We start from the raw sequence: 576,716 nt of genomic DNA on the forward strand, positions 1-576,716 counted from the left end.
TACAATCCAGGCTGAAACTATCTGTGTGCAGTGACCATTCCTGTGGTACTGCTATATGATTAAGGAACTGGTGGTAGTAGGCTGACACTTTTCACCTTCAGGTCCCCATTAAGCACTCTCCATATTGTGTGGGGAGCAACTGCTAATTCCCTCCATCCACAGTCACTGAACAGCTTCTTTGAAGCAGACAGAGTGATCATGATGAGCAATCTCTGCACTTCTCTGGAGGCAGGAGAACATCAGTGGAATATTAACAGTTCTTAAGAAATGAATATGCAATCAAGAATGCAAGTGGAATAGTAACTACTCATTTCAGATGATAAGAAAGAGGTGGAGTTGTATGTGTCCTCTCTTCCTAAATATACTTTTTGCTTCGTAGTTGAAGTCTCACATCAGTAGCTGACAAAATGAAGAGAAATTTCCAGGAAAGCATGGGATAGGAGTTTTGTAACCCTTATGGGACTGTTTCTGGGAAGGTCTATAGAAGGTTAGAGAGACACAGAAGGCTTCCTGATCTCCATAAAAGACACAGGAGATGTGGAGCTTGTTCAGAGGATCAACCATCAAGATATTCCCAGCTGGACTCCAGTACCTGTTTCCAGAGAAGTCTGAGAAGTCTATCATAGCTTCATAATTTGAATGTACACAGGAAGCTGTTTGAAAAGGTAATTTGATTTGATTGAACACAAGGAGCTGCCGACTAATAAGCCTGTGGTTAGAGGAACATGTGTGGGAGAAAGCAAGACTGCAGAGGGGAAGAAAAGGGTCAGGGATGGCTGGTAGAGAACAAGCCGTGCTGGATGGCTGCATAATTTGCTAATAATGGTATAATGGTGCAAGGGAAGGACCCTGCTGCTGAGGGCTGGGAGAGACTCTGTCACCCCAGGGGAAGGTTATGGACCTTCTCCGTGTTTTGTGTCACAGAAAAGGACAGGTACACCCTATGGCAATATCTACTGGGAAAGGGAAGAAGTTGTATCATCAAAATTTACTGCAGGAAAAAAAGAAATCACCTTCTGATTCTGATTAATTCTATCAGATGTGATTATTTGCCTATAACAATCCCTTTCTCTAATGCCTAACTCTACATCAGACTGTACAGAACAGCCTTTTTTTTTTTTTTTTTTTTTTTTTTTTTTTTTTTAATGTTTCACTCTCAGGTGCCCCTGCCTGCACTTCTGCAGCTTGGTAGCTCCTGCTCTTGTGTGTGGTCATACTACATCCAGTTACAGAAAGCACAGGTGAGTGGCAGCCAAACTGCTAGAGGAAGAGACCCATGCTACTTATGCTTTTATGTGACAAAAGTATTTACATTGATGGCAAGTGGGTTGTAAATAGGTGGTACTTTATTATTATTATTATTTTTATTTTTGCCAGCCATTAATGGACTTTTAATAACATGGTAGTTAGTAACATTAACAGCATGAGCGGCCACGTGAACCAAAAGGAAAGCCAAAAGAACATGCTTGGCAAATGGTCTGGGCTGCTGACAGTGTCCTGTCCTCCCAGCCTGCTCCATGGGTGTGTGCAGGGAATTTCTGATGCATGTTCCTATGAACAGCTAATGTGCAGTCAAACACTTTCCGGTAAATGGCTCTTAAGACTTTAGAGCCGCTGCCATACAAAAGTCTATTGTTCATATGTGGGATCTGCCTCCCTACCCTTTCATTATAAAAGCACAGATCACAACAGTGGCATGTTTATCTTAGCAGGGTGTTAAGTCCTACCAACTGAGTCACGGCCACTGGTTTAGGATTAGGAACAGGTTTACCCTGGCTATTCTAAAACATTCAAAATGCAGGACAAGGCACACATATGTAGTCAGTGCTCGGGCAACACTTCTAAGAAGGTAAAATGTGGCAGTCTGAATCAGATGAGAGCACCTTTATATATATGAGAATGAGCACTAAATGGCTGCAGTGGAGAAACACTGGCAAATGCTAGCCTGGAGAGGCTGATTTCCCTCCCTGGCTGTCCTCTGCAGAGATATTGGCTGCTGCACAGGGAAGGAGCTCAACTTCAGAATGCTTGAATCTCTCCCTGGGCTAGGACTGGTGTTTGTGAACACCCTCATAGACTTGTTCATGCAGTCAAAGCTCCAGCCAAGGGGGATGAAAATCTCAGGAGGCTGGTAACATCTGTAAGTTTGAAAACTTAAAGAAACTGTTTCTCCAGCTTATAAAAATGGATCGGTGAGCCTGGGCTGTCATCACATCATCCTATCCCAAACTGACTCCTGCCTATACTACAGAGACAATACTGGTGATTTTGGCAGCTGGATTCAACAGTGCAGACAAGTGTCCCATGAGGAAGGGCTCCTGCAGAGTCCTACTGACAGAAATGTTTAACAGCATTGAAGCCTATGGCCTGCACCCTCTCTGCTCTTTTTCTGTTTCTCCTCCCTATTTTATCATGAGTTAGCTCCCAGTGCTGAAGACAAGACTTATCTCCTCCTCTTCCTTGATGAAGCGATATTCAAATTGCAAAGGGTCCTAGTGAGTTATTGAGAACAGTTTTGAGGGAGGAGGGAGAGTGACCTTAAAGTCTAAAATGAGTGTAACAACCAGTAATTTTCAGGTGACTCCCTTAAGAAGCAGAAAGTCTGATGGCACTCAGGAGGTGAGGTAAGGAGGGAAAAGCAGGGACATTAAGGTGGGGAGATGGCCAGGGAACACCAAAGCACTAAAGGAGGACAGGATACATCAAGGACAGAAGGGAAGACTGAGACAGACAGTTTGCTGTCTCCAGAGAAAGACAGAGGACATCACCAGGTAGGATTCAGACAGAACAGGTACGCTGATGCCTATGCAGCCATGCACACAGCAGGGGCTTGGGAGAACAGGTAAAAGGACACTATCTGTGGATACATTGTATGGAGGAAAAGGATCTGAAGGGAAAGAAGGAAAATGCAGGAAATTTGGACATGAGAGCTGAAATCGTGGAGGAGGAGGGGGGGATGTTTGGGCCTTTGGGGGAGCACAGGAGCAACTCATACTGCTGGCACTTGTGCAACAAAAATCATATTCCTCTGACATGGTGGGCAAAATGAGTTCACTGACTGGCAGCCCCCTTCAGTCCTACCTCTGGGAGAAAACAGCTTTTATGCCTTGATTTGCTCAGCTCAGTATTACGAATCTCACGTCTGAGCTGTGAGTCTCTCCCAGCATTTAACAGCCTGTGTTTTCAAAGGCCTCCAACCACCTCAGCCCTTCTAGCTCCCAGCCAGCGCTCACCCTCATGGTAGAGCCACACAAACATAGAGAGTGAGCTTAACCCTCGGGGACGTAAACACCTAAAACCAAGACCCCCGGGCCAGAAATGGCTGGTCCTGTCTCAGCTCCAAAATCAGCAGGACACCAAAGGAGGTGAAGGAGGAGGGGAGAACAGAGCAACATGGCTAGCCTTTCACAGCAAGAAAGGAAACACTGTGCAGGCAGCCTGGGCCAAGCAGCCCTGAATTTTAATCAGCCCCTTTTCATCTGAATGGAGAACTTGGGACATTGGTCTGGTGGGTGGGAAGACCGCAGGCATTTCAGGACAGGCTCATTTCCTGGGAGAGCAGGGTTTTGGAAAAAAGGACTGGTTGCTGCAATTAGACTTGCATGGGCATCTCCTAGGAATCAGCAATGTTCTCCTACACCATCTGCAAACTGTGAAAGATTTCTCCTACCTGGATCACTTTATGTTGCCCCATGCGTCGACCTTATGATTCACAGGTACCCCACTCTCTGGAGGAGTAATTTCTTTCATCAAGACACTCACACTGCTACAGTCCACGAAGACTGTCCTCTGCCTGACAGCCTCAGGTGAGTGTTTGGGATGGCAGTAGCTTAGTCAAAGGAAGGACCTGACTGCCCCACAGAAGTTTCTAGGTAGAGAAGCTCTTGTGTCTACCAGACTGTATTAAACAGCTGAAGCATGGGTTCAGCCTGCTGGGAATGTTATCCAGGTAGCTCTCTGCAACCTGCCAAGTAAGACCATGCATTCTGCTGGCTGCGCCACCCAGCACAAGCCAATATACTAAGGGCTTTGCAGTAATGCTACAGCTCGGGACAACAGGCTCTGTCCTAGTGTTCCCCTCCAGCACATCTGCAATGCCTTCACCATGGAAAAAGGGCAGGAATCAGCTTCCTTTCTCCAGGAGGGAATATGCAGGCTGTCTCCCCTCACCCCTCTCCCCACCCTTGTGTTTGGAGACAGCCACGGGCAAGTACTTGTCCTCGGCACCAGCTCCTTGGAGACCAGTGCCAATTACGGCCAGCTGAGAGCAGCTCTTGCAACATTTGCCCAATTACAGGGGTGGCCAAACCATTGTCCAGGCAGCATAAAAAAATATTCATCCTTTCCGCAGGTAGACTCAAGGGACTAGGAGCTAATCAATTAACAGCCTCCCAAGACAGAGATTCCTACGGTGAGTATTCTGGGTTTGGGGTTGTTGTTGTCATTAAATTAATTGCTTCAACGATATATCTAACCAGGAAAGATGAAATAGGGAAATGAAAAAATAATTATGAAGGTAAAATTGAAAATATTTATAAATTACAAAAAAGACAAAACCAACATAAAGATTACCTTCTGCTGATATGATCTTTTAAGCAAAGCCTGCCCTCATTTACACTGAGAAAATAAACACAGGAAAATAAACACTATGGGCTGTGGGACAGAGCCATGAATTTAACTAGCCTCTTCTATCTCTGTGTTTGTGATCGTGCTCTGTGGGACGTTTCAGTTTGGTGACTGCAGTCTGCCATGTGAAAGCTAAGCCCAAAGTGCAGCACACAGCTCCCGAGGCTCACTTAATCTTGGTTAGACTGACAGAAAGAATGAAAGAGGTGTCAAGGGTGATGCACAGCAGGCCTGCTGGAGACACTGCTGCCTGGTACCTAAGAAGAGCTCCTCAGCCTTATCAGATTTCTGTGGTAGAGACTGTGCATTCCTAGGGAGAGGCTGAGGAGCAGGCAGCTGGCTAACCCAAAGCTCTGGGCAAGGGAGATGGAACAGGAATAAACATCTTTGATCAGTTGAAAGGGGAAAAAAGAAAACCCATACCCACCATCCCCCATAAGCTCAGGAGTTCAGAATTCCTCCAGAACAGAAGAGCTGATCGAATAATCTATCCACAATGCATTTTAAAAATAGTGTCAAGTTATTATTTTATTTTTTTTTTAAAGCTATTATTGCTAGTGCCAAGAAAGAGCAGTGAAAATAAAGGTTTTTAGAACTGAGTGTACTTTGCACTATCCTTGGTTCTTGTATCTGCAGGAGCAGGTGATAACTATGCTTTAGCTTAGGACAACTGTTGTTTGTGCATTTGCTCATTCACTTTTTCAGGGAATGTGACCTCAGCTCCCTAGAATTTTGCAGAGTATTTCTAAGGTATCCAAAAAAGAAACAAAAAAAACATGTTATCATCGGGTGTAAATTTATTATACAGGGATCTGGACTGGGAGATAGCTAGGGTCCATAAAACTAAAAGGATGGAAACCAGGAGGCCAAAGTAGCACCGGTTTGGTTTATAAGCTTTATAGAGGATTAAAACCACTGCAAAACTCACATTGGACTCACATTGTGATCTAATTGAAACTGTTTGCATGCTGAGCATGGCCGTCTGTAAAATAAAAAGCCAGTATTTCACTTTCTAGACTTGCAATGTAGAAGTACCATTAACAAAAGGGAATTAAAAGATTATGTTTTCTGCATTATTTCATTCCAGAAGATTATAAGACAAAAGAAGAAAATGAAAAGGCAAATACTGGAATTTTCTCCAAAGGAGAAACTAGCTGTGACCTCTTTAATGTATTAAATGAATTAATGCATTACAACTTCCTCCCCTCACCCTCGAGTGTCCCTCTCGGAAGCAAAATTGTGCCATCTAGTGGGATTTAGACCAAGCCAGTTAAACTGTGTATTCTCACTAGACACTGTGGACCCAGGTCCTACAACCTCCACTTAACATGTTCATGGTATGGCATGGGTCTTGGATACCATTTTGCTTCTTGGTTCAAATCCCTCCCCTGCTAAGGCTGCAGGAAGCATTTGGAGGGGGTCTGCTCACCCTGCCTGGCTTAGGGGCAGGGGAACCTGTTGTGTTCAGAAAGGGAGTATCCAAAAAATGGCCAGAATATCCAGTGTGTCACTAACAAACAGAAAATAGGGAGAATAGGGAAAAACAGGGGCAAACACAGCAGGACACAGCAGAGGATGGGGGGACTTCTCGCCCCTTGAGCCAGGCAGCACTGGGAAGGTAAAATGCGTTTCCAAACTGATACTTTTTCCAGGTGCCAGAGATGGGCAAAGTAAATGGCTTTTTAATTTATTTGCTAGGTCCATGTTTCTTCTTATTGATGGGAAAGATGAGAAAAAAAAAAAACGATTTTCATTACTACAACTTGGTAAACTTAAAACGTCAAAGCCATTTGATGTGGTTCCCCTGTAGATGAAGGAGCTGCCATTTGCCAGGCAGCTAGCACAGTGTTTTGATACACTGCACAGCTATGGAGCTGCTGTATGCAGATGAGACTTTAACACAAACAATCTCATTTCCTAGTACTCTTTTGTAACCTTAGATAAGCAATAGGCCTAATATAGATTTCTGTATGATCTTTTAATCTTTGCCCTTTATGGATTGGTGTATCATTATGCCAGACAGGCATTTAACTGCTTGCAATTTTTTTCTCCCATGCTAGTGATAAGGGAGAGATATATATATCATGTATGGCTGCAATATTAAAATCAGTCTGAGTATTACAAATGACTTATATACCTGAGTATCAAACAGGAATCTAATAAAACCTGATAGATGTCCCTTGGGAACACTCCTTATTGCCTCACAAGCACAACAGGTGAATGAGTAACAGCTCCATGAAGAGTTTTCAGTATCGGAAAAAGTAAAGTTCATTGGCCGATCCTCAAATAATTAACAACTCTTTCCTTCACAAATGCAGTAAGAAGTGATCTTTTCCAACAAAACATAATCTGTTTTCTTCCATCTCAAAGCATCCCCTGGAATAATTGGATCAATTCTGTGATCTGGGAGACCCTTGTCTTGTTTGAATCAACATGGAAAGGAATCTTAAGAACGTTTTGGTCATTTCTTTTGGATTTTTACTTCTTTTCACTGCTTATGGAGGGCTCCAGAGTCTGCAGGTAAGTGGAGCATCTCCCATGAGCTGGCAGGACAGCTGGCCTGGAAGTGCATCAGCTCAGCTGGTGGTGTGAAATCCCTCAGTCCATGGCTTCCATGGCTTCTACAAGGAAGGTATGCACTTATTTTTTTTCCTACATTATATAAGGTAGGACATCAGCTTGGCACAGGTTAGTATCCCTCACCCAGTTCCATAACATCTACTAAATAGATTATTTTAATACTTCTCAAATAGATTGAATAGTTGCAGCAGAGTACTTTGTTTGATCCATATAAGTTGTTTGAATGAAAACTAAATTTCTCTGAGATATTTCACAGAAGATATTGAAAAATTGAAAACAAATTCCTTTTCTGGAAAGGGTTTCTTCTGAATACTTCTAAATTGCTATAATTTCAATATTATTATAATACAGCAATGTTAATAATAAAAATATATGCCCACCTTATTAAATAATGTGAACATAAAATAATATAGTTTCATGATGTAACACTGTAATAAAAAAAAATTATATCAAAGGCAGCCACAGCTTGTACTGACATTAACATCCTAAAACATAGTACAGGGGTTTGTAAATGTCTTGAACACTCAGCATAGCATACCTCAGAGCTGGATTGTTTAGCATAGTAAAGAAAAATAAAAAGGTGGAGGGGATACCGTTGCTTTCTATGAATACTTCAGGTTAGATAAATGCAAGAAGTTTTCCAGACTGCTGGTCTAATGATAAACAAACATATATAAGCCATCCATGACCAAGGTTAGGCAGGATATTAAAAGATATCCCTGAGCAATTGGGTTCTTGAAGGATTTTCCAACCAGTGTATGAATCTCTATGCTTTAAAGGTGGAGTTTGATATGTTTATTCAGGCTTCTTTTTTGTGTAATATAATACAGTTTTCAGTAACAAGGAGCACAGCTCATTTCAGGGGAGGTCCCCCCTAGCTCTGCACACCTGCCTCTTCTCTCCGAGATCAGTTTATATTTGCTAAGACTCAAATTCCGAGCTCAGGGAAGATCTGCAAAAACAGTCCCAAAATGGATGGAGATGTTACCAGGCAGACTAATGAGAGGGGCAATGATAAACCCAAGACATCACAAGTCAGCCCCACCATCTGAAGCCATGCGTGTTCAGGTGAAGTGCTGCAACATGGATGTTCCCTCTCCTGCAGCACGGAGTGGTGCTGACTTACAAAGTAGCTCTCTTCCCCCTACTTTTTATCTTGGAAGTTAAAGACAACTTGTTGAGACACAATCAAAAGAAGGTTACTATTTTATTGTAGCCTGTGGGAGAGGTACTGAAATCAAGCACCATTTATTTCAATATTTCTCCCTCCCCAAAAGAAAAACAAACCCTCTTAACAACTAAGCTAACCATATGGTTTTGAAAGACTGGCTCCTAATTTTGGGAAGTCGTAGCTGACAAAAGCAGATACTTGATGTGTTCAAAATGAAACCTCTGTGATCAGGGAGTCACTTTGCCTGTTGACAAAGCAACTATTCCAGTCCCCAAACACACTAACACTGCTCAACAGAGGAAATCCCCTCCTCACCTCCCTGTCCTGATGGCTGAAGAATTTAGACAGTATCAGACCTGCTGTTTGAAGTAAAGAATCTTTCACTGTTGCCAAGTCAGCCTTTGCAATACAGAGCTAAGGATATTCTTGCTTGGGGCAAAGAGAGGACGAAAACAAAAAGAGATTATCCTTCATTTAGCTTGCTTTCAACAAGAAACTCAAACAATTTGCATTAAATAACCCAAGATTGTACTGACCAACGCTTTGAATCTGAGCAATCCTCACGTGTATATAATATAGTACTGTATATTCATAAAAGGGCCATCACTGTGAGAAAATAAGCATCAATGCACAAGCAAAATGCTCTGGAGAAAGGAGTTGGAGACTGGGGAAGCTAGGGCTGGATATTACTATTTCTGCCTGAAGCCACCCTCTGTACACCATAGCAGCATACACCTGCTGTAAAATCTGTCATACCCGCTGTTTTTGTCCTCACAGAGCAGTCTCAACTCAGAGGAAGGCCTGGGCGTTGCTTCCCTAAGTGTTCTCTATGCTGCTCTTATCATCTCGTCCATGTTTCTGCCTCCAATCCTCATCAAGAAACTGGGCTGCAAGTGGACCATCGCAGGCTCTATGTGCTGCTACATTGCCTTCTCCTTGGGGAACTTCTATGCTAGCTGGTATGAGTGCTTAATTTAAGTACTTGAACCCTCTCTATTGTCTCTAGACTAGATAAAAATTAGGGCAAAACTCTCTTTCTTCTCAACCCCTACCCTAGCTCCAAGTTGTGGATTTAAAAGTTAAATGCCAAAGGTACTGTCTGCAAGGAGTAGGGATAAATAAATCCAGTAGCAGCTGGAGCAGAAGTGAAAAGCTGCAAAAAGCCAGAATGAATGCATCCATGTATCCACCTGATGCTGCTTCTCTAGCTCATATATGTAGCAGAGATTTCCCTTCCAAAGGAAAAAAAAAAAAAAAAGTTAATTGAAAATCCAAATGACTGTTTGAACTATTTTTGGAAGTATCGAAGGGAAAGCTGTTTTCTAGTCAGTGTCTCTGTGAGCAGAGGACCACATGAGGAGGCACGTTCCTGCCTCACCCTCTCAGAGGTGGATGAGCAATTTGTTTCTGCTTTCTGGTGACAGGGGATAGAAATCTGCAAAGAAAAGGTGTTGCGATCCATCCTCCGAGGGGCAAGTGCAATATAATTCCCAAAACGGGATAGGGCACACACATACCTATCCAGCCTAGCCTAGACCTAGCCCCTGGACACAGCTGGGAGTGTCCAGATCCTAAGATTCAGAAAGCTGACCCTTTCTTGGTTTCACATCATTGATTTGTTGAATCACACACAGGATAAATCTATTTCTTTGGTGTCTATTTTTGCCTCTGGAACTTTGTGCAAATGATTATTACGCTAATGGATGATAACCACGCTAAATAAAGTGTTCTTTGGCAGGTACACACTAATCCCTACCTCTGTGATCCTGGGCTTAGGAGGAGCACCACTCTGGTCTGCCAAATGCACTTACCTCACCATTGCTGGCAATTCATACGCTGAGAAAGCAGGAAAAAATGGGAAAGACATTATCAACCAATACTTTGGGGTCTTCTTTCTGATATTTCAGTCTTCTGGAATCTGGGGAAATCTTATCTCATCCCTGATACTTAGCCAGGCTTCCAACAAAGGTAAAATAATTTAAAATGTTGGCACTTCTTTCTACTATATCCATCAGCCACTTTTAGATAGCTAAAAGGTAGAGTTCTGTAGTTGAGCTACTGACCCTCAATTCTCATCCTAGGCAGTGAAAACAAACACTTCAGATACGAATTATCTCATCTGAAGGCAGATGTCTGAAGTAGATTGGCTAAATTGCTCTCTGAAATCGCCTATTTTCTATCAGCTCTTCATCAGCTATAAACAGAGTTCAGACAACTAGATCAAAAATAGATGTCTACTGAGTTCCTTTTGAATTCCACCCCTGTCTTGTAAGGCACAGATCGGCTGCTGGCAGTGACAGTCTTTCGGATCTAACTTCTATTTAAAGTGGATTAAAACAAAAGGCACTGGAGCTGCCTTTTCGCAAAGCTTGTAGTATTGAATTAATTTGCTGCTAAACATTCACGGTTAGTCAAGCTGATGTTGGTGCTTACTGAAAATTAGTGCTTTTCAGAAATGTCAAGAAGAAACAGAAGTAGCTATTGGCAGGAGTTTGCATGCCAGGGCTCCTCCAGCATGTTTCAGGTTCAGGCAGCAGATGTTCATGTAGCTTGAAGAAATCACTCAACAGCGCTGCCCTCATTTCCCAAGCTTGTAATTGGTATAAGCTTTAAATGGGCAGTTGTGAAGATAAATTAATACTTGGACACCACCTTAGAGATTCAAAGTGCTATGGTGTATTATAATTATTGCAGTCTCCCAGGCTTTCCCTATTCTGTCAAAGTCAGAACAGGATGGACATGGAAGAAGCTTTCCATATCCACTGCTACTACGAAAAGCAAGAAGTTACCTCTCTTCCCTGGCTCAGTTAAACTGTACGTCCTCTGGGGGGTATTCACATAGGGATTAGGTTAAACCTAAATGTCAGGGAGTTGGCATCAGGATTTAATCTTTGAATCCTTGGCTATATGGCAAGGTAGTTGTGACACTTGTGGAGAATCAGGCTTCCTTTAAACCCAAACACCATCAAAGCAGAATGCTGAAGGACTTTATCACTTTGAACAGAGCCTTGCTGACCTGATTACTGAGCCACACGATATCTCAGGAGGGACCATATGCTCTGATTTCATTTGCAGGCCAGAGGATTTGGTGCAGCTGTGGGGTCTGCAAAACATTTTACTCTTTGTTGCCTCACAGTACACGTCACGTTAAATGATGTTAATAAGAGGATTAAAACGCTGTCTGTCTTGTAAATCCCCTCCTAGTTTTACATGCGGGGATGTTCCTTAAAGTCCAAAGGAACTCTTAACTTTTACTTACTTTTTGTCAGCTACATGGGATTTCAGGGAAGGCTGTGCTCCTGAGAGGTGTGCAATGACCAGCACATCTCAGTGACAAGCAGCCATGCTACAAGTTATACTTCCCAACCATGCCTTGTCAACAGGACTAGGCTTTAACCTAGAGGGAACTGCTGGCTGGGGTAAGGGTCTCCAGGCACTCAGTTCTTTGCCTCTCCTCTAACACTGTAGCAAAGGCACATACCTATACTGCCCACTTCACATGTGCTTAAAATTTCATGGAGCGGTAAGAAAGATACAGTAGGCACCTGCAGAATCAGAATGCATTGACATATCGCCTGCATCACTGCATCTAGACTCAGCAAGGCAAGCTGCTTTGTGATGCAATGCTACATCAATGTAAGTTGCAAGAGTCATTGTCTCTCATTCATCGATATTGTAGCCTTATTTCCAAAAGAACAGAGCATACCCTGCCTGGCACCTTCTATACCCCTAATTACATGTGCATTTTCAGATGATAGATGAACAGATAAAAAACTTGGTTTATGCTCTCCTATGATTTACTACTGCGAGTCACTTTTTCCATATCATAACTTGTCTGAGGATCTGTTTGTCCAAAACCACGCAGAAGTAGCCATTGGCAATAATAAAGTAATTATTTTCTTTATGTTATTAAGCTTAATCTGGTATTGAATCTAAAGCTGTTTATGAAACTGGTGAACAGCTGCTTCACATTGCAGCAGCACTGATTGGAAGCAATGGGGAAAAGCACACTAAAGGTAGTTACTCAGTAACTCAACTGAAAAATTACAGATCAGGCCCTGTTTAAGGAACCAGCCAAGGTACACCATATTGCCCTTTATTATGCTTGGGCCAGTGACAAATTCTGCAACAAAAGTACTGAAATTATGGGGTTTTGATCATCAATTCCCACTGCACAGCTTATTTGGGACGATGCTTGGTGTCAGTATTTTGCCTTTACAGACAGGGTCCTGGAGGAAGTGGGCACAGTGTGACAGGGACACACAGGGTGTGTGAGTATGCACACGTGTGCCACTTTGGCACGTGCCCAGCACAAGGCTGAAGTGATTAAACAAAGCAAAGGTCTTACTCCAAACTCTGCCAAGCTGGTCTGGTTTCAAGTATGTTCTCAAATAGTAATAAAGCCTGTAACAAAGCCAGGAAAATCCGCATTCTTGGAAGATTGCATGAACGGGTGATCATAATTTGAATTAATAAAGTAGAAAGAAGTCTCAAGGTGGTTTCCATTGCTATAATGTATGCAGAAATTACCTGGAGAGGGACAGTGTGTTCTGGCTGTAAGAGCTGAGGTCCAGCTGTTCGATGCTATTGTGAACTGAGGGACCTTTCCGGTGGTGCATTATGATTAAGAGGTACTGATACATACTGGAACTTTAAATGCTGCAATCTGAGATGGGATTCAGATCCCACACTGAGATGTGGCTTTAGTCCACATCTCCATGTAACTGCCAATTCAATGCTCTGTCTTGAGCAACTGTTTCCGTTAAACCAAATTTTTGTGTGTTAAGCTTGGGTTCTGAAGTTAAACACCTCTAATTGGGAAGGATTTGAAACCATGACTAATCACCGAGTGCTGGATTCCCTTCTCATTATGTCCTTATATCCAGTGTGCACTCATCTCATGTCTTCTCTGTCCTGCCTTTCTTTTGGTTCTTACTGAAATAGTGGAAATCTCAGAAGAAAGCCTAGCGTGCTGCGGAGCATATGATTGCATGAGCGAGGCTACTAACACCACTGCATCAGCAGGACCCTCTGAGTCCTTAAAATACACCCTGCTAGGGATCTACACTGGTAAGTAATCTGCACAATCTTTAATGAGTATCACTGATGAGGAACCCACTATTTGTGAATCCAAGCATCATTTTGCAGATTAAGTTTCCAAATTCTTCCTTCAATCCAATTTGCTAAAAAGAAGTACGATATGTTAGAGCTGTAAACAACTCCTTCCTGAAGAGTTTCACATGCTGTGTGCCAGTGCCACATCATTTTTGCCTAAAGGAGCAAGGCACTTTTCACCTGGAGTAAAGCTGAAGCCCAGTACGCTGTCCCCCACAGGACTGTACTGTAATTAGAGGTGGATCTGTACCACGGCTCCCAGAACATGCAGTCATTTAGAGGGGAGGTTTTTGGATCCCTGCTGAGATTTTACAGCTTCAGTCAATTCTCAGCTGTGATGCTTGAATTTATAATACATTTGTGCGAAAGGCGAAGATAAAAAGCAGCGCTAGGCGAATTGGCATGTCTCTCGTTTAGTAATGACAGCTCCAATAGACCTTCCTTGCATAAGGCTAGAAAGAAATCAAAGACGGGGAAGGTTGATGCCATCAAAAACTGGAATGACAAAAATAGATATATAAGGATTCATTCAGTGACATCTTGTAGCAATGAAGAAAGTTCAAAATGCATCTGGCTCAGTACAGGTTCATCTCTAGATAACGGGGAATTATCTAGCAAGGCAATATGTCAGCGTACCTCTGTTAAAATATCTTCGCAGTCTCTGCACACATATATGCTCACTATTCTGGGACAGATGGATAGAATTTGTCATATGCTCATACAGAGCGTATGCAACCCAGAGCCAGCACTCACCAGACGAGTCCATCACAGCAAGCCCTCTCTCTTCCCAAACCTCCATTCCTTATCGGTGAGAAAATGCAAAGAATATTCCCTGATTTCCCTTACAGAGTGTGCTGGAGCTGATGCCTTTCTGTTAAAGGCAGGTTTGGCTTGCAAGTTCAAATTTAAATTTGACGACTAACATATACAGCACTCCCTTAGGCTTTGCTCATGCAAAATGAATGCAACCCTGCTGTCTACTGACCCTGCGTCAGTGGGGTTTCATTTTTCTTTTAAGCTTTTAATAAAAGATATGTCTTTTCCTACCTCAGGGGAAGCCATATAGCTAGATATTTCATTTACAGACATTTTTAAAACATCTCCCCTATTTGGTTGCTGAATACATGTTTTGCCAGGTTAGGTGGAGCTAATAATGGATAAGTCTCCTGTTGTTTATTTTGTGCATGTTTCTATTTATGTTCATACCAATCACTATTAAGCCATGCAGTTACTTATCTCCTGTAGTCACTCTTGGTTCATTTGACATATTTGTTAGAATATTTGTTCTGTAAATGTGCACATCCTGCTCTCATCCATTTAAGTCTTGCAATCAGCCTATAGACACTAATGAACACCCTGGCAGAATATACACCTCTTAATGGTTTGCAGTCCAGCCACAGTGAAGAAACACTACGCTGGAGAATATATTTTCATTCTAGAAGACATTAGTGAGAAATAATAAACAATTAGAAATTGAGGCAATTTAAAATAAATCTGCTAATGTATTTGGACAGTAAAAGTCGTCAGAAAGTAGCACAAATATAGTAATATAGGAGGACATTAAACAAGCCACATGGATGAGAAGAGGGGCTTGGTTCTCCTCTTATTCTCTAACTCCACTTGTTTGCATGGATGGATTTCTAGGCTACATCAGTAAGAGAGGAAACACAGTCATGCCTTGTATCTGTCATAAAGCAATCAGTTGTCAGTCTGTGGCTTCGTGTATATTATTAGCTACAATTATCTTCCTGATAACATGAACAAAATCATATTGATTCACTCCACAATCAACAAATGTAGACTGATACACACACAATCATTTTTTTAATTAACTATGCTATGAATTCTTTTATATGCTGCTTCTGCTAGGAAATGATAGGTTCAAAGCTGTAACTTGTGTCTTTTTCAAGTCACCCACAGTTGTTCACTGTCAACTTTAAAACAGCACATATTCCCTACTCAAAGCCCTGCTCAGCGCTGACCAAATAGCTGACCAAATAAAAGGGCTACATGTACTGGGATCCAAAGCAGCGGTTCTGCTCCTAGTGCTTTATTTTTCTTTCCATGTAGTTGAAGGAAGATCTGCCCCCAACCATGAGTTCCTTGGCACTGAAAGTGAATATTCCTCACTTGTGTTGATTTAAAGCTTTTTGATAGATCCAAAGGGAGCTCTTTCTGGCCAGCTCCCCAGCGCCGTGACCCCTGGCCTGCCCTGGAAGGGTGAGCCATCACCCTCGGTGGCCGTGCAGCTGGCCTGGCGGCTGTCACAACAGGCGAGTCACAGCTAAGCAGAGGGGATTTGCGAAGTGCACAGCTGTATGCTGAAGATGCAAATGTAGATCAGGCCTCCTTGTTTACACAGAAATGGCCTTTACACTGAAGCGGAATCAGATTAATCTGCCAAAACATCCCATAGAGAGCTAAGCACTAAGTCAGAACAATAACAGCAACAAGCGATTTCCCATCCTTCCAGCGTTCCTCATTTTTTTCATGAACTTTTTGTTTTGTTTTTGCAGCTAGTGGTGTGCTAGCTGTGTTGCTGATTGTTATATTTCTGGACCAGATCAAATCTGACCAAGCAGAGACTGAGAAAGAAATACAAAAGACACCATCCTTTTGGTCTACGTTCCTAGCAACTTTCCAGCACCTTAAAGATAAAAGACAATGCCTTCTAATCCCTCTGACAATGTACAGTGGGTTTGAACAGGGATTTCTTGCTGGTGACTACACAAAGGTGTGGATGACAATACAAATCTATTTCTGTCTGATTGTTTTTTTTGTGCCTTTGTGACTTACTGTTACATCTGATCTATATTTACTTGTTAAATGAAGATGTTCTCAATGGTGATTTGTGGCTAGCTAAATTACTGCTTACTTCTACTTGAATGAACTCTGAATGACATCTTCAAACACAATAGGCCAGCGGTAAGCATGTCCCTTGGAACAGCCTTAAAAAGAGCACAGGGGAGAGCTTAACTCATCAGCGGAGGACACAGCAGAGAGCTACAGGTTCAAACTCTTCAGCTTGTTGTAAATAACAAACTGGGAGAAAAGCCAGAAGTCTACAAAGCTTTTGTATCTTCCTTCCTTCTGGTTTCCGTAGAGTTTCTGTAAATGCAAGTCAGCACACATACCACATATTTTATTTTAAGAACCTTTACAGTAAGAGGGCAAGCCCTCGACATTGCTGGCTGAAAGCCCTCACCAGTCGCTAGCGCAGCAGGTCCAAACCCTGACATCGAAGTGATCAAAACCTCCTCTGCTCCTCCAATTCCTCTCCAAACCTGGACATGTAGCAGGTGTGCTCTCCACATATTTGTTGAGAAAGCCTCCAAAGAAAGGGGGCAAACTTCTTGAGCTGCTTATTTGAAATCTAAGCTTTCAAACCTTGCATATAAGTAGATGGAAGAGTGCACCTGCTGCTGTGTTTGAAAGAATTGAGAGGGGCACTCCATGACCACGTCCAGTGGCTGCATGCTCTTGCAGGTGAGGTCCTCTTCATTTCCTGGGAGGTGCTCAGCGATAACCATAGTACCAATTGTTGATCTTCAGATCTTGAGCTACAAAGGGAAGGGCAGAAAACTAGTGCCACGGCCAGGAGTTTTATTTGCACAGTTAGCAGTGCCCCAGCTTGTTACTGCTCTGTTTGCATAGCATAGGTCTGACTGGGAACGGGGTTAGGAATATCACTGCTGAAGGCCAGCTATGTCAGTACTCCAGAGACCTGTCAGCAAACTCCGTAGCTGTGCTCCTTTGACCTTGTCTGTGCTGGCTATTTACTAAATACACAGGCTAAGACCCTTGAACCTTAGCTGCGTATTTTCCCTGAAGCCAATGTGTCACCACCATCTCTTCTCTTGCAGACATATGTGACCTGTGCCCTGGGGATACACTATGTTGGTTACGTGATGATCTGCTTTTCAGCTGTGAATTCCCTCTGCTCTCTGCTCTTTGGAAAGATCTCTCAGTTCACGGGTAGAAAACTCCTTTTTGCATTAGGTATGTAAAGGTCACTTGAAGGACTGATCACCTCATGTAATATATCAAATCCAGTGCTCCCCCTTTTGTGTGCACTACAAAAGGAGAGCTCCCTGTCAGCTCTCAATTAAAACCAAAGTCAATTGGGGGGCAAACTTAACTCATGAGAAGAGAGGCAGCACAGCCAACCACTGTGTACAAGTCACTGCCTTACACCACTTTGCTGGTGTAGTTAACCCTGCTTTTGTCTACTCAGAAAGCATCCTACAGCTTTGATGCTTTATAGCTCTAATGCAAACAGTGATAAATAATCTTACAATGCAGATACTGAGGTCTACACTGTACCTGAGAAGGACTTCTCCATTGGGGTGAAACTTCCTCACCCTTACGGAGTGAAAGGCAGTGAGAATCTAGTAGGATACACTGCTGGTTTGAGTCTCAGGGGGTGGTGAGCCAAGAAGTGTCAATAACCAATCTAGGAATTTTAGGAAAAATTTAAAAGGTTGGCCTAGTGTCCTTTTCACTGCTTGTTCTAAAGGGTGAAAAATAAAGTAAAGGGTCATATGCTAATGTTTCAGGCTAAAATAACTTGACCGCCTGTATATGGAACAGCAATGTTCAGATTGCCATGGGAAGAGATTTGTATATTTAATAACCTCTCCCTCTCCAGAGAATGCTCTTACAGGAAGTAATGGAGGCAGAAGAACACCAGGAAATGTTTAATTTCTCTCCTAGTATCCACTGAAGTATCTATGCTGAGGTGTAGTGATACTTCCATTACACAGACCTCTATTATTAGAGACCTCCAGCGGAATTTTTAAACCTGGGCAAGGAAGAAGATATTTAGTGTCCTTTATATTACTGTCGCTATTCAGTGATTGTTCTACATGCATTGCATTCTGTAAAACTAATTTTAGATGTAAAAAAAGCCAGCAAATTAAAATAATAATAAAAAAAAATAGCATTAGTAATGCAAGACCTCTAACCTCTCAGTTCTGTTTAATAGTCTTTGTACTCAGACTCTAAAGGTGTGCCCGTGACAGAGAAGAGTCAGTTACTCATTTACGTGCTGCTTTTAAACAGAAAGACAGAAAGACAGCAGTCACTCTAGACATCCTTAATTGCCTCCTTTAGCCCTGAAACAAAATCTGTGTTTAAGGGCTACCTAAGGAGAGGTGACCAGTGCTGCCTCTCCCTTGCCACATGCCTCGCATTCGGATTTCAGGGCTTTCAGCAGCCCCTTCTGCTGCCGAGTGGCAGTTCTCCTCCTCTGGGATATAAGCCACACCAGCTTCCAGAATCTCTCAGTTTAGGACACTGCTCAGAATTATTAACTGAAGACTGCAAAGGGATTGCATTGTCTTGTATTTCATGTGATATCAAGCCAGTCAGCGCAAATCTCAATGAACCAGAAAGATTTTAAGATTACTTTGTGCTTTAGTTTGGGGAAGAATTTTAAAGCGCATCTACCACTATATGTCCTGTTTATACTAACATTTTTATTTCTCTTCTTTCTTTCTAAATTGACAGCCACAGTTGCAAACACTGCCTGCATAATAGCACTACTGCTGTGGAAACCTCATCCTAACCAGCTTGCTGTATTCTTCATATTCCCTGCTCTTTGGGGCTTATCTGATGCCATTTGGCAGACACAAACTAATGGTAAGTCCTGGTGACAATGAAATGAATTCTCCTGAGATATAAAAATTCACATTTGTATTTATAAACAATCTGGTTTAGAACGTGCATAATAACTATGATGAGTTTAAGACAGCATCTGAAAGAAATATGTTAGCTCTTTGGAGACCTGAAGAAATAAGAACAAGTTAGGAATAAGAAAGTAGAATACTCAATAAACTTTTTTTTTTTTTTTTTCCAAAATGAAGAGAGCAGAACATTGCAGAAGATAATAGCAGATATTTAGAATAAATATTCTGGAGGAATATTTGTGCAAGTATTTCACAGAAAATTAGAAAATTCGGAAAAATGATATATTTTGTCTGTTGTAATAAAGGAGAGCACTGAAAAAAAAGGATCAACTCAAAGATCAGCAACAAAAGAAGCAGCAAATTGGCTGTTAGGAGTTATTAGGCAAAAACCAATGGAGAAAACCACAGAAAGAAATATTATGCAACCATGTAAACTCATCATTCATGCAGTTCTGATTTGTTCCATTTAAAAATCATAATCAAATGTGATAAGGTACGAGAAGGCAACAAAAAGGAGCAGAGCCTTGAGACACTTCCATGTGAAGGAAGACTAACAAACTAGAATGCTTCATCCCAGACAAGTGATAAGTATGGAAAACAGCTGGTGAGATTATGAATAGTATCAAAAAGGTGGTTAGAAAAATGGTTTATTCAGTATTTCACTCAATAAGAGTAAGTGTTAACAAATAAAGTTATCCCATAGCAGCCCTCATAAAAAATTAAGGAAACGCTTTTATTCACACATCACATACTTGAACTGTGGTATTCATTGACAAAGGATTTACAAAAGTCCCAAAATGTAAACGGTTTTAGGCTGGAATTACATCATTTCAAGGGAAAATGCTCTTGGGGGTTACTAAGCCTGGTGATCCAGAGGAAACCTCCAACAAAGAAAGTCCCTTTGCCTTTGATTGCCAGAGTCAGGAGACCATCAGAGGGGAAAGATCACTCTGTACTTTCCTAAATTCTTACCCTAGGAGTCTGTTACTGGAAGGCTATGGTTGGACTTCCTGTCTGATGCATAGCAGTTGTCCTTATAATCTTTGTGTTCTTCCGCTTTGTGTCCTTGACATAAATTGAGTGAAATTATTATACACCAACAGTTTAGATACTGAACTGATACAAACTGATTTCCATAAGGATCCTTGAAATTCATCCCTCACCAAAACTAGAGGAAGTGCTCTTCTAGAGACTGAAGAAAGACTACAAAATGCTGGAGGGGGCAAGAAAGAGCCATAGTCTCTGATGCCTTGAAGTACAGCCTGCTAATGTCTGTCAGTCGCAGTCATTTTAAGCCAATGCCATAGCCTGTGTCCGCAAGATACAGTTAAATCCTCTCCCACCTGCTCCCATATTTTGATTCTTTATTCATATTATTTTCCTCAGATTCATACTTGGCAGATACTGTAGGAATATACAGGTGACAGAACTAGCTCGCTTGGCCCACATCAGCACGTGTGTCTGGGCCTCCCTCCCTCTGGTTGCTTCAGTAGATGATGATTTGATTTTGCTCACTGGACAAACCAGTATGTTCCTCCTACAGATCCAGAAGGAAATCACCACAGCCCTTTGCCTGGCACTTACAGCAATCGCCTTCCCAGTGTGCGTAGCAAACAAAGAACTGACCAGTCTGACTTCTTCCTTGTCCTTCCAGTTGCTCCAGGTCATATTGCATGGAGCAGAGCTGGTACATGAATCAAATGACACCCTCTCAGCTTCTCTCATCTCAACCCACAGCCTTGTGCCTTTGACTTTGGCACAGTTTTAAATCAGTGCTCTCATTATTCAGGATCACGAAAGGAGAGCATCAGTGATAATACACCCTCTCTGAAGAAAAGCTGTTCATTCATTTCCTGCTGCTTCTGCCCACAGTCTCCCTGGCTGTTCATCTATCTCCTTCCCAACACTCTTGAGAAACAGGATTTTAAATCTTCCACTGTGATACGGGACCTTCCCAGTAAGCCTTGCCCTCAGACATTTGACTCCCTTGAGGACACCTCAGTAAGGTCTCTATGCCTGAGGAAGGGGTACCTGGTGACCTGGTGCCCTCACTAGGAAAAGGGATAGTGCAGAGGACCTCAGTGTCGGAGACCAAGGCTGGGAGGTGGCTGCAGTTCCCAACCCCCAGACAAGGCACAAATGGTGGATGACTCTTCATTGCTAGTGAGCCCTGCAGTGCTGACACAAGTCTGACCCCTATTACAGCACTGTGATAGGTCATCTACATTCCCAGATTCCTGCTGGATACTTACAATAATTTCACATTTGTTGCTAACTGGGAAATAATAACACACAAATGTTCTTATGTTTGTACAGTATCTGTTTCTTTTGCTTATTGGCAGCTTCTAGTAATAAAAGTGCACAAGGTTTGCATTGTCACAGTGATGACAGCAGACTGTGCAGTGACATTACTGCATTATGCTGCAACCCGGAACAGGATCTGCAGTTTGACATGCCCATTTAGGACAAAATCTCTTCATCCCTTCATTAGTTTTATACAGGGCAAACAGCATTAACATCATATGAGAAATTTGTGACTCCAAAGGCTATGAGGTGAGACTAAGACCTCTAAAATAGCATTAGGAACTAAGATCTGTGGTGCTTCCTCAGGCAAGATCCTATGAATGCCCCTTCCGTCTCAGTAGATTAACCACTGAATACATACAAAGGCGTTGTGCTGCATACCTCGGGCATTTTATGGTAATGAGAGATGGTTTACTTTGGCCTGCTGTGGATAGTTAATGCTGGAGTTCCCCCTAGAGGATATATAGGCAAACAATAGATGAGTCACTTCATCTTGTAAAGGTTTCCTAATATGTTTGTGTACGTGTGTGCACTCATTTATTTGCAGTGAAAGCTGCTTCGTTTCAGAGAGTGTAGTGCCCTCTCTTATCTAAACTGAACACAGCTGCTGTTATCACCTTCCTGGCAATAACTGCACTGCGGGCACAAACAACTGTGCAGCACAGAGCTATCAGGTAGACCACAGAAAAATAAAGCTCCAGCCTGATGTGTGCCTTTAGAAAGGATGTGAATCAGTCTGGAAAGTTTATAAACCTGGATTCAAATGATTTCCAGCAGTCCTCTTACATATCCATGCCTAACAGTACCAGAGAAAGGGGAAGATGTTGTAGGAGTGGGAAAGCAGGCAGTGGCAAGCAGAATGGATATTTCCATGAAAATGGGGGCTTGTGGCTGCCAGCAAGAATTCAGACCTAGTGGCCTCTGCACTCAGCCAGCCCAGCTTCAGCCAGGCAACTCATGCCATGCTGCCCTCAGCAGTGTTTGTCATACAGATAAATGTTTAGGTTCAAGAAAAAACTTGTGCTCCTTGATAACTGATAGCTGATAGCTTATATGCATCCAGGAAACTAGAACCTCCCTGACAAGTTGACACTTCCCACAGTTGAACTTCAGACTATAGCTTCCCACTCAATTCTCCCATTGCTTTGATCCAAAATGAAGGCTTCATAAGAAGGGAAAAGAGGTGCCAGCTGAAACCCAGAATCTTTACACGTAGAAATGTCATGGCACTAGAAACTGTCCTATATTAAACCCTTCCCACTAATCTGCTGTTTGCCATGCTGTTTGCTGTATGCCATATATATCTGCTGTTTGCCATGTATACATAAATCCCATTTCAGAAGAAAACACAGGACATATTCGCAAAGTCTCTGTTACATGAACAACTTGTACTTGCTCATTTATTAGGCAAAACTATGAAGGATTATCAAATAATTCAGACAGTTTAATGAACTAAGTACCTCTTACAGTGCACTTATCCAACTTTTCCATCACATGTAAATTGAAACAATCAGTTAATGTCATCTTGTAGCCATCAGGAAGCAGTGAGTTTTTTACATGCAGATGATGTCTCCCCCAGGGTAACAAAGCTGAAAGGTTAGTTGAGCCTATCCAGAATTCTAGAGAACTTTGTACTCTTTGTCTTTTGGCTGAATGTGCATATTCCAAACATATGTGTTCTTAGATACAGAAGTGGATGAGAAGAGTCAAGGTTCATCATATTCCTTCCTGCTCACCACAGCTGACTCAATGGAAATGCTTGCTTCTTTATCACCACTGATGCTAGCTCAGCACCCAGAGGAAATCAAGTCCTCTCCTCTTCCCTGGGTGCCTGACCAGTCAGAGCTGGAGGCAGAAATCCCTGCCTGAATCCCAGCTGTGGGTGTGCAGCTGACCAAGCTCAGTGGGAGCTTTCCAGGGAATATGAAAGCATTTAAGGACTTGGTCTACAAACCGTCACTCTTCTGGCTATCATTTGAAAAACAAACTTCCTGCTACCTCACTTCAATAACACACATCCTTTCTTCCTTCCTCTCATTTTCTTTCCCCCTTTTCTCTGATTTTTGCTACTTTGTCATTTTAGCTCTTTCACTTCTTGTTACATTTCATATGAGTAAAAAAATGGTCTAAGACAAAGCCTCAATTTTCCTTCTTCTGTCATTTGTTTATTTTCCCTCTCATGGCCTATATATCCCTGTTGCAGAAAATATTTGTTTCAAATTTAACCTTCACAAGCTTCATCTCCTTGATTTCAGGACTCTATGGTGTTTTATTTGAGAAACACAAGGAGGCTGCCTTTGCAAATTACCGTCTGTGGGAATCGTGTGGATTTGTTATTGCCTTTGGTTACAGCACCACATTGCAAGTCTACATCAAGCTATACATTTTACTGGCTGTGCTTGTGTTGTCTATGGTCACGTATGGAGTGGTGGAATACCTGGAAACTAAGAGCTCCCCTGGGACACCTGCTGCTACAAAAAAGGAAAATGTAGGACCTTGCACCCAGGAAACAAAGATGTAACCCAACAGCATCACAGTAATTGAGGTCATCTCCTAAAGGCATGTCTCCATGGGTGTTCCAACAGGTACTGTTGGAAAGAGGATAAAGGAACAGATGTCAAAGCCACTATACTACAAATGTCTTGGATTTTTTTTTTTTTTTTTGACATTTCAGCCTTATAAAGGAAGATTATCTGACTTCACCCTTTCAGGTGACCAACTAATTTTCTATTTTTTTTTTTTTTTTTTTTAATTAATAAAGTCTTAATAAATGTAAACAAGACTCTTGAAGTTTTCATGTATTTGTATTTGTGGATTAGACCTGATACTACAGGTTTATAAACAAACCTGCAAATCCTACATGCAGTGTCAGAAGATGACAGCACCTGGAGTTGCTCAGCTGATTGCAAAGAACATATATAATATAATAATATCTATGATCTATGATCATGGAACCACTATTTATAAAGATGTGTATTGTTCTCACCCTGTGTTTTGTAAACACTTGCTGTAAATAGCATTATGGTATAAGCTGGATATATATATATATAGTTTTTATCTGAACACCACAAAATGCACCAAGTCCATCAACTTGTCTTTGCTCAGCAGACAGCTGTGTCTGCAGTAAAAGTTTAGCAATGATATCACAGAATAAACGTGCCACAGGGATTTTGCTGCATAGTGTTCCAAACCAACCTCAGGCACAAGTTCATCTAGGAACACCTCAACACTGAAACGCCAGAAACAAAATGATGGTTGAGGCCTCTGCCTTCTTGGCTCAGGGGGACTGCCTGAGTCCCCAGCAGGGCACAGGTGGATTCACCCTTCTTTACCCCATGTTGCACTACCACACATGCTCTGATCTCTCCCACAGCCACAACCATGTTTGGCCTGTAATGAAGCAATAGCTTTTAACTGTCTGCCTTTGACTATGTGAGGCTCGTGGCAGCAGGTGTAGCCAACTCAGTGGACACGGGCATTGGGGTTTGAACTTGCTCCAGGATGGGTCCCTCCCCAGCCACGTGTCTGAAACCTTCAGGAGCATTACAGGCAAGGGGTGACGAAGGCTGGTGATGGCCATCTCCTGAAAGTGCTCCCTGGTGCTCTCAGTCTGAACTGTGGTTCCCTAGAGGTGTAGGAGGAGGGTCAATGGGACAATGAGGACATGGAGTGAGCCCAGCCATTCTCCCCAGAGAGCTCACAGCCTGAGGCTGCCACACCCAGACCTCTGCTGAGGAGACAGGTGTTGGGCAGCCCATGCCTTACGGCACCACCCGACACCTAAGACAGTCAGATTCAAGTAATTAATATTGATACAGTAATTGCAATCCGCTCGCGCCGGGACAAAAGCCAGGGGCGGGAGGACACGGCTACGCCAGGACCCCGACATGGCGGCGGGGCGGCTGCCCGCCCTTCCCCATTGCCAAGCAACGGCGGCGGCCGCCCGCCGGCCCTGCCTGCCCCGGCCCCGGCCCCACCGCCATGGAGCGGCCGGGAGGCAGGGAGCGGCCCCGGGGTGAGGTGGGTGAGCAGCTCCGGGCGGGGAGCCCCGCGGGGAGAGGCGAGGCTGGCAGGGAGCGCTGCCGCACCCCGGGCGGTCGGCAGAGCCCACGGGTTGAAATGCTGTAGCGATGTAGCCAGGCGTGGTGCGTGCCCCTCTGTCGTGTCCCTGTGCACCGATGGTGGGATCACCGCTGGCAGATTTTGTGCCATCAGGGTGCCTGGGTGTAGGGAACGTGACCTTGTCAGTCCGACGCTTGCGGTCTGTAAAGGGATGAGATGTGTAGCCAGGGGCGGACGGGATGAAGCTGGAAGGGCTGGTATCCTTTCTGGCCTTGAAACATGTCTATTTACCAAAAATTGTGACCAGTAAGAATAATTATAATGGTTATTTCCAAATTGAAAGCCCAAGGCAGGCAGCTCTGAGGCCCGTGTTATGGTCTGTGACCCTGAGCATTCAAAGACTTCAATACAGCCTTTAATACTGTGCAGTCTGCTGAGCTTAATTACGCAGAGACATTCCACATTAACTCCGCAAACAAACAGTTTTAATGCCTACCCATTAAGGATCATGTTTCCAAAAAATCTGCCTCCCATAGGTATAAAGATGAGCAACGGTGACATAAATTGTTGTAAGCAGCCAGGGCGGACACGAAGCCTTGGTTTACACAGGTATGTGTACTTGGGCTGCCCTGCAGCACCAGGGCCACCACACACCTCTGCTGGAACAGTGAGGTCACAGCGGCGAACCCTGGTTCCGAGGGGAGCATCACCATTCCTGGGTGCCCCTCTGCAGTGACACTGGGTAGGTGTTAGACTTCGGTGTGGCCACAGGCAGCTGCAGCAATGTCTGCTTTGTGGAAGAATGTCTGTAAATACACGGGTGGATTTCCAAGTTATTAAAGATTGGGCCAAAAACAGAGCCCTCTGGGAAAAGAGGCAGAGCTCCACCGAATGAAGAGATGTGTGTTCATCCAGGCACACGTCTGTATAGAGCACAGGAGTGAAATTTGCATTTGTTCATTTAGATTGATGCGTAAACTCAGAGGTAATTTTATAATATCACTTCAAGAGCTTCTGTTTATAAGTGGTACAACTTTTTTAAAGGCAGATAAATGTTCTTTGTGGGTTAAAATATCTTGTTTTCTTTGTACTTAATTATCTGGAAATCTGAGGCTTACTTTTGTTATATCCAGGCTTGGTGAGACAATTTCCAGTAAACTATTCCCTGAACACCAGAGGTATGTAAGATGTGCCATTAATACAAACTGACATGAAAAATCAACAAAGAAGGTTTTATCGTTCAGACACTGCTAACAGCCTAATTTATAATTACCTAGCAGAGACCATGATAGCACAGTTTACCTTGCACTGGATTCATGTACAACAGTACCTTTCAGTGAAACACTGCTAATAGCAACACTTAGCTTTGTCTTCTCTGCATTGCTAACTGCAGTCCTAAGCTGACTCATTCAGATGCTTAGCACGGCTACTTTCAGTTACTTCTTTTTTCTTTCTTAATTTAATAACCTTTTCCAAATGATTCGAACCAACTAGTAGAAAACTTACTTAGTTTTACATTTATATACACACACACATTTAGCATGTAACATACTGCTGTTTAATAAGCAGGAAGCAAAGAAATCTCCCAGGAAAGAAAGTGGAAGCAAAAATAGCAAAGTTTTCCTGGGACCACCATGCCACCTCATAAGGTTTGTGTACAACCTTAGCAGCAAACCCCCAACTTTGTGGGATCTGAAACAAAGCACTGACTGTAAGAGATGCAGCAAGACTACTTTTTCTTTTGTGATCTTTTATGTAAGTTCTATTGCATTGTGACTGCACTGCAGTACTTACCACGTTTTCTTTCCTGTTCTCTACAAACACCTCACCCAAGGAAAGCTCTCACTAAAAAATTGACTATGGTCTGCCCAGAACTCTCAAATCTGGATCTTTTAAAAAATGGAAATGAGATATTCTGACAACTTGAAAGAAAATTCAGATTTTATATATATATATATATATATACACATACTTATACATATATATATATATATACTTATATATATATACACACATACACATATATATATGGCAAAGATTACTTTTCTTCTGAGGGAAAAAGCTCTCAGTTTTGACAATTGAAAATTTTCCACAGGAAAGCATCGGTGGCCAACTCAGCTGTATATTGCATTGAATACTTCCAGGTGTGACATGTGCCCTTAGTTTCTGTAGTGGTTTGGAAGTAAGAGGATATTTTCTTTCTGGAGTCTAGATCTCCAGGGTGAAGATTCTCAACCTGAAAAGAAAGAATAAGGATGTCACCCCTGATAATATGATGTGAAGGAGCTTTATTTAGGATATGTCCCACTGATTTGGTATTTCTGTTGCTTGCACTTTCTGAGTGAAGGGAAAGGTCAGTATGTTAATGCTGTGTCAGAATGGTTCTCAACACAAACACTCTGCTGTCATCCAAGACGTCCTCCCCTTCAAACATAGAGGCTAATCTTTAGGGAGCAACTTAGTAGGGTTTCAGGAAATTAAACCAGCAACACTCAAATCTACAGGTTCATAGGACCAGGTCTTCAGGAACTGGGGAGTACCTCTCTGTAGGAATAGCAGCAGATTATCAGCAAGCTAGATTCTGCATATTCCAAAAGAGGAAAAAAAAATAAATTGAAGTTTGAAGCATCTGAAGGAAGTTTGAAGCATTTGAAGGGAGTTTTCCCTACTGCTTCCTGATAGCATGCATTTGGCTTTGTAATTCTTACAAAGGGAAGCTTGTTCAGGGCAATGTGATGTGTTAGCTGGAAGGTTCAGCAATGCAGCAGTGCAAAACAAGTCTTGTTAGGCAAAGTTGTGGCCATTAGACTGAAGGCAACTGAAAAAAAAAAAGAAAACATCCATGAATTACAAAGGTTTTAGGACAGTTACTACTGTAGTAGGTTACCTCTAAGAAGGAGTAAATACTAGAATGGAGACATCCAACTTTTCAGCAGTCAGTGCTTTGTGCTCCCTTACCAGCTATCTGGAATTGATGCCCTTCTAACATATGTTTCAGCTTAAACACAGCTGACTTCTCATTAGTGGACCATGGAAACACAGGGTTGACATGCTTTAAGAACACACAGAGTGACATGCATTAAGAATACAGTGAGGCTGATGACTGCTAGCACAATCTGTGGCATTGTTTCCTTCCTGATAATTCTGTTTTCTTTCAGCTAGTAAGATGGAAGTGATGGCAGATGACTATGAGACTGAGACACAAGATATCTTGAAGCCTCTTGTGTTCCGTCTCCATGAGAATGCCCCTGCAATAGTCCGTGAGGTTTTACTGGAACGTGGTTGGACTGAATTTGATCAAAAGGAGCAAGATGACACAGACTGGAACTTATACTGGCGGAACTCACCTTTTCGTATGACAGACCACCACAGCATCAAACCGTGGCAGAGACTCAACCACTACCCAGAAGCTGTCAGAATCACCAGAAAAGATTATTTGGCAAGGAATCTGAAACGTATGAAAGGGGCATATGGATCAGCTCTGTATGAATTTAGTCCAGTGGCATTCATTATGCCCAATGACTATGTCAAATTTATAGCTGAATACAGCAAGGAGAGACAGTCAGTAGGCAGAAGACCCAGCTACTGGATTTGCAAGCCTGTGGATCTCTCCCGTGGAAGGGGCATACTCATTTTCCAAGACATTAAAGACTTGGTATATGACTGTACAGTCATTGTGCAGAAGTACATTAGCAACCCCTTACTCATTTCAGGGTATAAACTGGATCTTCGCCTCTATGTGTGTGTCACCAGTTTTTGTCCCCTTACCATTTACACTTACGAAGAAGGACTGGTGAGGTTTGCGACCGAGAAGTTTGACCTTGGTTCTCTGGACAATGTCTATGCCCACCTAACGAACACCAGCATCAACAAATACGGGGCTTCGTATAAAAAATATAAAGAAGGGATTGGCTGTGGCTGCAAGTGGACATTCAGCAAATTTCGTTCTTACCTTCGAATTTTTGGGGTTGATGACCTGCTTCTGTGGCAGAAGATCAATAACATAGTGATTCTCACCTTGCTTGCTGTAACCCCCTTACCAGTGGCTTCCAATTGCTTTGAGCTCTTTGGCTTTGACATCCTGATTGATGACAAATTCAAGCCGTGGCTTTTAGAAGTCAACTACAATCCAGCCTTGTGCTTAGACTGTTCCATTGATGACACTGTGAAAAGAAGACTTCTTCATGATATTGTTGAACTGCTGAACTACAAGGAGATTGACACTCTCAGGCAGAATGAAATGGCTGGGTCAAAAGCTGTCAGAAGGCGGGTGCCCTGGAGAACAGCTGGTCCAAGCACCCCAGAGGAGGCTCCTGGCTTACTCACTTGCCGGAAAGTGGCTACATCTAATTCTGCTTCTCCAGTACAACCTGCCCCGAAGGCTGCAAGAGGATCAATTCATAAGGTGGCTTCCCTGACCAAGAAAACTGTCAGAGCACATCCAAGGAAAACACTGACTTCCCAGCTGCGGGAAAAGATGAACAGGCCAAAAACATCCTCACAAGCAAAAAATGAAGATAAAAACAAACTCCCAGCTGTACATTCCCCATGCAGTTCTGCCCAGCTCAACCACTGGTTACCTACACCTGATTTCCGCAACTGCAAGATAAGCACACATCCCTATTTCCTCTCAGATAAAGACCAGAGGCCTATCCGCCGGGTAGGAGACTTTGTCCTTATTTTTCCTTTCAATGAAGCTGCACTTCAAGCTTCCAGGGATGGGACAGATGTAAAGAGCATCATAAAGGAAATAAACAAATTAGTGAGCAAACAGTTGCTATCAAAACAGCAGAATACAAAGAAGAGGGTAGGCTATTTAACTTCTGTTTAATTTCATGACTTTAGGTTATATAGACATACCATAAATGACATCTTTAACTTGAAGGAGGTAGATATATACTGAAATTGTTTTAGAAAGAGAGAGACCTCAAAACCATACACAATTTAAAAGTTGTAATTTAGCAATTACCATCAGAAATTATTTTTGAAAATGAAAGCACTGAATAATCCTTTAAAGTAATCAACAAATAAAAACAGAGAATTACATTTCTCAAAACATCCTCAGAGATGCCAGTCTTTGTTTATTATTATATCACAGATCTTTGCTTATTTCCTTTTCTTGACTAAGAGTGCCTTATGATTTGAAAAAGCTGATCAGTTTACACCGGGGGGTCATTCAGCATGCCTTCAGTTTACAAAGGGGAACATGATATGAATGACACAAAACAATCTCATTTTTGAACAACCCAGTGAGCTTCCTGACATTCATTTTTACAGGTTAATTTTGCATTGTATGAAACAACAGCATGAAACAACTTTCATTTTATGACCTGTAGGACTCTGTAGAAATGCTTATGGAAAGTAAGTTTAAATATATATATACTGCTCCAGTATTTTTTTCAGATAAACTCTTAATAAACAAGGCCTTGTAGACTGCATGAGTAAGAAAAAAATAGGCTTCCCAAGGTAAGAGAGAAATTTGATAATGGAGGGCAGTTTATAAAGTGCAAGTATCCTGGTTAGAAGACCGAATCAAATCTCTGTCTCACAGACTCTGAATTAGCCACTTGAGGGGTACAGCAGTTAGTCTGCTTTGTTTTGCTTCCAATAAAACTGATCAACTGAGCATGGAAAAATACTAACACTGAACTGAAGCATTTGAGATCGTCAAATTACTGTGCTTCCATTGTACACCTTTGCTGCCCCCAGCTGTCTGACAGGGAAGTAACTCTGTTCAGAAGTTATCTACAGTACATTATAAATTTGTCTCAAAATTGAGGCTAAATAGCATGCTTCATCTAATGACAGAAAACCTATGGAGAAAAATGTGGTTTCCCAACCATATTCTGTCTTCCTGAAGGTTCACAGAAGTATGCTCACTATACACCTTCCAGAACAAAAATCATAGTAAGCTGGCTTTTGCGAAGTACACAAGTGTAAAACAAACAACAGTAGGCAAATAACAAGGCAAGTTTGTGTACTACTGTAGAAACAAAGAGGATGTCAGCAATATTAACTGAAGAACAGGGACCTTTTGTCAAAAGGAATTCCTGGGAATAAAAGCACTTGTCCTTCAGAAACATCTATTTTCCCAACCAATCTGAAAACCTGAAAACATTAATCACGTTGACTGTTTTTATGATGATTGAGAAAAAAAAAAAAAAAGCAAAACACAAAAACATAGATTTGTTTTAGTTAGAATAAAGCAGCACTTAACTAAAATTCTTAGTGAAACACAGAGAAGAATGTTCTCTTGGATTTTTTTTTTTTTTAATTTTTCCTTTTACAAAACACAAAATGAACGTTGCAGTAGTAAAAAGCACAAGTTTATAAATTGTTCCTTTGTTATAAAGGAACAAAGGAAAAACTGAAATTTTATTATAACACCAACTGACATCAAACTACATGGATGTTTAGAACATAATAACTCCTAAACTACATCATGTTTATAATCAATATTAGCAACACTGCCTTCTCTATTCAATCTATTTCTTCCAAAGTTGATCTGTAGTTTGAATGGTGATTTGTTGGTAGTCTGGTCCACTGGAAACCGAAGAAAAGAAAGAGCAATTCCATAATCTTGCAATTATTTTGCACTATAGGTATGAGAAGAAGCTAAACCAGCATGCTTTGAAAGTGTGTTTGTTGTTGCAGGAATCTGAAGGGCATGAGGAGATAATTGGTCTTCTCAGTCACTGGGCAGGTAATGAGCTGAGCTCTACAGGGGAAATGCTTCAGTGCTTTGGAAGAATTCAAGACAGATGATGGACAGGCAGTCTACTGGGAAGGCAGTTGAAAGTAGCATCTGATAAATGATTAATCCCCCTAGGAATTAAATGCAATCCAAAGAGCCTTGAAGCTGTAGAGATTTACTGACCAGAAATATTTTTACTCTACTGGAAGAATAGAGGCAGTAGTGGGAGAGGTTAATTAAAAAACAAAGCAACACAAAGGAGGTCCGAGGAAAGACTTCTGGAGAAAGAAGCAGCATCTGTTTCATCTGGAATAATGACCAGGATGGAATAAACATTACAGTTTGTTTTCAAGTGTACTAGGCAGAATTCTTAGATTAGGATCGTATCATTACTTGATAATTTGGGTTAGGAGGGAGATCTAGAGGGGTTACTGTTCAGTCAACTGCTCAGGTTTTGGCCTAACACACAGCTCCTGCTAAGGTTTGATGCATGCTGGAATGTTTTACTCCAAAGAAGCTTTGTAGCAGAGGTTCTTATGCTGTGATCCCTATTTGAAGTCACTTCTGTAACTAACAGGAAATCAAGGGAAAATGTGATCAGTATCATGAAATAAACACTTTGATGAGAGGTACTATGGGCATTTATTTTAATGTTGCAGAAAGACAGCATAACTGCATTTCTTTCAAGTCTTGCTCAGGAGACATTTCATCCAAGTAAGGTTATTTCCAAAATAAGCACCAGTCACTGAACCGAAGTAAATTTCAGCTGTACAGATTCCACACATTTTCACAAGCCTTATATCTAGGCACAATAACCTGATATTCAGCCTTTTAATCACAGAATTGCTGAGGATCTCCATCTTTATTCCCTCTCATCAGGTATGTATACATATTGATAAGACCCACTGAGCCTTCTCTAGGTCTGAGAGCCCCAGCTCTCTTGCCTCTCCTGATATTGCAGGTACTTTAGTCCCTGATCGTTGTCATGGCCCTTTTAATCCTTCCTCTTCCTCCATAGCCCCAGGACACAGAGATAAGTTAGTCTCCATCTGTTAAACTATTTATATATTTTTATTGGTGGCATATGATAATAATTTGTATAGAACACAATTAGGAGTACTATCCTTAGTTTATTTCAATAGAAATAGTGGTTTTCACTATTGCACATGTTCTAATCTTAATTAACAGGAACAGAAAAGCGTCAGAGGTGTAAGGAAAGAGTCTTATAAACTGACATACATGTTTAGAGGAGAAAGATTAAATACCCCAGAGAAAATGGGTTGAACCACTTACGTACAGTGCAGCCCTTAGAGGGGAGGAATCACATCTTATCTAGGATAATATTACCCTCCTCATCTTTAACTCGAACCCGTCCAGAGGAGTACTTGGTTTACTGTCTGCCACTGCAGTACACGGTCTTTACAGTTCCACCTGGGTACTCCCTCCTCTTGAACTGCAGTGTGAATCTCCTTCTGGCCATTACTGAATACAACTGTTTTATCTCCATTCCTGAAAGCAATAGTCACAAGTAAATTGATCAGAAGGCATTGTCTGTTATTAACCTATGTTACTAAGCTGCTGTCTAATATGACACAATAAAAGTGGAAACTTCCACAGGTTATAATTCACTTCAGAGTTTACATGGGGTATCATTACAGATCAAGTATCACAATATTATTTCAATACAAAGGTGCTTTTGTACATAGGATAATACCTAATGGCATTATCCACCCTATGGATGATGGGATCTGCATTTTATATGAATTCTTCATGCAGGGATCTCAAGCCATTTTGCAAACAGGAAACCCCTTTTACAACAGTATGTTCACTAAACATGGAAGAGGCATGTGTTAGCCTGTCCTACTGTTACTTGTCTTTATTTTACAACAAGGAATAGAGAGACAACATTTGAAATATCTTGCCAGTGAAGAGAAGGTGAGCCAAAAATCTCAGAACAGAGCCCAGGAGTCGTCATCCCGAGTCCTTCAGTACCTACACTGTTCGCACAGACAACTGGCTCTTGTTTTTCTTGCAAGTTACTCTGCAGCCCTGGCCAGATGTACAGACTAAATGTAAAGTTACATGGAACTAAATGAGGAATATTTCAGTCATTTTGCCAACGATAAAGGTCACCTGTTATTCAAGGTGGAAGTGAACAATTTTCAGTTCCTCATTGTAACAAAACCCTTGTTATCTTCCAAATCCCTTCTCCTTTCACCTGTGAATTTACCAGTCATGCAGAATTAACCAGTTTTACATCGGTATCGTTGAACCCATGCCCAGTGCATGGTTCTTGTCTTTAACAGGAGACTTTTCTGCTTTTAGTACTGTACTATGTGGGAAATAAGTTTCCTCAGATCCATCACTATAGAGTCATTTCATTGTGTGATCTGGGAAAACGATTTCTTGTGTGCCATCGGGATAATGTTTTTCTGTTGAATACAAGATGTAAAAAATCTGTTTAGAATTCTTTCAAAATGCTTTACACAGAACTAGATCCAATTTTCTTTAGACATTGGAATGTATTTAGATATTTAGAAATGATACTGCTAAAGAAATTAAAAAATCAAATAATCAGATAGTAAAAAATAGAAGAGATGCATTTACACTTTATTATTATCTTTCTTTGTCAGAGGAAAAAGAGAGTAAAGTGATGGACCATACTGAAAGCCAAATGCAAAGGCAAAGCAAATTAAGAAAAACAAACAAACAAACAAACAACAATCTTCTGGAGTTGGACTCATACACCACTTTCATAATAAAAATCTTCCTGTACATATAGTTCACTTTTATGAGCTTTTGCATACCTATCTGATTATTAGGGAACAGCAGCACCTCCAGGCCACCTGGATAAGCAGTATGAGTTGCCTGTGCATCTGCATAATAATAAATCTGGAAGAACTGCAAACTGTTTGCAGCACGCTCACAATATTTGCATAAGCAGATTCAACCATAACAATGTGCTTATAAATAAGCCAACTTGAAAAAGTCATTTCAAGGTTATTTTCCATATCTACCATCTATATAAATATCTCTCTTTGCTTTTCAATTCTTTCCTCTTATCCCCCCCCTTTTGTCTCTGTCTAGATATTGCTACTTTCTTCTGTAGCACAGAGCAAGACAGGGCATACATGAGAGTGATCCTCCCACCTCCCCATGGATGGGAGCTCTAGATCCTTTCCACACACTGTTAATTTAAAATATTCACATTCCTGCCAAGGCCTTACTCATATCCACTCTATCTCACACTTATTAACTATTTATATTTACATAATGCCAAGAGTGAAGAACCCCCCGTGCTCCCTACCCTAAAATGTATGAAAAACAGTCTTTTCTTCAGAAGGCTGCCCCTGCACTTTGCTTTCTTTCAGTTTCCTTTGATCTGCTTGGCCAACTCCCCTATTGTCCCTTTATGACTGTTACCTCCACCTCTTTCCATTCTTTACCTCTTTCCATTCTTGGCCTTGTAGGTGGAGCAGCCTTTTTGCTCAGGGCTGTGAACCCAACTCCCTTCCTCACCAATTTCTCCCAGAAATGATATATCAAGATAAATGATACAAACTTGTTTGAAAAAAGGCGCTTAATCACTTATTTTTCCTTAAAGAAAAACAAATGCTACTTGCCACTCTCTGATCTGGCACGATCTTATTTACATCGCAGTTGAAAAAAGTAATAATGGTCATCCTTTTATCAGCACTGATCTCTTTTTTAGTACCATTGCGGAAAGTGAGCCTCTCTTCTACCTTCAAAAACAGAGAGCATCTAATGTAAATGAAGTCAAAGGGGACGGGTAACACCGCCCTGCCTTCCAATGAAATTGGAGCTTGAAGTAACTCAGTGAACCCATTCTATGCCTTTGTATTTCAGAAGCTCTCTCTGCAGCACAGGTACATTTTTTGCCTCATTTATGCATAAAAGAAATCAAAAGTCAGACATTATATTTTTACAAAAGGATCTAATTTCAATCACTTGGATCAAATCCCCAACTCATCACCTTCATTTCTGTTAAGCAAGACAAGGCATACAGCCATGTGGCAATAGTGGAGCCAGGTAAGTTACTCCTCACCTCACCTCAGTTACTTACTGTCTCTACCAATTTCACATACGCTAGTACACATCCCACATCAGTCACCCAGGAGACACAGGTTCTGAATTGTGTGAACCAACACGATTGAACTTGGTGTATGAATACAGACAGCTGACATACATTAACAACCATTTTATTCCAAGTAACACAGGCCCATACAGACAACCAGTACTGACAACCAGTACTAGAGTTAAATGTGACTGCATGCAGAGATCCCCTACAAAATTGATCAACACTTGTCAATGGGTGGCAACAATGTCATCAGTATGGTGTTCTACAAACAAATATGTTGGTCAAAGAGGCTTACCTAGCATGGCCTCTAGTTAATCAGGTTTCTCGGAATGACTACAGTGGCTATTTCTATTCGGCATATGTCAAATTTCACAGTTTAGTTCATTTGCTGAATTTCAAAAAGAAGACAACCAGAAGGTGCATTATAGCTTTGCTGTATGGTTCCAACGTTATCATTGACTTTTCACATAAAGAAAATACCTCCCCGTAAAACAAAAAGGAATATATATCCTTGGGTCAAGAGAAATACAGTATTGCCCCAAGCAGGCATTGTAATGACTACTGAGGGCAAGATTTTAGGTTTATAGAAATAATTTTATTTAAACTGTATTTAAATTATTTATTATTAGTAAGCAGTAGAAAGATGTTCTTATAGATACTTGCAACAAAAGGCAATGCTACAAGAAATTCCACTTAGTTTAAATGAGAGTGAATGCTTCAGTTCCCATTTTGACTTCTCTCTAGTTGCACAAGTCTAGTCCACCCATCAATTTTAAGAATAAGATTCAGTGGTAAAAAAGTCAGAATGAACTTTTCATAATTATTTTTCTTTCAAGGATCTAAACAACTGATACTGTGGTTTTTTTCTTCTCTGAGAAGGAACTGTGATTGGTAGAAGCTTTCACAGAGCCCATCTCAGCATTAGAGCTACTCCAGGTGTGGCCAGCTGTGTGTAACAAAAGACTTCTCCTACAAGTGGTGTCCAGCTGGCACAGCTCACTGACATAAGATTCACTTTCAAGGAAAGAAAGGAATGGCCTTAAATCTTGAATTACTAAACACCATCACTACCCCACTAGCACATTTTCAAGGAGGCAGCTGAAACAAAAAGGCCTCAGTGAAAGTCACAGAACAAATCAAGGTGGTAGGTAAGAAGAGAATTTGGTTACCCGTTTCCAGCCTGTCAGCTTTATGTATTTTCTGCCATTTGCAATGTGAACTTTACACTTGAGCTCTACTTTCAAGAAAGGACTCCTCATTTGAGACTTAATTCTCTGCAGCTACTTGAAGCTGTGATTCCTATTGATTGCAGCTCTCCAAGCACTGTAATTTATCTCACCTTTCCCTCACAATACTCTATTTTTTCCTTCACCTCTTCCTCACTTTTTCTTCTTTCTTGATGTAACATTGACCTTCTAGATAATATTGATTTTGGAGGCAATATCTGTGATGTTTTCATAGTCATAAGAGCTTTTAATCATAACTAGAAGTGCTGCACATTAGCTCTAATTAACTTCAGTTAGAAAAGCAAAAGATAGCATACAGAAAGACGAAAAATCAGGAAATAAGAGTGTATTCCAGGGAAACTGCACTATAGGAAGTGTAGAGAATGAACAATTGAGCAAAGAACAGAATTCTCTTTTAATACTGGGTTAGTGTTTTGCAAAGAAAAGTCTGTGTATTAGTTAGATCCACTCTTACTAAACAAATTACATGGTTCTTAGCTGTATGCAATGCTAACGGAAAGATGACAGTTGCTGATCATATAAGAGCTAGAAATGTTAGTTGCTCAAACCTTTGCTTCATCATCCAGAAAAGCAGAATTGCTTGTAGGTACCTTGTTTTCTTAAGCAGTTATACCACTTTCTGTCCGTGTGGTCACAAAAGCCAATTTATTCTGAGGTTTTAACATTTTTTCTGTCTTTTTAAGATTGTCTCTTCTTCCTGAGCCAAATTAAAATGTTAACTAGCAACATAAATCTATTAGTGTCAAGTGTTCTTGCAGGAATATCTTGATAAAGAATTCTACTATGTTATTTGTAAGTCATTGCAATATTATTTTAAAGACTTTGCTCATCATGGGTAGAGGCAAGAAAATAAAGCCAGGAGAGTACTGTAGCCAGCTAAATCAGAGTTAGCATGCAGAATATGAAAACTGAGGTCACAGACAATAAATTGTATACAGTTTCTTAGGGTTATACCTTTGTTTCTTCACTGTTACTGCAGACTGCAAAGCTGCAAGTATTATTGCTGTGCTTAGTTGAGAGGGGCATGTCTTCTGAGCTACCTGAAATGGACAAAGGTTTTCCTATAGAAAAAGCAAAGTAAAAGGGATTATTGAAAGGATAAGAAAATTGCCAATCATGTTTCCACACCTACCACAGAAGGCTTTTTGTTTGTTTGTTTTTGAAATATGCTAGCTCTCAGATTCTTGCAACATATTGCTTGTTATACTGATGATGTTTGCTTGCCCCATCCTCTCTGAAGGTGCTTTGTCGTGGACCAAAGAGAAGGGCAGACCACCTCCATTCTCCACGTTCTGGGCTTCCAGGACAAGAAATTCAGCATGTAATCCCCGACAGTGCAATCTATTCTCTCTCTCTTGTCAAGTACACTTTTTTTTTTTTTTTTTTTTTTTTTTTTTTTACTTCTATGTGTCACAGGACAATTTTAGTGACAACATATTGCCTACTAGTCAAGGGTTGGGGATCAAGTCATTTGCAGATGACTGTAAGCAGACAGGAAGTTCCCACAGATCTTACCTTTGACATAAGAAGATGAGCTAGGTCCCTTAAAGATACTCAGACACGAACCAGCTCCAGGTGATTGCCTATTATCCATTCTCCTCCCTGTAGGAGAGGGAGGATATACAACCTGAAGTAGCACGGTTGTGTTTGGGAGCTATCAGTGACACAGACAGAGAGCGCTCCTCCTTTTTAGCAGTTTAGCTGTTTGTGCATAAACCAGATCACCGATACAATGCCCATGTTTGGTCTTGGTTCAGGCTTCTGTGAACCTATGGCCTAGGTGAAAGAGCTGGAAGAGGCCCCATACAGGGCTCCCTCCCTCCTCCTCTTAGGAGCTGCATTTTAGCTGTGTCTCTTGTTCTTAGTGCTGGTTGAGTTGCCATGTCACAACACGGCACACCATATCACAGGCATGCCTGTGTCTGGCCATGCACATCATCATTGCAAACCCCTACCCTGACCAGCAGGCTGACTTCCTAGCATGACCTGCCTCATCACTATGGACTTCTACACTTGGGATTCTGGCCTGACCCTGACTCCTATCCCCAGCCAGCCCTGCTCCCTGGCTCAGGTGGTGGAATGGGCCCAGGCAGCTGGGGCCCTGCCCTGCCAGGCTCCATGGGGAGCCCCTGCTGCTCCCAGCCCCTAGGCCCCAGGAGCCACCCTGTCCTACAGTGCCCTGAGGCCTGGTGCTGTGAACATTTTCTGAGGGCAAGGGGGATAGGTTTCAAATTGTTCACCCACACTCTGTCCCGAAGGTGTGCAAATAATTCAGTGTATGAGCAATCCATAAGATTATTTCTGGCAAAACCGGTGCAATACCAGGGCAAGAAGACTAGGCAGCAGCTTTGCAAGAAATATGATCCCAATCCACCTTCTGAACAATACTGTGAACAGAAAATAGAGGCTGCCTAAATAGACCTTGCCACTGACTTTTTTTTTTTTTTCTGATGCAAAAGGTGTCATTCTTCCCTGGTGAGGTGTTTTCCTACCAGTTGGTGTTGTGCTTATGCCAAAGGAGCAGTTAGATGGTTTCCTTTCTTGATGTTCCTTTGTTACAAATCTCAAAGGATCAGCCTTTTGCACAGAGCTTTTTTATTGCCTAAAAGATTTAAATACATTTGCATTAAGTTGATACAAACATAGCATTAAAATTCTTCTACAGCAGGTGGCTCATTAAATTTTTAAACTTTTAGGAAAATGTATATTTGTGTATATGGGTATACACATGCATGTTTTATACCTAATTCTTTATTTGGGCTCTGAGCGTGCTTCCCACAGTTCTTTCTACTTGGACAGTGATGCAAGTTAATGATAGTCCTTTTGGCACATCGCAAAACCAACAGCTGCTTTCAGGCTCCTGTCCCTCAGTCAAACACCTTGCCAATCACAAACAATGGTATCCTTCCCTGGTATACTACGACTGAGCTGATCCATTAAATTGCGTGAGAGTTCATTTTTACTTGCCATATGGCCACCCTTTTTAATCTTGCTCTCATATTTCCCCATCAATCAAGGCTGATGTAAGCCCCGTAGGACCTTAAGACAGATGTAAGCCACTGAAGGGAAAAGAGAAGTCAAGAGTTTCAAACACGTGATAGCAGATAGTTGGCCAGGAGGATCACAAATACACAACATCACTTCCCCAGTTTTTCTCAGAGCCATTAGATCAGATCACAGAGGAAACAAAATATTCGTGGCATGACCAGGATAAGAGATATTGGATTGACAGAACAACTGCCAGGGGCCAAGACCTGCAAAGTAAGCATTATGTTGGCATAACAGGAAAACTGAGGTTGCACTCTCAAGTCAGACCTTTGAAAGTCCTGCACCTAACACAGAGATTCCTGCCAGTAGAGACAGTATGATCACAATGTTCACATTGTGAAAGCAGTCCCAGGAATGGCAAGGGAAGTTGTGTATGCCTATCAGAACAGATAGCAGAGGAATCTCTGAAATACTGAGCCATTGAATAACTAAAGCAGTGGGCAAGTGATGGTCAGAAACACAAAAAACATTCAGAGAAATGTGGAGCAGCCTGAAGTTTGGAACGTATATGAGGGAAGAAGCAAACATTGATCAAATACATGTAGTTATCTAAATCAATGACTTAGCCTACGTGGCCTCTCACTTTGAAATGTCTCACACACTGGACAGTGTCTGCTTGGGAACGTCAGTATTAAGTAGTCCATGGAAAAAATACATTTGCCATCAGCTTAATTTGTCCAACTCCACGAATGACTGTTCAAGGGATGTGGCACTAGCAAAGCTGCAGAGAGTCAATTCCCTCTCCAGAAACAGTCACTATGTCCATTTTTCCATGAAGGCTGCAAAATTTTCTCTATTAGATCAATAAAATCCAGGAAATTTGTTGTTGTGGATGGTGATCTCACCATATTTATATTAATAAATGACATTACAATTTAATGGATATACTTACAAGGAAAGAACAAATAAAGAGGACCTGTCTGTACAACAGAAAGCTGGAGAATTGTAAATGGCCAAATCTTTTCCTCCAAGCACAAAATGGCCCTGAGCACGAGATAGGCCACTGATCAGCTCTTTCAGACAACAATGCTAAAAGATACAGGAATGAATAGAACTCTTTGCTAAAGGAATATGATTTCCATTCTGAATTTGGAGATGTTTTTGCAGACAGATTCTGTGAATATGCGTGAATTCTCCAGATATAATCACAATTTTAATTACAAGTGAATAGGCAGTGTCAAAATATGATTGGTTCTTCAGTTCAAGACAAACGACTTCAGTACTAAAAACCTTCAAAGCTATTTTTGATGAAGAGATATAATTCAGAAATTGCAGACTGCAAGAAGGAAAGATCTTGTAAGCCATCATTTTATTGCTAAAAATATTAAGACTGAAACTTGTACAGATTGAACAGAACTTGAAAACACAAGGGTGCAGTTTCACAGCAGCTCAAGCCAGCCTCAGCACAATTGCTCGAGTCCCACTCCTCTCCCTCTATCCCCAGCTGCACATTTCCAGCCCCTCCCTTGTACTGCACCACGAACCAAAGAGTAGGACTGAGCTGGTTCAGTAAGTAGAGTCAGGCAAAAAAAATGAGCTGCTTTCTTCTGCCTGGTCAGTTTTGAGCCATCTCACCATCATCAGAAAGTGTCAACAGGGTCATAGCAGTTTAAATTTTCATCAGCTTCAGCCAGACAGTTTTTCCCTCTGCTTTGCTGTGGTGTATTATAGAAAGACTATAATAATTAGAGCTTTGAAAAAAACCACAATCTTCATAAGAGCAATAAATAGAAAATACTTTATGGCAAGATTTTAACATAGAGTTGCCTAGGAAGTTTATTTTAGAATACAAAGCCTCATGAGCTACTTAAAGGTGTTCTTTGTTCAGAACTCAACATTTACTGGTGCAATGCAATGGATGATGTCCCTTAACCAAGGGACAAAGACTCTGGCTTAAAAATATGATACAAACAGCATTTGCTCATTGTTTTTAAGCTTACAGAACTAATGAGCTCATGAAGTAGGATGAACTATTGGACTGCAGAAGTGAAGCAGTGAGATGAAGACAGAGAGAAGGAATAGGTATTTCCATGAACATGGTGAGTTTTGTTCACTAGGTGTCTAAACAACAACCAGTTCTGTAGAGGGAGTTTCCATTCAGAACAGTGTTAGTAAGAGTACTCCACATTGCTATGGATACCATTGTAAAAACTGTTGATTTCATTTTTTTTATGCAAAGCATAGACTGCAGATTTTTAAGTTGTATACTAGCATACCTGTTTTTAAAGCAATAACATCAGAGGAATCAGGACAGGCTTAGTGAGTTACCTGTGGTCTTTTTTATAAAGCTGGATATCAATCTCAGAGAACATTTCATAAATCATAACAATCACCACAACTCAAGCAACCACTGCAATTCAGCTTTACACTTTAAGAGACACAAGTACTTGTGATCAGTTTCTTGGTAAAGAATATCTCAACTCCACCACTTTTTATAAGCAAAATCATCAAATTATCTAAATAAGTAATGCCATTTTTCTCCTTTTTAAACACATGAATCACCAGTAAATGATACAGATTGCAGAGACTGAGGAAGGAAACAGCCCTCCAGCATGCACAAAATACATCAGTTGTTTCTTATTCCTATTGAAAACAGAATAAAAATTAATCAGCTGTGACAACAATGGAAATGGGAGTTTAGTTATGAATTTTATAACTTGAAGAACAGCTAAACAGCAGAAGATGCCAGCTCATTTTGGATTATTCTCATGGGAGCTGGTGAAACACAGATTAAATAACTGTCAGTGACACTGATCCTTCTGTCAGCAAAAGGAAGGACCAGGTGACCTCCTGAGGTTTGTTCTAGTCCTATACATCTATGCTGTCAGGAAGGCAGCAGAGAGCAGGAGATGCTGTTACTCGTGGTCAATGTACACAAGACAAACTTTAAAAGTATGTTTTCTTGGATCCCCATGCACAACAGTAATCCTTTAAATTTTCTAATGAGTTTTTCCCTCAAGACGTTGTTAATACATTGAATTCTTAATCACTGTGATACAAACCAAATTGTCCCAGAACTCTCTCACTGTCAAATCTCATAAAGAATGATCTTGTATAACCTCCAAATATCGTGATTTGTGTCGTGTGGAATTTTCACTCCCAGACCTTGACTAACAGATCAAAAAACTGTGAGAAATCAACAAATCCTCATGAATAAAGCAATGAAAACTCAAAAGCTACAAAAGACTGTCTACATGTTCTCAGAAGTCATACTTCCCTGCTTCATAATTAAGTCAGTTCTCAGGAAGAATATTCATAGAGAAGGAAATAACATGTTCAAAGGTAATCAAAATCCATGGCAAAATTAGACAGCAAGTTCATCTAGTAGGATTGGAAGTAAGCACATTAGGCCTTAATTGAAACTTTTCTGACAGGACCTCTAAAAAGTGATATCGGTATGCCTTTCAGTACAGCTCTCCCCTGTACAAATGAATAACTGCTTTCTCCTAGAAGTCACTAGGATTCACCTATAGCTGCATGTCTGGCAGGAAACTGGCAACTTGTTTCTGCCAAGTTTTTAATGTGATGCATTCAGAAATTCAGAGAGAGTTCCAAGTGTTAACCACTTTAGCCAACATGTACATCATTCAAGCCTCATTCTGAAAGAATCATTAATGACATACAGGTAAAATGGATATTTTTCTTGTCTCACTGAAGTTTGGCTTGAAGTGGCCATTTCTTCACCAATTAGATCACATAACAGTACAAATGGGATTCACTATTAGTAAAAGAATTATAGGCAAACAGAATATACCTTTTTCAGAGATGTAGAGGAAGTGGCATACTTATCTCTCAGATATGGTTTTTTTTTTTTTTTTTTCCATAGTATCATGCCAAAATCTGGTTCTTTAACATGTACCAGTCATTATTCAGACTTGCTCCCCAAACGCTTTTTTTTTTTACATATTCTTAAATTCTATTAGCTTTGACAGAAATACATCAGATGTTAAGTGTTGTTTAGCTTTTTTTGTTACAGCTGAGGAAACTCACCATCCCTAGCTAGCCTCTCCTTAAATGTCTTACAAAGCTTGCCACACATCTGTGGCATATATCTCTACTTCGGTTAGTCAGGGTGATCCCATCTATTTTGATTTTCTCCTATGCACAGTATCTCAATTCTACACAGGAAAAACAGCGTGTTTGTTTCAACTATATCCAAAATTTAGAGCTGTCCAAATTCAGAGGATCTCTCATTGAAAACATCCTTCTGCTAAAAAGACAACAGTCACCATGTTCAGATTTATCACTATGCCACAGATTTGTGGCTTCTGTTTAATACTCCATCCATTTTCCTGAGCCTTCAATTCTTCATTCACATAGTTCACTGCAAGGTCTTCTGCCATAAGATCAGAAAAAGAACATGTGTCTGTCACACATTTCAGAGCTCACTCAGGAAGTCTGGGCAGTATGCCCACCAGTCTAGCCCATGCTCGTGCTGGATTCCAGTTGGATCGGATCCAATGTTAGCTGGATGGTGAAAGCTCAGATAATGACAAGCCTAGGAGTCTGCTGTCGTCAGCTTCCCTATTCTCCCCATTTGAAGCCCCATTTTCTTTTTGCACATGGCTGAGTGTGCAAAAAGGAAAGAAACAAACAGGAGAGAAACAAACTCAATAGACCACAGTGAATCCCCATATAAAATAAACATTTCAGGATTTAACTCATTTTGCAAGAGCACTTGAGATGTTCAGTTAAAATATGCTTTCATAACTTGAAAGCTTCTAGGGAAAGCTACCAAAGCTTTTTGACTTTACTGCCCACCGTAACTGCAGATAGTCTATCCTACAGCACTTGGCTGGTTTATAACTGCCTGCTGCAGAACTAGGCAATGGAGAGATCCTGGCTGTAGAAGAGACTGGGGAGATCCAACATCAGTACAGAAAAAAAAATAAAACATTTTCCTACAGTTAAACTCTCCAACTTGTGACTTATAAGTAGCATATATTATTTAGAAATAGGGCCAGCCTTAAATGCAGACACAATGTCTGTGTCATATTTGAAGTTACTATGTCACACAACTGATTCTGCCCTCTTAAGCATACTCAGTTCAGAAGTCTTCTCATGATTCATGAATCTTTTCATGTCTGACACCACACAGGATTCACTAAAGCCACTACCTGGTGACTTTCAAGCCACACACTGTCATTATCACTAGAGTGGAATATTTGCCTCCTTTCTCACCTGACATTTTAAATTTAATTTATGTCCACAAATAGGTAGAGAGAGCAGTGCATCAGCTAATCTGAGTTAATTTTTGCTCTATCCAATGGAAGCAGAAGATTAGTTTCCAATAAATATGAGGGAAGTCAGAGAAAATGTTCACTTGAACAAAGCACAGATTTCAGCTGAATTTTAACAAAAGAAAGACTTGTAATAATCAAGAAGCCCATAATGAATCACAGAATCACAGAATTTCTAGGTTGGAAGAGACCTCAAGATCATTGAGTCCAACCTCTGACCTAACACTAACCAGTGCTCCACTAAACCATATCACTGAGCTCTACATCTAAATGTCTTTTAAAGACACCCAGGGATGGTGACTCCACCACTTCCCTGAGCAGCCTGTTCCAATGTCTAACAACCCTTTCGGTAAAGAAGTTCTTCCTAAGATCCAACCTAAAACTCCCCTGGGGCAACTTTAGCCCATTCCCCCTCGTCCTGTCACCAGGCACGTGGGAGAACAGGCCAACCCCCACCTCACTACAGCCTCCTTTAAGGTACCTGTAGAGAGCAATAAGGTCGCCCCGAGCCTCCTCTTCTCCAGGAGTAACAAGCGGCTCCCTCAGCCGCTCCTCATAGGACTTGTTCTCCAGGCCCCTCACCAGCTTCGTCGCCCTTCTTTGGACCCGCTCAAGCACCTCGATGTCCTTCTTGTAGAGAGGGGCCCAAAACTGAACACAGTACTCGAGGTGCGGCCTCACCAGAGACAAGTACAGGGGGACGATCACCTCCCTAGCCCTGCTGGCCACACTGCTTCTTATACAAGCCAGGATGCCGTTGGCTTTCTCGGCCACCTGAGCACACTGCTGGCTCATATTCAGCCCACTATCAACCAATACTCCCAGGTCCTTCTCTGCCAGGCAGCTTTCCAACCATTCCTCTCCCAGTCTGTAGCTCTGCTTGGGGTTATTGCACCCCAGGTGCAGGACCCGGCACTTGGCCTTGTTGAACTTCATGCAGTTGACCTCAGCCCATCGGTACAGCCTATCCAGATCCTCCTGCAGAGCCTTCCTACCCTCAAGCAGATCGACACACACACCTAACTTGGTGTCATCTGTGAACTTACTGAGGGTGCACTCAATGCCCTCGTCCAGATCATCGATGAAGATATTAAAGAGGACCAGCCCCAGCACCAAGCCCTGGGGAACACCACTAGTGATTGGCCTCCAGCTGGATTTGACTCTATTCACCACGACTCTTTGGGCCCGGCTATCCAGCCAGTTTTTAACCCAACGAAGCGTGCGCCAGTCCAAGCCAAGAGCAGCCAGTTTCTTGAGGAGAATGCTGTGGGAAACGGTGTCAAAAGCCTTGCTGAAGTCAAGGCAGACCACATCCACAGCCTTTCCCTCGTCCACCCAGCACGTCACTTTGTCATAGAAGGAGATCAGGTTCGTCAAGCAGGACCTGCCTTTCATAAACCCATGCTGACTGGGCCTCATCGCCTGCTTGCCCTGCAAGTGCCACATGATGACTCTCAAGATGATCTGCTCCATGAGCTTCCCTGGCACTGAGGTCAAACTGACAGGCCTATAGTTCCCCAGGTCTGCCCTTTCGCCCTTCTTGTAGATGGGCATCATGTTTGCAAGCCGCCAGTCAACTGGGACCTCCCCCGATAGCCAGAACTGATGATAAATGATGGAAAGCAGCTTGGCTGGCTCCTCTGCCAGTTCTCTCAGTACCCTCAGATGGATCCCATCTGGCCTCATCGACTTGTGCACATCTACATGCCGTAGCAGGTCGCCAACTGTTTCTTTGTGGATAGTGAGGGCCACATCCTGCTCCCCATCCCCTTCTGCCAGCTCAGGGTACTGGGTATCCAGAGAACAACCGGTATTGCCGCTAAAGACCGAGGCAAAGAAGGCATTAAGCACCTCCGTCTTTTCCTCATCTTTTGTAACAAGGTTTCCCCCTGCATCCAGTAAAGGATGGAGATTCTCCTTAGTCCTCCATTTTGCGTTGATGTATTTGTAAAAAGATTTTTTGTTATCTTTAATGGCAGTAGCCAGATTGAGCTCCAGATGAGCTTAGGCCTTTCTAATTTTGTCCCTGCACAGCCTCGTAATATCCTTATAGTCCTCCTCAGTGGCCCGCCCTTTTTTCCAAAGATTGTAAACCCTTTTTTTTCTCCTAAGCTCAAGCTGCAACTCTCTGTTGAGCCAGGCCGGTCTTCCACGCCGGCTCGTCTTTGGGCACATGGGGACAGACCGCTCCTGTGCCATTAAGATTTCCCTCTTGAAGAGCGCCCAGCCTTCCTGGACTCCTCTGCCCTTCAGAACCGCCTCCCAAGGGACTCTACCAACCAGCGTCCTGAGCAGCTCTAAGTCAGCCCTCCAGAAATCCAGTATAGCGGTTTTACTGGTCCCCTTCCTGGCCTCGCCAAGAATAGAGAACTCCACCATTTCATGGTCGCTCTGCCCAAGACAGCTTCCGACCACCACATCTCCCACCAGTCCTTCTCTGTGAAGAGAAGGTCTAGCGGGGCGCCACCCCTGGTAGGCTCACTAACCAGCTGCATCAGGAAACTACCTTCCACAGAAACCTCCTAGACTGCTTTCTCTGGGCTGTGTTGTGCTTCCAGGATATGTCAGGGAAGTTGAAGTCCCCCATGAGAACAAGTGCCGATGATTTTGCAACTTCTGTCAGCTGCCTGTAGAACTCCTCATCCGTCTCCTCATCCTGGTTCGGCGGTCTATAGCAGACCCCGACCAGGACACTAGCCTTGTTGGCCTTCCCGCTGATCATAACCCAAAGGGACTCAACCTTGCCATTCCCAGCCTCGAGTTCCACAACATAGAAAGATTCTCTAATATAGAGAGCCAAACCACCACCCCTTCTGTGCTGCCTATCCCTTCTGAAGAGCTTATAGCCAGTCATTGCAGCACTCCAGTCATGAGACTGGTCCTACCACGTCTCCGTGACGGCAACCAAGTCGTAGCCTGCCTGCTGCACGATGGCTTCCAGCTCCTCCTGTTTGTTACCCATGCTGCGTGCATTGGTGTAGATGGCCCACTTCAGCTGGGCCATTGCCTTATCCCCTGGCCTTGCCATTGTTCCCCCTGGCACAGCTCCAACAAGCCTTGAGCGAATGAACGGCTGTGCGAACGGCTGTGTGGTGCTTAGCTGCCGGCTAGGGGAAACCATGACAACAGCAATGTAGTCATGTAACCAAATTGAAGCCAAAACTTTCAGCCCGGTCCTTGACCTGAACAGGGAGTGAGGATCCGTATCCTAGCATTTATACGTGATAGTTTATGTGCAGCCAAAGTAAATACTGCAGTCAGAGGTCATGGCGCTAGATTTTTAAAAGTCCGGCATAAAGAAGAGATCTCAGAAAAGCAACTTTAAGCAACATTAATGTCAAGCAAAGTCGTTCTGATTACTATATTCCTTATCTGTCGTGACTAGACAGATGAAAATCTATGACTGCAATTTTGCCTTTTAGGTCATTTTCTTTTTTATTTTATTTAAGTTTATTGATCTTATTTTAACAGGCTCTGTACTAATTTTCCTCACAGAATGACTAGCAGAAATATGAGCCTTATGTGCCTTTTGTATTTAATTCATTAGGTCAACTCTAACCACTAAGCCAGGTTATTTCTATTAGCGATAAGGAGCAATTGAACCTTAAACATTGAAACCTAGGTTGATGAGCCTATTCCACGAGGTCTCATGACTCCACACATGTGAAGTGAAATCTGCCAGGTGGGGATCATTTGACCTTTACTATAAAGGAAGCATGAGGAGTATGGGAAGACTTGCCACTCTAGGGGAGTATGAGGTTCAGGTTACTTAGGGTGCTTTTCTACTGTCCTCGTGAAATGGAATCAGCGTTCCTAAGTAGGCCGCTTTTTCATTGTGTTTTCTACAATCTCTGTGAAATAGTTTGGGACACTCTATGAGCTAGTAACATCGGTGGTGACTACTCAGAATGGGAAAACCCTGGTGGAGCAACTTCCCCATGAAGTTGTTTGGTAGTGAGTAAAATTCAGAAGCTGGCAGGTAAGTGCTCCTGGGTTAAAAATTTGATATGGGTTGGGGAGCGTCCTGGTCCCCAGTCCTGGTCCCCAGTCCTGGTCCCCAGTCCTGGTCCCCAGTCCTGGTCCCCAGTCCTGGTCCCCAGTCCTGGTCCCCAGTCCTGGTCCCCAGTCCTGGTCCCCAGTCCTGGTCCCCAGTCCTGGTCCCCAGTCCTGGTCCCCAGTCCTGGTCCCCAGTCCTGGTCCCCAGTCCTGGTCCCCAGTCCTGGTCCCCAGTCCTGGTCCCCAGTCCTGGTCCCCAGTCCTGGTCCCCAGTCCTGGTCCCCAGTCCTGGTCCCCAGTCCTGGTCCCCAGTCCTGGTCCCCAGTCCTGGTCCCCAGTCCTGGTCCCCAGTCCTGGTCCCCAGTCCTGGTCCCCAGTCCTGGTCCCCAGTCCTGGTCCCCAGTCCTGGTCCCCAGTCCTGGTCCCCAGTCCTGGTCCCCAGTCCTGGTCCCCAGTCCTGGTCCCCAGTCCTGGTCCCCAGTCCTGGTCCCCAGTCCTGGTCCCCAGTCCTGGTCCCCAGTCCTGGTCCCCAGTCCTGGTCCCCAGTCCTGGTCCCCAGTCCTGGTCCCCAGTCCTGGTCCCCAGTCCTGGTCCCCAGTCCTGGTCCCCAGTCCTGGTCCCCAGTCCTGGTCCCCAGTCCTGGTCCCCAGTCCTGGTCCCCAGTCCTGGTCCCCAGTCCTGGTCCCCAGTCCTGGTCCCCAGTCCTGGTCCCCAGTCCTGGTCCCCAGTCCTGGTCCCCAGTCCTGGTCCCCAGTCCTGGTCCCCAGTCCTGGTCCCCAGTCCTGGTCCCCAGTCCTGGTCCCCAGTCCTGGTCCCCAGTCCTGGTCCCCAGTCCTGGTCCCCAGTCCTGGTCCCCAGTCCTGGTCCCCAGTCCTGGTCCCCAGTCCTGGTCCCCAGTCCTGGTCCCCAGTCCTGGTCCCCAGTCCTGGTCCCCAGTCCTGGTCCCCAGTCCTGGTCCCCAGTCCTGGTCCCCAGTCCTGGTCCCCAGTCCTGGTCCCCAGTCCTGGTCCCCAGTCCTGGTCCCCAGTCCTGGTCCCCAGTCCTGGTCCCCAGTCCTGGTCCCCAGTCCTGGTCCCCAGTCCTGGTCCCCAGTCCTGGTCCCCAGTCCTGGTCCCCAGTCCTGGTCCCCAGTCCTGGTCCCCAGTCCTGGTCCCCAGTCCTGGTCCCCAGTCCTGGTCCCCAGTCCTGGTCCCCAGTCCTGGTCCCCAGTCCTGGTCCCCAGTCCTGGTCCCCAGTCCTGGTCCCCAGTCCTGGTCCCCAGTCCTGGTCCCCAGTCCTGGTCCCCAGTCCTGGTCCCCAGTCCTGGTCCCCAGTCCTGGTCCCCAGTCCTGGTCCCCAGTCCTGGTCCCCAGTCCTGGTCCCCAGTCCTGGTCCCCAGTCCTGGTCCCCAGTCCTGGTCCCCAGTCCTGGTCCCCAGTCCTGGTCCCCAGTCCTGGTCCCCAGTCCTGGTCCCCAGTCCTGGTCCCCAGTCCTGGTCCCCAGTCCTGGTCCCCAGTCCTGGTCCCCAGTCCTGGTCCCCAGTCCTGGTCCCCAGTCCTGGTCCCCAGTCCTGGTCCCCAGTCCTGGTCCCCAGTCCTGGTCCCCAGTCCTGGTCCCCAGTCCTGGTCCCCAGTCCTGGTCCCCAGTCCTGGTCCCCAGTCCTGGTCCCCAGTCCTGGTCCCCAGTCCTGGTCCCCAGTCCTGGTCCCCAGTCCTGGTCCCCAGTCCTGGTCCCCAGTCCTGGTCCCCAGTCCTGGTCCCCAGTCCTGGTCCCCAGTCCTGGTCCCCAGTCCTGGTCCCCAGTCCTGGTCCCCAGTCCTGGTCCCCAGTCCTGGTCCCCAGTCCTGGTCCCCAGTCCTGGTCCCCAGTCCTGGTCCCCAGTCCTGGTCCCCAGTCCTGGTCCCCAGTCCTGGTCCCCAGTCCTGGTCCCCAGTCCTGGTCCCCAGTCCTGGTCCCCAGTCCTGGTCCCCAGTCCTGGTCCCCAGTCCTGGTCCCCAGTCCTGGTCCCCAGTCCTGGTCCCCAGTCCTGGTCCCCAGTCCTGGTCCCCAGTCCTGGTCCCCAGTCCTGGTCCCCAGTCCTGGTCCCCAGTCCTGGTCCCCAGTCCTGGTCCCCAGTCCTGGTCCCCAGTCCTGGTCCCCAGTCCTGGTCCCCAGTCCTGGTCCCCAGTCCTGGTCCCCAGTCCTGGTCCCCAGTCCTGGTCCCCAGTCCTGGTCCCCAGTCCTGGTCCCCAGTCCTGGTCCCCAGTCCTGGTCCCCAGTCCTGGTCCCCAGTCCTGGTCCCCAGTCCTGGTCCCCAGTCCTGGTCCCCAGTCCTGGTCCCCAGTCCTGGTCCCCAGTCCTGGTCCCCAGTCCTGGTCCCCAGTCCTGGTCCCCAGTCCTGGTCCCCAGTCCTGGTCCCCAGTCCTGGTCCCCAGTCCTGGTCCCCAGTCCTGGTCCCCAGTCCTGGTCCCCAGTCCTGGTCCCCAGTCCTGGTCCCCAGTCCTGGTCCCCAGTCCTGGTCCCCAGTCCTGGTCCCCAGTCCTGGTCCCCAGTCCTGGTCCCCAGTCCTGGTCCCCAGTCCTGGTCCCCAGTCCTGGTCCCCAGTCCTGGTCCCCAGTCCTGGTCCCCAGTCCTGGTCCCCAGTCCTGGTCCCCAGTCCTGGTCCCCAGTCCTGGTCCCCAGTCCTGGTCCCCAGTCCTGGTCCCCAGTCCTGGTCCCCAGTCCTGGTCCCCAGTCCTGGTCCCCAGTCCTGGTCCCCAGTCCTGGTCCCCAGTCCTGGTCCCCAGTCCTGGTCCCCAGTCCTGGTCCCCAGTCCTGGTCCCCAGTCCTGGTCCCCAGTCCTGGTCCCCAGTCCTGGTCCCCAGTCCTGGTCCCCAGTCCTGGTCCCCAGTCCTGGTCCCCAGTCCTGGTCCCCAGTCCTGGTCCCCAGTCCTGGTCCCCAGTCCTGGTCCCCAGTCCTGGTCCCCAGTCCTGGTCCCCAGTCCTGGTCCCCAGTCCTGGTCCCCAGTCCTGGTCCCCAGTCCTGGTCCCCAGTCCTGGTCCCCAGTCCTGGTCCCCAGTCCTGGTCCCCAGTCCTGGTCCCCAGTCCTGGTCCCCAGTCCTGGTCCCCAGTCCTGGTCCCCAGTCCTGGTCCCCAGTCCTGGTCCCCAGTCCTGGTCCCCAGTCCTGGTCCCCAGTCCTGGTCCCCAGTCCTGGTCCCCAGTCCTGGTCCCCAGTCCTGGTCCCCAGTCCTGGTCCCCAGTCCTGGTCCCCAGTCCTGGTCCCCAGTCCTGGTCCCCAGTCCTGGTCCCCAGTCCTGGTCCCCAGTCCTGGTCCCCAGTCCTGGTCCCCAGTCCTGGTCCCCAGTCCTGGTCCCCAGTCCTGGTCCCCAGTCCTGGTCCCCAGTCCTGGTCCCCAGTCCTGGTCCCCAGTCCTGGTCCCCAGTCCTGGTCCCCAGTCCTGGTCCCCAGTCCTGGTCCCCAGTCCTGGTCCCCAGTCCTGGTCCCCAGTCCTGGTCCCCAGTCCTGGTCCCCAGTCCTGGTCCCCAGTCCTGGTCCCCAGTCCTGGTCCCCAGTCCTGGTCCCCAGTCCTGGTCCCCAGTCCTGGTCCCCAGTCCTGGTCCCCAGTCCTGGTCCCCAGTCCTGGTCCCCAGTCCTGGTCCCCAGTCCTGGTCCCCAGTCCTGGTCCCCAGTCCTGGTCCCCAGTCCTGGTCCCCAGTCCTGGTCCCCAGTCCTGGTCCCCAGTCCTGGTCCCCAGTCCTGGTCCCCAGTCCTGGTCCCCAGTCCTGGTCCCCAGTCCTGGTCCCCAGTCCTGGTCCCCAGTCCTGGTCCCCAGTCCTGGTCCCCAGTCCTGGTCCCCAGTCCTGGTCCCCAGTCCTGGTCCCCAGTCCTGGTCCCCAGTCCTGGTCCCCAGTCCTGGTCCCCAGTCCTGGTCCCCAGTCCTGGTCCCCAGTCCTGGTCCCCAGTCCTGGTCCCCAGTCCTGGTCCCCAGTCCTGGTCCCCAGTCCTGGTCCCCAGTCCTGGTCCCCAGTCCTGGTCCCCAGTCCTGGTCCCCAGTCCTGGTCCCCAGTCCTGGTCCCCAGTCCTGGTCCCCAGTCCTGGTCCCCAGTCCTGGTCCCCAGTCCTGGTCCCCAGTCCTGGTCCCCAGTCCTGGTCCCCAGTCCTGGTCCCCAGTCCTGGTCCCCAGTCCTGGTCCCCAGTCCTGGTCCCCAGTCCTGGTCCCCAGTCCTGGTCCCCAGTCCTGGTCCCCAGTCCTGGTCCCCAGTCCTGGTCCCCAGTCCTGGTCCCCAGTCCTGGTCCCCAGTCCTGGTCCCCAGTCCTGGTCCCCAGTCCTGGTCCCCAGTCCTGGTCCCCAGTCCTGGTCCCCAGTCCTGGTCCCCAGTCCTGGTCCCCAGTCCTGGTCCCCAGTCCTGGTCCCCAGTCCTGGTCCCCAGTCCTGGTCCCCAGTCCTGGTCCCCAGTCCTGGTCCCCAGTCCTGGTCCCCAGTCCTGGTCCCCAGTCCTGGTCCCCAGTCCTGGTCCCCAGTCCTGGTCCCCAGTCCTGGTCCCCAGTCCTGGTCCCCAGTCCTGGTCCCCAGTCCTGGTCCCCAGTCCTGGTCCCCAGTCCTGGTCCCCAGTCCTGGTCCCCAGTCCTGGTCCCCAGTCCTGGTCCCCAGTCCTGGTCCCCAGTCCTGGTCCCCAGTCCTGGTCCCCAGTCCTGGTCCCCAGTCCTGGTCCCCAGTCCTGGTCCCCAGTCCTGGTCCCCAGTCCTGGTCCCCAGTCCTGGTCCCCAGTCCTGGTCCCCAGTCCTGGTCCCCAGTCCTGGTCCCCAGTCCTGGTCCCCAGTCCTGGTCCCCAGTCCTGGTCCCCAGTCCTGGTCCCCAGTCCTGGTCCCCAGTCCTGGTCCCCAGTCCTGGTCCCCAGTCCTGGTCCCCAGTCCTGGTCCCCAGTCCTGGTCCCCAGTCCTGGTCCCCAGTCCTGGTCCCCAGTCCTGGTCCCCAGTCCTGGTCCCCAGTCCTGGTCCCCAGTCCTGGTCCCCAGTCCTGGTCCCCAGTCCTGGTCCCCAGTCCTGGTCCCCAGTCCTGGTCCCCAGTCCTGGTCCCCAGTCCTGGTCCCCAGTCCTGGTCCCCAGTCCTGGTCCCCAGTCCTGGTCCCCAGTCCTGGTCCCCAGTCCTGGTCCCCAGTCCTGGTCCCCAGTCCTGGTCCCCAGTCCTGGTCCCCAGTCCTGGTCCCCAGTCCTGGTCCCCAGTCCTGGTCCCCAGTCCTGGTCCCCAGTCCTGGTCCCCAGTCCTGGTCCCCAGTCCTGGTCCCCAGTCCTGGTCCCCAGTCCTGGTCCCCAGTCCTGGTCCCCAGTCCTGGTCCCCAGTCCTGGTCCCCAGTCCTGGTCCCCAGTCCTGGTCCCCAGTCCTGGTCCCCAGTCCTGGTCCCCAGTCCTGGTCCCCAGTCCTGGTCCCCAGTCCTGGTCCCCAGTCCTGGTCCCCAGTCCTGGTCCCCAGTCCTGGTCCCCAGTCCTGGTCCCCAGTCCTGGTCCCCAGTCCTGGTCCCCAGTCCTGGTCCCCAGTCCTGGTCCCCAGTCCTGGTCCCCAGTCCTGGTCCCCAGTCCTGGTCCCCAGTCCTGGTCCCCAGTCCTGGTCCCCAGTCCTGGTCCCCAGTCCTGGTCCCCAGTCCTGGTCCCCAGTCCTGGTCCCCAGTCCTGGTCCCCAGTCCTGGTCCCCAGTCCTGGTCCCCAGTCCTGGTCCCCAGTCCTGGTCCCCAGTCCTGGTCCCCAGTCCTGGTCCCCAGTCCTGGTCCCCAGTCCTGGTCCCCAGTCCTGGTCCCCAGTCCTGGTCCCCAGTCCTGGTCCCCAGTCCTGGTCCCCAGTCCTGGTCCCCAGTCCTGGTCCCCAGTCCTGGTCCCCAGTCCTGGTCCCCAGTCCTGGTCCCCAGTCCTGGTCCCCAGTCCTGGTCCCCAGTCCTGGTCCCCAGTCCTGGTCCCCAGTCCTGGTCCCCAGTCCTGGTCCCCAGTCCTGGTCCCCAGTCCTGGTCCCCAGTCCTGGTCCCCAGTCCTGGTCCCCAGTCCTGGTCCCCAGTCCTGGTCCCCAGTCCTGGTCCCCAGTCCTGGTCCCCAGTCCTGGTCCCCAGTCCTGGTCCCCAGTCCTGGTCCCCAGTCCTGGTCCCCAGTCCTGGTCCCCAGTCCTGGTCCCCAGTCCTGGTCCCCAGTCCTGGTCCCCAGTCCTGGTCCCCAGTCCTGGTCCCCAGTCCTGGTCCCCAGTCCTGGTCCCCAGTCCTGGTCCCCAGTCCTGGTCCCCAGTCCTGGTCCCCAGTCCTGGTCCCCAGTCCTGGTCCCCAGTCCTGGTCCCCAGTCCTGGTCCCCAGTCCTGGTCCCCAGTCCTGGTCCCCAGTCCTGGTCCCCAGTCCTGGTCCCCAGTCCTGGTCCCCAGTCCTGGTCCCCAGTCCTGGTCCCCAGTCCTGGTCCCCAGTCCTGGTCCCCAGTCCTGGTCCCCAGTCCTGGTCCCCAGTCCTGGTCCCCAGTCCTGGTCCCCAGTCCTGGTCCCCAGTCCTGGTCCCCAGTCCTGGTCCCCAGTCCTGGTCCCCAGTCCTGGTCCCCAGTCCTGGTCCCCAGTCCTGGTCCCCAGTCCTGGTCCCCAGTCCTGGTCCCCAGTCCTGGTCCCCAGTCCTGGTCCCCAGTCCTGGTCCCCAGTCCTGGTCCCCAGTCCTGGTCCCCAGTCCTGGTCCCCAGTCCTGGTCCCCAGTCCTGGTCCCCAGTCCTGGTCCCCAGTCCTGGTCCCCAGTCCTGGTCCCCAGTCCTGGTCCCCAGTCCTGGTCCCCAGTCCTGGTCCCCAGTCCTGGTCCCCAGTCCTGGTCCCCAGTCCTGGTCCCCAGTCCTGGTCCCCAGTCCTGGTCCCCAGTCCTGGTCCCCAGTCCTGGTCCCCAGTCCTGGTCCCCAGTCCTGGTCCCCAGTCCTGGTCCCCAGTCCTGGTCCCCAGTCCTGGTCCCCAGTCCTGGTCCCCAGTCCTGGTCCCCAGTCCTGGTCCCCAGTCCTGGTCCCCAGTCCTGGTCCCCAGTCCTGGTCCCCAGTCCTGGTCCCCAGTCCTGGTCCCCAGTCCTGGTCCCCAGTCCTGGTCCCCAGTCCTGGTCCCCAGTCCTGGTCCCCAGTCCTGGTCCCCAGTCCTGGTCCCCAGTCCTGGTCCCCAGTCCTGGTCCCCAGTCCTGGTCCCCAGTCCTGGTCCCCAGTCCTGGTCCCCAGTCCTGGTCCCCAGTCCTGGTCCCCAGTCCTGGTCCCCAGTCCTGGTCCCCAGTCCTGGTCCCCAGTCCTGGTCCCCAGTCCTGGTCCCCAGTCCTGGTCCCCAGTCCTGGTCCCCAGTCCTGGTCCCCAGTCCTGGTCCCCAGTCCTGGTCCCCAGTCCTGGTCCCCAGTCCTGGTCCCCAGTCCTGGTCCCCAGTCCTGGTCCCCAGTCCTGGTCCCCAGTCCTGGTCCCCAGTCCTGGTCCCCAGTCCTGGTCCCCAGTCCTGGTCCCCAGTCCTGGTCCCCAGTCCTGGTCCCCAGTCCTGGTCCCCAGTCCTGGTCCCCAGTCCTGGTCCCCAGTCCTGGTCCCCAGTCCTGGTCCCCAGTCCTGGTCCCCAGTCCTGGTCCCCAGTCCTGGTCCCCAGTCCTGGTCCCCAGTCCTGGTCCCCAGTCCTGGTCCCCAGTCCTGGTCCCCAGTCCTGGTCCCCAGTCCTGGTCCCCAGTCCTGGTCCCCAGTCCTGGTCCCCAGTCCTGGTCCCCAGTCCTGGTCCCCAGTCCTGGTCCCCAGTCCTGGTCCCCAGTCCTGGTCCCCAGTCCTGGTCCCCAGTCCTGGTCCCCAGTCCTGGTCCCCAGTCCTGGTCCCCAGTCCTGGTCCCCAGTCCTGGTCCCCAGTCCTGGTCCCCAGTCCTGGTCCCCAGTCCTGGTCCCCAGTCCTGGTCCCCAGTCCTGGTCCCCAGTCCTGGTCCCCAGTCCTGGTCCCCAGTCCTGGTCCCCAGTCCTGGTCCCCAGTCCTGGTCCCCAGTCCTGGTCCCCAGTCCTGGTCCCCAGTCCTGGTCCCCAGTCCTGGTCCCCAGTCCTGGTCCCCAGTCCTGGTCCCCAGTCCTGGTCCCCAGTCCTGGTCCCCAGTCCTGGTCCCCAGTCCTGGTCCCCAGTCCTGGTCCCCAGTCCTGGTCCCCAGTCCTGGTCCCCAGTCCTGGTCCCCAGTCCTGGTCCCCAGTCCTGGTCCCCAGTCCTGGTCCCCAGTCCTGGTCCCCAGTCCTGGTCCCCAGTCCTGGTCCCCAGTCCTGGTCCCCAGTCCTGGTCCCCAGTCCTGGTCCCCAGTCCTGGTCCCCAGTCCTGGTCCCCAGTCCTGGTCCCCAGTCCTGGTCCCCAGTCCTGGTCCCCAGTCCTGGTCCCCAGTCCTGGTCCCCAGTCCTGGTCCCCAGTCCTGGTCCCCAGTCCTGGTCCCCAGTCCTGGTCCCCAGTCCTGGTCCCCAGTCCTGGTCCCCAGTCCTGGTCCCCAGTCCTGGTCCCCAGTCCTGGTCCCCAGTCCTGGTCCCCAGTCCTGGTCCCCAGTCCTGGTCCCCAGTCCTGGTCCCCAGTCCTGGTCCCCAGTCCTGGTCCCCAGTCCTGGTCCCCAGTCCTGGTCCCCAGTCCTGGTCCCCAGTCCTGGTCCCCAGTCCTGGTCCCCAGTCCTGGTCCCCAGTCCTGGTCCCCAGTCCTGGTCCCCAGTCCTGGTCCCCAGTCCTGGTCCCCAGTCCTGGTCCCCAGTCCTGGTCCCCAGTCCTGGTCCCCAGTCCTGGTCCCCAGTCCTGGTCCCCAGTCCTGGTCCCCAGTCCTGGTCCCCAGTCCTGGTCCCCAGTCCTGGTCCCCAGTCCTGGTCCCCAGTCCTGGTCCCCAGTCCTGGTCCCCAGTCCTGGTCCCCAGTCCTGGTCCCCAGTCCTGGTCCCCAGTCCTGGTCCCCAGTCCTGGTCCCCAGTCCTGGTCCCCAGTCCTGGTCCCCAGTCCTGGTCCCCAGTCCTGGTCCCCAGTCCTGGTCCCCAGTCCTGGTCCCCAGTCCTGGTCCCCAGTCCTGGTCCCCAGTCCTGGTCCCCAGTCCTGGTCCCCAGTCCTGGTCCCCAGTCCTGGTCCCCAGTCCTGGTCCCCAGTCCTGGTCCCCAGTCCTGGTCCCCAGTCCTGGTCCCCAGTCCTGGTCCCCAGTCCTGGTCCCCAGTCCTGGTCCCCAGTCCTGGTCCCCAGTCCTGGTCCCCAGTCCTGGTCCCCAGTCCTGGTCCCCAGTCCTGGTCCCCAGTCCTGGTCCCCAGTCCTGGTCCCCAGTCCTGGTCCCCAGTCCTGGTCCCCAGTCCTGGTCCCCAGTCCTGGTCCCCAGTCCTGGTCCCCAGTCCTGGTCCCCAGTCCTGGTCCCCAGTCCTGGTCCCCAGTCCTGGTCCCCAGTCCTGGTCCCCAGTCCTGGTCCCCAGTCCTGGTCCCCAGTCCTGGTCCCCAGTCCTGGTCCCCAGTCCTGGTCCCCAGTCCTGGTCCCCAGTCCTGGTCCCCAGTCCTGGTCCCCAGTCCTGGTCCCCAGTCCTGGTCCCCAGTCCTGGTCCCCAGTCCTGGTCCCCAGTCCTGGTCCCCAGTCCTGGTCCCCAGTCCTGGTCCCCAGTCCTGGTCCCCAGTCCTGGTCCCCAGTCCTGGTCCCCAGTCCTGGTCCCCAGTCCTGGTCCCCAGTCCTGGTCCCCAGTCCTGGTCCCCAGTCCTGGTCCCCAGTCCTGGTCCCCAGTCCTGGTCCCCAGTCCTGGTCCCCAGTCCTGGTCCCCAGTCCTGGTCCCCAGTCCTGGTCCCCAGTCCTGGTCCCCAGTCCTGGTCCCCAGTCCTGGTCCCCAGTCCTGGTCCCCAGTCCTGGTCCCCAGTCCTGGTCCCCAGTCCTGGTCCCCAGTCCTGGTCCCCAGTCCTGGTCCCCAGTCCTGGTCCCCAGTCCTGGTCCCCAGTCCTGGTCCCCAGTCCTGGTCCCCAGTCCTGGTCCCCAGTCCTGGTCCCCAGTCCTGGTCCCCAGTCCTGGTCCCCAGTCCTGGTCCCCAGTCCTGGTCCCCAGTCCTGGTCCCCAGTCCTGGTCCCCAGTCCTGGTCCCCAGTCCTGGTCCCCAGTCCTGGTCCCCAGTCCTGGTCCCCAGTCCTGGTCCCCAGTCCTGGTCCCCAGTCCTGGTCCCCAGTCCTGGTCCCCAGTCCTGGTCCCCAGTCCTGGTCCCCAGTCCTGGTCCCCAGTCCTGGTCCCCAGTCCTGGTCCCCAGTCCTGGTCCCCAGTCCTGGTCCCCAGTCCTGGTCCCCAGTCCTGGTCCCCAGTCCTGGTCCCCAGTCCTGGTCCCCAGTCCTGGTCCCCAGTCCTGGTCCCCAGTCCTGGTCCCCAGTCCTGGTCCCCAGTCCTGGTCCCCAGTCCTGGTCCCCAGTCCTGGTCCCCAGTCCTGGTCCCCAGTCCTGGTCCCCAGTCCTGGTCCCCAGTCCTGGTCCCCAGTCCTGGTCCCCAGTCCTGGTCCCCAGTCCTGGTCCCCAGTCCTGGTCCCCAGTCCTGGTCCCCAGTCCTGGTCCCCAGTCCTGGTCCCCAGTCCTGGTCCCCAGTCCTGGTCCCCAGTCCTGGTCCCCAGTCCTGGTCCCCAGTCCTGGTCCCCAGTCCTGGTCCCCAGTCCTGGTCCCCAGTCCTGGTCCCCAGTCCTGGTCCCCAGTCCTGGTCCCCAGTCCTGGTCCCCAGTCCTGGTCCCCAGTCCTGGTCCCCAGTCCTGGTCCCCAGTCCTGGTCCCCAGTCCTGGTCCCCAGTCCTGGTCCCCAGTCCTGGTCCCCAGTCCTGGTCCCCAGTCCTGGTCCCCAGTCCTGGTCCCCAGTCCTGGTCCCCAGTCCTGGTCCCCAGTCCTGGTCCCCAGTCCTGGTCCCCAGTCCTGGTCCCCAGTCCTGGTCCCCAGTCCTGGTCCCCAGTCCTGGTCCCCAGTCCTGGTCCCCAGTCCTGGTCCCCAGTCCTGGTCCCCAGTCCTGGTCCCCAGTCCTGGTCCCCAGTCCTGGTCCCCAGTCCTGGTCCCCAGTCCTGGTCCCCAGTCCTGGTCCCCAGTCCTGGTCCCCAGTCCTGGTCCCCAGTCCTGGTCCCCAGTCCTGGTCCCCAGTCCTGGTCCCCAGTCCTGGTCCCCAGTCCTGGTCCCCAGTCCTGGTCCCCAGTCCTGGTCCCCAGTCCTGGTCCCCAGTCCTGGTCCCCAGTCCTGGTCCCCAGTCCTGGTCCCCAGTCCTGGTCCCCAGTCCTGGTCCCCAGTCCTGGTCCCCAGTCCTGGTCCCCAGTCCTGGTCCCCAGTCCTGGTCCCCAGTCCTGGTCCCCAGTCCTGGTCCCCAGTCCTGGTCCCCAGTCCTGGTCCCCAGTCCTGGTCCCCAGTCCTGGTCCCCAGTCCTGGTCCCCAGTCCTGGTCCCCAGTCCTGGTCCCCAGTCCTGGTCCCCAGTCCTGGTCCCCAGTCCTGGTCCCCAGTCCTGGTCCCCAGTCCTGGTCCCCAGTCCTGGTCCCCAGTCCTGGTCCCCAGTCCTGGTCCCCAGTCCTGGTCCCCAGTCCTGGTCCCCAGTCCTGGTCCCCAGTCCTGGTCCCCAGTCCTGGTCCCCAGTCCTGGTCCCCAGTCCTGGTCCCCAGTCCTGGTCCCCAGTCCTGGTCCCCAGTCCTGGTCCCCAGTCCTGGTCCCCAGTCCTGGTCCCCAGTCCTGGTCCCCAGTCCTGGTCCCCAGTCCTGGTCCCCAGTCCTGGTCCCCAGTCCTGGTCCCCAGTCCTGGTCCCCAGTCCTGGTCCCCAGTCCTGGTCCCCAGTCCTGGTCCCCAGTCCTGGTCCCCAGTCCTGGTCCCCAGTCCTGGTCCCCAGTCCTGGTCCCCAGTCCTGGTCCCCAGTCCTGGTCCCCAGTCCTGGTCCCCAGTCCTGGTCCCCAGTCCTGGTCCCCAGTCCTGGTCCCCAGTCCTGGTCCCCAGTCCTGGTCCCCAGTCCTGGTCCCCAGTCCTGGTCCCCAGTCCTGGTCCCCAGTCCTGGTCCCCAGTCCTGGTCCCCAGTCCTGGTCCCCAGTCCTGGTCCCCAGTCCTGGTCCCCAGTCCTGGTCCCCAGTCCTGGTCCCCAGTCCTGGTCCCCAGTCCTGGTCCCCAGTCCTGGTCCCCAGTCCTGGTCCCCAGTCCTGGTCCCCAGTCCTGGTCCCCAGTCCTGGTCCCCAGTCCTGGTCCCCAGTCCTGGTCCCCAGTCCTGGTCCCCAGTCCTGGTCCCCAGTCCTGGTCCCCAGTCCTGGTCCCCAGTCCTGGTCCCCAGTCCTGGTCCCCAGTCCTGGTCCCCAGTCCTGGTCCCCAGTCCTGGTCCCCAGTCCTGGTCCCCAGTCCTGGTCCCCAGTCCTGGTCCCCAGTCCTGGTCCCCAGTCCTGGTCCCCAGTCCTGGTCCCCAGTCCTGGTCCCCAGTCCTGGTCCCCAGTCCTGGTCCCCAGTCCTGGTCCCCAGTCCTGGTCCCCAGTCCTGGTCCCCAGTCCTGGTCCCCAGTCCTGGTCCCCAGTCCTGGTCCCCAGTCCTGGTCCCCAGTCCTGGTCCCCAGTCCTGGTCCCCAGTCCTGGTCCCCAGTCCTGGTCCCCAGTCCTGGTCCCCAGTCCTGGTCCCCAGTCCTGGTCCCCAGTCCTGGTCCCCAGTCCTGGTCCCCAGTCCTGGTCCCCAGTCCTGGTCCCCAGTCCTGGTCCCCAGTCCTGGTCCCCAGTCCTGGTCCCCAGTCCTGGTCCCCAGTCCTGGTCCCCAGTCCTGGTCCCCAGTCCTGGTCCCCAGTCCTGGTCCCCAGTCCTGGTCCCCAGTCCTGGTCCCCAGTCCTGGTCCCCAGTCCTGGTCCCCAGTCCTGGTCCCCAGTCCTGGTCCCCAGTCCTGGTCCCCAGTCCTGGTCCCCAGTCCTGGTCCCCAGTCCTGGTCCCCAGTCCTGGTCCCCAGTCCTGGTCCCCAGTCCTGGTCCCCAGTCCTGGTCCCCAGTCCTGGTCCCCAGTCCTGGTCCCCAGTCCTGGTCCCCAGTCCTGGTCCCCAGTCCTGGTCCCCAGTCCTGGTCCCCAGTCCTGGTCCCCAGTCCTGGTCCCCAGTCCTGGTCCCCAGTCCTGGTCCCCAGTCCTGGTCCCCAGTCCTGGTCCCCAGTCCTGGTCCCCAGTCCTGGTCCCCAGTCCTGGTCCCCAGTCCTGGTCCCCAGTCCTGGTCCCCAGTCCTGGTCCCCAGTCCTGGTCCCCAGTCCTGGTCCCCAGTCCTGGTCCCCAGTCCTGGTCCCCAGTCCTGGTCCCCAGTCCTGGTCCCCAGTCCTGGTCCCCAGTCCTGGTCCCCAGTCCTGGTCCCCAGTCCTGGTCCCCAGTCCTGGTCCCCAGTCCTGGTCCCCAGTCCTGGTCCCCAGTCCTGGTCCCCAGTCCTGGTCCCCAGTCCTGGTCCCCAGTCCTGGTCCCCAGTCCTGGTCCCCAGTCCTGGTCCCCAGTCCTGGTCCCCAGTCCTGGTCCCCAGTCCTGGTCCCCAGTCCTGGTCCCCAGTCCTGGTCCCCAGTCCTGGTCCCCAGTCCTGGTCCCCAGTCCTGGTCCCCAGTCCTGGTCCCCAGTCCTGGTCCCCAGTCCTGGTCCCCAGTCCTGGTCCCCAGTCCTGGTCCCCAGTCCTGGTCCCCAGTCCTGGTCCCCAGTCCTGGTCCCCAGTCCTGGTCCCCAGTCCTGGTCCCCAGTCCTGGTCCCCAGTCCTGGTCCCCAGTCCTGGTCCCCAGTCCTGGTCCCCAGTCCTGGTCCCCAGTCCTGGTCCCCAGTCCTGGTCCCCAGTCCTGGTCCCCAGTCCTGGTCCCCAGTCCTGGTCCCCAGTCCTGGTCCCCAGTCCTGGTCCCCAGTCCTGGTCCCCAGTCCTGGTCCCCAGTCCTGGTCCCCAGTCCTGGTCCCCAGTCCTGGTCCCCAGTCCTGGTCCCCAGTCCTGGTCCCCAGTCCTGGTCCCCAGTCCTGGTCCCCAGTCCTGGTCCCCAGTCCTGGTCCCCAGTCCTGGTCCCCAGTCCTGGTCCCCAGTCCTGGTCCCCAGTCCTGGTCCCCAGTCCTGGTCCCCAGTCCTGGTCCCCAGTCCTGGTCCCCAGTCCTGGTCCCCAGTCCTGGTCCCCAGTCCTGGTCCCCAGTCCTGGTCCCCAGTCCTGGTCCCCAGTCCTGGTCCCCAGTCCTGGTCCCCAGTCCTGGTCCCCAGTCCTGGTCCCCAGTCCTGGTCCCCAGTCCTGGTCCCCAGTCCTGGTCCCCAGTCCTGGTCCCCAGTCCTGGTCCCCAGTCCTGGTCCCCAGTCCTGGTCCCCAGTCCTGGTCCCCAGTCCTGGTCCCCAGTCCTGGTCCCCAGTCCTGGTCCCCAGTCCTGGTCCCCAGTCCTGGTCCCCAGTCCTGGTCCCCAGTCCTGGTCCCCAGTCCTGGTCCCCAGTCCTGGTCCCCAGTCCTGGTCCCCAGTCCTGGTCCCCAGTCCTGGTCCCCAGTCCTGGTCCCCAGTCCTGGTCCCCAGTCCTGGTCCCCAGTCCTGGTCCCCAGTCCTGGTCCCCAGTCCTGGTCCCCAGTCCTGGTCCCCAGTCCTGGTCCCCAGTCCTGGTCCCCAGTCCTGGTCCCCAGTCCTGGTCCCCAGTCCTGGTCCCCAGTCCTGGTCCCCAGTCCTGGTCCCCAGTCCTGGTCCCCAGTCCTGGTCCCCAGTCCTGGTCCCCAGTCCTGGTCCCCAGTCCTGGTCCCCAGTCCTGGTCCCCAGTCCTGGTCCCCAGTCCTGGTCCCCAGTCCTGGTCCCCAGTCCTGGTCCCCAGTCCTGGTCCCCAGTCCTGGTCCCCAGTCCTGGTCCCCAGTCCTGGTCCCCAGTCCTGGTCCCCAGTCCTGGTCCCCAGTCCTGGTCCCCAGTCCTGGTCCCCAGTCCTGGTCCCCAGTCCTGGTCCCCAGTCCTGGTCCCCAGTCCTGGTCCCCAGTCCTGGTCCCCAGTCCTGGTCCCCAGTCCTGGTCCCCAGTCCTGGTCCCCAGTCCTGGTCCCCAGTCCTGGTCCCCAGTCCTGGTCCCCAGTCCTGGTCCCCAGTCCTGGTCCCCAGTCCTGGTCCCCAGTCCTGGTCCCCAGTCCTGGTCCCCAGTCCTGGTCCCCAGTCCTGGTCCCCAGTCCTGGTCCCCAGTCCTGGTCCCCAGTCCTGGTCCCCAGTCCTGGTCCCCAGTCCTGGTCCCCAGTCCTGGTCCCCAGTCCTGGTCCCCAGTCCTGGTCCCCAGTCCTGGTCCCCAGTCCTGGTCCCCAGTCCTGGTCCCCAGTCCTGGTCCCCAGTCCTGGTCCCCAGTCCTGGTCCCCAGTCCTGGTCCCCAGTCCTGGTCCCCAGTCCTGGTCCCCAGTCCTGGTCCCCAGTCCTGGTCCCCAGTCCTGGTCCCCAGTCCTGGTCCCCAGTCCTGGTCCCCAGTCCTGGTCCCCAGTCCTGGTCCCCAGTCCTGGTCCCCAGTCCTGGTCCCCAGTCCTGGTCCCCAGTCCTGGTCCCCAGTCCTGGTCCCCAGTCCTGGTCCCCAGTCCTGGTCCCCAGTCCTGGTCCCCAGTCCTGGTCCCCAGTCCTGGTCCCCAGTCCTGGTCCCCAGTCCTGGTCCCCAGTCCTGGTCCCCAGTCCTGGTCCCCAGTCCTGGTCCCCAGTCCTGGTCCCCAGTCCTGGTCCCCAGTCCTGGTCCCCAGTCCTGGTCCCCAGTCCTGGTCCCCAGTCCTGGTCCCCAGTCCTGGTCCCCAGTCCTGGTCCCCAGTCCTGGTCCCCAGTCCTGGTCCCCAGTCCTGGTCCCCAGTCCTGGTCCCCAGTCCTGGTCCCCAGTCCTGGTCCCCAGTCCTGGTCCCCAGTCCTGGTCCCCAGTCCTGGTCCCCAGTCCTGGTCCCCAGTCCTGGTCCCCAGTCCTGGTCCCCAGTCCTGGTCCCCAGTCCTGGTCCCCAGTCCTGGTCCCCAGTCCTGGTCCCCAGTCCTGGTCCCCAGTCCTGGTCCCCAGTCCTGGTCCCCAGTCCTGGTCCCCAGTCCTGGTCCCCAGTCCTGGTCCCCAGTCCTGGTCCCCAGTCCTGGTCCCCAGTCCTGGTCCCCAGTCCTGGTCCCCAGTCCTGGTCCCCAGTCCTGGTCCCCAGTCCTGGTCCCCAGTCCTGGTCCCCAGTCCTGGTCCCCAGTCCTGGTCCCCAGTCCTGGTCCCCAGTCCTGGTCCCCAGTCCTGGTCCCCAGTCCTGGTCCCCAGTCCTGGTCCCCAGTCCTGGTCCCCAGTCCTGGTCCCCAGTCCTGGTCCCCAGTCCTGGTCCCCAGTCCTGGTCCCCAGTCCTGGTCCCCAGTCCTGGTCCCCAGTCCTGGTCCCCAGTCCTGGTCCCCAGTCCTGGTCCCCAGTCCTGGTCCCCAGTCCTGGTCCCCAGTCCTGGTCCCCAGTCCTGGTCCCCAGTCCTGGTCATGCAAGCTCTCCACTTGTCCATCAGTCTCCCCCAGCTGCAGCTGGGTACACTCTGATTGCTCCCTTGCCTAAGGGCAACCCCACCCCCTCACTTCCCCAGCCTGTCTCTCCTAAGAAGGATTTAGCCTTCCATGATTGTGTTCCAGTCATGTGAGCTGTCCCACCACATGTCAGTGATCGGAACGAGTTTGTGGCCCCGTGTCCGAATGCAGACCTTGAGCTCATCCTGTTAATTTCCCACGCTCCGTGCACAGGCACTTTAGGGAAGCAACAGGTACAGTTACCCTGGGGGGATGCAAGAAGAGGATACTGGACGGGGGATTGGGAACGCTACCTTCTCTGAGGAGCCCTCAGACAATCCTATGGGAGAGCTCAGAAGTTTTTCCCTGTCTTCAACAGTGACAGTGGTGTGAAATGTGTTCATCTGATCCGTGGCAGTATGGAACAATGCTAGGGCTGCATGGTATTATGAATGTGACCTTCTGTCCTACAGACCCTTCTATAAGCAAAAGTCTAAGAAAAACAGAGTGGTTAATGTACATGTGTGTAGTTCTTGTACCTTGCAAAGGAATGTTTTAGCAATTCGTGTCAATAGAGAGCTTGAAGGGAAATGTATTTGTAGGCTTTTACTTGAAGTCTCTGATATCTGGGGGGGTTCAGAATAGCTGCTAACTATTATGACTGTTGCATGGGACACTATGCAAGTCTCTGGTATCTGGCCAGGAGACTAAGGAGACGGGGAAAGCTGAAGAACGACTAAAAGACAAAGCTTGCAGGGGATGCTGCACAAGTCTCTTACAGCCAAGTTGGACAAAGGAGAAGGACCAGAGGGAGGAAGACTATGAGCCTTCAGCATGAGAGACCCCCAGAGGGACCACTGGAGACTGTTATGCATGCTCCAGTAGGAGGGTTTGGATTCCGGAAACTAATTATAATAACCCTGTTTTTTTTAGAAGCAGTAATGAGTATGTGTTAGCCTAGGAGCATAAAAATCAGCTGCTTGATGTAACTGGTGTGCGTCTTGGTGGATCAGAGATTCCCGGCGCACCCAGCACTGTTTGCTTACCTCTATTCCTTTAATAAATTGTAAACTTTGATTATAGTCCTCTTTTGAAGACTGAGCCATTTATAACAGTAGTGAGGACTTCCCCCAGCCCTTCTCTGTCACCTTTAGCTCCCCTCCCTTCCCCCATCAAACCTAGTTTAAAGCCCTGGTAATCAGCCCAGAGAGCTTGCTCCCCAGCACACTTGTGCCCCACTTGCCCAGTCCTGGTCCTGAGGCTCCAAGAGCTGAGGCTCTTGTCTGTTACGTGAACAGCCAGGGAGACTCGGCCTCCCTTCTCTGTTGAGTCCAGTGCTGCCTAGCCTTAACATTTTCAGTACTCAGTAGCGTCCCCCAGGCTCTTGTATTTTGAGAGGGATTGCACTCCCCTGACATCATACGGGAATCCCAGTTTTCTGTCTCAAGGGTGAATGGTGTAAGGCACTTCCGAATCATTGCAGGTTGTCGTTGTTGTCCATTGCCGTGTAAATTAAGGTCATGCAAGTACTTTCTACTGTTTCTTCTTCCCTTTCATTTTTTGTCTGGTTTCTACTAAATATTAACATATTTGGTGAAATGCCTTAAAACAACATTACTTTTTAATTAACAACTTCTTTTGTTTTTTTTTTCCTCTCTAGGTCTGCCAGTAGCTGACAGAGTAGAAAGGTGTGCTTCTCTCTCTTTTTTGTATAGAGTTAGAGGCAAGCCTGATATCCAGCCAAGATGGACAAAGGACAAGGACAAAACCTGGGAGGAAGACTATGAGCCTTCAGCACGAGAGACCCCCAGAGGGACCACCGGGGACTGATATGCATGTGCCAGTGGGAGGGTTTGGAATCCGGGAACTAATTATAATAACACTGCCTTTTCTAGAAGTAGTAATGAACATGCATTAGCCTAGGAGCAGAAAAAGCTGCCGCCTGATGTAACGTGTGTGCGTGTTGGAGGAGCCCAGACTCCCCGCGCACCCAACGCTCTTTACTTGCCTTTTATTAACCCCATAAATAAATCTCATAAAGCTAAGTTGACTCAGTTTATAACAGTATGATGAAAAGTGTTGCACTCCAAGTTGGGAAGGGGAGAGGAAAATGCTCATGTATACGTGAGAATTGTACTCAGAAAGCTGATTACACCTTTGCATACACCTTTTAAGGGAAAACTTTAAACCCGAGAAGCAACAGGCAGTTTTCTAAATTTCTTGATATGATAACATGATATATGATATAGGTATGATATAAAGGATGATATCATACCTGTAGTCTGCTGCAGGCTGAAAAGTAGCCTGTGCCTCAGTGTTATAAATGGCTCAGGATTCAAATTAGGATTAAATAAAAAAAAATAGGATTTATTAAAAGAATATAAAGGAATAGAGGTAAGCAAACAGCGCTGGGTGCACCGGGAGTCTCTGCTCCACCAGGACGCACACCAGTTACATCAAGCAGCTGATTTTTATGCTCCTAGACTAATACATATTCATTACTACTTCTAAAAAAATAGATTATTATAATTAGCTTCCGGGGTCCAGTTCCTCCTACTGGAGCATGCGCATCAGTCTCCTCTGGGGGTCTCTAGGGGTCTTTCATGCTGAAGGCTCATAGTCTTCCTCTCACCTTTGTACTCAGCTCCATTCCAAGTTTATAGAACACTTTCTGCAGTTCAACCGTCCTTCAGCTTCTTTTTCCTTCCTCTTAATCTCTTGGCCCCCTGGCCAGATACCAAAGATCCACATAGTATCCCATAACAGTCACTAGTTGTTACCAGTTGTTCTGAAACTCCCAGACATCAAACACAAACAGCTTTCTTATTGAACATGAAAGAACATGAAAGAGTAGAAGGTACTTGCATGGCCTTGATTTACATAGCAATTGACAACCACAATCTGCAATGATTTATAAATGCCTTACACCATTCCCCCTTGAGTCAGAAAAACGAGATTCCCATGTAGTGTAAAGGGAGTGCAATCCCTCTCAAAATACGAGAGTCTAGGGTACGCGACTGAGTGCTGAAATTCTTAAGACTAGGCAGCACCAAGGTCAACTGAGAAGGGAGGCCGAGTCTCTCTGGAGGTTCATGTAACAGAAAGGAAACTCAGATCTTAGCCCTAAGCAACTGATTCTAGAGACAGGTTGGGAAGAGGTCCTTCACAAGCCAGGGACCATTTCAGCAGCCTCCAATCTAAAGAAAGCGCTGACTGCTCTGTCAAAAGGTGTTCCTGGCAAAAAAATGTCTGGGGACCAGCCCATGCTGAGGACTGCCCTTTGCAATTTGGAGTAGCAAGTTTCTCACAGATTCCCTTTTCCCCCTATTGTTTTTTATTTATAACTCATGTACTCATGCCTCTAGCATCGATGTCGATTTTCCCTGTTTCTGATGTCCTCTGAGTTGTCCCCTTAGTAAAACCACAGGGTGGTACAGGCGTCTGCCTTGCACAAGAGGATGCTTTCCCCTGAAACCTCAGACACTGGTTTGTACAGGTGGGAAGGAAGATAATGTGATGAGGGGAGACCTCATCACAGTCTACAACTTCCTCGTAAGGGGGTGTCGAGAGGCAGGAGACCTCTTCTCCATTAACACCAGTGACAGAACCCACGGGAACGGGGTTAAGCTGAGGCAGGGGAAGTTTAGGCTTGACATCAGGAGGGGGTTCTTCACAGAGAGGGTGGTTGCACACTGGAACAGGCTCCCCAGGGAAGTGGTCACTGCACCGAGCCTGTCTGAATTTAAGAAGAGATTGGACTGTGCACTTAGTCACATGGTCTGAACTTTTGGGTAGACCTGTGCGGTGTCAAGAGTTGGACTTGATGATCCTTAAGGGTCCCTTCCAACTCAGGATATTCTATGATTTTATGATTCTATAAATTCTCTCAGTTGGTGAACCTCTTCCAAAAATTTCTCTACTGACGAGATGCAAGACCGTAGGGAAGATGAGACTTTCTTTGTACTGCTTTTGACTTACATGTTGTGAATACAGAATTTCTTTTGCAAACAGCAGTCTCACAATATCCACTCAGTGAGAGTAACAATCTTGCCACCAGTATCTATCCAAATCTGTTTCTATTTAGCACAAGGCATAATCTGAGTTCACATTAAGTCACCTTTTGAATAACAGACTCTTGTTCAATCTTAACAAATACTTTATGTCATTTTTCGAAGTCAGGCTTACCTGTAAGCACTTGAACTTCTGAGTTGTTGCTGGTGGTTTTTTCTTTTTATTATTATTATTTTCTTTTTAAGGGCTGGAAAGGGAGCTTAGAATCCACGTAAGTAATTTCACTGAAAACAGACAAGGTGAGGGAAGTACTCAGACTCCTCAGCGTTAAGCAACCGTAGAACCCAGGAACACTTATCTGCCAGCTTCCAAACTGCTGCGCAGTGATGTTGTACCACCAGGCTTTTACTGTACTGAGAAGGCACCACCAACATAATTAGCTCATAGTGTCCCTAAAACAATAGTCACAGGGATGGTAGAAAACATGAAGAAAAAGTAGCCTACTGCAGAACACTAACTCCATTTCACCACAGTAGAAAAGCACCCTTGATAACCTGAGCCTCAAACTCCCCTGGGGAGGCAATTCCTCCCACAAGTCCTCAGGCTTCCTATATAGCAAAGGTCAAACGATCCCCCACCTGGCAGATTTCACTTCACAAGGCTGGAGCCAAGAGCCCTTGTGGAATAGGCTCATCTACCTAGCTTCAGTATTTTAAGGTCAATTGCTCCTTATCACTCATAGAAATGACCTGACGAGGGGCTTAGTGGTGAGAGTTGACCTAATGAATTAACTACAAAAGGTGCCCAAGGGTCATATGTCTGTTAGTCATTCTGTGAGGAAAATGAGTACAGAGCCTATTAAAATAAATAAATAAATAGATAAATAAATAAAAGAAATAAAAGAAAAAAGAAAATGGCCTTAAAGGCAAAATTGCTATCATAGATTTTCATCTGTCAAGTCATGACAGATAAAAAATATAGCAATCAGAATTCCTTTTCTTGACATTAATTTTATTTAAATCTGCTTTTCTGAGATCTCTTCTTTACATAGGACTTTTCAAGATCTAGCCCCATGACCTCTGGCTGCACTATTTACTTTGGCTGTGTATAAGCTATCATATGTAAATGCCAGGACCTCACTCACTATTTGGGTCAAGGACTGGGCTGAAGGTTTGGGCTTTGATTTGGTTACATGCCTACATTGATGTTTCCTGGCAGGATATGGGAAGAAGATTGGCTGGCTTGGAGGAACTTATGTACATGTGGCTTTTAGGCTGCAGCCAGTGTTCCTCTAGATCTGGAAATTTGAAGATGGTTGGAAAAGCTATCTGAGTGGTCTGAGTTGTTAGAAAGCTGCCTGGCAGAGAAGGACCTGAGAGTATTGGTTGATAGTCGGCTGAATATGAGCCAGCAGTATGCTCAGGTGGCCAAGAAGGCCAACGGCATCCTGGCTTGCATAAGGAACAGTGTGGCCAGCAGGTCTAGGGAAGTGATTGTCTCCCTGTACTCGTCTCTGGTGAGGCTGCACCTTGAGTACTGTGTTCAGTTTTGGGCCCCTCTCTACAAGAAGGACATCGAGGTTCTAGAGCCCAGAGAAGGGCAGTGAAGCTGGTGAGGTGTCTGGAGAGCAAGTCTTACGAGGAGCGGCTGAGGGAGCTGGGATTGTTCAGCCTGGAAAAGAGAACGCTTAGGGGCGACCTTATCGCACTCTACCTTAAAGGAGGCTGTAGCAAGATGGAGGTTGGTCTGTTCTCCCACGTGCCTGGTGACAGGACAAGGGGGAATGGGCTAAAGTTGTGCCAGGGGACGTTTAGGTTGGATATTAGGAAGAACTTTACTGAAAGGGCTGTTAGGCATTGGAATAGGCTGCCCAGGGAAGTGGTGGAGTCACCATCCCTGGGTGTCTTTAAAAGACGTTTAGATGTAGAGCTTAGGGATATGGTTTAGTGGGGACTGTTAGTGTTAGGTCAGAGGTTGGACTCTATGATCTTGGAGGTCTCTTCCAACCTCGATGATTCTGTGATTCTCTGATATGGATGGATATATATCCTATGTTGCACTACGACAACTCAAGCCCACAACATTGAAAAAGAAACATGGATTTTGGAAAAAAAAATTAAACTGTACAACTGTAGTGTGCTCTGTAGTATTTCTCTGTTCATTTAGTCTGCTAAGAAACTTTGAGTAAATCTACAAATTAATAATATCTATTTAAGAACTGACATTCCTGTGCATCTTTCACAATATAAAGTCATTAAATAAGAATAATAATTAAAAAACAAACAAACAAACAAAAAAACACAACTAGATACTGCATTGTTTTCACACAATTTATATGACTTTTAACCACTAGAAGGAAACCTTGCACTATTCTGAATGAGCAAATAGACCAAATCTAAGTATACCGATTTTTTTGAAAAATAACCAAGAAAATACTTTTATGCCTAAAATAAATGCATGCTCTTTAAAGTAATTTTAAGGCATTCTCGGCACAGTGTTAGTTTGTCAGAACATGTCATGATATTAAAATTTCACATTTAATAAGTCTTAATCTATGAACAGTTGTGTTTTGGTATACCTTACCAGCTACTGAACTATGATGAAAAGCTGTAACAGTTTTCAGATACACTCAAGAATCCAAACATGAGTCAGTAAGACAGTATCAATGATTTGCAGTTTTTAAAATGGAGCACTACTCTGTTGCTGAACTGTGTGATCCTACACAATTGGCTCAGTCTGCTTATAACAAGACATCTACTTCGCCAGCTGCTGTCATCAGCCAACCTTGAACCAAATCCACAACAGGTACACTTTGCTAATTAGAGGTACAAAGTCTATAATAAATATGAAAGCAATAAAGTGGATACAGCTTACAGCAACAAAACTGACTTTCTGTCACTTAACAATAAACCCTGCTTCCTTTCCAAGACAGACTTCTGTGGGCAGTATAATTTTGACAGCTGGGCCTTCAGCTGTTCATTAATTTAGTATTTTTTAAATCACACTGTAAGTTCCTTTAGTGCACAACGTTTCTGTGTATGCTTCACCACCCAGACAAGATGCATATGACAGTGGCACTCACTGCCTGGGGAATGGGCAGCATAAACCTCTCTGTAAAGAGAATTCTGTAAATACAAGTCTATCGCAGTTGATATCATATCATATAACAGATGTTATTTTCTTTATTTTTTTCCCCATAAGGATATGCCACTGCCTAGTTCTATGGGATAGTAATGTCTGTGGGAAGAGTCATATATAAACATATACTAAAAACATTAACCTGTATGCTTGTAGTTGTCAGATCCCATATCCTGCACTGTCGTGGGTAGCTTCTTTTTATCTTTTCAGTACACTAGGACACTTTGGTTCCTATCCTGAGGCAAGAAATATATGAACAAGTCCATGTCTAACAGGATTCCTATATGTTCCAATTGTTTGCTGGAGATGTTCAGGACTTTATTGGGCACTCTGGAATATCCAACAGTTTCCCATATCTTAGGCATGTTACCTGTAGGAAGCTACAGGAGGAAGTAGATTTCAAGGATTATTCATTTCTTATAACTGCATTCCCAAAAATTCTTTTGTGGGGTATGTCGCGTTAAAGGGGTGTAGCTGATTAACCGTTATGGGCCTGGTTGGATTCAGAGTACTGAACCAGTCGGACATTCACCAAAAACACATTAACCGCCTGGGGGTCCAGTCAGACATTCACCAAAAATGCATTAACGGTCTGGGGGTCCGTTTGGACATTCACCAAAAACTTATTAACCGTCTGGGGGTCCGTTCAGACATTCACCAAAAACTTATTAACCGTCTGGGGGTCCGTTCAGACATTCACCAAAAATGCATTAACCGTCTGGGGGTCTGGTTAGATTCAGAACACTGAACTATCATGGATAACCACCCTCACCCTAGTTGCATTAATGAGAGCTATCACAATGCAATCAAGTATGGTTTATTACAGCAACAGATAATCAGGTTCTTTTGGATTGCCGGCGATAGTGACTGTCTGCAAAAGCAAGCTAGTATGCATGAAATACACAGGTGTTATAGGTGTTACAGGTGTTACAGGTGTTATAGATGTTACAGATGTTATAGGTGTTGTAGGTGCGCAGCCTAGAAATAAACGCGTTAAAAGATTATAAGCAAGTATTCAGATCTCACCCAAAGGCGTCCCAATGGGGGGGAAGAGAGGCTCAGCCCGTCGACTGATCCCAGGAGTCAGGAGGTCCTAAGGATGTTGTATGTCCTCGGGATGGTATCTCTCCTGACGATGGTATCTTCCCTAACATCCCCTCTCTCTTGGGCCAATTTATATTATTTTCTATCTTTTAGGTGGAGCTTGAGTGGCTCTAGTCAAGCATATCTTAGTTATGATTGGTGTAAAGTTTTCCCATCTCCATTTAAAGTAATAGGCTCCGAGAAATTCAGGGCTCATGCTCAGTGAGGGGTGGTTGCACCTTGGAGGCGGGTAGCTTTTGGGATGGAGGTGTGTTTTGGTATTATAATGATATTATAATGAGCAAAAAGTACACTAGGGTACAGCATTTGTCAAAACATGACAGGTCTTTGGCTTAGGGTGGCAAAAAGTGCAGCTTTGTGCACAAGAACAATCGAGTCCCCATCTGATTACAGAGCCTAGCCGTGGTGTCTCCACTCCACTCTCTGCTCCGTGCTGTTCCTTAGGGCTAGCACACCAAGTTTCCCCAGCGCGATAGCATCTAAGGTTGGGAGCCTAGGGAACGCTCAGGTAATGCAGTTATGCCCTACCCTGAAAGCCTCTTCAAAGCTGTACCTTTTCCTTAAAAACGTGAATGTTAGTTTTATTTTCCTAGTTACTTCAGGCATTTACACCACAGGGTAGAAGTCAGCAGATAAACTAGAGAGAAGAAAGTTTCCTATGTTCAGTTTATATAGTCTTAACAATAAATTACCATTTTTCTGAGGTGATTAAAGTTAGAGACAGAAACCTTGTAGATTGTTTACATACACAGCATCAAGGCAGAATCCTTCAAAGAACTGTTGCATTTGGGGTCTGCTACAAGGGTCTTTACAAATGTCTGTCTGTTTGGGATTTTGTGCTTCAGTACAGATATAGTCCTTTATTTGCTCTTATTTTCCCCTTTTCTCCCCCCCTCCTTTTTTTTTTTTTTTAATAAAACCAGTTATTTTAGCTTTTGTTATGAATGCATAAAAAATACATAAAACTGCTGTGAACATTTCTTTAATGAAGCAATATTTGGCAGAAATTTCTATACAAAACTGTAATTTTTTACTTAAAAACCAAATACAGACAAAAACAACCAAAAAAAAAAAAAAAAAACAACACAGAACTTTTACTATTTTCTGCCAATAATTTCATTCTATCTATTCTATGTCAAAACTCAGTCTTCACTTACATCTCTTGAGTACTTTCACTCTTAGTGAATAGTACAAATTGCACTGACTTCCAGACTCTGTAGTGCTGAAAATGAAATCACCCTTCAATATTCTCCTATAATGCAATCAAGTGGGAAGCCAGAGGTTTCAGACAGGAAATATGTAGTACATGTAGCATGATACATGCTTATTTTCCCTCCTTCTGGGACTGTGCTTATTATTAAATCAAATTTGTGAATTGAAAATATATAGATTTAGACTAGGAATTAACTTTCACAATCTGAGAAGGGAAAAATTTGGTAGACAAATTCCCTTTAATTTCAGTAACCTTCTCTTCTAAGCAACATAATTACAGAATCTGAAGCAATACATGTGACAATCTGGTGATAAAGAATTTCAGAATTGCAACGGTATAAAACTAGAATAATGCAGAGAAGAATTGACTAAATGCGTAGGGAAACATTGTGAAACCAACAGAAAGATGCAAAAACTACATAAGCCATCAAAAATAAACACTATATTAAAAAGGACCTGACTCACTAAGAAAATCCCAATGCCCAGTTAATGTAAAATCATTGGTGTTCTTCATGTTATGCGTTTTTCCAAACGTAAGACAGCTAAACAAATTGCTCATTTTGTTCTCCACAGTAAAGTCAGGTTGCGTTTGTTGAGCTGCCTAGTACAGCTCTCCCTTCAAAGCAGGGTAAATGTGTGCCATAACGTTTGCTGCATTATCCACTGAATTGTGTAAGTTATTCAGAGTTCTCATTTGTAAATATATCATATAGATCCCTTTATAACAAATAATTTTTGAAGATCTTTTTTTTAGGTGCAGCTAGGGATTTCTTATTTGAAATAATTTTAGATAGTTCATGCTAAACCTGTGCTTCGAAAGCCACTGGCAAAATTTTCAGGCTTTGTCATTTGTAAAATGCATCCTTCTTAATCTCCATTAATTCTATCCTTCAATTCACTCTTTAAACAGTTTGGTTTGTTGTTTTTCTGTTGTGCAGATAAAATATACCAGTGGTTTTACTGGAAGCATTATTTCTAATTTTATTGGAGAAATGTGTGCAACATTTCACACTAACCTTGAAATCTGTAGATTATTTGGAATAAAAAACTTTAACACTGCTACATGTTACATGGCAGTTAACTCCAAAGGAAAACGTTTTGGCTAAGGATAAATGTTGACAGCTCTAATAAAATAGCATTTAAATAACACCTTATAGTGTCTGAGTGCCTTTCTTACTGAGATCATAATGGAGGAACACTTCTTGGTGTTCAGCACCAAGATCAATCAAGCACTACTATCACCTAGCTTTGAAAATCTGACAAAAATTATTCATGGAGCTTTCTACAAACAAAAACAAAAACAAAAGGCTGCAGAATGCAGAACTGATGAGAAGCTTCAGGATTTATTCCAGTTGTTTACATGACTCTCTTCCTAAAGCCTGTACTATTTTCTGGGATTATCTGGGGGCATAGCAAGGGTTTTAAAAGTGGCCCCCTCCCTTTGGTCACTTGTGCCCCTCAGCCATGTCACAATTAACCGAAAACCCAGGTAAAACACTGCTAAAATGTGTTAGGAGAATTCAGAGTGAGTTATTGAGTCTCACCTAGGACTCTGAAACTTGTAAAAAGACATTCAGGGCAAGCAGTTTCTTCCACAGTTGTTTTGCCAGGAAGTATTTGTCCATAAACACCCTTACAGAATGAAACAAAGATTCATTTGATGTCTTTATAATGGGAAAAACAAAACAAAACAGAGATGATAAAAGAAAATCTCATCAGCAGCTACTCTGTAGGGAGGGGTGTACTGGTTGAAAGAATATTTAAAAATATCACACAATTACAGTTCAATGACAAAACATAGGTTTGAGGAAAGCCATAAGGTAAAGAATATATGTGCATATATTCTTCATTATATAATTATAGTATACACATCTTTCATTTATGCTTTCTAACAAACTCTAATTTTTCTATATCTTAGTGCTCCTTTTTTCTCTACCATTCTGTAATTTTTAATGGAAGACAGAACCTAGAAATGTTTTAATAATAATATTTTGCTAAGAGCTTGATCCTAGTAAAAAATATTAACAAATTACCTGGAATAGAAGCACAACTTGATCTGATAACTACAAGATGTCCATAGATTAAAAACAGAGTACTAACAAAAGATGAACAAATAAAATCAAGGACAGCAAGTTGAGTTACAGTTATAACTACTTTAACGGCTCCGTATGTCTGTAAATTTTTTTCAGAAATGGGACCAGATATCACAACCAAGCCATAGCTGGATAATCCAATCCAGGCTAAGAAACAAACAACATCAAACAAATAAACAAATAATCAACAAAACCGACAACAAATTTCTGGTAATTAGGTAGGTTTTTTTCTTTATAATTCCTACTTACCAAATAAAATTAAGCACAAACACATCATAACTAAATCTACCATGTTCTGTGCTAAAACAACAGGGCTATCTATTGTTCATATAAATCAAGAGCACAAATATTTTCTATTTTGAAAAAAAGCTCTTTCTCCAATCTTCATCTCTTACTCCCTTGTTTCTTATGAAAGGAGCTGAATATTCTCTATTTCCCCTAATTCTCAGTGAAATAGGTTTATAAATAAATTCCAGTTACTACAGATTGAATATATATTAATTAAATTATTTTGTATGAACTATAATAATTGTTTAGGAATGGCAAAACTATAACAACTGAATAAGAGCTTTAAAACATTTTGATAGAAGAATGTTGATTTAATTGTTTTAACTTGTCTTTATATATAGATCAAATTGATAACAGTAATTCATCACATATTTCTCATTAAAAAACAATGAAAAATAAATGGAAGAGGATGATTTCTTTAAAAATATGAGTCATGCATTAGGATATACAATTGAGTTACGTAATACAATAAATCAAAAAATAAAATAAAACAAAAAAAACTACAGATTTCAGTTATGAAATTGCACAAGCAATAAGTTTTTCAGTTTGATAGGGAAAGGATCCTGATTGGTCAATAAAAACTTTCACTATTAAAATAGCTTTTAAATGAATTGGTCTTTTTTTTTTTTTTTTTTTTTTTTTTTTTTTTTGACTATGTAAAACCTAGACAATTTTCAACTCAGGTTAGATAATATAGTTCATTCAACAAAAAATGGAGAATTTTTTTTAAGGAATTTGTAATAAAAGGAACTTAGTTCTGTTCAAAGCTGTCAGAGACCAACTACTTGCTTAGTGGTCACATCTTTACCATCAGGTTATGTCATTTGTCCACAAGAGGAGATGTTATTTAATTCCTTCTTCAGCCTGAAGGACCTGCAACTACACTACCCAGAAGAGAATTAGAGATATACGCGTAGCACACTTTAAGGGTGAAGCATCCTCTTTTTATTTTTTTTTGGGGGGGTGTAGGAGAAGGAAGGGGATCTGTACTTTGCATGGGCTCCTTTCAAGAGGGTATGAGCTCCAAACCCACAGGTGGGTGGTGGTGGGAATATCCTGGTTGCTCAGCAACAGCCGAAAAAACAGATTATGAGATTCTTTCAGTGGTTTTGTGAAATCATTTCCTTGGTTTTAATTACAGTATCTGAAAACTAACCGGAAACATCAACACATTTTAGATGTTTCATGAGATATACTGTTTTGACATTTTGAAAACTTGATGATTTTCACTGAATCAAAATCTATTTTTTAAATTCATTCCAAGTTCTCAAAACCTCAAATACCATTTTCATAGTACTTTTATCAGTAAAACTGGCAATTCCCCAATTTTTCCCAATTCTACACAGTAAGATTGCCCTACAAAGATTAAAAGTAGAGTTATCAGTTACACCTGTTATGTACTTAATCATCAGTTACCAATAACCTTCTATAAAAAAAAAAAAGAAAGTTCCTCTCCAGACTGTTTTGTCCTGTTTCTCTTCAGTTTCTACCCATAATCTCTAACCATTAGCTCTCTTTGCACAAAATTTTCACCTTCTTTCCTCTGCCTGTCCTTCCAAGTAGCAAGGCCCAAATGACTTTCGTCTCCTCTGTTCAGTATGACTCTTTTGCAGGTTCACTAGCTTATAGTGATCACTCTTTTAAGAAAATGAATATATCAACAGAAAAATTAGCAAACAGAATTTAAATATCATGGGAAGAAAACTGACACTCTTTATGGGAAGCTGGTCAGTAAGTCAGGTCAGTTTTCAAGATATGTGTCAGAAAACAGATTTAGTTAGGCTGTCTACACTGAGATGTTAAAGATTTATTTTACGCACAGATGACTACCTCCTTCTGAACCACTTGAATGAGAACTGTCAGGCAAAGCCCCCATGTAGCAACCAAAAGCAGAATGAAATCCACTCACAAGTAAAGAATTTGTACATGCAACCAATACCACAGCCCAACCCCGGCCTCCAGCTGAAGTAGGATATGAATTGTCTTGTCAAAACTTATCAGCTGCATTTTCTATGTCTATGCCTTGACACAACACAGTATGTATTCTTCTGTCTTTAAACATAATAGAAAATGAAGATCCATCTAAAAACTATTATTTTTTTCTTCAAAAATAACTGCTGAAATACATGCAACACAAAATAATTTTTCACCATGTATTGACTGTGCAGTGTACTGCACAGCTACCACAACGTTATTTTAGTAAAAAACAGCATCCATAGCAAGCTCTGAAAAGTTATTCTGCAGTGAGAATACCACCCACTTTCCTATAAATCTATGCCCTTTTCATTCCTTAAACTCCCAGCACCAACCTGAGCTTACCTGCCAGTTCTGCTGATGTGCTCATTGAACAAAAGACTCTGAATGTCTGGAGGTGGAGGATCACCAGTGACATCTGCTGACCATCAGCTACCCAATGCCTAGCAGTTGGGTTCTGCCCTTCCCATGCTTTCACTCTGAACTGGTCTCAATCTTTTATCTGAGAGTAGATTTCTTTCTCACACACACAAATTAAGGAGATATTATGTGTAAATTAAATGTTTAACAACCCACACTTCTGTAGTTGCCTACCAAATCCAAGTAAAAACTGTAAGGACACCAAGCCTGTTCCCCACTGGTTGGAGCCCCATTTCTACCTGCTCAGCAGCCTCTTGTGAGCTCCTCCCACCCTCTCACCCCATTTGTCCCAGAGATGGGGACATCATTCACGGTTTCAGCTGTACCTCAAGTGATTTTTTTACCAAGGTTGTCAGGGGCTGATGACAAGCCCTGCAGACGTGGCTGCAGGGACTACAGGAGGCTGCAGGCTTTGCTCAGGCCTCACAGGGGTCCGCCTGAGAGCTGTTGTGGTGCCGGGTGGGTTTAAGTCAGTGCAGCAGGGCATAGGTCCCTGATCCAGATCCTGAGGGTGACATGCTGTCCTCAGGCATGAGAGATTTTGCACTGATTAAGAGAATTTTCAAGGTAATAAGTGTAGCAAGAAACTTAGAGATGAGGCTGTTCTTTCCTTTTCGGTAACATTTTTTATTTGTTGAATTCTCATGCAGAAAATCGTACAGCAAATGCACACATACGCATTTACATTATTTTGCATTATATTCTTGCCTAAGTTACTATTCAGTGATGATAAATGCATACAATCTTTATCGCATCTGACACTGATATTAAGAACCTCACAGTGTACTGTAAACAAGGACGGATTACACCAGCACAAGCAGTACCAATTTCAAGTCGTACCATATCAACACCCTTCCTCAAATCTTCTTCAGCTCCAGCACTGCCTCTCTTGGCCCTTTGGATTGCCACTGAAAGATGTGGTTACTTCTTTCTCTGTCTCCTCAGCCATGAGTATAAAAGAAGACATCCAAGGCAAACTGTGATCTGCCCATTGCATTAATTTGTGGTAGGAACTTCAGCAGATTGCAAGCAGGTAGCACATGTGTTCTTGTCCTCTCCTACGTCCCGCTCTGCCCCTCTGCCCTCCAGCTCTATAAAATGCATCAGATCCTGTTCCTCTCTACCTTTCCACATCCCGCACAGTTACAAGGTGGTGAACACAAGTTCCACTGAGGGTTTACTGCGTAAAACTAATTGAATTTATTAGAAATATCCTTATATGCAGAGTGAGATAAATGTTGACGCAGTAAAAATTTTGGCTGAATTAAGTCAGATTCTGGTTTTATTTCTAGGCATAGACCTTAATAATTTTGGAGCTAACAGAATAAATTTCATACATACATACTTAGGAATAGTAAATCTCTTCCTAAGGAAACTTTGTGAACAATAGCGAAATACAAAGAAATGCATGTTTTTTGACAAATCTAGTCAAAAAAAAAAAAAAAAAAAAGAGAGAGAGAGAGTTGGAATTTGAATAATTACATTTCTGTTCATTTTTCTAGCTTCTAGAAAGTGGAGTGTGAATTTCAGCTAAAAAGAAAAAAATAACAACATAAAGAAACAACAACACAGAAAAATGTTTACAAGCTGAACAGCTTCAACTGAAGGCAGAACTGGAATTTAGTGCCAAATGAAGGGAAGAATCTCTCAGATAAAGCTGCTTTCTCTGTTCAGAAAATAGTCTAAGCAGATTTCAGAAAACCTTTCTGTGCATGTTGCAAAGCTCTCTTTATTTTGTGTTATTTATTTATTGTAACGTTGTAGGCACGTCTCTGTTGGCTTTAACCAGTCTCAGCTTTGGTGTAACCTTCTGCAATTCCCAATGAGCAGGTGGATCACAGAACTGTGCAAAGATTTATGAGACCTGACACCTAAGCCCACCTATTCCAGAATCCTTGAGCCTGTTTCTTCATTTCTATGTTAGCTCTGCTTGCCATACTTAGCTCAAAATGCCATATTTTAGGTTGGTGTTATAAAATGAGCTGTCTGCAGCAAAAGCACCATGGAGACCTACACTTAAATAAGATTTCCAGGTAAAAACAGTTAATAGCAACAACGTAAATGTAAGTAGAATGAGCCAGACATAGACTGATTCATTTACTTAGTACTTCTGAGATATTTCAGTGATGTACAACAGAGAAGACACTTGTTTTTTATTAATTATTATTATTAAAAACAATAAATATTCCTCTGTAAAATTCACAAGAGTGCACTTTAGAAGAACGTGAACGTTAAGAGAGGTGAACAAGACTTCAGTTTTCCACAGGACAGGTTGTTATTTTATCTTAATTGTTTTCCTGAAAGGAGTTGTAGGTCATGAGAGCTCCATTTGAGGTGCAGAGAAGCCCAAAAGACTGGCTACCACAGGCATAGTGAGGCTGGTTTGGGTTGCTTGGTGAGCAGAGTCCTTCAGTAATAATATTTTTCAAATTGTATTATATTGTAAAAGAAGATGCATTGTCAGTCAGAATTTCACTAGTCTGTCTTGAATGATAAATATCAGAATTTGTCCTTGAACCACGTTTATTGTATTTCTTGTGTCTCATGCACCATAAGTCCTTCATTATCTTCACAAAGTAACTTCTAAACTTCACTCCAATAAATGCATAGAGCACAGGGTTCAGGCAACAGTGTAAAAATGCTATGGCTTCAGTGGTGTATTTTGCATAGGCCATTGCCTTTTCAGAGTCACAAGATTTGTCCATCTTACCCATATTTACAGCTGCCACAAGAAGAACAATGTTATAGGGTACCTGGCAAACTAGGAAAACAGCTACAATTAATACAATCACACGAATTGCTTTGTTTCTCTTCGAATTCTGTGCTTGTTGCAAGGATTTGATTATGAATGTATAGCAAAAAAACATAAATATGAAAGGTAAAAAAAATCCAAATCCAACTTGTAGACACAACAGCAGTGATTTCAGCATAGTGCTTTCGGCCATTTTGTCAAATCTGTGATCACAAATATTTTTGGTTTCGTTGACAGAGAAGTTGTAACTTTCACTGTATAGAAAAGAGGAACTGGAAATTAAAATTGATGATACCCACACAGCCAAACAAATCAGTTTACTGTATGCAAGTGTTCTTGCCCTTAGTTTAAATGACTTTGTTGCCTGTACGATTGCAATGTACCGGTCCACACTGATAAAGGCCAAAAGCAGCATGCCACAGCTGAAGTTGATCGCATAGATACCTCTGGCCATTTTGCAAATGAAATTACCGAAAATCCATTTGTCAGCAGCATAGTTCACTGCCCACAGTGGGAGGGTGAGAACAAACAGTATGTCTGCGATGGCCATGTTGAAGAGGTAAACATCTGTCATGGACTTGGTTCTTTCATATAAAGCAAAGGTCATCACTACAAAGATGTTACCAACTAGGCCGATGATACAAATCAACGAGTATGCAACTGGTAGAAATGCTTTTGTGAAGGTCCTCACTTCCCCCTTAGAGCAGGGTTGTGCAATTTGAGAAGGATAGTCTGAATCATACATATACTCTGTGACACTAGACTCTGTCTGTAAAAAAAGAAGATCACAAGTTAAATCACACTTTAAATCTCCTCAATTTCTATATAATTGAAAGATGATAGGTAACAACACTATACAAATACGATATAGTAATGGCTTTGCTGATTTGAAATGGAAGTGACATTTCCTTTATAGTAACTGTAACATTTCTGTCCTGCACTTCCTACCCCTCAGCTTCAAGCCCATATCAAGTTTCTCTTAAGACAGTCCATAGTAGCGTTGTTTCCTCCAGTACTACCTGTTTTACAGTTTCCACCCGCCCAAATTACAAATGTGTTTAACACTGCAGAGCACACATAAAAGAACTAACTAGTGAAGTTCACAAAATCTTAATTAAACTATAAACATGGAGATAATCTTTTGGGATGGCCCAAAGGATTCCATCCCTAAACACATTATGCAGAAAGGAATAATTTGCCATCACAGAAGAATCTAAATTCTGGGATAGCTAGCCTGAGATGCAGTTCCTTGCAATGCAGACACCAGACTGGTTGTTAAATGAGGAGGTAACAAATCTAAGAAACGGCATGCATTTTCACTGTCACTCCTGAAATTATGTCACTCCTGAAATTATGGCAGTTGGACCAGCAGCCTCAAAGAGCTGGGACTGTCAGGTTCATTGCTTTATTATCTACTGATGTAGTATGTTAATTGAGTACTTACGATATTCATTTTGCCAGTACACTTCTGAAAAGGTTATATATATATATGTGTGGAGAAGAAGAACAAAATGCTTTCCAAGGACTTCTGAAAATGAAAAAAAAAAAAGAAAAAAAGAAAAAAAAAAGAAAGAGTTTGATGGGGAAGGCAGCACAGGAAATGTGGACAAGTAGGAAAACAACTGGAAATACAAGTTATTCAAAGAATCATCTCACTTTAGATATATCAACAAGATAGCATCTCAACAAATCACACATCACTGCAGCACTTTGTGCAGCTGGGAGGGTGGATGGTTTGTATGGGTATGATTATGAGTACAGTCTTACATACGGATTGTTTATTCAGAGAGAATTAATAAGCGATACATGAGAATATGTGATTCTCAGTTCACATTGACCTTGCACCACAAGAAATATGAACAAATGACATTCTACTTTCAAAAACTTTGTATGACAATGTAAATTAGTGTATTGAGATGTATATAGAACAGTAAAACAGCAGCACCTTACTATATTCTGTAATAATAATGCACCATTTATTTTATTTTTTTTTTTTTTGCATGATCTTTGTTTTACAGAGAAGGAACTAGAGCACTGAGTCATTACTGTAATTACTGTAAGTATTCACTTGGGATGTTCAGTTCGAGGCACTTGTCCCCCACCCCAACATCACTTTTAGTAGTGCCTAGCATTATGCAGTACAGTACTTCAGTTACGTAAATTACTAAATCCATTGACTCTGGTTGTAGGGAGGCTCAGACTTCTGCATATCAGACCACAGGGTCTGAAGACACAGGTGGATAAAATGGGGAACATACCATTGGTGGCCACATGCACAAAGCTGGATTTAAATGACTCGCTTAACCTCACACAGGAGCCCAGGGGCAGGAGATTTAGCTCCTCAGCATTCCCCTGCGTGAAATCAGTCTTCCCGTCCTTTCCCTTACCTGCTCCATGAGAACTGCCCATACCAGCAGGGACTGGCCCTTTATTTGCCAAGAGTGTGAATGTCAGTTTAATTCAGAGTTTCTCTGCTTTTTACTAGTTGTGTTGCTAATTAGGAAGTATACGTGGGTCAATCTTAAGTCTATATTTACCCTTCCTGTTTGGGAATTACCTGAGTTTTGAAAAAGGGAGAGACTGATAATCTGTAAAAGTGGGGCAGATGCAGTACAGACATTAGAAGGAAGCTGGGGGAGGGAAGGAACTAAAGACTCCTCACTGTCCAAAGGCGTAAGGAGGATCAGACTCTGTGTGACTCATGTGAGGGGGCTGGCTCACATTGCAGGTCTTCAGATGGGTAGAAACCCATACAATATGATGTTATCTAAGCATCACAGCTTCTCTGGCTTTCCTTTCCTTTAAAGAAACCTTCACCCACCACTCCAGCTTCCTCTGCCACCGTTTCAAAGCTGATTTTTAAAAGCTGCTGGTGTACGACAGCCTGAAAGTCTTGAATGCTTTCTGAAGCAAACTTTAACAATTTAAAGTGTCTCTCTGAAGTGCAAAGGTGTATAAAGCAAGCAGTGATGCTGTACAGTTCACCTAGGGCTGTGGTTCCTGGCCTGTGTTCTCTGAGCACCCCTAGTCTCCATCTGCTGCTTTACCCTCCTCTGCCCCCCACCAGGCAGACACCCCCCCCCCTTCTCGGTGTCCCTGTTACCCTTTGCACCAGGCTGTCAGCACAGTAACTCCTCAGTCAGCACTAAATGGATACCTGTCTAGGTTATTCTAGGTTATTATTTTAGGAACTGCTATTTTATTGTTGGAAAAAAAAAAAAAAAAAAAAAGGAATGACAAATATCTTTCTAGGATGTACGTGGTTGTAGCATACAAAGAGCCTGATGGTATATATTCTCTCTAAAAAAAAATGTGCTCCATATTCCATGTTGCCAAAGTAACTCTTAAACATTAGTATAAAGTGTACAGAGAAGAAGGCAGGGTGAACACAATTGAAGAAGGGAAGTACAAGTGTTTCTTAGAGTCTGTAAGGACACCTCTTCAGAATAGCACTGAAGAAAGGCTCACTGCTCCTCAGAAGTGCTCAGCAGAAAGCTACTGAGCACAGGAGAGCTTCATGCTTTCTCTAGTGATACAGAAATTCACAAGGACACCAGCAGTCACACATTTCTTCACAAAAGTACTTCCACTGCCCAGCAAAAGCTTCCCGAGGCTGGTTGCTACAAGAGCAGTAGATAAAGATTCAAACTGAAACCAGAATAGCAAAGATCAGATTTAGGACCTGATTTAAATCTCTTGAGCTGATTTCCTTTTATGATTTTGAAACAGCATTCACTGGAGTTATTAGGAAGGTGCACTGGCTGCAAAGGAGGGTGAATCAGAACCTCTTTAAGCACTTTACCCCACCATAAATTAAATCTCTCCAACAGTCTTACAATAGGCAGTTTTATAATTTATAATCTGCATATTTATGGCTTTATTTAGCACTAATGTATTAGGCAATTATCAAAAATAAATTTCCACATGTGTAAGGGTTGAGTATGTTCTAATATTCTTTGTATATTGCATATTGGCACGTCTATGCACATGTACACAAACACACTCAGGTTCTGCATATTAAATGTCATATAAGCCTTGTATTTTTTACCCTAATATTTTCCATTCTATCTACATTAACATTTCTTTTCACTATGAAAGCAGTATGTAAAAACTCAAAAAGAGGACTAAAATGCATTCTTCAGTGCAAAGTGTTTGGAATTCTACAAGCAAAAGACGAACCAAAGAAAAACCTCAGGAAAAAGACAGATTTCTATAAGGAAAAAAATTCTCAGCACTTGGAGGAAAACAATAATTATTTTTTAAGCATTACCTACCATTGTAAGCACACTCCTAGACATGCATGTGATTTAGTACATTCACCACACATTACAGATAAACTATCTTATGTTAGTACTTACCAGATTTGAAAATGGTCAGAAGAACAGATCGAAGAGGGTGTGTGATTCCGTTACATTCTTTTGTGGCTGTCTCAAGCACATTTACAATCAGCCTCAATAGACAGCATTAGTCAAAGGTACAGAGTTCAATTGAAATTATTACCACTTCCTCCTGTCAAGAAATAACAATAACCTGCTTTCTTACGTAAAGGAAAATACTTAACCTTATCTGTGCTGGAGACATGCAAGCTGGAGGCAAGTCATTTACTAATTCAATTACCTATATAATGTGATATTGTTTTTAAATAGACAAGCTGCTAGCAGTAGAATCATAAGAGATAAGGTGTCAATTGTCACTGTCCTCAGAACACTTCCTGAATGATGGCCTATTTCCGCAAAGGTTGCACTGAAAGTCATGAAGAACTGCAAAATTAGAGCAAGCATTAACTACAAAACTGACTAAGAACTGTTTTCTGAAGAAAAAATAAGAAACTGTCATACATTAAGGTGCACATTATTCAAATCTTTTGCCTGAGCCACTAATAAAATAAGCAAATACCCAGATAAAGATGGAAAATATAATTGTATTTGTCTGCTTGGTACAAACATGTCCAACTCCTGAAAGTGTTCAGGGTCAGGCTGGATGGGGTCTTGAGCAACCTGATCTGGAGGAAGGTATGGGGGAATTCATACCAGATTATCTTTAAAGGTTTTTTTCCAACCCAAATCATTCTATGGTTCTGTGATTTGTTCAGGTCTGTTGTTAAAGTTAGCTGTAACTAGACGTGAAAATACCTCATTTTATGATTCCTCAATTTAAAAACCTGTAAATATTCTTTCCCCCACCTCAGTCCTTAGTATTTGAATGCAATTTAGATTTTCATGTTAGCAGAGGAAAAATAAAGTTAAAATTACATTCTAATTTCTTATTTCATAAATTGTCTGTGAGCATTTAGTTGAGTCTTGTTTTGTCATTAGAGACACCGGATAGCCTTGTAAGCTATGCCTAGCTTAACAGAAAGATGAACATAAAGAAATACAGGATGAGAGATGCTATGCTCATATTTTTTTTCAAAACAGTGTATTTCACAATGCCAGTGATTCCCTAGCCACTGAAGTATGGTACTGCTTTCCACAAATCATACACAGAGAATGAAACAGAAATGTTGCACCATGTCAAAATGTGATTTGACATAGATCCTTAAAAACCCTGAAATGAGGATTTTGTTTTTTCCCTCTCTAGGTGTGTGTATGTTGACACACCCATGAATGCTTTGACTGTTACTGCTGAGAAAAAAAATCTTCATTGCTTTCTTATTGTTGTTCAGACTAAATCATTGCCTGTCATCATGGACCTCGTTAAATTTCAGAGATGTGTTAATATAGAAGGCAAAGAGAAACAACTGTAGCAGATGATGAAGATTGTCTCCATTTTAAATTTCTGTTTTCAGTTTTCTGATTCTGATAAATCAAGCCAGCAGTTGCAGTTAGAGAACTGAGTTGCAGCAACAGTCAAAAATTTGCTGATCTGTGGCAATGGGATGGGCATGAGGTTTTGGAGTCTGACTACCACAAGTGACTCCATTTCTCTCTAGGTACCTAGGACATCTTTTAGAGATCTGTCCTTCTCTAGTTGCCTACGACCTTCCATTTCTTTTCAAATGCATCGGTATTATATTATAATGTCCTAAATGGTCTGGAGGCTGTTCTACTTTATCTCAATCTCCACAAAACTCAGCATAAAAGGGTGATATTTTTGTTAAGAATAATTAGAAAAGCAGGAAATAAGAAAATGGAAATCAACTTAATACTTCTGTAGAAATCTGCCAGGCCCCCACAGCACAACTACAATGTCGTTCTGCTCATTTGCTCTCGGGAGGCATATGGCAAGGCAAGATTAATACTATATAGTAATCAGGAGTGTGTTTCAACTAGCTGAAGAAAGATGAAAAAGTCAGCCTGGAAAAGAGACTACTTAGACATGATACATGAGTCTGGGGAGGGTATGAATGCAAAATAATTATTTACTGAGTCACACAATGAAAGCACACAGATCGCTGCCTGTGAAGCTATCACGTAAAGTAAGATATCATCACACTGCACTGATAAAATTGGGGGATTTTTTTGCTTCTGGATATCACAGAGGAAAAACATACATGAGTTCAAAGAGGGATTAGGCAGGCACAGATCTGATAGGTCCATGGAGGCTGTTATTCCTAACAGGCTGCGGGAAGCCCCCAGCCCAGGAAATTTGGCTAAAGGTGGATTCCTGAGAACTGCACACGGATCCCTGGACAAGCACCACAAGGCAGGTGTTTCTTCACCCTAGGTGTCTGCCTCTGGCTGCTTTCACAAGCAAGACACGGCACTGAGTGGGCCTTTGGCCCGCTGTGGGACAGTTTGTGTATCCTTGGCAGCTGCCCCATTGTTCTGAAGGCACCCAGGCTCAGTGACTCACAGCACACGCAGGACACCCATCTTTTCAGCAGCCTGGGAAGACCAGCAGCAGGTAGAGCCGAGACACTGGTTAGCATCAGAGAGCAGCGCAATGTGAGTGGAGAGGATGCATGAGCAATGTCGGGGAAGGTGTAAAACTATCGCATGGCGTTTTGGTTTTGTTCATTGAGATGACTGGCAGTATGCCCAGATCCTGTGACTCTTTCGAGACATCCTCAGTCACAATAATGAAGTATTTCTCATTGTACTATTTATTTCATAATTCATAATAATTTTCACCATCAAAGCCTCATGAGTTTTCAGGACTTCAGGACACTCTGTTAATCTTTGCTAAGAAGAGATTTTACTTTAAAATATATATATATATAAAATAATTTTGTATTGTTTCGCTAAGTTATTTACATTTCAAAATGCAGTAACAGAGATTGCCTATGTTACCTCTGATTTGGGCTACAGATGAGGCTCATAAGGCATCTTCTATACTTTCTTGAAAAGGAAATATAAGTTTCATTTCTAATTTTCCTGTCCTTGAAGTGCTGTGAGGAATCTACTTTTGATAAGATAAGGTGCATATACTTTTTGTAATAACAGATATATATGTCAGCCTAGATCCTGGTTACAGATAACTTTCTGTCTAAACGCTATCTGAAGCAAAGCACTGATTCCTGCTCACCATATCTGACATTTTGAAACACGGGCCCCAATCCTGTTAAAAAAAGCACATTGAGAGTAGGAACACTTTCTGTGTTGGTACAGGGATATAAGTAGAAATTCCCTCTGTATTATAAAAATGGATGTGACTTCAAATCACCAAACAAATTCATGAGGATTGTAATCCGTATTCAAACACGCACGTCTTCTACTAGTAATAGTAAACAGCATCTCTTCCAGACACCAGCCCACATTTTGAAAACTAACAGCGTAGGCTCAGAAGCAACTAAATATTATCAACTCTGTTTCATGGAATGTGACTCAATGTAATGGGATGGCTTGTTTCATTAAAAGATAAATCCGAATTTTAGATTACCCACTACAAAAACTTTGCTCATTTTTTTCCATACTCATGTTCTTTCCAATTTCAATGTATCTTATGTTTAATCTGCAATATAGTCAAAATTCAGCAGGAATAACAGTCTTTCAGAAAGAGAAAAATTAAATCCACTTAGGTTAATGCCCAAATTAATAAAAGATAGCTGGTGCAACTTACCTCCTTAGTGCATTTTCTTTTGACCTAGTTACAAAGCCCAGACAGCCTTCCTTGCAGACACTTTGTGCTTCACCTTCACACTGTGGCGAATGGAAAGGGTTTTTTTCTTTTTAAGACACCTATTTGAAAATCTGCATGCTATGCAAATGAAGCCCCCACATGTAGTTTGCTTTTGTACATGTAGAGCTCTGAAAGGAAATTTACTCTCGTTTAGCTAGTATGGTTACTGTGGTTTTTCAAATCTCACCACATGTTAGTTTTCTGCCACCACTAATTAAAGAAAGAAAATATTGAAAGATAAGGAAAACAAAACCACTCTATGATTTATTCCAGGATCCACGTGTTTCTTCTGGAATGACTCAGGATGTTTCTATGATTCTAAAAGAGATGCAGCACATATATTGTATTCTGTTCCTCCTTGCTTTCACGTTCATTCAGTTAAATTTATATCAGTGTAATCTGATTAAAAACACTAGCCACCAGCTGAGGTTCTGGTCTCCCCATCATTCTTTCAGACCACAAAATGTAAACTATATTTTTACATTCAGGTATTTTATATTACCCGATTAACTATTATATTAGGAGTTGGACTCAATGATCCTTGTGGGTCCCTTCCAACTCGGATAATCTATGACCTGTTTATTTTTTTTTTAACATTACCATCCCATGTTGTCACTATATTGTCACTATAACTTTTTTTTTTTTTTTCTCATTATTTTCTTCAAACTTTCCTTCTTCTGTTTGCCCCTGGCTTTTTGCTCCCTCTGACATTTCTCTATATTTGGTATTTCTATGTGTGGTTTGTGTGTGTGTGTGCCCCTATTTCTTCCTCTTCTGCATTTTGGCTTTTCTAGTTTTCTCTTATTTCCATTTCTTGTTTCCATCCTCTTCATTTCTCTCCAGCATTACTTTTTGTAGCACAACTCAACTCAATTTCCCTTTAATCTTTTTTGTTAATATTTTCAGCCTCACTACCACCTGATTCCATTCACCCCCTCATGTCTGAAGCAGCCCTCCTCACATACAATGGCGTGTCAGGCACTGAACTAACATGATCCCAGCACAGGCATCCATCAAGAGTTTTGTTACTTGGACATCTGTCAAACCAGTCAGCGAAGACAGAGCCCTGCCAAGGTCTTCTGCAGGGTTTAGTCAAATGAGCAAATATGGCTCAGGAGATAAAATGGGTTACAAGGGTAAACAGAGCACTTGGGAAGTAGAGGGACTAATATAAATGATGGGAACCAGTTTGTGGTTCATGTGAAGATGGTAAAGAATCACAGGTGATTTCTTCTTATAATGAAATGGGAATTTTCTGAAGGAGGAGCACAGTCATACTCAGAGTGCTCCTCTGCTTCACTGCAGCATTGCTTGTTGCAGCCCGCCCATCTCCTAGCTGAGCTGCTGTGGCTGCTAGGAAGAAGCATAAGGAGTGTGTCCTCTCATGGATAATCACTGGATTCAGAAAAGCTGGTTAAAATATATTTTATTTTCTGATGGAAATGAAAGTTTTAATCAAAAAATTGTGTTTCTTTTGATGGAAGCTTGGATGACAAAAATACCAGTTTAGAAAAAGCACCAAGAGGCACAGGTGAGTTAATATATGGTTGCTCATTCTTTTATTCTCTTTTGTAGGGTGAGGTTATTTATCTGATTACATGTCCTAGTTTAGGGTAGAGAAAGTAGGCAATGAGTAATGTCATTCCATGGTCTAAAGTCTCATGAAAAGGACCAGAATTCACAGAGAACAACAACTTACATCAGGCATAAGAGCAGCATCAATACATTTCATTTTATTAACAAAACATTTCTGAGATAATTAAAGGCATACTAAATGAAATATATATATATATATGGTTTATTCAAATAATGCTTCTTTCCATTAAGAATCATCTTGAGCAGAGCATTTTGTATCAGTTTTACTCATTTAAGTTTTTACTCATTCAGTTTTACCTGAATTATGTTGTGTTGGCCTGTTTCCTAGTATAGCCTTTCAGCTGTTTATCTTTTTAGAACCTTTTATCTTTTTAGAGATTTTAGAACCATTTCTGGTGAAAGCATCCCCCATGCTTCCATAAAGGTAAGGAAGCTACACAGTGATGAACAGACAAGGGACAATTGACTGAAGAAGCCAGGAACTCCTAATCTGAATTATCTACTTTGTCTGCCCATGATAAACTATTATGTTGATTGGAAATTACATGTTTGTTCCTGAAATCCCAAGGAAGAGAGTAGCAGCAGTCCCAGTCCCTTATTCTCCACCACCTCTGCAATGCTTTGCATATACCTGTACATCACCCAGAGGTTTTCTCAGTTGCTTTCATTGTAAATGCCCTTTTCTCTGGTCATGTCTCCCCATTGGAGATGTGCATATCAGAAGTACCTATTACACTACTCTTTGACCCTAACTGAGTCAATGAAACTGTGAAACCTAGCACATGTTACAGCAACACTTACAAAATATGCCATTACACCACCACACTTCACACAGCAACAACTCTTTAGCGTGGTTAAAAGCTGGTTTAAGAAACTGGCTCTTAAAGCTGGTTTCTTGCAAAAATGGATCTGAATTTTTTAATGAAGTATTTTGCTACAAAACACAAAATATCACAAAACATTTCCAAATAATTGCTGCCATTTGAGGTAAATGGTCCCCTGAAAAACATTCTGCTGAATTGTCTGCCAACGTATGACTAATTTACATTAGGCTGTGGAGAATGAGTGGGTTTCCATATCAGAAATGCTGCAAAAAACAGGCAAAGAGAAAAGAAGAGCTACATATGCAGTCACTGACATAATTTCTATGTTTTTGATGCTGTAGCTAGATGATACCTTTGCGGTATGTTTTTTTTTTTTTTCTTGCTCGCTTACTCGCGCACTCTCTGTTTCATGTCTCATTGAAAAAACTACCAAAGTAATTTCTCAAAGCATGTCATCAGTCTATACTCCCAAGCACTGACATTTCAACCTGAGTGTGTTGAATTCATTGACCTGATTTCTTTTAGAGCTGTACTTTCTTTATATGACTGTTTTTACAAGAGCCCCACACCATGGAATGCCCCAGTCACCTCTGTTTCCACAGCTGTAGCCTTCATAGCTTGACTAAGAGCTAAAAGCTAGCATTTAAAAGGTGCTTATATATCTAATGATGTAACTGGTTGCTTACTATGGAAATTTTAAGGCATCTGTGATCCTGACTCCCACCCAAAGCTACAAATGCTAAAATGGAAGAATGACATATGAAATCGTGCCTGCACAATATGCAGACCCTGGGTGGGGTGGGTACAGCTCAAACAAGGTTTCTTTCAGTCCTTCAGTGGACCAAGATGCAGTGCATGTTTTTGAGCCCGTGGAATGTGATTTTCCCAATCATAAAGACAAATTGGAGGGGTTGGTTGGCCACTTCAGGAAGGTAAGCCCTCTGTCAGCCAGCTGACAAGTCAGAAAGTGACTTGTTTCTTGGGAAAAGCACATGCTTGTGTTAGTCAAAAACTCACCATCCCATGTGGCAGATGGACTGCTTTAGATGCCCACCCAGCCACCTTACTTATTTCTTCACAATATTTTGTGCAGTAGAGACATGTTTTTCTTTACTGAAGGGATAAAGGAAGAGTGTCTGTGAGAACACACTTGAGACAGCTGGCAACTGCTGGCTGTGCATGCTCCTTCCTCCCCAGGATGTTTTGGTTGTGTCCACCATTGAGAATTGGGAAAGTGTGCTAATATTAACCACTTCCTGTTTCACTGCAGCTTCCTCACTGTTAGTTGACCAGGGCTGGCAGACACCAACATTTTCACTGGTCTATCATTCATCTCCAGTGGGCTCTCAGTGCCCTGAAGCTTTCGTGCCCATCCTAGGAATCACCACCAAGGTACTAGCCAGGATGCCCTCACCACTATCTGCAGCTGCTTCCTGTGGCTGGTCTCTGTGGCTGGTCTCTGTGTCCTCATGCAAAGCAGTTGTGGCTCTGTCTGCTTCCTCCTGCAAAGAGGGACAGGGAGGAACTGATCTTACCATGCCCCAGCATATTCCCCCTGCCTTGGATTTCAATTCAGGATCAGGTCTCAGCTGGGAATATTTGGGCCAGCAATCTTGTTCTTTCATTATTTTACAGGCACAATATACACACATCATAGCACTGCATTCCTCTCCCCCTTTCAATGCTCACTTTCTCCTCAGATACCTCTGATCATTGTGTGCTGAAATGAGACCTGGTCCAACTGTTTGTTTCCTTCTACCTGCTCACAGGCATCAAGGCAGAGCTGCTGCTGCTTTGCACTTTTTGTCCTCTTGTATGGCACATGGCAGCTCCTTGTTCAATCTCTGGTGCCAAGTCTAAGTGCCCTAACCAGTAAGGCAAACAAGTCACAAAAACTATCTTGCAGACTAACTTATCATACCAAAAAACTAAAAATAAAATAATTTAAAAAATATTAATGATTAAAAACAAAACAAAACAAAACAACAACAACAACAAAACAGAATGCAAACTTGTAAATGGTTCCTTGATTTCTGTCTCTCTTTTAAGTGAGAATTTTCCCCTTGTTTAGTAAATGGACCCAACTCCTTTAGGGGTCAGGCAAAAGCCAACAGAAAGACCCAGACCTTCACCTTAAACAGAAATGGGTCTGCCTTGCCTCCTCTTCCTCTGCTTGTGAATAAGAGGTCCTCCTTGCTGGGAATTGTCCTTCCCACTGCCACTCCTTCTGCAGCCAAGAGCAGAGGTCTCACCCAGGTAGCTGAGGGCCATCCACACTAACCCAGAGATGCATGAAGTCTGGAGATGGTCCCTTGGCCTCACCCTGGTCTGGTTCTTCTTCGCAGAGCACAACATGTGGTGTGTGCTGGTCACACCTGGGCCCCCTTCTCCCCATCCAACAGTGAGAGGTTTCTGACATGTTGACAGCAAGATTGGTACCACTGTCAAGCCAGATCTCTGACATTTCCATCACCTGGCTCCATCACGGGATGCACTCTTCATGTTTGAATTCATGCAGCTCAGCCAGGATTTGTCCAGGGGGTTGTTTTCCATCTTCCGATTTGATATACACAGGTGTTACGTGTCTCGAGGTTTATCTATTGTTTTTTTGTGAGTGGGGGGAAAACCTACTTCCTTGTCATCAATGGTCCAACACAAGCAGTACGGAGACTTCTAGGTCTTATTCTACCTGGTTGAAAAAGAGAAAAGTGTCATACCACCTCCCAGCCCTCCAGTCCTAGGCAGCAGGACTAGAGAGGTTTGTTTCCCTTCAGATGCTGCCAGAGCTGTCCGACCAACTTAACCCACGCCACTTCTAGCACACCCTGGCTTGCACCTTTAGTCAAGAACCTTTGCTGTTAATGCTTTAGTATGTTTAAAACAGGCAAAGAGCTCCCACTAATCAAAGATTTTTGCTGCAATTTTCCCAGTAGTTTTATGTGATAAACACCATACCTCAGCAGTACAAGAGAGGGGTGGCTTGCTGCCAGCTCAGCCAGAAGTTACCTGGAAGTCCTGAAGAGATAATGGGGGAATGCTTAAAAAAATAATCCAAACAAATATGATGAGAAAGAACAAACTGCATTGCCCTAGTTAATGGTATTACTGAAGAGTAACTATGAAAGGAGCTATACCGTAATTACCAGATTCATGTCTTGTGTCACTCAGATGCAATTGTCTGATAACAATTGTGAACTACACCTCAGAAATCAGAAGTTCCCCTGACCTTATGGAAGTGGAACCAGTGGCAGGGTTAATTACTCAAAAACAAATTCTCGTTATGGTACAGTATTGCAATAGTAATTTATCTCCTTGCTGGTAGCTCATCAGCAGTAATGTTTCATTATTCAGGTAGACGCTTCTCAGGGCAAGACATTACCAGGTAAGGGAAAGGTTGAATTTCAGGGCTGCCCCCTCCCCTCAGCTGTGTAACCGCGTGTGCTGAGGCTGAGCAGGAGGCCATGCCAAAAAACAGCTGGAGAGAAACTGTCAGACATGTAAAGTAGATTTTGCCTCATTAAGCACTTTGGGAGCCAAGGGCCAGATCTTCAGCTGAGGTGAGTTGGTACAAAGGATCAAAGGATTTCAGAACAATCCTAGATGGGGGATCTGACATCTGGTAAGCTGTGCATGAAATATCATGAGAGCTGATGTCTTCCTGGCCTCCTGATACTTCCTATTCCAATTTTGGTTGGATTATAGAGCATTTTGATTAGGCACAGATGAAGTATTGTGGGGAGAATGGAGAGTAAGTGGGAGGCCTTTCCAGCTTGCAGCAAAAGGTGTGTAGGAAAGCCAGTATTTCTGCAGTTCTCCCCCTAGGTTTTCTTATGACTTTGAAGTAACTTCTGTATTCACTAATTTTCATTTTCCATCATAGCTGAGTGCAACAAAGACTGTAAAAGGCAAGACGGAATGTTAGACTGAAAGATTTGAAGAAGCAACAGGAGGTGTGTGGTTAGAAGTTATTTTGAGCTCCTAATGCAGAAGATGCCACCTCACTGAGGGCAGCACAGGGTTTTAGTCTTAAAAGCTCCCCTCTTCGCATGTTAAAGAAGAAATTGCTATTTGAAAAAAGAAGAAAGAATATTTGTAAGAGTACAGTTTGTTAGAAGCCATGTACTCAGGCTGCTTTGTTTTGGAGAGGGCTTCAGATGATTTTTGTTAAAGTTCAAATCTCGTTTTTCTAATAATCAGGAAAGACTAGAATCAGACTTGTTTCTTTTAATAGTCATAAGTGCAGAGATTGCTCACTGCCTCCCTGGTTATCTTGTTATATCTGAGGCGGTAACATCCTACACTAAATATCTTTCATCTTCTCTCTGTCTGCTCTCCTTGCTACAAGGCCCAGAATGGTTTTCAGTCTGTGTAAGAGTACCTAGCATCCAAGACCCTCACTTTGTCTTGCTCTGATCCCCCTCACAGTACTCTTGACAAGGCTTTGAAGCTCTTGGAGGCAGCAGCTCCTTCCTGGGCCATTTACCAGCCTCCTCGCTCAGGGCAGATCTCTTCTGCTCCCATCCCACCCAAATGCTTTGAACTTCAGACTAGTCTGAAGCACTGCCCCTGCACTAGGATCTCTAAGCATGTCTTTGGGGTGACTATTCCTGCCTAGCTGATGCTCCTGAAAGCTTAACCTCTCAGACTGACTGATTCCTGACTCTTCTCCCTCCCCAAAGCTTTAATGTACCACCAGAAATGCAGGACTCCTTGCTCACTTCATGAACTACACTCTGAGTATGAGCTAGCATATACCTACAGGTTTTGCTCAGAGTCAAGACTCCAAAAGCAGTACTTTAAAAGCAGACTCTATAAAATACCTCTTCTTTTAGGTTGTCTTTGTCTCAAGGGATTTTAGAGGGGAAGAAAATAGGGGAAAACCAAGCATTCTCTACTCCAGAGTGAACAAGTGGGCCAGCTTCAACCTGTCTCACTTCCAGAGAGTTGTTGAGTGTTATTGACAGGTCATAGACCCAGGCTGGATACGAAGATGGTGATTCTGCCCACCTGGAAGGAAGCATGAGTGCTGCTCGGGGATGTATCATACTTTACAAGTTATATGGTCTGACAAGCTGCCAGCTTGCACCATCCATCCATGTTCAACAGTCAAGGACTTGACACACAGAAACATGACACAGCTTAGCCAGAGTCACCCATGAAGGCTGTGGAAGAGCTGTGAATGTACCTTGCAACGCTGGAGATGCAGGTTGATGCCTAAGGGCCTTCCTCATACCATCTTTGGACAGAAGTGGTTTTTCCTAGTGCTAGGAGCAGAGGAGCTGGTGGGGGTGTGCTGCTCTGCAGAAACCAACTGGAAGCTGAGGAGGAGGTGAGATGAGCAGGGACAATGCAGGGACAACAACGGAGAGAGAGGGATCCAGTAGGAAACAGAGGAGAATGAAGGCAACAAAGTTGGCAAAAAAAAAAATAAGAAAGGAAAGAGACAGTATGCAATGGGAAGGAGCTTGAAACAGTCAAGGGACTTTTTAAGCCACCATCTTGTGGCTACCTATGGTGAGCTTATCATGGTTGAGTTCCCAGTATGTCTGAGGCCTCAGGACTGATGAATACAGATGGCATTTCTGAGAACAGTGTGGTTCACCTTCTTGTGACCCATCAAACTAAGGGGAAGAAAGAACATCCCAACCTCTTGCTAACACCACTGTACAAACCTGAGAGCAAGGAAGGCTCTGAACCATGCAGCCCAAATGTGTCTCATCATTGTTCCACAGAGACTTCAGCACTGCCTCAACACTGACCCTCCAGGCTCCAAATATATAGCAGAAAATCCTCCACTGTCCATTATCCCTCTGTTATGGTTCCAACTGAGACTGGATACAAATTTGTCCTTGTTTAATTTCATCTAGTTTACAGTTTTCCACAGGTAGAGGTTAGCATAAGATTCTCAGAGATGTCAGTGTTCCTGCACTCAGTCACTTAGGCAAGTTTAACACCATGCCATTAAATTCCCCTCACCCGGTGCAACCTCATGTCCAAAGTGCATGGTGGGGACATTCTGCCCAAACCCCCCCAGCACTTCACATTGATGGGCAATACTCCGAGTGACAAAACTGATTTCCCAAAAGCCCCAACTAATTCTCCATTGTGTGATTTCTCTGCACTTCCACAGCTTTGAGTGGGAGAATCATACTCCGTGAAATACCATATTTGTTAAAATAATGGCTGTAGTTTGCTAAGGAGCATTCCAGATAACTGCATGCCCCATCTGGTAGCAAAAAATAGACTTCTGTGGTTTTAGATTGTACCTTCTGTTTACAAACAAAATCAGGGGGAGGAAGGGGACAACAGTTACTCAAGAAAGCACTTTGTCTTTTGTTGTGTGGTCAGCTTACCACAGCTCAGCTTCTCAACTCCTATACTTTTGGAATCAAGAAGAGAGAAAGAAAGCTCCAACTGATTAGGCATGCTTGATCTGGATGATCTCTTTCATGTTCCTACCTGTTGATGCTGTTTGTTTTATTTCACTTCCCCAACCCCTTAAGACAACACAAATTGAGAATCAATTAACAGTATTAACTCCTTAGCAGACTTCAGTTCTATTGTGCAGAAAAAAAATAGCTAACCTGATTAAAAGCACAGCAGTGGTCACAAAATATATAGATACTATTTCTTGCAAACAACCACGCAACAGGACAGTCTTCAGTTTGCTTCCCAGAACCAACAGATCCTCAGTGATCAGTAACAGTATGGTTATACAAAAGCATGAGTCAGGATGCATCCTTTTTTTAATTTTTTTTTTTTTTAATTCAAAGACCACAAGAGCACACCACACTGGGAGATGAGCAAACGAAAAAGAAAAAGGCAGTTCTGCAAGATTTCCTGTTCCGTGATGTATGGGTAATTGGCCTATATTTGTGACCCCATTTTTCTTTCAGGTCTGTAGCTGTACTGCAGAGATGCAAGCCTTTGGTACAAAGCTGGCGCTGTGAAGGAGTGGCAATGGTCACCACTGGGTACAGAGAGGATGTTGAATGAGGCGCATGGTGTTCTGTCATGCTTTCTAACTTTCACTTAGATCTAAATCTGAAATGAAGCTTCAACGCTAGTCTTAAACAAAGGGAGAAAAGCAGACACAGAAAGAGAAAACAGCCCCTGTCTCAGGCTCTACTCTCTGAAGTGCTCCCAAGCTTCAGCTGCTCGGCAAAGCCAAAGCTCAAGGCAGGGTGGAACTGTTTGCTGCTGAAGGTGTTGGTGAAGGTGCTGCGGCACAGGAAGAGGCCCTCTGCAGCTCTACTCCCTCCATTGACAAGGAGAGGGGAGTCAGTGATGTTTGTGTTGCTGCCCCCAAAGATCATGCTTTTCAAGAGCAGAGCAGCTGTCTGCACAGTTGGCACAGCAAATAAGCTGTGCCTGCTTTGTGCACCTTCAGCCCGTAAAGCTATTGGGTCACAAGGCATTTCTGTTATTAAAACAAACAAACAAACAAACAAACCAAAAACAAACAAACAAACAAACACCAATTGGCATGAGCTATGGTCTACATGGGCTTCTACAGGCACGTAATTCTTCATCTTTTCCCAACAAACGTATTTTCCATCACATCCCCTACAATAACAGGCTAGAGTCAAAACCTAAGTCCACCTCCTAAATTTTTGTTTACGGAAGGGACTCTGACTTTCTACTTCAAAAACAGAATGCTCTTTGCAGTCAGTCTCTAACCCACTGTTGTTATTTCTTCACACTTTAAAATTTTTAACTCGGGTTAATCTCTACACCTGCAGCTCACCACTCTAAATCACCCAAGTCGATATCTGCTTAACTATCATAAACATGGTCATGTCCTGCACGGAAGGGAACACAGCTTCAGCAGCGTAAAGAGAGTTTCCTGCACCAAGCCATGTCTCTCATGTGCTGGCTGTCGGCACTCATTTGGTTCAAACCATTTTACTTGCTCTCTGCTACCACCAATTGCCCTCTCACCTTCATTGTTCCTTGTACTGGTCTCTCAGTTCTTGGGTATGTGTTTGATTTCTTTTTCTTTGTGTAAACCAGATTAGCTTGAGTTCTTTCAAAATGATACTTGGTATTCATTTCTGCACATATTCTTAATACTTCTCTGGTCTCCTTTGTATCTTTCCACAGTTTAGCTTAAAGCATTCTGATATTTAATGAAAATGAGCATGCACACATTGTACTCAGAGCGGAACAGCTACTGTGAGCTAACATAACATTAATTTATTCTACACTAATTTCTCAACTTAGATGAGGCCTATGGCCCCAGTGCATATATTTTTTTGACTGGTACTTTAACATCCATCAAAATATGTACCATCAAATTAGCACACATTTATTAAAACCAGAAACTAGGGGAAGAGAATGTATTTGAGAATTTGAAATTATTTCATGGAAGAGACCCATGAAAGTTGGTTTTACTTCTCTCCAGGAACCCTGGATTTCTGATGCCAGCACTATCCTACAGCTGTAAACACTCCTTAAAGGGACCTGCAGTGCTAAAACCGGCTCAAAATCCAGATTTTCCCAGATTTGTCTACCAGGTATTCAGGTGCCTAACTTAAAATTTCCTTAAAGACTTAATTAATTCAGCATACTGACTGGGTGTAACTGAGGAATACTACTTTGACAGTGCTACGCTTGCAATAACTGAGTGGGGGCATGTCTTGCTTTTATTCGCAAGACGTTTCTTAAATCCACAATTTATTCCTTAATGATTTTTTTCTAAATTTCCTATTTCTTCCACTAATATGTGTTAAACTATGAAGTATGAGTGTACGTAATTCAAAACTCTAGGATTTTTATTTTTATTTTTTTCTGAAAACCAGAATACTGTAATTTTTTTCTTAGTTTGCTCAGAATTTTTCAAAACTTTTTCCTTTGATTTTCAAGGTTATCAGTTTCCTTTTAACAAACAGAGCACAGCTCTCCCACTTTGCAGTTGGAAGGAGATGAAAACATGAATCGCTACACATCAGTCACTCATTCGAGCCACTTGGCACCATACAGGTGCCTTTTCCTTCCAAGTCTGCTCAGCTCGGTCTCTCAGCAGACCCAGCCCTGCTGTCCATCTGCTCTGGCTCAAGGCCTGCAGCAGCTGAGCACGGAGTTGGGCCCAACACAGCCATGTGTGGGCCTCTCCAGCTGCAAGCTGCAGGGGTTCCTTGCTCCCCCAAACCATCATGATCTCTCCCCGTTGACCCTTTAGGTCCTTGTGCACTCCTTCTCCTGCCTGAGCCCACAGCCCTGTAGGTCCCCCAGCCTCTGAGGTGGCCCAAGGGAGAGCCTCTCCCATCGGCTCAGCTGGGGGACCGTGGGATGGTGACTCTCCAGCATCAGCCCTGAGGATAAGAGATGTGGCAGGAGGCTTGGGGGGCTCCAGTTCAATATTGTTGCTCACAGAGCTGAGCCTTAATCCCATAACCTAACAGTCACCAACATAAAAGGAAAACCTGAAGGGACTTCACCACCCTCTCTCCTCCCTCAGCATTTCCCAGCCATGTTTCACCTCCTGGGAGGGCTGCACACCCCAAGCAGGAGAATTTATGTGGCTGCAAGGCCTCTTCTAAGGGGTCTGCGGGAGATTGTGGCTGCAGGGTGTTGAGCCCTACAGGCCCACTCCTGAGGAAGGAGCTGCAGGATGAGAGTGGCCCAGGTGGAGGATTGCCGTAACCTCCGGCTGCGGAGATGAACCCTTCATCACATAGCCTAGCACCAAGCACCAGAATTGTATGCCCAAAACATAACAAGAACATCAAAGTGATTCTGCCACAACCACCTAGCCACAAATCCAACTGGAAACACAGCTCTGCCACACACGGTGACTTTCCTAGTGGTGCACTTGCAGCATGCCCTCCCTGAAGGACATTTGGTAGCTGAAATAGCAATCTTGCAAGCATGAGGTGGAAATTTTTCCACTTCGGAGCAAAAAGAGCTGAAGCACCTCTTCTTGCTATGAAGGCATGTGATACTTCTACAAGGGAACTGTGCAAATGACCTGATTTTAGTACCTTGTATCTGTTGTGGTTTCCCCATAGCATTTCAGCAATTGAGAAAAGAAAAAAAGAAAAAAGAAAAAAAAAAAAGCACACTAACACAGAATTAAAGCTGCTAAGAAACTGAAAAACAACCGTATGGCTTGTTTTTAAACTTAGATAGATCCAGTATAAGGGTCAGCTGCAGTTACCTACGCAGTGCACAATCCAGTTAGGTTATAAATTCATATTTTCCATAAGATTCTTTCAAGCACCTAGGGTTAAAAACCTTAAGCTAGGGTCGTCATTAAGCTACCGTATTGGCCTTTTTCTGCTGGATAGTTAGCATGTACATGAACATCTGCATAGATAAATGGTGTAACAAAACTGTTTCTACATGCAAACAAGGCAGTTTGCATACACAGTGGCAGCCAGATTGAGTCTATCTATCCCCATAGTAACTAATCTTCCATGTAAAGGCCCATTTGAGTAGAATCACGAAATTATTTAGGTTGAAAGAGCCCTCTAGAGGTCCAGCCTCCCGTTCAAAACAGACCTAACTTCAAAGCTAGATCAAGCTGCTCAGGGCCTGTCAGATTGAATTTTGAAAATCTCCAAGGACGGAGAACGTGCAAGCTCCCTGGGCACCTGCTCCACTCCTGGAACATTCTCCTGGTGATTTTTTTATTGTATCCATGCAGCTGGAACTTCTCCTAATGTAATTTGACTGTTGCCTGTTGTCCTTTCACCGAGTGCCTCAAAAAGAGTCCAGGATTGTTTTCCGGATGATCCCAATAACTGCAGAAGACCACAGTTTAACCCCACACTTCTGCCTTCACTTCTACAGGCTGAACAGCCTCAGCCCTCCACAGGTCAGACCCATCATCATCCTACTGGTCCCTCTGAACAGCAGGCCTGCAAATCACCTGCTACCAACTATTTGACACCATCTGTGAATGTGATGTGGATGCAGTCCTGCCTAACATCCTATTTGCCGTTGAAGACATAAAACAGTATCTGCTTTGCTGGTATTCAGCACTGAGGAATGTCACTTCTAACTGGTCACCACCTGGATTTCAACCCACCACCAACTTTCACAACCCTTTGAACCATATGAAAGTAATTTTCTCGCACCTCTGTATTGCACCTCTCCACAATTTGGCTACATATTTGCTATGGGAGTCTTTGGCTAAAGTCAAGGAAAATAACATCCCCTGTTATTCAAACCAATCACCTAATGACAGAAAGTGATCACATTGGTCAGGCATAATTTGTCCTTCATAAACCCATCTCGGTTGTTCTGAAATCAGTCACCTTTTGTGTACTTAGAAATGTCTACCATTAGGACTTCTATCAAATTTCCCAGGGACTGAGGTGAGGCCAACTGGTCTGTAATTTCTTTTTCACCTTTTTAAAAACTAGATGTAATGTTTTCCTTTTTCAAGTCATCAGGAATAACCTTTAATCACCATGACCTTTCAAAGAAGCCTGAGCAAGACTTTGTCAGTAAAGTCAGAAGTGAAAAATAAACAGTACCTCATTTTTTTTTAACCTTCATCACTAAGTCACCTACTCCATTCAGTAGCAGGTCCTCATTTTCTTTGATCGTCCTTTTGCTGATGTCCCACTTGCAAAAAACCCGAACTGCTCACTACCTTCACATCCCTTGCTATTTTCAGTGTCAACCAAAATTTGATGTTCCTTATGCTGTTCCTATATGTCTGTGCACCTTCCTTAAGAAATCCCCTGCAGCCCATCCTCACTCCCATCTTCCATGCACTTTTTCACATTTGAGTTCAGCCAGGCATTCCCGACAGTCAATCTATCCTCCTGCCATGCCTACTCATTTTCTTGCACAATGGGAAAAATGCTTTTGAAAAGCAGACAGCTCTCCTGGCCTCTCTATGGCACAGGACAGCCTCCCATAGGATCTTGCCAAACAGATCTCTGAACAAGTTGCAGTTCACTTTCCCAAAGTGCAAGGTTATTACTCAGCTACTTATCTCTGCCCTCAGATCTTTAACTTGCTCATCTCATAGTCACTGTAGCCAAGGTTAGTGTTGGGTATTACATCTGAGCAGTTCCTATTCCTGGGCAGCAGATTTAGTGTGCCCCCCCTAGCATGCACACATCCCCCAAAAATCCTGTCCAGCACTCAAGTAAAAATTGTCCTTGACACCACCCAGGAGTCTCCTGGCTTGCTTGTTTCTTATTTTGTTGCTCTTCTCGCAATTTTGAGGTTGTTAAAAAATCCCCATGAAAACCACAGCATGCAGTCAGGGCACTTCTTCAAATTATTTAAGGAAGGCTTCATTCTCTTCCTTTTCTTGATCAAGTGGTCTGTAGCAGGTGCCTACCACAATATCCCCTTTGTTGACCTCCCCTTTATCCCTGACAATAAGCTCTCAATAGGTCTGTCACGTCTCCTATTCCATTTAGGCTCTGTATGTTCAAACTACCCATTTATGAAATCCTCTGTTTCTCTTTCCCACCTGCTGGCCAAACTTGTGTTCATCCCTTGTATCATTCCAGTAGTGCAACCCCACCACGTTCCTGCCATGCAGTGATCTCATAGCTTTGTGACTGCAGACTTCCCTTTCCTTTTGTTTATTGTTGCACATTTGGTCATGAAAAAGAACTTGAGATGAGGCCCAGTGACTCCCACATCCTTCTGCTGACACCCAAGTCCTGCAGTCACTCTAGATCCCCTCCAATGTCTCTAGGTCTGCACAGGTGAGAAACAACAAGTAGTAGCCTGACAGCCTCAGCCTCTCAACACTGTTCTAGAGATAGGATGAGGCAGGGAGAAATTCCCAAAACAACAGATCCGACTGGCAGGGGGTGCCATCAAGCCCTTTGCAGAAGCAAGTTGCTGACTACTGCTACCTGTCACTTTCTCTAGCATCAGTGGCTCCAGTGGCACGGGTAGATGTATCCCTCAATAACTCACTCCAACTTTTTGCAAAGGCACTACGGTTCTCCAAGTAAATATCTGCAGCTAGAGAAAAAGATTTGTTTAATTTCACACAAATCAGTACTCCCCCTGCTTAAGCATTACCTCTGATCCTCCCCTCCTTACATGCATTGGGGGATTGGGTGTCCTTGCTTCTATGATGGCCACAAAGTACCTTTGGTTCCTGTTGGCCTTTCCAGATGCCACCCAGCAGCTCAGGGGCCTGCCCAGAGCACAGCTCCTGCAGGTGAGGCTGCAGCCTCGACAACAGCCACAGCCTCAAGGAAGAGCTCCAGCCACTTTGTGCAGCCTCCCCCAGGACAGCTACCCCCTCCACAGGGCTGTGTCTGCGCTGAGGCCTCCAGTACGCTGGGGAAGTTGCTCTGGATAGCACTAGGCACCGTGGTGTGTGGCTTGTCACCATCATCACTGTGTCAGCTGTAGTTGGCTTGAGCACTGCCTGTGGCCTCACTGTTCACCCTTTCGCCATCTCTTTTACTGCTGTTTGCACACGCTGGTCACAGCGGTCCCTAGGTGTGAAGCTAGGTATGAAGCTAGGTGTGAAGCAGGAACCTGAAGACGAGCCTGCTCTACTACCCACTGCTCAGCTTCTCAGCCTCAGGTCATGGCCTCAGCTTCTCAGCCTCAGGTCGTGGCTGTGTATCTCCCACCTGGGACCAGCAGGCAGGCTGCTTCCCAGGCACCATGCACTGATGCACACCTGCTTCGTCCCCATTAGATTTCCTGCTCTTTGCTCAACTCCTCATACTGCCTTTTGGTTCTCAGCTGTGGTTCACTAGTTCACGAGCATCAGGTCTGTCTGCGTCTTTTCTCTTGCAGTGTGCTTACAAGGCTTTGAAAAGCTTTTCCGAGGAGCTTACAAAGCACTCTGTTCCCCTCGGTTGAGTGACACACTTTATCAAAAAAACCGCAACACTAAAAGCAAACGTACAGCTCAATGCACAAAACAAATGTTTTCCAAAGTAACCTTTTAATTATATGCTCAGCCTTGTTATGATCTCTCTACTGTTCCTCAGCTACTGTATGAAGACAGCGCTTGAAGATGGTTGTGTGCAAGTGAACGAAGTTCCACCCTCTTTCAACTTACTTATTTATGGAGCATTTTTCCCCTGAAAGGTACACATTCAACTGCCACAACAGACCTAGCTCACTGATGATTTATTTCAAGGCCCCGGAGATAGACTGTGGCCCTTTTTTGAACAAAAATATATAAATTTTGCCCTCTAAAATGCTAAAAAAAAAAAAAAAAAAGAGTAAATGATTTGGAAAAGTTGCATATAAAGTTTGGAACTAAGTCTTTATGGACTTATTGGAAAGTGACACGTTGTACACTCAAGAACAGCTATGTATTTTTCCTATTATTCTGTATTTTAAAATCACAGCTGCAACAGCTTTTAGCACCTCAGTAGTTCCTAAAACAGAATATGTATGGATGATGTCTTTTTCTTTTCTTCATTTTTATGAGAATTTAGTATTGTTCATGATGTATGAACAAAGGAACTGACACTTTCAGTGTTCACCGCAGTTCTCTTGGAAGTTCAACCTATGGTGACTCAATGGTCTTGAATAGCCAAGTTCCTTTTTTTCTTTTTTCTTGGGTAGAAATAAATACAGTCATGTTGCAAGTTATGTTTTGCAATATGCCATTACAATTAGTCTGTAGAAGATTTTGCTTTAGGATGAGTGAAATCTCAAGTCTACCAAAACTGCATCTCTTGAGATAAAATTCCTATTTGTCCTTAGCTTAAAAAAACACCAAAACAAAAACACCTATCAAAAAAAATAAAAAATGCATTTGGCATTTCTGAAACGAGCAGTAAGCTTTGTCATCATCAAGCAAGCTCTGTAGTTGAGATTCAACTCCTGCAGCCCAGTAAGTGCTAAAAACAAGTTGAAGTTGGGTCTTATCTATAACCAAACCAAATTATCCAAGAATGCATTATTTCCTGGAGAAAAGGCTGGGCTTTGCTAAAATGCAAACAAAGAAGAAAAACCTCATTTATCATCAGCACCCAATTCACCTGTCAGTAACAGAAGTATGATCCCAATAATGTTTTCTGAACAGCTAGATATATAGCCTAAATAAGGACTATATTGCCCAAACAGCCCACAGCTAAGGGGAAACAGTCATTTATGAGGAAATATTTGGTCAGATGCACTGCAGTTTTTCATTTGCTTAAAAATAATAATAAAGAAAAATGAAGTAGAACACATTACTGCACTGCAAAAAACTGAGACAGGCACAGCAGACATAGGTTCTCTCTCTCTCTTTTTTTTTTTTTTTTTAAATATTCTGTCAGCAACAGCACAGTCATATAAATGATATGGGACTGTTAACTATAGCTTAGGCCTGAGTTTTTTTTACTCCTGGAAATCCTAGGATTAGTTACAGAAATTACAAGGTATGAGTGTTTCACAGCGCGTGCTTCTGAACCGATGTCGTTTGTCAGTTACTATTAAGAAACTTAGTTGAACTAATAAGGGTAAAGAATATGAAATGTTGTTGATCAAGACTGTATTTTTTGCCCCCCCCATGAGGAATTTGCAGGATAGTTTGGGTGTGAAACCCAAGCACACATATACATTCTCAACTGCAGTCTACACTAACTCTGAGAAGAAAAAATCTTCCAGAAAACATCCAAAATTACAGGGCTTCCCAAATTTCCTAAACATTAACATTTTTGATTCAAGAAGTCTCAAAAATACAACTTAGCCAGCACAACAGCTTTATTTTGCAACTTGAAGTATTATACACAATTCAGTAAAATCCCACAGGAGGAACAGCACAGAGACGTACCACCTTTTGGCATTTCCTAATTGAGAGCCAAAGTGCAAGGTCTCCAATTAGCTCCCAAGGTAAGAGAACACCACACTGCTGTTAACAAAATTCATGTTAACATTTAAAATATTAATCAGTTATTTAAAAGCCACATCTTCAAATGCAATTAGAAATCATTTAATAAAATTTTAGCTTCTTTTGGTATGACAAACTGCTAGATATCCTACAGCTAACAGGCAACAGTATCATGGTTTCCCAAGACATGTTAAAACACAAATAGCACTGTCTCTACATTTTTTCATATACCTTAAAACTGAATGCCAGAAATCAATTGTTCCCAAGTGTTCAAGTGGAATTTTACATCCTTCAGACATGCTGTTACTTCCCTTAAAAAAAGATCAAACAGAAACGACCTTTTTACATGTAGTATCTTGAGGCACAGGTTCCCCCAAAGTTTAAGTAAATTTTACACAGGGTGTATCATTTTTTACAACATCGCTTTAATTTGAAGTCTATGAGTCTATGGCACATTGATTTTTTGGGGTTAAAAAAAATTCTCCTCAGCTGCTACAACATGGCACAAAGTTAGAAGTTAACATGGTGACTAAGTATTCTGATGCTTTTTGCTGGCTTATTTTGGGGTGCACATAAATAAAAGGCACACTTTTCCCCCCTCCTCTCATTATTTATGTACTGTACAAGCCTAACTTTCCAGCACTGCTCCATGCCTGCTGGCCCAGTGCAAGAAAGATCCAAGTCAGCATCCAAAGCTAGTAGCAGCTCTATATGCTTAACCAATGGCTTTAGTTTAGCATGCTACTTCTGAGGCGGCCATTGATGAGAGGCCAATGGTTTTCCTGAAAAATAAAAAATTAAAAAAAAATTATAAAGTCTAAAAAAATGATTAAGTTATTTATATTCATGTACATGTATATTTTCCAAACGTGTTCACAATGTTCAGAAAGTGCACATTTCGAAGTCTAGTTTCAGTATTTTAAATGTCCATGACCTATATATTATAGCAGCGCCGTGCACAATAGTATCGTTAAGGAACTGTCAATGTTTCCATTACTGACCCTGTTTTGCAAAACTACAATGAAAATACAGAAATTTGCTCTTAGCTAGAACTTAGTGTCAATAATATCTTCGGTATCGTATTTTTAATTTTTTGGATTTACTTCCGTACAGCAGTTAGAATCTGAAAAACAGACAGTTAGTGGTTTCACTTTTTGGCGCTCGCTCGTTTTCGTACAAGGATTTTCAAGAATGAAAGTGTGCTTACAGCAAAGGAAGAGCCCTCAATAACAAAAGCTCCACAAATCATTACCACACTACTAAAAACACAACAAAAAAAATCAGGAAGATTTAGTTAATGATTTGTGGATCCTTCCAGAATTACTTTTCATGATTTAACAACTAGCAACATCAATGAAATTATCATACATAACAGCTTAGGTCTTGCCATCAATGGTCTGACAAAACGTATCTAAACAAGAATATTTGGAGTTAAGACTAGTACTAAATTTAGCTCCTAAATTTAGCTAAATTTAGATTTGAGAGTTCAGATATGCTTAACTTGATACGCCTTTAAAAAGAAGTCCGACTTTCAGAAAAGTCTGAAAAACTGTAGTTTCAAGTAAGTCTGGAGCAACTAGGTATTGTGGCTAGATTTACCATAAGTATATGACATGCTGACTCGAAAAAACTGTGTTAAAAACTACCAGAAGTTTGAAGCACTACCTCTGAAGGTTCTTGCTTTGGTTATCTCTTTAAAAAAAAAAAAAAGAAAAAAAAAGTTCATTATAAAGCCATATGCCTCTGTGTAGATGTTCTCTGATGCATTGCTTTTTATTATGCCCATTGCCAGCAATGGACATTCTGCTTGGAAAATCCAACTCCTGTTGTAATAGGTTTGGCTGAACCAAATGAAGAAAATAATTCTAATATCAGACTCAGATAGGAACACAGTTTCATTTAGTTCTGGTTAAGAATATTTAAAAGCCCTCTCCAACTACAGTCTTTTTGAAACAAGGCACAAATAGGGAGTGGACGTTCCAGCAAGTGATTGTCTGAAATTAACAGTCCACAGCAGTCTTCTAGTCCAGCACAATGAAACGTTTTTGCTGTTCAGTTCTATGCCACATCTTCTAGATAATCTGCAACATCGCTTAATTGAGAAATGGTGTGGTCTTGTGTGATGTCTTCAAGCTAGAAAAATCAATGAAATCACAAACTTAGAAAGCACAGAAAAAAAACAAGCATTATTTCATATAGTCCTTCATATTATCACCCCATCCTCTTGGCCTCAAGCTCTTTCACTGGGACTTTAACACCTTCAGGAGGTGCTTAGATAGATCCTGAGATAAAGGGATAAAGCATTCCTTTGCTGGATACTAACTCAGTCTTAAATCCATTTTATTTGCCTTGAAATAGAGTGGGTTGTGCTACTGAACAATTTTGTTGTTGCATTTTTTTTTGGTTTGTTTGTTTTTAAATCAGTATAGTATCTAACATGATACTAGGTATAAAAATACGAAGTATAATAGATAATACAACTTCAACACATAACTTTGGAATATATAACAGTACATTCTTTCACAAGGGATTAAAAACTAAAAACACAAGATGAGAAGAGTATGAAGAAAAAATTTAAAAGAATCATACTTTATCACTGGCATTCAAGTCTTCTGTTTCAACAGAAATTTCATCTATTTCTTCGCCAATACTGATATCACTTTTCTCTGAGCGATGGCTAGTACTAGAAAGAAAACCATAATTAAAACTTTCTTTTCAAACATCCAAGCATTACATTCATCTTCATATAATTTATACTTGACATTTGATTTTGATTTCACTCCTTAGCAAGTTAAATATGAAGTTATTAAAAAAAAAGCAATAATCAGAGTCCTTCTACCTAGATGAAGCCATGATAAATACTGGCTTAAGCCTGTAATCCTGCAGTTTACAACACTAATATCTTTGCATTAGAAGGATGAAACTCTTAAATATTTATTACTGACTATTCATAAAGCTTTATTTTATACTGGAATAATTCAGCATTCACCCTATTAATTCGCTAATATCATTAGTTAAAATGTTAAAACATTGCCAAGTACATGGTTCAAGAAAAGAACTTCCATTAAAAAAGCAACTTAAAGTTAGAGAGCATCTTAAAGTTAGCACCTGGCTTTTAAGTTTATTTTTAATTGAAATTTAAAGGAGTTCAGAGATACTAGCAGAGTCCAGCAATCGTGACTGGCTGAAATATTATGGAAATAATGTAAATATATCAATGGATATATATATGTTTATAGTGTTTGAAATATTAAGTTACTGCAATAACATCTCTTACCTGTTGAAGTCATCAGCATACTCATCGTCATCTCCGTTTCCTATAGAATTTTTAAAGGGTATTAATCAAACAAGTTTTCTTTTTCATAAAATGCGAAAGAAGAATCTATTCCTGCACTGAGACACATATTTTTATGGCCAGCAATAGTGGGAACAGATCAAACTACTTATGCAGATTAGGAAGAGAAGCCGAGTTTATGTTTGTGATTAATCTCCATCTCTTTCGCACTGAAATAATTCTTTGAAAGCAGACACGAACTTCCAGAATATTGGCAGTGTTGCTGAAGACAAAATTTAAACACTTAGCAGCTGTATTTGGAGCCAATTGATATTTCTCCCATCACATCTAATTGCTGCTGCTAAAGCCTTCAGGACAATTTTCAAAAGGTGTGGAGGGCAAGTAAATATACCACTGAAAAACAGCAAGACTTGTCTTGTTATTTATTTTTTTTTTAAACAGATGTAAAATCCTTATTTTATTAGAAACAGAGACGCTTGATATTAGAAAATGTATGCATGGAATGGATCAAACTTTTGCTGCATGGGTGAAACACTGATTTGCACACAAAACTCAGGTTCTCACTTCTCTGTATTCCTTCATATGGGACCTTGCTCCTAATTCCAGCAAGTCTCACAATTGTGTTCAATAGAATAACAGAAGCTGAAAATCGTAGTTCAATATGTATTTTTCAGTTTCTCAGATTCCTCTATAAAGCTGTGCCAGAACTTAGGGTTTGAAATATCAGAGCTTGTGTTGCTTCTACTTGCCTAATTCTAAAGATCCCAGTTTTGCATTCACCAACCGCAGGTCTTTCAAAACGGGATTTCTATTCAAATCTGTAAGAAAACCAAACCATTTATAACAGAAATTTGGCTTGTGACTCTAATAAATTCCCACTTAAACATACCCATCAACCATTTATAGAAAGCGGTCTTTTATAATAACCTTATATAATTTATATATATATAGCATGACAATATTGCATTCAATTTTCAGGTTTGAACTGTGCTAACATTTAAAGACATGAGCAACAAACACAGACAATATCCCAATATTCAGGAGCAGGTTTCACAAATATCCTTAAGTGTCTCCAAGGAACTTGTGCAAATAACAGTAGTAGAAAGGACCTAAGTAATTTCAGTTAAAAACGAACCATAGGATTTTATACTCCTGAAAACTGTTTTACACAAAAAAAAAGGACTTTAGGAAAAATTTTGCTCTATTATGCTACCACCCGGGTATTACATAAACAGTATGCCATCACTCAGTGAAATAAGCATGACTGTAAAGCATGTTACAGCCAGCAGGGGGCCACATAAAGTCAACTTACATTATACTTGTATCTGAATGTACAGACCTTCATTGTGTTATGGGAAGTATCTCCTACATTCAACAAAACACAAAACCACACAAAAGCTTACCATCAGGCTCCTTTAGCAAAGGTGCACCAGTCAGGGAACTTAACCCACTTTTCAGAGGCGGTGCATCAGAAAGGGATGCTAGACCTCCTGCTTTATTGGTTTCAGTTTTCCTAAAACAAACCAAATAAACAAGTATTCCGGAGTGCTACAAAATGCCTACAGAGACTTTCTCCATGCAAAGACTTCTACCTGATTTCTTTCATCGCAGACAGACCTCCTGCACCTATATCAGCATCATCATTTATATATTTTTTATCAAGGAGTCTTTTATTATCCCCATGGATAAACACAGACAAAAGAAGAAAGATTCAAATGTAAATCAGTATTTAAATCAGCTTGTTTTACAATTAAAAGATTACGTCTAATAAAACTATTAATCCCAACAGCAATCAGTCCACAGAATGAAAACCCTCTGTTACGGCATGATGGATCTCATCACCGTCAGTTAAAGTTTACTTGGTTATTACACATTCCATTCATATATTCAAAGTGCCAAGTTCAAATAGTTCTTACAAATAAAGAAAGACTATTATTAAAAATGAGATTGATATTTTCACATTTAATATTACTGGAACTCTTATTCTGACTGCATTCCTATTAAGAATGAACAACATAATTTAAATTGTTCATTATACCTAGACGACCAAAATGCCATGTATTTTACCACTTAAATTTTCAACAACAGGTCAGAGACTGAGGGCGAGTGAAAATCTATTAGTCAGACTGTGACTCTACTACAGATGTAATTTGAAAATCGTTTTTTCTGTAGGAAGTTTCTCCACTAAGAAAATCCTCATTTTAATCAATAATAGTCTTTTTTTCTTGTATGGTTCTTTTTAGTAGGCACTAAAGAAAGATACCCACAGAGTTAATTTGCCCTGTGATATGAAAATGCTTGAACAATGAGAAACGGGTATTACCCAGATGTTCAGTCTTTTGTGCTTCTACCACCTGGCCACTGCATCAACAAATAACCTAAGAAACACTTCTACCATGACCTGCAAATATAATAATTTGCAGTAATTCCTATTTTATTTTAGTTCAATAACAATCTCTGGTTCAATATCTGAAGGACTGAATTCCTTTAATAGTTCATTTTAAAGATTAAGTTCAATTATTCGATTTTTAATATTACAAATTATCATTTAAACATGCTTAATGGCAATGTAACCACATGCTACAAAGGTTAGGTTTTGGTTAACAGCTACTTAACCATGTTATTGAATATGGAACAGTAAATGCACTCAAGATGCAGTTTTAATCCTGCTATTTCCAATAAGAAAAAGAAAAGAACTACCATCATAGGGTTATTTGTAACACACAGTATTATCCACAGAAAAAAATCACTGCTTTTTGAGAAAAAGCAATTCTGCTCTTTGTAGACATCTAATTACCCATGGCCAAAGGGAATGGCAGAAAGATGCAACAGGGGAGGGTCAGTCTGGGTGTTAGGAAAAGGGTCTGCCCCGAGAGTGTGGTCAGGCACTGGGACAAGCTCCCCATGGCAGTGGGCATGGCACGGAGCCTGCTAGAGTTCAGGAAGTGTTTTGGCAATGCTCAGACATCTGGTCTTATTTTTGGGTGGTCCTGTGTGGAGACGGGAGTTGGACTTTACAATCCTTGCGGGGCCCTTTCTGCTCAGGATATTCTATGATTCTAACTAAAAATGAATCAGTAATCTTTCTCAAACAGTCCATTCATCTTTTGAAAAGAAACCTAGCATGATTACTTTGTGATGTACCCAAACAATCCTGTTTCAAGGGTAAGTATTCACTGTGTCACAAATACGAAAAGGTTTATACTGTTCTGCCCACTATCATTGTAGCCTGGGAAAAAGTGAACTTGAGGAGGGCTACTGTGAAACAGACTTGCAAATGTTACTACAGCCTCTTCTGGTAGCCCCTACCATGCTAGGACAATCCTCCAATTGTTAGAAAAATTGTCCAATTACTAAAGCACATCAAAAGAACACCATAAAACAATCTTCTAGCACTTCTCAATATAGTTAAACTAAGCTCCAAAAGAATCACAACTCTGCAGTGATAATGAAAAGATAAACTATAGAGTTTTATAAAAAAAAAAAAAACAACAGTTGCACAGTTCAATCACTAGCTATTCTTTCAAATGGTATTTTTCAGTAATCAGACAGCCACAGTAGACCAATTAAAAATGCCCTTCATAAACATCTGCAAAATTGACATATGCAGGAAGAGTAACAATTTGCTGAAAACAGATCTGCACACAAAAGGTGCTGCAGTGTGAAGAGGAAATCCTCAGCTGTGAAAAAGCTTTCCTTATGCTTACTGTTTACACATTCACCAGATGTTTTGTACTCCTTGCGAACTTGTACAGATATCCAAAACACCATCCCTCTCATTGTTGATGTCTTTTAGTGCTGGTCACAACTGCAGCTCTGCTGCAGGAAGAAACACTGGTGTCTGTACCTCATGTGTTCATTCCACCGAAGTAATAGCCTGGGGACATTACACAGCTTAACTGATGCACATTAAATTGATAGAGGTTTTTCTCTCAGGTACATTCAAGAGATCACACTTGACACAGTGCATTTCAGAAAAAAAATACTTCAGAACAGATCTGAACACTTGCACTTACAAAGTATGAATAATCAAACATCAACTAGCTCTTGAAGGTCTGCAAGAATATTAAGCACAAGAAACCTAAATCAAGTAGAGAGTCCAAGTCACTTACCAGCCGTAAGTTCTTTCTGGTTTGGGCATAGGATCGTCAAAAAAAGAATCTCCCTCTACATCATCTTCATCCATACCTGGGTCACTTTTTTCTTTGGTATTTAAGTCTTTGTTTTGCAACTGAGGATCTAGTTTTGTTTCGTTAGGTAGGAAATGAATGCTTCTTTTGCTTGCTTCCCCTGATGAGACGCTTGTATCACTTTGAGTGCTTTCGGCAACCTTGAAAGATAAAGAAAACAGACTTCACTGAAAGGAAAAGTAATTTCTCTTGAAGAAAACCCATACAAACTTATTTCTTAAAATATTGTAAGCAGTTGCATAATATATACCAACCGACATTGGTTATTTCAATTTTATTAGTACTCCTCTGCAATCAGATATCATACAACAGAAAAAAGCTTTTCTTTTTTTTTTTTTTACCATTGCTGCCTTTAAAAAAAATTTGTTCCACCCTCTGCATAGCTTTTCTATCTAGATGAGCTCTATTATAAGAGCAACTTATTTTGAAAGATGTCACTCATCAGAAAAGGCAATCTACGCACATGCTGCTTCTAAAGTTCCAGCTTTGAATACTTTTTGTTTTTTTTTTTTTTTAAAGTGTGAAAGTTAAGTGAAACTTTCTTAATGTTATTTTGCAACTTCTTTATAAAAAATGCTATTGAATTAAAGCTATCATCTTCAAAATAAATTAAACTTATGCAAATTATACCATCTTAAAAATAAATAAATAAATGTAGAAGGCTGAAGTAGTCAATTCAAAACGTAGGCCATGGAAGTTGAAAAAGGCCTACCAAGATCGTATTACCTCAGTCACAGAACCACGTTTGATTGCTAGCAGCAGCTCAGTTCTTCCAGGAAAAGAAGTAGTACTTACACCTGCAAGTGGTAGTTACAATTTTCTAATTCCCTGTCCCTGAGACATGGAATTGCTGAAAATTAAGAGTTTAGCAATACCCTGATCAGACTAAGAGGGAAGTTACAGCCACTTTTCTCTTTTGGGCCCTGAGGGAGTGAGCTGCTTCTATCTTACCTGAAAAACTGGGAGCACAACAGTTGATTTTTGCTTGAATTCATATATCCTAAAGCTTTATTAAAGGGAAATAACTACTTTCAAATTGTAGCGGTAAGCTAAGCATGACTAATGGTTCAATGAGCAACATGCCTACTTTGGGTTTCAGTCTAATGTTGTTAATAAGATAAATCAGAATGTGGTTTCACACTTGCACTTAAACAAATGTCATTCTTTCTTCTGCCAGGAGCTGTGGTCTTGGTTTCTTACACGATCCCTTCTATGACACCTATTGGCTGCTGAGTCACAACCAGAGCCAATTCAGCTCAGATTTGCTGAAAATCCACCAGAAAATTTCAGTTTTCCAACAGGAAACCTACATTGTTCAGCTAACTTTCACCTTGTTACAGCCGGGACTTGCTAACATTTCTTCCTCCTGCATTACTTTTACCCCAAGTATGGTGCACAGGCATAATATTCTTCCATTATGCTGCCAAAGAGTGAGAGAACCAGGAAAACTGAAGAACTGTAGTCCCATTAAGATATCTACTACTTATTCTTAGAGATTAACTTGTCCAAACAAGAGCTGTTGCTGTTTTTTTTGTTTGTTTTTAAACCAGATATTGATACAGAAACTAACTGTTGCCTCTTTCTGAGAGAAGATATTTTCACCGAGGATTTTGGAATATATCATGAAAAGCATTTTGAGCACATTTGTCTGTCTCCCACTTCAATGGAATTATGATGCACTTGCAAAAGAAGATTGGTATAAAAAGCACAATCATAAATACCAACTTGTTGGAACTAATATTCTACTTGGAAACTCATCACATTAGAAAGAGCATGTAATTGAAAATGTTCTGATCACCACCACAGCTGCCGCTGCATGCCAAAATATAGGGCCTACTCTGTAAGAAGCCTTGATCCATTCTTTTTGCTGCTCAGAAACAACTTGTATATTATTTCTTCCTCTAAAGAAATGTCTAAAACATTGGCTAACATATCCTCTTTTCAGGCATTTTACCGGCTCAGCCACCTAATCCAAACACTTCTTCCATTTACAAAATCTTAAGCATCTGAGCACAGAATGAAAATACTAATAGTAGAGAGAAATGGAGAAAAATCCACTGATCATTTAAGTGAATGAAATTGTACCTGGAGTTCCATAAGTCCTAACTTCCACTTCTCCTGTATGCTATATAGCTTTGTCATTCTATTTAAATAATCTTACCTTACTTGGTATGGGGTGTGTATTTGATCTTCCATCTGATGATTTTGATGTGGAGCACAGGCTATCACTTAGAACTGGAGCAATCTAAAACATTTCACACAAATACTTACTCAAATATATTGGTTCATGCCATAATACCATCATACTGTAAGCATGTTGTTACACTATGCTGATATGCTAGGAAGTCTATGACAACTGCTTCTAAATTTAAGCTTTGGTTAACTGCATCTCAGGTACACAGGATTTTCTTTCAAACCACAATCACTACAGACACTAATAAAATGCTATTTGTTGGATTTAATTCATTTAATTAACAACTTATTATTATACTATATTAAAATATTACTCTCACTGCTATCAGCTAATTCAGTACTTCCATATATTTATTTTTTAAATTATATATTTGTCTTAAAAAGAGCTATAAAGCTTTGGCAAAACCAATTTTTATCTTAATAAGACCTGAAAAGTCTAGAAGTACACCAAGGATAAAAAAAAAAACATAACAGCTAAAGATGTTATCTAACCACACAAGAAATAGGAAAAAAAGTGGCAAAAAAGTTTGCATAATTTTTCCAGATTCACTCTGTGCTAGTATGATGCTGCAGAATATTAGGTAAGGGGTGGTTTAGAAGTAACAGAATAGTGGTAGTCACATTTCTGCAATAAGCTATGTTGAAAGCTTTTCATTCCATACTAACCGTATAGTAAAGACTTGAAACAATTCAGGTTAGCCAAGTGCTCTTAATTTCATTTTTTTTCCTTTTTTTTTTTTTCTTTTTTTAACTGAAATGAAAATAAAGGATTACGAAAAAAGAAATTACATATAACTACTTACTTCTCCGCTGCCTGAAATCTTTTTCTGCTGACATTTTTTAACAACCTCCAGCAACAGGGGACCACCCACAGTACCTTCTGCTTCTGTAATTCCCAGGTCTCGAGCTAAGTTTTCTCGACCATCCAGGCCATTTAACTAGGGAAAAAAAATAAAAGTAACTCACAACACAGAAATAACTGTCTGAAAACACTACATATATTTTCTATTAACTCCTAAAGCTTGTTGGTCTTACTTAAAAAATAACAATAATCTGAATAATCAGTCATTATTAAGACTTCCTGTGGCACGTAGAATAAAGTGATAGCCTATTTAAATCATTTACTTCTGATCTGTATGTGAATTTATCACTGACCATCTGAAGTTGTTTTAAATACAGAAACACTGGCCAAGCACACTGAAACACAGAGTATAAGACAATGCAATACACTGCTCAGAGACAGGGACTAGTACAGGAAGGCAAAGTAAAACCTTTCAGCATTATACACAGCAGTCTTGGCCAATTTGCTTAACTTTGGCCAAGTTTCAGAAAAACATTGCAACAGCTGAAGACGATGCTTTTGTTAGAAAAAGAAAGCATTTCAAAGAGCATAAGATGCCATCATGCTGCAAAGAAAGCACTCCTCCCAACAGCAAGTAGCAACATGAGAGAAAGCATGACTGTTTCTGTTTGGTAGCATGAATCTGAATCTTGGCACAGATGTGTCCTAATGTAATAAATACAGCTAAAGATTATTTGGCAAAGAACAAGAGTGTATAGGATTTTATATGGTTAAGCACCTAAAAAGACACATCGACTTCTGAGAAACAGCAAAATTATTTTTTTAATTACAACACCAGTTGATTTAAACTGTACTCAGTGCATTTCCGCAGTATTTTTTTTTCCTAAAACAATTAAATTAGTATCCAATTCAAATGACAAAAAAAGAAAATCGCTGTTCAAATAAGAAGTCAATGAATAGATTTTATTTTTTAAAAATAAACTATTTAAAGTGAAAATAACAATAAAAACAAGCATTTGAAACGTAAAGAGAAATTCTTCAGTTAAGTCAAACTGTTTCAAACCCAAAATTTACTACAAAAATGTTTGTATCACGAAGAGACAACAAAATACACATAACAGAAAAACTACCTCAGTATCAAAAACCTAAAAACAATCACTTCATAAAAGTTCATTGTTTCAGTGAAATTTCTCTCAGAGTAGATTACTGACTTTATTTAAACCTTCATGTAACAATATTAAGTCAATAATATGACACTGTGAGATTACCAACAAAAAATGTTGCAGTATTCTGTCATATATACTCTTCTAGGGTTTCACAAAAGTTTTTTTTTGTTTGTTTGTTTTTTAACTTAAACTTAACATGTTGCCAAGCATTGACTTTTGAAAGGCAAGGATCATTCTTATTGGCATGTTTTCCTGGGAAATCTATGGCAATGCATACCTTTTGTAGACTAAATATAAAAAATTTCTTAGACTAAACACAAGCGATTGGCTTAAACAAATCTACCATAGCTTCTGCATTCAGTGCCGTGCACTCCAAACAATCAGCATATCGTACAAGTAAAACAGTATATCTTACTGTGCTTGATTCAGGCTGAAAAACAGCCAGCGTAAAATCAAGATTGAAAAAACGTAGAAATTCTGCAACAAGACCTGCAACCAAGCGACCTAAAAAGTAAATGAGAAAGGTAAAAATACACCAGACAGCAACAATTCTTATTTCAAAAATATAGCACGTATATGGCTTCAGGATGAACATCTATGTTGAATCAACACTTCTACAGGTATCATTTAGACATTCAGAAAGCTACCATCCCACAGTTGACTACACAAACTCACATCACATCCACTTCATAATGCATGTGCTAATTCCCTAATCTCTATCTCAGCCGTTGTATCTGAATTATTTGAAGTCAGCAATACTGCAGGAGCATAAATAGAGATAGCTTACAAAACTCAGCCTTAAAGATTATTTTTTGTTTTTTAAACGTTCAGTGGCTTTAAAAACATTGTTTTGGCTCCTCTCCTATGTTGCAGGAAGAACAGACGAAAACACGACAGACACCGGTATGGTCAGATCACACTCTCCCTTTATTACCCGAATAGCCTGACTTTTGTAGCAAACTTAACAGGGGCGGACAATATCTCACACAAGATTATTGGTAAAAAGCACTCAGACAAACAACTGCAAGAAAACAACCCCACCTGCAAGAAAACAACCCCCTCGTGATTAACAGTCACGTAGATCTTGTCCTTGAAGCCAGCTGCTGGCAACAATATTTTTTAAATTCCTCAATCAGGCGATGTGGGAACATTGTCATGGGAGCTTCTCATAGTCGTCCTGGTAGCTTGTTTTGCTCAGCTGCAGCAAGTCATGGCCTCCTTGCTGTTTCAAAAATCCCTCAACACTCCTATATATGTTCACTACTGTACCTCTACAGTCTGTGTTCATTGCTTACTGTCTAGAAGGGCTTTATTGAGATAGCAAAATCACAACTCAACATGAAATAGTAACGTAAATGCATTAGTCACCTCAGTTAAAAATACAGCTTCAGCAACATTAAAAATTCTAGACTGTATTCTATTCTGGAGTAGTAATACATTTATCTCACAGGAATAAACACATACTTAAGCATCAAGATAGTACTGCTAATAAAAGATTTAATCCTTTGTTTACTATTTTATTATTTTGAGAGGCATAGTAATCAAAGAACTTACCATCTTTTGTACTCAAAAAATTTTTCAAGCTTTCATTTACCAAAGGTGTTTTGTTCTGTCAAAAAGCAAAAACCAAATGGTAATTAACAATATCCTTGTACTTCTAAAAAGTTGTTAAAAATCACAGCAAGTGGTTGTTTTGGTGTATACTACTCCATATAATGCCTGTCACATGTAATGCACTGTATCAAAATCTACCTTTCTGTTGATTCTACTGTCTCTTGATTTTACTATCTATAAGTTATTCTGATCAACTAGACAGAAGCAATATAAAAGCAGCAGACTATTACTTAAAGCTATAGTTTTACAGTAAAGTCTATATGACAATTCCTATTTCTAAATATTGGGAAACACCCTGATGGTCCCTGCTTTGTTTCCTTTATGCTCTTATGAATATATAATTTTCTCTTGATACATTTGACAAACATAATGTATTAAAGCTATTACTTTTAATTCAGAACTACATTAAGAACTGTCAGGAAGGCTGAACTGAAAACACTTCTTTGAATTCTCTTACCTCCACTTTCTCTTGTTCTTCTAGTGCCAAAAAAACAGCTGCTCGCAACTCTGCCTGCCAAATAAAAGAAAAAGAGGAATGGCATTTCCACAAGCACTGTTTTCCCTATGCAAATAGAATGCAAAGAGCTGGCAAGTATCTTAACATCTATTTGTTTCTCCTCAAGCAACTTGGCATTGATTGTAATCTACATCAGTGCAATTAAGACACTTAAGATTGCAGGCAATGTGACTCGAGGGTGAGAAAGTTTGAGAAAGTTTCCAGAGAAGCAATGGGGTGTGTATATGTGAGGGGAGGATTCGATACAAGACTTCCTGAATTATTTCTTTGTGCTCAAAAAGATTCCAGATTACCTGTATTACCTCCTGTTACCTTTGTCTGAGAGTTAGAAATCCAGCTTTTTCATGCAGCTTTGAAACACCTACCCTTAATTTACAATTCTTTCAGGAAAGACAAACAAATAGCTTATGATAATACATTTTAAAAAGTTAATGTTAAAATATACAAATTCCTATTATTTCTCATCAGATCACACACAAATAACCAGCATTTCTCAAGGAAAAGAACATGATTCCAGCCATTCAAATACTTCTGTACTGAGGTTTTGCCTGACTTTGAGGCAATGTCAAGGATCACAATTCTTCTAAAGAAGGCTTTGAATGTTTAAGCTTAAGTCTATTTTTTAAACACTGAGTTTCTCTGCTTCTTTCACTAAACATACTAAACAAACACAAACATTATTACATTTGATGAAGTAGTTTACCAGTTTAATCAACCCTTAATTGGACATTTTTAAGCAGATTACACTGCATCAAATATAAAGGACTGAGTTACTCTATATGTCATTTTGATCAAGAGCAAAGAAGAAAGATTTGCAAAGAAAGACCAATTTCCATAACTAAAATTAAGAACATTTTGAAGAGTGCCTAGTTTTTCTCATGTATATTAGGAAAGGAAAGTCAACTTAGAAGTAACTCCCTTTGGACACCTTTCTAAAGGAAAGAGTCATGCAAAAAAATGTGAAAGATTTCTCATCAGAAGAAGAGTAAAATGCTCATCAGTTGTATGCAATGGTCATATACAGCAATTCATTTTTTTTTCCATGAGCTGAGGTACAGCATCCAATCAGCAAATAATCTTAGAAGCTATTAAATTCAATACTATTCTTACAAAATCAGTTTACATTTTACATTCTTACCAACTGCTAAAAAAGATGTTTAATTAATGTTATGCTTTAATTAAAAAAATAAATAAATAAATTCACCTCAGAGGTCTGCAAATAGCCTGCTGGAGGTGCAAAACTCTCCTTCTACAAGGTTGCATTCAACATTGTTAACAATAATGCACTCATGAGAACATGGTGCAGTTCAGTACATGCTTAGGGCAGTGAATAACTATAGCGTAAGATTTCACATGGTAAAAGAATGCATTACTACTGAGATAACTGTTCATGGATCTTCCAGACAAAGTGCAGTGCTGTGTTGCTGCCATCTGCTCCAGTGCTGTGAAACCACTCCACAGATGCACAGGCTCAGACAACCTTTTGCACACATGAAATTTAGCTGCTGTGAGCAGCCTCGTGCCTCACTTTCACTGTCGCCACTTCCTAACTCCAAAATAGCTGTCACATACCTTGGGAGAAACAGTGTTATCTGCCTCTGTAGAGCAGGCAAAACATCAAGCTGTCTGAAGTGATCACCCCAGGCTAAAAGCTTGTACCAGCCAGTATCCAAAGCTAGGACCAGACTGGAAAAAGCAACTTTATTACCTCTGTCCTGTCACTTCCCAGCTGCAAAGTCTGTGAGGTCCTCACCCCTAAGCAGGACCAGTAATTTCCATGACTGTCCTTTGCTTACATGGCAAACCCTTCAACACAGCAGCCCTCCCTGGCTAAGCCAGATAAACTTGCTGGCACTGTAACTGAAAAGATGAAGAATGGTAGAAAAGAAAGATGGAGAATCCATACCACAGAAGAAGCAGTAAAAGCTTATGAGCCATAAACCCTAAATACGTGAACCTGTATTTATCATGTGCTTACTCTGGATGTCACATGCAGTCCTCATTCTCATATTCCTGAAGGCAGGATACATCCCCAAGGTTACGAGGACCATACTGATATTTAAAAGTTGAATTTCATTTCATGTGAAATCATTATAAATAGTCATATTTTATTTAACCTCTAAAAATAAGAAATAGATGTTACATAAAAAACAAACCCATTGAGTCGAAGAAATGAAGTGATTTTTGGATATGAATTGCTTTAAGAAAAACAGGCACAAAACAGGTGTATGGTAGTGTGCAGCATACTGACCACAACAGTTAATAATTCAAAGACATTTAAAAGCATTATGCTTTTAAAATACATGGAATGTATTTTTAAAATACTAGAAGAAAGATGAGAAAACAAATATGACAATTTAACTGACCTACACATGAGCAGCTAACAGCTCGTTTAAAAAAAAAAAAAAAAAAGTATTTTTATTCTATCTTACAACACAATATCTGCCAGCACCTCAACTGTCTAGTGTTTGAACCAAATTAGCAAGAAGAGTATCAGTTGGCAAAAAAAGCATTACCAAACATATGACATTTATATTGCTTTTTCCCCTCATATTTCTAGCAATAGCAAGTTCCCGAGATGCTATAAAACTCAGGTGACATAAACTTAATTTTCCAGAAGGAAATAGATTGAAAGGTATACACCAAAACAAAATAACAAAGCAATACAATAAGCAGCATAAAGGTTTTTCTTCCTTAGATTATGACCTAGTGAGAGGTCTCCCTACCCATGGCAAGGGGAGTGGAAATGGAGGATCTTTCAGACCCCTTCCAACCCAAACCATCTATGACTGTGATTTCATGACAACTCTGTAAGAACAATCACACGCTCCTCAAGACAGATAATCATTTGTATTGTACAGCATGCATCACGTTTACAGTATCAGTGATTATTTTCACAGAAATAAAATATAATTCTGGATATTTGTATATGTTTACAGAATTCATTAGGAAGCAGTCTTATTCATCAGATTCAGTCCATTAAGTGCTATATACATGTATATAGGCAGCATATATATGTACGCAGTTCGTGTGTAGATACGCACACACACTGCAGCTTAGAGAAAAGGCTGGAAATTCTCAACTGCAAGTGGCAAACATATTTACACATATCCTAGTTTTCACAATATGACTTCATTAAATACTCCAATGCTTAAAGCCTAACGTAAATAGACAAGCCCTGAACAGTTTCACAAGTGGTCGTACAATTGTTTTTTTTTTTTCTTTTCCAGCTAAATATTTTACATCTTTACCAATGTGTCCCCCAAATTAATTCAAAATAGGAAACTGATCGATAGTAATTCATTACAAAATCATGTTTTATGAGAGAACAAACGCACCATCAGTTCTTTGCTAAAAATTACAGTCATTATGTGTTCCCAAATGTATAATACACTGACAGCCTGATACATTTTACCCACTGAAATCACTCCATTTTTATTCTAATCCTTCCAAAGCTGCCTATACCTGTAGTACCTCACACCTCACACCTATACTTCAGTCATGTAACTTTCTGTTTAATATATCTATTTCAATGGAGCTCAAATTTATTAGTTAGCTTTCTAGCCTCATCCATTTTGAAAAAATGGCCAGTGCTCACCCTGAAGTATTAAAATAAACAATTGTTTCAATAATATTTAGATGTCTCTCAGTTCTACAACCTAATAAAGCATACTGACATATATACAGTAGATAAAGAAATACCACAGAGAACAACTATGTTTAGTTTAGTTTAAAAGGCTTTTTTTTTTTAATGCATGGTATAACCTAAACTAAAAACTAACCATTTCAGGAGACTCGTTCACCATAAGTTCTTCTGGAAGACAAAGGGCTCTTTGTCACGTACCAGCAGAACAACTTCTCTAAATCATTAATGCTATCAATCAACAGACAGCCAACAAACTAGTATGTCAATTAAGGTTTACAATTAAGAAAAGAAGAGAAATCCCCGAATGAGTAGCATTAACCATAAGCCTACCAATTATTAAACAGTAACTCTCAGTAGTAAAGAGAGAGATAATCTGGCAAATAGGAGGCAGATTGTATTTTTGTAAATCATTTGCTAGTTTGCCTGGAGGATAACATACACCATATTGGATACTACACACTTTTAATATTAGAGAATAGTGAAGACTACAATAAAAAAATATTGACATGAAACTCAAGCTGTCACCAGCAGTTCAAAAACATGCATACTGCACAAAGGCAGGAATTAGGTCATACTGAGCATGTGAGCTGTAGTTTCTTAATGGGCTTATGCTTTTTTTTTTTTTTAAAAAAAAAGTTGTTACTGGCATTTTATTATCACTATATTTGATTAACACCATGCAAAAGATTTAACAGGTGGCCCAACAGGCCTGTTTTGGCACCTATCTAGACAAAAAAAGCCTCCCTACTCAAAACAGAGTTACGTGAGCTAGCAAGTTGAGGGAGGTTATTGTCCCCCTCTACTTTGCTCTTCTGAGACCCCACCTGGAGCCCCACATTCAGCTCTGGAGACCCCAGCACAAGAAGGACATGGATGCATTAGAATGATTCCAGAGAAGGGCCATGAGGATGATCAGAAGGCTGGCTACAACAACAGGTTGAGGGAATTGGGGTTGTTCAGCCCGCAGAAGAGAAAGCTCCAGGGAGGCCTTTCAGTACCTAAAGGGAGACTATGGTAAAATTGGAGGGACCTCATCACAGGAGTATAGTGATAGGCCAAGGGGTGACTTTAAACTAAAAGGGGGTAGGTTTAGTTTAGAAATTAGGAAGAAATTCTTCACTAAGAGGGTGGTGAGGCACGGGAACAGGTTGCCCAGAGAGAAGCTGTGGATGCCCCATCCCTGGAAATGTTCAAGGCTAGGTTGGAGGGGGGCTTTGGGCAGCCTTGCCTGGTGGGAGGTGTCCCTGTATGTGGCAGGGGGTTGGAACTAGACAATCTGTAAGGTCCCTTCCAACCCAAATCATTCCATGGTTCTGTGATTATGCATTGGAAATGCAGGAGCAAAAAAATGTAATAATCACGTATTGAAAAGTATGACAACTAGCCAAATACTCAGTGGACCACATACACACACCTAACAATACTCTCATTGCCATCAACTATTTCAGTTGTTCAAATGTTTCTGATATACCTGTAACGATCTTTCACCTTTTGAAATGCTTGAAGTAGAGTTCTGAGGGTAAATGCTATGACCTTTGATTTGATATCCGAACATTTTCCCACCTTGAGCTTGCAGGAGATTCAATAGTTCTTATGCTTCAGTACCCGCATACACCAGTTATTAATGGAAGCTTCTAACTTGAAGAAGAATCCAAAGAACCAGTTTTCATATTGTTACTGACGCAAGCCCAGGCTACAGGCTTGGAAACCCACTACACCCCACTACAATGTTCTTCAACAAAGTTTCTTAACGTAGTGTTATTGATGCCCTATATGCAGGCAGCACTCCCAGGCACTTCCCAGTTTTAGAAAACCTCCAAGACACAGCTACCATGGTTCCTTTTGAGCATGGGTTGGGGGAGCTATCTTTAAACAGGACACTCATCGAGGACCCTCGCTTAAAGCTATCCATGGGGGCTTTTTGCTACAAGTACCTGAAAGAAAATTGTGGGGAGCTGGGGGTTGGCCCCTTCTCACAGATAACTAGCTATAGGACCAGAGGGAACGGCCTCAAGTTGTGCTAGGAGAGGTTTAGGTTGGAAACGAAGAGACACTGCTGCTCAGAAAGAGTGGTTAGGCATTGGAATGAGTTGCCCAGGGCAACTCATGGTGGAGTCACCATCCCTGGGGGTGTTCAAGGAAAAGTTGGACGTGGTGCTTAGGGACATGATTTAGTGGGTGGCATTGGTAGTAGGGGGATGCTTGGACCAGACGATCTTGGACGTATTTTCCAACCCTAACGATTCTATGATCTATGAAGCTGAGAGAAACCCTCTGGACCCCATCCCACACAACTCGGCGGCAGATTATTCCCAGCGGGTTTGGCAGCAGCAGGAGATCAGCCAGAAAGCTCCTGCGGCCACGCCGTAACCACGAGCGCGACAGGGCACAGGCTCCGGGCTCCCCGCGGCGGCGGCGGCCGCGGCCGTGAGCTCCCCTCCCGAGCTGGGCTCCTGCTGCGGCCGGGCAGGCTCCGGCGGCCCCGGGCCTCTCCTCCCGGCCGGCCCCGGCTGCGGGCCGAGCGGCCGGGGAGCTCCGCGGCGGGAGCCTGCGGCACCGCGGGGCCGTAGGGCCGAGAGCCGGCCGCAGCCCCCCCACCCCCCCAACCCCATCAGCAGGGCGGCGGGGGCGCCCCCCGCTCCCACCTTGATTTTGTTGAGCACCCCGCTGCTCTCCAGCGTCTGCACCAGCAGGTCCCGCAGCTCCGTGTCCTCCTCCGCCGCCGCCGCCATCTTGCTTCTCCCTGACAACCGCCCAAACCGCGCTAGCGGCGGCCCGCGACCCGCAGATTCGCCTCCGCCGCCGCGGGGGTGGTGCCGGAGCCGGCGGCGGGCCCGGGGGGGAAGGAGGCGCGGCGGGATGGGGCCGCCCTCAGCGGCAGCCCCAGGGGGGATGCAGCGGGGCCGCGGCCGCCCCGAGCCCCTCCGGCTGCAGCGCCTCGGAAACTGCGGCGGCGAACGGGCAGCGCGGCCGGCGAGGGGCGGGCGGGAAGTTCAAAGCGGGCGGCGGTAACGGCTGGGGCGGTAACGGCTGCCCCCGTAACGGCTGCTCCCTCAGGAGGTGCCGGCACCCAGGCGGGGCTGAGTGAGGCGCTTCCCACACGCTGCGGCTGCCCCTCACCCCCGCCCTCAGCTCCCTCACGGAGCCGGCACGGAAGTGTTACAAGCCAGCCCAGGGCGCTAATTTTATCAGCGGTGTGCTGCAGGTGTAGGGTAGCGTCAGAGGCGGTGGGGGTTTCAAGGCGATTTCATGTGTACAAATAAAGTCTGTGAGTCGTAATGCTTAATTCGTAGCTCTGCGTGTTGTCTTTTTATTATATTTTTTTCCAGGCTGAGCTTCCTCTGAATCTTCTTCAAAAGAACTCAAATACATAATAAAGAGTTTCATAAGCTTCTTATACCCAAAGTGTAAATAAATTTGCCTCGTGGATGGAGTAAAATACCATTGGAAGCTGATACAATTTCAGAAAACGTGCAGCAGGTGGCACTGCATGCACTTCATGGTCCAATTCCTCAATGGTGCCCTAAAAATAGCAGACAGCCCCGGGGACAGGTGCCCCTACAACTGTCCTGTTCACACTGACACTGCTGAAGTCAGTCAGTCTCGGCAGTAACTTGAACTGCAGTGCAAAAATGTGTTAAAGTAAACCCAAACCACTGCTTTTTTAAAGCAGAATAGCAGTAGTTTAGATCTAATTTCGCAAACCCTGTCAGAAGCAAGACAAGTGTGGAAACATAATGCTAACACTTACCATTTTCACTCCTCCATTAAACCTTCAAATTTAATAGAAAAGTTTAGAAGGACTCAGAATTTTTCTGTTTGTAAGTTACATACAAAAATAAAATGACTATCTTACCGTATCATGTGCTGCAATAGCACAAAATAAATGTAAATGGAGAAATTACTTTTTTTTTTTTTTAATAGACTGGGCTTTTTTAGTTGTCCTTTTATGTCTATAGGTGTGACTTTAGAAACATGGAATCAAAAAAAAAAAAACACAACAAAAACCACACACATGAAAAGGTTCTTTGAATGGCTCTACTTCAGTAATGAATATGTACTGTTATTGATTTAAATGGCAAGAGTCTATAAGCTTTAATGTCAGGCTTGAAACAAGACCATGAGTAACTAAGCTTCATTCTTAATTCCCAGTTGCAATTCAAAAGATGTGTTTATAAAATACAGTTAACTTATTTTCAGTTATCACATGAACTTTCTCATGATGTTATGATCAAAAGAACCATGCTATCTCAGGCTATAAATCTCTGCTGTATGTGGTATCACAGGTCTGCCAAAAGGCATAATGAAAGTTTATTTGGTTCAATGAAACCATGAAAGCATCTAGTGTGATACACACAGTACTGCCCAATCAAAGGGATCAGCATGCTAAGAGTCTAAGCTGGCAAATGAGTTTCTGTCTAGGGATCAGAAGGGAAGAGTACAGACCAAAAAAAAAAAAAAAAAAAAAAGCAAAAAAGCCACCAAAATAACGGTGACATTCTTCTATCAGTCATACAAGTCTTAAGAAACAGCCAGCACATGGAATCACTGCTACAGGAATGGATTTGGGTCCTGTTGCAGTAATCAGAAACGGTCAATTTTCGTTAGTTGTCCAGGGGAAATCTATTTTGTGCCAGTTCTACAGCTGACAGATGCTACTTACCCGTCCAAGCTGACCAGCACAACCTGGAGTCAAAAGTCTGCTCCATCATTTGCACTTTCTCCAGCGGTTTTAGAGAGGTATTACTGGAACCTCGGACACCCTCCCACACTGTACACCCACCGCTGGCCGGAGCTGGGCCAGTGAGTGATGGACCTGTGTTGGAGCAGTTTTTGAAGAACTGCAGCCTGTGGGAAGCCCACGTAGGGTCACCTCAGGAAGGATGGCATCCCATGGGAGGGACCCCATACTGGAGCAGGGGATGAGAGTGACCATGAGGGAGCGGCAGATGATAAAATGTTACAGACTGACATCCACTATTCCTTGTTCCCCTGCACTTCCCAGGGGTAGAAGTGGGTAGATGGGAGGAAGGTGGTTTTAGTTGGCTTTTAGTTGGCTTTTAGTTGGCTTTTAGAGTCTCACTGCTCTGGTCTATTAGTAACAGACAATAAATTATATTAATCTCCCATTGAACCTGTCTTGCCCATGACAGTAATTGGTGAGTGATCTCCCTGTCCTTATCTCTCATTTTCTTAGCCTCTTTTCATTGTATTTTCTCCCTCTTTTCCTCTAAAAAGGGGAAGTGAGAGAGTGGTTTAGTGGATTTTAGCTGGTGATCAGTGTGAAACCACTATAGTTCAGCAACAAATAACACTTAAAATGTCTCTCTTTGCTGACCTTTCCTTTTGAGACAAGCATTTGGCCTCCCTCTGTACTGCACATTGATCTGTTTCCCACAGAGCTCTCAATACTTGTTTTTTTTTTTTTTTTTTTTTTTTTCTGAGACTGCTTTCTCCTCCTGTCCTTTTCCTTCCTCCACTATAATTGACCTCTCTGGTTTGTGTTCCTTCACTATGTATCTTTTTCCTTTTCTTCCATTCTTCCAAGATCTTCCATGGCTCAGCTCTGCTACCTGCTACAACCACTACAGCTTTACCCAGTACTGCTAACTGAAATCCTATGACTGGCCTTTTTCCACTACAAGTTCATCAACTCTTTCAGTTCTGATATCTTCACAGAAATATCACTCTATATCTTAATGAAATCCACTCTTATAGAACCACAGCAAGGGTGGCATGAGGGGTTTGTAACATTCACTTCAGTATTTCAGCAGCACTGGCTTCCAGCTCAAAAGCATTTAGAATATTTCAAATCCTGCCTACAGATAATCCTTTTGAGCTCTGCAAAATACCAGAACATTACTTTGCTAAATATTCATCGTGTAGAGGGCAGCAAAACATTCTATTTGTCCAACTTCCTATCCAGCACACAACGTACTGTCTCAGACAGTCTCACATGCCATTATGAAGAAAATTATGCTGTCTTAAATCTATATAATTCCCAAGTCTACCTTTATGGAAATCATAGAACTGCATTGCAAGAGACACAAAAATTATTCCTACTGTTTGTGCAGCAGTGTAAATGTGACTAACACATTACCACAGAAGGAAGAGAAAGCATTTTTTTCATGGGAAATCCAATATAGACTGAAAAAGATTCTATAAAATGAACACTGCATTATTAAAAAAAAAAAAAAAAAAAAGCAGTGGTGGCATTACTACAGTTTTTAACACAATTTAAATCAAACTTTGGACATTGTAATATACATACATTCCAAAATGTGTTTATCTGATCAGAGCATTGCAAATGATTGTACAATTAAGATCGCACAATTAGGAGTAAAGTCTAGCAAGATTCATTTGTTCTATTTGTGCAATGGGAATAATCAAGGTGTGTTAAGGAAACAAAATACAAAAGCCCCTAGCACAGAATCACAGAACGGTTTTGGTTGGAAGAGACCTCTGGAGGTCATCTGGTCCAATCCCTCTGCTCAAGAAGGGACACATAGAGCAGGTTGCCCTGGACCTGTTTCAGGTCTCAGTCACCTGCAATAAATAGAGTAAGAATAAAGTGCTTCCTGATGATGTTCAGATGATACCCCTTGTGTTTCAGTTCTTGCCCATTGCCTTTTGTCCTGGCACTGGGCACCACTGAAAATAGCCTGGCTCTATTCTCTCTGGACCCTCCCTACAGGTATCTATGTACAGGTATAAGATCCCTCCTGATCCTCCCTTTTCCCTAGGGAAAACCCTAGAGGAGGGACTCTTTTTCAGTGTGTAGTGACAGGACAATGGGTAACAGTTTTAAACTTAAATAAGGTAGTTTTAGATTAGATATTACGAAGAAATTCTTCATCATGTGGATGGTGAGGCACTAGAACAGGTGCCCAGAGAGAAGCTGTGGCTGCCCCATCCCTGGAGGTGTTCAAGGCCAGGCTGGATGGGGCTTTGAGCAGCTTGGTCTAGTGGGAGGTGTCCCTGCCCATGGCAGGGGGTTGGAACTAGATGGTCTTTCAGTTTCTTTCCAACCCATGCCATTCTATGATTCTGTGATTCTATGTTAAACAGGAGTGAAACTGGTATTCACCTCTGGGGTACACTGCTAGTTTGTGGTCTCCATGTGTGCATTCCTCCCAGGTTGCCCCTGCTTGCTTCCACCAACTGTATGCTTCCTTTTTGTGTCAGGAGCTCATGTTCATCCATACAAGCCTGCTGACATTTTTACCTGGCTTCCTATTTATTGGGATGCACAGTTTTTCTGCTTGTATGAGGTAATTGTTGAATATTAACTAGCTTTCTTGGACCCCTCCTACCTCCAAGAGCTTATCCTACAGGATTCTTCCAAGCAGATCTTTGTAGAGTCCAGGGTTATGAGCAAGGTTTTCAAACTCCTCTCTGCCCTTAGGATCCTGAACTCCACCGTCTCATAATAGTCTATCTTGACTCTTAAATCCCAATCTGAATGAAAATTGCTGGAAGGTAGAAAAATGTATTGTTTTGAAGAGTTTTATATAAGATCTTTAAAGAAGATGAATCATGCCAAACTCTTGTTGTTGTTGTTATTGTTTTCCAACCAAAACATTTCAGTATTCATTACAAACATAAGATACAATTAAGTTTGTTTGGAATTTTTTGAGGAAAATGATCTTTTCGTGAAAAATTTAGATGAGATTTTTCATGAATGAAAAGAGGAGATGAGATTTTTCAAATGTTTTGACGTACCCTCAGTACGTAATTTGTAGTCATATATTCATGATATAAAAAGGTTGAAAACACTGAAAATAGAACCTGTCTTTCTTTCTCATTAGAGGTGTCAGCATCTGCATCTGATACAATGATTGATTTAAGATTTTTGATTTATTAACAATTTTCTTGTTTCCAGTACATAGATGAATATTAAATGGAAATTCTTAGGGTGATATCTATCCAAAGTCACTCGCTCTCCCTTGTCTACCTTTCTCATATTTGCCAAAAACACTTATTTTAATAATAGCCTCCATTAACATACACTATTTTGTAATGATACCATGACATAAAAGCATGGCTTCATTGCATACCTACATAATTTCAGATCAGCTTTGAACCTCCCTTTAAAACCACCTTAAAGGGGAAACTTGTTTTTGGGCTTAGTTTCCTCAAAACGCAAAGTGTTCGTCTGCAGCCTCAGAATGTAAATCCCTCTTATGCCTCAAAACAGGATCAGCATTGGTGCGCAAAACCTCGACAGCTCACTCTTTTCATCCCTACTCTGCAAAGATGAGGTCTGAGGATGAGAGAATAACCCAGTGTCTGTGTCTGCTGCCGACTCCTCATGGGCAGTGATGAAGATTTCTGTGCCAGATGGAGCCGTGGATGCCCTCAGCAATAGGGGGAGGAGAAGCAATGATGAATACAAGGCTTTGGCAAACTTCATTGATTTTAACTCTCAACAAAATTTCTGTAACTTCTGATACCTCAGACACCACCAGGGACAACAGCAGATGGCTCACTGGCTCCTTTCAGCATGACATTTTCATGTTTCCATAGACAGGTGGGCAAAGATTAGTTTTGCCTCATCCTCCTTGTTACTGTGTAAACGTAACGAGAATATGTTACCAGGGAGTAATAAGGCAACTTTAAACAAAGACTTCACCACAAAGGCTGTCATTATTTTGTTCAAAACAACTGCTGCTTTGCTTGTGGAAGTAGATCTGCCCACATATTTCTCAAGCGTATTCACGGAGGCCGGTTGCGACATAGCTCCAAAGCAGACAATGGGGATGAACAATCCCGCATGGCATTTACGATTCACTCATCAGCCGCCCCTTGGCTCCCCTCACCCGCGGGCTGAGCACGCTTGGGGCACGCAGCGGCCTCGCCGGGCCCGAGCCCCTCTCCCCGGGGCACAGCCCTGCCTTGGCCGCCTGCAGGCCGGGGGGCTCCGGGGCCGCCATAGCGGCGGGGAGGCGGGCACGGCCCGGCATGGCCGCGGCCTCGGCCTCCTCGGGGCGGGCGGCCCCGGGTGCGCTCCGCCCTCAGCCTCCGGGACCAGGAGGAGGAGGAGGAGGAGGAGGACACGGACAGTTTTGGTGTCCTCTTGTCACTTGCAGTCATCTCTCTGAGGTCTTGGCCGTGCTGCGCTCTGTACAGAAATGTCTCTGTGTTAAAATGTGATTTTTATTTTTTATTTTTTCCCCTCAAAAACAACAACAACAACAACAAAGCTGTAACGCCGCGCCCAGAGCGGAGCGGTGTGCGGGTTAATGTGCGAGGAGGGCACGCGTGCAGCCTTGCTCGAGACTTCCCCAGGAAGTCAGCGCGGCTGCTGAGCGCAGCACCGGGCGGTCCCAGGCTCCTTCCAGCCCTCCTGCCCCAGCTGTGCTGCCTGAGAAACTCCTGCTACAGGGCTGCAGTGACGCTGGACGTGAGTACTGCGTGTGGAAATCTTTAAAGCGCTTTCTCTAGTTACTCAGCAGTCAGGCTGGGAAAGAGTGGGTAGCCGGGAGAGCGCTATGGAGGTGAAAACTGCTAGAGCTGAGAACATTGCTAGAAAGAAATAACATGGCTGTCTGCCTTGGTGTGTGTTCCCCTGCTTGAGATGGCACCAAGCCTGGGTGCACCTTTTCGCACTGCTAGCTGCCGTGTAGCTGAGGTGCCCTGTGCTCTCTAGCCACTGCTGCCGACATCAAGCAGGCTGTGAGCTGTGCTGTTAGCGATGCAAGTCCTCTCACAGATGTGTTAAGTGCTCCTCTGCAGCCTCTTCTCTATTCTCTGAGTCTATACGCCTGAACTAAATGTAAACCAGGAAACCTTACATGACCTTTATTGGTCAAGCTAGTTGTTAAAAGCCAAAACGAAACTAAGGGAGTAGAATAAAGTTAATTGCTGACGTCCAAAAGAAGTATGTGCTATGTCAACAGTCTATTCAATATGCTGTGTCAGAATTCAAACAGCAGTAAACATGTTAAAGATCCTGTCACTATTTATTACAAGAGCAAGTTCTGTCCAGTCCTTGATAAGTCTGGGCAGGTAATTTTGACAGCACAGAGCAGTGTTTGTATAGCTGAAAGTGGGCTTGTCCTGATACAGTTACAGACACACGTAGTAATGCTCTGCATTAGTATCCAGACACAGTAAACCAAGAATCATCCTGAAGCTCTTCTTATTACTTGGGCTTTTATCTATAGGGAAAATGAGTCAATAGACTAAATTTTCAAGCAGTGACTTTGTGCTTCTGTGCATTTTTCATTTTATGTTGTAGGTTCTCCAAATTACAATCTTTAGGAATATTATGACTTTTTATAACTAACTTTCATAATACAAAATTTCTGTTTCCTCTTATTAACATATTATATGCTAATTACACACCAGTCTTTTTTTTTTTTTCCTCGTATGTGTGGAATTAGAAATCCAGTGTAATTTACTAAACAAAGCAAATTTCCATTAAAACATGAACATACTTCGTACATCTTAGTTGTTAATACAGTTTTAATTTGGATATGTATTTCCTCAGGCCTTTGGGTGCTTTTCAGGTGAGACTGACAATTTTCCTCTCCCAACATCAATGTCACAGACTGATAAAAGACAAACTCTAGTAATCAGTCAGTCATGATGATGTCATCATAGCTGCACTGTTTTCTTGCTGGTTTCCACTAGGGTCTTCTGAACTAAAACCTCAGCATGTGTTGCTTATCAGTGGAAAGTGTCCTTCTTATATAAAAGTTTAGGGGCTATTAGAGCTATTTGCTGTCCCTGTTGTCCTTATGCTTCAGTTTCAGGGGCCAAAGCAATATGCAGAATAAACATTATTCCATTGATCAGATAACAGCATTTTCTGAAGCCCCAAATCAAGCTGTTATTTGACCAAATGTAGGACTCAAATGAAAAAGGAGATTATTGTCTTTATGCTTTTTTGCAACTTTGTCTCTGGAAAAAGCCATTTCTTTGTGCCTGCCTGTCCTGTTAAGTCATACCAGTTTGCAAAAGAAGTGTCATAATGTTTGCTACTTTATCTTTCTTTCACAGTCTACTTCCTGAAGATGTTTGTTTTTTCTCCCAGACTCTTCTACAGTGTAGCCTTTCTGATTACTCTGTGTAACATTATTGTCTTTACTTGGTACTTTCATCTGTCTGAAGAAATGTGATTTTGGAGGCAGGGCAGAATCTTATGTGAAGGCTCCTTTTGTCTCTCAGTGTTTTAACTTGGCTATGTGGTTTATCATGCAAAAAGCTGTCTTGCTTGCTTGGTTGTCGAATTAAAATAGCAGTAGGTAAAATCATAAATAGGTCTATAAAGCTCAGTATCACTTTATTAATTCCTGCTGTTCAAGTGAAAAGACTCAAATTCACTTTAAATGCAGAACTCCTAAGGAAATTGAATATCCTGCAGTTAATTGTTTACTTTTTTTTTTTTTTTTTGGTTTGTGTGTGTACAGTACATGAATATAACACATCTTATATGACAGAAATTGTTTTGTTTTGGCTATCTTTATCAAAAGTTTAGTTCTACATTATTAGTCACTTTTGTATATGACATAGCACACAGTAAGTTTCATGATTTTTTTTTGTGTGCTCATTTTCACCTTGTTAGTGAAAATCCTGCATCTCTCTCTCTGTCTCTTTCTGAAACTAGGTCAGAAAAAGTTGCCAGGTAAGGTTTGTTTAGTGACATTGTATCTTAAAGTAGGCTATGCTGTTTACCTTGATAATATGTATATCCATCACAAATTATAGAAGCATTAACATTTGAAATAAATAAGTAGCTTAATGTCTGCAATTCCTTTACAATTTGGCAAAAACTTGTAATAAATCTATCTGGGTAGTAACTGGTAGACAGTTACTGCCCCAACCCCACACCTGTACTGAAGTTTTGACACATTTTGCAAGCTGGGAGTCCATCTCCTGTGTAGAGGAGCTCTGCCACAGATGTTTTGCAGAAGTGCAGGTGTCAGGCTTGTAACTTGGTCCAGTCGCATGATAACAGTGGAGAAATGGACTCTTGCGTATAAACAGCTGTGGATTAGAATTGCAATGAATTTCCTAAAGTTAGCTGTTATGGCTGAATCAGCAGTCTTTACTGCCGTCAAAATGGGCTTTTTTTTTTTGGCCGTTATAAGAGAGGATTAATTTTAAAGCCTTCATGAAAAAAAAGGGATATCAGTTGTGTAGTGAGTGTTCTTGGAAGGGGGACATAGACTATACACAGCGTATCTGCATGTGCTGCAGTCTGTGGGGCTGTCAAAATGAGGAAGTTGGAAAGTAGGTTTGGTAAGGCGTTAAAAATTGCATGTAAATATGTACTTGTGCTCCTATTTCTGGCATCTAAGAGGCAGCATTTGAAATGCTGTGCTGTATTTGTACAGTAAGCATTTGTGGTTTTTAGACTTGTGCTGAGTGAAAGTTGCCTGTTGGTGAAAGTTAAGGTGGTTTTCTGTTTGTTTGTCTTTTTCCCCTGATTTCCAGGGTTCACAAGGTGATAGGTAGACCAGTCAAATGCCTGTTTTTGTAGAGGCTCTTACAGGTTTATAACAAGAACTGGCACTAATTTGTTTTTAGCAGCATTTTTTTTAAACATCATTTTAGTAGCTGACTTGCATTTGGAGGGAATTTCATCCTTAGACATCATACTTTACTTACAGTGGGTTTCTAATATCAGCCTTGGTCAATCCAACATGAATGTCCAATGTTAACTTCAAGGTTTCTTTAATGAGTCACTCCTAGCACATGAGCTGACCACAAGTATAGTCTTACATTTCCTAAAGTACAGTTGCATGGGAAGTGTATGCATCTTTGTTTATTGGAGAGGGGTTCTTCTGAGTCCAAAAAACAAACCAACCAAAGAAAAACCCTCAAAGCTGATCTCACCCATTAGTTTATGAAAGTTAGAATATAAAAACTGGAAAATCAGGCATATCCTTGAAAAAGATCCTCATTTTAGTCATTGTAAATGTAGAGTTGATATTGCCTGCTTTTTCTGAAGTACTTCTGTTTTTCTGTGTTTCTACACTTGTAATTGGATAAGTAAAAGATTTCCTTTAACAACTTTTTTTTTTTTTTTTTTTTTTTTTTTTTTTTTTACAGCTATCTGATTAACAAAATGAAGCCTGCTAAGTTGCACTATTGGATTTTGGGTTGTTTTTCTATGGCGTTATGTTGTTGGTGTACTTCAGATAAATTCCATCAGAGGTAAGATATGATTAAAAATGAAAATCATAATAGTTATTTCTTAAAGGCAGAACATTATAGTTTAACTTCTAATGAGTGTAACTTTTCTTGCTTTACTATGTGCTATTTTTGATGTGTTTTAATGTATTTTTTCATAGACTGGTAAAGTGATTCACATACGTTAGCTGGGGGAGTGGAGGGCATGCCTAGAAGGAGAGCTTTATTAAAAATAAAAACCAATAAAAACTGCAATTACTCCTATGGGATGAATTGCACCAACTGTATACTTCTGCTTGCTTGTTTGGCCTTTTTTTTTTTCTTTTTTCTTTTTGCATGCTATTTTCTCAGTTCCATTAATTTTAATTTTTTTTTTTTCATACAGCATCCCAGCTGGGGCTAGGTGTGCAGCCTTTTGGTTATTGCTGCACTTGGCAAAATCTGGGCTCAGATGTTGACTTGTTGGTGACTTAGACACTGTCCTGAAGTTTCTCAAATTCATGGGACTTGAGCTATGGCTTGGCCATGGTGGCAACAGTGATAGCACCTCTGAATAGAGGCACAGTGCTGAACTGCATGGAGCAGGGTAACTTCTGTTGAAAACAAAGGGAGACATTCCTGATGTATTGAAAATGTCTTTCCTTGGATTCTAGTACTGAGTTTAAGTTTCTAAAACTTACATTTTTAAATAACCTAGATTAACTTTCTGACCTATCATTAGCCAAAACATGTATTTTAGGAGAACTTGTTGGTTGTCATTGTGGAAATTCACCTACTATTTCAAATACAGGTGAAAGATTATATTTTTCTAAGCAAGGAAATTAAGTGCTGTATAATATTAGGGAACTCTTGTATTCAGGTTTCTACAGTAAAAAATAGTTAGAAGCATTAATAGCTTTCATTGTGACTATGCCTGATTTGTTCTAGACCTATTTGGTTAAATTATTTAGAAAACACATATGCATGTGAATACTTAAGAATAAATATGACCATTACAGACTAGCAAAACCAGAAGGGAAAAAAAAAAGGAACTGATGTAACATGAGAATATCCCTACAAGTTGAGAAATAGCTTTCTCACATAATTTTTTTTTTTTTTTTTTTTTAAATACAAACTCCAGCAGGCAAAAATATGGAGACATGGCTACTGGCTTCCAGAAAATAATTATTTTGACACTTCTGCACATCGTGCTGTCAGTTTGAACAAGTCAAATTTTTGCTGTTCTTTTTTTTTTTTCACCTGTTGTTTAATATAGTTACTTAATATGGTTGCTTTATAGCTTAATGCATCTGTTGCAGTGTCTGAAGCAACCAGTTTTTATCCACTTCCAGTTTATCCAGAATGGCTTCTTGGAATTGTTGGAAAATGAAGATGCTTCTGTAGAAGTGTTGAAGATACTATTTAAAATGTCATTTTAAACAAATCATGCATCATTTTTTAAACAATTTTTAAACTTTTTATTATTTTTTCTTGTGTAGGAATAAGATAGTACTTTTGACTCTGTGAATTATAGATCTCTTTGTCCTAAAAGGCTTTGAAGCACAAGTGCTTTTGTAAAATATGGGATATTCCTTCTTTAGTTCTTAGGTACGGTCTTACAGGCTGTTTGTCACAGTTTGATAATTTTTTGATAACTTTTTTCAAGTTTGATACTTGAAAATTAGTTAATTTATGTTAAGCATTTAAAAATGCAATGTTTGTCTAGAAAATGATTAATTAAGCATTTGAGGTTTATGGTTGTTACTTTTTTATTCTGATTTTTTATTCAAAATTTTTTTTTTGTCTGAAAGGTTGGTGACACTTGCCAGATCAAATTACATCTCCTGTAGTGTCAACTGTGTTGTTTGTGGTTGTCTGTAGTCTTTTATTTCAGAAGAGTACTTACAGTTCCAGGAATGCTGTATACTTTCTTTTTAGCTAATGCACCCATCAAGTAGAATTAGAAGATTCTTAATATCCTAAGCAAGTATCTGTTGTTGTTGTTAAAGCTTGCCAGTAGGCACCTTCCTAAATATAAAACAGAATACCACATTTTTTCCATATCTTAAGAAATAGGAAGCATATGGAGCCAGACATGGAATTTGTTTAACAATGATGGGGTATTAGCAGGTTTCTAAATATGCTGTTTCTAAGTGATCTCTCATAGTTTGGTCCTGCAGTGTTTGGAGTTCTGTTGCAATAGAAGCTGTAAACAGAACCAGCCAGCTATAAAGGCAATATGTTATCTTATATATATATAGTAGACATTGTGCTGCTAACTGGAGGTGTTGTTCTTTTTAAAATACTTGAGAAAAAAATATATATTTTCTTTCTCCAGTGACAGCCACCCTCATACCTGGAAGAAGCTTTATCTTGCTCATCATTGGCCAGTGACTGTATGTAAGGTGAGATTTTTGTGTTTCTTTCTCCTTTATTCTGTCAAAGGGAGCCTTGGACAATAAATGTTTGAAAAGAGAGTAAATAAAGCCCCTTAAGCATTTAATCTTGTTTATACACCTATATCTTTATAAAAGGTTTGACTGATCTTGGTGCAGCTTTTGTAACTTCTTGGTTTTTCTCTAGTGTAGCTGTAAACGAGAGAATCATGGCATACTACAACTATAATAGTCAATGTGGGACATACTGTACTCTGTCTTAATTGTTACATGTTTTTTCATCTCTCATTAGTCCTAGACTTTTACCAGACTCTGTAAGCAGACTTGCATGCCTCGTTTGACTGAAGACAGCAGATTAGTATTAAACTGTTTGCTGCACAACAAGGTTTAGTTTTATAATGTTGGCTTCAAAGTTTTAATGATAACGGACCAAATATGGATTTGGTCTGGAAAAAGACAGTGCTGCAAAGCTGTGGGTGTCTTGCAGCATTTCTATGTTTGGGGGTAGGAATGAAAAATGAACCTAACCTCCCAATATATGTGTTTCAAGAACATAAATAAGAATTGTAATTTTATGCACCTTTTGCTATTAAATACCTATTACCATCTGGTAAGTAGAACAATGTAGGAAATCTTTGAAGGCCTCTTCTTATATAGTTGAATTAAAATATGCTGTACTTCAAAGTGGAAGATGTGATCAGATTTACTGACACAAGGATTAAGTACTCAGAGGGTAATACAAAAGGTTTAGTCTCAGTCAAATGGTTTTGAAGCTAAAAAGGTCCCACTTCAGGGACATTTAGGTTTATTTATTACAATAGTATAGTCTTTTTTTTTTTTTTTTTTAATGCTCTAGGTACTTTTTAATTTCTCATTCCTATTTTTGGAACTACATATAAAAACAGTAACAGCAAAACTTATATAATGACAGAAACTTCTGTGGAGAAAACGATGCGCTTTACATTAGTTAAATGTATAGGGAAGATACCAGTATGAAAGCTCTGTATTTAACTGAGACCAAGGAGTAGCCATTGTTCTGGTTTATGTTTGTTTGCACTTTTTTTTGAGGTGGGTCAGAGGGAGACCTGATGCACTTTGTGTCTGATTTTTTTTTTTTCTTTTGCTTAACAAACATCACTGTAACTAACTTCAGGCAGAGGTGTTGGTCTTCTGGAATACGTAGCACCTGGCTTGAGTGGGCATTCAGACTCAGTAGAAGTTCAAAGCCTCTGCATAAGTGAATGAGATGCAGAGTCATGAAGAGTGAGAAAAACAATCACTTTGGGCACTATGTGTGGGCTGCTACTCTTAATTCTAGGATACTGCTGTTGGTAAATTGGCAAATAACCTGTATGTACTTACAGTGAAATTGCAGTGAATAATTGAGGATACGAAGCTTCAGAAAATCTAGGCTTTCATACACATTATGTTAATTCCTTTCTGACAGAAACATCCCAAAGGAGGGAAGAAAAAATGAAATTAAAATCGTGTGAAATGACTTTTTGCCCAGTTTCACTTCCCTGAGTCATATGAAGAAATGGAGTTCCAATTCCACTCTTCTAACAGCTTTCTTTTTGTTAAGCTACGTATTAACTTAGAGGAGTTCCCAAATCCTGATGTTTCTTTCTTTTTTTTTTCTTCTTTTAAAAAAAGTATATAGTTTATTCAGCATCTGCAGTGTATTTATGTATGACTGCTATTTTATTTCAGTGAGGACATATTTTTAAATCATTCTTGAGTTTTAAAATGTTGACATAATATCAAAAGAAAAAACAGTATCTGGGTGAAGGAAACTGCATAATGCTTTATATCACTTATGTTTACAAAAAGTTCTGTTACACTACTTTGTGCAAGTACTTAGTAGTTTATGCTTCCTGTGTAAAGGAACATGGTTACAGGCAGGGGACTTCACTTCATACTGTATTCTTTATAGGTGTGTGGATGATCTGCATCTTAGCTCCTTTTTTGTTTGTATGTCTGAGTGCATCAAAAAGCGTTTAAGATTTTCAGAGTCCTGAAAGGCCTTTTCTTAAAATGTAGTGGACACATTTCATCATCCTAGAAATTTGAGACTGTACATCTCTCGGCTCTTTCTGTGCTTTAAGCTGTATGCAATTGTGTTCGACTGGTGTTTTTTTTAATACTAAGTATGATCTGTACAATTAAACTGGAAAGTACATGTTTTAGAAAAAAAAAAATATGGTAAGTTCAAACTTGTACTTTTCAGTCTCAAATGAGTGTGAATCCTGTTAGGTGGAAGTAGGAGAAACTCAAGGGCAGCCAGAGGGACTTTTTCCTCGCCTGTTATGGGGTTATGAAGGTCTTTAATTCTTGAAGTTAGAGAAATGTTATGATTACAGCTTTTGTTTCTTGGAGATTGTAAAAAGGGAAGATCTTTTCTGGGTGTCCCCTTGTGAAATGGGGCAAATCTGATGCAAGTGTGTATGCTATTCAGTTTCTGCTGTGGTAAGGATGGGAAGGATTATGAAGAAATGGTTACCAAACCCTGTTGTGAACTTTTTACTACGTGTATGTGCTGATTCACTACGTATAGGTGCCGCACAGGCCCACTGCTGCTTTTCTTGGTGTTACCGGCCACATAGCTTGGGTGGGTCTGGTTGTCAGATTATTTTAAAACAGGAAAAGGAAATGTTCCTTTTTCCAATTAACCTGATCTGGAAGAGTTTCTGAGGTCCAGTGCCTACTTGTAAATACACGTTTGTAACTCCATTTCAAGTTGGCAGCTGCCTGAGTTTGAATCAATCCCTCAGCAGTCAGTATAGGGTAAACAGGAAGGCTAACACAAAGTGTTTTGCAGAAGTAGCAGGGATACCCAGCTTCTCATGCTTGCGTATTTTACAATATTGGTTTAAGGGAAACGTTGGAAAAATACCGTGGGTAGTAGAAAGGAAAGGTGAATGAAGCTGGCCAAAATACCGTATGACCTTCTGTGTCACAGGTGGCACTGACTGTATGGTGCTGCCAGCCTGCAGCATAACACCAACATCATGAAATGTGTAGAAAAAATAGCTAACCAGGTTAGTGCTGCAATAGGGTAGAGCTGATTCTTGGCGTCCTACAAACCTAAAAGTAAAAGGACACTAGATTTTCATTCACTTCTATCCAAAGTGTTTAGGTGCTAACTGGCTTGAGGGGGCTTTTATCCACAGAAAACAAGCTGGTAACTTTTAGTGCCATGCCATTGAGCTTTTCAGAGTCAGTGTGGGGTCTTATCTGGTCTTTAGGGAGACTTTAAGATGTTGGCAGTCTAATCACATTTTGACCATTTAGCTTTCCTTCTGACTACAGAATATATTGTTTCAGATTGGAAACAAAATGGGTCCTGGGTCTCAGTCTAAACCCTGATTGAGTAAGCTGCCTTGAATTTTAAATGCTGTGGGGTTTCCTTTAGCTTGAATGGGAACTGCGGTAAAAGATTGGGTAAGAAGCACAACTGCACTGTTCTTGTTCCCACCCAGGTTGCACAAGCTGATTATCTGGCAGGCTGTTTTTCAGGGGGTGATTACCCACTGGCTATTGATTTACTGTATTTTGGGCTGGATAGCTGCAGTCTTTCAGCTCCACAAAGCTTGTGTCATTACAAGAGCAGTGTCGTTTAGATGCTTCCAAAATGTGTTTGCTGAAAACCTGTCAGGAATAAACGCTGTTGCTGGGTTTAATTGCTTCTGTTTGTTGGTCGCAGGAGAGAAGCGGAAGGAAATTGGCACATAACAAGAAAGTCTTGCAGATCCTGCAGTTTTGCAGCCACTGGTTTGTGGCATGCAGAAGGCAATTAGTGAGATTACAGGTCTCCCTGCACTTGTCTACACTGTTCTTGTTCCAGTATCACATAAAAGGCATTGTAGCATAATTAAGGCAGGGTATGGGATGCAAGCTAAAAAGGAAAGCAATTATTTTGGGGAAGGAAAGTCTCAAGAGGCTGTTATTTAATGGAGAAAAGTGTTTACTCAAAAGATCTCTAATTATTAAGTGGGGTAATCAAGGAAAACGCAGTAATGTTATTCTGTGATGTTTGAGTGTAGAAATTTTTGTCTGTTGAGGAATATATATTCTGCTCTAAACAAGAGTTAACATTTAGGCTATTTCTCCTGTATTATCAGAAGTTTTGGCTGGGGGTGTTGTTGGTAGGAATATATATGTTCTTTCCTCCTCTTTATCCCTTTCCTTGTCCCTCAAGTCAAAACACTTAGAAACACATTCTAATAATTTTACTTGGAATAAGTGCTTTTTTTTTTTTTTATAATCTACTCTTTTTTTTTTTTTCTTCTATTTTTAATATAAGACCAAAAGTACTCTTGGACACTTAAAGTATGCTTGTCCAATATTATAGTTTATTTTGATATATTTTTTTAAATTTTATTTTAGTGGTTCTGCACTCCTTGAAAAGATCCAATCATGAGAAAAACACCTAGAATTGCCACCCAGAATATAAGATAAATGTAGAATTAGCTCTATTCATGACCTGTGTCTTCTTTTCATACTGCCCATTCAGGATCCCCCCCCGATGTTCACTTAATTTGCTTCAAAACTTTAATGCCTGCTGTTGTCAGCTAAGCTCACAATTCATAACAGGTTCAAGTAACTGGAGGTCACTTGAACTGGTCTGGGCAAGTAAAAACTATCATGTCTTAATAGTGCTTTGGGCAACCAGTGAATGAGCTTTTATTTTCCCTCTAAACCATTATCCCTGGGTACACATAACAAATATTCTACTTTTTTTTTTTTTTTTTTCCACAGCAGACTGCTAATGATTGTCAAGACCCTCCGGAGTACTGGACAATTCATGGACTGTGGTATGACTGTAGATTGTTTTTATTTCAACCTGGAAAGGGTGAAATTTAAGTTTCATATTAGGATGTTTAGTGATGTTTTTGAAGTGCTTGATCTATCTGTTTAATCTTACAATTGCTTCATACAAAAGCCTTTGTTTTGTTGGAAATCTAAAATCTATGTTTTGATATAAAACTACTGTGCACTCTTGTATATCCCATGATTCACTGAGCTACTAAAATCTTCTTGTCACATGAGCATTTTATTTATACAACTCTTTATAACATCACTGATGTTCTCAAACAGAAAGGGAAGTATGGTTTCCTCTTGTTCTTTTTCTTCCTGAGTACACAGGATTTGTTAATGTCTCATGACCGCCTGTGCCTTTAAGTACCTTAACTCAGCACAAATAATATAAAAGTACATGAAAAACTAATTTGTTTCAAAGGAATCAACTACCTGTAATCATTGTCCATGGCAGCAATTTGAAGGTTTTCATGACAAACATAGGGGAGAATTCAGGACAGGAGGTTGGTATGCTGTATGTCCTGGAGAGGTGAACAGCATTATGTATAGATTTCCAGTGACTTTCTAGTGGTACTTGCAAAATTGTCACTTGGTGCAATGGTTGGGAAGGTCAGTGTCATCAGTGACATGATATGCAAGACTCCTCCATATCATTACTCCCCCTATGCACTGTTTACAGAGGGTGATCCATTCAAAGGCCTCAGAGCCTCTACATGGGAAAAGTTTTAGCCATAACTTATATAATGATTAATATATTTTTACTTATAAAACACTGTAGATGGATTACTTGCATATTTAAGTCAAATTTATAGCTATAATCTTGCATATTTAAGACTCAGGGTAGTAATAGGTTGCTCTGACTGTTAGTGACTTGGAAGACTATCTTTTTTGACTTCTGTTTTGCTTTTCTAGGCCTGACAAAAGTGAAGAATGTAATAGGACATGGCATTTCAATGTCACAGAGATTAAGGTATTTATTTTAAAACATGAAATTAAAAAAATGTCATACCAAGCAGAGCTGAGTGCCATTACTTTTGCGCTTCCTATGTGCAAAATCTGTAGCTCATAGCATATCACTGTTAGTGTAGTTTGCTGAGAGGGATGTTCTTTTAGGAGTCAAAAAATTCAGTAGGTGCTTCTGGTATGAATTGAAATTGCAGTGCTTGTGTTCATTAGTGGCTATTCATCTATTCAAACTCAGCTTTGCAGACATGTGATTTGTCTTTTTCAGGTACTTCTTCCTTACCAAAAAAATCTAGAGAACATAGGCACAGATCTCCACTGGTAATAAGTACCTGTGAAAAAATGCAGAGCCATTTTGTGTTCCCTGTTCCGTTTTCCACTGAAAAGCCAGAACACAGAAAATAAGACAGAGTTTCTATGTGTCTCGTCTTCTCCAGTGAGAATAGTCCTCTCACAAAGAAAAAAAAAAAAAAAAAGTTTATTTATATATTTATTAAAAATACCCATGTTTAATGTGCAGAATTGCACAGAATGGTTGAGGCTGGAGGGGGACTCTGGAGGCCGTGAGGTCCAACCCCCCCACATAAGTGGGGATGGGAGACTTGAGTCTACATTTGTGAAAAGCTCCACGGTCGAACAATTTCTGCAGGGACAGTAGAAGGAAAATCTTACTTCAAGGCAGTGTGTCAGTGTTAATATACTCAGATAGTCACATCTACCTGTCACCACCACCAACAGCATTTTCAAAATAATGGGAAAAAGGACTTCTCTTATTTTTCTGCAAGTAAATGTTTATTTTGGGCCTATTGAAAGAAAAGGCTTCAGTTTTAGAAAATTTATCGATATATATAAATTGTGTATGAAATACTTTTTCAGCTGCAGGTAAGTTTTTACTGATAAATTACTTGTGTTATTTTTAGGATCTCATGCCAGACATGAGACGCTATTGGCCAGATGTAATTCATTCATCTTTGAATCGCACCCATTTCTGGTGAGTACAAACAAAATTAAAAAGTATTTTGGATATTATTTTACAAAAAAGTCAATCTGAATTAGTAATTCTTCAGGTAAGATGTTATGCATGAGAAGCAGCATCCAGGAATCCACTGAAAGTGATACATCTTCACCTGTTGTTTTTTTTTGTTTGTTTGTTTGTTTGTTTTTCTCTTAAAGTTTTCTTGCTAGAGCACCTGCAAAATGCATACTGTTGAAGAAGGGACTATGGCAGCAATTTTGGAGAAGTGGAACTTAGTGAAAGAGAGAGAGAGAATGAGTTTGTTTTCTTTGCCCCCAGGGAGGAGAAGCAGCTGCTGCTGACATATTTAAATCTACATAGCAGTTGTGCTCTAGGGATGTGAAAACCTGCTGCAAGAACAGCTCTCAGGCCTCTTCCAAGCTGGCTTCACTGTGTTGCTGGCTTTGAGAGACCTTTCCTTTTGGACTTTCACACAGTGGAGGGAATGGACAAATAGGATTCCTTGTATGGTCCTAGCCATTTCCCTACAGACTTTCCTATTTACTTTCTTAGCAGCCTAAATCAGACCAAATGGGAATTTGTTTAGTGATCAACCTGCTTGGCTTATAGGAAAGGAAAAGACTTAGACCTCTCCTGACAACAGTTTTCCTTCTTTTCTATATTTCTTTTTACTTCTAAATCATCAGACGCTTGGACTGAAGAGCAGTATGAGTATTATCTGAGTTTGCAGGGGCTTCAGTTTGAGTTGCCCGTGACTTCAGTTTAAAATAATGCAGTCGATGTAATCTGTTCTTCCAGATCTACTGTGAAAGCAGTAACATCAATTAAGATGTAGAGTGTGTAGCTTTAAATGCTGCTGCCTCTAGCTATCTCAGCTCTAAGTGCCTCTGGGGATTTCCTTTGGATTGGAGGACTATTTCCTCCCTGTTTCACTAGGGGAGAACTTTGAAGGGAATGGGTGTTAATTTTAGTCTTGTCCTTGTTCTACAGAAGATCTGTGTCCTCCAAGTCCTACACTGGTCTTACAAGTGTCTCATGGCAGTCTGAACTTGTAAATGTAAAAAGTGGTAATCTCTCTTTCTCCTTGCACTATTCCAAGGAGAGCATGACTGCCTCTTTCAGTGGTATCAGAAGTTTATGCCAATTTAAACCATTCCTGGAATAAGAACAAGAAAATGTGTCCTAAATCTAGCACCTCCCATGCCCTGAACACCTACCTGTTCATGGAAACAAGTGCATACCAGTCCTTGTTTTACTAACAGAGATACTTTGGTAGACAGTAGATATAAACAGATACAAGGTCTTTTTAGTTTCAGTTCAAGGCTAGCAAACAGAATTTATTTTAATACCTGGAAACGTCACTAGTATACAAGTGATAGAAAAATTAGATTAGAACACCATAATCAATATTTTGATTGAAAGAGTAATTCACTCCTTTTCAGTATGGTGACAAGTGCACTATAACTGGCGGTTCTAATTGCAGATTTTGTAAATGCAAGTTTTTAAGTTTTTAAGCTAGTTGAAAGCCAATAAAATCCTGTTGTACATCTTAATTCAGTTAAAATATTTACTTCGATTTTTTTTAAAACCATGTTTATCTCTAGTGTTAAATAACCCCCCCCCCAAAAAAAAAAAAAAAAGAAAAAGGAAGGACCAATATGGCAGAAAAGAGAATCTGAAAGTAAATCTGGTTTTCATTGTTTTACACTGAAGGCACCTCAGTTAAGTAAACAACATAAGCAGTGACAAGCAAAATGGTTTTTGGATATCTCAGTGTATCACATCAGGGTTTTTCCATGACTGCTGTAATTTCATAGTATGTTTCTTCGTTTCTTCATGTGTCTATCTCTAACTGTAGTTCTGGCTTAAAGAATTTGAACTGGACAGGGTCGAATTGCTTATAACAGGATAGAGGGGTATGGGTGCTTTGGATCTCAAAATTTACAAACTGAAATTGGTTGTAACCTGTTATACATTCATCTTAAATATTTTGTGGGCAGCACTTGCAGACCTTAGTTCCTATCCCAAGGAACCAGTTTTCAGGCTGGGTTGTTTCTACAGCCCTTGGATCCATCTGATGTGCTTCCAACTTTGTCTGCAATATCTCCATGACTTTGAACTTGGGGGAACTCTGTCCTTGTACATAAGAAGAAGCAAAGTCTCTTCTGATGTTCAACATTTTTTCCATACAAATGAGTTCTACTATTTGATTCCTTTGTATTTCTGCAGCCCCTTAAGATGTCATTTGTAGGATTTAGCTTCCAGATATGCAAGTGTAGCATTGATTCTTAAGAGCATTATCAAGAAAATTATGGAGAAGGACAAATTATATAGTGGCACCCAATTTAACGCTGCAACCTTCACTCCTGTATGCTTGCCAAAGTACTTGTGTCCTATGAGGAGGAAAAAATGTCACGAAGTTCTTGTAACATATACACTCTGTGTTACTGCCTAGCTTATAATTATGAAGAGTTACAGAAGGGAGGCTGGTCTTCGTGAATACAAGAGGCTATGTTCTGCATATGAGTTAAGGCTCAAGTAAAATGACCTTGTCAGTTGCAGCCTACGTGAAGGATAATGTCTCAGTGAATAGCACTGAGATGTTAATTCTTTCAATTTCTAAACAAACTGTTTTATTATTCCCTGTTACCCACAACTGCTTCATTTCCTACCTGCTTCGGTTTGTATTTAAGTGGAAGAGGTGAAGGTGAAATTTCGTATGCCTGTGCTCGAGCGGTCAGAATTAGCTATATTTGCGTCACTTTGTTTTTCCACATTGCTGTACTGCAAAAAATCAAGTAACAATGTGAAAAGAAATGTTATCTTAAAGTTGCTGTAATTGTTTTATAGTGACTCTAAACTGTCTCTCCAGTCTGGAACACTCACAAGACTGATTCAAAAACTTGGGCCCAGTGTGTCCTTGGCTTGCTGCAGCTGATGAAGTATGGGCACTGTCTGTGGGTAGCTCTGTGCCTTTCCATTCAGCATCCCCACAGCCCTCTGGCCTGGCCACTGTTACCAGTGCAAACTGGACCTAACCATTCCAACAGCAGCTTCATGTTAGCAGTGATATGCTTCTTGAGCACCATCAGATCTTTGGCCCTCTATTTCTGCCTTCTTTCTGGAAACAGCAGGACGTTTAAATTCACATACCACTGACAGACTGTAAAAGGCAGTCACAACACTTTACCATAAGGTTTTCACACATGCATAAATACACATTTTTCTGAAGAAAAATAGGCATCCTACATGCAAATCCTTGCCTCCAGCTTATTGCTGCTCCAGTAGCTATTTGCATTTGATTGTTGTCTGCCTCTGGTCCAAACCAACTGCTCAGTGAGTATCTCTTGCCAAATTTACCTGAAATAGTTTCAATTTCCTTTAAAAAAAATAGTCTCTTCTGTCATCAGTAATTTCAAGTCCCTTGTTGGGAAACCTGCTCTTTGACCCATGTGAAGTGGACTTCTGCAGGTGGTAAGAAATTTGCTTAATGTGCAGTCAAGTGTTACAACCACGATGAGAACACTTAACTAGGCTGAATTTGGGAACTTAGAGTTAAAATCTTCTCTCCTGCCTCAAACCTGTTGACACTACAAATTTATTTATTCATTCTCTGTTTAGAAGTAGCATACAAATTTCTCTAGATCCAAGCGTAATTTAGTCAAAGTGTTTTAATTCCTTAAAAAAAATCTAATTATTATAAATGGACAATTCAAAGGCAGATTTTCTTGTGAAAACAAAATTGTCCTTGTGCTTCTCTGCCATTCCATTACTAAGACATCATAAAGTCAGGGAATGCTCTGGTAGTGATAGGGATTTGTGATTAGATGGTAATTATTTGTGCATATTTATTTCACAGAATCACAGAATTTCTAGGTTGGAAGAGACCTCAAGATCATCGAGTCCAACCTCTGACCTAATGCTAACAGTCCCCACTAAACCATATCCCTAAGCTCTACATCTAAACATCTTTTAAAGACTTCCAGGGATGGTGACTCCACCACTTCCCTGGGCAGCCTGTTCCAATGTACAAGTGGCTTATGAAAACTTGAAAAACAAAATAAAAACTGTGGTGGTCTTACTAAAAAATATACTGGTTCAATAAACTTAAGAATTGATACAAATGTATTTTGAATTTTACATTTTTTGTTCTGTTTGAGTTTGTCTTCCTTCAAATTACAGGAATTGTTTTCTTTTGCATTCTATTCCATGCTGTAATTCAAATGGTAGGAGTGATGGTTTTTTTTTTGTTTGTTCGTTTGTTTTTTTGTATGAGCAGTATTTTTTGTGTGCAATATCACACTTCTTACTTAGACCCTTTAAGATTCTTGACTTTAAGATTTATCAAGGTTCTTCATATTTGCAAATAATGTTTTCTGAAACTTGAATTTTGCTTACGTCCTGTAGGAAACATGAATGGGAGAAACATGGGACTTGTGCAGCCACACTTGAGGTCCTCAATTCTCAGAAGAAATACTTTGGTAAAACCCTGGAGCTCTACCAGCATGTTAATCTTAATGGGTATGTTAGTGAACTCTATGGTCTGCTCTTATTTCAAATAGTTTCTAAACGTTTAAAATCTAACTTTAAGAAATTAGTATAAACATCTGATGGCAGAGGGAAAATCAGTATTAGTGTAAATTATTTCTGGTACTGGAATTCAGAGGAGTTGTCTACTTTGAGAAGAATGTCTCTGGTCACTTCAGAGTCTGTTAAGGCAGCTGCATGCTTCACAGAAACCTTTTAGACAATGTAAGCCAGAACATTTTGAGCAGCTGTATCAGCTATATCTCACTACCAAAAGGTATGGTACCTGTAGACTTATAAACCATGCATTGAACCTCTCAGACCTCTGAGTCATGCCTAAACACTCAACCGTGTTTAGAAAAGCAATGTTCTGCTCAGAGGGAAGGACAAGCTGCAGGCAAAATTGTGCAGAACATCTTGGGAAGGGGTTGAGAGCTAGCAGCAAGAGAGGGTGTCCCAAAGGGCAATGTGTACAAACACTTTATATGCACAACATGGGTGCCAATGAATGTCAAACGTGCAGAGTCCTTTCCTGACAAATGCTTGGTGTGAGTGGTAAAGGGTTTGACTCAGATTTGTTGACCAGGAATTTTTTTATTTTTTTTCTGGTGCGTGTGTGTAAAAACACAGTATCAGAGAGGAGAAAAGTTGTCCTTTTGTATCTAGAAATGTGTATTTAAAAAAAATAAAATTAAAAAAACAGTTCATGTTCTGTCAGTGTCTTGTCCAGGCAGTCTCTTTAACAGTGTCTCATTCGTATGCACAAAGAAAATGTCTTTATTCCATTCCTCTCCTGTTTTTGCAGGTGTCTTGTAAAACTTAATCATATTTTTCTAGACACAGTGCTTAAGAGCATGTCATATGTAGTGTTAAAATTAATAATGTCTGATAAGTCAATTGCCTAAGTAGTGGTGATGGTGTGATTAAAACATTTTACAGATGGCACAGTGACCGATTATGTGACTCTGTATCAGCATGTGTAATGAAAAATAATAGAGACTGAAACATCTTGAAGCTAATTGCTCATAGCATATTCTGCATTGTAAAAATGAACATAATTAATTTAATCTTCACTGAAAAGAGTAAAGACTGCTAATGTTCTCATTGTGCTTCATTTATACTTTTATGAGAAAAAGTAGTGTTAGAGTGATTAAAACTTTCCAAATGAGAAGTTATTAAAAAGAGGATGTCATACAGGCTCCTGTAAGAATGACAGAACATCACCTCTTTTATTGGTCTGCTCATATGCAGTGTCAAATGACTTTCATAAACAGGGAGACCTTTAGACAATTGGGTTAAATTTCCTCAGTGCAGAACTTGATCTTGGAAGGGCTGAGCATTATTAGCACTTACGGTTTAAATCATGAGATATGCTGAACATTCCCACTTATTACTGAAGAAGCCAGGACTTGAATACTCGGAACCTGTTGGGTCCTGAGTTTTGTTAGAAGTCCACACTTTAAATTGTTCTCAGGACTGAATCTAAAGGAAGGGGTGTATATAAGCTACAGCATATTGAGAGTTGCCTTGTTTCTATTATGTGAACAACCGTTGTATTAAAAAAACATTCTTACAAAGTGATTTTGGAAATGTTTCTGCTCTGACCTTGATGTTGATCCTTGTGCCTCATCCCTCTCTGTGTGTGCTGTGTACCAGTTGTCCCACGCAAGTCCTCCCTGCATTAGAACACAAGGGTGTGTCAAGCAGCCTCACAAATCTGCCTCAGTTCCTTCACAGGGGTCAGGGTACAGGGGTATGGCTTGGGGCAGGGGAAAGGAAACAGTTAAACTATATGTCCTGCCTGGCACTCAACAGAGCATATGGAGATCCAGCAAACGACAGTAGCATAGTTCTTTCCTCTAGCTGCCTCTGAAGACTGGACTCTCCCAGCTCCTCCAAACTAGGAGAGAGGGTTTGTGCTGACCCTGCTAAGCTGGGTGGGCAGTGGCCTCTCAGAAAAGGAAACCTTCCCTTGGCCTGGCAGAGTATGGAGGACAACTTTCTTTTGCTCCCTCTCATTGTAATGCTTGCCAGGTTCTCATTAAGATTATTCATTTGCCTTATGGTTATGAAGTTATATTTGCATACAGGAACCATGAAAATGTGTTCTATCTTTGTTTCAGTTATCTCCAGAAGGCTGGGATAAAGCCAAGCAGTACATATTACCAGGTAAGAAGCAATCTTTTATATGAAACAAAATCATGTGTACTTCTTTCAGCATAAGTTAATTAATTTATAGAGAGTAAATGATCTTATTTTTTTAATTGCTTTTTTTTTTTTTTAAGTTGTGCTTTTCTAAAACTTTTTGCAAAATTAGAAATGTGAGACCTGTTGGAAGATGTGCTAGTGACTTAATAAATTATACAAGCTTTTTAATTTTTCAGATGACTGCCATAAAAGAAGGTCTTACAAAATTTTATGGTGTAACACCAAAGATCCAGTGTCTTCCTCCAGAAGAGGTAAAAACAAACACACACACACAACCACTTTGCCACTTTCAAACAAATAAACACTTTCTATCAAAAAACAAAAATAGTGAAAAATCTGAAGCGTGGTCTGGGTGTTCTTTTTGGGTGCAGCTCCTTAGAGATCAGATATTGCTCAGTTCTTAGAATTGAGTTCACAAAAGCATTGCCTGCATGCTGGCACCACAAATTTAAGCTTATGTTAATCTGTAGCCATTTCTTAACATAGAAATATTGTTAATGGAGGAACTATCCATTCTGTATGTAGCAGCTTTGCTGTTAGGTACCTATAAAGTAGGAGCTTTGGGTTTTAGAGCCCTATTTGCCTTAAAAGATTTGAACCCTCATCTCTTGCACGAATGCTGTAACCATCATGCTAGAAGTGAACTGTAGTTGAGTACTTTCTGCTCCTGCTAAAGCTTAATTGCCATATAGCAAATTGCTAGAACCAACAAGAATGAGCTGCAAGGAGCCCATACACAGACGGCAATTTTACAAAAACTTGCCAAGATACAGTTGCTGTTGGAGTTTAATAGCTCTTGTGTTGTCAGCTCATTTGCTTTAGTAGTGCTCTGAGGTTTTTGTACTCAGATGTCACTTCACATGAAAAAGAATTCAAGGATAAAATTATTTTTAAATGTATTTTTAAGTTGCTCTAAGCAGCAAAAATAATGAGTTGAATGTGGTTTGAACCCTCACCCACATCGTGATGTTGAAGAAATACAGAGCTAACACAACCCCCAGTTTCTATCTCTGTTCACTGTAGTTCTGCCATTGTTTTTAGTACAATAGGGATACTGCTCATGTTATGTGACAGTAATTTACAGCTTGAATCTCCTGTGGTTAACAGCTAAAGCTAATGGGTAGTAGAAAAGACAGAGGACACCCCAGGTATTTAAAGGTAGCCCCTTTCAGGGACCTAATATTATCAATGTCTGAAGGGCCATATTTGGAGACTGATGCTTAAAACATGTTACCCCCTCCATTGCAGTGTTCTGAGGCTTCTTAAAACAAAAAGCCAAAATTAAAATAATTTTTTTAACAGAGTAAATTTTTTATTTTTTCTTATATTCTTAGTGGATTCAAAATGAGTTATTTTTTTCCATATGCATTTTATTATGTGTGTGCATTCTCCGGGATTTTTCCTGTAATCTCCTTTCCTATATGAAAGATTTTCATGCCTTCCTTCCTTCTTTCCAGTCAATATTTTTTCACTAGTCTATTCTGAAATCCAGAAACTACATTTCTGCTAATTTTGGCAGCCTACTTCTGTGTTCTTTTCAGTAAAAAAACTATTACAAAAACAATTTTTTTGGTGAACTTTCTTTGCTTCAATTCCCATTCTTTTGAAAAAAATGATGAAAGATGAGTTTTGGGTCAAATATATCCTTTAATATTCACAGAGTTCAAACAGAGCTCCTCTCTAAGATGAACAGCTTCTGTGTACTGGACAACTTTGGCAAATGCTAAAATAATGCCCTATCCCTGGAGGTGTTCAAGGCCAGGTTGGATGAAGTCCTGGGCAACCTGATCTAGTGGGCCCATGGCAAGGGTGTTGGAACTAGATGATATTTAATGTCCCTTCCAACCTGAGCCATTCTATGATAATCTGTCACAGCATTTCATAATGAGGCTTACTAGTTAAGCAGATTCCCCAAACTGTTACTGAATTATGGCGATGGAATGTGTTTTCTTACCTGCTTGCTCCTTAAAGGCAAGTATGTGCTATGAACTGTTTGAAGTGTATACCTCTAATATCTGCCCTCTTCATATTTTTCATGAGGCAACTGTACAGAAAGCACTACTGTATTCAATAGACAGGTAGTATATCTGAAGAATTGGTTTATTATCTTCTCCACGATAAACTGAGCTCATTCCTCATGTTTCTAGGGTGAAAAAGCACAAACAATTGGTCAGATTGAATTCTGCTTCACCAAGGAATTGCAGCTGAGAAACTGCACAGAGCCGAAGGGTGAATCCAGCAGATTGCAGACTGACTTGCAGCTTGGAAGTCGGGAGCTGTCTGTCTGCAGTGACACTCTTCCAGTCTATTATCCTTCACAGGTCCAACATCGCAAATGAAGCCACAAGAATTTGAAAAACTGTTTAAACAAAACAAATCAACAACAACAAATCCCTTAAACAGTATACCTTGGAAAACAGTCTTGACTTAGCAATATTACAAAACCCTGTTTATTTCAGGTTGCTGTGTGGATTTTTGCTGGCGAAAAAAAAGTCTTTTGCCATTAAAGAAGGAAGGTCCATATTCTAGAATTGGTTCCTTAGGCTGAAGTCTTGAATTGTTGCTCTGATATTGATGGGATCTTTATCTGATTTATAGCTCTGCCTGGACTTCTTGGCTCATTTTTAATTTGAATAAGTGTTCAAACTAGAGATGTGACTTCTTAGTTTCCTATGCAGTTCAGTCTGCCACTTTAGCCACTTCTGTTTTGTGCCGGTGATTCAGAAAAATTAAATAATTCTTTGTTTTGAAAGGATGTTTATCAGCTTCAGATGAGATGACAATTTCTTGAGAAGAAAATATTGTAAATCAGAAGAACTTGAGACCTATCTAGAGATCCTTTCCCAGATAATACCAGCTGCCTTGTGTAAATTTGCTTTCCAGAAGTTCTGAGCAAAGACCACGTCCTTTGAAGCATTAAACCTTTCCTCACCCAGAGATCAGAAAGAACCAAAGATGACAACCTTTACATAACTCCTTAGTGAATGAAATAGCATGCACTGGGTCTTGGCTTCTCTGCCAATAGGACCCCCAGAAGCCTGTAGTTGCAGCCTTGCCTGTTCTTAGATTGACTTTGTTACAGTGACTTCATACAGTCATGAAGAATGACAGATCTTAAGTTACCTGCTGGCATAGTAAAATAGTGTTAGACCTTAGAAACACATTATTCTTAATATTTCATAGTATTTGAATATTTAACGTTTCCACAGAAGTGTGGGCCCAAACTTTATTTAAAAATGAGATTGTCGCAAAATCACTTGGCTCTAAGAAACCGCTTTTTATAGGTAAGCAGTAAACACTGCAGGAATTTCAGTGAAAAGTACAAATGTTAGCAGTAGTGTTTTTCTGTCCATTAACAGTTGATAACAATCCACAAAGTTGGATGTTTCCAAATAAAACCAGATTTGGGTAATATCCTCTACACAGTGCTGTGTTGATGCAAGTGTCTCAAGTTGTCTTTCAAAAGACAATTGTGGCTCAAAGAAACACCTGTTAGAAAAAATAGAACTGTAAAAACATCAAATGCAGTGTTAAGAACATATTTATCATGTATTTTGGGTTTAGAAACCATTCACGTTTACTCCCATTTTGACTGCCCCTGCCCCTTTTATTTAAGGCTCAGTTTGCCTTTCCAGAATGCTGTCATTTTTTTTCAAATTCTCACTTTAGAAACTTGGATTTTTTTTTATTATTATTTTTAATACCCAAGTAATAAGTATGATTTGCACTCTTTTATGTCTACATTTCAGTAAAGTGAGGGTGTCTCTTTCAGAATGTCTTCCTTCCTGAGAGCAGGAGCATAACTACTGTAACCTATTTGAAGCATGCTATACAGCCTTTAAAGTTACTCTTTCCCCTTCCACCCCTAGGGTTTTACTGGAAGTACTAGAAATAGACCTTTGTCATCAAAACTGTGGAATTCTGAAGGGAAAAGACTTAGGATGCAACATGATATTTGCTATATAAAGCAATAAATTTACTGTTGTTTTAAATATGTTAGTATTCTTGGGTGAACTGGTTTCAAATGCTGTTTGATTGTATTAAATCTGAGATAGAAGTGTTTTTTCCAGTGATTTTTGGATGGTAAGGCTAAGATTGATACTTTCATCCTTTTTCAGACATCATTTTTCAGCAGTGTATAACAGGATGAGTCTTGCTGCTGACTGTGTCTGCACAGTTCATACTGAATTCAGTGAGAACTTTGCATGTATTCAGAGTGCAAAAGGTTACTCAAAGACCAGAAATAATCTACTGCTTATCAGTAATTTTTGGACATTTCACTGACATTCCCTGAAACAGTCAGAAAAGGTATGTTATCGTCTGGAAATACTGTGGTGATTCAATAGTTTCTCAGGGATTGACTTAAATAATTATGTGTAATATTCTGATACTAAGAACAGCAGACAGCACTTTCTAAAATTCCCATATGTATGTATATTTTTGTGTGTATTGTGTATGGTAACATGTTTGTAACTGTACTGGCTCTGGCTGGGATGTTAGCTTTCCCTGTGGCAGCCCATACAGTGCTGTGCTCTGCACTTGCAGCTAGAACAGCAGTGGTATCACACTAGTGCTGTGTCTGCTGCTGAGCAATATTGGCACCGCATCAGGACTTTGTGTAATCCCCTGGGAGTCAGCAGGCTGGGGGCGAGCATTAGGTGAGGAAGGAACATCACCAGGGCAGCTGACCTAAACAAACCAAAGGCATATTCCATACCATATGGTGTCACACTCAGCATTTTTTTGTCACACTCCTTCCCTTTTTCCACCTTTTATTGCTTTTTATAGCAGTACAGACCCAGTACAGCAACTAAGGACACTGCTAGAGGGTTGCTTTATTCATGAGTTGTGTTTAAGAAATTGTTAATGTTCAAAAGCTAATAAAAGATGAATACAAAATCACAATGAGTTCAGTTAAATTAAATTCTTTCATTTCTGTTTCAGCATTACCAAGTTTCCCATTGCTGCATTTGTGATTCTATGCAGGACTTTAATTTTATGTTTTTGATACTGCCATGTGTTATGGTACTGATCTAACATAACACACTAAAGCCCGGGACAGTATTAGGGCACTACCTAGGGTGTTAGCTCTCGAAGGCTGGGATTGCTCTGCTTAGTTCCTGTCTCTGAAACTGGTAGTCAGCTGTCTGTGTCTACAACTGATTGCAGTCAGTACTGAATAACATGAGTATGGGTGGTATCGATGCTACAATTTTAAATACCCACAATAACAAATGGTACTAGAATTGCTGAATGTGAGTACTGTAGTGACTCTTGTGATGACAGCCTTGTTCCCCTACCTGTGCAATTCATCTCCATTGTGTTGTTCCCTTATGCCAGTCTCCTTCAAGGAGCAGTGGTATCCTTGCAAAACCTTTCCACACAGCAGTAGGACAGGGGAAATGGGAGACAAGCCATGCTGTTCTGCCCCTTAAGTGGGAATACCTGAAGCAGCTTTGCCCAGGATCGTATCTAGTGCAAGGGCTGGGGGGCACTTCAGGACGCCATCTTCTACTCCTTTTCACAGTAGAAGCTGTGTGCAGAATGCTCACGTATGTACATTTTAGATTATTTAGATTATTGGCACTTCTTTGCGTAAAAGTCAGTTGTTTTTAAAAAGCTTTTGTATCTTCCCAGAAGTTAGGCAGGTGGAAGCTGTCAAAATCAAGCAATGTTAATGGGATGTAGTGTTTTTATGCTAGCCATGTGAATGTGAACAGAGGCGTGAACAGAAGAATCACCATTCCTCATTCCTGCATTTCTGCCATCTTCTTTATGAGAAAAGGCAAGGAAACAAAGTGCTTGGAAAGACGAGAGTGTGCTTGGTTTCTATGGAATCTTTTTAAGATGACTAACATTATTTCCTTTCACTTACAAAAATTATCTTTGCCTAAAGAAAGCAGAGGCTTGTGAAAATGCATTACTCTGAAAAGGAACCAGCCCAAGGCTTGTACACTTTTAAAATCTTGAATTCTTTTAAATAGAACTTAAATGGTACATAGGTTTTGGGTGGACTATAGCATGAAAACCAGTTAGAATGAATGATAAGTTATAATTACCATCATAAGCTTTTAAAAGAAGCAAGGTTTTTGTTTGCTTGTTTGTTTTTGTTAATGGTCTTTATTTATTTATTTATTTCCTTTGGTGAAGTCCTGTGCTCTCTTTTTCCATTCAAAGTTCACAGAGTACAGTGCCACATCCTTGGTTATTAATCTGATCTGTAAGGGAAGCAGAAACTATCATCAGACCATTGCAAGAACATCTTGTTCAACAGTTTTCAGTCACTAGTTAGGTTGTGAACACAATTCTCAATTAGAACAATAGACTTCTCAAAATCTTACTAAAATATTGTCATCCTGGGAGCAGGTGTGGCATGAAAAAGTTTGCCAGTTGTTTCAATTCCTTCTTCCTCTCCACAGTTGCAAGGAAAGCCTGAACTTAGAAGCAACGGTAGCATTATTGGTTCCTGTACAGGCATTTGCTTAATGGAAGCTTGAATCGATAAGCCTGATTTTTTTTTTTTCTTTTTAATTGCAGTATAAATTATGTTTTCTTCTATATTGCCAAATAATGCTTAGGGAGACAAAATTTACAGTATAAGAGTTCTCTGCAGTTCAATCATAATGCGTTAGTTTAAGCAAAGCCAACAGCTGCAAATACCTGCTTCAGAAGGAACTAACATGGACACTAACAGCCTTCATGGTGTGATGCTCAAGGGTAAAGCTTAATCTTATCAAACAGAGTCAGCAGATACAAACAAGAGTCAGAAACTACCAGCCTCTGCAGCAGAGTAGACAGTGTAGCTTCCATGCACTTTTCAGCCTCATTTTCAAGTGCAAGAAATGTAAGGGAGTTACCAGGTTTTAAAATGTTGAGGAGAAATTTGTTATCTGAAACAGGAGAGGGAGAGGGAGACTGTAAAGTCAGCAGCATGCTAAGCAACATCCTGCTACAGAATAAAAAAAAATGATTGATTGATGAAGGCTAATTCAAGGTGGGCTAAAAGTAACCTCACAGACAGACTGAAATGGTTGAGGTTGGCAGGAAGCTCTGGAGGTCCCCTGGTCCAAACCCTGCTCCAGCAGGGTCACCCAGAGCAGGCTGCCCAGGGCCGTGTCTAGGTGGGTTGTGAAGTTCTCCAAGGAGGAGACTCCACAACTCTCTGGGCAACCTGTGCCAACAGCTTCCTGATGGTTAGCCAGAACCTCCCGTGCTCCAGTTTGTACCCACTGCCTCTTGTCATGCCACTGGGCACCACTGAAAAGAGCCTGGCTCCATACTAAGTACGCTCAAGTACTGCTTAAGGGACAAATCCGAGGTATTGTATTTGCCTGAAGAAAAAAAACCAAACACTCAAATTCCTTTTATTTTGGCAATGCTATTACACATTTAGTATTTCAATTTGCTGTGATTAATATATTCGCAGTGCTACACACAACTGCCCTTGTTTGTTGTTTGACAATCCCACCTGCGTAGCTTCTAGGAAGCTTCTTAAAAGCTTTTTATGAAAGCTTTTTAAAAACAACTGACTGATTTTTATGCAGAGAAGTGCAAGACATTATAAAACATTAGTGATGTGTACAAGAGATGCTTTAAGGGCTGTGTCTGGATGTGGACAACCAAAAGAGCAGATGAATGAATGGTAGCACCAGTTCAGATCAAAGATCATGTCCAGCCTTTGTGCTATCTCTATCAATGGCCCACAGCCAGATACCAACCTTGGCAATTGCTTTTCATTAGAGAGTATATAATTTTAAGAGTTTGATTAACACAATTTAAATACAAGAGGTAAACAAAAGTATATTGGAAGCCTTAAAAATCACTTCAGTTCTGAAAAGTGTCACTCACTTCCTTAAGCAAAATAAAATCTATCAGCCTTGAAGAACCAACACTGCCTGGGGAAGATGAGAGTTTTATTCTTTTCTGCATCATTAAATAAATTAACTAAATCCCACCAGGGGAGTTGTTTGTGCAGTTTCAGTGCTTTAAAACTCTAGTCAACTCCACAAAGGGATTAAGCTTGTTTATATCCTTTGTCTATCTGCTCTTTCATGCAAAATGCCTAAGTATCCGTTGGTGTGTAGGTTAGAGCACAGGCTGTTCCATTTCCATGGACAGCCCCTCTTCCTAGACCACACACCGATTATTCTTTTCTTCTCTCTTGTTCCCTCACCCTCTACCTGGCCTGTGTGCAGGTGACCAAGAAGGCCAACAGCATCCTGGCTGGTAGCATGAATAGTGTAGCCAGCAGGAGCAGCGAGGTAATTGTCCCCCTGTACTCTGCTCTGGTGAGGCTGCACCTTGAGTGCTGTGTTCAGCTTTGGGCCCCTCACTACAAGAATGATGTTGAGGCCCCAGAGCGTTCCCATAGCAGGTTTGGGGAGGCCTTATTGCTCTCTACTGGTACCTGAAAGGAAGGTGTGGGGAGCTGGGGATCAGTCTCTTCTCACAGGTAACTAGTAATAGGACTAGAGGGAACGGCCTCAAGTTACGCCAGGGGAGGTTCAGGTTGGAAATTAGGAGACATTTCTTCTCAGAAAGAGCAGTCAGGCACTGGGACAGGTTGCTCAGGGAGGTGGTGGAGTCACCGTCCCTGGGGGTGCTCAAGGAGAGGCTGGACCTGGTGCTTAGGGACATGGTTTAGTGGCTGACATTGGTGGTAGGGGGATTCCTGGGCCAGATGATCTTGGAGGTCTTTTCCAACCTTAATGATTCTGTTATTCTATGTACTAGGCTTCTTTTGGCTGCATAGTAGTCCAATTTCAGACAAATTTGGCATGAGTATGAGATTGTGAAAAGCAGCCTCTATTCATTTCCTTTGTTAAGCATGTTAGCGTGGTCCTGAGTCCCAGTAGCTCAGAATGGGGTGCCCTGCTCTGTGACCTCTGGGTCCATTCCTCTGGTTGGCACCCTGAGGTAACTGCGTATGGCTGTAGGCTGTGAATCCTAAAACACAACCATGAAATGGGTGTTGAGGCATTCAACTCATCCAAAGTGTAACACGCGCAGGCACACAGAGTCGTGCTCTTCAGTTAGCTCTCCATGTGCACATCTATTTGTGCTTAAGGCCACATCCAAGCCCTGGTCTGCAAACACCTTCATAACTCAGTTAAGCCAGAAGGCCTGGGGGCTGAGTTATGACGTGGGACTGCATACAAAGTAAGTGGGAGCAGGCTCCCCTGCCAGCAGACAGCTGGTTGGCAGCACTGAACAGGAGCAGAAGACGTGAGGAGCAGAGCAGAACAGAGCTCTCCCCAGTGCTCCTGGCCTTAGCAGGAGCAGCGACCAGTCACCACTGCCCAGCTGATGCACCAAGCGCCTCTGCAGGTGAGCCAAGTCACATAAGTGCAGACAGTCTAAATACCTACAGCAGCAAAGCAGTAGCTGCTGGCTCTGATGGTGTGGACAGGGGATTTTCAGAGGGATGTCTCTCTATATTTGTCCACTGCAGCTCTGGTGCAGTTGCGCTTCAGGCAGCTGTGCTCTGTTAGATCTAGCTGTGAGCACCACATAGCCAAGGCCATAGCAGGTTAGTGGCGCCACTAACCATGTTATTGCTGCCTGATGATGGTACTGAGAACACAAAGGGAAAATGTCAGGCATTTGCAAGTCACTTTCCTAATAATGGAGCAATCCATGATGAGGAATGGTATATTTATCCTAAATTCAGACTGTCTTGCTGCTCAGGCAGCTTCTTTCACAAGGCTCATGTCACATCTTCCCTTCCTGCAGGTAAGGATTCCCTGCTATACAAAATTGCCTTAGGTCACCCAAACCTGGTATAAATCATGCATTTTTGAAGGGATTTCAAATTCTTGTGCTTTGGAGATAAAGAGTTTTGGTATACAGGCTAATTGAGACCTTATGTGGGAGATGAGCAGTTTATTATATGCTTGTGTACTATGATCTTTGTTACTCCTTTACCCAAAAAAACCCTGACTGGATGGACATAGATTGGGCAGGGATTTGTTAGACCCCAAGAGCAGCTATGCCCAGGAGTGCCTCCAGATGGGTGGTATGAATCCCCTGTGTATCTTCAGCATGAAAATCACAGCACTGACATTCAGATACAGTGTGCAATTTGAAGGACTGACGTTTTAGTTGTCTTTTATTAACAACAAAAAAAAAAAGCGCTAAAATTATCATATTTAGTAATAAAATTATTGAAGAATCCCATGGTGCTGTTAGTAAGAAATACTTTTCTGAGAACAACCTCAGTTACCAGAAAGGAGGCTGTTCACCTAAGACTTTTCTGTAAGTCACACAATCGTTTTCATTAGGAACCTGTGCTGAGCATGTACATCAGAGAAGAGAAGTCAAAACAAAATTAGCAAGAACCAAAAGAACAGCAGTTACCCTGTAATAATTACCATCTCCATAAACAAGCCTGATGCATCCCAGTAGGCACCTGCCACCAGATTACTAACTTCTGCTTATTACAGCTGAGTAAAGCTTGCTGTTGCCAGCCTTGGGGACAGGCTGCCCTCTTGACAGGTCCTCAGCTGCAGGCGGAGGAGCCATGCGCAATCCCAGGGGAGGCACGATGCTTGCTGGGGCAGGAAGAGCTGTCACATCACACAAGTGCTCTCATTTTAGCCCATCAGCCTTCCACAGACCTTATTGCTTAGGTTCAGCTGTGATCATGAAAATCACAATGCAGATGTCTTGTGCTATCAGTTCCCAGTGCCAGCTACTGCACATTCCTTTTGAAAATAATGTTGTGAAGGGACTCCTAGACCCTGTTTCTCAAGTATTTGCCAAATGCCTGAGGCATGCATTTCAGAAAGACTTACTTGCCAGGAGGCTGGCTGACTGATGGGTGAAGTGGGAAAGACTTTTGTCTCCTGGGCCCTTGGGTGTCAGGGGCTGACATGCAGGTACCCTGCTTTGGGGGCACTCATCTTACTAGCCACAGCTGCTCCTGCATCATTTATCCTCCATCCCCTCTGTATTTTAGGAGATTTCATCCTCACCACTTCTGGGGATCCAGAGAACAGCTTGTTACTTGTAAAATCTACTGGGGAATCACCATAACAAAATAGCTCTGGGACACAAGTGGCTCTCTCATCTCCAGTGCCTCATTTTGTTTTCTCTTAGATTCCCTTTTTTATCATCAGGGAAGGACAGACCACGCTCTTTGATCTCACAGAGTAACCAAATCTTTCATGAAGGCACAGATATAGTAGAAAAGAAAATTTTCTTAACTCTCACAGACAAAATAATTGGAAAAGAGATACCTACATTCTTCTGCTCTTCTTTTCTTCCTGGAAACCTTTCTATCAGCCTTTTGTTTTGAGAGATGCTGGCTGTGAAGATCACTGGGGGTCCAGAGGAGAGGAGGCATGTTGATGGATAGCTTTTTATCCCTTATTCATTATCCCTTTGGCACCTGCTTTCTGGCATGTCTGAACGATGATCAGGCTTGCACACACCTGATGAATACACCTGACTGAGAACAATGCCTGAAAAGATAACTTAAAAAGATGGCAAAAATGAATATTCACTATACCAGTTAGCAGTCTGGGACCTCCCTTCCTAAGCCTTTTGGGAGAAACCAGGTAAACCTGAGTTTCCCAGAATCAGAGCTGATGATTTGCATGTCTAAGTCCCCTGAATGTCACAAGAAGCACATGTGGGTTTTCAGTCTGTCTCCGAGAATTTGGTAAGTGGCATTTCTGACTATTTCACATCTCCAGATGAATTCTGCTGGAAGCCACCAGCGGTCAGTGGTGGAAATTTTCATGGCAGGCAGGTCGTTTTGTAAGCCACGGGGAGCCAGATGGAGCCAATTCCATAATCCTGAACTATAAATAATGCATTATTTAATACAGAATTTGAAGTCCCTGAAGGCTTGCAAATCAGTCACATAATAGCTTTTCGTGTTAGACACACTGAATGTTGTAATAACCTGATGTCGTTTTGAACACAGTGATTAAGTATTCAGTTTACAAGACAAATGGAGACTCATTAGAGTCAATCAGAGAAGAATTACACGAACTTAAATTGCAGGTATTTATCACAGTTCTCAAAAGAATATTTTAGTAGATATTTTGTAAGAAAAAGTTGCTGCTTTGTTATTCTGTAAAAGTACTGCCTTCTTCATAAAGAACTAATGAGATCTTTTTCCAGTCCTGATGTTTTATGGTAATCTGACTGTACTATGTCATTTTACGTCATTGTGCAGTGAAATAGTGAGTGTGACAATGGATGTCCTATCGGCAATTTTTTACCAATCTATTTTAAGCTTTTGCCTTTGTGATGACTAGAATGAAAGCTTTACTTTAGCTAATGCAATAGGAACTGAATCAGCCATCAGTGACTTCCAGTACACTATCCATGGGGGAAAAAAAAAAAGGCAGAAAGAAAACGTAATATTTGACATGCTTAGTTTGTTATGTTTGCTTAGTGTGAAAAATGTTGGGAATTTGCAGTAATTTAGAGTTTAATGACATAAAGAATACAAAGTTTTACAGAAATACAGAATTCAGTTCAAAATACATTCATTCTTTTTATGATTCAGAATTTGTATGATTTCAATTCTACCTATCTCTGTAAGTTTTTTTTTTACTATATTTATCTCTTTTAAATAAGATTGCCTAAGCTGTGATAAGGCTGCCAAAAGCCAATTAACAATATTAGAGTAATACTTTGTAGCTGAGGAACTGGAATAAAATTATTTCAATTTAGCTAGGGATTGCAAAGTAAAATATTAAGTATTATCAGAACTAAATTTAGAGAAAGAAAGCCATAGACTGAGGCTGCTTTTCAGAAACTTGCTTAACATTTTTTTTCCCTGAAATTCTCTGCAGCACAGCAGACCTATCCTGTTGACTCCAGATAACAGCATTTGGAGCTCCTATTGATTCAAGACAAAGATTTATTATTGGTAGAACAAATCACAGTCAGGCACTGCTAATTAATAAATAACCTTTGCATCAGAAATGGCTTACAGTAAAGCTCCTGTTTTAACTGCCTATTTGCAGTAACAGTGTGCTTCTCTTCTAGGTTATTTGGCATTGTTTGTATCTACACCGAGAGGCTGTGTTTTGTACTCACTCTTTGTGAAGATATAATTTACATGGTCATCCTCTGGATTCTCACAGCCACCTTCAGCCTCATTAAGAGAAGCTGCTATTCCAAGACAACTGCAATTTGCATTTAAGTAAGAGAGCAGAAAGGTTTTCAGATAAAAGCATATCAATTAGATTGTTTTGCCTGAGAAAAGGAGTTACATTTTCATAAGAAGAAGGGGGCAGTTTTGCCTTAATTTTCTTAGACTCCGAGATAGGGAGCAATCCTTGATGCAGCCTGACTGCACCAGAAGGTTTATTACCAAATTTTCTTCTGTGCTTTATGTATTATTGGAATTAACAACCAAGTACACTGCTCTCAGAAGCATTCCAGGGTAGCTTAAAATAGATTAAATTTGTATGGTTGGTGTAATTTATATGACAATAAGCAGTTCATTTTCTTGTCATTTTAAATTCTGCTAGTTATCATTTTTTTTTGGAAACAATTCAGTTCTGGGAAACATTTTCCAGTTTTCTGGGTAAAAAGTGGGATTTTGTCATAATTATGGACAGTCAAACCAGCTGACACACCAACCACGTCCATATGAGACAAAGAGCCAATTTGTTCCTGAACTTAGCCAGAACATTTCTGACTCCCAGTTGCTGATGTTGTGGTTATTGGCCACATTTTCATAGCTGGGAAGAACAGCTTCCCAAGACAACCTTTTTTTGCTAGTCATAATTTTATTTCCCAGTGAGCCTTTCCTAAAAATAGGACTTCAACATCCATTAGAAAATACCAATGCAGCAAAGACACTTGCAATTCCAAGAGCATTGCGATGTGGGGCTGTGCTTTGTAGTTGACTCAAAGTATCAGCAATATGTCAGACAATTCACTTCTGAAATTCTGGTACTAATACTTCTGAACTTCTGCAGAGCTTACATTAGCCTTCTTATTCTGGTTTGTACGGAAGAGGGGAAGAAACTGAAGGACCAAGTGACTTGCTGCAGCTCACACAGAGAAATAACAAAAGCCATGGCCAGACCCTTGTTTGGTCCTGCATATATTAGGCAAAACTGGATTTGCACCATTAGTTGCTCTGTTCTGTAATGGATTTGGCAGAAGGTTGGTTTGTGTGACATAGATCTGAGTTATAAATAATGTTATTTTGTGCCTACAGGTGCTGCTTTACAAATAAAATGACTGCAGGAGCAAAACAGTCTGAAAGCTAAATGCCATATATCTGAGTTCAAAATGTACTTATTTAGAGCATTAAGGCAAGTGAACATCCATTTTAAAGCACTTTTAAGACAACTTTCATTTCACCTAGGCAATATGCATTGCCCACATGGAGATGCATTTTTACTGCCCTTGAAAACTTGGAAAACCGGAGTGGGTGGAAAGCTGTGCTGTGCCTGAAGAGTGTGTTTCAATGATGTACCCACCCGCTGAGAACACAGGGGCCTGAGAGAGCTTTCCTGAACTTCACGAAGGGTGCTGCCCCATACAAACATGCTGGATTTGGGATATCCAGGTGTGAAAACCTTTCCTATTTCACAAGCAGAATAAAGTCTTGTATCAGGATTTCCCCAAACCTAAGATCGTGCCTAGATGCTGCGAAGCCAGACGTGGGCTGTTGTCCTCCACCATGTGCCAGGAGGGGTGGCACCACCGTTATCAAGGTGGTTTCAACATCGCTGTTTGCTCTAGGTCTTTGCCAGTGGTTTGGGGGTTTCTTTGAGATAAATTCTGCACCTTGAAAGTTGCTGTGAGGCAGGAGATTGTTTTGCAACTGGGAGCAAAGGGACAGCATGCAGCAAGGGTCAATCTTCCTCTTGGGTATTTCACTTTTAAGTCTCTGAGTGTCAGAGGTTTGACAATGGGTAGCGGATTAACAGGGATTAATCTAATCAGTTACACTCAGAAATAAAGAAGTAAACGAATAGAAGAACTTTGAAATAGCAGTATGATTATTTTGTGGAATAAACACCAGCCCCATGAATAGGCTCAACCAACCTAAAGTAGCCTCTCCACTCCATTGGCAATCCATGGTGGAGCTCATATGTTCTGATCCCAGCAGATTCCTCCAGCTGGCACCAAGCAGAGCAGGGGCTAACAGAGGAAAGTTGTCCCTGTTAAAATCATTTGGAGGGTGCTGTCTGAGAGATCTTTTAATTAGATATACATCTAAATCAGGGCAGCTGTTTGCCTGTTGTACTTTTTGTTGTTGTTGTTGTTATTTTGTTTTATTTTCCTGCTGCATGATTTTTAGCTACTCAGTCATGTTTTTGCACGATAATACAGTCATGGAAATGGTTTAAATCACCTTATGTAAGAAACCTCTAGTCAATCATGTCACAGTAATGTCATAAGGAAAATCACAGCAAAATTTATTAAAATGTCATACAAGTTATTTAGGATGTCATAAACAATATTTGTCTGTTTTTAGTAACACTGAGATATACTCATTCGTGTAAGCCTTCTCGTCTCAAGTGATAACAGACAAGTGGTTAAAACATGGAGAAGAATACTGTCTCACATGCCTCCTTATTACATGCTGCCCAACAATTTTATATATATATATATATATATATATTAAACATGCTACTGTGAGGGTTTATTATTGGTTAAAATGAAGCTGGTTTTACTGCAGTGAAAACTTTATCAGTTATTACTGAAGTCAGAATATCCTGACATGAGAAATGAATATTTTCCAAACTCCAATTAACTAGGTTGAACAGAGATTTAAAGACATGACTTAGTACTGGTGACCTATAGAAATGATAGGTGTGTAATTATTTCTAGAACATTTACGCCAGCCATTACTTTAAGCATTTAAGCACTGGAAGCATTTTCAGTAGAAGCATTTGAAAAACAGCAAATTATAAAGTAAAGCTAGGTTTTAAGAACAGTTTACAAGCTGAAATTTATATTCACAACTGAAGTAGCTAAAACAAATGGAACTTTATTCACAGTAGACAACACATAGGTCAGCCATCATTACGGTGTTAAAATTAGAAATACTTAGGTACTTAGATAACCACAGGCATACCGACTTCATTAATCAAGATACCAAAGAACACATATCTGAATATTAAGCATTGCAAAGTTTCATAGAAGTACACGAGCTGCTGAAACACTCAAAAGTTATTAACCAGTTTTGTTCAGATGCAAAGCTACAATTCTTTGCTCACTGCACAAGTCTAGCTTGCTAGAGAGCTTTGATTTCTCTTCCTCTGCTCTTAAAAGTGAGAGGTAAAACTCAGATGGTCTGGGCTGCAGAGGTGGCCCCTGAGGTCATTTGTATTCATCATGAGACCTTCATATTTAGGAGATTATCCATGAGGTCTGGTCATTATTTCAGCAAAAATATCCTGAAGCACCTGAGCAAATACACACAGCTTTCTACCTTTTCAATGGTTGGTGCAGAATATTCTTCCAACAGGAAAGAAATAAAGCATGAGCTTCTCGTTGCACTAATAGAACTTTGTTCTTTTCAAGACAAAACTTAATTATCAGAAAAGGTCTTCAAGACAATATGAATCTGTAGCTAAATGCTACATTTTCTCTTGGGTGGACCAATAATTCTATTACACGTTCATATCTGTGGCTGAGTGGTTCCCCAATATCTCTTATTTTAATAACAAATTATCACAGTATTTCAGTTCAATATGGATGACATATAGTTGTAAATCAGGCAGGGGGTTCAAACTGTCGTATAAAAATTCTACTTAAATAATAAAAAAATACCGCGTATAACGCTGCCCATAAATATGTACAAATATATGTAAATATGAAATCAAGCAAGTTGTTAAAACTTACTGCATTTTCCTCGCTGTATATGTGGCTGACACTGAAAATGCTAAATTACCTGACAGAGGAATTTTTTTCCTTCAGTTTCAAGTCCTGTTTGTATAGTCTTCCGACAAATTGTTAAATTTAAAATCTTTTGAGGAATTCTAAGCATAGTTTTCCTTTATTGTGCCTTAGAGCTACTAGGAAAATTCAAAGAAAGTTTGTGCTTATATAAAACTGGTCCAAGACCTAAGAACATTGACACTGATCTCATAGCAAATTCACTTGTTTGTGGTTGAACTGTGGATTTAAGGGTCCTTCTGTACTTGGCAGGAATTCTTGCTCATTGTCCATGCAGCTATCCTAAACGTTGTACAACCATTTAGGTGCAAGACGCTCTGATCCCAAGATGTTACCTGGATTTAAAATTCATTTTAAAGGCTAAAATAGACTAATCATACTTTTACCACAGAGACACATTACTGTCTAAAGACTACTTAGGAAAGTTAATCAAAGACTGAAATTAGGACAGCTTCGGTCTGTCACAGTCTGAGGATCTGTGAGATAGAGCAATACCTGTGATGCATAAAGGTGGAAAAATATTTCAATTAATGCTAAATAAAGCATGAGATCCTGATGATTTGGGAAGATAAAAATAGCTTTGTAAAGATGAATGCAAAGAAATGATATGTAAAAGGGCAGCACAAATAAGAATTTCCCTACAGGACAACATTTTGGTTTAGCTCAGGGGGTGAAATACTCAGGGTGTAGGGATCCTTCTTTTAGCTCCCTTTTTTGCTCCAGAGGATCTGCATTTCCTTATACTCCTGGGAATCCTGGCCTGGCAGACCCATCTGGTTTGGGTCGTTTCAACTATTAGTATCACTGTTTCCCTTTGCACAACATTGATTTTTTCTGATAGGACTGGGTCTTGGGACTCCCATCCATCTGCTGAATGTTCAGGACATGGAATATTAATTGCCTCTTTCCTACATCTCAGAGAATTCTTAGTTGTTTTATGAAAGGTTCAGCAGCTTTTTCAAGAAGACCAAGGTGTTCCTCCACTCAAAGAATAACAATTAAGGACACTGTTGGGTGTGGAGAGTAGGAAGTGTGGGTTAAAGTATCTCCAGGGCAAAAAGTTGACAGCAGATCTGCAGTTGTGAAAAGGAAAGGTAATTTCTGCAATGCACCTCTTTTTCTAGAAGACACGTTCATAGAATGAGGTATGAGTAAAAAAAAAAAAAAAAGGTAGGAGTAAGCTCCTACCTACTGTAGATACAGTAATAGGTATGTGTCAGCCAATCTGGAGACTCATTATTCTATAATTATTTTATTATACATTATCTTTTCTGTCCTCCTGTGTTTTTTTATTACTGTTATTACTTTTTTAATTTTATGAGAAATATCGTTCTTCTGCATTGCAAATAAGTTAGAACCCAGTTCCCCTTCATTGAGCTCAACACCTCCAGGAAATTTGAAAGTGCATTTTTCTTTTTCTTTTTTTTTTTTTTTTTAAGGATGAAAGAGACTGAGCATCTTACTTATATATGAACACATCTCTTATTGAAACATTTCATAGGTTCTGTTGGCTTATGAATGTGAACTTGTTACAGGAGGTACCAGACAGTCCACCTGGGAATCAGAAGGTAAAAGCAGGTTCATCTGGTGTCCCTTGAAAATGCCACATCAATGTTCAGAGCTTGAAGAGGTGGAAGTAGGAGCTCACTCAGGTCAAAAGCTGGATGCAAATGGGTGAGTGCAGCCTGCTGCTGGAGAAGGTCAAGGGGACAGGCACTGTGGGGAACTTGGACTTCCTGGAGTGAGGAGCACAAGGCTCCTGACAGCATTATGAAGGCCCTGAAGTTCTTACCAGTGACGTTCTTATAGATGGTCCAGGTTAGCTGAAAAGAATCATAAAAACTATAGAATTATTAAGGTTGGAAATGACCTCCAAGATCACCTGGCCCAACCATCCCCATACCACCAATGTCACCCACCCTGTCCCTAAGCACCAGGGACAGTGACTCTACCACCTCCCCAGGCAACCCACTCTAGCACCTGACTGCTCTTTCTGAGAAGAAATGCCTCCTGGTTTCTAACCTGAATGGCTGGACCTGTAGGGTTAATTCCCAGCCTTAGCCTCAAAAATCAGCTGAAGGCAACCATTTTGTTAATTAGATGTTAATTTGATTAGGGAGTTAAACCCTGAAGACACACCTGAGTGTAATGAAACTCACGTGGGGACACACTACACCTCTGAGAGAATGAACATGGGTGTGGATACGTTAAATTATGTTGGGGAAGGAGAGAGGAATTATTCCTTGCACTGTTTTACTGTTTATGGAAGATAGTTGGAAACACTGCGAGGGACTTCTACCAGCTGTTCAAGGACTGAATGAAACTGCAATCCAGTTAAACTTAAACCTTTTGTTCTTATTCTTTCTTCAGTTACCTTGGTTTTACGTGAGCTTGCCAAGCCTTGAAAAGCAAATTGCAGGTCTAGTGGGTAAGAGCATCTCAGAGCCTGCAATATACTCCATGTGTCTGTTTGAGTGGCTCTAATAAGGATAAGGGAGCTTTGTTTTGAAATCCAGAAGCATAACTGCTCTTGCAGAATTCTGTTCTTTGCAAAGAAAATCGTCCTTCATTTTCACAGTCAAAGCTAAGATATTTGGTTTAGCTTTGATTGCTGTCACACTCCATTCCCTGGTTGAGTGCTGCTATAGAAATGCTACAAACAGTCTTAAATCTTCACCAGTCTAATTCTTGTCTGTCCTGATTTCAGTTAGGACAGAGTTAATTTTCTTCCTAGTAGCTGGTAGAGTGTTATGTTTTGGCTTAGGATGAGAAGAGTGCTGATAACAGGCTGATGTTTTAATTGTTGCAGAGCAGTGCCTACACCAAGCCAAGGACATTTCAGCTTCTCACTCTGTCCTGCCAACAGGCAGGCTGGGGGTGCAGCAAGAGCTGGGAAGGTACAGACCCAAAGCAGCTGACCCAAACTAGCCAAAGGGGTATTCCATACCATCTGACATCATGCTGAACAATATACGTGTATAGGGGTGGCTAGCTGGGGTGGAGGGCTATCTGCTCGGGGATAGGCTGGGCATAGGTCAGTGGGTGGTGAGCAATTGCACTGTGCATCACTTGTTTTGTACACATTATTATTAGTAGTACTATTATCATCATTATTATTATTGTTATTATTATTGTCCTGTCTTAATAAACTGTCTTTATCTCAACCCACAGGCTTCACTTTCCCATGTCTCTCCCCCATCTCAGAGAGGGAGGGTGGAGGGTGAGTAAATGGCTGCCAGCTGGGTTAAACCACAACATTGTCTCGTTTTGTTAAGCCTTTGGTCAGATGATAGTCATGTCCACTTGCTCTCCTGTGCATAAGACATTGACGTTTTCTTGAAGGCTGCCTTAATAATTACATAAGATAAGTTATTCTATTCTTGTAGAACAACTGGGTTTCTTTTCCAATACGAGTAAGTTTTTATTGATTGCTATTCATACAGCAATTTGTCAGGCTTTTGCTTTTCATGCAGTAGTTCACAAATTACTTTTTTTTTTTTTTTTGAGAAATACAAAAACAAGCTAGTGACATAATGTTTCTTGAAGCAGAGCAAAGAAAACATAATTTAGAAGGGGACAACAAACATAAGTCAAATATAAAATTCTACTGTAGACTTAATTTTATTTAGAATCAAGAAAACAGACAAAATTGGAACAAGAAATGTACAAGACCAACACAAATCTTTGGTGTTTTCATTCAGTTCAGTGGCCTCAGTAAATCAAGTGTTCAAATCTTTTCCAAGTTCTTGCTAGTGTGTTTTCTGTAGGTGAAGAACTTGGAACTGAAGTTTATGAATTCTACCAGAGCTTCCTGACGTCATCAGATAGCAAAATACAAAGGAAAACATATACAAAGTAAATCATATTCAAAATACAAAGGAAAACATAAATCAATAACTCAGATTGTTTTGCTAGATGTGATTTTTTTTTCTATTACATCCTCTTTCTTTCAATAACCACTGTTAGCAATAGGACCAACATCACTATAAGTCACTATTACTAAAATTTTATGCTCCAGGACCTGTAGCTAACCAACAGCAACTAGCTCCATAAGAAGTGAAGTGCTGCTGATGCAGCAAAGAAGCAACTACTTCAGCCATCCCAGGAAACTTTTATTCTGGAAAACTCCAGCCCAGAAACCCCTAGAAAGCATTCTTAGTACTAAAGATTTAATACTTGCCTTCCCCAATAGAACCCAGAATCATGTGGAGGCCTGATGATGGGTGGTCCTCACCCAGGTGGCCCTCACTATGTTAACAAGGAGCTGTAAATTAGTGCAGGTTGAGCACTCCACTGATTGGGTCTTCTTTTGTAGTTTGTACTGCTGTTGTATGGGGCTGCAACCTTTTCTGTGAGGTACATGTGGATGTGTACCACCATTGGCTTCTGGAGACTTTGTACTGCTGAGCTGTGACCTGTGAAGGTGAGAAAATGGCTTTGAACAACCTTATTTCCTTACTGTTTTTGAGGCAGGGGAAGAAGCCTGGCTTTTCCATTTGCTTTCACAGCATGACAGGATACAGCTCTGGGCTGTAGCTTGCTGTCCCTAGCAATCTCCTCCAACTGCCGCCTTTGTGAACAGCAACTGCAGTGATGAGGGGGGAAATCTTCCTGGAATTGTGCGGTTAATAGATGCAGGTTGGACTACAGTCTAAAAAAACTTCACTTATCCTTTGTAAAGTACTTCATTTATTGAGTTCAGGTATTGAAGACTGTACCTCAGTGATCTTACACTCATGTCTGGAAAAATAACTGGTGGTGTTCACTAGGAATAGTAATCAAAAAATATAGCATGACACACTTTAAAGAAGAAGAAAAAAAAAACAACAACAACCCGTTACCATGTTTTGCATGTTTAAACTTCAAAACACTGAAGAAATTCACTCAAAAATAGGTTTTCTGAGTAATTTTTTTCCTCTGCCAGAATAAGATGCTTAGCACCTGTGATGTTTATGAAAACTGGCAGAAGCTACATTCAGTACTGCAAGGGATGGGATAATTCTATTAGATACATTCTCATTTTCAGGCTAAGGTCATCTTCAAAAAGATGAAGCTGGTTGGAGGCATTGAAATCATACTTTTTTTTGGGGCAAGAAATCCTTGATTTCATATGTATTTTATTTCTATGCTTTCTTCATTCTTTGTTGCTTCTGTTTGAGAGGTAGCAGTCCCCCTTCAGAGCTAAGGACGCTTGATGCAGCAAAGCTTCTGTAATACTGGCAGGCTGGTTCTGTTTATTTTGAACAGACTATTAGTTTCCTGCCTGTAGATTAGATCCCTCATAGGGGAATTTGTACAGCCCCAGCCAGCCACAATGATTCCCATCACTGCTGCATTTACTCTTCTTCTGTGTGGGTGAGCTCACGACTTACTGCCTGAGAGCTGAGCAGTGTGAGCAGGTATTGAAGTAACTTGAGGGAGCAGTGTCCTGAGCCCTGCTGAAGCCAGGAGGCCTCCACACAAATATTCACAATGGCTGTTTTTTGTTACTTTGTTGCTCCTGCAAATATCTCTGCAGCTGCTGAGAAGCTCATGCTTCGGTTAAATGCAGAGGGAATTTGTTGTATCTGCCTGGATAGGCACACTGAAGGAGAAGTGGGCAACTGGTGAATATAGCATGTTCTATTTAAGTGTCACTTAGCATCATGTATAATGATAGATGTATAATAATTCTTTGCCTGATGCTTTGCTGCTTTCCTTGGTGTTGAAATTGACTTTTCCTTTTGTAAAGGCTTTAATCTATGATTATTTTATCTTGATGCTGTTTAAGTGGAGTGCATCTCTTCTGCAATCTTTTAAAACACTCTAAATGCAAGTGTGCCCAGAGCTGGGATTCCTGTCTTCCTTTACCTAAAATATCTGTGTCAGAGTTATTGGGGAAATTATTTTGAATTTCTATGACTTGTATGTAATCTTCTGTGTTACAGAAACATTACTCTTGTTGGCTTTTATTTTTGAGAAGTACTGCTTGCAAGTCTCCAGATATTTCTCTACATATGTGCCCAGGCATTTTTTTTTTCTTTTTTAATTTTTTAACTTTCTCTGCTATCCCAGTGTCTTCTGGGCTACTTACCAAATTTTTTTTCTGTAATGCCAGGTTTTAGATGTCAACTCCAGGTGGCTTTTTGGGGAGGGGGTTGACACTGAATATTTTTTGGGAATGGGGAACTGTGAAAGTTTGCATGGAAAATCCTAGTTCCTGAGCATTCTGTCATGAGAACAATGCTGGAGCTGTCCTATGGTCCCCTTCCGAAAGGGGCCACATGTTGCTGGCTGGCTGGAGCTCCCTCGATCAGCCAAGGTGTTGCTGCTGCAATAGTGACTGGGTATGCCCCTCAAGTCTTTGCCCTACTGCACTTTGAGCTGCTCCTTGAGGATTTATGCAACTTATCTGGGGGAAAATGGTCTATTCTGTACTTGTGACCTTAAAAGATTAAGTCACAATACTTACTATAAGCTCTTAAAGAAGGAGAATTTTCTCTACTGCCAATACAGCCACCTGTTTAACTGGTGTTTTTTCACTGTAACAAGAAGTACTGCTTCAATGGGGAATATCCCAGGAGCTTGCATGGGGGCTTTCTGTGTAAGGGATCACTTGACTGAAAGCTTCCAGAAGTCAGCATCTCTGCCGCAGGAGTCCCTTAATCTCATATTAGGCACAGGAGGCAGCTGATAAGACTGTCCTGTGCTTGGCAGCTCAGCTTTGGCAGTGATTTGCTTCTCTTTCAGCAAGGAGGCCAACAAGCTCTTGCTGTTGGGTAAACTGGCAGTAAATCAGCCCTGGCTTTCCTACCCTGTGGGCCCATCAGAGCTAGCACGACGCAGATCTCCTAATTGACCTTGGAGAAAACAGTTACCACCTGGCTTAGTGTAAGTGGCACTCAAGTAGAGTGGGCAGCAGAGACTGGCCTTGGCAGGTCCCATGTGATGCTGCTTTGTGCTGTTCTGGTTTCTGTGTTGGCTGTCGAGGCCAGTCCTTGCACTGCACCTAATCTAAGCCAGTGGTGCTGCACCGGAGCTTGTTTGTTGGTAATACCAATCTGTCAGCCTTTAAACTGAAGAAGCTTGATTACCACTGTTGCTCTCTAAGCATTGATTTTGCTGTTCAGTCTAGACCTCTTCATTAAGTACATGTGGTCAAGCCATAGTGCTGCAAAGGGCACGAATTAAGTAGGCCTTCTCACATGTTCAGCACTTCATATTTCGGGAGAGACAGTGAATACCATATTAGTTTGCATATGTTTAGCTCTGAGCTTTGCAGGGAAGAGATGCCTGCTACTTTGTTGAATGCTTTATCTGCCACCAGTTTGCTGTGGGTTTCTCAGCAATGATCAGGTCTGTAATTCACAATTAAATAGCATGAGGGACACCCCTTATATTGGAGTAAGCAATGTTTTCCCCTGTACCTTGCTCACCTAGCTATGTGTAAGTGTTGTGTGGAGCATGCAGAGGAGCACACAAGTGATGGTGAACATTCAAATGCTGAACCTGAAGCAGTTAATGTTGTAGCACTGAATCAAGACAGCTTCTGCTGAGAAACTGTAGTCATCGTGTTTTAGTAATGAGCTCAAAGCATTTCAACATCTGCTCTCAGGGAAAAAAAAGTAGTGTGGGGGATCTTGTTTGTTTGCCTGCTTTCAATCAGGAAGAATCATTTTGTTTTTATATCAGTCTCATAAAAAGGGCATAGGCAACAGACACTCATCCATCATAGTGATGCATGGTTCCTGTGTAGTTTTTAAACTGCCCTACTTTTACCAGCTTACTTCTGGCATTTGACATCTATCCATCCACTGGTGGATTTCATCCCCCGAATACAGGCCTAACTGGATATGAGCAGAGGTGAATTGCATAGACTATAGGAAACTGGTCACACACAGCAAGTTTCATCCATATGCTTCCCAGAGTGTACAGATAGATAATATAGGACTATGGTCTTCCTTACTATACCCTTGCCCGCAAGTTATGGGCACTAGGCTGTGCTGGTCTACTGTGATGTGCTCGGACATCTCCACTTGCTGTTGTGGTTCTGCTCGTGTGTGGTCTCTGTATGCATTGCTTTAGGCAACTGTGCAGTAACTGCAGCATGACTGATCCTTTACTGATGGGTCTCCACCAGAGCTTGAGAGATTACAGTAATTGTCTATGTCTGAGCATCTCAAAGTTGAGCATTCAAGGCTCTCTTGGAGCCTTTAGGCAGCCAAAATGGCACGAGGTGCACTTAAATGGCTGGATGTTCTCTAGTGAAATAGCTGAAGTGGACAAGGGAAGGGAGTGTTTTTTTTTGTTTTGTTTTTGTTTTTTTCTTTGTCCCTAGCAGTCTGGCATGGGTTTTTGTTGCTGTTGTTATTGCTTCTCAGCCCCCACCAAAAAAAACCATAAATGACTAGTGTCCAGTGATATTGACACTTGGGAGAACTGACCTCTTCTCGGTGCTAGCACTCACAGTAATCCTTCCTCTAAACAAATGTTCCCTGTGCCTGTTGTACACCTGGGAGGTGTTGAACCTGGAGCTGAAGCTTTGCTGGCATGGCAGGGAACAGACTGGGTGTCTCAACTTTGCTGTAGAAAGCTGTGTGCAGCAAAGGAGGCTTGGCTTGGCCGGAGGGCTGACAGAAAACATTTTTGAAAAGTTGGGCAGATGCTGCTGGTATCAGTGTGGCCTGCCTAATAATAGGCGATATTCATGCTGTGGCAAGCAGGAATAGGTATTTGATTGTGGAGCAGGACTTGGGAATCCTTTGAAGCAGGGAGGATTTCCACTGGCTTTACTAGTACGTTCCAGCCATACTGTATGTTCGGATAACACTTTTAGACAGGCTGTGTAGTTCAAGCTTTGAGTGAAGAGGAGTTGTGCATGTGTGTGGTTTTAAGAGCCTAGAAAAGATGTTAAGCTACCAACAAAAAGTAATGCTTTGCCTGCATGTCTTCCCTTCTGTGTTTCAAATGGGAAATAGTACTTGTCATCTTCTGAAAGCAGTGAAGGTATAAATTGTAAGTGTCAAGTGTCTTGATGCAATTTGTAGATAACACTGCAGAAATTTTCTTCTGTATTTGTGCATCTCCTGCCCATGTAGTTACCATAACACCGCAGGATATTGATGTATCTAATCCCCCACTCTGCATCTGGCAGCAGCCATTAGCTAGTACTCAGGAGACAGGTAAAAATAGATTAAAAACCACCATGTAAGTAGTCCAGTGCTCTGTTACACAGAAGATAAAAATGCTTTTATACTCTTGAAACAAGTTAAGTAATCTTTGTGCAATTCTTGACCTAGTTAGTATATCTGCAATTATTACTTCTGCTACTAAACTGACTGCGGTTAACTAACTTCTCTGGGGTGTGTGTGTGTAGGTTAAAATAAAATAGTAATAAAAAATAACTATTTCTAGCCATGACTTCTTTCTCTGACCAGATTTATTGTGTGTCCTTGGAGACAAATTGCTTTGGACTTTCATCTCCTCCCTCTCACATATTCTGCCTCTGTGATATTCCACCTCTGCCATCCCCTCCTTCTATTTGTTTATCCCAACCCATAGGTGATATTTTTGGAAGAGGACTGTTCCTGATTTTGTAAAATTTCATCCCTTTTTTGACCCAGTATCTTCGTAAGTAGACCTCAGAGATCTGGGGAGGGGAGCATGATTTTTTTCTGCTACTCTATTCATCCAAAAGAACATCAGTCCTGGCTGTCTATTAGGTGTTACTGTAAATGTTACTGATTGTTTTGCAGTGACACGATTATTTCTAGTGCTACATGATTAACCTTTGTTTCAGATTCTTAAGTAGATCAAATATACCCATTCCTATTACGAACTTAATTTGCCAAATATTTAGGAATTTGAGGCTGTGAATGTGCAAAGATGCTTTTTCCTTATGAATGAAGATCCTAGAGCAATACTTATATCATCAAGAAGAAAAATGGTATCCTTGTTAGTGAAGGAGGCTCAGTTCTTGCAGAATTTCTAGTAAAGATATGTCATAGACTTCAGTGGGGTTACTGTGGTTCATAAAGGCAGTGAAAGAGAAAGAAATGAGTGAAAATTGCGTTATCTGAGTTTCTTAACTGAAGACTTTTTTTTTTTTTCTTTTCAGGTGTGGTAAGGGGTGGAATATGAAATACGTATTTCAGTTAGTTTCATAAACTTGAATACTTGATTTAAGTCCAATTCAACTTCCAGTGCTGAAAGAGTGCAGTGAGACTACCCCAGGATACGTGCATACACTTGAAACAAAAACATAAATGCTAAAGGAATTGAAAGACTTCATTTGGCCTTCCCTTTGTTTTCACCTCATGCATGTTCAGACTGTCCAAACAAACATGAAAATATTTTTTTAATTAATTTTTTAACATTACTCCAATATTTAGTAATAGATATTTAAGGAAACATTGCTGTCTTGAGATATGCAATTTAATCTGCTAGAAAAGACTTTTAAAATATTATCATAGAATATCCTGAGTTGGAAGGGACCCGTAAGGATTATCAGGTCCAACTCCTGGCACCACACAGGTCTGCCCAAAAGTTTAGACCATGTGACTAAGTGCACAATCCAAACACTTAAACTCCGACAGGCTTGGTGCAGTGACTGCTTCCCTGGGGAGCCTGTTCCAGTGTGCAAGCACCCTCTCAGTGAAAAACCTCTTCCTGATGTCTTGCCTGAACTTCACCTGCCTCATCTTGACACCATTCCCACAGATCCTATCACTGGTGTTTACAGAGAATAGGTCACCTGCCTCTGCACTCCTTGTGAAGAAGTTGTGTATTAGATGTGCTTGCTCCTGTTGTGTAAGTTGAATGCAGGTGTCAGTGGTCCCCAGATTGTTTCCTTGATTGTCCTCCCCTAGGATTATCCGGGCATGTCCAATTTCAGCTGTTCCACATTGACTGCGGACACTTTACTGCTGCTGTCAGCCTCTGGCACCTGAGCTTTGTGTCACAAAGTCTAAAATGTAATCTTGTAAGTCAGACCTAAATACAAAACTTTTTAAAACAAAGCTTTGGTCCGGAGGAGGGCGATGAGGATGATCAGAGGGCTGGACCACCTCTCGTATGAAGACAGGCTGAGGGAATTGGGGTAGTTTGGCCTGGAGAAGAGTGGTCTTCCAGTGCCTATAGGAATCCCACAAGAAAGCTGGAGAGAGTCTGTTTATCATGTCCTGTAGTGATAGGGCAAGTGGTAATAAAGTTAAGCTGAAAGAAGGTAAATTTAGGTTAGGTATAAAGGAAGCAATTATTGAATATGGGGGTGGTGAGGCACAGAAGTTGCCCAGAGCTGTGTATGCCCAAACTCTGGAAGGTATCCATGTTCAAGGCCAGGCTGGATGGGGCTTTGTGCAATGGGGTCTGGGGGCAGGGGGTTGGAACTAGGTGGTCTCTAAGGTCCCTTCCCACCCAAACTATTCTGCGATTCTATAAATATCAAGATGGCACGGTATCATGTACAACCTCTGTATGTCTGTGGGAATGTGTCCATTTGATCTGTGAAGGCCTCTGAGCTTTAGAAAGCAAGCACAGCTCTCTTCACGGTCCTGTTTGATGCGCCTCCTACTATTGCGGTCAGTGAGGTGTTGATTCTCCCGTAACCCTGTGTGGTATCTTGGGTTCAGCAGCTTACTGTTGGACACAGAGGGAGTTGAAACAGAATCCGGGAAAGAACACTGCTTGACCATTCCTCTGTGCAAATCTGAGTGAAGAGCACTGCTGCTATGGAAATAAACTGTGGCTTTTGGAGTGTGGAACAGAAGATAAATGTACTTCACACACTATTTGCTCTGAAACAGCTCTTTTGAACAGTGCCTTATTTAGCAGCAGTGCCTTTCAGAAATGATAACTAAGTTGCCAGAAGGAGGTAACCTGCCCGTTTCACCCTGGGTTTGGCCGAGCACCTGCAGGGGCCTTGGTGCCTGCGGCTGGCGCTGTGTGTCATGGCAGTTGTAGTAAGCTTGCAATAAGCTGCGAGAGCTGGAGGAGGAAGAGGCTTACTACAGGCGGCGTAGTAAGGGAAAACAAGCACTTAGCTCCTGGCTTACGTGTTTTAAGACCAGAACGCGGAGCTGGGGAAACTTCACGTGTCCTTCTGCCAGCAGCGCTCCCTGGCACTGAGCCGAGCGCTGGGCAGAGCCCCCCCGGGTTGGCCCCAAATTTCCCCCCGCCCCTCGGAGGGGCCGCCCGGTGCTGGGGGGGCCCGGCCCGGGGGCGGGGGCGCTCGGTCTCCATAGCAGCGCCGCAGCATCCTCGGCATCCCCGGCACCGGCGAGGAGAGGAGCGGAGCGCAGCGCAGCGGGGCTCCCCCGTGCTCCCCAGGGCTGGCTGGGCTCCGAGACCTCCTTCCGAGCAGCCGGAGGGTCCCGGCGCCGCCTCGCACCGTCCCCATCCTCTCCTCCTGCTGCGCTCTCCTCCGGCTTTTTCTGTTATATTTTATCTTTTTTTTTTTTCCCCCTTCCCGGCTCGCGGCAGGCATCGCCCAGCATGCCGATCGCCCACTTGCTGGAGCTATGGAAAGGCATCGAGGTGGAGCCCATGGAGACGGAGGTGAGCAGGGGGGCTGCGGGGACCCCCACCCTCCCTTCCGAGCCCCCCGAGCATTGTGCACCCCCCTCCGCTCCCGGCTCGGAAACCTCTTTGGTGCCCCAAACCCGGAGGGGACCGGGGGACGTCGGGGCAGCCCCGAGGCGCGGTGATGGGCACGGTGTGAGGGTAGCAGCCTGCCTGTGCCGGGGTCGGAAACCGAGGGGGCTTGGGTTCGTGGTGAAAAGGCAGCCTGCGTGGCCTCTGACTTGAGATCGGGGGGAGTCCGGGGTCCTTGTGTCTGTTTTGGGTTCCGAGCATCCCTGAGTCTGGGTAGGCATCGGCACAACTTCGGGGGAAGTCAGACCCTCGGCCGTCCCCTCGAAGCACCAGGCTGTGCTTAAAGGGTCGTACTGGAGGCAGGTAACGCTGTGATAACTGCCTGGCTGCTGTGGTACACGTGCTCATGATTTATCCTGTAGTGTGTTTGCTACCTGTGCTTTAGGACTCTTGTGTCTAGGAAGGGATCGTCATTTGTGCAGTGACAGGCACACTGGGTTCTCCAGCACTTCTGTCGCTCTTTAGTAGAGCAATAAAAGTGATGTGTTCTTAGCCAACTGTTTCCTGCGCAGGGTTGTAGGGCTGTACTAGGTGATGTAAACAGACCAGTAAAACTTGGGAGGTGTGTGGACGGGTTTGTCTTGTACTACTGAGTTTCGTTTACTCTTGCAGGTTTCCCAAGCTCTTTGGCCAGAGCTCTGAAATGGATTTTGGTTGGGGGGTGGGAGGGAGAGGTAAATTAAATTTCCAGGCTACAGGGAAGGTACAGTACTTGTCTTAAAAGCTGAGTTGCTGAACTCTGGAGAAGGTTTTTGTATGAAGTGTTAGCTTAAATACCTGAGCAGTACAGTAGAAGCGATACTATAGTGTGTAATACTGGTACAGCTTGTTGTGGAATCCTTAGGTTCAGAAATAGTTTGGGAGCTCAGATAGATTTGCACTCTGTAATTCACTCCCTTGAATAAGTGTTGCCTCTTGCTCCAATCTGTGCTGTGCAAGAAGTCTGAGTGCTAACAGACAAGATCTGGGTAATGCATATTTTTCTCAATTTAAAGTAGTCAGCTGGCACCTTGTTGAGCCACTTTCTCAGTGAGGAGACTTGTATGGCTGTATGTGTTATGAACAGTTCTCTACTGGACATCAGAGAAATTGCGCACTTCTTTTTCAAAACCAGGTCTGCCTCCCCATTAACCACAGCATTCAAAGTCCATGTGCAAGGTTGTTCTCTTCCTCCATCCTAAAACTAATTGTTGTGTGGGTTCCTCCAGCATTTTTCTTTATGCCCTAGACAGAAAACACTTCAACTGTTGCCCAGATTGCTTTATCTGTATCAGCCCCTGGGAAGAACATCCCTGAATAGTAGGATGAGCTCTCAGCTCTGCACTAAGTCCCGGTGACTGTTGCTTGAGACAACTTTCCACTTTCATCTCCCTTGCTTGGGGAGCATTTTTGTCCTTTTTCCAGTAAAAGGGATGAAACTATAAGGGTCTCCTTATCAAGTGTAACTAACCCTTTACAAAGTTAGTTAATCAGATGCTTTTTGTTTAGTGTTTCCTGCTTTCAGGAATACTATAGTTATGAGCTATATTGAGATGATCAGTCCTTGTAAGATTTCAGCTATAAAAAGTTTACAGATGATTAAGGAATTACAGGTGTAAACTTTTTGTGGCTTAGATAAGAACAACAGATAAAGCACCACTTAGTCTCTTTAATTTATTGGTATCTTTTAAGCACATTAAATACACGCTAGAACTTATAACCCTCTAAAGTCATATTGTGGAAGTCATATTCTCCTAAAGAATCATTTGCTCAAATCTAGTTAAGGAGCGTAAAAATTAATTTTGTCTCTCATGGGCTATTGTCCTTGAAGACCAGTCATCTTTTCCATCGGTGATGGCAATGACTCTTTAATGAGTTGGCTGCAGCTTAAACATTTGTGATTGAACCCCTTCTAGGGAGCTGTCATGGGCTCTGAGTCTGTGTGGGATAAAATGTTTTCATGACTGTCTGCAAGTTGTTCTTTTTCACGGAAGCTTTTCACAGTTGGTAGACAAGGAGGGAGACAGTTCCGCTGTCTTATACATATGGACCTGCTTCTCGTCCCTCTCTTGATGCCAGAAAACCTTTTAAAATAGATGCATTTAAGAGTGCCTGTGCATGACTTGGGTGAATGACTTGCAGATATTAAAGACAACATTTATTGTAAATCAATTGTTTCATAAGGAGGAATGCGTTGACGGCATATTCTGTATTATGTTTTGCAAGGGGAGATTGGAACAAAGTCCTATTTCTTTTACCTGTTGACTCAGGAGGTCATTAATTGTCTGACAAGTAAGCAAGAACACTGATATTTGCTGGCTCCGGAATTTCTTTGTGCTTATTCAAAGTTATTGATCCCTCTCAAGCTGGATGATTGGGGTAGCAAGTTACAGCCTTGGAAGTGTTTTCCCAAGGAATGGATGCATTCTCAAGCTCTAATCTTTCAACTTGTTTCCTAAAGGGTTTGTCACGTAGACTTGAGCTGAGCATGAAAAGTTAAATGTTAATATTCACATGGAATTTGAGTGCTTGGAAAATCTTTTCCAAGCATACATATATTCTCTCTTCTCCTCAGCAAGAAATACTCTTCTTGTTCTCCAGTTTAGCTTATTAATGAATAATCTGGTTTAATTCTTCATTCATTCTTGTGTATTTCTATGACAAACCCAGCTTTGATAATTCATCAGCAATTTTAGTATCAGTGTTCTATGTGCTTTCTCTCAGAGAGATAAATATAGTAAATATAGAGTAAGTATATACCTCTAAAGGTGCTGACACCTGAATAAGTAATGTGCAGACTCAGCAAATAGTATGTAGTTTTATCTTAGTTTATGTATCTCTCTGAGAGAAAGCAGATCCTCTTGGATTCAAAGGTTAATTTGTCAGTGTTAAGTGGGAATAACATGCCTGGTGTGGTAGTACAAATTTGGAGTGATTTAACAGACTAAATGTAAACTGACTACATTTTGCACTAAATCTTGGCTTAGGGCCATACCTATGCAATAATGCAATATTATATATGCAATAATGTATATTTACGATATGTTTTTCCTTTTTTTTTTTTTTTTATCTTTTCATTAGCCTGTGGTGGAAGATGTTACCCTGGATGAAGAACCTGTAAAAGAGGTAAGTCTCTTTGTCTCCCATATATTAGTAAACTGTTATATCATCTCTTTGCCTTCATGGAAATAAAAGCTCTCTCTCTCTCATATCTGCATGCTTCAAGCCCTGAAGATGCAAGAAACAACCTGGTTTTAGTCATAGTCATCTAACTGGAGGCTAGAGAGTTTTATTTTACAGATATTGTTTTTCTACTAGCTTTCTAATGAAGGGCACACAACTTCCCTAGATCTATATCTTTCTTGCAGACAAAATTGTGTAATGGCTTCAGGAAGAGTAGCTGTCATCATAACACTGCTTCTGTATTGTGAATTGTACCTGCTTAATCAGCTCTATATGCTATTAAGCTTTGAATTCATTCCTGTTCATCTATTAGGCTGGCACTTCCTCCAGCACAAGATCAAGTTAACCTTTTAATGAGTTTATTATTTGCATTATTGTAGCATTGTACTATTGTGCTATTTTTCTACAAAGAATTGAAGGAAAACGATTATTGTCTCAAAGATCTTAAATGCCAAATAGAACGTGATAAGAAGATACAAAGCAAGTGAGAACAAATCAACATTCATTATTATGATGAGCCAAGTGCAAAACTTGACTATAAAACTTGACTATAAATTGGGCTGCTGCTGAACACAGGTGTCAGTAAAAGGTACTTCTGCAGGTCTGAGTAGAGTAAACAAAGGGTGCTTGAAAGATAATTAGAAACTTCCTTATTTCAAAAAGTAAAGGAGACTTAAAATCTCTCCAGGGCTGAAGGGAGATTACAAATATGTTTCCCTAAATTGCCACTTCTAAAAACACTAAGCTCCTGTTTCCTAACTTCCAGCAAGCTTCTCTTACTCTTTGGAATTTCACATTTTACCTTTGTGATGCTTGGGTTTTGGTAGAGGATAAGTTTTTCTTGCTTTCTGCTATGCCAAAGGAAAAGTTTCAACCTGATAATGTTAGAAAGTGAAATAAAGTCTCAGTTTTGAGCTCTGTGAAAGAGATATAACTTCAAAGTGTAAATTTCTCCACTTTTTCCATTTTAAAAAGGACAAAAATTATTTTCAAAAAGCTGGGGGCTGAAATTAATTGCAGGTAACTGGCCTCGTCACATTATCTTTTCAGAATATTGCTGAGGATTAAAATTCTGGGTAGTGGACTCCTGAGCTTTAGGAGGATTATTTTTGCTTCATTTCCTAAATGAATTTAAACCTAGTTAATTTTCATTAGGGATGCATCTTATGATTCTTAAGTTTTAACTTTGGTGGAAAAAAAAAGTGTTTAATGATTACTTAGAGAAAACAGGACTGAGGTTTCTCTCTCTCTCTCTCTTTTTTTTTTTTTTTTTTTTTTTTTAAATGCGTTTACTGCTTTAAGTATTACAATTTGCTATTTGGTATCTGTAATTGTGTTTATCTCCTGTATGTCTGCTCCCACTTCAGTAATTGCTGTGTCTGTGTTTCAAATGGGAATGAGGTCCTTATGCCTGGCTGAAAAACCTGCTGTAATTATGCATTAGAAAACATGCACACGGTGACTACTAACAAATCCTTGGCAGCGAAATATGACAGTGAAATGTAGAAGTGCCCTCACTATTCACTGAACTTCACTCTGTGTGGTTTTGTTATATAGTTCTACAGAGAATATAATAAGAAACTTTTTGTTTTCTTCTCCCCTTCCTCTGCTGCTGTCATGTTATTTCAGACTTTGGCTGGCTTAGTCTGTAAGCCCATTTTATTTCTATGAAGCTTGCATCTTACTGTAGTGCTCTTGAAGAGAGCTGACTGCAGCTGAGGTGACTCTTACTGATATCCTGACTGTGCCCAATCTCAAAGAGTTTTTCCATAAACCATTGAAGTATGACTTAAGGGGTGAATTGAAATCATGTAATGCAATAGGTGACATTTGCTCAGAGGACATTTGTCATGAGCTTGCTTTAGGCTACGTAGGCTTCCTGCTGTTTCTCTTATCAAATGTATGGTACAGACAGATGAGATGATGACAAATGAATTATAGAAACAGTACTTCATATTCTTCTGAGGGTTGATCTTGCTGTTGGAGAAGTTCTTTAATGTCTTGGAGGGCATAGTTGATTAATGGGATTTTTGGAAACAGCAAGTGTTTGAGGCACGTTTCATTTCCAGAGCAGCATGTGACAGGGCTGCTCTAGAACTGTGTACCTGGGCTACTTAGGGTTGCTCTCATCAAGGTATTCCTCGAGCAGGCCCTCCTAAAACCATGGACTGCTTGTCCTGTCACAAAGGCAAGCAAGTTGGCTGATGGGAATTTCCTTGAGAGGGAACTTCTAGCTTGTGGAGAAGTCTTCGTTTAGACTTGTGGGATCCAGTTTTTCCATAAGGTGATTCTTTTTGACAAACTGGTCAAAGAGAAATATACTTATATAATATTTAAATATATATAAACATATTTTATTTATATATATATATATATATAAATACAAAATAGGAAATAATAAGCTTGACCACATATTAGAGGCACAAACACATACTTAAAGGCACTGTGCTTTGTGGTCTGGTCTAGGTCCAAGTTAAGCATTTATATTCTATCTAAATTCTTCCTTGAAGTTGCAGTTGGCAGCAATGTTCTTTGTCACATCCTTAGACAGTGAGCATATGTGCAAGATGGCTCATAGCACTCTGAAATTGCTGCATTTGAAGTTAGTGTTACTTTGCTTCAACTTATTTCACCCTTACAAGCGGGGTGGGGTGGGGGTTTGCATGCTCTAGCTGAAGGCTTGTAGGGGAGTTTCAGGAAAGTAGAGGGGAGAGATGCAGTAGAAGTGCTGATAGCCAACCAGAAACAGAACTGTGTAAAACCTCTGGATTTTGCCCTGTGAAATCTGCAAGGCAAAACTGGAAATGTCAGGACCTGGATTTACTGTCAACTCCTGGGCTGAGTTTCCAAAAACACACACAACTTTCTGCTGACACTGCATGCTGTCATGGAAGTGTGAACAATAAAATCAGAGGGAGCAAAGATGGGTGTCCAGAGTTGTCTCATGGAGAGCATGCACGGCAGGCTCTCTGCCTCTGTCCACAGGGGAGATTAATTTATTGAATCTTAATGAAAGACCAAACTCTAATGACACTAACGATTTTATTAAAGTTACACATAGAAGTGATGGTATTATTTCTTAGCTGAAGAAATATGTGTTGTGATCATACTGAGGACAGCATAAAACCTCCCATAACAGTGAAGACTTGATGTTCATTGCTCTAGTGCTGCTACCATGATGATGATGTCCATAGTGAAACAACCCCGTTTTCTCAGCCCCCCCATTTTTTTCAGATGCTCTCATTCCTTATCGCTTTTGTGGTGATCCACTTTGGGCTTGCTTCAGTATCTCATGGACTGGAGAGCCCAGAACTGGACACAGCACTGAAGATGTCTCACTAGCCCTGGGTAGAAGGGAAGGATCATCCCCCACAACCTGTTGGCAATGCCTTTTTCCAATGCAGTCCCGGTCTGCTGTTGACTTATGTTGCTGAAAGGGTGCATTTATGGCTTATTTTCAACTTGTTCACCAGGACTGCTAGTCAGTGAATGACTTTAACTGTGAGTCCAGATTTTATGCTGCATGCTGATCTGAAACAGAGACCCGTACAAGTCTTCCAGGGATCACGTGATTCTTTATCTAAATGTAGATACTGAGTGAGCTCAAATGCAGGTCCTCATCTGATTACTGAAAAATGATGACCTTGCATACATCGTTACAAAATTACACTAGTGACAGATTTAAGAAGCAAATTATGGGCACTGTTCTCCTTCTCGTTTTTGTTTCCTGAAGAGTATACTATAAAGGCAATATAAGTTGTTTAACTCTTGTGTTCTTGTGTTGAAGGGGTTTTTGGATCTCCAAGACTTATTTTTTATGGAGGGTTTGATATGTAATAACTTTGATCTTAAATCACTTTTTTTTTTTTTTTTTTTTTTTTTTAAATTTTGGGGGATTCATCCACAGTGTCTAATTTTTTTAAGCTAAACTGCAGTTTGTTCTGGGATGAATATTGAACTCAGTTTATGCTCCATTTTGTATCTAGTTATGTAGAAAACATCCTGGTGGAGGTGAAGGGTTATTCCACAACTGACTTTGTACTTTCTGCAGCTATTGTGAAGATGCTGATGACCTACGGTGAGTGACTACCTGTGTTAAAACACCTAGAGAATTCTTGACGGCTGACACATCCAGTTTCTCAGAAGCCTTGATCTTGGTGAACCAAAAATGAATTCAGGGTGAATATGCACTGAGACACTAATGAGGAAGTGTGATGGGTTCCTAGCTATGAAACAACATAGCTGGTAATTACAATAGGTGTCAGAATTTTCCTTGCCTCAGATTACAGCTGATGGTCACTCCTGCTGAAGTGTGACTCGTATGTGTGCTGGCCATGGTCATCTCAAGTGTTTAATGAATCAGGACTTTGTTGTGGGAGTGATCTCACCTCTCTTCTTGATGATACAAAAAGTATTGCTGTAGTGGGATGGTGCAACTCACATAGTTCAGGGAAATTTTGTGTGTGAGGTTCTCCCCCACATTTTTTTTTTTTTTTTTAACTCCAAAGTGAACATCAAAGCAATCTCAACTCTGATTCAGTTAATCAGACAGGCACTCAGTATGTAGCAATATTTGCATTCTAAAGCTCTTAAAATAATCTTCACAGACTGGACCATAGTAGTCATCACTGAGCAAATGTCATGCTGAATGGGGAAAAGAAATCCTACAACTGTATGTGAGTTGTCAAAGAGTTAGGATGCTTGATTTTGAACAAGGATTAAAAAACAAACAAACAAACAAAAAAAAACAAAAAAAAAACTGTGGGAAAACTATTCCCTCATGAAAATGAACCTGTCCCACAACGGCAGCTACCTGCCCAAGAGTGTGTGTTAGCTGTGAGCTCCTTGTGTCATCAAGAATGATGAGTCACTTGGAAGTCCCTGGAGTCAAGGATAAACTGTTTCTGTGATGTGTATGGTACCTCCTAGAGAGCTGTGGTGCTTCTTTTTTTTTTTTTTTTTTTTCTTTAAAGTGGAAACAAACTACAGTTTTACACATAGATGGCTGTAGCTGTAGGGTGAAGTCCATTATTCCTCATTACAGTGAACTGAAAAAGTCAATTGTTTTTATTTTCCTCTAAAGTTCCTGCTGACTCCTGTTTGCTCTCATTAAAAACATGTTGAAATACAAATTTCATGTTGAAATACCCCTTCTTCCTCTGAATCCTCTTCTCTTCTTTACCTCCACTCACTACCTGTATATTCTTTTAGCTATTTCCAAGGTTTATGAATAACTTTCCCCAAAGAAAAAGTGATATGGCAAAGAATGAATGAAGGAAGACAAACATTGCTGATCTGGAAGAAAAGTTTTTCTCTAGTTGCTTTATTTCAGATATAAGATGGGGAAACTCAGATGGTAGCTCCACCAACTTCGACTAAAGTATATTCTCAAATTCATGTGCTAGACACAGAGTTATCCTGTTGTCATTGTAGGTATCAAGCTTCTGTTTTGAAATACTCACATGCTTTAGGGTACAGTTTATTTCATTCAAGGACCTGCCTAGTTTTCCTTGTTGACTAGAAGGGGAGTCATGGGTAATTAACTTGTCTGGCTACATTTGATCAAATGAGTCAAACCCAGAACTTGTACAAGTTTAAAGGGCTTGTAGTCAGTACTTGCACATATATGTTACTCCTAGAATTTCACATGAGTTATATCATGTTGGGTGTTAGTGGCAAGTGAAATCTGTACTGTGTGGTTGCTCTGAACATACTTGGAAATTAAGGGAAAAAGGTGTTCTTTGAGCACCTGGATACTTAAGCAGATGTTTTTATATCATTTGGCCAGTTATTTGTAACAGGTGTCAGGAAATTCACCTTGTATAAACACCTCTACAGAGGATGGAGGGTTACATCCACCCCAGAGAAGTGTGGAGCTGGAATATAAAGATGTCTAGGGTTGCAGGTGGGTGTTTTTACAGCACTGCCTGTGTGAAGTTAACTGCAAATTCCCAGGTATTCAAAACTGATTCAGTATCTGTACATAGGTTTTCATACCTAAGTTGCTTAAAGTAGGTAAAATGATCAAATGACCTCTTAGTAGTTATGTGAAGTTAAACCCTAAAGTTTTATAATTACCTTCCTTCTTGTCCTGGTTTCAGTTAGAACAGAATTAATTTTCTTCCTAGTAGCTGGTGGAATGTGTGGAAGGAGCTTAGTAAATTGCAAATTCTAACTGTTCAGATCTGTGTCATTTGGAGTGGGCTTGGATTTCTTCATGGTTATTTCACTATTATTGTTTCTGTTTTGTAGCTGCTTTCTTCCCTTTTTAATTGCTGTTTGTGTGAAGTCAGTAATTAGCAGACTGATTACTGGGTTCTTTTAGTCTGGTGTAGGATTCTTTCTGTCACCGATCTGAAAAGAAAGAGGTGGGGGGTGGAAGCAGAGCATTCTGTGTACTAATGAACAGTTGCATGTTTGATGGATGATTAAAATATTCTACCTTTTTATTGACGTCTTTTGTCATTTGTGGTGCCTTGAGGTTTAAACATGATATTAAAGTATGCTTATTCATGTTTAAAAACCTGAATAGATAGCCTGTTCCTTTCATACGCTGCAGCAATCACACTCCTCACTTCCAGTGATCTGGAAGTCGAGGGAATCCTCAACATTTACCAAGGTAAAACCTTCTTTTTATTGTTTTTAGTTTGTTTCTCAGTTCTCATCTGCAGTGAGGAGATAAACCTGAAATACTTAATAGTACCTCTTACAGAAGAAAATATAAAAACAGAATGAGTAATACATTACTGTTTTAAAAAAAAAAAAAAAGAAAACCTTATTTCCAGGAATGTGCCTTATTTAATGTGTCTGGAATGCTTCCTGTAAAGAACTAATATGCTTGTTTAATGTATATTGTCTCACGTATTTCTTCTACAAAAAAAAATAAAATATATATATATATATTTGAGAGACCTCTTGTGCAGGTATCTATTACAGCAGCTTTTTAACATGATTTTCTGTTTTTCCTTTTTAAAGAGACTGAAGGATGTGAATCATCCTTCCTACAACAGGTGCTGATAGACAGAAACTAAAAAGCAAAAGTGCCTTGGTTAGGTCACTGAGCCCTCTCTGGCTGTCACCTGAAAATTGTTTCTGCCTTATATTGGAAGAGTGTACCTGTTAATTTCCCCACCCTACAGGGTGTCTGAGGGCTGTTACAGCACAGGTCGTTAAAGGTGCAGAGTGCCCTGCTTGATGTGCTGCAGCTGTGGTCTTGAAGCTTACCTCGAGCATTGTGACTAGCTGAATAGGGAGGTAATGTTAAGAGTGGTTTTATATGCTTTTAACTAAAAACAATCTATTTGAAATGCTTGGTCTCTTCACCTCCTTTCAAATCATCCTGGAAAGCTCCTTAGAAGGAGAGCAATGGGAGAAGGAAGGCTATTTTCTGTTCCTAAAAAAAAGCTTAACACTCCTCATCCTCCTAGTGGTGGTGTTGCTGGCTGGGCTGGACACAGTGGACCTCTGTGGCCTGATTTTTGCCCAGAGCCTGTCCTGCCACAGCCCTGCAGAGGGAGTTGATGGCAGAGGTGGGCTGAAGGAGTCTGAAGAGAAGCTTCCCTAGGGCAGCTTCCTTGGTCTGGCCTGCTTGTCAACATGCAGCTTGGTCTAAAAGTGGTCTTTGTTCCTTGGTGCTGGGAATGTCACCCCAGCAGGTAGGTGCTGGGTAAGGTGAGCCACCCTGAGATGTGTTTGGTGGTACAAGAAGGAACTCCCTGTCTAGGTTCTCCGTAGGTGCACAAGTGACATTGTCTGCTCTAATTATTCTGTCCCTCACAGTGCAAGAGATCAAAGCCAAATAATTAGGCATAGTATGTGTAATGCTATGTAAAACTTCTAGTTGAAAACTGAAAGAGTACCCATTTTCTTTAAATTTGGTAGGGTTACTGTAGACCTACACTAGAGGCACAGAACACATCTTTCATAGGGAATGGAGTATTTCAAGAGAGGAGGAGATAAGCCTTTGCTCTGGAGATATTATCAAATAGATCAGAAATGTCTGGTCTCTGGAATAAACTAAGCTCTTTTGAGTGGGCTGTGATGTCAACATCAGGGCAGCTGTGTAAGATGGAGCTTTGATCCAGATGAGTGATGGAAACAGTGAAAATATGCTATAGCAATCGCTGGACACCTTGCAAGCCGTGCAGGAGGTAGTGAGCAGCAGCAGGTCTTGAACACGGTGAATTTTTAAGCTGTTTTTGTGGAAGGCCATGAAAGAAGACAGTAATCTCCTAAATTGGGCGGCTCTGGTCAGTGCTAGCAGCAATGCACACCATTGTTCCCAGAAGCAAGTAAAAGGGATGATTTTTGCTGATGTAAGGCCTGTTTGCTAAGGCAAAGTTATGTAAAGCTGCTCACCTCTTTCCCAATCACTGATTGTTTTGTTATTGTTACAGTGGGAGGAAGGACACAGCATTGCTGTAGCCTTCCTGTTGCTTCCATCACTGTTTTTGATATTTTGTGTAGCAGTCCTATTACCAGTGTGATGGAAAAGAAATAGGAACAAAGCATCAAATATGCAGTGCTGTCTTCTTCAGGACTTGCAGGATGTTAACACTGCCTTTGCTGTGCCAACCTCATAACTTGAGTGGGAGCAAGAAGCAAGTGGAGGTGTTTCAGTTTGCCTCTTTGACACTTAGTCCAAGTGCCCTTGATCTTGTGGGCCCTGTATTGGTTGGGGAAACTGTTGTGCAGGTCAGCACAATGACGATAGAGAGGGAGATATAAGTAGTACTAATATCATATGGTAACTTATTACTTCATTGCAATCTACTTATAAAACTTCAAATGGTGGAAGGGAGCAAAGGACAATGACTTCACATCTCGCTTCCACTTCTCTGCAATGATCTAGTGGTATATTATATATCTTTTAAAGTTGCTGTTAGTCTCAAATTTTATGTCTTGATGGGAAGTGATTTATAGCTCTGTTATGGGCATGTTGTGGATCCTTCTAAACTAGACACCTGTTGCACGGTTTTACAGTCTCCTGGGTCTCCAGATACTAAAAGTTTCTTCTCAGTCATTTTCTCAGTGAATTGTCGCAAGTCTTGTGGATGGGTAACCTATGAACAACAGGAAAATATATGGGTATCTGTATAATGTATTTCATGTTAGCACCAGGATTACATTACATAAACTTGATCTTTTTCTGCTAGCAGCAGCAGGTCTCTTTTTCAGATCAATATTGCATCATAGGACATATACTTAATTCAAGAAGCTCAGGATACTGCAGTGTCTTGCATCACTCAAAAGAGTGTCACATAATAAATGTGTTAACTATTGAGTAAATTAAATGACATGCCCAACTATGAACAACTTCATGCTAATGGCATTACCACTGTCTCTTCCTATTAGTATTTGGGCTAGATGTGCCATCCATTTTTGGACACAGTTTTTGTAGAAGACATTAAAATGAGAATAGAGGATGAGTGCTCCAGCTTCAGTTGATGACATGCTGAGGATTGTAAAAGGGGTTGATGTTAATGCCCATACTACTATTGGTTGGTCAGCATCTGTGCTTAGTTATTTCCCCCCCCCCCTTTCTTCCTATCCACAGTGTGTTGCCTATGTAGCAGAATGTTTCCTCTTGGATTCCTGCTGTAGTAATTATTCAGCTCCCAGAGTAAGCATTTAAGTTCATGTGTTGCTCTGAGCTGCTCCTGTGATCTAGCTTCCATGATTCATACTCATGCTTGCCAACTGGAGTTAGTGTAAGGCTTAATTAAATGTGTAAAACATTTTGAACTTACTGAGTCATTTTTCCTGAAATATGGTTTGTCATGCTGTGTGTAAGCTGGCAGACTTGCACACCTCTTTGGTCCTCAGAGCCAGCTTTTGAATAAATAACTGGTGCTGGGAGGGTTGCTGTATGTACTGTTTATAGTCAACCTTGAAGTAACCACATTAAAAAGAATATTTAATAACAAAAAAATGCCCAAGACTAATGGGTATATTCTCAGTTTGCAAGTGAAAAATGTGTGCTTTTTTGTTTCCTTCATGCTCATCACAGAATTTGAAAACCCTGGAGGCTGCGTTGTCTAGCTAAAGCTGATGTAATCCTGTTGAAGAAGAAACCAGGCAGAATCCAGCTGCCCTTCCTGGAGCTATGCAGTCTCTCTAGGTTTGAAGCAGAAATTTGAGAACTATCTGCCTTTTAGGCAGACAAGCAGGTGTCCTCATGGAGATCAGCTGGGAGTCACTCAAACACTGTGTGGCTCCTGGATCCTCACTTCGACTTCCCCGATACTTCAGTTCTGCAGTGAATACTTTTGCAAATGCAGCATTTAAAACAAAATCGAATATTTTAAGCTGTAACTGTGGTGAAAACCAGCTAGAATATCTGAATTGGAAAAGAAGAAATTTAAGTTCAGCTTCCATATAGACTAACTGTTTAACTGGCTGATGAATCACTGTTGTGACTGCATAAGGCAATAGGAAATTATTCTTGTTCTTGCATGCTTTTACCAGTTTCTTCTATTCTTTCTTCTAATGGATGTCTTTAAAGCACTATAATTTGTCATATCAACTTCGGGAGAAAATGAGACAATTTGACCAAGGCTCTTCAACAAACCTGACACTTGCATTCAATTCCAATTTTTGCGGGCTGGAAGTATGCTGTAGGGACCTGAGATTTTTAGTCGTTACATTTTCTGGTACTTTAGTTATATTTAGTTATATCTGCCAGTTAAGTTTTGTACACTGTGCTATGGCTATAAGTACAGAATAGATAGGCATGGCATTTCAATTGCTTCTCTTGCCTGTGGAATGTTTCATCTTTGCAGTATTCACTTTTCAGAAAACTTGGAGCCATGGGCAGTGCTTGCTATGTGTGTAAAATGACTTGGATTTGACTTGGACTGTAAAATGGATTAGTTTGCCAGGTCTGATGCTGGTACTACGGTGAGTCTTTCATGGTAGTGTTAAGAGGACAGCCACAGGATGTTTTCTTGGGAAATCCATCCATCCATCCACCCATCCATCCATCCCCTCTGGCTGGAGCTGAAAATCCTTCTGGCTATTGCAGAATGAATTGAAGTAGGCTTAAACAGAAATGTTTTCTGTATTTCTTCTGTGGTGTTGTTTGCTTGTGAAGGCCTATATCTAATATCTGTTCTATAAATATTTCTACTTTTTTTGTTTGTTTGTTTGCCTTCAAGATATTACAACTATGTCATGGTATTTAGATTGCTGTCTTGGTGGCCTTTAAAAGTGCATTGCAAGCATACTTCTGACAGCAAAAGGAAGATAAGAATGTTACTACTTGGTGATCTAAACAGCTGTAAATATCAGTGAACACTTGTGAACCTCCTTTCTAACAGGTTTTGCTTATGACACAGTTATGAATGTGAAGTCAAGGTACTTCTGGAGTACCAAGTCAATTTTTTTTTAGCTGATGTTATTAAGGGGGGGAGAGGTTGTTCAGCTATGACAATCTACTGAACCTCCTTAAACGTGATAATTTATTCCTGGCACAATAATCCTCATTCTTGCTGAAGGTTTTAGCCCTCAGCTTTGCTGATATATGTAAAGGCATAGCTGGCTTCTCTAAATCAGACTGGCCAGCAGGAAACATGCAGAGCAAATGTTTACAGGATACTTATGCAGGCTAACTTAAGCAGAACTTCTGATCCTTTCTGCTGAGCAGAGGCACAGTATCCCAGTGGTACAGCTGGAGCGAGATCAGGGCCTGGTTCTGTGGGAGGAATGGGCCATTAAAGTACTGCTTTCCCTAGCTTACCCTCCTGCCCCTTTCATTCTCCTTTAATGTAGACATGCTCCACACGTGAACAGTTGGAGGAACTTCTCTGCAAGCAACGCAGCGCGGTCTTGTGTCTCCAGCTGACAGCTCAGGGGAGCGTTTAATGACACCATAAATGCTGCACAAGGCAGATGCTGACTGCAGGAACAGCAGTGTAGGCTGTTTTCCTAGCTGTCTGGGTATAATGATTTGTGCCATTTTGAAGAGTAAATCTAACCCAGATTAGGGTGTTCTTTTGTGTTAATTAAAGGCTTTCTGGAGTATGGTGAGCACCTGCAAATCCTGTTCACTTTGCAGTGGAGAATACAGGCACTGGGTGGCTCCTGTGGCATTGCAGGGTGAATCTCCTTGCTTATAGTCTGGCAGGAGAGAGAAGGAAAACAAAAACACTTTAGCTCTTTAGTAGCTGGACAGGGGAGTTTCTCTGGGCCTGAATAGCTGACTTCCTTACAATGCACGTGGCTGAACACTGTTCTGCAGCTTAAGGGGAGAGATACTGCTGTCCTCTGTGTGAAGACAACAGGCCTGCCTGAGAGGCTAGGGTTTTACCAGGTAGATTTGAGGAATGAGTTTTTTCTTCCCATCATGTCAAAAATATTTGTCCTTACGAGGTTAGAAGCCAAGGGAGGAGTACTACAGAGTCAGGTGACTGATCTGGGCATCCAAGTCTCTCTGTGCATTGCATATGCAAAGTTATTGTCATAAACAGATCTTCAAGACTGAAACAACTTAAATTGTTTCTCCTTGTTTCTGAGATACTTTGATCTCATATAGTGCAAAATAAATAGTGGACTGAATTTGTTAAAGTGGAAGCAGGAGAGCTTCCTGTGTGACTTCTCTAATAGTTAGTTATTTTTTAAAAAAAAAAAAAGGATGTGGGAGGTCAGGATCAGCTTTCTACTCTGCATGAAGAAAGGGAATAACTCCCCAGATGAATGTATTTCAGGGGCTGAGTGCTCTCTACTGCAAGAGACACTGTTTAGCCTGTTCAGGTTAATATAAGTATTCAATGACAGAAAATGGTACCAACTGCATACAATAGTATTAAAGCATCTGTTTTGGTTATTTTTTTTTCTCATTTTTTGGCTAATTTGAAGAATAAGTCTGAGGCAGCTCAAAGGCGGCAGTACTCTGGGACTCAGGTTTCTGTGCTCATGGGAGATACTGGCTTTAAAACCACTTTCATCATGTATTGCTGTGATGTAATAGTCTCACTGGACTGCACTTTCTTGTTTTGATCGGTAGATGGGACTTTTAAATCTGTGTTGTTTTAAGCAAATGTATTTATTTTAATATAAGGTTGATTAGAGGGATTCAGACATGTTCTTACTAAAACCAACGAGGATTTTATCATGTCAAACCTGGAAGCGTCCATAGACAAAGTGCCAATTGAACCAGTAAGCCTGTTGGGTACCTCCATCTGTGGTGTGGAAAGTGTTGCTTATCCAGTCCTATGTCTATTAATTCAGGTGATGCTCTTTGGGTGGCAGGGACAGGATATGATCTATGACCTGTATCTCTTAAAGTTGATTTAATGTATCACACTTTTGAAAAATGAGTGCCAAAATTATTTCAGAGAACACAATGTGCATCTCTTTATCAGGTGCTGCTCAGTAGCGTGCTGTGGTGTCTCTGCATTTGTGGGACGGTAGGTTCAGTACCAGCTAGGGGATGGCAGCATGAGCTTTAGCTACTAAGTGTATTGTCAGTGTCTGAAGAGCCTGACCCATGCTGTTTTGGCTGCATTGTTATATTGTGCTGGACTAGCTAGGCTGAATCAAGCAAATAAATGGCAGACGCATCTTCTGACTGCAGTGTGACCATATGCGGTCTGTTGCCATGGGGACAAAAATAATTCTGATTTGCAGACTTGTACTGGAAGCTCCTGTACGCTGAGATGGAATGGCCTGTGAGCAAGCAATTATGCAGCAGTTTGCTGTTGAAGGCTACAGCTGATAGATTCTGAATTTAATCTGTGCTAAGCACTAAGTTTTCACTGGATAAATCTTCAGCATATTCCTGGAGAGACAATGCTTAGGATTGCACTGATAATACAGCCCCAACAGTAATTGGGGCCAGCTTCAGTCAGACATGAAAAAGGGGGGTCACACCTTAGACGGATATGTGTTCTCAGAAGTTTTGGCTAAGTCAGCAAATGAGTAGAGATGAGACTGAGAATGGTGCCCTTCCAAGGGAAGAAACAGCAGAGGGCAATGTGATGAGTTAGCAAGCAGGCTTCCTGGCCTGCCTCTGTCCTTGTCCAAACAGGGGAAGGGGCATACAGGAGCCTGAGGGACAGCAGCCATCAATCTGTGCAAAAACAGGCTCTGCCAGCTCTGCTTCTTAGTGAACACCTCTGATTTTCTGTTCTTTCTGGGAATGTTGTTCCCCCCAAAATAGGTATCGAAAGTGTGCCAGCTTCTTTGTTTCCCTACAGAAACTGGACTGCACTGTTTTGTGGCCACACACTGACTTGGTTTTAAACCTTGCTTTCATCTAGTTATGAGACTAGAGCAGCTTTGAGGGAGAATGCACTTTATGGACAAAGCACGCTATTTCTCAGCACGTGTCTGTGAGAGCAAAGAGCAGATTTTATTCTTGTTAGTGCTATGCAAACATGAACCCCATTTGTCTGGGAGTGAAGCACTGTGCAGCACTTCCTAAATACCCATCTTTAGCATGTGCTTGGCTGGCTTCAGCCGTGCTATCCTGCAGGCAATGCTGACATCTAGTGCGGCTCAACTCAAGCTGCACTGTAGCTGCACAGCCCTTACAGTCGGCTTCCGAAGCTGCTCCTATCGAGTTCAGTTCCTTTAATTTTAATATGTCACAGTGCCTCTGGTGCTTGGGAATTTTTCAGTTCAGACACTGGGCAGCTCACGTGTGCCTCACTCCTCTTTCTGGCCTCTGGCAGAACTGTTGCTGTAGTGAGTGGTGTGTCCTCAGGAGCCTGATGTTTTGGGAAGTGTGGTCCCTTGCTGCTTGTGGTGACTTCCTTCTCTGGGTGGTGGGGTCACGGTGGTCAAGGACATATTTCCACGTCATGCTAGACGGGCAGCCATCCCTCTAGTGTCTTCTCGTGTTGGCACAGCCTTGGTAACATTATTGTCACGCTTTGGATATTGATATGATGCTTGTGCTGCTGAGAGTAATGCGGTTCTGTGCCTTTTGGTTAGTGCTTGCTGGGATGTCTTATGTCCTTGACATAGGGAAGCAGGTTCTGGGGAGCTGAAACAAACTACTGAAGCAGGGTGAAACTTCAGTATGACAAGTAAGTATTTCTGACCTTGAAGTTAAGCTATAGCATGGATTATAGCAGAGCAACCAAGTACATTTTGTATGAACAAGTTTTAAACTGCTTTGTGTGATATGCATCATGTATCCTTATACCCTGAGGAACTCCATGTGGTATAAGCGTGGGAGATAACACTGAGTGCTTCTTAGACAGTAAATAACATAGCTACAACACGCCATCATAATTCTCTGCACAGCCATATCCAAGCTAAGTGTAAAACACAAAATAAAAACAAACTCTCCCATCGAAAATCTACCAAATCCTGCTCCCTGGACCATAATCATCCCACTTCTGGATACAGTCTGAGCCCAGTCTAACTTGGGAGTGGTTTCTGCTCGTCTCAGGATGTTGGTCTAGGTGTCCTCTAGAGGTCTCTTCCAGCCTAAATTACTCTAAGGATCAGGATTTTAGCTTTATTATATTATTTCCCCTCCTGTTATGGCATTATAGATAAGGAAAGATCCATTCTGTGTTTCTTTCTCAATCCCAGTCTGCCATTTTAATGGAAGGTGCAGGAGAAGTGCTTGTTGTTTGCTAACAAAATAAACAGCACACCAACTCTAGGACTGTGCTGGAAGCAGTTGCAGGGATACAGCAGTGCTGCAGGCCATGGCAACTGGTGCAGTGGGAGGCTGGCACTGGGTAGCTTGGATACAGTGATCAGTTTAAATCTGTCAGGGTTTCAATGCTGTTTGGGTTACTGTACCTTTCTAGGTGGCATGCATTAATAACGGTGTCACAGAGCTCAGTTTGGGCCAATCTAAAGCAGGGCTGTAATGACACGTTTTGGTATTTGTGGTACGTGTGTTTATCTTGCTCTTTAATTGCAAGTGCCTTGAATTGCAGTGTGTAGCTGTGACCTTTAGCTAGAGCAATGAAATCATTCAGGGGTAAATGAGTATTTGTTGAGCTTGCAGTAACTTTATCCAACAGTAGAGGTCTGCCTTGTTTAGAAAACATGCAATTTTATCAGTTAGGAGTAGATCAGCATTGGGAAAATCAAAGTAGCTCTTCAGTCTTTTCTCATTTCATTTCTTTGAACGCTGATTTAAAAACTTCTATGATGATACAGGTTGACCTGAAAGTGCTGTCTGTTGTTTAATGAATCATATCAGTCAGTAGTTTGGGAAACACTGCCAGATGGTGCAAGGAGCCAGGACAGGCAGCTCAAGCCAGGGCTTTAGGTAGGGGCAAGTGGATGAAGGTGAATGGCTCTCCTTAGACATGAATTTATAAAGCAGATCACATCTATTTCTTCTAACATAAAAAAAATAAAAATGATGGCAGATATTTTTAATTCAACCCACATCAGCTCTAAGTATTCTTTGTATTTGGTTGATATGTTAGGTCTGTAAATGGAGGAACTCTGGGCAGTTTAGAATATTTTCCAGAAGCTGCTAAAAAGCACAGGACTCCAATGTGTTTTTCTTCCTCCCCCCCTCCTCCTTTCCTCCTTTCCTGTTACTTATGGCTCATACCTCCTCTAGTTCTGGCATTGTTATCTATTAAAATACATTTTTTCATTTTTTTAGCCCTTTATTTGTACTATTGTAGTATGACTATTTCCCTGTAAGGTGTGATGCTGTGTTGCACTGAGCCATCAAAGGTTTATTTTTGGTTTTGTTGAATCTGAGTGACCTCAGCCCAAACACACAATCTGTCGTTTGACTCAAAGTTATGATAGCTCCTGCTAATAGTCTTGCAAGTAAAGCATCCTACAGCTTGGCTAGCAATACAATGTACAGATGGTTCTCCTGTTGTCTCTATCCAAACTTAACATGTGTTTTGCTCCTGATCAATATTGATCTCAAAATCCTGTTTTCAAATCCATTCTTAATTTTGCAAAAATGTTTGTGGAGGGGCAGGATTTCTTATGTAAGGCCATAGGCTGCAGATGGATGGGTCTCTCCCGTTTGCTCTGCAATGGCAGTTCTTTGGGTACTTGTTAGCTCAAAAATTTTGAAAGGCAAAGACAGAGCAAAAATATATTTAAAAAAAATTGGGTATCTGAAAATTATCACTTTCAGCTGAACGTGACTGGTTCTTGCTGTGTAGTGTGAATACAATCCTGTATTAGTTGATCTGTAGTCAAGCAGATCTTGAAGTTGCCTAAATCAAACTGCATCTTATTGTATTGTTCTATTCCAAATGTTTGTATTAACTGTATGTTTTAAATATAACTTCAGAAACATCCAGTATGGATGGCATTTCTGATGCCTTGTCCTTGTTGCCTTTATAATTTTAGAGATTTGTTCCTCTTTAGGGGGAGAGGAGGAATGATACAAAATAGGAGAAGATGTGAAACAGATTAATATATAGAAAACTCCCATTTTCTTCAGGTAACTTTGTTTACATAATAAGGTTTGTTTTGCTGTAGGATGTGATCCACTGCTGAAATCACCTATAACAGAGTATAATTGTGCTACCCTACATGAGACAATGAGAAGATAACAAAGGCTATAGGGTCTTTTTATCTGGCCAAAAAACTTGCACAGCGTCATTGCAACACGATGTGCTGCATTCCTATTTCCGGTACTTTGAGGTTATGTCACAACAAAAGAATAAGGATTTTTTAAATCAGAAGAGGAAAGAGTGCTGAGGGTGGATAGAAGAAGCTTGTAAAATATCAGCTGCTTAATTAGTTCTAGGAATTTCTTCTAAAACGTTTAACAGTATGCAGGTACAGCCTTGTCGTGCCAGGTTTTGTGCCAGTGTGTGTGCCTTTGGGAGGTGCAAAACGCAGACTGGAGCACAATGGTATTCCCCTTGCAACCCTCCTCCTGCTTGCACAGTGTTTGGGAGGCACTGGGGACAGAGGTAAGCGAATAGGCTACAACAGCGGAGCTGTGTCATTGTGCTGGTTTCTCCTCATTTGAAATCCTGTGCTCAGTTCCACTAATTTCACTTTTGAAAAACCTAGTGGAACGTGATTTTTGAGACCAAACAGGTGGTGAATATGATTAGAGGAATGGACAGGAATTTGTATGAGAAAGTGGGAAGAATATTATATCCCTTTTGTTAAAGGTGAGAAAAAAATAAGAGGCAGTTCGGTTTTGCTTTGTTCTGTTGAGTATGTACTGATCAATGAAAATCAAATTAGAGGCAGTTTAAAATTTTCTTGTTTTCTATACAGGCATCTGAAGTGTGCAAAAATTGCTTGTAACATTGAATATAAGATTCAGATGAAATCTAATAAATGAAGAGAATAGAATTAAGTGTGTGTTTTTTTTCTTTTTTTTTTTTTTTTTTTTTTCCCCTGAAGGGAAGATGTGACACATTTCCAGTTGTGGGCTCTCTTACTCTTCTCTGAAGTCTATGGCCAAGACTATGCATTAATTATCTGTTTTGATGTGCTCTATAGCTATGAGCAAGGCATAAAGGTCATGGATAGAATAAATTGTTACTATAGCTCTGATGAAGTCTGCATTCTTAGATCATCTGTATTCTTAGAGTAACTACGCTGTCTAAAAAGATGTACAAGAAGTAAATGCTTGTTAGAGCACACTAAATACGTGCTGAGATGCAAGTCAGAGTATGTAAGGCGTTTATTTTTGGTAATAGGCTTTCCTATTTCACAATAAGGAATTAATTTACAGTGTGAATTCATCCCTACAGTGATTATTGTAGTAAGAACAGTATATGGTATAAAAGCTAACCTAGTCTCATACCAGTTTAAGCACTTGGATTATTCACTTGGATCTATTCTACCTACTGTCAAAGTCAGGAGAAGCTGAAAAATGTGGTCAAAATCTGTCTTCCTACAGCTGCTGGAAGTGTTAGAGTTTGTAGCCCAACAACTTACTGACACGACATATTCCAGATTTGTCTCTCTATATTATGTCTACCACAAAGACATGAAAAAAACCAGCTCAGAGCACAAACCCTGTGCAGTTCCAGTTTGCAGCCAGAACTGAATGAATGATCGGTTACACCTGCAGAAGAGTCTTTTTTTTTTTTTTTTTTTTTTTTGCTCATTGATTTGCACTCAGAAGGACTTAATGAAAAACATTTTTGAAGGCTTCCCTTTTCCCCTATTCCCTCCACCCCCCACCCCTCCCGGCAATCCCTTCAGGATGACATGGTATAATTTATACCTAAAACTTGAATTTGAAAGGAGAAACCTTTGTGCCAAGCTTTGTGTCTGAGGTCAGAACCAGCATGCCTATGGTAAGGTTGTGGTTTGACCTTGCATTTGAATGTTTTTGTGGTGTCCCCTTGCACCAGGTGCTTTCAACACAACTCATTTGGGGCTAAATTACTGTCATTCTTTTCTCTTTTTTTTTTTTTTTTTTTTTTGAAGGCAGAATAAAACCCTTAAAACCTTGGCCATGATTCCATAAGCTTTTGAGTATAAGAAATTTCAAGAAATATATGCTTCTCCTTTTAAGTAATTGTTTTAATTTTCCTGCACAAAACTTCACCTTAGAAGTTCTACAGGCTATGCTGCTTTTCCTTTTTCTTTTAACTCTCAAAGTGTTAACTCTTCTGGGTGTGAAGATCATGCAGCTATTTCTTGATTGAGAACATGCCAAAGCATTACTCCTGGATCCTTAGGGCAGTAGAGAAACAGGAGCTCTTTCATGGGACGCACTCTTACCTCATTTCTTTTACTGTGTACAAAACTGCAGTCCATATTGGACACTCAGGAAACTGGGAAGGTACGAGGGGAAGGTGGCTTGCTTGAGAGCTGTTTCAGAGACTTGAGCAGGATCTGTCAGGCAGTGATGCTTGCTGGTTAGAACAAGGTGGGGGAAATCACATCTCAATGCTTTTGCCTTTAATGGGCACTGCCAAGCCACTGTGGATCTAGCATCAATTATTTTTTGTGGAGGAGAGGAGTTTTGTTTTTCAAGGTTAACACTTGGTTTGCTACCAGGTGTGTAATGCTACCCAGAACACAGGTGGTGTCTACTGCTTCTGCTTTCTCATTGCTCCCTCAGGGTGGCTCTAGAGGAGCTGGAATTGATGCCTCAGAGCAGAGGAAGGAAAAAGGAAGGATGTCTTATACTTCCAGATTTTTTTGAGAAGTGGGATGTGAAAAAATTTCCTGCAATAAAATCTTCCAGATCAAATGTAGTCAGTCTGTTTTTAAATGCCTATTTCAAAAAGCCTGAAAACAGTCATGCTGGCATTTTACTTGCTCTAATCTAGCAATCACTGATAAGAACATCAGTTCCTTTGCTGTGCAACTTCCATTATCTTCAACAGATTTATACTAGCCAGTTGTCCTGAGGGTAAGATATTTTTTTTCACCATAGAGGAAAGAATTCACCTCTTTCTGTGTATTGACCTCTAAAAATTAATGGGGGAAAATGGGACAAAAGCTCTAGTTCTGTTGTTTTGAACGTGTGGATATATAGCACCATGAGTGAAGACCTTTTGATACCAGGGCAGGGTGTATGGCCATAGCTGTCATGCTACCCATTTCTAAACACAAATATTTTGGAACTCAATCCAATGTTAATTAATTGATTTTTGTAAAGGGATGAGTAAGCCAGGGAAGAAATGGCCTTGTATTAACCAATTCTCCTGACATTTTGTGAATTTGAATCAAAAACAGGTCAAGGTTAAAAACTGATGACTTTCCACTACAGGGGTAGACATTCAGTTAGAAATATTGATAAAATAATTTGCATGCTTCTTTTTTCCCAATTTGTGCTTTCCTCACTGTGAGCTAAAGCAGTAAGATGTTTTGTCTTTTCAGGTTTGAGTTACAAAGGTATGTAGAAGGGTAACTTTAAAAATAGGGACAGAAAATATCTTTACCACCATCTACTTCTCTACCTTTGGTTCCAGTCCAGAGTAATACTACACTTTCAGTAAAATCTGAGCTATACTTGTTGCTTATATTAAAAACTGTACTGGATGTTATATATTCCAAACTAAACAGAACTGCGGAATACATTTTTTTTTTTTTCTTCCTCAGTCTTGCGAAATTTACTTATAGCTAGCTGGCTTCTGTTGGGGTGCTAAATGCTGTCTTTCTAATCAGAGCTAGGATCAGATGGGAGCAGGGCTGCTAAGAGCTGCATAGTTTGTCAACAAAGATGAAAAAGCACTTTACTGAAAGGTGTTTCTTACAATAGTTATTTCAGAAAGATGAGGTAAGCTTTCATCAGTGAATGAAGCATCTTTCATTTAACCTGCCTGCATAAAGCCTCCGTAGCATAAAAGAGCACACAGACTCAAAAGGGCACATGGCAGTGCCTGCATGTAAAGATGTTATGCACATGGGGTTTGGAGATCTTGTTTGTTTATTAAGTGATACATCTAGCTGAAATGGTTGTGGATAAGCTGAGACTGTGTATGTTGGGTCTGACCACCACATTTAATAAAAAGAAATTATCTACCATAGTAACTACAGAAGAATTCAGAACGTATTTAGATATAACTTAGCATTGCTGTTTAGTTTAATTTGTATGTATCTGTGCACCTCACTGTGGCATTTTTCTTCAAGAAGCGAGAAATTCAGAATTACAGATGAGATTCTACCTTTACTGTCTCTCTAATGCATTTACTTTCTGAAATCTGGTTATGCATTAGGTACAAAATACTGTTGTTACAGTACTTCCAGCTTAAACCTAATTATTTAGTTTGAGATGCACTCTTTAAAGAACTGGCTAATTCTAGGGGCTGAGGTGATGACACCTTATCTCAAAGGAAGGCAGTAGCTTGCTTTTTTTTTTTTTTAATTATTTCTATGAAGTCTAAAGTACTTCAGTGCATGTGTATATATATTGAGGAAAACCTCAAAACTTTTATGGACATGAATGCAAAAATAAAAATACAGTTAAATAGTTGCACTATGAAGAACTGGAATTTTAAGCCAATGATATTTGACTGTAGTAAGCTTTTAGGTAAAACCCAAGATATTAAGAATTGATGTAAACTCTGGAGAACTGTATATGTTTGAAACTAAAGTAACATTCTTGGTTATACATACCCAGAGGTTGCAAACTTAAGAAAATATATATATATATATATGTATATAATGTTGAAGGGCTCCGAATTTCAAAACAAAAGTAGCATTTTATAGGAGAAATTATGGAGAAAGGTACTAGACTTCCAATTTAATTTGGAATTCAATTCTATTTTAGATTGGAAGTTTAGTACCAATTTATATTCCTGCTCTTTGTGTGTGGACAGTTTATATGGAGTTTTCACTGCATTGTTTCTACAGGCATCTTGGACTTTTCTCTGCTTTATGCAATGCATAATGAGGTTGTCCTAAGAAATGTTCCCTTTATCTTTTTATCAAAATTAAACCCAAAGCATATAACACAGTAGAAAAACAGCCACTTTTACTGCTCAGCTCTATTTCTTAAAGAGAAATCCGGATTCTTCCCCATGGCTTTCTCTTTATGGGTGTGGTCCTGGTGCAGGGTGCTACTCAAAACTTATTTGCATGGCTCTCCAACAGCAGGCGAAGCATTGATAGCCATGCTGTTTCCTGAGTACTGCATTTATCAGATTGTGCTCACTCACCTTCAGCTGTTGGCTTTATCTTGGTGATTATTCTGGGTCCGCAAGTTTTCTCATGACCAGTTGTTTAAGGTCAGATTGGATGGGGTTTTGAGCTACCTGCTGTAGTGGAAGCTGTCCCTACCCGTGGCAGGGGGTTGGAATTAGATGGTCTTTAAGGTGCCTTCCAACCCAAATCATTCTGTGTTTCTATATTTGTGTCACAGCATGCACTTCTGCTCTTCTTGGTTATATGGGCTCACAGCTTTACATGATGGTGATGATCAGGGATATAGGCCCTTGCTAGAGGGTATTATATTTTAATGCCATTGTGCAGTTTCAAAAGACTTGACTCCCCCACAGAGTACCTCAGAGGAGATAGTATGGGTCAGGGAGGCAGCTTGATCAGGCTAGATGGGAATAGTTATTTTAAACTGACTCATCTAGTTTCAGTGTATTCTCAATTATTAAATATGGGGATTGTCCCATCAGCATAACTGGAAGTGGACGCAGTTTCAGATCAGGCTGTCCCACAGCACCCTGCTGGTTTAGGGTACCACTGACACAGGTCGTGCAGCATCATTGGTGTGCTGCTGAGCCCACACCCTCCAAATCTGGAACTGAACTTCACTGGCAGGTTCTCAAAGGGGAAGCAGCAATGCCTATGGTCTCGGGTTCCTATGGCATTGAATCAGACTTGGCATTTGTACACTCTATAAATACCTCTGCATGTATCTGTATATAACACCTTTGTCCGTAGTTGTCGTCTTTGTACCGGTTGTCTAGAAATTGTTACAAAAAAATAAATCTCCAAGTGCTGTAATGCAAACAAACGACAGGCTCTTCCTGAGCTGGGCTGAGTCACAGGCAGTGCACAACTTGCAGGTGTGCAGTGGCAAAGCGCCGGCAGCGCTGGGTAGGGTTTGCGGTCCTGCATGTCGAGCTCCTTTCTTCTCCAGCTCGGGGTCTGAAAGGATCAGCCAGGTACCAAGCTCCTCAATGTCTCTTCGGTTTTTCTGCAAATCTTTGCCACTGGATGAGCATCTTTTTTAACTTCTGCCTCTTTTCCCAGAAAATCTGCAGACTTGGTACCTGTTTCCTTCCTCCTTGTGCTGCCAGCACAGCCAGGTTTCTGCTGGAGCTAGGGTGTCTGTGTACAGCTCCTGATTTGAGTCAAAGATTAGATCCAGCCTAGCTCTTTTTTAATCTGCTGCTGGGCTGGGCTGGCGTCTGGTGACGCGCTGAGCTAAGCTGGCTGCAGCGAGTTAATAGAGAAGAGGAAAGGTGTCAAACCCCTGCAGAATGGCTCAAGGGCTTGCACTGTCTGACCTGCACTGTGATCCTGAATGCTGAAAAGAAGATGATAAAGCTGCCTCATAAGAAGCTACACAAATTTTTCCTTAAAAAGGTAAAATATGGTTTTTTTGCTTGCTGCTTTGATTAGGTTGATGACAAAGTTTGACAGTTGCATTGTTCTTGTGCAGTCAGCCTCGTATTTTCTTTATCTTGAGTTGTCTCAGACTGTCCTCTCAATGTAATGTTTTTCTTGGCTTGTGGTTTCGGATGTGATGGAAGTCATCAGAACCAGGCTTGGACCTCATGCTATATGGGTTCACTTGATTACAGTTGTAGCTTACAGCTTCTGTCTCCCTGTTGCGTTGTGCTGCCTTTTAGCCCTGTTGCTGGCACCATATGTTCTGAATCTGTCACGTTGAATTGTAGTGCTCTCTACAAGTTTTGTTTGCAGTGTAAAAAGAATGTTGCTTATTGACTGGTGCTTATTTGGGGGTTGGGGAGGGGAGAAATAGTTCAAATTATAAGCAGATGTCTATTTTTCAAATCTGTTGTACACTTATTCTGTTTTCAAATATACCCATGTAGCTCAGGGATATGGAGAGACCTTATGGAAAGCACATTACGCTTTCAAACAGAGCTGTGTTCAGAACTACCTGGGCTTTAGTTTAAAGCTACTTCTAGATTATGCCTTGCTATTCAGCACTATACCTCGTGAGGCATTAAGTGCTATGGTGACTGACAATCTAAGTAGCATTTTTTTAATGTCTCCATTATCTATGGATCCTGTTAAGACTATGCATAAACACTATCTAAGCACTATCCCCTAGTTATGAAAAGACATATGTACTGTGTCATAACCTCCCCCCCTTCTCCTCTTGGCTACTTATGTGCACAGTTTGCATTCCTGATAAACCTCTAACAGTCTGTTTATTCAGTAGGGTTATCCTGATTATAGTATGGGACTCTCAATTATAGTGAACTGGAGTCCTACACTTTCACCACATAGTATAATTTCATGTGTATGCTATTTCATACTGATATCTGTAATAGAATATACCCTGTTAAAATGGTTTTAGTTAAAAATATTCAATTTGTCTATAAGGGAAGACAGTGGTCACATTCTAGTGTAAGTTAGGATCTGGCATTTAGCTCGCTGATTTTGGCACTTTCAAAGACACAGATGGTTGGTTGTACTGCTTATTTTGAGGTTGATTTCCAGCATTTAAACACTGACATCACAGTCACACAATTGAACTGTCCTCCTGAGATTCCTTATGCCAAGCGAAAATCATTTTCCCTTTTGCAAGAGTATATATTTCTTGCTGCTGGCCATTCCTGATCAAATGGCCATAATTTTACTGTGATATAACTACAGCTTGATATTCTGTTACATTCTCGCACATAGGACTAGAAGTCCCCAGTTGATTAATGTACGTAACAATGAAAGAGGGTGATGAATTATGCTAAATTTGAATTTAGAGTAGTTGCTGAAAATTCGATTTCATTGCTGAGCCAGTGGTCTGAAGTGATAAAGTGAAGGTGGGTTTAACCAAGAAGGAAATGAGTGTAATTTAACATTCAAATAGCAGTAGGGCAGCCAGAGTCTTGGGAGTCCTATAGCAACTTGTTCTATTGTGAAAAGACGTTTGTGTTACCACACAACAGAGATGTTGAATAGGATTCACATACTTGCCTGTGTTGATGGTTCATGTTATTTCCCTGGAGGTGGATGGGGAATTTTCAACAAACTACATTTTGATTTGTGGTAACGTCTGGAACAAAACTGTTGAAAACATCTGTGATCCTTCAAGAAGTTGTAAGCTGATTCAGTTTGTAGGGGTCTTTTTATAAGTGTTTGGAAAGGGGGAGGGTACCACAAAACTAGTGGCTAGATCCTTTCCTCTACTATATGTGCATACCTTTGACTGAAGTGGGTGCATTAGCATATTAAGACAAACGTGATTCAGAATGAGTTCTGGTATTGGGCTTTGGTTTAAGTCATGGGATCAACAGGTGATGTGATCCCAGGTTAAATGATTAGACCATAGCCAGTTAGTGTTGAGAGCTTTGTTCCCCTCTGAGTTGTATACACATTTAGGGCATGCGGAGTAATCTCAAATGATTGGAAGATCAATTAGATGGACCGTTCTCATCTTTGAGTGATGGTTGGAAAGAATTAATGGATGCTTCTTTTTTCACCTATGATTACTTTCTCAACGGATGTTTTCAAACTTGGGTCCCTTGGTTAGTTGTATTGTTCAGCTGATGATTGTTTTCTTCATTTATGTGGCCACTGCCACAGAGATCCCTCTTTGAAGAAAGTTTTGGAAAGGACCTGTAGCTCCCATTTTTTTATGAGTATAACCATACAACAGTTACCTGAATGCTTGCCTACCTGATAATCGTTCAGATGTCTGTGCAGTTAAGTGACTAAAAGAACATACTTGTAACATTGCAAACAAAAGAATGCCCCAAATAGGCAAGTTCCTTAAAATAAATAAATAGGTCTTAGGATGGTCCTGTGTTTTCCTGGAAAAAATATCTAATGAACAATAATAAAATTTGATTACAGCAATGAAAGCTTCCTTCAGAGCTTACTCTTCAACCTTATGTGTGGAAGTAGAAGTTGAGACTTAGCTTACTAATCATATAGGCACCACTAGCCCTTACATAAGTCAGTGATTCTCTTTGTGAGGGTTTTCAGAAGTAGGCCCCTCAACAGCTGTGTGTGAGAGCTTTTACAGTGTAAGAGTTTGCTTTGGAAAGTATGCCTTGACTGAAGATTGTATGGTGTGTTTTAAGCTCACAATATTATCATCGGTTATGTATCAGATATGTTCAGTTTACAAGGTATTAGGGCTTTTGTTTAATACATCTGAAAGTTCACATTTATTTCTGAAATGTGAATCTGTTTTTCGTACTTACCATATAAAAGTCTCAACCTAGAGTCTTTATGCTTGTGCAAATCCAGCATAGTCCACAACATCTGAGAGCATAAACAGGATTTTAGAAGGCAATTTTGTTGAGTATGTTGTCTTTTTTTATAAACAACAATAATAACCTTGTTTACCTGCAAAAATTGGCTGGTACCAGTACATTTAACATCCTTGTTGTCTACTCAAATCTGAAAGGGTTGTCCTCCTTTTCAAAGAAAGGACAGCTATTTAATGTGTTTTTTTTTTTTTTTTTTTCGTTCTTCCTTCAAGGGCAAATGTTCTTCCACATAAATTTATTTGTACTGTTCAGAGTTTGTTCCGAGAGCTTTGTCCAAAACAAACATGCACTGGCAGAGAGGTGTTCCTGCTATACTGTCAACCAAACCATTGAACAGGACACGTCATGAAACTGGCATGCATAGAAAATACAACATTACATAAACTGCTTGATTTATAGAAAGGATATGAAAGTCATTACTAGTAGTAACAAACTATAGTTCAGTAAATAAGTCAATAGGAAAATAAAAAGCTAGCGGAAAACATTTTGATTTGAATTGCTTTCTAGCAGAAAAATAGGTTTTATTAAAAATAGGTAATTTTGGGTTTCGCCGTTTAAGAGCAAAATGTAATCTCTGCTAATAGGCGAGAAGCACTTTAGCAAAACAAATTAAGACTTAGCTGATGCACTCTTACAGCAATCTGGTGCTGTAAATGCTGATTGTATGATTTACGTAAATGCACGTTTGTAGCATCAAAAATGAGAATCTCCCCCCCGTGTTGTGAAAAATGAATTGGTAATAACTGCAGTATTGGCAGATTATTATCTCTTGTAGCTTGTGGCAAATGTCTCTGCCTTTCCCCATCACTATCAACAGAAGTTTCTGTCCTTAGGGAACATATGACTGAGTCACTGATACAAAGGAGAGAAGCATGAAAGGATGCATAGATCCAAAAAAATCAGATAGGACAGATCTTTTAGGTATCTTTCTGTACATTCACACATGTGAAAGTCATATACATGGGCAAGGTATTTTTGTAATTTTTTTTATACAAAGCAATATGTTTCTACATGTCTATAATAGTTTTCTTTGTCATAGGTGTGCTTGCTGTCTCTTGTAAAGCAGGCTGTGTTCTGGGGGATCTGGGCAGCCTGTTGAGCCTAGGGACTGTTATTTTTTTTAATGCTGTCTGTGCAGTTTGGGTTGGAACCCTTCAGAATGGGGGAAACTGAGCTGACACCAGCATTTTCAAGTCGTCTACCCACATGCACCCCTTGTAATATTATCACAGTTCCTGTCCTCAGTGGTGGCACTAGTCACTACTCAGGAATGTGGGTGACTTAAATATTAAGACTGCTGGTCAGGTGGGGGGATGGTAGGTGAGTCCAAGTATGAAGATCTGCCTCAAGGCAATCCTGGCTTATTCTCTGCGCGGCAGGAGATGGAGAACAGGTTAGAGCTGGGACACCAGGTCAGAGCCAGAGTTCTGGAAAGATGGCCTTGCATTACTACTGCAGCTGCCGGGGGACTCCAGGGATGCGCCCTGCTGGGGAGGGCTCTGTTCATTTCTTCTGCATATACGGGACCAGCTGCTCCCCTGCACTCCGTACCCTGTGCTTTGCAACAGCATCCAGCTGGCTCTTTGCAGGGCTCCGGTATAGGCAAAATAAGAAAACCTGACTGATCTGCTACATACAGCTGTCTGCTTCTATAGGCAACCACCTGCTTTGTCTATGTCAAGACTTGACCCCAGTGCTGTATTGTCTTCCAGTTGTAAATTGGTGTTAGGGAATGATTGTGATCCCTGGAACGTGTAGTATTTGACTGCAAGTCCATAGATGCCTTTGCAAGGAACCTTGCTGAAAATTGTATTCCAAGAAATATGTACTTATTAGAATTTAGATCCTCCAAAGTCCACAACTAGTAATGTCTGTGCATGCCTATTTGAGCAAGTGATTGCATACAGAGAAATCATTCTCGGACTAACTCTTGAAGCAGCTGTTTTCTAAGGAAAGAAAAGCAGAAGCCATTGTACATGTTTTTGGCTAGGCTTGAAAGGAAAAGTTGCAAACAGGAGAAGCCCAGTCCTCTCACTCTTGTATTCCTTCCTGCACATTTAAAAAAGACACATTCTGTGATTGCGTGTGTGACACTGGGAATATCTCGTAGACAGGCAACAGTTGGGACTCTGAGGTTTTGGCTCTCATGTTATGACTGACAGAGGATGCAGCTGTGTGTTTGTTGGTAGTCTGTTTTTTAAAGATTGTAGGGGAAGCTTTCTAATGCATGCAAGTCTAAATTTCATGAGACATTAAGAAGACAAATATGCTTTTGAAGATTTTTCTTTTTGTAACCTAAGTAATGTGTTCTCTGTAAGCAACTATGTGGAATGAAGGAGCCTGACAAAAGTTGGAATCTTCTTTCAGGTCAAGGTACAAACTCTTAAAAGCAGAGAAACCATACAGAGTTTAATAATAGCTATCATTGGGCTATGTATGTTAATACTGACGTGTAATTATGTAAACACTACACAGTGTATGCATGTTATAACCAAAAATGTTATCCGCTTACAGTACTCAACCTTATTTTTATAAAGTATTTTTGCACTTAAAATCCTTGATTATTTCCAAAAAGGAATACCGGGAGACAATTTTTCAGATTGTATTCAATTCTATCTCCATGCAAGAAGACTTGTACAAATTCCTGCCCTCTGTATTGGTGTCAGGGTTGCAAACGAGTATGTTACTTGAGGGAAGTGGGAAAGAGTTTTTCTGAACTAAGCAATGTATTTTTTTTTCTTCGCCCCTTCCTCAGAAACAGTTGAACCAGTCAAGCTTGAAAGTTTGAAAAAGAATTAAGCCCAGGGCAGACATAGAAGATTTCAGTCTAAGTAGACTTGATTTGGCAGAAATTGGAACAACTAAAGCATAATTCTGTGGGGGGGATGTCAGCAAATTCCACAGAAACTGATGTTCATGAAGGTGGTGTGGGAGCCACCATGCTGAAGGAGAATACAACTCAGCTGTTGAGGCGCTATGTCCTTTTTGTGTTTTCTTTTTCCAACTTGAGTGTCTTGAGTAATGCTGTAGCCAGTTATACATGTATGAGGACAGTTCAAAAACAGCTCCATACATGCACACCTCTACTATATCAGCGCTCCTACTGCAGTCAGTGGGACGCCTATGGTTATCCATGGGTTGTGTAACTGGAATGCAGGTGTCAAGCAAGTGAAGATGAGGCCCAATCAAGAATTTATTGAATGTGGTGAATGTGAGTCAGTGCCATCTGGGTGGAGTTCCTGGTATTTTATTTTCCATGCATGATATGGCAATCACTTCAAGGTTTAAGAACAAGGGGGATGCATATGAACAAGGTACTCATACTTGTACCTTAGGGGAATAAAAATAGATTGCTTCTAATGTGTTCTGATGCTCATAATAGAAGGTTTGGATAGAACTGTAATAGTTCTGTGAAACAGATTTACGTGCAATGTGAAAACTCCCCTGAATTTCTAATAAGAGTTAAGAACACAAAGTAACAGCTATGCTTTCCTGAGCCCAAGGGGTCAGTGGGGCTGATTCATGGTTCTTTACTGCAGCCTTCTTTCTTCTGATGTCTTCTAAACAAACAAGAAAAAAAAACTGACAATGATGCAGGAGGATCTGTGGACATGACAGAAAGATCCCACCTATTAGATATACCTGTTGACCTTTTGATAAAATTGTTGTGTGGAGCCTAATGCTGTCTTCTGAGACAGACCTTGGCAATGCTCTGCATTTAGTGTTTCGGCAGAGAAAACACCCTGGAGGTTGTAACTGCTAGCAGGAAGTCTTTACTTTCAACCTGCCATGACTGCACTGCACCCCTCGCTAGCTCAGTGAGGCAGGGCAAAGGCATCTTCCTTGGCCATATGAACCACCATCTCCTCAAGAGTTCTGGGGAGAGATGGACCCTGTTGTGCTGGGTGTGGATGTTGTTTCAGTGGACAGTCCTTTTTCCTCTCTGAGGATCAACCTCTTGAACCATTTCCTGAGGCTTGTATGTGTGCTGTGGCAGGTGATTGCTCTGGCAGACTCTCACACCAGTAAGATTGGGAAGGTGGTAGGGCAGGGCCTGGCTGAGGGGTGCTGCTTGTGGCCCCATGGTGGGAAGCACTGTTGGCAGAGAGTAAAGAAAGACATGGGGATTTTGACACTCACCTCTAAAACTGATGCCAGTTCACTCAGTCATTAGCCTAGATAATCTATTAATTGTCTTGTGATTTATTACCTCATTGGTAGGTAAAGAAGAAGATGATATGAGACACCACTATAAGATAAGACAAAAGAAAACTAACAAAGTGTATATGTATATATATATATATATATATATATACACACTTATATATAAATGTGTAACCATACGCAGGCTAGCCTTTGTCTTGTGTAGGTGTGTGTTAAAGCGACAGGAACTGTTCTCCCCAGACTTTCTCTCTGTGTGTGGGTCCCTCCCCAGCACATAGCAGGGCATGAGGTGGCTGGTGGCAGGTTGGTGCCATGGCAGGGCTGGGCAGGGCGTGGTGCAGGAAACGCACAGCCTTGCTGCTATGGAAGGGCCTCCACAGCCCCCTGGGTCTTTGTGCTGTGCAGCTGGTGCTGCCAACATGTGGGCAAGGATTAAAATGTGGGGGTGGGCTTTGGTAGATCACAGCTTTCTCCCCTCAGCTTCTTTATTAACACATGGCTTGGCACTGCAGGGTGTCTGAAGAGATTGCACAACTTGTTCCCTGTCACCTTATGAAAGAACTCGACTTAAACATCTCTGCTTTTGCCAGAGGCAAGTCGTAATGCTTGCCATTGGCACTTGAAAAATACATCCCTGTACTATGAAATACATCCCTGAACTCTGCGTGCTGGTGTGAATGTTAAAGCTTTTCAAGTAACAAATACCTTCTTTTAGAAAGGAGGGCCTGGGTCAGCTGATTTAAGGCTGTGCTCTGTGTCCCCCATGCTGAACCTAAGGCACCATCTTAAACTACCTTTTTCTTCACGTTTCCCTCTAAGGATTCACTGTTAAATAAGCATGGTGATTTCTGTCAGGTCTTCTTACTTTACATCCAAAGGATGTAACTTAGAAAATGGAACTCAATTTTCTTCACCTAAATGACTTTATTTTCTTTCTGTTCTAAATTCTCAGGTTGTCTCCTGTTCTCTAGCATGATCCCTGCATTACTAGCTTGTTTTCAAGTGATTTCACATTTCTTTTGTCCGTATCCAGGATTCAGCACCGTAGCTGACAGCGAAGTGTGCATGCTGTGCACCTTCTGCTGCAGGCACAAGTCATCCTTCCTGTAGGTAGCTGTTCCAGTACCCTTCAGTGTTGTTCAGGCCAAGTCAATATTATCTCCCAGTTTTTCCAGTGTGATATGTCTTTCCCTTTTCATTTGAATTCATGCGGTCTTCCACTTCTTTAGCTGCATTCCTTTGAATATAGGCACCAAGCGTCTGTGCAGTAGGTATGCCCTATATGATCTTTGTGGTCTTGCAGTTCACATGCAGCCATATTTACTTGCTTGCTTTACTCAGTCTTGTAAGTATTATATGCCATCTTTTCTAGTTTTCCAGGGGGATACAGGATCTTATTCCAGCAGCCACTGCTGGCCTTCAGCAATTACTTTCAAAAGGTAGAAATACACACATTTTCTGTTTTGAATCTCAAGATGTGAAAACTGTGATCTTGGCACAAATGTATTCTCAATTACTTCTGGTGCTACTATATAAAGGCAGGTATGAGTCATGCAAAGAAGGTGCATGTCTGCTTGTAACTTAGCATATAAGTGAGGATTTAGTACTTGATAAGAATGTACTGTGTAGTTCTAACGGCTTCATTTCTAAAATTGGACTGGTTTCTGAAAGATACCTTCTGAGGTGAAGGAAGACAAGATGTGGCTATGAGGTCTGCATTATATCTCAAGTGATAGTCCATTGGAGTCACAGGCTTGTTTTTTGTCTCGCATGCAATCAGCAGAGTCCTGAGGAAGACCTGTGTCAGACAAACAGCCTGAAAAGAGCAAGGCTGAGGTGCATGTAAAAAGAGAATGTGCTCTGCAGAAACATAAGACTGACTTTATTAGCTCTAATCCAGGATGTGCTGTCTTTCATCTGAATTACTGGTGATAGTTAAATGAGGGTTTGCAATACAGACCATTCCCAGATGAAGCAGTTAAGCCCCTTTCACGTAGATATCTGTTCACTGAGATCTATGAGAAGTCTGGATTGGGGTGCAGATTAGGGTTAGGGGACAGAAGGTTACAAGTATTTATTTTTATTCCTTGAATTGAAAACAAGGATGCTATGCTGCCACTTGCCTTTAAGTTTTAAAGTTTGCCTTGAAGGAAAGACAAATCATAATACATCTTTGATAGTTAGAAAATGAGTCTCAATACTAGAATCAAATTTTGGATTTTTTAATAGAAATACTGTACTTTTTTTTTTTCCTTGAACTGTGGTTTGGTTTCTTTTAAAATTCCCATTCAAGTCTTTTTTGTTCTTCTAGGAGCTTTTTGATTCAGATATTCCTCAGCTCTGATCTTGAAGAATTACAATGTAGTAGGAGCTGTGTAATTAGTTTTTTTTTTTTTTTTTTTTTTTTCCTGACTGCTGTAGTTAATAACTACAATAGAAGTAATGAACGGACTTTAATGTGGCTTTTCGCTTCTCTCTTTCTCTGGAATTTGGAGTTACTTTGGTGTGCATTTTTTTTTCCCCCATTATGTTACAATACGTTTCTCCCTTATAGAAAATTGTCACATTAAAAAAAAAAAAAAATAATAATAATCCCACAGCATGTATTTCTTGTTCAAAGTGAACATTTTCTGCCTTTTCTTAATCCATCATTTGACATCACTTGAAATAAGCCTCACTTGGCTTGTAGAGGATTTTTTTTTTTTTTAAGTGTCTTCTGAAGGAAAATTACTATTCCCCAAAATTGTTTGGAATTTAACTGGCTGCCTTCTTCATGAAAATTGTATAAATGTTTTTTTTTGTGAGCCATTCAAGCCACAGAAATGGGAAGTGAATCTAGGCTTCCAAAAGAAAGATCTTATGAGCCTACTCATTTGGTTTAGTTCTTGGATATTAGCTGCAAGGTGTTTGTACTTTATTTCCGTGGAAGGCTGAGGCATTATTTCTGTGATCTTTTTTTTTTTTTTTTTTTGACAGGATGTTGATATGATCTCATTCTCTTCTATTCTTGCTTGATAATCAAAGTTATCTCTTCTCTTGAAGGATTAAAAAAAGCCTTCTCAACTTCTTGCTCAAATATAAGAAACCTGTAAATCTAGAAAATAAGAGTGCATTTATGTAGATTGAAATGGATAAGACAACTGATACAGACACTCTAGCTTTTGCTTAATCTTTGTAATAAAAAGGAAAATGAATGCACACTTGAACTTCATCTCAAGGGGAAACTCTCTGGAGGCCTTAGAAGGATGCGTTGTTCAGCTCTGAAAACCAAGGAGATATTGCAGCCTCCCTAAAGAACAGCTATTTAACATGGGACGGCATGCGGATGTGTCTCACTTCTGAGTCTGGTGGGGAAGAGACTAATCTTAATACAAATGTAGCAGCTATTGTAATTGGAGAGAAAAACTGACAAGAAATGTCTAAAAGTACCTTTTTTGATACTGCTTCAGAGAATAGCACTTCATTTTCTAGAACAGAAAATGATGGAAGGTGCATGGTTGTGCAGAGAAAAATAAGCCATTCATGAGAGCATTAAAAAAGTAAAAGTGCATTGATTTTTTTTTTTGAAGAACTGTGAACTGCCATGTCCTTGCACCTATTTATGCTTTCCAAAGAAATATTGTGAATAGGGGGAATTGCACACTGGAAATTGAATGTCTAGTATTGATTTGTCCAAAGCACCTTACGGCATAGAATTGAGAATATGCTGATGTTTGGGAGAGAACTAGGTGCTCAGGGGAGCTGGGGGACAATATCCAGTTATGAAAACAACTTCCCTTCCATAGTTGAAGGAAAGGTGCAACAGCAGTTACAGGAGGAAGAAAAAAGAAAAAAAATCTGCCATTAAAACTTTATTTTTCTCTGGAAGTTCAAAGCTTTTCTGCTGTCTCTGATTTTTGACAAAAGATACTATTATTACCCTAAAAACTAAAATAATAAAATAGGCTGCATTATTTATCAAATCACATAAAAAGTTGTGTAAAATAGCTGAAGATGCTAGCAAGAGACTTGCTAATAAAGAAAAAAATACAGAAGAAAATGGGGGTAAACCTAAGAAGAAAGTGCTATTCTTCATTTTGGTCTTTGCCTTTCTGTTTAATATTGGAATAATGCATCCTTAGTGGCCTCCTGACTTAACATACATGCTACCAATTTTACATCAGAAGAAGGTTTTAAATAACCTTGTTCTCTTACAAGTTGCAGCTAAACTCTTCAACTTAGCATCTGACTGTAATGAAAAAGAGAAATTCAAGTGCAGAAAGCAATCCACTTGATTCAAAGACGGGCCCTGCTCCCGGAGATGGTTATATGCAGCTGTGCTTGTATTCCACTTCAGTAAATCCAGGCTAACAAACCTATGATTTTCCCTAGCTTCTGAGCAGAGTGCTTGCTGCTATTGTCCTCCCTAATGCTAAACGTCTTTTGATAAGGGCAAATGGTCAACTGTTGCAGATGATAATGTTGTTTACTCTAGACAGGTGTGTGTGTCTGTTCTCATCTAAGTGCTCCACTTAAAAAATTGGTATTTGCTAGTGGATTTTGTTATTTCAGTGCACAATAAGGTACAGCTGATGCTTGTCCAAGTTTGTTGGAAAGCTTAGAATCTGATTTTTGTATTGCTCTGAAAGAGGTGACAATATAGGATGGAGAGGTTAAGCAGAAGGGAACAAACCTATGTGAGGGTTATGCACTTAGGAGGTAAGACACTTCCAAGAAATTATTTTCCTTTAAACCACTTCAGGAAAGAGCTTGCCTAGAGAGGGTTTACTGAATCAAGTAATGCCTGTCTGTCTCAGTGGACCCTGAACAAGGAACATGGTTAAATTAGTAAAGCTTTTTCAGATTTTATTCTTCTGTCTACCATGTACAGTTTTGTTAGGAAGAAATGGAAAGTAAAGTATTTCCAATATCTCATGCACAGCATTCAAAGCTTAGTTTTTACAACATTGATGATGACTCAATATTTTGTATTGAAATGTCCTAAACAGTGCCCTTCCATCAGCAGATAGGGAAATGAAATTAAGAAGACACCTCAAAGTTGTTGAAAGTTAGTGTTTTCAAAATGTGTTGTAAGCATTCTGTTTTTGTTGTCAACATCTTCTTTTGACTGGAAAGCATGGATTCAGTTTTGTAAATTGAGACTTCTAATACCATGAAGAAAATGGAGAAGTCCACAATGGAAACTTTACACGAGCTATTTAGGTGGCTCAGGGGCAGCCTGTCATTAATGTTTTATAAGCTCTCACATTAGATTTCAGAGTACTTGTTTCTGCTTCTGAAGAGTGTATATGCAGTCCTTGTGTTTGAAACTGCATGCCATTACTGATATGTCAGGGAAAAAAGTCTGTTGTTTACCTGTTAATATCTGATTCAACCACTTATTCAATATTAGCAGTCATGAGTAGCAGTTGTTCAGTATGCTGTACGTGTTCATCTACAAAAGCCACTCTGTAGTTCAATGCCAGACTTTAGGGGAGAGCTTGAAACAGAATAGCAGATGTTCCCCTCAAACAAGGTTGCATTAGTAACCAGCTTCATGGCAGCTAGCTAAGGGTGCAAAACGCAAACAGCCTGTTGAATAAAATATGCTGGAGTCCTGTTATTGGCCATAGTTTCCAAGGCAGCATGGGGCACAGTGGCTTGATGCAGCTGAGCAAACTGGCCTCAGATCAGGCTAATGCCTTTCTTGCACATGTGCCAAGGGAGCATGAGGGAGAAGCCTCTACACTCTGGCTGTCTGGACAGCAATGTCTCTTACAGAAACAGCTAGAGCTCATGGAAATTAATTTAAAGGCTGATAGAGAGGAAAAACTAGGAGAATAGTGAGAACAAGACAGGCCCCAAGTGTCCACTTAAGAAGATGTGGAAGTGGAAGCAGGTGAAATTAAAAATCTTGGCAATGGCCTTCGGAGGACTGGGAAAATAAAGGGTGACCTGACAGGGGGTGAATGTCTGTTTGGGGTAAGGGGAGAGGAAGGTAGGAGGGAGCATCTCTAAGGAGATGACTCAGGTGATGGCCATTCCTGCAGCCTTCTGCTGGTGATCTCTCTTTTCTTAGAGGCAGATACCCAGGCAGAATGCAAACAGAGCGGGGAAGCTAATGCTTCTACTTGCTATTGTTTTCCAAGTCCTCCCAATCTGCGTCACTCTGGAAGGATCTGTATACTTGCATTTCAATTAAGAAGTTTAGTCTGGAATCCTACAAGCCGATTTGAGAACCGGTATTTACAGATGAGTGACTTCTTAATTTTCCTCTTAGATTCTTTGGGACAGGATTGTGGCTAAAGGGGAGGGGGAAAAACAATAAATATGTAAAAACAAACAAACAAAAAACTTGGTGACTTGTAATTAAAGATTAATGTCACAGTTTTGGAAAAGGTGCTTGTAACAAATTTTGCAGTATTCAAGGTGCTGTTTGATTGAGAACAGCATAGTTTGATGCATCACATAAGTTACTATAATTTGTATGTTTACATAAAGCAAACTTCATATCACCAAAATTAGCGTATGATAAAGTAACAGATTCTGCCTACTTGCTTCATTTGGAGAGTCTTCTGAGTTTTGCACTTTTTATCATGAGCAAAAGACTCTCTAAATGTTATACACCTTTGCAAATGACTAAAATGCAAATTGAAAGTGACCTGTAGCTGTAGACAGTTAGCAGAGGTCAGCAATGGGATAATGTTTCACATTAAGCGAATTGAACAGAATGATGAGTACAAAAACATATAAAATCCCTTAATTCCTTTTAAAACCCCACTAATCTATGTGATTGTAGATAATCCTTTGAAACGGTACCAAAACCAGTATGCTGAGTGTAGCCATAACCATGATGTCTAGCCTTGTAGCATTACTTAAACTCCCCTGCTACCTTTCGGAAACTGTATTGCATGTAATTTTCTACTCTTTGACCAAAGTACAAGTGTCTTGAAATTTAGAAGTGACCCCATTACCCTATTCCTTCTTGCCTTAGGTTTCCTCAAGAAACTGTTACATTGGACAGTGCAAAAATGCAAACGTTTTTCCGAATGATCTAAAGACCCATTATCTAGGTCATGTTTAGTCAAGAATGAAGACAGGAAATGAGAAGGTTTCTGGTTTGCTGGCAAATTAACATCTTCATGTTCATCTCTTTACAAGTAGTGTGCTGGGGCTGTTGGCTTCAATCTTTTTTTTTTTTTTTTTTTTTTTTTTTTTAAACCAAAGCTACTAGAAATTGAAGATGATAATGTTCTTTCTCCTCAAAAGACCTTTGGACCTACTTGGTCTACTCTCATTCCTCTCCTTTCCTATTTTCCCCTGACACTAAAATATTTTTCAAGACAAGCAAGCAAAAAAAAAAACAAACCCTAAAAACACAAGTTTAGAGTGAGGAATTAAGATGTCTCTTGTAAATAGAGAAGTTAGTCTCTCTTGTTAAAACAGTCTGTCTTGTTAAATGCACACTTCATTATTCCTTTGATCTCTACATTTAATATAGAGTAATTTCAGTTTTCAAAAGATGGACTTCAAAGTCATCTTGAATCTGTGACACTTGAAAATGAAGAAGGATTAGATACAGGGGAAGAGTCCTTACAGGTGAAATCTCACGTGCTTCAATACCAAGACAATTTAATTGAAAATCATCTTTGTTTACTTCTAAGCTTCATAAGCTTTTATTTACTCTTTGCAACCCTCATTTCTGTGCAAATAGCCTCTTTAAGCTTTATCAGCATTACTACTACAACTTGTTCAGGCAGACAGATGGTGTGATGTTAAATCCACCTGACTGCCTCATCAACAGTGACAGTAGGCATGAATGGTTTAGCTGGTTTTAGGGTGGGAAAAAAAGCAGCATTAATACTGAAATGAAGTGGTGCAGCTTTGCTCCCAACAATGCTAACAAGTGATAAGGGGAACTCCTGAAAATCTTGCTAATATTTCTTGAAATTGGATGGTTCTTTCGCTTAAATGGTGTTCTCATAGCCTCATTTTGGATTCTTGATTATTTCAGATTTAATATATTATACTAGATTAAAAAATTCATATAATTGTATTTAAATACAGATAAATAGTTTTTATTCAAGTGGGGGAAACAGATCTTAAGACATCAATTATAATAGGTCTTACTGAGAGAGCAAAAAATTAAAAAAATATTATTCCTGTATATATGAATGTTCAGCAACCTGCATGAGTCATTGCAAATCAACCTGACACGCGGACTTTTTTCCTATCTACTAATCTCTTGGAAAAGATTAGAAATTGCACTGATAAGTCATAACTTATTAATCATTGCAATCTCCAGACTTGTCAAGAGATCTTAAATCAAACATAAAAATGAGGGAGAGCAAAACAAGCAAATATGAAAGCAACAAAGTCCTAGTCTACACTTCTGGCAGTCTGAGAACTTGTTTGCTAGTTTTTTTGGGGGGAAATTAGTGATTTAGGATCCTTTTTCTATTAACTGATCGCTGTTGCCTTCTACAGCATGTGGAAGTATGTGAAGTAGTTTTGAAGCCAAACTCAATCCCTCAACTTGCACAGACCTACAGGATTTAATATCAAATGCAGAGGAGCTTTTAAGCATGTATCGTTCTTTCAAAAATGAACGTGCTTCTTGCATCTAAATGTGTGTCAGTTATTTCTGTCAATGGTGGTTCTCAAAACTGCATTTCCTTTTGCATATGAGACAAGTCATCGTTAATTCTTGCTCACAGAACTTGCATCATTCTTTTTTTTGAGCTAAACCATTTTTGGGGACCTATTGGTGTATGAACTAAAGAAAGAAAAAATCAAAAGTAAGTGACATTATATGGGACAGACAGTAGGAAGTACTTAGCTTTAATGTTCTACTTTTTTAATGAATAAGCCTCATAATTTAAGTGGAAAGGTCATACTACTTTCTCTGGGTGGTTTAATACCTTAACTAGGGATGAAGGGCTGTCTTTAAAAATTGGATGATGAAACACAGTGCCATGCGAAAAATATAGGAGTTCCTACAGGGATACTGTTGCAGGATCTGAGCCCCGGCATCAGAAAAAGGCATGACTACATCTTTTGGTCATCCAGAATTTAGAAATCTATGTTCACAGTAATAGTGGCTGGTAAAGGAAAGGAATTGAAATGTGTTTCCAAAAAACTATTACAAGCTCTTCAATCTACTCCAAAGATTGCTATTCACTATTCCACCCATTTACCTCATACCTCAGACAGAACCATGTTTGTTATGCGTGTCAGTGGTACTGGTTCTGGTTCACCATAAATTACAGAGGAATCACAGAAATTTATGTGCTTCACCCTTTACTTAATTTATTAGAATATTAGTTCCTTCTATTGCTCTCCATTGCTATGCTTTTTCTTCTCTCTCAATTGCTTGGTTGAGAATGCTGATAAAACACATTAACCACCGTGACCTTGGGCTTGTGATGTGTGGAGAAGTTATTAGGGGTTTGAGGCATTAACAATCAGAGCTGATGAGCAGCTTTCCAAGCATGTTGCTGACCTGATATAAAAGGTTAATGTAACTGTTTGATCTACTTAATGATGACCAATAATATCAAATATTTGCTGAGTAAACTTCCAGGAATCTAGTGAGGTATTGGAAGAAGGCCTAATTCAAACCAGCTTTTTAAGAGGATTGTCATGAAAAATGGTCTTGCAGATGATGCACTATTTAACAACGCTTAGTTTCAGGCTTAATGTCAGACAGTATTGTTAAAAACATTGTCCTTTTGCATAGTTAATATTTCTAAAGGTTTTCTCAGACAGATGATAATGTTTTCTTACAACTAAATCTGTTTGTGAAAGAAACTGTATTCAAGTTTTTACAGTACTGGATCTTTGGCCCTTCCAACTCCTCGGGATATTCTGTCCAACTTCTCGGGATGTTCTGTGATTCTATGGGGAGGTTCAGACGGGGTGTTAGGAAAAGTTTTTTCACTGAGAGGGTGTTCGGGCACTGGAACAGGCTCCTCATGGCAGTGGTCACCTGGGGGAGTTCAAGAAGTGCTTGGCCAATATTCTTAGACATAAAGTCTGTTTTCTGGGTGGCCTGTGTAGAGTCAGGAGTCAGACTTGATGATCCTTGTGGGTCCCTTCCTGCTCAGGATCTTTTGTCATTCTATGACACCCATCATGTTCAAGACAACTATCAAAGGAAAGCAATGATTTAGTGTGATCCAAAAGAAGGGTAGGGTAGCTTGTTCAAACACTTGCATTCCCTTTAGGAGTTAAGATGTGTTTTGTGTACAGCTGAAGAAGAGTTTACAGTTTATTTTTGCTGAAGGAATATGGTGTATATACACCAAAATTAATAGGTGATCTAAAACAACATGTATTAATGTGGATGATGGAAGGATTTGCTTTAATAATGCCATTACTGCTCTTAAATAAATTGGTGATTTCTAATCTCAGGGAGTGAATGCAATGACATAATTGGTGGATCCCTACTTTTCTTAGCAATAAAATGATTGTTTGTTTTCTAATGGCTAACCTGGGCAGAACTGACTGTACCTCAAAACATGTATACCCTGGTCTCTTTTTGCAGCAGCTAATTTGTACTGTGCAAAACTAAGCATGTGGATTGATGTCTAGATTGTTCATGTATCTAATGATATGGATTGACTTGTTTGTTCCTTGAATTCTCTCTGTGGACTCATTTTGATATGAAATTATTCAGTTACTTGACCCGAGTAGTTCAGGAGGTAGCTGAACACTCTACAATTTTCCACTTCAGAAATGGCAGTGCAGCAGCTGGAGTGAAAGTGTTCATGTATACACAGTCTTTAGCTTGCATAAATCAAGACTGATGCTGATGTATTGCAGCTGGAGATCTAGGCCATCAGAGATATAATGTACAATGAATAAAACTTGATTGAAGTGTGCTACGAGAGTCATTTGTGTAAAAGATGTTATTAACAAAAAATGTAATACTACAACTGCATTGAGTTGGAAGTATTGTGTAGGCAGACTGTTTTCGAAACTGAGTTAGTATCTAGCTGAAGGAAAGTGTAACTTGTGGGGTGGATGGGAGGAAAGTAATTATGGTGTTTAAAGAAGTAATTTAGTATGACCTTGATGCATAAAGTTGTAATAAAACTTATTAGCTTGTGGTCTCCTGGTATAGTAATATTTTCACTGTCTTCCAGCTTGTCCCTATAACATTGTTTAGATAATAACTTGCTATATATCAGGTAAATGGCTTGTTTACTGATACATTCGTTTACTGATCTGTGATTAAAGCTGAACCTTAATTTGCTAGCTGTTGGTAAGATTTAGCTGTGACTTAATTTGGGTGTCAAACACAAAATCCCGTAAGAAATAGTCAACTTACTGCTGAAAAATAAAACAGACAAGTTTGCTCTTTGACTTGAGTGATGTTGTTTCAGTTTTTGGTGGAAAAAGAAGTATTGTTCTTTGTTGATATGTTATTCAAAAAACAAAAGAACAACAACAAAACAAACAAACAATAAACAACAACAACAACAACAAAAAAAAAACAGAATGAAAGAAGTTTCATAGACTGCTTAATTCTATTTCCAAACCTAATGGACTTGGACTTTCACTTCCTGTATCAAAATGAAGCCCTGTGAAGTGGTGAAAAGTCCCAGCAGAAATGTTTCTTTTGCCAGTTTTATAGGATAGAGTACCAGCTGTGAGCTTTACACTGTTCTCCCTTTTTTTCACTCCTGTTTATCTTCATCAGATCAAGCTCTTATATTTGTGGAATTGCTGTACTCTTCCTTTGTGAGGGGACAGGTGGTGTGCACCATGGTGCTTTGGTAGTGTTTCAGATTGACAACATCCATGTCTGACTTTCTTATTTGTTTTCCATGCTCTTCTTCCAAGAATTTGTCAGTCTCTGTGTCAGCAGAGTACACAGCGAGGCTTTTGCTTTCATGTCCCTGCTTATTTAGGATGCACCTAGAACAAAGCAGTGGCTTATCTTTGTTACTTATTTTGAAGCACTTTTTTTTTTTTTTTTTTTCCCCTCAGAGAACTATCTCCTTGAAAACATTTGTTAGCAGAGTGCCCAGTAAACAGTAAGGAATATGTCTGGCTAACATAGGTTTTTCTGCTGAGAAAAGAAGTAGTGGACTGAAGTCTCAGCAGTAGAGAGATTGTAGGAAAAAGGTAAATATTTCCTGTTTCTCAGATTTATGCTACTGAAACAAGCATGCATAGTAATGAATGCCATACACTTTTTTTTTTAAGTATTCAGTAAAATCCATCAATTACATGACCCCTTTTTCCAACATGTTTTCTAGTCATGCTCTTGGCTGTTAAAAGTGCACTTTGGGAGGGAGTGGAGGGGAAGAAAGGGCACAAAGACTATATGTGGAGACTTTTTCTGCTATGATTTCTTCTTTGACTTTGTACGCTTCAGTCTAATGCTTTGTGCTAACTAAAGCTTTCAAATATGTATGAACAGCCAAAATATAAATTATGGATTTCTGTTCTGCCTCATTCCTTTGAAAGGTTCTGTATCAGGTCACTTAACCATTCAGCTGCCAAGTTCACAGAGTGAACTTGGAAAAGTGTTGAAGAATAACCGGTTCCTTTGTGGATGGATTGAACTAATTTCCATGTATTTCACTAGATGCTCTGAATGTAGTAGACTTAAATGTTGCTTCTTTTTTCAGAAATTGTCTTTCACATTTTCTAATCATTAGCAAATAAGAATTGCCATTCTGTGACCCTAGAATAGAAGCTGTAGTGATACATCTGCTAAAATAGGGAGTGTACAATTTTTCTTCATTAACAAGTAAAAGGTGTAGCATAGTCATAGGGGATAATTGAGAAAATGGCCAGTAAGTTCATGTTTATATCCCTTGCTCCAATTTGAAAGTCATGGTTTCTTTGTAAGAGCATCTCTTCGATCACTTTCTTTAACACTCTGATGGACTGTAGACATACTGTGTATTTTTTGTTTATTTCCTTAAAATGGTGAAATGAATTTTAGGGCAGAGGCATCTCAAGTTTCTACCACAATGCATGATGTAACATTTTCAAGGTAGCAACATCACCTTAAATATAATTAAGGTTGCCTGGACCTTGGCATTTCATAATTGTTAATTTTGTCATCTTTTCAATTACACTGTAACAGTGTTATTACTCATTCATAAATAAGTCAGGACTTTCTCTCACCTTTAATATATAATTATTCTGAGGAATTTCATTTTGGCTGCAGACTTCATTAACCACAAGTTTTCAATTCAGCCTTATTTTCTGTAAGCCAACACAATGATTGATTGATATATATATATATATATATATATATATTTTTTTTTTTATTCGAGCAGGCTGCCCATATCATGTGCTTTATAATTAGTGTACATCTATTGAACCAGAGCCATAAATGGCTTGTGGCAGCACTTTTTTGAAATGATTTCATGGAACACTTTGATTAAAAAATATTTCAGTTCAAGTTTTTTGAGGGCAAATGTTGAACAAATCTAACATCTTATTCTTCCAAGGCTATTCGAGCATTGCTATTTGATTTTATACAACAGCAAGCTCTTCAATATTTGAAACATGTAAAAGAAACATTTTGAATAGCTGGATTTTTTTTTTTTTCCATAGCTTTATTCTTATATATATATATTTCCAGAAAGAAAGCATGTAAATAATGCAGTAATTCGTATACTATCAGAAGGGCTTGGATATTATCCACTGAAACAACTTCATGAGAATATTCTTAGGATATCTAGAGGACCCATTGGTTTCAGAGAGCATAAGCTGGTAAACAGCTATGCTAGCTCCATGGTGCTGTAGTGAGTTTCAATGCATACCATGCATGACATCTTGCATTCATGTAGCTTTTTTCAACCAGAGAAGATGATAATTCTTCAAATACAAGAAGCAAAGGAGATTACAGGCCAGGTTCTGCTCTGCTTTTACCTCTTGGAGCTGTTTATCTCAGCATGGGTTAGTGTTTTCTGTTTGGACTGTGGTTATTGAGACCACCTGGCCAAGGTAAGAGACTCCATGAACACAACTGAAAAGCATGCCCCTGTTTCTCCCATGTATATCACTGTGTGGGATGAGTCAAGGCTTATCACAGTCAAGACAGGGATTTTACTTTATCAGATGTCATAAGCATTCAGGAAAGAAGATTGCCCTCTTCTTAGAAACTTGCTAACTTGAAACAAATGCCTGACAACTTAATGTGTATTGAAAAAGTGGAAGTTGGTTTCTCAACAAATGAAACACTTAGCTTTTATTTATTTATTTATTTATTTTAAATGTTTGTCTTCTCTTATTTGCCAGGTCAGAGGAGCTGCTCCAAAGAGTAAATAAACTTTCCAACTTGCCTGAAAATGATTGATTCTCAGCTCTTATTATTGCAAATATGCTCTTGCACAATACTGAGTTCCTATTGGCCAAATAAGAACTTGGAAAAAAAAAAAATAGAGGAATTAAAGTGGCATAATAGTAGGAATACTACTGCATTGTGGAGCAGGGAGGAAGGTTGTCTCCTGCAGAACAAGAGCACAAGGGAAATTCTGTATTGCTCCATGGAAATCCCGTAGTAGCCTGCTATGGTTCCATTTACTGATGTGCAGCTTCAGCATTGTGGTTCCTGAACACGTTATTTTTTAAGCAGCACTTCTCCGTATTCTGGATAAAATATTTTTTGTTTTCTTTCCCTTTGTTCAGAGTGGTTATGCCAAAAAGCAATGATAATATGCCAGGAGTCAATGATGGTTTCTCTTTACTAATGCTTAGCTTCATACCCAGTCTTGCTCTGCTACATTATTCAGTATCATATGCCTTTTGCTTAGTGTGAAACTGATGTACCCTGAAATATTTCATGCAGTTTGGAAGATTGTTACGACTGAAGTGGTTTAAAACATAAAAATGGAAATAGTTGTTTTCTTTAAACCATGAAGTTTGGGGGGAAAGGGCTTGTCCTTCCTTCCCACGTTATGTTATGCAAAAGGCTTGAATTATATTTTTAAATGAATTTAAAAAAAAAAAAAGAAAATTCCTTTAAATAAATGTGAACATTACATGGAGTAATTTATTGGCTATGCTGGGAATTTAAGTCTCTGTTATGAACATCACTGTCCAGCTTTCAGGGAGATTTGATGTAACTTTACAGTCAAACATTGGCTATTGTATTCATATCCTTTTAGAAGCACAGAAAAGTTCAGATGCTATGCTGCTGATAGTACCGTGGAAAAGAAAATAGAAAAGTGGGAGAGAATGAAACACTGTTAATAAAAAAAAAAATAAAATTTCCCTCTTTTCAGATAGCCTTTTTTTTTTCCAAGTTAATAACTAATTTAGCTCAATATATTTTTACATAATGACTTTTTTGAGACTTATCTATCAAGTCATAACTATTAGTCATAACTATCAAAATTGACAACCACCTACTACGGTAATTTTTATTAGTTTGCATACTTTACAAGCTAAAGAATATTTATGGCTACTGTTGAAGATAATGAGGCATGTTTTCCTTTTAAAAGTTTTAGTATAGTTTATTTTGCTGTAAAATATTTCTCACTTGCTAGCAATTCTTATTTGAAATGTATTAAACGTAAATCTGATCGTGTTTAATTTCAAGATCTATATTCCAACTGGTGGCGATGAGTTTTTAAACTGTGAGTAGCAGTAGCATTACACAGTGATTGCAATAAATGTTCTTTTAGGAATGGGAGATTTCCAAAGGTACAGATGTAGGAACTGCCAGACACCTACTAAAGTCTGTGACACGTCTGACAGCTCTTGAACGCTGTGTATCTAGGCTCAGTTGTGCTCTTTACAGACTCTCTCTTCATAATCCTTTTGCTTTTGCCATTCACGTAGGTATCTGGGGCTTACAGATTCCAGGTTTCAGTGACTTGTGCCCATTAGGGTGTGTGTGTGTGTTTTACGAGATGGAACAATCTGAAAGACCCACATGTACCTAAGGATATCAACTATAATGGTGCTAAGTTAACTTAGCAGTACCAGTGGCAAATTAATGTATCCTATCCCTATTGCTGGTTCAGGCAATTGATCAACCATTTGTTATTAGAAGCTGGGAAGCTCTGCAGAGGCTGGGGGAGGAAAAGGGTGGGAAAGGGAAGAGAGAAATCTTTGTTCTCATCCTATTTGTGCTGTTTCCTCACGTATTCTACTAGCAACTCTTGGGCAAATGCTGCCCTAGCCGGTCTGATCCGGGATGTCCTCTTGCTCTTGCCTCCTTCATATTTCATAATCATGTGAGGCTCTCCTGACTAACTGGGATAGTTTAAATATAAGCCTGGGGGAGATGGAACTGATGCAGCATTTTTGAATAGCTTCTCATTAAGGCAGTTACTGTTGCAATTTTTTTTAAGTATATTGCTGCTAAGCACTATCTCTGTTTAATGTGTGTTGTAATGGTCTAATGTTTGAGTTATGACTCAACCTTCAATACTTTATTTCTGAAGGGCAGAAAGTTTCCTTTTTTCTTTCCACTATTTTTCCTCATTTTGACATGGCTCCTTTCTGATTGAAAATGGTATGAGATTTTCTGCTATCATGGTCAAAATGCAGTCATATAAGATGTACCTATATCCTCTATTTTCAAAAGGAACATTTTTTTTTCGTTAGTATTATTTTTGCTGCAACAACTGGGTTTGAAACTGTAGCTATTGCTGTCTGTATCCCACAGTCTTCAGGGAGCGCGAGTCTTTATTCACTTAGCTGTTATAAAATCATATCCATTATGGATTTCATTTTAATATTATCCTCTGTAAGATAACTAGAAATTAATCTCTTCTAGCTACTACAATAATCCTTCCATTTGCTCTGTTATAGTTGTCTTTCAGCCTAGCATTGATCCACATACTGAGATTGGCAGTATTTGCAAGTTTGAATCAGAAGTAATTGACATTTATGCCATATGTTGTTTGATATTTTATTTCAGGCAAACTATTTTAAAAAGCTTTCTTAAAGCTTTTTTAAATGGTGGCCAGGTACGATTTTCTTAGAAGAATTCATGGCAGAGGTTAAATACTAATGGGTAGGAGTTGGCCTTGCATACTATTTTTTCAGTGTGTGTTCAGGGGACAGTTAATGGGGGGCTGTGCCAAAGATTAGGGCTTTTACCTTTTTACTTCAGGGTGCAGGCAATCAGGTTTTGACTTAAAATGTGGGGGTGCTGCTGGGCTATATAGTGGCTGATGATTCTCATGAAGAACACCCCACCTGGCTCTGAGCAGGACAGGTACGATATATGTGGGGATGCTGGTTTAGAGTTGCAGGCACTGGGACTTCAATGCAGCTTTGGTATTTATATGTTTAGGACCTGGGTGAAATAAACCATTTTCTTATGGAAGCAGTTTACCTCATGTAAACCTACCTTGTAGGTGCCCCAAAGGTATTTATTCTGGATGAAGGTCTTGTGAGGAGCAGGGTCAGATGACCTTAAATTCATGTATCAGCTATCTAGACAACGGGTATCCAAGCTTCTACCTTTATGCTGGATTGTAAATGGAGAACAAGCTATTCAGTCCATAGTTGTGAAAAACTGACTTGTTTCTTTTAAATGAGCTTTTTCTCTAGCCTTGATTCATACCCATTGACTCTGCACATTGTGGTCTCGCAGAATCACACACACTACCTCTGGCAGGAGGAAAGGGAAAGGAACATCAAATCTCCATATATTTCCCACTATAATTAATTTGTATGTCTCCTTCTGTCATACCATTACAGCTCTGTAGCGAAACTTGTCAGTAGTTGCCTGATCCATTTGGGTCCCTGGAAAATCAAAAAAGTGAACTTCTGCAGGATTACATGTAGTTTACCTGTACTGCAATTCATGTATTGACAACTGGGGCAGGATGCACTAAGAGCAGGATCTCCACAGCGTGGCAGTGTGAGGTGTGGGATGGAATCATTACAAATCCCCAATGCCTGTGTCCAATAGGCAGATAAGCAGCTGGTGCTGATTAGGCATCTCAAAGTAAGTGTATACTAATGAAGACTGCTTGTGAGATGCAACGAAGTGCAATTTAAAAACTCAATAAGGATATGAAAGGTCATCGGGGGGGGGGGGGGGGGGGGGGGTGGAACAGTATAAAAATACCCCTGAAACCAATAGCTCTGTGCTGTAAATATCTAAATACACTGATTACAACTTCAGGTGCACATTCCACACTTGAAGTGATTGAAATGAGGGGAAAATAATGGTTTCTAAGTTTTATGAACAAATAGAAATTAGAGTGCCTGCATAACTGAGGCTGTAGAGTTTCTATGAGCAATTCCTGCGCAAGGTGTAAAAGCCTTTGATTGAACTAGAGTGTATTTCCTTAGAAAAATGGCTGTTCTGAATTTTCAGGCTCTAAAGGACAAAAAATTGTGTAAAAGAGTATGCAATCTTTGGATTACATGCAGCATAATTTTCCAGCTAATACGTACATATTTGATTTACTGCATTTCGCCTTTTAATCTTTCTCTAGCTTTCTTAGGTCCTTTCTGTAATTGATTTGAGAGGCACTGACTTCTTCTAAAGTTATGTTTGAATTCATAGTCCTGCTGTTCTGCATCATCAGATCCATCACTGTCAGGTTTGAGCCTTGTTGCTGGTACAGCCTGGCTCTTGAATCCAGCACAGCCTCATGCCTCCAGAGTAGGCAGCCTAAAACCAAACCTCATGACTCAGCCCTGCTTTTCACCAGGAGCTTTTTTTGAGGAAGTAAAACATGCTTTGAGCAGTTTTATTTCCAAGGAACCTTTCTGCACCCACTAAGCTGTCTTGATTGCAGAAAGGTCATATTTGTCACTTATAAGATGTGTGCTTGTCTGGCACCCACCTGCAGAGTGCTTAAGGGCCTTTCAGAGAGCAATTAAATCATACTGCTATTCTGAAGAATACAGTTGTGACCTTATTCTTCCTCTATTTTTTTTTTTATTTTTTTATTTTTTTCAGAAGAAAGCAAATAAAGTTAGTTAAAATTTCAAATACAGGAAAAAGTCTTTCTCAATTTTTCAAACTTTAACTCTCATTTTTGCCTGATCACACCAAAGCAGCAGTAAGAATAAGTGGAGAAAGAGGTATGTACAGCTAAAAAGAAGTCTCCATTCCCAGCAGGAGGATGCTTGATCCATTTATTTTCAGGCTGAGAGATGAGGAGACCATTTCAGGAGGTATCTAATGTCTTCTGTGAGTTCATGGAACTACTGTGTCATTTGCATGTCTGGCTTCCTTAAGGAGACCATTGAATTTTATTTTTACTGTACTATCTATTGGGTAGCTACCAGAAAGAGATGGAGGTTGTCTCATTATTCACTGCTCTGGCCTGATGCTCCCATAAAGGCTTTAGTTTTGGTGTTTCACAAGTTCTAGTACTTCTCAGATCTCTGTGTGGACTGATGTGGATGTTTATCTAGCAAAAAACTTCACAAAATTAAAAATCAATCATCCAGTTTATCTCCCTGAAATGAACAGGGTGTCAAGTGGATGCTAGAGCCTGCTCAACGGAAGCGTTGCATAACCAGGGTAAAGGGGAGCATGACCACCCATTTGAGGGGCAGCCAGCGCTGGGCTTGGAGTAGCTCTGATGTGGAACTTCATTCTTGTCTCCAGCTGAACTGACCTGGAAGCTGCACAGGAGAAGAGGTCTCTTCATTACTAGAATGACCTTTAATTGTTTGGTCTGTCATGCAGATAAAAAAAAAAGCCATCTATGTTTGAGTAAGGCTGTTGTATGTGCACACAGACAAACTTATTTACAAATAAAGCATATGATTTGCCAGTGTTTGTTTTGTCTTAACAAGCATTAAAACCATCTGTTCTTTCTTAGTTTACACATCTGCAGAACTGCATCTCTTCGAGCTGCAATAGTTGATAGACTTGGGGCTTGTTTCATTTGTTCAGTCACTGAGTGCTCTCATGGGCTCCCTTCTTGCTGTCAGCAACACTTCAGTGGATAGTTACGCTGGAGCCAGCAAGATCCTGAATAAGCCTATCTGTGTATCTGGAATCTCCCATCAGACTGCTTTGTGTCTGCTTTCTGCTATGTGAACAGCTATATTTTCTCCCCACTTTCTTCTCATTCTCTAGTCTTCCTTTTGTTTCTGGATCTCATGTTATAATCCATGCAGAAAATAAGCTATCTTTGTTTTATGAAAGTTGTCTTCCTGTCAGGTAAGTGTTTAACAGCAGTGGTGTTAAAATCACTCTGTTATTAAGTTGAGTGATGTCTGCTTATTAGAGTTGGAACTGTTGTTCTGAATCTTAGCTTAGCCCAAGATTGCTGAGCAGATGTTTGGGGCTCTTGCTTGCTCCCACTATTCAGCTCCTAAACAAGCTGGATGAAATAAGATTTACAATTTTGATTCAGAAACTCTGAGGAATTAAGCTGCTTTGCCTCTGTATTTATTGTTTCTTATCATGATTTCTAGCATTATTTTTAGAAGTGTATTAATTACTAGAAACATGGCTTTATTCTATCTCTTTAAAGCGAAATGCTTACTTTGTCCTTCTTGAAGAAGCCTTAAAAGTGTGAATCAGGTGCAGCACAGCCTGAAAAGCTGGAAGACAAGTAATAATAATAATAATTAAAAAAAAAAAAAAAAGCTCTCAGCATTAATCAGTTCCAGAAGATCTCATTTTTGAGTAAACACCACAGTTTCTGGCAGCCAAGCCCCCACTTCTTGCACTTCTGTGCAGAGCTGCTGAGCCCAGAGCTGCTGTTGAGCCCTCAGCAGGCAACACTGCAGAGGGCAAGGAAGGCATCCAACTGCATGTCAATCAAACCACCAGTTGCATCCTCCCTCTGTGTTTTAAAAAAAAAAATAAATTGAAAATGTAAATCATAGAATGCAGTTGAGTACAATAATATATCAGTATTTCTTGAAAGATGTGCACGTGCAGCACCACAATACAAATATATTCTTAATGCTAAAATTTGCACAAGTTGGTGAGAAGTCCTAATATGTGGCTAACGTGTTACTGATGTGTCTGCCCTAAACCCCTGGTGTTAAATTGCAAGGTGGGAGTTTTTCTATGAGTAGCAACTGAATGCTAGGAATAGGCAGTCTCAGGACAGAGACCTCTCTTTCCAATCTATTCAGTAACATGAAGTAACGTTATCACAAATAAGGTAACTGATAATCATAAAGTCTCTGGCACAGCAGAGTGCTGGTCTAAAACTGCAGATTTCTAGATACTGCAAGTAATCTACTGCAAGTAATCAGTAGCTCTTCCAGAGCTACTGATAATAAATCCACAGTAGAGGAACAGTAGAAGAAACACTCATCTTTCCATGTGGGAGAGGTATTTGTTCTTCTAAAATATTTTTGCTAACTTTTGTGCATCACCAGAGAAAATCTCATGTAAGAAAGCTGGAGGAGAATGCTTTCTTAGTCCGTTGTTTGTCTAAATCAAGGAAAAAAGGTTGGTTTCATAGCTTTCACTATGCTAAGAGATCTGACTTTTTTTTTTTTTTTTTTTTTTTTTTTTTTTTTTTTAACATTGAGTTGCAGTATATTGTTCAACCACTGAATGTCTCTGAAAACCACATAAAGTCCCAGGAGCAGCGAGTATGTCAGCGACAAAGAGCAGAAAAGCCACAGATCTGTTAAATCCCCTGTTTGTTACAGCTGTTGGTGACTCAGTAAATTATCCCAAATTATACTTCTGCTACTTAACATATTCTGATAATTGACACCTTTTCTCTAACTTATTCTGCTTCTTCCTACTTTACGTATTCACGGGGTGTAAGCCTGTAATGAACTCTTGTGCTGTATATCCTACTGGTCACCTGGTTATCCCTTGTTATCCTGCACAGAGCCTGTAGCTTGCGCTTACAGTGCCCAGAGTGCAGGCAGGCTTCCCTGGAAGACTCCTGGGGAGGGATAAATGCCTTAACGGGTTTATTCATGTTGCTGATAACATTCTCAAAACCTTTTTTGCTGTAATGGAACTATGTAAGTGTTGGGCACTGGCTTCCAATCTTGTTTCTTGTAGTATCCTCCTCATCTCAGGTAAAAGGATGTAGTAAGATCCGGTGTTTTCTATAGCTGTGGTACCTCTCCAAAGAGCTTGTTCTATTGAGTTGAACAAAAAGGGAGTGAATGTGTCTCTTAGGATGTTCTCTAGCTGTCGGCTTGTACTTCCTGTGACTTCTGACTTCCCTATTCTTCTAAAAATGTGCACACCAGACCTAGAGGTTCTGCCCAACTTGTGGAGGTAGAACTTGCACTACAGGGCAATGACAAGAGAGACAATGTGGGATTCCAGATTTCCCAACCAAATGTCCTTCCACTGAGACTCACCACTTTCCCTTACAGCAGTAACCATTCCTCATTTGTTGTCCACAGTATCCCCTATCCACTCAATTGTTGTTGTTGTTGCCTATTGCTCCTAAAGATCTCCGCAGGAGACTCAGAAGTGCTTGTTTCCTGACTGAGATTTAATTGTAGTTTTTTGTTTTTTTTTTTTTAGTCGAGCAATAATTAATCACCATGAAAGGTTTTTCATTAATATTTAATCCTAAACTATTCAGCTTCCAGCTTGTATTTAAATACCAAATCAAATGTAATCTGCTTGTTTCAAGTCTGAAAGCCCTTTGTCGTGGACAGATGTTGTTTAGTAGGCACAGTAATGAAAGGAGTCAGGACTTTGGTTTGGAGAGTAATGCTTATTTTACATAAGGAACTGGGCTGTTTGATGTCTTAAGGCTTCAGTGTATTTATGAGAAGATGCATATCTGCCTGAGAAGGGCACTGACAATGGTTTTATAGTTCTTTGAGATCTTAGAAGAAAGGCTCCTCTATATGATTATTTCTGGGAAAAACAAATCAGAAACAGTTTTTTATTATTATTTGAACTTTGGACACTAGCAGTTCTGTGTGGATTCTTTCATTGCTTTGAAAACCAACTATGAAGTAATGAATGAAAAAAGGAAGAAAAAAATCATACCAAACAAAAAATCTAAATTAAATTGTTATATAAATGGTGATAAAAAGTATGACTCACTGTGCTTAAAACAGTTGACATTTATTGTTCAGTTTTAGAATAACAATTTTTACTGGAATTAAATTATTTATCAAATTTCCAACTCCTGTTTGTGGGGAAAACAACAACAACAACAAAAAAAAACAGAACCAACCAACCCTCTGTATTTTGGCTGGTTTCAGTGAAAAATACTGCCTCATCAGAACCAGATCTTCTCACAAGACAAGTGTTTCTAGACTTCTGAGTCCTCTAACAAATTATGGCGGGAACGTTTATGCTGACTACTAATATATCACTTTTACATTCAGGCTGTTTGACTTGTGTTGCCACTGGTGGATGTCGCTGAGAAGCGCTGTCCGTGCCATGCATGCTTGTAATGGTTTCTAAACATGATAGGGTGCCTGACTGCATTTCATAGCAAAGTACCAGCAGTGTATATCCTACCTTATTTTAATTTGAGTTGATTGTTGAAACCAGCAGTTCAGACCTTTTATACAATATGGTAATACTGCTCAAAAAATAATATTTTTTAACATTTTTGAATAAAACATGACTGGATTTGACTACCAGTCCATGGGTAGCAATGGTATAGTCTCCATTGCAGTGTAAGTATAAACTATGTGGAAGTGATCACTTGTAGGTGCCATAGGAAGGTACTTGAACAGGTACAGCTGTTGAGTAGGATTTTCTGTCACTGCAGCTCATTCAAAGCTTTCCTTTTTTTTAGGCCATCTAGGTTGCAAACATATTAAAATTAAGATCACAGACTAGCTACTACAGCAACGTGGTTTTGATATCTGTTCACACTGCTTGGTATGCAAAATTTGACCTAGGATTTGTGCATTTATCATCAAATAAGAGTATTTCTCTGTAAATGTTCATTTTCTCTATTTGCCCTTTGTATTAACAGCAAGGTGACAGCTCCCTTGTTCCCTGCCTCTGGAACAAAACTTATAGTAGGTGTTTCTTGGGAAATAGCATGCTCCAGGAAAGCAAATGTTATTAAAATGAAATAAATTAACTCACCAAAATGTCACTTGGGCTATGATAATGGCCAGAGGCTTCCGTCAGGGCTGTGAAAGTGTTGGGCATCAAAAAACAAGCAAGGAGGAAGAACCTAGAGCTTGGGAGCCAACCATCAATCTAGCACCTGATGATTACAGTCAATAGATTACTTTGAATAGGCTCAAGCTGTGTAAAGAACTTCACTGATCTCGAAGGATGGCGGGTAACAGGTTAGTAACCTGGAGTGTGGCTCCTCAGGTGCACGATGGGACTGTCTGCTTCCAGAAAGGGCACAGCCTTGGAAGAATGATAAGTATTTTACAGCATATTGGAGTGTTTTTACAAAGTGTGCTTACTCCCTGCTGAATTTACCTGAGAATCAGACAGGTGGTATCTATCCTCAAGAATCTGCAAAAATCAGAGCTTGAATGGGGGAAACAAAAAACTCTGATCCTGCTTGTGTTGAGTCTTCCCGTGTACAATCTCCATGCATAAATCCAGTGAGGTAAAAGGATGGAGAACTACTGTTAGAAAAGGGAAGGAAAAAAAAATAATTACTTTTGTCACGAGATTGAACCCAAGCCTGGGAGCTGCAGAACTAAGTAATTCTTTTGGAATTGTCACCTGCAAACGCAGCTTGGTGTCTTCTCGATAAAATATTTATGTACATTTACCGTTGGTAAAATGTATTTGTTCTTGAAAATGAAGAAAATGAATGTCACCAGAAGTAGTGTATTCTTCCAGTGCAAATCATCACTGCCTTATGGAAGATGCATCACCTTTGGAAAACACTTGCTCATCAGGTTTGGAAGACGCAAAATTTCTAGCTGGAGAATAAGTGATAATGCAAAGGGCAAAGGAATTAAGTCAAGTTTCTAGTTGTTTGTTTGTTTGTATGTTTTAATAGGCCTCTTAAGGGAAAAAAAAAAAAAAAGAAAAGCTAAACAGCTGCTAAGGTCTGTATAGCTCTTTCTGATATCTCAGAATTTACAAAGGTGAATGTGCAGAGGGCATTGTTCTGTTTGCTCTCTTTTGGTGAAATTTAAGTGTAGAGAGGCATCTTGTGCTACCAGTTGCTGCTGAACTGGCAGAATTTTCAGCGGTTAGGTAACTTCTTTCTTTTGGATGATTTACACAACAGCTGCTATTTATCTACCACTCATTACCCAGGAGACTTTGGATAGAATATGTGGCTTAAAACCATTGCCAAAATAAGAATTGTACAGAGTATTTAGCACTCAGTGTTGCATGAGTAATACCACTGAACTTGAGATGTGTAGAGAAATTCTACTTTTCGCTCTTTTGATCCATGAAAAAATATTTGCAATTCTTTAATAGGACATATTTGCATGCATTTTAAACCTGGAAACTTACGGAGCAAATTGTAACTTTGACATGATTGGAAAATGCAGTGAGCTTAATGCTGACAACTTTGCTTTCACAGTCCCTGTAATAAGCAACTAATTGCCAAAAAGTATGTGAGCTTGTCAAGTAAGAGTTACATTTTCTTGTTTTGAGAGACGTTTTAGATGTGATTTTGGGGAGGGGGGGGTGGAGGGGAAGGAGGTTCTTAATTCACAGTGAAGTTTCTAGCTTTACCTGTGATAACTTTCAAATTTATCAAGGGATATTAACTCAAAGATTTAGGTGAATAGATTCAACTAAAAGTAAACATTTGGATAGTCATTTTAAAGTATTCTCCTCTTTCCTGTCAAACACTTCCAAAAATACTTTTATTTAGAAAGTATAGCAAATGACTTCATAAAATGACAATTTATATTTAAATTAATGTGTTTAGCTCACAAAATTGGGCTAAACACATTTATTTTAGATGCTTCTGTCTCCTGTTATTCAAGCAGTTGTACCTCCCTAAGGAGGGGGATGTTACCCTTGTTTTAGGAACAAGCAAGGCACATGTAAATAGTAGCTTCCCGGTGTTGCACATGGAGCTGCTAGCTGGGAAGGAATTGAGCCCAGACTTCTTACCATATTAGAGAAATTCCTCTGTAAATTCAATCTATCCTGCCAGAACAGAGAGACATGCTGGAGTTGCTCTATTTATATAAATTTACAAGGAGTAGAGAATATCTGAGTTCAGTCCTTCTTCAGTGTGGATGGTTTATAGGATCTTTAGGAGAGCTGGCTCTCAGTGACGTTTTTGTTGCCGTGCACAGCAGAGTTGCATCTTTTCCAGGCAAACTGGGGGCAGTTGGATGGTATTTGTATAGCTTCTTTTCATTCATTCTTTCCTAAGAATATTTGAAATAAATCTACTGGTTTAGAACAAAGAAGGAGGATTTAGAACAGTTTGGAGCCTGTCAACGTGTAGAAATGTGTCATTTTTACTTAGAGCATGGTTTGGTCTAAGCAGCATGAAAAGCTTTGCAGATACTCTATTTCAACACATGAAAAAATTGGGAAATTTGGGATTTGGCACCAGTATAGAGATCCATACTGGTTCAGAGATTTTAATCTTTGTCTTAACAAAATGTGGGATTTTGCTTTCAGTCACACTAGTGTAAATTATAACCCTACTGAAAGCTGTTGATTTATTCCAGATTTGCACTGGCATGACTGAGAGTAGAAGTTGCTCCTTTTGCCCAAGAGCAAGGACAAACATACACAGGTAATTGAGCTGTTGTACTTAGGGAAGTGAACAGGTTTCTGCAAACGATTTTATTTATTTATTTATTTTTCTAGTAGAAACTCTGGGTGTAAGAGTGGGGTTCTTCGAGATGTGTGAGGATTTGCAGGCAGCCTCCCATGTGAGCTGGGTACCCATGTGCCTTGTGCTGTGGAGCAGGTGCTCAAGCTGGTGATTCAGATGTCTAGGCCTTGGACCCGTGCCCTCTTTGTTCTAGCTGTTACTTCTCCCCTTCCTTTATTCCAAGATAATCCTTTGCACTGGGTATTAAGGCAGGTGTTGCAGGACCTCTGTGCTGGCTGGCCAGGTGTTGGAGCAGGCCACAGGGAGAGCCAGGATTGAGGAGCTTGACTGAGCCTGTTGCTCCTCTGGTCCTTTTGTTCTCATGGCTTGCAAGAGCCACAGACTGTAAGCTTGGAAGAGCACAGACTGGTGTACTTGAGCACTGTCGGGCTTGATTTTGGGATTTATCCCTGTTTATATAAATAAAGGCAGTTATTTACTGAGGAAAGCGGAGAAAATTCTTTCAGTATGTTCCTATTATATTTTTATAATAGCTCTTCTTGGCATTTTCCTGGCTGGTAGTCACCTAAGAATTTCTGAATGGCATATGTATATAGATTTATTTAACAAGAACCCACTCATGTAATATTTGGAGAACAGAGTGAGAAGTGCAGCTATATTGCATTACTATCTGTAGTTTGTGTAGATTTTGAAAATTGCACTATCTTCATGTTCCAAACGATAACATAGTTAAGAGAGCATAAGTAGCTTGAATACATTGAGTCACATTGATTACAGTGCCCTCCTTCAGAGAACTGCACTCATCAAGAAGAGAAAATGCTTTGCTGGCTGAAGGTATCTGTAACTGATTAAAAACAATTCAGGAGGAAGGTGCAGAGAATCTCCTATTTCTCCTGCTTGTCAGGCACATTTATTTGTTTTGACGTTATCAAATTTTAAATGTGCTTGTCAAAGATTTCAGAAGATCACCCAATATTGTGGTTAAATAATGTATGTGAAGTGGAGCAGTACAACATTAATTTTACCTAGAAAAAAAAAAAAAGAAATTTCTGTGTATAACCAACTATACAACACAAGAACAAATTTAATAATATCTTTGTAGGGACTATGGGATGCTAGGTCTTTTCTATTTAGATGGGTTTATTTTGTCAGCATGGCTGAAGTGCTTCCAGAGCATCTCTTAAAACAGTATATTGTGCTAATTCCTATTAAAATTTTGTCTTAAAATTTCAAAATGCTTTGAAGAATCACAGACTATTTCTCCTGGAAAACTTTCAGGTTGATCAGTTCTGCTTCCTCAATCACATGTACAACTCGGGAAAAGATGAGTATCCTCTCCTCAGACTTAACGCAGATTCATAAAGAAATAAAACACCTATATAAAAGACCCTTGTCTTCTGTATTTTCTGTTTTACCTTTTGAAGCCTCTCTACTAAGAAAGTAACATGCTCTTTCTCTTGCTGTTTATACCCCTAAAAAATATAGTATAGAAGAGATACTGAAATTAGTAGGAGAATAATACCTTCTGAATACCATTTCAGTTTCCCTACCTGTTTCCAACATTTACCTACAGTGTGATGTCTGAACACTAACCTTTGAATGCTATAAATGCTCTTGTTCCAAGCTTTATTAATAAAAAAGGTATTGATACATTAACCATGTTTGTTTATGGGTACTCAAAGTAATGGTTCTCCTACTTCTATAACAATCTGATTATTTATTCAACCTCTTACTATTCTTGAGTTAAAACCCCTTAGGTTAACCCCTTTAATAATGTAAAGTAATCATGATGTAATGGTTTTGTGTCTTAAAATATAAAGAACCTGTCAGGCTTCCTTCTAGAATCTAGAAAAGGAAAGAGGTACAACTTGGATTTTCTGAAAGAAGGTGTAAATGAAATTAAGCTAAGAAAACATGAAAGTAAATATCGATGACAGTCCTGTAACAGTGGTGTCTGTGAACCTATTTAATTATCTCCCAAGAAAAATACCATAGGTCATTCCATCAGTTTATTTTCAAAACAAGCACAAGGAAAGAAAAATCCTATGTGCAGGGAAACAAACTAAATTGGAACTGGTTTCTTGCACTCAGCATTTTCTTTTAAGTTCTGACAGTGTACCTGGTGCTGTATATGATACAGCATGCATCTGATGACAGAAGAAGAGAATAAAGGATTTAGAAAAAAACATTTTTCTAACCCACACAGGTTTTTATTTTCTTCAGGGGATAACTTGTTTCCTTTGGCATACTTCTTATATCTTTGACACATCTGTTCCTCTTGCCTTTGAGGTACTTTTACAAGACATAACAAACAGAGTGCTGGGGCTAAATGCTGCAACCAGCTGAATGCAGATGGTGTGACAAAGACATGTAGTTTGGATGAATAACTGCTGTCTTGCTTTTTAGCCTGGCATGTACACGCTGTGGAGTGCTAATGGGAAAGGATGCATTCCTACACAATAAATCCTTATCTGTAATTCTAATTAGAAGGAGGGGTTGGTGTAGTATCTCTCACTTTTCACAATAGTAAGTCTAGTAAAATTGTAGCTTAAACTAGATATCACATTCAGTGATATCTGAACCTGATTGTCTGGGGGATGGCATCTTAATCCTTATTTATCAGGACAAGTTGGGTGACTCAGGCTTCAAGTAAAGAGGAAGTGGGAGAAACCCACAAATGAAATATTTTATGAGAAAGAAATATTTTATGAGAAAAGCTCAGTCATCTGAGCAACCCTATGAGGATGCTTGGGGGTGGGCCATTAAATTTCGAACAGCCTAAAAGGAGGACAAAAATATTAAAAAAAAAAAAAAAAAAAAAAAAAAAGGTAAAATTTCTGTTTTTGACAGGGAAAAGTATTCAGATAGGAGAGTCAAGCTGGTCATCTGCTCTCTAGCATCTGCTTTAAATATAGGTCTGCCCAATACTGATAAAAAAATTTTTTTGCAAATTTGCTTATACCATTTTATAAAGCCTGAAAGTAGCAGTGCTTTCTCAAAAGATCACTAAATTATGTTTTGCAATGGATTCTGTCACAAGACTTAAACAAGAAAGCAGATTTGATGGTCTGCATCACTTAGATTATCCATCAAGTTAGAAAAACAGAAGCTACATTTGTTTTACTAAAAACGGGGCTTCATTTATATCAAATAGGAAAATACCTGCCTCATTCTGTTTCTTCATCCTTCCCCTTTACCGGTGTCCCAAGTTCTATACTACTTAATTTTTCTTAAAATATCTGCATGCTTCTAGACATGCAGTACTGAAGTTCAAGAGCATGATTATATACTTCTTTTCCTGCAATATTTTTTTCCTAAGATCAGAACATTCCTGTTCCAGGTTCCTGCTTACATTTTTACTAGTCTGACTCAAGAGTTGAGTTGTGGCTTATTGCATCGTGGTTGTGAATGATGACACACAAAGTGTTCATGTCATCAATGAAGACCTTCCTTTAATAATAATGTAGCTTTATTTAACTCTTATGATTTATAGTAGAAATATCAGGATAGCTACTTCCAAAATCAGCTATGCTGTTTATGAGAAATTAGTTGGTAGTCTTGGAGTAATTCTTAGGAGATGTGTCCCCTCCTATAACATACTACATTACCATATATTCATATTCTCAGAAGGGGAATATAGTATGTATATGAGTGAAGATTTATAATCTTCGAAAATCCGATATATAATCGGAATTATAGATGAGGGAACTTAGATTATGCTGCAGGTGAAGTTTTTTTGTTTGTTTGTTTGTTTGTTTTCCAATAAATCCAAATCTTCTATGAGTTACTGTGAATATTTATGCTACAGAATAGAAGAGTAATATATTATAGTTCATACTGTATTGTTTTGTTTTTCCTGATGTCAAAATTATGTCAGGGTACTGCGTAGTGAAATACCTTTCATAAGCCTGAAAAAAATTGCAAGAGTAAATTTCTAGGCTTTTAGGAAGAAATCAAAAATATAAATAACATAATCTGAAATGTTTGGCATCCGTTTATAGTTATACAACGGTTAGTAGCATCTCATGGGGTTGAACTTCAACTATAGATAGTCTTTTGTGGGCATTGTGGAGTGTGGTGGACAGTGTGGGTCTGTTCTAATAGGTGCGGTTCTACATGCTCTGCAGATCAAACTGTACGCAGTGGAAGGACCCTGAGAGTAGATTTGTGTGCTGTGCCTGGCCAAATTTGGGGTGATGAGGACATTAAACCCAACTGTGAGTTGGTTAGGTCTGTTAAGAGAAACTTTGTCACTGTGGATATTGTTGCTTATTTATTAAGATATATTTCATCATAATGTGGAATAAAGAATGAGAAGTCTTCTCATGGAAGCTGTGTTTTAATGACATGTTTCTGATTTCCAGAAGGACAGTTCTCAGATGTTTCAGTCTGACCCTTAAAGTTAGAACATATGCCGTGGCTTAGTCCCATTGTGAAGCTGCACCCTAATGTATTTGTCCCTGAAAGGGTTAATTCTGTTTCCATACATCCTTCTGTATTCTTTTTTTGTTCTGCTTGCTTGTACCAAATGAGCTACAGCACATAGTAGTGCTTGCGTGGCCAAAAAGTAGAAAGAGAAAATGGGGAAGATGTTTATGGAGGTGGACACTAGAAATGAGGGAACTAAATGTACTCTAGAAGGATATGGAAGGAAGTAACTATGGTGTAGTGAGATTTGGAAAAGATGAGACAAGAAAGCAAACTTGTGCTATCTCTGCTACTCATGAAATCTTATTTTTGTCTGAGAGCTTGAGTCCTTCTGTCTATGCTCTTCTAAGGGCTGATAAAGGTGTTATCTGACAAGACTGAGTAAATATATTTGCAATGTATTGCAATATATTGCAATATATCCTGGTATAAAGGAGACAAAATGAGTTGTAGCTAGTCTTCCCCAAAGAGAGTGCACAAGTCAGTTGTGATGGACATGAGTATGAGTTAGGTAGCTGGCTGAAGTGCTTTTCTGAAAAAGTGCTTGAAATAGTGCTTTTTATTTTTATTTTTTCCTCTACAAAGAAGAGAAGAAATGCATCTGTCTCTTAAAGATTAAAAAAATATAAATCTTGCATCTCCTATCATGTCTTGGAGGAGTTCAGTTGGATTGTCTCAATCTGTGTGGTTGTCATGTTGAAAATCTATATATGAGAAAATACATGAATTTATAATTTTTATGTTTTTCTGATTATGGCAATTTACTAATCTACTGTATTGTAAATGAATACATTTAAAGTATTGAAATAAGTATATCCTGTGCATTTGAGAAAGACTTTTTACAACATTCTGACTATGATTTCATTGTGATTGTACAACCTGAATTGTAACTCAATGCATCTTATATCGTGGGGAAAAAATAGCCAACTGTTTCTCGGCTTGGGTAGCTGAAGGAGATTAAGGTTTTCTAAGTCTTGAGTCAATGACTGTCTACAGTATGCAAATACTTGTTGAAGCAAAGATGTGCGGGATGTGGATAACAATGCCTCATTAGTTACCTTTTGTTTCGGCTTAGTTTTTTCATTGCAGTCTGTTTCAGTTCACACATTAGCACACCAGCAGCCTTTCACTGCATTTGTTTCAATTTTTTCAAGGAGCAAAAGCGTACTGATGGGGGGTGGTCTCTGACCAGATGGCAAGAAACTTGGAGCCTGATTCTGATCTTGCTTACGTGAGGAGAAAGAAGAAATAGTGGTGTTTATATCAGTGAAACTTAGCGTAGACTAGAAGTTATTTCAGAGAGAACAGAATGAAACCCATGGTGCTTCTCCTATTCCTCAGAAGGTCTAGCATGGTAATCTGGGAATACTTTCAAGTTTCTTTTGAATTCCTGAACCATCTCAGCTCTTTAATGCTTCGGTTATAGTTCTGAGTCAAATCTGTCCCTAGTGAAGCCCAGCTGAGGTTGGTAGACTTGCACTCAGGATGAAATTGGTTCCTGAATTTTAATTTATTTCAGTCTTTCTAGTAAAAGCCATAGAAAACAGACTCCTGCAGATCTCATATTTGTTACATGGATTTATATTTTCTTTTAAACTAAACCTGAGTTGTAATAGAACCTGTATTTTAAGTGTCGTGGTTTTGCCTTGTGTTCTGCTTTTTGTTCTATTCTTTTGATTCTATGACTCTATGTATATTGGTATTAATCCCAATGATAATTATTCTTTGATTTCTCTGAAGACACAAAGAGCTTCAAAAGCCATAATTAAGCTATGCAGCATCCTTATTGAATTAGGCAAGCATCATCTCAACCTTTTAAGAGATCAGTGTATCTGGTCAAAACAAATAATAGTGCATTTTTTTTTTTCTGGATTTTAAGATCTTGGAACTTTAATTAGTATCTCAAAGTGGTAACTGCTGTTCTATATATCACTTCAGAGGATTCTCAGTTAAAGATTCACAATAAAAATACTTGCTTTGGATCATCTTTCAACATAGTATGTTTTGTTTCTTTTAAATGTGTGAGAAATTTAGCCAGTTAATTGACTTCATCTTGAGGTTGATTTCCATAGAACAAGCAGCAGCTATGATGAGGGAAGCTCATACAATGTCTTAGTGCTATTTCAGCTGCCCAACCATAGAGACAGCCAGAATTTGGGTACCCTACCTCAGTTAGAACCAGTACATCTGGATAATGTCAGCTTTTTCTGGGTAAGCAAATCCGTTATGCTAGGGAGAAGGGATAGTTCTGTGGTTATTGAGAAGAGTTCAGAAAAAGAAGGCAGACCAGGGTTTTCATCCTGAATAGCTTTCCTTTTGAACCTTCTCAAAGGTGTTTATTTTTTTTTGTTTGTCTGTTTGTTTTGGTCAGACTACTGTTTGGCCGATAACCCTACTGTGTAAGAGTGGCGTGGAAGGATATCCATATGTTCTATTGTTCTATATTTTATATGTATATATTCTATATATTGTTCTATATATGTTCTGTATGTTCTATTGACACTGACTCAGCAGCCCTATTGCTGTATACATCAGAAAGAATGAGGCTTTCTGAGCCAAAAGCCATTTGTAGCATTTTTCTCCACGCAACTTTGTTGTCATGAGGCAGAGTTTGTAGACTTTAATTTCCACACTCCTGATTTGTAAAATATGCTTTCAGTATCTTTGGCATTTTATAGTAATTTTTGTTCAGCTTCGTCTACAAATTCTATTATAGGTGATTTAATTAAATGATAAAGGGATAAAGCAACACTGAAAGAGTTAGTGAGAATGCTGCTGAAGCATTGGGTAGATCTGCCCTAAGTATATGTAATTTACATTGTGTAAACAGAGCCTGTGCTTGCTGTAGCTTTATCTGTTAGGGCGTCTGGCAGCCCTCTGGGACTGCAGGCATTTTATATGCAGGTTTTGCAGTGTGGTCTCACTAGTGTGAAAATATTTTGCACAAGCATGCAGGAAGGCTTTAACATTTTTGTTTTGGCCGAGAATGAAATGAAGCAGAGACGCTTCCAAATGTTCATGAAAAACCCTTGGATGGAGACCGCCTCATGATGAAGAGCAAGGACCTAGAACCTGGCCCCTCCCACAGTCCTTGTAAGGCTCAGCCTTCTATGTGTTCCAGAAGAATTGGCTTTACAAAAGTAGCTGTAGGGAAAGTTGTCATCAAAATGGCATGTTCCCAGCAAAATATTTCTAGAAGACTGAAGATATTCTGCATGTGTTTTCAAATTGTGAAGTTAATTAATAAAAATAATAATAATAATAAAAAAAAAGACATTGGGAGGAAGTCATTTTAATGTTTTGAGTTGCCAAAGCATTCAAAATGCTTGGGAGTAAAATGGCTGGCTTGTGACTGAATAGTTCTGATGAGGTGGCCTGATACTGCATCTACATATGCAGTCACAACCATTTTTTTTTCCACTAGTGCCTCGTTAATTCAGTTAACTGCTGCATGTTGACGGTTTGCTTTCATCTTCTTTCAACATAAGGTTGAAGGATTGAACTTACTACATATTATTGTTACCTGCTCTGAAGGCTGTGTTGGTAATTTCCTTCATGTGCTTTCATATGCTGTGCATTAATAGAATCCAAGGGTGCTGTAGCAAAAATATTGTTCTGAGATAAATGGGGCTGTTTTGCAGCTTGAAGATGTGGAAACTATACCATAGATATAAAAATGAAAGTGTTTTGGAGAATTTTTCATAAATGAGATAAACTGTTTTAATTTATAAACGTACCTACAAAAATCCTGCAGCAGGAGTGTAACCATATGGAGGGAAACTTCACTTGCCAGTCTCTGCTAGAGGTAAAAGTGGCTGAAAACAAGATTGCATAAAGGAATAATTCTTAATACTAAACAGTGCTGTATCCCTGCATATAACAGCAGCAGAACTGGTTGTTGATGTTCTTTATCGTAGACCGTATTTCATTCAACATTTTTCTTCCAGCAGTTCTCTGTGTACGTTTTGTCTGGGAAAAGATCTAGACTAATATAGGAATTGTATTTAAGAAAAAAAATATATATTTGACAATATGGGGATATGGCAATGATGACTCATGAATCATACGTGTCGCCTTATGTAATATGCAGCAGAGGAGACAGTTTCAGGCTCTCTTCAATAGCACGTCTTTACAATATGAGTCTGAGAGATGGGTGTTGTACGCTATGCTAACCTTTTAACATGAAGATGGGACACACATTGATTTTATCATTATACTGTGCTGTTTGCAATATCTACTATATATTTTTTTTTGTCTCAGATCACATCAGACATGATGCTTTTTATGCTCTTTCAGGTTTGAAAAGCGGAGGTAAAAAAGTCTATTGATTCTGCTGGATGAGTTTAAGCATTGTAATATGTGCAAAAGCTGAACTAGTCCTCACAGCTACATTGAAACCATGGACTTTCCTGGTCTGTTAAGTAGTGAGATAAGCATGTTAAAGGGTCTGAGCAGATGCTGTTTGTTCTGTTATCTTGTCTTACACTTTTCCCAAGAAAGGGAAAGGGTGAGCTACTGAATGTGAGGTATCTTAGCGTTGTCCTGTGTCCCAGAATCCTTCTAGATACGGCTGGAGGTATTACTGGCAAGGGGTTTTGCACAGCAGAGCTCAAGAACAAATTCTTCAGTTCTTGATGCAGGAATAGAGGCTGTTTGCAGTGATGCCACAGCCAAACCTTTGTAGATGAGTCATTAGAATGGCAAATCTTTCTCCTGCTTTACAAAGACTTGCAGTGGTTTGTTTCACTGGGGTCTGCAGGAAGAACAGTGTAAGCTATTGAAATTAGTCCATGTAGCATACCCAAGTGACTTTGTGATGGTTTCCAAGGGAGGCTGTGGCAGAGCAGCAAGCTGAACTTGGGCTTGCTGAGAAGTAGGCTGGAGTCCTGTCAAAAGGAACAGCCTGTTTTTCCTGAGACTTATCTGTGGAGCTGGAGGAGGCTTCCTTCTAGGTATTTATTTTTGATTGTTAGTTGTGGAGAAATGCTAAGAAGTAGTACATACCCTCAATAACAGAGTCTTTTTAAACATTCGGTGGCTGGATGGAATGCATTGCTTCTGACTCACTGGCATAATTAGGAAAACCCTTTATCAGAAAGAATTTGAGCCTCTTTCCTGAGCAGCTGAATAAACTGCTTTCTTGAGGCAAATATTGTTGTACTGTAGATGGAAGTTTTTATCACAGTTTAGTCTAGGTTTAAAAGATATTTCTTGCCTTCCTTTCCTTTTCCCCTCACCTTATCTGCTCCTGTTCAACCTCTTCATAAAAAAGACTTCAATATGACAAAGGATGTGAGAGAAATTGTGCCTGGAAGACAGAGTGTGAGAGCAAAGGCAATTTTTTGCTGTCAGCATGTATCAGACCTTGTCTGCAAATCATTGATTGAAAGGGGAAGGAGTTTCAAACCCATTGAAGCTCTGGTTCCTATCCAGGACCTGTTTTTCCTCTATTAAAAGCAGAAGGTACTATTTAATGGTTGTTCTTTCTTTTTGGCACAAATGTTTATTATTTCATGTGGCCTTTCTGTGGATTTGAAGAGAAAGCAGAGAGGAATATGAGAGAACATCATTTAGCAGCTGTTGTTACAAAGATGTTGCAGGATAGCCAGAAAGGCTGGGGTAAGCAGCAGGGTCACTGACTTTAGCAGACCTTCCCACTTAGTGTGTTCTGAGTACACCACTGAGCCTGCATATAGCCAGCTTATTTGTCTCCCACTTTGACAACCAAAGCCTCCTTCCAGCATGCCTCATGGCTCAATAGATGCAGGCAGAGCAAGCAGCCGTCTAGATTTGGTGCTCTATTTTGTTCACAGTTAACTTCACTTTTACCAGCTTTGCTCCCTTGAGGTTGAAGATGGGGCTCAATCTTTAAAGTTGGAAATGAATACTTTCCTGGAACAGTTGGAGCTTCATTCAATAGGATGTCTCAGATTTCTCCAGAGACCCCTATGCCTGAGAGCTCTATCTTCTCAATTAAACCACAGCCCCTCTCTTTTTCAATTTCCTGTGACTGCTGAAAAGTGATTTTTCTTGTTACCATTTCTTTAGTTTTTTTTTTTTTCTTTCTTCCTTTCTTTGTCATTATCTGTGTTCCTAGTGGAATTTGACTGTGTTAACATCTTGTTTTTTGCAGGTATCTGGATGAGGATTTTACAGGGTTGGAATGGTGGTAGGTTTTACGTCATTTCAGGTTTGCTGTGTTCCAGCTCATTCAATGACTGAAATTTTCTCTCCCTCTTTCCTCTCTATGGCAAAAGTGGAATGGAGTAGTATGGAAGGTGGGGAAGACTCACACATCTGTTTTCTTAATTAGCACTATAGCTATCTCTGTGAACTCCTGGATCTCTTCTGCTCAGAAAAGGGAGGATAGAAATTCATCACCAGAAGAAGCTCCAGGCCAGGAACTGTGCTTAGCCAAAATCCTTTCTGCATGGGAGGTATTTTTGTCTCATGTTTTGGTACAATATCTTACCAATTTTCTACAGCACACTGTGGGTTTTTGTTCATTTCACTATTCCTGTTAGACTTTTCCTATCCTACAGAGAATACAGATTTATTGCTTGTATTTTTGTGTTGTCTTATCAATTGATCTTTATTCATTTAGTGAATTTTGACGAATTATGTTGCTTTTTTAAGCATGTCAAAATTCTTTAGCCAAAAGAAATGTACCCAGTACAGTAGTGCCATTCATCACTCACCTCAATCCAAGCTCTCCAGGATGAGTAGTGTCTGCTGATTTTGTTCTAAGGCTGGCCTCAAACCCTCCTTTCTTACTCACCCACTTGTCTATGTTGGCGTGCCAGGGAGTGGATGTTTTCATTGGCAGACTCTATTTGAGGGTTGTTCTTGCACAGTTCTTTACAGTTCATTCCCCCTCCCTGAACTTCCCCCAAAGTCATTTGCTAAGGGTCTGCTGATGCTCAGGTGAAGGCCTTTGCCTTGTGGTGCTTCAGAACTCTGCTGGAGTGAGCACCCAGTAGCTGCAGAGTGGTTCGTTGTACTTGAGGAGAACTGGTTTGTTTGAAGATGACAGAGGGGTAGTGCCAGAAATGTGAATTACCTTGTGACTGCTTGGAGGACTCTGGGAGGAAGGAGGAATGTGACACAAATCTGACAACTGCTTACCACAGTTTCACTATGGCAGAAACCCAAGTAATGTGTTTTTTTCTTACTCTGGGATAAATATGGGCACTTATAGCTCCAACTGTAGAATGAGGTACTCAGACAAATAATAGTAAATGCAAGTTAGAAAAGTTCAATTCAAAACAGATACTTTTCCTTCTGAAGAATCTGTAATATGAGTCTGTCTTGTCCAGGATAACCTGTCACTGAGTAAAGGACAGGTAATGCAGGACAGAAAAACTTGAAGTTGCTTGTTAGATGTGTAATGACAAAATGGATGGTGAAGCAAAGAAAAAATACTAAATTAAAAAAAAAAAAAAAAAATAAATACAACACATTGTGTGATACATAACTTTTATTTATTAAAATAATATTAGAAAAACATTGGAAGAATGGGCAAAGCTTTGAGCTGTTGAAAGAATTAGAAAAGCATTTTATGAATTGATGTTATGTCTATTGGATCCAGCAAAGACATGACCACACCAGATATTTCATAAAACTTCATGGACTTTGGAGTCAGGGAAACATTATTATGTCTACAGAGCTTCAATAAATATAAGATGTTGACAATCTGTCAAAATCAGATCCATGTTACTTTCTTTTATGTCCTCATTTAGTTAAGAGGCAGGATGCAAATATTAAATTTATTGAGAAGATAAATGAAAGTGAAAACGGGTCCCAGCCAGGTAGATCAGTCCTGGAGTGAGAACATGCTGTGCTGAATTGCCCACACAGCACTGCCAACGTATGTGAGTCATGAGTACCAATGCCACTTCCATTTATAGATTCCTTAGGAACAGAGGTAGATACACATGCCATTGAGTGGCAAATTTTTAAGAAGCTTTGGGTTGAAATGTTGTGATGATTTGTTCAGTTCTGTGGAGCTCAAGGTGTCCAGAGTAATTCCCTTTCGAGATGTTACTGAAGTGGTTGCCAAATGCAACTCCTGTCCTCTGGAGCGGTTCCAAAGCTTTGATTGCATTTGTCCCCAAAAGCCCCAAACCATCACAAGTCTTCGTATAAGACATTAAAAATTAAATATGCTTCAGAAGAATATCATTATGTTGAAGTACAAACTTCTTGAAACAAAATATTTGGTTGTTATTTTCCTAGGGCAAAAATTCAAAAATATTAAGAGCAAATTGAAACTGTTTTGTATTCTAAAAATTTCATGGCTAAAATTTTGCTCAATTAATTTTTCTGTAAGGCATAAGTTGGTTGTAGCTTGAAAAATTAGCTTGAACAACACTGCGTGTGTGAACATGCATGGGTTGTGCATTTATATATAAATATATATAAAAGTTGTGTATAACCACATAGTTTAACAGACTTTTATAGGCTGAGTGTACCATATACTGTGTTCATTTATTCATTTAATTTTTATGCTTAATAGTTATATGTATGTGCATATACTTATTTCCTAAGTTTGTTTACATTGCTGTTCCCTAAGTGAGAAACCAAGATTCTGAAGAAAAGTTCCAGACTTTTATTCCAAAATTCTGTAGGAAGAATGGTCTTCTATGCAATCCAAGCCCTGATTTAGTGTTGAGTACTCAGTACATTCAGATCAAATTGGAATCATGTCCAATGCTAGACTGATTCTACAGCAATATATTAATCAAATAACCATTCTATCAATTTGATATACAATCATAAACTTTTCTGCAACATTTTACATTTTAGAAGTGCAGACTGTAAAGGAGTTTATTGCAGGAAAAGGAAAGTGGGTTGGTCTTGTGTATTTTTTTTGAATGTTCCTTTAAAAATGTATTAGTTGTTTACAGGTAATTAACATACTTTTAAAATTTGTAATAGTCATTACATTATTGAGGGGTGTAGGAAAAAGTGAAGTAGCAGCCAGCTCTTAATAACTGACAAAATTTTAGTATTGCCTCCTAACTCTAAGTTTTCATACTGTGAAGAAATGTGTTGTTTTCATTGTTGAGCATATTTAGTTATTTATGATTTCAATCATTAGAGTATGTGACTACCAGTTTAAAAAGGGGGAAGAGGGAGAAAACACAGAAAACTCCTAAGGTTGTGTGCTTCTGAGAGAAGCAATTCTGTTACATTTTCTCTCTGAGACTATTAGAGTCATGGAAAAGGTATTGGAAATGGCAAAATATCGACTGCAAAGGCCTGTGTTGCCTGTAAGAATTATTAGGCTCTCCGTTAAGAGAGTTCTGTTGTTTCCTTTGAAAATAATCTTTCTTACTCTTTATTTTCTAGCATGCAATAGGAGTGTTATTGTTCACATCTATATACCTCTGTGTCTGTGTGTGTATGCATATTATCATGCTTAATAGCTATGTCTAGGCCAGCTGCTCTACATCAAGAGTTATCACTTCTCAACCCAGGATGTTTCTGGCATCCAGATGGAATTGCCTACCTTAGCAGAGCACGCACACAGTCACACATTTAAGTCCTATGAATGTAGTTCAGGTTGAAAGCTTGAAATTGCCACCCATGTTCTATTATGAATGTCATAACCTTGAGGCATTTTTTTGGGTGTTACAATTTCAGTCTCTCTTGTGAAAATAGTTCTGTTTTATGTAAGTAATTAAAATACTAATTGAATCTGGATCTTTCACAACTTAAGGTGAGTCCCATAACCAGTGGGCTTAGAGGAACAGCCTTGTTAGCCTTGTGGATATGTAATTAGTTATACAAGATGAGGTTACTCCAGTAGAATAATTGAGAGCAGTTCACCTGAGAATATCAAAGAGCCTGGTAATTAGTGCACTCACTCACCTAGGTTATGGGATATCCACTCATATTCCTTCTACAACATAGCCTGAGCTGGGATTTGAATTATAGTATCTTAAATCCCCAGTGAGGCTATGACTCCTAGATTGTGGATTATTTTATAGAAAGCTTGTCTGGATTTTCATAAGAATTGTTGGGTGGTTTGGGGTTTCTCTGGATGAAAATGATGATAAGATACATCCTTACAATTTTTGGTAATGAAAGAAGCTTCCTCTCATGTAGCTCTAAGGATAACTGCACAAGAAGTTTTAGGAACTTCAGGAAAAAAAATCATTTTCCAGTAAATTATTGACTCCTGAAATCATTAGTTTGTTAATATTGTGCTTCATGATAATTCATAACAAAAGTCACTTCTGTTGCTAATAGGAGAAGTAGATGAGGGGAAGCATGATATTTGCATTGGCCTGTATGTGTGTCTTGGTTGCTCCAATTGTTTACACATATTTCTTTTTCCTGTCATTGGGAGTATTGAAAAGCCTTAGCACTTGATTATGATAGATTCTGCATATTTCACAGCAGTTTCTTTGGGAAAACAGAACTCAAATATCTAGGAAAAGTTGCAGCCTATCTGCTGTTCATAGGATATGACAAGCTTCCTCCTTGCGCAGTGCATGGTGGTTGCGTGCCTGCTGGCACTCAGGACACACAGGTCCCAGACATCTGCAACAGGGGCTGTCCCCTGCCAGATGTTCTCTGCGTGCCAGGGCTGGGCTGTGAGGAATATTGGTGAGATGTGGTGGAGAACCTTGTGCTGTCCAAACTCTTGACTAGGTCTGTTCCTCAAAATGAATGGAGAACTTGTGTCCAAGCACGCCAAGCAACAATCTGAACTACAAATTGTGTTAACTCCTTACAAAATTTTGAGCAGAATGGAAAATCTTTTAGTCCCCTGTAAAGGCATACTGATCGCATACAACTGACAAATCTGTGTCATGTCTTAAAAAACATGAAGGTAAGTGAGCCTGCACTAGTTGCTGGTTTTAGCATTTACAAGGTTATATATCCCTATTTGTGTGAAGGCTCACTTCAGTGTTGCAAAACTTTTTCTAAATTATCAGATCTGTATATAAAGCTGATCTGTCCAATAACCTGTTTTGGTTGTCTGCAAGTAGTTTTGGTCCATAATTTGTAGGAGGCAATGAGCATACTGGGTCCAAGTTACATTTCTGACATGACATGCTGCTTATTGATTCTGCAAAGCAGAATGGTTGCTGTCCTTAACTGCAAATTCTGACTGCTTCAGAGACTCTGTTTTAATGAAAACTCCCTTGTGCTGGTGCCAGTGAATCATTGTAAAATACACTGTTTCTCTCATCTGTGCAAGACTGTGATACTGTGCCAGCCTTGACTGGAGCAGCCCTCTCAATACAACAGAAAGCAGTAGATCATTCTTTCTCTGACAGCCCATTTTTATTCCTTTTGGGTTGTTCTTCTTTTTGGTATTCAGAGTCAGACATCACCAAAGAAGCCTTGTTCTGCTTAACTGCTCTATCTGATGCTCAGTAATTGGAAACACTGAAGTGAAGCCTAGACCCACTACCATGGCTAGATTGGTATTCAGCGGTGAGCTAGCTGATTTTGTTACTGTATTCAAACTCTGAGCTACCTGGTGCCTTGTATGTCTGCATCCTCCCTAGAGATGTTTTGCTGTTTCAGATGGAGTTGTTTCTACTCCAGCACCTTTTGGGCCAGTCAGGGAACCAGTTTCTCTTATGTCATGGTCTCATTCTCTTTATGGCAATTAACCAGAGATCTGGCTCTAGTTGTGTTACTTTCCTGTTCTCCTTTTTGCACTCACTCAGTCTTCAGGTTATCTATCACATGATAGCAGAATCATATCAGTGGCATTTCCAGAACATGTGCTAAACACGTCTGCCACTTGCTCTTGTTAGGCTTTAATATTTTATGCTTGTGTGCTCAGCCTATGATACCCGATGCTGTATTTCTGTCTAGTAGATTCCAAGTGTTTCCCATGAGGATTTTGAAATGAGTTACTCTCTTTTGTAAAACGTTGTTATGGAGCTCTGATTCTGCTCCAAGCAAGAAGAGGCTTAACAGCACAAGGAAAAATTTCTATTTAATGCCAATTTTGATCTATTATTTTTTTTAACACACCCCCTTGTTTCTCTCTCCCCCCAACTTTTACGAGTTTACAAAAGCCGTTTCCTGCCTTGGTTTTCATTGCATGAATTCAAGGTTGGCTTAGTCATCATCTATTCCATTTCCTAAGAAAGTTAAATGATCAATATTTATTAATGTTCCTCTGCCTGCTCTGGGATTGGTTGGGAATAATTGCAAGCCATATTTTTTGTCTTCCCTGCCAATAAAGTGACCAAAATGTTTTGCTGTGTCTACTAATAACTGGTTCATATCTTCCACCTGGGAAGTGAAATGAAAATCATCCAAGTGTATTGCATCTTTTGTCCACAAAACTTCTTAGTTGTTTTCTATAGATAATTTTGTAATAACGATAACAGGAATATTGTACATTCTTGTCTTACTCCAGTTACCATCACAAACCACTGGACTTTCTGACAGCATGACTGCTATCAAAAGATTTTTGAAAATCTAATATTTTTCATGAAAGGTACTTATCATTTCACCTTAGGTCTATAAAATGAAAGCACTCACTTGATACTGATGATTTAAAATCTGTTTGGTGTTTTCTGTTCTGGAAACCTACTTGCTTCTTGACAGGTTGCAGAAGGAAATCGCTCTTGATTTTTCCCTGATACTGAGGATAACACAGTTTTTTGTGCTAGATGTGGAGGCTGACAATGCTATGATCATCTGAAAATTGTGTTCTGAGTCTTCAGCTGCGTTGGTGTCACTTGTATGTTCTGTAATCTCTTCAAAAGCATAAGAGGTGACTAAGGGACTATTTGTCACTTGTTTAACAAATGCTCTATAACCACTTTCCCTTTTGGTGTTTAATCATTTTTGTCATTTTGTATGCTCTGAAACTTTTAAATCAGTGTGACTGTCAGAAGGTCTTTATCATGAAGACTTGTCTATCTTTTAGACTTGATCTGTGTAAGACAACATAACCTTGTCTTGAACTTTGCTTTTTCGTTATTCTTTATTTATCACTTTATATTCTGCTTGCATGTTTAACAAGACCTCCAATACTGCTTAAAAATAATAATAATAATAAAAAAAAATCTATTAGCTATTTAGTTACCTTAAGGCAAAGTTATTATAAAAGAGGGAAGGTTCTCTCTTTTATTTTCAGTTTCCAGAAGCTTTATGTCAAAATATAACCTCTGATCTCTTTTGAACTCATTTTGCCTTTTCAATCTATGTCACTATAGACTTTTTGTCATTTGTTTTTCTCCTAGCTTCTAATCTAGTCTTTTGCTTGCTTTTTCTCGCTGGTACCAAAATAACATCAGAAAGCTATTATTTCCTTTTTAATTTAATTCTGTTTGTGGAAGCCTTTCTACTTTCTAACTGTACTTTCTCTGCTGTCTAATCTACAGAATAACTGTGGTTATCGCAAGATATCCAAGTCTTCAAGGTGAAAAGTAATTTTTTATGTTTTGGGCTTTCAATTAACAATTGTTAACTTGAAGCCATTTTTAAGATTCTTATCTTTGATTTTCACTTTATCCATATAAAATTTATGTCCTGTATTTTCTAGTATGTGACTAACTGTTTGCTGACTATTGCAAAAGTTAATTTAAAAGAAGACATGGAAAATTCACATTAAACAGCAGTACTCTGTAGTACTGTGAGACTAAATTGAGATTTTCTTTGTGAAATCCACATGACGAATCTAAAAGTGCCTGGAACTTAGGATATCTACGCCACCTTAGAGGTACCAGCTCTGCCACCATGAGATGCATAGACTACAAGTAACATGCAAATCTGTCAGAAGAGGGGAAGAAAGGATGCTGCTTTACAAGGAGGACAAGCTATAGGTATATAAGAGCAAGGTGAAATAAAGAAATTGAAAAGTTAAAGAATGTTATAAAAATATTGATACCAAAAGCTAAAATTTTCAGTACAGCCAGAATTTATTGCTGTGTTGTTATTTTTGACAAATGCGAAGAAATAGTTTAAGGGAAGGAAAGGATCTGAAATCACCTAAATCTACTTTTTATCTTAAAATATTAGTTCTTTATTAAACACAACAACCTATGTTTAACTGTCCCATATCTTGTAGAAATCCGTCTCGGTATTAACTAGACTGAAGAGAAGTAGAGTCTGGTGCTTACATTATTTGTACTTTGTCTAAACTTCCTCAGTAACAATGTTTTTAACTATATGTGGATCACCCTGCTCATCAGAAAAACAGAGGACATTTGGGGCCCAAGGAAATTTTAATCATAATAGTTTATTCCTAGAAATCTCGTATATAATTTCTTTTTAATCTAATTCATGATTCCCTTCTTTCTAAAGGAAAATGAGATTGCAGACTTTTTTATTTTTATTTTTCTCTGCTCATTTGTTTGTTTTTCTATAGTACTTTCACAGGCAACAGAAATGTTTAGTAAAACTGGTTGTGAATATCCATGCTATTTTCAGAGTCAGTTCTTCAAGGTCTGATACAGACTGGAAGTATGTTGCTCTAAAGGAGAGCTTGCATGAACTAGTAGAGCAGTGATAATGGCATGCATGTCTATGCACACCCATTTTGCTCGGTATGGGCAAACCAGCAAGGCAAGATTTGTTTCAAAAGATAGGAATAACTATGAATGAACAAGCTCTGTGGAAATACATGTATAATGGTAATGCTTCCTGGATGTGCAAGCAGTTTTTTTCCCACAAGTAACATCAATATTCTTTGCATATTACAGTATATATTTCTTGTAAGCCACTCTTAAGTGTTATGTAGGTGTATCAGCAGATTGATTTCAGTGAGAGCTATTTGGAAGTGTCAGACAAACTTTTGCTCATTACCTTTCTGTAATGAATAGATAAAATAATGCTTTTCAAAAACTTGCACGTATTAAGGGCAGGCAGGACCAAATGGGCCATTTAATAAGACTTTCTGCTATTCAGAAAACATTACACATGTATGTTCAGAGCAGGGTATTTCTGAAAATAGTTCTCTCACTACTTTGAGACTGCTTTAATAGCTCAGTTAGCTACACTGCCTGGGATAAATAACAGTGCAGGTGAGGGAAGAATTAATCTTTATGTGTTGGTGACAGCTGAGCACATCTGAAGTATTTTGTAAAGTGAATTCCTCAAGCATTCTACTATTCTACTGTTCAGTACTGAAAGGCAAACATCCATTTCTTTGATGGTGTACTGGAAAGGCTTCTTTTGTGCTATGTAGTTGAATATTAGTTTAAATGGTTGCATCATGGTGCATGTTCATACCGTGGTGCTCGTATGTCATTAAAAAAAACCAAACAACCAGTTCTTCACTTTTCCTGGTAACATCACCGGTGATTTAAGAAGTTTAATACCACATTAAGGTGACTGATTTGTGCACCTTCTTGATGCCCAGTGTCCAGTTTCTCTGCAAGGGATTTAAAGGGATAGACATCTCCGTTTTGGTGGCTGGTCAAGTTCAGAGCATTCTTATGCTCCAGCACCCATTGAAGTCAGTGCCAGGACACAGTTATTTCAGCGGAAGGCCTGTTCTGGAAATCAGTAAACTGCTGTCACCAACTCATTGACCCAACAACACTCCCCCTGCCTCACTGCCTGAGATGAAAATGGTAAAACTGAAAACATAGCTATCTTTTTACTGGAAAATGAAGTATTTTTTCCCATTTTTATGTGCCTCTCTGTTAGGCCTGAGCCTTGCCCATGGTAGAACTTATTTTTATTCAGAGTGTACCAGTGTGTGTGACTCGCAGTTCACCCACAGTGGTGCTGGCAGTGGGATCCCAGGTGTGAACAGCAGCATCTTGCAGCAGTCTCATGAAATGCTGGAGCAGCTCATGCCCACTGAGGAATTCAGCAGCTTTTGGAAACATCTGTCAGAAGTACTGATCCTTAACTGCTGCTCCTGACAGTCCAGACACCTGTACAGTGAGCTGTTGTTAGCTGCAGAGAAAATGCCTTCAGGTAGATAAAGCTGCATGTGGGTTGATTTTGAGTACTTAAAACCCAATTACAACTGAGGGCTTTAATTTTGCCCTCCAGCTATCTTGAGGGCAAAATAATCTCATTTTTGCAAAGCAAATAGTTGGTAAGAGTTTCTCTGGGCATTAGGTACGAAGGAGATTTTTCAGCACAGAAGCAAACTGTCCATCCCTGCATCTTGCTCGCAAACAGAAGCCTACAGCAGTGCAATGTTGTTTGCATATCATTTTATAGAAAGCACACTTAATTAGTGGCACCATAATATGGGGAGAAAAAAAAATGATTTTGTCTATCCAAACTGCTCAGGTAGTCACAACACAGCTTTAGTACACACATAGGAGGAAGCTAACTGGGAAAAAAAAAAAAAAAAAAAAAAAGCATATTCCCTGTCTTACTATGTGTTCTGTTGTTACTGCCCCAGTCACATTATTGTTAGCCCATTTAACTTTTATTTGGTATTTTCCCACTGCATCTGTGTCCACCATGTGGCGAATGTGCATATTTTGCAAATGGCTGTAGTAACACAGTGTACTCCAGTAGTAGTTTCTTGTCTGGTGAAACTATTTCAAATTCCCTTTGATGCTGCTGGTACTTGTGTTCCAGGAATTTCTCCCTCAGAGACAAACTGGAGCAGCAAAATTGCATGAAAGCTTTCTTCTTATCTATGGGTGAATGCTGCTGTGATCCAGCAAAGTTAAGGTTCAGCTTATTCACATAAAACATGCAGTTAAGTAGTTCTCTCGTTTACTATTATTAGAACTGTTCATAGCCAGATTCAGAAACCTGGTTTATCAAGAATCCGATTATAGAAGGGGCAGTCAGATTTCCATTTAGTTTTTGTCTAGAAAAGCTACCTAGTGAGTGTCCTGTGTGCTAATTACTGCAGCCACTTGAGATGTCCCAGTTTTGCACTCAGTAAAGTGTATGACGACATTGGTATCTGCAGCATTTCCTATAGTTCATGCTAGGTAAATTGCAAATGTTACTGTAACATTGCTGAGTTGTCCAAGGGAAATAAGTAACTGTTTTGACCATGATGTTTACTTCCACAGAGGCAGTGGTTATACTGTTAGAGGGCTCACCTCTCTGTTTCCACTCCCCTGTGCACGCTGTTGTTTTCCAGTTCTACCAGTCTGGCATGCGCAGTGTTGGTGTTGCTCTGAGTTCAAATGCTCATGTCTAGGCACTTTGAAGTTTGGGAAGAGCCTCACACTGAATGTGGGATGAGCTGCTCTTGGCCCAGTTTCAATCAGTGAAGCATGCTGCACTGGCTGGTTCTACAGCAGAGAGCATAGTGAAATTTTGATCTATGGTTAGGACTCCTCGGCATGATGTAGTACAAGCAGGTAAGAATATCCAGGCAGGGATAAATTCCAACTGTATGGATAATAACTTTTCTTTCCACACTGGAATTTAATGCTAATACAATTCAATTTGTGGTCAGTTGATGGTTAAATGGGGAAAAAAACCTCTGATGAGACAAGATTCTGGGAACAACCAAGAAATTATATGGAACACTGATTCTGAGCTCCATTTGTTCATTTTATGCAGTTTTTAATTTTTTTTCCCTTTAATAGCGCAATTTTAAGACATGAAACTAATGCAATTATTGCTTCAGGGATAAATGATCTGAAAATCTTGCAAATCACTCTTAATGCTTCAGACACTGCATGACTAGAAGCTGTCCCTTGAGAGAGGTAACAGTTTAAAAGTGTGTGCTTGGTGGAAGTCCTGCAGTGGAAGAATCCTGTTTGTGTTAGTGTATGGATAAGAGAAAAATCTATAGACTTTTTAGGATTTAGGAATTGTTTGTTGTATCCTGAAATCTGGAGAGACCCATGTGATGTTTCTTCCCAAGTGAGAGGATATGTTTGGAAGATGAGGAAAGAGTATTCAGTAGTAATCTTTCTCAGTGTAGGGAAGTTATTTAAACAGCATGGGACCTGGTAATTATCAAGACAGGGAGAGATGAGGGAAGCAATGACTTCAGCAGTACTGTGTCAGTTGGCATAGTTATAGAGAAGGGCTACTTATGAAGAAATGGCAGGACCTTGCTACAGTGAATGAATGTGCAATAAAGACAGATGACTTTCTGTACAAATAAATTTAAATGAATGTGTGTGGGGTAAAGTAATCCCAGTTTATATACATAGTGATTGACCTGGGGTTGACTCTTACTACTCAAAAATAAATAAATAAATAACAAATGTAGATGTTATTCCATACCATTCAGGGAGAATGCCAGCACAGTGCTCAGTAGCCATGTAATACACAACAGACTGCCATGAATTACTAGAGGAAAGCAGGGATCGAAGTGAGTGTTGTCAGACTACTGACATTTGGTCTGAGCAATATTATGTTACAAGGTCAATAAATCCCTTGTTTTCAATGTCAGTATCAATTACTAAAAATGTAAGAGACCTCTCCAAGACTCCTGATCAGTCTTTAGATCTATACATTCACTAGGGAGCTTTAATACCTGGTATCATAGGACAGACTAGGAAGGCTTCAAACAGGGTTCTTGTTGTGGCTGCAGCAAGAGCTTGTCAAATGTAAAACATTTCTGAGAAATATTAGGAGGCAACTAATGGATGTTTTTTGACAAAACTTGAATCATGAGAAAACATTCTACCAAATCTGATCTCCAGCGGTTTGAGATGCTCAGCATTTTGGATCCTAATGGAAAAGCAGAAAGGTAAACCAGGCAACAACACTGCCACCTTTGCCCTGAGTAAGTTATAGGTTATCCCATAGCTGAAGTAGAGGTGCAGTCCCATGTAGCCAGCACTCTATTCTCTGCTCTATTCAGTGAATGGTTGTCTTCAGTGTTTCGTCACATAAGTGGACATCATCGTGCTTTAGTCTGTTGACATCTCCGTAATGATGTCTTTCGGTACAGCTGTAGGAGGAACATCCTTGAAGTAGTAAATCTACTGCCCGTTCTGTACTGTTCAGAGTTAATCTATAGAAACTGTTTTTGTTTTTTTTTTTTTCTCTCTCCCCCCATGGAAATCAGAGCATAGTATTTGAACCATTGCCTAGGTAGGAAAGCTAGACAAAAGAGAAAACACTAGGGTTTACAGGTCAAAGAGGGAAAGGGAACATTTTTCTACTTCACTCATTCTTCCCTGTCAAATTTTCCACAGTTCTGCCAATATGTAGTCAAGTTTTTGGCACCTATTGTACCTACCACTGAAAGTCCTGACTAGGAGTATATGATCTTTGCACAGCTGTCCAGGCTGCACTCTCTAGAGGCTGATGGCATATTCCTTGTGACAGGTAATACCAGTAGCAACTGACTGCATCCGGTTCAAGTTATTGCCAGAAAAAAATGGTTGGTAATGACTGAAACAATGGATTGGGTGTTTTTCAACACTTCTCTGAAAAGACCAGTTATCATGCATCATTTAAGTGATGTAAAATGTAAACTGATTGTAGGTAATCACCTTTCTATAGGTGATTGGTTATGATTATGAATCTCAGTTCACAGTGGACTTTCTAGCACATGTTTTACTAGGTTGTCTTTGGTGGAGTTGCTCCTGACTTGCAGGAAGGAGAACAGAATCATGCACAAAATATTTACTTTGGTTTATGTGGAAACTTCAGAGAGCTTTTCCCTGGAAACCTTTCCCCATCTTACTCATCTACAACCAATCTCAAAACTGTAAACACTTTACAAGTTCTCAGTGGTGTAATACTGTTCCTTTTTTCTTTTCTTTCCTTTTTTTTTTTTTTTCTTCCCTGTACTGCTGTCGGTTTGCACAGAGTATTTCTAAGCCTCATCAGGCAGAATACATTTAGAGAAGAAAAAAAAAAGTAAATGCTGGAAATCCTTGTGCTGGTCTTGATTCTTTCCCCATTCTGCACTTTATCAGTGACCCACTTAATTGCTGCTGAATCCACTATTTTTTTTGCAGACAAATATTAGCTTAGCATCCAACCCATTTGTTTCTGCAGAAGTAAAGCTACAATGACTTGGTATCCTGGCCAAGTCTCAGTCTAGGTAATTACATGCTTGTCTACATAAATTTTCTTCTGACTTTTATTTCAATAGATGACTGTATTCTGCCTGTTGCATTTCAAATCACTCTATCTTCTATTTTGTTGTTTACTGGCTGTCCTGTTGCCTAAAATTACCTTCATTTTGAATTGTGTGGTGATCCATTACCTTTTTTTTTTTTTTTTTTTCTCGTGACACACAGTGCATATTGAAACATTTGGGGAGGAAATATTCTTCAATGTAGCACTGTATTATTAGCTCAATTTCTATTAGGCCATAGAGAATATGGGCATATTTTTGAGTTAAAATGAAGGTGATACAGCAGAGGGACAAGCATGATGAACAACAAAATATTTTAACATTAAAATGCAAGACTATAAATTAACCATTGAAGTTTGAATCTTTTTAGAATGTTGCTTACACCAGGGAGGAAAAGAATTACAGTAACAGCTTGCTAAACACATCTAATTTCTATTTTTTTTTTTAATATATATATACTTTTTTTTGCTTCTATTCCACTCCCTTCCTTGTACTTCTGGCCCTCAGGAAAAGTAGGTTCCACAGGGATTTTTGCTAATTGCCAATTAGTTAATTTCCAAATTTTTAGCAAGTCAAGTATCTGCTTTAGTTTTTACAATTGCAAGAATGGGAAAGAGCCTTTGCTTCCAAAACAACTGTAATTGTTTTTCAATAAACTTTAGTCTGCTTCTTGTGCAGATCCACTTCCTATAAGATGATGTTCATCAAGGCAAGTCTGCGATCTGCTGTGTTCAAGGCCATTGTCTGTTGAGTGAAGTTAACGGATGGTAGCTCTGACATTGTCACAGTTGCCATGTTTTCAGTCGGTTTTGTTGTCTCTATAGCAAAATAACTTCCATCCTTACAGTATGTATAAATATAAAAGCATAAAGCTTAATAACAGACTATGTGAAATCAGTCTATTTTTACCTTGCCTTCAATCACCAGTCCAAAATATTAAGCTGTACCTCTATTTTGTCCAAAACTGTTGTATTTTTCTACTTTGCTGCCTTCTGATAGAGAGAGATGGCACTTCTCTACTTCTGCCGCTTGTTCTGGCCTTCTGTTGATCCATTCATGCTCCTTAGATGCTGATGGGCTGGACCTCTTGCTTTCATGGTGTGTATAAGGAATAAACTGGTATTCCAAGTAGCAGCAGCTATCAGCTGATCTCTTTTTTGGACATACTGTGTTTCTCCTTCTGCAAAGACCTTTGTGCTGTTTGCCTCTTTGCATTTGGAGCTTTTTAGATATGGACAGTTAATCCATCTCTCAGGAGATGATGCCCTTTGAAGTCTAGGTAGAATGGATCAACATTCCCTTGTAAATATTCCACATTCATTTAAAATACTACGCAGTGGTAGTTAACAAGGCCTTTATTGCTACAAAATTCAAATGTGAGCATTTTCACAGCATTGTGTCCTTGTAGTCTGAAGAGACAGATTTCATGATTTAGAGCAACAAGCATAGAAGGTACATGGTAAGCATCCAGTGTCTGACAGATGAAGAAAATAAATGATATTCTGTTGTGCCATGCAGCATTTTAGATCACCTCCCTACTTCACTATGGATGAGGTGCCCTGAGCAATTCACCCCTGCCTGTGACCTCCAGACTTCAGCATCTCATGTCAATATTGTGTTGATTGCTGAGCCTGGGAGTTTATTCTACAGCCTGCTCTCTATAGGCCCCAAGAGCATCAGTGCCAAACCTTGACAGCAGCTGATTTGCTGAGTATAGTGGGACTGCTCAGCGTGCCCCCAAGCTCAGCTGGCTTTATGTGGTCCCTGTTGACTGCACAGAACAAAAGAATAAGGCAGTCATTCCTATTCCTTTGTGCAGGTTAATTTATATGAAATGAATGAGCGGTTCCTTCTGGGCATGTTTTACAGGACTTGCTGGTAGTTTGCAGTCACTGCCTTGAGGCATTCCTCATGACCTGGTATGAACAAGGATGTATGACTCAAGGAATGTGTTGGCTGCCATCTGCCCTGGCTGGTGCACTCTTTCATACAGGTCCCCTGAGGCTAAGCAAAAGAAAAAAGCAGCTGGGAAGACTTTACCCATTTAAAAAACGTTTTCTTTTTGTCTAGGTGTGACTTAGTCTTTTATCCATTAATTTATTTATGCAAAAGCAAGTAAAAGTCGATGACTAAAGTTTAGGGGAATTCATACGTTGTATATAAACTAATTTGAAATAAAAATGTCTCAGTTCTAAATTATAGTTCTTAGTAATTTTCTAAGACGGAATTAACCACCAACCAGAGTTAGGACAGACATACAATTTTATCACTAGGCTCTTGAAACGAGCCATCTGTTAGCACAATTTACATCAGAAAGCAACTTCCACTCTGAATTGGCCATGTAATGAGAGAACAATGCTGTTGCTTCACCGAGCTTTATACTGTGTTTCAACGTTTGTCAACAGCTAACAGAAACTTTATCATAACTAACTGAGCATGCCTGTTATTTATCAGAACTTTTTTCATAGATGACAGTACTTTCCCCAGCCTTTCTTCCTTTTTGCTCACCCACAATAAACTCAGTTGTACTTAGCCTGTAGAAAATTTGAAGGCAAAAAGGAATGTAATGTATATATGGGATTGAGTGTAGGATCACTTCCTCAGCTTTCGCAGGGAGCCAAATAGTTATGTCAGTAATTTGTCCTCCTTGACATCACTGACAATTAGTCTGAGGTACCATGTTATTTCTGATTTCTTGAAATAAGGGCAAGTGTACCAATCTGTCTGATACAAGTTTGTAGTGAATTATATTTAATGATAATTGCTATCCTGTCTGTAAAACTGAACTGGGCTGGTTCCTTTCCTTTTTCTATTAAAGTGAAATGCTTATTTGCCTCTGTTATTAATCCACAGCTGAGACAACGCTGTTTGGTATTAACAAGACCAGTTAGCTGCAAAAAAGTTCTAGGTCACTGCATTCAGTTTTTTCTTTCTCTTTTTCGATTCCTTTTTTTTTTTTTTTTTCCTCTCCATGTAGATAATTTTCCTCTTTCCATGAAGAAAAAGTGAGCCTGTTTGAGGATTTTTAAAAAGGGAGTTTCATGATCCTTACATTGCCACAGACCTGATTCTTTCTTTCCCCTGGCCCTCCTGTTCCTTCTTTTCTGCCAACTGCTGCTTTACACAGTGAATAATCCATGTTTCAGTGGAATTCAGTGAAAAGTGGAAGATGTCATGCAAAATGTGAGCTTAGGGAAGTGCTTCAGGTGCTTGCATGATATTCTTAGTTTCCTCAAGGGTCTTTGTTAAAAAATGGCTCTTTGCTGCTGCTGTCATTGGAATAGGCATCCAGATGTCAGGGAGGACTGCTTCTGTTTCAGTGACCTTGCTCAGGTGGCTTTTTCTCATCAAGTATCTTTTATTTTGTTTTCTTGACATATAGCTGGTGTTTCATTTACTTCCATGTGTTATATATTTCAGACTCCAAGGCAGCATAGGAAAAATGTTTTGCAAGGGAAAAGTTCAACTGTCACTTGGTTTGAACTGTAACTTAATGAGTGTGTTCATGATGTTAAGTATAAAATAGTTTTCTAGGTTTTACAAAAAAAAAAAAAAAGTTTAAAAACAATATATAAAAATATGGATGATTTCCCCAGCATCTTTTATTTGTTTATTTACTTATTCTGAGTTTTCCACTCCCTGAATACCAGAGATAGTGCAATGACAAATACAGGGAAAGGATGAACAAATACTGCAATCCATGAATATTGCATTGAGATGCAGGCTTAGACTCCCTTAAGATATTATTTTGGAAACAGTGTATGGTAGATGGTTCAGGAAATGGCTATGGTTACTTAATGGATTTCTATCAACGATAAGTGCTGTCCTGCCCTGAAAAAAAAAACCACAATGCACAATGACTGGAAATGAAAAATGTCTCTTATTTCAGTAATTTGTATCTTTGTTAAAGCAGGATTTTTCTAAATGTCTAAATGATTCAAGAAGGTATAGTTTGATATAAACGTTTCCATGTTCATGCTATTAATATAATTGTCAAAGATTTTTCTTATTGCCCAAAAGCTTGTTCTGGTATGCAACCTAAATATTCCCTGCTAATTTTATCCTATTGCTTCTAGTTCTGATACACATGACCCTCCCTAACATTCTCTTATTACCATCCCAATTAGTATCTCCTTGCTCTTACATTTTTTAATTAATTAATCTTTTAGATATTTCTTAGCTATCTGAGTAAACAGCAAAGCAAAATTACTTGCATCTTGTTTGATTCTGTGCACTCTCTTTTGCTCTTGGACTAGAAGCTCAGTGCTCCCCTGGCCCAGGGGGAAGGTCTGTGGGGTGCATTTCCATGGGGACAGGTGCATTGTCTCAAATGCTGTGGCAGTTTTGTTGGTTATATACAGTCAGAGGATGGTCAGAAATTAGGAAGCTTAGAGCATTTCCCTGAGAATTTAACTCAGGGCAGCAGCTTGTGTTTTTCTTGGAGATACTTTTTCTAGGACTTGAGAGAGGATGATGCTTGCTCTTCTCCTGGAATGTTGACAAGTAGCTGGTCAGCTGTGTTTCCAATAACACTTCAAGCTGCTCTCCAAGAGGTGGTGATCCAGCCCTCCTTAGCTAAGCACAACCTTACAACGTCACCATATATCATAATCTTGCAGAAAATGTATTGAACTAAATGATACCTTTTTTTTTTTTCTTTCTGGGACTTGGACAATTTTTGAATAACCCTGTTAGCAGAAGCATAGAACAATAATTATAACTGAAAAACATGCACAGCAAATTTCACATGCCAAATCTATGCCACAGACTTCTAGCTATGCCTGTAGCCCCATATCTGTGCAAAACTTCATTAGTCACTTTGCTTCTGAGAAACTGTGGAAACAATGACCAAGAGATAAAGCAAAATGTAAGGAAGCAGGTACCTGTGACAGGTATCTTCCCTTTAGAAGGGAGGAAAAAAAAAAAAGGTATTTACAAATGCATACTGGAAATATACTGGTTAAATAAGTGTGTGTCGAGGTACCCAGAACTTCGTTTAAGGGAACAGTAGCAACAGAATGATTTTGTGTTGTTAACAGATGAAATTCCTTCTGCAGCTTGTGTAGTAGCTGTGACTTTGTGCACTGAAAGCAGCAATCTGCTGCTCCTGCTAATCCTTTCAGCCCCTCCTGAGTATTTCTGGGGCTATGTAGCCTGAGTTCATCAATGTTAGCATGGAATCAAATAAATATTTTTCAAAGAGTATTACAAATGTTGTTTATAATAAAAGTCCTGTAATTCCTGACTTACTCTCTGCTGAATGCGTTAGCAGATGGAAGGCTTTCCATGCAGGCTGTGCTGGGAGAACACCATCTGCCGAGGCAGGCCACCCTATCTGGGCCTCTCCCACCAGTCTGGCTCTGAAGCTTGGCCTGAAAGCGATTCGCTTTTGTCTCCCTTTTGTGGGTGCTCTTTAAGCTGTCATGTTTGGGTCTTCCCCTGCTGCACCTCTGGAACTTGCTGCATATCTACAAACCACAGACTGTGCGGTTTTCAGGCTTTTTGTGCTAGCGTATTATATACATAGTTGAAAATGTTTTAGTTTGATAGCAGCAAAAGCTCAAGTATAAATGTAAATGATTTGCTATTTTATTTCTAAAATATAAGAAATTAAACACACTGGCATGTTTTCTTATCCCATTAGTGGCATAAGATAATAGATACATGCTTAGAAGAATTATATGTTTTAAAGGCATCTTGCACCTCTAAAGATTTTCTTAGGGTATGGCATTAGATTTCTGTCTTAATCTACCAAATGGGAATTGATCAACAGCTTAATTTTCCAAGAAGTCCATTAAATAGTATAAATATTCAAATGTATTGGCAAATTGAGTCATGCAATTACACTCATATCATTGCACGCTTTCACATCCCCTCTCTGGAGCAAAGTGGTGTCGCAGTAAAATTGCAACAAGCTGCTGAGATGTGGTTTCTGGCAAACGACCTTGTGAGATGCATATTCATTAATCTGCCAAGGCTGTGTCCCAGGTCCCTGTTCCTCCTGTGCTGGTTGGGTTCACCTGATTACCTCACCTGCCTCTTGGCCCCTGGTGACATCACAGCTTCACCTGACCTAAGCCCTCTGCTTGAAATCCGTAATTAAGATGAGCAGAAAAGAGCAGCAACGGGGAAAGACAGACTGGCAGGAGACCATCTAGCTGCTGTTTTCTTACAGGAATGTAGTTTCAGAATTGTTATTGAAATGGAAGACTGCTCAATATGCAGAACTGTGTTGTTTTTGCTTGGGCTTTTTGGTAGACAGGTCTTCAAGAAGAGCTGTCTTAATGATTTTGGAAAGCCAATAGGAAAATACTGTCTGCCTCCTGCTATTTAGATGGAGTTGTACGTACATGGGTGTCCACTAGCAAGAGTCTCCTTCATAGAGGTCATGTCTATCTGTTCTCAATACCTCCAGGTGTGGTGTATATGAATTTGGAATTGGCCTTTCTGTAGCTACCAGGTTTAGAGATGCACCCTGATGGCCTGTGGACTTCTTTTGCATCACCAAGATGCATTCCCGTTGTTTTTCCTAAGGTGTGAGAAAGCTGCACAGGGTCTTCTGGGGGAGGCTGTAGCCTCAGGGAGTGAGAAAGCCATTATTTTGAGTGCTCTTGCACTCAAAAGATGTGTGCTAGTTTACAGATTAGAAAATTCTTATTTTAGATATATAAAAGGCAGCACCCACCTTCAGAAGGAGAAGGGGGCAGGGGGTCTAATTATGACCCCAGCTCAATTTGTATTCTTTTTTGCACAGTGTAGGCAGGTTCTGAGAAAAGTTTCTTTTCCATAAAACGTGTATAAAACGCTTCTAGACTTCTCCGTTTCAGCCAGCCCTTTGCCTCCACATCTATGATGGAGAAAATAGCAACAGCCACCTTGAGCTGTTCTCCATCTTGCATTCACCTGGACTGTAGGCACTACATGCCAGAGAATCAGGGGCATCTTGACAGCTTGGCTTGCTTTTATGTCAGTTTAAGGGCAGGACAGTCTAACAAGTTGGTATGTGCAATGTGTGAATTTCAATTTGCTATTTATTTCCATTGATAAGATAACAGCTTGTCTATAACTTTTAGGCCTTGCATTGATCTAAGTCCTCAGCTCCATTACTTTCTAGTTGGCATCTTTTGTATTTAAATCATTAATAGACACTTTAATTATTGGGCTTCCTGGGAGGTTATTCATTCTAATGATTTTTAGTGGAAAGTTGTATAACTGAAAAGCAGATATTCCAGTAGAAAAATATATACCTTGACGGAGTGGAGGAACTCCATGAAACTGAAGATCTGTTGGTTTAGAGTGGGATTTTTTTTTGTTTGTTTTCTTTGCTCCTTTTCAAGAAAAAAATAAATAATTGCCTTCTGAAAGTTGACAAAACCTTTTCTTTTAATTATTTGTAGACATTAGAAAACTGGCAAGTGGGAGTTTGTCTTTTCAACCTGTTTTTCCTTTACGAATATCCTTAAAGTTCAATTTTGAGAATTATGGTTCTTGTGCTTCTATGTTGCTTTACAGTATACATTTTTTCAAGTCACCTGCTTAGATAAACCCAGGAAGAACAATTTAACATGTATTTAATTTACACAATGGATTTATAAATTGCTTTTGTCTACACACAGCAGGGTTAGAGCAATGATAATGAAATGTATGTAGGTTTCAGCCCAGTATACATTACAGATTACTAGCTATGCAAGATCAATTTTGCACTGCTTAAGACTGCAAAGCAACTGTTTCAGAAGATACTTGATTTAATCTCTCAGTCTGAAAAAAATAATCACTGTTCAGTGGCAAAAAAATTTAAGTGCTCTTGTCAAAGTCACCTTTAAATTTCTAGAACCATGTTTTTAAACATTGATCTTAAATCCACTCTAAATGCTGCTTCTTTCATAAATATTGTATATTTAGTAGTATTTACTGTACTTGTGTCTGTTTTTATTTACAGTTTCATGAATAATATAGCTGGTAAAGGGTGAGGTCTGTATTCGTGATGCAGGCACAATTTTTTGTATTAAGTATCAAACCACAACACACTGTATTTATTTCTAAGCTCTGCAAATTGTTTTGGGATTCTGAAAGTCAATTGTAATGCATTGGCTCAGTCAGCTCTCATTACTCTCAGCCAGGTCCGCTACTTCCATTAGTGCTTGTCCTAATGCATGCTGTGCAGTCATTTGCTGGTAGCTATGGATAAGGTGATTGTTGTGAACCACTACATGACCCAGATAGAAAATTATTCTTCCGCTTCTCGAGCAACAAATCTTAGTTTTGACTGCAGCACACATTGTCATTCGCAACCTGAGCTCTGTAGGCTGAATCTTTATATTTTTTAATTTGACTCACTGTCAGAGGAGGTAAATGCATAGAGAAACCTCTTCATGCCATTATGCATGATATGGAAGTTGATTGAAACTCTTGAGAGAGATGATTTTGAAATGCTTTTTCAGTATATATTTGACAGGACTTAAGAGCTTTTTCCTTCACTGTTTGATTTCTTTGAAGAAGAGATTAGAGTCCTTGAGACAAATTTTGGTTGAAGCTATTATTTTCATCCTATTAGAAGCAATGAGGGGTGGACAGGCCTAAATTGTCCAATTGCAGCTTGTCCTTGGATTTCCTTTTGCTTTAGAGAGGAGCTGCTTTGATCATGCCTCAGAGTGAAATTTAAAGTCATCAAATGCTGTCTGTTAGCATCACACATTTTTCATTTTGACCACCTGAAAAGAATTTAACAGAGATCCTGGTCGTATATGACATTCTTGTGTAGTACATACTACATCTTAATATAGGCATTGGTTACATGTTACAAAGTCCACTCCTGCCTTTTGTAGTCTTTGGTCCTTGACTTGTTCCATACAGTTGGAAATATTCCTAATGTGATTTATGCTGATGGTGTGGGTTCACCTGGCCAGCAATGGGGTTATGTGGGGTTTGCTGAAAAAGTTGAAACCCCTATAGTAGAAGAAGTGACCTGAAATAGATACTATCAAAAACATCAATTCCCTGGGACTCATTATATGCTGTGGCTAGGCTTATCTAGAGTGAGGATGTGGAGTCCCAAGGAGCCCAACATCTCCATCCTGTAAAATATTCCTGGAGTTCTGCCAGGTACATAATATGTTCTGTCTAGACTTTGGTCTTCTGGAGATTTCTTGTAAAAGTTACTGGGTCATGTATCTACTGTCTGACCCAGACAAGTTTGGGAACATCAGCCTTTTTTCAGCAGAAACTTTTATGTATTAAAATTAGAAGGGCATTATCCTCTTTAAATTGTTGTAGAGAAGTGATAGAGAGCAAAATGAACCAGTTTCTGCCCTATCTCATGGTTTGTGGACAGGGTTGGTGCTGTTATTGTTATAAAATCGTAAGCAGAATACTTCCTACCAGTGTTTTTGGGCAGTTTTTACCTGTAAACAACATTTCTGTTTTGGGCGACACCATCTTCCTCCTCTTCTTCAGTCAGTGTCTCTGCCTTGTTGCAGATGTCAATTTAATTCATTGCTTCATTTCTCCCTTTTTCTGTCAGAATATCCAAGTGACTTTATTTCTTATAAGCTGACTAGAGCTACAAGAGCGTGACTAAATTGGGGTACAAATCTGAGGTTAGCATATTTTATTCCAAGTGTTGATGGATGTTAATGAGCTCCCTGTTCTCCCAGCCGTGTCACCTATGACTCAGTCATTAAACGACAGAGTTCGGAAAAATAAACATTCCTAAGGAGTATTGGAAATTTATTTCCCGCCATCAGGTAGGATTGATCTGTAACTACCTTGAAGAGGAAATCACTGTAGATTTTTTGCTTTGGACTGATATGGTAACGAATCACAGTACACAGAAACATCTTCAGGGTGAGGAGGGGCGGGATCCTGCCTGGTGCTGAGCTCCTCTGGCACCTGCTGCTCTGCAGGGGCTGTGTGCCCATTTGCAGTACTTTGCCTCCACTCTGTGTATTTGCTGCTGCCTGCTCTCATAGCCCTTCAGAAGGGGGAATGTGGTGTGTTGCATGCTGTTCATTGAGACTGAGGTGATGTTTATACTGTGATCTACACTCTGGTAATAGAAGGGTTATGGCATGAGCCTTTCTTTCTCTCCCCATTTCAGGTGTTCTGGGGCTGGAGTTTTGCATTTGCTGAAGTTGAGCATCACTGCAAATAGGGTCTGGATCCAGTGGCTGGGGGCATGTCAGCAGCATAGTCATCTGCTATCAGTGTTTAAAAGCAGGGATGTAGCTTCCACATCTTGGTACCACTGCAGAGACAGGCTGGGTTCTGTCCATCACATCTTACCATCCCCATCTGAACAAGGGAAATGCAGGCATCATCCTCCCAACCAGTCACAATGAACATTTTGCCAAAGACATTGGTGAGGCCAAAGCTTTCTGTGCTTTGGCTTTGTCTTAGTTGAAAGTTCAGTGTTCCTAGAATATCTGTCCTCAGTTTAACTAAATGTTGTACAGCTGGTTAAAATGGTTTTGTTTTTTTTTTTGGTTTTGTTTTGCCTGTGGGCCTATTTGCATACACAGTAGGTTATTAACAGCTCTTGTTAGCACCATTTGTGATGAATATATTTTTTAGGATGGACATAATAAATAATTATGCATTCCCTACACAAATTATGATAAAACTGTACTACATGATTTCCTTTCTTTATGAGGTTTCATTACGATGAAACAATGATGTGACACTACTTTTACATGTCACAAGATTAATTCAAATGCAAAGTAAGTTCTACTCATTTTATATTGCTTTTACTTGGATAGATACTGGACTAGCCCAAAGTGCCAACTATTTTCAGTGCTGGGAATTTCATGTACATTTTTCAAGGTCAAAATATTTATCACCTGTGGATTAAAAAATGGAGGAGGGGAAGGTCAGTTGTTAAAATCATAATGATTTCATATATAAAGCTTTTAAAATATATGTTGGATGAATATATAAAACGTTTGTGTTGCTTTAGAGATACTTTCAGTACTTACTAGTATTTCTCAGCCAAATAGGGAATGTCTTCACACTTCTGTGTTCAAAATCAAAAGGCATTCTTTATGGTGTGTCTATTTTAGATATGAATCTATTGATCCACAGAACCCACATATCTCTATACTCTTTTAAATATCTGCAATTAATAACTTATGTTTTGCTTCTGCTGAATTTTTTATGCTTCTCCTTTCTATGATATGATGAAACTTTGGAGAATCACATTATGCAGTCTGTCTTGCTTCTTAGAGAGGGTCTGCTAGTGGATTTCAGAATAATTAAGAAAGATATTAAAATTAACATTTTTTTCAAATATAAATTCTTTTTGAAAATCATAACCCTTTGATATTGGCATTAACCCATGGTTATAATTCAAAATAGTATGTGTTCATATGCATACATACAAAAATAACTGGGATGAAGACACTGCATGGCATTTACAAAGGCACAGATGGCTGCTAAACCATTCAGTCTTTCTTGGCCCTGCACAGGACCAAATGTTCTGTCACAGCTGTGGAAATTAATAACATAGCAAAACTTATCAAATATTGTAAATGCAGGTCAGTTTTCATTTCCAAGAGTTGAAGTAGAAAAGAAAAACCTCTTGATCTGCGCACGTGTTGGGACTACATCTATTTGCATGGCGGCCCCTTTTCTCCTTCTGGTGATATGGAGGAGGTGAAAACAGTTTTATCCGCTTTTAGGCCTCTTTCTACTAACAGGGCAGGCCCAGGCAGACTGTAGTTAAATGATGATGATTGTATTAATTATAATGTTCTGCTCTATGTTATTTTAGTGAGGAGAGACCTCATGTGGGAATGTAAATTTGCTCAGCTGTAGGTGATATCATTTATTGTCCTGCCTTGAAAACAGCCACAGCCCAGCCATTACTTGCAAAGTAGCCTTGAGTAGGGAGGCAGCTAAACTCAGGAGGTGCTAAAAAGTGCTCTGTAATGGATGCAGTCAGTGAGTTTTATGTAGGAACTTGCAGACCAGCTTCCCTAAGCATCATGCAGCTCATTGCCTTTGCATGTGAATTTCTTTTGCATGAAAATTGAGGTGCAAGGGGAATAAGTGTAATTCAGGATCATCTCCTAAATCTGCAGGCAGGGCAGCACATAAATCTGTAAGATTTGCTGATAGGGGGCTGAGCACTAACTGTGTTGATTCCGAATGTCTCTATAATAGCATCAGCTGTCATTCCAGATGACGTGTGTGTAATTCTGCGATGTCATCTGCATACTGTTCCAGAGAATTAAAAATAATTTATAGCATTATGCGACTCAGTCCTGCAAAGATTTATGTGGAACATTTTACTGTCTTTCATAAGCGTTATGAGGGTGTCTGTGTGATTATGTAGGAACAAAACTGGTATTTGTTATCCTTACTAGAAAATTATCACAGGAACAGTAGTAAGGAATGTGATGAGATTTTCTTATGAACTGATTCTCGGGTTTTATTTCCAAAAAAGGGAGGATGAAGTACTACATTCTGATACCCTGTGTAAATGTGTTCACAATTTGTCTTAGTTTTTTTTTTTTTTGTTTGTTTGTTTGTTTTGTTTTTTTTTAATGAAAATTGAAATTTGAAGTTTCGTGCTACAGCAGGAATCACTGGCACAAAGTTCAAACAGAGTAGCCCCGAGGCTAAATGTCCATTCAATTAATTCTTCCGTTCTCTGCAACCTCTTTTTACTCTTGGCTATTCTATTGTCCCCTCCCCTAGATTCTTGAACCAAAATTGGAGAATAAAATCAATAATGAAAATTTAAAAACTTCAATGTTTTATCAGTGGCTAACACAAAATTTACTCTGCTGAATGTTTCTCCAGCAGAAAGTCCAACTGACTGAGCTGCTGCATAGCTCTTGAAAGCTGTGGCTTTGAGAAGAAATAAGTCTGACCTCTTCAATCTGTGCTAATCCTAGTTAGGATTGGCAATTTAGTCAAATGAGATTGATAAATATTTGAAGATGGTTAAATTGCTTATAATTTTTGTGTTGATGTAAAACACATAAACCAGAGGAAGATTTTATGCTACTTGTTTTCTGTGATTTATTTTGATTTTTTTTTTTTTCATGGAAATACCCAAAACTTAAGTCAAGAGCCTTTGCATAGGTCTCTGCTGGCTTCATTGGCTCCAGCAGGATTCTTTTCCTTCTGATGAAAAAATATAACTAGTTCCATAGAAATATAAGTTGTCCTGTACCCTGTGCCTATTCTACTTCTGTCTCCACCTGGAACTGAGGCCCATGAAAGTTTTCTTGATGTGTCAGAAGGTTCCCTGAGAAACTCTGTAAGCTCTTGCTTGGTTTCTGAACTGGGGATATGTTAATATTTTCCCTGGTCATTTAGGAAGGTTAAGTCCACTGGTTAACAACTGTCGTGACTTGTCTGGTTTATAAGGGAGAGGGAAAAATGCTTCAAACGGGAATTGTCATTCCAGAAGAGGAAATTCTTAGAGACTGCTCCTGGCACAAAATTAGAGCGTTGCTTTAAATGAAAGCCTGATTGAATGTGAGAACAATGAAAACCTGACATCGAAGTCCCATGGCTTTAACCAAAATTTTGGATACAGCAGACTATTTTAGGTTGCAGGGGAAAGAGGTGTAATGTGCATGATTTTCCAAGTGGTTATGATATTAAACTCATATAAATGTGTAGATGATTCAGAACCCAAATGAGTAATGTTGCAGCTCCTCTGCTTCCCTTTCTGGTGTGCTGATTCACGTTCAACCGAATGGCCCTCCACTGCACTTGCAGATCTTGATTTCAAGTGGACTGCTCACAAAGTAAGTTATCCACTTATAACTAACTACACCTGTCTGGCAGTGTACTCTTAGTACTGAATATAGAGTTAATTCTGCTCTTGTATCCTTTTGATTCATTCAGCCCCATGGATTTCAGTAGCACTCTGAGTTCTTTATTTCCAATTTCCAATTTATTTCCAATTAATGTTAGTGGAAAATGAAAGAAACGACGGCACTTCAGAATTTATCTTTGAAAAGCTTTTCAGACCAGGTGTGTAAAACCGAAAACCACCCAAAGCACCCACATTTGAATGAATACATCTTCCTTTAAGCATGTGCTTACCAGTTACTTCAGCTGAAATTAAGAGAGTATTCTTTCTCTACTCTGCATTCTATATCACTCCTTTCTCAGTGATGTTTAATTTGGACACATCTGCTTTATGCATTCAGCTGTTTCTTTTGGACCACATATGATTGCAGACACTCAGAGAATGCCATGTGTGTGTCACTGGGCAGAAATCCTGTTAAAGGAGGAGTCTTTAACATCATGGATGTTAAAAAGAACTCTCAAAAAAACTAAGACAACAGCAATAAGGTATTTCACATGATAGAGAATGAAGGCCCAGCTGAAATCCAGCTTTGCATTTAGAAAAGTGCAGTTATGCACAGGGAAAAAAGGAGGTGCTGAAAAGGGTTAAGAAAAATTGTGCCGAGAAGCACAGAAAGTAATGAGCTGTTGTAGATGTGTGTCATGTTGTCTGTTGTTTTATGATTACTGTGGGAAGGCTCATTACAAAGTACGTGAGCAGAATCCTGCCTAGACCTGGGAAAGATTATGGAATGGGTAATACAGATAAAACAAAATAGGCTTTCTTAAAAGAAATTTTAAGCAAAAAGGTAATCAAAATGAGCTTTAAAATTAAATGTTGCAATTCCATCTCGTCTTTCAGATGAGAGAGTAGCTCTGCATAACTTCCAATGTGCGAGATAAAAGCCTTTGACCTTTTTCAAACCTTAACTCTCCTGCGTGTTCCATGTTCAGGGTCTGCATTTTCTGGGAGGCTCACTGTGAACCATCCCAAGCTGTACGCTGGGGTGACACGAGGCTGGTATGTGAGCTAGAATGATTCTGCAGGATCCCAAGATAACCACTGTGTGACAGAGATCAGATGCATGTATGTGCTATATGAGGATGTAGTTATATCGCAAAAAGAACAACAAAAAAAAATAGAAGTCCTTAAAACAAAATGTTGAGACCTTTTCATATTGTGTCTATGATGTGTCTTGGTAAACCCACATGAGGTGACAGAAGTAGTGCTGTAGAAATCTAAGTGCCGTATTGGACAATAAAACAATAAAAGTATTTATGTATAAAGAGTATAAAGAGACTTTAATGGTTGAGTTGTTACTCTTTGTTTTTTTTTTTTTTTTTTTTTTTTGTTTTTTTTTTTGTCACAAAAAGATTTGTGGAGAAAAAGTAACAATTTGAAACTTCAGATCTGCTCTAGTAAAGAGTTTTATAGACTTATAATGTGAGGGTAGGTGTTTGTACTATTTTCTAACAAGCAAGTTTACTGCATCTGAAGAAAATCAAGTGCTTTTGGAGGAAGGTTTCTAATGAAACTGAATTGTCAGTTATGTTTTCTATTAAAAAAACTTTATTGTGGAAGCATCTACTGAAAAATTGCTTTTTAAAGCACAGTGCATAAAGACATAGTGATTTGAGGGGTTTGTTTGGTTTTTTTTGCCACCTGATTTTTTTCCCTGAAAAAATGAAAGACTTCAGTTGAAAGCGTAACAAAAACTTTCCTTGATAAATGATATACGTCCTGATTATTTTGCTGTTTATTGAAGTCATAGTGTCCTTAGCATGGGTGCTTGTTGAAAGCTAAATACAAGTTAGATTCTGACAAGTATGCTTTCTTTGCCTTAGACTTCCCTGAATTTATCTCAGCCAACTCTTAACTTACATTAAGGAGATATTTTCTTTAATTTGGGATCTGGTAAAACTCAGATCAGTAAATATGACAGAAAAAAAAAAAAGCATTTGAAACCACAGACAACAGCCAAGCCTGGTGAGTGAAAAGAAAAAAGATAAGTTTGTATGCCGTTACATTTAACATCATATTATTAGATGTACAGTGAAGCCAGTTATGAAAGGCAAACTGTTGGAACATGTTGTTATATAATAAGCTGTTGTTCATTATATTTGAAATAATCACAAGTTTTGATTTCTTTTTGTGCTTGCCTGTCATGCCTTTGATTAGCTTCATTCTACATTTTGCAAGATGTTTTAGTTCTTCAGCTTGAGATTCAGTCGTTACTTATTTTTTGCCCTATTATTTTTGTATTAGCAAAGCACCTAATATATGCTTAATGCTGATATAGAGAACATGCAATTTCTCCAAAGAGCTCACTGGAAAAAGGTCTTGATAAAGGTCTTGATCCTCAGAAAACTGAATTATGCAGGTGGGTTTTTTTGGAGATGAGTAATCCCTTTCTAATCCTAAAAAAAAAAACACACACACACACACAAAATCCATGACGACAACAACAAACCCCCTTGCTTGAATACAACTCTTTTTATTGAATTAAATGGTAACATGCTTGTAAATACTTGCCATGAGTCCTAAATGAAATAGAAAGGCTAAATATTTGCATTTGTGTTGCACATACTCTCTCATTTTGCCACTTAATGTAATTGGAAATTTGCAGGTGATTACAGTATTTTTTTTGCATACTCTAGATACTGAATGACTCAAAGGGGTTTGTTTCTTTTATTTTTGTTTTGCAATTATAGCATTACTGTTGTCCTTATGATTCACAGTATTGAATCCTGCAAATCTGTTTATTGGCAAGCAATCTTAAGGAATTTTGTGGTGATCTTTTAGAAAGTATAATGTTGGATGCAGGTCATCCTACATCCTCCCTCAAAAAGAGGGGAGAGGGGATGTGTCATTGCTTGTATCAATTAGTTTCTCAAGTTTCTTGAATGCAGTAATTAAAGTCTCTTTGTGTCATGTTTGAGAGCCTGGCAACCCAGGCCAACCAAACATTTTGGAAGTCCCCTAGGCTCACAGGTAGACAGATATGGTGACAGGATAGATATAGAGGATCTTGCCATTGATTCTAATGTGCATGTGCGTGCATATGCAAGCATATATTCAACCTTACTCCAGTCTTCCACACCGCATTAGCACAGGTCAACCCAAGAACACTGCAATTAACTGAGCTCCCTTTTGCACACATGATATGTAGGCACAAATACACATTTACTATTGGAAACCCCAGGCAGAAGCTGGGGAGCCCCATCCTTCTTAATGTAAGGCTGCTCTGGGATCTGAAAACCTTAGTGCCAAAGACAGCTCAAGGTATGAGGTCTCAGTGCCAGGTAATACCAACTTAAAGTACTGTTTGGCATTGCAGCTAAGCCCATCTTGTGGTCAGCTGTCCTGCTCTTGCACATTTCTACTCATGTCCCGAAGTTCATCCAGCCCCTCAGGGGTAAGTTCCAGGGAGCTAAACCAGCAGAAAGCTTGCATGTGTGGGGTTTCCTCCTCTGCAGGTTTAGGTCCTTGGACTATCCACTGCAGGCTCCCTGGTGCAAATAACTGTGCTAGCAAGACAAGAGAAAGGAAGGGGAAAGGAGACAGTGTGGGAACTCCTCTTTCAGTAGCAAAGAGGTGTTAAACTGTCAGATGGCACAACTGTAATGATCATGATCCAATGCGGTGGATGCCCACCAAGTGAAGCAGATGGCATTATGTGATGAGGCATGCAGTTGTAAGCAATTGACCCTGTATCCTGATGGATGCAGTTCTGTTCTTACTCTTTCACAGACTGGCTTAGAAGCCATGAGCAAACAGTTTTTCCACCTCATTGCCTGTTCCTTCATTTAAAGCAGCAATAATATTGGCTTCTCGTCGACAGGTGTTATTCAGGTACTTAGATTTCCTCTGGTGGCAAATATTACAAAAGCTAAACCGTAACTGCAGAGCTCTAAATACAGAAAATTATTATGAGGCATGCTAATTTTCTGTACTTTGGTGTTGCTGGGGCTTACAGGCCTAAAAAAAAAAAAAAAAAAAAAAAAAGGATCTTTCCTTTTAATTAAAGTTAAAGCTTCATTACTCCTAAGTAGATAAGAGCTCAGTATGAAAATATCATTGCTATTCAGAACTACCAGAATCTATTGCAAGGCATTTGTGAATCATCTCTAATTAACAAGGTGCTCTATTACAGAGCTGTCTGTACAATGACAGGCTATTCTTTGCAACCCTCTAAGCTAAAATCTATTAGCTTTACGTTATCTCAATTATTTTTAATATTCTGGAAAATCTGTTTGTGGTTTTTGCCTGCTAAAGGATTCCAAAAAGCAAAGTTCCCATTGGAAAATAAGGGTGTGGAGTTTGCCTTCAATATCCCTGATGAGGATATGCAGCTTCCCTGAAACATCTGGAAAACAGAGCTGACACGGAGTTTGTGTAATCTGTCTGTATGAGCATTAGACCTGCTGTTCATTTTCCATCAAGATATCATCAGGAAATATGCTAGGTTTCAGACACAAGTAAAAGAAATGCAGAAGGCCAAATCATCTACATTTAAGTTAAGAACAAAAATTTGCATCATGCCAGTGATTGTAAGATATTCAATGTGGCTTTGTGACCTCCCTAAAAGAGAAGTTATCAATCTGGTCATAGGCAAGAGAGAAAGGAAAAATAAGTGTATTTTCTGTACCTTGAAATTGTAAATAGTAACCATGGGGTAATAACAGTAAGTTGTCCACACAGCCTGTGCACATTAGCTGCAGTAGCCAAGTGTCTCAGAGCTCAAACACAGCTGGATATGAATTCAACACTCAGTACTTAATATCTATGAAAATAACATGTTGCCTGTAGACATAATACTAGGATATGAAAAGGATATGTGTGAGAGTGTTTGTGAGGAATGCATTTCCCACTAACCATGAAGCATCTGGCCTGGTTAGGCAATGACTCGTTGGTCCTTGAGGGCTGAAGGTAGCCTTGTGCCCAGCACGACCCATCTGTTAGCTGCCAGCATCAAGTATGCATATGCATGATGTTCTTGTATTTTCCAAACTTCAGTTGCTTATATTCATACTATGGTTCACAGCAGTTGTTCCTTTTTCCTGGGATATATGAATTTTTCAGGCAACTTTTCTTCCTTTTCCTTACTTGTGTCTTTTAAATGGTGCAGCGTTTGATGGTATCTTCCCATGACTATACAAAATAAAGTCAGGCTGAGAGATGAGGCTTGTTTTCTTTTCATTGGAAAGAGTGAACAGAATGATTCGCAAAAGCTATTGGCATTACTTCACTTCACTGAGATTTGAGAAACTAAGTGCTGATAGCTTAGAAAAGTATTTTGGCTGAAGAAGGCAATTAGAACAATGCTAATGTGGTGCTGTAATTAAAACAAATAAAAGTATGTTTACAAACAGAAAATTAAATAGGAGCATTCCATACATTACATATTCTGCTGTATCACTTTGATCCATGTCATTTAGCTGATAGGACCAGCTTCTGGGAACAGAAACTGTGAGTAACACTGGCTGTGTCTGTGCCATTGTCACAAACAGTTCAAAAGGTAGGATGTTTGTGGAAAGCTGTAGAAAGATGCAGAAAACACACATGCACCTGAAATATGAGAGATGCCTAATATCCTGTGTATTTTATCTGAAAATATAATCACAGAAAATAGCAAAGGTCCAGAAAGAGTAATGCAAATGTCTGGAGATATATCAAAATTTAGTTAATAGATTATCAATGCTAAGATTGTCTATCTTGATCAATAATGTCTTCAAAATCACAACAAAGAAAATTACTATCTTACCTTATCATTTGTATGCTCATATAACTTCAGGAAAATTTTCATTATGGGATGCTAAATTCAGATCTAATCAAAGGTAACACAGTAAGCTTGCTGTTGGAAGAGGCTATGGCAGCAAGCACCCTTTGTGCTGAGAAATTACAAAGTGAAGGATAATTTATTTCAGAAGTGTTTTCAAGTTGTGCAAGCCAAAATAAAGGTAATCCTACATTATCAGTCAGGATATAATTGAATGAAACTAAGTTTGAAGAATATCCTTCATCATCTCTGGTGACTATTATGCAACTGTCTGGGTGAACTGTGGCTTGTTTTCTTTTTCTGAAGCATTAATTATTGGTCAATAAAAGATGCTGCTTACTGAGCTGTAAGGAACATTAACTTGATCAGTACAAGAAATCCCATGTAACCTTGATGACTACTTTAAATAAGATAGGTAGTGTTTTCACAACTTTGCTTATCATGTTTACATAAAGGTTAGCAATAATAAATTCTGGTTCAGGGTTGATTGCTTTATGTCTGTTTTGATGCAGCAGAGTTGTATAAGCATTGGGAAAGTAATGCTGCTATTGTTAGTAGTTGTGTATGTTTTTTTTCTTTTTTTTTTTTTTTAGTTCTGATGCTGCTGAGAAATATTTGAGCTGCTTCATCAGTGATTCTTGCAAAAATGAAAAGCACATAATCAAAGGAAAGTAATAACTACAACTAGTTAAATCATTTTGCAAAATAAATGGGCTTATATACTTTTAAATAAGAACTGCTGAAGTAATTTAAACTTTCAGGCTTCAGTCTTGATGACAGTTCTGGCAGAGAAAATGTGACTTTACTTTGAAATTTTGAATTTAAATGATTTAAACTTTTGAGGATTGTATATATTAGACTAATTATCATTGGAATTTAAAGAATTACATTTAGTTATTTCATGATATTAGTCACAACACATAACATACATACCTGCTAGTGACAAGTTTTATGAAAACTTACTTGTTTTTAATTTAAAAATACATGTAACTGTGAGTCATGGTTGCTATTACTAATGATTATGTCCTATATTATAGAATCCACTTTGGTAAGACCTGTGTCAAGAAGTTATGGAAAAACTATGAAGGGACAGATCATAGAACACATTATTTACAAACTGAGAAAGCTGGGTTTTCACTGTTTATTAAGATGCTAAGGGGGAGTGATATAAAGGCAGTCCCCATCTACATGAAGGGTGATCAGAAGATGAAGGTGCCAAACTCTTCATGGCAGGCAAAGCAGTTGTGGTCAGTGGCCACAGGTGCCACTGAGTGAGGCTTAGCCTGGAGATAAAAAAAAATTAATAATAATCAAACAACAAACAAACAAACAAACAAAAACACCTTGACATGCCAGGTAGAGCAGCAATGAATTAGGTCACCCAGTCAGACTGTGTAGTTTTCATCTGGGGATGTTTGAAACTTAGCTCGAAGAACACATAGCTGACGTGACCTAGTGCTGACAATGGTTGTGCTTTAAGTAAGTAAATGGGCTAGAGATATGCATATATCCCTTTTCCACTCACATTAACATGATTTCTACTATATCTGCTATTTCTGCTATGATGAAATAATTCAAAATCTGTCACGGCAAAAAAGAATGTGCTAGCCATTTAAGAAATGTTCTCAGAGTTTTTCTGAAACTTCACAGGAAATTTTAAGTATCTTTTTTATACCTACTTTTGCATATATTTAAGAACTACTGAATATTAACCATTTTCAAATCAGTAGATTTATCTAAGAAATATTAGATGGTAGTATTTATTCTGTGATTGCTTAACTTCCTTCGTTTTCAAATAAAAAGCCTAAAGATGTAACCAAACAGAACTCAAATCAAGGTTAAGTTAAAATTCAGATTATGCACTAGTGGTTCTGAGGGGAAAATTTCTCACAGCAATGTTCAAGCTATCATCAAAACAAACATTAATAAATTCCAAGTTCATGTTGTGTTTAAAAGAAATGCATATATATTAAAGGAAGAAATGCACTGTTTGGACAAAATGACCAAGGTTCATTTTGACCACTGATGATGATTCCAAGAAGCACAAAAATATGAAATAGCATTCATATTAAAAAAAAAAAAAAAAAAAAAGTAATTTCTTAATGCTCTATAAAATTTAAGACCTGATAGAAGAATTCAGATATATAGAAAAGGTCAGTGTAATTCGTTGGTGTGGTAATGCAGCTAATGACTTGAGTGAGGGATTATGAAGTGTGCTCCCATCCTGAGGGAGCCTTGAAAGATGAAAAAGGGAGATGACTTATCTGCTGCAATGATTGCTTTGTGATTTTTTTTTTTTTTTGGAGTTCTACATTTTTTTTATTTTATTTTTAAATTGATCTCCTACCTGCTTCTTGAAAGCCTTTCTTTCTAATCAACTCTCTGGAAGGGAAAAAAAGGAAAGTGGTACTCTGAATTTTGTGTACACGAAAACTCTGTGTATTCACCACTGGATACAATTGATCTAATGTTGCATGGCTAGGGAGAGTGGTTACACAGCTTCACAGAACTAGTGTTCAGGCAACTTCATTTTTCTTAATGTTTTCAAAACTGGCAGCATAACAAACATTTCTTTGCCTTCCACTGCTTCTTACCTTTTGTGTGTCTGAGAATGTAGGTTATTATTTAGAACTCCCTGATAAAGTAAATTGATAGAGAAACATGTAGGCAAAAAGGTTGATGACTGTCTAATTTCTTTTTATTGTCAGCCTTTTTCCAAACATTTGTCTCACCCTACCTCTGTTTTATAACTGCTGCTTGACATTTCTGCCTATCTGTTGAAGGTGCTTTGAAAGAGCAGATCCTGAGAAATAAGCATGCCTTTCTCCCAAGACAGGTATGCATGTGAACTAATTCATAGTGTGAAATGTTGCTTTAGAGTTATAAAAGTCTTTGTAGTTAGTTTCTACCTTCCAGCTGGCATGGGGTGAAGGAAGGAGCCTTAGATCCAGTTATGAGTTAGCTGCATGTTATTAACACAGCAAGTAATTAACAACACTTGGGTTATAATGGCATTTCTAACTCCATGTGTGTTACAGATTTTGTCAAAATCCCAAAACTGTAAGAATTTCTTTTAAAATTATGCTATGAAAAAGTTAAATTTGGGGTAATTATAGATACTTTTCAGCCTTTATTGTGTATGGCATGCAATCTTCAGCATTTTGTCACCCCCCTCCGCCTTCCTCCCTTGTTCTCCCCTGCCCCCTCCTCTTAAAAATAATGTAACTTTTAATGACAAGAAAGAACAGACACTGCCAAGAGGAATATGTACAGCATCAGAAGGTCGCTCCTGTCAGATGGCCTGATGGAGAGATCTGAGATCCTTCTGGTTTAATATTTGTGCAAATAGCATCAAAACCAAAGCTAAGAAAAGGCAGGTGGAATTTGTTGATAGCACAGAATTAGGATGTGCAAACAATACAACGAATTGTGTTGTAGTATAGAACAAGTAGTTGATGTTTATTTCCATAGTATTAAAAGTAGAATGCAAGTTAGTAAATTACTGGACTAAATCATACCAAAGGAAGGAGTTTGTCTCACTCTAGCAAGCTAAAGTCAAGTTTCTCATGAAAGATAATTGTCTAAGCTCCTTTTGCAATTGATACAAAGACATTCCAGAAGATAAATAGTTCTTTTCATCCTGTGTATCTCAGAGGACACCAAGAAGGTATCTGAGAGGTGTCTCTCTCTCCATGGAGTACACAACAGGCATAGAAACCTCAGAGTATACCACTGAGAAAGATGGGCTTTGTATGATGCTCAGTTACAGGGCAGGAGTGAACTACCAATCTGAAATGGCCATGGGAAAAATTGAGAAACACCCTGAAGTGCCTTTTGTGATAAAGACTTTCTAATTAATGTTACTACTGGGGCTCTGACAAAACCTTCTGCTAATAGCATATACAAGGAAGGCTGGAACAAGTCTAGGATAGGGCTGTATATTGCGACACAGACAAGAGAGATGCTTGAAAGAGCCCGTTATCATTTAGCACAGCCAAGTCAAGACTGGGAGAGGATATGGTTACTTAGGAAAAAAAAATCTACTTATAGGTAGGCAAAATTAATATTTAAGTTAAAGAAAGGTGCTGCCATAGGAGCAAAGGATTTTAAATTGTCTGTAATGCACCTGTACTAGGCACTACAGCAAGGATTTTCACCATTAGAGGAAGGTAAGTTTCTAGATAGGAAAGTGGAGCTGCAAACTTAAGTGGAATTGGAAACTTAAATTAACTGCATGAGATGACTTTATGATGGCATTAAACCAAGTTTATGATAGTTTGAGCAATTGCACATTGAATGCTTATGGTTAAAGTATGAACTGCTTATGGTTACATCCATAATCAATTTGATAGTGGTTCTCAAATTCACTAAGCGATGTGCATCAAACACATCCAAATTACACAGCTTGGGTTGTTTGATTTGCATTCACCTTGAATGCAGAGATGACATTTGCCTGTAGGGACGAGATCTGCTTGTGTGACCCTGTGACTGTTCTGCCTCTGACTTTCCTCATTAGGAGAACCACTACTGAGTTGGTGTGCAACAAGTTAAATACATGGAATATGAAAATGAATAAATAGAATATATATACAAACTTGAGCCCTGGTTGGCTTGGAGGTACTCCTTTTTTGTTGGATGGCAAAGACGCAAGCTCAAGCAAACCTGAAGCTCTCTGTTCCTGAGAGTCTCATTGCATTATCTTGTTTTAGTAGCAGTCTCTGAAGAGATGATATAGAGCTAGTAATTATTAAGGTAAATCACTAATATCTCAGACCTGTAGCACATAACATACTCAAGTTCTGCATATACCAGCATAAATACTACAGTTGTATGCAAAGATTTGTGAGAGATGTGTGTTTGTGTGTGCAGTTATACAGATGTAGCAGAATGTGGAATAGCTTGACAAGAAAAGTATCAATATCAGCACCTCTGAGTCAATTAAACAGTCATGTAACCTCCTGAATTTCTGCAGTGCAGCTCTAGGTTACTGTTTCTCTCCCTTATAAAATCCTTTTCCTTTTAAAAAGGCTGAGAATCGATTATAGATTCAAGTTTTTAACACACATAACGGCAGTCCATGGTTCCAGTTATTGTATGTTGTTAGCTAATTTACTTCTGCTGGTTTTATAAAGAAGAAATAGTTTATAAGATTTTAAAATGCTCTGTCTATGCCAGAGCTATTCTCTTAACTTTCATTATCATCTAAGGGGTAGTTTGATGTGGTCTACTCAGTGACTCCAGTTCTGCTGGGCCAGGCAGCAACAGCATGCCGCTTTCATATCTGGGAAGCAAGCAGTTTATGTTGGCATAACCCATCCTGGCCAAAGGAGGAAGAGCCACTCACAAGCACATGTTCCTGCCCACACCACAGGAACAAATATTGGGTTGGCGCAGACATTTGTATAGCCACACAGTGAATCAGATCAGGGAACTGAACTGGTTTAAAAGGTAACATTATTGGGTGGGTTTGGGTTCAATTTTAATTTGGACCTGTTCTCTAGTTAGGTTCATTCCATGGCTGTGAATTAATTATATCAACAGAAAGAAAGAAAGAAATGGTGGCCTGGAGATGGCAGAGTGAGGCCACAAGTGATGGGTCTACGCCAGGACTCATGACATCACTGTTGCAACCCAAGATCTTTGTCTAAAATGCAACAAAACTCTGTGCAGCCTCCAAACCCATTACTGGCTCTATGAGAAGCAGGTGGCTTTAGCTTCATTCCTCCTTACCATGAAGAACTTGATTTAGTTCTTGTTTTCTAGCATCTCTAACATCTACATCTGTTTTACAGTAGGTTAACTGGACTGAGGTAGCCATTTGTATTTTTTTTTTTCTTCAGTGAAAGAATATGTTTCTTGTGTATTTCCATTTCTTTAGAAGCCAAGAGATGTTAAAGTTAGGTATGCTAGAAGACATGCAATAATACTGTAGAAATCAGCCATGTTACTGAAAGGATTTATCTGTTTCCAGCCTGGTACAGAATGTAAATGGCGCATAGAGTCCTCTGACTCCTTTTTTTTTTTTTTTTCTTTTTGCTTCTTCTTACTTTCTCGTATGTTTTGGACCTTCTGAATTCCAGACAGGTGCCATAAAGTAGTTCCTAAAAGTCAGATAGCTGAAAGCAATCCTTCTGCCTTCAAGCTCAAGTTAATTTTTTGTTATTTCAGCTTTTTTGAGTAAAGACGAGGGATGAAGGTAAGATGTGAGTCACACATTTGAAGAGAAGATCTGAGTAACGGGAAGCGAGAGAGAAGACAAGGAGAGGATGAAGGAGTGAAGGTAGAGGGAAAAAAAAGATCTTATAAATGTTAAGAACATACTAAAATCACAGTGATAAGTTGAGCGGTTTTCAGTTCCTAAGATGTTCAGCTGCAATTTATTTGCAGCTTCTCTGGATATGATCTTAAGTCTATTCTTGTGCCAGAGTCAATTCAGTGCTAGAGAAGAAATGTTGTTTATAAGCGAAACAGCAAGGCTCCCAGTGAATCATAGGTGTGTGGTGGTCAAATCCTGTCTGAATGTTGTGTGGGTTTGTTTTAAAGCAAATTAAAAATAATAGGCAAAATGTACTAGCCTGATATTTGTTAAGAGCATCACAACAGTCAGATAAGCAGTGAAAGAAGTATTTTCTATTAAATAGTACAGCACTTGTAATGATCTGTAGGCTTTGGTCCATCTCAAGAGAATGAGAGCAGTTACTCGCCATCAGTGTGATAATGTGACTAGGCCCTTCATGTTGCCAGGCCTAACTGTTATTGTTTGTGCTTTCAAAGGGTAGCTAGTATTTGTAAGAAGTAGTTCGGATCTTCATAATAAATTATTCCCTTATTTGAGAAAAAATGCTAACACTGATACTCTATTAAATGTTGTAATTAGCAAGCCAAAAATGAGGCAGTACCCTGTATGGGTTCCTTGAAAATACGCTGTGGGCTGCCTCCAGCCCTGCCTTTGGCCTCTGCCTCCAGCCTGGGCCCCTCGTGCTGTAGCTTTGCCAGCTGCCACGTCTCCTGCTGCTCCTGGCTGCATCTTAGTCCCGGCCTGTCCACTTGCCATGGCTGCGGCTGCCCATGGGCCTTGTTACCAGCACCAGCTCCGCCAGCTGCGTTCAGCCCTGAGGAATGGTGCCCGTGGGTGAGGGCATGGCCTGCACCGGGGCCACCTCTGCCCTCAGGTCACCCACTCTTCAGGAGCAGCCACTGCTGCCTGGCATCCAGACTGCAGAGACCATCACATTCCTGAAATGCCCTGCTTTCCCTGGTGCATACTGAGGTGCTGCACTGCTTTGGGAAAGGCTGCCCGGTGGCCTTGCTTACAGCAGTTTCTTAGGCTGCCCAACCTTCCCCAAGCTGCCCTTGAGGTGTCTGTAATGGAGGGGAAAGGAACCTTGTTACATGGCTGTATAGCAACTGCATTGTTTGTTCCTCCTGCTGCAGATAGATACCTCTTTTCTCTTTTGGGAATCTCCGTATTAACCAGTCTCCTAATGGATAGACATTCTGTTCCACACTGCTTTGGAGGATAAGATCGAATACTGGACATTCAGGGAAACAGCAGAAACAAATCCCAGTAATGTCATTAGGATTAAAGCGTCATGTTTCAGTGAACGTATAATGTGTGCACATGTTATGCATGGCATGTTTTATGAATTTTAGGTGTTTTGTGACATTAATGTTCAGTTTGCAGTTTGGAGATAAGTGGTTCCTACAGGATTTTTCATTGGTTAAAAAAAAAAAAGATTACTGGTGAAGTAATGAATTTAAGATTTTTGTGTTAATACGTATTTTGCATTGCTTGAAATATGTATTTAGGTAGACAGTTTCATGACGCATTGACCACAAGTATGCATTGATGCGTTGTACCACATAGTATACTAAGGAGGACACTGGAAGTTCTTCAGTATTTTAATCAGTATTTCTGAGGGTATATATATAAGTTGTGTGTGTATATATATATATATATATATAGGGCATATATATATGTGTGTGTATATATATATGTGTGTGTATATATATGTATATATACACACACACCTATATAAGCACTTGAACTTGTATTAAATGGCATGGCTTACGTTATGGTAGACTTGATTGTACATTTTTATCTGTACTTGAGGAACAACAGACAAAACAAACTGCCAGTTTGGCGTTGCACATATGGGCAATAGATTCTCGTTTCATATGTGTTTGTGTTATATATAGTGTTGATTATTTCTATGTATACCTCTTTGAATTATAGGGTTATTTAAGGATTTGAAAGGATACAATAAATTCACTGAGAGGTGTCCAAGGCTTTAGGTGACTTTTCTTTGTCCATTAGGTTATAATTAGATTAATCAGACATTTGAATTTTTCATATTCTGTAAATGCTTTTTGCAACAGATTTCACACACTTGTTAGAAGAGTAGGAAGACATACACAAAATGTTGAAATTTCTCCCAGATTGTTGAAGCATCAATTAAGAAGACTCATCTCCAATGTGGGCAGGAGCATTTATGCAAAAAGAGCATGTACTTCCTGCTACCTGGTGGCTTAGATGAAAGCTGTGACACTACGGTTTAGAGATGGAGACACTTTATATAGCTGAATTCAGGTAAGGCTACAGGAAGAGGTCATGGAACATACTGAACATATCTAAATTAAACCAACCTTCAACCTTGTAACAGCAACTAGTCCTAACCCAGGGGATGTTTATATAGCCTGCATTTCTTGTCTTCACGTAAGGTGCTTTCACTGACCTGCTGCACCTGTCTCTGGACCCACATAGTCCTTGTGCTAAGGGTATGTCCTGTCATCTGTCCTTGTGTGATTAGAGCACTGTTGGATGGAGGCTACTTTATCCCAAGTGAGCTGTCTGTACATATGTGGCTACAATTGTTCACTACTTTGAAGTTATACATGTATATCCAGGGCGTGTGGATGATTTAAAGTAGCTCTAAAAATTCATTTTTTATTTCTTCATGAGATTACTTCAGATCTCAGAGTAGATGCTAACATAATCATTTTTGCTAGTTCTGTTCCCATGTCCTTTTCTGTTTTGTTGTTATGAAATCCTGATGTAAATTTTTGTTAGCTTTACTGTGTAAAGTGGATGGAAGTCAAATTTAATACTGGCTTTAGTTGCTAGTTGTAAAATGGGACATTGTAATCCCATTGTAAAATGGGGTATTGTACTAGGTGAAATCAGTATGTGGTTTTGTAAATGTCAGATGGAATCTAACCAACTTTTTTGAAGGTTGAAATGATTTTGCATGTATTTTTGTTTTTGAATTTCACACTTCCTGTGTAACTGTATTAGAGAAAGAAAGAGGGGGTGTATCGCAACACTTTTTTCTCTGATCTGTTTCTTCAGTTTCTATTTCCAAAAAAAGAAAAAGGGGGAAGGGGGCAAGCTGTGAGCTGTGTCTGTAATCTAAGTACTGCTATTACAGAAATTTAAAGCATGCCTTCAAAATTAGTCCTATAAGAAATACAAGAATCCTAACAAGAAGGAAGCTAATGCTCAAGATTTCAAGAGTGACTATTGATTTTTGATATATGAATCTAATTTCTGTGGTGTCTAACGTGGGGTAGGTGTTCACACAACCTTGATACTGATTTTTGAAAGGCATTAGTTATGTCATATATTTTGAAAATATCCAATATATCATTCACCCTGCTAGATATAATTTCTACCAAGGTAAATTTGCATGTGTCATCTATTTATTCTTTTTTTTTTTTTTTTTTTTTGACTTTACAGTTAATCTGGTTCTGTAAGCAAAACTAACATTGCTAAGGCTAAATTGAAATTTTGACTATGAGCGCATAATAGTGACTGTTGTGTTTACTCTGAAACAGCTCTTGTGAAGTGGCAGAGCATTCCAGTTCCATTTTATAGAAGGAGATCTGAAACAAAGATGTGGGTAAATGTCAGTGCATGTGCGTGCATTTAAGGACCCATTTAAGGCACACCCATTTGTCAAAATCAGGAAACTGGCACAAGTGCAGTCTGGCTTCTTTCTGGTTAAAAATCTGTGTTTTTTCTTCACTAAGGACATGATATACCAGTAAGAAAGAATAAGAAGAAAAGAACAGTGTAATCAATGCCCCTGTTCTCATAGGGAATCAGGATGTGACTGGGTTTTGCACATGGACTGCAACTGGCATAGAGAGATCAATGTGCTTTTTCAGGTTATACAAAATGGTCTCAGATATGAAGGATATTAATTCAGGTCAGTCAGCTCAACTATATATGATGCTTTATATCGACCTCATTTGCTTTACTACCTCAGTGAGTATTTCTGTTATCTAATAGAAGGGAAAAGTTCTTCCTACAGTTGATACTTTCCTGAGTGAAATTTCCTAAGCCCAATTCTACACTTCTATGTCAGGATTTCAAGGGCAAGCTATGGTCTGGCTTCTCTGTTTAGTGCAGTTTAGTCCATTTAGTCTTTTGATGGTTAATAAAAGTAAAAATGGGGTGTGGTAAATCTTCTGTGCACTTTCTCCTGTTAGGTGTATATTTTCCAGAACCTAAATTTGCCTACTAGTAGATTTTGAATGAGTGTATTCCTCTTTAGTGTTGTTCACGGCTAGTCTGAATAAATAGTAAACATATGCTGCACATAATGAAATTCTGCTATCCAATTTTGTATTGTACAACGTTCAGGCAACATGGATATTCATAAATATTCATGTGATACAATTGTTCATATGAAGTAGCATCTTTCTTTCTATAAAACTTCTAATCCATTATAGGAGTATGATTTTCTGCATATTAGCCAAAGCAGAATTGTATCTTTAGCAATCTCCTTCAACTGCACTGGAGTAGAAGCTTATGTAAATGAGATTGTTGCATTCTTTGTCTTGTACTTTTGTCTAAGGCCAAGCAACACTTGTATCATCCAAGAAAGTAAAAGTCCTCAATAAAAAGAAAACTGAATCTGATACTATTCCAAGCTTGTTTTCAAGGCAGACTGATAGATGACTTGATCTCTATCCTAGAAACAGACCACAGCAAACTGACATGTATGTGGCCAGTGATGTTGTTGCATGATAGTGTGAGTCTATAAGTAGTAAAACACATATGGGAGCAGTCAATACAGCACTTGTGACGCTTGCCAATATGATACTCAAGCACTAACACAAGATGCTTTTGTGAGAGTTAAAACATCTGTCATCTGCTGAATACTCAATCAAATCTTGTTATCTTGTCCTTGAGCTATTATTTCTGCAGCAGTCCCAGTTCTCTGTGCACAAATAAGAACAGGCCATATGTCTTTATAGTGCTCCCCATCTGATATCTCCAGAAGCAGAACTACTCTATCATCATGTGACTATTAAGTGTTTAGAAGGAGTTGAAGAAGTAGATATTTAGGCAACTTCAGTAAGGAGATTTCTTCTGCACCAGCATGATATGTGCAGAGACACTTTACCCTCTCAGTACCATTAAGTATATTTTTTCTGATCTCATCTGCTGAAGTGGAGTCTACTAGAAAGAAAAGTATGGAAGATTTTCCATCTAAGCTACTTGCATTCCTATGAAATATTGGTTTCAAATTTACCTAGAAATTATCTTGATACTTAGTTTCAAGAACATTCAAAGCTGTTGAATTGAACCTACTTACAGGAATACCAGCATATTGAGTAAAAGCGATCTTTTCGAAGGAAGCCATTTTCTCCTACAATTGCTACAGTTGTATTTACACCGGTAACCTGTTATGTAATTGCCAGTGTTGGATAACGCTTTTAGCAATTAAGGAATTAAAAGTATGCATATATAAACAGTCCCCTGTCTTTGCCTAATCTCTTGAGGCCTTATTATTACAGGTACAAGATTAAGCAGATACTGTAGGTCTGCTGTGTTGCTCCAAGGAGTGGAGAAGATGGCAGGCAAGCAGTCTTCATTCCCAACTGCTTCCCAACTTGCCCATTCATTGGTCACAGATGAGATGTATGACTGCTTTCTTCTTTCTTCTGAGCAGTAATTTTAATTTGCAAAATGGCTGAAGGGACCTGGAAACCTTTACCTCTACTGGAAACTTCTCTTACATCCCCATTCAGCCATTCTTGCTGATCACTTGCTTATCATTGATGGTGAGAAGCGTGCCTGAGAATGCAAGCTGTTGTCTGTATTCCATAATGCTGGCTGAGCAGTGTATCCTTTTTATGAGAGAGTACTCTAGTCCAGTTAGCAAGATGCTGAACTGGACAAGGTATATAACTAGATATAGCAGCTGGAAAGGCTGGGATCCAGATTGGCATGCTGATGTAATGGGATCAGGCGTTTCTTGCCCATTATTTTCCTTTCTTTTTGAAAGAAACATCATAAGAAAAATAACCACCTCAATTGCTCACTGAGGGGAGGAAAAAAAAAAAAAGCCATATGGAAAGTTGTTGCCCAGCATTCAAAATCAGGCAATAGCAATAACTGAGAGTCATGTACCATCTAATCACCTTGAGGGAGGTATTATTCCTTGTTCTGCTCATTGGTGTCTCTTGGAAACATCTGCTCTTGATCCTGATCCTCTTTAATGAGAGCATAAACAGTACTGTGTAATTCACCTTTTCTGTAGCATTGTCTCTTGTGACCTCTATCACAGTACTTTGTTTTTCCCTTTCTCTGCATGCTGTTTTCTGCTAATGTTATTTGGTCTGTCTATAGTGTCTGTGCCTCTGATGCTTTCATGCTTTTCTGTTTTCCTCATAAACTTATTGAGGAACGATAGCTGATATTGATGGCATACACAGGGAAGATACTATCAATTTATGTATTTTTACTTTTACAGTGGTCCTTTAATTTGCTCAACTATCATTCTGGTTTTGCTTATGAACTGTTGATTCACATAAAAATTAGAAAGTCCATTTTGGTCATAGGTCTGACATGCTGTATGATATTGTAGTATAGAATTTCTTTAAGAAATTTCATAGTCAAGGCCATGGTTTGTGGTAGATGTCTTTGATTTGTGCTTTATTTCATGGAAAAAAAAAATCAAATTACTTTTTTTTTCTTTAGAAATTGGTGATTCCTGTGGCATTGGCAGCTGGCATCATTCTTGCTTTGGTTCTGTGTAGGTTGCTTTGTTGCCCTGTGTGAATTTCCTCACACTGCGTCCTTCAATTTTTTACCACTGTTGTTATAGTCCATCTGCAAACAAAAGGAGAGGTCCTTCAGCTTTCATTGGATGTTATTGGGAATTTTCTTTTTAACTTTTAAAATTTGGAACCTGGGCTGTCTGATATCAAATTTCGAGTGGTTTCTGTTGGAGAGTTTGTTTCAAATACTGGATTTGGTTTTCTTTTGTTTGCTTGTTTTTTTAAGCCCTTTTCCAATTGAAATAAACTTTATTTTGCTATTAACTTCACTGGGAGCAGCCATGATCTTTTCTTTATTTATTTTGTGCTGCAACAAATATTATTACAGTTTAAAAAAGTATAATTCAGAATACAGAGTATCAATACTTGATATCAATGCATTATATGCCCCATCCAACAGTTTTGTTGTTTATTTTTTATCTTGGAAACATTCAGTGGATTTATTTTTCCAGCAGTTCCTTAGCAGTTGAAATTACTCAGAAGGGAGCTGTTAATACTTTATAGCCATGAATTTCTAAGTGCAATGATTTTTTTTTTTTTTTTCAACTTGCAAGTTGATCTGACAGTTATAAGTTTATAAATATAATGATGAATGTTCCAGTGTCATCTAATTTGGTTTTTGGCTTGCACCTTAAAAGAAAAAAAGAAAAAAAAAGAAAAAAAGAAAAAATCATTGGAAAAAATGGATACTGTTTCAGTAGCTGAAAGTTTGAGATAATTTTTTGACACCTCCTCATATTTGTTGTTCTGAAGTAAAGCTAAGTTCCGTGTCCCAGAAGCTTACTGTGTGAATGCAACTGCAGTAGAATTTACTTTTCAGATATTTGTCCCTGTGCTTAGTTTTCAATGCTCATGTTTTTGTTTGATTCGCCTTTTGTTTGATTTCTGTACGTGTACTCTTTCTTCTGTAAATTTTTGTAACTTTGTTGCTTGTGGTGTTTACAGTTGGAAGATGCTTTCAGCAATACCTCTATTGTTCTGCTGCCCCATAGGTGAAGAGCAGTGTCCTGGCACTGGTGGTTATTTATCCTTCTGTATTTAATCCCTAATCACCTGTTGGGAGGAGAGTAAGAAAACAAGCAGATCATGCCTATTTCCATGCCTGCATCTTTGCAGGGATGTAAGAGGAGACTTGCCTCCTAGCCTGGAGATGCTGTTAACATTGCAGTATAACCTGTAGCATCAAAGGTCAACTTATACTCTGATGTTCACATTACACTGCTAATCCATTGTAACTGGTTGTGTGTGTGTGAACAAAAAGAACAAAATTCTGAACATAATAAATGTAATTGATAACTAATAAGTTGTAGCATGCATAATGTTGGATGCTCATTGCAGAACAGGTATGTTTAATGGTAACCACATGTCCTTGCATGTTAAAGTACTGCTTGCCTAATGGAAAGTGAAGGCTGCGATAAATCTGCTAGCATAAGTAGCAGCAGCCTCTCATATACTGCTTTTACTTACATAGGGAAGGATAATACCTTGTGTACTCAGAGCAGGGAAATGATCATCTCTGCACAATGTCAGTGTCCAGGTGGGACTTCGTTGTATACCTGAAGAGAAGGTTTCAGGGAGCTATCCTGATTAGTCTGATTACTATTTAAAGCTGAAGTGGTTTACAACCATGAGAACATGTGTGGCCCTGAAAAGCCTTTGTCAGCAGGAAAGCAAGGCTAAGGTTGCCCCTTTTGCAGGCAGAGGGCAGGGTGCAGAAAGAAGCACTAGCAGTGCTGCAGCAAGTAAAAGCCGAGGAATCAATCAGGGCAAGGTTGGGGTGAGGCAAGTGCCTCAGGCCCTCGCTCTGGTCAGGCTACTACTGGTGAGATCAGGTCACCACATTGCTTTTTACCTGTTTATTGCTTGTGAAAATGGTTTTGGTGTATCTGTAAATATCTGGGTTTCTGCTGGGCTGTTGCCTTCACTCCAGGGTCTTTAGCCAGAAGCCAACACAGCTGTAGTGGTAAAAGACTATGTAGTGCCAAAATACTCCTTTACTTTTTAAAATTTTCTTGCTTTTCCAGGTACAAAGACTATGGCGAGCTTTAAACAAATGAGAGGGACAGAAAACCTGCAAACAAAGCAGGTAGCAACAGGCATGACCAGCCAACGTGGTTCATGGCAGAGCCTAGATGTGCAATTAAAGCAAAATTCAACTCCCTCTGTGTAGAGCAGATTGATTGGAGAGGTATTGTCATTTAACCTCCGAGAGTTTTCTCAGGCTGTAGTGGTGTCAGCTCTCTTTGGGATTATTTATCTGAGTCATTAATAAGTCATGAGAGACATTCACTTTCCATATGAGGATATGGGAGAAAGGCATGTCTGGATGCTCCTTGCTAGTCAGAAAGGAAAGGCTGCCAAGGACAAGGAGCCCGAGCTGTGTACAGCAGGCAGAGAAAGCTCTTCAGTCTCTGGATCACACTCAGATTCATTAGTTCTTGAAGAAAAGCTGAAAAATATGTTTATGCTGGATGGAGGTGGGGGCAGCTGTAAATATGCATGCTTCCAGTATAGCGAGCAGCTCAAACTGCAGCCTGTAAATAGATGTACATATTTAACCTCTGAGAAGGGCTGTAGCTCCCTGCTGTAGTACAATAAGAATAGTAATACTTCCCATTTAGAGTGTGCTTTCTATTTTCAGAGCTGTGCCAGCATTAGGTATTTTAATGTGGAGCTGGTGGGTAAGCTATGAATAGGATTTTAAGCTTTTTGATTTAAGGGTGTGGGAAGCGTTACTGTGCACAGTCCCCAGGATGAGAGGAGGTCCAGACCCTCCTGTTCTGACAGTGGGTTCATGGTGTCCTTCAGCCTTCTCCCAGGAGAGGCTCTGGTGCAGGAGCTCGCCTCTTCGCAGATCTGACCACCGTAGCCCTCAGTAATTATAGCAGTAGCGAAATTCCGGGCTAAAAACAGAAGTGCAGCATGTGCCTATTCCCCATGTGATTCAGAAACCAGGAAATCGAAAAAGCCTGGCTGAGAGAGGAGGGCAGTACAAAGCCACAGACGCATCTAATATTTATCTCAAACCTGCTACGCCTGGGACTGGGGAGCTGTCATCTGCCGGAGCTGATTATGCATGCAGCAGCAGCAGAGCCTGATTGGGTGTAGTAGGACCTAAGGCGAGGGGGAGAGGGAGTGGGGAGAGAGTTAGGCTTGCAGCACCGAAATGTAAACAGTGGGAAGGCAGACGGACGGAGTGAAACGCCTTTTGGCAGCAAGCAGCGCACCGCACGCACTCAGGGCAGCACACCTCTCGCCCATCTAGCCGAGCCCGGCTGGATGAAGAGAAGCGGAGGCTCCAGAGGATCTCCTCCTGCCTGTGGATATAAATAGGAGGCAATTGGGATGTGCTAGCTTCCTCCGGCACTGCAGCTCCGCCGTGGTCCGCACCGGAGCTCGGACGGGGCAATGGAAATGAACATGAAGAAGTTCACAGTGCGGCGGTTCTTCTCCGTCTATCTCCGCAAGAAGTCTCGGTCGAAGAGCTCGAGCCTAAGTAGATTTGAGGTAAAATCCGTGGTAACTTTGTTATACGTAGCAAATACCGTTACTCGCTGCTAGCAGAGATTCGTACAAGAGAACGTCTGCCTTTGCTGACACAGTAAATAGTTAAAGGTGGTCTTTCCCTGGAGGTGCTGCTGCTCGCACCTGATGTTCTTTGTTTCAGTGTAATTCAGGGCTTTTCCTTGGTAGCGTTCAATACATTGCATAATATATATAGTGTGTTGCTAAGGATCCTTTTATCAGCCTGGCACAGGGGGAGGAAGCTGGTTCAGGACATCATGAAGTTGTAGGAAATAATTACATATTCACTTAAATTAGCACAAATGGCAGCATGACTTGGAATAGCCTTATATTTCAGTCTTCCTCCCCTGCAAGCATACGATTCTTAGTGCTAGATTTTCAAATAATTGGTCAATTTGCTAGTGCCTTGCATATATATTGTATGCAAGACAGATTTTCTTGCTTGTTTTTCTATAGATTCTCATGCTACACAGATTTTTACACTTATCTCTTCCCTGCATCCTGTATTTTCTTTTTATTTTATTCTAAGGAGAAGTTGTTCTTCAGGAGCTGGGGAGCAACGTCAAATTAAACCTAAAACAGTTCAGCAGTATCAGGAGATTAAAAGCAGTTCAAGTTGGAGGTATTGGCGGATAGGAATGTGTGAATGGGGTAGAAGCAGGATTTCTGCCTCTCTTCCTTGAACCATTGTTCTTCAGCCCTATATTTGGAGCTGTGAATAGTCGGCAGGAAGTGAGATCAATTGAATAAATGTCAGTTTTATTTATGTTGTTCACTTTATCATTGCAGATGATCTGCAACCTCTGCATTAAAATAAAGGTAGATGGGGCCCGATTCTCCTCTGTCTCACATTTGTTTTATGCTGGTGTACTTCAGCTGACCTCCGAGGAGTTACTCTGATTTGCACCAGTATTCCCAAGAGGAGGATTAGTTTCATGCTGTGTGAATACATTTTAAAATCTTATTCCCTTGGTGTCCTATTTAAAGTACTAGGTAATTGTTTGGACATAAAGTTCTTCATGTGTCATTGCTTAAATGGGACATGCAGAAAAGCGGAGTTTGGGGCTGGTGTTTTTTTTTTTCTTAACTCTTTAAAATCAGTTTCCTTAAAAACGATCCTGTAAGGTACCTAAATTTGTTTCACTCATTGAGTTTTAAATGTAAAGCTAGTAAGTTAAAGTTGACATCAGTTGTTAGTGCTCCCTTGCTCCACCAACCCTAATCCTCCAGGATTGAGGGGGATATGCTGTGAACCCCAAATTGCACAGGCTAAGCTGAAATAGATGTTCCTTGTAACACACTATAAATTCACCAGGCTCATGCTCCATCAGAGCCAACAGAAAATAGATCTGGAGTCGCTGAGTTGCATGAAGGAGTTCTCCTGAGACAGGCAAGTGTCTTCACGGGCTGTCAGTTTCAGGGTGCCACATTAAGGGGAGATGATTTTGAGACAGCAGAGCCCTACCAGACCTCATAACTAGTAATTTGATGATGCTGTAGTTTGGGAGAAATAGATTTCACCACAATAATTATTTAACTTACTGAATAATATAGTATGAATAACCAATGCAACTCAGAATTTGTAACTGTTGTAACTGGCCAGACCTTTACTTCATTTTGGGGGGGGGGTGGTAGGGAGGGGTTAGCATCATTTTGATCACCAGTATTATATTAGATACACTGGACATCTACATTCAATATCTGATATAGTTTTTCCTTACATGAGATCAAGAGTTGTCTTATAAAGTAATTTTAAATATATTTAAAAATAATTTGCTTCAAGAAGCATCCTGGTACGTATCCTGTTGCACATGTACGTTCAGAGCATTACATCCACTTCTCTTTTCTCTCCATTGGCTTGGCAGTAATAGCCAACTTTATGCAAAGTGACTCAGTATTATAATGCAATAGGGAATAGGGGTTGTTCCAACCAGGAAGAAAAAATGATTCATGAAATCTGTTCTGCTATTTAAGTGTGAAAATCATCAGAGATGTTCCTGCTTAGAGGGGGAAAAACCAAACATGAACATCAAGCCCCCTCTGTGATTTCCATCTCTGAGTACTTTTGTGTATAAATTCGTAATTGCAGGCTAATGAGAGTTTGTCAGCCAAATAGAAAGTGCAAAGAAGCCTGGTGGTAGTTAGATTTCTAGAAGGCAGGATATTCTTCATCCTAATAGGTAGATATTTTTAAAAAGGCAGTAAAAAGGCACAGGTTATTACATGATGGAATGAGTAAAAGTAAAATAAAGGGAAGAAATTTGGAGAAAACATGTGGCATTGCTTTGCTTAGTGTGCCTTAGCTAATATACCTGGCAGAAATTATGTGTTGCTAGATGTCATTTGAAATTTGGAAGAGGATTGCTGTTTCTAAGTTGGGTGGGATTTTTGTTATGCTGTTCTTTTTGGGGGTCACAAAGAGGGGTGAAGCGTCTATAAAGATAGATGCTTCTGGATTCAAGCATTTGAAATCTTTAAAATACCACTACTGGAGTAGGTTCAAAATAATATAATATTAGTTGTTAATATTGTAGGATTGATTACTTTTTCTTCTGTGGTATTCTGCTATGCTTTAAATCCAGTTGCAATGAGCTTCATAACTTGCAGAGCAGGGATATAGAAGCAGAAATGACTTAGCAAATCACAGCTTGTAACTTGACCTTTACTTAATCATTTCATATGCCAATATCATTGCTCCATCTGAGACAACAAGATCATTGCCTCATGTAGATAGGTTTCCCACTTAGTCCTGCTAAAGGAGGCAGAGCACACTGGTGAATAAGATATCGCTGGGCTTTTATTTTATCTTGCCTAAAACGTGTGCCATTTTTATTGTTCTGGGAAAACTTGGCTGAAATTTGAACTGATTTGGCCACACTTCGGGTTTTCAGTTTGTTATTTTTCAGTATGGCCTGTGTTGCCCTTCATTTATAAGGTATCTAGTGATGTAATTTTATTAAACGTGCAGAGCCAAGTTCTGCCCTTCTGCGTGCACACAGAGTTCTTATTGAAGTCAGCTGAAAATCTGACGAAGTCAATGGGAACTGCATGTGTGCATCCGAGAGACGGGCTTTGTTTATGGTTCTTGCTGAGTGTTGATGAACATGAATGTGAAACCATTAGGAGAATGTACGCACAGTGTGGCTCTGTTAAAGACTTTGAGCCCCAGTGGAATGCATCTTATAGCAGTGAGCAATATCCTTGATTTATAAATCAAAAGTTAACTATGCCATTCGAATAAGCTAGGAAAGACTTAAGCATGCGAAGAATTTGATTGTATTTATTCCAGTGACGCAAAATCCTTTTTAAAATAAAATGACCAATTAAAACACTGACATTGATGCTTTTTGGAGATTTTTCTTGACTTTTCCACTCCTAGTGCATTTTTAAATCTTTATACTTATTCTTTAATGGTTTTAATTCTTGTTTTGTCTTACTGGTAATGGTGAATCCAAATTCTGTTTTGTCTATAAATGGGGCCTACCAAACTTTTTCCAAATCAGCTTCCAAATTAAATTTGAGTTAGCCTCTCTCAACACAGCCAGCTGTGAGAGGCTAGACCTCCTGTGGGGGTGACCAGAGTATGGTCCTCCTTGGCTTCCAATGCTGTTGTGTAGGAAATTGAAGCAAGACTATCAAGTCTGGTAAGGAATAGTGCAGAAGGACAGGCCCTAGCTTTATGATACTCTGTTCATAGAGCTTTTCAGTTTTAATCTTCACTTTGTATTCTGATTTCCTAATGGTTTAAATTACAGCAGCCTTATGAAAGAGGCTGGGAAATGCTGAGCTAGCCGTCTCCTTTTGCACAGTGGGCTGGATCAATGCTTCACTTGCAAACATGTGTGAACTCTTCTGTACTTGTCCAGAAATACTGCTCTTTATCAGTAGTGAGTTCTTTATTCTGACTTCTCTCTTATTTTTATAGATAATCGTCTTGTGGAGGAATATATTTTCAGTCAAATGTTAGACAGAAAGAGGCAAGATAAAGAAGAGGGATGAAGATTAGCAGTCCAAGATGAGCTCTGCAAGGTGCAAGTCCTGAGGCAGCTTTAGTTTTTTTTTCTTTTTTTTTTTTTTTCCCCTTGGTAATTATAATTTTTGTGATGTGTGTCCTTGTTATAGCAGAAGTTACCAATGCTATTGTAGTCTGACTTCCCCCAGCTGCAGGCAAGACTTTTATGAGGAAATGCTGCAGTTCTTGTAATCTCGAATTGCCTGGTTGTGGGGAAGTGAAGCAAGGCAGGGGAAGGAGAGCAGGAGGAGCATGTAGTCCATCAAACAGGTCACTTGAGGAGCCAGGAAATCTAACTTCCAGATTCATTTTTTTAAGTTGCTGTGTCATTACATGTGGTTCAGAGCTCTGTGTCCAACATTCCCTGTTTTTAAGATGGAAACTATGTGATTGTTCAAGTTATTTGACAGAAGTCTACCTATTTATATTGTTCTGGCATTAAGAGAGCTTACTCACATACTTACATATTTGTAATGAAGAAATTGCTCCAAAAATCTCCAAATACTTCTGACTTGATTCCAAATAAACAGTATCTTGTGCATCAGGCTTGCTATGTGCTCCTTCCCCCAAGCCTCAAATTAACTGTGCTGAGCTAGAGAAAATGAAAATTAAGCAGGCAGATGTAGGGATAACTTGTCCACAGAAAGATCATAAAAAAAAATAAAAATGGGGCTTGGACAAATCTAAAAAACTTTGATCTGGACTCTCCCTCCTCCTTAGGCAATAATAGCTATATCTCAGCTATTCCACCAAACATGTTTGTCTGGTCCCTTTTTAAACACTTCCCATGCTAAATGCCCCACAGCCTTCCTAGGAGGTATATTGTACAATGCTATCCTTAGTCTGAGAGCTTTTCTAATGTCTAACACAATTTTTCTTATAGCAATTTAAGCCTGTGTCATCTTGTCCTACTCATTGTAACCGCAAAACAGATTGCGTCCTTTCCTTTGCAGCAGAACTTTTGTGTATTTACAAGATTTCCGGGTCCACTTTCTCGGTCTTTGCAGTAGGGTGAGAAAAATGTTTTTCTTCCTTCCTGAAAGTTAGGGACTTTCAAGATCATGACCCTGTGTGAGTCTGACCCTCCCCTGTAACAGAAGATACCTTCATTTGGTTGTGGGGTGGGTCTGATCAGCTGAGAGGATGTACGTGTGCATGCCTTATGCCACTGGCGATGACACAGTGTTATGGTGAGCACATGTTGGGTCCTGGCCATGAGCAAGTGATGAAACGAATGACAAGGAAAGGCCAGCGTCTCTTCACTGCATCTGTGTGTGGCAGGTAAATCTGCGGTTCCCAGAGCCTGGAGTTACTTCTGTGTGGGTGTTCAGGAGGATGAGAGATGGACCTGGTGAACCGGGTGGATGCACACCCCGCCTAGCAGTAATTGGAACTAACTTGGTTTCATGCAAGTGGAAAATATATAATTTTATTCTAGGTTTTAGCTCATAATGTTACGTGCTGTCTGACCCTGTGGTACAAGAAGTCTGCTTCGGGGGGGCTGAGCTCTCCTGCATCTATTTTTATTATCAGTAGCATTTGAAACAACCTTTTTCCTGCTAGTGTCAGGAAAGGATTAGTTTTGTGCATGTGCTTTGCATTTGTGTCCTTGCAGGCAACTGGAAATATTTCTCAAGTAAAACAGAAATCTGAACAAAAAAAACTTATGTTTATTTACCAGTTACTGAAGTAGAAATACTTCTAACCTAAATATTTTCTAGTCCCTGTTGTTCACTTAACAAGACTTATGGTCTCACTTCTGCAACGATTCTGTAGAAGTATGCCCTGTTAAGAAAGATTCACAGTACTGCGGGGAAGCAGCAGCTAGTTCTGCACTCAGGGGTGTGTCTGTGATGCCATCAGCTCTCACCAGCTATGTTTTTGCTTCCTGAAGAACAAAGTCTCAGGAAATGGAAAAGGATGACTGGACCACCGAATCTATCTTCTAGCTTCCTGACTGAGGATGTATAAGGAGGCCAGCAATGCATCTATTCAAGGACTTTGCAGTCAGCTACCACTCGTGCACAGGGAAATACCTCGTTGGCAGATAGTTTGGGGTGCAGGTTCCCTCAGTGGGTGCATGCATGAGCATGAGGCGGCCACAGGATAGCTTTGGAAGACTGAAGGGAGCAGCCATCCTTTAGCTGTGAAATTGCTCTTGCTGCTTTGAAATGTGCTGCTCCTGTTGGTGTGTCAATGCTTGTAATCCTTGAGTCAGTCTTTACCATTGCTTTGTGGAGCTATTACACATTTCAGAGTTTGGACTGTCTCAGCACATGTAGCACTACAGTTTATCTAGCCTAAGAAAGCATTGCCATCTACAACTGGAATGAGAGCATTTAACTGCCCTGAGTTAGTTCCTTCCTCTGTTGCTGTGTTACTGGGGTTTGTTAGTCTGGCACTCAGTCAGCAGTACAAGGTGATGCAGGTTAGTGGAACAGCCTGTATCCAACTTGCCTAAACTGCCCAGAAATACTGCCAGCATCAGAATTTTGGCAGAGCTGCTCTCACTGTAGGATATGGGAGAGCCTCGAGCTGTCCTCTAGCTGAGTGCTAGGAGTCCAATGATACTGGAAGCTCAAGGAATTGAACGTGCAGAAGACAGGCATTTCCAATAAGAGTAATAATTAGTTAAACACCAGATATCCTATGAAATAAGCTCATATGAACTCCAGGTGTAATTAAAGCACGTTGTGCCTCATTACCACAGGGCCAAATTTGGACCTGTGCATGAATAGGCCAGGGCAGTAAATGGTTCTCTTCAAGCATCATTATGAATAAGCTGAAGGTCACATGGAGGGGAGGGGAACAAGGGGAACAAGTGTGATTTTATTTATTACATTGTCCTGTACCTCTTGTCACACAATGGAGACTGCACAGGCCTGCTTGCTCTCAGGAGTACCAACCTTCAGGCAAGTTTGCGGTACCCTCTTGTAGCATGTGCAACTGGAAGTGAATGTTATGCACATATCATATATATTCAGGGCCTGGAATTTTATGTTGTGCTTTTTTTTTTTTTTTTTTTTTTTTTTTTAAATATACATACATTCTGTAGAACTCAAGGGTAAACTGGTATGATTAGATATTTTTAAAAGTCTGTATGGAAATTCAGTTTAAAATCTACAGGATTTAGTAGCGGCTTCAGTTTCTGCTACAAGCAATGAAATAACATGTAAAGCATAATAAAAAACTAAATTTCTGTTCCAAAGAAATATTAGAGGTTGGTCTTAAAAGCTATGAAAAAGACTTATTATGCGTTGAACTTGTGAGTCTTTTCTATCATTGTTAACATGACAGAGCCTTACCCATCTCCATATACAAACTGGCGCAAAGATGTTTTCCAGACAAAAAGCTTTACCCTGTCCCTATTTTTTTTTTTCTTCTTTTTCATTATTGATATATAAAAGCAGCAATAATCTGTATTTCCTTTTGAGAGAGGAGGAATCCATCAGTTCCTTCATCTACCAGTACGGCACAGGCTTGTGTGTGCCATGCACGGCGAATGAGCTAGGTGGTGGTGAGAACTGTGTATTACAGAATGTGCTCCCGAATTGAGCCTCTTCTGGGGTGGTAACACTGGAGAAATAGAATGTGTTCTTGGCATTTGTCAGCCCAGCCATCCCAGAGCTGGTATTTCAGTCCAACATCTGGATAGAGAATAACTCATTTGGCTGTTTCCTAAGAAGCCCAACACGCTATATAATTTATAGGCAAACTGGCAAGAACTGATAGATATGAAAGAAAACCCCCATAATACGTTCATGGCTATATAAGTAATTTTCCTGACAATATAAGTAATTTTCCTGACAAATAAGTAAAAAGCTTGGGTGAGTGTTTGTGTTTTTTGGGTTCAGAGGGTTTTTTTATTATTTTTATTTTATTTTATTTAGTGGAAATTTCTGTTGTTTTGTTAGTGAGTAACAAAGAAAATCCTGCAGCAGTTCAATGTTGTCTTCTCCATTTCTGCTGAGAGCAACTCATGGACAGGCTCTGTGACCCTGGCAGATATGTTTGCCTTTAACTTCTGCATCAGCACATCTACACACCCGCCTTTCCTGTATGAGACAATCTTAGTCTGTGACTAGAAAATGCCTGGGACAGCAAGTGAATGTTGTAATTGCATCCATTTTAAAGTCATCTGTCTAAATAGCTTAAATGCTGCTGGATCTGCTAGTCTGCACAGTATCTACTTTTTCCTGTAAGATTATGCATTGCAGTTCTAACTAAACTGTTATCTGAAAGCAAGGCTTTATATTGGATTATTTCCATGACACGGTTAAAGATCTTTCGTATCACTGAATTTGATTTTTTGATTACTAAATGTGAACAGATGTTATATAGTACATACTTCAGATGTTTTTTAATACCATTTCACTATGTTAAAAAGACCTGAGGCTTTTTCCAGCAAGTAAAACCGCTGTTCTTTCTTCTGAAATGAACTCCTTAACATTTCATTAAATCAGTGTTATCAAGATATCTAATCCAACACGTTTTCAAAATGCGTGTGATTTTAATGTAGTGGCAATACAAAAGAATATGAAAATGTTGGCATTTTCTAGCTGATTTCAAACAGTTTGCAGAGCCTTAATTTGAACGATGATATGCCTCTCTGAAGATGTGTCTGCCCTTGTTTTCCAGACTCTCAAACTCTGGGGAGTTATCTTCTTTGAATGTGGTAGCCAGTAAAATAGGCACAAAAGGAGGAAAAGAAAGTATGGTGGTTAATCTTAGCTCTAATTTCTGCATTTTGATAAATTTTCTTGATTTTTTCCCCAAAGGGTGGGACTCTGTATTTAGACAGTCAAGAAGTGGATGGGTGGGTGTTATGTGAATCTACACAGAAAACATGCTGTGTTGTGTGAAAGCAGGAAAGCCCCAGCAGAAACATGTATCAGATAATCCCTCTCAGTCTCTGCATTGATGCAAAGTTATCTGGGTTTATGATGCATGCCAGTTTAAAGTAATAAAACTGCTTCACAATTTAAAGCAAAAAAATATGCAGACTTACTAAAGCAGACATTTGGTCCAACTAAACTGGGGGGAGTGGGGAGAGACTTTTTCTGCTTTAAAAACTACAGAGGTGCAGTAGCCTTAGTTTGGTGCCTAACTCAAGCCTCCCTTAGATCCTGAGTGTTATGATGAACCCTTTGGGAATATTTGCTCAGGGCTGGGAAAAAAAAAAAAAAAAAAAAAGGACAGTTGTACAATGTTATATATAAATCGCCAGTGTTACCACAGCTGGAGAAGCCATTTTCCCATGAGGATTAACTTTTACTAGTGATTTTTTTTTTGCATTTTCCAAATTGAAGAATCCTTACAAAACATGTACATCAAATGATACGTGCATTTGTTCACACTTGTGTGAAAAAAATAATATCACTTCATAATATATTGAGCAGCAATGCTGGTAAGGATGATGGGCAGCAGAGCTTACTACAACTGTACAGTAGATGTAGACAGTATTTCCTCACCTACTTCCCTCTGTTCCACCAGTGCAAATATGGCAGCATTCAGAGGTTCTCTTTGTCCTTCTCACAGCTGTTATTGCCAGTGACGCTACTGCACCCTTTCTTGCACAGCAGAGAAATTGTCTATATTTACTTTTCTCTGAAAGACCATGTGCTGAAAAACACATCTTATAGCCCAATAGGATGAAATGAATTTCTAAAAGCATTCTCAACAACAGGTGCTTTGTAATGTTGCTAACAAATTTCTTTTTTCTTTTTACTGAGGACTGTCATTTCCATCAAAACATACAGGTATTCATTTTATCCTCATTGTCTTTTTGAAAATATTCTCTCCAAAATCCGCGATAAAGTTTACATGGCAATTTAATTTGAAAACTGATACTGATATCTATTAAAGGATGGAAGTTTACTTAGAAAAATCATGTGCATTATGCCAGCTACCTGTTTTCACCCTGCTTGGCTCACAAGTGTTTTCTCATTTTGTAATAGGCTTATAAAAGCCATAAAATTCATTTGAATTGTGCTTGTATTTAAAGAAATACTATAGCAGGCAGACATTTGTAATGTTATAGTAGTTGTTGTTCTTGGGCATCTTTCTTTTTAGGGAAGTTTTTCCCTTGAATTATAAGAAAGTTCTTAAATTTTGGATTTAATATTTCCATCTTTCTCATAATGTATGTTCAAATGAGTGGATTAAAAATGTAATCTTTCCTAATGCAGACAATCTGGGTCATTTCAAAAACAGCTTTTTGAAGAGCCTTATTTATAGAAAATGGGTTGGACTTTTTCTTTCCCTCTTCAGCATGTGATTTTTATTGATTTTTTTTCTCTTCCGTGGACATCTATTCCTCCTGGTTGTTTTCTATATGCACAGTCATAGTGATTATAACCCATCCCCAGGAAACTGTACTTAGAAAAAATTTAACATACTGTGCACACCACAGCCAAGAGAAAGCTTGTCCTTTTCCCCTTGCTTTTTAAATTCTTTTGCTAGTGTGATGTTCATGGGACTGAGATAGAAATAAGAATACAGCTGTATTCATGGAGTACCACTGTAGTCTATAAGCACTCATTTATCTTTCTGGTGACCAGAGACCTGTCATTGCCTGGGATTTTACATCATCACTTCAAGGAGGCACATCAGCTCCCCATTTTCCTGTTTCTGAGAAGAAGTCGAATTGTTCTGCATTCCTGCGATATGGTTCTTTGCTTATCCTCGAGACTTTGCTTTCCTACCATAAATCAAGGTTGAGGTTTGGAATATGCTGTGCACTGGGGTGTAGACTCCCATGGCTGGACCACACAAATGCAGAGCTCCATACACCATGCCCTTGATTCTGGGATCCTAGTATCTACTGAAACTCTCATTTTGCCTTCTCAGATACTTCCCTTGTAAGTTAACAGCTCCATCTTATTCCTTCTCCCAGTCATTCATCTGACTCAGCTTTATTTTATTTTATTTATTTTATTTTATTTTATTTATGCTTTATGCATAAATTTATGGGAATCCCATAATTTTGCAGTTCTTGCACTATCTCTGTTTTGAGACTTTCCACATTCAGTTTACTGAGGTGACTCAAGAGTCATCAGTAAAAACAAAGCTTTATGTTAGGAAGTGCTGATTCAGAGGAGACACTCAGCTTGGAGGCTGGATGATGGCCAGACAGCTCCAAAACAAATCCGTAACACAGTGCTTACTACATATCAGAAATGTCCCCCTGATACGTGTAGTCTTTACCTTTTTCTCTTCAGATGTCTCTATGTTCTGACTTTATATAGTTCAAACATCTTGCAATTGTTTCCCTTTCCGATGGAGCAGAAGCAAAAGTTCCTAGTGAGCCCCGTTGCACCAGGGTTTCATACCTCTGACTCAACTCAGCTTCCAATTGAGCATGAACGTCTGTCTGAGATTTTAGGTCTATACAGAACCATTTTCACAGCAACATACTCTGTTTTTAAAGCACTGTTGCTATAGTGTCTTACAGTATTTTGGAAAAGAATGAAATAAAGCTATCCATGTTACCATTTTCCTCTGGTATGCACCCTCTGAACTTTCTTTTGAACTTTGAATGAAAAACCTCAAAGTGAAAATCAGCTGTTATGTTGTCATTTCAGACGTGTGAATTCATTTAAAGTCTAATGGCTTTGCATGGTTTCTGCTCAGTTGTGTCATCATCATCCATCTCAACTAAAAGGCGTAAGCTTGTGTAGTTCATCTTGGGAATTTCATTACAATTTTGAGTGAGTCTGCATTAATTTAGGCATTTATGGTTAAAAAACTATCAAAAATTTTTCCATTCAAAGTATGTTACCCTGGTAGTTGAGGGCTACTTCTTTTAAATGAAGTGCTATGAAGTCTAAACTTGTCTGTTCAAACCTACACAGTTCAAAGCAAAATGAAAAGTGAATCCAAATTGCTCTGTTGTTTATTTGTTTTGTTTTTGCTTTTACTCCCTGGAATCAGATCTGATCAGAAGAAAACATGTTGCTTTTGTTGTGACACTTAATATGTTACCAGAGTGGCATTGTTATTGTTATATCAGTATTCTTTCCTCCCTGCCAACATGAAAGATGTAACAGAAATCACTGGCAACCTACCCTAGGTAAATACTCCTCAGCTTCAGTATATCTTCTAGCTGGTGACCTCAAGTTGTCTACAAGGACTACACCAAATAAATGTTGTCTTCTGGCTTTAGACTTGATTTAAGTACATCCTAAATTATTACCAACTTCAGATCTAGCACAAAACTGGTATCTTCATAAACAGATGTCTAAAGGGGAGCCATCCCCTGGCTGAGACTGGAAACCTGGTGGATTAAATCTGGTTGAGTTGGATGTAGGTATAGGATGCTAAAACATCTGTGTCTGAAATCACGATGTTCTATATGGGCCCTTTATTGAGATTGTTAAATCTGGAATCCCCCTTTTTCTCAGTGCAATTCCAATCGTTGCCCAATAGATAAGATTTTTGATATAAAGTGTTTTGTTCTTACCTCTTAAATTGAGTAATCTTCAAGACATATGAGAAAAGAACAGTAAAACTGTTGGTGGCAGTCACTTTGCTATTTGTTTACAAGACTATATTAATGGAAAGTTTTCATCTCTCTATCTGGTTTAAGTACAGTGCAAGTAAGTGAATTTTGAGCTGTTGAAGTTCCTGACCAAGGGAAGGAGGACATCCTCTGGTACCCAGGAAGAGACTAGTTTTACTATATGCAGATGGAAGTGTCAGATTCTCATATTGTTTCTCTTTTACTTTTCTGAAATAGTGATCTGTCAGTATGCTGTGTGTCTGTAGTTTATCTGAAAGGAATTGCATGAACGTGAGCACAAGAAATCACTGAAAAAATGAATTGTTGATTTAGATCCATTTTTAGCCTAGAGAAATTTTTCCTAAAGAAATGAAACTTGATTCAGTTTTCTTGTTGTCCTTTCTACCCTGTTGGTCATTTGTTTTTGAACCATTGTCAAATTCAACAGATGCAGACAGAATAGTGTTCTTAATGACATAATGCTCATGTAAGATTTGTGAAAATAAGAGGCTAGACAAGAAAACCTTACTAGTCCCAGGAACTTGAGTGGAAGTATACTGTGTGGCCAATAAACAAGGCAAGCAGAGGGGGAGATAGCAGGAGAAAGTGGGGGAACATTAAAATAAGCTGGGCTTCATTGTTGCACTGCTTACAGAACAGTTTCTACACTTAAATGCCAGGAAGCAAGCTAGGTTTTTTTTGTGAGGAGTTTATTTAGATTTGCTGCAGAAGCAAGTAGGTTACTCTAATTACCTGTATAAATATTTGGGCTTAGAAATACTCCCATCATGACTTTACCATAACAATGTGGCCTTTTAGTAATGTTTTCCTATAATCCAAAATAAGCAGGATATTTTGTTTTAGCAATTCCTACTTCTAATCTAATGGCTGAGGCAGAAGTAACTAGTAGCAGTATTTTGTCGAGGTTATTGAGATGCTTTTGAGATAAGCAGTGTGCAGGATAGTGTAATGCTGGACATTCTTCTCTTTTGAGTCCAGTGACCACCTTTGTGTTGAAGTATTAAAAATGTTTGCTTGGAGCCACTTACAGTATGGTGTACTGATGGGGGGGTGGGGGTGGGAAGCAGCATTGTACTGTAGTTTGTGAAGAAAAAAAACTCACAGAACTGAACATCAAGTGACTGATTTATCAGTAGAATTATTTTAACCATCCTATAGATATTAATAGAAAATGTAGGCTACCAAAGCAAGAATTTATCAGAAAAATTATCATAGTACATTAGCTCACTAGGCTTTAGGAGAATACTTAGTACAGAATTATAATAGGGCACTAGTGTTTGCTTAAAACATCCTGTTTTGCTAGCTGATGTTGCTTCTGCTGACATGAATAATTCATTTATCTGGATGCAAGTGAATATTTAGACTGTCTGGTAAGAGAGGCTTTGGAGTGTGTAATGATGAGTCCTCAGGAAGGAATCTTTGGAGCAAGCAAGCCTAGGAAGAATATCGTTTTTCACTTGTACTACCTTTGAAATAATTATAATTACTAGAAACTTCTGATGGATAAGGCTATATTTACACACTGCCACACTGCTGAGGTACTTTGATGTCTTATATTTACATGCTGAATAATCAAGTGTGTCTATATAGAGAGTTTTGACATTTCCCAATAATTGCTGGATATGTCAATAGCAAAATAAGATTTCTGCATGGTCACACTGCAGAGCTGCTAAATTTCTTAGTCAAGCTCTGGCTATATAACTGTGCCCCACAACCTGGAATTAAAACTGACCTGCTTTGTACAGCCTCCTTACACTTTGCCTCTGAATTACAAATGAGACATTGAGGCATTAATGCATACAGGAGAGAGAGGGTGTAATGTGGGCTTGTACAATAAATGTTTTACACTAACCAGCAGATTAGACGCGTCTGTTTGTCAGACAGTCTGTTCTGTTGTTCACAACAAAGACAATGTAAGCAAATTCCTAATGCTACTTTTACTCCTTTTTAGGAAATTTTTGAACAGGATTCAGATTATACCCTATATAAAGGACTATGTTGCAATTATAGCCATATTTTGTGTGGATGTACATAGAATTTATATGAATAATGCATATAACAATGTAAATACATATAGTATGTCAGTTTCTCCATGGAAAATGCTACTAAGAGGATTAGAGTTTGATCTCATAATACCATGCACAACCTCTCATTGACTCAGAGTGGAGGTTTGTTTAGTTCTGCTGGACACCAGACAGATGAGAAACTCAGATTTTTGCTGCTGATATTCCTTTCAAACTTAAAATTACTGCAAAGTTCACTTTTTTTTTTTTTTTTTTTTTTTAAATTCATGGAGATATCTACTCAGAAATGGTACTGTATCACTTAATTATTTTTTTTTTTTTTTTTTTTTTTTTTTTTTTTCTGTTTGAGGATTAGCACTCCTCACAGTGATTTTCAGGACATGACCAAACAATTTCTGACCTTGTTCCTTCCTGTTTGTTCTCATGATGGAGCCATTTTTCTAGATCATTTTCTCTCAACACAGGTGTAGGCTTTTCTCTTTTGTTCTTTAAGAGGCTCTTCCTGCCCCTGAAAATCTCTGCTAATAAAATCATCTTTTGCTCGTTGCTTCAGATGCATCTTCTGTTCCACTGTGCCTTGTATGAATAAAGGCCAGTTGAAGCCCATCCTGTACATTAAGCCACTTCCCTCCGTGTATTTAAATATCATGTAAACAATAATTGCTGCCACTAACTGAAGCAAACAAACTCAGAAGAGCATGTCATGCTGCAAGTTTACTTTCCTTGAAATTCCTGTGATCCTTCTGTTGACTTCATTCCCAATCTGTAGCCTTTCCCATTGTCCTCTCTTCTGGTGTTGTAGCAAAAGCTGTAGACCCCCTTTAGTCAGGGGATGGCTGCTATTCAGCAAGAGCAGAACCTTGTTTTTATTTAAGACTTAACTACTGAGAGATTTTATCATCATTGCACAGGTATTCTCTAATCCACGTTATTCAGTACTGACATGTGACCCTGCAAAATTTAATGCAAAATCACTAGTCACGTACATTTGTGGATTTTTTTTCAAAGATCTCTGATGTTTTATAAAGTTCTCCTGCTTTTACTTTTATAGGTGGTCATATCAGGGAAATCAGTGATTTGCAACCAACATTCTCCCTTGGCTGCTTGTGCTGCCAGTGCATTTACTATCTTAAAGACTAATAAAAAATGTTAAAATGATTATAATGGTTAAACTGTGAAACAGAATTCCAGACATTTCTTTTTACCCAAATTGCTCCATTTCACAGTGGGAAGTAGCTCTCACAGGGGAATAGCTGTGCAATCAAGCTTTGCCAGTGTTAGTGTCTGTTGTATTTCACAACCAATGCTTATCTCCACCCCATGTTCACAAGATACTTATTCCTGGAAGGAACTTAAAGATGGGGAACACTGAGCTTACTTGCTGTGTATGTGCCACTCAGACCAGACAGTCTCCTCACGGGTGCACATCACATTAATTATTTATTGTCCCACCATGATGGGCTGAGGTGTTCTCATTGGTCCTGATGTCTGACCTGTGGTAGCCAGCTTTTTCGTTGTTCTTGCCTATAAGATTTTTGCCTTTCCCGGAGTTTTCATCATGTATGCGCTCAGGATTCACACTCAGGGACTCCTGGTAGTTTGAGAAAAGAGACAGCGATATTATAAGGTTTCCAAAATCAAATTGCTTAATCTTACTAATGGGAAAAAAAAAATAATTGTGTTGGAAAAGAAAAAATCTGGATGTGTTTCCTTGCTTTTGTTTCCTCTCCTGCTTAGGTGTTCTTTGGCTTTGATCTGGCTGCTCTAAGGAGTTCTATGGATTTATATTCAGATCTCTGTTTCTGATTAACCAGGGAAAAGTTTTATATCCTACTCAATCCTGTATGGCTTCTCATCCTGATTACCCTTCTGTGAAAGGGTTTGTGCTCTAACCGCTTTGTTTGTCTTCCTGACTAGTCACATTCAACAATACCCTTCTCTGGAGGGGTGTATAAACAGGAAAACAACTAAATATAGATCATAGAATGAAAAGGAATAGAATGCAACAGGGTGAATAAAGAGAAAAAAGTGCTTAGACAGATGGTGTATGGCCTAGAGGAAATCTGGAGAAGAGAGAGAGAGAAAGAGGGTTGAGAATGAACAACAGAGATGGGGAGGGGGAATGAGGGGGGGGGGAAGGAGGGAGAAGGAGGGAGAGGTTTGCCCACAGTGCAGACAGTCTGTGAGAGAAAGGAAGTGGACAGAACATCCCTCTGTTCCCTGGAGCAGCCTTTAATAAACTGGGGTTAGTATGACCAGAGAAAGAGGCCAAAACAGAGCTGAAATTTTGTTTGCTTTGCAGTATCTGCCGTCTTGGTCACAAGCTGGTCAGGAGAACAGCCCTGGGGTGCTGCAGCCTCCTTCTGCCAGATGGTGTGCTTTGGTGGGGGGGAGATTAACCTTCATGTTACACAGGGGATAGATGTTATCTAATGGAAGAGTAAGCCGTGAGAAACTTACTAAGATACTGTTTCAATCCTCCTCCTGCTTTGGCGGCTTCTGTGTTAACAGGACTGACCCTGAACAGCCCCAAAAACCCCAGTCAACAGATTGGCTTAGGAGGGAAAAGAGGAGCCTTTCACCTCTTCTTCTTCTCACTGCAGCCCTCGCTCAGCCATCATCTTTTCTGTCCAAGCCAGGTGGGATGTACACATGGAGCACTGCCATGTACTTGTGCATGCACACCAGGACCCTGCTTCAGTCAAAGTACTGCTCATGGCAGCTCTTGGCTGGTGTGTGCTGCTAGGTGTGCCTCTGCCACCTGGGGTGATGAGGTGCTCCCATGGTGTGCTATCTGCCTTGCAGCAACAGGAAGAAATGGTGGCTGTGCTTTGGCAGCCTGCAGGTTACTGCCTGGTGCGCCAGCTGAAGTGATGGATGGAGCAGGGCTGGCACCAACATGCCAGGCTGCAAACCAGGGCAGAGGCAGGTGGATGTGTTACCTGCCTCCAGCACAGGGTCAGCACCCTCTGAGGGAGATGGAGCAAATGGCAGCAAGCAAAAACATATTTGATTGCCATTGCTATATTTGCCAGGCCCTGAGGGTCGAGGTCTCAGGTCATCCATGGAAGGACATCCTGTGTAAATTAGGGTTGGATTCAAAACCTACTGTGGCTTCTGTATGAGCATAAGTTGTCTTTCTCTTCTCCAGCATCCTTCCAACAGACCTGCATGGGCTAAACTTCTGGTTGTTGGTAACCTCTTTTTGGAATTACGGATATTGCTTAGGTTTTGTTGTTTGTTTGTTTGTTTATTTGTTTTTATATTGCCAAGCAATTTTTTTTACTGTTTTGTCTTCTCTGTTTGCAATTAGTCGTATTTCTTGTTTAGAAGCACATGTGGAAAAAATACACTGATAGAAAATATCCATCGTATGTCCTATTTAATGTTCAGTAACATTGTTCATCCTGTCTTTTATTCTTAAAGTCAGACATGTTCATTTCAGGCAAATTTTTCTCATGAGCAAACATGAGAAAAAAAGAAAACTAAAAAAGCTGTAAGAGGTATTGTTTTCTGGAAAGAAGGAAGGCAGCACAGATAATGATATTTTATAATGAGAAATCATTCATATCTATTCTAAAATGGGGAATAATTCCGTAATTTGTTTTAAAACCAACTTCTTTAAAAAAATATTATTTTACAGTTGTTTATATATAAACAGAACATTTATTTATGAGTATTTTTGATTCAGAGCACTGGAGATTTAAGTCTGTTATCTTGTAGAAATGCATGTCATCGTTGATGAGACCATATATATATACACAAGTCTGCAGGAGTGAAGCAGGGGTCTTTTTGCTTCTTAACTATTTCACTAGTGTACCTCAAGCTTTGATTTTTCAGAAAGTGCTCATAAGGAACTTACTAATATTCATATTTTGTAAGTTTTCAGTCTTGGAATCAGCAACATCCACACGGAAGGCCAAATTAATTTCTGATAGTGTCTGATCTGTACTAGGCAATCTGTACTGAGGATTATCAAGAAGGTAAAAGGTCAAGAGTCCTGGTTTCTCTAAGGCAGATAAATCTTATTGTCCTATGTTGCAAACTTTGCATTTTTGGAGCTCTTCATGTCAGCTCATATTCTAAAAGTATGTAATATCTTAAAATGAGAGAAGGAAAAAGATAAGAAGATGGCAGAGAGGAGGAAAGAAGGTCCAGTGAAATAAAAGGCAGAGGAACAGTGGTGTGGAGAGGGCTGGAGTGAATAAGCAATCGATACAGAACTGAGAGACTCTTCTCAGAAGCATAGCAAGTGCTGGATGTCTAGGGAAAAAAATAAAATAAATAAAAAGAAGAAAAACAAAACAAAACAAAAAACCACCACAACCCTATTCTGACTGTTTCAGCAGCTGTTCCCACCAGCTGGTTTTGTACTTTGCACATCTTGGCCCCCGCCTCAGTCCTCCCTGAGGTGCGGTGTGGTGAATCACAACTAGTAACTACTGCTGTGGATGTGGAGTTTGAACTGAGGAAAGCTAATACCCTTCAGTGTTTCCAGGTTTTGGCTGGAAATCCTGCAACTGATAGCTACTCCACAGGTCGTCCCTTATTCTAGCGTAGCAGTGCTAGCAAAGTCCAGCAGTGAACATGCAGCTTGCACCAGCAGTGTTACAGAGGAATGCAATAAAACATCTCTCTGAAAGAGGGAAGCAAAATGAATAGGACTGTGGCTGCTCTACTTTACATCTGTGTACTGGGCATCATTTCTTTATTTATTGTGTTCACAAATGAAAAACCTAGGACAGCAAAAGCTTGCCATTTTAGATCAAACCTAAAACACCAGTGACATAAGCCTAGCAAACTTCTTGTCCCAATTTTAATACCGTCCTTTCTAAGTTAGATTTGCTGTTTTGTAGCACACTCAGCAGAGCATCAATGGCAATCAGCCATTTAAGAATTTAAGTACATTATTAAAAGAGTCTGCCCTTTATGGCGTCTGCTGTATGGGCCTGGGCTACAGCCATGAGACAGAAAATATCACCAACATGTTTCTGGGTTGTTATCCATATATTTTTTTCAGATCATGTTTTTATTATTTGGTAATAAAAAAAGTTAATAATTCTTAAAATCTCACTTGCACATTACTTTTCACACAGTTCATGTACTTTGCATTTCTTGAAGCTTAGACAATGAATCCAAGCCAAGAGACTTTATTTATTTATTTATTTAAGTTAGAATCCACTGTGTCGCTTTTGTTGGAAGAAATGGTTGCAGAGACATAAATGTTTATTTGATTAACTATTGGGAATACATGGACCATGTCAGTTTTTCCAAAAATGCAGTGTTAATATCTCTAGAGTATATGGAACTGGAGAGAGGAGCATTTCTGTAGCTCTATTACTACAAAGCATTAAAGCTGTGCAAAAAAAAAAAAAATAAATCCTCTACTTAACTCTTCAATAATGATAGTATTTACTACAATTACTACCCTAACTCCAAAAAGTAATGCTATTCCTTTCCAAACCAGTTCTATTTACTTAAAAATATATTGTAATATCACTTCATTTGATGGTATGTTTAAGCAAGACTTTCAACATAAAATTTAGAACTTGAATTTAAAATTGTAACATACGTTTTCAGGACCTACACCAATGTTACTAGCTGAGACAAGGCTTCATTTTACAGAGAACATAAAAGTAATATGTTAAGAGTACAAAGAAAGCTAAGGCTTAAGGTTTAGCTATTAGAACTTCACTCTGAGACCTTGAGTTCCTGGACTAATTTGATGGCCTCTTAAATCATTTTTTTCATTCAAAGGAAACTTTTTTTTTGGGTCATGTGTCTGTGTAGTAATGCAAATTGTATAAAATAATAATAGCAACCTACAGATGCATGTATGTTTCCAGGCCTGAGCTTGTAATGCATGTGTGTTTCTAGCTGGATGCAAACCATTGAGCATCTGATAGCAAATTGGACCTTGGTACTTAAAAACATTTCCAACTACAACTTGCAAGAATGCATTATTTTCTGTGAGCATGAGATATACAGAGAAGATCAATTTTCTATTGGAATTATGTGTTCCAGTGCAGTGGCTCCCTGGGCTGCCCAGGCAAATGATTCAGGGCTGGCATGTGAACTTGCTGCCGTAAACACCATGGGCCGTGTTTTTCCAGACTAGAATCTGGAAAACTAGGAACCTTTCCCAAGTCCTTTTAGTGAAATGTGATTCTCTCTCTTTGAGCTCTAAGTCTGTAAGGTCATAGGATCTGTCGTGTCACATGAACTAAGCATTAATGTGGTGAAGCCAAAGAGCAACACACGGCACGCTTGTGTGAACAAGTAAATGTCTGGCTCTCAAGCACTAGTTTTACCAGCGGTTAATGTAAAAGCTTAATGCATCCTCTTCCTGACAGTTTTGTCCCCTCTCTGTTGACAGGATGTTGTAAAAATAACCTCCAGCCTATAGATATCTAAACAATGAAACGAGGATGCAACATTGGGAGGGGGTGTTGCCCCGAAACTATTTATTACCACTAAGCAGCAGCGGGAGGCAAAACTAGTTTCAGTTCATTTAACTTCACAAAAATCTCTCCTGAGATTAGAACATAATTTTTTCCTCATTTTGTTTTTAGAGAATAGTTGAGATACAGTAGAAATATACTTTCCCTTTGAGAAGTGCAGTTTGTTTTAAATTTCCATGGTAATCTATACACAGCTCAGAAATTTGTCTAGCAATCCTGATGGGTTATTGAGCCCTGTAATGCAGAGATTTATGAAACTTCATGTGATTCTTGTGACAAACATAACTGTTTCCAGTCACAGTGGTGAATTGAAAGCTACAAGTCTTAATGGGTGTGAATAAGTAATCTCAGAAATAGGAGAGTTGGCCCTGGTTCATCTTATAAAATAAAGCATGATAGTGATGAGTATCTGCACTCACTCCAAGGCAGATAGTGAGATTCTGCCTTCTTAAATACATTTCCTGTTCCTGTCTCTCTGCAATTAATTTATGCTAATTCCCTTTGTTGCGTTTCCACTCCTTGCACTGAGCATGGTTTTGGTCTGCAGCCTCTATGCCACAGTGTCAAGAGTTTCTTCTCCCTTTCTTCCTTCACCTTTTTATTTGGCTGGTGAGTAGAAAACAGGAAAAGGTGTCATAGGACAGTTATTTGATTTGGTCACTTTCAAAATGTAGACATCTCCACTTACCCCTGTGGGCTACAACTGGGGTCTCTGGCCTTTTCCCACCACTGCAGGTTCATGAGTGTGTTGTGACAGGCCATTATCAAGAGGTGTGCAGGGGCAGCTGCTCCAGGAGGGAATAGGAACTGAAGCTCAGTTCCTCCAGACCTGCTGGAAGGGGTCCAGGCAGGGCAGCAAAGGTGTTGAACTGGGACCATGGACAAAGTGCAATGCATATCGTGCAGTTAATAATAAATGGAAAGCAGCTTCTTTCCTCATCTTACAGAGTTTGATATAACCTATGTTGGCATTTCTCGTCTGAACTGTATTCTCTTTGTTGAGTGGTTGGGAGATAGGGAACTTTTTTTCTATGAAAAGCAACATGTGACCTTGTAGTGCTATTTACGTGCTTATTATTTAATGATATAACCCATTGCATACTAGGAAAAGAATGCAAATGTTACCACTGCGTTTGTCATACAAATCACAATTGCTAGGCAAGTCCGGGCAAAGACCGCTAAAATGTTTATGAATAATACAACACTGTCTGTTTTAGTTGTGACTGACTCCTTGCAAGAATTTTGACTACTTCAGCAAACTGAATGAGCTTCCTCTTAAATAGTGCTTGTTGGCTCTCAGAAGGGAAAGGACTGTTGGTTTGCACATCCTGTAGCTCATACTTCTCATCACCACCTGCTATTTCTTCCCAGGTTGTTTTTGTTGACCTCAGACTGGTTTGTCTCCTTCCCCCACTACCTTCTGTGTGGTCCCCTGTGCGTTCCCCACTCTCTCTTTCTATTGGGACAAAAACATTTCCATCTTGCTTGGAGGCACACAGTGTTAACCCAGGGAGGTCGTCAATGTGAACTGCAAGCTTCTTATCATCTGTAGCTGTGACTGCCAGTAAGGTGTAGCCAGGGAGGAGGAAACAAAAAGCTGTTGCAGGGACATAAGCAAGTGCAAGCTAGTACCATCCCCTCGTTGATTCCGCAAAAATTCATTTCTGTCATGAAGCTGAAGAAACGCACTGTGCTGCCTGTGTCCTTGCCCCAAAGCCTATTCCTAGCCATGTCTGTGCCTAGATGAATGGCTTGCCACTCAACTGAAGGACTACAGATGAAAGGAAACTTCAGTAACCCTCCTTGGTCAATGCATCTCAGATTTCAGTAGGCACACAGGCTGGCTTTAAACCTTCTGAGACTTTTTTTTTTCTTTTTTTTTTTTTTTTTTTCAGGAAAGATAGTAGAAAACTAGAGCTGAAGAATTTATTTTGGCAATAAGTCAGTAATTTGAATGTAAATGAGATTGAATTTTGGAAGCAGCTAAAAAAAGGGAGATTGACAGAAGGGATTTACATCTTGATGTTGGATCCTAGTGTTCTTTCTCTCCTCCTTCTCTAGTTATTCAGGGGGTTTCCTGCAGCATGTGTCAAAAGTGTCTCTAAGCAGTTGGCTGGTAAATTATGCCTTTATGAGGAAGTGTGCCTGAAACGTTCCGCTTTTTTGCTGTCCTTAGGTAGAGAGGCTTTTCCTGGGGAATGGGTACAAACTGTGATGAAATAAATCTGCGGGAGAGTCTTATAGCATGACTTAGAGATGGTCTCATTCCATTTGATCTCTCTGGCAACTTCCTTTAGAGCTCAGGCTTTTCAACCAGGAATACTTCATCTCCAGTTCTCATGTGCTTTGCTGTGGTCTCTCCACTGGCACACAACAGTGGAGTTCCCCTAGGTGATCACGGGGAAGAAGTGCAAGTCATGGGCTACTTCATGTCTTCCACCCTAGGAAAAAATAATCAATTCCTTAATCAAGTTGCAAAAAATGCAATGAAAACAATGACTGTTGCAATGACAGGAATTCCTATAATAGCTTCCTTTGCTAGATGCTCTACTTAAAGATGTATGTGTGACTGCAAGTATCAGAAATTAGATTCTGAGTTCAAATAACTAACTTTAAACATACATTTAGGAATATATGAGTTCTGAAATGGACAGATATCTGCAAGCCTCTACTTTCTTATTCCTATTAGAAATATACTTTGCCTTGGCAAAAATTGTCACAAATCATTGAATACAGTGATTTGCTTGGCAAAAGTACACTTCTAGTCTTTCCATCAGTAATAAGACCCATTGTTTTCATCTGCGTGGTTTTTCTTTCCTCTCTTGCTTTTTTTTTTTTTTTTTTTTGAAGAACTGCAAGCAAGGAGAAACCATTTTTATTGAATTTTCTGAGTGACATGTCACATCTGACTGCCTTCCAGCATGTTGGCTATAGTAGATGTGAGCAGTCACACAGTCCAGAACTGCCATGACAAAATGACACACTTCAATATATCTCTTGAAAAGGCCAGCAGTCCATGGAGCAAACAGTCAAGGAACTTCAGTTTTCAATGGAGGAGTAGCCTTTAGGCAATGACACCTGTTGTTCTTTGAAGGAGCAGGGTGGAAACGTAGCTATTAAAATATGTTGGAAACTGCAAGAGGTTCCTACTCTTGCAATTTCCTTTCTATTTGTCACCCTTTTCTTCATGTGTTCTCTTACTCCCATCTTTGTAACACCTTTTACAGCTGGAGTTGCCATCTGCTTGTTAAAAAGTCACCTCAGACAAACAGTTGCAGCATGTGCAGAGGTTAGGTGTGTTAAAACATCAATTTTAGTGGCTCCAGAACACGGGAGACCTATTACAAATGTGCAAAGTAACCTGCTAGCCAGCTTAGTCCAAACTAGCAGGCTGAATCTTATTGTCATCTTAGATGCTAACTGAAGAAAACAGCATGACCAGGTGAAAAATGGAGGCAGCCTATGCCTTGCCTGTTAAAGTTTGTGCAAGTCAATAGCTACCTGTACAGGAGCTGACCTAATATGCAGTTCAAAAAACAAGCTTTTTGTGTTATGCACCTTTTCTCTGCCTTGCAAAATCTCTGGCATGTGAAGGGCACCAAAGAACTGTGCCAGGAAGAGCACTAAGGTGGAACTGCAGCTTCAGCTGTCCCAAATTTCTGGTAGTGATGGGTGAAAGATCAGAATGCTTTGAACTGAGCTGAGTGCCCAGCACAGGAGAAGGAGGATGCTCAGCTGCTGCAAGTTGCCCTAGCTCACATCGGTTGTTCCCAGAGGTTTACCCAAGCCTTATCAGCAGTTAGTGTTTCCTTCAATTCTTGTGGGAATTCTTGTGGGAATTTAGTGTGGGGAGGAAAACAGATGGGTTTACAGCTTTGGAAACAAACAAACAAAAAAAAAGTGGTTTTTTGTTTTTTTTTTTTGTTTTTTTTTTTTTTTTAAATGAGCAGCAGAATGAAGCATCCCTTTGCTACTTTACCAGTGTGCTTCAGACCTAATAGAAACAAGACAAGACAATAATTCAGTTTTTATACCCAATTGTATTTCTGCCGATAACATTAAGGGGATATGGTATATGGCAGTAGTCTTTAACACGCACATTTATGGGAATTCATTGCAGAGTACAAAAGTCATATATATAACTTAGTTTGCTTCTGATAACTGTAACCTCACTGCATTTTGGTGAAAGACAGAAGTAATGTTTCAACAGTCTATGTAGTAGCCTTGACCTCTTCAGGTTTCAGTCTTGCTTTTCCCCAAAATGCTACTATTTCTGTATTCTGAAGGGTGGGTTTTCTTTTGAAACTCTCAAAGGGTCTGCAGCTGCTGCCGGAAAAAAATGTTTTAAGCATAAAAACTGTTTCAGAGTTGTTTTGTCAATATCTCAGTGTCTTCTGTTTCTCTTCTTGCATAAAAAAACAGCTGCTTATGATAAGCTGTGTGAAAAATACCAACAGAGCACTTCACACCGTGAAGCAGCTGCCTGTAAAAATTTTTTTTTGTATTCTTTTTTTCCTTTAAAACAAAAACAAACAAACAAAACAAAAAAACACACCTTCTCATTAACAGTCCTCATTTGAAGGCTTGTCATATGCTGATAGTGACCTCTGTCATAAACCTTTTGTTCTTTGTAGCTGCTACCTGAGCTTGCAAATGAAATAAGGCCTTTGAAGGTTTGTACTACATTGCCAGCAGTGCATCTGAGGTGGCAGCAATTGTTCACAATCACAGTGCAACGCTAGCCAGAGTGCAAAATCTGGGCTTGTTTTTCAGCCTTTATAAGTGGCTCTTAAGTAAAGTGGTCAAGACGGAGAAACTAGATGATGAATAAGATTCTTATCTTCAGCATTATGAGAGAAGTCATTCCCCCACACACAAAAAAGGAAGAAAGAAAAAAAAGTGGAAGTACAGATCTTCCACGTGGGCAAAATCAGCAAGATGAAACAAAAAGCCAACTGTGAACTGCTGGGCAAGAACATTTATAAAACTGGGGAGAAAAGTGCCTTCAGTTTCCTCTTACATCACTGGACATCACTGGAACTCTTTATCTGATTAGTGCTACTGTAAAATAGTAAAAGGTCATGGAAAAAAAGGCTCTTCAAAAGTCTGTTCCAAAGTGAGAATGATTAATGGGAGGTGCCTCATCGGAACTGATGACAGAATTTGACTCATTATATTTACTTAATCTTTGTAACGTTGTTTTTAGTAGTGATTTTTAGCAGTTCACTTAGAACCTGCAAGGACTAAGGATACTTTGTCAGAATTGCTGAGCTCTGTCTCACCCAGGCAGTGCTCATGAGATTTTGGTATGCTAAATGTTTCTGGTTCTCAGATTATACCAAATCAAGCAGAATTGTGGATCTGATGAAACTGTTTCTCCAGTATATTTTCTTTCCATTTATCAAATTTGTATTTTAAAGTCCCACTTTGAGACTACTTAACTGTTTCCTTTTTTGGGACAGTATCCTCTCATACTGCCTTCCACCATTTGATTTGCAATCAAATGCTTTCTTCAGTAAGGCTAGAAAATTAACTTGGATTCATGAAATGTAGCTATGCAGTGTTGTAACCATGTGCTTCCAAGAAAGCCAGCCTGATGTATGCCATATGGGTAAAGGATAAGACCCATGTAATGTTGAGACTCTCTATTGGGAAGAGTCCATCCTGCACTGACAGTCAGGAGGGAGGAATATGGATTACAGCTGTAAGCATGGCCCAGAACTGCTGTTGTTAATACCATCCTGGATGGATGATAAGTTCCAGTCCTACCAACGCCAAGCCCATTGTAACACCTCTGAACAGGTAGAGAATATAAATTGCACACCAAGCACATTTAAGTTATATAAAGCAGTCCCTGTGAGTATGAAGAGATCCTTCTATGTGAAGAACATATTTTTTAAGGTTTTATGACTTAAGTAACACTCAGAAACATTTATGCTGCACCTTTGAAAAGCTAAATAATATTAAAAAAATAAAAACAAAACAAAACCTTTTTTCTACAGTGAAAGAGGAAAAAGTGATTTAGGTGAAATAAAACAGGGTGCATCTGAATATGCTGTTTATTAAATCCAGGGGCTTTGTTTTGTTTCAACAAGGATGCTTATGCTACAATTTTTGCTTTTGTTAAGGCTGTGGGCAAGGAGTTAGGAATTAATCTTTTTGCAAGACTGTGATAAATATTTTCAGACATATATAGAAGCAAACACAGCGTGTTGCCACATTCATATACTAGCCTAAGTCTCCAGAATACTATAAATCATCAGCACAAGGCTGCGCATGGACTCATTAACCCTATGTAGAGGCAGGATTAATGACTCTGGCAAAGTGTTTGCAATAATGTGGTTCAGGCCTTTCAGGTCCCAAGCTAGAGTCTCTGTTTAGGTCCAGGTTACACAAGGTACTTATGTCCCTAATTGTCATCTAATTGTTCACAGAGTGATTTGGAAGTGTGGTGTGCTGTCAGTGACTGGAGTTATTTATTTTTGTTCTAAAGTATGGACTGGAAACATGAGTGAATTGGAAGGAAACTGGGATTTAGGCCCATATCCTGCAGACATTTATACAGATGTAGCCAATGAGTAGGCATGCTTATATTTAATCCTGTACATAAATGTTTATACAAATAGCACTTTGGTTTCTATTTTCAAAGGGGGGAGAAATTTTTAAACCATTGTCTTTTGTCAATTTACTTCACATATTATAGAATTTTAATACCTTTACTTTATAGCTTCTTGAAAAATCTGTTTCTGGTGCAAAAAGTCCATTCTCATTTGTCATAGTAGCCAGAGAACTAAATTAGAGCAGTGGGAATTGCATAGTTATGAATAAGTAGTGCAGATACCAGAATTATCCAGTAAAATAAATTTGGTCAAATCAAAATTAGAATTCAGGTGCAGTTCAAATAAGAACAGTGTAGTGCATGTACTTTCTGAATTCTATAGCAAAGCCCTCAAAATCTACAAACACTTCAGAGATACGAGACACTTCGTGCAGATGAGCTGTCCCCTCAAATTTATTGGAACATACATGTAGGATTAATCCTTCTAATTAACTGACTGGGAACCAAACTGCGCCTTAACTCAAGAAAGTAAATTCACTTTGAAATATTATGCCACCTCAGGAGTACAAAAAATTCAGTGCATTTTTACTAAGTGAACAAAATTCGGCTGGGTGTTGGCTCAGGTTTTATGTGAACTTTCAGCTGGCCTTGACTTCTTATAATATCTCAAAATATCCCATGAATTGGAAATGTACTGCCATGTTGCTATGTAATTGTGCAGCCAAGCCATGAAGATTTCAAGTGTGTGCTCAGTGAAGAGTTGAGTAAAATCTTGCTGAGGCTAGTTTTTTGCTTCCCATTCATTTAGGAAATGCAAGCAAAGAATGCCCTTCACAGAGCTCATAGGTATGAGAACACTAACATAGCTATTGGCTACATGCAAAGCAGAGAAGTCAGAGATGGATTGCCAAAACTCAGGGAAATGGAGAAAGCTTTATGAAACTTTTTGTGAGGAGACAGGAATGAGGCCCACAGAGGAGACATCACAGAAGCTGGCTTTCACTTTCTGCATGGCCTAAGGCAAGCTTCTTGGTAGGGTAGTGTCTGGCCAAGGTCCCATGCCTGGGAAAAAGGGCTCAGTTTCTCCAGTTCTATGGCTACACTTGATTTGTAGATAGGATTGCATGAAGTAAGTAGCTAATTCCATTAACTCCCCTCTTCCAGTAAAAGTGGTCAAAAATATTAACCATCCATTGTCAGTGGGTCTACTTTTAAATAGGTTTTCATCATACTGCAGTAAATTGAGAAAAATTAATGTAGTTTAAGCCTTTACATCATAAGTGATTATGGGATTTCACCAGCTCTAGTGGTATGAATCCAATATGTATGTGTAAAATGGCCTCTAAATTTTATTTGTGAGTTGATGGGCAGGCAAATATTTGTAAAATATATTCAGTCTTCTGTTATTAGGTTTTCAAGATAGTGTCAATAGTGTGGTTTATTTCCCTACAAAACACTTTACAGAGATATGAAAGATAATGGAAACCAGCGGATTTGAAGCAGTAAAAGTATGAGTTACAGTAAGTAGACATGTTGCCCAGAATTTACAGAGGACCCACAGGAATCAATTCTTTTTAAAATCCCGGCCATTTTGTTTATATAAGCTATTGTACTTTATATCTGATTTTTTCTTTTTTCCTCAATGTGTCTTCTGTGACTCATCTTCCTTAAAATAGTCCATTTGGTAATTCAGTAAAGACAATACATTGCATACACTTTTTCCTACGGAACGGAACGGCAGGGTGAAAATGACAGTGTGGGGTTGAGCTGAGGAAAAATGTAAATAAACAGATCCATCTGCAGAAGAGAGCAGATCTGAGGTGAACTGCAGGGAGCAGTAAAAGTTCTATCTCCTGGATAAAACATATATAGAAAAAATGTGTTTCAATATTTATAAAAAAATTAAATTTGAAGCATTTAACCAATAGGATAGTAGCAGGAAAATGAGTCAATATTTACTTCTGGTATCAGTCCATCTGAAGGAAGAATGTGAGGCCAGAAAAAAGAAAGAGGACTTGGGCTGGTTTCTGATATGTCTTTATCAAAATATTGCTGGAGAATATATCCAAATTCCACTGTAATCTAATGAACTTTGGAGGAGAGCAGAAGCAGTGGGAGAGAGAAAAAGGAAGCCAACAACAGAAGAGAAATAAGTTGTAGGAACGAAAACTATTTCCAGTATCAGCTGGAAAATGACTTCCAGAATCAGGCTATCTAGTAAATGACTTCTGCTGATATAGGGGACAATGGAAGGCAAAAAAAGAAAAAAACTTTCTGTTGTGTTACGTGCTAGCAAGCTAAATATTTCTCATGGTATCTTCCTAGTACTACTGTTTACCCTTCACCTTTTGCTCCTTTTAGATAGCAGTAAGTATTTTCAATTACTGACAGAGAGAAGAAGCAGGACTGTTTTTTTCTGCTTTTTGGTAGGCTGCTCGTGAGGACTGCAGTGGAACATGGGCCAGTAAAATTAGCCATGTAGTAAAAGCAGCTAAAATCATCCAGCCTTCCTGAGGAAGGTTACAGCTCCAGAGACTGTTTTGCAGGTGACATTGCCAGGAGATCTGCCTCACACTGTTGGAAGGGAGCTCACCTATGAAAGGAGCTGAACCTGGAGAATATTGTCCATGCAGATGGAGACTTGAAAGAACATGCATAATAATAACAATAAAATTAAATAAATAAAAATGCACACAAATCTATGCTGCTTTCCCTACATCTTTCAAGAACTTTTCAGACTATCAGTTTTCAAAATGTTTGTATTTCATCTCAGTCTTCTGTCCGGCCTCATTTTCTGGTCTCTTTCCATTTCCCTAAAAAGCTCTTGTGAGCAGAACCTTTTGATAAAAAAGCACCAGTTTTGATTCTAACCTAGATATCTTACTCAGCATACACAACTTTTATAAGGTCTTCAAGTTCTTTGTGTGATGTCACCTATTCAGGTTCATACCTCTTTCCAGCTTTCCACTTCAGAATGAGAGAGGTATATGCATAAGCTGCATGGTAGTTTATTCCTACTGTTAAGATGAAACAATAGCTCACTTTCAGGAAGGCTGTCTCTTTGCTCCTTTCTGTACTGATCATAGTCTCTTAAAGGAAAAAGCTGATGACCCAGGTGGAACTTCTGCTGCAGCCCGCACATAAAGAAGAGCACACACAGAGGAAGCTGCCAAGGAGGTAAAGAATAGGGTTTGTCCCTCTGGAGGCAGAAAGCCTGGTTTGCAGAGGGGGTGTGATCAGAGAATGCTATTATCCTTGCAGCCAAAGTATCATATCCCTACCCAAATTACATGCTGTGCACCCTCCCATCCCTTTGACTGATGCAGTTAATACCAAATTGTTCAAATCAGGACAGAGGAAAGTGATTGCTATTCAGCTGGAGCTAGGGCAGGGGGAGCATGGGTAAAAATCATTAACAGCTCTAACTCTGTTCAAATCTTGGAAATTTTAAAGACATAAATCGGTGTGTATAATTTTACAGTTTATTTTCATGGTCTGAGTTTGTTTGGAAATGCTTTCAGGATTATTTTTTTTTTAATGAAATATTGGTGGAGAAAGAAAATCTAGGTTAGAAATTAGTGTGAGCTAAATGAAGGCAGTTAAGCAGATAGCCAGCTGCTGCATAAACCTTAGAGAAAATTACCGTGTGCAAACTTGGGGGTAGGAGGTTGGCTTTTTTGTTTGTCTTCAAGTATAAACACACAAATGGACTTTAAATAACATTATCTATTGTTACTTAAAATAATTCTATTCCTGCTGTGAAATGTTTTTCAAAGACTGTCTTTTCAAGATTGAATTAAAATGGCTATGGTCTTTAAGACCAAAGTCTTAAAACATATCAAATCCTACAACTACCACTCTTTCCCCTCTTTCTCTAAGATGTAGAATCTGTCAAAAAATGTCTGCTTTGAATACATATATATGGCTATATTTAAAGTATATGCTATAGTTTCCTTTTTTTTTTTTTTTTTTTTTTTCAACCAACGGCATTATTTCTGCTAGATTAAAGTATCTACAGCCTTCTGAAAATCTTCAGTGAAGCAGAAATCCAAATCCATGATTCAAAAATCTTTTTTTTTTTTTTTCTTTTTACACCTTTCCACCTGCAGGTATGTTGAGATACGATAAGTAATTTAAGCATAACAATAGGCATATATGTTGTTCAAAAACTGTTGAACTATACAGGTCATGAAATACAAGGCTTCAACTGTGCCTTGACATACAGTGTCCCTGTTTGGCTTGTTGAAGAGACTATGAGAATGTGTTTGTGCATCATCTGAACTGGGATGCTTCGATGTGATTTGTATCTCTCATGAGAACAATGCTGGTGCAGTGAGAAAATGTGTTAACGACCACTTCAGAGAGGTGTGTTGTATTTCGGTGTGGTGTACCTGCCTCTATCTCTTGTGTACGAGCTTTAGTGTTCCTAGCAAGTAATAAAAGAGAGTGTTTGAAACAGGCTCTAAAACCCTTATTTAGGTGCATGGTTAAAGATAGATTTGACAGTAGCAACAGTATATCTATGTAGTCACATAGTTAGTTGTCAGCTGTATTTTATATTTGCTTGACTAGAAGTGCTGCATTGCACAACATATTGCTTCCCGTTTCCTTATCTCCCCACACTCATGAAAAGTGGGAAGCTAAGTAATCTATGAGGCTGTGAACATGTATGACATTTCTGTGAAAAGTTTCTTCATAGAGGATAGAACCACTACTTCACAAAATGAAATATTTGAGATCTTTGTCATCAAAATACTGGGTCATTTTATGGATTGGCTTGCCAAATATGTTTGCAAGCATGTATTATCTCATGCTAGAAGTTCAAACTAGCTTGTTGATGTGATCCTACTACCCTTTACTTCAAAGTGCATGGGGAAGGCAGCATACATATCCTTGCAGAGGAACTGGCTAGGTTAGGTCTGGATAATGTTACTGTCTTTTCTTTGACTCTGTGGAAATGTCTGTGCATACCATACACCTAGTCCTATGCATAGGGCTTATTCACCCTACATTAATGTTACATTTGCAGCTGCAGTGTGTAAATGGAAGTAGCCTGACAGCATTGTATGTGGCATGATTTCCCGGTCCAAGAAGGAGGCCTGGAACCAAGTCAGTGATAACTCTAGGAAGTCCAGAATTCATGAGCTCCATGTGCCCCCCCGCTCCCCCCAAAAAGAAACCTGAAAGGAGCACACTTGCCAATGCATTTAAGGCTGGGAAGACCTTTTGCTTACTATGAAATGTGGTACTTGGATTCTATTTCCTAAATATTGTAGGGGATGTCTTATTCTTTGAAGCAGAGACAGTTTTGCCCAGAGCTACAGAGGGCTCCTGACTACCATTATTTGGCAGTCATGGGACCATGGCTGTTGGCTGGATGGCAATTTGAAACTTGGAGACTCAGTGAATATATTGTCAAACAGCATACACGCTCATTTGGGAATGAAAACAAAATTAATGTTTTGTCAGCTGATTGCACTTGCTCCTGAATTACCTTGGAGAAGCATTAAGTACTGATGTGCAAGTGTATTTATCTGTGATTGTGGAGGAGGATTCAGAATCTAAAAGATGTGGTGTGGGTTTTCAAAAGTTTGAGAATTTTTTGTGTGATATGTATATTGCTTAGAAGGATTCTAGAGTCTAGTGAAGGACCTTGGTTACACTGTACAGCAAAGGCAAACAAAATTGCCAAATACAGTCTAACTACCTTTTTAATGCCATTTAGGTGAAGATCAACTCAACAGAAAGAACAATATAAGAATAAGGACTGTTTTACATTCTGATAATTGCTGGAAATTTGTAGTTTGTAGTGGTGAAAACTGCTTCCACCTTTAAAATATAGCTAGAGGGAAATCCAATTAAAGGGAACGCAGGATAACACTGTGTTTTTAAATCCAGATACTGAGTTTTTGTTCCATTCAGTCAGGACTAAAAGTAATATTTAGATCTCAGTTTAGATAGGTGTGTGGGACTAGGAGAAAACAGAGGGAAAAAAAATAGAATGATACTTATGTAATATAAAGTTTGATTAAGTCCATTTAGTTTGGGGGCCATGAGTGTTTTTGGATGGGAAGGAGATGCGTAGTATTGCAGGAAGAGGAAGAAATGGTAGTTGACCCAGCAATGACTGAAAATAAGCTTGATGGTGTCAGGTTAACTATGTATATTAGGAACAGCTGTTTTTCATGTATACCAAACAGGATCCCTGAATATCAGCTATCGACTTTTCTAACAGGCATCTGGAGTTCTGAATGTGATATGCAGCAGCCCATTACTATTCTGAAGAAGACCTCATATTTCTTCTTCTGAAGATATATGAGAAATTGTAGCTCTGGTGACCTCTAGCAGACCTGTGTGACTTAAGTACCCAGGATCTCATTTCTTCCTTGATAATTGTTTCTCTCCCTGGCATCTCCCTTGAAAATTGAAGGCTTTAGCTTGTTTCAATCACGTGTGACAGTGGTATACTGTACGCTCTGCATTAGAAATCAGTGATGTGGATCCAGCATGGCCTGCCATACAAAAGGTGCTTCAGGAGGACTGGAAGTGGAACAGTACTTGTTCAGTGCCCAACCCTAATAATCTCGGTCTGTAATAAGAACTTGCTGAGATGGCATTCATCTGTAAATTAGCTAAATTTGTTGGCATTGGGCATGTACATCAGAGTAATTCCAGGGTAATAAAAACAATTTACATTAGCTACTTCTGTAAATACCTTTCCTGTTCTGTGCTACACTGATGAGAAGGAGAGGATGAAGAAGTCACATTAAATGGGAAAACTTGAGTAGGTTTCTGGTCGTTATTCCTCCTTAGGCAATCAGCAAGCTCTCATCTTGAGCCTAGTCCCTGCTCAGAAAAATATTTATGTTGACATTAGTACAGATGTGTGTCTGTAGCTCTGGGAATAGCTTGTCCCTGGCTGAATGGCATAGAGGATTTGCATTCAATTTTTATGAACCCTCATAAGGCCATTGTTCTCCAATTTCTGATTGATTGTCTTTATGTAATGAGGACAACTAATATAGACTTGTCAGAGTGACTGAGGAAGGTCAGCTGTGACTGCTTCAGTTTAACACAAGCTGCTAAGGTTGCAGGATGAATTACTTTTCATTGCAGGCAGTGAAAAGCACATTACTTAAAGTTTTTTTCTTGTGTTTGTGTCTTTTTTTTTTTTTTTTTTTTTTTTTTTAACTGATGCCTGAGGAATATGCTTTCTACCTCTAAATCTTACTCTGCCTTACAATAGTCCTCATTGCAACTGAGCTCAGGCTGATTGATATCCTCTGGCCGCAGTCCTTCCTGTCAGTTTGGGAAGGTTGATATGGAGCTAATGTTTTCAAAAGGCCCTGATTAGAGGTGCTCTTGAGGAGGGGTTTTAGTTTGCAGAGTTGGGTAATCAGTCACAGCTCAGACTGAACAGGATCTGTAAGTATTCGCAATTTCAGAAAGTCAAGCCCAGGTGTTTTGGTGCAGACACCTAGCATTGTTCATTAGTGGTGCCACTGTAGGTGTGGGTAGAGAGGTGAGAACCCATAGGCTCTGCAATACATTCTCCTCGAGGCCTGCAATTCTGTATACTCCCTAGCTCAGCTACATGAATTATATTCATTACAGTGTAATGCTGAAGGTAGTGTCAATGCAGGCATGACAGTGGTGTCAGAATTACTTGGCAGGACTTCTGCAATAAAGAAACATGGCACTTCTGCCAGACAGCCTGCATCAGAGTCCCAGGGCTCACTGCAACAGCCCTCTGCTAAACCAACATAGAAAGAGGAGAGCTTGGCAGAGAAGTAGTCCTGGGTGCACCCTTGGCCCCAGGTGCAGTTGAAGAAAGTACTGGTTGCAGTTATGCTCAAATGAGGTTCCCAAACCTCTTGTCCTGGATGGAGTTCTTCGTGTCCCTCCTCCAGCCCAGCCCCTGTGCAGTTCAGAAGTACCCACACCAGCCCCAGAGCCTCACAACCCTTCCTACCCACTCTGCAGTTCCTCACTGATCCAGCCCACAGCTATCCATAGTTCCAGCTCTGCCCCAAATACCGTTACGTCTGACCCCTCCCCATTTTGCACCCCCAACACACCTCATCCATTTTAGATCCCTCCAAGGTTTTTCTACTCCCTATCTTATCTCCCAGTCCCGAATCCATTATCACCTGCAGACCCCTCCCTGTGCCCAAATCCCTCTTGGCATTCCCCTCCAGCCTCATCTCTAGGTCCCCAGAGACCATCAGACTCCCCCAGACCAATTCAACCCTTCTGCTTTGCTGCTGCCCTGTGTGTCAGACCTATCCCCGCTGCAATCTTCCTTTGGCCACTGAGGCCACCTCCGTTCTGGGCTCCCTTTTTGGAATAAAACTCCTGTCTCCTGCTGTGAGGATATAAAAAGTCCAAATACCAACTATAGCAGCACAATCTTACAAGACACAAGGCAGAAGACCCAGAGGTTTGCTGTCCACCTCCAAGAAGCTTGCCTGGTTGTCCAGTCGTCACCCTGGAGCAGGTGGTTCAATTCTTGAGGCTCTACAGCCATCCCAGGCTTAGTTTGTCTCTTTTTTGCAACTGGGACCCTGCACCACAGCTGTTGCCCTAAGCTGCCCATCCTTGTAACTCGAAGTCTGCTCTTAGTCTACTAATTATGTTGGTTGCTCAACATTGCCTCTCATGGGCTCTCCACTTTGCGGGTGTTGTTTATAGCTGCACAACCCAAGCTCTTCTGTTCCTGCCTTATCTTTCCACCTATGGAACAAAGCCACCTCTGGGAGAGGATAAGAGCTGCGTAGTCCTCTTGACTTAAAGGGAAGGGAGTCTTTCTGAATAAAGGTTTTTTCTTTTATCTGAGAAAAGAACTCCTGGAGCCAACTTCACCTAGCAGTACTTCACACCACTAATGCTGACAGTAGCAGTCGTTCAGCACTGGAGCTCAGGCACAGAAGGCTTTACCTTTTCTGAACATGATTATAAATGTCACAACTTCCTGAGCTTTATCACTGAGCTGGTTTTAGCAGAAGCTGCCCCAGATGTGATAAAAATAAATAAATAAAATAAAACAGTGCCCCATTGCAAGAAGTTTCTGTTTTCCAACAGAGACCAAATAGATTTGGTCAGTACTTGGTGATGGAACGCACTCCTTCCCCAGTGCCAGGGTGCTAGGCTCACTAAATCTTAATAGTTCTGTCTGTGCATATATATATATATTGTTCTGAGGGTATTTTTGGTGATCTGAGTTTCCAACCCTTGAGGCAGAGAAACTGGAAAACCATTCATAGAAAGCTTGTCAGGGAGAGCAACTTTCCTAAGTGGGTAAAGAGAGAGTTTCTAATGAGAGATGTGTTATTGCCTCATTTTTATAGCTGAATGGATTTTAATTCTATTGTAGTGTGAATTAGTATCCTAATCTGAGAAGCAGCTAACTTAACACATTTGCAAGTACATAAGTAATGGCTGTATATTTTCCACATACTCTGCTATTATAATAAATGACCATTGTGTGAAGTTGGATTGAACATTTTCCTCGTTATAAATTCTGGTGGCCAAGTCATGCTGCCAGAGCCTTGCTACCAAATTCCACAATTATACTGAAAATATTTTCTGCAACACCCAGACAGTGACAATTTGGTGTGGGAAGGTCCACTAATCACAGCTTGTTTCATGCTGTTTGTGGGATAGGTGTGTGATAGGGTGAATATTTTGGAGAAATGCCACGCTCAGAGTGGCTTTTGATCTGTTGCCAGACTTAGCTTTATTGTGCCGTTGGATTGTAACTGATGCCCCAGGGCTTGGTGGAAAAAGGTTTTGGGGACCTTTTTGGACTCTACAGTATAGCTGAACTTTCTTGGGACACCTGGTGACGGTGGCATTTCCATCTGGACTATTTCTCTGTCACTAGAGAAAGTTTTGGCAGCAGAACTTTTCACCTAGGTGAAATACAAATATAATGTTTAGCTATATAAAAATGAAGCATAGAATATGTATAGACTGTGAATTGAATTTCTGCTAAAATAATTACATTGATAAAAATCCATGGATTGCTGCTTGCAAACTGCTCTGAAAAGAATCTTCCTGGGTCTAGGGTATTATTATATGATCCACAGGAATGTGCCAATTATCCTTAGGGTCAGAGGTGATCATTTTTACGGTGTGCTCCTATATCTCATAAATAATGTATGAAATTGTGAAGATCAATGTTACGGACAAAACACTTTGCAGTGGTAAAATGTTGTTTTGTCAAAATTGCTGCAGTGCAGACAGTTAGTCTTCACTTGTTGCTCTTACAGTCTGAAGGGACCCATACTGAGAATATATGTAACATACTCCTGCTGCAAAACCTTTTTATGTTTCAAAAGTGACATGAAGGAAACATTGGAATAGCATTAACTGCAAAATGGAAACATCTCTGGAGACATTTAGTTTTCATTTATATTTATGTCCCCAAGAAAAAAAAAACAACAGTACCATCAAAACTGGTAATCAATGAAGTAGGGCTGATTAGAAGCTGAAAATGGGGAAAGAAATGCAGAATTATGAAAAAAAAGACTCCATGCCTATGGCACTGCCCTCAACATCATCTCCATTCCAGTCTGCAACCCTGTCTGGCCTCTGAGCTGTCTTCAGTGGAAAGGGTGGATTTCCAGAAATATTACATCCCAGGCAGCTTTTTGTTTTATCTTGTTTTGTATTTATTTTACCCAACAGCAAATATAAGTCTCTACGATAAATTTATTTTTAAATTGTCTTTAAAATTGAATGTTCCTATTTAGTATTGTTCTGTTCCTGCCATCTGTGGCTTTTCTGTGTTGGCAGAATAGAAGCCAGCTAGAAAATCTGATTTAGGATTAGGGTCAATCACTAGCTAAATTTGACCTGTATGGCACTGAACCTTAAGGATTCGTTTCTAGCAATTTTGTCAATCATCCTCACAGAACCAGGATGAATGGTGTCCATTAGAGGATCACTTTATGATTTTAGCTAAAGAATTTTGTAGTGCAAAGTTTCAATCAAAAATAAAGCTACATGCATCATATATTTTTTGTGGAAATTTATTTTTTTTCTAATAAAAAACCTAATTATACACCTCATAAAGAAAATAAATATAAAGATAGGACTAATGTAATAGATGTAGAAAATTAAGAAGAACTTCTTTGTGGCAAAAAAATGTACATATAGCTCATTTGGGAATTCTATACACCAATGAATTTATTAAATTTGTTTCCTGATTTCTCACTGCTACTGTTAAAGCTATATTAATATAATTTTATTCACGTATGTGTCTGATTTTCAATAATTGTTAATTGAATTCTTTCAACGTAATTATTTAACCTTTGAATTCAGGGTAATTCCTGTATTAAAGTCAATTTGTATTTAAATATTTTTATTTCTCTTTCTTTTTAGAAGTCAAATTTGATAGGAACACTTTTGGGTTTCCTGCAAAAGCTTTGCAGACAGTTTTCTCTCTTAAAGGTCAGGCACTTAATTCCTGTAATTTCTGTGTTTTAAAGCCAGAAATTCCAGTCCCAATAAATCGCTTGAGACCTGTCTGCAGCAGGCAGGTGGGATCTGGATAGCAGCTGTGAGCATTGCACACGTGCTCAGGGTAGCAGCAGGTCCTCAGCCTGCTCTGTGACTTAAATCCACTCTCTGTAACATGTGGCTGCAGTGGAGGATGAGTTTATAGGGCAACTTCATGGCAACTGAGTGCTCTGGGCTGCTGCTATTCCAGGTGCTCCTTTCAAAAAGGCAGTTCCTTACTCTGAGTGTTATAGGTGATAATCCTTTGAGCGTGGGGGTCTTTCAGGCTTAGCTGTTCATAAACCCTTTCTCTGAAAGATGTATCAAGTACCCCATCTAATATTGCCAGGCCTCATCCAGAACATAAAATCCATGCATATATATATATGCGTATATATATACACACATATATATATTTATATATTTACATATATATATATGTAAATATATATATAAATAAATAAATATATATATGTATATATATATTTACGTATATATATAAAGAAGAAAAAAAAAAGTTCTGTTATTTGATTTGAATTTCATTCTGTGGAAAGAAAGAAATGCAGTTTCTGCAGTGTAAGGTCTCTTGAGCATGGTTTAGTAGGTGACATTGGTAGTAGGGTGATGGTTGGACCAAATGATCTTGAAGGTCTCCTCCAACTTTTATGATTCTGTGCATGCGAGTGTTCTGTTTGTAGCTGTTTGTGCTGTTTGCATTGTACTTTAATAGTTGTAAGTGCCTTTGAAGCACAAGAGGAGTGTTAAATGAGACTCAATTTCATTATGTGCTTTTATCTGGCCCTATCATTGCTTTCCCTAGATCATAGGAGAAGAAAGCCTCCTGGAAACCTTGTTCCAAAGTGTGGGACTGGTGTGAAATCATCCTTTCTTTTTAGCAGGAGACCGGTGGGGAGGGAAGGGGGTGGATCACAGATCAGAAGCGCAGTGCACCCATAAAGCATTTTAGGCAGCAGTCGCTTTAGATTTGGATTTTGTTTGTTTTTCCCAAAGCTGCACAGTCAGAGGATTTCAGTGATTTCTCCCCTTCCCTTTGTTACAGTTATCATTAAGTATCTTGTTAATCTCTGCACTGTAAGGCAAATATTTTGTTGCTTTCAGGTTTTGGCCATCTTTTTGATTTATATATAGTACTTGTTAGACATCTAACTATAGCATTTTTATTTTTTTTATTTTTGGTACTGCTTTCTGTCATTGTGTGCCAGCCTGCAGTGGAGCAGTATTACTCAGCAAATGTCTGTGGCAACAGTGGGTTGTAATTGCTAATTAGGCAAATGTATAGTAATTTAGCAAGTGAGATATTATAGCCATCCTTGATTTAATTATGTGCTGTATGGCTTTGAATAACAGAGAGAGGAACTAGAGAGGGAAAATGTATCACAAATTGGTCAAATTGCTTCATTAAAACAGAGTTTGGATTTTCCTTGGGATACAGCTTTCATAAACCAGCTTAAGAGGACTATTTCCTTTAGGAATCCAGGCACAAGTAACTGCTTGAAAAAAAATGTCATTAATTACATTAATTATTCACAGCAGGTCTCAGCCATTGCTGTACTTTGGTCTCTGCCTCACAGAGGATAGTACCTCCTTTTTGTACTGTTATTTTTTTTTCTGCATGTGTAGAGCACTGCAGATTCGCTGAAATGTTGTATGATTTCCTCCTCACATGCATAATCTGTAAAATGCTTAGAAGCTACACAAGTAGTAGGTGTATTCTTTTCTTCTAAAATATATTCATGGTGTGTGGGGGGACAGGAGGAGGAATGAGCAGAGAGAAGTGGCATGATCCATTTCCAATTTACCAACATTTTAAATACAGTGGGCTGAATACTCCCCTACAGCCAGTTTCCTTGGTGGATACATCATGGTACGTAGTGATGTTGAAGGCAAGTGGAAGTCCTCATGGAAAACTTCCTTGTTATGGGTATCTCTACCTCCACAGTGGTCTATTCTACAGAATATCCCCTTCTTTATTCCTCCTGGTATAGATGAGATGAGACAGAACACGTGATGGAAGGATAATGCTCTTCTGCTGGTACTGCTTTTCCTTTATCTCTATAAACCCCTTGCACCTCAGGAAGCTGCAAACAAATCTTTTTGCTTCTGACTCTGCTGCTTGCTGTGTTGGAGTACAGCTTGGGCAAAGACAACTGAGTGCAGTGTTATCTATGATATATTTTGAAAGGATTGAAGGATTTCTAGCTGTAACCCAGCACGCAGACATGATGGAGCTGCACCTGCCAACACAGCTGCATTACAGCTTCTCACATCACAGCGACGTCCTCCTACTCTCCCAGCAGTGTAGTAGTGCTGCCTGCATCTAGTCCATAAAATAGATTGACACCTTGATCTTTACCACTCTCTCAGGGCAAGAGGTAAGTCAAGGCAGAAGTGAGACAGAGGCATGACTCTCTCTCAGCATGATGCCCACACTTCAGATGTCCTTTAGGAAGGCCTAAGGTCTGGGTTACCCCCCGAGTCTGAATTCTCTCTGTACAGGAAAGAAGGTAATATAAGCCTTTTAATTTAAATAGTCCATAAGATATCATTGCTTTATGCTACTTGTTTCATGTTCTATAAAATCTTTGTCCTATGATAATTTGTTATAACTTATTAATTGCAGGTACGAGTTATTCCAGAGTCATAGCCTTCCCCATGCAGAGTATCCACTCTTCTCTGTCTGACATTTCATCCATATTCATGAGCAGCATTAATGAAGCAGGCATAAAATGTCATTTTATTTGCACAGGAAATATCTGACATATCAATAGCTTATTCCAGTGAGGAAGAGGCTAGACTGCAGTAAATGAAACCTGTTCTCTCAGCTTCTGGAAACTCTTAAGTATGTTCAAATATCGAGCAGAAGAACCTGACTTTTTCAGGTTGTAGCAGTAAACAGCAGCAGCAATCAACCCTGAGAAGCACTTAATTTACCCAGTAATTAGCAATCATTTGCCGTTATATGCAAGCCTTTCTTTAGCAGTGAATCATCTGAAACTTTGTTCCAAAGGCATCTGTGTCTTCTCTGTCTCAGCTCCAGTCAGGTAAAATCTGCTGCAGTGGTTGCTCTCTCAGAGGATAAAGTTGCACTTATGAGGGCTGGCAACAAAGCTTTATTAGCAGTAGGGCTGCAGATCTCCATCTTCTCTTTCACAGGGTTGTCAGTAATACTTCCCTTTGTGCTTTTTGCAGGCCGAACAGCTATTGTCTTGTTCTGGCAGGTCACAGCTGGATGGCTGGGGTTATGTGCATATATCAGGCCATTTTAGTGATATAACTTTAGTATTTTGAAAGACATTCCAGACTCAAATAATGGGAACTGAACTTTTCTAAATATCAGTGCACACATGTGAAATAAGCCATATTAAAATTCTGTTTAATGATTCATAATTGCCAGGAGGCTGTGATATTAATATGTAGACAGTTACATATCAGTTAAATGTGTTCAATTTGGGACAGGGGGAAAAAAAAGCTAGATGCCTAGTAACAAGACTTCGTTCAACCTGTTCTGGATAAATTCAGGTCATATTTATTTTAGATTGTCTTCCAGAATGATGTGTCTTGGAGTGCTTCCAGAAGATAATCAATATATGGTGTGATAAACAGCCTATTTTTAAAAGGTGCATGGCTATTTTCCAGTTTTAGATCGGACATGATAGGCAGATTATGAGCTCCCAATCATTAAATGCAATAAGGGAGTCTAATTTCTATGATCGGGGCCTGGCAAAACACCAATGAGTTGCCCAAGGAGTTTGATGGGGAGGCTGGAGAACAACTTGCTTATTCCATGTTTTCCATGGAGACTTTCTTCTTTCTCTGCTCCCCCCAGCTGCACTGGGGTAGCACCGTGGAGTTTGGGCAGGATTTTGCCTAGGGACAGAAGGTTAATATAAACACAGGAGACTAATAGCCACTTGTTACATCAAACATGAGTGGATTTTTCCAGCATTTTTATTGCTTATTGCATGCATCACCATAATGAACCTTGGCCATGAGCCGTGGTCCACTACTCTGGCACTCCATGGAGAACAGATGGTTCATCCCAGTGACCTTTCCAGGTACATACAAAATGGTGAAGAATAAGGAAAAAAAAAAAGTTTTCATTTGCACTCTCTGCATCCTAACAAAGTGGTTCTCATCAATTGTTTGCTTTGATACTGCTCAGCATGTTAAGGCTATGTCTGATGCAATTAAAAGGCTACCACATTTGCAGAAGAGCTTGAGGACTGTTCTGCTTTGCAAGCGATGTTCTTTCAGTCTTGGCAACTTTTGAAAGTCACTCAGCTTTTATGACAGCATGAAAGGAATGTTGGTAGTAAATATTAAGAATAAATTTGGGGGATATTTAAGAAATTTCCTCTGGGAATGGTAGCTGCCTACTGTAGAACATTTCATACCAATATTTGTGGGTGACATATGAAGCCAAGGATTATGCATAATTAAGGGGTATCACATATGTTTTAAAAAAACAAACATAAATAAAGGAATTCCCTTCTTAATTTTTCTCTGATGAAAATTACAGGTTCAAATGTTAACATTTTCATTATACTATCAGGAATGTATAGATCTTTTAATTTCAATAATATCTTTTGGAATGTTCAGCAGAAATGTTCAGCAGTAAGTTATTCATTAGAAATGATAATGATCCATATGAATGATGCCCAAATTTTGTAGTGTAGATTTTATTCTGCGTGTTCTGTTTCAGAGATTTCAGTTGCAATTAGAAATTCTAATTCAATATATGTTTGAGATTGGGTGTAATTTCAAATAAAAAGATACTTTACAAGATCCTAAGGGCACTTGATATTGATCTAATACATACCCTTAGGAAAATCATAGTCCTATCTCTGAAGTCTGAAGGAATAATCTGAAAAGATTATCTTCTTCCAGTTATGAGAAATAAAACTTGCTCATATCTTTCAGCTTCCGACACTGATGGGTTCTCAAAGTGTAGGTGTGATTAGCAGCAAAATAAAAGTCAATTTTCTAAGTAAGAGGAAAAAGAATGTTACTTTGCCCTTGATGATAACGCTTCTAGACATGAGTAATCTTTAGGGCTTTACTGAATTTATGAGCAATCTTCTGAAGTAGATGCACAGAGCTTTTGAAACTCAGTAGAAGTTTTTTAATTAGCCTTTTTTTCTTTCTTTTGGTCTTAAATTCAGTTCCCTATAGACAAAGCTTATATGGAATTGGCATTCATGTGTTATTTAAATGTTACCTTACTAAAAAGTTATCAAAATGTTTAATTCTATTAGGAGTAAAGATGGATTGGTTTATTAGTGATTGACTACAACAAATAAAAGTAATGTGCCACAGCATTATGAACTTTGTATATCTATCTCAATAGCAAAATGTAAAAATATATATATATATACTTTAGATGTTATACCTTCCTTTCAGCTTGCATAATATTTCCTACACATTATGTTACTCATAGGAAAAAATAAAATAAAGGTTTATTTAATACTTCAGGAGATCTATTGTATAGAAACTGGTATTGATTCCTTCCTCCTGGAGATTCTGCTCCACAGGCAGTCCTTGCTTGTTTCTCAGCTGGCACGGCTTGCCATGACTATTAAAGGAGCATGGGGCATTTAAGCAGCAGCACAGGTTGTTTGGTTCATGCTGCTCTCAAAGTGCAAATCTTGACTTTAAACTACTTATTTTGGGCTGAATGGGAGGCATTACATAACCTTAATTTCATCCTTTTTGCAGTGCTTACCTCAGGCTGGCAGAAATAGTGTCCTTAGCTGCATTTTTACAGGGGTTTTATGGTACTGGTTTATATAAACCACTTTATTTATTTATTTATTTATTTTTCTTCAAGCCTCTCTGCGTCAAGTTCCTTATGTTGCTGCCTTATGGCCCCCAGTGTATCTATATGCCCTTTACGGCTTGCTTAGTTTTCATGAAAGGCTCTCTGCCCGTATGATGTGCTGGCAGGGCTTGCCCCTTCCCAGGAGGGAGCAAATAGCTCGGAAATGGGGGTTTTGTGTGACCGAAAAGGAGGGAGCAGAGCAGGGCCCCACCGTCCCCCTCAGTCATCCCACAGCCCAGACCATCTCCTTTGGCCAGGGCCGGATGGGCTCCAGATCTGCTCCACACTCACAGGTTCAGGACCAGGATTATGTTTCTAATTTGGGAACAATTTATTCTGTCCTGTGCTACCAATCAAAGAAAGCTAGTGTGAAATTTTGCCATTCAAGGTAAAAACAGGCCTGGCAGATGTTGTGTGCATGTCTACGTACATGCCTTCCATCTCAGCCTTACCCACATGTCTCCAGCTGTAACTCTGATATGTCTACTGATATATTACCTAGTTCAAGACAGCTGCCCAGTCAATATGATTTTCCATGTAGACACAGTTTATTTAACTGTTTTCTGTTTTGTTTTGTTTTGTTTTGTTTTTAAGTTACAAGGTCATAACGTTTATAAAAGCTTTGCAAAAGTTTCTTTAATTTTACAAACACTTAGACTTTTTGAAAACTGTATCTTTTTTTTTTTTTCATTTTTTATCTTAGGATGTTCTCAGAAAATAATATCTTGATTTTTTTTTAAACATCTTCAAAGTCAAATTAAAGTAACATTTAAAAAATATGAAGAAAAATGAGTTTTTATAGCTCCTTTTAAAGGTTTGTTGTAAAACCCAGCTCAAAAAAATGAAAACAAACAAACAAAAAAACTTTACCAGAATATGCTTGATTAAAGAAAAAAAAAAATCTAGCTGTAGTTTGATTTTTATACGTCAAGTGACATTTGTAACAAAACCCAATATAATTGAGTAAAATTTCCAAGAGATTCTTAATTGAGTACAATATACTTTCCAATAAGTAGATTCTTCAAATTAAACAGGAAACAACGAAATCTGTTAGAGGTTAAATAAGTCTTTCTTATGTTGCAGTTGAGCCGAAATTCTTCACAAAAGCGTCTTTATTTTAATATTATCCCAGTAACTTGAATAACTGGATGCCTCTGGCTCTGCTATCAAACACATGTATGACATTGCACATTTAAGTAGACACAGAAGATAAGTTCATGAAAATGTGATTGTTGGTGTGAGCCTACACTTACTGACATGGCAAGCACCAGTTTCAGTTTATTTCCTGAAATACTGAAGTTGATACATTTTGAAGGAGATAAACCTATTTCAGCGTCAGTGCCACATATAAAATGTTCAAATAGTGTCTACCTCGAGGATTACTGTAACTGATGTCTGTCTGTTGGATTTGCGGAGAAGGCTATTTTCAGTGTGTCTGCAGGTAATGACTGTTCTCTGGCTTGTTAATCTCCTTTAATTATCCAAACAGATGTTGCTTAACCTACAAAATGGCTGGTAAGATTTGAAAGATCAATAAAGCATGCAAAATGAAGGAAAAGTTTCAGTTAAAAGATGAAGAAGGAAAAATCAGCTAGGAGGAGAGGAGAAGGCTCAATGAAAATAGTGAAGTTAAACATAAAGTTTGAAACTGTATTTTGCATGTACAGAAACTTATGGAGTCACAGATTCAGGGTTTGCGTGAGCATTAGTGATAGTTTCTCGACTCAAAAAGGGTTGTCCACCCATATAGTGCTCTGAAACGGGCATGTTTCTCCATGCTTTTGTGATGAGTGCAAATGATGGTTGTAGGTTTTTGTTTTTTTTTTTTTTTTTGTTTCTTTTTCTTTTTTTTTTTTTTTTTTTTTTTTTTGCATTTGAAGCCTGTAACATTTCCTCTAATGAGCTGTTGCCTAATCTTTCAGAAACTAGAATATCATTTGAGTTCTGGCTAGATAACTCCCACTCCTGCATCAGACACTTGTCCACACACCTAGTGAGTGTACACTGCAGATCTGCAAAGCCTCGTGGGACTGACCTCTCATTGTGGTGTCTGAGCAGAAGGTTGAGTATTTAACATTCCTATACAGTTCTATAAGCATTAGCATGCTCTTAACAGCACAGTGTTTTGAGATGGGCCATTTCATTTCCATTAAAATGAGAACAGCTTTTAGGGTACTTCATACTTTTGAACCTGAAGTAAAACATTAATACCTGTTGTTACAGACTCTGGAGATTTAGAAATACAAATTGCACAGACCATTAAATTAAAACTTAGCAATTAATTACATCACTGTGGTCTTGTGATAGGGCTGGGGAATCAGGAAATCTGTGTTTTATCCCTGATCCTGTCAAATTCACTATGTGACCACAGGCAAGCAGCTTAACCTTGCAGCATCTGAGGTTAATACTTACCCATCTTGCAGGGTTTTCTGAGACTACATTAATGTTTCTGTTATTTTGACATCCTGTAATGGATGATGTCCGCATTGCATGTGCTGTTTTTGATAATAACAACACAGACAAAAATGAAATATAGATTAATCTTTTATATATTTTATAGACAAAATAATGTAGACATTACAGCTTATGAATTTTACCATTTTGAAGAACGCTGCATAGTTTCTGATAGAAAAAGTTAAGATAAGCAACTAAATTTGTAGCAATTACATTTTTTCTTTGTTTGGTTTTGGCAATGTGACTAATCCTAAGTTTTTGATGACCTAAATTAGGTCAGCTTTGCAGCCACTTTAGCAATGCAGGAATACAGAAACTCTCCAATGGAAAATTATAGCAATGTATTCCCTGAGGAAAGAAATGTACAAAGCAGCCCTTTCTATGGCAGTCAGAAGGAAACCATCAATTTTTCATTGCTTTATAGATGCAGCTACATATTGCAAAACTCATCTTCTTTCAGAGTAAGTGGTTTGGGGGCGGCTTTGGCATTAGTGGTCAGTATAGTAATCCCTGTATTCGGATTGTTGAAATGTTTTGCAATGGCAGTGGAAACTGAAGAGAATTTAATTTCACAGAGAGGGAAAGCAAAAAATGAAGGGATGCTGCAGCACTAATGCAATGCTCTGCTGCTCCTCAAACAATTACCTTATGTGTTTATAAGTAAAGGTTGTGTATTGACCTTCTGTAGTCAAGTATTTTTGTTTGGCAAACTATTTTAACTGGATTAGTAAAGATTTTGAGTCTTTAGTAAACCAGGTGAACCATGCAACTTCTCATTTAGCCTTCAGCTGAATTAGTTTTGAATTACTGGATTTGATTAAGCTCTAAGTAATGGAAAGATTTTTGTAAATACTGTAGTATCTAATGGAATTTTGTGTAAGGATTTTTAAAACCTGGATAAAACATAGGTATTTGTAGTCATTTTCTATATATTTGGGTGATTTTTATTGTTGTTGGTTTGTTTAATTGATTGTGTGTTCAGACCTGTATCACTTCAGGAAAAAATTAATTACATACCTAGGCCACTTCCAGGGATTATTTTTTAATCCAGTTTATTTAGTTGTTCTTTGCATAGAATTGTGTTCTGGAACTGAGCTCTTTTACACTGAGGAGTGTCAAAATATAAATAAGTGAGGTGCTGGAGCTATTCTGGCTGGGATGGTCGGTCCGGAGCACCAGGAAGTCTCCCCTGAAGACATTTACATCAGGAATACATTGTCCAGGTGCCTTCTTTCAAAGATGGAAAGGATCAGTAGTATTCATCATTTTCAGAGAAGACTTGTGTACTGGAGGGAGATAAACTTGTGCAATTCAAGTGTTTTCTTTCTAGTCCCTTTTACAAAGAGATGTAAAATAATACAATATATGTGTTGTCTGGACTGATAGATCCAAGCAGCAAGTAAAACAAAGGTCTAATTCTTCAGACCTTTATGCCTTCACCAACATATTGTAGTCACACTGTTGTTAAAACCATTTGTATGCTTTTCCACAATCAAGATCTATTTTTTTTTCTTTGAATAACTTTAAAAACTCAAGTAACGAATGCACTCCTCATCCTTGAATTTCTTTCATGGAATGATGTTATTTATAGAGTTTGATCCTGTTCTGAAGTCTGTAGAAAGTCTTTTGATTGTCTTTGAATTGAGACGGTAATTTGTTAACAGGATGCTTCCATCTTCTTTTACTACTTCATACTTAGCAAAAACAAATTTAGAAACTCTCCTTGTTTACAAAGAAGATGACAGCACTAGTTGATTAAAAGGGGCATAATTTGTTGCCCCACTTATCTCATTTTGTTGATTAGCTGCAACAGACGGTGATGCCCAATTCACTTTTAAATGAGTAAATTTGGCACATATGCATGACAGTTCCTCCTCTTCTTGTACCATCATCAACAGACTCCAACCAGCTGGCATTCTGCCACCATGGAAAGTGAGAGTTGTTTTCACTCACTGTGCCTCTTGTGTTCACCATCTGTATCCGCCTTTTCTTAGGGCCCAATCCTGCAAACTATTACAAGATCAGTTGCTTCTCAAGCATCTGCTTACATTGCCACAATGGAGCTAAAAGCATAAGAACTATGCCTATTAATAAAGTGATGATTTTTTAGATCTGGGCTCAATATTCATAAGATGGATCCTGCATATCTGCTATATATCTCATAATAGCCACCATTTGTTAAGAGTACTTGTTACATTTACAGCTGAGTGCACACAGGGCAGCTGGCAAACAGCGTAATATCAAGGTGAAAGATGAAAGAGACAGTTGAAGGGAGGTAAGATATGAACTGGTGACATGCTGTTTAGGTGGTATCTGTTCTGATGTTTCTCTGCCTTTGCCATGGAATGATTTCTCTGATGGCTAATCTGAATCTTTCATGCTGTGATTAAGCCTATTGCTTCTTACATTATCTGTAAGATAATTTAGATTTTGTGCATGTCTCTCCAGTCTCACATAATCATCTGATTAGTATAGGTAGAAAGGAAGAGGGGGAGTTTATAGGTAGGGTAGGAAGAATCTGGTTTGCTTGTTTGTTGATGGAGAATATGGCAACGGACTACGTGCCTTTCTTTGGTGACTATCGAGGGAGAGGTGTTCAGTATCAAGCCTAGCTGATAGACACTGTTTAGTACGTGATGGATTCCTTAAGTATTTAGCTAATCTTTCATTAAAAACGAAACAAACAAACAAAATAGTAATTTCCTTCTGATTTTGCTCCAGTTAAAACACAGTATGTATGTGTATACTTAAATAATACATATTTTTCTTGTTAAAGACTGGAAATAATGCTGTGTTTCCTGTAATACTATCACGTCTGGTATACATCAGACTTGGTCAATTGACAGACCATGTATGAAAGGATGCCTCTATTTTCAGTATCCTTCACTGTGATAAAAATGGCTTAGACTGCTCTTCTATGCTATGCAGTTCCAGGAATTTCAGTTCCAAACACACCTAATCAGCCTTCAGCATCCTTAAAACATACAGTTCCTGCTTGTTGGCATAAGAGCAGTTATAGAAAGAGAAGTTATTAGAATCTGTTGTGAATTTTTACTTCCCTTTACTCTTACTTCTAAATGAAGAGTATTTACTCAGCAGTATTATATGTCACTCAGCTTTACTTACTACTTCATATAACTAGAAGTTTAGATATTACAACTGTGCAGGGCCATAATTCTTATGTTGGTTTCACATGGATCCAGTAACAGCTTAATTCAAACTCACTGATGACATCCATATGCATCTTCACAAGCATAAGGAATTTTATGAGGATTAAAAGTTTTGATATTGCCCTGCACAAAAAGTGTATGATATACAGCCTGGATAAAGTTCAGTGATAGCAGATGTCCACTTATTCAGGTTTTGTGCATAAAGAAACATTTTGAATATTGAAAAACAATCAGGGGGAAAAAAAAAAAAAAGCAGCCCCAAAATAATGTGTTTTGAGAAAACTCTCAGCATTTAGCAAAGTAAACTGAAGCTCTGCTCAGGCACAGCAGATCCCTGCTGTGTAGTTAGTAATAAAAAAAGAATGATATTTTAAATGCAAATAACTTGAGAAATACAAACAATGCAAAATTTGTGACAAATTTATAATAAGTTTTTCACAGTGTTTTACATTAAAGATTTTTTTTTTTTTTTTCCTTAAAGTATTGTCTTAAATTACAGAAATTTTACTCCCATGGCTTCTTGGAAAAACTGTGACATTGCTCATTGTTTATGACAGGACAAATGGAGAAAATAAGCAAGCAATGGACTTGTGTGTTTGATTATGCATTTCTTTGAAGTAAAACTTTTGTATAGTTTCAGCTTTCCTCTTTGGCTTTCACTTGTTCTCTGATGGTATTGTCTAGTTGTCCTTTGCCCAAAATATTAATTTCAGCTTCCTCTTGTTACTGAGTGAATTATTTCTCTTACCCATTCAGTTGTCTTAAAGGTATTATTCATAAAACCTTGATATAGTAGCAAGTGGTACAGATACAGTAGGTTGACTTGGGTTATAAAAATAAGACCCAGTATAAATGCTATACTCTAGTTCATGTGTAATTGTCGAGGATTCACTAAGGAGCAAAATAAATGCCTTATCTATAAAGAAACACAGGTAGATATTGCTTGGTGTCCTGTGTATCATGCAGGATTACTGAGTACCGGTGGGCAAGTACAATTTTTGTGTCAGGTACAATTTTTAATGTGGGGAGAAAAGAAAAAAAAAAAAAAAAAAGCTGGTTATGATAATGTTGCACCAGTTTCTTAGTGTCTTCAGAATTTTGTACAGTTCCATTGTAGCTTTTGCTGGCATCTCACCCTGATGGAGCCAGCCAGTGACTTAGACTATCAATGTGATATTCTTCACCACTGAGAGCATCAAAAAGCATTTTTCCTTCATTAGCTTGACTTAAAAAAAATAAAAAAATAAAAAAAAAATAAAAAAAAGAGATTATGTATACATGAAGGGCTGTTTTGTTGGGTTTTTGTTTGCGTTTTTTTTTGTTTGTTTGTTTGTTTTTGGAGGGTGGGGTTGTTGGGTTTGATTTGGTTTGGGTTTTGTTTGTTTCTGTTCATTTGTGCTTGTTGGTTACTAACTGGAGCTTTATATGAAATGTGAGTTAAAAATGGAATAAAAAGAATGCCTTTAGTCTATGCTCTGAATGGAAGGTTAGACTGAATGGAAGGTTAGACTGTTCCACAGGTCCCCAAAGGCTTTGTGACCGCCCTGAGCACAGGAACATTCTTGCCCAATCTTCTGTATTGAAGCCTTTAGTTCTCCTAGCTGGCTGGGGATATGCTCATGAGAGAAGCCATGAGGTTGCAATATGCCTTATTCTGCAGCTGGCTCAAAGAGAGTAGTATCTTCATTTGTGTTCTATTCCTTTTGTAGGTATAGTTTTGTAGTCATCTACGAGCGAATCCATCTGCTTGGTAGAACAGTAGATACGAGTTGGTCTCCTCTCTTCACCTTGTCCATTAACTCTACAATGTGCAGAAGAGGGTACTGCAGAGTCTTATGCTTTGGGACTGGATAGCTTCGATGGGCCTGAAGAAGAGTGTCCCATGTATATGCTGAGGTTGGCAGTCCTGAGCAGATCAGGGCTTTGGGTTTGCTGCTTGTAACACAGAACCATTGAGTTTCACAGGAAATCTCCTTGTGTCATGATTTACCCTGAAGATGTGTTTGAGTCTAGGTCATTTGTTATTTTCAGTACAGCCATTTGGATCATATTTTATTTTATTACAAACCCTTTTTTTTGTTAAGATGCCATTTGGGTTTGTCATAACACATTTCAGCCAGAACAGGAAAACACTAAAATATTCACAGATCAATGAAAAATACCTAGCAGGATCTTGTTAATCTCAGTTTGACCTTCTGCATGTTTGCATATACGTAGAAAAAATACTTGTAGAATGGAGGCTAGAGCAGTGAATTTACTCTAAAACTGTTATCCTCAATGATTCAAAACACTGGAGGATTATACGCAGAAATGGATTAAACAAAAAGAGCTTCTTTCCACTGCCTGCTTCCGTCATCATGTACCTTCACTTTCAATAGGGCTTTTGTGAATAAAGTAGTTGAAGACAGGAACTGAGAGCACTTGATGTAAAGGTCTCTTTACATGGCTGAAACAGAGTAAGAAGCCTGCAGGATAGCTGAAAGCCACGTCTCACGCTCTGCAGGCACCTAGCATAGTGCACTACGATTGGGCTCAGTTTTAAGTTGTCTTGCAAGTCTTATGACTGATGTCAGTGGAACTAAAGGGCAAAATACAGTCAGTACTGTGCTGAAGAATAAAATGCATTTTGAATTAAGAAGCTGAAGAAGAAAACAGGGTATTCTTGTATTTGTTGGAGCTTCCCCCACTTTGAAGGCTTGGCCTGATGTTTGCCACAGTGTGATGGTTTTGCTTCCAGTTTCAAGCCCAAGAAGAGCACCAATGTGCCATGATTTCACTGACTTGTGTTGGCAGATCATTGCAGTCATTGGGCAGGATAAGAATCTCCCTGCAGAAAGGTGTTACAATGACGGGTACAGGTATACCTGTACAGGTCAGGTCAGAAAGATGAGATGATGGGAGCATCTCCCATGGTCTGCTGGAGACTGTAAAAAAATCTATAGTGAAAAAGGTGGGATGGATGATGATAACGCATCATACACTTTTTTAAAAGTGCATATGCTCCAGCTGAAGCTGAAGGAGTCACTGAGGCACTCAAAAAGCGAGAATTAATCTGTATGTGAACTAGTCAGCCTAGATTTCTTTTATAGTCAGCAGTTTTGTCTGATACAAATCAAAGCCTAAAAGTACCCATTTCTCTGCTGGCTTTGCAAAAGGTACAGACAAGTTTAGATGAATCTGACCCTGAAAATCCTTCCAGACTCTGCATCAGCCTTGGCCAAGCTGTTCATCCATTTCTTTATTTGAGCATATTCATCTAATGGCTTCTTCTCCTCTCTGGTCCGCCCCCCCCCCCCGCCCCCCCATATGTAGTTGTTTTGTAAATAATAGTTAAAATTCAATATTTTTATCTGATGGTGTTAGGAATTTAGCATTGTGATGGTATATAAAAAGCTTTCAATTTTTGCAACCATGAAGCTGTAATGAATAAGCTGAGAACCAACAACCCCCCCCCACACACACACTTTTGTTATAGGAAAGCATCGTATTGTGGAAACCTCTGCAAAAAGACAGACTGGTGCAACAGTTTGACCTTTCTGAAATGAGAGTCTTCCAAACAGTGTGGCAAAGGTGTTTCTTTATGTCCAGATGGATTTTCCGCATTGTTTATTCTAATCCCTAAAATACACATCATTTCAGTGTGGTGTATATACCTAATATATGCATTTGTTTAGCACTATATAACATGCGTGGTAAACAGTTTTTGCCTTCACAGAAGAGGCAATCTGTGCTAATCAGTTAAAAACCCATTCCTTAGAGATCTACCATATAAATCTTTAAGCTGTGCTAGATGCTTCTTAGTATTTCACAAAACTTCAAAATGCAATTTCCCTGGGCCAGATATCCAGTAGACTGCTGAAAATGTGGTTAGAGAGATACTTGTGTGTGGTAAAAGTCCTTAGGCACTGAAACACATACTTCCACAAAGATGACCTGGGTTTCACCCATGAATGTAATAAAAGTACGCATGTGAAGATATAATTATGCTTAAATTGTGAGTTACATATCTAGTATCTCTTGATAAATGTTTGTGCATGAAACTGGAACCCATGAGCTGAGGTGCCATAAGGTACTTTGTGTTGCCTTTTCTTCTAGGAGCAGTGCTGGGTGTAGCAGGGCTATTACCAGCAGCGTCCCCATCCAGAAAGTTATAGCTCTTGCAGGGATCATTCTATGATGTACGTCTGCACTCTCATCCACCCAGGTGAATGTGCCAGTATTCAACTAGGATTAAGCTGCTGCATAAAAAGGACACATAATCCTTTCCTTCTCTCAAGGCCAGCACTGGAACTGGTGGTTGTAGCCTGAACCCAAGCAGCACCAGCACACCTCTCTGCAGTGCAACAGCCTGCAGCCCCTCGCCTTCTGAAACTCCTGTGTCACATGTGGCGGGTGGTTTTGATGGCTTCTTGTCAGGCCTGCCTTTCCACAACACCACGTCTCCTCTACAGGGCTGTTTTTGCATGAAGCAGTATGGCCCTGCCAGTTTGCCTGTAGGTGGGGGAGCCCTGTGCAGTAGGCTTCTACATCTCCAGTTGTCATCGGTGCCCTTGTTCCTGGAAATGGGAAATAAAAGCACAGCAAAAAGGGGAGAGCAATGTACTTTCTCATGTCCCATGGAAACCATCTAGGCTGCAGGCACAGTTACACTTGTCCCAGGGATCCCGCCTTTACAAGCTGTTGTGGCGTCTCCATTCACACTACTCTGTTGCCCTTCCTCAGCCACTTCCTCCTTCATATGCCTGCATATAATTAGCTTTCTTGGTCATTATCTGAACTGTATCACAGCTCATTTCTGCTCTGGAAAAAGCCTTCTCTGCCTAGCTTTGTATTTAAAGTTGTTTCATGCTACAGTTACGATAGTTTGCAAAGGCAAAACAACTTTCTACCAGTCTTCTCTCAATTTACTTTTCTGTCAATGCAGGCACGAATCACAGTTTCCCTTGTCCTGTAATTGTTTTCCTTCTAGGTGCCTCCTTGTCTCTCTGTCTTCCTCTTATTATTCCTCTGTCCATGTTGTTGCTAAATCTTGTAGTATTTTCTCTGTATAATTTCCATTTTGCCAATACCATCTTCTTTATGCCTGATCTGTCTCCATCTCCCTCTCTCCTTCAGTGCCTTCACTGAAGCTCTGAGCTGTGAACAGTAGCATTAAAACTAATTTGTATTTGCCTTGATTCCGTAATGGCTTCACATCACTCTGTTTCCCTATTAAGACTGCCCATTAAATGCCACTGAGATAACAAACTTCATTACAACACATTCTTTCCTAACCTAATAGCAACAGTATTCCAGTTTGTGAAGTACGAGCTAGTTAAATCCTTAGCTGATGCTTAATGTAATTACTGGCTGGCTCAAAATGTGCTAGCAGGCTTATATTTCTCTCAGAAAGAAAATGATAATTACCAAACTCTACAAGTGATTTTTAAACAGCAGGCTAGTATTTTTTCCTGAACTGATTAATCCAATGCTATTAATGTGATTAGCTCTTTGTACAGAGTTTTGTCCACTGTCTTACAGTTTAAAATAAAATCTGATATATTGCCTTGAATACACTTATTAGAGATTATTCTGATCTTTAAAATCACCATACAAACTGACTAGGCCTTTTTTACAGTATTTTCTACTCACAGTGCAGCAGTGCCATTTACACTGCTATGGTGAGCAGTGTTTTATTGGGATCACGTCGGAAACAATGAGGAAATGGTGGTAAATATATTTTGCTTAAGAAGTTTATCTAGTGCAGCTGGATTTTTTATTTCCCAATGAATGCACTAATACAACATCAGACACTTATTTTTTTCTTTCCTTTTCTAGTCTTTGAAGAAGTTGAGTATAGCAGTAAGTGAACCAGAGGCATTTAGTAACTAGTTATGCTTCTTGAAAATAGTATCCAGAACAGACAGACCTTTTTGTCCACCTTCCTGCTTCTCTGAGCCTAATATCACAGTACTTTAACATTTCATAATCTTTCCAGGGCCCTTTGACTCCAGTAATGCCATGAAAAAGGAAGATGGCCTTACCTGTAGTTTAGAGAAGGAACGCTGGGACACAGAGGTATATGGAGGCTGTCCATATCCTGTAACACCAGTGCATTAACAGAAGATGGCCATCGCATTAAGATAGTCAGGGCTTACCTGAAAGGGTTGGTGTGCTGCAGCAGCTGCCAGGCAGCTCTGGAGAGTGGGCTGTGGTGATGGAAGGTGGTGGCACTCCTGGAACATCCCCAGAAAGAGCCACCCAAACCACTCATAAAGAGTCTCCAAGGGGTTCAGACCAGAGCATGGAGTGCATGGCATGTTACTGACCTGGAAACAGAACTTTAGCTGTAGTGGAGGGAAAAAAATTTTGAAAGTCTTTTGGTATTCCAGCTTCTTCTGTATAAAATGAGTTGTTTTGTTTTTTTTTTTTTTTTGTTTGTTTGTTTGTTTGTTTTGTGTGTTTTTTTTTTTTTTCAAGTATCATAATGCATATTGTCTGTCCATTACTATTGCATGTAGTCTTCATAACTCTATTTAGTGTCATGAAACATCAGCCTAAGGAAATAAGAGTACTTATCGTTATAGAAGTAATAAGAGTTCTTTCTAGGCACTGGATCCAATCTTAATTACTATTTGGTCCTTGGTGAATGAGGAGCAAGTTCTTTTCTTTTCCCCGTTCACCAGCAGAAACAGTCGGTAGTGGACCTTACAGCTCTTCTGAGGTGTAAGACCAAAAGGCACAGATGTAAACCATGCCAAGTAGGGTGTTGATGAAAATGTTCTTGCTCTTATTTATTGTAGCTCAGAGCAATATAGCTGAGTTCTTTGTCATTTAATAGTATGACTCATTTTGAGACTGTTTCTCTTAAAGTTCACAAATGTATTTGGGTATTTGTAGAGAGCTGCTGTATGAGTAAGTCTGGCCAACTGTTTGTATTTTTTTTTTGACCAGATGGTTCTGCTTTTGTTCTGCCTTTTTTAACCCCTTGCTTTAATATTTTTTTTGTTGTTTTTTGTTTTTTTAATGACCTCTTCCTACTCACCACTCCACATAAACATTTGCAGGTTGCATCAAGATCAATGCAAGATTAGTCTTATGCTGGCTAATGGTTTGAGTTGAGAGTTGGAAGTTGGACTGAAAATTGGTGTCTTTCTCTACTTCGTGTATACTTGCATTTTGAATATGAAGATAGTTCTTCCTGTGCAAGTTCGCAGTTGTTGTCTTGTACATACTTGTCCTAATCAGGAAGTGACTCTGTAAAGTCACAGATAAACAGCTACTGTCTTCAATCCTAAAGTGTCTAAATCTGAGCTAAAGGAGAATCCATTTAGAGGCTGCCCAATATCACATATTACTGGATGCATTTCAGGTGGTTTTTCTATCCCTTACCACAGTATGGGATAATTTCACATTTTTTTCTGTGTTAATTCTCACAGTGTTACCAAGAGGTAACAGAAAGCAACTGTTCCTATTTTTCAGGTATATATGCCATAAATACGTGCATTTATTTAGCGAAGTCCAACTCTAATTGATTAACCAAAGATACAGAGGAAGTGTCAAGTAGCACAAAAGACTGAACCCAAATCACTCAGATACTTAAACCTCCAACTCATAGCCTTCACCAATTCATCCAGCAGATTGTAGCTTCTGTCTTTGATATCTGTGATTCTCCTGGAAATCTTTCTTTACTTTTAGTTTGTGTTATTTCAGATGAACCTCAAATGTAACAAAATTTATTAGCAAGAAAGGAGGGAGAAAAAAAAAAAAGGCAGGACAAAAAGAGTTGGAGAGATGCTAAAGGGAGTGTAATAGATGTTCTCTTTGGAAAAATGTCTACTGAATTTAGTAGGGACTGATAGTGTTGCACTCCATTGAAATTTCTCTAAGGTTTTTGTATTCCACTAGATTTTGACTTGCTTGGTGAAATTCCATTTGAAAGATAACTCTTTCTGTTCAAATTTGTGAGAGGTCTCTGAAAGAATCCCAACCTCTCTAATAACTATTGTGCATTATTTAACTCCAGATGACTTTTGAGAAGGTAGGTAACCTTATGTCCAAACACAGACTTGGCACAAAGTCCACTGAATTCACAGGGAGTTCAACATACTTCTCTAAGTACTTAATAAAAGCAAGACATTGTTGCTAAAGCAATTGTTAATTTGACAGTAGAAGGTAAAACAAACGGACCCTTTTACAACATTGCTTATTTTACATCTAAGCAGACCACAACAGAAGCCAGAACTTGGATTACAAACCTTTTAAAAAGTAAAATTTCTTTTTCAAAATTTTTACTTCAGCTGCTGGAGACAGGCTTGAGAGGAGGCTAATGAAAATACTCCAATGTTATTTTTTTTTTTTTAAACATGAATACTTGTCCTCAAAGAACTGAACACAGGCCAACAATTCATTTCCTGTACCCATTTGCCTGTAACTATTATGAATAACCTATTTTGTCTTCTCAAAAATTACTCTCCTGTGGCTTGAACCAGATTAGAACCTGTGAAACAAAAGTGGAAACCTGGCCTCATCTTTGTTGGACATATGCTCTTCTAACTATTCCCACATCAGAGTTTCAAATGTACTTTCCTAAAGAACCATAGTATTTTGGAATGCTGTGTTGCCTGTGATATTTGGACATTAAATAGTTGTGATTTGGTTTTATATTAGGTGGTAACCTGCCAAATGGTAAGACGGGTAACAAAATAAAGTCCATATCTGGAGCACATGCTATAGACTCATAATGATTCTCTGGAATGGAAATAATTTCTCTTTAGCATTATTATGATTTCCTCTTGCCACATTTTCATTCATTTCTTCATTGACTTCAGGTCCTAAAGCATGCAAAGTCAACAGACCTGAAGACTGAAGAACATGTATATCAAATTGCACATATTTCTATCAGAAAATTGCCCTTTTCTACAGCCATCTCTATGTGACAGTTTTAATCTTGTACAAGTAGTTGATGTGGGCAGGCAAAGATAATAAATCATAATCCTGTCTTACTGGTTTTGAAAAACAATAATCATCTTGCATTAGCACCACATCTTCACTCCTATGTGATACAAATGCATAAGATTGTCCATTGCTAAAAGCAGCTCCTTCTGGAATGACACCATTTCCAGCTGTTTCACACCACTTCAGGAAGTCTTGGGACAGAAAGGTTTTACTTGTGTAGAAATATATGGTGCATAATTAAGGTGGTCTCTGGGTTTGAGGATGACCTTAGCTCCTCTCCTTCAGAAACCTGTGGGAGGGTTGCTGCGAGGCCACTGAGCAGCCAAGGTAAGCGGTTGTATAGCTGAAATTAGCAACTCTCCTGGAAGGCCTATACTTCCACAAGCCTTTTTGTATCCCAGTGCTATGTGCCTGCACTTCCCGGTCCCGCTCAGACACGTGACAGTGAGTTAGGAGATATTCTGGCAGTTGGAAGAGTTCTCTGTGGTTGCTCCCTGGCAGCCATGGAGCACTAGTGAATCTCATTCTCCAAGATCTCCATGAAGATTAGAAGTGAGCTGAGAGCAGTGCTAGAGGGAGCAGTTTGCCTCTTGCTCTGCCCTTGCTGCCTCTGGGAACCACTGAAGTAGACACGGCTATGTTGTCTGCAGTCTCAAGAAAGCAAGAAGAGAGGCTCTGATCTCCTATGTCTCAAAGAAAAGGAGATCAAAAAGGCACTTCCACTCCAATTCTGGGTTATTATTTTGTCAAAATTTCTACCAAATGGAGGGTGGGCTCTGAAGTGAATAATGCAGTGTATAACCAGGCTCTGATTAGGTCTGTCTTGTATTAGCAAAGGGAATCACTCTCCATTCCTATTCCATCATGTATTGCAGTTATTGTCCATCGTCTGTGCTGCTCTACTGTGTGCTTTCTTGGAGCCACGAAGAACATCCATCTCACTTTTGTCTCAGGATGATGCTTTTTGTGCAAACATAAATATTTACAGAAGTTTACAAAAGATTAAGCCTCATCAAGTCAAACATTCCTGCTAATGCAGTGTCGGGACAAGTCAGCAGGGAACAAGAGCCTGGGCTGCTGTGCACAGCTGTTGCAAGACCAAACTATGGAACATTCGGTTTTGACTCACTGATCAAAACCATTTTGGAAATTGGCTTGTGTGAGTTGTTTTTCTTTGTTGTTTTTTTCTTGTGTGTGTGTGTGTTGTTTTTTTTTTTTGTTTGTTTGTTTCTTTTTTTTTCCCCCAGAGTGAATTTCTCTCCACTGAAATAACTTCTTCATTGTGCACAGGAGTCCAGACTTCATTTCCAGTGTGAATATCCTGCCTCTGTTTGGTTGTTGTAATACAAGTTCCAAATGCAAATAAGTTACAATTAATGGACCAATGGAAAAATATAACTGAGCACAGAAACAGCAGAGAGATCTTTGGAGGTTCCTTCCGACCTCTGCCATTCTGTGATCTGACCACAGTACTTTGTGCTCTGATAGTCTGGATTTTAATTCTGTACCTGAAAAAAGTTATCCCACATTCTATCTTTGGAATGGTAGGGGAAAATCCAAGTAAGAATATTAAAAGGGAAACAATACTGTTTTTTGTTGCTGTTGTTTTGTTTTTATTATTATTTTTTTATTCCCTGGGAAGAGTGATAAGAATATCAAAATCCATGCAAAGGTAACTAAAGGTCTGGCACTGATAACCCTTGGATTCTTCTTCAGTGAACTTTACTTGCAGCAGTGGTTTCTAGACAAGAGAAGAAGAAGAAAAAAAAGAGAGAGAAAACAAGCTATTTGAATAACTCTTGACAAATATCAGTGACAATTTTCTAGCAACTACTTATGTTATGGAAATCTACTCAAAGAAATTGAACAGCTCAGGAATAAGCTTAGCATTGGTTGACTAATTAGGGTACCTGCAGGTGCCTTTATACCTTGTGTCCTACTTGTTAAGATCATACCTGTCTATCTGAATGCTAATCACACCAAGAAACAAAAGTCCTTTTAGCATCTCTTTGGGAACAGATTCCCTTCCAGAACTAGAACTAATTTAGATTGCTGTGACTCTTTCAGAAGTATGTTTGCATGCCATGTGGACACTCAGCTAAGAGCATTTCTAAGACCAGTGCTTCGTCTTGCATTTCCAATTCAATTTTTTCCTTCCCCTCTACACAGTTCCAGCAAGTTACATTTCCTGAGCAGATCTAGCAGGACAACCCTCATGCTGATGCTTCTATGAAAATAGGAATGCCTGGTGTTGGTGGTCTCTTAAAGGAAATGCTTAACAGTGTGATAAGGACCACCAGCTCCTCCATTGATTCTGGGCAGAGGTAAAGGCATTCACCACCTGTAAGTCTTCGGATGTTGTGGGAAAATGGAAGTTTTTTAGCCTTGGCTGTTTCACTGTGGGAGTCTTGTAACTGCTTGAACTTAAAATACCTCATCCCAATGTCAGAGAGCCAGAAACACAGTGCACTGGAATATATTTCCTTAAAGTGACTGTGCCCATGTTGGATCTCAAGTAGTGAGTTTTGCTTTTTGCTTCAGTGGGAGGCGGGTTTGTCGTACCAGCTAAAATACCAGCTGTCCCCTGGGCAGCTCACAAGTAATGCCACTGTAGTAATGATTGGTGACAAAAGGAGCAGTCTGGCCTGCTTTTCTTCAGTGCTGCTTTGTTGCCCCTTCCTAGTGAGGGGACCACAGGAAATCCTGCCTTCCTAGAAAAATATCCAGTTTCCTCCTAAGACCCTGTGGAGCAGGCAGCTTGACATGACTGTGGGCATTTCTGAGCCAGGCAAATCGAAGAAGAATAACCTTTCAGAGGAAGTGGCCCAGGCCTCATTGTTTGAGGCACTGAGAGCTCCAGTGGACAAAAACCAGCTGGCTTGATCAAGTGTCAGTGACAGTCTGAGCAGGAGTGTTGGACCTGATTACCTCCAAAAGTTCCTTCTAACCAGTGTTTCTGTATTTCTGCTAAGTCATGTAATCAACAGCCTTTTTCCAATCTTTAAAATCAGAGCTTCTCTGATAAAACACTGTTAAGATTGTATTTAGCCCTGTTCTGTTTAGTAATATTTTTGAGGTTTAATTAAATGCACATGAAATTAAAGTATTGTTTTTATTGCAAGTTATGAAATAATCATGCTAGAATGTTTTGAGCAACTTTCAAGGAAGCTGAATTGTCATCACGTTAATACTCCCAATATAATCCTGTAACAAAATGCATCAAACTAAAGAATTTATATTCAATTTAATAGTACAATGAGAAATATGCTTATGGTTGAAGGCCTGTGACTTTGGTGACTCATCATTTAAACCTGTAAATGTAGCTGAAATATCTCCATGGTTCAGGTGGAAATGCAGCCTTCCAGAATTAAACAGGTTATTAAAGTTTCCCTCAGGTGGCAGATCTCATCCACGGTTGTTGAGATCAAAATTTTACCTCAGAGGAAAAGTAAATCTGAGGAAGACAGTGTACATAAAAATGTTTTTTTTTTTTTTTTTTTGTTTTTTTGTTTTCATAGAATCATAGAATCATAGAATATCCTGAGTTGGAAGGGACCCTTAAGGATCATCAAGTCCAACTCTTGACACCGCACAGGTCTACCCAAGTTCAGACCATTTTGTTTTGTTTTGTTTTGTTTTTGGTAGAGCTTTGTCTCCTAAATATATTGTGAAATTTAGATCCACCTATTACTTCTTCTGGTTCTGACTGATGGCCCTTGCTGTGCTGTGCTTCTGGGCTGAGATGGGCAAAATCCTGAAATGATGACCAAGTGTACTCAAGCTACACTAACTCGGGAAAAAAATCTTTAATTTTTTTCATAATATGATCATTTTCAGGGGGTTGTACACATGCAGAGGTTGGCCTGTGAAAGCCAATCTTCCCAGATTCTGTTTTTGGTCAATAGAGAGTAAACTCCCAAGCATACAGAGTAAAAAGTGATGAATCCGGGCAGAAGCCTGACTATACAGGGAGTCATTTTTAGCCTTTATGAGTACAATGGCTAGTGATCCAGGCAGTCCAGATATTTTACTAAAACTGTAGTGTGGCAGGGCAGGCTTAGCTCAAAATAATGTTCTTAACAGAGTGCAAGTCTCTTGGGTGCAGGCAGTTTATGTAAAATGCACATCCCTCAGTATGAAAGCTCCTCACTTCAGAACTCGATAGAGGCTTTGATTACACCATGTTTCTAATACCTGGTTTCCTTAAGAAACAGACCTAATACAGTGTTATCGAATCTGTTTTAGTTCACTATTGTTTCTCTTGTACAGGAAAAAAAAAATGAAACAATCATTTATTTTTTTTTAAATCAAAAAAATACTCTGTCTCCCACAGTAATTAAAACCAGAAAAACAAGAGCATCCTGGCAACTATATATTTAGAAAACCTTTAAATCTCTCTATGAAAATTGGTTGTTGGTTTCAAGCATTTCCTTTCATGCAAATCACTTGAACTAGAGAAATTAGGATCAGAAAAAAAATAATTGCTGTTGGATGATTATTATTTTCCATGATTCTGGGAGCATGCACAAAGTACAGGAAGTTTTCCAAACCAAGAAGAGGATATAGTCTCTGTTCCAAAGCACATGAGTGTAAGGAGGCAGAGAAGGGAAGAGAAAGGATGAAGCTGTAGTATGCAGAGCAGTTAGAGTAATACTAGCCATGCATTGGAAGCGTTATTACAGCTGGTAGAGAGTGATAACTTTCCTGGGGGAGAGGTAAATCATGTTTATTTTTGTTTAGTAAATAAATGTGTTTCATGGCCAAATGATGTGTTTTGTGAATGTGTTTCAAAGCCCAATGGCCAAATTATTTGGGAATGCATTTTCATTTTAGGATGCTATTTCTATTTTTTCCACATTTAGTTTAAGAAGGGGAAAAAAACTTTACAAATATATTTATAGCTTTCATCAAGATATTTTCTTGAGGAAAAAAAATCCATCTAAAAGTAACATGTATGAGATTTCAATAATTTCTGGTAGGTGCAGAAATATTCAAGCCTATTCCTAAGTGAGCAATTCACTTAGATCTGGGAAATGAAACAAACCAGATAATTGTACTCTAAACCCATGTTGCATTTGTTCAGAAGTTAGAAAAGTAGTTTGAACAGAAAACAAAACAAAAAACAGGTGTACAGTACACTTAAGAAAGTATGTAAGTAGCATCTTCCCTCATTACTTTGTCCTTGAAGATAAGTTATTTTTTTGCAGGTTTCTTTTCAGCTCAATGACTTTCTGGGTTGCTGCAAACTCTGCATAGTCCCTCTGGGTCTCACATGACCCAGTCATTCTCTTTTTAGGGGAACATGCCATATTAACATAAAGCAAACAACTCAAACGAATATGTTGTGTTACAGCTTGCAAAATGAAAGTCCTAGTTCAGCTGATTTCTTATGTTCTTCTTCCCACCATCTCAATTTCACATCTAGATCTTTGTTGTTTATTTAGAAGGTTACTGGTAGTAACTTTCCATTCTTCTAGTTAAATAGGAAGAGACACTTTTAACAATGCCTTTCCTTTATTGCCTGCTCATAAGAAGAATTGCTGCTTGAGACTCAAGTGAGCTTCACTTTTTAAGGTGGGTTTAAATGATGTTATGAGCAAGAGTTAGGAATTATGTGGAGAGTAGTGTGCTGGAGTCTATGCAGTGTTGATGGGGGTACATGTCACTGTTAGCAAGGTCTGTGATGAACATAAATCTCTACAGTGTGTTTCTGTTTCAATTTGCTATATCTTTATTTAGATATAATTTTAAGGTTTAATAAACAGAAGGAACAGGCCTAGATGTCCTGATATCTGACCCATGACCCTCTCCTGGCACATGGAATGTTTGGACAAGCATTTGGTTCAATTTTTCAAGATTTCATATATGATTGTAGTGTCAGAGAAGATGTGATTTTAATAAACAAAATGTTTCCTTAGGATAAAAGTTCTGATTTGTGGATTTTTATTTTTATTTTATTTTTTTATCATTGTTTCTTTCTTTCTTTGTTTTGCAGGAGGAAGGTATAGTGAAGGAAATAGACATCAGTCATCATGTGAAGGAAGGTTTTGAAAAAGCAGATCCTTCTCAGTTTGAGCTACTGAAAGTATTAGGACAAGGTTCATATGGAAAGGTAATTTTTAATGCCATCTAATCACCTAGAGCAATAATAAAAATATCATGTCCTTTCTCTGAGTTCATTTACACTGGTACCACTGTTTGTATATAAATTGTGTTGTAAAAGCAGATAAGCAAAACCAAATCTCTTCTGTCATTTTAATAGCACTTTTGTCTTTTGCTGTATTCCTATATATAAGAAGTTTATAGCTCTGGACCCAAAATAATGAGCACAAGTGAGCATTAATGAGCAACACTGTTTATGAAGTTAGACTCCTTCTTTCTGACCTATCCACTAGGGAGGTGAGCATACTACTGCTGCTTACTGGTAAGAACATTCAAAGGCTTAAAATGTTTGCTTCCCAATTTCTGCTAAGGGCAGATGGGATCCCAGGCATATTTTGAAGTCCCCATCACTTACCCTGCTGGTTACCCCATAGTGATTTTGTGAGAAATATTCCTTTCTCTAACTATTAGATATAAAGCAGTTCATAGTTGCAAGTTTTCATTTGTTAACCAGCAAACAATGTTTTCATTTTCTGTTTGATTTTGTTGCCCACAACAAAGATCTGTTTCCTAATGTAATTAATTGTTGAGTGTTTATGTAAGTGTATATGTATGTATACTATATATATAAACCATTTGCTGAAAAAAAAATAAGTATAAATGCCTACTTATATGACAACAAGCTAAGCTATGAAGAAACAATGTTTTTTGTCTTAAGTCCAAGGCTTTGCTTAATCCCAAAGGTCTTCTTCAACATGATGTGTCATTTGCAATTAAGAATAGGAAGGAAAGACAGAGAAAGAGGGAGGACTCAATTCAGTGTTAAACTCTTTCTATGGATTAACTAAGTAAGACTTTGGAACTTGCAGAATGGTGAGCCTAATTTACACTAGAAATGGAAGCACTTACCATTTTAGCTATTTTATATATATGTATATATTTAACGCTTCTCAGCCTTCAGAGGTGGATCATTCCAGCCAACTTGAAGAACTGGCTCCTACCTAAAATCTGCTGAGGCATCCAGCACAAAGCTGAATACCATGACAATGAATCAGGGTCCTCACTTTTACTGATGAATAAAGATATATGAGGAGTACTAAGCAGCTTTCCAAGTATTCCAGAACTGTATTGATAAGTAAGGCTGTTAGGAGATCCCTGAGATGAGAGAAATCAGGAGAGTTAGCATTCACTACAAAGTTTTACTCTAGAGAATTGTTTGAAAGCACTATAATGATATTTGAGTTTTGAATGTTAAAGAAATATGAGAAATAAAACAACTCAGATTTCTTCTGATTTAATACAAGGAGGGGAAGTACAAGAGAATCTCTTCTTCAAAAGTAAAAGAAGCAGTACGGCCAGTTTTCATATCTGAGCAGTAAATATTTTAGAAATGGTTCACTGGCTATCTCAGATTGTGTTGATGTGTTTTTGTTATTATCTGTCCAAGTTGGCATTCTAGTTTTAGGGATTGTATCAGCAAAATGTTTATTCTCTGCCACCGCTTCCCAAAAGGAGATCTGATTTCTGGGGCATACTCCACTGAAATCACTGCAGAATCAGAGTGTGGGTGTGTGGACATCATACCTGTCTGAAGTTGTGTGTGATTACAAGTCAGTTTTAGTATCTTACGTGAAACAGGTCAGTAAACTCACCAGAGCAACAAAGACATGGAGGAAGGAAGTCTGGTCAGTGTTTCTTATGCAGTCCTCAGTCACCTAAATTTTCATCACTTCAGTATTTCAGCTGATCAAATCTGTAGTTCTTTGGGGATGCAGATCTGCTGTTTTTCAAGTTGTTTACCTAGGGAGCAAAAATCACCTAAATCATTTCCTGCAGGATTAAAGAACATGCCTTTGGTTTCAGAGGGAGTATGCTCAACTCTGTTGAAAGTCACAGCACTTGCTTAGGTTTCTGGGTTGGGATTTGGTGATATACCTATTACTCCAGCTAAGGAACTTTTAGTAGTTCTATCAATCCATTCAGTTATGCATAACCAGAGGTGTTTACATGCATATAAAACTAGACAATTGAAAGTCATTTTCAGACACATGCCTGTGCTATTCTGGCAAACCAGTATTACAAAGCTTACATAAACAGCCTGGTAAGTACTCTAGGACCACTCAATAGTTTCAATTACTATCAAGACTATAGCTTTAAGAATAATTGGGAGGCAAACTTCATTTTGCAATACAATGCATTTTAATTTGTTCTGCTTCCTTTTTGGTTTGATAATTATTTTAATGTTCTCTGAAACAGTACACACTGTTTTTGACTCATCTGTTTTGGAGGGAATGCAGACCAAGTGCCCTATCCCATGCAGCAGAGAACAACTGACTAGTGACTAGTAACACAAATTGATAATTTTGCTTTTTACAGCAATAGGGGTATAACTAGGTTTACATGGTAGGTAATGTATTTCTTGAACTGCAGCCTGTTTCTGCAGATGAAGCATGCTGTGCTGTTGTATGTGCTGTACATTTTAAAATCATTATCTTAAGGGTTTGGGATTTGTTTTAGTTTAATATTTGCTTGGGGGTGAGGGGGAAGGTTGGGTTCCATTATAATTTTTACACAATATTATTAAAGATTAAAATCTGGTGTTTGGGCAAACTTGTTTTATGACTGTCCCAACATTTCTCTCTCTAGCTGTAGCTGAAGTTCTAAATTAGTTGACTTCCTGTTAATACTGGAGCAGCTGAGCTTAATTTATCATGAATGTTAATGAAAAACACTTCAGAAAGTCTTATGTGTTCCTGTTGCATACAGATTTCATAATTTATTTCTGCAGTTGTGAGTACCGGAGGTTCTTGTATGTTCATCAGACTAGGAAAAAGGAGATGGGAACAAGCAACATGTGCCTGATCTCAGCCAGTCAGGGCAGCTCAACTGAAGAACTGTGCATATCTCACATGCACAGGAAATATCTTGAGAATAAAAGGCTCACCAAAAATGTATCAGATCGTATCACAGAGGTGTTGTAGCTGTGATGCTGTACAGATGTAAGAGCCCTGCTCAAGGTGTTTGGAAAGAATTTACTTTTTTTTTTTTTTTTCCCCAGTTGCTCTAGATGGCTGTTAAAAGTCATTATCTCTCCCCATGACCCTTTTCTCAAAGGGTGTTTGAGAAAATTGTAATCTGTTTACAGATTTACATATTTTTTTTCAGGAGGAAGTGTCTTTCAACTTGCAAATAATGTGCCAAGAACAGATTTCCTCCTTTCGTATTTTTTTTGGGGGGGAGGGGCCTTTTATGTTTTAGGTGGTGACAATGCTGCATAACTCCTGAACAAGTGATGAATTAAAACAATTTCCACAGATTTTTGTAATCTAAGTAGATATTCTTCAGTAAAATTATTTCAGCTAGTCTTTGTTGATTCATGTATTTATAAGTATGTGCTATGTACGTAGACTTGTAGTTCTTTTGCGTTTGGCTTTACTTATGGCTTCTGTCCAGTAGCAAAGGTGCTGAAATAACAACTGAGCCACGGTCGTTTGGTGGTTCTGATTTTAGCAGAGTGAGCCCTAGGAATCAACTAAATTATTTCTTTCTTTTATTTTCAAATATTAATACTGGAACACCCTTTAAAATGCATAGTAATAAAAAACAAGAACAAAAATATGCTCCAGTCAGACAAGAAGTAGTAGATGTATGGAGTAAAACAAGAACAACAACAGCAATAAATCAGAATTTTAGCTACAACAATATTTTACTCCAATTAAAAAAATTTACACCAAAAGATGTAACATGGGACACTCTAGCAAGGAAAGCTGGCTTTATTATAATAGTGAGTTTGTCAATGAAAATGGTTCTACGTTTTGTTAAGAATGCTTGAACAGTCTTCCACCTGTATCAAGTTTTTGCTTCAGTGACATCCTTGGTTAGTCATCACTCATGACTTATGACATAAATTATACCAATTTATTTTTTCTTCTTAATTTAATTGATAAAAATAATTTTAAATACACATTCCTAAGCACAATGATCCATTGCTTTTTTTTTTCATGTAAAGCTGTTCAGAATATGAAGAAGTGTGCACACATTGTTTACAACTATTCACTCATCTTGAACTGAATGTGAAAGGACTATTAATAACGTCAAACATATTTTCTTTGTGAGGGAGTAAAGGCTTAAAACTGAAGCTTTCTAGAGCTAGCTCAGCAAATTGCAAGGGAAATATGAGGTACTTTTAGCTAAGAGTTTTCATTGGAGTTCCTGAATCTTAGTATTTGTTCCTCCATCAAATACAGCAAGCCTTGTAACTAAAAGCTTGTTCCCCTTTTACACAAGATGTCTGTTTTTTTTTTTTTACAGGTATTTCTAGTGAGGAAGATTAAAGGATCTGATGCAGGTCAGCTTTATGCCATGAAGGTACTTAAGAAAGCAACTCTGAAAGGTAAGGATTGGGACAGTAGCTGCAGTACCCATTTCTGTGATAATTTATCATCTGCTTTGTGATAATTTATCATCTGCTTTTATTTTCTTGTCGGTGTTTTTTTGTTTGTTTGTTCGTTTGTTGTTTTTTTTTTTTTTTTTTTTTACATTGCTGTTGTTGTATGGTATATATCAGTGCAAAAATATGTTTCTGTCATCCTTGAAAATTCTGCCTAACGGTAGTGAATATTTTAGAGAAAGGTACACAGAAAATGTTACCTATATAGTTTGAGAGCATGAAAACAGAGCTTTGGTGTTTTCTAGCTGCTTGCATTCTTTACTTTCTTAGCATTACTTATAGGACTTCTATGGGGCATATATTAAGTTGTGTTAGAATGGCAGTATCTCTCTGTTTCTGAAGTAAACTGAAGCAATTATATATATATATATATATATAATAATTATTATTATTATTATTTTTAAATAAGGGTGTTGCTGAAGTAAAATGTGACTCCTATTGGGCAGGAAGGCCCTCCTGCTGGTGTTTCTCTACGTGCCTGAAAATTCATGGGAACATATTTTCAAGTGTGATGAGCTGTTCTGATTCTGTTTTGACATCTTGTTTTCCTAACTCATGAGTGTATGGCCTCCAGTAGGCTGAGGCCTAATGACTGTTGAATCTGATCATCTTCTTCTGGGATCATTGGCTGCTACCACCTCACTCAGACAAAAAGGAAGTGTCTAGTAAAGGGAGAGGACTGAATAGCAAACGTGGAAAATTTGATCTCAGCTGAAGTCCCTGTTGTTTGTTCCTCCAGAGAGTTAATAAGATCCACTCTTCTTCCTGTTTCCCTGACCTAGCACTGTACTGTTTTTAACCCTCAAATGTCTGACATGTTTTACAAATGAAGATGACAGGGTTCATTTTGCCCAAAGCAACTTTTCCACTTACTCTGAGACCATGAGGGTTTGCACAATGCAGAATCGTGCCTAAGTGTCTATTCTAATGTGAAGAGAGCGAATTTTGAGATAGTTCTTATGACTTATAAATCCAACTTTAGCATGCCTCAGTTTGAGGAAGTAAAACAGTGAAGTTACCGATAATTGCAAGGTAGAGTTTCAGAAGGAGGTGACAGGCAGATACAGCACCTCTTCTGAGCACTAGTTAAGATAGGGAAGTGGCAAACCAGGAATTTACAAGGTCGTTTACACTAGCAAAGCTTTTTCAAAGAAATAGTAACTTGAGGTGATGCTGTTGTGCTGATCTTTTTGTTTAGAAAGTAGATGGGAAAGTTTGTTCTGGCAGAAGAGAGGAGTGTAAATAGCCACTTAAATAGTTCTGGACTTAATATGTAGAAAGTAAAAGGTTAAGATTGTGTATACAGTATGTGTAATAGAGTGAACCTCTGATGTCTCACCCAATAGCAGAAGCACAAAGTGCTTTAACTGCACTGAACTTAACTCTCAGAGCTTTCCCCACCAGTGAAAGCTGTCTTCTGCAGAGCACAGCATCTGAGGAAGGACTGTGTGACCCCTCTGGTGTGAACTCATATCAGAGACTTATTTCTATTTCTCTTGAGAACCCACAACTTTTCATCTAAGGTGAAAATTGGGTAAAATTGCGTAATGTCTCTATCTCTTAGGTGTGTTTTTTTTTTTTTTTTTGTTTGTTTGTTTGTTTGTTTTCCTATAACTGAGGTGTGTTGAGCAAAACCAGTTTTGGATATGGAGAGGATTTCTTCTAGATTGTCAAATACTTTATTGTATCTTAATGTATAATAGCTACATCTGTAATGTTAGATTCCACTGGAAAAAAATAGCCTGTATTATGGGAGTTTTTTAGGAAATTTCAAAACTTAAATGGTGATCTTAAACTACTCAAAGTGGTTTCATCTCTGTTACATCTAGAATAATAAATACCTCCAGATGCCTGCTGTGTTTACAGTTCCTTAGTTCCTTATAGCATGGAGCTGGTGCCTCTGTCCTCCTTTGGCCTTTTACAACATAATGTGCGTGTATGTGTATATATATATATATATATATATATATATATAAATATATATATATATAAATTATTTCCTCAAACATGAGTGACAAGATCAAAAAACTAAGGCTGCTTTGTGATCTTTTCTGGATCACATTTCTCTCCCATTCAAACTCCTTACCCCTCTGACTGGTAACTGAAAGTTTCTCAATAATCTGACAATAACTAACACATTGGTAGGAACTAGTTTGTCTGCACTAGTTTCCACAGATAAGTTAAATTTAACAGCTATTTAACTTGAACTAGAAAAATGAATGCAAAATCCCATTGGCATAGGGCAAGTGAGAAGAGCAAAAATGAGAACTGCTGTCAGTGAACTTCCTTGTAACTTCTGGCACAGAGATCATATTTCTGACAGCTTAATTTCATCTCTTAAGTGAGAGTGCTGAATCGTTGCTGCCTACCTACACTCAAAAAGTCTGGAAGTCACTCCAATGTGAACTGTTTATTACCATGTCAAGTAATGGGAGCAAAGCCACAAGTACTTGTTAGCGTTGTGTTCACTATTTACTGACAAAAGACATGCTACAAGACAAATTTCTGAATAATTTTACTTCCTAATCTGTACTGCACAGTACAGTATGGAGCAAGAAAGCCAAAGCACCGGGAGCCAGTGCCACTGACACAGCCTCAAATATTTATTTTCTTTTCTTTAGCAAAGCAAATCTGTGAAACATAAAATGGAGAAATGAGAAGAAAGGAAGGGGGGAAAAAAGATGAGGGAACAAAACTGCTTTTTCTTTTCTGGAGTAGTCTGAAGAACCAAAATCCAGATAAATATGAATCTGAAGAAGTTAAATGCCCTCAGGAATGAAGAGTTAAAATTAGCTTTGCACTTGCTCTGAAGAACAACCATGATGGGTCTTGTAAAAGTGTCTCCCAGCCCCGTAGCCTGACTCTGGCATTGACCAGCTGAGAATGTGTAAGAAGTACAAAATAGTGCTTCCTCCAGTGGGTCTGCTGCCTCCTGCCTCTCCCCAAAGTACTTGTCCTTTTCTAATTAATATGACCAATGAAAATTCACCAACAGAAAAGGCTAGTTTAAAAAGGTTACAGCAATCTGTAGCAGCATTCTCCAAACATTTGCAGCCCAAATAAGCCGTTTGATACAAAAAAAGGCGTTTGTAGATTCAAGCTTGAAGAAGATCTGCCAAATAGCAGAGCAACTCCAGCTGTGAAAGTAGAATTAAAATCCAAAGTATTCCAGTTTAAGTTTGCTGAGGTACATGCTGTAGTCATAAACATTTGTGAAAATAAAATTAATCTTTACCTTATGAAAGTTTATATTAAATGTAAACTATATTTGAATAAACACCGATAGGAGCATTGGGTGCTTGAAAATGAGAAAGCCATTGCTCCTGTTGGTTATAAATGAAAACACCAACACAAGTTTCTCTCCTTCACACTTCATTTCCTTTTGCAAGAGGTTGTGTTTTTTTGTTTGTTTGTTTGTTTTTGAAGGGAACTCCCTGGAGAAACTAGATGAGAGTTTCTTTCTAAATACTGATTTTAGGAAAACCTTGTCAAAAAATTTTGAGAATATTATGTCTGTTAGGTAGCAGATGGGGAATACCTTGTATTAAAATGCTGAATGTATGTGTTTAAGTCTAACGTTTCTCAGTTTGAAATGGTTTTCATTAAAATGCAATATCCTAATACCATCCTTTGCAAATATAAACCCTTACTGGGGAGTCCAGATGCTGAAAAATATTTAAGCACTTAGATACCTTTCAAGGTGAGACTGTTGTCTGGTAGAACATCATCAGATTATACTGTTAAATGTTATCTTAAAATGTTGTTTTCATGTCTTCATTGCACTCTTTTTTTTTTTTTTTTCTTGAAAATGAGTTTTTAGATTAAAAAAAGCAAGTTAATTAAATGGAACTTGAGTCAAGTGAGTGTTGACTGCCTGCCCTGAATGTACTGGGAAATTGAGGAAATGGGAAGAAAACAGGGACTGTCCATATGTATGTGCCTTGTATTCTCCAGCAAAACTGAGACAGAGGGAAAGGGCAGGCTTATTATTTTGATTAACTCAGTATTTCTCTCAAGGTGTCTCAGGCTCCATCAACTTTACTGGAAGTGCTTCAGGATTCCATAAACAAGAGCTGTTTACATTGCTTACAATGTAAGCCTCATTAAGCACACGAGAAATGTTTGTAAATCCCCCACAGATGCTGGGCTGCAATAGAAGTGTTACCTCTGGAGCTTGAAAATTTAAGACCTATCCCTCCAGGAGATATGTAATCTTACAGAAAGTGGCATGAAACCATAATTCACTGATATAATGCTTCTGAACTTTGTAAATATTACAGTGAGGACGTATGATCTAGCAGAAGTTATGTGGTGGGTCACAAGGAAGTAGTCTGCATCTGCCCATCTTGTTAGTAATGAGCTCTGTAAATCTCAGAACTGTTTGACAATGAGAACTGAGAGATTCTACCTGTTTCTGCTTATGGGGTTTAGAAACGATAATCTGTTTTGTCAAAAGCTCTGGAGTGCTTTGCAGTTTATGATCCCCCTCAGACTAAGCCAATAGGCTTATGGGTTTATAGTTGTGCTGACTGTGTATGATGTTTATAGATGCAGTAAGCTCTGCGAGCAGTTCTGCTGACTCACAGAGAGCTTTCCCTGTGTTTTCGGGGGACATTAGGTCATTGATAATAATTATATACTAAATTTAACAACTAACTGAGATGTCACCAGCTGGACTGCGATTTCCATCCAAACCATTGATAAAACTGTAGTAGTGGTTTTCCTGCTTGGGCATCAGCTGAAGAGGCTTCTTCACTTTTCCCCTTCATGTTACTGCTTGTTGTGTTTAGATCTAAGCCATTGAAAACTAGTGGTTTCCCTCTGGTTTGAAAGGAACAAAAATGCAAAAAAATCTAAGGGCAAGTTAACTTCATGAGGCGGGACTTACAAAGAGCCTTCATCTCAGATCTTAGATCTACAGTGCTCAGGCTCTCAAGGTGTCATCCTATTCTATTTGTCCCCTGTGTTTGGTGAGAGGCCCTGTTATTTGCCCTGTTCCAACTTTTAAATTTTGGTTTATTATCCTAAAGTGCTCTTCATTCTTTTTAGTATCTTCCTTGACCTCTTATTAGACTCTTTTAAATATTTCACTGGGGAAGTTCTGACCACATATCCAATTTCCTTCAAATCCAGGTCCCACAGCAAAGTCCCCTTGCCCTGCCATCTGAGATAAGGTTAAGTGCTTGGTACCCTCAGGAACCACCACAGTGTGCTGCTCCTTTACTCTGAAAAGTGTAACTTGTCAAATGTCAGGACTCCACGCTCAAAACAAAACAAACAAACAAAATTCTGGGCCTGGAAGTGCACTTAAAGATCCAGCTGAGACTTGTCAAAATATTCTGCATTTTGAATGTTTCCCCACAAGGAAGCTTCTGCCTTAATTGTCCTTGTCACTACACTGTCACCAATTACCAATTAGGAAACAACAAAACATTTTCTGATTTGGGGCCTTCGGATCTGGATTTTCTGCTTTTTAAAATAAATCTATTTACAGTCTAATGCCTATTTGCATGGTTTCCTGCACAGACCTGGGCTTGCAGCCCACTGCACCCCAAGCCTACTTCAGTCAATTCAATCTCTCACCTGGGGGTGCTGTGCAGAGTTAGTGAAGAAAGTCCTTGAGCACAGAACAGAGCTCTTGGCTATCACTGATCTTGAGCGGTGACAAGGAACACACAAGCCTGTGTGGATAATTAGGAAGCATTCTGGCTTCTGTATAAGGATGAAGTTTAGGAATACAGTAAATTTTCCAGTTGGGAGGGGAAAACTGGGGGAGGAAATAACAACTTGTCTGTGCACAAACACAGTAAGAGTTGATCCTTCTGTGTATTTCACAAGTGGCTCTAAAACGTAAAGATCAGTCTAGCTGACGTGCTCAGCCACACAGCAACACTCTTGGGTCACCATCTGGACCTCACCTATTTGCATGCAAGCACTGTGGGCCAAGAGTAAATGAGATCTCCAAGTTTGTGCCCCCCACAATTTAGGAACAAGCTGGAGTTATTAACTGTCATCCAGGGAAGCTGAGCTTTCCTTCCTTCCATGGGAATTTTGAAAATGAAACCTGAAGGGTCTTCAACCTTCAGTGATGAGAGGTCACAATCAGGTTTTGATTTTACTGTGCGTTTTCAAGTCTTTTTGCATCTAATTTCTTCTTTCTCTAAGGATTCACCTTATCTAGGTCTTGCATTTATGAGGAGAGAAGGATATAGTACATTTGAGAGAGCACACTTATATAGGCTGTGTTCATACATTATAAGGAAAAAGAACTGTGGCTAGGAACCTGGCTAACTGTGTCAGCAGCTATTATAGAGCATCCCGGTCTGAATATATCAGACATTGCTGAAAGTTTATTTTCCTTGGGTTTGCTAAAAAGCAATGATATGCATTCATTGAATTAGTAGCTTCTCCATTAAATACTCAATATTCTCTTGTGATTCTGTACAGTGTTTTGATGAGAAAGGAATACTTTTTTCCTATAAAAATAAACCGAGCATGCATCACTTAAAGATTTTATTGTCTGTTTCTATACAAGCCATGTGGGATTTCTCATTGTATAAAGTCCTGATTAAATTATAGCCTCTTCACAGTGCTAAGTGCATGATGCAGATCCTGTTATCAGGCAAAAATTACCACCATTAAGATGTTCAGAAAATTAACTCTGGATGTTTAAAATGTTTTCTGCTGTCCAGCAAGAGAGCATTTGGGCTGTTTTTTTGTTTTTGTTTTTGTTTTGTTTGTTTGTTTCTTTGTTTTTATTGAAACACACTGTTACTTATAGAGCTTTTTTCTAAGTGCCAAAGGAAATTCAATGTTTTGTTCATGAAAAATTTGACTGTTGAGTTCTGTAACAGTTTCCGTGTTAAAAGTGCTGCTCAGATTGCCAGATAGAAAGTTCTTCCCATTGTCCTAAGGAGGACAGAATTACTAAGTTTTTGCCTAAATACTGGTAAAAATTATAATCATTCTCTCTGTTTTCTCCTGGCACTCACATGGGAGCACACACTTCTGCACTTGTCATACACAGTATAGGTAAATGTAGCAATACTGCCCATTCCTCTCCTGTCCCCAGATTTGTTCCAGTACAACTGTGCTAATACAATAACATGAAAATATAGTTCACTGTATATTTGTATGCTCGTTTGGAATACAGCTTCAGCAGCCTAATATCTTGCTGCCCAAAATAGCCCAGTTAAGTTCTGACAGCAACACAGGACTCACAAGAAAGCCCCATCCTTCTCCATGAGAAGCTCAGTGGTAGAGCAGAAACAGTGATGAGAGCCCTAGCATCTGGCAGCATTGGTGCTGTTGCTCATACCACACTTTTGAAGCAATTGAAGCAATTCTCCCAGTCATCCCCATCTGCTGGGCCTTGGTTTGCCACAAGCTGGATTCCCTCCTGATGAAATTAAACCAGGAGCACACCCAGTACCCACCAGGCTCTTGTGGGCATTCTGGCCATGGGACCAAGGTGTGATGTCAACCCCAAAAAGATGTGTAGTGCAGAGGACCTCAGGTCCAAACACCCACAGTTACTTTCTGTAGATTTCTGCAGTTATACCACACTGCATAGTAATGTAGACATAGGTTTAAACCAGTTTCAAAATATGCTAAGAAGACATTGAGTGCAGCTGTGTTTGTGCTTTTCACTAGGTGTAGCACAGACCTGTCTTAAATTATTCTAAGTGTTGCATATGCAGATGTTGATGTGATGATTCCCTGGAGTACACAAAGAAGATTCAAATCTGAAGTCAGAAAGAGAGAGCACAGAAAAGTCTACTTACTACTTTGGCAGAAAAGATATATTCTTCGCTTGTGATCAAATTATACAAGTTTGTTTTAAACATTTGTTGGGTCACGCTCTCTTGTCAATGAAATACAGAAAAAATTGCTTTTTCAAAGTTTCCAAAAAAACAACAGGTTACATTGAATGTATCCCCTGGCTACTCCAGCCAGGAAAGTAATGGTGGCCCTTTTCTCAGGAATGAGTAGTCCATCATACTTATTTCACTTTTGATAGTAAAAAGCAGTTTTCAAAATAGCCTTGTAATTTTCAGTCAATTTGCCATGTAACTCTTTAAAGTTTCAATTGGTCCTGCTGTGCTTGACACAGTGAATGAGTAGCATTGAAGACACTTCAAACTTCAGCTCCCATAGGTGTCATCACTAAATAGCTTTCAGACCCAAACTCATTCATCCAAGTCCCCACAGTACACTTGATCACAGGGATTTCATTACTACTTGCTTTCCCTTGGATCATTCTTTTTGTCATATTTGTTGCAGTGTATATCTAATGGCAGTTATTTGCAGTTGCAGTTAATCCCAAATCAGTTGTCACAGTACAGAAAAGACCACATTTGATATTTTCTATTATCAAGTAGCAGATTGCTGTTGGTTGCTTTTATTGTGGTTTCAGGAGCTGGGAGACTGCATGGACAGTTGTCCTGAAGCCATGAGTGAAGTGTTTATCCTGTGTGACAAAAGTGATGTAATTCCACTTCATCTGCAGAAAACATGCTTCTAGTAGGAAAGTACTGAGTGGTGCAGGGGACTTTCTCAGCCTCACCCCTCTCAGGCTCTGCTCTGGCTACATACCTGAGAGCAATCCCTGGCTGATCCCCAGCACAGCTGCAGGACCTCAGTGGCTTTTTTGAGACAATAGCATTTCTGGACATTTTTCAGTTTTGTATGGTTGTCGACAGCTGTCAACCTCCATTCTCCTTCTCTTATACGTTTAGTTTCAGAAACAGGCATAGCATCATTGAGCAGGACATACCCGGGCTGGTCTGGGTTTAGCAGTATTAACATAACACTGGTCACTGTTTGCTCTTGCCTGCTGCCCTTTTCCTTTTGCCTTTCTGGCTGGCCAGACAGGAATCTTCAAGTCTGCTTTATCGAATGTTTTTTTGTCTTGGTCTTGGGACATTTTTTTTTCCTTGTTTATCTTGAACTGCCTTTAAGGAGGCTTCTAGGCTTTCTGTTTATAATTCTTTTACTGTTAAGAAACCCAGTGCTGAAAAACAGAAGGCACTGTTTGTGAGCCATCAAGTCATCTGAGCAGCACATGAAGAAACCACTGGGAACCACTTTTAATGCTGCTCTATCTCCAAGAGCTTGCTGTTGGTACCTCTAGGCTGTATGAGTTAGGGGAAGCTGTAGAGAATTTGCTCTTTTGGCACGTACAGTCTCAGATGCTTTCAGTCTTCATTTCCTTTGAATTTGTGTCATGTAGTCTGTTTTTTCATGGCAGGCCATTTTTGGCATAGGAGCTGGTACCTCAGTTCAGGGGTTTCAAGACTGTCTTTTGGTCAGGTCTCTGCCACCAGCCTGCTACAGGAACATCAACCGGCTACTGTTACTGCTGCTCCTCTTCTCAATCTCCATATCTGTAACATTAACCTAATTGTGCCAGCCTCCTCTTCACAGTGCTCAAAGTCTTTATGAAAAGCAATAATCAGATATTAGTGATGATGTTATTAACACTCCTCCTCACTTAAGTGCAATCTACTGCATTATGGAAGTTAATGGCTAAAGAACCCAAAACAAGAAATTGTTAGGCTATGTCTTCTGTATAATGCATTGACTATTTGAAATAATCAGGGCTATGAATCACCTGTACTTCTACATAAAATTGTAGCTGTAGTGGAAAGCTGAATTGGAAATACAATAGCTACATATCCCTGGGATTTTTAACATCACTGATGGACTCTGAAAATCTTTGGCTGAGGTACAAATCCATTATCTATATGAAAAGCATTTGTTGTTTGCTCTGTTCACTGAATAAGTCGTACCAGTTGGAGCATCCAACATAATTGCCATTTAACCAATTTCAGCTGCCTGCAACTGCAGTACATTTATAGCTGGTTGGAAACCAAATTCATAACCATCCCCTGGGAGCTGCATCCCACTGCTTTTACTGGCTCCCATAATACAACAGAAAATGTTGCTTCCATTCGAGCACGACGACAAATTAACAGAGAGGTCAGCACTACCCTTTGAAGGCATTTCAAATCAGAATGACCCCAGGAGGTGGGACATAGGTTGTACTGGTGACAGTTCACCCTACAACATTGCAGTTTGAGTACTTGTAAATCTTCACCAGCAGCTGGCCAGGCATGCTGTTCGCACCTACTGCTGGAGGTGTGCTAGCACTCAGCTGATTCCCTATAAAAGTGAGATGGCACCATGCAGGAAACTTCCATCTGGGTTTCGTTTCAACGGAAGCAAAATTATTGTTTGTGGCTTTATACTTTTCATGTGGGCTACACATGTCAGTTATGGTTTCCTCATGGCTGTGGCGTTTGCTCCAAGTTGGAGGTTTTGATGATGTTCAAAGAGAGATCAGCAATCAGTGAGTGTCAACGACAGCCTCTCCTCTCTATTTTGTCTACAGCATTTTCTATCTGCATGCTACAGTAATTGACATACTCAAAAGGTTTCCATGGCACAGTAATTTAACAGATATTTTCTCAGCAGTGGTAGATTATTTTTGTAAAATTAGGCAATGTCTGAATTGCTCAGATAATTGCACTGTGTCCGGGTCATCTTTCAGACTTCGTTTGTGCTGTGACATAATTCCCAATTAGCGGGCAATTGTCAGCATCAACACTGTTAATTCAGAGCTGCCTTCATGCTCATAGGGAGTTTTAGGTTTGTGGGATTGTACTGCTGCATAGTTTTTGTCAATTCTACTTTGGTCTCATTGTGGAATAAAAGCAAACAAACAAAACAAAAAACCTATACAATGTAAAATTTAATATAATCTAGGTAGGATGTAAATAAATGGTAATAATTTGGCCCTTGCATCTTATCAAAAGAAAGAAATATTGTCAAGTGGAAGTTTAAAAAGACTTTTATGTTTTTGTTTTTACATGGTGTTTACCATATTGGGTCTTTATACGTACTGTTGAGATTACCCCTGATGCTCCTCTTCCCTGGGCTGAACAGTCCCAGCTTGCTCAGCCTCTCCTCATAGGAGGGATGCTCCAGACCCTTCATCATTGTCTTGGTCCTACATTGGACTCTTTCCAGATGTCATTACAAGGAGAAGACTGAGGTTTGTGATAGGAATGAGACAGGGTCTAGCCTTCTCTACAATGTCAAGAAGCAGGCAGTAGTTGTCTGCCAGCTTCTCCAGAGCATTGCCCTCCTCCAGCTGCTTTTTGCTTGGGATCCCAAGAGGGGGCTGCAAAGGAAGAGGGCAGCTCAGCTCAAGTGCTGGCAGAGCAGGTGGTCAGGGGTTTCACTTGGAGAAAAGGGAGCAAAGTTCAGCCCTATTGCTGTGCGGAATGGAAAAGGCTTGAAGGAGGCTGAATTACCCCTCTGCCCTGCAGCTGCTCCTTGTAGTAGGGTAACAGCAATAGTGATGCATGGATCTTGGTAAGGCTATTTTTGATCTAGGAATTAAAGCTCAGCTGAAAGCTCACCTGCTCACTGCAATTTTGCATGGGGTTTTCAAGTCGATTCCTGATTTTTCTTTTACTTTGCTGGAATATTCTAACAAACCTTACAGGCATTAATCTTGGTGCAAATGACTGCTCTGTTTAAGTCAGTCACCCAAACACTTGTGTATGTTAGTTAGGTCTAGAATGTTTTTCTGAAATGGGCCTTTATTCAGTTGGAGTCAGTGAAGTAGCACAAACTGAAAGATTCAGTCTCTTTCTGCTGCTGCCAGGGCAGGCCAGCTTCTTACTAAATCATTATTTTTTTGTGTGTGTGTGCCTGGTTCTGTTTTTAAAAATGTGTGAAGAGTTAAGGCTGCAATCACAGCTCTTCTCTCTGCTCCTAGGGGCTTGTCCTGTTAGGATTTGCCTGACAAAGTCTACGTTTATAGGCTCCTCCTGTTTATATTCCTTTCTTCCCTTTTATTTTGATAAATAATTCTTCTCTCTCCATCATGTTTATGTACTTTAAATATTTATCTGCTCTCCTCCTGTCTCCCTTTAGTCATTGCTTATTAAGGTTTATGTTTAGTTCTTGGCAGTTACCCAGTGACATAGGAAAAAGAAAGATTTCCTCTTCTGCTGGGTATTCTTTTAGAGTTCAAGCAGCCACAGATATTTTCAGAGCTACAGGGACGGAGATGCAGATGGTGAGATCCTATTAATGTCAACGGCAGTTTTACTACTGACTGTTTTAGGGCTGTGATTTCACCCACAAACTCTCTGAACTTAGTCACATCTTCCACTGGGCTCCCTATACGGGAGTAGAGTCTGGGCTGCAAAATCATTTGCAGTTGTTTGAGCACTGTATTTCTCTCCCTGCAGGAGAAAAAAACTAGTCCAGCCTTTTTTTTTTTTTTTTTTTTTTTTTTTTCCTTAGTGTTTGTAGGGCCAAGTCTTGCTGGTTGCGATGCTTCAGTTGGTGACTCGTTAACGACATGAGACCAGGCTTTTCCTTATGCTCTAATTTAGGACATGACCTCGCCTTGACTTCACACCCTACTTGCTGCTTGGGCTGGAGGCTTATTCAGGGCTTCTTCAGTGACAGACAGCCGTCTCACAGATGCTCATTTCCTTCTGCAAGGCAAACATATCAACTGAGCTATATAAAGCATGTCTGCGTAGCACATTGAGGCCTGGGCAAAGCGAAGGTTCAGTTTGCCTGAATGTTGACATTAAACACGGCAATTTTCCTGAAAAGTCCATGTCCTAAATTTCCATTTCCACTGTGTGCAGGTAACTCAGTGGGATGGACTGTGGTGGGCCTTGTCCTGCGGGGTTTGCAAACAGAAGCTGTGTCAGGGCCTCAGATCTCTTAAATAAAGTGAGGCTCCTTGTGTTTAGATGATTAGCCGCTATCCCAGCTTCTTCAGTGACGTCTTAAACATACTAGTTGCTCATTTCACAAATCAAAACATTCAGAATTTAGAAACTAAAATGTTCATCCACAATATTTCCTCAGAGCAAGTAATATTGCCTCTGTGTTTACTGAGTCCAAACAGCTTACTGGAGCAAGTGTTTGGAGTGAAAAAACAGCTTGGTGCGGCTGTGAGCAGGACTGCTGCTTAGCTGGGGTGAACATTAACATTGCCTCGTGCTCCATGACAAATTCATGCAAGCACCCCTCCCAAAGAAATGTGTGTCATCAGCTGGACACAGCCTTTCCTTAGCCCTAGCACAACTAAGCTAGCAAACAGCTCTCAAATTAAGGTAGTCGCAAAAAATATTAGTTATTTGTTGTGTCACTACACTACACTTGGAAGACACAGGAATGGGTGGTTTTGCTTTAAAATGCTTTGTGGGTTTGGTGAACTTATTTTCCCACTAGCACTTATAACTTCTCCGACTCTTCTGAACTCTTCTATAACTCCTATAGCTCTTCCAAATTTGCATTACAATCGACAGATAAAAGATTCAGCATACCTTTTCTAGTAGAGTGTCTATTCACAGGGAGAGCAGGACTGTTAGGGGAAATTGCATTTGAGTTATCATTGACAGTGAGCATTTCAGTGCAGGCAGAATGCTCTGGTTCAGTTGTATTTATTTCTTTAAATGATTTTATACTTGTATGTTGTAACCACTATTTAAGAAATAATAGATCCAATTTGAAATTAAAACCCTTTAAAAAAACCATTTCTTTGGTGCACCAAAAACCGTTTTTTTGTAACTTAATTTTGGCAAAATTTGCTGAATTTAGGCTTTTTGTTTCAGAAGAAAAGCCACAGCAAAAACACCTTTGAAAATGTCCGAAATTACAAGTTTTAAGCAGCTCTACAGCAGACATTTACCAGGATTAGTTCAGCCTATGAGCAAAACCGCCCTGGTGGCAAATTACAGCATCCCAGTACATGCATTCTCCACAGAGGGATAATACCACATTTCTTCTCCTTCCAGGAATTCTCACTTAATATTTTATAAAAGATTGTTGGTCTTTTCCATAAAAATCCCAACTGGACCAAGCAGAAGATTCCATACTGAGCCATTGAGGAAATATATCCTATAACAAAATAGAATGGACTTGAGTGGGCTTTAAATCACAGTTTCCAGCTCTGCCAGGCCTTGCAAGTGAATTAGTGGTTGCCCAAAGGTCTTGAAGGAGAACGATCTTCCCTTCCAATACTACTAGCTTTTTAGGTGCAGAGAGTCTAAATAAAGGGATTTTTTTTTTTTTTTTTTTTCCCCTTGTAAGGGCTGGCACAAGAGGGAATGCCTCTGCATTTTTACCTCTGAGTCAGCGGTTGCTCCCAGTAGTTTTCAACCAGAAAAGCTGTATTTTTGCCTTTGAAGATACGCTGCAGAAAATATTTGTGGTGAATGGCAAAGCACAGACAGTTTCACACTTCCAGAGTAAAGTAACCTGCACAGTTTATTCAGCCCTGCCTGTAAAACCCACAAAACAGGTGTGTTTTAAGAGCAAAGAACACCAATAATTGATTAAACCATGCTGGGCTTGATGCTTAAAAGGGAAGCAGTGAAACTGGTTATCCAGAGACAGCCAGCAGCTCCTGGACGCCTGGATCATCTCTGTCTCAAGCAGGACAAGAGAAAAACCATTCTTTGTTGCTCCTGTTGACTTAGCAACATCGCAATAGCAAAAACAAGGCGAACACTCGTTTAATACTGGAATGTCCAAGGACAGGAAACATGAAGCTTGGTGCTGCCTCTCTTTTGCAGCTGTGTGCTAGTTGGCCAGCACCAGCACTGCAGAGTGGCAGCAGCTGAGAGAGAGCTAGAGCCTGGTGGGAGAAACGGTGATGCCAGGGAAGTGTCATGGAGAGCATTTATCCCTCCTTGGACTCCATTTAAGAGGAGGGTTGAGGGCTATATGCACTTGTAGTGTGTCTTTTCTCAGTTGGTTTCTTGTAAGTTGGTACCGAGTCTTAAATTTGTGTGTGTGGGGGGGGAAAGGGCAACTCTCTACTAACAGTTTGAATCAACTTTTCTTTATTGCAAAACTATAAGAAATAGCCACCAATTTCTCCCTTCAGATCATCGACATTTCCAGAGCTACCAATGAATGGCATTTACAGGCATTTATGAACTTTAAGGCCAGCCCTTTTATTGGTTTCTCATTTGGAAATTATACCTTGTCCTAGAACATAGGTAATCATTGCCTGTCAGTGAGAGTGAAATAGTTGTTATCGCTTGCAATAATAATAATAATTATATACCTATTCAACTAAAGCAAATATAATGCAAAATAGGGATAGGCCACAGCAGAATCCAAGAAAAAGAAATATCTCATGGTTCACTTGACACAATAACATGTCCGTTAAGGTAAATAAGTTTAAACAAAACATTTGCCTTATATCAGAAAAAGATAACCAAGGTGTTGCTATGTAGAGGGGTTGAAAACTTTCAGTTTTGCACAAGTCACGGACAGATGTATTTCCAGCTGTGGATTTTGGCTTTTTTTTTTTTTTTTTTTTAGAGGATGTTTCATGCTGGCAACTGGCAGCTTTCTCTGCTCTTCATCAAGCCTTTTATTCATATTTTTTTTTTCACAATGTTAGTTAGATCTGATTTGTGTGATTGCGAGGGGTGTAATTCTGACTTCATGGGTGTTGTACATCACCGTAGGATTTGGCTGATTGGATATTGCTGCACATCTGCTGTTCAGAGACCTTGGCTGAGGAAGGAAGGGGTTCACATCTGTGTGTATTCAGTCAGTCCAGCTCTATTTCAAAATGCATGAAAATTCAAATTTCACCTCTGTGTAAGGACACGAGGTTTATACGACCATTCTGCTGGTCTGTCTGTCAGTACTTTACTAATGACAGGGTTGAGCCCACTGGCTAATTTCAACCAAAACCCAAAGACACACTTAAGCTCCTGCAATGTCTGTGGGAAGTTTTGGCCAAGGAGCCAGACCCCAGTTTGTGTCCCAACAGAGAGGAGGCGGGAGGTACCAGAGGTCCCCCTGGCAGGAGCGAGCCCCCAAGCAACACTCATGCCAGATGCAGACCATGCAAGATCTGGGGCTTGGGAGGATGCAGGAGAGAGCTCAGGTTACTGCAGGGAGGGAAGCACTGTGTCTGTGTAATTCATGAAACTCTTGGGAGTGAGGCTTCCTTGGGTCTCCTGCTCACACAACTTGTTTTTCCTTTTCTCTGTCACTAAAATATTTTGTGCGGCTTTTTCAAGGATGAACGTTAGGGCTTGTTGTTTTGGGCTTTCAGGGATAGTTAAGGATTTACCATTTATTGACTTGTGTTTCAACAAGTTGGTATGTCCTAGAAACCTATGTTTGCTCTTGACACTTCCCATTTGATTTGTTTTGAAGGATGGACTTCTTCAATTTGTCTTTTAATTCTTTTTGGAAGATTGAGCAGAGGGGTAGTGTGACATTTAGACAACTTTCCAAATATTTTGAGAGGTGATATCATGAACAGGTGATAAATAATATATTTTGAAGCTGAATATTTGAAGATTTGGGTTAATTTAGATACATCTGTCATTCTAAATCAACACTAAAGAATTCAAGCTACTCTAATTAAATAAAAAAAAAAAAGCAGTCTGTTTTTGTTTGTTTGTTTTAAAGCTAAATGTGTTGTTTTATATATATATATATATATATACAAAAAAAAAAAAAAAAAAGGTAAAAAAATGGGGAGAATAAAATTATATCCTCCAGATCCTGGTCTCCTAAAAACAGTCTGTGTCCCTATTGACTTTTCAGACTGCCCTTATACAGAGATGCGTTTTTTGCCCTGTAATTCTGCTTTATTCCATTGCCACAGCAGCTGTAGGACTGAGTAGTAAAGCTCTGGTTGCAATGGCTCTTCCCCCATCTCTAAAAGGTTCAATCTGGGGGAGAACAGGGGATCTTTCTTGCAGTAGGGTAGCTTTCATAACATTATACACGTTTCAGAAGAAATTCATGTAAAATCTCTACATGTCCCTACTGGTGTACTTCTGCATTCAGGTGGCAACAGAACGCTTTTCTCTTTTATTTTGTGTTATAATAATACTCTGCTGATAATATAAAACATGAAAGGCTGCTGTTTAGAAGACTCTAGTATAATGCTGTGTGGAACATAAGTGCGGTAATGCAAATAGTATTTCCAAGTAGAACCACTGAAGCCAGATTATGATTTCTTTTGGAAAGCCTGCATTTCTCCATATCTTGTGTAATTAGTCACCAGACAAGTACTTTGTCTTCCAGACGTACGCAGTGTGGATCTGAAATTAGAATCTAGCTCTCTGCTTTTGCCTACATGGGTGAGCCAGGGGGGAGGACTGAAGGATTGAAAAGGATGTAAAGGACGTACCACATAGTTTTACATACATACTTGATTTTCTATGTCATTGGTGCATTCCAGTGCTATGTAAAGAATTTGAAATGGAGTTGTGTGTCCCCAAGTCTGAGTTATATTTTGCCTTTTTTCCTCCTGAGGCACGTTGATGAGTTTTAGGGAAGTAAAAAGGTAATGGATGAAATTTAGATCCATTTTTTTATTCACTGATTTCTCCTGCTACCGATATTTTTAAATGCTGATATGATTAACATAGTTTCTAACTGCCCCCGTTCTTGCTTTGTTAATTAATTAGGGCTCTATTCCCACCTAAGCAGGGATTTTTCTTATCAAAAGGTCATTTTAAAAGTTGGGGATGAGCAAGTCATTTATGATAAATTATGGTGTTTGTTTTTTTTTTTCCAAACATCTGAGCAGATTGTGAAATCTTTCACATTATTCAGGTATTTTCTGTGTAAGTGTATTTCTCTAAGTGGCATTTGCTGGTGCTGCACACAGAGGGGGATTTCTCAGGGGATTAAGCAGCGCTTGGGCTAAAATTGTCAGAAAGGACAAAAGGCCATATGGATGAGCCACTGAGGCACCTAACCCATCATTTTACAACCCATTCCTAGTTGTAAAAGAGAGAAGAGAGGGACCTGGCTCCTGCCCCTCAAGGCAACCAGCAGGTATTCACACAGGGATGAGAGTTATCATGGGAGCTGTGCACTAACCACCCACTTAAAAATAAAAACAAAAATAAAAAATAACTAAAGATTTACCACTCTAGTGCTGTTATAGCATGATAGAACCAACTTCAGCTTTAGATACAAAAAGCTTTAGAGTTCATAAAATCTATGGCACTAAGGGACGTGGTTTAGTGATGAGACTTGGTAGGTCAGACTGATGGTTGGAACTTGATGATCTTGAAGGTCTTTTCCAACCTAAATGATTCTATGGTCTGAATCCTCTTTTTAAGATGTGATTTAAGCGAGAAGCTATTAATTATTTGTAGAAGTGTTCCTCAGTTCAAGTTTTGAATTTTGCAGTGGCCTCAGTTTTGTGAAACTTGCCCTGGGAATTTACTGGAGCATCCTAGGTCTCTGTATGCATTTTGCCGGGCTGTGTTAGTAAGTCAGAGGACATGAAGGACTCAGAGAGTCCTTCACAGAGTTTGAGGACATGAAAGACTGTGGCCACAAGTGGAGCAGGGTTAAGAAGAGGCACTCTGGAAGCAAGCATCTTCCTTGTTTGGAGTTTAGCATTGTTTGCATTGGTTGTTATGAGCAGGAAGTATATTTTACAAACTGGTGTATGTATGCACTTGCATACCTACACAAACACCCTCTAGAACAAGTGTTTGTCAAAGAAACAACAGTACAACTAACTTATAGATCATAAACAAAAGCTTTTCCTTTTTTTTTTTTTACTTGAAAATTGAAGCTGAAGTGTAATCTTCATAAATTAATACCGATTTAAATTCAGCACTTCTTGACTTAAACAAGGCTGTAAGTAAAACCCTCATGCCTTTTAAGACTGCATTTATATGCAGAGAAAACAGAAACTTACTGGAAGATAAAGTGAATTATTTCTCTTGAAATAGAAACAGGTTAGACTGAAGACAGAGAAAACAAACACACATTTAGGTGATAGCTTCAGGAACAAATTCTTTTGATAGAACTAAGAATTATTCTCAGCAGTAGTGAGAAGGGTAATATTGAATTAAAATGTTTGGAGGTTATTCTTTAGCCAAAGAGCTCCCAGAAGCAATGTTCTGTCTCCACTGAAATTGGCGGCTAAATGGTGTTTAACTTCATGGAGCTCTGACTTCAGTGCAGCTACTCAGTCACTAGAAATATAACAAGTTACTTTCCCATTATGGTGAATTAGCTATAAATTTTAATCAGTATTACAGTGAATAAATTAGTGTCTCTTTTATAAGCTCCCCTTTTACAGCTCCTGTAGGCCATGGTTTCTCTAATTACAAACTCTCGCAGGGTTGGCTTGACATCCTACTGAACTGCTTCAAATGTCATTGTGTGTGCATCAAGGGAGGTCCCTAGATTATCACGGCTTGAAAGTGTACATAGCTAGAGAGACACTAACTCTTAAAGTGAGAAATTTTGAGAAGTTCATTGGCTGAAAATTTATCCTTTCATATTTAAACTCAACCCAAGTTCCTATCATGAGAGTTTCAGAGAAGGAAGCAGGATTATGGTTTTATTTTCTTTTTCAGAAACTAGACTGCTAGTCCAGTATTGAGAAGAAATATTTTCTTTCTCAGTGGAAGATGCTCTGAATATATTTTTTCTGAATATATTATTTGGTTATTGAAACTAAAACAGCTCAAGAAATATAATTCATACTTTAAATGAAACCCTCTCCTTAAGCATTTGGTGTTAAATAAAATAAGTGGTAACATCCTCTTTGATTTTCAGAGCTAGGTAGATAGAAGCGAATAAGCTGTGTTTATCTGCATACATCTTCAGCTGTCTCCATTTCTCTTTCATAGCACATTAATACCTAGAAATAGGAATTGCTTTTATTTCAGGGTAGTAGGTGCTTCCTCCTCTGTTATAGATTCTGCCAGTTTTCTCTCTTCTGAAACACCAGGGATTATTTCAGGAACAGCTAGTTTGCCCAAGATCATGCAAATGATCGTCATGGCTTTGTGCTCGTTGGTTCAGGTTATGTGCTCTGCTTCTGTCTGATGTATGATTAAGGATAAACTGCAAAACCCACCTTTCAAATCAAATTGAATACTGGGTAGAAAGGGCAAGAGTTTAGCAGTTTTGTACCATTTCCAATGGCATTTTACTCATGTAGTTAACTAAGTGGCATAGGCAGGATCTGCCTAAGCCACCTGCACTCCCCACACTGTATGTTGCTCTGAGCCCCTGCAAGTGGCTGAAAGGAGGAAGGGGGACCTGAGCCTCAGTCTTTTCTGAGGTTGTTGAGCTCCAGCACTGCCTTTACAGGTCTGTGATATGACTGTCAGAGAAAACAGGCTCACCTGGAAAAGAATCCATACAAATATGTCCCTTCCACAGATTCAGTCATTTTGGAAATGAGAATCTGAGAAATTCATGGTGAGTTCGTTCGATGGTCCCCCAATGAGACTACGCAAAATAGATATGTTTACTTGATCACCTGTGTAGAAATACATACTGCTAATGTTCACGCCTTGCAGTGGAGCAGCTATTCAGACCCTGTCCCTCTTTATATATACAGCTGGAGTCCCTGCCTACCCAGGATCAAGAAGGTTGAACAAGCAGTCAGAACTAATTCAGATCATATATGAGCAATTTGGCCTAATTACCTGACTACCAGGATGTAAGAACTAGAAAGGAGGCTCCCCCAGAGGAGCAGGCTGGGACCACTAGATGCTAGAAAAGTCTCCGAAATTCAGGAGAGGTATTTTCCTGCCCATTGTATGTAGAAGGTGACAGAGAAGTCAGACTGAGACGGAGCATCATGTTGTGGAAATGTTACATCAAACTGCCTACTCTTCCTAAGACCTTTCCTGATGAATATGAGACCCAATCCCAAAAATGTAGGTCAGAGCAAGAGCAGGGGAATTCCTTGGTGTATATGGAATAAGAGAAAATAAATTTTCCCAGGTGGATACCCTCATAGAGGCAACTTGCGAGTATAAAATCAGTTGTGGACCAGACATATGCAAATAGTAGGGTAAGAAAAAGATATAGAGAGAAAGATGGTGGATTTGACCTGCTAGAGAGTATAATTAATAGCTTCTATAGTGGCAGGATTGGAAAAAGTCTCGGCCTACATACCTTCTGCTCTCAGAGCATTTAAATCAGGCAGTGTTTGATGCTGGAAGATGTGTAGGGCAGGTCACCAACTCATGTGCCAAGCTGTAATCCTGATTACAGGTTCCAATTATCTCTTCTGGCAGCCACTGCAAAGGCAGTGATTAGAACAGCTTTGGAGGAGTAAAGGTTCAGGAAAGGCTATCAGGCCATGACTCTGGGGAATGAGGTGTCTCCTGTGGTGACATAGCCTTTGTTGTGCTTTGCTGTGCCTTTACCTGATCAGAGGTTGAAATGGTGGCAGTGGGAGGGCATGCTGCCAGCTGATTGTTAGGCCTCTGTACTGCACAAGCACACGTCTGTCTTACAGACAGGCAAATGCTGGCTTCGCTGCTGACGGTGGACTGCTACTTGGACAGATAACTGCTGCTCTCTGCAGCCAGCACTCCCCCTGCTTTGAGATTACCAAAGTCTGTGTCCATGCGCTGCTGCACTCAGGGCTGGTAGCACAGGTAGATGGATGACAGCGTGAATTGCATCCGATGGCTGTTCTTTGCCCAGCGTGATTTATGCTGTTATCCAGCTGTGCATGGTAAGCCACCCTGCTGGTGTACAAAATATCCTGTGGATTTTGTGGGATGTGTCACTGTGCAGGGCCTCAGATTTCATCAGTCTGGTTACAGAGAAGCACTTTATTTAGCTATCTAACCAAGCTTAATAGAAAATATCCCACACAGTGTGTTCAGCAAAGCTCACCCGTCCACCAGGAGCTCCTGGAGCCCAGGCGCATTGAAGCATATCACAAAGGTTTGTATCTACAGCATGAGAAATACTCCACTTTCACATATGCTGAGCATTTTGTGAGTGTGTGTTTTGTCACTTTTGTTCTTGAGATAAGGCTAAGATTCTGAAATTCCTTTTGTCTTTGTTTTGATTTTTATCTACGAGGTAACTTAGGTCGAGCGAACTAGTTAAGTCTTACATAGCTATTGATCCAAGTAAAGCATCAAAATAGCAAGAAACCCAAGTGTTCCTCCGCTCCTATTTAAGGCTTTCAGATCAGCTGGTTTGGTCCTATTTCTGTGCATCAGTTCTCAACGTGCAGCAGCAGAGTATGTGTTTTCATTACGGCATGTTCATTACTTGGTTGCTGAGAGTACTCGGCAGATCAACAACACATGCGGGCGATGACAGAATCTCGCTGAGATCTCAGGCTTTACCACCTAAAATAGTCTCATAGCATTCCTCGTGGATGCTTTTGGCTGCAAAGCGTATTGGCATTGTGTAACACAGAGAAAGGAGAAGAAAACTGTAATACTGTCATTACAGAATTAGGAAAATAGTGATTGACTGAAAAATGAATGTATCAGATCAGGAGCTGATAATCTGGGAGCTTGAATCCCCTTCAACATCTGAACATTGTTAAATGTGTTTGCTATGAAATCTTCAGCTCGTTTTTGATTAGTTTGAACCCAGCTCACCTCTGTAGCTATTTTTTGTTACTCTCTGTTCATCTCAACCACAACAAATATTTTTCTCACTGTTATCCCACAGGAATTTCTCTCTACACAGGAAAATATTTTTTTTATTATTATTTTTAATCAGCTTTTTTCTTTATTACTGATTGTTTGGGGGTATTAATGGAAGCTTAAAATATTTCATATAAATCACTTGCAGAGAATGCTATTCAGAGATATCTAATAGAGGCTGCTAGCATCAGCACAATACAAAAAGTTAATTTGCACAAGGTTAACCCGGCAAGCTCTGGGACTGATATATTCCGTTTAATCTTAAATGAGATGGAGTTATTAATTCCATATAGTTTTAACTCACATTAACATTCTTTTTTTTTGCAAAGCATAATCACTTCCCCCTCACTGGTAACACTGTGATGCTTTTAGTGAGGGCTGCTCTCTGCAGAGGAAGGGATAGTGCCTCCCTGAAAAGCTTACAGTGTCAAGATAGTCAGGAAAAGGGGACACTAGAGAATGGTGTAATTTGCTAAAGGTCACACCACAAACCCTCAGCAGACTGAAAAGCAGACCCCAAACCACCTGAAACTCATTCCAGTACTGTACCCAGTGGACCATGCTGCCTCTTAATGTATTTCTGTTCTTATTGTTCTTTCTTTGTAGTTCGGGATCGGGTACGATCAAAAATGGAGAGAGATATTTTGGCAGAAGTGAATCATCCTTTCATAGTCAAGCTTCATTATGGTAACTATAATAAAATGCAATTTATGTTTGTTCTTAAAGTGGTTGGGGAGTTGTAACTAGCTGTGTTATAATTTCATATAGGTATCCCCTGCCTACATACGACTCTGTCTCTAACAAAATCACAGAGGCTAACTCTAAGAAGTTCTTCATTTATATCGAAGGAGAATTTTAGTATAAGCAGATCTTAGCCATTCGTCCATCAAAATACATTTGACATAAAGTCTAATGTGATATATTTTTCTGTTAGGGTAGCTGGTGAGTTACATCTGCCAGCCCCTCCACCTGCTGTCAACTATCATTTAAGAAAACAGAGGATCTACTTTTTAATAATCAGAATATTTGTAATTGTGTCTATGAATGCTGTGTCTTGCTGGAATTGCCTTCCTGAGCTTCAGCAGCTCCCTGAGCCCCCAGACAGCCCCGTTATTGCTGTGCAGAGCCTTCTGAGGATGCTGTGGATAGTGTGGGCTCTGCCCTCGCACAGGTCTGGGAGCTCCTTTCTGTGCCCACCCCTCAGTGACTCCTGGTACCTTTTACAGTAGAAACCAATATTAATTTGTAGGTGCTTAGAATGGAAAGGAATATATTAGTAATATATCATTGTCTCTCAACTGATATCGTTTTCCCCGTAGTCTAAGCTAGACTGCTTAATGCTGTAGAGAAGTTAATTCTTCTGTTCTCTAAGTGCTAAAATGACAGGAGAACTAATATCATGAATGATACACCATTAGTCAACAATATTTATTCTTCAGAGACTTTATCTTGATTCAAATTTCCAACATCTCCATCCTTTTCTAATGCAGCATTTCAGACAGAGGGGAAGTTGTATCTAATACTAGATTTCCTGCGGGGAGGGGACCTTTTCACAAGACTCTCCAAAGAGGTAAGCTGATAGATTTTAAATTTAGAAATGAAAGACTATCCTGGATTTCCACAACCCCAATGAAGCTGCTGGTGGGAGTGCCTTGAGAATAGCCCTGATATATATGTATGTGTGTGTGTGTGTATACGTATAATAGAGTTCCATCTTTAAGTGGGTTCTTAATAATTATGTTTGAATTATACTATAGGAAACACAGCAGATAACCTGTAAGTATCACATCACAGAAAACTAGAAAGTCATTCCCATAGCAAAAAAGCTCCAAGTTCATTGCTCACAGGATGCATCCTGACTGTGATTAGAAGCAGCATGAAAATCCCATCCCCAATTTGTTCTGCCTGGGGCATGGGCATGGAAGTATTGTAGAAGCACAACTGCTGCTGGCAGAAAAAAGAGATGCCATCGGTCGTGGGCTGACCCCTGCAGCAGGTGTGCAGATAGAGCAGGGCATTGGTCACCAGCAGGAGTGTGCCATCTCCTGCAGCTGCTGCTGGGAGCAGGTCAGGGCCACATTCTGCCCAGGGCTTGTGGTTTGGTTGTCACCTGCTGTCATACCTACCTGGGGACAGCTGCTGCTTTTATCACCACGCTGGGCTCAGTCTGTTCCCTGCCCTCTTCAGCTCCCTCCTATGGGGACATGCTGCTGCTGAAGAATAAGTAATTCAGGAAACCAAACCTGAGTCTCACTAATGCCCACAGGGAGAGGCAGTGGCAGGTTTTCCAGATTCACTGGAATCACTGCATTCACTGGAGCCAGGGGTTGTTTGGGGTCCTGAGGTCTTGTCTGTGCCCTCAGGTTTGTTGTCACTGGTGTAGTGTCCTCAGCCCTTGGTCTCTGTCCAAACTGCGGGAGGGGTGCCAGCATGCAGCTGACCCAGAATCTTTAAAGATGAAATGAGGATGTCTCACATGACATCTTGAGGGGGACCTCTGTTTGATCTTCTCAGTTAGAGGAGTTATGGATGGACTAAAAAAGCTGTGAGAACAGTACTTTCATCCAAAAGTTCCCGAGCTGTTTTTTCATCGGGACAAGGCAGTCCTGATGGTGGTGGCAGCAGCTCCTGGTTTGAGAGATGCTGCAGTGGAGTGGGCTGGCTGACTGTTGTGTCCACCGTGGGCTGGGAGATGAAGTGTTTGCTTTCCAGACTTGTCTGCTAATGCAGGAAGACTTTTGCAATAGGTTAGTTACAGTGTTGAGCAAAGGTATTTTACTACATTGTACCAATTGTTTTTAAAATATTAAAAGGGATTAAAGAAAATAAAAATAGCTTCCTGCTGCTTGCCATGAAATCAGGCTTTGTTAGTGACATGTGCTATCTTAAAGAACCTCTCTGATTTCATGGGAGAAAAGAGAAGTGTTTCTTGGCACCTTCTGCACAATCAGGGGACTTGGAAGTGAAAGAGCACATCTTAGCTTTTGTACTCTGATGAAACTTCAGATTTTCCTAATGCTTTTACAGTTCAGTGCACCCCACTTTATACTATCAAGAATGAGTCCTGTTAACTTGACAGTCCTGATATATGCTTCTCTTTTCAGTGCTTGCAACTCGTCTTGTCTACTTGCTCTTTGCAGCTGTTTAGTGGCAATGTATCACAAGGGAGGATGTTATAGGAAAACTCGTATTGCTTGCAGTTTATGAAATATGGATTTGGTCCAACTGTAGTGATTTTAGTGGCCTTTCAGTCAGATCACATTACAGCATGCGTACATGCAAAGTTCATTTCTTTCTTGTCTGTCTTTCTGAGAACTGTGACTTTAACAGGATATATCTTTATAGATTAAGTTTTTCCCTGATTCTACTGATTTCATATCACGCCTAAATTATTTGTTTTAAACCATATTAATAATCAAAATTTATTTTTTTTATATTTAATATGGCTTATATATGTATGTATGAGAGTTCCTTCTATTCTTTACAGTGACACTCTTAATTAAATTGTGTGACATCTGCCCTCAGAATCCTCTAGTTTTGCTGTCAACCTTCTGCAGCTTCTCAAAGCGCTCAAGTATTGTGGCTGCCCCTTTCCAAGAGCAGAGGCTTAATTTTAAAAATAAGCTCTACAACTTCTACTGGAGATATTTACATTTACATATGACATGAAAATTTATGTTGAGATGAGTCATTTTACTTCTGTCATATGTAGTATTTGCACTTGTGTATCCAATATATCTGCTTCTCCTTCTGCATTATTATTGCTATATGTACTGAACTTTAATTAAAGAGAAGTTAATATCATCTGAGTTGTAATAAAAGTTGAACCAGAGGGTCTTCTTGCCATATGAACTCTGTTTCTCTGAGCTTAGTGTTTGGTAGGGTTTTCTTGTTTGGTTGGTTGATTTTGATTGCAGAAATTTTTTTGCACCTAAACCATAGCTTTCAGTGTTAGTAGTAGCTGTGTCAGATGTTGAAAGGAAACAGCCAACATCAGCTTAGACCTCATCAGGCCCTGTGTGCTGGCCAGCACATTGTTGCTCAGGACATCTGCACCCGGATAACTAAGGCTCAGCACAAGGTCCTGCTCCCTGATCTGCCTCTGTCCCTGGCTCTGGCTCAGGGTGAAGCTGTTCTCTCACAGCTAAAACACAGGCACCTCTGTAGATGCCCCTTTGCATCAGGGGAGATTCTTCTAGCTGCCATGCACAAGGATGTGCCAAGTCTTCTTTTTTTTTTTTTTGCACACACCTCCAATGCTATCCCAGGCTGCACACCTTCAAGCAGTACCATACTGAAGATGCTTGGCACCCTGTGTCAGATATTTTCACCTGGAAAACCATTAACACAATGCTGTGCCCCAGGACTGCAGCAGTGCTATCCTGGGTGTATGGGAGACCCAAGTACTATGTGGAGTGAATGAGGCCACACGGCTCTAAAAGCACTGTCTTGCAATGTAGCTGCAAGCCCCTTCCACTCTTGTGCAGAAGCTGGGGGTATTCCCCTGTGGCACATGCCTTTGGCAGTGAGGCCAGGGCCTAGGAGTCTGGTGGCCTCTAAAGGCACCGAAGAGACCCCCTGCAGAGTCCCTGAACCCTCGATGCATGGAGGCTTCAATCCATCTCTGAGTGTCCTCGCGCTGTGTTATTCTGCTCATATTTGGAAACGAGATGTGTTTTTGTTTCTAAAACAAGAAGCCTTATGCTTCCCCAGAGAGGTTCCCCATATTATTATGTGAGAATTTAGGAACCAAATGCCAAGATCGTAGCAAATTAAGAAATGTGAAAGCAATACGGGCTGCAGTGAATACATTGAATTTTGCCATTCACTTCCAAAGGCTAAGGAGTTAGAACCTTGTTTATATTATTGCGACATGATGTCATCTAAACAGATCAAACAGACGAATGAGAGCAGCATGTTTTAAGGAACAGAAGAAGTACTCATCAGATCAAGTTTTGTTTTATAAGGAGAATCTGGTAAGAATTGTTAATGTGAGCTCAGACAAATTATGGAAAATTGAACCTGATATGATGGGCCTTCCAGCTTTCCTGAGTTAGACAATTCCTTCCCCATGTCTGTTTAATGCAAGCCAGCCCACCACTGTCTAGTAAATAGACATGTTCTTCTTTTCCTTCTCTCTAGGTGATGTTTACAGAAGAGGATGTCAAGTTCTACTTAGCTGAGCTGGCCCTGGCTTTAGACCACCTCCATGGGCTTGGAATTATTTACAGGGATCTGAAACCAGAAAAGTAAGTTAATGAGAAAGAGTGAACTGAAACATAAATACGTGAGCTTTTAGGTCGTTTCTGCTCCTCATCTTGCTAACAAGTCAAAAGGTACCAGAGACTCTGTCTTCCTTCCTGTATGTGAGGCAGTACACAAGAGCCTAACTGTCAAGAGTAGGTTTTGTCCACTCCATTTAATTTGATAAGGTAGGGAAGTACCATATCCTCTCACAAGTGAAGCTTGGGAAGTGGTGACACATGGTGGAGCTGTGGTTGAGACACCAAATACAGAAGTGGCTAAGGTGGTAATAAGTGGAAGACCCCGTACAGTCTAAAACAGAAGCAGTGCAGTCTCTTTACCAGTGTTTATTTTCAGTTATTCCACTAGGCTGGGGCATGAATTGAGCTCTGGTCTCCACAGTCCCATTCTCCAGGGTCTTCCTATTATCTCACGTAAGCATGAAGCCCGTAAGCAATGTGATGTGGCCTCAAGTTTATGAATGTGCTCAGCGCAGGGTTCAGACCTGTGCTGTTGACTTCAGCAGAACAATGCATGATTCACACCATTTAATCTGGCCTTCCCTCTGATGGGTATAGACTGTTCAAAGCAACTCCTCTTCCAGCTCATACAAAATATGTCTTGGCACTGTTCAGTTTTACTATAGCCATTGTTTAAAGTAAATGAGTATCTCTGAAAACTAATGCGACTAACAATTTTGATTAACAATTCAAAATATTGTCCCAGAATGATTCTAGATTGTTTGCTATTCCTAATGTGGTTCTATGTAGGTTTTTTCCTTCTCTTTTTTCCACTGCAGTACATCAATAGATTAAATGACAGCCACAGTGCTCTGACTGGCAGTCATGTGATATTGTCTTTATTCTGTTCCACTTGGCTGGTGCTTTGCTTGCATCTTCTGTGCCAGTGCTAATAAAGCAGGCTGCAACATGTCAAAGTTACCAGCCTTTTTAATGTAATGGTCACAATCATTTAAAAAAGATGACCGCTGAGAGCAGTCTGCTTGGCTGCTGTTTACAATTCCAAAATAGCAGAGCAAGCCTTCTCCTTTTGTGATACAAAATTTAAAAATTCAAATATTTCATAAAAAGCTAATTATATTACTGTCACGTTCACAGAAAAAAAGAAAAAAAAAGATACCAAGATTAATTGAAATTGGATTTTGTAGGTAAGAAGCTGAAGGAGAAGAGATTATTTATCTATGACATAGTACTATAGTACTATAGTTTTTGCTTTTAAACTTTGTTTCTGGTGAGTGTTAATATGAATCATGTACTATTTTTCTTTCTGGTGTTAGATGCTGTTTTTCATGTAAGCGTGTGATATATGTAGCTGCTATTAGAAGCTATCCAAATATGACCCTATGTATTCAAATAAAAGTCATGGTGCTGCTACATTTATAGGCATACACCTTTTTTTTTTTTTTTCCTTTGGGAGAAGTCAGAAACCAAGGAGAAAATTAAGTGCTTGTCAAAACTATTCACTGTATTTGAGACACATAGAACCTGATTTCGCAGGTTCTCAGCATAATGTGTCACTTTGCATTTCAGTACACATCCCTCTCTGACTTCAGTTGCAAGTGAGAGAGTACTTACTCTTTCTGCAGACCAAACTGCAGTGTCTCATACCAGGGATCAGTGAATTGGGAAATTAGAGCTCACCTGAAAAAGGAAGGTGTCACTGATTTGCCACTACCACACAGAAATAAGTAGAAAAGGCAAAAGTAGAATCCAGTTCTGTGTTTTCATGTCTTAAAACAAGTTAGCCATCCCCTTCATTCTTCAGCTGTGCCAAAATCCCTGAATACTATCTATCTGTTCTGCTACCTGTGGCAGGAGTTTTTTGGAACAAAACAAGAAGTATCTCCATGCAATTAAAGACCTTTAGAGAGTAAGGTCAAACTAAGGTGGCAGCCCTCATTCTGGTATTTCCTAACTTTGAATGTATGTTTTTACAACTTGACTTATATAATAATAAAATTATAATAAGTGTAATTCTTTATACTTATATATAAATATATATATATTGTATTGTTAAAATATAAGTGTATATATATATTGTTTTTACTATTGTTGTACAAGAATGGGAATGACCCAGACTGGTATAATTGATGGTCATACCTGGGGATAATTCAAGGCATCTGTTTAAGTACACACACACACAATCCTTTAAAAATAGCTTTATAACCACTAAGCCTATGTGTAGCCATGCCTAGCAAAGCAAAGGATGATTGACTGTTGTTTCACCGGAACTTTAAGTTTAGAATAGAAAAACATGTACAGGTGAAAAACATGCATTCTGAAGGGGAAAAATGTTATATTTTTAAGTTACATCTAGGAAAGGATAGCTTTCTAAATGAGACAATAACAGGAAAAAAAAAAAAAAAAAAAAAAAAAAAACAGGACTCTCCCAGGATAATCTCACCCTCCACTTGTCCTTGTGGAGGGTCAAATATACTAAGGTCACTGCTAGTGTGTGGCTAACCTGTTCTTAAAATAGCTGGTGAAGACTCCAGAGCATCCATAGCAGACCTCTAGAAAGATGCTCTTAAAATCTAACTTGAAATTTCTGCGCTGTAGTTGCAGACCATTGGTCCTTGGCCTCTACTCCTAGACTCCCCATGCGGCATGTTTGCACTCGGCAGCAGTCATAGGGAATTGCAAGAATGGCCTTGTCCTTAATCCTGACTTCCATATACTAAACAACAAATTTACCGAACTCTTTTTAACTCTTTTTTTTTTTTTTTTAAGTCATTTTTTCTAGGCATTCAGTCATTTTCATTTCTCCCCTTTGATTTCTCTTGATCCATATCTCCTCTGAAGTACACAACATGAACTACACAACATCCTGGGGAGAAGCATTACCAGGTTGAAAGAGCACAAAAGGTTTACTCTGTCAGTCAAAATGGAGATAAATTAGTTTGTAATTTCCCAATTCTTTTTTTCCCCTTTTGCTAAAAGATAGGCACTGCATTTGTCCTTCCTTCATTGCTTAGTGCTTTTGCTGTCCTCCAGAAGCTCCCAACAGTAACTGCTAATAGGTTTGAGATTGCTTAAGTCAGCTCTGCAAGTATCTTAAAATGAAGCTCATTGGAATTGTTTATGGCAAAGAAGAGTGGTTAGAAAATAGCACTGTCCAGACCACTTGAGAGAACCTCAGTACATTAAAATTTCAGGTTCACCTTTTTTTTTTTAAGATTCCCTGAGCAAAAAAAATCATATTAACAATTCAAAGCTATGATTTAATTTTAACAGCATCCAGAATATATACATACTCTGGGAGTTGTTATAAAGTTAGCTGTACTTATATCAAAAGGCAAGCCACTGAGTTTGCTGGTTAAAGTCTTGTATGGAACAAGCAGATGCTGCTTCTCTTAAAACACCGAAGCTACTTTCTTCTCTTTGGGTTGTCTTGGTGGTTTCAGTGGGATGCTGTGTGGAACAAGGTGCTGTTCAGTCACATTAAAACCTCACTTAGACCATGAGACATGCTTCTGTTTAAGAACTACAGTATCAAGCTATTAAATATGGCTATGTTGAACTAGAAAAATGGGGACTTGTAAATTAGTATATGAAATATATTATTGCTTATGCTGTGGTTTAAGAGTATGGATGACTTAGAAGTAACTCTACCTACCGAGAATGTAGAATTTTATTTATTTTGCCTGTTCTATCTCCAGGTACCCAGCTGCATCTTGATAGGCTTTTATTGTAAGGGCTTCAGTTAGCAAGGAGAGGCTTACGTTGTGATGCCCTCAGCTGTCCATACAAGGGAGAGCTCAACTGCTCATGTAACAGCTCCTGAGCTGTTGAACATATATTTAAACAAACAAACAAAACAAAACAAACAAACAAAAAAGAAACAAACAAACAAAAAGGCATTTAATACAGCATACTGTAAGCCATGGCAATTTATTCATGAGTGTAGCTCTTTATAGGGAAAACCTTAGGAACAGTAAGGGTCAAAGGCTTTTGGTGGAGAATTGCTATCAGCTTCCACAGAAGCAAACTGTCCCATTTGGGGACTTCATGGTGCCAATGAAGCTACAGCAGAGATGAGTTCAGCATAAGACTGTTCAGCTTACCTGAGATAGTATGGCAACATGCAAACACTGGAATGTTAAAAAAGGTGGACTGCCTGGGAGAATCTTCATTTTTGGGGAGATATTTGGATATATTGGATATTTGGGAGATATTTCACTCTGTCCGGTACTTTTATAACAAAGCCTGCAGCCAAATGTGACGTTTCTCTGTGATGTTTCAGATTTTATTTCCAACCTGAGTTTTTGGCTATGGTTTCTGAAAAACACGAAGTGTGGGTTAAATTCTCTGCAAAACTGAGCTGACTTTGAAAGAAACTTAAATCATCAAAAACAAACAACAACAAAAAACAGAGTCGCAGCTTCAATAGTTTTGGCAGAACTTCACATTAATTTGGGTGTATAGGAGCTTTAAAATAAAGCCTAAAAGACATGACTCAAAACTAAAGATAAAAGAGAGAAATAAGAGAGAATTACTATGGCCTTGATTTAAGATACAACATAAAATAATATGAACGGCTAATATTCAAAGTCTTTTATCTCTGTGTTAAAGCTGCAGAAAAAAAATAAATAAAATAAATAAAATGAGGTTGCAGTCCTAGCTCTAACGCAAACTTCTCTTTCTCCTGGTGCTAGTCAGGGGAACGCCTTTCCCCTGCTACCAGGCTAACTTCTCGGCCTCTGACATGCAGATTTCAGCTTTTATTATCCCAAGACATACTTTTAAGCTGAAGTCAGTGAAAGCAGTTTTATTTATTTATTTATTTTTGTGGGATCATCCTCAGGCTAAAATGTTGTTGTTTTGAAATAAAGAACAGGTTGACAATGGTAGTATCCCGGAAACACAGTCGGAGCTTAAACTAAACAGATAAAATGGAAAAATCTAATAGTGAAAGATATCACTCACTGGAATTACAGCCTAATTTAACATTTAAGTAGTCAACTTTTTGTTTGTTTGTTTTTTACTATTTCAAAGCATCAGTTTAGGAAAAAAATAAATCTCAAACCTGAATCAGATTAACAACTTCCAGTTCTTTTTTCCCTTCCCCAAAGTAGTAGTAGTAGCTTATTTCAGATTAGCTGATCCTACAAACCCTAGGTAATACAATTTGATTGTCACAATAGAATTTCTACTACTGACAGTGGGGGATAAAAAGGAACAGTAAAGTGATAAAGATAAAAAGAGAAGACAGAAAGGATGATTAGAGAGGAACTTTGCTTCTACAGCCAAAGAAAAAATATTTGGCAGTTGCTGTAATCTGGGTATTTAGCAGCAGATACGTTGTTCTTTGCTTCTAAATGTCACTCAAAGCTGTTCCACTGCAGTACGCTATTTTCTTTTAACATCAAATATAATTTTTTAGCTCATAACCATAACTTTCTATGCACTGGCAGATGGCAAATGTGGAAACCCCCAGCTGTCCAAAACATACTGCCAGGGGCAGCATGAAGCTGAAGGCAGCTGAGGGCTCTGTATAAGGGTGTATTTAGGGAACAGGAGGGAATTATAGATTAAATTTTTGGGGACATAGGCTACACACATGTAGGAAACCAGGATCCATATATTTTGTTGCTTATGCAAACATTTAATGTGAGAAAGTATACTTCTGGGTCACTTAACCCAAGAGAGTTTTATCAGTCTGAGAGCTGCATGGCTGCTGCCTTCATATCTAATGGAGGCGAAAGGTATGAAAACCATATATTGCCTTCATAGAAAAGCTACGTGAATTTTCTGTAGGAAGTCAGTGGAATATAAAATTAACATTTCTGGGGAAAATCCCACTCCTCTTGAATGTTGCTGTTACTCACAGGGGCTCCCTGGGCATGGGACAAAGTCTGGAGTGATTCCTGTGCTCTGTGCTGCCCTGGCCCTTCTTGCAGAGCTGGGTCTGTGGGGTTCAGACGTTCATGCTCACTTCCAAGCTGGCAGGTGTTTTATTCTGTTCTTTTCTGAAGCACAAGTTTATGGATTATAGCCATAAAAATACATTTAAGCAAACCTGTTATAGGTTGGTACTTAAAAATTATGCCTCATCAGGAAATCTGGAGAGAAAATAGAAGTAAAGAGGCTTTTATTGGGAAGAAAAAGCTTTAATTATTGAACATATAGTAGTGACTCAGCTGCTGGCCTTTATTTGATGAATTACAGAATAACAATCTGTTCCAAACGCACAAACGAATGGCAGAAGATCATCTCTTTTCAATTATGTTTCAGCACATAGACAACCTTTCACACACCACCTTTCCTAATGTGTTAGTTTTGCTTCTGTCTTATTTTCGTCCTGAATAAATGGATTAAAGTGACTTTCTAAGAGAATGAAAATACAAAAATAGCTGATACCTCGCTAGACCAGTTTGAAAAGACAAATACACTAAATCTGACTAGGACTGAAGAAACACCACCTTAATTACTATGTCAGTACTAATAGACAGAAAAATTACCAAAGATCATTATTTTTCAGTTTCAGTGTGCCTTCTTATTTCTGTAAAAAACTAGCAATGCTTTTTGCAAACTACAGTCAGTCACTTTTCTCACAGAAATGTTGAAGTGCCTTTGTGAGAATAAGAAAAGTTGGCAGGTGGTAAACGTGAGAACACTTGGATTTGGCTGCCAGGCTGAATTTTCATTTATGCTTCCGGACAGAATAAATTAGCAAGGGCTGAGTTCCATGCAGCTAGGCTGTGACTAGTCATTATGCTCTGTGATCACTTTTATTACTTCAGCATGAACATATCTACCTTTGGAATTAATTTCAGGTCCAGAGAGTCCAAGCCCTTATTATTTGTGCCCTTGCCTTTATTATTATTAGAACAGGGGAGAACCTATAGCTCCTTCTCCTGCTGGAAGCAAATTCTCTGCAGCTGTTTGCTTTGAACACCCTGTTCTTTCTGAGCTCAGTTCCCATCCCCATCCCAAGCATGCTCTGGAGAAAAGAGGAGGCACCCTGTGCAACTGCCACAGGCTCTGCTTGCTCCAGGCATGAGATCAGTCATGCCTTTGGAGAATAATTTTTCTTTCTGGAGGAGTATAATGCACTGAGGGTTAAATGTATTTGAATCATGTATACCTCCTTACTCGCCTTAAACATGTTTTATTCATGCTTGTTAACTGTGATCTGTGACCACCTAATGAACTTATCTTTGCTTCTTGCTTTACAGCATTCTTCTTGATGAAGAGGGACACATTAAGATAACAGGTATGTGAGGAACAGAAAACTCAATGCCTGTGAACTGATTTTTTATTTTTATTTTTGTGCACTACGTTCCATGCCACTTGGTCTGTGCCTGGAAAAAATTTGCTTACGAAAAACTCAGAAGGTAGAAGAGTTTGAGTATTAGCATTCTTTCCTCTGGCAATTCATCAAGCACTCATGTGCTGCACATCACATGGAGAATACAGTATTTTCTTGGTAAAATCATTCTCCAGACTGACTTGAATCTTTTAATCTCAACTGCCTACCACCATGGATAGAAGGTTGTTCCCAGAATGACTGCTTACTCCAGATTAAGTTCTCTGAATTCATAACTGAGTAGAGGATACCTTGGAAAACCATTCCTTTGCCACTCTGGAGATGCTGTCTGGCCATCCTTATAACTGTTTTCCTTCTGCAATTATTATTCATCACGGTAATCTGAGCAAGAATCTTTACCAGCATTCTTTACCAAACCTGAACTGTGTTTCTGCTCATTTAAACATTCTATTCTGCTTTGAGCCAGAACCTCAGAGAAAGGGGTACACTTGCCTTCAAGACATTTTAACAGATGCTGGCAAGGCACTCCACATAGGCAGGGCATAAGTGCACACCTGCCTTTGATCTTTCCACACACAAAATACGTGAGCAGCCAGAAGGTGCTTCATCAGTTGTTTGGTGTGTTTTTCTCCAAATATGTTTGGTCTGAACAGCCTAAGTGAGCACAAGTGTTAATAATCCCTTTTATAGACCTGACAATTTTTTTTTTTCAATTTATTTAGATTTTGGTCTAAGTAAAGAAGCCATCGACCATGACAAGAGAGCATATTCATTCTGTGGGACAATAGAGTATATGGCACCAGAGGTGGTCAACCGCCGAGGACACACGCAGAGTGCTGACTGGTGGTCTTTTGGTGTGCTCATGGTAATGGAAAAGTGGTATTTGTTTGTTGGGGGGGGTGGCTGGAGAAGTGATCACATACCTCAGAGTTGTGGGGGTGAGTCATTGATTGAAGATGCTTATTAGCCCAAGAGCTACCATATATGAATACATCACAAGGAAAAATACCACAGAGAGAAAGGAACTATCTGTGCTAAAAAAAATGTTGCCCCAAGAGCCTTTAGGAATAAACCTGTCACAAAATACAGTTAGCCTGAAAAGTAGAAGGAAGCTCCTGCATAAGAGATGAGTCCCTAGAAAACACTTTCCAAAAAGATCTCTATGATCTCTTCACTGTCTAACTACAGTGAAGCTGCTTGGCTGATGATAAGGGTTTGATAACACGCTTGTGAGAGCTGCAGTGTTTGATGCTGGGATGCAATGCCAGAAAAGGCTCTCAGAGAAACATTAAATCCCCCTCATGCCTGCCTTTCCAAAATTAGGTCTTTGAGCTCTAACCTGCTTCCTCCTGTACCCATCCCGCCTCTTCAGTCTCTGGTGTCATTACTGTTGAGCAGGATGAAGGGAAGGTCGGGGGAAGTAGTTTTGTGACATTGCTATACGTTTAAAACCTGTAGGTTAAAGCACTGTACATGTAGGTTTTTTGATGTGGTTACTCCCAGTGTCATTTCATCAAGCATAGTACTGTACCTTGAGCCTCATTTACTACTCCCGCAGTGATATGTTCAGGTAACAAAGATGAGGTTGCCATCCTGAAGCACGCAGGCTGCAGGCCTGTCCCCTCACTCAGGGCACAGCCACTAACAGGCAGCTACAATGCAGCTAGATTTCCTGTGGCACAGGAACTACTTTTGGTAGCTGTATATTATGTTACCCACCACAATCCAAAGAGTTTGTTTCAGTTCTGTTTGCCCTAAGTAAATAAATAGCAGCACTAAAGGAAGCAAGAATAGGAAGCAATTTGCAAACCAGGAACATATTTGAGGGGGTCTACATCACTGATCTAGCTGGTCGACAGCAGCTAATCTAGATAAACATTGCAATTTATTACCTGAATTTAAAAGAACATCCTTATCTCCTACAGACATAAATCCATTTGTGGGTGCTGAGCACTTATGAATCATGTATGTTTGTTCAGGAAAATCAATAAGTTATGTCTCATAAAATAAATACACACCAACCCTTTACATTTTTTATTATATGTTTATTTTTGGAGGATAGCTGTGCCTTCTCACTGTCTGTCTCCAGTTAAAAAGAAACATTGATGTATTTGATGCATAGATTGTTTTTCTTTCACCTGTTAATGAACTTGGTTCCTTCCCACATGTTTTTTTTTGTCTGTTTGTTTGTTTTCCCTCCATCTCTCTCTTCTTCATACCCTCTGCCAAGTATTCAGTATGTTAGAATTAGGAAAGATAAGAATCCATGTAAAAGGAGATGTTTTACATACAGTAAAAATCATTTTAACTGTAAGCTGATGCTTTAAGCCTTTGAGTGCTACCAGACATCTTAAAGAAAAAAAATAGTTTTAATGAGTACAAGCTTTTTTCCTTTTTAACAATTAACTGATTAGGGCAGGAAAAAAGGGGATTTCCAAACACTAAACGTGCATGAAGATTTCTGATACTGTCTTGTGCTCTTGTTTTCCTCAGTCTGACGCCTGAATCTTCTTTTAGGGAAGCTGTTTTTATGCCAGTCTGAAAAAGAGCAGAGAGTTAAATGGAATCCAAATGATTTATTAGCATTTCTTGAAGTTATTTGCAGTATAGAATGAAATATACTTAGAAAATATACCCGTTGGCATATGTGTAGATTGCAAGGAAGGAAACTAGACAGTGTAATTTTTGTGTTTAAATTTTGGTCAGTAGAAGGAACACAGTAAGGAAATAGTGATAAAATAGCTTGTAAGCTAGCCATCAGAAGAGCCACCAAACATTGATTCTCTCATCTGTTCTTTTCTGTGAACTGAGATTTAATCCTACATGAAGAGGAGTCAGGGGTACGCATTGACCAGGCTCAGTCTACAGACAAACAGTGATCCTTGGAGGCAACATCAAATGTGAGACGTGATTATTAATATCAGGACAAATTTATCTGTCAAAGATTAGGTTCTAGTCTTATTAAACTCAGTGAAAGTGAAACTTCACTTACCACCAGCTATGTCTTTGATACTCACCACAAACCCAAAAATATTACTTGCTGTTTGCTTGCTGCTCAGACTGTTTGAGTTATCTTATGGTAGCATAGTGGGTCTCAATGCATATAGTTACATGAATCTTGAAATTCACCTTTCTCAAGCATTCTCTCCCCCATCGCATGGGGCAGGGTGAGCAAACAGCTGTGTGATGCTTAGCTGCCAGCCACATTAAACTACAACATACCTGCCTCTCATTTAGTAAATGATGGAGAAGTTGTGGTTTATCATATTCAGACATTTATTTTTTTAACTTTTTTTTTTTTTTTGCCTTCCTGCATCTTACTTATTGTATTGAAGGCTTTAGATAGAGCATTGCTCTGTTTTAACACTATTTTACAAAAGCATATTCTTCTCATCAATAGATCTGCATGGACAAGCAGTTGATTTAACTTGTTAAAAATATGTGTATATGACTGATATATTTTAAGCAGCTCCACAAGATCCTTGATGCCCACTGTGTCATTTCTGAAGCCCAGATAAACTTGTCTGCAACATAACATGGTGGCTCATAGCAGCGGGTTTATAATTCATCGTACTGATTTACAAAGCCACAGCCATTGTGGAAGTTGTATCTCTTTTCACTTCAGGAAAAAGTACTGCCCACTACTGAGAGTCATGTCAGCAGAGAGGAGACTATAATTAGAGAAAGAAAGGGTGTGATGACTCCATAGACCATCCCAAATAAAAATAAATGTATTTATATTTTTCAGCAATGAAGTGAAATCTGCATAAGAAAAGAAAAGATTCCCTTGCTAGCTCAAGTATTCTGCTCTGTAGTAATTTTCACTTTAACCTAACCATACAGTGATATTGGAAAAATAAAAGACAAAAAAGCAACACTACCTTCTTGTACAAAATCCTATTATAACATTCTTGTTTTGTTTTCATTGCAAAGGATGGTCTTCTTAATGTATAGTATTTTGAATATCTATGCTAGCTGCTATGTGAAGGTATACAAACCCTTTGGAAACACAAATTCATTATGCTTCACAGGTGGCTAATAATGGTAAATAACACATTTTACAAACGGTAAAACTGAGTGTCTGACCTGCTCCCAGCTTCCTGGAAAATGACTGGAAGTGCTGAGAGGGTAATCCAGCCTTTCTGACAAGAGTGTCTCTCTACTCTCCAGAACAGAGTATTGACAAGTTTTTTTCTGTAACTTTACATTTTATCTTTTATTGCTCACAATATTTGGGCAGACTCAGGCTGAAATGGTTTGTGCTGTCTGCCGTCCTTCCATCTGCTATGATTATTCATCTGGCAATCACCCCAGGCTGTGGATTTTTTCTTGTTCATTCTCTTCCTAAATGACCTAACAGTATCACTTCTCGTATCCGTTCCCATCAAGCTCATTTTGTGGTTGTATTAGTAAGCAACTGAATTGTAGCAGGGAATAATTGCCTTTCTCACTGATTGGTACAGAAAGGAAGCCAAGGTTGGAGAGAGGCAAAGTCTTCTGAGGTGTTAGCTAAGACAAGGTGGCACCCCAGAATACTCAAGAAGTGAGCTGTTCTCAAGGAAGGCAAGGAATAAACCAACTAGGTTTATACAGATGAGGAAGCGGGGAGAATGAAAACTGCATTTCCCAGAAGAAGAAAAAAAAAACAAACTATAAAAATCTGCATTAATAGCCAAAAACACTGCAAAGTTTCTTCACACCTAGGCTCAGCTCCTAGTCAGTCTTCTGTGACCCATAGTTACGTGAAAGGCTGTTTGCAGCAAATGCTCACTTCTGCTTGCATGTTTAGGTTTAGCAAGCTCTTGATTTTATTTTATTTTTTTAATGAACAGGAAACCAGGCTGCTGTGCAGCAACCTTAACTGATAAGACTAACTATCTCAAATTGTTTGTTTTTTTTTTTTTTTTTTTTTTTTTTTTCAGTTTTGTTATTTCATTTTTAATCTTCAACAAATTTTAGAATCAGGACAGCATTTAGAGGAACCAGTGCTTTCTTCCAGCTGCTGCTCATTTGAGTTCACTGAAGTCAAAAGCTCAAGTAAATTTAACTCACAGTAGCTGCATTTCACTTTAAATATTGATGTTAAGTGCATTTCTTCTGAGTCTGAATTAATCTCAGTGTTAGACCTGTGTAACTGGAGACATGTGGTAACAAAGTGCTAGCCATTAAAGCAGTGCAGTAAATATTCCCTGCAGCCTCCAGGACAGTCACTTCCCCCACTCCCTCCTGCAACTTCAGTTTCTTTTTCCTTTTCCTTTTCCTTTTCCTTTTCTTCTTCCTTGGACATTGTATCCAAGTTTCTTGCCCTCAGGTTGCTTTGCCCTGCACACACACTGCATTTGTAGATCTTCCTGTGATATCCTAGTGGGTGGGAGCTGCAGTCATCTTCCCGCGTAGTCACTGACCAAGTGGTGGTTTAGATCTGTTATCATTTTGCATCAGCAGCGTCAAGCCCATTTCTGCCAAAATAAATGAGCTGTAGCAGGCATTGTTAGTGCTGTTAAATTAAATTTATTACAACAAAGTAACATGAGCAAGTGTAAGTGAACATTTGGTACTTATCCAGAATGCAAAGGAAACTCTTTAGAAATTGTGATGAGGGTTTCATACAATGTGTGCCACTTTTGTTACTGCCCTGGGAAGCAACATTCTCTGCCCATCATCCCTAGGATATACGACCATTTTGGTCAGGAATAAAGCTCCTATAGGTCAGAATTATTTTGAAAATGGGGCTTGAGCTCCTATGTCATTTAGGCAGTTTTACTAATACTACCCCATCACGTTTCTTTCTAGCAGCCAAGCTGCTTTCCACCAGTCCTGTAAGACAGCTGCTGTCTTGACTTTCCTAGACCAAGCAGGAGTTAACAGCTTCATGTTTCCAAATCTTGTCTATATTTGTCAGTCATATGCATATTTTTAAAGTACTTTTCCTTACTTCTGCCTTGTGTTTTATCCCTTTGAGGTAATTTGTTCATAATGCAGATAAATCCTTTGATTAATTATAGTCAGTTAATTACTAGGCTTCTAAGCCTCTCATTTGCCCTCTTCACAAGTCTAGCCTAGCAGTTTCATGGTTATAATTTTCTTATGTTTTCACATAGTTTTCTTATGACATGACCCTATCTAATCTGCAAAAAGGGAGTAGTCAGGCGATGAAGCAGTTTGACAGTTTTTACTAATAAAAAGGTTCCTTTTGCAACAAATTGGCTTCCTGAGAGGAGTGAAACTACTTGTGTGGTAAGGTACAAAAAACAAATAATGGTTGCAATCTGTCCTACTTTAATTGATATTTAATTTATAGCAATTAATATTAATCGGTAGGTATTATTGTAGTAGAAGATATCCAAAGCCTGAATCAGAGACGTAAGAAAATAATTGTCCTCCTTACCTTCAGTGGACATTGTCCTCCTTTATACCCGGGCTAAATTACGTTCTTGTTTTTTCTGTTTGTTTGTTTGTTTGTTTGTTTGTTTTTATTTCCTTCATCATCCTTTAGTCAGAGGAATCAACTACCACTGATACCCCTATGAAACCCTGAGTCTAGAGCTGCATGAAAGACCTGGTATTGAATCCATGCTAGACTTATTTGGCTGCTTTTATTACAAATGTGAAATTCCTGTCAAATTTGCTGAAAGCATTGCTCTGTTTCAAAGGAGCTATAACTGATTGATGTTTTCACAAGTGAGTTAGGCAAATAATTGATGATGATTGCTGAGTTTTGCTTTGAGACTTGGGTTCACTTAAATGTGACACTTGCAAAATTCATCATTGAGTACAGCCAGGGAAACCAAAATGGGAGAGAAAAAAGCACATAATAATGCCTTGAGGATGTCGGGTTTGAACATGCAAAGTATAGCAATGGCATTTCTAAATAGTGCAAATGTAGTTGGACTCAAGTAAAGGGAAGCATAGAATCGTGGAATATCCCAAATTAGAAGGGACGCGATGGATGAAGAAAAGATGTGAAATGGTGTGGTAAACCCATTTTCCTTGCACCACAGTCTATGCCAGACACCTAAGAACAATCATACCTGTTCAGACTAAAGGTTCATCCAGCCAAATATCTCATCTTCAATATTGGCCATAGGACAGGTGCTGGAAGAAGAAGCAAGTATGATATTTGTTCCTAAACATACCAAAACTTGACCCCGAGTATCAGTTTGTAACAAGGCTCTTCAGCTAAACGGTCATATTAGTCCTTGATGTTCTGCAAAATCCACATTTGCTGCATCAATTTTTTCCAAACTACAGCTTGTTGAGCCATTTCTTTTCCTCAAGTTTTTGGTTATGTTTGAAATGAATAGAAGATGGTCATGGTGTAGATAAACTATGCAGACTGTCTCAACACTTACTTGATTTGACATTTTATTGTTATTCCACAGTTTGAGATGCTGACAGGATCGTTACCGTTCCAGGGAAAAGACAGAAAAGAGACAATGGCTCTTATTCTCAAGTGAGTACTGAAACCTATTTCGTTTCATTAACTATGAGTTAGCTGTGCCCTTGGGGCAGCCTATAGGTCCTATGTATATGAAGAATGGCAAATAATAATGTGCATATTGAGTTTTTCAAAGCTTTGTAAGTTATAGATTTGGTAAGGTGCACACAGCTAATGCCTGCATGTGGCTCTGAAATTGCCTTCAGAATATATAGAATGAAGTGAATTACTGAGCAGGCTTTACAAAAGAAACATATTTTACTTTCCATAATACAGAATGTCATTATACATACAGATGTGGAAATAGATTTCTGCAGGATAGCTTATGTTTTGTTGTTTCAAGGTTTCACATATTTTCCTTTGAATTTTTCCCACTCACTTAATGTTAAGCACAGACCTAATTATTTCAGAGTTTGAAGCTTACCTTTCTTATTGTTAGATTTTTTCATTTACACCTTACATTTATGTTTCTTCTCTGTAGCAGTGAAACACCAAGGGAAAAGTTTTATCCACTCTAGTCAATGTAATTATCATTATTTTCACAATAGTTTCTTTGCTTCTTTAAATTTCTCTTGATTCCCAAATCTATTCCTGAAAACAAAACAAACAAATAAACAAAAAAGTAGGAAAATGATCTATTTGGGCAGCAAATTATATTATGAGATTCATTAGATTTACTTAGATTTACTCCAGTGATGCCAGTGATAAATCATTCAGCAGAACAGGATCAAGCCCTCAGTTTTCATTGCAATGCATTTAGGTAATCATGCCTTTGGTCAGCAAATTCATGTGCCTGCCCCCTCCTAACTACTGCAATTCCGCTCTGTAAACCACAATATGATGGAGAAAATTTTTGAAAAATCTATTTTCTTTTCAAGTGTCGTGTTCTTTCAGAGCCAAGCTGGGAATGCCACAGTTCTTGAGCATAGAAGCCCAGAGCCTGCTGCGAGCCCTCTTCAAAAGGAACCCATCCAACAGATTAGGTATGGGTGTGCATTTGATCAGTGCATTTATTATGTGTGCTTCGTCTTGTCAGGTGGTAATCATTTCCTTTGGAGATCATTTCCCTGAGAGTTATCCTCTTCATTTAGAGTGCATTTTGCATATTTTCCCCAAGTGCAGGGAACCTTCAGCATTACTAGAGAAATTTGCAAAGAGTGCAGGCAAAACACTGGAATCCCAAACATGTTATTAGCTTGGATTTTATTTTTTCAGTGTTGAGGGAGAGTGAACCACCATCATTTATGAACTGTGTAAGGCAACTCCAGCATATGATAATATAGGGAACTGGGATGACAGGGATCTTTTTTATTCTGTGTATGTTAGCTGCAGATCTGAGGTAGGGAGAAAAAGAGAGTAAAATTTTTCATGAGCTCTCCCATTCTAAAATGCATTTCAATGTTGTTTCATTCTGGTTGCTGGGAACATTTTAACAGTAGGCTTTCTTTGTTACCCTGAACGTATTATCTCCTTTCTTACTGATGTATTTTCACCCTTGGTTACTACTAATTCCATTTAAGTTGTGATAAACTAAAGGAATTTATTGAATCATGTATCTTATGCTGTCTCTACCTTTGGGAGTTTAATTAAGAAATTCATCACATTTGTTCAGGTCATGGACCATGCCTGGCACATAATTTTCACTGGAAATTTAGTCTTCATTTATTACATGGAAAAATAAGAACGGTCATATCAAGTGAATGATACCATGATAATAGCTCTGTATTCTTTTTCATTTAGAAGTTATATCCCATTCTGTGAAAATACATATATATATTTATGCATGTATATATATATATATTTTTTCACCATAATAGTCTCAGATTCTGCTGTGTTTTGAATGAGCAAGGGAAAATCTTGTTTCTAAAGGAAGAGGGCAAACCAGAGGGCAGTAGGGAATAACTCCAAAGTACACATTTTATATTTCTCCTGGTTTCCTTTTTCTTTGTACCTCTCTTGTAGGTTTTGTGTTTGTTTGTTTTTAAACTCTAATATACCACTTATCAATATCTTTTGATTACTGGTATCCTCCACTCATTCAAGTCTTATTATTTTAAATTTCCCTAATAATTTTAAATGCTCTGTTCATCTCTTGCCACATCCAAAATACGCCATCCCTGAGCCTGTGCCACAAAGTGGGTTCCCTTCCTCCCTTCACATCTGCCAGCTCTGGCAGAAGAAGCCTTTGACTGAGGTGACACAACAGTTGTGATCCAGGCCCAGCATGAGATTTTACAAAGCTAGCAGTAAGATACCTGAAAAAATGGAAATATGAAGGACCTCTGAAGAGTTAGAGTTATATTTGTCACAGGAGTAGAGGCATCTTTGCCTGATAGTGTTGGAACAAATTGATTTCCTTGTGTGAACTTCTTAGTGCTGAATAAGAATTATTTTTCATTGGAATAATGAATTATTTTTGAAGGGACAAGAGTTTCTTTATGCATCTGCCACACAGCCAACCTGTGTAGCTATCAATGAAAATAGATTTCTGCTGTCAATGTCTTAAGAAATTTCTAGACATGTTTTGCTGTGTCAGTACTTTTAGATGAAAATGCTTTGCTCTGAAAACTCAAAGGCTCTGTAAAAGACCGACCTTGTGACCAGAAACTGAATCCTTCAATTCTCTAAACTGTATCACAAGAAGGGAGCTGGCTGGTCCTGTTTAAATGTGTAGTTGGCTCTCATTGTCATCTATGGGAGTTTTGGCAGCTAATAAATTACTCGTCTTTTAAGGAATGGCATAGACCGGTTAAATATTGAGACTTGTGAAAAGCAATTTGCTGGTATTGCTTGCAACTGTTTACACTTGCAAGATTATTTCAGATTGGAGACATAAGGTTAGAAGCGAAAAGCTGAATTAGGAAATCACTTGTTCTGAGGTGTGGAAAGAGCAAGAGGTTCAAGAGAGGTTTCTCCTTATCCTTGTGGTACCCACACTCACTTCTCAGATGCTGGAGGTGGTACTGCTGAAGCTCTGCCACGTAGTGCTTTTAATCCTCTGTGCCGCTGTCACAGCATTAGCGGTCTGACAGACGGCAGAGAGCAAACTGCCTGACAGCCCAATTCTACCACCATCTGCCTGAGCAATGGATCTTGCGTTTCCTAATAGGTACACGTGTGTGTGCATGAGTACGTGGGGAAGATGAATGCTGTGCTCTGTGCCCTTGAGCTCTTGCTTGACATTCTTACTCTAGTATCTCTTTCCCTTGCTTCAGGTGAGGCAGCGTGTGGGCTGTTCCAGCCCTCTGTTTTACAATGAGCCACCTTGGACTGTCACATTTTAGGTGAACGGATGTTTTCTGCATGAATCCAGCAACTCAGCTGAAGCCCCTGCATCATGCAGTGACCCAACATGGGGGCTCAGCTGTTTTCTGAGGGAGCCCGGCTCCCATGGAGGAGGACGGTATGGCATAGGCTGCCCCCAGGAGAGACAAGAGCCCTTGCTCCACACAGGGAACAGAGACCACCCAGCCTCCTGCAAAGCCATCTTCTGAAGAAGGCAGGAATAGGGAACCAGGCACTTGGCACACTGATGTGACCCCTCTCCTTCTTGGGGGGACACCTGCATAGCCTGTGGAGGCACTGTGCTCCCATGGGTTTTAATTCCTGACCTGATGGCACCTCTTATAGTCTGATATGCCATAGAGGTGACAGTGCAAAAACACATTTCTCAGCAGGTTTCAGTTGCCATCAAGCAGTTGGGTTGATGTTAAAGAAAAATAGAGTCAAAGCATTTCTAGGTTTAATCCACGTTCAGGAAAGTAAGACACTGCAGCAAATATAAACTTTTCCTCACTCACCTCTTCTGTTTCTTTCTGCTATATTCTCTTTCTCTGTCTCTTGTTTTGTTCTGCATTGCTCATTTTGTGGCTTCCCGCAGTTTGCTGTGTATCCAAAATGTGCTCCAGTGAAATCACTGGGAATTTCTGGATACTGGTCCTTTAAAAAATGAGCTGCTCACTTAAATCAATGAAGTTGCTTAGCTTTAGAAATGAGCCATGACAATTCTAGCCCCAGTATTTTCTCAATTTTAACATGGGGAATTACTAAGGGGCAAAGTTTTAAACCTGAGATTTGCTGAAATAATATGAAGGCTGGGAGAACGGAAGAGATTATTTATAACAAAAACACTCAAGGAAATAAAATCTAAAAGACTAACAGAAAAATAGACCTTAACTTTTTGAGGGATACCAGTGGAAAGCTTCTGAAGTCATTCTATTTATCAACTGATTGAGAATCAGCATGAAAGATGTTGAAAACAAGCTTGTTGGTAATGAAAGAAGAAATACTTAAATGGTTGGCCTAAATGCTGAACAGAAGTCAGTAGATAAAAGGACTACTTCAGCTTTGTAGATTTTAGCTTTTTTCTGGGAAAGGAATCAGTCTGAAGATAAAAGAAAAGTAGCCTTAGACATCCGGTTTTGAAAAATCTTTGGAAAATTAATGAAGCATGCTAAAATAAAGTGTGAACCATATTATGGATCAAACACTTGTTTTCAGTCATTGTTTCAGAAGTTTGCAAATCTGGAGAGTGTTTGTATTTAGTCCTAAAATATTTCTAACTTTGGCAAACCAAAAGATGCTGGGCTTAAAAAATCATTTTATTCTGACTACCATTTTGCTTTTTGCTGTTCGGTTTTGATATTTTAAGAAATAGAAGTAAAGATTGACTAGGAATTATAAAATTTTGTTGAAACTTTGTTTTGAAGCTTTAGGTACAAACGAAAAAATACTAGGATTGGAGGGAGATAAATGAGGCAGAGAAAGAACTTAGTGATACTGTTTAACTGATTCTGTTTTTAAGTCTGGTGTCCATGATAATTCTTTAACAATTTTAACAAATTTTAAAGAAATTGAAAGTCTTTCTTTGGCATCTTTTGTTATGGGCATTGTCTGCCCTTTTCTGAACCTATATACCCTATTGTACAAATAGTCAATACAACACTACATTCATGTTGTTTTGTTTAAATACAAAAAATTGCAGATTACGGATGGACATCATTTTAAATTATTAAAATTGATTAACTGGAATATCCAGGCAAACAAGGTGTAAGCATCTCAGAAAAGAAATTATGGTAAACAGTAAAGGTGTTAGATCATTGCATTTCTAGTAACTTAAAGAAAGGACTAATTCTCACATACCCAAAGTCCTCAATCTGTTCAGGCAGGTAAACAAATCTAAACAGCATTTCAGGAACTCCTTAAACTGCTAAGCACCATAAAGTTCCAGAGTCCTCATAATTAAGATTTTTGGCCGAGAAAGTATACAATAAAAGCATGTGCTGGTAGGGTCATCATAGAAGCTGAAGAAATGGTTATTCTTTCCTTAGTCCTATGTTACTGGAGAAGAAACATTCTTCTTTGATGCATAGAAAGATTTATTTTTCAGTTTTATGAGACAACAAACTTTAAAAACAAACTTCTCCTTCATCATAGTGATTGTGTGTCATTTTTGTAAACCTTAGAATGAATTTCAAAATGGATGGCCCAGATCATGAAAATGTAGAGTCACTAAAATTTTATTCCCTGAAATTAAAATTCTGTAAACCCCTTCTAATCATTTTGAATATTCAAATAATAAACTTTCATAGGTCTCTTTTTCCCTTAGTGTATTTCAGGGCTCATGTTGTCCATAATGATTCAAAATCAAAAACAATTATAAATAAAACATTCTTTCATTACTGCACACAGACACTTTTATTACAGTCATAAAACAATCTTAGATAATGAAGTTTTCGCTTATTAACATGAGGCTACTTTTATATAAATCTATATGCACTCCATAATGTGTTTAAGCTGGCAATTAGATCCAAAAGCACTATTTATCATCTTGGACCCTTGTGGGACTGCATGGCATGTAGGAACACTTGCTGGCTTGATTGTGCAAATTATTCTTCACAGAGAGGTCTGGTTACAAAATTGTAGTTAAAGTGGATTTAAAAAAAAAAAAAAAGACAAGTAGAAAACTAGAGGAGGGCAGCAGTTGTACAGTCATGGAGCCATGTGCTGCACTTCAGTGGTCTGCTCAGTCCTCAACTGCAGATTATGGATGGTTCTCTATTTTGAGAACTGTCCACCCCCATGAAGTAGGACAGTCCAGATGGGACCTCTTCTGGGCTTCTTTTCTCTGTGAGAGCACATCTCTTTTTCAATACCACTCTAGATTTGTAGAAGGTAGATGAATGGCCCAAACACAAAGAACAAATCTAGAGAGGCTGCCCCATAAGCACCTAATGCTGTAACTTCTCCCTTTGATTTCTACACAGGGTCAGGGTGGCCCCTAGGGGCTCTCAGAGCTATCCCTGAACATGCCCTCAGGCCACATCTTTCCTCTCTTTTTGGAGGGGACCCAGTCACAAGCCACTGCCAGCAGCCAGAGCACAGGGGCCACGAGGGAGCTGTGGGCTACACAATCAGGTCTCACTGCAGGGAAAATTGGGGAATAAAAACTGCAGGAAGGACTGAATCTTCTCTCTGATGTAAAATCAGCTGTTGTGAATTAGAAGTCCTTCGTTCTTTGCAAAATTAGGCTATTACCATCCTAAATCTCTTTAGTACATTAAGCTAGCCAAAGATGGAGTCAAGCCATGACATTCCCAACAACGTGTTCTTTCTGTGCCAGAGCTCTGAGGTGGCCCCAAGTGGGAAATGCTAATTTTTCAAACAAATACCCATGTCAACTGCATGCTACATTCCTTACTGCACACTTTAGTACTCCGCAAATAGAAGTAGCTACGGGTGGGATTTTTCCTTGGTTCTGATTTCTGCATTTTTGCAGAAAAGAAAGAACAAAAACAGTAGCAAAAAGTGTTTGTTTCAAATAGTATATCATCTGTAAAAGGGCAGTCATTTCCATCACACAATGATCTATCCATAAGCCTACAAGACAGAAAAGTAAAGCAGCAGGGTAGGAAGCAGAGCAGAGAAGACTAAGGAATGCTACCAGTAACTTGGAGTGTCTTTAGCATTTATCCTAGTCCTCTGAAATTGGTTTGGCACTTAGGTTTCACCCTCATTTAGTAAAGAACATCCACAGTACATTACAAAGTTTCCAATCACCACCACTGAACACAAGATATTTTTCACAGATACTTCTTCTCTGAAGAGTTATTTAATATGATTCTTTTCAGAGTAGCTGTGCTGGTTTCATTTTTCTGTTGGCATTGCTGAAATTAGAATGAATCTGTCAGGGGTATCTAGTACAGACTTCAGACTGTGCATGCAAAAACTATGCTAAGAAAGGAATAAAACAAGTCTAATTGCTATCTAAGTCTTAGTATTTTCTTGTCCAATACCTAGAAGTCATAAACAACTATCTTGGGAAGAGCAAGAATAGGGTAAGCATATGTGATACTTCACACAAATTCTCTCCTAGTCTCCACCTGCTTTAAGGTCAAGCAAGGGTTTTCTTGAACCTCTTGTGGTTTGTCAATGAAGTAATCTTTAGCAGATTTATTTTCCACATACTTTTTTGGTCTCCCCCTGAACCTATATAAGTATTTTGCCTCCGTGTCCTCTTTTTCAAGTAATTCCACACGTCACACAACTAGCTGCTGTCTGAAGAAGGACCTCCAGATTGCTCTGAACTTGATTCCTACTAGCATCATTTATTGACATAAATTCTCATACAGAAAAAGATGTGGAATGCTTAATCCTTAACTCTCCTCCCCCTCCCTTTCCAAATAATCATGACTTTTCAGATCTCTGTCATATACCCTCCTCAGTCATCTGTTTCCAGGTCATACCCTTTGTTGTTACACTTTGATTTTTTCTTACCTCTATAAGATACACCCTTTTCTAGGTGAGGGAATTAACTAGATTCCACACTAACATTGCAGATATACAATAGATTTATACAGCTACATAATGATGTTCTCTCTTTTGTCCTCTTTTCTCTAAGATTTGATTTCATGGTGTGTTTTCCTAGAACTGTCCATTATAACCCAAAGACATCACTCCTGCCTGGGGAGGAGGGTCACCTCAGAACACCTAATAATGTATGCCAGGCTAGGATTGTTTATCCTTGTGTGCATCTCTTACATTTGTCTATACTATAAGATTACCAGGATGGGGAAGTAATTAGACCAGCATTACTTTTGAGTTACTATGCAGCAGGCCTGACATAATCCGGTATGTTATGTTCACAAAGTGTTTGCTTTTCATATCCATTCATCAGTGAACATTAAGCAGACTGTAGGAAGCTGTTCCTGATCAGTGCATTTTGGCAAACATCAGTAATGTCTTGTACACAAGGATAGCAGATGTCACATTTTACAAAAGCTTGAGTTGACAAGACCTTTCTAAACTGCTTGTAATGCAGATCCTCAGGAAGTACAACTATTGCATTTAAAATGCTGAGTCCTCTAAGGTGCCTTTTTCAAGATGCTTATTAATCCTGAGTCCTTCTGAGAATCGAGGATGTTAAGCATCCTTGCAAAGAAGCGCTGGGTACCTTTCAGGAACTGGTTCCAAAATTGCATTGTGAAGCCTTTGCTTCCAGATGTTATTTCTCCTTCTGCAAAAATGAAAACTACTATTAATAAAGTCAGATCAGCTCTTCCAAAATTGAATGCTAAGTCATCTCTGACAGTTGTTTAATTATTACTGAGCACCTGTTAGTTTTTGTGATGGTATTGAAGCATGTAAATTCAACTAAGGGAAGAAAAAAAAAAAAAAAACACAATCTTTTAAGATTAGATTCATTACCAGATCTCAGGGGAGTTTCCTTAAATTTCCAATAGAGAAAGTTTAATAGAGAAGTCTAACAGTACTACCAGTGAAGGAAAGATACCAGTAAGAGTGATAATTTTGGTACTCATGCAAATTTGAAGATGGTGTTTGAGAAGGGAGAACCTAAAAACCTGACTTGCCTGAAATTATTTGGAGCCTTTTGGTAATTTGGGTCTGAACTTAATAGTAATGCAGTTTTTCGTGCCTTCAGAGAATGGGTGATTATAGAAGGTTTGCTAATCAGTGCAGGCAGGGGATCTCCCGTTGGTGGCAAGAAGCAGCAGTAGCCTTGCTGGAGCTTTGGGATGTTTTGGGGCCCCTCCTGGCCTTGCTGGTGCCTGTGCTCTGCTGCAGCTGAAATCCTATGTCTCATCTGAAGCCTGAAGAGAGCAGCCTTGACACCAGCCTCACTTAAAGAAAAAGAAAAAACCTTCAGCCCTCAAATATCCATTAATGAGGTGCCATTGTCTGCATTTATGGTTGTTTGTATGGTTGTGGCAGTTCAGGCTTTCTTTTCTAGAAGGAAATTTTAGATGGTGATTCTGGCTTGTCAGAATAAAAGAGGGATGGGGAGGAAAGCTGGAGAGGTGATATCATGTAGCACTTTACTAAGCATGACTTTATTTTGATTCTTTCATTCTCTTGTCAGGTGCTGGATTCGATGGAGTGGAAGAAATTAAACGTCACCCATTCTTTGTTACTATAGACTGGAATGTAAGTGGAGCAGCATTTTAATTTTTTATTTTTTCTTAGCTAAATTTTTGAAGACCAACTGGCATGTTTATAAAAGAGATTAATTGATCTCTAACGTAGAAGAACCAGGACCTAGAGCCTTTTAAGTGGGTACCTATGTCTCTGTCATATATATAAACATTTGTTCTCATACCCCAAAGTGAAAGAAATAGAAATCTGTTTTCTGCAATTGTCAGTTTTCTCTGACTGCTTGTCTCTGTTCTCTCTGATGGGCTGGCTAATCACAGTACTACCTGAGGCTCTTTGCAGTGTTCTGCAGAGTAATTTCCACATTCAACTCTAATAAGCATGATTCATTGGTTGTGGGCACTGGATCGGAGTGCAAACAATCAGTTGTAAATAAAGGAATTCCTGTAATATTTCATGTTTCAATTGCAAAGGAACACAGAGCCAAAGGGCTGAGTTTGAAAAAGGTACTCCAAAGTGAAGCTGTCTGATGCTTTAGGTCCCTCCATCCTTCTGGTTTTATGTTCCATACTGAAATACTTGTCCTTCTCATTAGCTCTGGCAAGCTAGACTAAATGCAAGTTTTATTATTCCCAGTGTCAGAGACTTCCAGGAATCTTTTTCTCTCTTGAAAATATTCAGAGTAGCCCCAGGTCCACTCTTGCACATATCTGCCCATGTAGCTCCAAGAAGCCCCAAGACTTCCAGGTGTACCCGTCTCTGAAACACAGCATGGTACTACTGGGACTGGCTGGTGTTGTAAGTCCTCTAACAAAATAGCTTTGTTGGCCCCTTCTAAGTGACTGTAGGACAGGATCTGGCTCTTCTGCTGTGGTGGGCACAACAGAAAACAACACAGGTAGATTTTCAGAACAGTGATTTTGCATCATTGGGTATGCAAGTCAGCCAGCCAGAACAGGAAATAGCAACTCCTTTTACAAGTGGTTGATGTTTTATTAAGGTGAGTCATTAATTTAACATCGGCACTCAAAACAGGAACAGCAAACATTTTATCAAATATAACATGGTTCTAATAAGACATGTCAGACGTGATTCATAGAGTGGTAAACAAGGATTTATTTTATTGCTATCAGCTACAGCTCATAAAGCTGGCTGTAGAGTTTATCTAAGTGCTTGATTCAGACTTGCAGTGAGGTTAAACCTCTCTTTTTCAGTATCATGTTTGTTCAAATCAATTATTTTTTGTCAAACTTGGAGGCAAACTGTTTTCTATCTGAGCATCTGCCAACGCATCATAGCTCCTGTTTTCCACATCCACTAGAATTTTCTAGTTTAATTTTGTCTTACCTATGTTATGGTGTCATTACATCTCTTTAATATTTGATCTGAATTCACTCATGAATGCCAATGTAACAGGTCGCTGTTCTTACTAATGCAATTCTTACCACAAATTCTGGTAAAACAGTATGAATCTGTCCCACAGCCTTTCTCAAAACACTGCCCAGGGCTTTACAATAAAGCTAGCATCTCTGTGAAAGCACATTTTGTGGTGCCCAAGTGGCCTTTAGAAGACACACAGAATCACTTATTTTGGAAAAACTCATGAATCTACTTTGGACTGCATGTTGAAGAGTTGGCATGACTCATAAGCATGCTACAAGATGATCAATGAAAGTGGAGTTTGAGAATTTTCTTTATGGTCCTACTGATTTTTAGTCCTATTATATATGTTCTGGAGTCTAGATTTTTTTTTTTTCCTTCTGCTTTTTACTAATCATAAGATTCTGTTTAAAGAGTTTACATTTACAAAAAAATTACGGGGTATGTTGCATCAGCTTTAAGGGTAGTTTTAAATATAGACAATCCTACAGAGATGATGTTGTTATTGTCTGCATTCCTCTCGTCCTCAGCTTTGCAATTAAAGTAAATACAGGGTAGGTACATAAATCTTAATTCAGCTGGGAGCATTGCAATGGTGGCAGAGTTTCTCCTTTTCTGTTTGCTAGTGGAGCAACTCAGTAACTCATCATGGAGAAATGAGTCTCTGCATCGTGAAAACATGTTCAGCAAGGTCCATTGTATAGTCCTTCAACATTTGAAATGTTCTTGTGGAGAGGTCAGGGAAATATATACCATCAAGAGAGTAGGTGTGCTTAAACATGACTTGGAGGCAGAGATGGAGGTTTATTTAACCACCCTGTGTTGACTTATCTAGCCCTGTAACTTTGCTGTAAAATGTAGCTGTAAAGATTCATTTTAATCCAACATTATTGCACTCTCTTGGAGACTGATGGATCATTATTACACAGATCAGCTATCATCTTTATAATCCATTTCCTCATTTAATCTTAATTTTGCTATCATTCGTGGAGGTCCTGTGCAGTTTATCTAGTTACAGCAGCAGCAAAGTATGCATTTCAGAGCAGCATGAGCCACCCCAGCCTTGAGCTGAAGCCAGGATTTTGTGTTATGATGATGATCCAACCAACTGTTAGCACATTCCACATCCGTGGAAAGAAACAGAGCATGGTCATAGAGAAAAAATGGGTCATGCACAGGTGTTTAGTGCTGATCTCTCTGTTGTTGCATGAAAAGAGTCCCCAGTGCCCTCATTTTTTTATTTCCATCATGTATATAAAATCAATAAACAATGACATTGATAAGGCAGGATATGAATGTTGATTTGTTTTATACTTTGGTAATATAAAGGCCTCAGTGAGCAAGGAGGCAAGCTCTCATGGAGAGCTAAGCTACCTTGACAGGTATGATAACACTTCTGTGTTATCATACCAGTGTTGGAACTTTCAGAGGCTGTAGTAAAATGATCCTCTATCAGAAGTCCCTTTATCATGAAGGGTCAGAATGGGTTATTATCTTCTAGAAACCCAATGCAAAAGATGTCTTTTTTAAGCAAGCTTTTTCCTACAATAGGAGTGACATGGTAACCAGGAACAAAGTACCAAGCTGCTTCATCTCAGTTAAAAAAAAAAAAAAAAAAAAGAGTTTCAAAACAGAAATGAGAGTTAGTTGCTTGTTTCCAAGTTATGTGTGATGTCTAGACATCTTGGTGATGAAATCATTAGAATTGCAGACAGAAATGTATAAATCAGATCTTCATCTACTGTCAGAGCTGTTCCCTTGGGTTTTGGGTTCAGGCTTGGTTATTGTCTCTATCACTGAAATGTTTACCTGTTGAGGCAGTCATTTCCCACTTGTTTCCCGTCTCTCACTGTCTTCAAACAGACACAACCAGACGCAGCGTCTGGTTTGGATGAAGACACTGAATGCAGTGGAAATGACATACAGTGTGAAAAGTATTGTGATGATGCTGCAGATGCTCATGCCAAGTACAGCAGAAACAATAGGTACAAGCCTGGAAAGCATGAATGTGGCTAGAGAAAAACGTCCTCCTCCAGTCCTTTCCCACAATATCTTTGCTCCATTCCCATACTCTGGGGCGCTGCCTTTCAGTCCAGATGTAGTTTGTGTTGTGTAGGTAGCACTAAATGAACTGGGGACGATCTAATATAGAATATTTATGACAAAATTTAAACTGTGTCACGAGCTAGTCTCTGTATGAGTCTTGTTTTCATGGCTATTGTCACCCAGTAACAAAACTCTAAGTCCTCACTTTGCAGGGTGAAAAATAGATGAAGGTTTCTGCAAATATCACTTACTGCTCTAAGGCATTTAGTAGACACTATGATGCAAACTGGATAGATACTGTGTTAAATGAATGAACTGTCTTTCATGATCAAGGCTGTGATTCCCAAGATTAGGTGCACAGCTCCTTCCAAGTTTTACCTGCTTACTACATATGTACCCCTTTCCTCCCTAAGACAAGCAGGCCCCAATTGGGTTGACCTCAGATAATTTCAGTCAATGGATCTTAGAAAGCACAGCCTGGATCTTAGTATTTGTACTTCTGTTTCTTCTTTCCAGGTCATGCTTAAAGAATTTCTGGCTTTTCTCTGAAAATAAAAAATGAAGTCTGTTTTTGCAGACTGCAGGCAGAGGACTTGGACTAAAGCAGTGGTTTTTATTTAGATGACAGGCTAAATTGTAACTGGAGCAACTGGCATCCTAGAAAATGAACTGTCAAATACTGCTGGGAAGGAGTGAGAAGAAAGGGGACACAAGTTCTTTTTCCTCTAATATTAATCAGAGATCAAAGTAATCTGGAATTGTGAATCATTTAATTACAGATTATGCAAACAGCAAAAGTTGATCCCAAGGTCTGAATTCTACTAGCTTCTCTATCACTTGTATTTAATCTAGAGGAGGACAAACATTTTAGGAGGTAGTTCGTCCTTTTGTCTGCCTATTAGGTTTTCCGTGACAGGTGTATGTATCAAGGGAGTTTATTCTCACACTACGAATGCGTCACTGTGGAGGGTAGCATCTTTCAGTTTCTGGAAGGTGTCTAAGTAGTAATTCAATTTTCATTAAAGAAACCATTGAGGAAATGACTAAATAGATTTCGACTAAATTAAACTTTTTTCTTTTTTATTTATTTATTTTTTAATGGGGGATGGGGGTGGTTTTTATCGTTTTGGGGGTTTTGACATTTTCAAGGCACATATACAGGCATTTGTTTCTCTGAATTTTTTTTAAGATAATGGTAAATTAACTGCTTATAAATAGCAAAGGACAGACACATGTCCAGCATTTGATTACTGGTCTCCTTGGTGTATTGTTTGAGTCCCAGCTAATGAGGTGTGTTCAGATGAAGCTCATATCAGGGATCTGGCAATATATATTAAGAAAAGATCATTGGGACCTGCAAGAAAATTAGTTTTTTTTTTTTTTTTTTTTTTTTCTTTATACACAAATCAGAAAGAATGTTGAAATATAGTGTTATATTGTGGGTTGCAAGGTTCTGGAAATAAATTCAATTTGAAAGTTCCTGTATTTTACATATTCACATGTTGACTTAGCAAAAGAGAAATGTTTCAGTTCACATTGCTTCAGCATTTTCTGAGCTGCCAGAGTGCCATGTGGAGATTGCAACCCATGTTCTTGTCTCTGGTCCCTGCTCTGAGCCCAGCCCGTGGGCTGCAGTACATTTCCCTTGATGCACACTTGCAAATGGTCTCACAGGGGACTGTGAGAGCTCAGCCAGAAAGGACAGCATGAGAGTCCTGTCACAGAGGTGTAGGTGACTCAGAGGAGTCACAGTGCACAGAAGGGAAGGAGGATGTTATTTTACTGTCCGGCTAAGCTGAAATTATAGTGGCACCAAAGCATGGCACCGTGCCACTGTGCACACCAGCAGCCACCTATCTCCGTTTTTGCACCGTCTCTGGTTCTTGTCTGATGCTGTGATTAACAAGTTCAGCAAGCTATGCCAGTAGAAAGATAATTCTGTGAAAATCCTGGTACACAACAATGTCATACGAATGCCAGTGCAGGCACAATGCAAGCAGAGAAAGCAGGTGGGCTTTTTGGTAGCAGCCAAACATTGGCTTAACTAAGCTACAATGAGAAACATCTTCAGAGCAGGAGGTACCCAATTCTAACTGTCACAGATTGACACCAAACTGTTGAAAGATTTCAAAGTTACCTTGCTACGTACTCTGGTTGGTCCATCAACCCTGAATAATTTTGGGAGCATGGTAAGAGATAATAAGTTAATACATTTCACGTAAAATGAGAAATATTCTTGGAAAGTCCAGAAGGATCTCAAACTCTCCAAGAGATTTGTTCTCTGCTCACATGGAAGACAATGGCTGTGATTCTTCCTGTTTTCTTAGGTCAGTTTCTGTCGCTTTGCATATTGGAGTAGACAAGATACAGGACATTTAAAGGACATTAAAGGAAGATGTTCTCTGCCTGCAGCAAGCTTTCACATTTAACTCTGCATTGTGGTTTAGTTTGCTTCAGAGAATTGGCTTTGGTTGTACTGGTTCTCTCAGGACAGTGCAGCCAGTGTGGGGTGGCAAAGCCCACAGATGACACTGCTTTGCTCTTTCTTGTTCCTCAATGATTTGATCTAGCTACCTGATTCAAGAGCCTGGGAAAAATGTTTTAGGCAGTTTACCTTTTGCTGTTCCTAATCGTCTGGTCAGAAACACCAGAAACAATTTTTATTGCATGTAGAAAAGGAAATGGAAAAGGGTGTCGTCCAGTTTACACTCAGAGGAGGTTCCTTTCTCCCACACAAGAAACTTCTTTGTTTCCATCCCCTCCCAACAAGCGGATTTGTGATTACACATCTTTAGGTGGCTTGTGAGTCATGATGAATCTCAAATCCCTCCTTAGTAGTGGAGGATGTGGGTTAGGGATTCAAAACACAAATGTGGATCCAGCAGCACTTAAGAAACTGCAGATGGGGGGTGCAGAATTGAAAGGCCAGGGAGAATATGGTTACGATAATCAAGAGCGAGTGCAGTTCACGAATGATGTACAGTTGTAAAATGTTTTCCAATTTTTGGACCTCACAGGATGAGGGGTGCATTTGATTCAAAAAGGAAGCGTGTGTGTGACCATATTGCTTTCTGCAGTAAAAGGACTGCAGTTGTGAATTAAGACAAATAAAGGGAAGCTGGAAGCAAATAGCTTTCGCAAGGTGACATCCTAGCAACAGAGAGACCCTCAGTAGGTGCTGAGTGCTGTTTTAAAGCTCTGTGCAGACAGAAAAACGTATATGTTAATTACGAGCTTGATACTTTTCAGTTGATGACTGACACTTCCTGCTTAAGATCGCAACTGGCTTTTAATTATTTGGAAGACTGGCTTTCCATTGTGGCTCACTGCAATTATTCATCTCTTTTTCTCTCAGAAGATACGGAGCAGTTTTACGCAAGCAAGAACTTTTTATGTTGAAATGGCCATTAATTATTGCAGAGTCGTTTCCAGCCTCACCATTCCACTTTTCCAAGGAATCATAATTCAGCCACAAACATCTGCTTTATGCTAATGCTAATACTATGCTGCAGAATGTCCTACCTCAAGAACCATTAATCTATGCAAAATGAAGTTTAAATTATGTTGATGTATATATATCTTGGGTTTGACCACATGCTTTATATTATAGAAGTTAATTCACCACAAAAAAAAAAAAAAAAAAGAAAAAAGAAAAAAAAAAAGCCAGAGTTAAAAGACTCTTCCTGTATGCAGAGAACTGGACAAACATGTATTAATCTCCATTAAATATTCTGAAAAATCAGCTCATTATGAAGTTTTTTTAAGAGTTAACCTGAAAATACATATTGCAGGCAGTCATAAAATTGCTCTCTAGCAATTTTGTGACCTAAAAGTTTGAAAGAAATGTCATATTTTTGCTTAGACATGTTAATTATTGGGGGCTGTCTGTGGCAACTAATTCAGCTCTTTGAAATCTGAGAACAAAAGCATTGCTAGAAAGAGAGTACAGCCTAGGGATGGAAACGTGGGGCAGGGAGTCAACTGTGAGCTCTGTCATGCTGTCATGCTGCCATCAGCGTGGTGTTCAGGTTTTGCCAGTTCGAGGAGAGATGATGCAAATATTGCTGAAATCAATATGACTCTTTCCATTAACCTCTGTAGGCTTCAGGTTAGGTTCAGACATACTGAGCCTCGGTTTATTCATCTCCCAGAGTGCATGCACATGTGTGTGTATGAATGCTTACAAAGAAGCACAGTGAAGCAATTTCTTAACCATTGCTAAGCATGAGTAAAGAGGCCAGAAAATCCCTGGTAATGAAGGCAGAGTATTGCCATGCATATATGTGACTGTTACTTACATGCTCCCCTACATGCCCCTTGCTCACCTTGCAGTCCTTACCTGTTTACACACTCTGCTCTTCCTCAGCTTTTTCCTTGTTTTTTCTCCTCAGCACAAGCACATTTAGGCCTTTAACATGATTTCATGTCCATCTGCAGTGCTTTCTTCCTGCTGTGTTTTGATGGGAATTTCTTCTACTAAACCTCTTCCATTTTACCAGATATGCCAAAAGAACAAGTCGCTTGTTTAGGTTGTGAGCTCCAAGCCTGTTGCTCAGCTCCGTCTGGCAGAGCACCCAACATATTGCTAGTTCTTTACAAATAATAAATGCTAATAAATGCTAAAGCAGTCACCACTTCCTAGTGGTTATTTGTGCTCGTTGTCGTTGCTGTAATGCTGAAGTCACCCACGTGCAGTTTCTTGGTGCTACCATTGCATGTGCCAGCCCTGCCCATAAGATCAATGAATTTTCAGATGCCCCAGACGGAATATTCCATAAGTCCATGTTCAACCAGAAATATCTGTGTTTATATGCCAAGTTCTAGTAAGTAAAAACTGCAGGGACCATCCAGGGCACGGATTTTAAGCCTACTAGTCAGGGAAGAGCCAGAGCTATGGCTTTATCATCTTCTTTGTCAGTCTTGAAGGATGGCACTGAGATGACAAAGGACATGATAAACAAGGGGGAGCATATATGTGGGTACTGAAGGTACACAGTTTGTTGTTATGTTGCTGCCTGTGGTCTGTTCTTCTTGTAGAAACTATACAGGAAAGAAATCAAGCCACCTTTCAAGCCTGCAGTGGGACGACCAGAAGACACCTTTCATTTTGATCCAGAGTTCACATCTCGGACCCCCACAGGTTAGTGCAATTGCACATGGGTGACTGATCTTTTTAGTGATTCAGCGATACTCTCCCTCCCCATTCCAACTGAGTCAAAAAGTCTGATCACCCATAGGATTGCTGGATTTTGCAATGTTCAGCAGAAAGCAGAGTAGTTTGCATTTCTAAGAAAAGAAGTTCATAAAACATTTCACCAACTTCACGTTACCACAATACCATCTTCACATTGCAGACATTAATATCTGCATTTTTTAGAGTAAAACTAATAGTTGATTTGCTATTTTATTACTATTATTGTTGTTTATGTTAGCTGAATTTATCTGTTTTAAATTACCTCAACTGTTTTAAGTCATCTCAACTTCAAAGAACCTTGAATCTCTGCAAGGTAGTATTTAAATACATATTCTATAGGTGTTTTCTTTAATTATTAAATGACATAGACTGTGGACTATTGGAAGTTAATAGTAATGGATGGCTAATAGTAATAGAGAATCATCAGATTCTCAGATCAGTGGAACTATGCTGAAAGGGAATTTGGTCTACAATACTTAGAAAATTCTTATAGTGAGGATGTTGCTCTTATAATTTCTCTTTCCTAACAAGTATATCACATTTTGTGCAATATATCTTGGTTGCTGCACAAAATATCAAAACAAGAATATCAGTAACCTCAGAAGGGTAATCCCAGTTATAACATTGCCTCTTGCTAGACATATATTCTAGTCTTGGTTCCTAGGGTGTTTTAGTTTGGGGTTGTGGTTTTTTGTTTGTTTGTTTGTTGAGGATGTGCAGTCTTACACAATGTATATTAAAAAAAAAGAAAAAAGTTTTTCTCTGGGTATCTGGAAACATGGCAAATATATTTTACACTTTCATATTTCTGATTTTAGCTTTAGTTCAGATTTCAGAGGACCCACATGGCCATTTCTCTAAAAAAATGAAGAGTACAAGTTAGTCTGATCTCGAGAAAAATGTAGGCCACTTCCGTGGAAAGTCTCAAAGAAAAGCTAAGAGTTTGGATTGTTTTGGAAATTCACACATCATCCATTGTGCTGCCATGAAAACCCTTGTACTTCATGCATGTGCTGATGTCCAGGATTATATTTTACACTGTATGTGTTGTTGCTATTGCCTCATTCAGTTTAGTATCTCATGCAAGACACTGACTGAGAAGGTTTGTCTTGGGGTGGGAGCTAGAGTAGGGGGATGGACTGCCATGGCTTCTGGTTCATGCTGTTATGAAAAGTGGCCTGAGAACCAAACCCTATCATTTCCAAATGGGAGTAATTGTGAGTTCCTGTACAATTTTGAGTTCCAGAGCAATAGAAAAACCCTAAAAACCCTTGCAGATTGGCAGCACATGTATATTACCAAGGAGAGTAATTACAAGGAGAGTGTCTTTATGAATGAACTCTACTGCCTAGAGTCAGGTTCATGTCAAAGTTCTGGATCCAGTACCTTGCCAGTCTTGCAGTTTGCTCTATCATAGAAAGCTTTCTTTGGCCTGGAGGTTGAAACAGCTTTCTGCAGATATGGTTTCACATTAACTTTTCTCAGGGATTCATCTGAGTTGGAGGTGTTTTCTTCTGGCCTCTGGTTTCTGAAGTCCACCATTGTGGACCAAAATTTCATTTATGTTGACTCAGCTATATGTCCCTGAGCCTAATAGGGATCAGGAAACTGAAGTGATCCAGGTAATAAGTGGTGATTTGAACAAGGATCAGACCAAGACATTGTGGTGATCCAACTTAGAGCTCAGTCCACAAATGGCTGTGTTATTTTAAGTGACGGGGTTCCATAACCAGCAAGACATATTAAGCTGGCTTTACTGATGAGAAAAAGTATGTAAGATTATACCTCAGGTGTCTAAATCTCCTCTTCTGCAAATAAGAAAATAATGTTTACTAACCCTAGTGAAGCATATTGATGTAAATTACTTAAGATTTATGAACTCTATAGATCGTGTAATGTGAGATGCTTAAGTGGGACAAAGCATTATGGCTTTTACAGTTAGGAAGGTAAACATTATATGAGACAGGTGTTTGCACGTGGCTCTAATTCAGATATATGAAGTGATTCTGGATTTATTGAGACTGTGAAAATTATAGTTCATAACTATCACAGTTAGTTAACATGATTTAAAAACAGTTTTATATTTAACACTAGTGTTTTAACATTTAGTTCATACGATGGGCATATCAGTCAGTGATGATGAATATTTTATATTGAACACCAAATAATCAGTAGCTCTTTTACAGTGTTTGATAAAGAGATTAGTGGGGAATTATGAAGGAACAATTATTTTAAATAAGGATGACCTAACATTTGTGGTTTGGAGCTGGATCACAGCTTTCCTAAAAATCAGGAGTGTTCAGATCTGAACATTCCCTTTTCAAAGCAAATATTTTTTTTTCCCCTTAATTAATCTCTCTCAGAAAATTGCTGTAGTATATTTGCCATTGTGAGAAGCACCCAGTGATGCAAGAGTTTTGGTGTGATTCATCCCTGTATTTGCAAGGGCAGTACGCATCAACACTCTGAGATAAACAAATAGCCCACATCATTTTACCAAAAAAGACATAGCTTTTTCACATACTTTGGAGTGAGGTCAGACTTGCTGTACTTATTTCTGACTCCGGTTAAAGCTGAGGAGACTTTGTAATGAGATGTAGAATTAGCTGCAGTCTCAGTTTTGTTTATTTCTGGGCAGATAATTTATTTTTACCATATTATGGCTTCAGAAGGACTAAACCTCATCATGGTAAATCACGTGTTGCATTGGAGGAAATACAAAGGAGAGTGGGTAAAAGAATGACTAGAAGATGAGCAAATTTGCACAGCATAAGTATCAAAACACCCAGCCAGCTCCCCAGAAATGGTTTGTCGTGCTGCTCTTCCTGCTTAAGGAAATGCCCAGGACAGAACATACAGTGGGGAGGAAGATTTCTTCAAAGCATCTCAGAATTTTAAGTGAAGCACACCTCTTCTCTTCTTGCTTTGGTGGGATGTTTCTCTCAGTGAGTGGTGGCATAGATAAGAGGGACTGTTCTCTGGTCGTTTCATTCCATAGGCAGAACAACTGAGGGCTCTATGAACTTCAGACATTCCTCTGCTGAGCGGGGAAGTTAGTTAAAACACCCCCAGATAGTTTGTTCACCTGAGGACAAGCCAACCAACCTCTTCACTGGAGTAGGTCCCAGCTCCTGAAGCTGCTCCAGGAAGACCCTTGTGAGATTGCAAACCACCACTGCTGGAACATCGTGCTTTTACACCTGCTTCATGTCTTTGCATTCTTGTCACCCACACAACACACCACATTACCCTAGCTTTTGTAATTTCTGTAGTCAGTGTGCCGCAAAGGACAGATAAAGCATCCCATAGCTTTTTTCCACTCTCTGAAGAACTTCTGCTAAGCCAAAGGGGCGCACTGCCTTGAGCAGTCCGTCTTTCCTCTTGCCTCACTGTCCTGTGCCTTCTCTCTGTGTGCAGACTCCTGGCACAGGCAGTGCTTCCTATTGGAAAGGACAGCCACTGTGGACAAAAAAACAAACCTCTGTATCCAAGATCCTTGCAGATAATATCCCTGCATTGTTCAGATCCAGAGAAAAGGGACAGAGAAGGCACATCAAAGTTTTGATTATGGAGGTGAATTGGATTCATGCGTGTCTACCAGTTCATCAGTCTGCTGCTGACTGGCAGGGGTGACTTTGTCTATTGCAGGTGCTGTGCCATTACTTTTAATCCTTTGTGCAGCTCATGAAATAATTTTCTTCCTTCTACAGATTCCCCAGGTGTTCCTCCAAGTGCCAATGCTCATCATCTTTTCAGAGGGTTCAGCTTTGTTGCCTCTAACTTGGTGCAGGAGCCTGCACAGCAAGATGTGCACAAAATCACTGTTCATCCAATTGTGCAGGTACAGATTCTGATGTTAAACTTTGCATTTGATGGGCAGATACAAATGTGTGATTTGTATTTAAACTGTCTCAGGATTTCACAGCTAACCAACCCTCATCTGTTTCTACACAGCATGTAGGAGATGGAAAATGAGATATTTTTTTTCCAAATGCTTTTATCTTTATATTCATGTTCTCTACTCTCCTGTAAATGAAATAGGGATCACACCTTGTCACAGCTCAAATGAAATGCACTTCCAAATACCTGACGCACTATTCCAGTTGTGCATACAGGGCAGGTAATGGAGTGCTGTTTTTTCAGTAAACAATGTCATTCTCCATAGTTTTGTCTTGAACTGTGTGATACAGTCTGTGCTGGCAGAGGGGCTTAATGAACGACTCCTGTAGGCTCTCACACACATGAAGCCCAAGCTTTTGGATGTAAAAGGCCACTCTGCTCTTGTTGTGATTGCACAAGAGCCCGGTTGTACTCACATAACCCAGAGTGTCTTGATGAGGGAAGAAAATTGCCAGACACTTGGTTTCTTGTTGACATTCCCCTATGACATGCTCTCCACTTATTGTAATTTCCCATTAGTGTAAACCAGAAATAAATTGCTACAAATGGCTCAACAGAGCAGAGGAACAGTGAAGCAGGAGAGGAATTGCAGTGCTCAAAAAGGCAACAAATTTTCCCATAAGGAAAGAGTTCCTCCCTTGCCCACAGTGAGAGGTACTTTGCTTCAAGAGGAGAGTCCCTGTCTGTGGCATCAGTTTTCATGCTTGTTTTAATAATTTATAGTTTATTCTTAAAGACTCTCTTATGCACTACAAAGTGAATTATTAACCAAGCAATTACATCCCAGATGTTGTGTGTGTCTGTGAAAATGTATTGAATTTCACATTTGCATGTCTTTCAAGGTTACATGTCTTAGAAGGTTCTATGTGAACTTTACTAAGGAACATACATTTTCAGAGAGAAGATCCTAGAGGATTTGTAGAGCTGCTGGTCATTTTTTGAGTCCTGAAATGGTGTTTGCAGCAAGGCCTCAGATTTGGGCTTTGGGAAGCCATCACCACCTAACCAATCCACCTGCCCAAATGCATTCCAAAGGGCATATGAACTAGTGGTGCCATAATTCATTTTATACCGCTCAATAATAAAATAAGAAGTTTTAAAGTACTGTCATATTATTTTCACTAGAAACATATTTACTTAAGTTATGCTGGCTTAACATGATATTTTTTCTCTCACACGGAATTCATAGTAATACATATTCTTAACAAGACCTCCACTGGACTGGAGATACACCCCATATGTGGGGTATCTGTTTTGAAACCTGTGAAGCTATTAGCTGTTTATGTTGTCTGGCCCTTCAGTTAGAAATTAGTTTTCTAAGTATTTTTTAATTAGAAACAAGTTTATATTGTCAAGAATTGTGGGTTTGCCAAAAGTTTTGGGCCCACAGTTCCCTGTGAATTTCTAATAGGAAGTGGCTGTCTGAATTCCATAAATAGTTTAAAAAATCACTGCTTTTTTTTTTTTTGCCATTACTTCTGCATGAGCAACTCCATCTTCCAGACTGAAAAGTGGTAAAAAGTGCTGGGATACACTTGCTTAGGTAAAGTGCTTCTGATTTTTTATTTTTATCTGGACTTAGAAAACCAACTAAGACAGGAGAATTCTGTGGAGAAGGTGAGATCAAGCACTTCCTTAAGACTAGGCTAGTCCTTGTATTTACATACCCATGTCCTGATTTCCTTATTTTGTCTTTCTCTATAGCAATTACATGGGAACAATATTCACTTTACAGATGGATATGAGATCAAGGAGGACATAGGAATTGGCTCCTATTCAGTGTGCAAGAGATGTGTTCATAAAGCAACAGAAACAGAGTTTGCGGTGAAGGTAAGAAATCCTTCTAGCAGGTGCCAGAAATGTGGTTTGACATTGCTCTGTCTGCCTGGGCAACAGTGTGGTCAGTGGATATTTAGTTGGTTTATTTCTTGTCAGTGTTGCTTGTTTTTTTTGTTTTTTTTTGTTTTTTTTTCAAAAGATGAGGGGGTTAACAGTAAGTCTTACATTATTTCTCACACCTAAATCTCATCAAGTAAAATGGAAAAAACCCTTTCATGGAAATTCTGACAATCATTCCAGCCATGCTCTTTGCCTTCTACGTGTGATTTTTATCCTACATAATGATTACATAACACATTATGATTTTGATCCTACATTGAATCATCATAAATAAACACAATAACACATAAAATGATTGCAAAATTGATTCCCACTTGATTGCAAAACACAAATTTGTTCTTCTTAAGTTTAGTTCTTGCAGTTCTTATTGTAATAAGAGAGACATGCCAGTGAAAAACGTAGTCACCTTCAAATAATTAGATTTCCTTTTGTCTTCTTGACACTCAGCACCAGCATGCTACACAAAGGAGCAAAAGACAAGCTTCAGTAGAGATTCAAAATGTAAATTCAGTGGAAATTAGTTGGATCTTAAAGACAAATCAGTGAACTTCAGAGCTGGTCAAGCAATACCATATGTCATAGCAGCCAGCAGCCGGGAAGCTGCAAGGATATATGTAGGAAGGAATCTGTTCTGATAGGAAAGAATGGCTCTCCAGCAGAACTGCTTTGGAAGGTCACAGTCATTGGGCTAAATTACAACCTCCATTAAGTGCTGTTGGTTAATAGTGTGCAGCTTTTACAGAGGGCAGAAAAGTCTAGTGTATGTAGCAAGTGATCATGAGGTTAAATCTCAGAGGAAAAGTTCCAAACACTGAATTTTCTTTGGGAGAAAGTAGTACTAATTAAAACACTCATATGTTAGAAACGTATTTAGTGATTTTGTTCTTGTACCAAAAAGAGGCAAAATTGGAGTAAATGAGGAATTAGAATAACGAATTTGGAAGGACACAGACAATTAAGTCAGATCCTTTCATTCTGTATGATCTCATGGGAACAGATTGCTTAAATGAGTATAAGACAAAAAGTAGTTCCTTGAAATCAGTACATGGAGAAATATATTTAGTAGTATTGCAGTAAATTAAGTATTGTAGTCAACTGCCTTTCTATTTCTTGTATGTTAAAAATTGTAGTAAATTTTAATGTAGTAATTGTAGTAAAATATGCAAACTTAGTTTTTAAATGAAATTGTGTCTGTGTTTTTAAATAAGAAGATGAGAGTTTAAAGAAGTGATCCAAATTGCAGTCCATGAGATAAGTGAGCTGCAGGTATTCAACAAAATAATATTAAACTTTTTATTCAGTCTTATTTTCCATGGCAAAACTGAAGATAGTGCATTGTCCTTTAAAGCCCTGGAAAGTTTTGTTTTCTCCAAGTGGTGCCCACAAAATTCTGGGAACTGTTAATAATTGACAATTTGTTGATGTCGTTCAAATAACAGATTATTTTTCTAGGCTATACCATAATTAGGAGCAGAGACCTACCAGCAGGTCCGTGGGCTTTTGTATGAACATGCTAGGATTTTCATTTTTAATGAATGGAAAAACGAGTTTTCCAATGACCAGTTCATTTGTGAACAGATGGCATTAGACTATAGTAGGTATGGATTCTGAGCAATTTTGTTCACCACATTTGTGGTGAACAAAATGTGAGTTAAATTAAACTAATAATTTTACTATTTTATGTATATCAAGTACTGCTTTAACAGTGTAATACAAATACAGCACAAAACCAAAAAGACCTCTATCCTCAAAGATGTCTGATTGCATAAATCCAAAAGGGTCCAGCACCTACCCAGTGGTTATGGGTTTGGAGTATATTAGAGAATCTAGAGCAAACAACACGTGGAGAAACCCAAAGCCGGGCCCAGGAGAGGTTAGCCCTTTGACTGCTAGGTTTATGCTCTTTTCCATTTCTATTAATCTTTTCTCTTTTTATTCTTTTCTCCCTCCACTCTTTTCTTGTCATGCCAGTAGTTTTTTGAGTTTGACTACCAGTTTGACTACCAACACACACAGCATCTCAGTTTCTGACGCAGAGTGAGTCAAAAGTGTAGCACAGATTTGGGCTTGGAGACAGTTGGTGGTTTTCTGTTTGCACATTGACTGCTGCCTGTTTGATTATTATTCATACAAATATACTAATTTTATTATCCTTTCATTTTTGTCTCTATTTGATATCAAGATTATATCATTTTGTTATAAAAGTAGCTCACTTTCATAATGACTGTTCAATGCCACCCATTTCAAGTAATTAGATAGCACAGGAGTTGCAACTGGCATTATCATAATTACATATCAGTCCCTTTTGACACGCATCCTTTAACTTTCTCTATAGAAATCACTGTAATTAGACTCTTTTGATATCTTTCAGTAAGTGTAATTTTCTCCATGCTCTCTAATATATAACAGTCACAGGAAAAAATATCTACAGTGATAGTTTGTATGATAGGCAGCTTCCCCATTTGTCTGGTACCAGCTCATTAAAAGCTCCCTTGTTAGCAACGACTGCCGACACGTCAGAGAGCATCATCCCTTTCTCCCCAGGGGACACTGGCAGAGATGAAGGAGTTTAGGAAATGACGTGGTAGCATCACCGCAGGAAGAAGCGTGTAATGTCACCGGCTAAATAATCCCTCCATGGAGAATGCCACTCACCAGGCCTTATTTACTATCGCTGTGTAGTGCCACACTGAGACAGCAGAGTACTGAGCCAGAGTAACTTGAGTCAGAGCTACTGCCAGAAAATCCACACAGACAAACAAAACTTTTCCTAATCTAGAAGCAGCATGTATTTGTCAGAAACATTTCATCCCTTTTGCTTTTGCTGGCCATCTGCAACTAATTGGAGGCCATCTTATAGAGCTAATTAGATGTGTAGCAGTGCAAAGAAGCTTCTTCACTGGCATGATAAAAACACTTGAACAGAATTGTAATTTAATTCTTTTCAGTGTTCAGTGAGATACGGCACATTGCTCACTGAGAGGCTTTTGGAAATCCCTCCCAAGACTTCTCTGCACCTTTGGGCACCCAGCTACCTTTGTAAATCCAATCTCAACTTTCAGAACAGATTTTTCTTCATGCCTCTCGCCTTTTCTTTCATGTAATTTGTAAGAATGAAATGCTAATAATAAAATCTATGTCTATTTTAGAACTGCCCTCAGGCTTCTAAATACAATATTTAAGAACTGAGACTTAACACATCTAAACTACTGAGAGCATATCAATGCCATGCAACAGAAAAGCTTACAGACAGATATATTTCCTGCACACTGAGTCTACCCTAAAAGTAGTAGGAACCTGTCTGGGTCAGTGCAGGTAGACTGGGCTTTAGGAAATCTTTCTATTATATTCTACTGCATGTACATACCCTGAGGCACTTTTAAAATTTAACTCTTAGGATTTTTTTCCATCCCATTCTCAAGTGAAAGAAAGTATAAAGTTATGAAATACAAGTAAGTATACTGCTCATTCTTCTGAATGTTTAATAAGACTCTGGTATAAAGAAGAGAACACTGGGCAGGGGGGCGGGAGGGGAAGAGTGTTTCTCCTCTGATGGACCGCTAATGTGTTTCAGATTCTTCTGCTAGAATTTTGATCATCCTGACTAAAGCAGGCATAACGATTTTTAGTAACAAAGGAAACTGGCAGAGTTGATCACATTTGCAAGCATCAAATGGGTGCAACTGTAACAGTAAGATCAGAAGCAAAGGAAAATCAGATCAAACTATTTCAATCGCATCAGTATCTAAAGAAAATTAGTCAATTAATTAAGAGACCGATGCTAGAGCAGATGGAGGGATTTCTGTGGATGAAAAAAAAAGGCTGTGATGGAAGCCTAAACAGATTAAGAGCACTCTTTTGGAAAACAAAGGAAATGCTAGAGATTTTGGTGAATCAGATTTTTCAAAATCTGCCAGAGATTTGATGCAATTAGTGCATTCCAGAATATTTTTTTTTTTCTTTACTTAGAATAATTGCATTGGTTTCAAGCTTAGCTCCCTACTTATAGTGAAGCTTTCAAGCTGGATTTAGATCAACTTCTCCTGCCACAAGGAGAGAATACTGGAAAATAACAGCCAAAGTAAAAACTGCTGTTGCTATGACCTGTTTTACCCCCAATATGTTGTCTGCCCCAAACAATGCAGAGGTGGATTGGGGCCAGCTTCAACAATTTGATGCCAAGTACTTTCTTTTCCAGGTCAAGAAACTACCTACATGGTTAAATCTTACAGATCTTTACTTCTCACATGCTGTTAGAGACAGGGCAAATGACTGGATAAAAGGACAGGGTATGCACTTCTCTCCCCCCTGAGGAGGAAAAACATACAGTAGATATAGTCTCAAATGGCAAGATCAATCTTGCAGATGCCAATACTACAGTGGAATTTGGATTTCAAAACACGTGTGAATTTCATGTCTTTTTTCCTATCTCTGTAATGTACTAACCAACTATTTGGCTCCAAATGTTCCCCAGCTGTGAGCAAAGCTAAATTTTGCAGTCTGTGTCTGCCTCTGGGATACAGGTTAGTTTCTGCAGGAGACCTAGTAAATCCTAGAGTTCGTATATAATTCTGGTAATTGCTGTGCAGTGAAAGTACATCTATCTCATTGTGTTTTGGGATGTGCAGACTGGGGAGAAGGTGCATTTTAATGAGCTATAAAAATGCTATAACAGTGGAGAAGTGATGTCAACATGCTATCAATAAAGAGAAGTCAGTAACTCCTGAGAACTGTTTTTAGCAGGCATGTGTAATTATACTTGCTATATACATCTATTTATGTGATAATAGCAGTGAGTGACAGTCACCAAATGCTGTATGAATACCAGAGTTGTTTCATGATTTCTTTAAACTTCATGTTGCCCTTCTGTTGATGTTTTAGTTGGTTGGTGTGAGTAGATATCCTTCTCTGAAATCAGGAAGCTACACAGTAGTATATAGTTGGCTCTACAACAATTTCCCCATAACCTGTATTATGGTTATGTCAGGAGATTAGTGCTGAAAGTAGAAAGCATGAATGACAACAATAACAACAAGTAAAAATGGTGCTATTTTGGTGTTCTTGGTTTAAGATAGATGATAAACAAATTAGAGAAAATCTGAAAAATGAATAGCAGACAATATGCAATAATTGCAAGGCATTTTCTGTCAAGACAGTTACAAATTTATATGATGTAAGACAGTTGAGTCCAATAGGATGCGATCAAAATCTATAAATATCTCTAAGGTGATATAAATTATGGATGACAACAATTCAGCTGCTGAAGGTGGAAAGACAAGACAAAATGTCTTGAAGCTAAAAAAAGGGAGTTTCAGGAAAAAGTCTGGTCATGAGACCTGTTGGTAAAACAGACTCTTCAGTAAAATGACCAAGACATGTTCCCCCTTGCACGCACAAAAGTCACATCTGTCATTAGTGGAGATGTAGCCTTACAATGTACGGGGTCAGAATGGCAAGACCCTTCCTTACCTTGATAAACTAGAGAGAACGCTTACCGCATTCTCCTATTAAGTTTGGTTTATTAAGCCAGGATTCTTGAGATCCTATTATTCAAACACTTCAGTGAAAGATTCTTTTCAGTGTCTGAAGGATACTTAAGCTGGTAGAGTGGCAACAGACTCAGCTGGATGTAGGGTGCCATGTAGGACATACAGGTTTCAGAGCAGATTTAGGCATGAATTTCTGTGATGCTTTGGACTTGCATAGGGTTGTTTCCAGAGAGCTGTTCATCTAACACTCTTCAAAGAAATAGCATGGAAAGCCCTTAAATATAATTGGGAAACCATGGTGGGTACAGGAAGAGTGCTTACAAAGAACATACCCTGTCATCCTACAGGTATGATGGAGAGAGAAAACTGCAGTAAAATGGTTGAAATATCAGAAAAGTGCAGTGGAGAAAGCTGTCTGTGAGGGTCTTATATATGCAAGAGTATTTTAAAGGCTTCCTTGGCTATCCCACTTTGAGTAACTTTATTAAAGGGTCTGGCTTACAAGCTGGATGTTGCTGTGTACAATTTCACTCACCATAGCAAGAGGCAATGAAGCATATTTTATACTGTCCTCATTTTGTAAGATTTAGGTTTAGTCAAATGCCTGCCAAACTTCATTTATCCTCACTTACCTATTGGTTTCATTTGAGCATGCTGAGATTTCTGACAGGTACTGTCACCACAAATCAGCTCTCCAGAGGGGCACGTCTTCAATAGGCAGGACTCTGCAGCTGCAACTTCAGAAAGGATGGACCAGTGCAGAGTACTGGTCTCTGCTTGAAAGACTTGGAAAAAGGCAGGGCAGAGAGCCAGAAGAGCCTTGAGCACTTTTACAAGCACCAAACTTGTTGGTAGCAGCAAACACCATTGCTGACTGGTGACATTTGTCTAACTGGGATCAAGGTGTTCTTTAAGTCTTAGCAAACAAGCAGAGGAGGCAGATAGAAGCGCAGAAACGTGGGCAAACCACCTCTTAAACTCTGCTTCAGAGTAAATCTTAGATGTGCAGTGGCTGTGTGTTCCCTCTGGCATAAGGATTATTGCAGACTGCTTCCCATTTGCTCACAAAGCTTGCAGTGCCTCTCTCCTTGGCATTGCTGAGCTTTTAAAGAATGCAAGATGATGATATTTCTCAGTCCTAACTGGATCTTCTCTGAGACCTAAGATCAGGCACAGTTTTCCTACAGCTTAGTAATATCATGTTTCTCTTCTCTGGCTTGCTTGCCAAATACCTAAGCGTTTTGGACAGCATTTGCTCCTTTGCGGCTCTGTTTCTCTTTTGGGGCTATGTAAACTGTTTCTCGTATTTGTCTTCCATATTGATGTAATAATTTTCCCCTTTTGTAATACCTGAATATGATACACTGGTTTTCATCCCTGAAGGTTTTTGTAAAAGAAGTTGGGAGTAGCACTGCAGTCATTTCGTGGACTGGAAACTCATCAGTCTGATCCACAGGCGTGTGCTAGGGTTGTGCACAGCAGGCGAAAATAGTGCACAGCCTTTCCCACTCAGCTATTCTGCCTCCAGAACTGCAGACTTCTCTCTAAAATGAGTTTACTATTTCAAAGGTGCTATCAAAACAAATTTTGGTAGCATTTGTGTGCTTAGAAAATGTGTGCAACTGCTTAGGTGCCAATTAATTAGTGCTACAGCTGCAGCCGACAGGTTGGGAGTGCAAAGTCAGCAATGGGCATGCTCTGTGTGCAGAAAGTGTAATGCCTCACCCACACAGCTCAGCCTGATGGCCAGTGCTTATTTCAAAAAACTAGTGCTAATTAGTCCTGTTTCTTTTAACATTCATTTCACAATTTTTTTTTTTTGTCTGAAAGATTTAAGCATGGACGGGGGGAGTGGATCTCTGGAGCTAATCAGAACTAATAGCACAGCAAATAGTCCCTCAGAAACTATTAGGCTTGGAATAGTTCTCCTTGGAGACATCTTAAATGTAAAATTATACCATGGCTTTTTAAATAATGTTAGCCTTTCTGCAGTGATTTTCATCCAGCTTGAGTAATTTGACATCAAAAAAGGAACCAAATTAAAACAGATGCTTGGCATGAATAGGACTTATTTTTAGAAGGAAATATTACTGAAATGGAAACCTGTACATTTTCCAGCTCACAGAACTGCAGAGCTCTATCTCTGTGATACTTTTGTAGGAATTAATATTGTAGATGAAACTGTCAGTTTAAAATCTCTGCGTGCGTTGTTATGCTGTCTCTTTTCTAGAAGGGATATGTATCCCAGCTATAGCCTGTTCCACCAGTCATGCCTCCAGCTTCAGATATGAAACTCAGTGCATAAATATGGCATAGAAACAATGTGTAAAGAGATATGGAGTTAATTCTTCTTCCTCTGCTCATGTCTCCACCCAGGAAAATGAATAAAAAGAAGAAGAAGGAAAAAAAAAAAAAAAGAAGAAAAAAAAAAGAGAGAGAGAGAAAGAGATTCCTACAGGGAGCATTGCATCATGCTGTTATATGGATCTCTTCTTAAATGTGATTAATGCATACTTATACTACAGACAGGTTTTAGAGAAAACTTCAAGCCATGTAAGAGGAAATAAAGCATCTTTAGGAAGTGTATAAAACTCTTATTCTCCTCCTTGCTTTTTCCACAAAGCTGTCTATGTTCCCTGGTGCTGATCAAAAGTAGCTTTCACTTGCCCTGCTTACTTGAACACACTGGCAGCCTCAGCTGCGGCCACTTGAGGTATTGCAGTGCCCAGGTCTCTGCCCTGGTCTTCTGCTGGACTTCCTACTGCTGGAGACAGAGCAGGAGACAAGGACTGCCCTAATTCACTCTCACATCTCAGTTTCAGCTCAAGGAAAGGTGACTTGGGGTAGTTGAAGAAAAGGCAGGCAACCGTCCCGCTTGGGATTGGGGGCAAAAAGAGCAGCCAAGGAGAGCTACCCCTGATGCCCCTGCAGCACAGCTCACCAAAGTTCCTCAGTCAAAGCCACACAACCTCCTTTATAGCCATGTGAGTGCCACAGGGTGTATCTTTAATGTTTCCCAGTATTTGAGGTTGATCCCAGTGCAAGTGGAAGTTTTCCAGTGGAATAAATTCACTAAAATAAAATGGATATGTATATATATATATATTTTTTCTTTACTCCATGGTAGTGGTGCAGACAGGGTTAAAGCACAGTGCCAGCATTGTCACGGTTAGCTTGATTTCCCCAAGACCGGAGGTGGAGGGAGGGGACTAGTCTTGCCCATTTCTATTGACGCAATTAGACAGAGCTTTTGTGTCCTGCTTCACTTAAGAGGAAAAATCAAGTGAGAGCCAAGCAAACGTTTTAATGCAGTGTTGTTTGTACATTAAAGATGCATGAAGTCCTTTTTCCCCAGCCCAGGAAGCCTCAAGCAGCAGCGAACTGTTTCCTTGCTCCAGTTTGCCCTGGCCAGAGCACCATCCTTCTTCCTCAGGCCAGTCACGGCTCTTCTCGTCAACACATCTCACGTTCCTTTTCCATCTTCTTACTCACTCCATTGCCTTTCTCTCACTGTTCCTTTTAAGCTGTTCAGTTTCCAGACAGCCAAGGCAGTTAAGTTGTCACCTCCTACCACCTGCCCTTTACCAATCTCACAACTTGTAGCGATGGAGAGCTGCATGTGAGAAACACAGGCATCCTCCTCACACAAGGTCACCCGGGTTAATTTCAGCTGTTTAAAAAGGCAATTTACATTAGCGGGGCTAATTCTGCCCAAAGCAGATTAGGGAGTGCTCACACATACCCTTTATTTGGCAGAGCTGTGAAGGCTGTAAATCCCAGCTGGTGGGTGGTAGCAGACAGCTGGGGACTGTAACATCTGGTAATGGCATAACTAGATCCAAAAGAAGAAATTCATCTACACAGCTACACGAATACCTTCACAAAACTGCAGCCAGCAAATATGAACACATACTGTCTGTATAGATGCCATACCATTTTCAGCAAGGTTTGGCCCATACAGAACTGTACCAACACTTTCCTTTATACTCCTCAGTCCACCCCGGAAAAGCTGAAAATATTGAATAACCATTAATACGGAAGAATCAGGCAATTTTTTTCCACACAAAAGACTTGTAAAAGGACTTGCAAAAACTGGCCAGACTTGTTAAATAGGATTTTGAAAATATTCTCTCCTGATCCTTTCTTCCTGGACAAAGAAAGAGTTCAGTATTATCCTTTGATGGAGTTTGCCTCATTTTAAAATATCATGAGGTTTTTGCCCTAAATTCCCCTGAAGAAAATATAACTTTGCTTTCAGCTAGTCAGTAAAAGAGACAAAGGATGTGCTAGCTGAAGGACAAAAAAGCCCATTGCTAGGACAAAGGACACTATTACATGTGTTGAATTCATGGGTACCCAATACACAGAGATAAAGTATATTTGTTCTATGGTTCAGTTTCTTATTTTTCTTAAGGACAATAACAAGCTTCTCTGCTTCATAGCTCTTCCCCACCAAGGTACAATAGAGCTCTTGTTACACTTTCAGTCAAGTTATTTATACATTTTGAGAGCTTTCTGAGTTGTTCTCCACCACACAGCTACAGAGGGAAATAGAAAAGTAGCAGCATTACATACTTCTCAGAACCTCAGGGCTGGAAGCAGAGAAAGTATTCCATGAAGTCTGTAACAGAGGATGTTTGTGTATACATTTAGTTCAAATCAGAATTAGTATCTTAAAGGAAAATCATTCCTTGCACAGAGGAAGAGTTTCAGACGATTCATGGGCCATCACAGAGAGGAGCAGGGAAGAGGCTGTCTTCAGGCAAAACGCAGTATCTCAAAGGAAACACAGAGAGACATAGGTAGGCAGCAGCCCAAAGCCTTTGGCCCAAGTTGGAGTGGAGTAGCTGACAACTACTCCACTGTAGTTGTCATGAAAAGCAAAGCTCTGAGAAATATTCTTAGATTGCATTTAAGGAACATACTTAATGGTCACGTTGGGTGGGAGTGAAGTGCCACCTGCACTGTTTCCTGGTCCACACAATCTGCCCTGGTTGATTCAATGGGCAGAGCTAAAACCTCTTCATACACAGGGGTAGGATAACGACAGAGCTGGCCTTTACAAATCAGAGGTAAATTAAGCTCCAGATCAGCAACAAGAGGAAGAATCAGTAACAGAGGTGGAAAGTGAAGTGTCTGGCTTGTGTCTCTCTGCTCTAGTAGTGGTTTGCTGCTCCCACAAACCTCTTGTCCCAGCCTTATCCCTGCTCACAGTGAAGTTCCTTCAGATTACTGTCTGGGTAAATGAGAGTGATCATTACCAAGCAGACAGGATTGGTACCAATCATTGAGTTTTTAATGTAATAAGTAATTTGGCTCATGTTGGAGTGAGAGTGTCACATGCCTCTCTTCTGTGGCTGATGGCACAGGTGTTCTGGTTTCACATGAATGTCACTTACATGAATGAAGTATAGGTGCATTTTAGTCAAACCTCAAACAGTCCAGAACATCTTTCCATTCCTACTAAAGCCTTCCCCTTTGTAGACAGTCCTAACATGGCAGGGATGAGAACTCTGGCTGTGTGGTGTCACGGAGCTGCAGAGAGGTAGCTGAGGGCCTAAACATTGCTGCTGCTGTGTGCACCGTGTCCCCCACCAGAAATGCCAGCCCCCAGTGCTGGGAGCTCCAGTAGTGATCTGCTGTGTGCTCATGGGGAGCTTGCCCCTTTAGTCACTGTATGGCAGCATGTACACATGTTAAAGTAAAAATTCGGTGTGTTTAGCAGGATGGTTTTGAGATGTATATTTATATAGCGTGCTGTGAATTAGAAGCCTTACATAACATCTACTGCTGCTGCTACTAAATCACTAGCAGACTGCTTCACATTATGCTGTTTTGAATTTTGTGTTAATAGCTGAGACTATTTTAAGGGTTTGGATTTTCTTTTTTGGACGATATATATACAGTTATATTCCTGCATTACTAATAGGTGCTTAGAATTTTCCACAACTCTGGATATCCCCTTTCACAGGGAAATACAACAGAAAAACAATCTGGAATATATCGCTTGCTACAGCACCATAGTGGTAGCAGATCTTACCACAGAAGCAGTAATACTTGCTGCTCAACTGGTTTGTAGTAGGCAAGCAGTGCCCTAGCTGGCACACGTTTATGTAGCTCCATCAACTTGACAAGAGCTATATTGGTTTATTCCAGCCAAGAAAGTGGCCCTGCATATCTTTTTATATGTTAGACTTATTGGTTGAGTGGGACACATTTGGCCACTGCAGTTTTATTTATGAGGAGTCATTCAATAGGATTTTCATTGGGTTTTTGAGAATGTCTCTACTAAACTGGGAGAGCAACGTTATTCTAAGGAGAAATTGCTAGTAGGGTTTTTTTTCTACTCATCTGTTCTTGAATTTCTCCCTTCATTTATTCAAATATGGATAGCTGCCGCTTCTCTGCATCATCTCACTGTTGTTCATTCAGAATCAAATCACTGGTATGGTTTCAGATGCCTGCCACAGCTACTAACCACCTTTATCAGTGCAAACACATGTCAGTTATGAGGAGTACAAAACCTCTGATGTATGAGTTATTGTGGCTGACGCACTAAATTCTAGACCTGTACTTAAATTTGTGTCACCATAAGTAAGCCATGAAAATGCATGCAAAAGCAGCCAGGCATTTATCTCCATTAACAAAAGAAGTTTTTAAAAACACGTTTCCTGGCAAACACTGTTGCTTTAAATCTGAGCTCTGTGCTGAGTTCTTATGGAGAACTAATCACATTGAAGGTTGGAAGCCTTCAAATCCAAGCCAGTAATGGAATTATGAATTTCAGAAAAAGCCACCTATTATTCTTCTGTAAACTTGTTATTCAAATGTAGTTCTGCCATTTTCTAGCAATAAGAAATTCATGCCAAAATACTTTACTCCTAACATGTTCCTAGTAGAATGGATTTTTTTTTTTTTGCCACTCCCTGTGCAGTTACATTTGAGATTCCAAAGTGCAAATATCTTTCTTGGATTATATTGCAGCTTTTTGGGGGGTTGTAGATATCACTTAACTCTGCAAAGTGAGAATCACTAATCAGTGCTCTCAACTGGGCAAACGATTGAGACTCTTAGACTGACGTCCCAAATACAAGCGTTAGGAGCACTGATGCGAAGTCAGTGCCATTCTAACAGCGGGCTTCCCATGCAGTGATGCTATCTAAGCAGCAGGTGCAGCATTTTTCTGAGACCTGCTGCTAGACGAACAAAAAGTTTTCATGTCTCACTGTATTCTCTGATCTTATGAAAGGTGCTGAATGCAGAAATTTGATGTGTAGAGCAGATTTCTTTCTAGCTTAGGAATAGGTAGAGTTTGGTTAGATGGCCAAGTGCAAACTCTGGCTGCTCTCTTGTTCATTACAACAGCACAGCTCTTGTTTATTACAACAGCACAGCCAGTTACCAATGGCTTCAACTCAGATCTTCCCTAGCATCTACACATTTTTTTTTCTGCCAAACCCACCTGACAAGTAATTTCTATTAATTTATTGGCAGACATACAAGCATATGCCAATATTACAAACATATGCATATTTTTTTTTTTTGTCCATGATGTCATTCTAAAACTATTATTATTTTCGAATTCTTCAGGTTGTTTGATTTCTAAATGAGACTTCTTGTCACTGCCATTATTTATGGGCAAACAAAGCTATAGGCATCAAAAAGTGTGACTACACCTTCAGAATCTAAAATAATTATTGCTCCATCTGCCTTAGGCAGATAGTCAGCATGGCTCTCATTTTTGCAGGGTTTGAGCTGGCCTCTACAAGATAATGATTAACAGAAGAATTTTAAATATTAATTCGTTTAAGCTGTATAAATTGCTTGTTTTGTGCTTAGTGCTGCCAGCTAGTACCTTACCACACTGTGCTTCATTTATTCCAGATAATTGACAAGAGCAAGAGAGACCCCTCTGAAGAAATTGAGATTCTCTTGCGATATGGACAGCATCCAAACATCATTACTCTTAAAGATGTGAGTAATCTTTGACTACTACAGTACTAAATGATTTTCACCTAATGATCAGGCTCACTTATTATATGGAAAATTCTCCAGTTTAAGGTCAGAGCTAAAAAAAAAGACTCATAGAAATTAAGGGAAAAACATTGCTTTAACAAATTACAGGCTAATAGTTGGAAAGACTGGTCAGGTTATATTCTCTAAATCCTGTCTAAACAACTGAGGATAAAACCAAAGGGCCGCAGTGCTGGAGAACAACAAAATGTACCTGGTTTTGAAGCACTTCTCAGAAGTGGGATCTCAGCTAGGATTGTCCATACTGTGTTAGATTCAGAGTTTAAAAAACAAAATTGCTTGTGTCACTGGCCAGTTCGTTATGGTTCAGCCCTTAGAGAAATATATATAAAATTTCTAGTCACATACCCTTGGGAAACTATCACCTAATTCCTACGTATTAGAGAATATCTTAAAATCTGTGCAAGAAAGGTTTTATATTCCTTTCCCAAAACATCTAGCATTGATGACTATAACACTGTCTATTATTGCAGTCCAGATAAAAGATTATGACACGAAAATGGCCATCTTCCAATCTAGACAAAAAATGTCTTTTCCCCCTTGCAATTGACGTTGATGGTAAATACATCTTGCAGCTCGTGTCAACAATATATTCACCAGAATTGCAAATATAAACTATATGATATCATTGGAAGCACGTCTTGGCCAACAGTATAATGCAGTTCATTTAGCTGATCATGAGTCAAAGGGAAATATTGATATTTAAAATGGCAAATGTTACCCTGTAGAACGGGAAAGAGAGAACATTACTGAGAAGGAGGCTTGGGTGAGAGCCAGGAGACATTTCAGGCTGTGTGAAATGGTGCTGCTTTTAGCAGTTTGGTCTGCTCCGCCGACAAGATAGCAGATCAGGAAAGCTGCCTGTCTGTGTGGACAAATCAGCAAGTTGCTACAGACACGAGAAAAAAGTGATGATTAAGTCTTGTTATAAAGTTGCCTTTTCTGTTGTTAAGCATAATAAGCACATTTCCCACACATTAGCTGATATTTTCTTCTTACATCATCTTACACAAACAAGCCAGTACTGTGATTAAAGGGCCAACCTTCACCAAGTGCAAGTTGGGTCTAAAATATGTATTTATTGCATTACTCTTCCAGGTCTATGATGATGGGAAATATGTGTACCTGGTGATGGAGCTGATGAGGGGAGGCGAGCTCCTGGACCGCATTCTTCGGCAGAAGTGTTTCTCAGAACGAGAGGCCAGCGCCGTGCTGTGCACCATCACCAGGACTGTGGACTACCTGCACTCCCAGGGCGTAAGCATTGCAATTTTGGTTCTCTGCAGCTGTTCTCTTAAATTCCAACTTTTAGAAAAAGTGAATAGTTGTGATTATACTTCTCTGAAATATAAATATGTTTTTACCCCCCAAAAAAGTGTTCAGACAAAATAATGTTTCATTCTTTTCCCATGTTTGGAATTGCATTTAGGTTGCGAAATAGGGTCACAGGCTTTTTAGCCACTTCCTGGCTGAACTGCAGTATGTCAAAGTGGTATTTTCGTCCCCAAACTACACTGATTTTCAAGTCTGTGTAACTTGCTGAGGTAGATTGCTTCTTATCACAGTCATTATTGCCATATCTGATCTTTTAACTGAATTTCAGATAGAGTATCTGAGTCAGCAGATAAGTAAAAAATCAAATGCTCAGTTTTCAAAGCAAAGTAGCAGTTTGAGCAGCTGATGAGAAAGGTTTCTGACATGCTGTTAAAGAACTGACTTCTAAAATCTAAGTTTTCTATATACAGCAGTTTGAAAATCTCTCCTTTTCCACTTTTCAGGGACAAACAGTTTGGATAACTAGTCAAATATTTGCTTCTTTTTCCTTTCATGGTTAAAACAAGTGCATTTTGTGCTTGGACCTGTATGTTTTCATGATAGCTTTACAGTGTAGATATAGAGGCTGTTTTCCCAATGTAGAAATGCAGTGCCTGTTGTAAAACACATAGCCACTTGAAGTTGGGTACCTACAGAAAGGATTTTTGTGAAAAGTAACCCCTCCCTTCAGGTGTGAGCTACTCATACGAACAGTCACAAGAAGACCCTTATTCATTTTCCTCCTCTGACAGGATTTCTTTTTCACCTTTCAGCTGAATATTTAGGGCTATCCAGGAGACTCTGACAGCAATGTGTTTGTACAACAGTCCCCGCTGCTCTCACTCAGGAAGAAATTCCCCCCGCTTTGAGCAGATGTCTCCATCATAATGTATCAGCAGAGGTTGCAGGACTTGTTCTTCCTGATTTTAACAGATTTTAAACTTTTCCCCCCTTCCTTTACCTGAGTCTTTTTAAGCAGCTTTTCTCCAAAACTGAAATATTTTAGGCATGAGCTCTTGACCGACCTCAAATATCAGAGCAGAAAGGGCAGCCAGCCCTGGGTGCTCCCCCACCTCCTCCCCTTACTTGTTATTCACTGCTTTCTCATTAAGGTGGTGCACCGGGATTTGAAGCCAAGTAATATCCTCTACATGGATGAGTCAGGAAACCCAGACTCCATCAGGATCTGTGACTTCGGCTTTGCCAAGCAACTGAGAGCGGAGAATGGGCTGCTCATGACTCCCTGCTACACCGCCAACTTCGTCGCCCCTGAGGTAGGATTGTGTTTCAACGCCGTGACTAAGGAGCATGGCACAGAAAGCTGTCCTCCATCCTGCTCACCTTTTTTCTCACTGCCTTTCAAAGAGGAGCAGGGCAGAATGCAGGCTACAGGCACTTTTGCAGGTTTTGTTACCATACGTCTCCTGTTCATGTCAGCCTTCTCAGGCCAGTTGTTTCTCTCCTGACAGAAGCCGGTGTTTGTCTCGTACTGACGTACAGCATGCTTTGGGCTCATTACTGGGATAAATACCATTTTTCCTCTAGCTGCTTCTTCTCAGAGTGCTTGCCCTCCAGTGCATTGCATCAGAACAGAGTAAGGCTTAGAAGGGAAATCTTGATATCAGGAATAAGACTTGAAAGAAATATCCATGGTGGAAATCCTTACAGAGCTGAAGTCAGTGGAAGCTTTGCCACTGATTTGATTGAGCTAGAGAAAGATCTCTCCTCTTGAGCTTTTCTAGCACCAATCCCCCTGTTAGAGGGGATGTACGAACTATAGTGAAGATAAGAAAATTGTAAAGGTCTTGAAACTCCTCTCTCCCAGGCCCACCTGTCTATCTTTCCACTCATTTTGGAAACAACGGTTGAAATTCTTTGCGTTGTCAAATCTCTGGGCTTATCTTCCTATACCCACTTCTTATACCTTACCCTGCAGAACTGCTCATGGGATAACAGACTGTCTGATATGAGTAACAGACCAGAACTGGCCTTCCCTTTTCTGATGAATTGCAATACCTTGGGGTTCTCATCCCTGTCTGCCCTGACATCACCTGTGAGAGGGAGGAGAGGGCTGCTTTCCTATTTTTGCAGACAGGAAAATAGAGGTGGGCCAAAGAGCTTGCCTCAAGCCTGGGGAAAGGTGGTTTTGCATCACCAGTGAGCATTGCTCCTTTTGCTCAGACCCACTGCAGTGAGGTTTGGTTCCCACAGCTGGTTGGGTGGTTTTGTCCTTTCACTGTGTTGGGTACTTGATATTTCATAGCTGCTTCTTTCCAATGAAAGACAAAGAGGTTATTTTTCTGGGTTATTTTCTATTTCTTGCAGCAATGCTCATCAACATTTTTTGTATTTGCAATACACAGCTTCAAATGAGCATCTACTTTTGCTTGTTGCAGTCCCTGTAAGAAAAATGCAAAACTATTGCCTTTCAATACTTCATCTGTCCTCTGCTGTCAAACACCACTTTCTCTCAGTTGATATCGTTCATCAATCTTTTCTGCCCCATAACTGTCCTCCACCTCATCTGTGTGGTTGCAATTGGAAAGTGAAAAATGGGGTGATCTTTCTGTACATTTTCCTTTTGTGATGCCAAAAGATACAGGAATGAGAGCCTTCCAGCGTCAGAAAGAGAATTTGTTAAATTGAGACCATTGCCAGGGGCAGTATAAATTCAAAGCAGATTTTTTTCAGCAAAAATATTCCATTGCCAAGGCAGATTGGTTTGCTATTTGATGTCTCTCTTTTTTTTTTTTTTTTGTTTGTTTGTTTTTTCTTTTTTCATTTTAGATACTGGAATGAGCTGTGTAAAATTTATCAAGATAATTTCTGGGGCACCACAGCATTTTAATTTCCAAAATGAAAAATAATTGTGTTTCCAAGATTTAAAGAATTGAGATTTTCTCCGGGATCTAATGTGATTAAAATAGGTGCAGCTATTTTTCATGATGGGCCATTTTGTACAGTGTCTGTAATCACAAACCTTGCCAGACATTGTTTTTTCAGGTTCGCCTCTTCCGATTTGAACTGAAAGCAGAAATCATGGTCCCAGACGTTTGTGATGAGTAAGACAGGTTCGGCTAATGCAGGAAACGCTGGAGATTAGCTGAAACATTACCAGAACTGGCAGAGAGCTTAATAAAGCCCTAAGTGCTTTTACGTTTTACCTGCGATATAATGCTGCCCTCCAGCCTGGACCTGACTTGTGCATTCTCCGAGCCTCTCTGCAGCATCTGCAGCGTGCTTACAGCACTCAAACGAGAAGGCAGAAAGTCAGCCAGGCTGATGACACAAGGGGACAGTGGCAGAGGAATTATGACATGTTTGCATACTCGAGTATCCCTTTGTTGTGGAAACATTGAATTTGAGACTATCGGGAAAGCTGAAAGCTCTGCGAGAGAAAGAAACACTCTGCCACCTAGTGCGGGCTGTGTCCTTTGCAGAGAGAGAATAGCCAGGCTTGATCAGGAGGAAAACCACAGTACTGTGTTGCTGTAGTGCGGCAGGGCCATTTAGAAAAGGACTTTATTCTGCAGATTTCTTACAAAATCCATGAAGATTTGTGTGTGTGTGTGTTTGGTTTTTGTTTGTTTTTGTTTTTTGTTTTGTTTTGTTTTTGCATTTGAAATTATAAGATTTTTTATTATCTTTCATGTCCGTACACTTCTTTCCTTGTATCACAGCTGAGAAAAGCCTGTATTCATAACTCTGTTAATCCAATAAATCAAAACATATAGAAATAATAAACGTCTGGATAAGCATCTGAACCATTACCAGAACTGAATAAACCCAGCAGAATTTTGGTCCTTGGCACCACGATGCCCTGCTGTGTGTGGAGCTAAGAACCAAATCATGCATGCGTTTCAGATCTCACCAAACACTCTGATGTTTGGGGTGATGTAGGGTGATGTAAAACCCTTCTATATGGTAAATCTTTCAGCACCCACTAGAGCAGGAACCCACTGCATCTTTTGCAAAGCTTTTTCACTGTGCTTAGATTTCTTGCTCTCAGATTTGTTTCAAGACACATGCCTGTTATTGTTTGAAGATGTCTGCCCCCTAAGGCAAAACCTAATCTTTTTGGCCAACATTTCCAACACTTGATCCTGCCAGCTTAACATTCTCACTTTAACCACAGATGCAAAAACCTGTTGGAGACATTTTACAATAGCAGTGTCATTAACTAGTGACTCTCGCTATCTGCTGTTGTTATCTGTGGGGTGACATTGCTGCTGATAAGAAATAATTGCCACCAAGGCTTTCCTAGGCACAGAGCGAATGTCCGTGTTAGCTAGCAGAGTTGTTTCAAACTGAGTGACAGCATGCAGCGACACCTGCCCATTATTTTGGAGTTGTGTCACCACTTGCTTAATAGCCTACTCCTCTAAACTTCATAACTGCTCCATCTTTCTGTCATTTGCTTTTGACTCAATTTTCCGTGGTAATTTGAGGAAGGACAGTGATGGCAGTGAAAATGTAACTGCTTTGGAAGGAACAAGTATGCCCACACCAAAAGATAAATGTTGGGCATTCAGTATCACACATGGAGCAAAAAGCAACTGAGCTTAACAAATAGCAAAAATCTTTTTTTCATAAAAACTAACATAATAGAGGGCCAAGGAATGCAGGTACTAAAGAAATAGAAACAATTATAACAGCCACAGAGTACACATAATGTGCAGGAGAGAGAGACAGAGGTAGGATTTTTAGCAGCTTTGTCAACAGGAGAAAGTGCATTTTTTTTCTCCATATTTTTTCAAGGTAGCAAATGTTCGCTTAGCAGCATACCTGGCAGATGGTTGCTTTACCACTCATCATTTGTAAAATCTGTCAAGACAACATTTTCTGAATTTTTTTTTTTCTTTTTTCTAGCAACTCTTGGTCTCTTCTGTGATAAACTCCCACTAGCTGAAATAAATACTGGGTACTAAGCCCCAAGGACAGAAAAAGACTTGTTGAATTTATACATTCCTTTTTCATGTGCGTTGCAAAGCAATAATTTATCTACCAATCCAGCAGAAGGGGACAAAACTCTCCTTGTGTGTCAGAATTGAAGTTAAGTAAACAGAATGGTCGTTTGCTTTTATGAGCAAGTAGAAGATCCAGAGGTGGCTCCTGAGCCTTTCAGAGCCAGAGAAACAAAGTTCTTCCCCTAGCCTCAGCAGTGCTCTGTCAGTCAGTGACTTTGCTTGCACGTGGACCTGTACTGACTCAAACAGATGTTTCTTCTGACATGCATTAGCATAAATGAAATCCAGATCACACCTTTACTGGTCTGACTGTCCATCCTGTACCAATACTGAACCTAATCAGATCTCTGCTGAGTACTGTGGGGTTTGGTTTACCTATATGGAAATGGGATCAAGTTTCAGCCTGTTACCTGTTAAGCCCAGTCTACATGTGGCCACTTTTCTTAAACTAAAAGTAAGATGAGAATAACCCTTTTGTTTTTCTTTGCAGTTGTCATGCATCTGTACTATTCTGACACTAAACCTGAGTTAGTGAGCATCTGTTTGCTCTGCCAGATCCAAAGCTCAGACGTGCCCACCACTGTCACTCAGCCCCATGCTTGTTGCATCCACAGTGGACTTGGTGACCTCCACATTAGGAGGACACATTTCAAAGTGTTAACTAGCTTTCTTTAAGAAATGTTTTAAAACACTGAAGTAAGCAGAGAGGGTTGTTCTGCTCTGCTGTGTGGTAGGTGGTCAGAGGTGTTGAAGGCCAACAAACTGCCTTCAGCTCCACCGTGGTGGAGGTGGCAGCTGTGCTGTGCTTGCACACCAAACATACAGAACATTTTACTCCTGATGCAGTCACCTATTCAAGCCAGACATTAGGGCAAGCCCTGAAAATGTTACCAGATGCAATCCCTGATCAGTACTTCTCGAAACCCAGAAGCTAAAATTCACGATTGTGGATTATCCAGTTTTCACCCTTGTCTTTCCTTCACATAGGTCCTTAAACGCCAAGGTTACGATGCAGCCTGTGACATCTGGAGCCTGGGGATCCTGTTGTACACCATGTTGGCAGGGTAAGTGGAGAGGTTTTCCTCCAGAGGGCGTACTTTAGCAGGGATCAAGACAGAGAGGAGTCACGCACAGACTGCAAACTGGCTGTCCTCCTCACGGAGATGTGCTCAATTGTATGAGGCAAAAAAAAAAATAGATGCCAAGACCTAGAATTAGAATAAGTTTTTCCAAAATATACAAGTATCTTTGACACTTTACAAGTAGCTTAGGTTTTTAACAGCCTGGGCCAGTAAATGTTCACTGAGACATCTAAAAGGTTACTCTCCACTTAAGTTACATTAAAGTTTTACATCAGAAGAGTAATTTAGGAGTGGTATGCGGAGAGCAGGTCATGGTCACCTCACCAGTAAGAAATTTATTCACTCCTATTAATACATGTATTCTCTTCAGTTTCATTCTTCTGCGGTTGTTGTTAATGAGGTATTTCAGCACCTTCAAAGGCTAAAAAAAAGAAAACAAACTAAAAAAAAAAAAAAAGCTTTTCAGAAAGAACAGAAAGTAAATGAATAGATCAGTAAGAACAGCAACAGGCAACAGGCAGCATGATTTTGATTAAAGAACTACCAATCTCTAAAGTTAAATATTGGCACAAGAAGGCTGGAAGATTGAAATAAGCAGAGAGGGATAAGAATAAGATGTGCTGGGTGAATGGGAAACACAATGTACAAAGCCAATCTGGAGATATCAGACCCCTGCACTTCATCTCTTTTGCTGGCTGCAGGGTGTGGTATGTGCATATTTATCCCAGCTAAGTGCTGCTTGAAACTTTTCAGTGACCTCTGACAGCTCTTTAGTCTACTTCATGATCATTCAGCTGGCAAGACGGCAAGAAGCTTGGATTCATTCCTAAATTCATACAGGAAACAAACAGATCCTGCTGTTACGTTATTCATGTCACTTGCTTTGTGGCTTTCAGAAAAGGTGCCAGGAGTTTCTGTCCCATATATTTTGTTCCTGATTACAGGTGTGTTCAGCGTTAGCTGAAATACACTGGGACTTTCTGGAGCAGTCTCCCAGTCTGCTGTGATCCTCTCAAAAATGCCATTTCTACTTGGCTAATGTCATGGATTTGCATTGATACACAACCAGAATCAGTAAATAAAATCAACACATTACCAAGAGTCACATTACTTAGCTGATTATATTCAAAATGTTTCTTTTTGAAATGTGACGCTAAAAAAAATCCAAATATATTTTAATCTGAAATACATATTACATAATCAGCAGATGCTAAATTTGCCACCAGGTGCCACTGAATTGTATCTCACCTTTTTCTACACTTAAAGGAGAAAATAAGAGTAAAGTGATCAGAAGTGCTGACTTTTTAGGTGCCACCACTGCATCAGGGATGCTCTTGTTCTTCCTTACCAGAGGAGAGAAGCTGGAGCTGACTGTTGGTTGCACTCAGGATGTTATTCTCCTCCCATCATCACTATGAGCTCAGACACTGAAGGCTAGAGTACGAGTCTGGATCCTATTAATATTTGGTATTGCAGCAGTGGGAATGACAGTCTTTGGAGTATTGGCCAGTCCTGAACATTCACTGCATCCTTTTCAGTAGTTACAGCATGGAATAACAGCGTGGATCTCTCTGGGCTGAACTTCTGTGAAATCTGAAATGATCTTGAAAGTTAGAAAATACAGTGTGAGGAATTGAATGTGCCGGGGGGATAGGAAGCTATGGCCAAACCAAGATGTCTGTTTAACAACCTAAAAACCAAACTGGAAGGTTTCCAGAAAAGAAAAGACAGATGGAAGGGAAGATATAAAAATCCCAGATACCCTCCTCTTATAAATCTGCACAGCTGTTCAAGATTGCAGAGTAAAATTTGGCTTGGCAAATTTTAGTCAGTTGCAAAATCTTACCACTTGTCACTTTATGAAGAAAAAAACCTGGGCCCTGTACATGTGGCACTGATTTTGTAAAGCTGAGTACATGTTACTACTAATTTCTGTCTGGCTAGATCAGGAAGATTTTAAATAACCCATTACATATAATTTGTTTTGTCCTGCAGACTTGCACATTGTGATTTTATGATTAACAAAGAACTGCAAAACAGACTACAAAGTGTTCTTTTTTCCTTTCTTTTTTTCTGTTTCAGATATGAAGTTTTCTCCTTTATTATTTTTACTCTCTGTTCCCATTATCATGGTTCTTCTATCAGCAATAAAACTGAGTAAAAATGAATAAAGAAAAAGTGAAAACCTGTGAATTTAAATATATATATATATTATATTGCTTAAAAATAAGAATGAAATGGAAATATATCTAAAAAGATCTTTTTTTTATTTATTTAATATGAGGAACCATTGTACTGTGTAGCTTGAGTGAAAATGAAGTAGCTATGGTGGTCCATTCTGGAAGCAAATTCCTGTTGAAATCAATGGTATTTAATATTAGATTCTAGAAATCATATACCTGCAAATTTGCAAATTACTTTTTTTTTTTTTTTTTTTAAATAGGTTCACTCCTTTTGCAAATGGACCAGATGATACCCCAGAGGAGATTCTGGCCAGGATTGGCAGTGGCAAATATGCACTTACAGGAGGAAACTGGGATTCAGTATCTGACACTGCAAAGGTCAGTGGACACTTTCTCAGATTTTTTTCTTGTTCTCTTGAATGGGATGGCAGTCTGCAATTGTAACAAACTTAGAGACAGTCAGAAGGGTTATTTCTCAGTGTCTTATGAAATAAGAGCTCACTTGTTCATACTACTCTAAATTAAAAAGTGCTACAAATTTTGGTAGTTTATTTCCTTAAATTAAGGCATAATATAGCACCATCAATTATGCACTGTCAAAATTAATATTGCACAGAATTGTTTTGTCACGCGGCTGAACTTTTAAAAGAAGTGTAGGGTAGTCAGTGACACAAATATGTGGTCTATATGTGAATCACCTTTTTCTTCCTCAAACTTAAGCATGAGCAGGCAGTAAATAAGGTAGCATTTTTAACTTTTGTACTGTCTGCAGTTGAGGCTGCCCATCTATTACAAAACCTGAAAAACCCAGGAGCTAGAATTCAACTGGTGCTGAGACTTTTGGACACAAAACCATGCACTAGTCTGTGAGACAGGCGGATGGGCAGGAGAGCTGGCAAGCTTACAGTTATCTGGCATCAATTAGAAACTTTGACACAATTTTTATATTCCCTCAGGAGATTTCAGTTTTAGCAACTGGCAGTATCCAATGGAAAAACATTGATATATTCCACCACAAAACCACAAGAAATCCTAGCAACTTATTCATCTTGCTAACAGCACCTATGAGGCTCATTGTCAGACAATGAATTTTTCATCAGATGTCCGGTTTGGAAATTAAGATATTCAGATGTGGTGGAACTGGTATCACTGAATTTTATCTGCCTTGAATGTTTGGTTTCTGTTCTATGCTTCCCTTGTAAGCAGACTCCGGAGTCAGTGAAAAGATGCCTGCAGATGGCATCCTCTCTAGGTAGCATTTATCACTCCTACAAGGTCGCTAATAATTGTTAACACTCTTTCAAGAAGCTGCATACCTGCCACCTTATCTTTTGTTTGGATTATCAGTTGAGAATTGAACATTAGCCCTGAAAATTTTGTAGATCAGACTTTACACTTAAAAACTACAAAGCATATCTGAAATGCATCCCCCTGTCCATTCGGCATGCTGATGACTGCCATTGGGAAGATCTTGGTAAATCCTGCACTACCAGTAATTACTTTTTTATTTTTACTGTCTTCTTCCTTTTAAACCCAGGACATTGTGTCTAAGATGCTTCACGTAGACCCTCATCAGCGCCTCACAGCAGTTCAAGTGTTAAGACATCCGTGGATAGTGAACAGGGAGTACCTGTCTCAGAACCAACTCAGCAGACAGGACGTTCACCTGGTGAAGGTATGCCCTACACCCTTTCTTCTTTATTTCTTCCAGAAAGAGTTGGGATTTGTGTAAATATTCTGGAAAGTGACAGAGGAATTGGGAAAATAGTTTGCCACAGAGGCCAAATTTCATATGGCAGTAGACTAGCAGTAAAGCTTTTTGACCCATTATCTGCTTGATATTTTTAACTTCCAGCTGCATTATAATGAACTGGTGAGAGTCTGCACATCGTTCTACCCACTGCTTTGAATCAGAGACACCCCAGCTGTCTCCCAGCCAACAGGAGCTGTGATCATTTTGTGGAAATTGTCCCTGCACAAGGGGATTGGATAGGGAAATAGAGGGGAGAAGCATGAAAGAGATGAATTTTAGCCCATTTTTTTCTCTTTTTCTACTTCACAGGGTGCAATGGCAGCCACTTACTTCGCTTTAAACCGAACACCTCAGGCACCAAGGCTGGAGCCTGTATTGTCCTCCAATCTGGCTCAGCGGAGGGGCATGAAAAGACTTACCTCAACCAGGTTGTAGCAGTACCCCAAGAGGCCTCTTTGGAAACCCACAGTTTATTATTCGACAGATTCATCTTTACTTGGTTAGAACTTTTTTGGACACCTTGCATACGAAATCACCAGAACTAGCAGAAGCCCAGCATAAGGCAAAGTTTGCCTTTGCTCCATCATTTCTTTTACATTCCATCCAGGATCCTGAGTTTATCAACTTCACGAAGATGTGCCAACTTTGCTGGTAGCTCTGTTTCCTTACTGAGATAAAGCCAAATAATGTAGACGTGCTCCATCCTTCCCTCCCTAGGAAATACTATTTTTGAGTCTTGAAGATGTTCCGTGGGAACATAGTTTTCATTTTGTTTCTCAAGAAAAGCACTTTTTGTAATGAAGACGCAGTCAGGTTTGAATGTTCTCAGCGGTTCCAGCAGGTGTCATGATGAAGTGGCTCGGCTGGTCACCCCTAAACACCTACTGATCTCCACTCGCTCCAGGAAGAGTGAAGGCTGCAGAGACACATGGATGATATCTTACTTGAAATAAGCATTATTCGACATGAAGGAGAGTGAGCTGCCAGTGGTGGAAATACCATCTGATTTCAAGAAATCTTTTGCACTTTGCCCCTGATCTCTCTGGAAGAAAGTCAGCACTGGTTGAGGAGGAGCGCATGCCGTGAGCTTGACTTACTTGGAGGCCTGGCCCACCAAGAGCAGAAAGTCTCTGAGAAACTTGGTCCTCTGAGGAGATTATGGGGTCTCATGAGACTGTGGGAGAGCATTCATGTAAAACACTGGGAGTAGGAGCCTGTGGGTCAGGGGACACAAGGGTATCTGGTCTTGGCTAGCAAGGAGGAGACCAGCAGGCAAAGCCACCCACGGCAGCATGGTGGGGAGCGCTGCCCGAGGGAGCTGGCGTGCAGGTGCTTTGGAGGCAGACTGGGGTTCCCTATGAGGGAAGGGGATGGTCCCCCACCTGGGGGTGGTCCAGAAGAGGCTCTGTGGGTGCCTGGGCTGCAGAGGGGCCAGGCAGCTGCCCTCCCATAGCGATGATCCTGCTCCAGGCCTCCTCCGATGCCCTGCTTCCTGCCCTTCCTGCAGTGTCTGCTTCTGAGGGGCCCAGCTAACTCTGTCACTAGCTTTAATAACAGTACATTCTGAGGAGAAACAGGAGGATGCTGTGCTTTTATATTTATATAAATATATACGCGTGTATTTATATATAAATATAAAAAAAAAATCTGTACCTAATACCTGGATTTTTCAGGTTCATGGAAAGAAAACATGGTTGAAAGGATCTCAGCAAAATGGACATTTTTTTTTTTTCTCATTCCCTGAGCTATTTTTTTATTGTTTTTCTTATCCATTGTGGCATATGGTGGTCAAGAGCTGACCAGGATTCTTCTTTGTACTGCATTTGTTAATTTTTGTTTTCCAAGTGAATTTGTCACCTCAGATGCTTTGTGGGAGAAGTTAATGTGCTATGTTGGCTTTTTTTTTCTGTTGTGAAGGGGAAAAAAAAATGTGAACATGGAGCTTCGTATGCTAGAGATAGCAGTTTTCCTTGCTGGGTAGTTTGTACATTGTGGTGCCAAACTGGAATTTCCAGACCATGGCATTGGTGTCCAAGGGAACGAGGAGTTGCATTTGCTATAGCAATATGCTCCCTAAAACAATCTGTGTTCCAGTGTTGACTGAATTTTGTTTGTTTGCATTAGTCTATTTTTAAATTTAAAATTATTCTTAATAATTTAAACCAATATTTAATGTTCAGGTTTATGTGCTGTGCACACAGGAATGCTGCAAAGCAGCTCTCCTTGAAGCCCTTCTCTTTTCTAGAATAAACAATGCTGTAAAACTTCACAGAGAGGATGAATTGGCTTGAATTGGAGTGTGTGAACATGCGCAGGTGTGTCTATGTTTATCTACATAGCAGCAGAGAATAATATACCTTAACTGGCTAAGCTACTCTGGCTAAGCTGTGCTCAGTATCAGCTTTTTGCTGCCTTTACACTTTTTCTCTCTCTGGAAGCTAATTAAGTCCCATGTACTTCTGTTGTCAGTACACTGAGATGTGAGTCTGCAGGTAGGGGATGTCCTGGCTCGTGCAAAAATGCTCTGGCGAGGTCCCTGGGAGTGACTTCTGTCCCAGAGGAAGGCAAGATGAGCACAAGGATGCTAAGGGCAATCTGGAGGGAGGGCTGGATGTTCTGGTGTCCCAGTTGATTTGTGCTATTTCAACAAAATGTCTTTTTAATGTGTAATTGTATGTGGGCAGAAAGAGTGCTGTAAATATTAGGTACAGTTTTTGTCTCCCCTGGAGATTTCCTGGTCATCTTTCATTGGTTCAGTTTGCTTTCTCTTCACAGCCATTGGAAACAGTTTGATCCCCTCTTGATATACATTCAGTCTTAGGTTTTTGAGCATTTTTTTTTAATGTGAATATTGTTGTAAGCCAAGCTTACTGGATGCGGGTCTTCCAGAAACTTGATGGTTTGAATCTGTTCCTCGTCTAGCTCTTCAAACTCACCATCTATATCCCTATTAATCATACAAGGTTTGGGATGTGTACTGATTGGTATATTTGATTATCATTGATTATTTTCCTTTAAAGGCCCATAAATTACATATAATGGTTTTTGATTACCAAGTTTTTTTGTTGCCAGTACATCCAGATGTATGCACGTGTCTGTGTCCATGCAAATACGCTATCTCAGCTTGTCCAAATTAGAAGGATATCAGTGTAGTCAGTGCTTGAAGTGATACTCAGAGGAGTTGGGTCTGTGGTGTTCTTGAAAATCTGACACTGGTAACAGTAGTAGTTGCTCTGGGTGTGGACAGGCACGTGGCTTAGAAAGCAGTTCTGCCCATGGATGAAGTTGTCATGTGGGACCTCCCCTCCACCCCAGCTATGTATCCTTGTGCATACCACAGCAGATCACCCACCGCACAGGCTTGCTACTGGAGATACTCTTGCGATGATTTTTCTGATCTGTTTCAGTCAAAATGAACCCAATTAATCCATTTCCATAGTTGATCTGGCTGATGCAACTCACTTGGACTGAAATACAAGAGTCTCTGTCAGCAAATTGAAGGCACAGCCACTCCTGCTGGTTTGCATTCATTATTTCAGACTGATAGCAGCTGCCACTTCCCCCAGCCCAGCTGCATCCAGGGGAAGATGCATGACCATGGCCTAACTGCTGCTCTGCCTGCTTTATACCAGCATCTCCTTTCCACGCGCCTTGCTACACGACAGCTCAGCAATAAGCATTTATTCTTTCTAGGAGAAAACTTAACTGAAAAAGGCTTAGCCTCTCTCTCTCTCTCTATATATATATATATATTTAATCTTAAGGAACTTTACTGAATGCTGTGCTTAACTCCTGAAAGTCTAAAAATTTCTTTGAATTATTTTTTTTTCTCTTTGATAATACCATCTTGCAGGTTATTAGTCCACAAAGCGACCTAGTGCCTTAGGCTATTATTAATAGTACAGTTCAATTTTCAAACCATCAAAGTGCATAAAGCAGTGACAGTCCAAGGCATCCTCACTGTCTGTCACAGTCAGCTGAGTAGCTGACTGTTTAGATAGACAGAATTTATAAAGCCTGACATTTTCATCAGAACACAAATAACCCCACAGACACTTTGTAATCAATCCCTGCATCTGAAAGAAAAAGAAAAAAAAAAAAAGGAAAAAAAAAAGACCATGTAACAATAAATTTTCATTTGCTTCTGAAGAAAACCAGCATGAACAGTTCCCCACCCCCTCTCCCCGGGCATGGGGCTGACCCAGGCACAGGCTGCTGGGAGGATCAGAGTGTGTCGCGCTTCTCTAAAGCACGGATCGTGTGTCCCTGAGCTGCACCTAGCCTTGTGTGCAGCACCAGAGCTGTTTTCAGCCAGACTTATGGCTGAACAAGTTTTGGACAGAGTTTGAAATGGATAATAAATCTGTTGGCCTAAAGGGTAGATCAGACTCTATTATGAATCAACACGTGAATCTTTAAGGCACAGAGAAAGGACACAAATCTGTTTGCCTGGGTAGCGCTGAGCCACAGCACAAGAACTGAAAACTCGTACCAGGCACTGGTACAGCTCAGCAAAGGCAGTTGCTGTGTGTCTGACATGACTTATGGCCAGGCTCGGATCATCCCCTAAACCACTCCTGTGTGCACTTTTGCGTGCCACAAGGTTTTCTTACGCCACTCGTCCCTTGAGCTGCAGCCAGCGTGTGCCAGTGCTGAGGCTAAAAAAAGCCAGTTACTCTCTCTTGACCTTAGATGCTTTCTGTGCTTTCCCACCTCCCTTACCCAGGTCACAGTGGGGCAAAGCAAATGTGTCTGAACAAGTGGCTGGGGACAGCAGCAAGGCAGCAGCATCTTCTCTGACGGCAGCGCTGTGAGCATGCTGCTGGGTCACAGCTCGGGTGCCACCCACCTCCCTCTGCCTTATGCTGAGCCAGGCTCAGGTGTCACCGTTTTTTTGTAGGGAAATGGGTTAGCTAAGCCAGGCTGTGCACACAGAGGTAGAAGGCCAACTGAGGCCTCGAAGTTCACCACAAGTTCACATAAGCTGCCTGTAATCGGGAGGTGTGGGCTTACAGATGGCATGCCATGGGGAGACAGTGCTGACTGTGTATTTTGGCCACAGGTGAGCTTATAAAGAAGATAGTAAAAATCCTGGCATCTGTCTATAAATAATCCATTTTTACAGAGGAAATCACCAATTTTCTGGAGTGTGATGGCACTCTAGATCCCTCACAAGAGGAAGGCAGATAAACATGGAAGTTAAAATGGATTACTGAAAAGGAGGTATCTTAGCTTCCACAACAAAACAATTTTTTTTTTTTTGAAGCTGTATGTTAAGATGTTTGTAGCAAAATTGCCAAAGCAGACAATTTGAAGCAAAATTCCTTCTCTGAACATCTGCAGACTTCTCCTTTAAACAGAAGCCAAGTGAGATCCAGGGTCACGCATCTGAATCCTGACAGACACACACAGCACAACTGGGCCAAAGATCTTTTAGATTCAAATAAAAAGGTTTAAAATAATGCCAATCAGGTGTTTTAATATAGTTCATAATAAAGGAAAATGTGCATACTCATTTTCTTTCCTCCATTTTCAAGTACACATCAAAATACTACAGAAGTGTGTACCCTTACATGCCAGCCGACCTTGCTCCAACAGCTCTGTGCTGCCCCAAGGTGTTGGGGTTTGGCTGCCCCTTCCACAGCTGCCCATAACAGGCACAAGTAAAAATCACACATCCGTCAGAGTCTGAGAGCAAAACTTTGAGTATTTTTACTCAGAAAATTAAGGTAAAAGTAAGGCTCTCGCTATGTACATAAAAAAAATCCTCAGTGTTTAGGTGAAGGGTGGGTGGAAGCCTGTGGAGAACAAGAATGGTACGGAGAAAATAAAGTCATGTTTGTTCTTACAGCCAAATTTTAGCCAAAACCAGTTTGTGAGTTTTGTGAGCCTCGGCCTAGCATCTCCACATGCAAGTGGGTGACCACACACATGAGTCAGCCAGCTAACCAGGCATCTGATCGTGCATGTAAGTGCTGGCTTGCACGTGTAGAGGTTTTGCAGCCTAAAGTACAGAGTTTTGTCGTGTTGTATCCACCTGTGTTGTGTTAACCATGATGTTCAGTGTTGAAGTGTACAACCACCCATTCTTGGCTAAGTATAAGCAGTTGCAGATTTAGTTTGTGCTCCACTGTCTCATAAATGGATGTGACGGTCATAATTTTCAGACATCATAGACTGAAAGGCAAAGGGGGAAAATTCCCCTTTTGGATAAAGGGGAATTTTGAAGGGGGAGTCTGGACATAAGCATTTGGAAGCACAGAAAATGAAAACCAATTGCAAAAAGATTGTTTCTGATTTGTTCCTTGTAGCCAAATCTTGCCTCCCTTATTCTTGTTGTATGTGTACCTTATTCTGTACGCGGCTCTGGTGCGACCCAGGGTCAGCTCAGAGCAGGGTCCTCCTGGTGTCACAGCAGTGGAGCCTGGCCATTAGGCGATGATGTGTGCAAGGGGTTTACTTGGGCAGTATTAAATGAATCTGTCAAATTACGAACCATCATCTAGCACTTTGTTTACAGGCTCCATATTCATGTTTACAATGATTTCTGAGGCTCACACTTTTTACGTTTCCTGTATGAAAAGGGCAGCCAGTGTACAGATATTTATTATGTTTACCAGCGTTTCCGAATAGATTTTTTTTATAGTACATGGTTTTATGAAGTGTAATATTTTTATAGCAGAACGATGACCTTTGGACTTTCTATATTGTTACATACAACTGTTTGCAAATAAGCTCTTTGCTCCCCTCTCTCTGTGCACTGTGTCCCGTGTTGCTGCTGCTACTGTTGCTGGCCTCAGCTGCTGCTGCCCTGCGGTGCTGTGGGCTGACGGTGTTGTGAAACTGTGCGAGCTGAGCTGACTGCCAGGAGCTGTGACTGTGCCGAAGGGCTGGCTGCCTGCTGGGATCCCGGCAGGAGGATGGGGAGCTGGGCTGTACCAGGGCAAGGGCTGGCTGTGGGTGGCCCTGAGGGGAAGCCTCAGTGCTCACCTTTGTCTGTATTCTGCTGTTCTGGCTTGGCATGCCCGTCCTTTCCTTTCTTTATAAAGAAATAAAAAAAATAATAATAAAAAAAAAAAAAAGAAGAAAAAAAGAAACAAGTCCTGCTTGTTTTTGCATGACTCCTTTCCAGCTCACAAGCACTGGCTGTGTTTGAATGCTATGTGTTGGTCACAGTAAAGGCACACCGTTACCTTTCCAAGTTACACCTGGAGCTGGTACCTCCATGCAGGTACACTCAGACCTCTGATTTGGGAAGCAACAAGTAAGCTTTTAACCCCTCATCAGCTAGACTTTTCACCCACCAGGCAAACTTGGGATTTCACTGCCAGACCAACAAGAGCATTCACACAAGCTGCCTGACGTGGATTTCCCTTACCCCTCAGAGCCCTTCTATGGCACGGTTCTTCTGTGAACTGCTGGCAAGCAGCCTGCATAGCTTCTTCTGCTTGCTGACCTTATCAGTGGCCACAAAAGCACAATCAGCCTCTCCTACCTGGAGGGCTTGGTTCTGGTTCCCCACTATCACATTCAGGTCCAAGTAAGCGTAACCAAGCAAACTTGGACTTCAGATACATGGCATAGGCTTTCTGCTCTGCCCAGAGGTAGCCTTGTGCCTCTGTTCTCCTGCAAGCTGCTCCTGTCCTCTTCCCACTTCTGCCCTTTCTTTCCTTTCTGTGTCCCTAGCAGAAGCAACCCTTCCTGCTCCTGCATTCATTGTGGTCCTCCATCGCTAGGACACCTGTATGTCCCTTGCTATCCTCTTCCTCTGTGCCCCAGTGGCTGACACAAATTATTCATCCTTTCTCTTACCACGCTTTTCTCCCAGAGGTCCATCTTGTCACTGTCATAGCCTTTCCAGGGAGGCAGGGCAATGACTGATGCACATTTGTCTTTATAGGCCCAAAAGTTAACAAAAGAAGAACCCCAATCATGTACAAGAACATCCAAACGAGAAGACCAAGGGAAAAAAAAATAAAAAAATAAAAAAGAAGCTACTCTCCCCCACCTTCTCTAATTCCTCCTTTAATATGACCATGGTCAGGGTAACCCCAGCTCAGGCACTGTTTGACACACGTGGCTCTGCAGAGGATATGGTGAAGAAGCCCTGTGGTGTGCAAGGCCCTGGGCAGGCAGACGTGAGTCTTTCCCCCTCACCCCAGAAAACACACAGATTACACATCTGGCTAGCTTTCCCTGTTCTGTGGTGTAGCACATGCTGGCACTGACACTACTCCCAAAAGAGGAGGGCTGGCCAGAATATGCTCCCCTATCTGATAAAGGACACAGACCTTTCAGGAAATCTGCTTTAGCAAACGTCTCAGATCACTGCAGCTATTGGTAAGTGACCATAACTTTTTTTCTGGATAGAGATGAATGCATTTTGTAACAGGAAAAAATAATTAAAAAAAAAAAAAAAAAAAAAAAAAAAAACAACAAGTAACTCCCCTTGGAATCCTGCCTTTTAGTCACCATTCATCCATTTCCTCATATATCTTCTCTTTTAAGGGTGTCTCATTTAAGGGCAGCACAACTGCTGGCTGAGGGCCTCAGGCACTGCAGCATAGCAAATAGCAGGTAGTAACAGCTCATGTCTGAAGATCATGAGAAGCACAGGTTTTGTGCTAAAAGCTATGGAGCAGAACTGAAGACAAGGATTTTAGCCTATGCCCATCTATTGGGATTAACCACGGATCATGTTGTTGTGCACGGTCTGATGAAGATGCCATGCACCCATTTTCTGGATGCAAGGTGGAAGAAGGGGATGTCTGGACTGGAGAGCTACTCGTGGTGCTTTCCCTGTTTTCTAAACAAGCAAAGCTGGCCTGAGCTTGCTCTTAGTTGAGGAAATTAGTCTATAAAAGGCTGGTGAGTCAGTCTGTGGCGAGGCTGCTGGTTGGGCAGGCTTGGCCTGCTGCTGCCTAATTGATTCTTCCTGTCCTTCAGGTTCTGCCCTCACCAGTAAAAATAGCCCTGGCCATAAAACCTCGTGCCTGCCCCACGGCAGATAGCAGGCTTGAGCTCTAACGCTAATCTCCTTGCTGCTGAAAGAAGAACATTATTGCGTTAATGCATGTGAGACTTTCCCTAAAGGCCTGAATGTATGTCACCTGTTGGCATGAAACAGTTTAACTTCCAGGATCAGTAGGTGTTACATGAGGGCCATAAGCACAGCAAACTGAAGCAACCCATGTCTCACTTCTTCAGAGAAGCAATAAGAGTGACCTGTTAGCTGGTACACGCTTTTGGCATTGCTGATCTTTTGTCATGTGGAGCTCAGGTCTCATTTCAGCCACCAGCGTGCTGCCATCTGCACCAGGGCTGTGGTCACTGCTTTGGGGTCTGGAGACTAATACAGAGGGCAACAACTCTGTCAGGGAATTAACAATGCCTCACACCACCTATACCATATGGATAAAACCTGTAACAAGACCTCGTCAATGGTGTTTCCCCCCAAAAGCAAAAGACTTACCAGCCTAAAAGCAAAATAAGTAGTAATAGTACTCGTAGTGCACTAATTCCTGTGAACCACAAGAGGGCCTTAAATAAATATATGCCAGGCATGAATGAAACCTTCCAGTACAAAGAGATGATGACAGATTTTGAAGAAGCTCTCCAATTAGAATTACTCTGTTTTAAAGAGTGAAAAGCAGACCACAAAACCTTCAGTTCTTAAATTCCCACTTCCTGGAGCCAAGTGATGGCTCGTGAACTGACAGGCTACATGCGGATTCTGCACATCCATGAGATGTGAAATAAAGCTCACACCTAGTGAGAGCTGTTCCACCTTTGTGTCAAACACTGCTGGAGCAGCATCCCTGAAGCGTGACGTAGCAGAGATGTGTTTTGACCCTGCCAGGGTACCCTGCCATGGGGTATCAGTCCCCATTTTTAGCCCAAAGAGCCTGCAGAGCTGGAAGCTTCAGGTTCCCAGGAGGCGGGATGTGCAGGTTTAATCAACACCAGCCTGAGGAAGGAGCTGACGGGGTTCCCTTTGCTGATCTGCAGCACCCTTGGCAAGCGCTGGAATCACAGGGTTGCCACATGATGCGGTCAGTGTTCACGCCGCCTCCTCCTGAGCTTTCACAGAAAAGTATGAACTGCTCCGACCTCTGGACAACCTTCAAGGACACCCTGAGCAGAAAGCAGCAGCAAAGTCACAGGGTGCTGTCACAATAAGGGCATTCCTCTGCTCCAAATTTCCTGTTGGTCGGGTTTTGTGGGGCTTCCTGCTCTGAGTGAAAGGTTTTGCTTCTGGCATGGCTCATTCTTCCCTGCTCACCCACGTGGCAAAGCTGGGCACGCAGGACAGCCTGCACTCCTCTCCGGGCACCAAGGACCAGTAGCGAGGTATTGCACAGCTTTTGGATGTCAGCTCTTGCATTTACTTTGTAAGGCTCTCAGTGTAATAAATAAATACATATATATTTAAGTTGTTGAGAGAACTGAAACTGTAGCACTGCCACTTAGTATTTATGTTTATTGGAAAGATCAATATCCATACACAAGTGGTCCTCTGACTTGAGTGAGACACAATATTTCAAAGTTTTCTGATAAGAGGACTCACACCACAGAGTTAGGTTATCTACAGCCACCCATCTCACTTCTGCACATACACATTTAGGATTGTGTGTCTTTATTTTCTTAAAAGTATGCCCACCTATATCACTACCTTTTTTTCTGCTGGATGTTGTATAAACCCTAGTGACTCCCCATATAAACCCAAATGACTCCCTGTTGAGTCCCAAATGACCTTGTAGAAGTCCACCAGGACCTATTGTTTATTTCACTTTGATCCCAGCAGCTTTGGAAAGGACTTTGGTATGTTTACCTTCAAGTTACTCATCTCGTATGCCTACAGTTTGTTTATTCACTGTAGTCTACTGAAATCCCCCTCTTTTTAGCCTGTTAAAGAAATAGGCCAAAGGTGATATCAGGGTCCCTATCTGGGTGAGCATCACCAATTCAATCAGAGACAACCTTTGGCTTCCTCTCGTAAGTCAGCAGCATCCCAGATACTGCCTTGCTCTCACCTTTCACCAGTAAATCACAGAAATCTCAGCCCACCAAGCCAAAAAAATGACTCCCACTGAAGCAGATTTAACACCGCTAAGGATACGGTAGCAAGCCCAAAGAGTGCCCAGGTGTAATCTCACCTTTCCGGCTCAAAAGTGCTAATCTGCTTGTTTTACTAAATCAAGCCTACCACTATTTGTGTTCAAGGTTTTCCAGCAGCACAATTCTGGGGAGTTGTGCTTTAGTTATTCTGACAGTGGCAAGAAGCCCAGAACTGTACTTTTCCACCAGGACTCATCCCCACTCCTGGCCGCCCCGGCCTCAACTGGGGGAAGCCAAGGTCCCGTGAAGCAGCATAGTTAAATACTGGACATGAATTTATTAGTAGCAAAGCAGACTGGGAGCCTGTATTTTTAAAAATCATCATCTAGCTTTATATTTGTTCAGCTCCACAGTGACCTGTGATTTCTGAGGAGAGGATTATACAACTAAAACGACTGTCACTAATTAACAGTGCAGATGAACTTTGATCCCCTCAGTCTCTACCATCAGTCAGGACCCCAGTTTCAGTCTCCTCCTTGCAACCCTGGGGCATTTGTATTGAATAGAACACTTCAGGATGGTCATGGAAAACTTGAGAGAAACCTGTGACTAGTTCTCTACATGAAATATGTGTTTCAGCAGACACTTTGCAAGGCTTTGCCCCTACTGCAAAGCACCTGCAGGATACACAGCCCAATATTCCATGGTTTTAATATTATTAACCCAAACAAACATACAAATTAAAACACAAGATGAAATAAGTGTCAGCTGAAACCTCCCTCACAACCTTACTTGAGCTGTTCATGCTATGTCAACAGTAATTTTTCCTCAGAAAACTTTGTGTCTCCCCTTTATCCAGCTGGAATAACCAGCAGCTTCTGCTCTGCAGCCCAGCTCAGCCCCTGCAGGGAGTTGCAGCCTGCCAGGTGAGCACTGCCAGTCCTCCTGCTCTGCTCCTTTGGAGAGGATGATTATAGTGATGAGGTGATTACACATCATTTAACTGTAAAATAAGGTTTCCCCAGCTGAGTGAAGGAGGAGATTTTTGCAATGCAATATTACAAGAAGCGGTTCTCTTACCCCAACTGACCCGATGTAGCAATATAAGGTACAGAGTGCACCTGATGAACAAGCAGGCTTCATCCCTTCCTCCCCAAACACAAGATAATCATCAACAACTGCTTGGAGGATACCAGCAGTGCAGCAGTTCAGTCATTCTTCTCATGTGGACATTAAAAACAAAACCAAACCATTTATTATCATAGTACCCAAAAATTATTTCTTTACCTAAGAAAAAAGAAGTAAATGACCCAAGTAAAAAAGAAATACTGTTACAAGTGTTCATTTTTAAACAACAATCACTGTACCTTTGGAGCCCAGTACCTGTAGCTACATTGCCAACTGGAAGCATAAGCAACCTGCAAATAAAGCTGTTAATTTTTCTTTTCCTATATTGTAAAACTTGACTTACTCTAAAAAAGCTTTAGCAATACACATTTGTATTTAAAAAGAGAATCCAAACTGATCTTATTTGAAGCGCTGTTGAATAACTGAAGTGTAGAGATAATCTTTTGTCCAGAAAGTCTCAAAGCATTTTATATCAGCTCAGCCTTCATGACAGTGAAAGCTCAGATGAATACAGCCATCACCACTACACATACTTCAGCATGAAATTTGCTTAAATAATCCAAGCTGGCTGTTTTATCACGTGTGACTAATTTAGGACTCAGAGCAGCCTCATCACAGAGAAGACACATCCTCCAGCTGTCCCAAAGCCCTGGTGCTTTCCGCCTGCTCCACCCATGCCAAGCGCTACCTGTGTGTGGTGCATCCTTTGTCTACAACCACTTGGCCTTTAGGGAAAAAGTTGACAGGAGAAAACTTACCCAAAACAAGAGTTATATCATAAGTTTAACTAGGGGAAGGCATTGCGGTTTTGTTTTTTCATTTGGGGTTGTTTTTTTCCCACCCCCACCAGGGTAGGTTCTTGGATGGGGTTTTCACAGCACAGGACTCTGTTTGCTATGCTCATACACTATAGACTGTGGCAGGACCAGTTGGCTCAATTTCTGTGAATGTAGTTCAGAAGGCTAGGAATCGCTGTGTTAATAAGTTTCAAGTGTTTGGACCTGCCTGACCATAACTGACAGCTGGGTCTTTCTGCAGGGAAAGGTAATGGTAATTGCAGTGATTACCAGTAACGCTTGTGTTCCACACTGACAAAATACATTCTTTTTTCCTTGTTATAAGTAGCACCACTTATTTCAGCTCCTGCTGCCCAGCTGTTTCTTTGCTGTTCAGTTAAATTAGTTCATCACTCTACTTGCTGATCTGCCAAAAATTATTTCCCAGCAATCCAACCTCTTTTCCATATCTACTTTGCATCTATTTTGCTCTTAACTTCTTGACCTGGACCATTATAACTCCTACATCACAGTGTTCCTGTGGCCATTTATAACGGAGGGTCTTTTTGTTGTGATTTTATAGATATTATGTCATTGTCTTCCTGCAGGTCCCCAACTGCAAATATAACATTTTTATTTTGATGCTTGATCCTATTCCAGATCCTACTGAGAGCTCAGTACTCAGTACTGATTTGTGTCCACCTTAGTGAACGGATATTTCGTGACTGTATCTAAGAAGCCTAGGATAGCAATTCATCTTTGTATTTTTCTGCACCTTAGGAGCTACAGCACCAGGGAAAGAATACCTACCTCAGTCTTGAAACCACAATTTATTGAACAGCTTGCTTAGGTACTTGTCCTGGTTTCCTGGTTGCCTTGTCTGTCATGCAACACCCCAAATTATGTGTTCAAATCGCAAATTATGTGCAATTCTTTTCACAGCTGGGAAAAAGCACCACCACTTTTCCCTGTGGCTGTTTTATAACAGTTATAACAGATAGATACTTCCTTTAGGGCTGATTTCATGTCTTATGCCAGAAGCATAACTACCAAATAGCATTAGTTCACCATCTTCAGTTCTGCAATGCCCATAATGCAACTTTCTTTGCTGTTTTTAATGCCAGACAGGTATTACATTCCTTTCTCCTTGTCAAGGTCATGCCACCATGCACGTGCCTGCAAAGGCATGCCAACAGGAAGACAGAGCTGCCCTAAAAGGAGGAAAAATGGTAGGCTCCCTTACACAGCAGTTAGCTCTGCATCTGATGAGATCAAAAGATGCAAGTTCCTGATCTGTAGCTCTGCGATGAAGAGAATGGGAAGAGCCATAAATTCCCTGCAGCTGGGAGGCTCATGCCCGCTACCCATGCACGCAAAAAATTTAGATTTTGGTATATAGAAACTCTCTTCTGAGCAAAGCAGAGCCATTAGTCAACATCTCAACCTCACAGAGACAAAATCTGAAAAATTACTGAGGACTAGACAGTCCTGACTACATTATATGTGTCCTTGTGTGCAAAAATGTGAGTGCTAAGGTGTTCTAGCACCTCAGATTTGCACGAGCAAAGCTGAAGGAGCCAAGGATGTTCTCTTCCATCCCACCAGCTGCAGGCAGCAGTTCAGGAGAGGGCATATGTATGCTGGCAGGAAGAAAATGATGAGCTGCACAAGCAGTATCTGTAGAAAGCCTCTGATTTCCTCTTTTCTGGAGAATGTCCGGTGTATAACTGCTGTACAAAGTAGCATCTACCTGCTAAAAACAAGGAAGGGAATTCAAGGACACCACTGTGCTAATCTAGTGAGGAAGAGTTTAAAGATGGTCAGTAACAAAAGTCAACAAGGGAGTTAAAAAGTAGTGACCTGGCCAAAGGCTGAGGGAAAACAAGAATAACTGAACAGCCTAACAAACTCCGGAGAGGTCTTCTCAGAGAGGTCTGAAGTACAAGGCTAAAGAGAAACAAATGAAAGCAATGGGAATTCCAGGAAGAAATGTCAGGAAATGGCAGGTAGGGCTTCTGTGAGGATAATCTAGGGGATAAAAGATTGCAGGGGACCTATCTGTCTGAAAACAAAACAAAAAGCTACAATTACTATTCTGATTGGAAGATACATAGGAACCACCCTCAGATGTAAGTGGCTTGGCTTATTCACAAGAACATCGTGACCTTAAAATCTAAAGGAAACATACAATAGGTAGGAAAAAAGGACATGAATAGATGAAAATAAATAAATGGTGCCAAGCCTGCAGAAAAATGGATCAGAAAAGGTAAGGCATGAAATCCTTTTCAGCTATCAAAGGGCATAAAATATGAGTAAAGAAGTTTGATAAAAGCATTAAAAATAAAATAAGATGAAGAAAATTGCAGAGCCTTTGAATAATGCAGAAAGAGCCCATAAACAGTAAAGGTGGAAACATGACAATAGTAACTCAGAGTAGATCTAAATGAAGAGTGAATGTTTGATAAAATGATTGTCCAGACAAGGAGGAAAAAATGGTTGAAATATATTTTAGACAAAAATGTATAACAGGACCTGATGAAATTTGCTCTGAGAGCCACCAGGCCCTAGCAGAAGCAACTTGAGATCATCAGTGATCGTTGCCCAGCTCATGGAGAGGATGGGACAGTCCAGGAGCACTAGAGAACAGCATGTGTCTGAAGAGAGAGGGTCAACAATGATCCAGTAAATTGCAAGTCAAATGGTCTAGCTCCGATAATGGCATTTAACACTGTCCTGTATGACACAAGAAACCCAAAAAAAAAAAAAAAAAAAAAAAAAAGTGTGTAAATAAAACCACTATAAGCACATAATAAGCACATACAGAACTGCAGCAAAAGCATACTTCAAATCGTTGGTAGCTGCTTCTGTTATTTAACTGGTATGGCCTGTCACTTGGGACTGATTTATTCTGGGCCCATATCTAGTTAATGATTTTTTCATTAACTATTTTGAAAACAAAGTGAAAACACGCAGAATTGAAAACACTCAAAATTAGAGAAGGACTCTGCACTGCTTGGAAGGGTTTGATTGAAACGTTATGAACCACGTTGGGACTGTTTTAAGAAAGATGTAAATATGTAGGTAAGAGTCGAAATGGAGTAAGGAAAATGATAGAAGACTAAAAACCCTATGAGAAAAGGCTGATAAAACTTGTGTATTATTGGAAGAAACAGTAAAGGATCTTCCAAAGCAGATGGAAGATTTTTTTCTTCTTTATACACAGTCAAGAAAAAGGTGCATGTATTCTCAGTAAAGAAGTCTCAGTAAAGAAGAATTAGGCTTTGTTTCAGTTAAAATTGTAGCTCAGTAACTATTGACTGAAAGAGGCTTTGTAGGATATGAGGAATCCCCGCACGTGACGGTCCGTTTGCACACACTGGACTAATTTCCACAGCCCCTTCCTGTGTCAGCCCAAGTCAAATCGACTCAAACAAATGATTCCTTGAGTCCTCTTTCTGAATTATACTTGTTTCTAAATGAGGAGCCTAAATAGGCCATGGGAATATGTTGGGCTACATCTTGGCGTTGTGTAACGCTGTGTATCAGGAGGATTAAAGCTTTTCTTCCCACACAGCAGTGACTGTGTGGTGTCATAGCACGCATTAAGGATATGTAAAAAGGAGAGGATTTGCACAGACCCTGCCTTTCTTCAAACTTGCTGCCCTCCAAGCAAGCAAAGAAGAGGAAAAGGGGGAAGAACTCCCTTTATTTTTTATTTTTTTATATATTTCTCCAAGATACTGCCAGGAAGAGCAGAAGGGGACGGAGCAGCAGTGGTCACCAGGGCTTACTGCAGAGCACAGGCATGGCCCAGGCTGCACTCACTGCAGCTCCAGGCTGTAAAACCCAGGCTGCAAATCTCCGGGCAGCAGTGGGAGCAGATAAACGCCCATTCCACTATCTCCAGCGCAGGAAGCAAAGATAAACGGAGCCGCTCGCGCGCAGGCATTTGTTTGACCGCCCCGAGCTTTATGGAGACGCTATTAGCGGGGTTAGAGTTTATCTGCCACTCTAAACAAGCGGCCTCCGCTCGGGTGGGAAATGGAAAGTGCTTGTGGCGGTGTGTCCTGCCCCGGCACGGGGGGAAGCCGCCCCTCACACAGCGCGGACACCGCCATGGCGGCCCCCGCCCCACCTCCGCCTCACGCCCCCGGCCCAACCGCCACAACGGCCGGCGGTGAGGGGGCGGGGCCTCGCCTCAGGAGGGGGGCGGGGCCTCGACCCTCCAGCCAATGAGGAGCGAGATCGGAGGGCGGGGAGGCGGGGGCGGTGCGCGCGAGCCTATAAAAGGGGCGGCGGGGGCGGGCTGGGGGAGCGGCGGGTGCGGGCGCTGCCGGCCGGCGGGGCCGCCATGGCGGGGGCGCTGGGCCGCAAGGCCATGGAGTACCTGCGCAGCAAGGACTTCCGCGACTACCTGATGAGGTAAGGGCGGGCAGGCGGCTGCCGGCAGCGGGGAGGGGTAGATAGCGCCGGGGGTGGCCGGCAGGGGAGAGGGGAGGGACAGCCCTGAGGGGAGGTGAAGGTCAGAGCGGGCTGCGCGCTGCCTGCACGCCTGCCGGGGGCTCTGCGGGCCTGGGGGAGCTTCGTGGGCGCAGCTGGCAGCGGTAGCGGGTAGCCAGGGGGTGAAACAGCAGCCTGAGCCCTAATTAAAGGAACAAACAAATGGTGGTGGCTGCTTCCCGATACCACCAAGGTTAACAGCTGGAGGTATCTCTTTCGTTACCGGAGACGTAAAGGCAGTGGAAAAAATGAGCTGTGTTTTGCTCTAGTCCTGAAATAAACTAAGGCTGTATTGAAAAAAAAAATCCTCAGTTCTTGCTTTGTACATCTGCCTGATGTACAAGGATACCTGCTTAATTTGTACTTCGGTTACTCAGGATGTCAGGAAGGGCCTAGGTCAGTTGTGCTATCCCCTGCAGCCTGTGTGAGTTCTTGATTGTGCCCTTTGCGGAGGTTAAAATTCAGATAGCTGTCAACAAAGGAGTCTAGGCCGTGCTGTAACAGAAATGCAGAGTGTATATTTAGGAGCTGTGTATATTTAGGAGCTGTGTCTCTTTGCATTCCTTCCTGAAAGCCTTTGCTTTGCCAGCCTGCAGGACTCTTTCTATCCCAAAGAAAATTCTCTTCTTGTCTCTGTCAGAGCAAGGACAGCTTTCCTCAAAGCTGCAAGGCTATGGTATCTGTTCTAGGAAACAGTATCTAGTCACTACAGTAAAACAAGGCTTTGAAATGTGTAACACACTCGTGGGAAAAGATGACTGGAGATACTGCTTGCAACATCTGTGCTGTGTTCAACTACTTGACCCTAGATAGAATAACTGCAGTTACCCAAAGCAGTGGAATTCAGTGTGGCAGTGCCTGGTGTTACACTTCTGGCTTGGGGCAGTCAAATCTTACAGACACGTATCAGCATGAGCAGCTTTGGTTTCAGCTTTGTCACTGGAAATCCTGAAAGGCAGTGTAATGAAGGCATGCTGCTTTTCTCAGGTGGTTACAGCTGGCAGCAGCACTGTGTTATGTCATCAGCTGCCTTCTGGATTGTGCGCAAGGAAACAAGATAAATTGCTTTTAAAGCTGTTGTTAATTATTAAGTGCTCTGCCAGTTTCAATTCTGAGTTCTCTGAAGTGGTGTTTAATAGGGAGTTGAATGACTGTAAATCATCTACCTATAGTATGCCTAACTGCCTTCATACTTTAAAATAAACATGGTAAGAACGTAAGCTGTAGGTACAGCTTCTCGTGCTGCTGCTTGTAAAATGCAGTGGTAATGTTAACTTCAGACTAACTGATTAGCATATGAAGGCCTGATAGCTCTATACTGTGAACTTGAGGTTGCATTTTTCTAAAGATCCTAAAAAGGTCAGGTATCACTAAAGCTGTATAATTTAAGCCACTAATAGTAGGCAACTGAGTCCTCTGTTTCCTATCCTAATAGTTTATAGATGATGTCCTCTGAAAAAAATTGAGTAAAACAGCTTTCTTCCATCTCTGATGTAAAAGGACCTTAAGGCCACTATGGGCAAGTGGGATCTTCTCATGGCATTAGCAACAAGGAGCCCTAAAGTTTTTTTAGTGAAAGAAAAGCAAGCATGGAGGCTACATCTTTTGGAGCACCTCTGAAATGTCTTCCTGATAACTCAGCAGCAATGTAAACAGAGTGACTGAACATAGGTGGCTTTGAAATAGAGACGGTTCATTCCTTGTGAAGCAATAGCCCTTATGGTTTTGTAAAAAGAAAGTCTTAGACAACTTAACTCCTAAACTCTATTTCAATTAACATTAGTAGTATAACTTGAATTAGCTGATCTTCAGTTCTTCTTTCTAGTAAACTTTTAAACATAAGGACACAGTATCTAAACAAATAAATACCCTCTACAGGTTAGTGCTAGGAATTGAAGGGCATGGAGCGTGCTCTGAGAACTGAACAAATCTGCATGTTTTTCAGAGGAGTAATACCCTTTCTGCCTGGTGGGTGACATTGTCTGCAGAATGGTCTCTGGCCTATTAATGTGACAACATGAAGATGTGTACAAATTTGGGGAGAATACATCTTTTTGTATGACCTGTAGTATCAATATCAAGTATTGACCAGCTGTTGGTTCCTCCCGTGATGTCTGGATGCTTGCACAGGAAGTGTAGTTGCTGAGTGAGTAAATCCAACAGACGCAGTAGTGATGTTCCTGGAACTGTGGACAAAATGTTCCCTTTGTGAGGGGATTGAATGTAATTCTTGGAAACTACTAGTTTGGAATGGCATCTCGGCAGGAACAGATGCCTGTGCCCTGGTATCCTTGTTTCAGATACAGCCGCAACAAATGCGGTGTATTACCTGCAGAGCTTTGGGGGTGGATGTCTGCTTCTGAAGAGCTCAGTGACCTTGATCTGCCCTGCTCGGGGACTACAGTAACTGATGTGGTTTCACGTGAGCGTGGGGACTGTTGCAAGACCTTAGCCAGAGTTGGCCACCCTGCTAGCAGCTGGCTGTGTGGTTCTATTTTAGGCTCCTATTTACATGAAAACAACTTCCCCTTGAAAAATGGAGGGTGCCTTCTGTTGGCACAAAAGCCCTGTGCTAAGAGCTGCACTTGAACCTGTCTGGTAGAGGTTTTATGAAAAAGGTGAAATGTGCTTTTGTCCTCTGAAAACCTCAATTAATTATTGTTGAAGATCAGTTAATACAAAAACAAAAGAACAAGTGGTTAGGCTAGTCAAGGACAAACCACAAAACCTCTTGAATCAGACTCTGCTTGTAACAAAGATGCACTGAAGTGCACAACCAGCTCGACTCCTGGAGTAGACCTGACTGTTCACTTACTGTGGTCATTTGGTAAGTGAACACTGAAGCCAGTGTGATGGAAGTGCCTATCACCAAGTGTTCTGCTATTTCTGCAGAAGGACACAAGCAGTAACTGGTCAGCAGCAGGATTTATATTAATAGCCTGTTTCTGTTAAGTCATAATTTGCAGCTGAACCCTATCAGGATAGTAGGAAGAGGACGCTTAAAAGTTCGGAAGCATTTTTAAAGGTGTAGTAGCAAGCAATCTTACCTGTAGTCTGGGATTTATGCATAGATTACTAAGTTATTAAATTATCTAGTAATTATATGATCACTTACACACTAATTACGGAGTTCATTTAAATAGCATGTTAGATCTCTGAAAATGTCTTGTAATCACTTAATCCAGTTGCAGTTGGCTTGAACTTAGTGACAGCAGGAAGTCTGGCAGTGTTTTGTTTGACCTACTTAAATGTAGGTATACAAAGAATTCAAAGCAGCATCTTCAAAAACCTTCACAGAGCAACTGTTGTTATTCAGCTTTGTCCTCTTTTGAAACTAGCTTAGGGTGGGATCTTGGATGCTTTGAGGTCTACAGGGCAGGAAAGTCTTCCACAGACCATAATGAGGTTTGTCTCACTAGGAAAAAGATGCTTGAACAGCAAACACTTGTCAAAGTAACAGTTCTTGAAGGAAACGGACTTTTAGTACAGTTACATTAACATAGGTTAATGCTAGAGAAATATACTGTCTTCTCTTTATTTGTGGTAAACTTCTTTCTGTGTGGATTATGAAGGAAACTAATATTTCTTTTTGTCTTCCATGTGCTGTTTGACAAACAACGATGGCCCACTTGAACAGCACGGTAAGGAAGGGGAGGGAACTTGTGTTTTCACTTTCTGCCTGGCTCCAGTAACTTGTAATTCTGTTTCCTCCTGGCACTGTAGTAAACCTGCCTGTGTCTGAAAAGTATACTGCTGACCTCCAGGAGTGATGAACTAGTGATACTTACTTGCAAGTCTTTTGTTAATGTGACCAACCATTAGCTCCTTTAGGCTGTCTCCTAAAGTAATCACTAGAAAATCAGATGTTTTCCATATCCTTTCCAAAGGAGATCAAATCAGTCCAGAGCAACCCTTTCATATAGCAACAATACTGGTAATACAGTGGTAACCTAATTGAATTACCTTGCTTGATTTTATTTTTTTTAACTAGCTTTACTCAAGACAGTAAATGGTACTATATAACAGTTAAAGAAAAACTCCGTAGGTAGCGTTTGGTTTGCTCCTGAAACTGGGAGTTGATATTTTAGGCCTGTTAGGCTGTGAATCATACTGTTATGGTTGACTCTGAATAGCAATAATCACAATTTTATGGAAGGCTTGCTCATTGCTGCAAGCCAAAGACAAACAGTGTAAGGGTAGTTTAATTCTTGTGTATGAGAACTTCAAAGGGCTGCCTGCCTGCAGGCACTTACAGCTGGATAACTGTCTCCAGGGAAAGGCTTTGCATCTACTTTCCTGGTTAGCAGAGGAGTGTTACTGTTACAGCACCAGAAGTCAGAACTGATGGCTCTTTAGTTTGTGTTACTGGAGCTTGAGGCAGTCCATAGCATAGTGTGCACTATTTGTCTGCTTGGCACTTTTACTGAACTTCCAAAATAGAAGTCACCATTAAAACTGTCAAAGCTGTAATTGTTTTATACATTCCAAAAATGTCAGGGTTAAACCATAAAGACTTGCTTTCTGGAACTGAAATCATGTAAATTACTCCTGACATCTCAATAAAGAGTTCAGAAGTGTGTGCTGCCTCACCAGTAACCTTTTTGCAGTCTGCTTTAGCATGGTGATTCAAACACAAGTTGTCCTAGATTCTTACTGAGCAGATCATGGTTATGTGATTGTATGTCTGTTGCTGGCCTGTTACTGTCAGTTAAACTATTTAAATAGTTGCATTAAAGCATCTAAAAAAATGTTCTGCATGCTGTTGACTTTCTGTGAATGTTCTCATTCTGTAGCAACAAATATTTTGTATTATAGGTATGCTTCTTTACACTACCTAAACATACCTGTAAAGTGTAAATACTGTGTAACCATATAATTATTCCCTGTTATGCTGTGTGCTCTCCAATGGCTTCAAGAGGCTTTAGCTGTTGCAGGTGTCACCTTTCCTATCAGTAGAAATATAGTTTAAAAAATGCACTCCATAATTACTCTTAAGTCTGAATTTGTGCCAATGCGCAGCCTGTGAACACTTGGAGAAGTACTATACTGAGTTTGCATATTGCACTAAGGTTAAACTATCAAAACAGTGTGCAGCATTACCTCTGTCTTCTATATACTTAGTTGCTCATATTATCCAAATTTGCAGGAAGTGAGTATGACTTTTAATCAGAGTCCTATTATGATGTTAGAAGCTATAATTCAGCCTGATAAAAAGGTGTCTTGGAATTCAAGCTGCAAGAGACTTGAACTACCCCCTGGTAATTCCAAATCATTGAAATATCTGTGGTATTACCATTAGGGAGAGACAAAAAAAAAAAATGGACATAGTGTGTATCTGCAAAGCTTTTTATTGTAAGGTGTAACTCTGTTATATCTAGCCCAAATTAGTTTTGAACATTGTTAGTTTCCTATGGGAAAAGAAACTCATGGGAGTACTACGTGCATCTTCTGCAGAAAGAAGTCTGTGAAAATCTTGTTATTCCTAAAAACAGCAGAAGTTAAATTGACCATCTTTCTCAGTTTGGAGTCATTTAGCCAGAACAACTTGATCTCTTGTCAGTTTTTCAACTAACTTCTGACTTGATTCTTTGTCTCCACATGAACATACCTGCACTTAATTGTTCTTATCTTAAAGCTAGTCACTGACCTTTAGGTTGTCACCAAGTTGGTTCAATAGTTGCAGATGAATCTGTAATTTAGCTTAATTTAATGGCCTTGCTCTTTGGAAGAGGTAGTGTAAGCAGTTGAAGGCACATGCTGAGTATTTCTTGATTCTCAGCATAACATGAAAAGAGTTCTTGTTCTTCAAGTTATTTCTCACGTTCTTATTATGTTTTTGAAAACTCCAACTTGAGAGATGAATGCTAATGTTCTGCACAGACATGAGCTGTGAAACTGAGATTGCTGTAAGGCTAAACCAGTGAGACTGCTTATTAATATCTGAGGAGAATTACATGGAACTGCATTTCAGCAGTCGTAGAGTAGCTTTTCTCAAGTTTGCAAGAAGATTGGGAGTGGGTTCCTCCTGCCTCCTTCATGAATACTAGATTCTGTTAAAACAGGAATTCAAATCTGTATGTCTTAACTTGGAATCTTACCCTGAACCCCATTGTCCAAAGATCTGTGTGGCTAAGGAAAGCTGTGTGTATGCTGCTGGATGTTTGTGGTTTTGTCCAACTTAATTTTCCTTTTTCCCTTTTTTTATAGCACTTTTGGGGGCCAGTAGCCAACTGGGGACTTCCTGTTGCTGCTATTAATGACATGAAGAAATCTCCAGAAATCATCAGTGGCCGAATGACATTTGGTAAGTACTGGGAACTTCTTGTCAGTAAGCTGACTACAGAACACAGATTCCATACTTCAAGGAGCAATGTACTACTAACTGCTTCTGAATTGGTGATCAAAGCAGCTATAGATACTAAGTATCTTGCAATATAGCTTTAAAGGCCACTTCTGGTAGGAAGGTAGATTAAAGCTGTTTCTTGCCTTCTTGGAAAGCTGGTAACAAAGCTTTATGCTTCTGATTGTTCATTGTATCTTGGGGGAGGGGAGACTTGCTTCTCTTCAAGTCCATTTTTAGAATTTTTCCAGTAGAACTGTATTAAAATTATCTTAAAAACACTGTCCTAGAAATTGTCAGGATAATTTTTGCCATATCTCATTAGGATTAACAGGACTCCTTTTATTTTCTGGCTGAGATAGTTCAGGTAATAACCTAAAAAGGTTTCAGTTCCCTCATGGGACACTCTGAGGGAAAGCAAGCTTGTTTTGTGGAAGGCTGCAACCCAACAATTTGTATAGCAAAATGAGTGCTGTTGTATGTTTTTCTGCATTGGATACTTAAAGTGGACAAGTTTATAAAACAAATGCAAAATTCAAATGCCAATAAGAAGCTTTCTGCTGGTGTGAAAATGATTTCTCAAAAAAATGCGGGTATTTTAAAATAATCACTGGTATCTGTTACTTTGCAGCACTGTGTTGTTACTCCTTGACTTTCATGAGATTTGCCTACAAAGTGCAGCCAAGGAACTGGCTTCTCTTTGCATGCCACTTGACTAATGAAGTTGCACAACTTATTCAAGGAGGACGACTGATCAAATACAGGCAAGTTCAACTTTAAAAATGGGAAGCCATAAGCCATTGGCTCTCGGTGTTCTTTCAGTGACATGTAACTGTGGTGGCTGCTGGACTTCTTAATAGGTTTGCGAAAAGTAGTGAAGAACAATGTTGAGATAAGTTGAAATGTGGCTTATTGCCTTGTACCTCCTGTGGAGCTTTGGAGAGGTCCACACAGAAAAGGCTGAATCCTTATGGTCATGGATGTCTTTTAGCAGCTGCTGGCTATTTTTGATTTTGCTTGTGTATTTTGGTTAACCTGCATGTGTCTAGCTCAGTAACTCGTGAGATGGAGGCTTCCATGAAACAAGGGTTTGTATGTCTGAAAGACAAATCAAGAACAAACTAAGCTGACTGGTCTTATCTATATGGGATAGATCTGATATTGTGTAACGGGTTCATACTGCAAGTCTTACATCTTCAGTTTCTAGCTAGTAATGCAGCCACTGCCCCTAGGCAATCTGTATGAGTCAAGGTTGTGGCTTTTCTCTTCTGCTCTAAGAAATCTATGCAGAGTAATAAGAGGATGAAGCCTCCTGAACTGTAAACTCAAAAAGACTTGACAAAACTATATGTGGACCTGCCTTTGCATAAATAACTGGCCATGTGTCCTTCAGTTGTGAGCAAAGTCCTGGATGCACAGTAGAACTCAAGGAATGAAGTCCAGTATTCACTATTATAAAGCATGTTCTTCTCTTGGCAGGATGGAGAAAAAGAACTAAATACCTAACTTGAAATACGCCAGGGAATATGCTCATCCCGAATCACAACCAAGGAAGATGTGCCATCTACAGTTGCTGTGACAATTATAATGGGGATAAAACCAAAACACCTGTTGTGAATGACCCCATCAAGGATCCTTCTACTAATTTTTTATCTTGCCTTTAAAAAAAAAAAAGTACCACACAGCAATGGGAGGGAAACATTGCATTTAATGTTTTGTTGCCTTACAGGTCTTTAACTACCCTTCTAATAAAGAGTTAGTAATGTAAATAACCAGCAATATTTAAAACCAACTCTCTGCAAAAATAGATGGCCCATGATGGTTTGTCAACTTGTTTTCAAATTAATATGAACAGAGGTCAGTACAGCAGAACTGTAGGTGGTATTGTTCTATGTAAACATATTCTTAAAAGCCATTTAACTTAGGTGCATTCATTCCTATTCTCTTTTTTTTAAACTTAAGCAATGGCTTGCTAATCTACAAGAACAAATGAGTAGACAGGCAGCCTGGAAGCAACCAGCTTTCCATCTTCCTTTACTGCATGCCTTGTCTCAGTAGAGACATTAACACAATTTAAGTCGCACATTATTTAATGAAGATGTGGAAAAGCAAAAGCATAGCACTGAATGAAGGAAAGAAAGTCTGATACTACTTATCAGGAAGTTCTAAATGGATTTTTTTCCTGCTGTTTGAGTTCTAGATGTATGTAATCCTTGTTCAGGCAAAAGCTTTTTTGGATTCCAAGATCTGAAGGACACAAGGTGCCTTTCAGTAGTTTTTTGATGTCATTGGAAGAATGATTTTTTTCATGCATGACTTGCCTGAATGTTACATTGATGTTAAAGTTGTAGATGACGAAGAATGTACATGACGGATTTTATCTTGGTGCAGTTTTTGAACAATAAAACATATTCCAAATGGCAATAAACCATCTCAAAATTTTGAAAAGTTCTGTTTATCATACTGTGATACCAGATCCTAAGTGAAAGATTAGTATGAAGAGGCACATTACTGTAATGACATGAAGCAAAAACAGACTGGCAAAATAAATGATATTATCCTTTGTATGCAATGAGTTCAGGCAAATGTCCTCTGAATACTAAAACTTTTTTTCCTTTTTTTTCCAGTGTCTCACTGTTTATGAGTAAAACTGGCCATCATGAATCCTAGGCCACTAAGATAGGAGGGAGCTTCAAACAAGGAAGACATGCATACACACACCCCCAAGGAGGAGGGTCAGATTAGGGAGCATTGAAACTAGATGCAAGTCCCTGGGGCCTGACAGCTTGAATATATGAGTGCTGAGAGAGCTGGCTGATGTTACATGGCCACTTGATTATTTCTGAATCTTCCTGGTGCCTGGAAGAGGTTTCCCGAGACTGAAAGTGTGAGTAGAGCTCTTTTGTTTTAAGGAGGATCTAGGGAACTACAGACTAATTGGCCTTATCTCGGTACTGGGAAGGTGATGGAGAAAGTCCTGGAAACCATTTTTATATATATGAAGGATAAGAAGGTGGTGAGTTCTGTGGTTACGGCTTCACAAAGGGGAAAATCAAGCTTGGACAACCCAAATAGCCTCCTGCAGTGATGTGGTCCAGGCTTTGCTTGTACTGTTTCAGATGTGCCTGTGATAGAGGGCTGCGGGGTGCAGGCAAGGCCTTTACATTTGTAGTTTGTAAGGTAGAGACCTTGGAAGAAGGATGAGCTTTGTGGTTTTCCAACTGAATGACAAAATAAGTGCACTAATATTAATAAATAAATGGCTGTTAGTCCTTCTTTTTTTGGGGGGGGGAGGGTAGAATGGAATATTGAGATGCATTATGCTGCCTCCTCAGCTCCTTTCAGGTAACACAGATGACTTGGGGTGTCAGGACAGGCTATTTACAGCAGGATCCACCCCCTCCCAAGCACCACAGTCTCAGCAGCAGGTAATGCTGATACTGCTGATGTGCTGATGCACAAGTCTGAACAGCTGGAGCAGCACTTGGGGGCTGCTGAAAGTGCTGGGCTGTGACTGCTGCAACTTGATATTCTCAGGAGGCTTGGGTTAGGAAAGAGCAAGGAGCTTGTAAACTTGGATAATTAACTCTTACATGGTTAAAGTGGCTCAGTTCTGTTTACACAAGTGAGATCAAATGCAAAAAGCCTTGGCTGTGTGAGTGTGCTGTAATGACTTCATGAAGGCTGCATTTAAAAGAGAATGAAATAGCTTGTTCAACAGGTGTTGATCAGCAAGTGGTAGAAATGCTGAGGCAGATCAATTGTAAGTTGTGTAGGGAAGTAGTCTTTACTGTTTGACCAATTGGTGCAGCTGACAAAAAGCAGATGAGCTCTTCAGCATTCATTTCCTTCAGGTGTTAGAAAGCTGCAGGTGGTCTTTTACTGTGTGATCTTTTTCCATAAATCTTGTCAACTGTTTCCTTGGTCTCCCCTCACAGCTTGACCTCATAGACCAACAGCCAGTTTGAATTGTGCTCTGAATGCCTGTGTTGTTCCAGGTGTTTGAGGGAGGCATCTGCCTCGCAGTTTTTGCTAATTTATAGTCCAGGATCAGTAGTATTCTGGGCAAATTAAAACAACCTTTGGTTGACTGCAACACTTCTGCTGTTCAGTAACCATTGTCATCAGTTCAAATTGCGATGTATCCTAGTCTGATTTTATTTAGGAAGCCTCCAAGGTGTAGTGATCTGGATCTTTCTTGGGACTTGAAGGGGCAGGGCCCGGTCTGGGGTGGGTGTTACATGGCCTGTCAGTTTACCTAGTGCTAAAATAGTTTATATGGGTGGAGTGGCCCATGTCCTTCTTTCAGAGCATAATCAAACTGCTTACCTGCCCTTTTTTTGTTTAAACAATGTTGCTTGGCAGTGTGTATGGGGCGGGGGGGGGGGGGGGGTAGGGTATAGTGGGTAGAAGGGAGGAGTTATTGCAATAAATAACTGTACAGTTAATCTGTCCTGTTCCCCTAGTGCAGAATACTGTGATCCATTGGTATATGAGCATTTCAAGAATGGTGTTCTGGGGTAACCCAAAATAAACAGAATGTTTTAGACTCCAGAGGTTTTTACAATATGAAACCTGAATATCTTAATATATATAAGGGCTTCCTTTTTTCACTCAGGTGGTGTTGCATAAAAGAATGGGACTGTGCCAATTTAGTAGTAATCCAAAGCAAGTGCTCAGTATTTGCATTTGATTTATAAGATTATAGAGCTTGTCTCTACCTGCCATTATTCTGAAATAACTATTTGGTTTTAATGGTTTTAATTTCACAGTTTGCTTTAATCCAAGTAACTTTTCAACAGTGGGATATGTCCTGCCACTAGAAACCCATGCTGCACTAATCCTGTTCCTCCCTGAGTCTCCTGCTCCACTGCAGCACAACCAGGAGCTGTGTGGCCTTTCCCATCTTGCTACAGCCTCAGCTGCTGCCTCCTTTCATCTTTTCAGACAGGAAAGAATTTGTCACCTTTCTCAGCAGTGCTGCTAGACTGCTGCTAAGGAATGTGGCACCCTTGGGAATTCGGGTGGGCGGCAGCTCCAGCGAAGTTCTCGGTCTCTGTTGTGCCCCCTCGCCTCCCAGTCTGAGCTTGAGATCTCTTGACCCTGTTCTTCCAGGGGAGGCTGACTAATAGCTTGCCATGGAATTAAAATAGCTCACAGTCTCTTCTGCAGTTGTAAGATTAAATGTCCTTGCTCTGGAAACTTGCTGATTTGTGATTCAAATGTGGAGGTCATTTGGTAGCATGGTAATAAATGACCCAAAAAAAAAAAAAAAAAAAAGCAATAACCATAATTGTGGGCTTTGAAGAGAATAAATTACCTGCAAGTTTTCTTTAATGACGGTAATAACAGCTACTTGTAGTGAATTTTGTTCAACCTCCCCCAAATGCTACAAGCTATATAATCATTTCAGCTAATGCTGCTGTATTCAGTGCATTCCTTTTTTTTTTTTTTTTTTTTTTTTACCTCACTTTGCTTCTCTGGCTTCTGTTTGAATAAGTGAGTTCTCCCTACTTCAAAAACCAGCAGAAAACCCCCTTTAGCCAGGCTACTGCTGATACAGCCTGCTAGTTCTCAGAGAAAACAGATTCCTAGTAAAATGTAGTTCTCCGTGGTATTGTGGGTTATCTTTTGTTCTCCATACAAAGCACAATGGTGCAATCTGGGCAAGGACAGCAGTGTGGAGAACTGGGGGGAAAGGAACAGAGAAAAGTCTTAGCAAGGTTACAGGAGAGTTAACTCCTTGGGGCTGAGACAGGTTTTGAAATAGTGTTCAGAAAATGCAATGCTGGATTGTGACAGAGAAGCCTTCCAGCTACTGCAATGCTTTCCCTGAGCATACTCAGGGAAATGAATCCTGATACAAGCTGTTTTATGGTCTCCATAGGGCATCAGATACGTTTATTTCAACTGTGGATGTTTCTGTTGTAGGCAAGCCTGTGTTACACTGGCATAGTTTTGTATAACTGACATGCCAGTTATAAAAAAAATAAAAATGTGAAAGGAGTAAAGAAGAGCAGGAATAAAAGCATAAGAGAATAGTAAGTGATACATTCACTGGTAGACTTAGCACAAAACCCTCTATGAATAAAACTGTTTCTTTATGCTAATGTGACAAGCTATCAACAATATAAAGCGGTAATATGTGAAAGGTTCAAAAATACAGTTACTATTTTAAGCCTTCAGCTTGTGTCTTACAAGACAATTTGGTCCCATCTGCATTTGGGGAATAACAGTAACTAGCTAATGTAATATGTCAGCAGTTCTGCTTCTACAGAATGTATTTCTGCTGTCATCTTAAGCTTAAAAGTGTATTCTGTTTGAATAAGACATTGCTGCAAGCTTCACTATCTTTAGTGAAATTAAAGCAGTCTTTTGTTCTAAGATGAAGCAACTTCTTTATTAAATAAATTGTGGAGGTCTGCCTCTCTCCACACAAGCCTTTTCCGTCTTTCCTGGTCCAATAGCTGCCAGTGCATTTAATTTTGTCACTGTGGTAACCACTTACAAATAACTTATGTCCGTAGCACCGACCCAACAGCAAACAATGCAGGACCACGGGCTGCCTGGAGAGCTCACCCTGAGTGCTGTCGCTGAGGCTGCGCTCCTTCAGATCATTGCCTGCCCCTTGTCACGTGGCCTAACCCTGCCCATGATACTGCTCTCTTCTTCTTCTCTTTCTCTCTTTTCATTCTTACCTTTCCTAACAGCAGATTTCAGGTAGCTATGGCAACAAGCCTAAGACTTTTCAGCCTCTTCATTTAGTCTGAAATCTGGGTCATGTCGTTCTCATTAAGTGAAACTATTGCACGGGAATAAGTGGCACGGAGTCAGCCCTTGGTGCAAGTGAAAGCGATGCCAATTACAGCAGCACTTGCAAGCGCTTACGTGATGGCTCTGTGTGGCCATCTGTGAAGAAACACATGATACAAATCAAGCTGTGCATAATTTTGAAGGAATTTAACCCCTAACTTATCCAAGGCAGAACCGTGCTGTGACTTGCGTTAGTTGGTGTTTAGGGTGCTTGAAATAGTTGTATGTCATGTTGTTGTCCTAGGAGGTGTATGAACGGAGGGGATGCCTTCCCAGGGTGGTGCTGAATGATGTAAATGAGACTAGGAGCATCTCTCTTGCTTTGAAGAGGACATGTGGTGTTGTGAAATTGTAAAGCTCTCCTGGCAGGACAAGATACTAATCTCCTCTAACCTGTCCCCCTGCAGTCTGTCTGGCTCTGAGATTGTGGTTTAAGCGCAGAAAGATCTCTAAATTTAAACCTGTAGTAACTTGTAGTAACATCAGGGGGATGGAGAGATTCTCTCAAACATTCATCTTTCGCAGACTCAGAAAGACATTGCCTCCTTGCCCCTGGCATCCCAAGGCAATAAATTACTGTATTTTGTTCATGGGGATGTTTTCTGAAGTAGCAATTACAAGTTATTTTTGTACACTCTGGCTGTTATGGGTCATCTGGGAGCACAGCACGAAACCAGCAATGCGATAACCTTTCCAATGCATTGTGTGTGTCACACTGTATGTTGGTAAACACTAGCATTAGCTCTCAGCCTGATTATTGTTCGGGAGAGGGTCAAAGGTCTGGCAGGGTACCCAACGTTGTATCAGGTAACTGAGTCTCTGTGATACCTGATCTGAGTGCTCCATGCCCCAGAAAGAGCTGAGCTCAGAAGGCTGCTCATTGTGGCCTTGTGTTTGCTGCGTTAGCCACAATGAAGGCCATTGCCTTGCCCTACAAATCTTTCCAGTAGCTCACATGAAGCACAAACACAAAGCTATGGTGCCAAGCGCTTTGGGAAGCAGCTGTTATTTCTGCAGTTGCTCTTTGTAGACCTCAGCTCCTTGCATGAGAGACCTGTGGATGAGATCAGTGTCTGACACTAAAGAAGCGGTGGCTGCATCTGGAAAGGTTTGAGTCATAGCAGAGACAATTACTGTGGAGCTGTACAAAGCTGCTGTGTGCGTTCTGCCAGTGTGATGGAGTGGTGTGTGAAACAGCGGGTTTCCTGAACTGAGGCATAAGGAAGGGGATGCATTTTCTAGCCTTTGCTTGTTTGCTACTTGTTTTTGGGTCACCGTTACCCGTCACTGCCAGCGATGCAGGTTTGTTGGAGGAGGTTCATAACTGTGTTTTCAGGAGCAAGGGATCATTTCAAAGGACACAGGGAGTGTTTGTCCTCGCTGGAACTCTCCCCTCCTTTCAGTGCGTTTCAGAAGCTGCTGCCTTGTTTGACGTGAGATATTTGCACCCAGGAGCAGGATTCAGGTGGGTTCTCATCAAGTACAACTGGCAAGTCCCAATAAATTAAACTGAGCTTTCGACAAAAGCAGAATAAGTTTTTGATCCTCATGTCTCATCGACCAAATCTATCAGCACAAAAATATTAAGCAAATGGGCCATTCTGGGTTGCCTCTTTTTCATGGCAAGGTGATGACCATCTTACAGTGTTTCATGATAATGCAGAGAATTAAGAATTTCTGTCAAGCCAAGAAACTAGGAAAAATAAATTTGGGGTAACTTTTGCCAACCTTCTGCTCAAGAAAATAGCACAGAAGCTAAACAAAGCCAAAAACCACATTTTGTCTCAGTCAGGAGTGAAATTTGTGGCCGTGGCAGTGGTCAACTGGGAGGGCACAGCAGTGGGATGTGAGAGGTCCCTGCACCACTTGGGGCTTCAGCAGCCCTGTTTGCACCGCTCTTCTCTGCTGTGCAGTGGCACAGAGACTGCATGTTCATGCAGAAACAAAAGCACACTTTCAGCCTGCTCTCTGTCCAGAGCCTACATGCCCATAGTCCCTGTTTTCTTTTTTGGCTCTCAAATATGCTTTGAAATTAAGACACTTTTGTAAGTAATAAATCATTGACAATGCTTTGATGCCATCAGCTCTGTGGACCAGTTGAGGGGCGTTTTGGACCTAATCTCCTCCTAATGCTTGAAGTTAACAGACCTGTCATGCTCACTACACACAATGTTTTTGGAAAAGTAATGAGAAATTGTAGATAAGTCTGGTCCTGTCTGTATTTAAATTAAAAGAGGTAATGGTGAGGTTCATTGCCCTAATTCATCAGACCAAGGGAGGTGTCTGGTCTAACCAAGTCATCTGTGCTTCCTCTACAGTCAGCAGAGAGTGGAAGGCAGCCTGTCCCCTGCTGAAAGAGCTGCTTTAGATGGGAAGAACTGCCCCCTGAAAGTGCCAGGCTGTCTCAATGGACTGTAGTAATCCACAAAATTACTCTAAATTTTAGGTTTATTTTCTTTGGCTGTATCTAGTTAAATCTAATAAGAGAAAGGAAAATTAAAGCCTTGAAGATAAAGGCTATGATGTTTGAAAACTGACATCTGCGCTTTGGAGGTAGCACAGGTGATGTGCTTCAGTTATAAAGGTCTTGAACAGGTCATCAGCTGAGATCCAATGTTTGTTTGGACATCTTATAATGACATCAGTCCTGGTGCTGCCACAAAGTAGCCCAGAGAATATGCTCTCTGGCAACATGACCGATCCCCATACATGAACCACACAGAAGACTTCTGTGAAAACACCACCAGAGATAGCTCTCTGGCCTGCTCCCCAACACATCAGGAATTCCTGCAACTAACACTACAGCATCCAGGTTGAGCAGTGTCCAGCTCGAGCCTTGCTATGGGGAAGTGGTGGGGAGGGACCAAGCTGGAGAAGAAAGGTGTGTGAGGAGGCTTGTGACATTGGGCTCGGAGCTACAGAGAGGTCACATGCCCTGGCTACACACAGCTTCCTTGCAGATCACATGTGGGATCCTGAGCAGGCAACTGGGGGCAGTCTCTTGGGTTCCTGGGGCTGGAAGGCTCAGAGGGACAGAAATACTCGCACGGTTTGGGTTTTAGGGGGGAGCCCAAAGATTTCAGCTGTGGGTTGTGTCACTTGAGACGAGGTGGGGAAGAGACCGCCACTCTCTGACGTGTTTGCTGTCATGCCACCATTTCCAATGAAAGCAAAGCCCACAACATTTCTGTGGATCACAGAAAATTGTGAATTGCGGGTAATTTTTGCCATCCCTCTGCCCAAGCAACCAGCAGTGAAGCAAACTGCACTGTGCAGCCATCACGCAGCACACTGGATGCGGTATGTACAGGTCTTACCAACCACCTCCGGGGGCACCTGATGGGTGCTGTCGTTTGCCTATTTCCACACACCGCTGTCTGCAGCTGTTTCTCCCATTCCCTGTTTTGGTCTTAATTTAAGGCTACCCGAGATGTGACAGCCCACTATGGGGTTACAACGCCACACAGAGACCCTCCCTCGGAGCAGGGAGCTGCGTGAGGAGGAACACACTCCAGCAGCCGAGAGGAGCGGGTGAGGGGACGCTCCTGTCCCCCACAGCCCCCCCGGGACCCCTCATCCCGCTCCTGCAGCCTCCCAGCCCTTATCCCTTATCTTAAAAGACGTTTAGATGTAGAGCTTAGGGATATGGTTTAGTGGGGACTGTTAGCGTTAGGTCAGAGGTTGGACTCGATGATCTTGAGGTCTCTTCCAACCTAGAAATTCTGTGACTGTGATTCTGTGACTCTGTGATCTCTCCCCCCCGCCCCGAGCCCCCTCAGAGAGCTGCTCCCGCCCCACCCCGGCTCGCCACGCCCCGCCCCGCGCCTCGCGCGCAACGGTCGCCTCGCGCCCAACGGCCGCCCAGCCGGGGGCGGAGCCTGAAGCGAGGGCGGGAGGGGGCTGCCGTCACTTCCGGTGGGGCCCACGGGCCGTGCGGTGCGGAGGGGTCGCGCTCCCGCTCCCGGTGCCGGCCCCGCCATGGAGAAGCTGCGGCGGGTGCTGAGCGGGCAGGACGACGAGGAGCAGGGGCTGACGGCGCAGGTACCGGCACGGCACGGCCCTGCCGGGGCTCAGGGGAGGCCTCACTGCTCTGCAGCTGCCTGAAGGGAAAGGGTGGGGAGCTGGGGTCGGCCTCTGCTCACAGTAACCAGTGATAGGACCAGAGGGAATGGCCTCAGGTAGCACCAGGGGAGGTTCAGGTTGGCAGTGAGGAGCCATTTCTGCTCAGAAAGAGCAGTCAGGCACTGGGACGGGTTGCCCAGGGAGGTGGTGGAGTCACTGTCTCTAGGGGTGCTCAGGGAGAGGCTGGACGTGGTGCTTGGGGACATGGTCAGTGGTGACACTGGTGGTAGGGGGTGGTTGGGCCAGATGATCTTGGAGGTTTCTTCCAACCTTAATGATTCAGAAAGCCTTGGCTTTGGGTGCTGCCGGATGCTGGGGCATGGTGGAGGAAGCTGGAATGTGGGGTAGTCTCGGTCTGGGTTTTAGTGAACCAGTACAGCCCCAGTACAGTTGGTGTCTGTAGTTCAAGCAGCTTGATGCTGACATGCTTCAGCTGTCTTTGTGCAAAGTTGATGCTGGCCTGTGAGGCTCACGAGCTTTGCCTTTTTGTTACAGTGAGGCAGGCACCGAAGTGCTTCTAGACCTGGTGTGATTCTGGAAGCACCGCAGCATCTGTGTCCTCTCACACCCCAGCTAGCTTCCAGTGTTTGGGGTGCTTCACCCCAGTCAAGAACTCAAGATTGTCGAATGCTTATTCCTATTAGTATTAGTTAAATTCCAAGAAAATTATTTAATCTACTGTCTCCAGGAACATTTTACATGAGATGCAAATGGTGGCTTGGAGTTCTGTCATTTTAAATTTGAGAGATATATCCAGAGAAGGAGGAAACTGAGATAAGAATGTCATTTATTAAGATCAGTAATTAAGCTATATCATGGTTTGATTATTGCACATTATAGTTATGGAAGACTTCAAACAGCAAGAATCTATACATATCTAAAAACTACCTAGTACATGATAGAAGAATAAAATGTAAATTTAATGCCCTTTTGGCATAGCACAAAAGGACTTCATGCTGAGATGATGAACCAGAAATGTCTTTTTTTAAAGTAACTAAATACCCACAAAAGAGAAAACTCAGGTGTCTAGCCGAGGTATTTGTTGTAGGTTTCTTTCGAAGTAGCTCTGTATTTCTGGAGCACTGGAAATTGGGTTTGTATTTAGTGAGGGGATTTGTATGTGAAGTTCTCCAAAGCTACAGCTTTACAGCTGGATGGTGTTGGCTGTTTTAAAGATGTGTGTAACAGAGCAAAAAAGTACATGCAGCCATGCAGAGAAGGACACTTAACGAGGTGACACTGTGAAGGGAAATAAAAGGTTCTGCATTTCGCGTGTGAAATGCATCAATGTTTTAGATGACCTTTCCAGAACTGACTCACGTGTTTGGTTAAAAACAATGACCCTCTCAGAGGAGTAGCTGCTGGTTGTTTAACAGCGATCATATGCTTCATGTTCATAGGTATCTCTGTGCTCTGCTCACTCTTGATCTTTGCAGAACCATAACCATGAGGTCAGCAGTAATTCTTGTTAAATAGAGGAAAAGTGTATAGTGAGACTGTGGTGAGTCAATGAAGTCTTTGTGCACTTTCCAGCCTCTTCAGAAAGCTGACCTGTCTTGCTGCAATTAGATCAATGACACTCAGGGGAAGAAGAAATAATTCTTACAAAAAAAGGAACTTATAATAAATTGTAAATGTACCAGTGTAGCGATGACAATATAACATGCTGACATTTATTTTTATCAATACCAAAATAATATGAAGTCACTAGTTTTGAGTGGCTTGCTTCCTGGCTTCTTGGAGTTTCCTGATGGTTGTCAATTGGCAACACTGAAGGCATTCAGTAAGAGTTGAGCAAGGAGGAGTAGACCAGGTGTTTAAACTTCTGGTTTTACTTCAAGGTTTTGATAAAAATGCGTATAATGAAATATGAAAATGCATCTCTGAAAACTTTTGAAACATTGATTACGAATTCAATCCTGCAAAAAAATCTGTTTGAATTTGGTTTTTCTTCATTACTTGCATGCTCATAAGTTTCCTATTAAGGAAAGAAATTTTTAACTAATAGAGTCCTTCTTAAAATCAGTGAAAACACTATTGTTTCTGCCCATGTAGAAGACTTCTATAAGATCACACAAGTATGTGGGTGGAGCCTCAGATGATCAAAACCACAAGAAACGCTTTTGATCAAAGGCAGCCTTGCAGATTATCGTTCATGTGATTTACTGCATGTCCGTACTGAGTGTCTGCTGCCCAGTAAAGAGACTGCTTTCTGTCACTTGCAAATGGTGTGCTGGCCTGTTGCAAGACTGTTCCTTACGTTTCAGGAAGTCTGCCTTCCTGATTCCAGTTTCCACTTCAGGTTTCCTGTTATTTTCCCATGTCACTTCTTTGATATAATAATTAATTCTTCTGGAGTCTCCTGTGAGCAAAAATCTTTGCTTCTTTACCAGGAGTTTGATGGTAAAGCTTAGCAAAATGAGGGTGGGTTATTTGTCAATTTCTGGTTGTTTGTTATTGTTGTTTGGTTGGTTGTGTTTCTTACCATTTGGAAACAAACAGCCCAGAGATACAGCAAGTGGTATGTCTTACAGGAATGCCCTTGCTCCTGCCACTTCACAGTTCCCTTACAAATCTTTTCCCAGATGCAGAATTTACCTGGCAATTTTGTCAGTCTTCTAAGTAAAAGTTTCTTCTAATACTGTAGAGTGTGGTGCCAGCTCTTGTTATCTGAAGTCTAGGATTAGCACTGCAGTTTGCCAGACAATTAAAAGAAGTCCTAAGTGTCTTGTTTGTTTTTGTTTTTTTTTTTGTTGCGTATGCAGCTGGGACTTCTGACACTTTTTTTAAGGTTTGGTTTGCAGTCTCTGTTGCATGTAGATGTGTAGCTGTTATTTCCGGGTGTTTCACAGCCCCTCCTCTAGAAATTACTGCTCTTGCAGTAGATTGGGCAGAACAGGCACTGTGTCAGTTCCTTGTTTTTTTACAGATCATAACCTGGTGTTTTAGCACAAGCTGAAAACCATGATTTAAGTACCTGTTGTGTACCTGTTGTTCAGCTTCTGCTGCAAGGTGCTTTACTGTGGGGTGAAACTGGCATCGCAGAAATGCAGCCAGCTCTGTTGCTTCCACGAAGCCCAGAAGGTAGCAGGTATCAGGAACCGAGGAAATGCATTTGAGGAACTGGAGCTCTATGATTCCAAGACATTCAGCTTGATAACATAAAAAGTGGTGACGTCAGGAATGGTTGGAGGACCAGGCTTCGTTTTTAATGCCAACTCAATTATTTAGTTCTGTTATTACAGAGAAAGCTGTGTTGCAATGCTGTGGCAGCCCTCATGCTGCTGCTTATCTTCCTTCAATTCATCTACATTGCCAATCCAAGCTTTTAAAAATTAAATCTACAAAATGTATTAAGCTAGTTTTAAAATCATATTTTAAATACGTTTTTCTGGGCCTTTGTATGGTTCATTTGTTTATGGTGGGCTTTTTGACCAAATAACTGTTACGAGTTTAAGTTGATTTTTTTTTTAAATGTGGAAAATGTAATTCCCTGATAGTCGTGTAAAGGAACAGATGCTTCAAGACCACCAAGTAGTGCTATTAGAAGTAGAATAGCACTAAGTGGCAACAGTTTGCTTCATATGCTTGGCATTATTTGCCTTCCAGCTTTCCTTGTTATCCAGGCAATCTGCAACGTGTGCGCTGGACGTCCTGATTGTATCAGCACATCCTGCACTTTGCTTCAGAGCAGGAAGGGAAAGGATTTTTACTGCTTTTTGTGGAAGCGTGGTTAGTTGCATGAATTGGTGTAACTAAAAAACATGTTTCAAAGAGCGCTTTGAGTGTGCATCTTCAGCTGAGCACTGCCAGCTCTTCCTGCACTTCTCACCCATGGAGGCATTCAGGAACATGACTGTCAAAAATGGTTTTGAATCATTAACCGTCTTTCAGTTATTGTTTTTGTCTGTTTCTTTAATGCATACGTAAGGATAAAGAGTTGGGACAAACAAGGTAAGCTGTACCTTCCAATCCTTTGGAAACTAGTGTCTTGACTGCTGAACATGAAGAAGAAAAAATTCATACCAATATTGTATTGCAGCAGTGTGTCTGCTCAGTCAGTGTGCAAGTGTAACAGGTTCGTTGTTAGTATTCTGATCTTTCTTCTTAAGTAAATACTTAAGGTATTTGATTTGATTAAATAAGGTTATAAGTAGGAAGTAGTCCAGGCTATTATTTTCTGTTGACATAAGTCCGAAGACTCATTCACTGCAGCCGTAACAGTGTGCTTGCCTTTGCCTCCTTGATTCAGTTCAGTACAGGTTCTGTATTGATACAGATGTGAAATTGTTCTAAGCAGTAAACAAATTTAGTTGATTCATTTACTGAAAGCGAAATTTCTGAAGAGTAGAAGCATTAAACTCATTGGTTAAGGAGGCCCTAACTGTTGTATATTTGATTAATAATGTTTGATTGAAAATATCTGTAGAACAGATGACAAGTGCAGACAAGTTTGCTTGTGTCATCTGAACAAAAATGAGAGTTAGATTTACAGCCAGTTTATGTAAGCTGAAGCTACAATTTTCTTAATGGAGCAGTTTAGAATAGAGGGCATAGTTAACTTCAGTCACCTGGAGTAAGGTGGAATTCACTGATCTCACAGCATGGGTGGACAAAGTGAACTTCTGATGAAAGGGGCGGTTCTGCCAGCCCTATGGCCCTGCTTCTTGCCTTGCAGTCAGGAAGCCCCGCTGCTTTTCTGTCGTCTTGCAGAGCTGGTTTGGCTCATGAGTCTAACATGGGGCTGTCATCAAAGTGAAAGGAGCCCTAGTTCTCTTCCGGCTTCTCAGGCAATGTTGGTTGGCTCAGCTTGTCAAGGGACCCTACAGGTTCTGGAATCACCGGAGAAACAGGAAGCAAAATTATCCCTTTCGGCAAGTTAGCTGTCTGATGAGACATGGTGTGTTAATCTGCCCATACCTTCACCCTATAAGGAACAGTAACTGAAAAGGAATTGTAGTGCTTGCAACGGATACTTGTGGGAATATGGACAGTGGATTCTGTCTGGTAACAGAAAACGGTGGTATCACCGATAGGAACATAGAGCACTGAACGAATAGGTATGTTCATCAGCAACCTGCTGGAAGGTCCATTTGTTCTGCTTTGGTACCGTCATGAGATTTTTCAGTTGTAATTACCTGGGGAAAGGACGTGCAGCTTGAAAGTGGAGCAGTGTTGCTTGAGTGCCAGCATGTACCTTCACAGGTTCTGTAGTTTGTGAACGTTTCCAAATTGTTGATGTAATTCTTAAACTGGGAAATAACTAACGTGTAAGCAGTTGTGTTTAAGCAAGGTAAAATAATTGTTTTTGGCTGAAAAAAACCACTTGTTTAAAATTAAGGACTTAATGAAGAAATGTTCTTAAGGCTGCTTGAAACTGGTTTTGTAATGTTTTTTTCTCTCTCTTCCTGTTAAGGTTCTTGATGCCTCAACGCTCAGCTTTAGTACGCGAGTCAAGTGGTTTGCCATCTGTTTTATTGCTGGTGTTGTGTGTTCTATTCTCGTAAGTCAAGCTTTTTTTTTTCCCCCTGTATTTTATTAATGTTCTTGGGAATAATATCATTAATATTCATATACGTGATTGTGTGGACGCTACCACATATAACTAGCAGCCAGGGGCTGCTGGTCTGTAAATCGTATTTTGGGCCATCTTTCTTGCATTCACAGCAACAAGTGTTTTTATTGTAGGGTAACAATTTCTTACCAAGAGGCATGAACACTGACAATGTACTATATTTCTTAGATATGTATGGTGCAGTAGAAAGAGGGTTTTGCTATTCTTTAAAATACTCTCATCTTATTTTTATACTCTTTCATGAAAGGGCGAAAAGGAGGGGAAGTTTGAAAGATTTTTAAAAGCTGAAGAAACTACAAGTATAACCTGTCATGCAGATCAGTAGGTGACGACAGCTGTAGCATGACAATACTTGAAAAACTTGCACTCCTGTTGGACAAATGATTTGCTGACTAAAATCAGTTTTTGAACTTGTCAGGAGGCTCAAGTCTGCAGTTAAAAGCAGAGTTTATTAATTGATTGTGTCTTTCAAAATCTGACATGGGTAAACATGGGTAACTTGCAGTATAAAGCACTTCTTTATCTGCATGTAGTGTCAGATTCAGGTAAAGTAACACTGAGGGAAGTACCCAGTCTGTGGGTTTTGTGGGCATGGTGCTCTTTAAGTTCTTTCTCATTATGAAGCAGGATGTTGATTCTTCACAGAACGTGGCTTTTGATGTAGATGTTCTTTGAATAGTGTGTGCGGATAACACTTGCAGTTTCTGTGCAGACTGTCAGGTAGATTGCCTTGCCTTAACAAAACTGAAAACAGGGCTTCTTAACAAAACTGAAAATACCATAAAAATAATGTTAACAGTATAAATAACCATTATGAACAATATAAGTAAACAGCTTGGTTGTAAAAATTATTGCAAAATATATTAAATCAATACATTATTTTGCCAGTAGGTGGCAACAGAGGCATGCTGAATATTGTCTTAATACAAATTTGAGAACAATATGCTCTGCTGGGACATGTTAAATGGTTAATCTCTAAAAATAAACTTCTAGGCTATAAAATCTCAATAAATTGAGTTAACTAATTACAAACATATAAAAATCCAATCTTTTTTAATAGGGAACAGGATTGCTATGGCTCCCGAAGGGAATCAAGCTTTTTGCAGTGTTTTATACCCTGGGAAATATTTCTGCATTGGCCAGGTATGACTTCTTAATTATTATTAACAGGAAAATGTTCTCCTTTTCATCTACATTTACATTTGTTTTACTCTAAAGTGTTGTATATTTGTTATGTATAAACATTTTTTCCAATTTGATATTGGAATACTAATAGAATCTTTCTTACAATTTTGAAGTTACTAAAAATCAAAGAATGTCACCTAATGATTTCTTGTTGCCCTCGAGTAATGTCTTACGTGATTGCTTTGTAGACATATCACAACCCCTGTCTGAAGCGTGAATAACAAATTGCTGGCTGTATCTTGCACTTCTTACATCTTAAGTCTTTCTGAGGTACTAAGTTATTACTGGGAGTTAGGCAAAACTGAGTCTTCCCCTTTCTCTCCCTCCTATTCTTTTTTTTTTTTTTAAACCTTGTGTTGTGTTTCCACTGTTTCAAATTAAATTAGCATTTTAGGAATTCTGTACTAATCAAGTCTAATTCCTCTGTGAACTAAGAGGAGAACTTTTACAGATTGGTGTTTGTTTTAGAAAAACGCTGAAAATGCTTTTAGTCTGGATTCTAACTGAAGAAGTAAAAAGACAACCCCTTCCCTTTCAGGTGTTCTGTTAGATACAAACAGCAGGCAGGTGCACTCTGAGAATATTAGGAAATGACAATGGAAACCCCATCTTGACAAGGAGATTTAAACTTCGTTTCAAACAAAAATGAAGCTACCACCCCTTGTAAATAGTCCTTTCTGGCCTGTTTTTACTGTAATTTTCTACCCACAGCCATGGAAGCAATGATACGTACTTGATTTTTCCCTGGGCTGATGGGTAGGTCTGCTACAGAATGTGTTGTGTGTGAGAAATACCATATGAAAGTGGAGGACCTTTGGGTGTTTTTCTTTTTTTTTGTGTGTGTGTTTGTTTTCCCCACAGCCTTTCTGCACCCTTTGGGTTCTCTTACTTCTCTGCAGAAGTTCTTCTCGTGATATCTATACTTCAATGCTAAACAGGCTAGCATCAATTCATTTAGCTTTTTATGTGTTGTTTTTTTTTCTGCCTATCTTAGGATGTCTGAGCCTCCTGCATTTTTTCCACTAAATTTTCATCATCTTTATCCTTCCACTGGCGAACTAATTCTTACTTCTAGTTTTTCAGGTTTCTTATTTAATCTTAATTTAATTTGAGGCACAGATGCCAAGATGAGAAATACTGAGAAAAGTTGGTTTGGATTGAAGTGAATTTAAAATATTTCATATTTGAGTTGTTTTTTTTCATTTAACATGAGATGTTGAGGTCTGGCCTATCTGTGTGACTTTAAGAAAAAAGTTGAAAAGAAGGGAGGTGTATTCACAAAGTTAACAGCAGGGTAACATCTAGGTGTAGGAAATTATAGTTCCATTTACTTCTTGGGAGATATATCCCCACATTTCTATCCTAAAAGATACCTAAAAGTTCACCAGACTTACGATTGATCTTGGCTGAGAGCTCACTGACTGTTCCACTTCATACAAATAAATATTAACTAGAAAAGAAGTTAAGGTTGGGTGTCTTGTTCTGTAGTAAAGCATTCAGACCCACCACCAGGCGACAAGATCCTCATTCTCATTAAAGATTTTCTGCAAAGCAGCAGGGCTTCAACAAGAGAGAAGGAAAGGGACTCATCTCAGTATTTGTAGACGGATCATTACTCCTATGGTTGGTTCACATCGCATTTCTTTGGATGAACAGATAAAACCTGGAGTTGGTGATAAATTTCATTCACTTTTCAAATTAAGCATGGAGAAGAAGGCTGGAGGGTTTCTCTTCTTAATGATTTTGGGCAAAGATTTAGAGCTTTTCTGTAATCTTAAACGTAGCTACTCACATGCTGCTAAACAAATTTTCTACAGAAGTTCGTCTTTGAATTCTGTGTATTCTTTTGTCAAATCTGTTCTTAAAACAGTCTCAAAATCAAGTTCAAATTAACAACCCTCTGCTACGTGTGGTAATACGTTTGGAAAGAATTTCATAGCCCAGGATGTGAGCTACTTCCAGAACTAAGTTCTGGATTTCCCAGAGTTAATTCACCTTTCATCCTAAGAGGTATCTGTTGATAAGCACTGAAATGCCTTTCTGAACTTTTGTGGTCATCTAACTGTTGGAAAACTGATTAAATACCTGTTGTCTTTTGCAAAGATTTATTTGATTGTGATTTACCATTTCTTTGTTTCCTTCCCTCCCATTAGTACGTGTTTTCTGATGGGGCCACTGAAGCAACTGAAGACTATGTTTGAGCCAAAAAGATTAGTAGCTACAATTGTAATGCTGGTAAATATACATCTCTTTCTAGCTGCTTTTGCTAAAATTTTTGAGGCTTTGCAAAAGGCAGGATATTTCTAAATCTGCATTTTGTTCGTACTGAGTAATTATAGTCAAGCTGATTAGCCCTTTATATCAAAGATCATTTCACTCCTTTCTATGACCTTGTTTGTTGTTGAGTTTGAAACTTTTAATAATTTGGAGTAAACTGTTCATTACTAAATACTTCTTATTAAATACTACTATTAGGTTGATTACTTTTAACTTGTTTTCTGGAATAATTTGTTCAAGAACAAGGCTAGAGATAGACTTTCAGCTACTTTGAGAGGCCAGTGCTCACCAAGTCTAGCTGGACATTTGTTTGTTGGCTGGAACTCAGTTGGTATAGCTTAGTGATTCAACACTTTCAAAGCAATTCAAAAAAATAATTTCTCCCCTCAAAGTCCAGGAAACCACATGTTCAACTTTGCAGCTCAATGTTGTGAGGTTCTTGGCTTCTCTACTTCCATGAGCATCATTTCGTCTTCCAGGAGAAAAAAAGCCCCATCCCCTAGAAAAAACAGTATTGTTTCTTTAAAAACCTGAGAGATTGCATTTATAATTTTAAGTACAAACTACCAGCTAAAAAGGATTAAAAAGGAGCTGCATGAGTAGCTTGAAAAAATCCTCATGTGAGCTTTTTCACTGTGTATGAGGCAGCTGATCCCTGGTGGCCTTTTCTTCTTTGTTGTCAGAAGATTTAAAAATAATAATATCAATAATTGGCAGAAGCAGCAGAGCCTGTGTTTGCCAAATATCATATTTAAGAATGGATGCTTAGTAATGGATTGTTGGTTGTGATGCAACCTATCTGTCATGTCAGAAACTGATACTATGAACAGTGGATTCAGAAGAATACTGTGCACCAAATTAATAGAATAGCGATTCCCAGGCTACTTGAGTGCTTTCGAACACGCTTTATCATCTAAGATCACCACTTGATAGTCCTGACATACGACTACATGGACCTTTTGGTTTCTGATCTCAGTTCCTGCCTCCCCTTTCTTCTAAGATGAGTCCCAGTACTTCTGGCCATGGGGCACTGTGTTCATGGAAAACACTGACTTGTATGAACTTCAGGGTGTAGTCTCTGTGTGGCAGTCTTTGGCTCTACTTGCTTCATAAGTCAATTCTTGAAAATGCTGATTATCCACTGAAAATATGAAAGCAGTGCTGTATGTGACTGTATGTGCTTGGTGTGTATTTGAATATTCATTATTTTCTTGTCTCGTCTCCCTCCAGCTTTGCCTATTACTGACTCTGTGCGCTGTATTCTGGGTAAGTGAGAATACTTTGGTTCCCCTAAAAAACAATCTAACTGTTATCTTATTGATTGTATTATGGCTTTAAAATTCAGCTCAGTAGTAGAAGAAAGATGAGCTTATGTTTGTGATTTCGATTTCCAGCTGCAGTTGAGTTTGGGTGGAGTGATGACCCTGATGATTACAAAACAAATGCGTCTTTCCACTTGCACGTGATGTGGATAAGAGTGCAAAATCTAGAGTATCCAGTTTAATTTGCAGACCGCTGGCCTAAGAACTGAGAAAAGCAACTTAAAACATTTTATATACTTCTGTCAAAAAATGTGTAGCAGTCTTTAGAAACCACAGATTCTTCCTTTATTCGTCTTAATCGGTTTAATGTTCTGAGAGGCAGAGCAAATAGCTTCGGGTGATCATTTTGAAAAATGGGATAGTTAACGTATTATGTAGAAGTGAATGCTGTACTCTGTGTTTGCAGAATTATAGTATGAATGAAAATGAAAGTGTTAGCATTGATGCTTTTAAGTATTTTCAAAGCTAGAGACTACGTTCATAGCACAGTGCTGATGAAGTGATAAATGAGAGTAGGATGAGTTGTTAGAATGGGAAGGAGGAGTTAATTAAGCTAAGATGAGATCTTAAACATCGTCACTTAACTAAAATTTTGGCTACTAGGCTATTGTACTTGTCCACAGTATAGACTTATGAGAAATGAACTAATTTGCAATATTTGTTCTATTTCTGATATAGTGGAACAAAAAAGGTTTGGCATTGTTATTCTGCATATTGCAGTTCTTGGCAATGACCTGGTAAGATTCATTTTGATTTCTTCTCTCTGTTGCTACACCTGCATGTTTATAAACCTGTATGTATGTACACACACACTTTGTATCATGTAAATGCTCATTCACACATTTTTTGAAGCTGGGTTGTGTAACTTCAGCAAAATCTATATGCAGTCTTTTTGTAAAAATTGGAATTTCAAATACATTCTTCAGTGTGTGGACTCTTGAGGCATTACGAACGGAAAATGTAGGCAAAAATTGTCATGCCTTTTTTCTGGTGGAAAAGTACCTGTGTATTCATATGCCCTGCTTACAATTACTCCCTCTTTCTTGAATTCTAACTAAATCTTCATTTTTTAAGTGGAAGAATATAAATCACATTTTTATAGGGTTTGTCCTGTCCCTGAGAACATTCAGTGAGTGGGTGTGAGAGGGTAAATTTAGTGCAGCAGGTACTGTGATGGTGTGATGGCCATAGAGGTACTTTCAGGGGCTAGGCCTGGAAATATGTGGGCACAGTTCGATGAATGCCTGTAAGCCTGGCAGAATTTTCTGAAGTTATTGCCTTCTCCATGGAGATGTAACTGTACCTACTTGGTCTCCTTGTCCCGGCTGAATTACTTGCTACTAAAAGTTAGCCGGTCCCAGCTGACCACAGTTCTTGTTTGAACTTGCCCTGAATACATAGTGTCTATACAGAACTTAAATCTGAGCACAAATAACTGTGTTTGTTCAGGACAGGGACTATTTGGTGTTTTGCTGGGCCCAGATTAATATTTGCTACTAGGCAGCATTAGTTAGCAGTCTTCTGTGCTTTACCCGTTTACAGCAGACAGCTTCTCATTTAAGTGTCTCGGAGCTTGGTGGGGATGAGGACAAAACATAGCCCATGGCTGTGTTTGTGAGAAGCAAGTTTCAAAGGATGACAGAATGTCAGCTGTTTGAGTGTCAAAACCATGGCATGTTATTCTTACCACAGTGTACATCTGTATAGTTACACAAATGTGTATTTGCATCGTAATGTATACTGGAAATGTCGCAATGTATACTGGAAAAAGTAGCCTCTCTTGTCTTGAAGGATACAATTTTGCCCAGAAATCTCCATTCCTTTTGAACTCAATGGTGATAAAAATAAATCTGCTTCTGTGTTGTTTTTTTAAGTTGAATTTGTGTGAAGAAAATCATGAACTATATGAGAAATCAAGGAAAAAGTATGCCAGTAAGCCCTTGTCAGTACATTTAGTTCTTGTCCAATTCTGTTGTCTTTTTTAATAGCAAGCGTTAAATCGAGTAGGTAATCTTGTTTAAAGTTTCAGTAGAAGAGTGCTTTTATTGGTGCTGCACTAAAGTGCAGAAAGTGGGCTGTCTGAAGGACACGAGAACTCTGTCAAATATGTGTTTTGTTCTTTTTTTTTCCTCAGGTATAGTCTGTCATATATTCCTTTTGCAAGGTGAGTGAATAATTCCATTTTAACAAAAACTTTAAACAATAATCTCTGTTATAGAGGGAAGAAAGCCCTTAAATTCAGAATAGGGAAACACAACATTCCTGGTTTTAATTTTAGAAAATGACATTGGTGAACTAGAAGTAACAATTGGTACAAACTTCAGATAGAAGTAAAGTACATGGTAACTTTCTTTTAAATGTCATCATGCTTTTCTTCTTAAAAATATCTTCTTATTTAAATTCTTGCATTTTGTTTAAATGCATTGATGCCATAGTTGATTTTCAGGTCTTAAAGATAGCCTATGCATCTGAGAATTTGGTTAAAAGCCTTTTTCTTCTCTACCTGCAGTACTCAGAGCTCTGAAAATAATTAGGTTATATGCATCACTTCAGGTTTTTTTTGTTTTTATTTTGTCTATTATGTTTTATGGGGCACTGAAGAACTGAATTTTCCACAGGCTGCTTTCAGTAATACAGTAATGCCTTTAAGGGCTATGAACTTATTTATGTATGTGGAGTGCCATCATAAACTTCCTGCCTAACTAGGCTGCCTTTCATATGAAGATAGCTATTTAAGCCTTGTCAGGTGCTAGAGAACAGTATTATGTATTTCATTTAAAGTACCTATCTTGATTTCAGCCAAGTTATTTTTACTTGATTTAAATTTGTTAATGTTTTACTCTTAGCACCAATTTACTTATGTTTTGTTGTTTTTTTTTTTTTTCCAGTTAATGGTGGCTATTTTGCTAACATGACAAAAAAAAAAAAAGCAGTCATGAGAGCATTTTTCTTTCAAATTGACTAACAACAGAATAACTTCTGCTCCTTAATAAGTTGATGCTTTTTTTTAAGGAAATGAAAAATAAAGACTAAAGAGAATAAATAGTTCAGTCGAAAGAGAGTTTATTAATTATTGGTTAAAGAAATAGACCCTTCAAGATATTTCAAACTTCTGGGCTGAGCCTGCTCTTTATCCTGCAGTGTTAGGGTAGTCACTTTAAACCCTTCAGGCTGTGCCTTTTTTCTAGCTCAATTGTATGCAACTCAGAAGTGGCTTGGACTCAAAGCACCTGTGCTTTGGTGATTGTCCGGATCTGGCACACTCCTCAGCCCTGCCTGTGCTGGCCAGCCCTTGAGAAGTAGGGCCCTGACCCTTGCTAAGCCACCCAGCATGCCTGAGAACAATTAACAACGTGGTCTGTGTTGTACCATGTGTCTGAGTGCAAAAATAAGGGCAGATCTGAGGGGCCTGAGCCTTTGCTTTAGGGGGTGATGTGCAGGCACTCAACGTATGATGGCCAGTAAGAGCCTGCGTTTGACAAACTATTGCTTTTTGTCTTAAATTTGTGTAGTATTCTTAATTTTAAACATGTAATGGTTGATATATATATCTGTAAGTGAAACTACAAATAGCTTAACCAACCTCCCCCTTTTTTTTTTTCTTTTTAAAGGGATGCTGTGATTAAATGCTTCACGTCCTGTCTAGCATAAGTTGAAAACAAGAACCACTGTATACTTTGAAAGCAACTCCGACTCTTCTGTGAACTTTACTTGGAGAACTGTACTTCTCCACTCCTGAAAAACCCAGTAATAATTTAGTATTTTCCTTTCCATTTGCCTTTGGGGGATTAAGTGATTTTTACTAGAAACAGCTTTTAAAATAAATCAGGTGAACCTATATGTTTACCCTGGAGCCTTTAGGCTTTTTAACCAAAAAAAATTAAATAAAAAAAAAAAGTACATTGAAATACTTTTTTATTAAGATCAGTCTTAAAAGTCCCTTGCATCTAGTAACACGGAGTATTCCCCAGTGTAGGCAGGCTTCCAGGATCTGGGTAATGTGCATAAAGTTTTCATTTACTGTTCTGTCTAAAACTTGTAATGTGCCATTTATGTTTATATGTTATTCATGGTGTGTTTTTCCAAAGACAGAGTTTTATAAACATTGTAAAGATCTGGTAAGTTATAATTAACTGCTGCTTTGAAATGTCTATACTTGTGCTTTATGGAAAAAGCTTAATGAAAGTATGTGAAAGTTCTGTTAAAAGCTAATTGATTTTATTAAAATTATGTTTTAAACATTTTTGTTACTTTCCAATTAAATACTTTTTACTTAAAACTTAAGGATAATGTATGAATGCTTTGTGAAATAAAATAGTTTTACAGGTGCTTAAACTATTTTTTTATTTAAGAATCAGCTATCGAGGGTTGAAAACTTCAGCCACTGCAGTTGAATAAGTACGAAAATAGATAAAAAGTGGGAGAGTACATAGGTGACTACACAAATTTGGTTAGACTTGTGGAAGTGACTTTAAAGCTTCTTTGTGTTCATATTTAGACAAACGACTTGTTCTGACTTAACTTCCACAAATACGGAAGGGATTTGAAAAGATGTGAGCTGCAGTGTCAAGAAGAGGGGGAAGAACTGGCACTTAGTATACAGGGCTTAGACAAAATAGATGAATTGCGGTGCATTCCTGTCAAATCTTGGTGTATGTTGTACAAAATAACTTCTGGGAAGCTGTATAAAAGATGACAGCAGAATTTTGCAGTTAAGCTGCCAGCTAAGCCCCACCTTAACGGGTTAGTGCCAGTGGCATCTTCCCTGCTGCTGGTAGAGGGGCTGGGCAGCCAGACTGGTGGTGGGGCAGAGAGCAGCGCCTGTCCAGTGGTGCCCCTTACAAGCTGTGGTTGTTGGTGGACCCTGGGTGCTGCTGCTGCTGCTTTGGGCTTGCAGCTTGCCCTGAAGCCGAGCTAGGCTGTGCCTAGGGAGTGACACATGCTGTTGTGGAAAGGGCTGTCCTTCACAGTTTGTGATGGGGTTTGTTGCCCATCACCTGCCAGTTCCTGTGCAGGATCATCATTGCTGTGATCTTTAATTAGCCCTGTGTCAGTCATGCAGATCTCATTTATGCACTCTGGTAAATAAAGCTGCCACTTTATTGTAAACCTTAACGGTTTGTACTGCGCTGCCACGACAGAAGGGAATCAGGAATGAAGCGAGATCCACTCACTGTTGTGCTTTTATTGGCACCGTGCTGGTGTCGCTCATCCTCTGCTCCCTTATAGCCCCCCCTAACGCTCTGCCTCACTCAGCAGCGCTCCCCCAGCCGCGCTGCCTCCTCCCTTTGTTCGCCGCCGTGCCTGTGCCCAGGGCTCGCACACGGGTGGGTGCGCGGTGCCCGGGAGCGGGGCTCGGTCTCTCCGCGCGCCCTCCGCGGGGGGCGGCCGGGCCCTTCCCAGCGGCGGGGCGGCGGCGGGGCTGTTCCCGGGGCGGGGCGGGCCGGGGGCGGGTTGCCGAGGGGCCGGGCGGCGGCCGGCGGCGTGCAGCGAGCCCAGAGCCGCGCCGCTGCCGGGGCCATGGGGCTGCAGCCGCGGCGCGCAGCGGGGCCCTGCCCGCGGGCGGGGCGGGCCGCGGCTCTCACCGGGGCCGCCTGGGCCCGCGGGGAGGAGCCGGAGGCAGCGCCCGGCCGCGCCGCGTCCCTGCCGCCCGCCCGGCCCGGCCCCGCCGCCGCCGCCGCCTCCTCCCCGGCGGCCGCGAGGGCGCAGCCCAAGAAGCCGGCGGCGGCCCCCAGCGCCAGGAAGGCGGCGGCGAGGCCGGCGGAGGAGAAGAAGGCGCGGGGGGCGCCCCCGGAGCGGCGGCCGGCGGCGGAGCGGGAGCGGGGGGCGCGGCTCCAGCCCCAGCTCCAGCCCCAGCTCCAGCCGCGGCCGGGGGCGGCGGGTGCCGGCGGGCGGCCCTGCGAGAAGAGCCCCGGCGGGGCGGCGGCGCTGCGGCTGTCGCTGAGCCTGCCCCCCGAGGCCGTGCGGGTGCTGCAGCGCCGCGGGCTGGAGCGGCAGCGGGGGCAGCCCGGAGCCGCCGCCCCCGGCGGCCGGGGGGCAGCGGGCGCGGCGCGGCGCGGGGCGCGGGCGGGGGGCGGCGGCGGCGGCGGCGGCGGGGAGCTGCGGGCCCTGCTGAAGATCTCCCTGCTGAACGAGCGGCACCGCTACGACGACGAGGAGTACGAGGAGGACGACGAGGGGGCGGCGGCGCTGGACGAGGGGCTGGTGCGCAAATGCACCGAGTGGCTGCGCGGCGTGGAGAGCGCGGCCGGCCGCGACCGCGGGGACCGGCTGGACAGCCTGCCGCACCTCGGCGCCCTCTGAGCCCCCCAGCAGGGACAAAGCAGCGGGACCGGCGCCCGGGGCGAGCCGAGCCTCCTCCCGCACCCTCCCCCTGCCCTTTTAACAAGCCTCGCGGCTCCTTTGTAAGACGCGCGGGGCGCTTTTGTATATTTGTACAGAGCGGTGCGTTTGTATTTATTGGAATAAAACAGCCCTTTCGTGCCGCACTGGCTCTGTACCGCGGGGCGGGGGGCTGCTGTGGGCAGGGGGAGACAGTGGGGAGGAGGAGGAGGAGGAGGAAGGGTGGTGGTGTGGCTGGGAATGGCACGGCTCCGGCCGTGGAGGGTCGGGGGGTGGGTGTGTAACCCTGTGCGACTGGCCGTGGGGTGAGGCTTCTTGCAGCCTGGTCGCACAAAGCGGGAGCATGTCACGTTTGTAAGGTGTTTCATTTTGCTTCACAAAACACGGGCGCACGGGCAGTAATTCTGTCTCACTTCATACAAATGACTCTGCATAGCTTCCTAGCTATGGAACACCTGCATCTTGGTATATTTTAACCAAGTGTGCATGAGGTTCTGCTGTATTCATCGACCATCTCTGAGCAGGTCTGCCTTAACAATGGCAAACTTCCTGCCAAATTTGACTGTTGCTGGACCGATGTCAGACCCGCTTTCCCTCCCCTCCTGAGCAGTGAGGAGGACATTGGTAGCGGAGCTGTAGCTAGGTTTGCCTCGTGTCTCCATGGGAAACGTGAGGGTATAAAGAGCCTCCCGGACAGATACTGAGTTCCTTAAAACTTCTGAGTGCTTTCACATCCAATATAACTAAGATCTCCAACTGGATCAAAAAGTGATTCGCTCATTAAAGACTGAAGTATCAAGGAGCTTACTTGTGGAGCTGAAAAATGCTTTGTTCAGAGTATGAAGGGTGGCAGAAAATTTGAGAAATTTGAATGCGTAACAGCAGAAAATGCTGTTAATAGCATGACTGGGGAGGGAAAAAAAAAAAAAAAAAAAAAAAAAAAAAAAAAACAGCCAAGTTTGACAAAGAAAGGAACGAATACATTAGAAACAAGAATTTGAGAATTGGGGAACTGCCAGGGTAGGTCTTTTCTAAAGGATTAATTTGAACAAAGATATCCAGAAATCATGCAGCCAGGATCTTTTGTGCTGGATAGTTCTTTGTGTGTGATAATTGGAAGTGGGCTTGAGATGGGCTCGTGGGGAGGTCTGGATGGTGAGAGCCACTGGTGTCCCTGGAGTCATACAGCTGATGCCTGCTTGGAGCGGTACCTCCTTCGATGAACATTAACACCTGTTGGTTTTAGTATTTACCACATTTGCTGCTCTCTTTTAATGGTAAATGATAAAGTGTAAGTATTTTCATTTGAAATGTCCATAAATCTTATAAGCAATATTAGGAAAGACACAAAAAGTTATTTCCTTCATACCACCAAAAACTGTTAATTTTGCATGTAGTGTACCTCTGGGTGTCAATAGGCATGGTGTCACAAGTTAACCACAGTTCCTTTTCTTGCTAAAAGTCTGAGAGCCCTTTGAAGTGTCAGGGCCTGTTGTCTGGCTCATCCTGTCTCAGTCCTCTCCCATCTGATATGATGGATCACATCTGGATGTGCTCAGGAGAATAGATGTGTGCTCCTCTAAGAGCCAATAAGCAGACTGAGTTTCATACAGCTGGGTTTTACTCTATATTAGATATCCCCAAGGAGCCTCAGCATGAGACTCCCAGCTCATAACCCTTTTAGCTGCTGAGAGAGTTATGAGCAGCTGGTGCCATGGGTATTTAAAATAATCGATTCTTGCTTTGGGGTAGATAGCTTCCTGTCTTCCCCCAAACACATCAGTGTCATTTACAGTGGAAGAAAAAAAGGAAAAGGAAAAAAAAAAAAAAAAAAAAAAGGAGAGGGAAAAAGAAAAGGAAAAAGAAAAAGGGTCATTTTTTTAGTTAGCTAATAAATGGTATCAGGCTTTCTGCTGATGTGAGCAAGCCTGGAGAAGCTAGGGGCAGGTGATCCCCATCCCTCTCTAATGAAACAACTCACCCTTGAGCATCACTCAGTTTTCTCCTAGCTTTTGCCTGCATTTAACCTTCCTCACCCCACTGACAAAATCACTGGCTTCTTCTGAGAGCTGAGGGCATACCATGCTGCTGCCTAGCTGCTTTTGTGTGTTTCCTCACCAGAAGGCTCTTGTAAGCCCAGCTGGTCCATGGTCCTGGTGAGGTGCTCAATGGTTGTGTCTGCCACTGGTAGCACGGGGGCAGGGGAGCGCTTGGTGGTGGCTTTCCTGAGAGGACTGGTGGGATGGCTTCTTTTTAGGTAGAAACTCTCCTTCCAGTCTGGTGGCAGCTGAGGAGAGTTGCTTCGGGGTGTTGGGGTTTTCTTTTTGTGTGTGTGATGTACTTGAAGGCGAGTTCTGTTTCCTCTCTTAAGAAAAGTCTCTCCTAAGTGTTGGTTTTGTAAAGAGCGAGCAAGAGCTTTTGAGAAGGTTTTGCTTTGATACTTCCTGAAAGAGAAATCACCACTTTGCAACAACCAATTAAGGCAATGTTCGAGTTCCCAGCTGCCATCTGTACAACAAGGCAAGTCTCAAGTGATGCTGATTACCTGTAATTTCTGCTTAGCTCAGTCAGCACCCAAGTTACAAGCAGCTCAGTACCTGGCTTCCCAAAGAAAGATGTGTTTCTTTTCCCTTCCCAGTAAGGACTACCTGTGGCAACAGTCTCACAAAATAGTGCTGGTGGTTTGTTATTTATAGATACTGTTGCTGCTTCTGAGAATATGGGGAAAACATCGTGATGCTGAATGAATTCCTGCCTGTAGCAGGGCTGCTCAGCTGCTGGACTCTCATCTGGATCTACGCCCAAGACAGCTTCAGGAGGAAGCCAGCAAAATAGATGCAGTGTGGGCAGGGAGCCTCTTCCAGAGAAGGCAGCTAGTTCCCAGTGACAGCAGAAAGATGAGCCCACAAATAATTAAATAATCTCTTTTCATCTTTCATTACGCTTATTTAATTCTCCTCAGGCAGGTGCCACCAGAGGTGCAGGGGTAGGCTGGTGGGCAGCCCTGTCAGGCCTGGCTTTGCGTGGGGCCACTTGGTGCCCTGGTGGGCCGGAGCCCTGTAGAAGCGGGGTACTGCTCAAAGGGCACTGCAACAACAAGCCTGTGACGTGTGCCTGGGTATGGGCACATGTAGCTGGGCTCCTGTGAGCTGATGTGATGTGGGGATATTTCCCTATCGGCCTTGCTGGCCACCCATTTTCTCCTGGCAGGCTGGCAGCGAGGCTCAGTGGCGATGGCAACCCCTGTGCAGCTCTGCTGACAGGGCGCTGGCCTGCCCTGTCTCAGTGGCTGTCAGGCACTTCATGGCGGGGCACAGGTCTTGTTTCTCAGCAAGAAGCTGTGGCTTTAAACTGATTTAAACAAACAAAGAAAAAAAAAAATCAGTATTTTGATTTGCTTGCTGTCTGGTTTCTGAAGGCCTTGACAAAGCTCTCTCCATTTTAATAAATGCTTCTATGATATAATCCCCCGTTTCTTTTTCTGTGGCTACTACTATTGTAATTTTTGTACCGTTCTTGGCAGTGAGTTAAAGGCATCTCCCCTTTCTTATCCCTGCTCCCCATGCAGTATAAAGCTTCCTAGCAAAGGCAGAGTAGACAGGTGAGTAAATGCTTCTCAGAGGCTGTTGTGTGGGACTGTACATCATTGGGAATATCTATTTATTTGCCACTTTGTGCAGTACTGAACAGCTCTTAAGAATGAATTTCATTATTCTAACCAAGTGGACTGGCTGGCTGGCATATGCTTCCTCCGTGTTAGATGGGAATGACTATAACCTCTTCTCATTTCAGCCTCAAATGCCCCGTACAAACATTGAAAAGGCATGCTCTAATAACCTGGCATTAAATACAAAGTTATGGTATTTTGTATTTGTTACGGTATGCAACCATATGTTCTATGCAGAATGATTCTTTTAGTTCATAGGTAGTCACTGAGCTTGCTTTAATATTGAGAAAATTAATTTACGCAGGCTACTTTAGGGTAGATGCTCAGCAGATGTATTTGATTGATAATACACAAGGTGTGCTTAGCATGTGAATCCTATGAATTACAAATAGAAAAAAAAATACTAGTCTTTTTGCTGCTTTCGATCGCAGGACTTCCTTGTTTTTTTTGACTGAGCTTACTGTAGGCTTCTGTCAAAAGGGGAAACACTCTCATCCAATTACTATTAGTGATCATTATGGTGTCTATCAAGGTAGTAATATTGCAGAGGGAACTACTGTGGAACACCAAATACTGAATTCATATTGATGCTCATAGTACCTCTTGGACTGGTTTTTGCTCCCTTGTATGTTTGAGAAAGTTTTGTGTGTGTGTGCAGGATATGGAATTCACATCCTACTGATAACCCTGCTTTGGGTCATACTGAAAGCTGAGGGGGTGTCTTTTTTTTTTTTTTTAAATTTCAATTCTGTTCTGGTGTTTTTACAAAACATGTTTCTCTACAGTGTTTCCCTCTGCTCCTATGGGAAATGCCATGCCTTTCTTTTATTTACAGGAATAAACTGGTTTGTATATCATCAGGAATTAAAAATCTTACAATTTGTGTATTACTTGCAGTTTGTGTGTTGCTTCCAAGAGTTTCATGAAATTTCAGGAAGAAGAGTAAACCAGTGGTCTGTAGGCTTAAATGTGGTAATCAGGGATATCTCCACTTGGAAATTATTTAAAAACAAAACAAAAAAAAAACACACACACAAAAACCTCAACAACAACAACAAAAAAAAGCTGAAGGCTACAGGAATACACATTAAGAGTGCATATATTTCAAAACTACAGACTTCTTGGATCAAAGTAGAAGGAAAAATGAGTTGTGTAATGCAGTACTGACAACGAAGTAGAATCAAGGACTGCAGAAGTCAACTGCCAAATGAATCTCTTGTCTGACTATATGACTAAAGAAATGTTGTGCTAGTGTTCTTTTGCAACATAAAAAGTTTTTTTTTACAAGTCCTAAAACATACCTTTCTTGAGTTTGAAGTGTTGATTTTTTTTTTTTTGGGGGGGAGGGGGGAGAGTATGTTATTTTTCTTCTTCATAATTTCAGAGCAATAAATCAGAAATAAATTTGCAAGCAATAACTATCTGTAACCTCTGGTGGACTAATACAGATTTTAAGCAGAATGGGAGGTGCATAGCAAGCCTGGTCTGAAGATGGCTGTGCCAGTACTGGCTGATATCCAGCTGTGGCAAACCTCTCCCCACAGCTCAGGCTGAGCTGCTTAATGTGACTGCTCCCCAGCTTGGGCATTCACAATGAGATCAGCCTGTTTAAGCTGGAGATTTTTTTCTCATCTGTTTTGCTTTGACCAATATGACTAGGGAGAGTTTCTGCAAGTGGCTGAGTTGATGCAAATGTTTTCCTCTAAATCTCTTGGTTATACCCAGCATGACCAAACACTGCTCATAGTGCATTGATGACTCAGAGTCTCAGAGTGTTTGCATTCCAATAGCTGTCCTTTGCATTCCACATTTTTCTTCTCCCCTCCCTGCCTTTATATATATATATATATATATAAATATAAATAAAATGTAGGCAGAAACAAATGGATACAGAAAAGGTGTTCTTAGTAGTAGTCATTAAACCAGTCTATTTCCATTACTTTTTAAATGAGGTCATATGAAAAGATGGATTTCATCCCACCTGACATTCACAAATGTGCCTAAATGAACTGTTTTAGTTGTTTCCAGGGGAAACAGCAGGTTGTATGAATGATGCACTCATCCATGCCTGGGTTCTGCTTGACAGACAAGGGGTTCTGCTTTACTTGAGAAGAAAGCCGAGCAGGTCACTAGCACTTCATTTTTTTTTATGAAAATAACAAAAATACATTGTTTATGAGATCAGATCTTAAGGTCTGAGGTGTTTATATAATCATTTATAGCCTTGAAATTTATCTTCAGTTAATATGACAACAAGGTTAATAAAATAACCCTTGTTTTGATTCTCTGAACAATTCATGTCCCCCCTTTGTGGCTGTTTTGTTCAAAAATAAAGAGGGGGGAAGAGTGTATATTTGAAGTACAAAGGCAGAAGATAAAAGCATCAGTCTGTTTCTGTTCCTCCTACGTAATATTGCCATAGTAACAAGATGGATGTGGCTGTTCATCACTGGAAGCAGAGGTAAAGCAGACACTATTCTTATTCAAAGGAATATTAGTAAAATACAGATTCTTAACATGTCAATAATGAATTAGGAAAAAACTATCTGCCCTACATAGCACACTCTGTAAGCTAATAATAAAGTGCCACTTTGAAAGAAGAGAGAGCAATTAAGGCATTTAGCAAACATTTATAGTGCTGTAAATCAGAGCATTTTATCTTCCACACAAAGCCATGCAGAGTTGCAAAGTGCAGCCGCAGATAATATATTCTGACATTAAATTTACATGAGACCAGCCGCTCGCTCTCTTCTGTCTAATATATTTCTGTCATGGCAGTTGGTTGTGGTTATTGCCAAATATTTGTACTGCAGCACTGAATACTTGTGCTCTAATCAAGAATAAAGTGGGTAAACTATTTTCTATGTTTAGGACTCATCATGTCTCTTAGATCCTGGTGCTATTTTTTAACCATTAAACAACCTCCAGAGCAGGTGAATTTATATTCCAAGTATGCGCAGCAGGTAAAAATACATATATTTGAAATTTCAGTGAAAAATGTTCAATTGCACTCGATTAAAATTGGAGAAGAACAAAAAAGTGCACCTATATCAGTGTACTTGATGCAGCATCTCCACACTTTGTAGCAATGATTTGATTGGCTTTTTGGCTTTTTGTCCGATAACAGCCCTTTCTTGTGAGGAAAAAATTATCTGTATTTGATCAAATTATGTGTTAATTTGCACACTCTCTCAAAGTGTTTGTTGATTTGGAAATTTCTTTTTTCCTGAAGGCTTCTTTTGCCTGAACTGTGTTTAAAATGAGGACCTGAGGAGTGAGGCAGAACTTCATTAGCAGCCACAGCCGCCTCCTGGGGCGTGGAGGTGGGACATGGCAGCAGGAACAGCCATCCCTAAACTGCACTACTCTCTGCCAGCCTGGGCTTTGGATTAAAACACAAGAACTAGAGCTGGAGGTAACAGATCTGGGGCAAGGGAAACTGTCCTCAAACACATGGGAAAATGATAGATTTGGGTCAGAGTCAGACTGAAGGGACAGAAAGGTTCAGCCAGGAGGAGCAGAGCTGGAGGCTTTGCTGCCCTTGGAGCTGACAGAACTCAATAGACTGTGTTGAGAGAGCTGGCAAACCTCTGCAAGACCTAGAAGTAAAAGGTTGTCCTGGCTCCCCTGGGGTTGACTCGGGTAGCAAGTGACAACCTGGCACTACAGACAGTTGCTTCCTTCAGTTGGGTCTGTGCAGGCACCCAGACTGTCTTGATCCTGCTGGTGGCTGGTGTGGGGGGAAAACATGATGCACACAGAGTGTCATTTCTTTGAGAAGCTGGGTGGAAGGCAGCATTCACTTTTTCCTTTTTGAAAATAGTGCCCTAGGAAGTTGCATACACATACATGTTGATATTGAGAGGACAAGCACACAAAAGTTAGGTCTTCAGTAATTCATCCACCCAGTTTACTTGTGGACTTGTATAGGCTTTTTCTAAGTGATCTCAGCTTCGTTTATTGTTTAGGATCTGCTCTTCCTTATGCAGCCTAGTTACCTTCCTAGGAGTTTGTTACCCTTTGCTGTGATGTTTTTTACAACATTTTCCTGTGCCAATGTATGGAAAATTCCCAAACCGCATCTAATTACATTACCTGTTTGGTGATGGTGACTTGTTCTGCTTGATGTTGACCATGTTGCCTGGTAAAAGGCTGGCAAACCCGAGCTACTGCTTCCTGAGCATACTAATAGGGTCCTTCTTTCTTGCATTTCATCTGCTGAGGAATCTGTGTGTGTGAAGGGAACAAGTAAAGCTCATGCGACTCAGTCTCTTTTCACAGTTTGAACAGTTGCCTAAGGGGTATTTTTATTGCTTGTCTGTGAGCAGTAAATGCTTTTTCTGTGAGACTGTGGCCTGGCTTGTGGAGCTCCAGTTTCAAAAGTGGCTCTTCTATTTTCAGGGGAAGCTTTGTGTATGCGGGAGTCTGCGTGTTTGTGTGGAGCTCTGAAACTAGGATTTGGAAGAGGAAATCTTGCTTGTGAAATGCTCTTTCTTGTCAGATTACTGTAATTAAAAGAGAAACCACTTAGTTTAAGAAGCAAGTAAAAAGCAAGATTCCTCTCTACCTGGCTGATGCACTTGCTATAGGCTAAAGTTATAGCCTCATGTGCCATCTTCACCTTGTCTAACAGAGAAGAGAGTTGAAATATTCTCATGGAATTTAGTCAACAACGTGGTTGTTACATTGCTCTCCTGGAAGGTAAAAGGATGTGTGCTTGAACTCCTTCATGCAGAGGGAGTGAATTAACTGCTACTAGCCTGTTATACAAAGTTTGCCAACTTTGGACAGTTTTCACTATCAGAGATAACAGAGCCGTGCTTCTTTTTATTGGCCCTTTTTGGTTAAATCAAGATTTATAGTGAAACATCTGAGTGCAGATTTGAGAAACCTTCTTAGGTACTTTGTTACTTAGGATCTATTTTTCCCTCTGCAGTCAGGGCATGGGAAATGTCTGTGTACCTGTGAGAGGGCACATCTCCAGGACTTCATCCTCAGGCTCACTGAAGCATGATGGATGTGGGTTTTGGTGTCTGACTTGGACTTGTGAATTCCAGACCGAGAGCTGAATGCCTGAAATACTAGATGGAGCAGTGCCAGGTGTTGCCTCAATTTAAGTGTATGTCTATTTAAACTTGTGTGGATTCAAGCCCTTGATTTATGTGTGTTTGATTTAGGTGATTTTGCACGTCTAAGATCTGTGTTTAATTTATTTTTTATTTTTTTTGGGGGGGGGGGGGGATCGAGATGGGAGGAGAATGATAAAGTACTGAGGTTAGGACTACAATGTGTACTTTCTGTGGGGCTTTGTTTAAATTCTTTAGAAAAGGTAGCCAGAACATCACCTACCACAGAAGGGAATGAAGCAGTGTTGACACAAGGCAATGTTGTTTTGCGTGGATTCAACACAGTACCTTTTGTACAGCAGGTAAATAATTCAGCACTAGACTAATCAGAATTTGGCCATTTGCATGCCATCCAGCAGATTCCTACTTGGATTTAAGAGTGCATTTACAGAGACTTCTTAGCAATTGTGTTTACTCAGGGCAAAGTTTAGATTGTGTAAAAGAAGGACAGGTATCTCAGAATATCTTCTGAATACTTTTCTGTTTTTCCTGGTGTCCATGCCAGGATGCTACACAACATAACTCACCTTGATGTGATGGCAGTCTTCTATTGCTTATGTTACTTCCTTTTCCTACAACAAACACCTATTGAGTTGTTGCTCACCTGTTTTGAGACTGAATTCCCCTCAGCTGGTATTGCAGGAGGTATGGAAACTTACAGTAAAAGACATGTTGCATGCAGAATCTTAAGTGTTGTAGGTGAAGATTTGTGCTGGACAAGCTTCAAAGGAATCTTAGATTGTCTTGGTCCAGAAAAGTTTCTTGTGATGGTTTAATTGTTTTTGTTTATACTTAGTGCTGCAAAGGTGCAGAAAGCTATACATAAACTTCTGAACTGTGTTGGTAGGGAAGAGGTGAATAGGCACAGACTTGCAGTGCTCCCTCTTCATCAGAAGTAATCTATGTCTGTTATTTTAACAGTGTCACTGAGATGTGAATTCAGCTCCAGAAAGTGTATAGCATTGTCTCGGAATGGTACTGTCGGGAACCTCTGTGTGGGAGGAGGCAAATGGGGTATCAGGGAACTGCTGCAAGGTGAAAATAGAAAAATAGGGCTGACATGAAGAAGAGTAGGCAGGAGCACCACTGCATATTGTAGGTTTTTCTGTATGACTTGGACTTGTGAATTCCAGACTGTGAGCTGAATGCCTTAAATGATGGGAAAGATGGAATAGTGCCAGGTGTTGCCTCAATTTAAGGGTATGCCTCTTTTGACTTCTGTAGATTCAGGCCCTTGATTTATATGTGTTGTGATTCAGGTGATTTTGCACACCTAAGATCTTTGTTTAATCTTTTGGGGGGAGTGGTGGGGGGTGGTAATAAAATACTGAAGTAAGGGCTATGGCAAAAAGAACAAAAGGTCCATGGCACTGTTCCATTTCTCTCATAAATCTGTCTGTGTGGTTTTCAGTAGGATCATCTTGCCTCTGAAGAATACGACTACCTGTACCATCCATCAGTCTCTTCCTTTTTGAGGCAGGAGATCCCTGTGTCATTCAACATTAATCCAGTGTGGGAGAATGTTCGTCTGAATCAATAGTGCAATTGGTGCTTATTCAACTCACTGCTTTTGGTAGGACTGTAAAGGTTTGCTTCACCTCACTGCCCAGAGCACTTTAATGTTGGATTTAGAAGTTAGAACAGGAATGGGTTAATTATCAATACTGATTTTAATTTTCTTCCCTTAGCCCTCTCCTCTAACAAAATGCTCTTGAAGCCATAAGGTACGGTTGGTGTGTTTCTTCACTCCAGGCACTGTTACTGCCTAATCCTTGGGGGTGAGGGCTGGGAGGTTCTGTGCCAAGGCTGCATTCTGGGCTTCTCAGCTCAGTGGGTGCCTGCAGACCTTTCTGCAGGGTGGGAACAGCCAGGATTATGCATGTTTGCTCGTGTCCTTGGTAGCAAAGGATCGCTTACAATGCGGGCAGGATTCTCCCCACTGTGAGCAATGTGCCTATTGAGCACTACTTTGGTGTTTAGCCAAAGAGATGGATTTTGCAAATAAGCAGGAGAAGGAAGTAGTGGTGTTTTTAATTTATTTTATTTTCCTAAACAAACCAAATTTTCTTTCTGTATGCCTGTCATTTTTATTTTGCTGTCTTTTGTTGCATCTGCTTCCTTTTGCTGCTTATTAGATACACATCAGATATGCAACGACTTTCAAAATCAGTCACTGGCATTCTTGAGATTTCATAGCAACAAATTGCACCAGTGGGCGAAGGAAGAAGCAAAGTTGCACAGAAACGTTTTCGGTAATGACAGGTACCCCTGTGAGATTGTAACTATTTTCTTTGCAGACTTCCATCTCCTGCAAATGGGAAAAGTGTGTTCAGACGTAGTCTCAAATAGCATTTGCTAGGAGCAAGTGAATGTACATGTTCTTAACTGCTTTGTGTTGCCTCTTGACTGGTGTGTGAGCTTGTACCACCAGAAGCATTGCCACAAAAGCTATGGCTTTTTATGCCACAAAAGCTATGGCTTTTTATGGTTTGGGAAAACAGGATTGCTTTCTGAAGGGTCTGCTTCTTGGAATGACACTTAAAAAATCAATGAGCCCTGGGGGTTATCTGGCTAAGGCAGAGATGAATGCTGAGCTATTGGTAGTTTAAAATAAACCAAGAAAAAATAATGTCACTGATAGAATTCATTAAATTGCATTAAATTTTCCTTTATGTGGTACTTGAGTACTTTAGTTCCTCAAGCCAGAGCTGAGATCATAAGTCAGTGCTGGACAAAGAGCTGACTTGTGTTCATGGCATTAAACAACTCATTCCAATCTAGACATCAAAAAACAGAGCTTGTCAGGGTCTTATCCTGAACCTGTGCATTGTGCTTGCCTGGGATGCTTTCTATTTTCTAAAACTTACAGAAAGTCTGACAGACACCTTGTTCAGTCAGGTAGTGCTGCTCTTCAGAGAAGTCTGGTCTAAGTGAGACATTGGTGAAACGTTTTTAAAAACTCATGCTTCTAATTTTGCATGTAGTCTAAGAAATGTAATTTTGACATTCCAGTAAAATTCTAGATTTTTCAAAACGCACAACGTGCACTCAACCAACTAACATAGTTTACTTCTTGTATTATGAAGTAAATTAATGCTTTCCCTTTGGATGAGCAACTAGTGCTGTTTTACTGCCACAGGATATCCCTCCAGCTCCAGCTGTTTCCCATGTCCTGCAGGTCCTGTGTCATATCTGCCTACCTGTATGGATGTCCCTGGTATACTATAGCATCACACATGGTGCAACAGTTCCTGTATTTCAGCAGGATTTATAGGTTGTATAGGAGGAAATCTTTGTAGTTTACTGGTGCAGCTTGCAGGGTTTGGGCTGTAAAACTCTGTTCTGTACAGCTGCATAGAGTGTCTGCTGAGTGTTAATTGGTTCTTAAATATGTACAATTTCAACAGCAATTTACTGGAGATGTTTGAGAACCTGAAGCAGGCTGTTGGTTTTTGAAGTCTGCTTAGCATGCAAAAGCCCAGCCAAGTTCTAGCATCATTCTGGTTATCTATTGAAATTGTAGCTAGGGTTACAAACCCAGGCAGGCATGTTGGGGTCAGTTACCAAAAGCCTTAGAAACAGCATTGATGCTACTTGTTATACTTTGAAATAGTTTATTAGCCTGTGCTATTGCTTAATAGTAGCAAAATGAAAAGTATGAATGAAAATCTACACTCAATCAGAAGTATGAATTGCATGTATTTATCAAAGTTCAGAACTGTATATCAGCAAAGGTAAGCATCACCAGAAGAGCAGTGTGTATCCATTGCCACAACTGTACAGCTTCCCTTTTCTGACACTGATATCTCTTTGTGCAGAACAACCACAGGCAAGAGGGGGCTATCAAAGGTGACAAAGAGAAGAAGAAAAACAGCAGATCAGCATTTAGCAATGAGGACAAAGAAGGTGTAATTAAACAAGACCTGATGGATCAGATAATATCATTAAAATCGGTTTTCAGGTAACTGATTCTGCTGGATTTAAAGATTTAATTAGCAGTGAAATGTCTCAGTTGCCCAAAGGCTGGAACTCCCTTGTGTAGTACCCTGGTGCAAAGGGAGTTCCTCTGTTGATGGAGTGCCCAAGTAATTCCTTGGTTTAGATGATAAGAGAACTGATTCTGATATCACTGGTTGTGCTTCATTTTACCTGTGGTAAAATTTATTGTGGTTATTTTACCCATTTCTTTAATTCATTTGTTTATCCTTTATCTCTGCGTGGGAAAGAGGAAAAAATGGACCATTTAGCCTAGTTCTGAAGACAGTCCCCAGAAAAAAACAAACAAACAAACAAAAAACAGCACCTCTCCTGTTGTGCATTCTTATTAAAACTAAGGGAAATGAGATGAGACCTTTACGTGTACTATCTTGCTATTACAGTGCTGTGGCATTCATTATTTTCAACAGACAGATGACAGTGGGCAGAGGAAGGCTTATAGGGAGTTATTTTACCATTTTTAGTGTATTCACCTGTGCATCAAACAATAGCTGACCTTTGTTAACCTAAAAGTTAGAGGCACTGTATTCATCAGTATTTATTTGCGTAATGACATATGCAAATACATGGAATGTCAGAAGAACTTTAAAACCCTTTTGTAGTCAGCGTTGTGGGATGCTCTCTTAATACCTTCTTACAGTTAATACTTAACTCCAGCATTTCCTCTAACAGAGCACAGAGGGAAATCAGGGGCAGACTTCCATATCTCTCAACTCAAGCATTGCTGATAACTAGAAGAGATTTACCTGTAGTCCAAGAACAATTGTTAAGTTTGCATAACAGTTCTATGCAGTAGCATGACAGCTACAATTTTTTAGTGCCAGAGACAGTAATAGTATACAGTTAAAAGCCACCTTTCATTCTATTGAAAGTTTGATTCTGCTTTTCTTCCAGAAAGCGAAGTCCTGTGAGTTCTTTTCCTTCTTGTACTGTATCTCTGAGTACACATTGTTATTTAGCATATTAGGTAGCTATAATCACTTCTCTGTACACCTTTGTCGGAGATGTGTGACATAAAGGAACATATACATTAAGGCAGTTAGTAATTGAAACTCATGGAGACTCGAGCAGAATGTAGAAACAAAGAGTAAGCTTTGCTCAAAAAATATATGTGTACGTAGTGAAACAGGGCTTCAAGGCATGCAGGTTTCTGAAGCTCAAGGGAGGGAAGATCTGTTGCTGTGGGTGTATCCTTTCTGGGTAGGTGAGTGGGCACCAGGTATTACTGCATCAAAGCCAGATCAATGTTGCCATCTGCTGGGGAATCTCTGTACTTGCCAGAAGTGTTTAATAAATAAATAAATAAATTCTGATATTTATAGTTATAGATATTCGGTAGTTATAGATACATATATATTTTTAGATAAATAGATATTTGTAGTTACATAAAACTGTGGATTTTGAAAATATGCAAATAATAGTGTGTGCAGATTAGCAGTATGTCATCATCTGAAAAAGAAAACCCACCTTAATTCTTCCTAATTGAGAATAGAGAAAATAAACTTCCAGAAACTGAGGAAGGGGAAAAGTTCTTGGGCTAAATCTGATGGAGTCTTCCTTTTTTTTTTTTTTTTTTTTTTTTTTTTTTTTTCCCCCTCAGGAGGCATGACCCTCCAGCAGTTATTACTGATTTGAGACTTCTATACGTTTCTTTTTAAATGATTCTGTATGAGGTATTTTTGCTCCTATTTACTTATTATGGGCATTCTGGGTACAGCTCATCTCAATTTCCAATTTAGCCAACAAGTAGTTTTAACAAATGCAAGTGTCAGTATGTATCTGCTCCTGAGAATTCCACAACACTACAAGGAAATAAAAGGTATGCATCGTCTTAGTTATATTAACTGTTTTTTTTTTTTTTTTTCAATATAGTGCAGATAAGTTTCTTAGATATATATGAAAGATCAGTCTGTCTATTCCCTTTTAAAGACAATGAAACAAATACGTGGAATGACTATTCAAAGGGCTTTTATAATTTAAAATAGTTTCAGCTTGCAAAATAAGTCAGACTCCTTCAGTTCTCTATTTTATCTTTCATTTGTCCAAGCTATATATATATATTTCATACTTTATTGACACACAAGTAGTTAACAAAAGACCTGCCAAGAATAAATTACTTGATGAGAGAGGCATTTTTTTCCCAGCACCACCTTAAAATGTGTAAGGGTCTCTGTGGGTGGAGAAATGTTAAGTATGCATGCTACCAAGACTTGCTGAGTAAAGAAGTTCAGAAACAGAGTTCAGATTCAAATATCTGATTTTAGGCTCAAACAAAATCATGAACAGGAAAAAAGAAAAAAAAAGTGTGAAGCTGGGGGATTCGAGGATGTTGGGGAGGGTAACATAACAAGAAGGTTGCACTCTATATTTATTACTTTTAATAAGACTGGTGTGTTCAGTGGAGGATCTACATGGTTTCTATTACTGAAGATTAATACAATTTTCAAGCTAGGGAACACTGTTGGAAAGTCTGGTTGTTACAAGAAACAACATAGTCAAAAAGAGTGAGAAATCGGATTAAGAGATGCAGTTTGATGGCCGATGTCAAAAAATGCCTTTTTAGAGCCATTAGTTCAGCAGAGTTGATGTCAGACAGTGTGCTTCCTTCAACAGAACAGAGCAGTGACACTTGCGAAAGTTTTCCTCTGAATCAGACCACTACACATTGTCATATTAACAACAAAGAAAGCAGTTTTTTGTTTTTGTTTTAACCCTGTCTTCTAATGTCTGAATGTTAAGCCTTAAAAATTTATCTGTCTCTCTCGAGATTTCCGTCTGTTCTTATGATATGACTTTGTGCTACAAGAAGAGAAAAGACAAATTTCTTCCCCCTACCTCTACCTCATCAGGTGGATGAAATACTTTGGGTTAGGGAAGGAATTTGCTTTCAAAAAGACTTTACAAATATTTTGTCCTGAAACCTTTTTCCTAGTCTAAATATTTTAGAGGTGCACTCTTTTCAATCAGACACTGAGTTCAGACTGCCTACAGAGCTTTATACTTGTCCTTCTTTTGGTACAGGAAAGGATTTCACTTCAGTTCAGCTGAAATGGACAAATAAACTCTGAGGGCCTGGATTATTAAGGTTAGGCTTCAGCATAGATGCAAACATGTTTCAGCAGTTTATGCATAATAGTAAATACTAAGCAGATTTAAAAGCAAAAAATTACCATGTATAACACTCAGTAGAATAAAAGCTAAATTAATCAGGCAAAAGGGAAGGAAGGCAGTTTGCAATGGTAATTACAAGTGTAAGTAACTTTTTTTGTAATGATAGATGCAGAGTATGTGAGATGGAAAAAAAACTAATTATCATGCAGTCACTGAAAATGTAGCCTACTAAGAGCAAGAAGTTTGGTTTTCTTCCCTTTTTTATTCCTCTAATATGATATATGAAGAAATTCTGAAATAAATCTTTTTAAATAAAACAAGACCTGTTAGTAACAGACAGAATTAAACTGCCGTGCCTAGAAACCTCAGACAACCCACCGAACTCCAAACAGTTTTTATAGCTCGCAATTCACCAAATGCCAATTGTGGAAATCTCCTTCCTGTCTGTCACTCAAGTCGCTAACACTGGCATCCTTTTATGGACTCTTCCTCCTCAGTAACTACTACTTTTTTTTTTCCTCAGAAGAGGAGAAAGTCCTCTGAAATGTTTGCTGTTAAACTTGTTTCATTTTCTGTAAGAACTTGGGAACAATCCAGTGTGGAAGTTTTCGCTCCTTGTGGTATTATTTTGTTTAGATATGAATTTCCACATGCCGTCCTGGATTGTTATTGCCAAGCTTATGGTTCTGCATTTACAAAATCTTGTTAAGCTGGCTCTCTGACTGGAATATAGTCAGAGCAGTGATCTAAACAATATTTTGTTCGCTTAGTGCTAGCTTGCAGGCAGAAACATCTCCCACCTTTCCTCTCTCATCTGCTGTGGCTGCTTCTGTCAGCTCATGGGTTTTGCAGTGAATTGCCCTGTTTACCCTTAGCAAATCTTTCTCTGCGCTATCTTCATTTCTTCACGCTAGTTATTCCACTTGCAGGGTCTGTGAAGACATGAACGTGTTGGCCTCTGGAATAGATGCCACAAATCAGTCTAGCGCTTCTTTCTAATTTTAATGGAGATGAGCTACTAGTTGTAATTTCTTGAATCTCTCAGTTAGGATGTAGAGAGACCATAAATCTTAAAGCAACAAACATTCCGAAATCCTACGCTTTGAAGTGAATAGGAGCTCCTGGGTCATCAGCACTTTGGGGAAACAGGCCGCTTAACTAGGTGTCCAAAGCCATTACAACCCTCTTTTTAAAAAAAGCTTTGGTCACTGTTTAAGGAAACCTGCAACAACAACAACAACACCAACAACAAAAAGTTCGAACATTCGAACAGTGCAAGCAGCAACTTTGCTCAACAGCCTGAGACAAAGCCTCTGGATATCAGAGCATAAAAACTCATCACTCCTGTGCAAGCCAACTGTTTTGTTTTATTTCTGGTCTTAAAATTTGAGGTTTGTTACGTTTATTATTGTTACATTTAGTTTGGTGGGTGGAATGCTGATTTTTTTTTTTTTTTCCTTTTCCCAAACTTTAATATGAAAAAGGAAAATTAGAAAACCTAAACCAAATGCCAGATTTTTTGTTTCTTTGTTTGTTTTTAAGGGACTTCCATCAGGACTTTTCATTCCATGCTTTACAACTTCCCCTTCCAAAACCTACGCCCATTTGGGCATGGGAAATTATATTCTAAGCAACTGCTATCAAATTCTGCTAAACTGAAAATTCAGTTCATCTGCATAGTCTATGTAGAGGAACAGTGAATGAATCAATCATGTTGTGCACTTTTACTTGAATAGGAGACTTGTTTCTGGAAGACTAGCACCGTTTTCCTGGTATGTAAACTGTCTAAGCACTATGAGGAATTTGATGGTTCCTGATAAATCCATGCAAATCAATTAAACAAGGATACAGGAAGAAACATGAAGACAGTACCATCTGTTAGTGCATAATATTGTCGCACAAGCATTTCCATTCTACCTCAATGTAAGCCCCTCAGCCTTTGTTGGGCAGTCCTTGAAGGCTGACTTTTCCTGTGGCAACGTTCAGCAATGGGGTTTATTGGGTTAACAGCATGCACAGCATGCAACGTGCATTTTGATGGCATAGCTGTGCTTCGGCCACACCGATTTGTAATCTCACTGTGGGGAGGTGCTCACATTTTGTGTTAGGTAATTACTCTGTCTGAATAATTTTGCACTGAATCTTGTGGGGTTCAGAGGCACCAGAGCACTGCAAAGAAGTCATAAGAGCTGAACTATTCTGGTAGAGAGCTTGGGGGCATTCCCTATACTGAGAAGTATAGTTTCGCTATTGCTTGCAAATCTACAGCATTATTCATGTGCCAGGTCCTTGGTAGGCTGCAGCAGAAAGATCAGCAATCAGAGTTCCCTCCTTGCAACAACATGATCTGGACCAAAGGCATCACTAGGTCGTGATGTCTTTTGCATTTTGTGGTGGTGGGTCCCTCAGGGTCCTCCTAGGACCCTGCTACGCTGATGGTTCTCCTCTCCAGAGACCTCAGGGCTATACTTGAGTACCAGAAAATGACCCTGAGCTTGCTTCTATGGCAAAGGCTCTGCCAGCTTTAGTCTCAGTAAAGCACAGCCTTTGCACAGTTGTGACCTGGCAGACAACGCAGATGTGCTTGTGAAAAGGCACATCTCAAAAGCACTGTTTTACCAATACAAAGCTTCCATGCTTTCTGATCCTAGTTTTATACCTTACCCATCACAGTGTTGTATAAGGTGACACTCCATTTCCATATTCTTACCACAGACCACCAGTGTGCAATACATATCTTCCTTTTCATCTGTCACTTACTTTACAGGACTTTGTCATATTTGTTATGTAAGTCTTTCCCTTATTAGCATTGTTTTATGCAGGTGGCTCATCTGCTGCTCACAGCTTCCATGGGCTCTTCTTTGATTAATGCTTTAGTAAAGCCCTCCTGTCTCTTCAGCCATGCTCCAGCAAAACCCACCTGTTGTGCACTGGCTGGCACTACCAGTCTAGTCAAACCCCATAACAAGAAATTAGGAGGCTTGTTTCCAAAAATTAAGACAAAGGGTAAGCAGGTTTTTCAATGTTACAGATCCTTTGGGAACATCTCATACTTATTTATTTATTTTAGTGTGGTATTCTTACGGTTCGACACATAATGTGGTGGAAAGTGTGTGAGCCTGAGTGTTTCTTTCATCCTATGTTTTGTTGATTGGGAGTGTATTAAATGTGATTACATGGTTCCCACAGGATTGGGAATAATGGTCTTCCTTTTTTTTCCCCCCTGTACTTTGTTTCTTTTAATGTAATTGCAAATGGTAGAACATGGTTTCAGATGCCTTCTGTGAAGAAGTTTAGACATTCCTAATTCCATAATATAATGGCAAGTAAAAGAAGAGAATGCACAATTCAATAAATAACATTCGTATCAAGTATAGGTTCTTCCAAACATTCGTAATTTTCTCATAGGCATCAACTGAACTTTATTTTTAAGCCTACAGGTGTCAGATCTCTCTCTCTTTTTTTTATTTTTATTTTTTAAATTTTATTTAAGTATGCATTTGTTGTGAAATTTTAGGTGAATCATTGTGGCATTGAATATAATTAATCAACCTGAGGACTCCAAAGAAAAAAAATAAGTAAACCAAAACAGGTGTGTGATGTGTACTCCTTAAATGAAAGGAAAGGTCAATGGAGCATTTGGTAGTTCTACTGGAGGTATTTGTCTGTTCATCTGTTACAGAACTAAGCAATCATTCTGGCCTCAGCTCAGGAAGGGAAAGCATCCCTGCTCAGGGCAATCTTTGGTACTTACACACCTCAAGTTAAGCAAGCATTTCAAATGCTGCTCAAAACAGGGCTCTTCATGTGGCACATTCCTAATTCAGATTCTGCTTATTGCTTTTCCTGTGGTTACTGGTCTTGCCACATTTGTAATGATGCCAGCAATCTATATTTTTCTGGCAGAAGGGGAAACTGGAAAACTACAGGAAGGGTAGTCAGTATATGGCAACATAGGTGAACTGCATCAATTCTTATAGGCATATCTTACCGTGGTGAATAAAGAGTGATGGGACACTGTAAGATGAATGTGTAGATTGAATGGTTGCAATTTGCTTTCCTGTTTAGTTATTAGTTTAAAACTTCTTCAAAAATTAAAATTACATAAAAATCAGAGGAAGAAGAAACTTTCCAAACAGAAGGTCCTTTATTTTATAAATAACGAAGAGTGCTGCTTCTTCTGTTCTCTAGGTTTTAAAATATTGAAACTATATATAATACCTTTTTATACCCTGATGATCTTATATTCTAAAATACGAATTGTCTTCACAGAGAAAAATGGCATTTGTGATTTTCACTTAGCCATAGATTTTCTCTGTGGTGAGAGAAAAATACACTTTTATGATGGGAGTGAAAGCAAGATTATTACTGTAAACATATATAGTCCCATACCAAAAAGAAAATTAAGCTGTTATATCGTTGTGAATTTTCATTGTTTGCTTACTTTTAGTTGTTTTTGTTGTTGCTGCTGTTGGTTTTGCTTATTTATTTATTTATCTTTGTTCTAGACAGGACACTGCTGCTTCCAGACCCTCTAAAGCTCTTGTGGGTTGCTAAGATTCAGCTTCACTTGTGAAAAATGTGTTTCCATGGCAGGACAGCTAAAAAACATGAGCATTTCTGAGGTGCTGTGAGGTGATTTTGCCAAGGTCAGTTTCCTTACTTCACCAAGTCCACTTGAGCATAAATCAGCCTTGTCTTTACGGTTTGTTTTTCTATTGCCATGGAGTGGGCTGTGTATGTGGTTAATGCTGAGAGAGGTGGTATGCAGCATAAACAAGCCTCTTTGGATGAAAGGCTTCCAAAAGAAGGGGAACACCTGCCCAAGTGCTGCAGGCACACATGCACTTCACATCTCACTGCCTCCAGTACAGAACGCAGCCTGCAGTGCATTTGGACGTACGTTACATTGGTATGTATGTACTTCTGCATGCAGTCTCTGTGGTTCACTGAGCTCTGCTTTATGGCTCTCCTGTTTTCTTAGGTGTTCCTCCCTTGAGCTTGCACCCTGGCTATTTTGATGATACACCCAAGAAACGGAAGAGGATGTGCAGGAGATATCAGTGGTTATTTGACTTGCTGCTAATCTTTGAATGCAACAGTACCCAGTCACACAGTCAGAGCAGCACAGCCCTCCAGACACTGTGACAGTCCCCTGCAGCTGTCCTCCCCTATCTGCAAGAGAATCTGTGGCCTGAAACATGGGACCTTCTTGCGTGCCTTCTCAAAGCTGGAGTTCAGGTGGGAGGAGGGTGAGAGACTTCTCATCAGTGGCCAGAAGGGCAGGTGAGATTCAAAAATGAACAACTTTGTAAAAAAAGGAACCCTTGTACAATGATGGCTGTGGCATGTATGGGAGGAACAGCATCTTTGGAGAAGTGCTGGGAGCATCATTTCAGTATATGTGTGGTTACTTTCACACGGATCATTTGAAGTCAATGACATAGGCACAAGTGCATTTTGAACACAGTCGAGAGATCAGTCTCCTTGAGAAGAAGGTTAAGAAAACAAACGAAACTTGCCTTGTAGAAACGGTGGGACAGGGTGGGGGAATCCCATATTAGCCAACATTCAAATTACTGCATTGCTTTGTAATTTCAGAACTCTACTTGTCTATTGGCTTTTGCATTAAAAATAGGAAAGCCACCAGACTTCCTTCCAGCTGACAAAGAAAAGTAACCGGTAATTGGCAATTGCCTGTTTTTATTGGCTGCTGAAATCAAATGGGCCAAATATTGTCACTGCAGTCTTGAGCTGACAAAATAAGTTTAAAGCTGAGAACCTTCCCAGGCTAGGAGAAGGTATCTGTATGCTGTTTTAATAGTGTCTAGCCATGTACATATTGACCAGTCTGGAAATACAACTATAGATTGGAAAAAGAAAAGAAAAAAAAAAGTTGTCTTATTGATTTTTCTAATTTAAATGAAGATCTGTGCTATATATATATATTTTTTTTAATATTATGTTAAAACAGCAGTTAATACAAGAGATAAGTTTCTGTGTTAACAAGCTAAGAACAAGATAATCGTTTCACAGAATTTTTATTTTAAATTTAAATGGAAGCCACTTGGGTTTTTAAATTATTCTGATTCGTATGTGACTTTTAAGCAAAACTTTTTTTAGTCTTTCTTTATTCTAATAATGAAAGCAAATTTGTTCAAATCTATCTTTGCTGTATTAGAACTATGAAAAAAAAAAAAAACAAGTTGAAATTTTGAGAAGTTGCTTTGCAAGGAAAAAATGTACAGAAAATTTGTTTGAATGTGTGGTTTAATTAAGATACTACTCAATAAAATTTCTGGATTTTTTTTTAAGGATAACTATAAACTAGGATATATGTACATAGATGAGATGAGCCTTATCTAGCTTTTTATTTCTCTTTTAATGTTTGTTTTTTTTTTTTTTTTTTTTAACATTTTGCAGATGTAGTTTTTTTTTTAAAAAAAAGAACACTAAAAGATGTAACTTTGAAATACCTTTGATGTTTAAAACTAACTAGGATCTCTTTCAAACGTTTCTATGAAATGTAGCAAACACTTCAATGTAGCAGACATTCTGCCAATTCTTGTGCTTCATGATTTTGATACTAGAATCGTTTTCATGACTTAGTAAGCAGGTTTACAACTCAGCGGCCTTATTTTGTGTATAATATTCCCAGTAAAGAGTAAAAACTGCAAGTAGTTACTCTAAAAGTCTTGGCGTTTAACTTGATCTTTTGAAGGTTTCCTTAACTGAGAAAGATCCTAACAAAAGTAATAGTCTGACTCTGCAAAGCGTTTTCATCTGAACTTGTAATTAAAAATATGTAATCTGATTCTCTCCCTGCACAAGAAGGAAATAAATCTTCTGTTTAAGAGGGCCAATATATCTGGTGCCACATATCAGGTTGTCTCTACAGGTCCCTGTTAAAGTGGAGTTGTAGGCTTATTAGCATCCTATTAATATGTGCATAAAATGTAGTCTGTGTCTGAGCCCAAATACACAAGCTGGTAAATCAAAGAGAAATCCTTCACACCTTTTGCTGGCTTCATCCTGAACTTTTATTTATCTTAAAACAACTTCCTTAAGGGAATTTCCTCTTCTAAAGGAAACACTTTTCTCCATATTTAACAAGAATACTGCATTGAATTATTTTTGGAGCAACACAGTCACTGAAGAGAGAATTACTTTATTCATGACATTTGAATCTTAATTTTGGCTTGTATAAAATATCTATTTCTTAAAGACATCAACCATCTGGGACTTTTTTTTTTCTGGTTAAAAGAAATGTTGTGTACCGAGTACTTTCACTTATTTAATCAAATGGTTATAAAGAAAGGGCTGCAAAGGCTGAACTGTGTTATGAGTTTTGTTTTATTTATATGAACAATAGTAGTCACTTGTTTCTGAGTATGTAGTGCTTTATTTAGGTTGGATTGATATAAGTCACTAACAAACTGAAAGAAGAGGTTTATACAAGTTTAAATTCAGTGCAGAATTTAAAAGTTTCCTAAACCAGCACAACCTGGTACTCAGACAGATTTTTGGAGTTGTAAAGTCATGTGGACTGAAGTCTTACGGTAGTTAAGCACTGCTTGTTTTAAGGTAGATGGAGAAACACCCTGCTAATTTTGTCAAAACAAAAAATGCTCTCAAAGCAAAATACTTATTCTTTTATATTCACATAGGTTTTTGGAAATGTAATTTTTTTTTTTCTGTCATATACACATTTCTCTTTCATAATGTTTTTTTCCTAGGTCAGTATGTGTGTGTATATATATATATATATATACACTTTTTTTTTCCCTGGATGCCCAACTGCACTTCTAGTCAGACTACAACTTAACCATTATTTTATTATTTCTTAACTTGTGGTGTTATGGGAATCCAATGTCAACTGGCTGTGGAAAGTGTACTGCACATCTCTTCTTGATCCAAGCTAGTAGAGAAGTTGTGCCTGAAAGCCTGGCCTGGATTCCAGGATCACTTTAACTTATCAGAAGTTGGGGCACCCTGTGAACAGAGTAAAGATGCAGCGTGTGAGATGTAACTGATGCCAGAAGGGGACTCATGTTCAGCCTGGTGTTTGTATAAAGCTAGCTGAGAGCTGCAGGTGGGGAGGGAATAGGACAAGACCCCCTGTATGTACTGTTTTGTGCCATGCCTAGTGAAAACCCAAGCCTGTCTAATGTACTGGTAGGGATTGTTTATTTATTTATTTTATTATTTTTTTGTTGTTGTTGTTTAAAGGAAAGAAAATGAAATTCTATTAAGGCTTGAGGGTTGAGGAAGAACTTCATTTGGCAAAGCTGATGTGTGTGTTTTTCAAATCAGACCAGACACTTAGATTCTTTAAATAAATTTAATATTCTTAATATTCTTTTAATTTAAATTTAACAGTTCAAAAACAGTTTCCAAGAGCTTTATGTTGTTCAAACCTCCTAGAGTCTATTTTTTTGCATGTTGTTCTTTAGGATTTTTTTTTTTAGAAACATTTTCCCCTTTATTTTAATGACTTGTAGCTGCCAGTGAAAGTGTCCCCTGAATTGCCTGCAGCCTGATGCCTGCTGTTAACTGCACCACAGAAGCAGCATAAGCAGCCTCCAGGAAGCTCTTCCCACACTGGTGTGCCAATGGGTCTAGAAGCCTGTGTGGAAAAGCCCCTGGATCCAATTACTAAATTGTCATTCAGATTTGTAAAAGTATGCTAATGCTGCTTTTTACAGGACTTACTCGCACATTATTGCTCAGGGTTTCCACATGGCTGTTTCCCACTGTATGTTAATGTCAAACAAATACATCGCTGACTGGAAAACACAGGCTTCCTCTGCCTGGGCCAGCACACGCAAAATGATTGAACTTTTATAATATTGTGGATGGGATCACTGGAGCCTCAAAGCCTAAAAAGAAACTCCAGCCTAAGTTTTCTGCTCTTCCAATATGTTAAGCTTGGTTAAAGTATTTTCTACAGGATATTGAATGTATGGATATAATGCCAAACATATGGAAATTAAATAATTTCCATTAATATGGAAATGAAAAGATTTTTTTTTTTTCGCTGCCCAAAATCTATGTATTTTGGGCAGAGAAGACTGCATTTGTAGAAACAAGTAAATCAATGCTGCTTGCTTGCTGTGAAGGCCTGTATGTGTTGAATTGCAGTCCTGTTTGGTGGCAGGCACAGCTCCTCATGCAAGCCCAGAGTGGGGCATGGAAGGGATACAGCAGGGAAACAGCAGTGGTGATGAGAATAAGCATATTGAAATAAGTTGCTGTGGTTACTGACAAACTTAAAATCATCTTTAGATTTGATGGGCACAAGTTAGCCACAGCAGCATTTAATTTGATTTCTGCAACATGCTTTGAAGTGGATCTCCAGTTGTCCCCTCTTCGCACTCTGTGGCTCACTTCCCAGAGAGGGCAGGCAGTGAGAAGATGTGTTCGGCTCATGCATGCCAGCTGCTAGCACATGCTTCAGTCCGTACATCCAAACCAGAAGTAGCCCAAAGTAAAAATCTCAAGGTGGATGTTGGATCCTCAGCACTGGCTTTCAGTTTGCAGGCTCAGCTTCTGCTGTGTTGTGCTACTTGCTGATGTGGCATGGCCAGAGATGTGCACTCAGATTCTGATAATTTTCATTGCTTTTAAAGTGTTTGTAACGTGTTTTAGGTGGTGTAAAGTTCTTAATCCATTGAGTCATTTGCACTGATGAAGTTTGTAAAACTGTTAGGACTTAAAATCTTTGACTTGGGTATGTAATGCACTAATAGGTGAGCAAAAGATTGCTTATTTTTAGACTTGGCAGATATTTTTGGCAAATAAAATAATCCAGGTTGTGCCATTGTGTGTAAGGGGGGGGGGGGGCGGGGGGTGGGGGGGGAGGAATAAATCTTATAGGAAAAGGGACAGGGTAATTTGGAAACTTTTCCTCAACTGCTTTCTTCAGAACAGTGCACTTTGGAGAGTGCTGAGGAAGAAGCGGTGAAAACCAACTACAGGGAAAAAATGAGAGCAGATGTTTCTTCTAGAATACCAGAGAATATGCTTCTCTGTTGGTTGCAGTGGATATTACAAGAAAATCTCCCTGAAGTTCATCCCCTATGGAGGAAGGCATTTAAATACATACTTTAATGTTTGTTTAACTTCTCTATTTTGCTGAACCCAAACATTGCAGTCGCTCTCTGTATGAACGTATGTATGTGACCAGGCATGAAGAGTGGGAGCACGTGGGCATGCAGAGTGTAGGTGCAGCTTTGCTCTGCTCATAGCCTGCAGATGCCCAGCCTTTGGCTCTCAGTAAGCAAGCATCGTTGGAAACTGGGGCTGTGAAAACGTAGCTTGTGATCTGCTGATCTTCATGGTGTGTCTTAGTGCTTATTTAGCTATCCTTCTATACCTCACTAACCTGAACAGTGTTTGAAGTACTGCAGAGCAGAACCAGGCTCTGGGAATAGGGCAAAGAAAATGGTCAGGAACCAACAAGAAAATGGAAACTTTTTGCTCCTCTCCTCAACCATTTTGATTTTCAGTAAGATTATTAGCGTGATATGGTTATAGCTGTGTTTAAAGGAACACATACTGTGAAATACTGTGTGTAGGCTGATGTTTCGGTTGTGACTGTGACAGTTACTTATTAAGATCTAAATATCAATACGTTGTTGGTCGGTATCTCTGAATCTTCAGCCAGTCACAGCAGTGCAGAGAAAGGCAAATCTCATGTCTATATTTTACTTGCTTTGTGAGATCAGGCTCTGACTTCTAAATCTATATCTACGTTCAATCAGGTGTTAATTTAATCAGTTTTCTTGTGTTCTCCCCTTTTTGTAAGTAAATAATACGAGAAAAGAAAATCCTAAAGGGGGAAGACTGCAGGAGATGCACAGATAAAAAATATTAATGCACTGTCTGTCCCTTTCTAAACCTGTTTCCAAGTTATATGTTAGTTTTACAGGGCTCATAAAATAGCACGTTGTCTTTCCCATACAGGGAGAAACTGGGACTAAAGATTATGTATGATATTGGCACAGACCTGAATTTTTCAACTCCTTTGACAGCTGGCCTTGCAAGTATGTCAGGTGTGAATCGTATCAAAGTATTACATACTGTTCCCTATTTAAAGTAAGTATTAGTAGTTTAAAACAACATGCAAACTAAGATGCATAGATGTCAATCGGTGTCCAGTTGATCTGAGTAGGTTTTTTTCAAGTTTTTTGTGTTTGTATGGGTTTACTTAGCATCTATAAGTAGTAGGAATTCTAGCATATACTTAGCAAGAATGGAGAAACAGATGCTTTATTAGTGCAAGAGGTGCCATTGAGCATTATTGCTAATGAAAGCTATTTCTACTGTTTGCATGAATATTATGCTAAATCTAAACAGACATCTTGCGCTGCCGCAGATCAATTCATGTTATAAAAAAACAACAACCACAAAACACAATTGTCTCTAATTGACACTGTGGTGTTGGATGAGTTGGGGCAGTGAGCTAAAGAAGTTTGTTCTGTGGGTCTGTGCCTCAAAATGGCTCTTGCAGCTTTTCTGGGGTGATGCAACGTTCTGGCCTTTCCCCTTTGGTCAGCACTGATAGCTCTGTCCTTTGCTTAGTAATTGGCTATTTTTTCATACCTCTCTGACCTCTCTGTCATACTTAAATTTAATCAACTAACAGGTTTGCAACAAATAATTTCTCAATATTGTATGTGAATGTCATTTCTTTAGGAAAGCAGAACACAGTGAACCTTACTTCCTTAGAAATACAACAATAATAATAATTAAAACAAAACAAACAAACAAACAACACTGACTAATAGATCCAGTGACTTACATCTTGAATGAGGAGACTGTATGATGATCTTTTTCACGGGGAATATGAAGTTTGACCTCCTTCATGAGCCCGTGTATAACATGATTTTTTTTTTTTTTTAAGTGGGTAGAAATATTTACTGTGAGTTTACATAATTCTCCCTCATCTCATAGTAGGGATTTTCTCTTAGTGTTAGCTGCTAAAAGTTAAGTACATTCCCAAGCCAGTCATCTAAGGAGCTCCCTCCCCCACATGGCCGATAGCAATGCCAGGGTGATTCATCTCACCTGTTTTACTCACCTCTCCTAGAATGGGATAAATGGCAATCTGGAGGCACTTATCTCTTTCTTCACTACAGAAGGAGCCTAGATGACTGGCTTAGACTAGCTACCTGATTTGTTGGTGGCTATAGACCAGGGAGACTACCTCTTTTGATCTCGGTGTATAAATTGTAATTTTCAAAGGTATCTTCTTAGTGTTGAAAGGATTGCTTATATGTAAGTGTGTGTGTGTATATTCACACACACATACAGTTATGCAAATATTACAGCTTTTCTTCTTAACTGGAGTTTTGTGCAAGGATTTGCATTAATGATCTTTAGTGATCAGTATTTAAGTGTATATTTTATGTGATTTAGACCCAGATTTATTTTTGAGAAGCAATAAGACAAATCTGAAACCTTTGTGTGCAGATAAAATTACGCAGGCACAGTAGTTCCCTTCTCACTGAGGAACAGTGTAGCTCTTGCTGGAATTAATGGAGTTTCCACCAGTTTGGTACACGGTAAAGGCCAATTTGAGCTCGTCTCAAATGGAATAAGTACTCTTCATTATGAAGATTGAGTAAATTCCTGCCATAGCCATATCCATTTGACTGTGAAAGGTGATGTTTGAGCTTGCATGTGTTCATGGAGTTGCATATCAGCAGAGCCCAGCCCTGTTAAATTCTGTGAAAGTTTGTGGCAGTGAGCTAGTTGGTTAGGCTTTCGGTACCCAGCTTTCCCTGTCTGTAGTGTTTTTCTGTATTGCCAAAGGAACCCCAAAGCCTAGATAGCTCTAGTTATGCAGAGCTCCTGTCCATGAGCGTGCCAGGAAATGGTGCTGCCATTTCTAGGCTGCCAATACCTGTGGACCCCAAGGATGCCTCTGCATTCCTGTTGGCAGTACCAAGACACATGTCACAGGGCTTAAAGCATAGAGCTGGTCAGGCAGGAGTCCTGGGAACGCTGTCAGTGTTTGTCCTGCTGTCACCAAGGATTTTCAGTGCAGGTTGTGGGGGCTGTATGGGACACTGTGCACGAATAGCTCTGGCAGGCTGCAGGTGGGAGCTAAAACAAGACCTGTCAGAAGCAGTGGGTAAGCTAGCTGATAGGTAGCTCAGCACATCTCTGTGAACAGCCAGTGGGGATTTAACATAACAGACTACAGGAAACTAAGTAACTAAGCTGCTAGTGTTCACTTTGAGATTATATATATTCTTATTTTTGAAATGGCAGAGAGAGGTTGAAACAAAATAGATTATTAAAAATAAAGGAAAAGCAGATGGACATGAACATGTCTTGAAGACATCAGGGAGCCTGACCTGACACACAGAACTCTGAATTAGTGTAATCATGGCCTGCTTTCCTTGTTTTCTTGTAATGCCAAAAGTATCAAGAAATGATCAAACCTCAGCTGATGGTGTTTTGGTTACCATTCATCTAGCAGCAATGATGGAAAAGCGGCGTGTGAAACCACAGCTGTTGGCAATTGAAAAGATAGAGTTAATTTAGAGGGCATTATATTTTGGCACATGTTAAAATGAGTTCTCATGTCTTTAGGATGGGTCGTCCCCCGCCCCAGTGGTATGGTGCTGAGGATATACATCACTTCTTCATTTTGGCAATGCGATAGCAATAGGGCAAAATGGTGGTTTGTGAGTTTCTAAAATGTGTTTTTTTGGATTTTTGTTTTGTTTTTTTTTTAACAATCTTAAGATGCAAAGGTAAGAATCTATTTTGTGTCACATTTTAATAAAACTCTGTACTTTTACTCTAAGGGAACAAGTGAGGTACAATTAATGAGTAACTTTAAAAGGATTGGATAATTTATTCAGGTTCTTTGGATAGCAGATATGAAATACCTTGCTGCTGATAAAAGTTTGTCAAAATTACTTATGTTTTATGGAATGTTTTTGGTTGAACTAGAATTTATTTTTATGCGGTTCTTTATCAATTATTTAATGCTTCTGCTTAATTTTTAGAATAATACCCCTTTCCCCCTGTCTACCAAAAAGTTGTGCTTAAAAAAGTAATGTTCTTTTTGAAAAAAAAATCAAAGAATTAACAAATATTTTCTCTGTGAGCTGCTTTTTCTGACACCAGTCATTGTGCTTTACATTCTCTTCCAAAAGAAGTTGAAAAGAAGAGAGACAAAGAGGAAAGGGATCACAGTATCTCAATTTTATTTTCTTTCCTGAAAAGTATTCTCTTTGGACAGACAGTAATTGTAGTTTCTAATGACACAAACTTGAAGGGAAACAGAAGAAGACTACAAACAGGTTTATGGGCCTATCAGCAGGAATATGTGGCTACAAATTGCTGAGTAAATGAAACAGCCTGTTGTTTCCTAAGACTGAGTTTGAGAGTGTTATGCCAAAGTATTTGAGGAGGAGCTAGAGCACCAGGCGGTGTAAAGAATACCTGCTGAGTCCTAATTGGTGCCCACTGTTGTTAATGGCTTCCTGTGGCTGAATGTTTACTTGTCATTTGTTTTGTGCTTTGTTTCCCAGCTACTGGAAGAAAAAAAATACTGACCAAAACTTTATTTTGCTTTTAAGTGTATCCCTGGACATCAAGTGTCGTACTGCAAATTGTCTTACAATGCTAAGTACCTCAAGTCTATTCCTCAGTCCTGTAATTATCTGCTATACTTCAAAAGTTACGGTGTTTTGCATATCGTGTTCTCAATTTTTAAAGTTATCTGGTTTATTACAATCTGTAGTATTTAACTAATAAAATTATGCAATATCAACGTTTGGGGGTGGGGGCTCCAACAAAGCTTTGTGTGGTTAGATACTTAAAAAAAAAAAAAAAAAACTCAGATAAAATCAACATTTTCTTAAACATCTGTTCTCACTTCTCTCATAAGTCTCTTTTTTTTTTTTTTTTTTTTGTGTGTGGTATATTTGTAAATGGTCTGCGAGGGACAACAAAAAAAACGAAAACTTGCATGTTCAGGATTTGCTTACAAGAGTTCCTACACATGATGCAGCTGTGTTTTGGCTTAGTGATATTTTTTTCTGTTCTGATCCAAAAGGATGAAAAAATCCACAATACTATCTAGGTTGGTGTTTCAGACCCTTGCGTGCTCTGTCCTCGGTCTCCCTAGAAAAACTGTCTGCCAGTGCTAGCTATGGTGTGAACACCTCCCTGCTGGGAAAAGGAGTGAAACTGCTATTTTTAACAAGGCTACTGAATAATTTGTGGTGAATAACCATGTACACTCGTTACTGATCACGCAAGAATTAGAACTAGTGAAAACATCCTAATCCCATAATCTTCAGTCATCTGTTTCTCCTACACTTTTTTTTTTTTTTTTTTGGTCTGGTGGATGGGGAGATTTAATTTCAGTAAACCTAAGAAGCAACGCAGACTTCTCAGGAAAAAATTCCTATACCACAATTAATTCTTACTCTGCATTTGAAGAATAACTTCTATATATCTGCATTCTGTTCAGCTTTATATATGGAAGCATAACAGCAAAGAACTGAATCAATTGGTTAGAGATGAGGTTACGTCTGAAAGCAACTTCTGTACCAGTAATATGTTAGATCTCAGTCAGTGTTTGTGATGCCCTCAGAGGCTAACCAGATAATGTGGGGGCAGGTTTCAGTGAAATAAAGAGCATTTTGTCTTGGGACGGCTTGATCTGTTGATGACCTGTACTTTATCTGGAGACAGTAGAAAGTAACTCCTTTACCTCAGGCTGCTTCTCTGAGAAGCGGCCTGGGGTTTGAAGCATGAATAATATGTTCTTTTGGAGTAAAGCAGGCATGGTCATTTAAAGAGTTTTTTGACTTTTGTTGCTTATTTCAAAAAGAAAACAGCTACATCCTGCCCAACACATCCCCCCCAACTTCTCTTTCCTTATAGTGAATATATCTTTTATTTGCAAATATACAGCAGTGCTAGACAGATCAGTGATACAAAGAATTGCTGCAATAGGAAGATTCTTGAAGGAATTCTTAAGATATCTATGACCTTAATCTAATTTCTTGATTACCATTGACTGTGATTTCAAATCTATTTCACTTACAAATCACTTCTGCATGCATTTTCATTGTACACTTCACAGGTGCACTGTCCATAGGGTGTTATTTCCTGCTACTTTGTGTTACCAATTCAGGTAAAAAAAAATAAAATAAAAATTGGAGCCCCCCTTTATCAAACACTGAGACTAGAAGGTACTAAGAGCTAAAGGAAATTTCACCCACTGTAGCAGAGTGAGATTTAGATATCAAGTTCCAAATATTTATTCTTATCTGCATGGTAGAGAGGGGTAAGGAAAATGAGTCTAAAATTGCTCTTGACAGGCAGCCAGACAGATTGGCAATTTGCAGGTCAATCTCAGGGAAAGCACATCTAACTAACACAGGAGCCCTTTACCACAACTTCAAAAGGGTCATGACCTGTATGAAAAAAGAGGCATCTAACCTACTTTCCCTTTGGTAGGAGGATGGTAATCAAAAGAAAAATGGAGGAAGAAGTAGCTAATTTCTCCTATATTTGAGGAGAAGCTTAGTATATTGTAGTATATTACTCATTCCTAAGTACGTCTCTATCTTAGCAAATGCCAGATCTGTTATTTACTAATGCCTTCTTGTCATTGAGTATAATCTAGTATTTTATTTTTAATTCTCTCTCTGATTACAGGACTGTTGAATAAATAAATTAGGTGTAGGGTCTTAAAGAATCAACAGGACTGTGAAGACTTTTGGATGCTGATTCCACAGGGCTGTCACAACTCATGGCTGTCATAGTTCACAGCTGTCACAAGAGAAACTTGAGGATATAAAATCAAAAAATTGGATTTCCTGCACGCTTGACCATATCTGAATATTTAAGCAATTTAGATTTAAAAAAAAAAAACAAAACTGATTTTAAAAATGTCAGTAACATGACAGCAAGAAATGAAGCTAAACCTTTACATGGTGTAGGCATGTATAAGTCATTAAAATGAATGCAACTGTGCATATTTGTGTCACCTGAGAATCGAACCCAGCAATTTAATATCATCCCTTTAGATCAACACTTCTTAACACATCTTTTTATGCTTGTTAAAAATAAAAATAAAAAATTGGGCTCTAGAAAAACTGGCATTCCTTTTAAACAGAGATGCAAAACACCAAGGTAATCTTTTAATTATTTTAGTAAACAAGGAGCTTATATGTCAGAGTATGTAGAAAAATTATTTTGCCTAAAGTGTTTTTTAAAAAGTGATTTTCATCATTGACTTTGTTATAGCACTAAAGTAGTTATTCAAGTACAATAATCTTTCTTGGTTTAGGATGAGAAATACCGTGACTTTTGGTTGTGATAATTTCTATATTACTTGCTCATTTTGGTTGTCTTAAAATTCATTGAAACATGCAGATTTTGTTCTGTCTTTACTTTGCTCTTCTCTTAACCTTTCCCTATGTATTTTACACCCTAATGCTGTTTTGTATCCTAACTTTTTGCCACAATCCTTCAAATATGTTCTTGGTTCACTGCAGCTCTCCCTTTAATCTAAACTTGCACAATGAATCAAACTGCCAGATATATGAATTAAGGGAACAGATTATTAGTTGATCAAAACTCATCCCTTGATTTATAGGAAAATGTCTCAATCTCCACCAGTAGATATGGAACATGGATTACTTTGTGCTTACGCTCTAATTTTAGCACAAAATATTCTGTTTTAAAGAAACCTGACTATTATGATATTAAGAAATTAAAAAATATTACTGATCAATGTCAGTCTAAAATCCCAGTACTGGTGAGTTAAACTAATTGTTTATGGCAGAATTTTATTTCTTCTTTCTATAAACAAGCATTAAAATTTTGGTTACGGTTTTGTTTTGACTCTGCAATGGTTGCTTCCCAAAGTTTTACAAATGCACAGAAAGGCAAACTAGTACGGAGCCGCCTACCATTGCCTCTCTAAGCCAGAGGTGGGGGCAGCTGAAAAAGGCAAGCAATTTTTGTTACATTTAAGCATAACAATTGTGCTTTCAAACAGTGCTACACAGACTGGAATTAAGTCATCCAAAGCCATTTATCCCTGTGTCTGTGCTTGGTACAGGAGAATAGTGAAGACACCTGCTGTGAGCCAGTCTGCTCTGGCAGGTGATCCAGTGCCTCAGAGTCTCTGCTCAATCCTTGTCCAAGACCTGCCTCCATATTTCAAATGAAGTTGTTTTATACTAGCAAAATAATTCTTTTGCTGATGCTTGTTCACTAAAATGAATAAGTTCTCCCAGTAGTACAGCATTTTTGCCTGTCAAGCTGTATCTTCACTGTTGTTTTGCTGCAGTTGTTGAGTCCCATAACAGTAGAATTGCTTCCCTCTTTCCCCCCAGTATTATTAAGCCATATGGCTACCTGGCAAGATTTAAAATGTGAATGTATCTTCAGAAACATGCTCATCTGCCTTCTCCTCAGACTGTATCACCCCTTCCCTACAATGGTGGGAAGTTGTTATTACATCAGTCACTTCTTTTCAATGGGGAGTAGTACCAGGCCATGCTTGGTGAACAGGATATATATGTTGCATTTTACCTTCAGTTTTTTGTAACTTCCAAACTGTGAAGATTGAGCATCAATGCTCCTGGCTTTTACTCTGAGGACCTGAGGTAGTCTTTCCATTTTAATTTGAGAATGAAAATCTGTCCACCTTCATACCACAGGAATAACACTGTGCTTAATAGTGGGAAGAGACAATATAAAGTTAAAGGAGAAAAATATTAATCATTCAGGCAGTGCTTTCACATAGGGAAATCTCTGCATCAGATTCAGGGGACTGCTGCTACTGTCTGGAAATGAAAGAAATAAAGGAACCTCAGTGACCATACCCAAGTTTTTGATGCTCTGTGCAAAGCAAAGTGGCCTGCAGGTGGGGGGAGTTGAGGACATATGAGGAAGAGGAGTGACAGATAGGGATGGTGTAAATGCTTAGAAGCAGCTTTACCGGTTAATGCCCCTATTTTCTTGATAGAGCACCTTCCTTTCTAGCTCATTATTGCCATGTGTCCTGCATGAAGGTGCGCTAGACTAAAAATGCAAAAAGGATTTTTTCATTTAAAGGACGGTACTGAAGAACGGATGAAGAGACTCACTAGTGCTTCCAGTTCCAATTGTATTAATTGGAGAGACTGATTTTGTTGTCTGAAAACTGGGTAGAAAACACTTTTCAAATAAGCTGCCAATTAAAACTGGCTAAAACAGCAGCAGAATATGAAGGAAAGCAAAAATATCTCCAATTTTTACCTCGGGCCCCTTCTCACCTCCTCCCTTCAAGCCCACTTGTTTCCCCTCTTTGTGTACAGTTCACCAGCTGTGCCCTGTGAGATGAGCTGGGGTGGGCTTCTTTCTTCACACCTCCATGCAATGAACACATCACTTCTCCAATCTGCTGGACTTAGCAGTATTTCTTGGGCCAGGCTGTCAGGTTCTGAGGATAACTGAGGGTTTAATTTGCAGTTTGCATTCTTTTCCTAAGTACTGCACGCTCAGGAGACAAGTCAAAAGTAGTCATATGATTATGAACTCAAAGGTTCCATCCATCTTTACTTTAGTAAAGTCATCTCTGTCCAAAAGGTATTTCACATGTTGGACACACTGATTTCATTGATATTGCAAGGGACAAAAATAAAATGCTGTTACTACAGGAATGAAAAACCTGGTGAGCTTCAGTCTCCTGCCAGATTAAATATTTTAACCTTAAATCCATTTTTTTAATTGCGTATAGATATTCACAGGATCATTTTGTGTCTGAACTTACCTGTTTTGGCCATGTTATTTTGCTGTAAAAATTACTGTATTTATTACATAAATTAGGTACACAGTGCCATGCTGGAATTTACTGTTTAATGCATTTTACAAACATAGAGCCTATTTACCAAAGAATAACTTAGACAATGAAGCAGTTTTGAAAGATGAGAGCAGTTGTGTGCTTTTGGTTTTTAATTACAGAACAGGAAATCAGGAGTTTCCTGTTTATTTTATTGTATTGCTCAAAGTTTGATTTCTAAATGCATAAGGTGTTTGTATGCTATTTGTAACCTTTGGTCATCTTTGAAGAAATCAGCATTGTTGAATTTTAGCAATGTTACTTGAAGAACTACTTGTGTAAATGAGGAATCTGAGGAGTAGTATATCTGGTCTGATAAAAAACATCTTACAGTAAAAGAGGTTGAGAGTTTCATCTTATTTCTCTCCCTCTCATTTTTCCTTTTTTCCCCTTTATTTCAGCAATGAGATATGGAAAGAAAGGGGAAGAAAGTGTTTTTTCTTTTTTTTTTTTTTTAAATGATGTTATTTTTTTCATGAAAAGAAAAAAAAAGGGGGGGGGTGGGAGGGAGGGAGTAGGGGATGTTTTGAGTTAGAACTTTAACTATCCTTACTTTTCGTTTTAAAATATTTTTATGGATTACCATAACGTGATGTTACCTCCGTTTGATGTTCTTATGTGATACAGGTTTTGATCTCTCCTCAGAACAAGTGAAATTGAACACTCTAGTAACTGATCATCAGAACAACTTTTTCCCTATCTCCAGACTTGTAGCGTATTCATTGCTGTTATCTAGGTGATGATTACAAATCAGCAAATCAACCCTGTTAGTGTTCCTGTAGAGGACTTTTCTCCTCCCTCCCACTCAACAATGCGGTCTTGGTTACTTTCTGTTTTGACTGAAGAGAGAAGATACCAGGTTATGCTCCCTTTACAGAGTGGAAGCAGACCTGCAGAACCATGACACTAGTCCAATATCATCCTCTCCAGTAGAGAAGAATCACAGAATCACCTAGATTGGAAGAGACCTCTAAGATCACCGAGCCCAACCTCTGACCAAACACTAACAAGTCCTCCCATAAACCATAATGGTTCTGCCAAAGGCCAGCTATTTCCTTGCAGATCTTCCCCTGGGTCTCTTTTAGCTCCTGTCATTGGGTAGTAAAGAAGCTTGTCTTCTTAGTTCCCCCCTGCTATCTGCTATTCCAGCTGTGATGCCAACAGCTTACCTCAATACTACATTCAGTGTATTGATAGGGCCTTCCTTTAGCACCTCCAGGGCTGGAAAGACATGTCAGTACTGCACAACAATTATGTCTTACTTACAGCCCCATCCCATCTGTAGTCACTTGTGGCAAGATCTCCCATCACATCACCTGGGATAGAGGATCCTGCTGTCTGCACAGCTGCTACCATGGAGATAATGGCGCACTTCAGAGCTAAGCACTGCCTGAGCTATTGGAAAGTGGATGTCTGCAGATGAGGGAAAGGGCAGTGAACTAGTTACCTCTTCTGACTGGCCATACTCTCCCCAGTATCATTTCTGCCTTTCCTGGGTAGCACTGTAACTTACTACAAGATGGAAAAATATCTGGTTATCTCAGACATTGCTCCATGTGGGCAACAACATTTAGCATTGGAGCACAAGGCTTGTTAGAGCTTTCCTTTGACTCAGATATGGACTTCTTACTTTTGATCTACTGTAGACTTGAAGATACCAGAAGGTATCTTTTGGCTGTAAGCTGTAAAAAGTTTGGATAAGCAAATTTCACTCTGCTTTTTCTTTTTCCATCTGACAGCTACACTCTTCGAGCTGAACATGGAAGGAATATGCAGTGAACTGGTCAAATTGCTGGACAGCCTACATAGAACAGTAGAGTTAGAACCTGTTTCATATGTTCTTGTAGACTGGTAGGAAGGCTTATTTGGACAAGTATATATGGTCAAAACCAATTTATTTCATTACCATTGGAAGCAGCTTTGAGGTAACATTTGTGTCCATCTTACTTTGATGTCTGGGAAGATGTCGCTTCTATAAACTATAGTTTTATCCATCCATAAAATAGACACCAGTTGAGGCCTTCAGAAGGAGTGAGATTAATATTTATGTAGTGTACAGATCTGGCAAAAATCAATTTGAAGGAGAAGAGAATTTTACCTTATAAACAGCAAAAGTGAAATAATGGAACTACCACTTGCGTCATTATTTAAAGGAAAAAAAATATATATATATTGTTTATCCCTGTATCACTGATCATGCATGAACTAGTGTCCTGTCTGGATTAGCAACAAGGAAGCCAAGTCACATACTCAGCGCAAGTCCTAAATGATTTCTCTGTTTGAGAGCACTCGGATTCCCACCGGTGCAAGTGACAGCAGAAAACGGGTATTAAGTGTTGGAGGTAAACCACCCTTTCTTAGCTTTTGGAAAGAGGTTTATTTGTAGACACTTACAGGTGACTTTTTGTAATTGTTTCCAAATGAAGGGAGGATTAGCTAAGATGTCACCAAACCGTGAGGAGGCCTGGTTGGCCTTTCATCCTGCCCTGGTCTAAAGGTAGGCCACATGGGCCCTGTTTGCATGACCCAAGACAAATATATCTTGGCTCAGTGCTTGTTTCTATATGCTTGAGTGAAGCAGAAGTGATTGTTCACAAATATGTGAGAGAAAAATAAAGCGGAGAAATGAAGGGGTGGCCTTTCATGTATGAAAAGGGGTAAAGGCCGCTTCAAACTGGGTTTTACAAAATCAACATTTCAGACTTAGTATATTGACAAAATAATGAGAAGAGAAAGTTCAGTCCAGGTATTTTTAGAAGAATTATATTATACAGAAAATAGAAGGAAAAAAAAAAAAGTTAAGAATTTAAAAGGGCTTGTTAGAATGAGTTGACTCATTTTTTGTGCCCGGCCTGTGGCATCTTAAAAGCATTCTCAAGGTGATGATTGAGAAAGAAAAACAAAAGGGGAAAAATAGCACATAGGCATATTTGCTTCTATATTCTTCTATTTTTTCCCTTGTATTTTGCATTTTAGGAATATGTTCCTAGACATATAAGCAGTTACAAGTAGTTGCAATAGCAAGCAAACTGTGGTAAGAGTGTACCTGAGCAATGCAGTACATAGCTAGCCACCAGGTACAAGTCTATGGAGAAGCAGGCCCAGAAAGCTTTTGTTTTTCTCCATGAAATATAAATAGTTTTCAATCAAAGGCCTTGTCTGCTCACAAACTGGCACTAATATAAATGTATCTGTGTTCGGTAACTGATACAGGCAATTGATGAAGGTTCTACAAAGACTTTGCCTACAGCATTTCCTGGTTTTGTATTCCTGCCTACCAGAGTTAGAGATGTACATGCAACCCTTATACTAGAACTTGCTTGTGTTCTTAGGTGCTTACTATCACAGTAAAAACATCTGTAGATGTTAATGTTCTTCCCCTTCTTTTATTTTCCCTGTACCTATTGTATAAACACACACAAGTCTTTCAGTTTTAATTCATTTAACTCTGTGCTTCAGCTATAGCTCAAATGGAGATCCTCAGCCTCATGATCTTATAAATAAATAATCTTTAAAATAATTAAATAAGCTCTGACTTTTGTTTACAGCAAAGCCAACTTATTACTCTGGAGCATTTTTAATGGCTTGCTGCAGGGAACAACCCTAGAATAGAAGAGGGCTGGATCCAGAGTATATAATGCATCATGTTTACTTTCTTCAGAGTGTTAAAATAAAAAAGAAACTCATGTACAAAATATTTTACAAATAAACCATTGTTCTTGCAAGTTTCTCCCAAACTGCAGTTATTAACACAATTAAAATGTAGGAAAAGAATTTTTTTTTAACTTTGCTGATACCACTACACATAATAAATGTCCAAGTGAATGACTTCTATCTGAATAGAAAGAAAATAATTGCTGTTTTCAGATGGTAGTTACACTCAGAACGTTATTTGTCTAAGCAGAACTGCACACATTCAACTGTTGAAAGTTGTAGTTTTAAAAAAATACATCTCAAGCATGGAACTGAAGTCTGTAATCTTTGGTATAGACAGCAAAATTAAGCTATACATTCCTGGATGCAGGAATTTGCCATTGAACTGCTACACTTTGGCTGTGCCAGGGTGTGCTTCTCTTTGAAGGTTAAGAGTATCCTTGCATAAGCACAAACGTCTCCATGCCACGTAACTTTTGGGCTAGAGAACTTCCCTTGGTGTCCTTGGTTTATTAGTATTGATCAGTGGCCCCTAAAATGGTTTATAGTACAGTGTGTGAAGAAAGCAGTGAAAATGTGGAGAAGAAACAGGTGTACATTAGCTTTCTGTGAAATGGCAGGATATCCTGAATCAGTAGCCTTCATTTAATTACTCTTGAAAGATAGCCTTAAAATGTAAAGGCAACAGCTCAAATGTAATAATTGTTGTTTCTTTCACTGGATTTTTTTTTTTTTTTTTTTTTTTTAGTTTGAAGAATTCAGTTCAGGTTTACACTGTCCTAAAGAACTACACAAGCTCCTGGAGGGCTTGGGAGGTGGATGAACACAGTTTCTGCTGTTCATCTTTGCTCAGTGGTCAAATCTCCATTCTGAAATGGAAAAGTGCATGTGCTATCAGCACAAAAATCTGTCACATTATGACTGAAAATACACAATTGGCATAAAATTAATGAGAGGAACTAAATGTTTAAGTAAAACATTTCTTCACTCTTACCCTTATTCTAAGGAAGTGAGGTTTGTTTGTCATTCTGTTGTCTGTTTGTCCCTCTTTTTGCCCCCCACTGATGCCAGTGACTTTTGAATACGCTTGCCACTTTCATCTTAATGTTCTGAAAAGGTTTGTGAAAATTGATACCTAGGTACAGGGGTGTGAGTCAGACACAAATCTGAAGGAGACATTTCAGCACAGCTTCGATTTGTCTTTTTACTGTCTCACTTTGACAGCATGTTCAGCCAGCATGTTCAGCATGGCACTGCAAGGAGCCAGCAAGTGCTGCCTTTTGCCCAGATCTTGGTGTAGAATTTAGGGATAATGGACAGGAAATGGAAATTTAACAGTAAGGGAAGGAAGTCATAGAGTATACGGAACGACTTCTTGTTATTGAAGCTACACTTTGTTTTTAATGTAAGTAAAGTTGCTGTGGGCCAATTACCTTGCTATATCAAAGGGCATCAAGTCCTGGGAGCGTGCTGCATATGTATCATTCAGTTCATCACAGGTCCTGAATGATAGGAGCAGTGAGGAACTGAAAGAGGAAATATTTGTAGTAGGTCAACATGACCAAGATATGGACAAACACGTCTGGATTTGTTTTATTATGGATAAGGACCTGAAAGACAGAAAATATTCTAGCATTGGTGGGTAGACATATCAAAAATTAAAATTTTAGAAATGGGAAGGATGTTGCTGCCAGGAGTAGTGAAAACAAGGAAATAACATAAAAGGAGAAATACAAGCTGTTTAGTAAGAGCTGCAAAGTTTAGTATTAGACCAACAGTAATCCTTCCAGGGAAGCAGATCAGAAGTGTCATTAGTTGCATAGGCCTAAACCGAGGGAGATTGGTTTAGTATTGAGATGTAGATTTGTGAGTCATTTACCAAAAGGTAATAGTTATATCGGTGTGAAGAGGGGAGGCTTCCTGAGGATAAGATAGAGGGGCTGAGACCAGGATAGAGCTTTGAAGAGCTCTTTCAGACAAGAGACAGAGGAGAAGGAGGAACTATTAGAGGGGGATGAGAAATAGAAGTATGTGTTGGGCATAGAGATAGCTTTGTTAGAGCTGTTGGGCATTAGAAGTGCCTACAGCTTGTTCCATGCACCTTAGATCAGTCTTACTGGCGTTTGAGCTTGCCCATTAAAAATGCTTTGGATATCTTTACCTTACAGTATAGACATAACTAGGGAGACAAAACCAAGATGAGCTTTAAAGGAGAAAAAGGATGACAAGGGAGGGTGGGGAGGAGAAAATACAGTGCAGATGTCACAGGGCTGAGGAGGGGACAAAACTGAACTAGATGCATGCAGTATCCAGCATAGCTGATTCACAGAGGTGAAAAGGAAGAAGCCAAGCTGAGTCAAGGAATACCCTGGTGGGAGGAAGAGTTGTTGTGAGCAGGGTTATTAGACTTTAGAGGGAGGATGCAGAAGTTTATAGGTTTTTGCTTTTTTGTGCTTCACCCCCCAAAGCAAAAAAACCAAAAACAGTATCAGAGGCAGGGCTTTGTTTTGAAATTAATTTTTATTCTTTACTCAAAGCTCATTGTGCTTTTGGTAAAGACTCTCAAAGAAGGTCCCACTGTACTAACCTGCTGGTTATGAAGCAGAAGGATTGTGGATGGAAGCAACTGTGGAATTCAGTGTAAAATAACTGGTACATTGTGAATTCACAGGTGACTTTTCTGACAGTGAGCTTCCTTTTATAGACTTGGCAATGTTAAGGAGTAAGCATTAATAACTGATTAGTAAGTAAACTTACACAGGGGAATAATCCAAATTGTTATTCTGTAAGGCAGACCTTTCTGAAGTTATTCCAAATCAAGTAATTCCAGTTATCTCTGGAGTGAGACTTGATAAGCAGGAAAGAAATCTAGAGTTGTTAACCACCAATGTTTTAATGAGTGGAGGAGTCCACAGTATGATATCGGCAGTCTCTTGACATCCCAGCTGGGGTGATTGCTCTATGTAGTGATGTGGAGAAGGGGAAAACTCTGCCAGCTCATTTTTAAGAGTATAGCTAAGGATGGCTGGAGAGCACCACAAGGTCTTGATGCTTTCAGCAACCTCACCGTGGGGAGAGGAAAAAACAACAATGACAAAAACACACCAAAGCCACAATATCACTTCTTTATTAGAAAATATGAGGTTATTCACCCATTCAGTTTATGAATAGTGACTGCTAAGATCACATGTCAGTGTGGTCAGGGAGTTCCATATTTAACCCAGTAATAGTCTGTGGTGTGCTCTTGAAGCTGTGTCGCTGGGACAGGTCCTTGCCTGTGGGAATTAAAATGCTCTCTAGAAACTGAGATGTCTTGTGTTGACAAGTCCTTTATCAGTGTGAACTCTCACCAATTTCTTCATCGAGGTGACTGCTGGGTGAGCAGGTTTAGCTTCAGCTGTGCCAAAGAATAAATCCTTGATTCATTAAAAAATGTGTTTAGAATGTAACATATGAAAGGGGGCATTTTACTGTTTGTGTATACAAACATTGGACGCTGCCAGATCTCTCAAACTCAGTGTATAAAATGTGATCTATACTGTATGTAGTTCCATATTATTAGTATTATTGTCATACACACAGTTAGACGCAGTGCTCTGTAGAAGGGTTGCAGGTGTGTTTGGCTGAAGCTACACATTGCAGGCCTGCTTTCTATCACCTTGGTCTTTGTGTTGTCATTTATATCAGTGCAAGTAGGTGTAAACTGCTGCTAATTCAGGGAGGTGGCAATGACTACCCAAGGTGCAGAGACGAGAGAATCAGACCTTATAGAGTATTGCATATCTGCAATGCTCTATATCGCACTGCAAAATATGTTCCCAGCATATTTTTCTTTCAGAGCACTTTTCAAATAAATAGATGTGTCTTGTTTTTCTTTGTCTTCCTTCTTTGATGGAAGAATGTACAGTCATGTTATCTTTTTTTTTTTTTTTTTTTTTTTTGAGGACCTCAGTTATAGTGCTGAAAACAAGTGCAAAACGAGCACTTATGGATTAAAAGTTATTCTTGTTCACTTTTTCTTTTTCTTTCTCCTTAAGAGAGAGCATCCTCAGTTTTGTCTGGCGTATGGACCAAAGCCCCACACATTCCATTGTGAAGGTATCACTAATGATGTGCTAGTTCTCAAGGATGTACCAGAGTGCTGCAGCTAACACCCGATAACACTGCTCACTCCAGTGCTGGCACACTTTGCCTGCTGAGTGTAAAATCTCTCATGAAACAGATCTGAAGCAGTAAGTGGGGATCTGCATTGACTTGCAGGACCATGAGGCAAGTAGCACAAAAATCAGTTCTTGCTCATACTTCTCTTCTATATAGGCTAAATAGATGTCTTTGAATGTCTTGTTTTTTCCCTTGTTTCCTGCAAACAGCAAATGCAAGTGTTACTTGTGTTATGAGTGCATAGCAATTTTCCTTTTTAAAGCAAAATTGTTAAGCATTTGGGTAAGATTTTCCTTTTCCTTTTTCCCTTCCCCCCCCCCCTTTTTTTTTTTTTTTTTTTTTTTTTTTTTAAACCTGAGAGCAATAAAAGCTTAGTTCTTATGTCCTGTGCTCAAGACTTTAATAAAGACTTAGGGACTTCTTAACACCTTTGCTCTGAGACTGAGCTTTCCTTAGCTTTTGTTTTGTCAGAATGGATGCACACGTGTAAAGTACTGAATGGCTGTGTAGCACAGTGTACATTTGACAAAGAAATACGGGGGGGGCATGCTTGTGAAGGTTTCTGGAAATAATTCCCCTTTCTTGTTTTAACTCCTGTGTGAGGGCTGTGCTGGTATTCTGCAGGGAGAATAGTGCTAGGACTTTGTTGTTTACAAGGTACAATATATTGCTAACCTGGGGCACCAGGCCAGGAGGCTGGTATGGCATTCTCTTTGCTCAGCTGGCCTCTTGCTTAATCTGCCTTCTGTAACTGGGATGTTTGTAGTTACTGTCTCTCTCAGTAGCAGTTTGTGTTGTACTGTATGGTCAGAAAGACACAGACAAGATTGATTGTAGGCTTCTTTAATTAGAACAGTCAGAAAAAGGAGACAGATAGATAGTTTGTGGCACACAAACTCTACTCCAGACTAAGACTAATCTTTCAATTTGAAGAACTCCAAGTGTTTAGGACTGTGATTTTGAAAAATCTGTAACTACATAACATTTAACCTGATAGTCATGGGAGACTTAAAACTTCAGACATGTTTCCTCCTTGATCTCCTCATCCTGTCCTTACTAAGTTTTGAGGCTAGCACCTTGAACGGAATCTGGTATCCCGTTTAAGAGTTCATTATATTTTGCCAGCTCTTACACAGGGTGTTCAGTGACTCATTTTTGTCCAAAACAGTCAGAAGTGTCATTCAGTTTTGATTGGATGACACTAAAAATGGGAAATCTATTGGCTTGTGCTGCTAATTTGCAATTAGTGGTTAATGATGCTCTATGCTTGAAGCTTATGCTCTGTTTTTTTTTGTTTGTTTGTTTGTTTGTTTTAATTATTATTATTTTTTTCTCCTGATACTGCCATCTATTAATTGTTCTTATTTTTGTTGACTTTCAGGCATAGTTCAGTATTTGTAATGCTTTCCCTAATGGAGCTATTTACATCCTGGTGTCAATTCACTTTTCATTTTGTTTCAATCAGCTAAATTAAGTATACTTTAAAAATCTCTCACTGTGCAATATTTTTTTCAGCCAATCAGAAATTGAGTCAGAAGGAAACCAAACACAATCTTCTACATTTTTTTTGTAACTTTTTTTTTTGGTCAGAAATATAGAAATATGTTCCAGGAGTACCAGTGCGCAGAGATGGAAAACCTCTTGCATCTCTCAGTTACCCTCTTTCCTGTTCTGCTAAGGATCTCATCAGCCTTTCTTTTCTCAGGACCTGGTCAGGAGCCCTTGATGCATTTCTCCTCTTTTATGATCCCCAGTTCCTTTTCAGGGTTGTTCCCAGCTCTGCCACTAAAGCCTGCATTCCTGTCTCCCAGCAAGGAGTGGGGCTGTACCACAGCGCCTGCTGTCAGCCCGACCCATCCAAGTAAGTAACCCAGATGACTGCTGTGGTCTGCCTTTTCCACCTCTTCATCATCACACCAATTTGTGTTGCCTAAAAGCTTATGCAGAGGCAACACTGTATTTCCTTTTGGGTCACAGAACAGTTTTGGGCTGCTGCACACTGGTGTTCTTCCTGGGACAGGCCAGATGAATGGTGGGTTTTATTCTGATTAAAACAAAATCAAACTAAACAGCAAAACCAACCAAACACACCACCTTTTGTGATCTCTGGGGATGTTTGCATGCATGGGAATGGACAATCAATTTTCATCTCCACCATGCTCAATGGTAGCTGAGATATGACCTAGGTCTTGCCTAAAAGCTGTGTATCTACATTGATGTTGTACCCGTGTACCTCATACAGCCCTGAGGTGCCATAACAAGTAGAAACCATCAGTTTCAGTACAGGGCCTGTTCAGAGGGCTGGCAGACTTTCTGCAGCAAGCTTCCACACAGTCACCAGAGCATAGGCACCTCCTTCCTTCTGAGATGGCTTAGGGGTACCCCAGGTAGCTGCATTGCACCTTATGCCATTCATCTTTCAGGATGTCACCTGAAATAAAGCAGGACACTTCTGTTGAAGTGACTGGATCAAATCCACTGCTTTGTGCGCTCAAAGTCATTGAAAATATGTTGGTTGCAAGGGACATCTGAAGGTTTCTAGTCCAATCTCTGCTCCAAGACCAGCCAACTTCAAATCTAGATCAGGTTGCTCAGGATCTTTTCTAGTCAAACTCGCCTGTCTAGACATAGCAGTTCTGAATCTGCTGTCAAGTGCATCTTTACTCAGAAATTCATAGGGAAATTTTATATCGGATCCATTATAAAATCAAAGTGTATTGCATCTATTTAGCCAGCCTAACTTCTCACAAAATGCTGACTGCATACATTATTTTTATTTAGTAAATCATTGTATTAGACTCTTTCATCTGAGGGATTGTAAATTGTTAGAGGCATTGATACAAAGTTTTGCTTGAAACTCACCATCAACTGATGCACATCAAACCTATGTCATGGCTGAGGTTTCCTTTGTTGTCTCATTCATGAACTTTTGCACTGTTGGCCTGTGTCTAGAAGTGAAAATGTGCAAATACCTTACTTTTACACTGTCTTCAGCAGGGCAAGAACCAGGCATTTCTCGAACCCTAGCACAGTGTTTCTGAGAGCTGCAAGGAGCAGCTGCTTGACCAGCAGTGATTTGAGACAGGTGGAACAAATGTCTGGAAAGAACAGTGAAACAATGCAATAGAATGACTGTAGGTCTCATGCAAGTGTAATGAGCACCTGGAGTAATAGTGTCCTCTTTTTTTTTTTTTTTTTCCCCTCCTGGTTCTCTCTACTGAAGGGGGTTAGATTGCCTGGGAAGGCTTTAAATCCAAGCCCTTGCATTTCAATTCTTGGCCTCTGAGTCAGATCTTGTATTTTCACATATAGCTGCCCTACATAAAAGATCTCAGAAAGAACCATGGTAATTTACAAGCCAGTAAGAAAAAAAAAAAATATCAAAAAATTATTTAAAGAGTGTTTTTATTTATTGTGCTATTAATAACCAGCATACCACTGATGCTGTAAGTGATGGGTTGGTGCTACAGCTAAACTGATATAATAACTATTGCTTCCAGGTCCTGCTCTCCCTTCCTATCCTTGGCCTCCTGCTAGTGCTTGTTTAACAACAAACTGAGTCAGTTCAGAGAGCTCAAACATACAAATAACAATAAAATCACTTTCTAAAGTGTTTCTGTTCTTTCTGCTGTGTTGCCCTCTTTAATTGCAAACTGGGCCAAGACTGTAGTTTCACAATAATGTTGGACTGATGTCGTAAGTATGTGCTGTGTAAAGGAAAAGTGTCTTCCTGAGATCACCCCTGCTTGTGCTGTTATGTGGGAGGCAGGACTTGGTGCAGATCTGGAGGAAAATCATCTCCCTGCTCCACTTGTTTTATTTTGTTTTACCCCCTTCAGGTTAGTTTTGAGCTGGTTTCATGATCTGGCTTACCACAGCTGCACAAATACTGTGAAGAGGGGACAGGACAAACTTTAGCTGGTAACTTCTTGTTTTGGCTGAGAGGGATAGTGGAAGGGCTACTTCAGCTATGCTCATGTAAACCTGCACCCAGTCCACTGACACTGGAGCATTCATTCTGTATTTACACTGGAGTAAATGAGATCAGAAACCAGCCTAATGGAAAGAAAATGTAGGATAAGGGAAGAGAAGTATGGAAAAAACAGAATGTGGTCCTCTTCAGGAATCTCTTTTTTTTATTATTATTATTTTTTATTTATTTTTTTTCCCCAAAGCAATGGAGTTTGACCTGATGTAATCTCTAACACTCCCACATATTTTGTTAGCTACCTTCTTCTAGGTTTAGATGAACTTTAAGATGGCATATCTAGAGGCAAATGCACCATTGTGAGTTGAATATCTCATTTAGAAAATGCATTCTTACTTTGGTTTGTTTCTTATGCTCACAACGCTCAGCTAAAACAGAAGGATCAGTATGCTGCCAGCATCCACCTCGTCATTGTAAACACACAAAGCCCCAAAAAGAAACTGAGCAAATATTTCCTAAGGTAAGTGTGAAAATCTCAGCCCTCGCTGGGCCCTTTCAGATGAATTTCTCTGTACAGTTACTAAGCTGAGTATATGGAAAAAAAAAAAAAGACCATGTTTGTTGGTAGTTTTTTCCAGTGGCCTTACTGGAGTTGCCTTTGCTAATCATTATTATACAGAGTTACTCGTGTCAGTGGGTGGCTTGGTTAAGCTTGGCTTCAGAGTTCTCAGGAGCTGGCTTCCTTGTAGTTAAAAATTGAACAGCCTTCTTTATTGCTTTAAAACACAATGATCATCTGAGACTGAAAGTGGTTTGCTTGATGTATAGACCATAGTTGTTGACAACAGGAAAAAAAGAGAAACTCAGCTGGTTAATTTGTTTCTTACTAATGTGGTGCTGTATTATTTGCCGTCCAAGGTCCTTAGATGAAATATTTTTCAAACGTCAGCTCATCAAGCCTCTGGACAGTCCATAAAATGTTGTATCTGGTTTTGTATTTAAACCCAACACATAGTGAAATGCATTGCAGAGTCTGGGACATCATTTGAAATAACCAGGTGAATTTAAGAAAGCTTAATTAAGATATTGTGACATAGCTAAAAATCTACTCTTCTGAGCAGTGCTGGGGGAAATGTAGCAGAAAGAAGACCCTATTTGTTACAGATTTTCTTCATCCATCTCTCTAGGACAGTAACACTTTTGCTCACCATGCCTGGGAGCCCTTGTTCCCTTTGATCACAATCTCACAGGCTTGCAGTTTCACTTCTCACTCCCGCCGCTCACTCAGAATTCCTCCCGCATTTCTCTGCGGTTTGCCAGCTCAGACAAGACTTATCCATTGTCATATTATCATAGATTTATTGAGTTTTAATGTTCTTTAGTATTTCTTTGATTAGAATTGACAAAAAAGGGAAAATTAAGAAATAGGAGGTATTTATACCCCATTTGAACTCTGATGATTTTCACAGTGTTTTGATTTGCTGTTAAATTTCACGTGCTTTCAGCATTTTGTTAATTTTTAAATTGTTGCAGTTTTGAAAATTATATTTCAATTTAAAAATAAAAGCACAAACTTGTCTGTAGTTGTACACTTGTTTTGGTTTTAAGCTGGCCAGTTAGAATGCAAGGAAACAATGCAAAACCCAAATATTTGTAATTGAAAGTTTGTAAACACATTTATAAAAATCAGGGTGTACTGGAAACTTCTTATAACCAACCCTACTGGCTTATGCAGAGAACAAGAAGCAGGCTAGCCTGGATAGCCTCGTGCTCTGTTCAGGTTCAAAGAGGAAGTTTAACCTTGCACCACATTGTGCTATGCCTCATTCAGCCTTAGGGTTTGATTAGCCTTTGATTTCAAAATAAGCAGGCCCATGTCATGAGAATTTAACTGGAATTTAATGTTGGAATAATATGAACAAGCTTGCAGAAATCCAAGTTTGATGCCACAAAAGTACTTAAGTCAAAATGTGTCCCACCAGTACTCTGATACAGATGAGAGATGGCAACAGGAACAAAAGTTATTCTGCCAGCATGCAGCATTGATGAATATTATGTGTTTTAAGTAGCCTATAGGATTTAGTAAGGCTGCAGTACAGCTGTTTGTGGCACACAACTCATCCCCATGTAGCTCGTGGCTGGGAGCTGCAGCTGCCACTGCCCTTAGCTGTGCTGGGGAAGGCAGAGCTATGGCTGGCAGGGAAAACCCTACAGAGTGGTCTCAGTTGGATGTTCAGCAGGTGAAGTCAGTGTCCTTAACTGCTGGTGGAGAAAAGATGAGCATGCCTGGAGGTGCAATGCCTATTCCTTGAGGCTAATAGTCAGCTTTGTCAAATTGTGACCCAAGGCATTTTGAAAGGGATTAATGCAGCAAAAATGCTGCTGGTGGCACTTGCTGTGGCTAGCAGAACCCAGAGAAAGAGGAAGGAGAAAAAAAAAAAAAAAAGAAGAAGAAATTGGGAATCTCAAAATAAAGAATCACAGAATTCTAGAGAAAAGTGGAACCAAAAAAAAAATTAATCTAAGATGCATCTATTGCCTCAGTTATTTTAATATTTGAGCACCTCGTGGTCCTGATGATTGTTTGCTTGTTTCATTGTAACCCCTTGTTGTGAGATGGGTGTTATATACGTCAGAGAAAGGAGTTGTACAAAAGGACTGTAGAGCATGCCTGGGACACTGAAAAGACCTGTCCCAGAGCAGAAGATTTACCGTGGTATTCTGCAATACCTGCCCACCATGCCCAAAATCCCTTGACTTTTAAGTTTCTCACATGCATTTTTTAATTTTTTTCTGAGACCACAGAAGACTGTCTCAGCCCTCCAGAGCTGGGCCATGTGACTTATGGTTGGAAAGACTTTGGGGGCATTGCAGACATCATTAAGAAGGTCAGTTCATGGAAGTTAGATGGCTTCTAAGAGTAAAGCCAAGGGTATTGAGATTTGTTGAGTTTAAAAGATTTTGTTTCTCAAACTTTGCTAAAATGTTTCTGCTCACACAGAAGGAGAGGATATTAGTCTGCAGGATGGATATCTAAAGATTACTCTGGCCATCAAAGGAACCTTCAAAAGCAATTATTCATGAGCTCACCTTGCTCTTCCTTCTGGCAGCTGGGAAACAAGTTTCTAGCAAAAACATGTAGAGTTGTTACCTTCACTATATTTCTTTCTCTGTGTCAGTCCTGTGCTTTCTGTCAATTGTTCCTGAGGTTTTGAATTTTATTTTTGTTTTGTTTGTTTATTTTTGGATACAGATTCACCTTTGTGGAGACCTGGAATGAGCAGTTTGTGTTATTTCCATGTATAACTCTTCACATCTATTAGTGGAAGAGAGACAACATCTGACGTATACCAGCCTTTGTTGTCAGAACTGGACTTAGGGAGCAGCACAAAACTTATCACAATATTCCCTAACGTCCTTAGTCAGACACCTGATCCAGACTGCGTTTGTCAGCAAAGTCATGCAATGCTAGTTCTGAGTAAGAGTTTTAACTGCAAGCATGGAAAAAAAAAAACACAACACTAAATTCTTCAGTTGCAGACAACAGGGTCAATTCTGGTTCCCTCTGGCCTTTTTAAAAAGAAATGTCCTGCTATTTCACAGCTTCAGATGCCACTCAGTAGCACAACCAAATGCTGAAGTGGTAGCAGAGGCGTAATGCTCCTGGTTCCAACTCATTTATTGTCAGCCTTTCTTTTTTTTTTTCTTTTTTTTTTTTTTTTTTTTTCTCTTCAGGTTTGTGATTTCTTTTGTTTGAGTTTCTGGAGATTGTTGCATCTCAGAAAAGGCTGTTCAGGGAAATTGTGTATTAGGGGGAAAAAAAATACCCAGACAGGTCAGGAGCCCGAACTTCATCTACTACTGCTTGCCAGAGGGCGCCTGTCCATCACATAGACGTAGATGGATATGCAGTTCTAGAACTGAACTTGCATCTTTGAGCTTTGGGAAGTGCCCAGCAGTGCTCTGTTTTTAGGAGCTGTAGCAACAGCAATTGTAGCTGTCTTACAGAATAATGTGAAGACAAATCCCTGCTTTGCTATTTTTTTTTTCAGTTTTATTTTATTTAATAAATGATGTAAGGATAAACAGCAGAGATGACATTGTTCAGTCTGTACTAGTCTGCCTCAGTAGCTCCTCTTCAACTTCTATCCTTTCACAATATGTTCCTTGCTAGCAGCTTTACTGTCTTTATTCCCTCATTAATTGTTAGCACTGAAATACTTCCTGGATTTAAAATACTTTTTTTTTTTTTTTTTTTTTTTTTTTTTTTTTTTTTTTAAGCCTAAAGATCTAAAAATTAGGGTGCTAGGGGAGCTAGGACCTAGAGGTTGCAGAAGTGCTGAAAGTCCCAGGGTTAACTAGGGGCTCAGGGATGGAGTTTAATTAGAAGCCCAAACACAACTTTTCAGGCTCTAACTCCTAGTGGGAGCTAGAGGCACTAGTTGAAGTTGGTTACTAAATATTTTGCTAAATCTGGGCGATGCTTTGGTCTTTGGGTGATCTGCAAGTTATGTCCCATCAATGCTGAACAACACAGAGTATCATGTTTCATTTGTGTGCTCTCAGAAATGTTTCCTGTAGCCTGTTACTTTCACACACAATTTTTCCAAATCTTGTGCTTGAGTTATTTAAAATTGCTCTTTGGTGAGGCTGCAGATCAGCTGTGTACAATTCAGACAACAGTGCTTAAAATAAAGCAGACTTTTAAGTGATTTTCATAAGCTAAGAGTTTTAGTTATTTCTTACTAAATTGTTCAGGTATTTCAACAAGAACGGCAAATTGTTATGCTTTGTCACTTTTTTTTTTTTTTCCCCAGCAGTTGGTCCCCTTTTTCTTCATCGCTCAATTGTAAATGGTGCAGGAGTTCCAGATTAAAGCTTATGACATAACTGAACCCCTGATGATTTGACTTCTGTTTTCCTCTGCTAAGGTCACATAGCCAGAGCTGGCTGCTTATCACTGAGTACGATCATTAAATGATTTAATGGGGGGTTAAACGAAAAGTAAGAATTTTCATACTAGTGTGATACAAATCGTGTGTCCAATTAAAGCCTCAAAGCATTTTTTAAAAGCTGTATAAAAGGTGAATCATTTCTGTAAACAGCCCTTAAAGTGAAAACCCAACACCTTTGCTGTGGGAGAAGTAATATGATCTCGAATACCTTTGCAAACAAAGAGTCGCTTGCCTTCTGCAAGTTGCTCTCTCTTTCTTTTTTTTTTCTTTTTTTCAGCAGCTCAGCATGGGGTGCCAGAAAAATCATTAACGGGCCCATCTTGCACTTCTGTCTTTTCCACACCTGCGTATCACGATCCCTGCTGTAACTTTATGGACCGTGAGGAGGCAGGTTTGACGCCATGAAACACAGGCTCCGCTAACAGCTGCAGGATGGGCAGAAAGCCAGACAGTAAAATGTAAAGAGGAGGAAGGAGAGGGATCACCTTTGAAGTTTACAAAAAAGCATGACTTTGACCACTTCCTTTTTTAATTAGCTGTCTCAGGTACATTGAGCTACTGGCCACCAGCTTGAATGTGAAGGGGTGGGGGTTTGTTGGAAATGCTGATGGTAATACTGTAAGCTAAATGTGTGGCTTCGTTTGTATGTGACTATTATTTTATCTTTTTAATTATTTTTTATTTTGGGGGGGGGCTAAGTTTAACATGCTAGCATAAACATCAGGGAAAAGAGCTTATTCCATTTGGGAATGTGTAAACTAAAGCTAAATTCTGCATGTTTCAAGTATGAAAAAATGACACGAACACAGTGTTTAAAAGTTAGGATTTTGATCACACACTAGCCAGAAAACTTGTAATTCCTGTGCCCATAGCACTCATAATGCCCCTAATTATATGCGTAAATTTTTTTGTCTGTTTGTTTATTTTTTATTTATTTATTTGTATTTTTAAGAAATGTATGTAAAGTTAACTTTTGGTCATTATCCATGCTATCTCTGGGAAAGTCACTTTTGTTTTTCCTTACTGTAATTGAAAGCCTAATCTGAGGGGTCATGCAAAAGAATTGAAGTCACTTAGGAATCAAACTTTCCTGTCTTTAAGAGGCAAAAAGTTCATTTTGAACTAGTATGTTCTTAGTACTTTTTATTAACATTAATGTGTGTTTAGGGAAATGGATAAAGGGAAAATACAAACAGTAGTTGTCTTCTATGTAAGAACTACATGCATTTAATTTACAAGACAATAAATCAAGGGTAAGTACATTTTACTTTCATAGTTTATGTTAGGGTTAGGTCCTAATACATAACAGTGTTTTTTCTAAGATGGACCTTTCTGAGGACTGAAATGCTTACAAATAAACATGCTTTAAACATAAGGAAATCTACATGTGCCCATATAGGGATGTATAGTTGTTGATATTAAATCAAGATTTTCTTGTAGGGAGGATTCAAATTATTTGCATGTTCTTGCCTGTGCAATGATAGTGATGCTTTACACTAGGTGTTGAGATCTATATGTTGAAAACATCTTATGTTTCGCATGCTACAAATTTGGCAAAGGCATTCTACTACATGTGTAGTCAGTACTCCAAATGGAAGAGAGAAACCGGAAAGAATAAAAAGGAAGCCAAATGTATTTTGAAGTGTCTCCAAAAAGGTCCTCCAAAAAAGCAGATGCAAAAGATATCCTAACTGATAATTTTAATAATAAATAACACTCTAATAATTCAGAACAGAATGAGCTACGTGCCAGACTGAGAAGTTGTATGAGGTGAATAAAAGAAAATGCGTTCAATTCCTGATTACATACAGTGAATGTTGTTCAAGCTTTGGGAAATTTATTTGGGAAGATACTGGAGTTACAAAAAATCTTTCAGAACAAAGGGGGAAAAAAAAAGGCAACAGAATGATCTATTGTCCTGCTACTGTCCTGCTGTAAAGTGCAGAGTGATCTCACAGTAAAGTCCAAGGGTGCAGTGTCAATGATGTGAAATTGTATTGTGGTTTGCAGCTGTAGTAGTCTGCCTGGGTCTCTTCCCCTGCTTGAAAGAGAGGGGAAGAAAAAAAAAAAAAAAAGAAATAGAAAGAAAGGAAAAAGTCACATTGGATATTGGCATCCAGTAGAAATGTTTCAGCTTTAGCCAGGAGTTGAATCAGGTCTGCTGTACCAGGGTGTTTTAAAAACTTTGAAGAATGGGAAAGAGAGCACCAAACTGTGTTGTATTATACACAGCTGGTTGGTATAAATTAAAAAAATACTTGAAAGTCTTTATTTTTTTAATGTTTCTTCATGTGATGTTTTTAAACAGAAAATTTTAGAGAATGTTTTAACTCGTGTTTTTAAGCTGTAGTTGAAATACATAATTCTATATATCATAGATAAAATAGTAATTTTTTAAAATAGATGTAAATTAGTCTACAATATTTATTTTTACTTAATCTATTTTTAATAGAGTATACTTTTTGTGTGTTCATCGATGTTTGTTTTCCTGTCTCTGGACAAACAGAAAAGCATAAAAGAACATGCAGACAGATGTATCCTTCTAGGTGATATGTCTCACGACGTAGGACTGATGCTATTTTTAAAATTTATTTTAAGATCAGTGACTAAGTAAACTTCAAGATGTTTTCAGAAATCAGAAAAATTCTGTAGACTAATGGTCTTTAAAATTCTATCTAGTGTTCATTGGTTGTTGCATTATTTACTTAGCATAAAAAGAAAATGCTGATATCATAATATAATAGAGTATAAACATACGACAGCTTTTTGCAGAGGATGGTAGAATAGAAGGGATGAGGGTTTCAGAAAATATTAACTGCAAATATTAACAACATTTTTTTAGGCTTACTAGTTATTGGGATCAGAATTGGAAGGTACATGAAAAGATAATCTAGTCCATTCCCCTGCCCAATGCAGCCAGATAACACCTACTAACTTCTGACAGATGTTTATCTAACTTTTTGGGGTCCTGGTATTCCTGTCAAACATTGACTTAGAGCCACCACTCCTTAAAATTAAAATATAGTTCTTAATCTGGAATCTGAACCTTCCTCCCTCCTTACAGCTTAAACCTATTTCTTTTTGTATTTTTCCCCTTGGAGTAACAAAATAAATAGAAAATAAATAAAAAAAACACAAAACAAAAAAAATTCATTTCTGCAGGTTCCTGGTATTGCAGTACCATACTGCCTTCACTCTTTCTAAGCTAAGCCCTCTTTTCTAGACCTCTGTTCATCTTCATAGTTCTTTTCAACTGTTCTGTATCTGTCTTGAAATGCCTCACACACAACTGGACGCAGTACTCCCCTTGAAGCAGTAATGCAACATGTAATAGAAGGGTAATGTTTCATGATTTCCAGGCTGTGCTCAGATTTTTAGTTACTCTTCCAGTGTTTGGCTTTGCTATTCTTGCAGCCTTCTGCAGCTTTCTTTTCTGTAGAGTTCGCTATCTAATCATCTGTTTGGCAGTCCATCTTCATATAGTGGATCAGTCTTGCCCATGTGCACTATCTTGCATTTGTCTTGGGATAGCCTGCCACTTCTTCCAGTTTGTCAGAATCACTTCGATTTCAATGCCCAGCTTCCTGGTAGTCTCTTCCCACTTGGTGTCATTCACAGGTTTAATAAATGCATCCACTATTCACTCACTGAGGTCACTGTGTGATATATCATGGACTCACTCTAAGATTAATATATGAGGAATATAAAGTAATATACTTTGTCAAAGGACTAAAACTGTCTACTGGTCCTATTAGTAATCCTTATAATACTAAATCAGGAGCTGCAATGGTGAAATGTATGCTTGTGCAAGGAATGATGGCCTAGAAAAAAATAAGGAGTTGGGAAGTAATAGGATGAAAAGCAACAAGACCCATCTTTCTGTAGAAATACAACCCCATTTCCTAATAATGTAGTATTATGTCTAGTAACAGAACTAGATGTTGGAGATGAGAGAAATAATTCTTCCATTGAATCTAGGGTCACTTTCCCATGTGTCATAGTTCCCAGGGATTTATGAATGTCACCAGAGTAAAAGTCTCATCCCCACCATAGTTTTCCTGTTTACTCTGAATTAGAGATTGGGTGATGACTCTGTTGCTGTTACCAGCTGACTGCCTTTTTTTTGTAGTGACATAAAGGGGACTCTCTTTAAGCTACTCTCAGGTGAAGCGTAACTGATATTATGACTCATTTTTCACTCTCAGGAAAGTGGAACAGAATTCTGTGATGTCTGATCAGAGAGATTACTCTACATGCGGGGCCACAGAAATACATTTATTATTCTTTTGGTACCTTGCAGCCCAAGCAACATGGAATCACTAAGTCCTACAAGTGAAAGTGACCAAGTTATGCTTGGTTTGGGGACTGCACAGGAATTCCAGCAAATGACAGGGAAAAATCAAAAAGATGAAAAAGAAAAAAAAAAAAAAAGTGGTTTTCTTTCAAATCAGCACTGAATGAGTAGATAGAAAGGAGAGTGTAAGCCACCATGCTGTTTCACTGTGTGATACTTTGAATGAGCCTTCACACAGGTTTTCTTTCACTTTAAATTTAAATCGTTGTCAAATTCTTCCTAAAGTTAAGAGCTGCAAGATTTGATTAGATGAAGGCGGCCCACTGCACACTGAAACACAGTAGACAGGTTGCAATCCCTACTTATCCTGTTGGGCTCACTTAACTTAGACTCTTCCTATTTTATGATAATCCAAATATTGGATTATGTCCCACAGCTGCAGCTTTCTTGTCTCTCTGAATAGCAGAAAAGACCCAAAGAGCCACTCCAAACTCAGGAGGAAGTGAGTTCTCTCGGCAAATCTTCATCTCTGTTACCAACGTGCACACTCATTCCCTCAAAAACAGAAAAAACACCACTACTGGGGGAAAAAAAAAAAAAAAGAAAAAAAAAGTTTATTTGAACTCTTGTAATTATATCTGTCTGGGAGAACAACCAAGGTGTCAAACTATCAAAGTGAAATTCAGAAAAGTCAAGAGCAAGTAGAGACTTGAAGGGGCAAAAGGGAAGTAGAAAAAAAATACGCTGGTCTTTATCATGGTAATAGT

At 40.5% G+C, this 576,716-nt stretch overlaps 9 protein-coding genes and 2 long non-coding RNA genes across 31 annotated transcripts; 9 read left to right on the plus strand and 2 right to left on the minus strand.

Annotated features, from left to right (window-relative positions):
* Window positions 1–398: 398 nt before the first annotated feature.
* Window positions 399–24,216, plus strand: UNC93A (unc-93 homolog A). 5 transcript variants are annotated; one of them, XM_027454244.3, is made up of 12 exons: window positions 399–665; window positions 1,161–1,241; window positions 3,717–3,806; window positions 4,352–4,411; window positions 6,997–7,146; window positions 9,155–9,336; window positions 10,116–10,345; window positions 13,322–13,447; window positions 16,009–16,226; window positions 17,356–17,491; window positions 19,001–19,132; window positions 23,739–24,216. In XM_027454244.3, the coding sequence occupies exons 5-12, from the start codon at window positions 7,060–7,062 to the stop codon at window positions 24,002–24,004; spliced, it is 1,377 nt and encodes a 458-aa protein (XP_027310045.1). In that variant the 5' UTR covers window positions 399–665; window positions 1,161–1,241; window positions 3,717–3,806; window positions 4,352–4,411; window positions 6,997–7,059; the 3' UTR covers window positions 24,005–24,216. The 5 variants fall into 5 exon arrangements, with proteins under 5 accessions (XP_027310045.1, XP_027310049.1, XP_071891928.1 ...); XM_027454248.3 differs by lacking the exon at window positions 1,161–1,241; XM_072035827.1 differs by lacking the exons at window positions 399–665; window positions 1,161–1,241 and adding an exon at window positions 2,665–2,771.
* Window positions 24,217–24,837: 621 nt separating this feature from the next.
* Window positions 24,838–30,604, plus strand: TTLL2 (tubulin tyrosine ligase like 2). 11 transcript variants are annotated; one of them, XM_072035829.1, is made up of 4 exons: window positions 24,838–25,503; window positions 26,082–26,154; window positions 26,679–26,723; window positions 28,708–30,604. In XM_072035829.1, the coding sequence occupies exons 2-4, from the start codon at window positions 26,090–26,092 to the stop codon at window positions 30,374–30,376; spliced, it is 1,779 nt and encodes a 592-aa protein (XP_071891930.1). In that variant the 5' UTR covers window positions 24,838–25,503; window positions 26,082–26,089; the 3' UTR covers window positions 30,377–30,604. The 11 variants fall into 11 exon arrangements, with proteins under 11 accessions (XP_071891930.1, XP_071891938.1, XP_027310044.1 ...); XM_072035837.1 differs by lacking the exon at window positions 26,082–26,154 and having other exon boundaries at window positions 24,843–25,503; XM_027454241.3 differs by lacking the exon at window positions 26,082–26,154 and having other exon boundaries at window positions 24,844–25,503; window positions 28,704–30,604.
* Window positions 30,605–80,997: 50,393 nt separating this feature from the next.
* CCR6 (C-C motif chemokine receptor 6) lies at window positions 80,998–91,289 on the minus strand. Of its 2 annotated transcripts, XM_021272260.4 has the most exons (4): window positions 91,142–91,289; window positions 87,499–87,649; window positions 84,585–84,668; window positions 80,998–83,909 (listed from the first exon to the last, which is right to left on the minus strand). In XM_021272260.4, the coding sequence occupies exons 3-4, from the start codon at window positions 84,591–84,593 to the stop codon at window positions 82,824–82,826; spliced, it is 1,095 nt and encodes a 364-aa protein (XP_021127935.1). In that variant the 5' UTR covers window positions 84,594–84,668; window positions 87,499–87,649; window positions 91,142–91,289; the 3' UTR covers window positions 80,998–82,823. The 2 variants fall into 2 exon arrangements, with proteins under 2 accessions (XP_021127935.1, XP_005019277.1); XM_005019220.6 differs by lacking the exon at window positions 87,499–87,649 and having other exon boundaries at window positions 91,142–91,253.
* A 17,962-nt stretch (window positions 91,290–109,251) lies between these two features.
* CEP43 (centrosomal protein 43) lies at window positions 109,252–129,794 on the minus strand. The gene is made up of 12 exons (XM_027454250.3): window positions 129,465–129,794; window positions 123,114–123,167; window positions 122,597–122,651; window positions 121,458–121,546; window positions 119,878–120,012; window positions 119,043–119,126; window positions 116,804–117,021; window positions 114,095–114,204; window positions 113,441–113,509; window positions 112,674–112,713; window positions 111,986–112,079; window positions 109,252–111,529 (listed from the first exon to the last, which is right to left on the minus strand). Exons 1-12 carry the CDS (start codon window positions 129,549–129,551, stop codon window positions 111,455–111,457), a joined length of 1,110 nt encoding a protein of 369 aa, XP_027310051.1. The 5' UTR covers window positions 129,552–129,794; the 3' UTR covers window positions 109,252–111,454.
* Window positions 129,795–135,842: 6,048 nt separating this feature from the next.
* Window positions 135,843–160,731, plus strand: RNASET2 (ribonuclease T2). 2 transcript variants are annotated; one of them, XM_005019221.5, is made up of 10 exons: window positions 135,843–136,222; window positions 139,879–139,983; window positions 142,277–142,343; window positions 147,093–147,148; window positions 148,065–148,122; window positions 149,036–149,106; window positions 153,499–153,612; window positions 155,742–155,787; window positions 156,003–156,077; window positions 157,974–160,731. In XM_005019221.5, exons 2-10 carry the CDS (start codon window positions 139,895–139,897, stop codon window positions 158,163–158,165), a joined length of 768 nt encoding a protein of 255 aa, XP_005019278.2. In that variant the 5' UTR covers window positions 135,843–136,222; window positions 139,879–139,894; the 3' UTR covers window positions 158,166–160,731. The 2 variants fall into 2 exon arrangements, with proteins under 2 accessions (XP_005019278.2, XP_012954676.1); XM_013099222.4 differs by having other exon boundaries at window positions 135,851–136,222; window positions 147,096–147,148.
* Window positions 160,732–166,333: 5,602 nt separating this feature from the next.
* On the plus strand, window positions 166,334–171,381 carry LOC140002003 (uncharacterized). The gene is made up of 3 exons (XR_011807847.1): window positions 166,334–167,488; window positions 168,832–168,988; window positions 170,018–171,381. It is a non-coding gene; the product is annotated as an uncharacterized lncRNA (long non-coding RNA).
* Window positions 171,382–176,981: 5,600 nt separating this feature from the next.
* Window positions 176,982–470,015, plus strand: RPS6KA2 (ribosomal protein S6 kinase A2). 3 transcript variants are annotated; one of them, XM_013099223.5, is made up of 23 exons: window positions 176,994–177,136; window positions 185,173–185,247; window positions 188,404–188,448; window positions 372,112–372,228; window positions 376,530–376,611; window positions 399,750–399,830; window positions 400,634–400,713; window positions 404,286–404,392; window positions 411,586–411,623; window positions 412,400–412,542; window positions 419,060–419,130; window positions 420,010–420,098; window positions 428,495–428,559; window positions 436,969–437,071; window positions 440,836–440,966; window positions 442,730–442,855; window positions 456,298–456,387; window positions 457,546–457,704; window positions 458,874–459,035; window positions 463,716–463,792; window positions 466,254–466,371; window positions 467,531–467,668; window positions 468,056–470,015. In XM_013099223.5, the coding sequence occupies exons 2-23, from the start codon at window positions 185,185–185,187 to the stop codon at window positions 468,179–468,181; spliced, it is 2,211 nt and encodes a 736-aa protein (XP_012954677.1). In that variant the 5' UTR covers window positions 176,994–177,136; window positions 185,173–185,184; the 3' UTR covers window positions 468,182–470,015. The 3 variants fall into 3 exon arrangements, with proteins under 3 accessions (XP_021127936.1, XP_012954677.1, XP_005019279.1); XM_021272261.4 differs by lacking the exon at window positions 185,173–185,247 and having other exon boundaries at window positions 176,982–177,136; XM_005019222.6 differs by lacking the exons at window positions 176,994–177,136; window positions 185,173–185,247; window positions 188,404–188,448 and adding an exon at window positions 306,054–306,619.
* Window positions 470,016–485,010: 14,995 nt separating this feature from the next.
* MPC1 (mitochondrial pyruvate carrier 1) lies at window positions 485,011–493,996 on the plus strand. The gene is made up of 5 exons (XM_072035840.1): window positions 485,011–485,130; window positions 486,216–486,219; window positions 491,416–491,512; window positions 492,180–492,312; window positions 493,028–493,996. Exons 1-5 carry the CDS (start codon window positions 485,060–485,062, stop codon window positions 493,044–493,046), a joined length of 324 nt encoding a protein of 107 aa, XP_071891941.1. The 5' UTR covers window positions 485,011–485,059; the 3' UTR covers window positions 493,047–493,996.
* An 8,248-nt stretch (window positions 493,997–502,244) lies between these two features.
* Window positions 502,245–517,171, plus strand: SFT2D1 (SFT2 domain containing 1). Its single transcript, XM_027454252.2, has 8 exons — window positions 502,245–502,402; window positions 507,900–507,986; window positions 509,119–509,201; window positions 511,397–511,478; window positions 512,751–512,786; window positions 513,521–513,579; window positions 514,977–515,006; window positions 516,454–517,171. The coding sequence occupies exons 1-8, from the start codon at window positions 502,340–502,342 to the stop codon at window positions 516,491–516,493; spliced, it is 480 nt and encodes a 159-aa protein (XP_027310053.1). The 5' UTR covers window positions 502,245–502,339; the 3' UTR covers window positions 516,494–517,171.
* A 1,108-nt stretch (window positions 517,172–518,279) lies between these two features.
* Window positions 518,280–519,327, plus strand: PRR18 (proline rich 18). The gene has a single exon (XM_072035839.1). The coding sequence runs from the start codon at window positions 518,363–518,365 to the stop codon at window positions 519,143–519,145; it is 783 nt and encodes a 260-aa protein (XP_071891940.1). The 5' UTR covers window positions 518,280–518,362; the 3' UTR covers window positions 519,146–519,327.
* Window positions 519,328–519,424: 97 nt separating this feature from the next.
* Window positions 519,425–541,378, plus strand: LOC113843382 (uncharacterized). Of its 3 annotated transcripts, none has more exons than XR_011808300.1 (4): window positions 519,425–521,340; window positions 521,556–521,708; window positions 539,597–539,733; window positions 540,069–541,378. It is a non-coding gene; the product is annotated as an uncharacterized lncRNA (long non-coding RNA). The 3 variants fall into 3 exon arrangements; XR_011808299.1 differs by lacking the exon at window positions 521,556–521,708 and adding an exon at window positions 531,796–531,938 and having other exon boundaries at window positions 539,593–539,733; XR_011808301.1 differs by having other exon boundaries at window positions 519,425–521,314.
* Window positions 541,379–576,716: the final 35,338 nt, after the last annotated feature.

Source organism: Anas platyrhynchos, chromosome 3 (assembly GCF_047663525.1).
Source record: "Anas platyrhynchos isolate ZD024472 breed Pekin duck chromosome 3, IASCAAS_PekinDuck_T2T, whole genome shotgun sequence".
NCBI classification, from domain to species: domain Eukaryota; kingdom Metazoa; phylum Chordata; class Aves; order Anseriformes; family Anatidae; genus Anas; species Anas platyrhynchos.

Excerpts from the sequence above, each read along its gene's own strand:
- PRR18 (XM_072035839.1), top strand. The coding sequence starts at position 518,363 with ATGGGGCTGCAGCCGCGGCGCGCAGCGGGGCCCTGCCCGCGGGCGGGG.
- SFT2D1 (XM_027454252.2), top strand. The coding sequence starts at position 502,340 with ATGGAGAAGCTGCGGCGGGTGCTGAGCGGGCAGGACGACGAGGAGCAG. Across the intron at positions 507,987-509,118 it reads GTGTTGTGTGTTCTATTCTC|GGAACAGGATTGCTATGGCT; the intron begins GTAAGTCAAGCT and ends CTTTTTTAATAG. Across the intron at positions 512,787-513,520 it reads CTCTGTGCGCTGTATTCTGG|TGGAACAAAAAAGGTTTGGC; the intron begins GTAAGTGAGAAT and ends TTTCTGATATAG.
- TTLL2 (XM_072035828.1), top strand. The coding sequence starts at position 26,437 with ATGAAGAGATGTGTGTTCATCCAGGCACACGTCTGTATAGAGCACAGG. Across the intron at positions 26,531-26,678 it reads ATTGATGCGTAAACTCAGAG|GCTTGGTGAGACAATTTCCA; the intron begins GTAATTTTATAA and ends TGTTATATCCAG. Across the intron at positions 26,724-28,703 it reads CTATTCCCTGAACACCAGAG|CTAGTAAGATGGAAGTGATG; the intron begins GTATGTAAGATG and ends GTTTTCTTTCAG.
- RPS6KA2 (XM_013099223.5), top strand. The coding sequence starts at position 185,185 with ATGCCGATCGCCCACTTGCTGGAGCTATGGAAAGGCATCGAGGTGGAG. Across the intron at positions 440,967-442,729 it reads CTGTTCATCCAATTGTGCAG|CAATTACATGGGAACAATAT; the intron begins GTACAGATTCTG and ends CTTTCTCTATAG. Across the intron at positions 442,856-456,297 it reads AAACAGAGTTTGCGGTGAAG|ATAATTGACAAGAGCAAGAG; the intron begins GTAAGAAATCCT and ends CATTTATTCCAG.
- UNC93A (XM_027454244.3), top strand. The coding sequence starts at position 7,060 with ATGGAAAGGAATCTTAAGAACGTTTTGGTCATTTCTTTTGGATTTTTA. Across the intron at positions 13,448-16,008 it reads CCTGCTAGGGATCTACACTG|CTAGTGGTGTGCTAGCTGTG; the intron begins GTAAGTAATCTG and ends TTGTTTTTGCAG. Across the intron at positions 17,492-19,000 it reads AAAACTCCTTTTTGCATTAG|CCACAGTTGCAAACACTGCC; the intron begins GTATGTAAAGGT and ends CTAAATTGACAG.
- CEP43 (XM_027454250.3), bottom strand. The coding sequence starts at position 129,551 with ATGGCGGCGGCGGCGGAGGAGGACACGGAGCTGCGGGACCTGCTGGTG. Across the intron at positions 123,168-129,464 it reads GGGTGCTCAACAAAATCAAG|GCAGAGTTGCGAGCAGCTGT; the intron begins GTGGGAGCGGGG and ends TTTATTTGGCAG. Across the intron at positions 117,022-119,042 it reads CACACCCCATACCAAGTAAG|GTTGCCGAAAGCACTCAAAG; the intron begins GTAAGATTATTT and ends TTATCTTTCAAG.
- RNASET2 (XM_005019221.5), top strand. The coding sequence starts at position 139,895 with ATGAAGCCTGCTAAGTTGCACTATTGGATTTTGGGTTGTTTTTCTATG. Across the intron at positions 142,344-147,092 it reads GGCCAGTGACTGTATGTAAG|CAGACTGCTAATGATTGTCA; the intron begins GTGAGATTTTTG and ends TTTTTTCCACAG. Across the intron at positions 148,123-149,035 it reads TCAATGTCACAGAGATTAAG|GATCTCATGCCAGACATGAG; the intron begins GTATTTATTTTA and ends TGTTATTTTTAG.
- MPC1 (XM_072035840.1), top strand. The coding sequence starts at position 485,060 with ATGGCGGGGGCGCTGGGCCGCAAGGCCATGGAGTACCTGCGCAGCAAG. Across the intron at positions 491,513-492,179 it reads CAGTGGCCGAATGACATTTG|CACTGTGTTGTTACTCCTTG; the intron begins GTAAGTACTGGG and ends GTTACTTTGCAG.